The sequence below is a fragment of the Zosterops lateralis genome, assembly GCF_965231275.1.
Source record: "Zosterops lateralis genome assembly, chromosome: 3".
Taxonomy (NCBI): domain Eukaryota; kingdom Metazoa; phylum Chordata; class Aves; order Passeriformes; family Zosteropidae; genus Zosterops; species Zosterops lateralis.
The window spans coordinates 79,192,956-79,769,671 of record NC_139764.1 but is presented as its reverse complement, the minus strand read 5'-3'; the positions used below and the strand labels follow the sequence as shown (position 1 = coordinate 79,769,671).

Here is a 576,716-nt window from a genome sequence, read left to right as displayed (position 1 = left end):
GTTGTGCTTGATGAAATTATGAAAATAAATGGGAAATAGGAATAAGGTTGATGGGTTACTTTGATTTTTCAAAGAATGTGAAAAAGTGGTATGAAATCTACAAAACTATTACATCAGGATTGGCTAGAAGATGAACAAATAGTTTTGAAGAGATTAAAAAATTGTAACAAGGGATAACAAATAATTTTCATGATAAAATAAATGTCACTAGCTGTGTCATGAGATACAGAGAAAAAATACTGTACATTTTGACAATATTTCAAGACAACATTAATCCTTTAAAAATCTAGATTTTGATCCTCTTTATGGAACAAAACAAAACAAAAAAATCTCAGGAGATACCTTTGAATCTATAGATATGATAATCACATTTCAAATCCAATAGGAAGCCAACTAGCTTTGAGAAGGAAAATGTAGGAGTTCAAAACAAATCAGAAGTCAGATTAATTTCCTACTCACTCACACACCCCTGTAAATATTACCAATGCCTTGTAAACAATTTTTGCTGATGGTCCAGAAAACACATTCCACATATAGGCAGTGTTGAGATGGAGAGGGATAATAAAACCATGCCGCTCTGAAATGATAATATAATGAGGAACAGAAAGAGCATAAATATTAAGGAAATGAAATCTATCCTAGAAAAAAAATTAGGTGCTGCAAAGCACGCAAGATAAAAAATTATCAGCCATACAGAGAGCTAAAATAGCAGTGGGGTAAAGCAGGGAGGGACTGGTGCAAGCAGGGGCTGTGCACACTGGTACACACAGCATGGGGTAGGCTGGGACTCTGCACACAATCTGTCCAGATCTGAAACTCAGTGCTTGAATTGTATCTGCCAGCAAAATGAAGCCCTGGAAAAAGAAACAGAGGCAAAAACTTTTTAAAGATTCTTTTAAAGGTATGAAAACCATATAAAAGAAGCCAGAACCTGAGGTGGTGTCCACTGAATAGCAGACGAGTTTCTGCTCCCCATCAGTCTAAAACCCAGCTTATGTATTCAAGGAACAAGCTACCTTTTCCCTTTTTTTTTTTTTTTTCATATTTTTATGTCCAGCCTACAAATGCTTCCGTTATATCACCTGAAAAGTATTTTAATGCTTTTACTTACGTTTCTTTCCTGTTAGGAAGGCATGCAGAAAAACAAAACAGTAAAATGGGTGAGAAAAAGTTGACTGAATCTTCCTAAAACTCAAAACAGGCTTCAAATGAGAGGAGGCTAAAGTTTTCACTCTATTTTTATTTCATTTGGAAACAGCTGCTCCTCCTTAATTGTGATTCTGATGAAAACAGACAAGCATGACCTGTTGAACACTATTGGCCCTATAGTATTTTCCAGGTTCTGCAATTACTAATATGTCAAACAATGGGATGTTTGTGCATGAAGAGGAGATGCAAAAAATATTTCCCTACAGTAGGTGACTGCCTACAGGCTGATCTGATTTACTGAATTGAGAGAATGGCACTCTTCTAAACTTGTTCACAGTTAGAGTAACTCCTACCCAGATCATCAAAAAAATGTCCTGCTCAAGACAAAGAATGCCCCCTAGGCAGAGATATAAAAATAATGGATATTATCTACAAGCAAGATGTCTTGGAATTTGGAGTTAAGTTAGGGCCATACCATCATTAGGAAGGAGTATGGTGTTTTCAGAGATGCAACAGGGTGTTTTACATTCCTAACTGTATGGATGTGAGAAGACTGGAGACTTTCAAAGGGAGAAGAAGAAGGGGAGACTGGGAAGACTTAAGAAGCACAAGACTGTCAGAAAGGTCGGATCGTCTGGACAGGGTACCTGGTGAACACAGGACTCAGGGAGATCTTACCAATTCAAAGCCATCTGAAAGGATAACAGTCGTTCCTTTTTAATCAGTTCTGCTCATCTTGTTACTTGTCTAGTAACCATTTTCATACAGAAAGAGTGGCTACGGTTAGTATATTCAGTACCCTATATTAACTCTTCAAAAATGTTGATGAGCTTTTCTGGACACTGAAATACAGGTTGTAAGGATGACATACCAGCTTTTTATCTCCCACATATCAATGATTAGAAATGCTCAGACCATCTTCAAGTCCCACTTCAGCCTCTGGGTCCAAAAATCTTCCATCACTTGTAATGGTACCAGAGCAGGGGAACTTTGGCCCACCCAGCGGCCACTGTCCCTCTGAATGTTTTATCTCAAGAGGGTCACCAATAGCCACAGAAAAACACAGACACAATTTTCCCTTCTGAATGTCATGAATTAAATTAAGAAACAAGATGTCTCATCAGGCCTTTGTTTTCACTCCACTGACATGACAGGGCATTCCAGAAGTGGCTGTTTTCTTTCCATTGGAAACAAATGCATGTCTTCAACTAAAGGAGAAAGTGGTGCTTGGATGAGCAAAGGGGGCATTACCCTGAATCTGAGCTATTAAATATCTCAGTGTTAAAAGGACAACGTGTATTGTAATTGCTCATCAGATTCTCTTGAAGAGAGCTAGGTCAGCCATGTAGTAACTTTAAGGTCTCAGATTTCCATTAGAAATGGAAACATAGATTCTGGGTGTAGTAAAGTGTTTGCCAGTTGTTTTTCAAGTAACTAAAAATGTTGATATATATTTGGAAAATTTTCTAAGTAAGACTATTGATGAAACTAATCACTATGAAATAGATTAGGAAAGTAAAGACATATTTTTGTACCAAATACAACATGCCATTTTCCAATTCTTGATGGCCTCTGCCATAGTGCAGCCTATATCTATGTCACCTCTGACCCAGGTATACTCATCTAAACTTCCTTTTGGGAATGATCCTTGGACCATGCAATGTGACATTATATGTTGTATGTAAGAGAAAAATATAATCTAAGAGTCATCTGTATCAAAATACTTTTCTGATTTTTTACATAGAATAAATATAATTATTGGCAAGAAAGTTAAACTAAATTAATTCTTCAGTGACAAAATGGCATATTTTTAGTTTAAAATACTACCCAATCCCTTTATTTATTATCCCCACAGGTCTTCATCATCATAAATCTCTTTTAGGTCAAACTGCTCCTTAGGTTTCATACTAACAAATAGAAGTTCAGTAATTACATTATCTATGGGGCAATTCATATAAATCAAACACTTAAAGATCCCACTCTTAATGCCCATATGTATAAAAATACCTTACATATTTTACGGAGATGTGAGGTTATAGATGGGTGCATAGATGTGGTGGCAGATGGATAACATAAGTGTAATATTTCAGAGATACAAGGGACCCATTAAATAATCTTGGCTTATTTCTCAAACAGCTGTTGATAAGAAGTACTTAACTTCTTAATTAAAAATTTGCCACTGATTACAGCTGCAGCTTCCTACTCAGCATGATTGAAAGGACGACTGATAATGATTTGAATGTGAACACAACTGCCGTGGTCATTCAGGAACAGACAAGGGTGCAATGTCACTGCTGCTGACAGCCTTGGTGAAAGAGGTGAATGATTCTGAACTTCTTGGCAAATTCCTCATCCCCATCCTCTGCACCTACCTGGACAACTCAAAAAACTATTTCAAATACGCAACAGCACTATCCTCTTTTCTAAAAACAGAAGCACAGCCCAGGACAATGTTATTTCTGTTCAGTTTAAAAGAAATTACATATGGGCAAATCTACTCGTTTATTGCCTTTTGGAGCAAAGGAGTGCTCTTCAGACTCAGTCTCAGTGATATGATTAGGAGACGGCACTGGAACAGAACTGATTGATGAATAAGTATTAGGGAGTAGTCAACATATCATATGTATTTCATGTAAAATCACATCCTCATCCATGAAATCTGCCATATGCTGAGGTGGCTTTAAAAAAAAAAAAAAAAAAGCCGAACAAAATAAGAGAAGACTTAAAGTCCCAAACTGTCATTTTAGATGTAATCAAAGATGGACAGAAGGTTCCTTTGGGGATAAAGGGAAATAGCTGAGATGTACAGAAACTTCTGTTATTTGTGTCATTTTTGAGAGGCTCTGTTTATTCGAAGACAAAGCAAGACAAAAATAAAATTTAAAACAAACTAAAAAAGAAATAAAGAAAAATCAACAATAAAAAGAAAAATCAATTTAATTTGTCTCCATGTTGGACAGTTTTTCTTATCAGAGGAAGACTTACTCCTGGAGGAAGATAAGCCCAGGACTCATCCTGTCAACCGTCTTGAGTCCAGGCAAGCTCATGTCAGCTCCACATCACGTGAGAAGGCTTTGGTTTTAGTGCCTGTCCTAGCTGTAAGCTTCACTGCAGTGTTGCAAGATACCAAGGTGGTCAAAGACACCTTTTGAAACAGAAACCAAAAGCAGAGGAGATTTGGAGTTTGGAATACCAAAAAAATATGATAAACTGTCTTGAAGCTTTCATCCCCAGCTGACACCTAGAACCATATTTTTCTCAGAGACATTTCTTAAACAGGTTTTCAAGAGGGAGGTCTCTCACGGGGTCACAAGCCCTGCCATGTGGGCCCCTCCCTCCATGGGCCCACAGGTCTTGCCAGGAACCTGCTCCAGTGCAGGCTTCCCACAGGGTCACAGCCTCCTTCAGGCATCCCCCTGCTCTGGTGTGGGCTCCTCCAGGGGTTGCTCCAGCATGGTCATTCACGGGCTCCAGGGACACAGCTGCCTCACCCTGGTCTGCACCACGGGCTGCAGGGGAGTATCTGCACTGGCACCTGGAGCACCTCCTTCCCTCCTTCTTCACTGGCCTTAGTGTCTGCAGGGCTGTTCCTCTCACATATCCTCATTCCTCTCTCCAGCTGCGGCTGTTGGGCAGTTTCCTCCCCCTCCACTTCTTAAATATGTCACCCCAGAGGCACCATCACTGTCCCTGCCTTGACCAGTCTCAGGGCCAGCTGGTATTGTGTCTGTCAGACATGGGGGAAGTCTCTGGCAGCTTCTCACACAAGCCACCTCTGTAGCCTCCTTTTTACCAAACCCTTGCCACACAATCCTGATAGAGTACTGCATTTATTAATTTCTGGCTTCACATTCCTGTTTACCAGTCACAGCTTTAGCGTAGTTTCCAAGTTCAGTAAAGATGGTTTTCTTCCTTGAATTCATTCATTCTTATTTACTTAACATTTACTGAAATGTATAAACCAGTTTATGACATAATCAGAGTGGCTTTTAACAAGTTAGATAAGTGCAGGTGTCCATCCAGCCAATGACCCAAACCGAATATTCACAAAGAAGCAAATGTTACTGAGAAATCTGTCTGCTGCCTGGACAACTGCTTCTTACCAAAGAAACACAAGCCAAAAATCTCTTTTTTTTTAGTTTGTCCCAGGAACAATGGCTTTTGTTTGTTCCTTATGGGTGGCCATCTCCTTTCCTTTCCTCTGGCACCTGACAAAGTAGTCTTGAAAAGTAGAAGTCCCTTGGGAGAAAGGAAATTTACTGGGTAAGAGGAATGCTGCAAAACCTCAGATGCTTTAAGAATCTTATTTTGCAGATAGCTCACTAAACTTATGTATGGAGAGTAAATCATTATAGAGTAATTATAAGGCACCTCACATATTCTGAAATGGCACCTGTGAAGTATATTATAAAGTTACTCAACAGTATAATCAGCCACAGGGAACTCCTACAAAAATTCCAGCTTTCAAGAGGCAAGTAAAGGCACAGTCATAAGATGGACATGCATACAAAGAGGATACAGTATGGTCCCAAAAATTGTCTTTTGAGAAATGCCATTTCACCACTGAATGGCTATTTTGCCTGATACTATTCATTTTTATAGGTTGAAGCTATTACTGTAGTCATGGAAATTTTTATCTTAAAAAGGTGGTGATGAGTCACCTGATCAATTTAGCACAAACGAGAATTCACTGGAGGCTTTCTGAATGGTAATGCCTTCCTAAACTCAGAGCTCAATTAAGCAACTGAAGACTGATTTCCTTTAGGAGAGCTTAGGCACAGGTGGAAGTAAGAAACATGGTTTGGGTAGGACATTCCAGTCCAGAAATAATATTGTAGATCTGGAGTTTAACAGGGAGTTTAAATCAGTTGGGAATAATATTTTTATAGAACAAAAATGAAAAAGTTTTATGCAAACTTCAGAGGCAATTCCTACCCAGCAGAGCACATATTTGGGCACCCAGGCTACCCATGGGTGTAGGCATGCAGGGAGCTGCACTAAGGTGTTCAGGATTGTCTACAAGTCCCACCAGGAAAACTCCTGCACACTACCTGGTTATGTTGTCCTGAAGGGAGCCAGGAGTTCAGACACTCATCCTGCCTCATGTTGGTCCATTTCCCCAAGCCAGACCATTGCCTCCCCTGCATAGACAAGTGGCCAGGAACACACAGGAAGTTGTGCCAGGTTTCCCACTGTGCACGCCCACAGCTCTGCTGTGGTTTCAGCCATAGGACAGGCATCTTCCCACATGAGTCAAGAAATAAGCTTTGACAGTGCTCCTGGGATTCCTTTCCCTCTTTTCAATCCTCTGACATTTCACCAGCAGCCAGCATAAGAGCAAAGCCAGTGTCATGCTGCATTAGCTCTCCTTGCACCAGCAGCCACAGCCTCCCAGTGCTGCAGTGTGAATTTGCCAGCTCTCCTGGGAGCAGCCCTCTCTGAGCCCTCAATCCAGCCACTGGTGCCTTTGGACAACTCAGAGCAGGGGAGATCACACAAAAAGGTACATGCCTTCCATGCTAACAAATGGAGAGGGCATGGTTTTGGTGATGTATTCTCTTCAATAAAGCAAAATCATTCTTTAGAGATGTTTTGAATGGTGGGGGTTTGTCTTTTAAGTGGTTGTGGATGCCCATGCAAAATATTTTCATCACATTTTGAGAGAGATTTTTATGCAATATTTTCTTATTAGTTTTTGGAAGCTTTATCAAGCTTACTAGCTTTGACAATTCCCATAAAACATTTGGTTTCCTTTCCTAATTTTCTTTGTTTATGTTAGTTGGATGGAATCATACTATTTGTACATTTTACAAAATAGCTGATGCTATTTTGAAGCAGGGCATAGAGAACTGATGGAACAATTTGTTCTGGAGGTGCAAGTAGAGAATTAGCAGTAGGCTTACCAGATTAGCAGAAAGATACCTTTCAGCTGAGAGGCCAACTTTTAAAAGCTGTCCTTGTTCTGCCAAAAAGTAGGCTGGACATTACAAAAGAGACAAATACCAAGACTGGAAAAGCAATTAATTCTTGACAGATACCTTTCAGAAATAGCATATTTCCTGATGTCACTACCTTTGCATTTGGGTTGGTTTCTAAAAACATTCAGTATTATTATCATACATTATCACTCTTGGAAAATGCTAAAACATGGTCTTACAAGAGCTGCAGAACATGTGCCTGGTTCCATTTTGAAGGAGAGAACCTGGGCAGCCACACTGTGAATATGAGCCTGAGGAACAGCTTTGATGCCACTAACCTCAGGGAGAAGGAACTGCCTTCCCACAGCATTCATTAGGTGTAATGGAAGTGGAAACATAGGTTAGAAAGAATGAAGAGACTAAAATAGCATATGAGAATAGGGGGGTTATTTTTACACTCCAATGCACACAGAGTGCCCATTAATTTTAATAGGAGCTTTGCACTGCAATTATTAATAGGAGAACGTGCCCCTGTATTTTTTATGGCACTCTGGCCACGTTCAGTGACATTGCAAAGGAAGGCTGAAGTACTGTCAACATAGGGGAAATGGAGAAAAGAAATTAAGCAGCTGTAGTAGAGAGGTTCCTGTAATATAAACCAAGATCACTTAAGAAACAGAGCTAGGGTTGAGGTCTCTGACCAGACACCAACCTAAGAAGAGGAGGTCAGGCAAAGGGATTTTACTGCTACAAGTTACTGTGGAGAGCCCCATTTAAAAGAGCAGAGAAATCAATCTGAAGAGATCATCTAGCTATTAAAACACCTAAATTTTTTCAGGCTATCAGCAACCTGAAAACCTGGCTGTGTTCACTTGGGCTTAAGGTTGCCAGAAATATTTAAAAACCTCCAAGTGGAGGATGAATGGGTGTGCCATTATCACGACAGATGCTGAGTGACACAAACCAGGTCTCTATACAGGTTGGGATGGTCAGCAGAGTCTAAGGGAAAATCCTGCCCTCCTCTTCTGAAGCTAAGAAATGTTCTCAGCTGACACACTGGGAATCTGTGTCACTCTGCCTTGCTACTTGTCCCGTGCATTACTATTACATCTAATATTTTTGGACTACCACAATGACATCATCAGGGACTGTGAGTTTATAGAGCAACATAAAAAAAAATCCCAAAAACCCAAAAATATTCATAAACTCATAGAGTGGTTTGGGCTGGGAGGGACCTTAAATACCTTTCACTAGACTGGGTTCTACAGAGCCCCTCCAGCCTGGCCATGAACACCTCCAGAGATGGGGCACCCACAGCTTCACTGGGCAGCCTGTTCTGGTGCCTCACCACCCTCACAGGAAAGAGTGTAACAATGTATGAGTATAATATGGGTTTTGCACTTAGTGCTATAAATTCATAAATAAGTGACAAGATGAGGTAAAGTGTGACAGTGAGGCAACATGTCTGGCTGCAGTCATATCACACTGTTAGCTTCATCGTTATCAGTTGCCTTTCCTACATGTTATGAAATGTCAATACTTACATAATGTTACAATCATGTTTTTACTTTATGGACCTATTTTTCATTAAATTAAATGCTTACAAGCATCAGTTTAATTTTCCTTCATTACAGACATTTTCCTTAGTATAACAAAGAACTAAAGGAACATAAAAAGTAAATTATTTCTAAAATCCTGGTGCTTTTATGCCTATTAGCATTGGCTTTTCTGATTCAGAGTAGAAGTTAAGATTTATTGAGTGACATCTGGTTAATTAAATGTCTATTTCCTATGGTGTGCTACAGGAATCATAATGCAGAAAGTCAACATTGAGAGAGTAATTAAAGTGCACTTAAAGAGCAGAACTAACCTTGTAGTTCACTGTAATTAGAAACAAAATGGGAACAATATGTTTAGAGAATTAGCTCTTTTATTAGGTTGCCATCAACAGAAACCTGTTTATATATTTGAGTTCTCATTTTGCAAGCTTCTATTTTACTTGTACTCATCAGTATAACTTAATACCTCAGCTGGATGACTATATCAGAAGTAAGCTGAGCTCAATTCTCTTTTCAAGACATGCTGTCTTGGGGACACTGAAGTTACCTTTGTGTGCAGCATCTCTTTCTAGGTTTTCATACAATTTTCTTTGACTGCATCAGCTACAGAAGATTTAGAAAGTTAGCAGTAGTATTGCAGTCACCTGTTAGAAAGTGTAAAGCTACCATATCACCAAAATATACAGTGGCCTTTCCCTGGGTTTCTATCAGGCTGTGCTTTCAAAGCTTCAGCTGTTTTTTGTGAACAGCAGATTTCCAAGTGAATCTGGCTGTGAGAGGGAAGGGAGCCTGGGGTAGTAGGGAAGAAATGTCAATCTGGTCAAGAAATTTTCTGTTTTGTGATAAAGGAATGGTACCTCTAAACTGAATAGACACAGGTGATCTGTATGGCCCGTTGTGCCTTGACACTGTTCAATTTGCAGATGTGGAGGTGGCCAAGCAGCCCTTCCATGTCAGGTCTCACCACCCACTCGATCCCTTCACTCAGAGCAGTGTCCCCACCCACCTCCTCCCTCAACTGACACCCTCCTGCCAGCACAGGGCACCAAATCACCTGCCAGGGAGGGAAATCTGGACCCTCATTTTCATTATAGCTGACATGAAGGAATACATTAAAATCTTCAACAGAAATCCACCAAAGGATGAGAAGTGACGTCTTTGTGTTGGTCCAAGGATTCTGAGTCATAGAGGGCTTGTAATGTGCAGGAAATGGCAAGAGAACAAATCTTACTTCAAATCCTTTGTGTTTAGAATATTACTCCAAGTAAAGTTTAAAGTAAAAAGAAAAACTAAGACATAAAAAAAAATCAGCTAAACCTAAATCCATGAAGCAGTCTCAAGGATTTTTGTTTTCATCAATGGAGATAAATTTATTTGAGCCTTCTGCCTTGGCTACCTAATGTCATAAATCTCTTCAGCTTGTCAGGGTGGTTACAAAAAGAACAATTACAATATCTTATATTATGACTTAAAGGAATGCAGAGCAGGATTTAGTAAACATTTATATAAACAAACTGCATTTTTATTCCAGTGAATGAGAAACATTCTCTCTTCTTTTTAAAGAACATGGATGTAAGAGGCAAGGCAATACAAGGCAGAGCCTTATGTGCGAACATGGCATACAGCAGCCCAGAAAAGTGTGCTTGATTCTGGCATGGGATTGCTGGCAAGAGCTCCCATCTGGTGTCACTGTCACAGGCACAAGGATGACTGCAGGGCTGAAATGCCATCAATTTATGAGCTGTGAGCTGCATCTGGAAGATCAGAAATTAAGCAAATGAAAACTTCTCAACAGCCCAACTCACCAAACTTTGTTACGAACGTGAACAAAGAACAAACCCTCAGCTGACAAAGTGGAGGCATTTTACCTCCCCTAGCTACTGCCACCATGGCATGTGTTTTTTTACAGAGCTCTAAGGATTCAGACACCATGTTTTGCTTCAGCAGAGCATCTAGGCCTTTATTTTAACCCTTTGTCTAAAAGTCTTGGTGACAATTCCTCCACTGTTCTCCCACTGGATCTCCTGGGTCAACTTGTCTGGACACCTCTGAACCAAAGGCTTTATTATGTGAACTAACACCATATGATTAATTTTATATCACTAGCCTCACCTCAGTTTTACATGTCGATTCTCTCTTTGATATGTACCAGCTCCAGGTTTCCCGTGGTCTGTCTTTCTTGATGGAAGTTTTGCTATTTGTGAAATATTCCTTATTTTTAAGAACTGTTATTTTAGAATTAAAAATAAAAAAAAAAAAAAAAAAATAAAAAAAAAAAAACCAAACAGCAATACAAAAGCAAAGAAACAAACAAGTAAAAATCCAAAAATAAAAACCCACCACAAACCACACACGATTTTGCCCTAGAAAAGAAGGAATGCCATGAGTTTGCTTACACCTGACATCAGACTTTGCAAAGCTCCTCTTTGGAGACAATTGTCCTGGCTGTTCATCCTAAATCAAGCTCCACATCAGCCAACAGCACAAGCTTCAAAGAGCTCTTTTAAATAAATTAGTCTCACAATAACTTTCTTTGCAACTTGTTAGCATTCCCATTTCAGGTAGAAGATAATATATGCAACACATTAACGCTCTTTACAGAACCTTTATGTTTCTTTTTAAACTGAACAGGCATGAGAATACATCTAGTTTCCCCCCAACTCTTGCAATCTAAAAACTTACTTAGCACACTATTACCAAATTGTACCTTACTTTTATATTACCTTTTCTTGCAATTTTGTTTTCAGAATTGCCATTCTGTCCTCTTCTAATTTCTCAGAAGTGCTTTGCACTCTGCTAGGAATTTATTCAAATAAACATCAAGACTGATCCAAGCACATGGATTTTTTTTTTCTTTTCTCTTTAATGAGTATAGGAAAAAGTGCATGAAACTGATAAGGTTTACTCCCAATGTTCCAAATATTTCCAGTGATGGCAGATTTTCTCACCACCTCACAGTCCATCACAAAACAAATGGCTTACAAATTTTTTTGTCCTGATCTCCATTCTGTCTTAATGATCCACTAGGACTGCTTGTTTACATCCCAAATTTTACATCTTCTGTGGAGTTGTTTTGATAATACACACAGGATATGGAGGATCTCATGAGGATTATAGCAGCTCCTTCATGTCAAATCTCTCTCAATATATCATCAGCAGCAATATGTCTCTGTTCTTCTCCATATCAGACCATCATGAAGAAACCATGGAGGGAACAATTTATCTATACACAGGTCTACAAATGAGCTGTTGCCCTGAATATCATCTGGCCAATCATATACAGTGAGTATTTGGGAAATAACTCAAAGCCAAAGCAAAAAAATGAAGCTCTTATTAACTGCAATTTTACTCATTGTTAACCAAACCACTGTTAACCATCAGTTCCAGTGCTCACATCTGCCCTTTTGTGATTACATGACACAGTGAATTCAATCTGGAGCTCTTGGCTGACGTCTTACACACACACAGTATTTCTCTCCACAGAGTGTAGTCCCAGTTTAAAGACTTGGAGTGCAAAAAAATCCATTGTATACTGAAAGGCATTTCACCATTTAACTGAATTCCTGTATCTCATTTTTAGTCCCTGAAGTTCTCTGTGTTGTTTCTACCTATTCAATGGGATTGTTTGGAATCTAAAGTTTGGGGTTTTTTCCAGGGAATGAGGAGCCAAGTTGCACTGTACTGGGTGACTCCAGCTTGCAGTCGCTCTTGTCTCCTCTGTTGTGGCTCTTCTTGGACAGCCAGCAGCACTTTGCCATGTGGATACTGCTCGCTTCTTCTCTGCAGCTTTATTAGAGTTTGGAGCGAGTCCCTTGGCAGAAGATTGGTACAGTCTGGTTTCTCATTCCACGCTGGGCAGGCAGACTCATTGCCACAACCAGAATGTCAAATTTAATGAAAAAAAGAAAAGGAAAATACTGATCCTGAAGTCAGATGTGCCTTGTTTGAGGCCCCAGAACTACTTCCTGGCTTTTAATTATGGTCTAATGTAAATGCATATACATTTTAGCTACAGCTGTGTGCCTGCCCTAACTAAAGGCTAAGTTATGATTGCACACACCTGCTATTCGGAACCTGCCCCTTAACTGCTGCATTTCCAGGCATGTGATGCTATAAATGCCAGCAGAGCATGGAAAGGTGCCTCTCTCAGGATATACAGGCAGCATTTGGATGAAGACAGGTTCAGTCCTCACTAAAGGATAAGTGCTTCAGCTGCTTAGGTCTTTTGCAAAGGGCAGAAAGGATCTTACATAATTGTGTCTACAAGTAACATGTGAATTCTAAGCAAACTCCCAAATCAGGGTAATTTAGGTGCCTTTAGCTTGAATTTTATATTCATAAAAGGTTTTTATTAATAGTATTTAAGACTAAATATTTCCAATTTGTTTAATTCCACGGTTTTATTTTCATTCAATATTAGATGTTGAAAACCCAAGATTAACTTGGGGGTGATGTGTTCACTCTTTATTCTTTACCTTTTCTCTCTCTATTACCAAACACCTATCATTTTCTAATTTCATTCTCTTTTTTTCCAGTTTCTCTGAACTTCTGAAAACTTTCTCAGGCTTCAGTCATTTTCAAGAGTGTTAAAACAGCAATTAATCACATTTTAAATTCTTCTCCTTCCTCCTCTGAGACATTTTGAAAGTGGAAGAAATCTTGAAAAGTTAAGAAGTCAAAAAGAGTGTAAGAAGAAAAAGACAAAAGTCCCTCTGAATTGAAATCATTTTATTCCACTCAGTAAAAACACATGTGCATGCAGATAGAAGTTGCATAGGCTGAGATGGAGAGAAGTTAAAATAATATTGATTTTAAAAGATCTGGTGAAAAATATCACCTGGGAACAACTTAAACAATAAAAACTAAACTAATATTATTTGAAATGTTGCTTTCCTCTTTCAATAACCTTCCATTGCTCTAGAGGAACAATATCTCAGTAGAAGGCATAAGCAGAAAAAAAAGATATATCCTGAAGTCATCCTTGATTTGTTCATTTTAATTAGGGTTTTGTAAAAAGAAGTTCCAAAGGGAACCACAGAGTCACCAAAGCATCCATTCATGGAAAAAAATATAAGTGTCTGTGTACAGTCACCAAATCTCTATATTGGAGCTGCTATATTTCATATATCTCAAGGTTTGCTTGACTTCAGTTAAATTGCTAGATTTTAAAAAAGAGTCTCCTAAATGAACAATCTTGTATTCCAACCACCTACTAAAGTAAAACAGTTTCCAGTTTACCAACACACTCCAAATGAAAACTGTAGGTGTCTACAAATAGTGAAGTGAGACTACTACTATATTTGCATGTAGCAGAACAGGAAAAAAAGCCCAAATACAAATCTAGGGCATGAGAATAAGTAGCTGAAGCAGGCTGGCTTTTTTATTAGAAGGGAGGTACATCTTGCACAGAGTGCAAGTCCAGTAACCCCTCTGCCAAGACAGGAAACAACATTATATAAACAACATTATAGACCCTACTGCAATATTAGAATATTAGTTTAGTACAACTGACAGAGGCACAAGAAAAAATTAATTGAATTTTGTTGATTTAAAACAATTTAGAGGAAAGAAACCATTACAATCTCATAAGTAAAGGTTATTCCAATTACAAATCCCAGTGTTTCATCTTTTTAGGAAAGGATTACATGAATCAAGAAGTATTATAGAAGAAAAATACGATGGTGGGAGCATAACAAGTTAAACGAAATCTCATTTATGGGGAAGATAAGCAGACTGCATGATAAGTTTTTGCCCCAAAGAAAAAATGAAGAAGAAGCAAAGCAAATAAAACCAGGAGGAGCTTGGTATGTATTGTGTTTTAAATATTTACAAGCTAAGAACATACCTTGTATGCTTTAAAAGTATTTTGTAACACACTCATTTATATCATTTATCTGAAGGAGATGTATTCATGTATTCATTGCTCTTTGCCATAGTCACAGAGCTGGATGAAAGCCTTTGTTTTTGGCACTCTTTATATATCGATGGCATATGGTGGCAGCGTCTTGCATTACTTGTTTGTAATTCTGGGTACACAGAATTACACAGTCTAAACTCATGCCAGCACAACTTCTACTGAATACTCCTGTGCTCATGAAAGTTTTCTTTGACTGCCCACCAGGACAAGAGTGCCCTCCAGGCTCAGTGTAACTCTTTCAGTTAACTTCAGTGGATGACAAAGACCAACAAAAATGATGTCATATTCACACCACTTCAGTTAAGTGCAAAAGGAACCAGCATAGCCCCAGTTTATAAATTAGTGATTCTCACTTGACCATATACCTCTCTCTCCTTCCCTCCTTCTCTTTGCACATAGAAATATCTCCATACATTATCTAAATCAAATTAAGTAAACCAGTAAATTAATCAATTTATGCATTTTAAGAGAAGAAGGAACCTCAAGGATCATGTATTCTGGTCTTCATAATGAGGATGTGGAATGTAATCCAGTTACTGCTGGATCAGCATGATCAATGTCATGTAGTGATGCCAGCACAAGTCTTCTAGAGGGACACTCAGGCTTGATCAGAGACTTCAGGCCAGGGCACTCCAGAGCAGCTAAGGACACCATGTACCTCTGGTTGCCTACAACATGTTAAAAAGAAGCATCCTATTTCTATTTGGGGTTTGCACTTATTTGGCTCAAGGCCCTTGTGAAATATTCCACTGGTGAACTGAAAGGGATACCAAACCCCTTTCTGCCAGTGTACATCATTTCAGACTATGATGCAGTGGCCTAAATGAAAACAAGCAAAGAGCTGTGTATTTCCTGAAGACAAAAAATTAATATCTATCAGCCCTAAATTAGAGAGACAAATTAGTACAACCATTGTAATAGCTTGCATGAAGCCAAACTAACATTGGCTGCTATGTTTTAAGGGGGAAAAAATAATTTATTCTTCTATTTTGTACACACCACTATTTGTTGAATATTAATATATTTAGATGTTAAATTCCTATTCCCCCCACAAGGCATTATATAGTAATATATATGCAAAATATTAAAACAGAAATAGATTTGCCTACACATCAGCATTTCAAATGCTCATTAGCGCCAGGACAAACAAAACACTGTGTTCCAATCCTCTCTAAATCATCTGTTATTTGGAAACACTAGGTATAATGAGGCAGAACCTTAATATTTGTTGGTGAAAAAACAAGTTGTTCTTCATCTTTCATTTCAACAAACATGATACAATGCCCTTACCCAGGTTAGAAACCAGAAAGCCCCAGGCCTGGATAATGGAGACACAGCCACAACACAGCTGCCCCCAAGAAGGAATTTTTTTCCCCACGTACTCACCGGCACTTTATGGTGCTTCTGCCACCACTCTTGGTCCATCTCCTTACTGTTTGCTCTTTGTTTCAAACCGGGCGACTAGGGAGTCTGTTTTTCATTAAGGACTAACCTGAACATATTTGTGTGGATGCTCCAGTGCCAGAAAGAAATGAAATTTATTGCACAAGTCTTTTTCAATGCTACACAGTGAATTTATTAATCCACTGTGACCAGTGCTGAGGCCAGTTGAGATCACCAGTCAGTGCCTGTGTTTAGTCAGAGTGCAGCTTTGTGACATATGATGTTATTAGTGTTATTAGATGTAGCTGGGGACCACACAAAAGAGAAAACAAGATGTGTTTCAAGGAGTAGAATGCTCCTCAACAGCATGGATATTTTGTTTTCACACCTGTTCAGACAGCTTCTACTGTGATTGTGTAATGATTGGTGGGAAAAACCTAAAAAACCGTAACACAATGTATGCTGACATTATTTCAGGTTACTGCATGTGAGGAAATTTCTGATTAGACAAGTTGGAATTGGATGATTAAAATATACTAGAGACCCTGATTCTAACCTAAACTATATATTTTGTGAGACCAGGTGTGTTGCCAAATCATCAATTCACTACTATTCTCATCTTTTCCAAAGTAATTCTCAGAAGAGTTGTGTTATGACAAAGTACTCTGTTGGAAAGGTGTGACATTTTCCATTTATTTTGTGTTAGAATAAACTACATAAAAAAAAAAAAAAAAAAAAAAAAAAAAAAAAAAAAAAAAAAAAAGGCACAAAGCATCACCAAAAAAATGAGGTGTTGTTTTTCTTAACAAAAAAATGAACAATGCTGGAATGGAAGTTTCCAATTGCAACAGCAACCCATTAAAGAAAACTGTTTGCAGGATAATATTGCAAATCATGGCAAATTAGTTTTAAAATATTTAATTAAATCACTTTTTCTTGATTTTCAGAGGTATTTAGACTATTTTATGTGAGGGGCTTTTTTAAAAATTGCTTTCTTGTGTTTTAAAAGTGACATTTTTAATACTGCCCCTTGATATCAGAAAAAAAATCAGAACAGAATAACTAGACTTATAAAAATTTAAGGTCAGTAATAAAATGCATTGAACAGTTTTATATTCTTTCTTGTCTTTCTCCACCAAGGTCTTGAGCAGCTTTCAAATCTTATTGTATTTTCCCTGTTTTTCTCCTACTTATCTATTTGAGAGATGGAATCTGCTCTGAAATCTGAGTGGCACCAGGAAGCTTTAGCAACATATTACCAATTTTCTAAATATACGTGTGCCAGTGAGGCATTTCAGTGCACACGATGCCAGACAGATGGATATAAAACTGAAATCTGAGGGTATGTAGCTATTTCTCTGATTTGTAACCTCTTTTCCATGCTTCAGTCCTGTAAATCCACTAAACAAGATAGGTATACCTGTTAAAGAAGCTATAAGTCACCAGAAAAAAATCACCTCCTTCTTCCCAGATATTTGGTATTCTACAAGAGTCATCAGCACAGGCCATTTAACTCAAGAGACAATATTTTTTAGCTTCCAAGAATGACAATATAATAATATAGACCTAAAACCAAACTGTTTCTCATAAGCACCATACAAACTGACAGTCCTTTATTGACTAATGTGCAGCTCCAGCAGTAGTCAGAGATGACTAGATGACTCTCCTACAGGTCAGAGAAGTGCCATGAGTGTAAGGGACAAATGTCAAGATGGAATGTAAAAAACAAATCCCCTGGGCTCCCCATGAACCCATCTCATCCCTAGTGACCCTCTCAGAAAGCTCCAGCCCCCAAAGGTGCTTTGCAGCTCAAACCCATCTTAGCAGCACTCACTGAAACAACTATTCTTGCTGCTTTTCCTCCAAAATGAACCTGATGAATTCCATACTGCCATCATCACTCTCCACAGGATTTTTTTCCTCATATATCAGTGGCATCAGTCTTCCTTTCAATCCTGTGAAAAGTCAAGGTGAGCCTCAAAGCAATGTGGGCTCCACTCTGCCAAGGCAGCAGCCAGCGTCACCACAAGGACCAGACTTTTGGGGATGGCAGCATGGGAAGTTGGCACCATTTGTAGTCACCAGCAATTAAAGAATAGGGAATCACAACTAGGCAGTGTGCTAATCAAAAAGCAAACTGAACAGTGGTCCCTTCATATTCTAGAAATTTTCAAATATTTGTTGAAATAAGAAGTCTGCTTTTCCCAAGGCATCATCTTTCCCCTGGTATAATTTCTGTTCCATCACATAAGGAGCAGTGATTTTGGTGTGTGGCTGACATTTCTACTGCCTGCCTTGACCATGGCAGCAGAGATTTATCATCACATCTCCTGGTGGCCAGAAAATGCTTAAATCTGATTGATGCTTTTAAAAATGTGGAAACATACCTCTTAGTACTAACGTTTCCCCAGGAAACCACTCAGCAAGGATAGTCCCACACTCCAGTTGATTTCTACAATAGTCTCCCTGGGTTAGGAATGATGAAGGGAGTCCTTGTCCTTGTTAAGTCCTATTGCCAGGGAACAAATGAGGGGGGAGGAAGGTGGCTCATTGATATTGCCAATAACAAGGATGAGCCAAGAAAGTGAAGGTACAGGAGGTCTTTACAGTCACCTGCACAGCTGACTCAGCTCACTCACCAAAGAATATTTATTGTCTAAATAGTTCCCAAATCATTTTCTTTGCTGGATAGGAGATACAGGCGGAAGGCAGGGCAGTGCTAGCTGGCTGTGTGCTTGCAGGTTCTGGAGATGTTCTCAGATGTGGAAGTCATCCCTGTGGCTGCTCCTTGGGCAGCTTTCATTAGAAAGGACTCACTTGCACTCTAAGGAACTTACAGGAGTCACAACAACCAGAAGCAGACTGCAGGTAGTTCAGGAAATAAAATGCCAACATCTGATCAGCAGAAAAAAGCCACTGAGATTTTCACAGGGAATTAGTACAAATTCTAGATGCCAATAAGGCTACACTGTAAAATAGTAAAGAAAAGCATCCAAGTTAACTTGTTTTTCCTTAACTCTAAGAGGTATTATAATATGTGAAGATTTTAACTTGTGCTTGTGCAAAAAATGGATTTATCATGGCATAACTTATTTCTCTGGAAACTTCTAATATAATTTCCTGCTCTTTTTATTCATATGCTCCTCCACAGACTGATAGGGCCTAATATGAGCAAGAATCAGACACTTGATTGCCCTTTTGCTGTTCAGCACTCTCAATATCCCTCTTCAGACTCAGGCAAAACATACCACTTATAAAAGTCCTGGGGCACTTAGTCATTCAGTGACTCTAATAATGACACTGTTTTAAGTCAGAGGCCTGATACAGCTTTAAATCTGAAAACTGAAAACCTCTTTAATAGAGTAAGGCCTCTTATTCCAGCCATTTAAGGCTACATCCACAAAGACTTACATTCTATAATTAGAATTTGTTCTCTAGGAACTGCAAACATAACAGATGGTCAAACAAAGGGCAAATCTGTGGTCTGCTTGGGGTGATGCTGAATATGAGCTTGTTTATGTCAGGTTGCAGAATGAATGGAATACAATATGACAAAATAACTATGCTTTTCTCACCTGGCAAGAACCAGACAATGAAGTCACTGCAGAGTTTGCAGTGACTGGTAATGGTAGATTTGGTAATATAGTTCATTTTAATAAACTGTCTAACACTGGACATTTAATTTGTTTAGAACAAGTCAGGTTCGGTTTCCTTCAAGTGACCTAACTCATGTTCTTTTAATGCCCAAGAATAGGAAGTAGAAAGCACTACACACTTACACACATATATGCATGTATGCCCATGTATGCATTTTTACTTCATGGATGCAGCAGTCAGCAACAGTTGGGAAGCCACATTGGTGTATAGAAGCTGTCCTTCCACTCCTCCTCGCTCATCATTCCAACTTTCTGTCAAATCCTACTTCTCTAACACTTAATTATGTGAGCTTTGTTTTGTACACGAATATATTTAAATATCTCAATACTTAGAATTCCATCTTTCTGTCAGTCACTGTTTCTACTGCTAAATACACAGAAATTCATGCTGTTCAAGGCCATTGTTTTCTCAGTGTCATTAATATCAAATATTATATATATATATATATATATATATATATATATATATAAAAGCTTCTGGCTCTTACTAGTACTTCTTAATATATGACATATCAAATGCATGTAATCAGATTGATACCGTGCATTTCATGTTCAAATTTAACCCTCTACATGTATTAAATCAGTCACTTGTTGACAGAGACTGTGTCACTCATCACACAAACTACTGAGTTTGAAAGAAGCCATGAAATGGATGTAACAGGGACTGCCTCTGCTACAGAACAATTATGCACTAAATAGTTTAGCTTAGCTGGTAGAAATCCAGATGTCCCTACCTACCAGTGTGAAACAATGAGAAATCCTCCAGTAAGACAGACACATGGAGAGAAAGATGTTAGCTCTAAAAGAAAGGTGTTTTTTTTGGTGTGAGTGGGAGAAAGAATGGGAAATTTAGACAGGGAAACTATCATTTTCTGATAACTCACATAAACCTTGCCTGAAAAATCAGCTAGTTTCAATACTTTTTCTCCTGGTATCTCATTTAGATATTAGGAGCAGAGACAAATCTTGACAGGAACACTGAAACTACTTCTTTTGATTTCTCAGAGAAGAATTTATATCAGTGAATTTTAGAGGCAATTCAAAAAAAAAAAAAAAAAAAAAAAAAGACACATTAATACAATGCATTTTAAAAGCCTGATGTCATGTTGCATTTACTCTTGAAACATGACAGATGAATTTCTGACAGCAGAAGATGATATGTATGCATTCATGTATTTCCTAAGGAAAGTAAGTACAAAAAAAAATCCCTCAAAGGGAGGAAAGAATTCTAACACTTTAGCATCAAGAGAGAGGAAGTTATTCTGGGAGATAATTTTGTGACCACAAACCAAACCAAAAAATGCCATTGATGAGACTAAGTGACTTCTCTCAATCATGAAAAATAAAATCTGGTTTAATAAAACACAGGGCACAGAGGAATCATCTTAGAGGAATCATCTTAGGAATCATCTTGTTTTTTGTTTGTTTGTTAGGCAATCACTTTTAAATTAGCTTTGAAATTTCTGATCCTCTAATACTTCTTGAGATTGCCTGCTTTCTCTGCTTATTGTTATGTGTGTGATAGCAACAAAGGCTGAGGGATCTGGGGCTTAGCACACTAAGCTTAGACTAGAGATGCAAGATTCCTGCCCATGTCTGATCTCTCCAGGACCCACTGCCTTGGCCCAGCAGCTGGCTGTGCACGAGACACATGCTGCTAACAAGCCACCAGACAAGGGCACGTGGAGGTCTCATTTGAGGGACATCACAGTCAGACCACAAAAAGCCCTGACCACGCACCAGGCCAGCACAGCAGAAAACTCCTTGCATGGGAGGCAAGAGGAGGGAGTCAGGCAGGAGGACACTGCTCTTCATCACAGATTTGAGAGGTCATGCATCTGCCAAAAGGGCTTGATAGAGCATCACGGGTGCTGGTGGCTGGTGTGGATCCTCACACCTTGTTGGAAAGCCCTGTCATCCCCCAGGACCTCAGCTGGATGGCATGGCAGGAGCAGAACTAATTTCTGTCCAGGGAGAAACATGATGGAAATACCTACACAACATGGTGCTTACACTTCCTTTTCTTAATAGAGGGGCTATTGAAAAAGATGCTTTTTACTTCACTGAGAGTTTCAACCCAACATCTGAGTTTCAGCTCAGTTTTTCATTCAGCTCAGGCTATTAAAGTCATCTTGACATTTGAGAAGTTAAAATGATTTACAGAATACATAAGCTTGAGCTCAGTAGATAAAGGAAGCTGTTTTTTCATTGTGAGCCTTATGGATTTGATACTAAAAAAAGGCATCATGTCCTACTCAAATACTCCCTGTTACAATGCCAGATGGGAATCTGGCATTAGGAGCTGGAGCTGGCAATAGGCAGGAGTCCTGATTTGTGATGTGAAAGGCTAAATAATGCTCAGAAATAACTGTCAATCATTGATAGAGATGGAACCATTTTGGTAAAATGAAGTCTAAGTAGCCCATCTGAATAATTTATTGTTGCAGCATAATCTGCAGATTTCAGCTGTGATTATAATATAAGACTCTATTAAAGACTAAAAAGTACAGAGAATAAAGCTCAGAATAAATGAAAATTGTAAAGCCACTGTCAGCAAGAGGAGAGTAAAAGTTCTCAGCTCTATGTGCTGAAGGCATCATTTTGGGAATTTCTGAGAATTTGGTGCATGAGTTCAGATGACAAGTTAGAAATCTAAGGAACATTCTTTGTTTTTTTTTTCCAAAAAGATGCTGAAGTTCTTCTTGAAGTTAATGCAAATTCTGAGCATCAACATTTCTGATAATTCAAGAACTTATGAATAGAGCTTTCAATTTGGATTCCATAAAATTCAGTGCTTAGACACTGCCACAAGAAAAATTGGTATTTCTGAGAAAAGTTCTGTGTCTGCAGATTATTAGGTTTTTGACAGAGAAACTAACATGGTAAGCCATATTCTTCACTTCTGCTTCTAAACTCTATTATAAGTATTAAATTCTTAGATAGACGAATAAATAAAATACTGAAAACACTTTGTAAATGGACTTAACTCCTTTTCATATGACAAGAGACTGCTGTATTTTCACCTCAGTAACCACTCTATGGGACGACCCCTAACTTACCCTGAAATGCTTTTTATTACTTGGACAGCTGTATATGACACATTGTTTTTATTCTTAGGGTTTTGAAGGCACGAGTGCTTTCAAGTCCCCCCCCAAAACAGCTTTGGAGACTGCAGCTGTCTCCTTCTTCTTGCACAACGGGGTCTCAGTCACTGACAGCAGCTTCTGGGCAGTTTATGATGAGCAGAAATAAAGAAACCAGAGCTTGATGCACAGTCTCAGAGAAGCACAGGAATGAAGGAAAAATGCAGTGGTCCAGATTAAAATCTGATGGATAGAAAGGCAGCAGTAATATTTGCACAGATGTCTCCCAGTGGAACCTGTCTTCAGTCTCTCCCTGTTAAGGCTGTGATGAATGACACAGAGGGAGCAAAGACTGTGCTTTCAATTCAGCAAGGAAAGGATGCAAACTTACTTTAAAATTAAAGCAAAACCTAAAAATGTGCTTTTCTCAGCAAAAAGTGATATCTAGATTAAGCCTCCCACTGAGATAAGTCTAAGCAGAGGGAAGGGAGCTGTAAAAAAAAAAGATTTCTTGCAATTATATTTGTGTCTTCTGGCCATTGTTGGATCCCTAAAGACTTCTACAAAAAGGAAGAGAAAGGAACATATCCCAGTACAGTTGAAGGCAGCTGAAAGGTATTGCAGGCAAATTTGGACACCTAAGTTCCAACTGCTTCACTGGGTTTCTTCACCAGCCATATTCCCTAAACATATGAAGATACAAGCAGAACGAAAACAGCAATAACTAAAACTTAAGAAATTCTATGGTGTAAGAACATACATGTACAAATAGTGCATACAGATAAACAGCTGAATTTCAGAGTGATCCCCTCTGCTTTTGGAAGGGGTCTTCTTTCTACCTTGTGTGCTTTCAGACTTTTTAAAAAGGTCAGCCCTAATGCTGGTTGTCCCATTCCCTCCACCCTCCACTCCAGGGAAACATACTGAGGCTTTCTTTGCTGGCATCTATGGCAGAAGCAGCAGTTTTGTGGTTTCCAGTTTTTAAGGACAATAAAGTGTTGTTGGGTTAGACCAACAGGGAGTCCCACCCAATACAGATCTCAGTGGTGACAGTGAAAGAGGTTATTTATGGGAGCACATGCTCAAAAGCAACAGTTTTTCATTCTTTACTTTTACTAGATTAGCTGCATATTCCTGCCAGCTTCTGTTTATGTATTTGTTGGACATAGATATGTTTAATCCCTTTTTCAACCTGCTGACATGTCCTCATTCATGTCCAGTGATGCCAAGCTCCAGAAGCTCGCCCCCTGCTTTCACAGCAGCCTTTCCTGCATCTGTTTTAAACCATTCTGCTTGTTTCAATCAATGCCCCTTTTTGGGATATTTGATGACTACTGATACCACAGGCAGCACACCTGGGATCTCCACAGTTCTGAAAAATCCTACTGAAATTCCCCTTTATACTTCTTCCCTACCAAGGAGGTGACTTCTCAGGAGGTATTGTTGATTTAGAAATATTGTTTTCATTAATCAGATGTAATTTGTCAAAACTGGCAATGATTGTATAGTAACGAGAGTCCTTGGAAAATGCAGTAGTCAGCAGTGTGAAATAGCATTTACCAACAGTAATTACTGTATTTCTATCCCTGTGCTTAGGTAAAGAAAATAGCTGTGACAACAGTTGGCAAACCAAGTCTTCATGATAAATTCCATTCTACCAGTAACCCTGTGCTTATTTTGGTTAGTTCCCTTGCCCTTCACTGCACAGCACAAGTAAAACCTGCTCTAGTGTGTGGCAGTTTGTAATTTATCTATCAAAGGTATTTATAGAGCGCTGATCCCTGGAGAATTCATGCTCTAGACCCACTGATGTGTTAGAAGAAAGGGAATAGAGCTTATTACAAGGAACTTCTTAAGCATTTTTCTTGGCAAGAGGCTTGATGAAGCTGTTTGTTTAGACCTTCCTTTGAAAAGCTAAAACTTTTAGGAAAATATTATTAAAGGAAATTTTGCTGAATGCAAAAAAGGTGAAGAAAAGGAGATTGCCTAAGCTGTAAAAAAACATCTCTTTGAAGAATACATGTAAATAAAGTTCAGGAATCAAGAAATTTTTTCATATGGTGAGAAAATTATTTCAGTTCATTTATTTAAGGTAGTTCCACTACTGCCCAAAGCACCAAGATTCTGATCACCCAACTGAAATGAAAGGTCATCCTGGTCAATCAATCATGTTTTCATCAGCAACACTGGTTGTATGTTGAAGTCTCCTTCCTGGTGAGACAACCATGGCACAGGAAAAGGTTATGGGGATTGAGGTCTGGTGAAGGACATGAGTTTTTAGGATTTTCCCCTTTGGAAGTGTCTTGTGCCTGTCATACCAATATTCATCTCCTCTGAAAGAGCTAGGAAAGAGACAAACCTGCAGAACTACACAGGCTGAAAAAACTCTGGTTTTAGACTTCTCATCTCCAGCCAAAAGGCAAATGAATTAACTGGTGTCTCTGTCTCACGGTGTGATTTATGCCCTGCTCAACAGCACCCCGAGTCCAAACTGACACTGGCAAAAGTGGCTCGATGGGAGCCAGAGTCTAACCCAGACATGAGGTTTATGCTGTACATCAGCTCCATAAACACTTGGAAATACTGTGCAAGAAAGATGAATGAGGGCTGTTAGCTGACCATGGGGGCTGAGTCTACACGTGGCAGGTTTGAGCACTGTCTCAGCACAGGGTGAAGAGCTGCAGCCTGCCAGCCCCACATTACTCCTCCTAGCACACTGAGCCCACCCAAATATCACAGATGTTGCCAACAGCCCCCTTCCCTCTTCCCTCTGTCTCCAGAGGGCATTGTCAAGGAGGCTTCCTGGCAGCATTTTTAAAGCAGATGAGATCAAGCATGTATTTAAGAATAAATATATTTAAAATAACCAAGCCCTTAAAACCCATCTGTTATTGCAGAACATAAATTCAAATACTATTCATACTCACTTGAACTCAGTGCTCATGAGAAAGAGAAAAAAAAGATGAAGCTATTTGCTGATTTCCTTGACAATATTCATATGACATGCCCCTCCTTGGGACTAAAAAGCTGGCTATTTTTCATGGCTATGCAGCACGAAGTGGTTCATTTTAATGCAGGTTCTCCTACAGCCACTGGGCAGGAAAAAGTGAAGGGTTTGAAAACTGGAGATTGAGGGATATTAGGGGGTGAGACCTAAACACTCTACAACTAACAGTGGGTGAAGAGGAGACAAAAAGTTGGAGTGGGATGGAAAAAAGTAAACTTCCCACAGAGGGAAACAGGAGCACCTTTAGTGAAAAGAGCATTCTGTAAATTAGGAGACCCTTTCCCAATGTCCAAGAGTGGGACAGTGGATTCATGCCATCCTTACTCAGCCTTGCTGGAAAAGGCAAGCAGAGTTTTACCTCCCACAGGTGAGAAGTGGGCAGTGGGCATGGCCAGCACAGGCACTGCACAAGAAGAACAGGAAAAGGGACATCAACTGCCCCACGGAGCTGGCTGGGAGCACACAGCTGGCAGTTTAGCAATCCAAATTACTTGGTTTCAGCAAAGGCTTTTTATCTGTCATCATCACAGGAGCCCGTGGTTTTTTCCTTTGTAAGACAGCATTGGCCATCTGGGTAACCTCACCGTGGTGAGAGAGAGTCTAGGAAGCTGCTCACAGCAAATGAGGATGGCTTCTCCATCCCTCACAGCCACATAAGGAGGGAGGGTCTTGGGGGTGAGGAGGGGGGTCCCAGGTCAGATGGGCAGAAATCAAAGCTACTGGCTCTGCTTTTGCCTGCCCTCCTCTTGGCTTTCCCCTTCCTGGTGATGCTGGAGGCAGCAGTGGCACTCTGGTGCTGAAAGATTCTCTGTTAACAATTTGATGTGATGCCAAGGCTTTCCAGCAGAGCACCAGTGAAAGAATGGAACAGCGATTTAACAGCCTGTATCTCAGATAGGTATAAATGAATTTTCATGGGCAGGAGTGAGAGGAAAAAGCATTATCTACCCCAAGCACTTGTCTTCAGCTGAAAATCTCAAAAGCCTGACACAAGCAATGCTGTTAGACTTTCTTATAAAAGGGCTCCAAGAATTCTTATAATAGCACATCATACCCTAAATATAGGGTTGCTACTGACTTTCCTAAAGAAAGACAACTATAACACAAGTGGTACTTGTTAAAAAAAAATATATTCTAAACTACATGTTCTAAAGTTTCCTCACCCAAGATATTTCTGTTTAGTTAATAGAAAGTAAAATATGAATGGACAGTATGCTGGGCATTACTTTTGATCAAACCAATGGCTTCCTTTTCTTTCTTACATGTGTTTTATAAAGGAAAAAAAAAAAGCCAAAAAGGATAGCAGTAATCCTAAGACTAAAAATATAAGTTATGAAAACAACTTAGAAAACTATGTTCATAAGTAGAGATTTAATAGAAGTGACCAAAATCATAAATGACTGAGATAAGAGAAGCTTCTTTTTTAGCTTTACTGCAGAAGGCTGAATAAGGAGAACACAATTGGAAGTTAAAGAAAAATAAATTCAAAGTAAACTTTAAAAACATCACTTTACATCTGTCATAGCTGTAAGCAGGTTAGATGACCTGCTGCTTAAAGCTGTGAGGTGATAACCTTGGGACTGCTCAGGAAGAGGACTGGACTAGAAAGTGTTGTAAAATAAGGAAACTGCATCAAGTGAAATAGCTGCTACTTCCTGGTTCCAGTGTGTTCTGCTTTTATAAATATTTCTGCTTTAAATATCATCTCCCCAAGCTGGTAAATCTAACATTCTGCATCAAGATTTTTCAAGTTTGTAAAAAAAGTATTAAGTATTTATTAGATAAGGAAGTGATAAGTTTCTGTAAGAACTTGAGATTTAAGCAACTTGATATTTAGGATGTAACATAACCACCATCCTGATGTTTTAGATACATGAGAAAACAAACACTGCTGATCTCTGTACACATAACAAGTGTAATCATGCTAAGGACAGAAATCATAATGCAACACAGGTGTGAGAAATAGACCTGTCATGTATATTCTATTACATTTGTGCAAAAGGGAGGTTTTCTTCAACATGAAAACACTGAAATGAGCTTTTCTCTACCATCATTAGTACATGACAGCCTGGAAGGATCATTTTGAATCAGCGTCTCTTTGGTGCCCTGGTAACCACCCACAACCTGCATGAAGCAGGATTGCCTTTGCTTAGATTTTCCAGAGAGTGGTTCTGCTTGGCAGCTGTGAGGCACCAAAGGCAAGGCTGTTTTTATTTAGCACTTCCACTTGCTTGCCTGCCATATTAATTTAAGCATGGATTCAGAAAGCTGCTCTGGCTCATGAATTCAACAAGGCATGCAGGAAGGCATGTTTGAAATCTTTCTGAAACAAAGTCTGAGTCACTGCTCCAGAGCCAATAAAATCAATGTCTCCCTCGCATTTTGGATCAAAGCAAAAGCTGTTGTGCTCTACCTGCTGCATCCAGGCATCCTGATGCTCCTCATGAGGATTAGGCAAGTCACTCTTCCTTCTAATCTGTGTCTTGATGGTACAGAAATTAAAGCATCCTTTAGCTGTGAGGGCTCACATACACTAATGGATTAAAGCATGGCAAGGGTTTGTTTGCAGGCACCAGCATGAACCACTCCACTAAGGAGAAAGTGAACAAATACTGGTAATTGAAATTTGGCTGTTATAATGCAATTCCACAAGTAGAATAATTTTAAATGTGGGCAGTTAATTAGATTTGCTAGATTATTTTTTTTCTCTTTTTTTTGCTAGAGGTGTCTTTTTGGGGGTTTCTTGTGGTTTGCTTTTCTGTTTGTCTGGGGGTTTTTGTTTGTTTATTTGGGGGTTTTCTGCTTGGTTTTGGGTTTTTTGAAGGGATTTGTATATATTCTATAATAGAGATGGTTCAATTGAACCTAGTTTCCTCTATCACACAATCTGTTATTACAATAATAGATACATGTAACTAGGAGTTGAGATCATAACTGCAGAGGTGACAGTGGCAAACAGAACAACTCATGTTGTAGACATCAGCAAACACAACCTAAGTTTTAATTTTCCATTGGTTTCTTTCCCAAAAACTTTTAGAAGTTTGGAATGCATTTAGTCAAAGTCATCACACTGACTGAGGAAAAAGCAAGATATTTAGAGCTAGATTTAATTAGCTGTCTCCTAAACATGAGACAGAATTTTACTTAGGTTTGGGGTAATTTTACATTCCTTTCTAACTGCACATTCCAAAAAGACAGGTTTGGGTTTTTTTCCAAAAAAACTCTGTTCACAGCCTTGATTTAATTATGCAGATAATAAATGGTTGTGAAGCAATTATTCTGTTCTTTCTTTGATCCACTATTAGAAGTGTCATTATTTACACAACTTTGATCACATATGTGAGAGTAAATGTAGGACAAACAGCATTAAAAACAAAAAAATATGTCCAAAGATAGCCCACTGCATTTTCTTGAAAAAGTCAATATATCATCTATTTGATTTTCTGGTCTATGAAAAGTTCTCCAGACCCATTTACTGAAGGTAACTCAGAAAGTTCCTGCAGTTAGTATCAAGGAGAGGGTAAGGTATCTGGATCAAGGTGCTGACTCAGCACTTGTTCAGACTCTTTGAATGACTCCTCAGAGATGCCTACATCCCTCCCTATGCTGAAATGCTGATGAATTTGCACTGCTGGTGTCTGCTCTTATCATTCTCTGGCAGCAACGTGTAAAGGAGAAAAAGTGCTAGCCCATGGGTATGGCCTTGCAAAGAGGAAGGATGGCAGGACAGTGTCACCCTCTTTATATTGCACTCCTCACAAAGTTATTCCACTAATTCTGTGTTTAAAGGGAATTTGGCAGGTGGAGGTATGCAAGACTGAGCACTGCTTTTTTGTGTGGCTCACGTGGCATATGTCTCCTTCCCAAGCTTTATGAAAGTCCTCCTTCTTTAAGAGCTGTCACTCTCCTATTTTATATAGGAAAATATTAGTTTAAGGAGTGACGTATGAGAAATCCATTATTTTTTTCATCGTTTCAAGTATTTTTTTCTCCAATTTCTTAAGAAAGAATTACTGGTCCATAATTGCCAAGGCCATTACTATAGGGATTTTCTGTTTGGGCTCTCTTTTTCTATGAATAAGTGTTTGGCATTTGCCAGTCCCCTGGGGGGTAATATTAAAGTCTGTACCAAGTTGATAGAAAAACTCTTTGAGCACAGTTTAGAAAACGGTCAGAAAGTGTATGTCACATTCAACGGTTTGACAAGTATCTTGATACTTTTAACCATCAAAAGTGAGTCTGTTCCCCTTTCCAAAAGGAAAAAGACTGGGCAAACCTCTTTTTTGGCATCTTCTGGTGAAAATGGAGGTGAGGAAATGGCCTGGCTTCTGTGCTGTGTTCACATAACCTTTGACTATCCCACTTGTTCCCAGACTCTCCAGCTAATCTCATCTTTGATTCTGCTTCCAATTTTCAGAAAAACCCTGTCCACTGAGGTAAAGAGGAGAGTGTAGCAAACCCAGCACAGCTCTTAAGACCTGCATTTTGCAGAACTGGAATGGTTCCCTTTGGACATGCTCTTTGCCCCCCTCCTGAAGAACAAGAGCACAGATTTGTCTCATGAACAAGTCTTAGAAAAGAGAAGGAAAACAGTTCTCTTTTATTATTATGTGATTTTATTAAAACTACTCCCCAAAGAGAGAGGGAGAAGGGCTGTGTGTCTTTAGAGTCATTTGTGCCCTCAATACAATTCAACATTTGCACTAAAATGGTGAAAAGAGTGAAAAGAGCATTAGGTCATACTGTACCATTCCTATTTTATTCATGCTTTAAATTACAAGTTTAAATGAGAAACATCAAATATAAATCTTGACAGATGCTTACTAATGTTTTCTTTATTCATCTATATGAAAATGTAACAAACACTTCAGTCTGACAGCTTATTTCTTTTTTGTTCCCTGAAAAATTAAGAACTCTTCCTGTTTGTTCACAGCAATAAAGAAATTACGTACATATACATAATTAGCTGCAATTTAAATATAGAAACATATGGATACATGGAGGAAAATATTCCCAAATGTGCCTATTTCTGTATTTCAGTGGGTGTTTAGGTTATTTTGGTAGAAATTACATTAGAATGAGAGCACATATATAGAATTTTGTTAATTCTAATGCAGTTATTTGACTTGTATAATGGTGCATAATTATGTAATTTGGGTAAATATACTTAGTACTGGCAATATGGAACTATCTGGGAAAATGCTATTCAGAAATGCCAGCATGTTGTGGTGGCATTTATGGGCTAGTTGAAATAAGGCAATCACAAAAGTTCCTCTCTGTCCCATTTCTCACAGGAATTCCCACTCACCCACTGAGCTGCACAGTCACCCTTGCCTTGCTGCCTTGCTTACATTCGTATTAACATTCCTTTCATATACACTGGCATCTTCATATGTGTTTCACCTCTAATTATTTTCCTCTGTTGGGAAGTAAGACATTGCTGGCACTTCTGATCATATCTAACTATACACCACTTCTTATCTAACAAAGCACAGTGAGCCTTTCATTTTCCAAAGGTTTCCATTCATTTTCTGGGTGACCATCCAGCATGAGAAAAGAGGCCAAAGCCAGCAGTGACTTCTGACCTTGGTCTCAATTCAATAAAGCACCAAAACTGCCTTTTCACTGCAAAGGCATCACACTGGGTGCAGGTATCAAGACACTGGGAGACTGCAAGATGTAAGAGATGGCCGCGGGCTACCCTGTGCTGGACACAAACATTTCCAGGCAAAGGGAGGAGCAGCAGAGAGGAGCAAATTCCCATTCCCTGCTCCCCTTCTTTTCTTGGGGGGTAAAAGATCAGGAGTGAAACAGTGAAGCTGAGCATGAAAAACAGGAAAGGAAAGGTGCTGGTTTAATGTTTCTAGTTTTGTTTGTCCCTAGTCCAATCTATTTAATTGGCAATAAATTAAAAGTAATTTTCCCCTAGTCAAGTCCTATTTTCTTCCCCCATCCCACTGGAGGGGGTGAGGTGAGCAGCTGGTTGGCAGTTTGGCTGTTAGCTCTGGCTAAGCCTCAGCAGAATTTAGGCATTAATGATTAGAAACCTTCTTCATTTTCACAGCTGAAATACTGCCAGTTCCTGGGCGGCCTCCAGAAGTGTGCCATATTGTTCTTACTTAGCTTGCTTTCTCAGAATACTAAACTGGCCTGTATTTCCAACTAACGCATAGTTTAACAGACCTTATCTGGGTATCTCCAAAGAGAGGAGGGAGGTAGGCACTCACACACACACAGAAACAGCAGAAATCTACAGTGAGACATAATAAACCATTGAACAGCTGCTAACAGGACCATTTGTCGGAAGATCTAAGACTACTTTTCATGAGTAAGAAATGTTACTGCTGTGCTTCCAGGCACAGCTGCTGTTCTTGGGGGGGAGATGGTCTGGGTCCCCAGATCTCCAGTTTAGGGCTCTGGGTTCCCTTAGCTCTAAAAAAAATGTAAGTTTTAGTTTGATACTGTGCTCTGCAATTAATTACGGATCTCACTAAGGGAAGAAAGGCTTTGCTATGTCATATCATTTTGAAGGGGATGTGCAGTGTGACAGGCAGTGACCTCTTAAAGTGAACACAGTCACCCTTGCTCTGAAACTCTTTAACGTTGCAGGCATACAGGGAGAGAGAGCTAGAATCCATATTTTCTTACCTGCTTTTGTTGGGGACAGTTCTGCACCCACAGATATTCACAATATATTATATGAATTTACTTAGTATTCTTCCAAATCAGAAGCCCCAGTATCCTTTTAAGGTCTGCAGATATTCTTGGAAAGGATGTCATTACCCAATCTGACAAGTTCATGTATCAAGCATTCACTGAGTATACCTTAATACAGACATTGTTAATTGAACTTTGTCAAATATCAGTCATTAGAAAGAAACTGCCATTTTAAATCAGCTTCATATTTTAGTTATAGGTTTCTAATATATCTTTAATTACAGTGATTGCAAGCCTTTATAAATTAGCAGCTAAGTCTTTTTCTTCATCTCTCTCTGATTTAATTTATTGTTCCTAAAAAGAGGATAATTATCATTTGCAGCCAGCTGCTCCTTAAACATACTCTAGAAACGGGGTTTGATTCTGAAGCTCTTTCTCAGTTGTTTCTCCCTTTATGTTTTTTTACACAAACACATTTCATGTGCTTTCTCTTTCTGGCCAACAGACAGACTGGTCTTACAGATTCTGTAACTGGCTATCACAAGTTTCTGAGTTTAGAAGGACTTTCAGGATGCCGGGAACATGCCCATGAGGACCCAGGTGGCCACCCATGCCCTTGCCTCTGTCTGTACAACTGAGTCAAGGTCTGCCAAGGATGGCAGGTGCAGTGTCTCTGCCCCAGAATGTGTGTGAGAGAGAGCCTTCCACTCATCCAGTCAAGCAGAAGGGTCCCTGCAACCGCAAGAAGGGAACTGTGAGCAAGAATTTAATGAAATGGCAACATGTCAGAAAGAGTAAGAAGGAGATGTTTACTTGTCTTTGGTTTTGGGGGATTTTTGTCAGTCTTCTGAAATACAACAGCCAGTAATAACCTACACACAGTGGTTTGTATGTGTGTGTGTGTGTGTGCTCATCAGTTCAGTATTTAATCAAAAAGGAGAGACTAGGCCCAGGGTCCCAAAAGATGCAAGGCTTAACTGCAAGTTACGCTCCTCTCCACAAGTTTAGGTGGCATGGCAGTATCGTGCTCTCACACCAGCCGAGAGCTGACACAAGCAGGCTGAGTGTGGTGGCCCACAGATGACAGGTTCATTGGCATGAGCCTTTAAGTGGGCCATGGACCAATACCTGATGGGACAGCACATCAGGAATAATCACAGAGGGATAGCATGGCCAGATAGCACAGATATCAGCATGGCCAGAAGGAGTGGTGGCCAGTGCTGGCCCATAGCTGTAATGGCCCTCAGGGCTGGTGACAAGGGCAGCACTGTCACATATATCTGACATCTGAGCTGGCACCATCACTGGCTGCAGGCAAGCCAGTGCCCAAAGCTCTGCGCTGGGACCAGCAGGAAGGAGCATCACAAAGTCATGAACAGATGAGAGGGGCAGGTCTCAGCTCATGGGGGTACCCGAGGATGTGAAAAGCTGTTTCTCTCAGGGCTTGTCCCTTGCTTGCTCTGCTAAATTAGGCTCAGCTTTGCAGCATCACGTCATCTGGTGTTCCTTTTCCTCCCATTAGCATTAGGTAAATCATGTCATAATGAATTGCAAACTTGGAATATTCATTAGAAAAAGGCCCAGGAATATTTTATCTTTGTCCTACTAACAACACTAACAGAAAAAAAGCTACTGGAAAATTTTTATTAAAATTTTGAACTTATATCAGCACAAAGGAACCAAGAGAAAGTTGAAATAGCTGTAGATAAAATCTTCTTTAGAAAAGCAGGACCATGGTACAAGGAACAAAACCATCAGCCCCCTTCAGGGTAACAGGCAACACTTCTCATGAAGTTTTGTTGACACAAACAGGACTGCTGTGAGTGAACCAAGGAGAGTGGTAATGAATCAAGCTTAATGTAGCATTCTAAATTTCAGTGCTCTGTAAGAATTAGAGGAAGTTAACAGCAGGACTGTAACATGTATTTGGCAGAGGACAGATAAAATAGCACTGTAAAATACTGCACTTTCAACAATGGATTAAAATCCATGGTTGCTTTTTGGGCAGAACATTGTTGCTGCCTTTGGCTTGCAGTTGATGTTGGTCAGCAAACTCACAGATGCTTGATTGAATTTATCCCTTTGTTAAATTCATAGGAAATTGTGCAGACAACCTAGATGGCCTTTATTAGCAGAGTCTTAATGATTCATCCGTGTATCAGGGAGAACAAGAGGAAGGTACAAGGCATCATTTTCTCACTAACATGCAAGATAATCATGCAGAAAAAGCTGTGTTGACTCTTTCCCTTTGGTTTTTAATGCCCCCACCCTTTTTCAAGTGGATATCTGAAACAATATGAGTCGAGCTAGTGCTAAGGGAAATATTTAACTATTTCAAGATGTTTTTTAATCTCAGCCTCATACCTCTGAGATCAGTAGTGGTTTTCAATGTGCTATCAGGTTACTCAGCAGTACAAAGAAGATCCAGAGCAGACACAGGCATATTTCTCTTGAATAACCTCCACAAACAGTAAGGAATTTATTCCAATTTTATGGAATCAGGAGCAGTGGCAGCAGAGGACAGCTGAAACCTGATCTTCTGTAAAAATTCACAGTACAAAGTTAGCCCATTCAACTTTCCTGGAACAAATCTGAATCCACAGGGTGACTTTGTATCATGTCAACCCACTGTATCATTTTGAGTCCAGTATTAGGAGCTCAGAGCCAGACATTCCACACTGTGACCCAAAGTCCAAGGAAGTCTCTTCACAGTATCAGAGAGGTTAATTCACGTCTGAATTCACCTGAAGTCATTAGAGAAAGTGTTTTCTGTTGACTCCAGGAGAGTTATACTAACACCAACCAAGATTTAGTCAAAAGTTAAAGAAGTTTCTGATATTTTAAAAGTAAAAATCCCCAAGATTTCTGCTGTGCACTACGCAGTATGAGTACTGCTGCAGCAGCAACAGCAAGGACTTAATAGCCTGGACAGAAATGAGAGCCATAATGTCCTCAGCATCCTCCCACTGTGACAGCAGGCTGGAAGCACTGAACTACACAGCTCATGGTGACATCTTGCAAGTCTCCACTGTGGTCTCCTTGCACACTTGTTTGTGCATGTGGCACTGTGCTCATTCAGGACCGGTGCAAAAAAGGAGCACGCTGGAGTCACTCAAGCCTAGAACATGACTTTTAATATTTAATTACAATGTTGTAGGACTTTTAATATTTAATTATAATGTTTTAGGTGAACACCATTCTTTCTTTCAGTGGCCTTTCATATACTTCTGCTTTTAGATTGGTATTATAAACCTTTTCATCACTGAACAATGCAAGTTTGCTTGAGGGATATACTCCCTTAAACTTGTACACATTTGGGAAGAAATTCAGTTAGCACAGTGCCTCAGAATCTCATGTTTCTCTAGAATCTAAATTTTTTCATTTTAAGAGGAAAAGCACAGACATAACTGTTGCATAACACCCATGCCAGTGTGATTTTCATCATCCCTGCAGATGATCCAAGCTGCACAGCAAGCATTTTGCAGTGCTCTTTAACAGCAAACATAAGTCAGTTCTTTAGGTTTTGCCTTACTTTTCTCATTACCTTCTTGCAGGAGGCTTTTTCCTGGCTCCAGGGAGAGCAGAGATCAATAACACAAATCTAATATTAGAATCGTCTGCAGAGGAGCAGGATCCACAGGCAAGCTCCTCACATGCCATGTCCCCCCCAGCAGCAGTGCTGGGACGTGACCCTGGACCACCCCCAGCCACACACCAGGAGATATGAATTCCCCAGCACACACTCCCTGCTTGCAATAACTGTATCCCTTGCAAGTAATTGGAAGAAGGAAAGGTGTATAATGTTTACGTGATTACTTTCAGCTGCTGGTATCTTAAGGGTAGATTGAAATTATTCTCAGAGTTGAGAATAATATTGTTGCAAGGCCTAAGGAGCTACAGGAGTTTGAAAATAAGCTGGATATTACTTTTCCTTTAGTACTGGGCTCATATGGAAGACAGTCAGCAAGTCTGACAACAGGAGACTTCAGTTTGCTACACGGCCCTGAAATTGTATGGTTCTTTCTCATGGAGCATACTTTGAGCAGCATCATTACCAGCACTCTCATCCTACAGTACATGGCCAGGTAGGCTTAGAATTTCACGGGTTTAATATCCATCCACACAGATCTTCGAGAGGAGACTTATGCTCCTGCCTACAGGCATCTCACTACTGCCAAGATCTAGAGAACTGCATTTTCAAGTAAGACCATTTGTTAATGAAATGCAAAAATAGCTAAAAATTTGCTTCTTTTACGTCTTCTTTCCCAGCAGGAAAGACAGCATAGAGTTTTGTAATAGCTTACTAATGCCATGAAACAAAACAGTATCCAGATGCAGTGGGGTTATTTTTTAGTCTATCCAGTTTTCTATAAGACATCAACACCTTTCTTAAATTTTTAGCAACATAATGTTCTCTTTGCAGCTTATTCAGCTCTCTTTCCAATGCTTAAGTATGATTAAAAAAAAAACTCTTTCAGAAAACCACACAATAACATTTGAAGTCAGGTAATCAGAGTTTGACTTAAGGCAAAATAGGTAATTAAATTATATCCAGTACTGTACAGTAACCAAAAATAAATTGAGAAGAGAGTCCTCTTGTAAGCTGTGGCTCAGCACCAAAAATTAGTGCTCCTAGAGGAGGTTGGGGGGGATGGAAAACAAAACCTTTCCCTTCTCATACACCAATTTCATCCCAGAATGCCAAGGTTTTTCCATAGGGACTACCTCAATACCTCCTACAGTGGGCTTCTGGGAAAGCGGTGAGGGAAAGGATCTGACCTCAAGTGCCACTTTTAAGTTAAAATGGATACATAACTTACAGAAATAATTAGACCTGAGTTGCTTCTAGGAATAATGCCTCCAATTAGTGAAAACTTACTGACTGGAAAGAAATTTTCTAAAAAAACAGAAGCCAGGACTGTCAGGGAGTCTGAAAGGAAGCTGTATAATGACAGTAGCCAATTCAGTGGAGAAAGGGAGGCCAGCTCCTCCCCTCCCATACTCTTTTTAATTTGAACTCATGAATGACAGACAGGTTCAAAGGACTAAAGTACAGTTGAAACAATCTCAAGGAAGACTCTATAGGAAATAAACCTACCATCCCATTATCAGTACCGAGCATGAGACTGGAGAGTAAAGATGAAAGAAACCAAAAAATATGCTTCAACCTTATATAAGGCAACAGTAAAAACTTCTACGAGACTGAAACCTGCATCTCCCTTATATCCATCCACAAGGAATGGATATGTTAATCTAAATTTACTGTATTTTTTCATCAGAAACAGAGAGGGTAGGGCAAATATTGCCTTCTTTTCATAAATCTGATATCACCCAGTAGCATAGGAAGAGCCTTGAAATATAGTGAAACACATTCGATTTCTAAATCTCTATTATAGTGGCAATAAAATTACAGAAAGTAGAGGCAGAAGTGCCTGTATGCAAATAAATGCCTTGTAAAATTGGAAGTTTTTAAAATGTATTTCTAAAATGCAGAGCAATAAACCCATGCTCGCATTATCATCACCACTCAGGCATTTAAAGATTTGCTAGACACATTCACCATGCCTGCATCCTGCTCCTTTTTTCCCCAGTACAATCTCATTAAAAGAACAGCAGGATAACCCTTCTGAAATGTTTGCCTAACAACACAGGCAAATAGGTTACTTTGGATTCTCAGGCTGTTTTTCTTAGTGTAAGTATTGTCCATCTTTGCTTTCTCATCTGTATGTTTAAGAACATGTATAAGACGACAGCATATACAATGGATCTCTTTCAGTTTGTAAAACTAAAATTATAGTCTAAGAAAGTCACAATATAAAACATATATCAGTACTGGAGCACTGTACAGATGGAGGCTGAGGGATTCTTCCAGTCCAGGCAACACATTTGGAACCGGCTGCAGAGTAAACCAGGGCCTTGCCCAAAAGACTGTCAGACTTGCCAAGAAGGAGAAAAAGCTGAGGAGCAAATGCTGAGAAGAAAGCTGGAAGAGGTTGATGTCATCACTAGTAGCCCTTACCTGTGTTCCTGCTTTACAAAGGCTCCTGCCAGGCTGAGGAAACTGGTAGGTGCTGGCCCAGTCTTGAGGTGGGTTCTTAGATCTGGACGACCACAAAGTCCTCCACAATTGACCCTGTATGTCAATAAATGAGACAATTGTTAGCTGATGCTTTGTTACTGTCTTGTTGGGTGTCTGAGAGAATGGGGTAGAGAGGCAGAGTAAGGTTTGTGCCTTGGAATGGCTGACAGGTAGCTGTAGGGGGAGAGCATCCCCTAATCCCACCAGCAGAGCCAGGCAGTGTCCTTTTAACTGGAGACCAGAGCACGTTTCTCAAGTGGTGGCCTGCCCACTAGGTTGCTCATTTCTGGCCAGTGCACGTGGGTCAGACACCTCTGCCAGACAGATGGACTTGTATGGACATAAATATGACCTCAGCTGTAGGAGCGGGGGCGGAGGCACTTAAATTTTCTTCATGCTGTTGTTACATCCTAGGAAAGGGATTCTCCCTCTGTCAACTTCTGAGTAAGGAGCCATGCCTGGAACACTCAGAGGCTCCGTGAGCATCATGTTCCTGACACGTTCTAATGGATTCAGAAAGCTTCCCAGGGGACAAACAGTGCTTTTGTTTTACAAAGAGGATGCAGAGGCATGGGCAAATGGTAGTCACACAGAAGTCCCCAGTTCTCCTGATTTCTAATGTGCAGCTTTTTCCAACTCACTATCTTTAGGAATCTGTTGCTTTTAGTCTGCACTGTGCCAGAGCCACCAAGCCTTAAGGTCTTGAATCCCCAGCAAAAAAGTAATCTGCAGCCCAGAGATGCCTCAGAGCTTTAAGCCATACAAGCTGAGTTCCTGATTCACCTGCGGGCGACCTGCCAGTAATTGGTCTGCAGCACTTCATCTTGCTGCAAGATGATATTCCTGTCAGTTTGGGATATTACTGAATTCTTAATGACATTAAAGAATTTATGTGACCAATGCTATAATTTTTTAAATTTTTCTTTAACTTTCAGAAAAATTGCTTCTGCTAACAGAGAATTTCATCATAACTGCCACAGGAAGGGAAATGAAAATGAGGATTAGCCAGCAGATAGCATCTGTAGGTCGTATCTGTGGGTGAGGAAGGGAGCAGGGTCATTTTAATTCTAGAAGCAATTTGGTTGCTGAAGCTTGTCTTCATTTACATTTAAGTGGTTATTGCATCCTGCTTATGTACTTATGTCCATTGTGTAAGTTCATATACAACTTTTACACTTTTTTAATTAAATACTTCTAGAACACTTACCCTCTGTTCTCTATCCTATAACTTAAGCTTCAGCATTCCACACCAGTTCAGAAGATCTATTTTCTGCTGACTAAATTTTTTCAAGTCTTTCTGCCACATCTTTTTTTCAGCTGTTCAAAAAATGGTCAGCTTTCTTTTTAAAGGATTCTGAAATCTTTCATGGGCATCCAAAAAAGAAGGAGTTTCTCTCTTCTAATTTTCCATGGGCATCCAAAAAAGGAAGTGTTTTTCTTTTCTTTGCAGTACAAAAGCATTAAAGGTTTTTGGGTTTTTTTTCATTTTTCTACAGGGTGAAGGTCTCAAAACAAATATAAAGTTATTTTCCTTAACGGTCTTACAAGCTTAACATCAATACTTTCCGTGTAACAGCTCTCACCGGAACAGATTTATATAATCTCTGTACCTCAAAAAGATATCTTGCAATTACACCAAACCTTTTTGTGAGAAACTCAGGAAGTTTTAGTGCATTGCTGAGAAGTTAACATCTGTGATTTCCTACTGAGTTCTGAGATTTAAATCAATTAGCAGTAACTGGGACTGTTTACCGAGGGCTTCCAAGTGGAACAAGCATATGTTGGAATTTGAAACTAAATATTTAAGTCCCTGCACCAAGTGACTACGCTGCAAATTTTGAAAATATTTTGACCTAATGTGTTGGTTTTTTTAGTAACTTGTTGTTCTTAGCAGAAACTATTTCTAGTCTTTTAAACAAAACTAAAACCATATGGTTTGGAGGAAAAAAAGTTATTTTCATTTTATTTTTATGTTCTCCACTTCTCAACATGTAAATGATTGTGCTGCACTAAAATCACATGAACCTGAAAGAACATTAATTAATTTATTAGTTGTAACAAAACAGCTAAACTTGCATGGAGTAGTCTTTAGAATTTTCTTCCGCTTATTAGTGTAATACACCTACCACATCAAATTACATTCAGAAGTGCTGTGTGCATTTTCCTTAAAGGTATAAAAGGGATCACTGACAGCAGTAGGTAATCGTGCAGAATTGTACTGTGCAGTTTTAAACAAACCTGCTGATTTTTCCATATGGAGAGGGTACTAATTCAAAAAGTTAACTGGGAGTTTGCTGTACCATTTCCCCAGAAGTGAATTCCCCAATTACTCCCAAGCTACTGCACCACGACAAGAGAAGGAACAATACACTCCCAAGCTTTTCATGGTTTGGGAGCTTTCCAAACCTTCAAATGACAAAGGAAAGTGGATGGATTAGAGTCTACAAGTTCTCAGTGTATTTAAGTGGATTTACTAGTGCCAGCACCTCTAGAAGCTGTCTTTATGTAGGAGGCATAAAGGAGGTGCCTACCTATTTCAGATGCCTCAGCCCCTTCCCCCTTATGGGACAAGGAGATCTGAGAAGTTGTGACACAGAGAAGCCAAGATGCACTAGTGATGCTGAGGAGCAGTTTCACCTCTACACTGAAGGGAATGCAAGACTGTGACTGTTGATGGAAAAATGACTATTGCATATTAGAACTGAAGCAGAAAGGATTAGTACAAATGCTTATTTCCATACTGTTATGTCAGAGAAATCCATAACAAACATGAGCACTATTGGAGAAAGCCAATTCAATGGAGAAATGCTTTTAAAAAGTTGAAAGGCGATGGGAGACACAATTATATTTTATTCAGGTCAATAGGCACTTTCACTGAAGAGGACAATTATTGAATAGCAAACAAGAAGATGCAAAGCCATAATTACTTGGTAATGAACCAAGCCTGGAGCAGGCTTTGCAACTATAACCTGGGAACAACCTCATCAGCCATCTGCCAGTAACTTTTTAAAGCTAAATAAATGTTTGCATGAAGAAAAGTGAGTGCAGTGGGGGGGAGGGGTGGAGTTGGGGCTGTGAGTGGAAGTGCACACCACACAACTTCTCTGTGGATATACACCTGAATTTTCTAAGAGTGCTCTATGTCCCCACTGCTCCCTTTGCTCTCCTTCCCAGGGGCTGGAGGTGTAGGGGCTGAGAAAGTCACTGATCCCCATAATGCCTTTGCAAAAGATACAGAGGTGACCACTGACAGGCTATAGCAGGGCCAACATCCAGGCCTTTCTCTTGCTGTTGCCACCCAAGATATTTTCACAGCTTCTTCTCACATTCACGTTTACTCCTCTTCCAAAGGCAGGAGCCTGCTAGTTGATTTTTCCCCAAATCTTCAGCCAGGTGCCCTTCCTCAGCTGCATGTTATCCTGCTTCTGCCATCCTCTTCAGCCCTCTGTGTCCTTTGGCCACACCACCAGCACCCTTCCCTCTCCACCCAGGACTTTGCACTTCTCTGTACTGAACCTCACAATGTTCCTGTCACCGCATTTCTGCAGCCTGTCCAGATCCTTCCAAATGGTGGTACCAACATCTGGCATATCACCCACACTGCCCAATTTTGTGCCATCTTCATCCCCCTGACCCACCTCACCTGCAGGGAAAGCCAAAGCTGTAGTCCAGCCTGGAGTCCCACTGGCAGCTCTGCCATGGGGAGCAGACAGGTTCCAGCATCCCCATGTCTCTGCTGCTCAGGGTCTCTCCAAGCAGTACCCCCAGTGCAGAGATGCATGGAGGAGACTGTCCTCCAGAAGGCCACATTCCCAGTAAACCAGGGACCTGACACCCACTATTTATTTTACCTTGTGTAACCTGAGTCATTTTAATCCTACCTGCCCCGCACAGCATATGGATGAAGGCTGTTTGTGCAATTATCTTTCCATAACCTAATTCTGCACAACGTGGTTCTAATCTACATCTGTGTCTCCTTTCCTCCGCTCTGACATTGCAAAAAGGGACAAGCACTTAAATCCACTTCAAGAATTTTTGATCCAGAAAATATAGTAAAACAAGTGAAAATTACTCTAACAGCCTTCCAGAAGTCTGTATTTCTTTTCATTGTAGTTGTTCCTTGTTCTTTCTTCTCACACATTACTGTTCTGACTTATTTTCATCCTAGCTAATCTCATATCATCGCTTTCCACAAGCTTTCTGCATATAAGGCAGGTGATGCAAATTTAGAAATGCATCCTTCCAAAATTTGTCACAGTCCAATTATTTCACTGTTTTCCATTCCAAGCCCAAAATACCTCTAATTTGAGGAGCTGAGTCTGTGATGATTATGGTGATGACAGACCAGAAAAACTGATGTATTTTTTTTGTCCTGACATCTCATTCCATTCTGATTTAAGAAAGGCATTCGGATTGCCTTGAAATATATACTTGGATATTATAGCTTCACTTTACATTAATACTGAAACACTTTACAATAATTTCTAAGCCTTTATTTTCTATTGAACAACATGGGCCTCATATTAAACAGTTTCAAGTGTATTTGAGAGACGAAAGGTGACAGAACTGGTAATTACCTCATTTCTCATTAAAGATGACTTAGTACCCCAGGGACCTATATTAGAATAAATATTCTATCTCCTGTTTATTAACCTTTGTTCTTGAAAATGGTGAATGAGTGCTGATAAAACTGTTGTTATTATGACTGCCTCAGGAGCTGCCACCCAGTCTCTAATATGATTTGGAGTCACCTTACCAAGAACAAATAGAACTTGACTATATTATGGTCCAGGCTATCTTTATTTCTGACAAGTCCTTTGAACCTAAATATACAAACAGTATCAGCCGATGCTTCACTATCTGAGTGAAATCTACTAACTCTTGCATGGTTTTTTATATGCTAAGATAGTATATATAACATACAGCACATATAACTTATATATGCCATATATATATATGGCATATATAAGATTTATCATATAAAAGATATATATGCTGTAGGGAATCAAATGCAGAAATACATGGAATCCCTAAGTTTCCTTGGATAATGTTTATTTCGAAGGGTAAGCTCTCTTTCGTTAAGGAACACAAGCTTTCCTATGCTGTATGAGAATTGTTATCTGTCTTTTTTTCAAGAAAAGCCAGAACATATTGCTTCAAAAGAAAGTTCCTAAACTCCTTAATTTGGCTGCTATGGTGCAACTTACTTGCTCATTTACAAGACCTGTGTCCTGAAGCAGAGTTGGTACTGCTTCAGTAACTGATTATTTAAAATCTGTCAATTTTCCTTTAATGCTAGCACTAATGAAGCATTATTGTTTTAACTGTACAACCTTTAAAGAAACAGAACAAACAAAGAAGAAATAAAATAAGCATTGATTTAATAACAAATCAGGACTGTGCCTTGATGGAGAACAGTCAGTTGTGGAGTATCTAAGTATAGCCATGTAATTTTGGGCAAGTTTGGAAGAACTAAATTGAGTAAGTATAAGAAACAAGGTAGCTGAAATCAAGAGGACTAAGCTTTTAATGGCTCAATTACTATTTTCAAAGTAAAGTAACCCAGTAGGATTCATTACCCTTGTGCATATTAATATTTTCAGGCTCAGTGACTAGACAAGTTAGTCCTTCATAGTTCTACCATATATTACATTACATAAAGCTTCAAAATATTTTTCTGACCAAAAAAAGTAACAAATTGGGTGTCCTGTAAGGATTTCAAAATCATCAAAAATATTTAGGGCTGAATTCAGACATCCGCTATGGTTGCCTGTCATGGACACTGAAATTATTTTAGTCATTGCCTGTCTAATATGCCATGACCATGGACACCAGACAGTGGATGTTCTGAATCACTCAAATTTCTAAAAAGTGCATGGAGGCGGGGATAGAATATGGTTCTCTAATGTTCAGCGTCTACCAAAACTAATGGATCTGGACAACAGCAAGTTTTCACTGGCACTAAAAAATCTCTGGAGAAGAAAAATCTGGCATTTATATAGCCTCTTTATTTTTTGCTATTAAGATTCCCAAGAATGATGACAACTATTTTGATAAGAACTGGAATATATACTTAGAAGTCAGCTACACTGATTGCTTTTTTACCTTTTAGCTTCCCTGCCTGATGGTCACACTGACAAGTTTGACACTTTATTTAGTGGGGATTGGTATTAATATCATCTTGGCTAGACATTTGACACCCACTTCACCTTTTTATTTTCCTATGCATCTCCTCCAAGGGCTGATACATTTCCAATAACATTTGTTGCTAGTAGAAGCCACTGGAGCACAAAATGACAGATGAGAATATGAACCCTTCTAGCTATCTGTTACCAAGCTTAGTACTCCTGAGTGATGTGGGAAGCCACGCCATGGGCAGGCAACCAGGACATTTGCTAAAGTCCCTCAAAATTATACATGTTATTGAGTTTGGAACGGAGTGCTCAGCTGCCCTGATTTACTTACTACTAACTGAAGATTACACAGCGTGAATCAAAACACAATCAATCCTACATTTCTCTGCTTGAAAGTCCTGGCCAGTTATTTAAGACTGCAGAATCTCAGTTTTACTGTATATAACAGGTATGCAACTGAAATGTACTCAGTATGATTTCAAGTGTAAAAAAAAACAACACAGTGGAAAATATATGCCAAGAGAAGAAAGTCCACGTCTCACCTTTTATAGATGGGCATTTCAACTCTGGGCTAGAGAGTCTTTATCAAGTTCAGGGTATATTTTACAGTTCCATGAGATATTGAGTGAGCAGATTTGACAGGTGAGATCATAAATTGTGCAACACAAGCAGTCCAATTGATACTCAAGGAACAAGGTCCTGCTTTTCAGCACCTTTTTCTTCCTTTTTTCTCCCCTTCCAGGAGAAACTAAAGCAACAAAACCAAGGTGAATGTCTCCTGCTCTGTGAACTGTAGCAGTGTGCTGTGTGGTCAGAAAGCCATCACAGCTGGCATGGAGCAGAGAGGAGAACTGCACAGCTGGCACCAAGTCTTTAGATTACACCACTAGGCAGAGTCTTGTCTTAGATATCCCATCCTGGTGATGGGATATTCTTGACATACTGATGGTAAGATCTCCTGAGGCGAAGGTAGGATCTGAATCCGTGCTTCCTGCAGCCCAAGTAAATACCCTGCTCACTTGGTCAGCATTTAAAACTGAGACTTCCATTTCTTCACTCCTGTTAAATAAGTCTAATGTTCACTACCACTCTCTTTAAAAAAAAAAAAAAAAAAAAAAAAAAAAAAAAAAAAAAAAAAAGCACAGCACTTCAGCCCTTAGCTCTGGGGAAGGATTCTGAGTTGCTAAGACACAGGAGCCTGTCTCCTAAGCACCTCCCGCTCACCAGATTAGGTGGCTGCTTGCATTTTTCCCATCCCTGTGACCCCCAGGGACACAGCCCAGTGGGGCTATGCACAATGTGGGCTTGATAATTCCACGGGGCTGCTTTGCTAGTCCCACATGCTGCAGCATTTCACTTTCATTTGTCAAGCTTGCTTTCAGGGCACCCTCAGCCTTAAAATGGTTGCTAGGGAATGCTGCTTTTTGCTTGGGAAAACAAAAAGAGGAATGTGAAAAAAAAGTGGGTAAATACTTAGGTGCATGCGTTATTACATCTATGCCTTTGTTGTCTTGCTTTGGAGATGGCAGCAATAATTCCCTTTGCTGCTTTATGATTTAGAAGTCAGAGTAAGATGCATGCAAATGTTCTGACACAATTGCTGATAAACTGCTTGTACTCCCAGCAAACCAGGAGCTGCTCATGAAAAAGAAAGAAATGGAGAAAGATAAGCTCACTCTTATCATGGGTGTTCAGTCTTTCAAAGAGGACCAAAACCAGCATGACTCAAGTGCACAGGTGACAAATTCCCACAAGATCGTTGGGATTCAGGTATGCTCACCAGTGTCCTGCTAAGAGTCCTCACTGTGGGAAGAGATGACTTCACCTCCTCATCTCTAGGTGACCAAATCCCCAGTTGCCTATTTGGGCTGTGGCAGCCTTCAGCAAGGAACATCTTGTTTTTAACCAAGTACTTCAACTCCATCTGAGATAAGGCAAAATCCAAGTGGGAACATTTATTTACAGCATCCAAAATGGACACTGCAGTAGCAAGTGTTTTAAGGCATAATAAAGAAGGCTATAACCAGCCTAGTTACAAGAGAAAATATAAAGGATCCTTTTCACTCCATCTCCTTATTTGCTGCAGGTAGTCTTCAGACATGTCAGGGACACTGTTTGCTTGCATACCTTATGTCACAGGCTGCACTTGTTATAGAAAAACCTTTCCTCCACACCACCATCTGTAACTAATCCTCTTTCCATGGGCTCTGAGCAGATTCATTTTTTCCTTTAGAAACTTTCTGTCTTTCCATCTGAAACTTACTTCCTTTTAACTTACTCAGCAGATGATCTTGACACTTTTCCAGTTAAATTAAGAAATCTCACTTTCTCTGGAGATGCAAATGTCACTTTGTCAGAGCAGCTGTCATCCCCTGTACTTTACTAGCCAACAAGCACCTTCCTGACAGAGTGCCACTTTACCTGCTGAACCTTTCCCTCCCTGCTATGGTGACTAAATTGCTCTTCATAAAAAGATGTCTCCAGGCACTGAAGTCTGAATTTAAAATGAGCTAGAACATTCATAAATACCCTTGGCACAAACATCCAATGCAACAAGTGAACATAGTCATTACCATCTCTTGAACGAGATGGTAATGCTGGGCTTAAGGCAAATGAAGGAGACAGAGAGGAAAGCCTTTCTTCCAAACATGCCATGAAAATATCTCAAAGCATTGACAACAGAACAGCCTTTGGCACCTGTAACAGATATTTTCATGGCAAATGTCATATTTTCAATCCACATTAACTCTCTGTGGAACAAGAGGCAAATACAAAATGCAGTCAAAGGGAAAAGTCCAAGCTTTTTTGTATGTACACTTGAATAAGAGTCAATTTTATTTCAAGAGTCAGTCTCAGGATGACCTGTTACCTTTAAGGCATTCTATATGTTTCTGGATGGGATGACAAGGAATGGCAGTGGAGCTGACAGCTCTATTAGCTGCAGAAACAGCACAGGAGAAAGCTGTTGTATCACCTCTGAATAATGAGCTGAGTTTCAGAATGCAGCCCAGATTCTTGCAGGACAAACCATGATGTGACAGGTTAGTGGTAGATGACGCAACACAACCTGAGGACATCTTTTATATCCAGGGTCTTTACTAACATACCTACTAAAGATAGTGCAAAAAAGGCAGGAGAAGTCCTGCATAAGTGCTGCAGGGTCAGGATAAAGCAGATTTCAGTGACCTGCAAAAGGCTTCCTGGGCAAACCTTTAAGCAAGATGCTGTGGGTCTAGTCATCGCAGTGTTTTCTCTGCAGCACTCCAGTCTAATCTACAGGTCAAGTTGTTTATTTCTCTTCCTCTTCTTGCAGCACAGCTACTGGGTCTGGAGTTGGTGGCTCTAAAGTTACAGGGAGAGATTTTGTCCCAGGTTCTTTGCCAGCATCCTTCCTTTGTCTTATTGCAATCAAGCAAGACAAGACAGGAGTCCTAAGGAGGAGCCAGGTTGTGTTCCTATACCCTGCCATGGATGGGGGCATTAGAGTGTGATGATCAAACACAGTTATACCAGAGTCCAAGCCAAGGCTGTTGTTTGCCCACAGCCAGGAAGCCCTCTGTTTGGGAATTACTGGTATTCAGTGTATTAAAACCAATGTGGTTTTACTCTCATTAAGACATGCATTTGAATAATAACAAGCAATCCAGACACGGGCTGCTGCTAGGCTTGGCCGAAACATTGGAAGTTGCTCCTTTTTTGTTTCTTCTTGCTCAGTTAGCTGTTGTAGAAATTTCTTCCAAAGAAATGCTTAACTGAAGAAATTCCTTCCCTCATCTTCTCTTTTTTGCCTGTGGAAAAAACTGTAAATAAAGATTGAAGAGAAAGGTGGAAAAAAATTAAAAGTAACAAAAGACCAAATTATTTTTGTTTCCATCCATACCATGAGATGGTATTGAAAACATGATTTACTGGGAGGGGGGAAAAAAACAGGAAAAGGGAAAACTTGCCAAGAGAATTAACATATTCCAATAGACGCTTAGGCTAACAGTTTTGTGGGAAAATGGGGAGATTTTGGGGGAAAGATTTTAAACCTCTTTTTATTATGTATTGAACAGATGGCAGAAGTCAAGAAGGGATCAGAAAAAGGCTCCCTATTATGTGCAAGCACAGACATACAATAGACACGGGGACAATATTGTCTGCCATATTCCTAATTCAGATCCTTGTCAGTGTTGCAAGAGAGTGAAAATCCTTATAGGATTCTTTACATTCTTTCATGTAACATCTCTCAGCAGCTGTTCTATCCCTGCATCAACACAATTCCCAACATATTAAATAATAATAAAAAATGTTATTCCCATTGTTTAGCTTATAATTTAAGTCCAAAAGATGCAGAAGGCTCTTCATTTGTGAAATGGTGAACATAAATTTAATGGGGAAGCAGGAGGTGCTACTGGTTACCTTTTAACTATTCCCTTACTGGATGTACTAAATATACTTCTCAAACTTACTTTCAGATGGAGAGTACTGCAATTGCTGTATCTCTGCAGAGAAAGAAGTGCAAAAAAATTTACATGTCTGCCTGAGAAGAGCAGATATGGAAAGTGTTCCATGGGATTAGAGAGTGACAAGAAATTCAGAAGCTGCAAGGCATTAATGAGGTGCATTGATTTAATTAGCCAGTGTAACATCATTCATCATGGCCACCATGAGAGACATGCCCATAACAGCGACTCCCTGAAGGTCACACACACGTAACATTTCTCCTACACCACACAAATGTCCGGCTGTAAAGACCTGTTCTATCCAGGCTTGGAAAGAAGTCACTGAAAGACAGTTTTGAAAAGCTTCCACAGGAATAACAGAGCTGTACTGTGTTGTAATCAGGTCCATTCAACACCTTAATAATGTGAAGTTTCTAGATTCTCAATGTTTATTGGACTGAAATGTGGAAAGTAAACAGTAAGGACTAATTTTAAGAGTGTTATCTGTAACAGAGTCAGAATCATCAAATTTTAGGACATTTCATGGTTTTATACCAGCACATCCATGCCTGTCAGTCTTTTCTGCCTAATGTGTCTTCTTGCTTGTTCATTATTCAGGAAAGAACTTAAATAATGATGAGGCTCTGAAAGAATTCTCAGTAGCAAAAAGGTTTATAAGGGCTCATTTATGGTCTCAGCTGCATAGGGATAAGACTCAAGTACACTGGTGAAGAGAAAAGAGTTCCTGGGGACACATGCTGGCATAAATACCAGGTGTTGCATATAAGCAAAGCCTTTTAAAATAAGGGCCTTGTTGCCCTTGTAAAATCATGGCTCAGGGCTGCTACTTGAACTAAGTGGGACTATGGGAAAGTGACTCAGCTGAATTAGAGGTAGAAAAACAAGTTAAATGACCCTTATGTGTTCACATCGTGGTGTACGGTGGTTGGTTGCATTATGTTTGTTATGATTTAAAAACTATGTAACTGATAAAGCCCTTTCTGCTTAAGAGTGCCTGGTTTTTGCAATAAAGGGCTCTCCTTTGCACCTGCCTGGGAATTCTGTGTTGCTTTGCTTCATACAAATGGGGCCTTAATTTGGCCCTAAATTAGAAACCATTTGTCAGCTGGGAGCTCAGATATCCAACAGCATTCAGCGCTGCCCCTCTGACACTCAATAGTTTTCCAATCGGAATTTCCTTACATCAGTAAGGAAATTATTAATATTTTTAATTAGGCTTTTCATGTAATTTTATTTTTAATTTTCTGACTTACAAAGCATTTTACAAATACTTACAAAGTGTTTCGCAAATATTTTTGTTTCAGTTTTTAAGCAGCACATGGGTCTGTTAGTGTGTGTTTCTTAAATTGAAATTTCTCTTTTTAAAAAGGCATAATAGGATCCACATTGATTAATTCCCTCATCCACCCTCCCACCAGAAAGAACTAGAAAGGCATCCCAGAGCATATACCGTCCATACCTTCTATGTGCTGGCCTGGAAGCTCAGCTTCACCCCATGAACCCTCGGCCAGGTGAATTTCAGGTAGAGTGCAACAACTCGAAACTTTGCAAAGCAAAAGGCCTCCTGCATTTCATGGGGTGGGAAAGTGTTCAGCACTGATACATACATGAGTGACAATCTGTGGGGCTGGATTTGGCTGCAGGAACTTCTGCCTGTGCATCTTTTGGATGCCTGAGTTGAACAAGGATGTTGGAAATTAGAACCCACTCACAACTTTATTAGTGAGTCTATTTCTGCTGTATTTAAATTGCCTTTGCATTGGTTGCAGAGGAGAGCCAGACTGAGGGATTTTTTTTTTTGTTGTTGCAGAGAGAAAGGGGTGTTAGGTTGTTCTGGCTCTGTTATGTGCTGTAGGAGAAGGGAATACAGCTGACCTCACCCTGATAAGTAACAGCTGTGTTAATTACCCACAGCCTCACCCCTGATGAGTAACAGCTATAGCCAATAAGGATGAGTGAGATAAAAGGGTAAGGGGAAGATCATCATAAAGGAGGAGCCTTGGGGAGTGAATCATGAAGCAGGATCTTGGGGAGAGAGAATTACTGTTGTGAGGTCAGTCTGGGTCTGCAGTCAAAGCCTGTTGTTGAAACCTGTAGTCATAGTCTGCCTAGGTAAAAGCCTGCAGTCAGAGTCTGCAAACTAACACATGCAGTCATAGTTTGGCAGGAAATAACCAGCAGTCAGAAGCTGCAAGGGAAGCCTACAGTAGGAGCTTGCTGCAGCCAGAGTCAGTGAATAGTTGAAGTTAAGAGGAATAAAACGTGAAGAGGAATAAACCAGGACCCTTTTTACGCTGTGTTTAACAAGAAGTCTGTGCCTCAGCTCATTTTTACTCTCTAATAAGAGGGTTGCTACAACAATGTGCAGAACATCTCCTGATGTCTAGTTCTACTTCTTCTCCCTTCATCTCCTTCACCCTTTGCTTGTTACCTTTTAAAGTTCCTTGGGGCTATTTAAAACAGATTTTTAAATTTAGCACAGTACTAAAGGACCATTTCTAGCACAAAATGGCCAAAGTAATTGCCCAGAGAAGCTGGTGTCACTTTCAGAGGTTAGAGGGCTGTGTTCCTGCTGACAAAAGAGGTACAGGTTGCAGACATCAGAGTATTTGTATGGTGCATGAACAGTGTGAAAGGAAAAAGCCTGGATAGGAGGGATTTAGACAGAATATGGGCAGTCATAAGGGCTCACTGGAAGAGTTCAGCTTTTAGCTTTCTACCCTGTTTCATGTCATATTTGCTGTTGGACCCTGCCTTATTCTTGAGGTGCTATTCTCTTGTGGGGTACCAAGCAACAAGGCAACATCAGCAAATAAGTGAAATTTTGTCCAATACCATCTATTCTGAGGGACAAGACATTTCTCTGCCTGCACCTCTGTTAAACCTTCCTGTATTACATACACTTCCTAATGACCTGTAGGATGTTCAGCTCAGCTAATATGATGACACTCAGACTATACAAAAATAGCACATACTCGAGAATTCACCTCCTTATGCTTCCGTCGGTGGCAACAAGGGTAGATGGCATCTCTCCTAGGTCTTAGCAGCTGCCTGTAAAAGAAGGGACACCCTTGACAATTTATCTGAGCATCTGAAGTGCAGCTTTTACACTTTGGAAAAGGGGTCTCCTAGAATACCTTGCAAAGACAGGACTGTCCCCACTTTCCCAAAGCAAATGTTAGATCTGAGTGTTAGACTGGAGTTACATCTAATCCATGCTCCTTTATATGAGGCAGGAAATTCCAAATCTGTGATCAAAGCAACACACATATTGTGTAACTCTTTTGATTTTGTTTTTCAAACAGATGGATTTGCTGCAAAACAAGCAGCACATGTTTTAAGAAGACTGGATATTACATTAATAAAAACTCTGTGAGAGTATAACTGTGCTGTTGCAGTTTAACAAAAAGCAAAATTCCCTAGACTTGCATGAACTATTGGCTAGCGCAAACCGGCAGTCCATTTGCCGGAGAAGCCCAGCCACTCTGCTGATCTCAATGAAAGAACAATTGCACCTACAATAAACACCCTGGGATCTTGAAAAACATGGGAAGATATCAGCTGCTGTTAAACAGCACCAAAATAAAACAGTAGTGAAACTAATAAATACATACAAACAGGTTTAGGGTGTCCTCTTTAGAAACACTATCCTGTGAGTTAAAGGTCTGAAAATTTAGCTTTTAACAGCTCTGGCATACAAGGAACTAATACAAGTACTTACCTATCTCCCCTGTGTAAGTGCTTCACTTCTTGTTTCTGGCTACATAAATCAAAGGCAGGGTAAATGCATTACAAGTTAAGAGAAGGAAATAATATGATCTCCTTGCAGACACTGGGAGCAACAGCTTTGTACTTATGTGCCAAAATACCACACAACTATTAGTCTGGAACAAGATATGCCTTCTTTTAGAAACAGTCCATAGCAAATCCATATTTCATCTACTAAATCCTTGACTGCTTAGCCTAAAACTCACAGTCTTTTAACATGTTTCTCCTCATAATATCTCTTTCAAGACAAGACTGTGCTCTTCTCTCATTTTGTAGGCACAGATGAAAGACTGAGCTACAGACAGGTACAGATGCAGAAAGAGGAACAAAGTGTCCAAATCCCAGAGTGCCAGCCACAAAGCCCTAGGATATCCAGTTACACTGGTCAAAAGCCATAGTGCTAAGAGACGGAAAAAATCTCTATTCTGGTATCATTTGGCAGTCAAGAAGGGTAGACAGAGTCTGTATAGATGCTCCTGCTATGGAAAATCTACCTCAGAATACTGGATATACCTGAAGGTGGGAGACAAATGGATAATACAACATTGACCACATTGTCCACATTTTGTGCTCACAAATCAGTTTTCTTTTGACAAGACTCATTTTTCACAGCAGTATCTTTGTCTCCAAACCTTTGCCAAAGAGTTATAACTTCATCAGTGCATTTGGGGATACATTTAACAAAATTGCCTTTTGCAGAAGTGAGATGGTACCAAAGCAATGCAATTCTGAAAAACAAAAACACAAAGGGAAGAAGAAAAGCTATCTTGAAAAACTAGTGAATATGGCTCTCAATTTCCTAATAAAATGCCCCAGTGCATTGTTGCTTGCCTATTATTCTCTTTATGAATTACAGGAAAATAAAATTACCATAATTTTGCAATGTGTGTAACATCATTTCATTACAAGGAAAATAAGCCAAAATTGTGCTTTATTATCAAGAAATTATGTCAGTAATAAGACTGCTCTAATGTGACCTTTGATCTTGAATTCTTCATGAAATCAGATGGACAAGGTACAGTTAGTGACATAGCAAGCCTGGTCTCTGAAATTGTTTCAGAGGCTGTCTAAACACATCACAATTTCAGAATTTCTTAATTCTTTCCTCTAAATAATCAAAAACATTTTCATATATGTTATCAAACACTTACACCCATGCTGAGATTATGTGACTAAAACTTCAAGGCAGAAAATATCAAACGTAAATGTGCATGTGCCCTTTTGTCCATTACTGTATCATCTTTGATTAGATGATCATATCAAATTAATAACTAATAATAGCTAGGCTTACCTTCTGCAGCTGTACATATGGCATTCCTGTGCACTTCTTGTGCATGCATCAGGCTAATAAAGAACATGATATAATATAGAAACCATATTACTAATCTTCAGGAACTCTGCTCATTCACCTGTCCTTCCCCTCATAAAGCCAGGCCACTAGCCCTAGCAGGCTGATGTTTGAACAAGGCTAAGTTGACATGGATTGCTACTTGAAATGGGCTTAAGCAAGATAAAACATTTCTAGCTGGGGATGGTAGGTAGAGGAATGCAGAACACCCTGAGGACAGAGCAACCAGCCTGTGGAATCCTCCTGCTTTGGGGAGGCTGAAATCTGATCTTAATCTCCTTGTGTCATCTCCTCTCTTGACCCGAACCCTAAGACTCCTCCCCTGTAATACCCTATAAAACCCCACCACCCTGCCCCTGAGGTGTCTTTGTCTTCTCATCCCTCCCCAGCTCGAGCGAGGGGGGTGGTGGGGGCGTGGGGGGGGGGAAATAAAAATGGATTCTTGAGCTTAACAAAACAGAGACTTGTTTTGTCTGTTTCCTGGCTGGCGGCTGTACCTCCCTGGACATGATGGTCACTGTTGCCTCACACTACAACACTGGACTTTGACTGATCAGTGTAGCCTGCTCTTGAGACACACTGCTAGTGACAGGGCAAAAATTGTGTGGTGTTTATTAAATGTTTTTAAACACAGCTTGTAGATTAAAAAGATCCTTCCTACTAGACTTTAATGAAACTTGTCAGTGACTGAACACCTGTGCTGCTGTCTCATGGAGCTTTGAATCAAGTCCATGATCTCAAAATCCTCTCTTCAAGACACCTGAAAACCTGGGCTCAGGATAGCTATTGCCCTTCCCACAAGAGAAAAAAAATTCACAGTGGCCTCTTTACTTACGGAGGGATCTCACACAGGAACTCTGGACCATGGCAAATCCAAACACCTTCCGCTCCTAGCCACACTTCTGTCACTCACCTCTTCTAACAGAGTCACCAAGAAGGTCATATGTTTAAATCAAGCAAGCAACCATTCCATGCTCTCCCCACAAGATCACAAAATCAGGCACTTTGCACCTTCTTTCTGCAGAGAGTAAGGGTGGGTCACACTTGCTAGGTGCTACCAGTGTTACAGAAGGCACAAAGCTGCTCTGACATGGCAGTGCTGACAAACTCCCACCACACAGAGTGATGGATCGGGAAAGTTCACAGTTAAAAAAAGCTTACACAGAATATAGTGCATTCTTATTAGCCTGCGATGTAAATAACCTTACATATGGAAAAACCAAAGCACAGATCTGTCTAAGGTCTGTCAAACATCTCTGAAAGTTTATACGCTCAGGCAGGAAAAGTCTGAATTGCCCTAGGCCCTGTCTATAGCCATGCTATAGATACAGCTATCAAAGTTGTAACAATCAAGCATCCAAGCTCAGGCCAGCAACACTTTCCATTTACAACACTGGAATACGACCCTTGTTTTGCTCCCACTCCCATAACTTGGTCTCAGTTTACCATCAGGCTGGGTTTGGTACTCACAGCAGAAGGATGGAGTGCAACACTGAGTTTTTTAAGGAGTGTTTGCTCATTAGAATCTCAATCTTTTTGTACCAAAAACTAAAACTAACAAGCCCCTCTGGAATAAAACAAAATAGAACAAAACAACCCCAAACAGACCAGCAACCCAGTGCCAGTAAGAATGTGATTATCTGCAATTTCTATCTGATAGCTCAAATGTATAATACTCCAACACCTCTCTACTACAGCGAGGGTACTCCATTCGCTTAGAGCATTTGTCTTTCATGCATGGTCAGGAACAAATACTGCCCAGTGAATGTCAATAACAGCTGAAGGGCTGATTCTGCTTAGTAGATCAGTCCTGGCACAGGGCTCAGGAGGATAGCATCAAGATCTTGATTCCTGCTGAGGTCTGAAATGAACTTCCAAGGTTGAAATCTTCAGAGAAACCTGAAAGAGAAGTAAATGGCTCGAGGGGATTGTAGTTCTGCCCATAAGCTGATCTTATTAAACATTTTTACTAGTGACCATAGCACACTGACATGGTTCACCAGAAATGTTATAAGAACACTTGCTGATGTGACAGTCAGTAGCATCATAAATAAAGATGAGGATCATGAAAACTAAAGAAAGGATCAACACACAAAGCATGAGGTCATGCAGTTATTAAATAATCAGGTTCTTCTGCCAGAGAATAATGGCATTCTTTAGGTCTCCACAGTTGGAAATAAAAGGGAAGAGCTGGGGTGAGCTAGCCTCCAGCAGACTTGAGAAAAAAGAGAAGCACTCACAAAACATGAAGTGAGGTATTCCCAAAAGAAGTAAGAAAGCATTAATGTCTCTTTGCTAAGATGCACACCTCATGCACAATTTCCTCACTCCCACACAATGGAGATTAATTCAAGTGGGCACAGACACAGAATTTGGTAGAATGCCAAGTTTATCTTTGGGAATGAAACCATTAATAAAATTAACATTGAGGAGATAGAATTGTTCCCTAAGCACAGAATAAGGTTTAAGAACCCAGGAAGGAAACTGCCTATATTAAAGAACGCTGTTGGCACAACAAAAAACAGGTGCACTACACCTGGGGATACACTTACCCCAGAAATCAGAAGATTACTATCAGGTTTTCAGTAAGGATAGTACAACAGAAAAAAACAGAATCAAACCAACTGATCAGTTTTGGTATGAAAGTAGTCATATCAGAGAGAACCATGTGGAGAAGTGCCAACTGTAAGAGGAGATTGGGTTTAAGGGTTGGAAAAGTCTCACAGGTTCTGAATTCCAGGTCTTCCAAAAATGCTTTAAAATTATGTTCTATGGCCAAAATAAAAATTGTTAATTCTAATAATGTAACATCTGCCTACTAGAGTAGGAGACAAAAATCCACTTTAGACTGTGAAATGATACACTAAAAAACAAATAGCCCATGTGAGGTCTTCTTTACTTCTGGTAACTGTAACAACAAATTCCAATTGGTTTCTATATAATATACTTCCGTGTAAATGGTCACTCTTGCTAAGCAAGTGTCAAAATCTAGAAGCGGAGGAAGATATAGATTGTAATGCATTCACTAATAAATCCACAGGTAACTAGAAATATTTGCAAAATAAATCAGTGTGATTATACAACAAGATGTTCTTTTGCATTCATGTGATCACTGAAAAAAACCAGCCTAGGAAACACGTTTTCATTTGCAAATTATGATGCCAATTCCAAAACCTCCAGCTTACTGAGATGTTTCTTTATATGCCTGTTGCAATCTAAAAAGCACTTTTAAGGACAGAATAAATGTCTCTTTCAGGCAAGCTGTTAATATATTTTTCCTTCTCAGCATCTCACAGAGCCCTCTGCCACGTGATGTCCTCTGTGGGGCTCGCTCATGCCTTGTTTACCTGCACAGAGAACTGCCTGAGTGCCAGAGCTGTGTTTGCTGGGTCGGAACAGACACTGCTCTTTGTGCTCCCAAGATAAGAGGCTGCAACAGTCAAGCTGTTTTTGTGCATCTCAACCACAAAATATGATCTTAATAATTACTGTGAATCAACTCAAACAGCAACTCATATTTTCTTCCCAATAGCCATAAATTTAAAAGGCACTTTTTATTTAGTGCATTTTCATCTTGCTTCACATGTTTGAGAATATTTATTCTAACAAATTCACAAAACCTCTTTTCAGCAACAAAGCACAAGCTGTAAATTGTCCTATACCTCAGTTTTCTTTCAAAGCTCAGACAAAGGACATTTCTTGCCCTTTTCATATTATGCCCACATAAATCAAAGCCCAGTAAAGGACAAGTCAAGTAATCTAAGCAAACAGGCTACACTAACTACACAACTGGACTGTTGCATGTCATGGTTCCCATTAGTCACGGATAGAAACTGCAAACTTCTGATGAGGTTGACAAAGAAGTTGAGAGTAAAGCTGTTGCATCATGGATATACTCAATAAGCGTGTTAACCTAGGACTCCATCATGCAGAGCACTAACTGAATTTCTTTCTTCCCTCTTCTTGTTTTACAGCCAACGTCCTTCCTGGCAGGAACAACACTTGTGAGCTTGTGCAGAGGCCTCTCATTATGATGACTCAGTGATGGAAGTGACTCTGTGTCTGTCCAGATGTTTTCTCATGCTTTTCTCAGACACAGTCAGCCCTGTTTCCATCTATGTGCTAACTCAATTTTATATTCTGAAAGGGGACTGACAGGGGAAGACAAGAGGCTTCATCTCCCTCTTGTTACACTGAACATCGTTGGCTGATATAAATTGGCAATGACTCCATTAAAGTCAGGACAACTACATCAGCTTTATCATGTTTGATGGTCTGCCCTTCATCTGTGTAACTCAGCTGATGGCCACACAGGGACTTTTTTCCCAGCTGCACTGCTGAGAAAATGACCTTGTTGCTGATGGGAAAGTTGAGTCTTATGATACAGTCAGAGATTTAGAAATGAGGAGACACATGTAGTAAAAGACAAGATGCCCAGCCCATTACTGGTGTCAGTAATGAAAGTGCAAAGTCTGTTTCACAAGCCCCTTGCTGGTGGTGCTGTCACAAGCACATGCTAGAGACCATCTGCAGCTGTGCCATCCTGCCTGTGCTACAGAAAACCCAGTTATCACTAAAGAAGGGAAATAATTAAATGCTTTGCAGTCTTGAGGAAGTGACTAAAAGCATGTAAGATAGACTTAGGGAGGTTTTATATTTTGAAATAAACAGTTTTCTACTGTTTACACTGACAAATTGATATATATTTATACCATCACTGAATATAAGAAGGTAGAAGAAGCATCTATCGCTAAGAACACAGAACTGACCTGCAAAATCCATGTGTAAGACAACTGGATGGGAATAAAACCTGTGGCAGTGAGACAATAGCATTACTGCCCTGTTAAGAGAACACCAGCCAAACACACTGAACCACAGAACTGTGGGACCTGGATGCAGCAATTCTTATCCACAGTAAGAAAAATGTCATGCTATTCAACACTTACAGTCACACTCAGGTATTAGAAGACACAGATGTTGCTACTGAGCCATTTTCATGCGGACCTGCAAAGTTCCGGATATTCTGTGAACATTGCCAAATGCTCCCTGGCATCTGCTATAAGGCAATTCAGCCTGCTCTGAATGAATAAACTGAAGCTGTTTCAAAATACAAGAGCTGCTCAATGTCTCTGTAATTTGTTCATCTGCAGATTTTGCAGTGCTTCTACGACAGTGATTCAATGGTAGCAAAAAAATCCATGGAGGTAAACCAAAAGGAATGAGGTTGAGGAGCTAAAGCAGTACCTCAAACAAGTTACCTGTCACTTATAATGGAGCACAGTTGGCTAGGAGAGGAATGATAGGACACAGTCTAAAATTGAAACTACAAAGTGAAGTTCTGGAGTAACAAAGATGAAGGCAGCAAAACAAAAAGAAAATTACTGGAAAGCATTTGTATTTAAATCCAGAATGCTTGAGAGCAGAATCATCTACTGTAAATTTTAATTAAAGCTGTTCCTTATATACAAAAGTTTCTCTACACAGAAAAGTAAGACAGAAGTAAACCAAAACTTGCCCTCCAACACACAGGGTGTGGCTAGTACAGCTCTCTGATTAACCCATTTGCTATTATTATTCATAACCTACTTAGCTGGGATTTAAACAAAGCTAGAAAGCCACCATAATTCTGGAATTAAAAGAACCCAATTGGGACTCAATCTGGTATGCCAATTTACTATTCCAGTTAAATGGTCACCCTTTTTAAGAAGAAATAGGAAGGCCTACACAAATGTAATTGCCCTGCAATGCATTAATGATAGCAATAATATTGTTGTCTTTTGTTGCTAATAGCAAGTACAGTACTGGTCTGACAGACAGGCATGTTTTCTGCACCACAGTAATAGCCAGCTTTATAATCCAATAATATATTAGAACTAAAGCTAACATTTTTAATATCTTCTTGATGCCATACAGTATTTGTTAACTGCATTAGGAAAGGATGCACATCTCAGCTAATGCAGATTAGGATCATTGATAAATTATTATTACTTCAGGACTAGCATCGTGCTTGGCCCCACAGAAACCAAAAATTAAGATAGCTTCTGTAGTGAGAAATGCGGAATGAAAGAGATAAAAATGCTGGGGAGAGAGGGCAAGCGATAAAGAAGGACCAAATGTTTTGTAAGGGCACAGCTTCTAGGCCAGCCCCTATCTTGGTGCTTGCTTTTCCATCTTCATGGAGCTATTTTCTGCAGACATGAAAACTAAAGAAACTTTCTGTTACGGTTGTATCCAAACACAGTATTTTAGCTAGACTAAGCTGTACCACTAACTCTGGATGCAAAGCAAATAGCACAGTAACTAATTGTACTTTGCAATTACACTACTTCTCAAAATGCTGATGTTAATAAGCAAACAACAAAATAAAATATCATGCTATTCAACAGAGAGAGAAATGGAGGCAAAAGCAGTGGTAGGCAAGGGTCAAGGAAGAAGTTGTGAGGGGAACTCAACAGTCTTTCTGAACCTAAGTCCATTTTTTATAAGAGCCCATGGTTCACTGCAAAGATAACAAAGGCCAAGTTTTGCTTTTATAAAACAGAGATATTTCAAGAAAGTGTCAAATGAAGTTGTCAAACCTCAAATCCGCTACTGGCTCAGTAAGCAAGGTGACATAAGAAATAGAAGGGGAGAAAAAAGACCCAGTAAAGTTGTCTTCAGAAATAGGAGTTCTGAATAACGTATTGCCTGGTACTTGGGAGAGCATACAAACATTTATTTTCTGAACATGGCCAAATTAATCTATTTTAAAATGCAAAGACATCTGCGACAATTATATATTATCATATGTGGTCTGGTATTTTCCAGTAATTTCAGTAGCTAAAAGGGAAAAATTACACTAAATGTGTCAAATTGCCCTGCTGCTGGTACAGACACAGATAGGCAACTATGGCTATTGAGAACATGGGGAAAGAAAATATCCCCAAATGGGAGGGCAGCTAGAACAGAGAGATTTATTCTTTTTCTTTTGGGGATTTCACAACTTTACTTCCAATTGTGGTGGGTCAACCCTGGCCAGTAGGTAAGCTCCCACATGGCTACTCACTCATGCCTTCATTCCTTTACCAGCATGATGGGGCAGAGAACAGGAAGAAAGCAGTGAGAAAACCTGTGAGTTGAAAGACAGTTTAGTAAATGAAGAGGTAAAAGAAAAAAGATCATACAAAAATGGAACCAAGCAATGCAAAGGCAGTAACTCATCACCTCCCACAGGCAGACCAATGCTCAGGTATCCTCTGAGCAACCACAAACTTGGAAGGCGCCCCTCTCCCCCTTTCTTCCTCTACCACCACTTTCACTACTGTGTTTGATACTGCATGGTTCAGGATATCCCCTGGGCCAGTTCAGATCAGCTGTCCCTTCTGTGTCCCTCCCATCAACTTCTTGTCCCTCTTTTCTGGGGAAAGTGGGTGCAGAGTGGGAAATAAGAAAAAGTTCAGCTATAGTCAAAATATTGATGTTGGAACCACAAACCACAGCACCATAGGGGCTGTTATGAAGAAGGTTGTACCATACATGCAAAATAAGAACAGGGGTCATTTAAAGAGGCTGAAAAAGACTTTAAAGCTGGAATATTTTGGTGTGGTATGAATGATTTCCTTCTGCAAATTGCTCAGTCATACTCTGGGAAGCTGAAACTGTCACAGAAATTAGGGAGAACAAATGGTAAACTAATTTAGAAAAAATATTTTATTCATAAAATGACTCAACATTGGTGCATAGACAAAATATCTTGGAGCTAGATAATTTAGTCCTTGAATACAAAAGTCAGAATAATTTTGTTCTTCCTTCAATACTGAAAACTAAAATAATAACAGAAAAATTATATCCAGACTGGGTGCTGTAAGGCCTCAGCTCCCTGTCTTTGGATGTGTAAAACCAACGTGCCCAACACTTTGTAGAATCACTTCCTTTGTTAGGATCATTTAATGAGTAAAGAGCATGCTAAATTTCCTTGAAATAATAATAACAATTATTCCAAATTACCATAAAACCTTGATTCTCCAAAACATTATCAATTTTTTACAATTTACATATTGTGTAGGAATGCAGAAACTGTCTTCCTTCAATATCAAGCAGAGAGGTAAACCTTAAAGCAGAAACAATATACATGATAAACACATAAGTGTTACAAAAAATAGATTTTATGTTTTAAAGTTAGACTTCTAACTTCACCAGAGCAAAGAAAGTAAAGAACTTATATTAGTAGGCATGACATTTTAAAATATTTGCTACCAGTTGTGACATTTCCTATGGATATATACATTGCTATCAAACACTGGTAAAGGTAGTATAAGATACACAGGGAATTTTCGTTTTGGCAGTGAAGACATCATAACAGTCATCCCAGCTGGATGTCATAGGAGTGACAGGTAAGTCACTCTTAGAATGAGTGAGAACTAATGCACTGGACACAGAAGTCAACTCTGTCTTTGGTTTTGAAACACATTCAGATATGAAGGATACACCCACCCACCCCACCTCATTTCATTTTGTATTGCCAGGGGATTTTCTTCTAGAAGTGCCACCATTGGAAGCTATCTGTACACATTTCTGCTGAAAATAAATCTAACAACAGTTTTCAACACAGGTGTCTTTGTTCTTCACATCTTCAAAAAGGCAACCTATAAAAGAAGCAAAAAATGCTTTGATTAGTTTCAACATTGCAGGTAAAACAAAAATGTTTCTTTGTATCAGCAGAAATTATATATTATAATAATCTTTTTACATAATAACACACCAATGCAATGAGAAAATAGAGGCTGCGTTTGTTACTTTTCCATCTCTTCTCTACCTCACATGTCTCCTAAAAATTCCCAAACTTTCCTTTTTTGCTCAAGCACTGCCTGTGTTGCAGAACTAAAACTTTTTTCCCCCGAGGATAACAAAGAATGTTTATCTCATCTAACTTAAAAGGCTATTTGATAGCATTTTGAAACTAGCTTAGATTAAATCTTTGATACATTCCCTGTTTTGTCTGAATATTAGTTTTTTTGAACAGTGCTGTCACTGTAAGTCAAATCCTGATTCCAAAGTCATGATAAAAAGTCCAAAGTCATAAAGAAAAATGCCTTACATTTTGAAATATCCAGGAACCAAAATCTTACCCGAGGAGAGAAGACAAATACTTGTATATCATCAGAAGATAGCAAATGATGTACCTCTTCTCTTTAGTGCACTAAGTGAACTGTCTAACAGCTATTTAGAGGGAAGGTGATCTATCAAATACAAGTGACCTATAGGATTTCTGCTGTCCCAAACTCATTTGTTCTTGGTCACATGCATGCAGCTGTTTCTCCTGTATAGTTTTGGTTTTGTTTAGCCTTCTTCATGATCTGCAGGGTACTAATGCAGAAAGTTAAATTAGCTGACTGAAAATGACACGTCCAGATTTTTATCTGCCAAGGAGATTGCTCCATATATTTTTTGCTGATCACTAAGACAGAAAAACAGATGTACAGATGCCTTCACAAAAACACAAGAAGAAAGAAAAATGACTATCGGGTTACACAACTTGCTTCTGAAAAGATACAACCTGTTTCTCCTGTGCAATGAAAAACACACAAGAAAAGAACCTCTGAGACAGACACTTCCCCTTTGCTCTCTGCAAGAGCTTTCAATAGTCATTGAAGTGAAGATTAAAATTACCATCAATTACAACTTTGGATTTTGAGAGCTGACCCTCAACCACCACTCCACTCAATGCTGTGACTAAAGAACTCCCGAAGTATGATCAACCAGGAGAAATTGAATGCAAGCATAAAATATCACTGAGTATTCAGAACAGAGGATAAAACAGAGTTAAAACATTCCTTTTGGATCCTGTGCCTAAAGCATGTTTAAGAGCTATAAAGGATGCAAAAAAGGATGAATTTTTAACATATCTAAGATGGTTCTTAACAAATCGGTCACACAAAGAATTCATGTCTAAATAACACATCTACAAGGCATAAATGGGACATGACAACAATTCTTGGTTAAGAATAGAAAAAACCTCACTTCCTGAACACTCTTTTGCTACTCCAAGATTAACAGAAATAACCCAATAGAAAACTGCAGTTACTGCATGGAAGGGTTTGTACAGACAATAAAACTGAGATCCCTGAAAGCTCCCACATTTCCAAATCATTCTTTTCTTCTTCTGAACTGGGACTAAAATTCAGGAACAAAAATTTTAATGTCTCACATTAAACATAAGGAAGAAATTCTTTGTTGTAAGGATGGTGAGGCACTGGCACAGGTTGCCCAGAGAAGCTGTGGATGTCCCATCCCTGGAATGTTCAAGGCCAGGCTGGATGGAGCTCTGAGCAACCTGGTCTAGTGGGAGATGTCCCTGCCTGTGGTGGGAGGTTGGAACAAGATGATCTCTAAGGTCCCTTCCAACCCAAACCATTCTATGATTTAATGAACAGTCATTTTCAGAAATGTCTATAGGCAAACCTTGCCAGCAAGCAGCTGCCTGGCCAGGGTGGAAGTTGGCCTGCTTTCCCATGAAAATCTCATCACACTGACACATTCCCATAGAGTGTTTTTTTTTTAGCTCCAGCAGGAAGCTGCTACATCAAAATAATATCTGCCAGCTCAACCAAGGGGTGTTGTAAAAGCCAGAGACTACTCATCATGTAGGGAAATTTATCCACTATGCCAAAGATTCCCACCCTCAAAGACAAAAATTGAAAGCAAAATCAATATGCTTGTCACCTTTCTCATGATTTAGTTGCTCAGATGAATAGAGACATATACATAATTATGAGCAAACATAAAATGTTACCTCTGTGGAAGAGTCATAAGTTATACAGGCTAGAGATGAAACACTGGCACCAGTCAAATCAACGACAAAACTCACATTGACTTTAACAATGTGGGAGATTTGTCCTTATATTGCAAGGAAAAAACAGAAAAATCAAGCACAATAACCATCTCAATACACAAGACTCAAAATTTTAAGCAGATTTTTCTACCTGAGATTGCAGACTCCCTTGCTACACAGTTTTGAAGTGTCATAAGAGTGAATTTGTTTAATTTGACTACTTGCTATATTTTATAATGCATGAAATACACTTTTCTTCTCCTTTGAGAGAGTTATTTGCAACATAATGCTTCCCTAGATTGCTATGCTCTCCTACTGCCCAATAAACTGAAAAGCAACAAAGGTAATAATTTACTGCTGTCTGTGTTTATATTTACTACCAATGTGAATGAAAAGAGCATATTAGATCATCCCTACAGCTGACATACCAGCAAAAAAAATGCAAATCAAGCTGTTTAAAAAACACCTGCAACCCATGAAAATACTTCAGGAAGAAATCAACTGAAACTGAAACACTTACAAAGTTTCACCCTATCTATCCAAAGTTCAAAATTAAGTATATAAAGTCTTCCTTTATTAAACTGTTACTGTAGATGCAGCTGGATATCTAAACAGTAAACTATATGTTCTACATAATAAATGAATTACTATAGGTTGGAAAAATGATACTACATCGTTCTCCCCCTGTTTTCCATTTATTAGGATACTTTCTCTACAAGACAGACAACTACTAGCTTCTTCCAGCTTCAGCAGCAATGCTTTCATCAAAGTCTGCCCATCCAGTATTTCACTGCTATGAGTGCATTTTGAAAGAAAAATTATGTGCCAAAAAGTTATCTCATCTACAAAGGTTTATTATTAAATTCAGAATAAAAGTCAGTTCTCTAATCAGTTTTTTTATTGACCTTACCTCAGCACATTGTCCCCTTCTTAAAGCACTCAGAATAGCCAGTATTAATCCACCCTTAACACAATTTATGTACTCTACCATCCATACTTCTATGACAGGAGACATTGTTTTTTTCATTTTCTCTCAATTATTTCTGAAGATTTAATCTTACTCTGTCACAGAATATCAAGTGCATCTCAGCCCTCTATCCCATTAGTTTCCACAGAGCCAGAAGCTGCCAAGACCTCTGGATAATGAACAAACATAAACTCCACATTTTCAAGCATTTTAAGATATATCAATACAGAGGGAGCACCAGAGCACCACAGACATATGAACAATAGATATTATTTTACAAAGTCACTCTTTCAGTAAACAATAAAGCAGCATCAACTTTCTTAAAATCTCTTGGAGTCAGGACAAGTTAAAAAATCCAGGTAGTGATGTTCAATTTTAGAAGATGTGATCTCTTGGCTTTCTCAGGAAAATCCTAGAATGGTTTGGGGTGGAAGAGACGATAAAGATTATCCAGTTCAAATGCCACTTGCTATGAGCAACCTGGTCAAGTGAAATATGTCCAAACACTGAGGAGAAAAAGGTTGTAACTTCTGAAAGTATTTTTAAAACTATGGAGACCTAGTGAATTTAGAGATACAAGAAGGTGTTTCCAGATGGCTGAAGCTGATGCAAAGAAATCTTTTCTACAAAGTGCTAACACTAGGTGAGCTGGCAGGGTGGAAGACCGCTGTAAGAGAAGCAGGAGCATGATAGAAGCAGCTAAACAACATATTTTAAAGAAATGCAGTCTGCAAATCAGCTAAGCAAGGAAAAAGCAGTTCAATCTTTGAACCAGCTGCAAGAACCAGAACAGGAGCGAGATCCTTACTTCCACAAAACAGGAAATAATATCTCAAAAGTTGCATTCCGATGTTGTAACCGATTCTTTGAAACTGTTGTTATGTTCTTCTCTTTTAAGGAGTCCAAGTGAATGGTGCATAAAAATCCCTATGTATATCTCTCAAAGCTGACAATGAAGGATTTTCAATACCTATGTCTCTCCTAAGAGCTAAACAAAGTATGCAGAAGATACAGAATTTCTCTTCAGTTTTAGAGAGGGAATTGTACTTCTGTTTACTCCTGCATAATTATAAAGGCAAATAGTGGGTTGAAAGCAGTTATGTATGCTTCAGTTTCAGCAGAAGAAATTAAATCTCTGAATGCTTCCTGAAATATGACTGCTGTGGTTTTTTCCACTGCACAACAAATAATAAAACACCACCCAGCTCAAATCTGAAGCTTAAACTTAGAAAAGACATTTTACTGTTGTCTTCTTTGAACATTAGACCAATTTTTAAACTCTACCACGCAGAGATCATAATGCTACATTGTGTTTTGGAAGAAAACAACTTACATGGCTATCTTAAATCATATCTATTGCAACAGACAGTCTGTACATAGACAGATACCTACACTTTAATCCTGCACATGTGCTAGTGTGAAATCAGGCATGATGAAATGACTGCAGAGGAAATGTTGATTACACACCAGCAAGGCTACAGCCTACAATCAACATCAAATGCTGTATTTATTTCCACTCAGGGCTGACAGATAATCAAGCAATGCCATGCCATCCATGTGCACAGGCAGAGAATAACCTTCCCAAAAAGACAAGGACAGCTGTGGGCAGACCTCTGCTCCTAGATCCAGCTGTGCTGGATGATACTAATATCAGAGGCTCATGGTGTCTCTCTGCTGCAAGTTACCATTCTTCTCTTCCCACAAAAGACCATTTCAGAGTTTCTCCTAGTGTCTGGTGAAATGAGACTGATACACCAAACTCTGCCCTCTCCCTCTGGTCTGCACTAAATGGATGGGTTTATCCTAGAAGCAAGAAAGGGAGGGCTTGCACGAACAATTCTGCTGGCAGATCACAGAGGAGAGACAAATCTCCAGTGAAAATGACAGTGAAAAGCTGAGAATAGTGGTTTTTTCCACATGTACAGCTGGATTTAAAAGATAACATATACTCAAAGCCTCAGACCAGTCTAATTGACATCCAGATTTGTATTGCTATAAATGTTATGGCTAGTGCTAAGTGTTATGGCTTAAGCCTTAATAACTACCACTAGCTAGTACCACTGCTTGGGTGGTTGCAATTATATTGCAGTCAAGATGCCCTGTACATTGAACACACTTCTACTTTGGAAAAAGAATCAGAGAAAGTGATATTAACATGTTTGTGTGAATATAACTGAACTTACATATCCCTTATCCCCATATTTAATAATGCACTAATACCACTACAGGGACAATGTGCATAAACAGACAGAGAAGGCCATAACCCTGCCTGACACATTTCTGACTCCTGTAAAATAAAGACAGATCAAGGAGTGGGAGGATTAAAGCATCTGCACCATGTCTAGGTCCCAGCTCTATAAATATTTGATTTCTGATAAAACTCTGCAAGAAGTTTGGTGTTGCCATAGGTGCTGAAAAGGGACAGAGCAGTCAAAGGAACAAGGCCTTTCCCAGTGAGGAAACAGTGCTCCTTCCATTCCTGCACCACCAACAAAGACAGTGACAACTTTTAACTGTTACCCTTACCCTGTGGATTAGTAACTACTAGCAATGGCTGATTATAAATAGCCACATTAAATCTTAAGAGTTCACCTGCCTACCCATACCATACAGTTTATATATTTGTTCTCACCTAACAATCTAGGATCAAGTCTGCTGATGCACAAATACCCTGTTCCAGAAATACATTTTGGCACCAGTGTGAATGAATGGACACAAAGCAGATGGCATTAGATGAGCAGAGACGTGAGAGAACATTAACTGCTATATTTACACTTGCTCCCACTGAATCCAGAGACCCATAAAAAAGCAGCTGTCTTTTCAAGACTTGAATGTTACTAAGCTGCTGCATATCACCCCTAGATCTCTGGAGCAGCTTTTGGGGAGAGCAAAGGCATTTTTAGAGGAAATTGAAGAGTAAAGCAGCATGTTCACAACTAGAAGATCTAGATAAGAGCTAGAGACAGAATCATTATATTTGGAAAAGACCTCCAAGACAATCGAACCCATCAAGCATTGAGATGAGCCTACCTTGACAGTACAGTATTTACTTGCCCCATAGGGCCTCCTGGTAACCTGCAAACTCACTGGCTACACCCCAGCAGCAAAGGTGTCTTCTGTTACACTGATCGTTAGGTCTTTTTCTTCTCTACTCCAGGCTATTGTGATAATAGCTGACCCTTGGGTCACTCAGTGCCTGTTTCTCCTATGGCACAGAGGTCATGTAAGCAGACTTGGCTGCTCTGATATCCCCTCCAAAGCCCATCAATGGCAGCCACTTAACACCGCATGTCAACAATATTTTATGTTCTCTCACACAGGGAAAATTTTCCAACATGCTTTAAATGCCATGCAGTGAGAAGTCTGGTTTTGAGCATTCATCTGAAAAAGTATTTTATCTAATTACCCTTCCTTTGCATTTTTGGTCTAAGATAATCAAGGAAACATCAGCCTGTGTTAATAGTACCATAACTTCGTACCACTAGGTTGGTACGTCTAAAATAATTTACTATAGAAACAAAAAATTTTGAACAAAAATGTCTCTAACGGAATGAGTTCCTTGAAAAGGTCACTGAAACAATACTACAATACTACAGATTGACAGAACAGATACAGTTGTACAAGCCAAGTTTAAAATATTTAATGAAATAACAGAATTTATGTATAGGGTCAATCTAAAAGTGTTCATGACTATCATTATCATGCTCAAGTTCCAAAGGAGACAGAAACTAAAATACATCCAGAATACTGTCTCAGCTAAACGCAGCAGCACTGTGCTGCACAGGATTATGTCATGAAGGCAACAATGAAGCCAACAGAAGCACAGATTGTGGAACCATGCTATCCCAACAAACTAAAACCCTGAAAATTGGGTTGAAGAACAAAGGTATCTGGAATGGTAGCTTTGCAGTCTGACCCACTAACTCCTACAGGGCTCAGATTTGGAGGAGGAGACATTCTGTGAAGGACTCTTACCTCACTCAGTCCACAGGATGTCAAGGTCATTTTTTAGCAGATATAACTGCAGGGAATTTCACATCTTAATGAGTATGTGCTTCAAACAGCTTTAAGGTCTTACAGGAAACATAATTTTGGTCAGTGCTATGCTATCACAGAAGCAGAGCAACAGAGGTGGGAACGAAATCTTGGAAGAACCTGGCTTCAGCAGACCTACCACCTGAAGAGTGAAATCTCCCAGAACTTCTAGGAGAAGGCTGGGGAAAGGTAAATCCTTCGCTGTACAATGTGAGAGGCACTGTACATCTCTGGGCTTTCCAGTCTTCAGTGCAGGAAGAAACTGATTAGATCACCACTGATAAATCACTTCTTCCAAGCTGGAGAAAATGTGCAATATAACCAAAACAACCAAGAAGAAAGAAAATTAGATTCCTCTCATTCAATTTCTAGTGGAAATAATTTCAATCAAAGCAAGGGTTTCCTTCTTTAAACATGATTTCTCAATCTGGTAATGTACCTCCAGGATTTAAGAAAGAAACCCATCTAGAAATCAGCATGCATTCTTTCAACCTAATCCTTCCTAAAGTATTAATTTCTTAATAAAGCTAGATTTGAAATGTGACAGAGATAAATAAGAAAAAGTAAGAGATTCCCCCAAAGTACAAGGCTGTGCATGTGTACTGCAAGATATCACTTTGCTATTGTTAACAGTTGCATGCTGAAACTTGCCGAAGCTTTAGAGAGAAAACCAGTGGCAGTTGCAAAAACAGTAGAAAATAAATCTCTGCATGTTTTTAGTTGATATGAAGACAAGCAATTCTTTAAAATTTTAGATCAAGTAGTGCTTTGTGTGAAAAAAGGAGGTTTTTTGGGTTTGTTTTCTTTCAGGATGAGATGGCTATTAATCTTTTTGTTTCTTTACATCTAGAAGCCCAAAAACTTCATGGCTTCATTTTGTTTTCTGCCAACCCTTCCTCATTAGCCTGTACTATTTTTATTTCCATGGCAGACATTACTTCTTGTGGTACCCATCATTAAGACAGGCACATAAATAGCAGTACTATTTACCTTTGCTAGTCTTACATACACCTTCTTGAATGTAAATGATAACAAGGGGTGCAACTGGGTACTAATGCTGCATTGCAATTACTGATACAGAGTGAACTGAGCTAAAAACCCCATGGATATTAGGATTTCTTCATCAACACCAGATGAAGTTTAGTTTTTACCGTAGTAATCACCACTCTCCAAACTTAAAACTAATCATGCAGTCAGAGCAGCACATATGTTTCACCATCAGATGGCTTTAAACTGCTGCAGAAGAACATTTGTTTAAGCACACATATGCATGGGCAGTTGTGAAACACAGGTTAACCTAAAACAAGGCACTGCAAGCTGCTGTGTCAATTAACTGCATGCTAGCTGTATCCTAAAACTAGAGATGTGAAGAAATTAATGCCTGGCATCCCAAACTGAAACACATTATGCAGCTTCTAAAAACTTCTTAGCCTTGCTGAAAGGTGTGTCATGAGGCTGAACTGGAGAAGGGTCCAAGCCCTGCACTCCAGTAAGCCATTCCACACTCATAGTCTGCTGTCATGACAGGACTTGCTCCTGCATGATTCCCTGAAAGCCATGTCACTCTAAGCCTTTGCTCTGTTTTTGTAGTTCTTATGCCATTGGATTTCTCTGCACTCTTGGGAATCTGTTTCAACTGATCAGAATCAATAATATACTGCTGTATCTTCCCCAGAAAGGGAAAGAACTGATACACTGGTGCTGCTGCGGCATTCAGCAGCTGCACCTTTTATAGTATTTCAGCATTGAAGATGAGGATGAAAAAAGCCCTGAACAAGGCACCATGAATAGTCTGCTGTCTTATAAAACAAAGGTCTAAACAGAGAAGTATATGGATTTATTTTGTTGACCATGAAGCAAGTGAATTGTACCTAACTCCAGAGAGAATAAATGGGGTCAACTAAATTGCCACATAAGCTCTCTCAGTGAATCTCTTCTCTCAAAATTAAGCTGATAAAGTGTGGTACATGTCAGATATGTTTCAGAGCACACTGTGCACTTATGTTGTTGATTAGATCCTGGCTTACCCAGATGTGTGACATTCTGGTCATTTGCATGGCTATTGCTCTCAGTTAGATGCTCTTAGGTTGTATTCTTTGCAACAAAATTTATGAAGCATCCTATCTCATCGAAATACCCTCTTACTCTATTTCAATCCTATTATGTCTTAAAAAGAGGTAAGTGCTAACATATGTGAAAGAGAAGAACTGGTTTTAGGTCTTTACTACACAGTAACACAGCTGGATTCTAAGCTGGCAAATGTGTTGTTTCCTCTCCTTTTCCTCTCCTTTTAGCCATGAAGCACACTTTAAAACAGAAAGGTGACTTTCAAGTGCTGCATCATCCAAATCAGAAAAATGAATAACATATTCTTCTCTTATCAGCTTAGTTTTTCAGCTCAAATGATCCTTTCACCAGAAACTAACATATTCTCTGTTATTTCCTGGTTTTGAATAATTCCCCACAGTAACTCAAATCGTCTTTCTTCTATTTTTAACCACTACCCCAAACATTTTTTTCTGACTCAAATCAATCCCTCCCCCTTAAACCCACGCAATACACCTTTCATCAGGATTTACCTCCAGCCTGTACTGTGTCAGATATACTGCAGTAGGAGATAAAATCTTGCTAGCAGTTTTTCCAGGAAAAGCAAGATTACTACAGAAATAGTTATTTGTTTCCCAGCTGCAGCAGCAGGTAAAATCTAGAAGCCAGAATCCCCTTCAGGACCTGGCCGGAGATGCCTTTCCTTCCTTATGTTTCTTGTCTTTTTTCTCCCCTCAACTCCCTTGCCCTTTATAGGAGAAAACAGCAAGCTAAGATTATTTCATGTTTAAAAGAAACATGGTGGAAAGCTAAAAAGAAAGAGGAACTGAACTGAAAACCTAAGAAAAAAGGAGGAGAAAGCAGTATATCTTGCTACAAACTGAAGTGTAGGCAAGCATTTGCACTAAATAAAAGATATGTAATTGGGGTGCATTAACAAGGTTATCACACAGGCATCGACCAAAGAAATTATTTGGGTTTCCCTCACACTCTCCTTAACTCCCAGTGTAATAGCAATATAGTTATCTCCAGGATTCACCACTGGCAAGACACCAGAGACATTAGATATTAATGTTGTAGGTCAATGCATCTTTGAATTTTAATTTAATGAAAATCAGTCTTTCTCTCTTTGTCCAAATTTAGACCCCTGTTCAGAGTCTGTTTGAGGCCAATAATAAGACAACCTTCTCATCTCTTACACTGAAATGCCTTAAAAAACTCATTAGACAGATAAGATTGACATGGGAAATTATAGAGCAGCACCAGAGGTCACATGCTCTGCCTTCAAATGAATTGTTAGGAAAAGATTTATTAAAAACTACTGTGGTAAGTTGCTTTATAAACAAAGAGGCCACAAGGAAACAAGCCTACCACTTTGGTTAATACTGTACTCGCTGCTGGCCTGGAGGGTATAATTGCAGTTTAATTTTGCTTTTGTCTCTAAACTGTTACATTTTTTATCTAAAAAGAAAATCTACCAAGTTCTGAAAGCCAAGAAGCAGTCTACCCTCTTTATAGCCTGCAATGTTTATCATTAGTTATGTCATAGAAACCAGTACACAGAAGTAAACTGGGTTTCTAAGAGTCCCTTAGCAAATACTACAGGAGCAGAGCACACTGTGATGTCATGCTGAAACTTCTGGGATATCTTGTCACATACTCAATGTTGCCACAGTGTCAGACCTGGCCATCTCCTGTGTGCACACCCATTTCCCAACATGCCAAACCCAAATGCTACCTGACATACAATTTGAAATAGCAGTAAGACGTGAGGAAGGGGCAGAGGGAACATGATATAGAATGGATGCATTAGAGAACAGAAATAAATTATGTTTTGTTGAGAGGTATTTGGTTATATGTTCACATTTACACACAATCTTTGTTTTTACATGCAATCCAAAGAGTCAAATCTACCATAATGCTAAAAAAAAGAGTAGAGGAGATTAAAGGAGAATGTGACACTGTTATGTAACACTTTGAAACTAGAAGTTGAATACATATCTTCATTAGGTTATCGTTTGAAAACTTTCTGGAAAAAAAAGCAAGTTTGAAAAATTAGCTGCTTTAATTCTCTCTTTGCTTCCTGGCAGTTAAAACTGGAATGAGAATAAATACCTCCCTGCATGAGGTATGAGAATTAATTTGTTTGTGTATATAAATCGGTATTTAAGTATCAACTACTATTTTATTTTTAACACCTTATTGGGACTACTGCATTCCTACCAGAGATCAGCTTTTGGCAAGAGATTAGGACTGAGTTAAAATAGGAACAGGTGTTTAGAAGTTGATATGGCTGCAATAAAAGCACAAACCAAGAAGATGAAGGGGGAAAAAAAAGTTATATAAGGCATTCATTTGTATCCTGTGATATAGAGAGACACACAGAAGAAAACATAAAATTACAATAACTAAGGGATATTTAGGAAAATGTCTTTTCCTACTATGATTCATTCCCAGGGGGACAGAGTCTGAGCAGGGTTGTCCTTTGGTCCCAGGTCATTCCATTCCTGTACAATCTCATGATGCCTATTAAATGGCCGAGCATTCAGTAAACACTGCTTAATACTGGTTGGGTAATAAAACATTTTCAAAGCCTCTAAAGGATGTAGGACTTTAAGGCCACTTTCAGTGAGATTTGAGGTCCTAAATTATATCAGGTATTTTTACAGCGTGAATTTCTGGTCTCTAAGATCCCTATAGCCATTACTAGGTCAAACTGATATTTATTTCTAGGGATTGAGCACATTTTTTTGCCAGCTGCATCCAGAAGAAAAGCTGAAGCCATCCATTTTAAGGCTCAAACTCATGCAAACAGATGTTTTCTTGGTAAAAAGGACAGTTACTGACCTTGAACCTTCATAAGAAAATACAGTATTTACCATTTTTAGAATATTTTTCCTTTAAAAATAAGATAATTGAAGATAAAAGCTATCAAGCAGGTTTTTATTTTTAAAGCAGACTGTGCTCAAATATCAATCCTGCAAGTTAAACCTCTTTACATCAAGATTTACTATTAATTTCATACAGAAGTAAATAAAGTGAAGGTTTTTTTAAAGGCAAAGATCTGTGAGCTAGTAGGTCTTGAAAGATGTATGAGGTTGATTATTACTTTGTTTATTGCCACACTCTTGTAAGAGTAGGATGTGACAAAATAAATAAAATTTAACTATGGAGATACTCGGAAGACTCTCCATGGGCAGCATGAGCCCTCAGCTCTGGGAACTCTCAGTGTGAACCTCAAAAGTCAAAAGTTTGACTGAAAACATCACAAGAAATTAAAATGGTTGTCTGGACTACATTGAAATCCCTTATGTCTTTCATTATGAAAAAGCATGCCTGCAGAACAACTGAGAGAAGGAATGTAGTAATGTAATTTCTGCATGCTAGATGTTTATTTTCCTGGTATTATATGATTCTTGCATTTTAAGAAGGTTTAATGCAATTAACTTTGACTTCAGGACATTCAAATTGCATCCTCTCTAGTCAGTACTTCTTGTCAGTAGTCACCCATGAGAGAGAAGTCTATTAAATTAGCAAAAGAGAAAGAAAGATTTTAAAACAAGTGATGACAGAGAATTCTCTTTGAAAAGAATACTGAAAAAATTGACCTGAGACAAATTCCCTCTTCCTTTTGATTCTAACGATTTCCTCAATAATAACATGGTTATTTGGAAGTTGAACTTTGCCCTGGATCTTTGATTCTGTATACACATTGGAACACCTCTATTGTCCTAGGGAGGCAATTATTCATGTGGTGAAGTGCTTATGGGATTCAAATTTAGACTCATAAATAGCTTATGGATTTCTGTCTCTGACAGGCACCAGACAATTTTAAATACTTACTCTCTATCAGGATGGATTTGGAAAACTTTGAGGAACGCATCAATTAATGGCAACTGAAAGTTAATTTGCCTTCCAAAAGGAAGGGCTGTACAAGGAATCGGGGGGATCTTAAGACAGAGGTTGACCCATTGATGATCCATAATGTTATCTTCAATAACAGGACTAAATTTAATGAAATACAAGAATTCCACGTGGTCCCAGCTATAAATCAGACCAATTACTGCAAGTGTGTGAAGCAAAAACTGATCGTAAAAGCGAGGACAAACATCTGATAGCATAGAATCCAGAGCAAAACCCTTTCTGAACCAGATTCTTCCTCAGATTCCTATCCCAGCATGTCACAAGAGCAGCAACAGTGGGAAATGCAAGTTAACACTCGCAAGCAGAGGTCAGACTGACCCCACTCACTGGCGTCAGGACAACAACTTCCACTGCAGGGCCTGGACTGACTTTTCGCAACAATGACCTTTTGCGAACTGTAACATCACCTGAAGATTCTGAATCTCAAAACTCTGATACTGCTCTTCTCAATTAACTATGACTATTCAAAAATTAATAACCCCCAAATATAGGCATTTAATAACTCAAAGCCAAACACTCATTCCAAGAACAGCCTTTTTTTCTCACCAAATGAAATATCAAAGATTATACAAGGACCCCAGCAGCCTTCATTAATGTAATTCACCAGAGGAATATGCCTTTCTTTGGTGGAAGGTTAAGCAATAACCAAACAGTCTTGCAAACTTCCTCCCCACTGTGTTGACATACCTGCAAACCCACTGGATAATGCCAAAGAGACAGAAGGAAAAGACAAGGTTACATGAATAAGAGGCAGGGGGAGATGGAAAGGCTCTCTTAGATAGCCAGATAGGTTGCTGCTGAATAGAAAACAACCACCCTCAATATCACAGCAATGGGAGCTGATGTACAGATCATTAAAACAGTCAAAATAAAGGTACAGGCAATGTCATGTGAATGAACACTGAATGGACATGGTGATAAAATGTCTGCAAACACACTCTGAAAGTAGTATGTTCTATAAACAGCCTTTCACCATATTGGGCTTTATACAGAGAAGTTACATAAGGAATACAGAAGACAGCTTTCTATATCATATCATATTCTGTTACTTCTTGAAGTTATTTTCATGTCTGATTTATCATGGAAAATATAGGTAAATTATTCCATTTGTCTTCTCTGACCTCCAGGTGACCCTGCCTAGAAGCCCTAGACCTTTGCTCTCTCCAAAGATCTCTTTTACTTCTAAATTGTGAGGAAGAGTTCATATCCTTAAAGATGTGAAATCTCTCAAATATTAAGCAAACAGGAAAACCTCAAGCATTTACACACATTTAAACACAATCACCAAACCAATCTCCCAAGAAAACCTTCAGAGAACTGGATATACAAAGCAGAGTGCAGGTGCATCTATTGAACAGTGCACCCTCTCCTCCTCCATCACTCTTATTTACTCATTTCGTTTCTAATAAGAACATATGAGCTCTGAAACTGAGAGATGTGTATCCATCTACTACCACAGCATATGCTTGCACTGTGACAGAACCAAAGGGTTCAACAAGACAGAAACTCCTGTGAGCATTATCTCCCTTCATAACCATTTTATGGAGCTCATAAACAAACTGTTTCCTCCCAAACTCACTTTCTGCAGCCTGTCTTTTCTGTCCACCTTTGCCATGCTTTGATTTAAATTTGAAATAATCTCCTTGGACCATATTTTTAATTTTCCAGCCAAGTGCTATGCACAGCTTCTATCGGTAATAGTAACAGATTGCCCAAGGACACACACAATGAGTCATGGAAAGAGTAAGGATTTCCTGGCTCTTAATCCAATGCTCAGACAAGGCCTCTCATGTTTCCAATTTTCAGGAGGTGGCAGGTGGGGAGAAGAGAAGACAAAACAAAAGAAAAAAGGATAGGAGGGAGACTCTTAGGTAAACAAAATAGACAACCAGAAAAAAATCTGCACAAGTCTTCCTCTTCTCACTTTCAGATAACTGATGTAACAGTAATCACAGGATCTGCTGAAGAGCTTATATCTGGTTTTAAAAAAATGCAATAGATAGAACAGAGGAAACATATCAATCAGGAAAAAGACACAAAAAAAATCTTAAAGCAGAAAGAAAAGGACAAGTTTGCTCAACAAGTGTGGCAACAGAAGAGAAAGGAACTTGCTTTCAGGGCAAAGGAATTTGGAAGCTTAATCTCAAACCGGAGAGTAGGTAGCAGCATTAGCATATGCCCACCACAGAACCGTGAAAAAATCTGGGGGCTGTGAACATAGAAGTAGGTGACATGAACCAGTTCTCACCTGAACACACTCCAGAAACACTGTGTGTTACACTGGTCTATTTAACTTAGGAAACTGATTCCCCCAAGACAAACTATAATTAGCAAGAGATGAGGAAGATTCGAGACAAATACAGATCATGCAGAGGTGATGTATCAGCATCCTCAAAATAACTAGTATACATCCTAATAATGCCACCTACTCCAAAAAACTATGCAACTATTTACAAGACCCATTATGTCACAAAAGAACAGGAAAATAATATTTCATCCCCATAAAAGCTGGTCACACATCACATTCTGAAAAGGGATCCAAGCAAAAAAAAAAAAAAAAATAGATTAAGATACAAGTTGTACTCATTTATCACTGCAAAGCACAGCTCACACATGGGCTTTGACAGCACCCTGATAACTGGCTGAAATGAGACCCATTTCAAAATGCAATAGATGTTGAAACACTGGTGTCAGACAAAGACATTAACTGCATATATGTATGGAATACTTAGGGACTGATTGTCTCCTTGGGCTGGGATAATGCGATTATTTAGAGACTACTGTTGAACCAGTATTTGCACTCCTGATCTAACCATCACTGAAGAGATCTAGTGCAACATCTAACAAGCTGTCCTGGGGTGACTTTACGATGCTTGTATCCCCATTTGTCTGTTCTGTTTGTGCTGTATGTTGAGTTCTGTGCCTTTAAGACTGGTTCTGAGAGCAAAGCAGAGAAAGAAGTGCACAGTTTGTTTTGAAAAACAGCATTCAGTCCTCTGAATTTTTCTCGGGACGGTGTTGTTCAGCTGAGGCACAGACAGCAGTGGGACAGAAATCTTTTCTGCTTTTAGTTAGTTTAGCTGAGGCAGAGAAACTTCCTAGACTGTTTTTTTCCTTTTTTTTTTTTTTGATTGTTTAAATCTGCTCCGGACTGAAGAAACCCAGAGGAGCACCAAGGGCTCGCACTTGCAGCCCACCAGGGCCTAGACCTCTGGAAGGATTGATACAGGACTGAGTGAGTTGAGCTACACCCATGGCATGGATTTGCTCAATTTACCATCTCACTCCAGAACGAAAGGTTTTATTGTTTCACATCATTCATTCATTAAGCTTGTGAGCACTTTGTTTGTTGAATAAATAGCTTTTTCCACTTTTCTCCAAGGAAGTTCTTTTCCCAGACTGGCTGGGAGGAGGGGCTGCTTGAGTCTGCTTCCTGGAGGGACCCTATTTGGGAGTTTTCTACCAAATTTGCCCTAAACCAATACACAAGTGCAGTCAACCCCACACCTCAGAAATTGAATGGCTTCTTTGGGTCTCTCAGTCACAGTTAAACAACTGACCGCAACAACAGCCATCACCATGGACAGCAAACTACTTCAGCAGAGGATGAGTACCAAGTGAGCCAGGAGGCAGCTCCTTCCGGATTCTCAGAGACACACAAGCAGTGAGTAGCACAGCATTAGCCTGCACATTGCCTGAGGCCCTGCTGACAAAAGACACTGAAAGGTTGAAGTACTCAATGCCCTTTTTGCCTCAGTCTTTACTGATAATCAGCCTGCAAGTATCCCAGACCCTTGAGACCAGTAGGGAAGTCTGTAAGAAGACTTACCCTTCATGAAGGAGGACTAGGTAACAGAACACCTATAGTGGACATACATCTGCACCAGGAAAACTGTTGCTAGCAACCTGAGGGAGGTCATCCTTCACCTAAAATCAGCACTGCTAATGTCACATCTGGACTACTGGGTCCAGGTCTGGGCTCCCCAGTACAAGATATGGACTCAGTTAAGTGAGGAAAGGGCTAAGAACAGGCTAAGAAAGGACCATGAGGATGACTAAGAGATTGGAGCTTATTTCATATGAGGAGAGGCTGAGAGCTGGGACTGTTCAGCCTGGACAAGAGAAGGGCCAGGGGGATCATATCAAAGTGCAAAAATACCTGATGGGAGGGAGTGAGGCTGAGAGAGCCCAGTAGTGGCTGCTAACAGGACAAGAGGCAATAAGCACAAACTAAAGAGCATGAAATTCCTTTTGAACACTTTTTGACTGTAAGAGGTAGAACACTGGCACAGGCTTCTCAGAGAGGTTATGGAGTCTTCATCCTTGCATGTATTTAAAACCCAAACAGGCATAGTCCCAGGCAACCTGCTCTAGTTGACTGTGCTTTAGCAGGGGGTTGCACGAGATGGTATCAAGAGGTCATGTCCAACCTCAATGACTCTGTGACTCTGTAAATGTATTTCTGTTGCATGCATTTTTTAAGTGAACTGGCTAATTAACAAAGATTAGTAGATGAGGCATCCTTGAACACAAATGGTTCCAATGTTTTGTAAAACCTACAAACTGGACTTTGTCTACTCTGCTCTTTTTGGGGGGTTTAGGCAGTGCAAATTTTGCTGCCTAAGTTTCTTTTTATAAATCAACATTATTCACTTGAAAGACACTTTAGTCAAATACTGGACATAAAATACTTCTGAATTAAATCTTATCTTGCAGTTTTGGTTGACTCCCCTTCTCTTCTCCCCTCCTCCTTTGCAACCTCTTTTCTTTATATTACAATATAGTATGAATCCATCCTTCAGCTCATGGCTCCATGTATTATTCTCTTCAAGCTTCTTTCCTCCCCCCTCTTTTTCTTTGTCTGTTTCCCAGCCACTGAATACTTTCCAGTTTCAGATGAAAATAACAATTAGGTTTTATTATTATGAGACCTTTTCTTGTACTGATAAAAATCTTATTATGCAAAACAAAGCTAGAACAATTTCTTTAACAATGAGATTTTCATGTTCATTTTCAACTTCTTTTTAGAAAACATTAATGACCTTCAAGAAGAATCAATTTTCCAGATTCTTTCTTCCAATTCTTTCTCTTATTTTTTAATCCAATTTTACCATCAAGGATAAATATATATGAACAATGTATACACTGGAGTCATATCTCCCTGGAGGCATGATTTTGGATTATTGAAGTAAAATTATAGCACATAGGTCTGCTTGAAGACTTCCAAAATACTGTTTAAAACATCTTCCTCAGGGCAAGGCCACTAAAAAAATACACTGTTGAACCATAATTGCCTGCATAAAAAAAATTAGCATTTACTAAAGTTCAGGAAATGAAAAATAGCATAAATTAGTAGAAATGTAGAAAGATGATAATCAAGAACAAGTTAGATTATGTTCCAGTGCTGAGGATCACTGCATGACCTTAATGTCTGAATGAAGTAACCTGCAGTTCTTCAAAATATTACCAGCTTTATGAGACAAACACTAAGAACTACCAAAGATCAAAACCAGGCACTTACCATTTCTACATGAAAACCTTTAATGAAACTGTACTGAGTTAATGAAAAAAAAATAATAATTGTTTGCCTCAAACTTTTAAAATTATCATTTTCCTGGACTTCTCATATTAAACCCCTTACTGCTTGACACACAATATGAACAGTTAGCTTTTTATTCACTTTGAACATCTGCCACATCATTTCACTCACTTTGTATCCTGAATTTAAGCATTTTATACAACATTCGGTTGTACTGTATATATATCTAAAAACAACTCTCAAAGGGATTTTGATCCCCAAAACCCTAAATTTCTTTACTAAGACAAATTAAATGAGCATGGTTGCTTGTATGTGCAAGGGTTACTTTTATCATGTGACTGATCCTCTCTACCTTTACTTACTTAAAATAATTAATTGTCACTTAGCTTGCTTTTTAAAATAGGGTTTATTATATTTAAATCTCAGGGATCTTTCCAAAAACCTAATTTTTTTTGCATTACACATTTTTTATGTGCAATTATAGATACATGTCCACTGTGCATTACACGAAGTCAAACTAAAGGAGAAAAATGTTTTGCACTTTTCCTTAACTTCTCTCTGGCTGATCTTCTCTTCCCAACTATAAAACACAAAAAAATGCCTGTTTAAAAGACAGAAAGACTGAAAAACAGAAGAAAAGCACAGACCTTGAACACCAGGAGTAAAATTAAATTAGTTAACTGCTAGAAGCATGAAGCATTAATGAAATAGAAACAGGGAATTTTCCCCTTATGAGGAACATTTATTCAGTGTTAATTAAATTCTTTTATTCAAAATCTATACTTACCCAAGTGTAAAAAATATTACATCATATCAATAATGCAGAGTGTAAGCAAGTACTACATTATAAGCATCTTTTTCCCATCTAGTGGAGGGAGGCCTTTAAATCATTTATGCTGATTGAAGTCTTCAAATAAAGGACAAAAAAACCAACAGAGAACCCTCTGCATGAACCAACAGCCACAGCTATTAATTCACTTGTCTAACAAATAGCTATCGGAGATTAGCTTCAAGCATTTGCTTGCAAAGTTCACATGCAATAGTGTTAATGAGGAACTTTCAGAGTCTGCAATAATTATTTCTCTACAATATATCCAGCTGGCTGCTTTATTCATTTCCAGGCCAGTTCTGCACCACTGAAGCCAAAGAGAGTTTTGATATTAACTTCAAAAGGTTCAGGTCCTTGCCTACAATGTTGAGCTATCACCACAAATGCTTTGGGTGCATTTCTGTAATACCACACAAACTAACCAAAGCAAAGCTGGAGCTGCCACCACTAAGGGACCACCACGAGAATTTTTAATCTTACAAGACGAGAAAAAGGCTCCTAAGTCTTCAGGTGGACACCCTAAATGATTGCCTAACTTTAAAAACCACTCAGTACTTTTTCATTTGAATAAGAACTCTATGTAATCCAAAGTCATGGCAATTTTTGGAATGGTGAAAAAATTGGAAAATTAAAAAATTGGAATGAAAATGGTGAAGAAAATTGGAATGGTGAAAACTGGACTGACAAGTCACTTCTGCATAAACAGAGTAGCATGTGAGATTTAGATGATATCTGTATATGAAATTCTTTTTCTGTGACTTGCATCTTCTTCAAGATAATTACCTTGTTGTAAAAAATATTATGGAGTTGTTTCAAGAATCATTTTTGGAAGATTTAATCAAGCATTCAGCTGCTTTGTAAATTATCTGAATATAGACTGGGAAAGGAGTATAATCCAACAGTGACACTGCACTTTAATAAATGTTAGTACTTTATCCAGTATCGGTATTGTTGTAAAAGAGTCCCACTTGACTTCTTCATTGTTTTGTATTAGGAATGCATGCTCCGCTTTTGCAGGAAAGGCTTACATAAAATGATTAGCTACAAAGTGTCACCAGGGTTTTCTCCAGCTTCCAAGCTACACTTAAATAATTCGTAAACACTGTCTCACTTCTGACAGCTCATTTTAACTAAATTACAGGAGCACAATCATTTCCAGGCGGAATCAGAGCTCTGCTTCATCTAAATCTAGTGTTGTGGATACAACCTTGTTGAATGCTAGAGTCCTCAGAAGATGATCTAATTACCAGGCAAATGGGAGAATGGTCTCTCCCCACACTCTTCACACAGGAGTGGCTTAAAAAATGTAGAATAAGACTCAGCAGGTCTTTCAAAATCAATCTTACCATTGAGCCATATAGCTCAGACACGTAAAAGCTTACAGAACAGAATACAGTCAGTTTTACAGACATTATTTAGTCACGTTATACATCCTACCTTAAAACAGAAAAAGCAGTCAATGGAATATATCCTCAAGACAATCATGCAGAATAGACACTTCTGATTAATTTAACTAGTTATAGCGACTGCTCCACAAAAATACAGCTGAAAATGCATTTCCTTTCAGTGTAAGCAGAGAAGGCAAATTGAAATATGAAGGTTTCTGTGTGTTCAGCAGACTTTTTTTTTTTTTAAATTAAAGAAGTAAAGTTGATTCTACTTTGCTACAAAGAAGGATATAAAGCCCTGTTGTTCCCTTTCCATACCTAAAAAGAGGCAAAAACAATTAGGTAACTGTAAGCATTAAAAGTTAGTTTCTAAACAGGGAAAAGGTGCAAGAATTACAGAGCTGTCTGCTCATAAATGGCATGGAAACAAAGTAAATTTATATCTAATAAAAATGAGAAATTAACATGGAAACTCATCAGTGTGTAAAAATTGTAAAAGTGGTTAACAAACTGGGAAACAAGACAGTCCTAGAATTTTCCTTCTGAAAATCTGGCAAACGATGAATGAAATAGACTTTGTATGAAAACATTAAATAAAAAGTCAGCAGCACTCTCTGGTGAGTTAAGAAAGAAATATGTTAGCTACTCACCCCCCAGTACGCAATAATAGCCTCTTTTTAATTTAGTGGGACATATGAAAATAGAAAATGTGTGAAAGACTGGAGCATCAACAGCAAGAAAACATTTTATTTAAAGCTGAATTATGTAGGTATATAGTTACTGATAAGAAGCAGAACGAGGGTCAGCAGTACCAGTCACAGGAAGTGAGAGCATCTGGACAGTACAATGTTCAGTCATTTTTAGGATAATATTTAGAAATGCCAGGCATTGTGGAAGAAGTTGAAAGTGGACTGAGTAGCCAAAATAGTCAATAAGATTAAAATTACATCTTCACTTGTACAAGTTTTTTCCCATGCCAAGGTGCTTAACACTTTTTTTCCTTCTATTTTCCACATAAAACTCAAGTTCACTAAAAGCAACTGCAGAAATATAGCTCCCTGATCTGGTTTCATCAATCACAATGCCACAGCTCACAAAAATAATGGAGACTGGGAACTGGTGTTTTAAAATAGATTCTTTCTCTATATACTATGCTTTTATACTTTACTTTAGCTATATAGGAATTTTTATTTTTTTTTTCCATAAGGCAGAATCACTTCCTATTTTACTTGTCAAGCTTCTGGGAGACAGATGAAGAAACTTTAACCAAAATGCCTCACAAAAGTCCAAACAGCAATCACATTCTGCCCACCCAACATTCCCTGTGATCTCGCTCAGCAACAGCATCTTCAGATTTCTGCAAGTTTTTCTACATATTGCTAAATGGTTGCCACATTTCATCTCAAGGCACAGCTACTTTCTATTGGATGCTAAACAGTCTCCTTATTTCAGTAGGTTGTATTAATGTTTGCACACCCTTTTGCACCTCTCCTTCTTCCCAGAGGAATATTCCAAATCTTATTTTAGGAGCTCTATAAAATGCATTGGCTGAGATATCTCCACACACTCCCATGTGTAAACCAGCTTCCTGTAATTCAAAAGTAGTGGAGCTATTACAGAGAAATATTCATGCAACTAATCTTTTTTACAGATCAAAGAAGCAAACAACTTAGAGATGAAGGAAATAGTCTTGTCCTTTTTTTGGCCAGTCACAACTGTGTTGGTGTATGTCAATGGGAACATCACCAGCCTAGTAAAAGGGTAGTTGGTCCATCTTATCTCTTACACTTCCCTCCAGGTCTTTTCCTGCCCCTGGACAGACAATGATCTGACCTGTTCCCCCATGTCATATTTCTGCCCATTCTAGCTAAAGAGTTTTCTTCTTTAAGAAGCAGAAGTTTTCAAGCAGTACCATTTGTCATCAGTCACCACCCCTGGAACAGACCTATGATTTAAGCACAAAGATTTAGAGTACACTATTCTCTTTACTGACATTGCAACAGAATGATGGACTTCTGCTTCTGAGGGAAGGCAAATTGTATGTTTCTCACTGGAGGCATTACTGACTTCTTCACCAAAAGATCCATTCCAGACTCATTTTCAACTGACAATAAAAAGAAGAGAACTTAACAGCCCTCTTCCTTTTTGTCCACCATGTACTTTATCATAGTCAAGTCATCGATTCAATTATTAAGCTCTGGGTTTACAGTCTTCTGTATATTTGTCCATTTGTCTCCTTGAAGACATTATTATGGTTTCCAACTCTTCAACGTGCAACACTCCTGAGCTGCTCTAAGTGCCTTGGCAAGCTGACCTGTCTGTAATAAAATGCTAGAATTTATTGACAATCTCCCTCAGGATTCCTCAAAATCTTGTAATCTGTGATAACATCATATCTATTCCAGCCTATAGCTGAAATCTAAGAGAGTTGTATCCATCCATTTTTAAAAAAAATTTTAAACCTACTAAGAATCATCCTTATAAATACATCTCTTTTTTCTGCAGAGCTTTCTGGACTCCTCAAGTAGCTTTAAAGCTTCCATCCAGACTCTTAATGGAAATAAACAGTGCTGTAGCTTTCTGTAACAACACACATTCACAAAACACACAGCATAACAACATGAACTTCTAAGGAAAATCTCCATTATAGAATCATTGTTATCCAATGAATCAGTATTATTTTTAAAACAAAAGAGGTCTTTGTAGCTGATAATGTAATTTTGGTGCATTTTTAGCTACAATTTTGACAGTTGTACCTCACATGAATCAAGCTATTAATTGCAATCTGGGTAGAGCTAATATTATCTTAGACATGCCAAGGTTTTGGAGGGAAGCAGCCTTATACAAATCATATTGAACATGTATTGCAGTATTCAGTTGTGCACAGGTTGTCTTTTGAGCAGAGCTTGTTTCTCACTCACAAACAGCCTCAATTAATAAACAGGAAAGTATGTTCTAGTGGTATATTAGATCTCCCATAAAACTTGTTTATGTATATACTTAGGTACATAAAACACAGGTATTTGTCTTTTACACAGTGTGGTGAATATTGATAAAGACAAACTCTCAGTTTCTGTTTAACAGTAAGTTACCTACACAACTACTCGATCATTAGGATATAACAACTACACTTTTAGATTTCAGAATTACTTGGAAAAGTCAGAAAGTTCACAATAGAAGAAAACTGGAAAGAAAAAAAAGAGTGGCACCAATCAGGCATTTTCATCCCTAATTAGTTCTGTCTTCACCCCTTTCAAGCAGTTTATTCACAGGCTATACCATACCATCTCAACTGGATCCTGGCAATTAATTGTACATTTACATCTAGCTGGTAAGTGACTGTATTCATTTTGCATAGCATTGATTGCACGATTGCATTCATTTTTTGGTAGCAGGAGGCTGCAGGGGTGGCTTCTGTAAGAAACTGCCAGAACTTTCCCCATGTCTGACCCAGGCAGTGCCAGCTGGCTCCAGGATGGACCCACAGCTGGTCAAGGCCCAGCCCATCAGTGGTGGTCATGCCTCTGGGATAACAGACTTAAGAATGGAGGAAAAAACCTGTTCAACGATCTGGGAGAGAGGAGTGAGCATTTGTGGGAGGAACAGCTCTGCAGATACCAAGGCCAGTGAAGAAGGAGGAGAGAAGGTGTTCCAGGTAGTGAAACACAGATTCCCCTGCAGCCCGTGGAGGAACCTGTGCCAGAGCAGGTGGATGCTTGAAGGATGCTGTGACCCTGTGGGAAGCCTGCACTGGAGCAGGCTCCTGGATGGACTTGTGGATGGAGGAGCCCACACTGGAGCAGGCTGGCAGGGCTTCTCATCCCATGGGGGCTCACACTGGAGCAGCCTGTTCCTGAAGGACTGCACCCCATGGAAGGGACCCACACTGGGGCAGTTAATGAAGAACTGAAGCCTGTAGGAAGGGCCCATGTTGGAGAAGTTAATGAAGAATTGTCTCCCACGGGAGAGAACCCACACTGGGTCAGGGAAGACGTGTGAGTCCTCTGCCTGAGAAGGAAGGAGCAGCAGAGACAATGTGTGGTGAACTGACCATGGCCCCCATTCTCCCTATCCTTGAACCGCTAGGAGGAGCTGTCAAAAAATTGAGAATATAGTTCAAGCTGAAAAGGGAGGACTTTGGGGTAAATATTTTCAGGATTTGGTTTTACTTCTCATTATCATACTCTGATTTGATTGTTAGCAAAGTCAATCAATTTCCCCAAGTCAAATCTGTTTTGCCTATGACAGTAGCTGGTGAGTGATTTCCTCCTGCCCTTTCATTCACCCATGAGCTGTTCATTGTAGTTTCTCTTCCCTGTCCAGCTGAAGAGAGAAGTGATAAAGCAGCTTTGGTGGGCAACCAAGGTCAAACCCCCACAACGACATATCTGAACGTCTTTTCTAAGAAAACTGCTTTGAATTCTATTATGATATGCTTATTGTAACAGGCAGCTTTTACCATATCCTAGGCAAAGAAAATTGCACAGAAATGAGTTGCTCTTCCAGAATATCTTCCCTCTCAAGCAGCAGGAGACCATGCTTCCAGAGTAGGCACTTGCCTTCATACTACATGTTCACCGCTTCTTACTTGGAGGTCATAAGTTTTTTGTAATTTAATCTACTTCTGTTTATGATAAGTGTAAGTTCACTCCTTCTGATTTCCTCTTTACTGGAGAACTGCCTTGGAAGAAAAGAACCATTTACTCTTTTCCGAGAAACTGATGACAAATTTTGAATCTCAGTTTAGGGCCACTGCTGTCAAAGTTCTGATTTTCCACCACTGAGCAATGAAACAATTACAAAGTTTTGTGCTTCTACAAGTAAGCTCAGCTTGCATTTTTCTCATTCATAGCTTCAGTTTAGGTTTGCACATGATTGATTTCATTCTGTTTCAGGCCAATATGAATGGGCAGCTCCTTCCCATCAGCGGAAATGTAGCCATGCCACATATTAGATAAGGGAAATAATACCTTCCCATCAGCATGTCCAAAGCAGCCACAGATATCACAAAACCATAGCCTAGAAATGTGAGCCTGTGCTGCAGATATGGATGAGTCATATAGGGACAGACAAGGACCTATGGACATTGTTCAATAAGCTCCTGCATATACAGAGCTGAACTGTTCTCAGCCAGGAGACATTATGCTTAAATAAATGTATGCAGAGTCAGCATGAAACATTTCTGGTACAGATTTAACAAGGATGTAAAAATACTAATTATAGTTCAATTAAAAAATTATTTCCTCTGAGACCGAGGTTAACAACAAAAGAAAGGGATAGTCTCAGTGTCCAAGACATACACTTGAATGCTCCAGAGAGACTTATTTTAAGATAGCTTACAGTGAACACCAAGATAACCTGAGTGACATAATATAAATCAACTTAATATGGAACAATTAAACAGCAGCAAAATAATAATTTCTTAATTGAACATAGAAATCTCTATAAGTCTGCAAAGAAGTATTCAGATTTGTCATTGAAACACTAACTCTCTTAATATCATTTGCTCTCGGCAGCATTTGTTCATAATTTTATATTTTAATTTGTTCATACAGTTTTCTAATTTTTTCCTAATTATTTTGCAGTGTTTCAATAGATTCATTATGGCTTTATTGAATGCTAACAAACGATAAAAAACTCCCAAATATACACATTATAAGTCCTTTTATTTAAAAGCCGTTAAAATATTTGTATGTATGTTTCACAAAACTACGTCTGTTTTCCTATATAAGGTTTGGGTATTTCTTTCCTGTTTAAAAGACATAGTTTGAAATTAAACTTAAAAACTTACACATAATAATCAGAAATAAAACAGAAAAAAAATCCATTCTGTGTCATCCTGGAAGCTAACCTGCAAAAATCAAAACATCTTTATTTTGGGTAAAATCTGAGTAGCCAAAAGAGGCTGGCACTAAATACTCTAGGTTTGTTCACTCTAGTTTACATTATATAGAATCAGTCCACTAAGGAAAACAAACAGGACTGTATTTAAACAGAGATTGTAATGGTTGCTTTATAATACTGTCAATGTTCATGCAGAAGTTTCAGAGACATAGGCAGTTGCAAGGATGAGAGAAAAATTTTTTTTAAAGTTTGTACCATATCTAGGAACTCTTCCTTTGTCTCTGAAATACTAAAGAATATACATATTCAGGCCTATAATTCATTTTCTGGGAGATCTTCACTAGACAAGTAATAGCCTGTGATTTTAAAAAATGTTTGAAGGGATAATAAGGATTTTACAGCATAAATTCACTTATTTATTTTTCCTTTCTGGGATAGCTTAATAAAAGACACAGTATTTTGAAAGACATTCTTTCACTCTATATTTTCTTTCCTTTTCTTGTATCTTTGTCCTGTCTTTGCTGCTTCACAGTGCTCCAAAGGAGTGGAATCCAGCTTAAAAGAATATGTGCATCTTCTCTAGCTCGAAATGCCCAGAACAAATGGAAAAACTGAACAGATCATTTGTAAATTTTACTCAGCTGTTAGCTTCAAAAAGGATTGTCAGAAGATACAGGTGCATCTGTTACATTCAGCTAACTTCTTACAAAAAATTATTTTGAAATTGTTTTTCATACATATAGAGACACATAAAAAAATAAAAGTATCAATATTAAAACCCACCAAATATCAAGGGACACTCACTTTAGTTTGGACCAAGCATAGACCTGAGAGACAGCAGTATTTTATATTTTGTTTTCCATGACCCTTTTGATATTTGTCTACTAGAGCTACTAAACTGTAATGAATACTGTATTTATTAACTCTTAAATTTTCTGAGCAAATTATATTCTGTATTTCTGTTGCCTTTAGCAAGTTTCCTGCACTGTATTAAGAGTCTAAATGACAGAGAACTTGGCAGGCTGTTCTATGAGAAACCTTGGGTTTTCCTTCTTTTTTGAAAACAAAGTAACCGCAAATGAGTTTTTCCTTCAGAGACACCACTAGGGATTCTTACTGCAATGGTAGAATGAACATTTTTAAATTTTTTTCCTAAACAGTGGCTTCACTTCTCTAACCAAAGCAGACAGTGTGCTGAAAGCTACCAGGGGCATGGGATGCAGCTCCAAAAACTATTATGAGCTATTTGAAACAAAATTTTGAAACAGCTCAGCAGTTCTTGATCACAATCTTCCTTCAATTTCACACAACTGTAAAAGTAAAAATAAAACCATAATCTGTTTAACTCTGAAAACTGTTGTTTATAGTCTGTGGCCTTATGAATAGTGCCTTGATAGGGGAAGTAAAATGCCCGGTTTCCTAAAAAAACAGCAGAGAGAGAAAATGTGCTCAGCAGCCCCATATATCATCATAAGAGTTCAATATCCAGGACATCTTCTGTTCCCTGTGCTTGAATTCAGAAAAAGACGAGATAAGGTTAGAAAAACACAGCAGAGATTACTTGTCACTTTAAAGCATCTCCCTGTGTTAACTGTTTTGTGCTGTAGGCTCTGAAAATACCAGCACAGCCTCTCTGAGACTGCTGAGAAGTAGCAACCAAGCAGTTCTGTGATAAAGTATATGGTAAGTGGGTGCTAGCTACAAGTGTTTGCAAGTATTAAGAATAATACACAAAGTAAAGCCCAACCATTCCTAAAGCAAAAGGCTGACAGCTCAGGTGGGTGGACAGCCATATAGATTGAGTGTGTAATAAGGTAACACAGCTTTCCGTGCAGTGTAATGGAGCTGAAGAGAAAGCAGCAAAACGATGCTCAGAGCAAAAGCAAACTAAAAAAATTAATCTTTTCTAGTAGCAAACTCCTCTCTCCCTTCTTACTGCTTTTGTCATTGCTCCAGGGTAAGTATCAAGTGCCTCAGTCAATCCTATTACCTTGATCTGAGACATCCTTAGTATGGTGAGGGATTACAAGCCTGGGAAGGTACAAGTCAGAGCTGAAAAACTGTGTTCTCCAGTAAACCCAGGAGCTGCCATCAGCCAGCAAGAAACAGTCTATCCACTTTGTTCCTTCAGAGTTTACAGGCTCAAGCTTTCCAAGATTTAACTCTCTATAGTCCGCCAAAAAAATGTCACTGCGATTGTTCAGGTGAAATGAGAGGTGAGCCAAAGACAATCTAGTACCTAGGCTCAACAGCCTGGGAAACTTGTAAGCTGGCTGTAGTGAGCACCTTAAACTCAGCAGAGCTATATGTAGCACAGTCTGCTGCTGTTCTTCTCTTCCAGGCTCCTCTGGAACATAAATCACACTGAAAGACCTTTACGGGGTCAAAACAGAATTGAAAAGTGATTTCAAATATTATGTTACTAAGCAGTAGCACACCAATGGAAAATAAAATGTAATTTATGTCTCAGCACTGATAGAGAGTCTGCTAAGCTAGTCCCAGAGAGTACTTCTAAAGCATAAGGCAGAACAGAGTTTATTACAGATTATTAGCAACTAAGCAGATTTCCTTTGTGTGCTTTTTACAGTCTAAGCATCAACTAATGCAGATGCATACCAACTAAAATTTTGGCTTGTCAACACTACAGTACTGTAATATAATTGGGAGAGAGGGTAAATACATTCTCAAAAAAAAAATAAAATAATGAGTGTCAATGAGATCATTTTTGGTTATCTAACTACAAAAAAAAAATTGAATGTTTAAAAGCATCCTGACCAGGTATCAGGAGATAAACTGCAACTTTTAGATGATTACATTTGAGCTACCTTTTAGATACATTTCCAAATACTGTATGAAAACATAAAGAAAAGCACCAGTAGAAAGCAGTGGTCCATTTAACTCCTCACTACATGTCCAACAGTGGAAACACATATATATGAAAGGCACTTTCATACACATAAACTCTTGGCACTTTCTGGGGTCGTTTTTTCCCTTCTAATTCCTCCAGCATACTGTTGCAAGAGCCTGGCAACCCTGTTGAACAAGACTGCCACTGTTCCTCTGTGTAGATAACAGGGAACTCTGCAATTATTTCCAGTGCAAATACAAGTTTGATTCTAATATAGTATTAAAAGGTTTTAATTTTTTCTAGACAACCGCCAGATTAAGGTCTACCACAAAATAAAGCATAACTAGTTTTGTCATTTTGCCATTACTCTATTAAGATACATGAAATATCAGTTTTCAATTAGTGCCCTTTTATTATTCACTTTTTGGCTCACAATCTTCAGTATTTTGGATGCAGTGATCTTATACCCAGGAAAAAGCACAATTCAATATAACTATTCAAGCTCTCTTCAGGTTTTGCCAACTTTTTCCAAGAAAAATACAGAAAAAGTAGGATCTGTAATTCTAGTATTCACTAAATATGAAGAAGCAAGCCAGTAAAAAAAAATAAAAACTATAAGGCTGGCAGACCATCATAAAGCATCAGGGAAAAGCTTGAGCAAACTTTGTTTCTGCTTCATGGATTCACTCACTGAGATCCAAACAAGGTTTATAAGGATAAAAATAAATAAAACAATATTTTACTGGACAGTGTTTGCCCTCTAGGACAAACACTTGGTGATACTGACTGTCTGCCAAGGAGTGACAGTCAAAGTCACAGAATTTTTATCAAAAAAGCCATTTTCCTTTCCTCCCACTTGGCAACATAGAACATTATCTTAGCAGAGCAGGTTTCTGAACTTGGGCTTTTCAAAAACTGCAGAGTGTGTTGCTGTGAAAGACAGGACATTGTCACATCGCCAACTTCGGCACACAGGCAGGGAAACCATGATCTGCGCAGGCCAGTGCTCAGTAAATGAGCTGAGCAAAGTACTGCTCGCTTTCATCTGTTCCACAGAAATCTGGGGTTGAAAGGCCGTAGTCAGAGGGTCTCCAGGGGATGCATGGGGATGTCCCACCCCGTGGCTGACATAACCCTGTGCTTCCAGGACCTGCACCATGTGCCTCTAGAGCAATGGCTTCTTCACAGAAACAGCCCCACAAACCTACAATGACCCAGGAGCAATCAAGCGTAATCATGCAGAGTCAGCCAAGGCCATAAAGAAAAGTCTGATGTTTTGTGTACTCTGAGGTAAAAACACAAGTTGTCAGACATCTATCACTTCCTAGCTCTACCCCATATGCAAATCAAAGGGAATCCCAAAGACACAATATGGGACTGAGCATGCACAGAAACAACACAGGACATACAGCCTTGGCATACAGGAAGAGACTCCTATTTAACCTGTCATGTGTTGAGCAGGGAAGACTTTACCACAGATTACTGGTAATGCAAGAGACAAGGGTCTCTTTGGTTGTCTAATCCTCTTGGATTAGACAACCAAAATGTCCACTTCTTAATAGGAAACACAGACTACTCAACTGCATGGAATACTACTGCTGGCAAATCCTTGAAATTTATAATTATTGCAATCTATTGGCATCCAAGAGTTTCAATTTTATGGCCTCTGAATGTACAACTCAGTAACAGTTTTGACCCTGGATATCAAAATAACATTGAAGAGATCAGTGGCTGCTGCTGCACCCAAGTGATCACCACATACAGATTCCATTTCCAAGCACAGACAATGCAAAGCAAGAAACAATGCAGGTACCTATTTCCTAAAAGAGGAGTTTTCAGCAGCTGTACATCAGTGTAACTCTATTAAAGTCAATTACTTGATTTTGTTTAACAATCTTTTTTTTGGGCTTCAAAATCTACAGAAAGACTATTCTTCAGTAAACGTAACTCGGGAACACTAATTAGATGTGCCTTAAGTACAAACAGGAAATACGGACAAATAGAAGCTACCTGATTTCACGTTAGAAACTGTTAAGGACACTCAGTCCCACTAGATGATGGTTCTTTTATAGCTGCCAGAATAAACAGACTCAGTACACTTCCTGCTCAAAAGCTGGTTACTTTAAATTTTCATCAATACTCAACTGACAGATTATGTAATCACAGGGGAAGACAGAAGCATCATAAAAAGGCTGAGTTGCTACGTCATGACATCATGAATTCAGTTGTCTCTATTGCATTTGTAAAAATCATACTCTCCAACCACATTACAAAAGAAATTAAAATCACAATTTAACATGTCTGTAACAATGTTTCCTTTGGAAAATTTCTAAGACTACTGAAAACTTCCAAAGTAACATACAGAAGAATGTTTTTGCCACTGGAAATCTTTATTTTTTTGTTGAGGATATTTTTTTAAGCCCACAAGATTTTTGTAATGATTCTAGCTACTGCAGCCTAAGTTCGATGAAATTTCTTTAAATTTCATCACTTTAAAATGTAATGAACTCTTTAAAAATCCAGTGGCATTTTCCACCTTGATCTACATCTTAATATAATGGAGAGTCATGTAACTGCAGAAGACAAACCCTTTGAAAGGGTTTTTGGCCCCCAGGGATCTCTCTTCTTCCAAAAGTAACGCCTTTATACTGAAACAGAAGCTGTTCCTTACCTGAAAAGAGTTCATGCACTGAAGTGAAGGCGGCAGAGATGTGGTACTCAAACCCAATATCAGCAATAGTTCCAAACATGTTTCTGATGGAAACTTCAAAGAATGAACTCCCATATCATTTTCCCATGCATCAGCAAGCCTACAGAGTTAAAAAAAAAAACAACTTATTAATTTTCTTAAAATATATTTAAACTATAAGTTTCAATTAAGTACTAAAATATGTTATATCATTGTGATAAACAATTCCCTTCATGTTCTCCCTGTAAAAGTCACAGATCAGTGTGCTTTACCAGAAAAATAGAGTGTATTTAGATAAAGTGCCTTAACCATACTACCAATATCTTTCAAAAAGATACATAATGTGAAAGGAAAACTTCATGTATTTTTGAAAAAATGAGTCCTGTCTCTAACTTAAAGTTTCATTACTTATTAACAAAATTTGATGTCTCACTGGTAATTTCCTATTATATAATGGTTTTACACATAGAGTATTCTCTGCAGTACATAATGCCTCCACTTTTTTGTTTGTTTCTTGAAAGAAAGATTCCATTCAATTCTGAAAAGATAGGAAGTCAGGCATGATTTTCAAAACTGATGCTCATGATGCTCACTGGGAACTTACAGTCTGTACCAAGCAAAACTCAATCCCACTTCACTTTACACAGATTTTTTTCCTTTGGATGTATTAAAAGAGTATTTGGATGTATTTCTAGAGTAACTCATAAGAACAACATTCCAAAAGCATATTCCTATCAACTGTTCCCACTGTCACATGCTAAAGCACAAGATTAGTTCAACAAGATTTACTCAAAACACAAGATCATTCTGCTTCCTATAGTTCAGGCTTATTTCTTCCATAATACACAAACTGACAGACTGATCAGTGATCCAGTTACTTTCATAATTTTGTCTAGGTAGGTAGTATCAGATACTCCTGTGTAAGATGAATGCCATTTACTCTCAGCAGACCTGAGTGCATCACTCTGGAATAAAATGCTTGCTACTCTTCCCTGTCCACGACTTCAAAATTTCAATAAACACTCTTAGTATCAGCTTTCACCTTTAAATTCCTCCAGCTCTTCTGACTGAATCACTACCTGTGAACATATCAGCTTATTTTAATGCACTTTCTAGAAATACCTGCATTTCTTTTAGACACTTGGGACCCCAGCATTCAGGATGGTGAAAACTGAGCAAATACCCACTTCACAATATCTGTGTCATCCTGGATGGTTCTCATTCTTTCAGGTCTCCCAAACCCAATGATTCTCTGTAAAGTCTTGTTCTTACATACAGGCTTGCATATATACTTTTTGTACACAGCATCTTCTTAGCTCTTCTAGAAGATGTCCTACTTAGCAGAATTTACACATCTTTCTTCCAAGAGTGGGTGTACTTTCATTTTCTTACTTCCATTTGTCTGAAATTGGCCACTTGAATTTCAACTCTTTGCTTTTGTCTTTTCTAATATTTCCATTTTTTTTCCTCCTTCCTATTTTATCTATGCACATATAAGAATCCATCTTTGCTTTGATACATAGAAGCAAGACCTAAAATGCACAGAACATCAGAGGGGGTTTCATCTTCCTAAAAAAAAAGAAGTGCTTTCTCTCTGGTTTTGTTTTGTCTCCACAATAAAAGACAAAGAGAATCTTATCACATCTGGATTACCAAATACACCATTTCTTTTCTCAAACCACACCAGAATGAGTCATCTTGACAAAAGAAGGTCTAAGCTTTAGATGGTTAGGCGGAATACACTCCCCGGCTCTTCTAATGGCAGTGCATCACTTAAGATTTCCAACACATCTGAGACCATACCAAAGGGCAGAGGCCAAAACCTCCCACAGCCTTCATAATATGTAGTATCTCACTGGACACTTATACTGTGCCACATGGATCTGGAAAAGCTGTTAAAGCTACTACAAAAACCCCCAACTGACCTCTGGGACAGGAAGGTGAGATGTTTAGAAGAGACTCTGGAATATTTTCATTATTGGAAGGTACAAAGCTCCAGTTAAGTGAAAAATACTATGTCTGTGTTGAATGGAAACAGAATTCTTTTATAAGACTACAGAATGGCCAAGCCCAGAAAAGGCAGTCCTGACTTGTTTAGAGCTCCAGGTTGGATGGGGCTCTGAGCAACTTGGTCTAGTGGAAGGTGTCCCTCCCCACAGCAAGGGGATTGGAACTAGGTGATCCTTAAGGTCCCCTCCAACCCAAACCATTCTATGATTCTATAAATGTTCCAGGAGGAACACTTAAAGCTAGATGATGAGCACTAAGTAATCAGTGACCAAGAAGTCTTGTTAACTGTAATCCAGAATGGAGCTTTACATTTCCTTATCACTTGGTAACTTCATTTCCCCACGTAATTAGAAACTTACCTTATGCTCTTTACTCATACTTTTCTCTACATTTACTACAATCTGGTGATGCAGGAAAATTTAGGTGAAGCTAGTAAAATAGAGGCTCTGTTTTTCAGAAATCAGCAAGTCTAAACAAAGCACTTTGCAGGCACCTTCAAACACAGCTAGAGAGTTTGGAGACTGGAGGTGGTATGCTAAGCTTCTGGGTCTTGGGAAGGTGTTTCCACAGATCAACACCCTTTCTTCAAAGAAACTTTTCAGAACTCCAAGCAATATTCAAAACATCACAACTTACATCAGTACCCTGATTCTATTCTTGTGTTTTGATATAAGGAGTTTTTGGAGATGCCTCCTCATTTTAAAGTCCAACTATTACAGCCCTGACACTGAACTAGGGATTTTTCTTTTGTGGCTGTTGGTTTATCTGAGGGAAAGAAGGTTTGCATAAAGACATTTAGCCTAATTATATTGCAATTCTTGTTTATTAATTGCTCAGTTATTAGTACTTCATGAAATTATTCTAGTGTATTCCCTTATTACAAACAAAATACATATATCCCAGTATTTACTGCTCCAGGAACACGTTATGAATTAGTCCTTGTGACTTGCCCTTTCACAGCATTTAACACAAATGGTTGTGGGAAGTCACTGCTTTTATTGGATCATTCCTCTTTGTTCTTCTTTATCCCTATTGCTTTTAGAAGCATTTTTCCATAATCTTTATTGTAGAGGAAAGAGAAAAGCATCTATGCATAAAACGAAAGCCAAACAAACCACAAAGAATCCACTGGTTTCCATCTTAGTTTCATGACCTTTCTATATAAGGGGAGTTGTCTCACTTCCAGTACAGTACTGTTCGCTTTCTGTTTACTGGAAGAGGTAGATTGGCTTATAATGCTCCTCAGGAGAGTGAGCATCCACAGAGGACAACTCAGCTGATCAGCTCCCAGCACAACTCCCAGACATCACAGCACAGCTTGCTACACTGGCTGAAAGGAATAAGGGGGAGATAAGACATGAGCTTGAGGAAAGTGAGGTTGACAACAGAAATAATGCTCTTCTTCCTTCAGCAAATATTCAACTTTTCTACACCTCAAAGAATTCTTGAGATTCTGGATTTCACCATCTGACACAAAAAAATATGATCCTCAGTATCAAACGAAATTCATAAATTCTAAATAAATTCCCTAAGTCATTGTGGAGTGCAAGACTGCATCTACTTTGGACCGATTTAGTGACAAGTAAAATATCACTACTACCTATTGGCCTTGCCAGTATTTGAGGGAAATGTGAGTCAGCTTTAGAAACCAGGCTTTAAAAGAGTAAGATGTAGTAAAACATACTCAGAAAAATGATCCAAACTCACACCATGCTCTGAGTCAAGAAGATTACATGGCAGAGTGATTTTTTTCACACAATGTTAAATACACCTCTGTAAATCACCATCATCATCCAGTTTTGTCTGTCAGTGATCTTACCAACAGGAAAACACAAATAATTCTAAGCATTTTTTTCCATTTTCTCTCTCTTTTCTTTATCCCACTCTTCCCAAAACTTGTATTTATCCTTTTAGCTTATTTCAACCAAATTTTCTTTAAAAAGATGTCAAATAAATTAGGTTTGTGGAAGTTTCACATTTTCTTGATTTTCAGGAAAGTACTGAAAAGAAATGCACGTTACTCCACAGAGAAAAGAACTAATGGAACACAGCAACATATATACCAGCTAATCAAGTGCTGTTTACCCGCAAGAATATGAGCATGAATTTAATAATATGGTATTTCTACCTAGCAAAATCAACTAATATAAGCAAAGTAAATATGTTTTTCAGAGCCCGCCCCTAATGAGTGAAATGAACTGAGATACTTCATGCTTTTACTTAAGTGCACTCTATGTTGTGGGTTCTGGACAACTGGAAATAAAAAATCTTAAATTTTGAGGCAGGAAGAAGGACTGGTGATGATGGAATTGATCTCCAGTAAAAACAGCAGTCAGAGGTTTCCCCAGTGTTAATCAAACTTGAGATGCAGCCTCTGCAGATCAGAGTGAAGCCTTAAACTCAGAACTCCTTCTGTTCAATCTAAGAGATATCCATTAGTCTCACCCATGAAAATACAATGAACATACATAAGATTGAAAGATATAATTAGAACATCTACATAACTTTCATCCAGAGAAGGACAGAACCACATGTGATGAATGCTAATAAAACTAATATATTTCTGGCATACAATTCAGAACTGAACTGAAGTAGTACAGAAAGTGAAGAAGTAAAACTCTACTCAAGGGGGTGATACTTGGCTAGATGCTGATGCAAAACAACTATGTGCTATGTGCTAAACTGTCAGAACAGAGCATTCCAAACAAGTAAGAAATAACGATGACAAGCTGAGACTACCTTCTCCCTTGTCCTTTTCAATGCTTTCTCTAAGGAACTGGCCATTTGAAGGAGAAATTGAAAACATGGTATGATTGTCACATTCCCATAATCAGTTAAAGAAATACAGCTAGGAAAGTAAAGTTCATCATATATATAAAATATTTTTTTTAATGAAGTGGTATTTTCAAAGTTGTTTAGTTGATGATAATATGAAATTCGGGAAAACTTTGATTTTTTAAAAAAAATAAAAATAAATCAGCAAAGCAAAGAGGAGCAAAACTTGAAAACAACTACTCAGATAAGATTAGAAATAAGACAGTAATTTCTCTGGCAGAAATAATTGCCCACGATGTTTTTGGATAACGTTTTACATTTGAATCACCAAGCATAAGGGAATGGTATGTGTCCACTGTTCACTATGGAATTGATCCCAATGAATTGTCCATACAAGCTGGAATAACATTTCAAAACTGTGTTCTTAAAAGCAAGTTTTAAGACATCAAAATAATGAAATACATTTATTTCATAATTTCTTGACATAAGGACTAGTAAACTAACACAGTCATCCATCAGGTCATAGAACCCACCCACAGCATTGTAAGTCTTCAGGGAAGACTGCAATATACACAGCACATCAGTGAAGCAAAAGAAAGCTTTGTATTTTAAACCCGAGAAAAACTCATGAAGGTTCTCAAAGATTTTGAAATACTGGACCAGACTTCTGACTAGATTGCATTTATTTCAAAAGAAGCCTCTTCCATCAGTGCTAAAGACATTTATCAGTAATCTCCCTTGATCGTGCATGAGATTTACTATTAAATGCAACTGAGCTGTCTCAGCAACAGACAAAGTAAGTGTGCTCTTGAAGAGGAACAGATAAGCCCTTTTTTCCTTTCCAGCACATTCCCATCATCACCTCTGATTTAGCAGGCTACTTCTATAAATACACTAACTGAGGATAGTCTACATGGGTCAAAACTGGAAAACGCAAAAGCTCTTAGTGCTCTGCTCAGTGTTGCTGAGACAATGTACTAACTAGATTTTATTAGTTACAATCTAGGTAAATATGCTCTGCATTTAAGGCTCCAAATGCCGTGAAACTCTTGAAGGGGATATTAACTGTAGCTTCAGTGCTTTGATGAATCAAGCCTGTGCCGAAGAATCCAATATAAAAGCTGACAGAAGCTCAGCCCTGAATCTGAGAGTTCACTGAATGTTGTTAAAGCTGCCCTTTCCACAATCTACAGCTCCAAGAGAAATGACAGGTGACTTTACTGAACTAAAGGACAAACCTGCTAAATTAAATAACTATTTGTAAAAATGATTTAATCTAAAAACAATTCTTAATTATGGTTGATGATGTGTCTATATACTTAATGTACCAGAAGGCTAAGTTATTTATAATTTTAATTATCCTTTCAGTGATCTAAAAATGACATAAAAATTAGTGCCTGCTATTTAGCTACTAAACTCTTACCAAAATTTAAATAATATGGATGACTAAGAAGCGTGGTACTTTCACAGGCTACAGTACATTCCTTTGGAAAAATCTTGCTTTTAGAATCACTGCTTCCATCCTGAAACAAACACCTGTGGTCGTGTTCTACCATTCATTATTCATCCTCAGCAGCTGGGAGTGACAAGTGAGGGTTTTGAGCAAATTTTCCCTGGGATCTCTACTAGTTGCATGGTATCCCAAACCAATAGGTATTAGATCTCTCATAAGAAACAAAAAATGTAAGAACAGAGATTAAACCCACTGGTGTCCCTGAAAGGAAATGAGCAAGAGAAGAGCAAAATATTTAGGGAAGTAAGAAGGCAGAGAACATGCCTCTGTATTTTTTCCAATGGACTACAGTGGTCAACACAGAAGGTTTTAAACATTTTCTTTTTCAGTGAATCACTATAGAGGCAAGATTTCATTTAACTGAATTGCTGTATTTTCACAGAGTCTTAAATATTACTACTTGTAAAGCATTCTCTATAAAATTACTGATATATAATCCTCACACTAAAGTGCATCATAGTATATAGTACATATACTTAGATGTAGTATATATAATTAGTTATATATACAACAATCATATTAACATATATATATTTCTATAAAGTACCATAATAGTGGCATATAGAAGGATATGCTCATTATTAACAGTCTCTCAGCTTTTTTTCTGAATAATTAATTTGATTGAAAAAAATATGCAGTTCTGGAGTCTAATCAAAAAGAAGTTAGTTAGAAATCCACTGCAAAAAAAGTTTACCACGTTTAAAATACCCTATCCTGCAAAATGTAAGTCCTTCTTGAACTTTCAATGTGTCACCATTTGAAAAGGGCAAGTTATTTAATACTAATAAGAAAGCCTCATAATGAAAATTCAAATTTAACCTCACCAGAGTACCAATGCCATAATATTTTTCAGACGGGCTGACATAAGAGGTATCAACTGGTCTTGTAATATTTCAAAGCGTCCTTTAATTAAAATTATGCTATTTGCTCTGATGAATGCTTTTATGATTTAAAATCCATACTCCACATGCAGTTTTCTCATTTCTAGCTCCAATACATAGCATAGATTAAATAACTCATGCTAAAAGGCACATTAAAAACCAGTGGATTAAATAATTTTGTTTGCATTAAACAACTACATATGCATCTTGACTACATTAATTTTATTAATGCATTTGACACTATTTTAAAACTTCTTGACATGCTTTGATCATTTTAAGCTATTTAAGGGAAGTCAGAAATAAAGCTGCCTATTTCAAACTGTAAAGCAAAGCCCAAATTATTTTTCTTTTGCTTTATGCCAACCAACATTTTTAGTAGACTCAACTGCCCTATATTAACTTAAATGTAACTACGTAAGTTTTGGGATATTTATTAAGAAATATTATTTGCAGGACAAAGCCTCTGAATAGTCCACAGAATTCAATTCTTTTTCTCTCCAAGGGTAAAGGGCAAAATCAGAAAACCAAGCAACTGGGTTAGTATACTGTTCCAAGACAGACAAGGTTGTTTACAAGTAGATTATTCCTCTGAAAGCTATCTCAACATACTGCAACTTTTTGCATGACAATACATCTTGACATTTTAATCCTGTCCAAGAGTAACTTCGCCTTGGAGTATGTAATTTCAAATTAATACCCAACATGCTTCTCCAGACTAAAGATTTTTGGGTGTTCACCAACTGCTTTTCTACATTGCCTTCCCTCCTCCATCTGGCTGCTATGCAATTTCAAAAGCATTAATTTTAAGCTGCAAACTCTTATCACCCATAAAATATTTTCATTCCACTGCAAAACAGTACCAACTGTACAGTCTCTGTTGAAGACAAAACAGAATTTCAGCTGCAAGAATCACTGAAATAAAGCTTAAGCATCACAGAAGGATTAGCAGGTGTTCATCTATTCTAAAACCTGTAAGTTGAAGATTCATAGTATCTAAAATGAATGTATGAAAACCTAAATCAAGCAACAATTTCTAAAGCAGACTTATGTTCAATGAGACACCTAGATACGTGGGACCACAAACACTTGCAAATGTACTAAATTTAAAATTCTTGACAGTACTCAAACTATGTACAAATGGTCTGTGCGTACAACTAAGACATTATCATCTTTATCTAGTTTCAGCACCAGATAAGCAGAAATAGGCTCATTAAAGAATGAAGAGGAAAACCGATTTTAATTTTGTGGAAACTGGCCTTGGATATAAAATCCCAAACCTGCCAGGTATGTCCCAGGATATGCTCTACCATCAAAACCACAGCCCATAAAGGTATAGCAGCAGCAGATCTATCCAAAGAGCCAACCCATAGCAACAACTGTCTATGGATAGAAGCATTCTTTCTTCATTCATCTACAAGATCAACAGCTTACTGCAAAAACTAAACCTGTAAAAGCAGAAAACTGCTGCAAACTTTCATCAGTTACAGTGATGTTTTTTAGAGCATCTGACTGGAGGATACAAGCTCATGGAGAAAACAGCTACTGCTGGGCATGTGATATCAAACATGTAAAAAAACATGGACAGTGAATTCTGTCACAATATATATATATTGAAACTACTTTTTAAAAAATCCTATGTAATCTACATTAATTTAGTTTTCCTACAAAACCAAGAAAAGCATAGGAGTTTAGCTCTTGCTGAGCATTGCCTACAGTCTGCTGTGACTACTCTTCAACATCCACACTATGCAGAATTGCTGGTGAAGCTTCAAAGTACAATACAATTGCTGACTTCCCAGCAGCAAAGCAATGTGGTCCTACTAAAAGGAGAAGCAAATTACTCTCATAAAAACTGCATGGCCAATGCTTTAGAATAAGCTTCTTTGCCTTCATGATTATGTTAAGGCTTTAAGCTGCATTTTTTTTTCATGTCTTACTGCATCCCAGGTGGAAAGAATTAGTCACTTTTCTGAAAACAATAAAAATCAGATTCCTGCAGCCAGATCACTGCTAATAATTCACCATAGTGGAAGACAGCAGTAGCAACAGTAGTACTATGACTCTACAATGCAATTTTCTTGAATATGCCTATACAACTTAGAATGAAGGGATAGCTTTGAATGCTTCTTAAAATACTTTTCTTCACCTTAAGCACCTCTTGATTCCTTCCTGGATGCATCTTGCACTAAATTAGAACAGATGGCTCATAACTTCCCTGATGTATGACAATAACTGTAGACTACTGTGCTTGGGATGGATGCAGAGGACACAGCGGTGTGCTAACCTACACTAACAGCCTGACTGGTGCCATCTTACTTGCAGGGAATATCAAATGTGAGCAGTAACACCATCAAACTAAAAAGCCTCTATTCCCAGCATGTATGAACCAAGTACTTGAATTCTCAGGTTATATTTCTTTCTTTCTTTTTTTTTTTTAAAACCTTTCAACACTTTGGATATGTGTATAAGGGTATATAAAGGCCACTTGCTCTGGCAAATGCATGTATCCCTCTTCTATTAGAACATTCATTTCCTGAAGGGTACAAATGCGTAGCAGAGCTGTAGAAAAACAAAATACTGTGTAAAAGCTCCTTCAGGGCATCTGCTGACATCAATATAGTTACTCTAGTAAATGCGAAGTAATTTCCAGACAGCTCACCCTTAAAAGATCCATTCAATTTTAGGGTAGCCTGCTCATGGGACTCTTGCAACTGTCCTTATCAACCTATAGTTTCTTTCATCAGGGGCATTAACAATGTATTCCCCTAGATGAACACTTGCTTTACAGATATTGTGGGGAAAATAAAATCCAGATGGTTTATCTCCAAAATTGTCCAAATAAAGCAAATGTGCTTAAAAGTCAGGGCTGGAGAGGGAGGGTAGAGGTAACTGGCAAAACAGGCAGAAAATATAAAATCACAGAATCATTTAGATTGAGAAAGACCTCTAAGATCATACAGTACAGCTGTAACCCTAACACTACCAAGTCCAAGTACTGTCACAAACACTTCATTTTCCCAGAGAGAAAAAAAGTGTATTTGCCTCAGTGTATTTTTTCCATACACCAACCTCAAGAACTTATAGAATCTTATCAAGGGACTCTAGTGACAGGTCACTAAATGAAGAGCACCTTCTCCTCACTGTCTGCACATTAGCCAGCATTCCCTGTGTGCCACCAAGTTTCCCACCTGAAGGCTGAGACAACAGGCTGTCTCAGCCCATCCAGGCATCATGACACTAGGTAGAAGGACCAGAGAAAACTCAAAATATCTCTGCTTTGTCCTGGGCTACACTTCCACCAAACTCTCACACAGGAATGCTTTTACAGACTCGTTTCTCCCTCTTTCCCCTCTCAAGGTTGGAAACTCCAATCATAAAATAGGAGACTCAGGAGGAAGACTTAAATGTCTTTTCCAAAAATATTGGCATGTCTAAACTTTTGAATGCCGAGATGTTATCGATAACACTACTCTCCTGAAAGTGCCTTTACATCTCTCCATGGAGATATGTATAATCTTTATTTAAAGATTAAAATAATCTTTATTTAAAAATCACCAAAATGAGGTGTTATATTAGTGAACATAAAAGACGTGGTGTCAGGTATCCTATCACAAATACAAAGGCCCTTCACTTCACAGAAAATTTCTCTGTGTACAAATGCTATGTCCAGTATCTGAGAATTATTTTTCACCATGTAAAATGTGGAAGGCTGAGGCAATCAAAAAATCCAAACCCATCATTCTAAACAGTGGCAAGGCAGACCAAATACAAGAATTAAATTTTTGAAACTAGTTCAGTACAAAAGGTTCCAAAAAATTCATGAGCAATATGCCCAGACCCATTGAGGGTCAGATGCTTAAGATCTATGTAATTTGAAATGGCCTTTAATTCACTTCAGTTCACTCAATCACTTCTCAAGTGAGCAAATTATTCTAAGAGCAAGGGGATAAAAAAATGAAGCTGGATACTGTAAAGATAATTCAGCTTTCAAAGAGAAGTAGAAGTTCTCATAATGAAAACAGGAGCAGTGATCCAAGCTGCAGTACCTTAGCAAGGAATTTTATCAGTATATCTATTTCAAAATAAATTAGTATACAATGTTCAAGATTTAAAAAAAATGTAACTACTATTCTTGATCTCTTATAATAATTCCAAGCATCACAAACACAGTGTCAAGAATTATTTTGAGTTATTTAAGCTCCTAGTTTCATCTGTGATTGACTTGTTTTCTAGTTTCATTTGTCTGAAGTCTTTCATTCACCGTGACAATACTGAAGTCAGTCCAAAAATACCTGGTTTGCTTGCCCAAAACAGCTACCAGATGATTTCCAAACTGATAACTCTGATTGAAATATCTACAGAGCAGCAACCAACTGCAATACTCATTCTTAACAAAATCTCAAATTTCACAGATGCTGCAGAAAAAGCAAAAGAAGACCCCATAATAGCAAAACAATTCAAGAGATGGACAATAATCGTTTGGTGTTTCATTAGATTTCAAGATTTACTAACTCTGCATCCTTAAAAGCAGAACTTTTTATCCTGACTAAATCATTCTACATTAAGCAAGGTGAATTCAAGGACATTCCAAGACAATATTCCCATCACTTATTGAAACAAAACATCGTTATCTGGGGCACAGGAGAGATTACATATTCCTATTGGATCTACACAGTGTAAAAATACATGCAGATGCTGCCTAAAGACCAGCATCTGTAGCTTAATCAATTATCTAGAACACCTATCTGTTTGCATTCTGTCAGAAAACACTCAGTGTCACTGCTTGTAAAAACAGCAATACCATCCCCAGCCACATTCAGGCTTTCATTTTTTCTTCAAGGTTTTCTGGGACTGTGCAGCTCAGTTACCTGTAGACTGCCCTGTATGGACTGTCTGTGAATCTAAATACTTTCACAGCAAACACTGAAAATTAGAATAGCAGAAATTTACTCAAAGGAAGGCTGAATGGAATAATGTACGTATTTATTGATCTATAACCCTTACAAAAGGAGAATGCCTAGTCTCTTGAGAGAGACAAAGAATGTACTTAAGTTTCTGGATAGACAGATTGCTCAGGTTTACAAAAGGAGTGAAAATATCTACAGCAACTCTGGTGCTTTGAAATTATGGAACTTAAAACTTTCTGCCAACCACACTGTGGCCTCCTATAAAATATCCTTCCTAGAAATATGAGGTTCAATTTTTATAATTTAATTAAATGGCCTAATATTACATTAGATTTTTAATTTCTAAGCCTGTGGAAACAGATTAATTTCCTAACTACTCAAAGAAAAAAAGAGAGAGTTGAACATAAAATATCTCGTGAAATACATTCCACTTAATTTTCCTTCTAGAGTTTCCCAGGAGAAGGAAGTAGAGGGATGCTAAACTGAGGCCCCAACAGTGGCATACCTGAGTAAAAATTACCTCTTAGAGAAAGAATAGAGATTTGGGTGCTGAAGAGTGAGACTAAGAAAGCAGATTAACTGTACAGGAGAATTAATCCTCCTGCTAAGGAATGAGATCTATCTTCCATCTTCTGCTTTTTCTTCAGTATTGCAAGTAGTTTTCTTCTAACAATGCTAAAGATTTCCACTGCTGGTTCCTAGTAGAGTGAAATGGCCTTAAAATTCAAGAACTGCTGCCACTCCAATTTACATTTTGTATTTGTTAATAGTAACTGTGGCTTTGCAGTTAATGAAATTCAGAGGGAAGATCCCTCATACCTTTCTCTATGATTTCAATTCTATGTTTATCAAATTCTCTTCATTTTTAAAGTGCTGTCTGAAGAGCAGTTTTGCTCTGCATGACTAAATATAGGAAAGTTTTTGTCTTCAATAAGGGTTTAGATATATAATCCCAAATCTCAGTGGGCCTTATTAAAGCAACATCATAAATTTTTTACACTTCCTTATGCATTTGGAAAAAAAAAAAATTGTTCTACGTATCAGTCTGAGCTTATACTGACTAATGTGGCTTTAGGGAAGGGACTGTTGAAATTCATGCATCTAGTCATTAGAAATGGATTGATACATGCAATTATGATAAATCAGCATAGGTTTATTAAGTAAGGCAGTTACAGGTGAAAAAAAAGAAGACATTCAGAGCCAATACTTAAATGCTGTAAAGCTGGTGTAACCTGCTATTTCTGTGCACTGTGAGGTATTTGCACTACTCAATTTTAGTACTCAGTGACCTGATGGATGAGCAGAGGTGAGACAGTTGATGAAGCGACTGGTCTCAGCAGTTGACCCTGCCTGGACACCTGAACAGCTCATCACTCATTTCCTAAACTGCCATGGTTTAGGAAAGTGTTTTTAAGCCATCCAAAATTGGTAACAATTTACTTTCAACCATATGCTCTAAACTGCAGCAGCTGAGGACTTGACTGTCAAGTGGCTCAGATGCCTGTGCTACAAAAGCAAGACAAACAGTTGGTGCAGTATCCTCACCTAAGACCATGACTGAAAAGATGGGTTGGCTTCTGCAAGACTGAGTTTTCCATCTGGGCCGTGCAGGGAGAGTGGCAGGGAGGTGGCAGCAAACCCAGTTAGCAATGGGTATCCCCTTGCCTTGTTACTAATGGTCACACCAGAGTCCCCAGGAAAGGCTCTAACCACAAACCATGGGAATGAAGCACTACATAGAAAATATAGCCCTAATATGAGCTCACTTCCACTGTCACATCAGCCAGCAGCCTCAACACTGTCACTGTAGCAGAGGGATGGTGTCTTTGATACCCTGCCCTAACAGTATTGAAAGAGGTGTGCATTCAGGGCTGTAGAATAGCCACAAATAGTGACACTTGTTTTGTCAGCACAGCAAACCAGGCAAATGGCAGAGAAATTATTTAACTAAAAAAAACCAAATTAAATCAAAGTTGAATAAACCAATGGTCTGTATGATGAGATGGCACTGCTGTTATCCTGTACAGGGGTAAAGCTCTAAGTTCCCTAGCCACAGTATAAAGCACTTGCCTGAGCGTTCTCACGGACATTATTCCTACCAGCTGTGCCACATGAAGATTTATACATGCTCCATAAACTTTAATTCCCTTTTTAAGTCCCATTATACCAAGCAGGGGGCCATTTCTGAAGTTGAAATGGATTTTCAGAACAATATAAAGACGAAAATGTTTTCTGGCCTCTGATTTTTAAACCTTTGGGTAAAATTAAATCTCTTCCACAGCACTGTTGATATTCCATATAGAAATATTCACAAATACCAGGCACTCCAGAACATTATGTCTGAATCCAAAGGGAGAAGTTACCCTGCTGTACAAAAAAAATGCTGTAATCACTATTCACAAAAACCTCTCAGCTTGATGCTTTGAAGTTGTTTTTTTTCCTGATGTACTGACTTCAGAAAAGAAGGAAATTCAGTATTTCAAGATGTAATTACCCGCAGCAAGGCAAAGAACACCACAAATAATAGAAGCGGTTGATCCTGAATCTGCTGACAGCAAAATTTATTCTTTCTATTTATTCAATCTAAACCATTGCCAAACAAAAGCATAATGACTAAAGTTAGAATTTCATATATGTTATATTTTCCTTTTCACACTGAAACCACAATTTTAATAGAAGAGTTTATTTTTATCACCATTTTCCCTCTCCAGAAAAAAATTATACCTCTTGCAAAAATTGTACAGAAGCTTGCTCTATATGCAGGTAGCACAAAACTGAAGTATCAGATGTGGCTAGAAGTCAAATTTAACAAGCAATTAAATCCTAAATAAATAAAACCAGCAGTCAAGAGCACAGCTTCCTCTCCTAAAAATAAACTTCAAGCTAAGTCAAAATCCTAAACCAGTATAGATTTTTTTTACATATTTTACTACATCCTACGGCTCACTTTGGAAACTCACAGCAGATCAACTGCATATTTGGAAAGACTCAACTTTCCACAAGCCTCTTTTCCATGTCCTCTGCCAGTATGTGTCCTCACATGTCTGTCAGTTTTCCTATGCACAGGGAAATACTCTTCCATAAATAACTCCTCCATCCTTCCCAAAACTGTCCCTAGTTTTAACACCTCCTCTCCTTAGAGCTATTTCCCAAATTTTCCCTTTCAACTATTCTGAAGTTTTCCCCCTTCCACTACAGCAGAGATTTAACAGTGCCTGTTTAATCCTGGCTGATGCTGATGAAGCCCTTGGCAGCTCTTAGGCAGAGCTGTCCAGAGTCCTGCTGTCTGGCTGCAGACACAAGGCACAGCAGGAGGAATCACACAAGGCTGGACACCAACCTGGTGAGAGCACTGTGGGAGCTGCACCACACACAAATACCTTGACACGGTGAGATCAGTCATTGCAGATTGGTTTGGCTCTTTAGTTTTATGAGCTTTCTTAAAATTTCATGGGTCAAGAAAAAGGGAAAGGTAAGTTTCAGCTTAGAAGCACAAGATACAGAATAAGGGAGGCATGCAGCCTGGCAGCTGAGTTCTGGACATGAGCAAGAGCAGAAGAGAAAAGGAATAGAGAGGAGATTTAGATTGAAGACTTAAATCTACATTTAAACCAAGCCAATGCTGATGCAGGAATTGATGTTACAGACAGACTAAAACAAAATTTTGATAAAAGGCACTGAAGTAGGCATGGAAAAACTGTGTTACAGACTCCAGCTCAATGAGAAGTCTTTGAGTAGATGATCTTGTTTAAACAGGAGATGCAATAGATGAAAACAAGACAGCTATAAACCTTTTGTATATAAAGTTAATTAGAATAGACTTCGGATATAGGAGAACACACCATAGGCAAAGAAATACAACCACACTTGAAAATTAACAAATGGTCGAAAATAACAGTCCAATCAAGACTGTGGTACCAGTGTGGCTCTCTATGCAAAGATGTTCTGAGACTGAGAGGACTGCTGGCCCAAAACATTTCAGGTGCACGTTTGTGTGGGAAGGGGCAGGTTAGGTCTTGCCTTTCATGAGGTGATGCCCTGCCCTACTCACTGCCAGGCCTCTATCCCAGCCCTGCAGAGGCTGCCAATCCCTGGCACACCAGAGGCAATGCTCCACACGTGCCTCCAGAGCTCCATTCTAGCCCCAGAGTGGCCAGATGACCAGAAGTCCCACCTAGGGGAGACAGGAAAGCCAAAGAGTGTCTGAGCCAAGACATGCAGTGAGAACATCTTGACCCTACCTCTTCTTGAAATTTCTATCAGCTGAACACTGCTGGAACCAGGAGTGGTAGATATACTCGTTCTTTTCTGTACCTTTCTGTCTTTCTCTTTCTTCTACTAATTCCTTCTCATAGTGTTGATTAACTTAAAATTAGATGGGATTGGAGTTTGCTAACTTAATGCTTTGAGAAGTTACTTTTATGCTAATTGAATGCTGCTCTAAACTTTTGTCAAAGTTCTCTGATTTTTCAAAGTTGCCAGTAATTTTTTTTTTACTGTCTTGACCTCTTCAGAATATCTTGTCAGTATTCTTCCCGTGCATCTAAGTCAGAGTACATAAAAAACTGTAAGCCCTTTTAAGAGTCTTGTCAAGCAAGTTTTTGGGGCCTAACAGATGTCACTCCAAATTGCTTCCAGAGAGAAAAAGAGATATGTTGAAGGTGAATTTGAAAGTCTTTTGGCAGGTGAGTGACAGAGGTAGAAAACTAAACTAGACATTTAAAGCTAAAACACTTACCTCCCTGCAAGAACAGTATTGGGCTGCTACTCTCACAGCCATAACACAGTGGAAAAATAGGCATGGTCAATCCAACATCTCATTTTTGAGTAGATCTAACAGTCCAGTCTTTTGGAAATTACTTAGCTAAAGCTTTAAAATTGTGCATAATTTTATTCCCTGGAACAACCCTTCCCAGCTTTCCAGTCAGATCTCCACATCTTCTTCAAACATTCATGCCCACATACGTTGAAGTGGATTGAGAACTGAATGAATGGCAGATCCCAGACGGTTGGGATCAGTGGCACAGGGTCTAGCTGGAGGCCTGTCACTAGTGATGTCCCCCAGGGTTCGGTGGGGGCCCAGTATTGTTTAACTTATTCTTCCATGACTTGGATGGAGGGGCAGAGGCCTCTTCAGCAAGTTTGCTGATGACACAAAGCTGGAGTGAGTGGCTGATACCCCAGAGGGCTCTGCAGCCCTTCAGAAGGACCTCAGCAGGCTGGAGAGAGGGGCAGAGAAGAACCTTGTGAAATTCAACAACGGCAAGTGCAGAGTCCTGCATCTGGGGAAGAGTAATCCCTGGCTCTACTACAGGTTAGGGACTGACTTGCTGGGAGATGGACTGGGTCCTAGTGGACAACAAGTTGTCCATGAGCCAGTTGTCCCTTGTGGCCAAGACGGCCAGTGGTATACTGGGGTGCATTAGGAACAGCATAGTCAACAGGTCAAGGGAGATGATCCTGCCCCTCTACACAGCTTTGGTGAGGCCACATCTGGAGTCCAATTCTGGACTTCCCAGTACAAGAGAGACATGGAGCTCCTAGAACAGGTCCAGTGGAGAACAAAGTCAATGATGTGACTGGAGCATCTCTCTTATGAGGACAGGCACAGAGAGCTGGGCCTGTTCAGTCTGGAGAAAAGACAACTGAGAGGGGACCTCATCAATATCTATCAGTATCTAAAGAGAGGGGGTCAGAGGCTGGAGCCAGCTCCTTCTCAGTGGTGCTGAGCAACAGGGAAAGAAGCAATGGGCAGAAACTGAAGCACAGGAAGTTCTACCTAAATATGAGGAAGAACTATTTTTACTGTGTAGGTTACTGAGTACTGGAACACATTGCCCAGAGCAGTTGTGGAGTCGGCCTCACTGGAGATATTCAAGAACCATCTGGATTCAATTCTGTGCCATATGCTCTAGGATGACCCTGCTTGAGCAGGGAGGTTGAAGCAGATGGCCCCACAGTGGTGCCTTCCAACCCCACCCACTCTGTGATTCTGTGATAGGTATCACTTATTATGCTTATTAGTTATACAAATAATTTAATTTATAGCTTAAGACCAGTATTCAGAGGAGCCAGCATAAGAATTGATTGTTCTGTTTTGATGCTACAGCACTCAAAACAGGCAACCAGCAGCAATATCTCATTGTTGCTCCACACACAAAAATGGAAGTATCCTGACCAATTTTATAAATAAGCCTAAGCCTTTCTTCTTTGGTCTCAAGTCATACACTCCCAATTTGCTTCAGCATTACCAATTTAAAAATATTTCAAGTAAACTGGCAGTTTAAATAATTAAGTATTGTTAGTTTACACAGCATGTCATGGAGAAATACATCAGAAACAACAAATGTTAATTAATTTAAAACAGGTCAAGATCCTAAAATCCAATAAATAAATCAAGTTTTGAGGTTTAAAGAGTTCATGTCAGCCTTCTGTCCAATAAACTTTTATAAGATTTGCTTTTTCACTCTTGGGTCATTATTTGATTCCTGCCTGCTCAAATAGATCCTGTCATTTTAAAGGCATTACAGGAGTTGAGTACTTACAGCTCCCAAGCGAACCCAACAGTCTTTATGAGTCTGTGAGAAACAAACTGCAAGCATCCAAGTGGAAATCTGCTATGTTTGATGTATGATTATAGAATTATCTTCAATGGATCAGCACTATCTTATTTAGGCTACCTGCCTTTAAAAAAAGCCGAGTTACAAGGAAAGCAAAATGAGAGATACACATATACATAGGAGGACTTGAGTAAATGTGACATTGATTTCCTTCCAGCAAGTAAGTCTAGCCCCTCATTGTAATCAGCAAGAACACTGCATGCTGTAGGTTAGGATCCCCATGTCCATTTAGCTGGTGGGAATTCTCACTTGTGGTTTGCTAATCCCCACCCAAAATTTAGCAGGACATTATTTTGTGGGAGGTTAAAAGAGTACAGTACTACACATCAGTAGTGAACTTCTGGAACTTGTCACTTGATTGTGGAGGCAGAAAGCACCAGAAAGCCAAAAAGTATTTATTCAAACAGATGATCAAAAGATGAAAGAACAGACAGTAAAGGAAATAGGCAGGGCTGTATCCTCTGACATCCTTAATACAACTACAGAGCTGAGCACGACAAGCAAGTGCTCATACACTATTCTGAAGAACATTTCTGGATGTTGGAGGGCCAATACAAAACTACGTGCTGAAGTGCTCTGACCAGCACGGCATTTCTTATATTCCTATCCTATATTCTAAGTGTTATTAACTACCCGGCAATGCAGTTGTTTCTGACAACACATTTTAAATTAGTTTCAGATAGTCTTGCTGCTTTTAATTCACAATTTTTTGCCACCCAACTTGACATTTCTCTTCTTACTAATCCTAAGATTCCTCAAAGAGCTGAACTACAGCAAGATGAGCCAAAGACACATGAAAACCACCAAAATTGTGCTTACCTGAATTGCAGTGTTTCACAAATAAATATGAAGAATATGGAAAAGAAGTATAAGCCTGAATTTTTTTTTTTGTTTTACCATATTACAGAATCGCAAATCCAGATTCAAAAACATATTTGTGATCAGAGATCTTAAAGGAATATTTATCTATTTTTTCTCTTAAAAAATAGACCATAAGAAGTAGTGAAGCAATAGCCCTTACAGTCAATTTCATATTTTTACATTGCCAATTATTCTGTAAATAGCATTTAACACTTTTAATGCAGAGAACAAAAGCAGTACCCTGTAAGACAAGTACTAATTCAACAGCATCTTTCACAATACACGAGAAGAAAGGCAGGCTATCTGCCAGATTATCAACAAATGGATAAATGACCTGAGATTCCAAATCCCCTTTTAAAAACCACTCAGAATCCTTCCTCCTCTGATGTCAACGTGAAATTTCAAAAGATGAACAACAGAAAAAGGCAACCTAAGCAAAAAGCTCAGCTGGAATGATAAAATGAGCAAAATTTTTGAGCAAAAATATGAGAATTTATTCAGTAGACAAAAAGTTTATTCCAACAGTTTTCTCTACTTCAATTAGTATGTCTAAGACCATTTTAAATAGCAAAGATTAGATACCAAAAATACAACTGCTCCAAAGAGTGGAAAGATACATTAGATCTGTGTTTAGGAGCAAGAACTAAGTTCCTAAGTAACTACCATAAAAGGCTACTGCCCATGGCAGGTGTATTTCAAGAAACAAGACAGTCAGGATATTTCTCCTGAAAGTTATACTTAAAAGTTGTGTATACTTTTTCCCAGAGGTGGGAAAGGATGTTACCAGTACTGAAGAACAGTCTGCTGCCTAAGCATTCAAATTTCATGAGGCTTATAGCTTGCACATGTCTATCAAACTCTGAGAAGTATTCTTTTCCTTCCTGTCCTAAACCCCGACTGGCATCAGACTGTACCTTTTAAAAATTTTTGCCTGACTGTTCTATCATCTCTTCTAAGGCAACTCATCCCACCCATGGTGTCAGTTCTCACGGCTTGATACCAATGAAATAATTCAAGAAGGGAAAAACAAACAAACAAACAAACAAAAAAAACAACCTGAGACAAGCCAGATCCTTCATGTTTCATTTACAATCACACCAGACAGAGAGTGGAATGATTAAAAGCTCTCTCTTACAGCTTACAGAGAGCACAAACCAGAGAAACACTGGTCACTCCTCCGTCAATCAATTATTGATCTGTGTGATCCCATGTGTTTTCTACAGGCAAGAGTCACTGAAAAACTATGAAAATCTCAGATGTTCAAAAAATCAGTGAACTAGGACACAGTTTGATGTTTTTATGAGAAGTGAATTACTCTAGAGTCATGTACAGAATAAAAGCCATTCTTGGGAGAAATAAACAACATTCTGGAATACACCAATAACAACTTCATAAACAGCTGACTATATATGGACTGTAATAAAAGCACTAGGACTCAAACCCTCCAGGTTTTCAGCCACAAACTCAGTTTTCCTGTCCCTCAAAAGCTAATAAAATGAACAATTTCTGGAAGTAATTTTTCAAGTCCCAAATTATAAGCAGCAAATTTTTACACAGGAAAAGATTTCTGCAAAAGCTGTAAACTATTCAGAGAGACTCTAGATGCATATGAGATATGAAAAGCTATCAACGACCTTTTGACAAAGCTTTGCCTAGCACTCTACTCTAAAGGGAGAAGTGCAATTTTCCTCCCCCTGTACCTTCACATATATTTTCTGAGATCAAGTTATGGTCAAATTGCCATGTAACCGCATTTTCAATTTTCTTCATACATTTTTACAACACTCTCACTTTAGCAGTATTTACTATTATCACTCCCAGCAGCTAAGGCTGTTTGCATAAGGTGTTATTTGCCAAGAACCTGCTACTTGAAAGGAAGACCTCTTCTGTCTGCACAGCAGATTTGTAGGTGGAGAAAAGTAGCCTTGTGGAGACAAAAGTGGAGGGACTCAACATAATCACAAGCACATGATCCATAAAGGATGTAGAAGAAAATGCAGGAGGTATCCTCTAATGGAACTCAAACACATGTATAAGATACTTTTTTCATGCAGTTTCAACTAATTTGCTGTAGAAGAATTGTCATTAAGCTCCTCCAAGGGCTAAAAGCCTAACTGCAGACAGACTTATCCAGAACTTCTGTTATCACACATAACACACCCTGCCCTGTTTCACTGCTGAAGGGGTAAGATACAAATCACTACAACATTTGAAGCCTACCCTCAGGAAGATCAGAGCTATAGAGCTCTAAGGAGAAATTACAAGAACTACAAAAATAGCATCTCTGGATATACTTAACCCTATTTAAACTTCACGATGCCTTTAAAGTTATTTAATGTCCTCAAGCAAAGCAGCCTAATATACAGAGAATACCCAGAGCACAACTGTTAAGAATTCCTTGCCAAAATAAAGGTATACGGAGAGAGGCTCCACATGACATGTTCACAGTTGGTTCCTATCCCATATGTCAGTCAGCTTCCCAGAGACTGGAAGAAGAGAGATGCTTTTTCCTTCCACAGACAACAAGGGCCATCGACAGAACACAGGTTGGGAACAAAAACAGCCACAAACAAGAAAGAAAAAAATTCTGAACAAAATTAGGATGTAATTTGATAAAGGACACCTGCACAAAAACAAAGAGGAAGGCTGCTTATTAGACTGCAATCTACATGGAAAGGAGCTGATGGTCAACACAGATCAACAAATTTGACATGAAATCAGCATATTGTTGATGCCACAAAATGGGTAATTACCTAAACAGCAACACTCAGGCTAAGTCAGACCACAGCTTTGTGAGAAAAGGCTTCAGGATCAGCCACCCCTAAACAGCGATCACTCCAAATGGGTAATTACCACTCAGCAGCCAGTAATGAACCATGGACATTTATCCTACTTGAATGTTTGTTTCCTTTGCATTATTAACATTTAGAGCAATACTGAATGTAGGTCCAGTGATAGATATGCCAGTGATTTTACTGGAGGAAAGGGAGCTCTGTTGCTCACTGAAGCAGTGTTGTTCACAGGACATAATTCCTAGTTTAACGGGAAAACCACTTCTGTATCCAAGGAAGAGAAATAAGCATTAAGTTAATTACAAAGAATTGTAAAACTGAGCTCTGAATAAAAGAGGGATAAAATGAGTTTTCAAGTGAGACAATAAATTTCTTCTGACACCCCAAAAGCTCAAAATGAAGATCACATTCAAAAGCTACTACATTCCCCTCAAGAAAAATATTCAAGTGCATCTCCAAGAAAGGGTGCCTGATTGTGAATTATTAGGCAATATCAGTCAGACTCTCTTTAGCAGCAGCGTTTGCCAAGGGAGAATTTCACAAAGCCCAAGACCTCACTTGCTAAAATGGAACTGTGAGCTTATCTCACAGTAAGCAGATTTATGCTCGTATACATAGACTAAGTACAGATTTTGTTTCATTTCTTCACCCATGTTTTACAAATATGTGATTACGTTATTATATTTAGATATTAAAAACAATACTTTTACTTCTAGTTAACTTTAATCTCTTTTAGCCTCCAGTCCAGCTAACCAGCAAAGACTCTGCAGCATCCACAAGTAAGAAAGGTGCTTCCCCTCCTGTCACACAGACCAGATTCTGGCCCTGCCAAAATTGGACAAAACCCAAGTGTACCCAGGGACTCATAGCAACTGAAGAGGCCTTCGGACATAAAACAGGATGCCAGAGTGCACAACTATCCCTTGCAGCTACTGGGATCTGCTGGGGTTTAGGTCACATGCAGACTTCCTGTTAATTCCTTTCTACTCTGGAGGTGTCCTTGGTTATTCCCCTCTTATGGGAAACAGGCCATGGGCTCTGAAACCTTTCCATTATTCCAAAGGCAGGTGTATGCGCAGAAGCAAGCAAGGCAAGTGCTATAAATTTTATCAGAATATGGGCATCTGAAAGTTTTGGAACTTGTACTAATTAAGAAATCAGACACTTTGTTCAGAATGCTTGAAATAATATTAGAGTTCTAAATGCAAACGCACCAAATCAAATAAGTTATACTGGGTCTTATATTTTCGCTTATGTTGTGTCTTACATTCCCGTTCAATATAGAAATATTTCAGTCTGATTTTACAGATTCAGGTGGTACCTGAGGCCAGAATTAGTGGAAATAGACTGAAGTGCCAATGTCCTTTTTACTGCTCTTCCTAGAATATAAAAATGCAAAAAACAATACTAAACCAACAATTTGGTTTCTGAAGTTTAAAAAGAATCCTCCATTCTTATCTTCCATTATTTCACTTGTCCAGGAACTGGATAGAGAAATTACTAATTACTGTCAGAGAAGAACTAAAACCTCAGTTGTTCCTTATGCTCACTACAAAATCCCAAAGATAAATACAAAGTAGTGGAGCAGAAAAAAAACTTGAAAAAAAGTGATTTCTCACAAGTCTATCTGTGGAAATAGAACTAAATATAATCTCACACTAAAATACTGCTGCTGAGAACTCCATTCAAGAAGAGCACTTGTGAATGCTAGGAAAATGACTAAGTAGATGACTTTTATCTCAATAACATGCCAGAGTAGATGAACATGTGTTAAGAAAATTAAGTTTTCTCAGTGATAAAGAAATGAAACTTGAAAAGCAAAACTATAAGTTACACTTCTGTAAGACGTAAGAGTAGTAAGTGAAATATCTTCCATTTTAGACAGATTCTCACAAAACATCTCTCGTTCTCAGAATAAGCAGTTCAAATGATAGTACTTTTGCATGCATTTTGGAACCCTAAATAATGTTTAGGTCATAAAGGTTCTCCAAACCCATCTTCTGAAGCTATTACATGAATAAAGCTATTTTTTTTCTCTTACATGACTAGCATTAACAATGTAGAATAACCTTTTCTCTAAATATTAACATTTTGCATTCTCTCCATTCATCAGAGTTTGTTTCTGCTATTCAATATTGCATCTGCTTGAAATATGAAAAGAATACACTTGGCAACATCCAGGATAAATACACTATCATGAATCACACATTCCTGTAAGGTGTATGTTTCTCCTACAAAAATATTAAATTCATATACACGTTTGCTTGTCTGAGAAAACATTTCTGTTGTACTTTTATGAGGTCTTGGGCTATAAATTATTTGTGTATTGACTGAGTCTGGAGTGAAAGTCTTCATCCATACTGATTTAAATCTTTCACCTAGTTTCCAAAGTTTAAAGAAAAAACAACAACAAATCACTATTTAAGTGTGGCCTACACAAAATCAATGCTTTCTTTTCTATCACTGCACAAAGAAAGCAGTAAATTATGCTTAAATCATACTTCATCACCTGCAAAGATTGAAGCCACTCATGCTTAATCAACATGCTCTTATCTTTGCTCTCCAACAGATAAAGGCTTTAACATACTAGGCAGTGTGTATTTTTCATAATGTCAAACTCAAAGCTTGCTGAAATCAAATGTTTCCTTCATGAGGGTTCCAGTGCACTCAGACATATCTCAGAAAAACCTTTTTATGACACTGTACCTTCCTCACCTCCTCTCTTTTCCCTTCTCTCAAGGCCCTGCTTCTTTTTGAAATAACATCACCACTGGGCTGAAAGCAAATTAAATTTAAACACACTAATACCTAAGTTATCAATATGTGCCCTTAGAAACAACAAAACTCTTTGGTCTATATTTTAATATTACAATGCAATCTAACAACCAGATTCTCTCTGGCTGTAACAGAAACCAAGTATCACTCCTCTGGCATTTTGCTTAAAAAAATATTTTAAGAAATATGCAAAGACGTTTATATCTGAGATTAACAAACTGTCCAAAGAACATGAAAGAAATACTAATGCAAAGCACACTGAATACCAGAATCTGGGTTCAAAAAAGGTTTTACTTACTCCTTATTTCTGCATTGAATGCATGGCTGGTAAAGGACTTTGACAGCATTCCAGGTTCCCATTGGTCCAGAGCTAGGTGTGAGGATATCTCCAAACAGTGTAAAATCATTGTGGGAGGAGGAACTTCCTGAAGACTCTATCAGCAATGTGTCAGAATTTAAAAGCCATATCTATAAATGAAAAATAATTTAGTTTACTGTAGTTTACATACACTTCATTTTGTTACTTTACTCTGACCCTAAATCAGCTGATACTAAAGCCACATTCTCACAAATTTTCTAACAAAGTATTAACAGACGTAAATTGATATTTATTAGTCAGCACAGTCTGCACAGATTCTAGTGGAGAAAAAAAGGGTAATACAACACTGATTTATCAGTCACTCCTAAGATCATTACTCTGAAGCAGCATCTTTTTGTGACTGTAGCACATTCCCTTTGGTAGGAACAAAAGAAATAGTCCCAAGTAATCTCTTTCAGTACCAGATGCATTATTTCTCCAATTTCATAATTTTTAGGCATTAGTCAAGCATATGGTGTTGAGCAACTGAGGGCTAAAGACAGGGAACTGAAACACTGTCCACTGAAAATAGAGGATTCTTAGAAGAAGCATGGTAGTTATGACTCTATAGAGCTAACACATGAAAGGAAAAAGACAACAATTAACATGGTCTAAAAGATATGTTGGAATTCACAAACAGCTGCAGCAGACCCTCACTTGGAAAATAAATATCAAATTTCATAACGGGACTGGCACTCAGCACTATCTGCTCACAGTAATTTGAGAGAGACTTATTGGGGAGAGTTTTACGAAATCTAAACTTTTTGAATCCCATTATGGATCTTATTTAATCTTTGTGTGATTTGGTATCAGTGTTCTGACTTGAATCCATGGCTTTCCTGCTAAACACCATACAAATAAATCAGGCTTTTCCTTAATTCGCAGCCTGCAGTAGTGAAGTGGTGATCCAACTTAACAATGGAAATCAATTTTTATAAATCTGGCTCCTCTATGAAATGTTTATATATGTAATATTTATCATAGGAAATGGGATTTATACAGTGTTGCTCACTAGAGAGCAATCTTCTGCTTCTCATGATCTAATCAGCTTCAAGTAAAACAAGTTACATGATGTTAGGTAGCAGACACACAATATCCCCTGTGGAGGGAGACAGCAGTCATTAACAGGACACATAGTATATGTTGTAATTGAATGTGACAGTCACAATTTATCAGAGCCCAAGGCTCAGAACATTACAGTGGAAGCTTCATAAAGAAGGAATGAGATATATCGATAAAGATATCTTGGGAGGGGATAGGAGGAGGAGAATCACTTTAGCATATGCACATGAATGATGACAAGCAACTGCACTTGGCTCTGCAAGTGGTTGTTCATCAGTTTTGCTCTGGTAACTCACTGTACACATTTATAGCCTAAACTGCAAAATATACCTCATTAGCTAGGACCATTACACAAGGTGCTTGAAGCCAAGTGCTGAAGAGCTGTTGGAAGAAAATGGTGCAGAAACACAGGCCACTGCCAATACAAACTGAACAGAGTTTCTTCCTTCTGAAATTTCAAACAATTCTGTGCGGAAGGAGCTTTCCTGGGATGCTTTTCAGAAGGAGAATAGCCTTCAAACTAGACAAGGGAATAACGTAGCAAATAGGTGTCTGCTCCTTTCAGAATCCTGCAATCTGCTGCAGAGAAGGCAACCAAAGCATTTCATTTGCAACTAAGTCCATTTGAAAAAGCACTTCTTTCTACACAAGTGCTACACGTGGCATCTTAATCATGTTCTAGAACTTGTATGAATGTCTTTTTCTCAAGAGCAACACAACAGATCTGTATTAATAATTTATCACACAATACAGAGAAAGAAAACGAATCTCTGGGGGTGGACATATTCCCGGCCATGTACTGTTTGGCTTGTGTTCTCCCATCTCACTATCTGTTTGCTGTCCTCCTCTTATTCTTAGCTTCTAAGTCATGCAACTACAAGGCAGGGAACCCTTCAACAGCGGAGCAAAGAGAGAGGCAAGTGATTCATGAATGTGAAGAGGGCAGAGATACAGTTAGGACAAATAAGGCTATCTGTATATGCCACTTTTTTTCCCCTGAAACAAATAAACTTTTTTTTATTGACATCCTTTAAGAATAAAATTTTTAAAAAGCAACATAGGAAGTATATAGCTTAAACAACAGAATATGTGTAACTTAAAAAATGGAAACTCATATTATGATATGTGCTAATAACATAATTGGTAATGTTAAGTGACACATACAGAGGAAATGAGGAAAATAAGTAAAAATATTATTTGTGGTTTAAAAAAATAAAAAAGACTCGTGAGAAACCTTAATTATCACATACACAGTCTAAGCTGTGTGTATTCATGTAGGTAAACACAAACACTGTGAACTAGAATCTTTGCCCCATTATCAAAAAGAAACAAGTGGGACAGCTGATTCATGATGCATCAGTGATGAGACTACTTCTGTAACTTGGCTATGTGCTCACAGACTCAAGCACCCACAGTTTACTGTTTAGCTGTTGACAATCACTCATATAAGCAGAGCTTAGATTATATTTGTGTCCACAAGGCCTCTGAGTCCTAAGACTTAACCCATGACTACAGAACAGCTGTTGATGTGTACACAGTAGCCAGAACCTCACCCTGGACAGGACTAAGGACTGTCTAAGGTTAAATACTAAAAACACCTGCAAAAAACTAACAACTAACCAATATAAAGGAAGAGATGCCAATCAGAAGCCAGTGCCTATCTAATTCAGCCTGCTCCTCTAATCAATACTTTGGCAAAAATGCAGCTCAGAGCTAAGAGTAATGGCAATCTACTAAATAAAGTGATTTTTCTGTTAAAAAATAACCAGTTTGCTGTATTTAAGCTACTAGACTTAAGCACCAGAATTTCATGTAACCTGAGAACAGATAAGCTACAAGGGAAAAATCACAATTATTTTTAATGACTCCTGAATTAAATAATATATAATTATGGATCTGCTCATGAAACCTTCATTTTATCATCACTGAAGACATATTTCTCAGTGGTTGTACAAAGGTTGTCTTGGCACTAAAATTTATTTAAAACAACAGATATACACTTTCCTCAGCATCTTGATGTTCCAAAATCACAGAACTTGGACACTGCATATATAAAACAATTGATGTAATTTTATTGCCTCAAGACAGTGCATTTTTAAGTCCATCCAGGGCAGGAATCTCTTAACACATATTTCTTTGTGTCTTTCAATTATTTCTATAAACTGCAAAAATACAAATTCTATACTCATATTTAGCTAAGAAATAAACGGAAACATCCTTGGTTATAATAAGTGTACAGTATTAAGGTAACTCTTATCCATCTTAGAAGTTTGAGGAATCTAGCTGCCACCATCTAAATATCAAGCTTAACCAAGTTTAACAGCATTAGAACATTAAGTTTAATAGGCAATTTTATTTTTGTTTGCACTTCACTTCCCAATGCAATGTACTGACTACATTAATAGTCCCTGCTGACTTGAGACAATGCTTTTGAAAGATGCTATACAATTTGATTCACTTCTGGTGATTAAAAAAAAGAAGCACTGGAGCAAGAAGGTGAAATATATATTAAAAAATTAAAACTTAAGTTTTCCATATTTTCTGGATACAAAATAGTGTTATTACAGCGCATCTGTAGTACTTTCATTACTGTATCAATAAAATTTCTACATGCACATCTAATTAGATTAAAAACTTAGGGATATTCTTACTTGAACAAATGTACCTCAGAACCACTTCAAGAATTAGAAATTGTTAAATTTTTAAACATAAAATAATGATCAGCATAAATAATACGTTTCAGGAACTTGGATACATTAGTTAATTTTCTTCAGCAAGAAAAAGTCTTAAAAACTTACCAGAATATAGGTTTTTCCATTTTCTCCTTTTATGGTGAATCTAAATGTGCTTTTAGCAGAGGATAATTCCAAAAGACACTGAGCAACCACGCTCTGTACAAATTGAGACCTGTTTAAGAATTAACCACATATCATATGTTTTTATAACAACTACAGAGAGTCATTCATATTGATATGCTACAGGTAAATGAGTAAGTCGTCCTTCAATTCCACTGCATCCTACAACCACATTTTACTGAAAGATGGTGCTTCTTTATCTTCCTCTCACTCAAAACCAGAGAACTTTTTATTTCCTGTAACATGATTTTTTTAATAGATCAGAATTCTAAATTGCATCACATCCTTGGCTGACACCAATTGTCAAATGCTGAATAGAAGCTTTTCCTATTATATTTTATATATATGGACACAAACTTCAGAATTATGCATATATTTCAAATATAATTCCCAAAAAGAAAGACCAGTAATTAAACCATTGTATATGATACCAGATAGTTAGATCAAGTTCTGTTTCATCTTAGTCTTAAATTCAAACTGAATTACTTGAAAATTCTGAAGTCTCACTTCCAATTAAACATTTCAAGCTTTACTCAATGTAACTTTACATGACATAAACTTCTGTTTCCATAATTAGTCACCAGACATTGTGCAAACTTAAATAGTTCAAAATAAAAAAACATTTTATTTTGGCCTATCACCTGAATAGTGAGACACTGTGACAAATTATACACAATCCCCTGCATCACACACAAAGACGAGCAAACAAAACAGTACATGAGTGAATTCAGGCTACTTTGCCTTTACAATGCCTAATCCTGTGATGATTACACGAAATTGCACTGTTATTATATGCAATTTTTCGAGAAACTACAACATCAGAACATTTCTAGCATGCTTTCTAAAACATATACTAGAGCAAATTATCTGATTATTTTGTTACCTTGGTATTGGACTGAAACTTCCCTCAGCTGGTTGAATAATCACCTCAGTGATATAATATTTAATGGTATCTAAAATGACAAAAACATTTTTCAACTATAACAGAATAACCAACATATTAAGATTAGACTGTAAGTCACCTTATCACTATACTAATTAAACATTTGTTCAGTAGTCAATTAAGAGGTGCAGCAGACAATCATATGTTGCTTGGGTTTGTAGGAGTAGAAGCAACCATAACAGATCACCTACATGGCCTGAAGAAAACTGCTCTGAGCTAATTACGAGATAAGCAATTTCTCATTCATATTGATCTTTGTTTAATGCTGGGAACAATCATCTTGAAACCAAGCAAGCAACAGCTCAAGCCAAGCCTGAGAGATGAATTGAAAGAACTTTCCTAAAGCACTGAGATCAGCATAGCTTACATAAGTATTTTAGTACCCTCTGCTGCTTAGTAATGCTGCAGTGAATCACTAGAGACAGTTTTAATAACAGCTCACACGGTGGAATAATTTTCTTCTTTGCTCAAAGAGCAGAATGGAACTTCTTTCCAAAAATCGCACTCACTCAACATTAACACTGCATACATTCTGAATTTCAATGTAACTGTTCACCAAAAGCACTAAGACAGCTTTTAACACTAAATGGAAGTGTTTGAGGACATAATTTAATCCCCATCAATGAAGTCAGGGCAAAGATGATCATATTGATGATTTGGGTCTATGGTGCAAATACAGCCTAACCAGAGGGCCAGCAAAACAGGTTAAGCATAATAAATTCATTCTGCTAAGCCTCAGCATGTGAGCAACTGGAAGATTCATTTGGTCCACAAGTTTTAAGGATGGAAAGGTTTTATCTGATCTCAGTCCACACATACCATTAAAACTGGATAAAAGCAAACATTTCAGGAAGACACTTAATCTCTTTTAAACCTTCCAAAGTCTTGGTAATCCCATCCCTTCTCCAGCTAAATACTACACTTTCTAAATTATCTTCACTGTTAGGAAATTATATTTAACCTCTAAATTTAATTAAGTCTGCTCCATGCCACATGAATTCTTGAAGACAGGAAGAAAATACAGTTCAGTCTCTCTAGTTCCTCAGCCATTACCCTGAGTAAGGATTTGGTGCTACTGCTACAAGGCAATTGGGAACTCAGGAGATGTTTGCTTGCAGAGAGATAGAAGGCGTGATTTCCCAAGAAATAATCATATGAGTATATCTGGATAGATTTGGGGGAAGGAATAGCCCATGGGGGAATCTTGAAGCTGAATCTGGTCTCCACAGCTACACTGCTCTAATCCTGCTTTATCTTCAAGACACTGATATCTGTTCATGAGGAGCCCAGACTTACACTATACATCTCTTTTGTTCTCCGAGTGCTACTGAAATTTCCTGCACTACTGAAGAAACATGGTCAAAAAAATGGATATCCTATCTAACTTCAGCCATGTGCAGAGTCCATACCAAATCCCTGCACATCTATAGTGCTTGCTTTTCCCCATTCTCATTGATCTATTACTCATTACCTTGTTATTCATGCCCTTTTCTCAGCACTCCTTCCCCAAAGTCACATCTTGTTTTGTGGGCTTTCAAACATTGTACCTTAAATTTGGGTTCATTAAAGCCTGTATTGGTCAGATCCCTGTACAGGACAATCAGAACATTCTGTAACAGAAGACCTTCTGTCTTGTCTCTCCTTATGACATTTCTTAAATGGGCTTTGCATTTTCTGAGAAGTTTTTATATTCATCAGATCTCTGAACTGAGGCAGGCTCACACTGCTCTTCCACTGATGCAGTGGAAGAGAGGAAAAATGAAAGAATGAACCCTGCTAATAACAGTCTTATCATTTTTTCTCTTCTGTTAAAAGCCAAATTTTAAAAACAACCAGACACTCATCTTTACACCATTTCAAGTAAATCCTGCTGATCCAATATAATTACAGCTTTTAAACCAACAGTCCCAGCAGCTCATCATCAGATGAGGATGAGATATAACCTGTTTCTTTGAAAAGGCTTCCTTCCCACAAAACCAGGCTGTTACCAATCTTCAGCTTGTAGTTCTGTTGATCAAGTTCTGAAGTTACCTTTCACCTATTCTGTAGAACTGACAGGAAAACAATCTGTTATGTCTCAAGTCTCCATTTTTACTGGGAATCCTTGTAAACTGGAATCATGTATTGAGCCTTCCACATGTTTGGGATTAGCCAAATATGCCACAGAAACAAGGATAATGAAAATTCCTGCTGGAAGTCACTTTCAAGGTCTAACACTGGAAGCAACAAACTCATCTGTTCCAGAAGGGAATGAGAAGAACACACAGGAATCATCACTGCACCTTATTGATAAACTACTTTCCCTCAATGTTTTTAACCTCCAGTGTTCAATGGCTGATGCAGTCAAGCCTAGTTTTGCTTGGACATCTCATACCTGATGAAACTGTTTCTCCCAGCATTGTCTTGCAGCGCTTACAAATTACTCTGGTATTTTCTTTTGACTTCTGTAGGACAAAAAAAGTATCATTTAAATGTCACTCAGATATTCTGAAAAGAGAATCCATAGCTGTAACATAACTTACAGAGCAGACAGGAAACTTTTTTACTTGTTTCTGTCCTCTTTATGTTCACATGCACACATACTTGCCTTCACTACTTCAGGTTTCTACAACTGGACTTGCTTGCAAGTTTCATACTAATTTTAAAATCTGGTAATATATCCACACAGCACAATCTGTAATGGCTAACAGGAGAATCTTGTAATATTGAGTGACTGGATGATAAAATGATAAGCTAAATTCGATTGTGCTAAGGGCAAAATAATGCACCTGAAATGAAGTACTCCATAATATATATATAAAATAGTACGCTGCAACATGACTGCCATTACTCAGTAACAAGTTCTAGCAACTGTGGACAGTTTTATAGGAGTTGAATACCAGTTCAATGTTCAGCAGAGTGCAGAAAATGTCTGCAGATTATTTTGAGTTACTAGGAAACAGCTGAAGTGCACAACACAGCACGATATTCCAGAAAGGTGCAGTGGATTCTGTTCTTGAACAACCCTTCTCCCTCTATTCAAACAAATATAGAAAAGGCATTGACAAAGAATAAGAATAACTGTCAGAAGTGCAAAACAGTTTCCATGTGTGGCATGAAAATACATGTAACAGGAGAACATATGGAAGACAGAAAACTGAGGGGTATCATTGAGATACCTAAAATCACAAATGTTTAGGAAAAGCTGAACAGAAAAAAAGCAAAAATATCCCCTCATAGCCCCATGCTATGAAATTCCAACCCCGTTTGTATCCAAAAAAAAAGGAAGGAATTTGTCACATGATGCATAGTGTTTAGTATGCACTATAGGAAAGCATTTTTCATTTTAAAAGTATACACAAGTTCAAAAAGTCTTCATAAATTCAGAGGAAGCAATGTCATCAAGGGCTTATTAAAAAAAATGTGGACAACAATATCTAGTTCACAGAGTCTCTACACTCTCCAAAATCACTGAATATTTGCCTTAGCTTTATGCATTGATTACTGCCCTTCGGAAATTATCTCATTTCTAGATGAAATCTACCCTATTAGACTCCTACCAATTACAGTGTTAATATTTAAATTCAATATATCAAACAAGTAAGCACAATTCTTACTTTAATCCAAAGTCTAAACTTCAGAACTGTTTCTGTGTGGGCTTATTAACTTGACTATATATAGCACATTAGAGCTCTGGTCTGAAAGCAGTACATATATATGTATATATATATAAACTTAATGATGGTGAAAAACAGAGAATCAAACTAAAAGTCTGAGAGCTGTCTATGTTGGAAGTACAGTCCTCTTGTTATGGAGATCAGGAAAATCATCTGGTTCATATATATGCAGTTATCCCCTTTCTCAATTTCTACCTTGCTACTCCTCTCAAACATATGCAGTAAAACTGCTTGCTGAGTGTGAAAAACAAGGATAAACAAAGTTTTACGTAAGCCAGAGTTTGAAACTGGTACAAATACTGCACAAGTACAGAATGCACAGTACTTCCTTGAAAGCTACAACTTGGGTATTTTTTTTCTGGCTACAGTTACAGGAGCGGACTGAGAACTGTGCCTAAAAAACATCCCTAACTCGTTGTATCATGCTTCAATGGAAAAAGGGATAGTTTTAGCTCAACTAATTAAATCAATTTATCTATTTGACAACTTGCAGCTGCTGGCAATCTGCAGATGCAGGTGGATCACAAGCCTAATAGTTTCTGTTTCAATTCCTAAGGATCCCTGATATGGTGTCAGGAAAAATATTTTCCCCAAGAGATACTATTAAGATGCTGCAAGACCATGTGACATTTAAGAACTATGTTACGCTGGAAGACTAATAGATGTGAAAAATATGTTTGCAATGGACGGATGCTGTCTTGGTCCCACTGGAGTCTGGAAAAGATTGTTTAAGCATCTCTGGTACATTCCTGCTACTATTTTGGTCATAGGCAAACACTTTCCAAAGAACTGCAATGCAATTAAAAAGGAACTTTCATACTGGGGCAGATTGCAACAATATTCACCAAAATGAGAACATTTATGACAATAGCAATCTGTCTTGCCTGTAACTTTCTATTACTTATAATATGGAAGAATTTTCTGCTTCAGTATGAGGGTTTTTTTTCCTTATTAGTCTAGCTTCTGCTGGATCTAACAGTTGTGCTCATTTGCTTGGCAACTGAGTGATGCTGGAAATAAGCAAACACAGAAATGAGAATTCATTGCAAGTGTGAAAGATGTAGAAAAAGGGATTGGACACAAACAAAGAACAAATTCCAAACTTCAATGCAAGTATAAGGAAGCAAACATGAAAATTCATCACACTAGACTACTACTTATGTATAACATACTATTTCAGCATGTCTCTGACATAAAAGAGCCTCCTCCCTCATTCAAAAGTTCTGCTGTTATCCTGATTCGACCCACATCCCAATAAAATTTTTGTTCCACGTCCTTTTATTATGTTTCTGCCTCCAAATCAATCCTTTTCTCACAAATATTCTCTTTGATGAAGAAGTGTGAAATATGAACTCCATGCACCCTTGCCTCTTCCTGTATTTATTCCTGGTGTTCTAAGATCTCTTTTAAGACTACTGAAATGCAAGAATTCATTTTGGCAACCTCTGGCATTATCCTCTTGGAAAGCTGGTATCATCTACTCCACCTCCTTCTTAAGGAAACTTAGAAGAAATAACACCATTGTCACAGAGTTAAACCAAATTAATCTGCTTCTGCCATGCTGATACCCTTACAGCGTATCAGTCTTTATTGAAGTCCTTATCAGTCCTCTCTGCATATTCTGTTTTCCAAAGAATAATGGAACAAGAAACCCAAGGGAACAGAGTTTTCAAGTCTTGCAGATAGAGACCACAGGACAGAACTGCTCCCCATGCAGAGGGAGAGAGCATGGCACCAGCAATCACTGAGCATTGAGAATCCTGGTGACTCTCATTGGGGATAATATATATCACTGTAAGCAGCAGGCAGAAATCAGGGCGTCTGGTTCTCAAGAGAATTAAATGCTTCATGCTGGAAATCTCCAGAGGATAAGTCATCAATTGTTACAGACACAAATGGCCAAGGCAGCAATGTACACAGTTTAATACTTGGTATTGGGGGAAAATTCGGCACATGTAGGCCCAACCTTCATCAGTACAAATGCAGACAAGCAGTACATTAACAGAAAAGGCTTCATGGAAATGTAGGCTTTGGTGAACTGAGTTCCTGGATGGTCTTCTGGCAGAAGAAAAGATCGTTGTTTGAACTTTTATACAAGTGCTAGATGTCCAGAAGTAAAGCATTGAACTGTCTTTGTGGGTGTTATCCCATCATTGAAAGATATACACCCCTAAAAATGTTTTTTTTTTTTTTCCTAGGCAACAACAAGTTTTGATGTTTCTAAGCCAAATGACAGCCTTCTTCCTACAGACTTGGTTGATGAATCTATCTCATCCTGGAACACCTCAGAAACATCAACATGAAAAGCTTTAATATGGGATGGCAGGTTCCTTTCATTACACAGAGCAGTCAAACAAAACTCAATTTCCTTACTATGCTTTAAGAACCTAAGACAGCCAGATCTAAATGCAAGGCACACATTCTGATATTTCCAAGTCTTTCTAAAATTAAAAAAAAAAAAAAAAAGGAGAGAAAAAAATCACACTTCTCTTTAATCATAGTTATGATTATGCGTCAAGTCGCAGTGCAAGAAAAAAATAATTGTTACTTCAATTTTCACCTCCTTCTTTTCTCCTCCACCCTTTAACAAGCCCCTAACCCATCACAGTTATTATCTTACTAAATTCTGACATCCTTCTCTCATGATAATTTTACGGGAAAATATCTGGGTTTAGAACTACATAATTAAGTAGATTCGATTTATAGTACTAAGTTCTACTTGCATACTGAGGTCAATATCAAGACTGTGGTGTGAGCTTTAGAAAATGTAAAACATGTCCTGGAATATTTTCTGGCTTCTGTACAGCTGAATGTCAAGAACTCCCTCTGACCTTCAAAACAGTTCTGTAATACATACAAATTAAATAAACTAGTAACAAAAAAAGGACTTTACAATGAAAAAGTCCAAATAACTTCATCTAAAAATTATTCAAAGAAAATACTTTACCAAGTTGGAGGCACTCTGCGAAGCATGGTGTCCAGCCTCTGAGCAGCACACGGGAGATTCAGGCACATGTGATTCATTTCCTGAATTCAACAGAAAATAAGTATCTCCAACAAAACAGTCGCCATGCTGAGGGTGCAAAGTGCTTCTGGCAAAGGGGTCAGGGTGACAACACCACTCTTCAACTAAATTGCTCCAGTTTTCACTCGGCAGAGGAAGAACTCTGAGAAATTTCCTTAGATGGGAGAAGAGACAAATATTTCAGTATGTTATAATTCATTTCTAAGACACTTAAAGAGAGTTTAGGCTTCCTACAAATATTGGGGGAAGTATGGCATTTTCTCAAAAGGAAGTGCTTGACTCCCTTTCCAGCCAAAGGCACTTTCTTTGGGTGAATTCTGAGAAAGCAATGGCTGAGTTTCCTGCCAAGTCTGTGATGAAGCATTTCCCAAGGATGAATCTCCAATGATTACAAGGTAGAATTTGACATAGTCCTCTCTTGAAATAAATCACATGGCAAAAATCAAACAGTTCTACCCAGTCATGAAAAATAAAATGAGCATTTGCAATTACATTTACTATCACTTCTTGTAAAGTTCCCTTGCACCAAATGTTGATATAAAACCAAGAGAAACAGACTCATGCCAAAGCAAGATTCAGCATGTTCTTTGTTTCAGATACCAGACTTGCAAAGGCTAAAACCTGGAAAAAATAGCACAGTACCTCTTCATTAAAAAACCCAAAACAACAAAACAACAAACAAAGGATAATTCAGTCTTAGTTTAGACACTCAGATCTAACTTTCAGAATTCATATACAAAAAAAGTCAAATCCCTTTCTCCAGGGTAGCTGTATGGACCGACTGCTTCTGGAAATACTACTTAGTTTTCATTATCAGTTGTATTGGGTTTGCATTTTCTGCTCTCTGCCTAGTTTCCTTAAATGCATTCCTTTTGTTATCCTATTTCTTCAGCTGTTGCCTGAAACCTTCACCAGGGCTTCTTGATTCTACTCCTTACTTAAAACTTGTAAATACAATTTTGCTTATGGTGCTATTTTGCAAATAAAAACATAGCTGCTGAGCCAACCATTAGGCATCCTCCCTTTCCTGCAGTTCCCAGACTAACATTTTCTGAAGACGCCAGTTCTTCCCACTGTACCTTCTTGAAGATGTCAGTTCTAACCACTGTACCTTCTTAGTCCTTTTGAATTGTTTGGTGGGTGAAAGAAAAATGTTTTATTTAAAAAATCCTTTTTTTCTAGATAGACAATGCATTTTAAACTCTGCTTGCTCCACCTGCAGACGAAAGTTGGAGTAACTCATCCTCTGATGCAACTACCAAAACTAAATAAGATCACCTCTCGGCACAACCCATGTCTGTTCATTTTCTGTGGTCTCATATATTGCTTGAGAGCCAAATTAATTCTGCCAAAGTGACAGTTTAGTTCTGATCTTAGCTCTGATGTCAGCCTCATAACTGATTCTTCATCAGCCTTTACAATTAGTTCTAGTGCCTGGACTCACACTGCAAAAAAAAGTCTTTCTATATTGTTTTTTACACAAAAGTAACAAAAAGCTGGTATTGCTCAGCAATGTTCTTACAAGGGAAAATAAAAGACAGAGATTACCTTAAGCTGCAGACTGAGGCTGTCCTGTTTCATTACATCAAACTTTCTTTATTCTCACAGTCTACAGCATAAAGACATTCACTTCTTTTTCAAGAAAAGCAGTTTTTCAAACCAGTAGGAATTTCCTAAATAAACTCCTCCTAACTCTGAGCTATACAGAAAATATTACATTTCCACTGTATTTTAGGCTTTTGCCACTCATGAGTAGGAAGCCATATTCTGAGTCACTAGAACTGGAAAAATGTAACATTAATAAAAATGGAACCTTCCTAGAAAAGAAAACAAAAAAAACCAACCTGAGGTTTACTAGGTACTGACTAAATTGAGGCCCCTAAATAACAGGATAAAACCTAGAAAACAGGGTGACTTATCTCCCCAAACTTGCTCCTAACCACAACTGAGTTTCTACTTGAAGACAGCCACCTAGGCTGCCTTCACTGTCAGAGAGCAACAAACAATTCTTAGGCTGGGACCTTTAGGTGTAGCTTTCTCCTGAAAGTGGCTAATCTAGCCAGGCTGAATCTCCTGCTGTAGATAGTTCTCAGATTCCAACTAGAAAAGTAGGTAATTAACTTACTTTTAAAAAGTTTGAAGTTAAGCACTAGTCTATAAGAGCCCTGTCATAAAGATTAAATTCTTAAATGATCTTCCAGGCTAGAGTAAGTATTTGACCATAGAGACTGCTGTAAGAGTGGATTAAGAAAGGCAAACCCAAATGTCATTATTAACTAATACCATTCTCTCTACTGAAAATACTGAAAACTGGAAATAAAATGGACTTCAGACTTTTAAACATATAACTGTTCAGTTCCATCAGAGAAAAAGAAAAACAACTGTGTTTCTTTAACTGCAGTCTCCCTTATTTGCCTATTAAAAAATCTTGGGAGAGCCCAGCTTGACAGTTAACAGTCAGGCTTAACACTACTTAAGTAGGTAAAGTGTAATTAGATTTCCCCTGCCATGAGTTTTTCAGTGGAATATTTGTGCAGTACCAATCATTATCATAGAATCATAGAACATCCTGAGTTGGAAAGAACCAAAAGGATTATTACATCCAAATTCGGGCCCTGGACAGGACAACCTGAAGGTTCATACCATGTCCAGATGCTTCTTGAACTCTAACAGACTTGTTGCTGTGACCACTCCCCTGTATTGCATTTGCATGGCAACGTTTAGTAGTAGGGGACCTCCATGGATTGATGATGTGAGGAGCTGTCAGTAGCTTCCCCCATGTCTGACAGAGCCAATGCCAGCCAGCTCTAAGACAGACCCACCACTGCCCAAGGATAAGGCCATCAACAGTGTTAATGCCTCTCTGAAAATGTATTTAATAAAGAGGGAAAAAACATCTTACAGTCACAAGAGTAAGAAAATCTGAGAGCAACTGCTCTGCAGACATCAAGGACAGTGAAGAAGGAGGGGAGAAGGAGCTCCAGGCACTGGAGCAGTTTTCCCTGCAGCCCATGGGGAAGATAATGGTGAAGCAGGCTGTCCTGCTGCAGCCCATGCAGGTCCGTGGTGGAGTAGATGGATGCCATCCATGGAGGACCTCACACCAGAGCAGATGGAGGCCCAAAAGAGATTGTGGCCTCATGGGAAGTCTGGCAGAATCTCTGCACCCATGGAGAGAGAGAGAGAAGCCCACACTGGAACAGTTTTGCTGGCAGGACTCGTGACCCCTTTTGTTGCATTTTGTCTCTCCTGTCCAGCTGATGAGGGGAGTGATAGAGCAGCTTTGGTGGGCACTTGGCATCCACATACCACAAGCCTTTAAGAATTTTTTCATGACAGAAATAAAGTCTTTAAGAATTATTTTATATATGAGGTATGCTTAGCCCAACTGGAAGGAAAGAAAGAAAAACAAAGTAACCCTAATTCTTTGCAGTTCTTGCCGATGGAAGAAAAAAACACCTAATAATTTCCTCTAATGTGGGTAATGTGAGGGCATTGGAAAAGAATGAAAGAGCATAACTCTAACCTCTGAAGAGCTATCAAATTTACGGAAGGAAACAGACTGAGGCAGAGGATTTCAAAAAATGTATAGAGTCAATTTTTGTGCATCAAGGAAGGATTACTTACATTTAAACCATTTCTAGTACATTTCTTAACCTAACCTTTGAAAGGAAGACTTCCTGTGTAATCTCTAACAGTAAAAAAATAAACTTTAGAATAGGTTTGGGGTGGTTTGTTGGTTTGGTTTTTTGGGTTTTTTTAATTTTAACTATTTTCCTCTTGCTTCAACTGAAGACTACTGCCACCTTCTTTGCAGCAACTTCCTAGTTATTGGAAGAATCTTACGTCTTCTCTACAAACTTACTTAAACAAAATCCCATTTATTTCAATTTCTTCTTACAGGTATGATTTTCTAGATCTCAGGTTTTTCTTATTACAGACCCTTTCCTAGTAATTCAGACTTTAATATGCTCTCTTTCACACAGTCCTGCAATTTCCCTTCAATCCTTCCACCTCTGCTGTCACTGTCATACTTAACTCTTCCTGGAGAAAGGAAGACATGAATTCTGTAGCTATAAGTTCTGACTATGCTACTCTCTTCCTTTTGGAAATGCTGGAACAGAATGTGTTGCATACACCGGCAGCTCCACTCTTCTACTCCTTTCTTAGGGTTTTTTTTAGTGGCAGCATTTAAGGGGCTCAGAGGCTTCCTGCAAGGAGAAATGCCAAGTGAAAAGCCATGGACATGCATTCTTTTTCCTTTCTCAAAAATTCTGTTTGTGTCACATTACAGGATGCAAAACCAAAAGATTTAAACTACATGCATTTGACTCTGATATGCCGAAATTCAGGAAAATTCCCACTCAGAGATGTGAATATAAAATTGCAATATGTTTTGAAAGCAAATGTTACTGACTAGAAATTAGAAGTTCCACTACTTTACAAATGTATCAAAATAAGAGTTATTGATAGACTTTCTGATGAGACATTTCAGAGGAGAAAGTTAAGAAATCTTCATTCAGTTACATTCAGCATAGCCTATGACACATATCTATGACAAGAAAGTAACAGAAATTTAGAGAATGAAACATATTTGTATTATTGTTTTGAGTATTAGAAGCCACACGGATCATAAAAGGCTGTAAGTGCACCTCTAACAATGCTTATACATTCAGCTGAAGCTGTCAAAATTGTTCATCAGAAGAGCTAGACAATGCAGCACCTTTTTATTAAAATTCTCATTCACTCTGCAGACTTTGTAAGAACGGAGATAAGGCCGAATCACACAGCTAAGACACAATTCCTGCGTTTCCAAATTCAGCATCCCTGAAGTGTGTGGAGGAAGCCCTTGCAAAAAAGCAAGCTGTGGTCAATATCCCCATTCTGACCAGCCACTCTATAATTACAGCATGATGACTGAAGGAAATTTGTAAGAGACTGAAAAGAACTGAAAAGGATACCTGAAGTACAGAGGAAGAAAGAAATCAAGGAGTAAATGAATAAGCAGCTAAAAACTGTTTCAGGTAATTTTGCTTTTTGTCATCTGCAGTGCTTCAAATGTGTTCTTATCTATCAGTTTCAAAATAAATACCTTTTAGCTGTCTCTAAGTACACAAAATAACATGAATAGCAATCACTATGGCATTTATTGCTATAAATAGAAGACACTGCAGTACTCACCGGTCTTTTACTACAGTGTCACCACAGGACTGACAGTAGAAGATGCAATTCTTGTTGGGTTTCGGGCTTTCCCTCAAAGTAAAAACCACATCTACAGATGGAAAGAAATATATTAATCTTGAAAATTGCATAAAATTTTCAGTCACATGTAGAAAAAAATCTTGCCAAATACCTCAAACCGAAAAGGATAAATCTAACAGACAAAGCAAAATGCTGACATTTTAAACACAAACCTAATTTTCTTACCTGTAGAAGCAAGTATTTAGGTTTAGGAAAAAACCTGCCATCTCCACCTCATGCCCCATATTACTGAGTAGGAACTGTATATGTGAATAATTATTTTCAAGGTGCAAAACCTCTTCAGAAGGGGAGTTGATATATTGATATAATTGCAGAAATCATAAAAATCAAAATTCAACATCACTCTTTTGTAATGATATTTCTGATAATCAGTGTATCTGCAATATCAGGGGACACACCAATATGTAACACAAATAGTTTGGATGGGAAGCAGGGGCAGACACTAATTTTACATTTTCAGGCAGGTAAGAAACTAATCATTGTGGAACCACTCCGGGAAAAGATAGTGAGCAACGGCCTCTGCAGGCCAGGAAAGCAAAAATGGTCTCATAAAAAGCAGTTCAAACAACTCCTCCAAAGTAAAAACAAGAAGTTATAAAAGCCTCCCCAAATTACCTGATAACATTAAGTGGAAGAAAAGTAAAACTGTAAGCCTAGTTCTACTTATGAATATGTTTTGCATCACCCACTTTCTAATACTTAGAATCAAACTTTACTCTCAGCACTGACATTCAATATTTGAAATTTAGTATTCAACCACAAGAGAAAAGTACTTTTAAAGGTTCCAGAACTTCAACTATTTTGCATCATAATATAAAACATCAAAGGGTTACTAAGACTATCCAATATATACATTGATTCACATACCTGGTTGACATACATTTTTCACTAGAAAGACTTTCCAAGGTTGATTTAAAACTTCATCATTGGTCTTTTCAAACATGTCTCGTTAATAAGACACATTAAATAATTTTAGTATAATTGAGTTGTCAAAGCACATGTATAATTACAGATTAATGTACAGATGCAATCTCAGCATATCAACAGAGTATTCCGATGTGTTTCTGGTGCTGGAGTCATTACTGCGTATTACATATTTCATCATTCTTCTCTACTTTAAAAGCTCAGAATGACAATTTTGTGTTATTTAATGTATCTTTTTGTGTCACACTGTATGAAATGAATGTAAACATATTGAGCTTGAATGCCAGGATGAAAGAAAGCAACAGCTGTACTACCATGCTTTCTATTTATTGCAAACACATCCTAGACCTGAATTAGCATCACGGAAATAAAGAAGATAACTTTGCAGATGTGACCTGTGACATTAACCTCTGAAACCACAGCTTGAGAATAATGAGCCCCAACACAAATGCATAATCCTTTATGATTGAATGGTCAGGGACGGACAAGCGCAGTCTAATTACCCAGATGAACCAGATTACTGCATTACTGACAGGACAGGGAGTAATGGGGACAAATTGAAGAACGAAAATTTAGGTGATATATTAGGCAGAAATTCTTTACTGGGAGAGTGGTGAGACACTGGCAGAGGCTGCCAGGGAGGCTGAGGCTGGCCCAACCCTGGCAGCGCCCAAAGCCGGGCTGGGGAGCCCTTGAGCGCCCCCATCCAGCGGGACGTGTCCCTGCCCGCGGCACTGCGCACCTGCCACTAGATGTGCCTTACAGTTCGGTCCAACCTCTGAGCATTTTACGATTCTATGATTTTTTCAGCTATCAAACGCGGAATAGGAGAGAAAGAAATTAATTTTGAAGTACTATGGGGAAGCACGGAGGGGGAGGGGGGGGAACCAGGAGCAGACCCCAAACACACCGCGTTCCCTTCATTACGTCCTCTTTGCACTTTTATTTTCTAAGACTGACAACCCCAGAACGTGTTTACTCCCCAGAACCCACACCTCACACTTAAACCTGCCCGGTCGCAGGTCGCCCCGGCCCCGCCCTCACCGGCGGCAGGGGGCGGGCAGCGCAGGCGCATGCGCAGGTGCAGCCCTTCCCCGCGCAGGCGCCGGAGCCCGCGGCACGAGGCCGGCGCCAGGCTGACCCCTGCCGGCAGCGCCGCCGCATCGCAGCTCCCGCCGCTCCTCACTTCCAGGGAATCCGCGCACACCGACACCTCCACCGGCGCGCTGGGGAGCTCCGCCGCCGCGCTGCGGAGGAAAAGCAAGGGGTATGCCTCGGGAAGAAACTGTCGGGGCGCGCTGCCGCTTCACACAGGCCGCCCCGCAGCTTCCCCGCAGCCCCAGTCGCGCCCCGGGATCCACGCGGTGAACGAGGAGCAGCCGAGAAAAACAATCCACCGTTCTCAGGAAGAATTTATTTGCACAGTAGCCAGGGCTGTGCCGAGCCGAACGGGCAGGGGGAGGTGCCCGCACAAGACCCGGTCCCCCCGCTGGAGGCTACGGACGCCGAAAGCCAGACCCTCCACGCCCCCCGGCTGCCCCGCAGTGCCCGAGCGGCGGCGCTCCCGCACTACCGGATGACCAGCAGCGCGCTCTGCGTCCCCCGCCTGATCTCCGCCAGGAACGCTCCCGCCATGCCGCGCGGGGCACGCCGGGCACGGCGCGGGGAGCGGCCGCACTCCCGCCCGCGCAGGCGCGGAGCCGCCCCCCGCCACAGCGCCGCCACCACCCGCCACAGCGCCGCCCCCCGCCCCGGCGCCGCCCCCCGCCACAGCGCCGCCCCCGCCACAGCGCCGCCCCCCGCCACAGCGCCGCCCCCCGCCCCAGCGCCGCCCCCCGCCACAGCGCCGCCACCCGCCACAGCGCCGCCCCCCGCCACAGCGCCGCCCCCCGCCACAGCGCCGCCACCCGCCACAGCGCCGCCACCCGCCACAGCGCCGCCCCCCGCCACAGCGCCGCCCCCCGCCCCGGCGCCGCCCCCCGCCACAGCGCCGCCTGCGGGAATCGCACAGCCACAGAATCACGGACTCGGCAAGGCTGGAAGAGACCTTTATTATCATCCAGACCAGCCCTCCACCCGGCACGGCCGCTGTAACCCCTAAACCACATCACCCAGCGCTACATTCAGACGCCTCTTGAACATCTCCAGGGATGGCGGCTCCACCACCTCCCTGGCAAATCTGTTCCAGCCCTTGACCACCCTAATGGTGAAAAATATTTTTCTGATGTCTAATCTGAACGTCTCCTGTCTGTTTAGGGCCATTTCCGCCAGTCCTGTCACAGCAGGTGTGGCGAAGAGCCCGGCCCCAGAACCTTTCAGGCAGTCGTGGGGAGCGGTGAGGTCCCCCCGGCGCTCCTCGAGGCTGAGCAGCCCCAGCTCCCTCCGCTGTGCCTTGTAAGACGTTTTCTAGACCCTTTCAGAGCCTTGTTGCCCCTTCTCTAGATTCACTCCAGCACATCAATATTCCTTTTAAACTGAAGTGCCCAGAAACTGATCACAGCACCGGAGGTGCGGCTTTGCCATTGCAAAGTACAGAGACTGTCCCTGCCCTGGTCCTGCAGGCCGCACTATTGCTGGCCAGGATGTACAGGCGTTCTTTGCCCCTGGGCACAGCGATCGCTCCTATGGGCTGTCAGCCAGCCCCCGCCCCGAATCCTTCTCCGCAAGTCACTCCTCCCCAGGCCCGTAGCACTGCATGGGGTTGCGGCAATCCCAGTGCAGGCTCCAGCATTTGGGCTCCGGCGGTGTCCCGGGAGCAGTGGCGGGAGGGTCCCGGGCTCTGCCGCGCCACCCGGCCTGGCCGCTGCTGGCAGCACAGTCAGGCCTGGGGGCACAGGGATGAATCCCACCGGGTCCCGAGCCCCAGGGTCAAGGTGTGCACATCGGGCTGGTCTCACGGGGTTTTCTTATGCCCAGTCTGCTGTGTCAACATTGGGCTGTGATCTGCTTTCCTGCCACACCACCGCCGGGAGGAGCCTGGGCCCGTTCTCTCGGGCATCTCCCCACAGGAACTGTGGGCTGTGCCTGGGGGTGTCTGCTCAGGATTCGTGGCCAAACAGGGTTGATAATGATAATAAAAGTGCTGTTTTAGCTATTGCTGAACGGTGTTTGCACACTGTCAAGGCCTCCTCAGTGAATCACTCTGCACCACCCAGCAAGTAGGCTGGCGGTGGGGAAGGGTCTGGGGCAGGGGAGAGGTCGTACAGCCGACTTGGATCGACCAAAGTGATGTAACATGGCACATAACATCATGCTTGGCAGTAAAAACTCGGAGCGTTGTCTTTCCAAAGTGACCATTGCTCAGAGACTGACTGAACATCAGCAGTTTTCTTGTGGGAGGTGGTGAGTGATTGTCTGTATGTTTGGGGGATTTTTTTTTTTGTTCCTTTTTCCCTCATCTCCTGAAACATCATTGTCTTAACCCACAATTTTTCTTGCTTTTGCAGTTCTGATTCTACCCCTGAGCTAACAGCTGGCTGGGGTCACCCAATCGTGACTGCAAGGTTCAGTCTGAGCAGAGGCCTCTGACCTGAAGCCAACGGAGACACCGAGGGGGAAGGAACCACAAGGCCAAGGTCATTGAGAGGGGGCAGAACCGACCAAACCATTGTGTACAGAGCACACTGGAAGTGTCCCCTCGGGCAGGAGGGGTAGCTGGGGTCTGTCTTGCCAAGGCCAGAGCCTGGGTATTACATTGAGTGGCTGAAGGACTCCACAGGACAGGCTCCCCAGCACTGGGGACTGTGTCCCGTGGCAGGTCATGCACCACTACTCACCCCCTGCCTCGTGAAAAAAACCCTCTCCACTCTTTCTTGCAGCTTTACAAGTCTGCCTGAATTCCTCCCGATCCATGTACACCCAGCTCTTCAATGCTGTCACATTGTACTCATAGCAAACAGGCTCTCAGCACAGCTGCTGCTGAGGGGTGAGGGGTGAGGTTTTCTAGTGCCTCTCATGAGATCTTTTATCAAGAGTTTGTAAGTCCACCCTGACACAGCTGGGTGACTTTCCTTTACCTTATGAACACTGTCACCACTGCACACTTCATGCAGGATGCCGCCCTCACAGTATGTAAGAAGTTGATGTTCAGTATTCAAGGACACCAAGGAAAGAAACTTTCACTTTGTAAAAAAGGAGTCTTTCCACAATGTTAAAAATGTTTACTTTTTATGAAATCACAAGACCTTCTGTGGTTGCAGAGAGTTGTTTGAAAACATGATCTACATACCTTCAAACAGATAGGCAAATTTGCTCATGCTACTTTTTTAGCAATTTATTATCAAATACATGATTATATTGATGTGTGCTTAGTCCTTGGAAGTAATCAAAACCAAGCAGAAGGGTCCCAAAGAAGAAGATGGAGTAAGGTTAGATTTTGTGGGGAAAAAATACAGGCAACATTTTCAACTGCATTATCCTATTGATTTTTACAAAGCATGAATTTATTGAAGTATTCTAAGATGGGACTATGCTGGTGGCCACTCTGCTGTTCTGAGTCTGGTGGTTTGGGGTTTTGTTGTTGTTGTGTTTCCTTTTTTTTTTTTTTTTCTTAAGGAAGAAAAATAATTAATATACATGGTGGGTTTCATTTCCAATTAATTCACAAACAAATGTACATATTGTTGGCTAAATTGTTCTGGACAAGTAGGTCATACGTCAAACATAAACCCCATGTAATTATAAGAGAATTGACTCCTAGTATTAGTAAAAGGGCCTTTGATGTTACAAAGGCTTACCCAAAGCTACAAAGTTATAAAGTGTTAAGTGTTTGCAGGGTGTGAACTCATTCAAAATTGTCTATTATAGGTTTCTCACTGTTTCTGCCATGAAATAATTACAGAGAAAGGAAGGTAGATTTCCTACAGAGCAAGTGCACTAAACACCAGTGCTGCACCCAGCCCAGCATTTTGACTCCAACATCAGTAAAACAAGGTACTAATAAGGAAGAGCTCCATACTGTGGCTGCTTCCAGGTACTTCCCCTGTGGGTACATCCCTACCCAATTCCTCCAGTGTCCACTTATGGATGTGTTTGTCATCAATATGATTAATGTATCCTTCAACATACAGATAGTGTCCAAGTTCCCAGCTCCTGGTGCCAATATGATCTAGAAGTTTTCTGCTTTGCAGAAAAGAATTTTCTGTGCCTCCTCATTCTCATACTGTGGGGTTTGGTTAACAACTTTGTTGCCTTTCATGATTTTGTAGAGCTTGATCAATCCTCTCCCCTGCCTTCTTTCTCTGCATCAAACAGACACAGTCATTATTGCTCTTTCTATAATATAGCAGTGACATCTCTCCACAGTGCCTTTCCCAACTTCTGTACATCCCTCTTGAGCCATGAAGACAAGAATTGATGCCGTAATCAATCTGAAGCTGCACCAGCCCTTTACACAGCAGCCAAACAACTACTTTTGTCTTGTTCTCAATATTCTTCCCAACGACATACAATGTTTTTTTGATTGCCACTGCACATAAAGTTGATGAAACAATTTGAAAGAAGTGTTTTGGAGCTCTGACCTGTAACTGCCACTACTAAATTCAGCACAAGGGAAGCTTAGAAATCCAACCGCTCTGCAGTGCAGTAGCATGTGAAAGCACATGGTCAGTTATTGACAGTCATTTCCCCTCTGGGAAGTTCACCACTGTTAAATAGCTCCAAAAGCATGACCAACCTAGTTAGCAATTACATCTCAAAGGCATTTATAAGTATCTTCAAAGAAAAAAATAATTTAAGTACACCATTTTAATTAAAAATACGTAACATGTGAAGTCATAGTTGATGCCTCAGAAAACCAGTGAAAATTGTGAAGTTTCCAGGAAGTAACTATTTTTCATGTACTGATTCCTGGTATAGTTTAATGAGAAAAGGAATTGCATTTACTCTTTATTATTATCCCAAGTCTGGAGAATAAAATTTGACTTCATTAAATTTTGGCTGGCAACGTGAGTCACTGAGTAGAAGATTTATAAATATTATGAGATTTCCCCCTGGCAGTATTTTAGAAATATCCTCAGAGCAGAAATATCCTTTATCCTCAGACAAAGCATAAAATATTAATCATGTAAGCTGAACGCACCTCTTTTTTTTTTTTTTTTTTTTTTTTGTAACTCAAGTAATTTATAACCATAAGCTCTGTTTGCTATTATGAAGCCTGCTTAAATTTGAGAACTGTAATGATGACTTTAAAACTAACGGATCCCAGTGTAAGAGCTGTACCCCTTATACTGTGGAACTGGTCAGTTGAAAAATCATTCTTGCAATGCAGTAAACAATTTCCTTCCAATACCATCCATGTGGGCACCCATACACTTTTGTGTGTAGTAAGGATTCAAGCATACTAATGACAAGAAATTTTAGAAAATTCCCAAAACAGCTGCTGCTAACATAAGGAGAATATATATCATAGCATCATAGACCAGTTCGAGTTGGAAGTGATCAGGTGGGGGTTGGCCTCTTCTTTACAGGCAACCAGAGAGAGAACAAGAGGACGTAGGCATTAGCTGTGCCTGGGGAGGTTCAGGTGGCAATTCTTCACAGAAAGAGGTTCTTCACAATTCAGAGGCAATTCTTCACAGAAAGGATGGTTAGACATTGGAATGGGCTGCCCATGGAGATGGTGGAGTCAGTTCCTGGAGGTGTTTAAAGAAAGTCTGGACATGACACTTAGTTCCATAATGTGGTTAACATGGTAGCGTTTGATCATAGGTTGGACTCGATGATCTCAGAGATCGTATCAACTTAATTGATTCGGTGATCTTAGAGGTCATCTCCTTCCAACTCCCGCTGCCATGGGCAGGACACCTTCTACTAGAGCAGATTGCTCAGAGCCCCATCCAATCTGGCCTCGAACACTTTCCAGGGATGGGGCATCCACAGCTTCACTGGACAACCTGTTGCAGTATAATTTTCTAAAGAACCACCCACCTATTTTTACCTGCGCTGTATTTGGTGAACTCAGTAAATACCAGGCAAGCTAAACAAACGCGCGCTCACACCGATCCCGCTGCCCGCGCCCGTGTCCCGCCAGGGGGCGCAGCGCGGCCGAGCGCGGCGGGCGGGGCGGGGCGGGGCGGGCGCGGCGCGGGGCACGCCGGGAGCTGTCAGGGCGGCGCGGGGGTGCCGGTGGCGGTCGGGCTCTTCCGGCTCGGGTCGCTCAGGTAACGCCGCTCCCTCCGCTCTTTCCCGGGGACCTTGGTGTGGGCACGGAGCACGGCCCGGCGACGGCTGCTGCTCCTGCCCCTCTCCTTCCAACCCCGTCGGCGCGCCAGTGTTGGGGAGGGTCCGCCCCTGGAGCCGAGCCGGCCCTCTGCTCTGCCGTGCCCGGCTTTGCTCTCCCTCTCCTCCGGCACCGTCGTGGCGAGCGACGGCCGAGCCGTGCTGGGCTGTGTGCGAGGGGCAGGTGCCGAGGAGCACGGGGAGGGCTGTTATAGCCTGTTAATTACGCCGCATCAATTAACCTGTGGCACCTGTCCACCGCTCCCCTCGGGGCTCTGTGCCCCCGCAGCGCCCGGGTGAGTTTTGGGGCGCAGAGCCGCGCCCGCACCCCGGCGGGGCCTGCCTTCGCCTTTCGTGCTGGAGCTTCCCCAGGGAGCGAGCTCTTCCCGCCTGCCTTGGAATGAGCTCTGCGTTGGGCTGCCAGGGTGGTTCTGCATTGACCTTGAGCGTCCAGGGGGCTGCGGGCCTCTTTTGGGTGAGATTCCCGGTTGCTGGAGTTACTGCGTGTGGTATTTGGAAGGATACATGGGACATACGCTGTCACTGGGTTGTGTGATGCGGGGTTAAATTTCATCTGTTGATGCAGAGATGGCCTTAAATCTCCTGATGCCAGTTTGAAAAGCATAAATATATGACAGCTTCTGGTGTTAAATGTTTTTCAGAAATAATATTTTCATACCCGTGACAATAACCAGAGAAGCGTGAACAATTTATCTTTTTAAGTGACCTAAAATATGTTAGATATGAGGTGCGGATTTTAAAGAGCTTATTCTGGGTGACTCAACCGTTGTTTTTGTTGCTGATTGCAAGAACCCTTTCACTCCTGGATCTTCTTTCAGTATGCAGTGATAGTGAAAGTGTTATGGTTCTCAGGTTAACTGCAGAGTGTTACTGACACCTCAATTCCAGCTGTAGGAGTGTGAAGAGTTGGGAACACTGTATCTAAAGAGTAACAGGCTTGATGCTTGCAGGTAATAAGGGGCCACAGTATAAGGTTGAAGGTCCTTTTCATTTTGCTGGTAAGGCTTCGCCTGTGTTAAATACTTAAGCAGGTCTGGCTATCGAATTTGCCCTCTTTGATTGTGGTTTTTTGGTGGTTTGTTTTGTTTTGTTTTTTAATATTGGTACCTTTTAAAAACAGAATGGAATACAGTAGAGCTCTTGCTAATAGTGCGATACCTAAATACTGTGATTATCCAAAATGTACAGTAATTTTCCATATAGCATGTATGAGTATTATAAGGGAGGATGTCAGTTTGGAAACAGGTAGAATATTTACAGCATAGTTTGTGGTTTTGTTTTCATTGACATGAGCGTTGGCATTTTTGGAAACTAAGCAGCCTGTAAATGATATGGGGAGAGGCTGCATTTCCAGCTCACTGAATATCTTTCCTAACTTGTTGGTAGCACCTCTGACAGTAGATATTTAAACAGAATTTTGCAAAGAAAAGGTATCTTATGTCTCCCATTACTGGAGTGGCTGTGCCTTTGAGTGGATGGTTCTGTTCACAGTGTGGGCAGTGCCTTTCCTGTGTAAAATTATTGTCATGCTGTGTGGACCATTAGAAATGCTCATCGCAGGCACAGCAAGCTGTGTGGGTAAGGTGGGGCTGTGGTTCAACCCCAGCCACCAGCCAAGCCCCATTCCCCACCTGCAGGACAAGAAAGAGAATAAGAAAGATAATAAGAGGAAAACTCATGGGTTGAGATAAGGACAGTTTAACAGGGAAAGCAGCAGACAGAGAAGCAAAGCAAAACAAGGAATGAATTCACCCCTTCCCATGGCCAAGCACGTGTTCAGCCATCTCCAGGAGAGCAGGGCCCCATCACACCTAGAGGTGGCTTGGGAAGAAAACAAACACCATCACTAGAAATGTCCCCCTTCCTCCTCCTTTGTATGCTAAGCATGATGTCATGTTGTCTGGAAAATCCCTTTGGCCAGTTTGGGTCACCTGTCCCAGCTCTGTCTCCTCTGATCCTTGTGTGCACCTCCAGCCCCCTCCCCAGCCTGGCAGTACAAGAATCAGAGAAGGCCTTGGCTCTGTGTAACCCTCTCCAGCAATAACAAAAACATCTCTGCACTATCAACCACGTTTAGCACAAATCTAGAACAGCCCCCTTCCAGCCACTGTGAAGAAAATGAACTGTACTCCACTGGTGTAAGTGGGCTCAGCCTGTAATCTCCTGTCATTGTTTTTTGTTTGAATACAGGGAGGACACTTCTGTGTGTTCATTGCTGATTTAGTTCTCTTGGCCACCATTCTTGCTGTCCACCTTTGGTGTCCTCTTGCTTAGCCAGGAATGGCTGCTTGCTCTGGGTTGGCTGGCTGAAAATGCTTATTGATAATCTTTTCTGGTTGGTTTTTGTTTTTTGTTTGTTTTTGTTTGTTTGTTTGTTTGTTTTGTTTTGTTTTGTTTTTTGTTTTTGGTGGAGCCGTATTACGTTAAATCTCCAGTGTGTAGAAGAGAACCAAGAAGTATGTTGTTAAAAACCCTGTTTTGAAAATGATTGAGAAAAATAGGAGATAGAAAAGAGGCTGCACTAAGTGATACCTGCTAAAGCATGAAATAGAAAAATGGAAGTAATTTTTCTGTATGCACATAAATTGTCTTCCAGATTAATAACCATGTTGCTCTGACTTGTAGCTGAAAAGAAGCTGAATGATAAATAGGAACAGTAAGTGATATGTTTCCCTCTGAGAGGCTGGGGACAAGAAACACTGCAGGATCAACCATTTTCTCCCAATAACTGAAACAAGAAAGCACCAAGGAGAATCAGTAGTTTTACAAGTCAACACATTCCTATATTTATCAAAAACTTGTAGTTCAGTATAAGCATTAAAAAATAGATGTCAATGAATGCTACTTTGCCAAACTTGGTTTTTCATTTATAGAAATCGTAGGGAATTTAACCTTTTATTTATGCCTTTTCTGGCTTACTTCTGAGGATAAGGAGAGAACAAGTTTTGGTCCAGGCACTGTTTTCAGAATAGTCAGAAAAGCATTCTCCTTTGCAAATTCCTTTGAAATCCACCTCTGGAACTGGGAAACCAGATGCATTGTAAAATATAACCACAGTCTAGATAATGCAGAGATATATGCCTGGTGTATGACACTATTTTAGAATTAAAATAAGAATAAAGTTATAGAAATTAGTTGAAATTTGATATCGATGAATTACTAATACCTTAGACCTCAGGGCATAATCAAAAAGGAAGATGGACAAAGTCTTGCCCAAATTCATTGTGTTTTGTTATCCAGGTAAGATAAGGTTATGAGAGCTTCTAACATGCCCTTGTGAAAAGACCTATCAGGATTATTTGGAGACAGAATGTTAAACCCACCTGAAGGTACATATTAGAACAATGGGTATGGATAAATGAAAGGCTGTTGTAAACAAAGAATAAATTAATAAAATACCTGGCTAGCAGGTTTTTATTGTTAATTTGGTAGATTCTGTGTTAAACTGTGTATCAGAATATTTGAAGAGGAGTCTCAATGTGAAGGCACAGCATTACCTTGGAAGCAAAGCTTTTCTCTCAGTGCAGAGTACTGCAAGCATAATGTAAGACAGTGAATCTCATCTAAGTCTTTTTTTGTGTGTGTGTACTAAGCTGAAAAGTATCTCGAAGTTGGCAAACTCTCCTTTAAAACAAAGTGTAGTACAAATATAGCTGTAAACAAAGTGATTCTGGTTTGACTTGATTTCATTGTTATGTTTGCTATGGCTTTTTTTGTCATTGTTTATCTATTGTATTACATATTAATTTGACTTACTAATTTGACAAGATTAAAAAATATGCAAGAAAGCAAAAGAATACCTCAAGGTACTCTCCTCTCAATAAATGCTTGGAAAAGAAAAGCTAGCTAGTCAAAAAGGAATTCTTTTCGGAGAGGGTGTAGGGACCATTTGAAGGCATAAGGCTGAAACACACAAAAGTGAAAAATTGCAGTTTATTTTAGGAAGCCTGTCCTGTTCCCGTGCTCAGGCAGCTGGAGAGAAGATAACTATTTGATGCTGTGTACTTATCAAGCACTACTCAAGAGGGAGGGCAGTGGTCCCAGGGCCCAGTGGGTGTGTGTGAGAGCTGGGCAGTTCTGCTGTGGGACTGGGAAAGCACAAAGTTCACGGAGCTCGCAGGTGTCTGCACTCTCATTCTCCCTGTGATAGTGCTTTTTCCAACCCACTGAACTTGTGGTTACCATGGATGTGGCTGTGTCAGGTAAATACCTTCCATATCCTGTTAGAGTAATCCAAACAGCCTTATTGCTAACATTCAGTCTCAGGAGCTCATTATGAAGGTGAAAACTGACACTATGGTGTTGCAGGTTTGATTGTGGATAGCTGAAAAAGGCCCTACCAGCTCAGGGAGCAGGCCAACCTTTTGTTTTTAGCATGGCAACAGTTTATTTTGGTCAAGGGAGCAGTAGTTGATACACTATATACAATGTTACACATAACTTCAGGGTAAGGATTTTGTGTTTTTGTTTGGCTCAGCATTGTGAAAGTGAATTTTAATCTCCTGGTGACTCTGGGAGATTAAAATTCATGTTCTAGTAGGTGTTCCTGCCCATGGCAGAGGAGTTGGAGCTAGATGCACTTTAAGGTCTCTTCTAATTCAAAACGTTCTATGATTTAAAAAACCTTAAATATTTGGTATTGTTCAGATGTCAGCTCTGCAAATGAAATTATTATTTTTAAAATGTCTTTAACCAGATTGTTTCCACTTCTTTGGTGGATGCATTGCTGCCAAAATTTAATATTTAAGTTGTTTGGAAAGATGTAACTCTGTAACTCTGTGAGTTGAGATGAAATAAAGTTGAAGGAGGCAACACTGAACACTTGTCAAATTAAGTCATGGTAAATTCTAGGTGGGTGTTTTTTTTGTTTGTTTGTTTGTTTGTTTGTTTGTTTTTGTTTTTAAGTGTGTAATTGAGTATGAGGGAAATAGTGACTAGTTCTAGATTTAGACTGAACTATTGGTTGTTCAAATATAGTGGTCAGCAAAAGGGAGAAGGGGACAAAAAAAAAACAAACTTGAAAGTAAGTATTGAAGGATAACCACAATTTCAAGGAAGAATTTTCTCATTTTTCTTTATCTTATGTTATTCTGACTTAAATTGCCATCTGTTTTTTAGTAAGACATGTTAGATGTTGAGCATAATTTAAGACAAGAAGCAAGGCTATCTGGAGTTTTGTTGATTTTTAGATGCAAAATTAACACTGATTAACCTATAATTTATTACATAGGTAATTCAGGAATCATTTGTTGTAAAAACCGAAAAATGGATTATTTTAGTAAGACGAAAATATTTTAGTTAATGGTTGACCTGAGTTGTAAGAAAGATGCAAATCATCATCTTTCATTTACTGAGTGACATAAGTTCAGATCTGTGAAATCAGAATATATGATTTGATCTCATGAAAAATGATACTTTAAAAGTAGAGACTCTAGTTTAAGATTCTGGCATTCATGAAGTACAGAAGCACTTAACTCTAAAAAAGATGATGTCTATTATACTTTGCCAGAAACACTAAGGTAGTCCTGAGCAGTATGCAGGCTGTAGTGCTCAAGGCCTGAAAGAAAAGCAATCAGTAGTGTTCTCTTGGTGGGTCTGGAGTCAAAATCAAAATTTCTATCCAGTATATCAAACTGTTTCATAGTTCACGTGTTACATATTCAGAAGCTGTAATAAAATAGAATTGAGTAGGGGGGTTAAAATGTCACCCTAAACTCAGTTTTTAAGAGGCAGTTGGAAGAGATATGTATTTGTCCATGAGAGTGAGAAGTCTTTGGTCACTTTCTTCTCCTCTCTGACAAACAGATAGACATAGATTTGAATTTTTTTTTTTTTAAATTTTAGAAAAATTGTGCTCTACAGCATATTCATTCAGGGTTTGTTTATAATTATAAATTTGTTTTCTTAAGTAGAAACTAGAGCAGTTGAATCCTTAGAAGGTTTGTTGTACGTTCCTTATGATTTTTTAAACTTCTTCCTTGTGTCTCTTTATGAACTCCTGCCCGGTGTAAGCCACCCTTTCGAAGACCATACAACAAGGATAGCAGAAAGAATGTTTTACATATCTGATGTACTTGCATCAGACTGTGCTCAGTGATAGACTTAGGTTTATTCCAGTCTTTTCCCTGTGAAGAACATGCAAAAGAAGGAAAAATGTAGTCAGTTTCTTTTTACTGACAGTTTGATTTTTTTAAATGTAATAATAAATAAACTTGTTTTGTAGCTTCATAAGTAAGGAGGGTGCACATCCAGTTGAGTACCTAAGCTAACGTCTGAAATACAAGCCATAGGTTTTTTCGCATTTATTTCTTTTTTGATATGAGAATCACTCCCAGGAAAACATCTTGTGTTGATTTAGAAGTTTCCAGTATGGGTAATGCACAGATTATTATAGGGATTTGATTTAATTTAATTTTTTTGTGAAAGAAATTCGAACACCTAAAGCAGAGCTGTTTTTTTTCTGTGGAAAAATATAATGTGCTCTGTCCACTTGTGAATATGACTAGTAGAAAAGTGTACTGAGAAGTTATTAATCACAATAATAAATCTTACTCAGTGTTGTAGACTGTTGCAGAACACTAATGACATAATGTCTAGTTACAGTTAATAATACTGCCAGATTCGATTCTTTTGTTTTGTTTGTTTGTGTAATATGGGGGAGATTCTTCTTTCATTATTCTACTGAATAGCAGTTAGCCAAAATAACAAGCTCAAATGGGTCTCATTCTTCAGAAGACGTTCAAGATTCCTGTTTGAAAAATTCTGAATAAGAAGACTCTGTGGAAAGTCAATCTAGAAACAGAGTAATTAGCTGTAATTGGAAAATCTTTGTGTGTTTATAGAAGAGTGTATGTATTTTCTGTATTTGAATTTTATCTGAACAGTCTGGTGTGAGATTTGCAGGACTTATTTTGCTATTCATGTTGTTAAATGCTTCTGAGGGGAAGCAAAGCATAATAAATTACCAAATGACAAGGCTTCTGTTTTCAGTGTATTCAAATCTGTGTTTGTATTGAGTCTATTTAAATAAAAATGTTTTTCTGCAATTGCTGGCTTAATATGTAAGTACTATACACGGCTTAAAAAGCAATAGCACTACAGTAAATTAGAATTTTTTGTCATCTGCTTTTTAATTGTCTACTGGTTCTTTTACTGTACATCCCATAGCCACCCTTGAAATGGTACTCAATTTTAAAAATGCCTTGGAATCTTGCATTGCAAAGCAGAAACCCTGAGTAATTCAAAGGAGCAAATCTGTGAGCTCAGATTCTCACATTACTTGGAACAAATCTTGAGATTTCTTCAAGTGACTTGATGTATGCAGATTTGTTCGCCACAATCAGCCACTGGACCTGTACCAGTATTTCAGTGTTGCAGGTTGGTGTGAGGCACACAAATAGAGCAATTATCTGATGCCTGAAAAATATGAGAGTGGAATAGTAGCAAATCAAACCTGAAGAGGAGTTTTGGGGTAAAATAGATAAGGGAGAGCTTATGAATCAAGTCTTACAACCTTATGATTAAATCAAAACAGAATCTAGATAAAAGCTCCATTTATGGAATTGATTTGATGAAGCTGCTGTTCCTCTCTACATTCCTTTGGCTTCAGTGAAAAACATTTAGAGCCTCTTAAACAGGTGAATAGTTTGAGGTGAGACAGAAGGCTCTTAGGTACAAAAGCTTTGAAGAATGAGCACTTGCTGTGGAAACATAGCTGAAGCAGTATTGTTTTAACGTGAGTTGGAGGAAAACCAATACAACCTCATCAGTGAAGGGAACTGAAGGCTGCTCTGGGAACACACTGTGCACAACCCCCAGCAAAGGAAGATCCACAGCCCCAGACCCTTGCTTTCCTTGTCAGAGTCATGTGCAAAGACTCCACGGGCATCCAGGGTACCCAGAATCGTGTGGTATCTGTATCTAATCCCTGCTAGAAGGGGAAGTAGAAGGTAGTAGGTGTCAGGACCTACTTTTGCAGTTACCTATGATGTAAATATAAGTATATGAAATTATTTGAAGGTGTATAGTACATCTTAGGTAGTTTCTTCCTCCTTAATAATAAGCTTTCTGGGGTGAAAAACATAATTACTTTTTGACATCCATTTAAAAAGTCATGGCCATCTAACAGGTCAGCAATTGCTTATGCCAGACTCATGAGAATGGCTTAACCTTCAATCTGAGAAGCTTGGCTCATCTCATCTGGTATACAAAAAAAGGAAAAAAAAAAACCCAAAGGATGGTGCTCTTCATATCTTTGTTTAAAAAAAGAAACAAATAAAGAACATTCCAAGGACAGTTGGCCCTCATGCCAAATGGTGGTTGTGTAATGACAAGATAAATGTTTTATTCTGTGGGCTGTGTGATGGTGTAGCAGAAAATCCTATTTTTCAATTTTTTTAATCTATCAAATTTTATTATGTATCTTATTTTTTCAAAGTAGTAAACCATGAAGAATAAGGGTGTGATACTTGTAAGGAAATAAACACTACCAAGCTTTACGTTGTATTGAAATACCAGCTGTAAAATCGAATTTTTTTTAAATCTGATTTTTTTATTTTAGATGAACAGAAGAGGAAAGTATTGATAAGAATACATTATAGAAACATGAAAAGATTTAAAACTACATTGTGGAATATCTTCAGACTGAAAAAGAAAACCATAGTGAACAAGTTCATTTTTATGTATGAGAACTAATAACAATGGGCATTCCTATAATTTTAATGATTGTAGAATAGAAGTAGTCCAAGGTATAAAAGTAATACATAACATTTATGTAATATCCTCTCTGGCTGCCTCACTTATTTATGACTACTCATGATTTGTCTAAAACTGGGATTTCATTGTGAGGAAAAAGTATGCAAGAAATTCTTTGCATAAATTCTTTTTTAAAAAACTAACTTTTTTTAAGATAGAAAAATGAGACCATAACTGTAGAGTAGTAAGAAAACCAAGTATGTTTTTTCTTTTCTATGTAAAACTTCATAATGATTAAATTTGCACAACCAGTGTGCAGTAGACTTGTCTAAAAGCATAGTTATTCAGTCAAAGATGTTAATGCCTTTTGGATTCAAAATTAAGAGATTTTTCTGACTAGTTTATAAGTGTGAAAGGAGGTTACCTGTTTAACCCTGTGCTCTACCTGGTTTGCTTAACCTTTGATAATCCTTTATCAGACCACTCTCAGATCTCAGGTCTTTCAAGCCCTTGAGGAAGACAGAGCCCTGTCTTCCACTCAGCTGTAATGGTTGTGTTTATGCTTTAGCTGGATAAAAAGGATTCTGATGCATTCTTCGTTCAAAAAGAATTATTTACTATGTCAAGTTTTTTCTCCATCTATTGTGCCTGGAAAATTGGAATTGTGCTGCATTTAGATGTTGGTTCTTTTTTCAGTGTTAATACTTTATTTCACTTTTGGAGATCAGACACTGGTGGTTTGGTACAACTGTCTCTTTGAGAAATCTGTTGGCATTTTACAGGTTTTCCTGAAAAAATCTGATCTTTTTTGGGATTTAATTCAAAAATGGTTATTATAAAACAAAACCACATGAAAAGGTGGGGTTTTTTTTTTAATTAAAAGTGGTGTCTAAGTGCTTTATGCCAGTGAGATATTGTGAAATCTATCAATTTGACACTCAGAATGTGCTTTTTAAATAATGGTTTGCATTTCTGTTCTGTCTTTGAGATGGTCCATCATTATTACTCTGCCATCAGAGTCAAGAATGCAGAAACCTTGTAATTTTTGCCCTTTTTATTCACTCCTTCCATCAGGCTCTTTTCATTTTGTCTGCCTCTTTCTTTCTGTTTTTCTCTGTTCTTGCAACTTTCCTTATCATACCTGGAAGACAGTCTGACGAATACTACTTCTTTACACCCATTCTGTGGTTTGTTTGGGTTTTTTCAGTCATGCTTCAGCCTGCACTTCTGCACATTCCCTGCACACTTCTTCCCATTTCCCTTTAATTGAGACAGAAGAGAGCAGCATCTGCTGAATGTAAAGTCTCTTCTGAAGCCAAGTATAAAAGAGATCCCAAAAGGTTTCCTCCAATAATACACATTAAAACATTAAAAGGGACACCAAATCTGCCTTTTTCACGGATGTGCTACAATAGCTTTTCTCGTTGAAATTGTATTTGCTTGAGGTGAAAGTAGCCTTAAGAACTCATTTCTTTTAAAAGGTTATTGAACCTCTGTTATATAAAAAAATACTACTCTATGACCTATAGAAGTTCAGGGTGGTGTTTCTGGAACTAGAATATCTTAATTGCTTGGTGTAGGCTACCCCACAATGAAAATATATTGAGCAAATTGCAAAAGCCTATGATTACAGAACACTGGTAAACATGTCTTTTTGTTGCGCCTGGATGACAATAATATAAAAACAAAGTAGAGTTGCATCACTGGATTAGAATAGCAAGTCTTGTAAAAGGAAGTGTTGATGCACAGAGGTCCTCTTGAATAGTGTGTAACTATTGTTTGTATCCTTCAGTTTTGTCTTCTGCTTGGAAGTGATTCAGAAAGATTGGTGTCTTCTGTTTGCAGAAAGGCTGGTTTGTTGAAAGGTGGGGGTTTCTGGTGATGGACCCAGAGGAAGTAAAAAAGAAAATCACTTTGTTGCATTGTTTAGAACAGTAGAACAGGCAGTGCTTTTTGGGAGAGACAATGCAATTATTTTCTAGGGATTTTTGTTTGTCTTGTGATGTTGTGATTTTTTATTATTTGTTTGGGTTTTTTAATATGGCTTGATGTTGGACATGTTAAATATTTGTTAATATTTGTTTGCAATATGTTCTTAGCTTTTGTTTATGGATTGTTGTAACCTGATTTCAGATTTTTTTTAATGTCTTTGAGGAAAATGTAGTGCTTTTTTTACATATTTAACAATATGTCTTGGGAATAATGGTTTCAGAGCTTTTTTCTTTTATATTTTGAATAGGTAATGTCTGTACATGAATTGCAAGCTGGTCTCTAGTGGGGACACCGTGGGAGGATGAACACGGAGGAGCTGGAGCTACTGACTGATTCCAAGTACAGAAACTATGTAGCAGCTGTTGACAAAGCACTGAAGAACTTTGAATATTCCAGTGAATGGGCAGATTTAATATCAGCGCTTGGGAAGCTAAACAAGGTATGCCTGGCAAGTGCTCTTAAAAACATTGAGGAATTGCAAAAGGTACTGGTGTAACAGTACAGAAGTGCAAGGTTCCAGCCATCTAATACTCTTGCAAATATTTTAGCAGTATGAGCCAAATGTTGGGTGTGTGCAAGGAGCAAACAAGTTAACCAAGAACCTTTCTAAGATCTAGAGTTGAACCCTTTGTAATTGTAAATAAAAGGAGAAGTCATTTACATTTCTACTGGAAATAAATGCAACGTCTCTTTTATTAGTAACATTTACTTCTAATATCATTCAGTGTTACAGAAATAATGTGAGAAATAGTAACTGGTATAATTATCAGCAGTAGTTTTATGAGGCATGAGTTCTAAAATGAGGCTCAAATGATTCATGGAATGTTATCATTCTGATTAATTTTAGCAGTTAAGTTTAATGGGCAATATCACTGTAATCTTTAATAGCAGTTTACAAATGAATACAAATCTTGATATCCATAAAAATCTTGTTTTAGTCAGTCATATGTGTTTCTAGGGAGTCCCACTTAGGAAAATGACACTATGTTTGGAAGTGGCATCATTATTCTGTGTAAAGGTTCATTTCTTTCTCTTTTTTTGGTTGTAGCAGTTCTTGCTGCATGTTTCTGTAATGGGAAGGCTATGATATGGAGAAAAAAATCAACAAATGTAAATGCAACTCTGTTTTCCAGTCCTGACGTGATTACATAGTTTCAGACAGTGGTAAAGTTTTCTATGTGATCTCACTCTACAGCATTCTCCTAAAGCTATCCCAGACTCACGACTCACAGTTTAATAGTCCTCTTTGAGCTAGTGATAATAAATTTTATCAAATGGAAATAGCAATTTTTGTCCTCAAATGGATGAGTAAATGAGAAATGGAGAAGCTGTAGGCAAGAAGCCCGTTGAGTGTGAAATTTAAAATACCTTGACAATTTCACCCATAACGAGCGAACAGGTGAAAAGCACGGCAAAGACAAAGCTCCGCGGTACATTTGAATAGCATTGAGTTTTTTTCTTGTAACCTAGCTTTGTGGTGGGGACTTACTGAACACGACCAGGAACTCCTTTATAAAATGTGCATTTGATGCTGAAGTTCTTTTGTGCTGTTGTTCTTTATATGCTGACTTCCCAGGTGCTACAGAACAACGCCAAGTACCAGGTAGTACCCAAGAAGCTGACGATAGGCAAGCGCTTGGCGCAATGTCTGCATCCAGCCCTGCCGGGAGGAGTCCATCGCAAGGCACTTGAAACATACGAGATCATTTTTAAAATCATTGGACCCAAGCGCTTGGCCAAAGATCTGTTCCTCTACAGGTACAATGTTTTAAACAACTCCGTTCCAAATGCATAGTTCAAGATCCTTTTTCTTTTCCTGCATTTTATATTCACAGTATTACTTTGATATATAGCAAGAATTAATCAAGAACCTATTTCTTTCACTCATGTTATTGGTGCTTGTCTAGTACTTTTCTTCTGAATATTGTATAAAGGAAGATAAACAGATCACCTAAATTTTTGTTAGAAATTGATTTTAGTGGAAGAAAACATGGAATTTATTATTTTTTCATTGAAATAATGTTTTCTGCCTATACGTACAGTATGTATAGTAATTGAAATGCTAACATGGCATTGTATTAACATTTCAGTTTCCTATTTATGTGTTGTTGGAAAAGAATCTGAGTATAGTTTGTTGCAAGAAACTTTATCATCAAATTAACAGAACAGAAAGATTTTTGTTTTGCTAGCATGGGGGTGCAGGAACAACTTTTTCTCCCTGGAACTAATGATAATAAAAAGGAAAGACAACCTTGAAAAGTTAAGTTTAGTCAACATATATTGGTTCCTAAACCTTCTTTACAAGGTGTACATTTTTGGTTGAGTGGGATGGGCAAGACATTATTTATTACATAGTGAATAGAGGGGTATGTGCACACTGTCACGCTTGGTTCTTAAACTTGACCTGTCCCATGAGATTAAAATTTTTCAGTTTGAAAAATAGTGGGATAAAATAGAATTCTGTTTAGGTAGAAAAGCTGTGCATTAATGCTTGGAAAGAAACTGTATGCCTTAACATCAGCTCTTCTGTCTTGCATTGTCACGAATATATATATCTTGCGTTGTCACGATATATAATTACATTGAGGGGGGGAGTGTTTCAGTTCCCTTTTCCACATGTTTAAAAAGATAGAAAAGATAAAAAGATATGTGACCTCAGCTCACGTTTTTTTTCTTGTATGGTGATTCAGTAGCTGCAAGATCTCATTAACAGTAAGTTATAGGTTAATGGAAAATGCTACCTTGTATAATCTAACTAAAAGCTATTGTTACTGCTGCTAGGGCCCAGACAGACATTCACAATATGGCATTATCAAAGATTCCAGTATTTGTATGAAAGCAGAATGCCAATGTCTGAACATTAAATCTTGAAGTGTGAGTAACAGCCTTACAAAGAATGACTGTGGGTTAGTGATCTGCTTGTTGAACAAAAAGACATTTTCTGTTGAAAAAAGAAGCCAATTGACAAAGGCAAAATACAAGTTCTGCTAGACAGATAAAGGCAAAAATAATTTTACCAAAAGTTTTGTATTTTGGAATGAGTTTTGTAGGTTTTTTTTCCTTTATCGATGTCCGACATCCTATAGGCTAGGACATTTTTCTCTATAGGATGGACGACATCCTATCTACTTAGATATTTCTTTTAATAATAGATTTGTAGGTGTACATTTTAAGACTCTTTCCTTAAAATTACCTTTTTTACTCTTATTTTCTTCTTCATATGTCAGGGTCTTCTAATCTGAGTCTTCAATGATTTTGAAAATTGAAGTTGTGTTCACATGCATTTGATTATTGGTAGAATTTGTAATAATTTATGATATTTAGGAGCAATAGTAAATATTATTTTAGTACCTATCTTTAGTATCTTCTCCTTAGGAGATCACATTTATAACTTTCATGAACTCACACTTATGTTCAAGTAAATTCAGAACATCCAATGTTTTCGGTTCTTTATAGGCTGTGTTATAAACAGCATTGTGAATAGGGTTTACTGTTAGTTTTAGAATCTGTTTTCAGATTAAATTTCTGAAGTAAATATATAGTTTGATGCTGCTAACCATATAAATGCCTTAAATTTTGCCTCAAGGTTACTTGCTGAAGTAAAACACCATGACTTTTCTTTCAGAAAATTATTTCTGTAAATCTCCTGAAATTGTTCTTATCCAGTCTTGTTTTTTTTCCTTAGTAAGTGCAAAGAAAATGTATTTTTAAATACAATTTTCATTGTGATGTGGTTCAATGTGGGTAAAATTAACATTTTGTTATGCAGAGATGCTTCTGGTTTATCATATTTGTTTTATTGGTGAAAGACAGTAATCTCTAGGCCTTCAGTGCTTGTTATCACAATAGTAATAAAGCTCATAATATTAGCCTTGGGATACCAACCTGTCCATCCAAAGGCAGTCATATTGTGTGGTGGTCTATGCCTGTGCACAAATCTGATTCTTATAATAATTATACTGGATGTGCCTGTAGCAGTCTTTAGAGAGAAATAAAATTGTCACATTAGAAGCTTCTTTAAAAAAGGTAAAATTTATTTTTCACAGTTCTGGACTATTTCCACTCCTTGCCAATGCTGCTATGTCTGTCAAGCCAACATTATTGAGTCTGTATGAGATTTATTACCTCCCTTTGGGGAAAACATTGAAACCAGGACTGCAAGGACTGTTAACTGGGATTCTGCCTGGGTTAGAGGAGGGATCAGAGTATTATGAAAGGTAAGGATACTTACATTAATAAGGTGAGAGGCTTCATCTGGGGGGGTTGCCTTAAATTTTACCTCAAGATTACTTGCTGAAGTAAAACATCATGACCTTTCTTTCAGAAAAACTTTCCACTATGTACTTGTATGTGGATTTTATTGTTTTCATGGTAGTTGCTTTATAATTTGATACTGTCATATTAATTGCAACAGAATGGTATGGTGGGAGGTTCCCAGCATTAATTAGGACAAATTAACTGTTAGTTGTTCCTGCTAGTAGTTATGGAAAGGGAATTGGCATTAAGCACGCTTAGTGTTATATTGCCAGTCTCTTCTCCCAGGCAGCAAGCAATAGAACAAGAAAAAATGGCTTCAGATTTTTCCAGGATAGGTTTAGGTTAGACATTAGGAAAAATTGCTTCACCTGAAAGGTTGTCAAGTTTTGGAACATTTGAACAGGCATAATGGAGTCACTATTCCTGGGGTTATTTAAAAGCTGTGTAGATGTGGCAGTTTGGGACATAGTTTAATGGTGGATTTTGCAATGCTGGGTTGGACTCAATGGTCCTGAGGGTCTTTTCCAACTTAAACAATTCTATGACTCTTGATATGGATTGACATAAATAACTGCAGCATCTGGGCTGCTGAGGTAGCATCTTATCATAATAAAGGATGAAGTTACACTCCAACACTTAGAATTCTTGGAATTGTTCACATGCTTACATATTCTTGATATTTCCAACTTCAGAAACTTGAATTTTCACAACTTGTATGTGAAGAGCACTTCAACACTGTCTTTTTCTATTTCTGTGTAGGCAGACACACACACACACACAGAGTGTAGTTGGCATCACTACAACAGGGAACAAGGTCTATCCAGCTTGCCTCCTGGGGCCTGCCATAGGGAGTAGAGGTACTGCCACATGAGTTGGAGGAAATGAGGACGGGGGAAGGGATTGCTTGTGCTCAAAGAATTGGGGTATTTTTATGCCCTGTTATTACCAGAAAGACTCAGTGCAAGAAATGAGAGGGCAAAAGCCATCTGCTTTGATTCTTTTCTTCAATAGCTGTGCTTTCTTGCTGTCTGTCTGAAACCTCTGTCTATAGCAACACTTGGCTTTACGTAGCAGATGAAGGAGCTATTTGGCTCTTTGAACATAAGGAGTACATAAGGAATACATAAAAAGAAGCTGTGGGCAAGCCAAAAGCATTTTGCAAGCCAAATTGGCCCACAAGCTTGCTAGCTAGATTGCTCTGTTCAGGCTGCATTATAAGGTTCAGTGTATAACTGGGCCTCTCTTGGCCTCTCAAAAGGAAGTTTTGACCTTCCTGTAAGAATTAACTTTAATACTTATTAAAACTGGAGGCAGGGGCAAGAGCTTTGATACATGCCCTGATTCAGCTGGCTTGGTTTTACTGCAGAACAAACACACTGCTGGAGAAAGTTGCTTCAGCTGTGGATCAGTCAGCGTTCTACAGTGCTCTCTGGGGGAGCCTCCTCACCAGCCCTGCAGTTCGCTTGCCTGGCATCACTTATGTCCTCTCCCACCTGAACAGGAAGCTTTCCATGGAGGATCAACTCTACATAATTGGCAGTGACATTGAATTAATGGTAATGTTTTAATGGAACAATATTGAAGTTACTTACTTACTATGTAATGTATTTTGGGGGGATTGAGATGTCTTCTCTGTCTTTGAACTTATCCTTTGAAGAGATAAAAATGCATGTTTATTATAGCTCCTATTAAACTGATGTTTTGGTGCATGATAGTGTTTCAAAGCTGAATTAACATTTCAGAATTGTTTAGGTTTTGTGTGAAACTCGGCATTCTTTATATGCTTCAACTAAACATGATTGAGTTTTATTGCAGTCTTTGGTTTGGGTTATTTTTTTAAAGATGTAGAGAATTCTTTTGTCTTTTAAACTTAAGATACTCACTTGCAACATAAAAATACACAAGCTTAATGTTTGTATAATTTAGGGAATGTGTTGATTCTGTGTTTCCTCGTGGTGAAACTTCTTATTTTCCTGTTTTATCTTGTTTCATTATTCAAAATTTAAAATAATTTAATTTAGTACTTATCATTATTTAGAAATATCTATTCTATTATAAACTATTTTTGAGTGCTGTCTTACATCTACCTCCTTAAAATAATAAATAACTATTTTGGGGGGGTTTGCCATTACTTCAGGTGGAAGCAGTAAGCACTTCAGTGCAAGATACCAGTGTTTTAGTACAGAGGAGCACATTGGACCTTATCCTTTTCTGTTTTCCTTTCCACATGAGCCAGGTAGGTTATTAACATGAGAGGTGAATTGACAAATTCCTAAATGTACTTCACTTCTTAAGTCAGTAGCAGTATTTAGTTGGTTTTTATTAATCATTTTCTCCAAGCTCCAACAAAAGTCACACCTAAGAGTTTCTCTGATAGGTTTGGCTGTTCTCATGTCATGATCTCTGCTCTTCTGCTTTTTATGTGTTAACTTTAAAGTTAACTTTAACTTCTGTGTATGTAAGCTTGAATTATGTTTAGTCTATGGAGAAGCTTTTAATTTGCTCCAATATGATGAGAAAGCAAATTGCCTGTTCATTTGCAAGTTTCCAATTCCCAGTGTTCAAAATCAGCAAAAGTTAATCCTCTTGGCACAACAGATTCAGAACACTAGAGAATTGAAAATGGTTTTTGGTTTTGGGTGAGTGTTTAGCCCATGCAATAGTGGAAGATAGACCTTACAACTTCTAGGTAATTTTTTTTTTTTTTTTTTGGAGTGCATTTATTGTTAGTTGTCCTGTTTTTAAATGATTGATGAATAATTTAACTCCTAGAGGAAAACTTATACAAGACTGAATCTCATCTTGTTAGTAATTAGGGAAAACCTGCACCTTTATGTAAAAAGGAACTGTGTTCTTGCTTGTGGAAGTGCTTCATTCACATTTATCAGTTACTATAGGAGTATTTAGAGTGTCTCTGTTTAGGTACTGAAATGCTGCAATTATCAATACAGCATTTTTTCAATATTAAGACTTATACAAGCATTTAAAGTAATAAGAAACTGAAAAAGTGCTTCAATTTCTTTTAACTGGATTTCAAGATTTTTTTCCAAAGCTTTTGTCTCATAGTAAAATGAAACATTTTGTAACAAAAAGGAGCTGTTAGTCAAATCTCTTATATTTGTTTTTCTTAAAGGGGGTGTGCCATTATATAGTATCTGTTCCAAACAATAATCGTATTTTGGTTTCCTAAGAGCGAGATTGTGTTTTCTTGTACTGTGCTGAATTCAGAAATGTCAAAACATGAAACTAGCTAGATTTTAATGAGCATTAAGCTGTTAACATAGAAAAAGCATTACTTTTCATAGTTAAATTTAATTGTGTTTCCAACTTCTTCAGGCAACACGTCCAGACATGATCAGAATTTTGTCAGCAGCCCTTCATGTAGTGCTGCGCAGGGATATGTCACTCAACCGAAGGCTTTATGCATGGCTTCTAGGTAGGTTTGTATTTCATTTCATTGGCCACTAAAAGTGGAGGAAAGATTGTATTTTCCTTGGCAGTGTTTGCCACTACTGTGTAGAAAGAATCTTGGAAAAATTAAATACTCAATTTCTTTAATGAGAAAGAAAAGCACTTTCTCTCTCAATGGACATAGAAGATGAAGAATGTCATCCTGGAACTCATTCCTGTCATAAGTTGTTGGTGCATTTTCCTCTAGCAGCAATTATGGGCCACATTCAGGGGTAGAGCCTGGTGTAGTAGGTTCATGGAAATAGGCACTCTGAAACCTTTTCTCTAAAACAGAATGGATAAAACAGAGAATAGGCATTATAGAGTGTAAATGGTATTTGGAACACCACAGTATAGAAGATATGAAAAGAGAAGAATGCTGAAGAGCATTGATATTACAGTTTGAGTATGCAAACTTTAAACTTGATTAGATCTTTGTGTGATTGAATTAACAGATCATGAACCCCATTTCAGCACCTTTCTGGAGTAAAAATTGAGCAACTGGGAACACAATTCTACCAAATGACATAAAATCAATATAGTACAAATTTAAATTTTTGTATGAAACCAGCATGTAATCAGGAGGGTAGCAAAGAATTACAGCTATTAGAAGGCTCTTAACTATTCAGGAAACAGTTTGAAGACCAGAAATAAGAAAATTTTAGAAAACATTTACTCTAAGTCAGCAGTGTTATTTTAAGGAAATGAAGGCTGTGGTCACATGAATCTGACCACTTATTTTTTAAACTCATTTTGAAAGAAGTCAAGATCATGGAAGTTCCTAAGTGTGTCCCAGGAATTGGAGACTAAATGGGGAGACATGAAGTGGCTTGATGTTTTGCTGTCTGCTATTACCTTCTTTATTTGACATCCCAGCTCACCAGCAAGCACATATGTGCTTCTTGGGCTACCCAGAGCCCTTCCCAGCAGCTCTTGCACCTTTCCCAGGTGATAGTTAACACATCAGAGGCAGGTAGCCTGTGGGTGACTGGGGAAAAAGGATGAGAGTAGCAAAGGGCCCTGAGAGAGAACTGAAATTATGAAGGGAGGGAAGAAGTCAGCAACAGGGTTTTGCATAAGGGGGTTGATTGTGTTGCTTTAGGAGCTGCAGGGGTTTGGAAGTTAAATATGAGAAAATCCTGGCTTCTTTGATTAATCATCCTCAAGACACTGACTTGCAAAGGATTCATCTTTTAAAGAAAGGCAGTGAAATGCAATGTTATGCTCCATGTCTGCATTTTCAAATTTGGGGAAGAAATAGTTTCTAGATGAAACACTGCACTCATGTTTCATCTAAATTTGATGGATTAGATATGTCTTTTGCTATTATTGAAAAAGCTATTTTGTGTATTTAAAATATCATGCTGCTTTTTTAGTTGAAGGACCTTCTTTTACAGCTATTTTGTGAACATAATCTCCACTGAAAGTCATACAGCTTCAGAGAATACTTTTACAATGACTTCCAGGTCCTGTGTTGTGAATTTCCTCTTTTTGCTATGTATTTGGACAAACTTTCTGACAATATAGGATTTTTGCTTTTTTTCCTTTGGATATTGTGCTGCTTTTTTGTGATCATGATAGTCTGTTCCCGATATAAGAGATTGCAGATGGAGATCAGTTATGTTGGAATTCTGTCTGAATTCTGTTGTTCTGTATGACATTATTTAATTCTGGTGTTTACTATTCCTTCCTGTTGTTTTACAGCGAGAGGTGACCTATTAAGATTCTCTATGAATAGAAATCACATACATCTCTTTAAACCAGGTTATCTTAACCATTGTTAACCAATTGATTTTTTTTCTTCCCTAAACTTGGTATTTTTGGGCAATAAAAACTTACTGGGGAAAAGAAAAGAAACTTACAATACAAAGGTCCATCTCCTTAGTGTAATTTTGAATTTTAAAAATATATATTTTTGAAGTGTGACTGGTATTCTTTCTAAGTGCCTTAGTCATGTCAGTGTGTTTTGATGATCGTCTCTATATATTTAAAACACTGAATTTTGTCTTCTCATTAATATTGAAATATTTTTATGCAACAGCTTGTGGATTTTTAAGGATTGTGACTTTTGCAGCATTTGTGAACATTTTTCTTTTGTACAAGAAGTAATTGGTTGATAATATTGCATAAAACTATTTTTTTGTGTGTGTGCAAACTGCTTGTGTGAAAGTATTACTTAGTTTCCCATATTAAACTCTATAAAATCATCTTTTTCTTGCCAACATGACTTGGACTTCATATTGGTAAGTTATCAGTGCTAGTATGTTGATTTCTAGTTTAAAGAAATTTGCAATATATTCTATTAAACTACAAATATTTATCTGCTTTATTGTTTGTTTGCTTGAAGGTTTTGATAACAATGGTGCCCTTGTAGGACCCAGAAGTACAAGGCACAGCAATCCCGAGGAGCATGCCACTTACTATTTCAACACCTTCTCTAAGGAGATGTTAGTCCAGGTATCTATACAGTGTTTTGTTGGGGAATATATTATTGTAAAGAGATCCTGATCAAAGTTGCTATAATTTTATCTTTTGACTTGCCAATGCAATGTGACAGTGTAATCTTATATTTTTGTGATATTTGTGTCCTGTTCTTCTAAAACTTTCTCAGTGGAATAATGAAGACATGACATAACGTGTTTCTCTAGAATAGCAGAATGAACAGAACAAATATTAGATTTCTCCCTCTCCTTTTTAACAATGAATGAAGCATACATGGATGTCATTTGATAATGAACCCAGCACACTGGAGTCTGTTCTTTCACAAAACTGAATTGGAGAATTCTCTTCTGTAGATATGAAAACTCCTCTGTGTCTTGGGAATCAGAAAAAATTGATCAGATGGCACTCAAAGTCTGTGTTAAAAGGGTCGTTCTCCCTGCTAGGAAAAGGGAGCATCTTCTGCTCTCTGTTAGCAGCCAGGAACAGTTGAGAAAATTGGCAGTTAAACTAGTTTACCCTTAAAGCCTTGCTATGTGAGCTGAGATCACTGGTTCTAAGAACTGTGCTGCTTTTCTCACAGTAATTGAAATACAGATGTCTTTTAAATTGCTGTGAGTCTGATCTTGAAGTCAGGAAGCCATTTTATCATTAAGGCAAATTGATAAGGTCAGGATTTGTCTGAGTCAGAACTGTGATGCTATGAGGGAATGAGAGTGGCAATTCTAACAGCAGTGGCTGACACAAGAATATTCAGCTCATCCCTGTTTAAAGCTGACACCCAGCATGGAACTAGCACCTTCAGTTTTATCTGAAAGTTGTGAGATCTGCTGTTCCACTGATGAGAAAGAGACCTCAGAATTCCAGTATTCCAGCAGCAAGGACCTCGTTGGCACTCTCACCCTTCTCTTATCTTTCTGCCTTCCTTAGCAGATGATTCAGAAATTATTCAAATGTAAAGGAGAGGCCTGACTCAGTTACAGTTTCACCTGTACCTTATATAAAAGAAAAACGTGGTGAACTTTCAGCAACATTTAGGCATGATTAATGGTTATGGTCTTTTTAAATCTGTCCATCTTTTGAACTTAACCAGCGTCAATAAAGCTTTTGTCTGAAAAGGGTACGGACAGTATAATCAGTGCCTTGCCTATACATAACACAAATGACATATGGCTTCTAAAAGCTTTTGCTGCCTCTTGAAAGACTTCAAAAGCATTGCTCCTTTCTGCCTTCTTCTCTAGCAGTCTCTTTGTGGTTTTTTTATTCAGTCAACTTATATCTTATTCACAGATACAAGGGACTGAAAATTCTGGCCTTCTAAAGACATATGAAAGTACAAAAGATTTTTCTTTTAAGATACTTGCTGATAATACTTGGTTTGTAGCAGATAGCAAGGCAAAACTGATTTTCATGACTCTGTTCTTTCTCATCTCTCTTATTTTTTTTCTTCATTGTCCTTTTTTTTGAAACTGTAAAAGAAACAAACTAGCTCAGACAGTCAAGTCAGCCAGGCAGAAAACTAAGCAAAATCTGTTGTCCTCTCATGGGTTTTTTTTAATTCTGCAGCTCATTCCCTAACCTGCATTGATACAGAAACTCAGTCTTTCCATTTATTTCAAAGTTGTCATTGCTGTTTAGTCAGGAAAGTTTTCATCCACATGAGTTTATCATAGGGCAGATGGTGCATTATTAAGCCCTTAATATCTCCCTGCTTTATCTTCTCAAATAATTGTTCATTAATGCCCATTTTTTCTCTTTTTATTCTTAAGAAATATTGAGTTATCTGCTTACAATACTTTATTTTGATTTTAAATAAATACAAGTTACCAAGTTCTGTTCCACAGAAATGTTCTCAAAGGCAAAGTTGAGAGAACTTAATAATGGGAGACTGAGCTGCAGTGGGATGAATTAGTGGTCTCCACTACTGAGAATTTTCCATTTATGCATAGCTTTTATTGCTTTCTAGCTTTCTTTTTGTTTTCCTGATATGTTTTTACTCTTTGTAGGCAATGGTTGGAATATTACAAGTTAATGGACAGGGAGAAGAAAGCACATTAATGCAAGACTTAAAGCCTTTTCGAATTCTTATCAGTTTGCTGGATAAGCCTGAACTAGGTAATTTTCTCTTTTTAGTTTGTTTGATGTGATTTTGCTTTGAAAAATTTTCTCTTTTTTATCAAATTGAAAAAGTTATATGCTTAGTACTGGCAGGTTAGCCAGATTTCTTAGATCTTTCAAATTGTATCTATGTTTTGTATTTAATTTAATGCATTAATCAGATTTACCTTTTACCAAATGCCATTTCTTCTACTTTCTACACAGGAAGCAGTAAGTCAAAGTCATAGAGAGAACTAACTGTGTGTTGGAAGAAATGCAGATTTGATCTTTTTCATTTCTTTTATCAACCAATGATTTTTACTATTATAAATCTCAGCTATTGCTTTTGGAAATCACCTGTTCTTTCTTCTAATATGTATGCAGAGATGATAGCTATTAACGAGAAAACAGTTAAATTTTTTTTCAGAAGAACTTATGCAGAGGAAGCAAGTATTTTTTTTGTTTTGTGGGTGGTTTGTTGGCATTACTTTTCGATGTTTCTTTTTAATTTTCTTTTCCCCTATATTAAGTGTTTAAATGCCCTCTTTAGCAGGTGAGTGCTGAGGACCATGGAACAAAAGTATTTACCATTAAGACTTGGATATCTCGCCTTTTTATTTGGAATACAGTTTTGAAGATGACTGAAAAAATCAAAATATTTTTTTGAATCTGTTGCCAGATTTGAGAGTATATAATAAAGCCATAAAAATAATAATAATTAAAAAAATAATAAAGCCATAAAAATACAATGATCAAAGAAAATAATTGTTAGGACAGAAGGACTGCAAGGAACAAAATATCTGTCAGAAATTTGCCATCTTCCTTGTAATTTGTGATTTCTGGGGATCAGTCTAAATGTTAAGAGGCAATGTGCATGTTAAGATTTCATGAAGTAGAAAAGCTTTGAGGATTCTTTCAGCAAAATGAGATGGAAGAAGCTAAAAGGATTTTTGCTTAACTCTGTGAGCATATTTTTATTGAAGGCAGCTCAGTGAGGCTAGGAAACACATCAAAAAGTAAATGATATCTCAAGCAGGATAACTTTTAAAATTCCTTTTAAAATAATTTGGGGTTTTTTTCTGCAAAGTTGAGATTTAGCTCAAATTCAAAGTAGAAGCTATTTTGTAGAATCATAGAAGGTTTTGTATTGGAAGGGACATTACGTTTCATCCAGCTCCAACTTCCCTGTCACATTTCCCAGGCAGGGAAACCTCCCACTAGACCAGGTTGCTCAAATCCCCATCCAGCCTGACCTTGAATGCTACCAGGGATGGGGCATCCATGGCCCATGCATCTCTGGGCAGCCTGTTCCAGTGCCTCATTACCCTCTGGGTAAAGAATTTTTCCATTCCATCCAAGCTAAATCTCTTTTCTTTTAGTCTAAAACTGTTCTCCCTTGTCCTACTACCATCTGCCTGTATAAAAAGTCTCTCTCCCTCTTTTTTCATAAGCCCCATCTAAGTACTGAAAGGCTGCAATGAGGTCTCTCTGAAGCCTTCTCTTCTTCAAGCTGAACAATCTCAATTATCTCAGCCTGTCTTCATAGGAGAGATGTTTCAGCCCAGTTATTATCTTGGTGGCCCTTCTCTGGACTTGCTCCAGCAGGTCCATGTCCCTATATTGGGCATTCCAAAGATGGATGCAGTACTCCAGGTGGGAGTACTATCTGTTCTTCACAAGAGCAGAATAGAAGGTCAGAATCACCTCCCTTGGCCTGCTAGCCACACTTTTTCAATGCAGCCCAGGCTGCAGTTGGCTTTCTGGGCTGCAATTGCACACTTTCAAAAATACTTCCAAAAAGTACCCTGCAGACTATATCCTGAGCTAAAAAAAACCCTGCCTCAAGTTAAAAGGAAGGATGATGCTCAAAATATTTTATCTTGCATTTCCATTTAAATATTTGACTATATTGTCCATATGCTAACAGCATGAGATAGCTTAGGGGTGAATATTTCAAAGGCTTTTGATTGAAAGCCGCCTCTGATCAAGAATCCATGAAGTCCATTTACATGTTACTGATCTGAGCTAATAAAAAGGGTGTGTTGGCTTGAACATACTCAGTACTGCTGTGACGGTACAGCTTTTGAATTTGGTGTGTTTGTACCCAGCTGCCATTGTTGTATGCACATTGACAACGGGGCAAAAGGACCCTGCTTGTGCTTTGTGTGCTCCCAGGCACTACAGTTGTCTCAGTGTTTCTGGAATGCAAACAAGCCACACCTTAGGACATTCAGATAGTTTATGAGATTGAACCAGAAGAAATGTGGTTTCAATGACCAAAGCTAGGTAATGATTTCAATAGCTTTCAGCTGTGGGCTGTTGGCAGTGCTATAATGCAGGAGTGTGACTGCTGGTATTTCTCCCTAGGCCCTGCCATCCTGGAGGATGTACTGATTGAAGTGTTTCGAACATTATACACACAGTGCAAAGCAGAACTGGAGCTTCAGACAGAACCATCTTTCAACAAAGATCACACTCAGCTAAGCAGGTAAATAGTGAGTATTATGTATTTTGTATTAAAAAATATATGTCTTTGTTGCTGGAACTGTGACTGTGAAGCCTGTGGGACTGTGACATGTTTTCTTCATGACACAGGATCTATTGACATTAATTGCAACTTCTGTGTTCATTGCAAAGGTGTCAAGTGGTTGGGTTTATATATATATATATATATATAAATATTTAGCATATATTTTATTCTTTATCCATTACAAAAATGCTTGTTTGATTGATTGTGATATTCTTTATATTTGTGTTCTTCAAAAACAAAATAGACTGATGAGTTTTCTTGTAATAGAAAAATGAAGACTGCTACAAGAGAGCCAGGGAGTGGGATATAGAGTTTCAGGATTTGAGTTTAATATTTTGAAAGGTGGAGAGGAGAGGGGTGTTCAAAGCTGGAGAGGGGAGGAGACAACCATAGGAACAATTATGGTAAAAACAGATCTATTAAAAACGTGGTTAAAAGATAAATATTAAGGAAAGTATAGACAAGAAACCTAACAACTGTGAAAAGACACTGGTACGAGCAGCCTGCCAATATCCTGAGCCCTTGAGCAACAGATACTTGTAGGGATGAGAGGAGGATAATTTGTCAGTGTTACTTGACAGTGGGTAAATTCACAGCGATGTGTAGTTATATAACTTGAAAAATAAGTATAAGAACATAAAATGTTATTTTTATTTTTTTCAGCAAGCTTAGAGAAAACAAGAAAACAGCAGAATTGATTAAAACTGCCAATCTTCTTTTCAATTCCTTTGAGCCTTATTATATGTGGGATTACATTGCTCGTTGGTTTGAAGAGTGTTGTAGGTAGGTGATAATATTTAATCTATGTATGTGTTGTAAAGTTGATTTTAGTTTTATATACTTTTTTCTTCAAAGAAGTCAGTCATTTAGCCTGTAAATACTTTTTTCCTTCCATCCCTATACCTTCAATCTTTTGGCCAGTCTTCATCAACAACATGTGGTTGTGGGTCTTAGCAACATGAATTCTCACAAACTCAGTGTGTGAGTTAAATCCAGAGACAGAAGTGACCCCTCTGCTGAAGGGGAGGCTCCAGAGTGACCTCAAAACTATTTTTTGTTCTGTCTGGCCAGTACAGGATTACTCATTGTACAGATCACTTTTGGTAAAACTGACAGATTTATGAGACATTTGATGTGTCATCATTTGTCCTGCTCTTTTAGGAAAAAAGAAGGGTGGGAATCCTGTGCATGACAAGAAGGGCTACAGGAGAAAAAGCAAACCATAAATCAGGGAAAATTCAAAATAATAACAGGAGAGAAGGGGATGAAGGGACCATAGAAGAGCAGGGGGTTTTGCTGTGGCAAGGGGTAGATGATGTAGAGGTGTCAAATGAAATTTGTAGAATTTTTTTTCATTGCTTATGGAATTTCTTGATAAAATATTAAGATACTTGGACATGAATTTGTCTATGAGCCAACAGTGTGCTGTCATAACTTAAGAAAACTGTGTCTTGGGCTGCATTATGAGGACTGTGGGCAGCAGGTGAAAGGAAGTTATTTTTCCTTTCACTTAGTCTTTCTAAGGACAGATGTGGAATATTGTGTCCAGCTTTGGACACGCCACCTGAGGAAAAGTGTTGAGAAACTGAAGAGACTCCAGTAGAGAAACTGCTAAGCTGGTCAGTTATAGGACACTGCATTGAAGGTTGAGGTAGGTGAGTTTGGTTTAGCCCAGCAAAGAGGAAAATTGAATAGCACCCTGTGACTTCCTGAAGGGCATTTGCAAAGTTCATACAGCTATACTCTTTATAACAGCTGATGGAAAACAAAAGACAGCAACAAGTGCGCACTCAAGTGGTCAGGTTGGACTTTGAGAAAAGCTTTGCTAAGAACACTGTGCAGCAGTGGAAGAGGTGGAACAGTGGAAGCCAGGAAAGCTGTGGAGTTTTCTTATGAGATTTCCAGCTCTGCTAGACAAAACTGGATTAATTTATCTAGCATTTTTATTAGTCCTGCTCAGTGTGAGAGGTTGATCTAGATGTCCGTGACTTGATTTTTGTGTGTTGGGCTGAATTGCTAACATAAGGAAAGTCATCTACAGCCATGCAGGTGAGTATTTCACTACATATAAGTAGTGTTACTGTCAACATGGATACAAAATTGCATTATAAATAAATGAAATCTGGAGAATTGGTTTTGTTTGGGTTTTTTTCTGCATGAGCTGCTGTATTGAATTTCTTTATTTTACAAATCAAGAGAGTTTGTTTTACACCAAAGCACTGGTTACTGCTTTTTCTGAAAGAATGGCACAGGGCCAAATAAGCCACTTAACAGTAAAATGAGAAATTGCTTATTGGTTTACAGTGTTTATCCCCAGTATATACAGCTTTGCATTAAGTTACAGAAGTATGGTCAATGTAAGGGGGAAGGGAAAATATCATGACACTCTATTTGAACTTTGCAGGAGGACTTTACATGCCAGACTTCAAACTGGGCCTGGAGGTGATAGTGAGCAATCTGAGTTACCTCTGACAAATTTCTGCTTGTTAGTGGATTTTTTGTTGGATATTGTTTCTTTGGTAAGAATTACCTTGTTCATTGCTGACATTGGGATTCTGTATATTTATGGTCTGCAGAAATACTGTATATACTTTATTAATTGCTTTTCCTGAAAATATATTGACATAAATTGACATTCAAGAAGTTTTTGGTTCATTGTGTGATTCTTGGTAGACTGGTTAGACATAACTGAAATGGGTTTTATGATGCTTATACCTGAAAATTTTAGTCTGTCCTCATTTTCTTTTCTGTGTATTCATTGCCAGTATAGTCTTTTGTAGTTTGATATGCTAGTTTAAATGTGCAGCTTTCTTTTAAGGATCTTTTAAATGTCATAAGATGTATCTTCTTTTTCTGTTGTCATTGCTTAATGTAGCAAAGGCTGTTGGAACTGTTTTTTCTATAGCTGTCTTTCCTCAATTCTTTGCTTTCTCATTTCAAAGCCTACTAGAAGTATGAGAGTGCTGTGTCAGGTATGGCAATCAGCCTGTTCTTCCTTTAGTTCTTAATAACTTGTTTATTCATTCTTAAACTTTTATCCTAATATTAATAAAATAATAGTAGCATTCTTCAGCCTTTTTATGATGTTTTTAAATGTATTTGTTGTGTAATGAACAATATGTACTAGTTTGAAAAAGAGCTAAATATATTTTTATTTCTTACCCAACTTTAAAGTTAATTTCATAAGTATTTTTAGTAAAGCATGTATTTCTTATTCTTGGATTTTAATATATTAATTTTTATTTTTCCATGTTATATATGCTTAGAACACAGTTAAGCAAATGATAGGTAGCTCTGTTATAGAAAATAAATTTCATGGTGGAATTTGGTGTGGCAATTAACAAGTTTTTATTATTACTTTATTACTCCTATTACTAGGAGACTTACATTGAAATACAGACAGAACACCTGCCTCAGCTGTTGCTCAGGATGATTTCTGCATTGACAAGCCATCTTCCTACTTTGCACTTGTCTGAGCTTACTGATTCTCTCAGACTCTGCTCAAAGATCCTTAGTAAGGTTCAGCCTCCATTGCTCTCGGCTGGTACAGATGGTATCCTGCAGCTTCCTACTGGACACAGCAGCTCCATGAAAGAATGGGAAAATAAAAAGGTAACTGATTAGGTTTTGCAACGTCTTGGAAAATTGCTGCTTATGTAGAAAAAAGATATGGGCTTTCTAAGCCTGCGTTAAATACCCTACGAGTCTTTTGATTAGATTTAGATATCACAATATAGGTGAAACTTGTGTAATCAAAATAACTTATAATTGTAGTAAAGTTTTTTGATTCTTAAGGGGTTTTACCCAAATTTAATACTATACCTGTATAAATCACTTCAGAATCAGGGCCTAAGAAAGAACTAATCGACTGAAGTTTGTAATGCACTTCAAGAGTATGATGAAGTAAAATAACTGGACTGAAAAGAATTTGCCATTTTGGTTAAGTACCAGGAATATGTGAATTCTCCTCTTACCCAATTTATGTGCATTGGTTTAATCCCATCTCATATTTTACTGTCAACGTTAAGTTCTTAGAATAATTTATTAAAGAAATAAAATAAACCAGCCAGCCACTATTTCTCTTTTAACGTTGTCCAATTTGTTCTATGCAGCCATGGCTCTGTGAGGTATATTAAGTGACATGCCCTGAAATCCTTGTTTTCCAGCTGAAGAAACTTAAGGAACATCATAGAATAAATTAGGTTGGAAGTGACAGTTGCAGGGCACCGCTCAAAGCAGGACCGATTTCAAAGTTAGATTTTACTTTAAAGCTAGGTCATGTCACTCACGATCATATTTGTCTGAATTTTGATTATCTCCAAGGGTGAAGTTACCATGACTTCTCTGTACAGCTTGTTTGTTTGCACTATTATCTAATCAGGATTTCCATTGTTGCAGCTTGTGTTGGTTGCCTTGTGTTTTTTCACTGTGGATTTCTGAGCATATCTCCATCTTTTCAACTGCCTAGTGGGAATTCACAGAGAGTAATAAATCCATCTTCACCCCCTCCACAACTTTTAGCATTCTTTTAAACTGGTTAAATCCAACTCTCTGAGCATTCCTTCTATGTCAGGAGCACCTGTGGTGACTTTCCATTGGGCATACTCAGTACATCAGAGTTTCTTTTGTACTAATGCAAAATTGGATACAATATTCTGGTTGTGGACCTAAAACTGCTGAGCAGAGGGGAGTAATTACTTCTGTGGATTTGGTGACAGTACTTTTGCTGATACAGTCCTAGATGTGGCTGGTCTGCTTCACTAAAGGAGTCCACTGCTGGCTCATGTTCCCCTTGTCAATTAGGACTCCAGCATCCTTTATTCAGGATCCTATCCTTATTCTTTCTAGCTAATTGATACCAGCCTTGTTTGGTTCTTTTGGCATTTTGGGGACTTTTCTGGTTGCCTTTTTTTTTTTTTTTTTCAATAAAGCCTGTTTTAATTGAATGATGTTGCCCTTTGAACTTTCAGTGGCCTTCTGCTTCCAGTTACAGCTGTCTTACATGTGGCCATGGTTTCTCTGAAGAGATAGGGAAATTATTTGCCATGCTTCTAGTAACTTTTGGATTGTATTTTGTAAAATGGGGCCATCATTTATGTCTCTTCAAGCTTTTTAGTATATAGCTTTCACTGTTTTCTGCAGTAATAGCTCAAATTTCCATTCTTATTCCATCTCTGGTAAAGCAAGACATTCACTGTAAATAAGGTCACTTTTTTATTTATTCATGAAAAAGCTTTTCATAATGGTCGAGTTCTGTATTTAACACAGCTGTTGATTAGAGTCACAACAGCTTCTGGGCCTGTTAGGTCTCAGGCAACATCTGCCATGGCCGGTAAAATGCAGAATTGGAAAAGTGGGCAGCTGCATTCAGGGCCACTGGTTGATGCATTTCTGTTTCAGTTGTTTCCCTACCTCACATTCTCACCAGGAAACAGAGGCTATGCTACCAGTTACTAAGACTGTAGAGGTCTAGAGCAGTGCAAAAAGCCACGAGTGCTTTCTGAGTAAAAGCCATTCATCCATGTGTGCATATTCTGAAGTGATAAGGAATTAAGGCATATAATAAGTCATGAAGAAATGTTGTTGTTGCCGCAACCTCTCTTTCTCATTTTGAGGAGATGATTTATTTTCTTTCTGGTTGCAAATGATTAGTAGTTTTTAAATGAAAATTTTATATCTTTTTGTAATTATAACTTTGTATTTGATGATTTATGATGCTGTATAAATTGATAGTACCTATACCTATGTATTTCAGAATTCTTTCGTAGTAGAGTAGACATGGTTATGATATGAAGGAAATGTTAAAACCAATAATATTTAAATGTTTTTCTTAATAATTTTTTTTAATGTTAGTTTAGTCTGGCAGGCTTACAGGAACACCAAACATCATTTTGCATAAAATGTATTTGTATGAATACATTTAAAACTCTGGAATACAATTATTGCTTTCAAATGAAGACACTAATAGATAATGTTTTGCTACGACCTAAATAACTTATTTTGAGCAGTCATTAAATTTTTATTTTACTCAGGTGCCATCGGTGTCACTTGAAAATCCTAGTGATGTCTTTGAAGATGGTGAAAATCCTCCAAGCAGTCGATCATCAGAAAGTGGATTCACTGAGTTTGTACAATACCAGGCAGATACAACTGATGATATTGACAAAGCACTGAATGAAGGTCACGGTGCACCTGGCATCCCTATTGTCCCTAGCACATCCTCAGAGACTGAGACAGCCTCAACTGTGGGTTCTGAGGAGACCATTGTACAACCTCCTTCCGTAATGACACAAGGGACAGCAACTCGTAGTGGGAAAACGATCCAAAAGACTGCAATGCAGTGCTGTTTGGAATATGTCCAGCAGTTTTTAACCAGATTTATCAACCTGTATATCATTCAGAATAATTCCTTGTCTCAGCCCTTAGGGGCAGAGCTTCCAGTAGACCCCACTAAAGCGCAAGGACAGAGCACAAAATGGGACAGAGAATCACAAGATGATGCTAAGGTGAAGAAAACAAAGAAGAAAACACCGAAAGAATACCTACCTGCCTTTATTGCTGCTTGCCAGCTCTACCTTGAATGTTCGAGCTTTCCTGTTTACATTGCTGAAGGAAACCGCACTTCAGAATTACATCCTGGGAAGCCTGAAGTTGGTAAGCTGCACTCTCATTTGTTCTTAAAATGATAATTTTTATTTTTCAGCCCAAAAAATTGAAAATAATAGTATCATGCTTTGTGTGTGTTGCTCTTTGCTGTTCCTCTCAGAAATCTAAGTTTTCTTCTGTGTCAATTGGTTTACATTTGGAAACTAAATTATTTTCTCATGGATTTTTAGGAATATTGCTGGCATGGAATTTGACAGCAATTAATATTAGGGTGAAAAATATCAATTATACAAACTGAAGCCTGAGAGTAGATCTAGATTGTTGAATCTTCCTCTTTACTGTATGGGTCTACAGCTTTTTTTGTCATATTTTGCAATAGCCACAGCTCACTTCAAATATGTTTTTAGCTTCCTTTTATCAATTTTGGATTGATGTACACATTGATCACTTTGGCAATACATGGAAATTGTAAGCTACTGTCCAATAAAAATCATACCAGCTAGGAAATTTAATTAATTCTACTTTACTCCTATTAAAGGAACAATTCTTGCAAAAAATTCTTCTAGTCAAAATTGCATTAAGAAACAAAATAAAAATGGTGAGTTTTGGTGTGAGGTATGGATGTGTTCACAGATAGATGAAACTATTCAGTAACAGACATGACTAAAACATTAACAGTTAGGATTACTGTAAATTGTGACGTTTTAGGATGAACAATCCTTTTTACAATTTGTAAAGTCTTCAATTTACAGTTACAATTTTGGATCCCCATCTGATCTGCAGTCTGAGAGTTGCTCCTTAAAATGTTTTCATGGTAGATATGCTTGGAGCATGCAAGAAATAGTAACACTAATTTTGGCTACTGTCACAGTCATCTCTGTTATTTATTTTTTTCTAGGAAACTTCCTAGTTGTAGCTTTTTGTTCTTATTTACAATTTTCAAATCAAGGCTAAGTGGTGGGTGGTGCTTGGAGATGAGTAGTTTTTTGGTTTTGGAAGCAAGCATGCTAATTTAACATGACTGCTTCTGTTTCTGTGGTCTTTAAGATGTGTTGTTTATGTCTTCATTACAACCAGGAACAGAGCATATATTTTTGTAACATCCAGACTTATAAAATATTTGTCAGTTGAAGGCAATTTGGTTATAGCTGTTTATTAGTTATGAGTATGACAAGGCCAAAGATCTGCTACCTTTTGTAAAAATCTATCTCAGAGTATTTCTGCTTTTATAGCATGACCCTGAAAACTCTAGATGTTTGTAAATTTATTATTTCTCCCAAACAGTCTACAAATGAGTGTTGTGTCCAAAGACTAAAATATCAGCTGTTTGCTTATTACTTTTTGGTTGACCTAGCACTTGATTATCACTGCCTTGTGCACTGTAGAGCCGAGAGCCTATAGAGCTTGAGTAGTATGTGCTTCATATGAGGGCAGTGCTTCTAGGAATCCTTTTCAATTTCATTAAATGTCTTTTGGGTTTGTGTTTCTTGTTCATCATCTGAACATTCCTATTTGTGGGATATCATTTGCAGTCTATTGAACAGGATGACTTTGAGAAATAAGCAGAAATTGTAGGTAGGTAAAACCAACAGGAAGGATTTTGTTCCAAACGAAAACATCTGTTGTATAGAATGGCAGAGCAGATGGGAATAGTGCTGGGCCTGCTTCCCATAATAGAGAATTGCACTGGAACAGAGAATGAAAGAAGATAGTCACCATAATTCTAACACTACCCTATATATTCATAGTAGTTTTTTGTACTGCAGAGGAGGCTGTTTGTTGAAGGGTTCTTAAATTTGGAACATGTTTTTGAAGGTTTGCATTAATGATATGACCCAATAGTTCTTGATCACTGGTCAGTCTGTTTATTTGAAGGAGACAAGTTAATCTGATATTTATATAACATAGTTGTGCTTTAATTCTCCTGTATGCCTAATTTCTCAGCTATCTTTAATTGAAGAAATTAAAAAGGGAACTGAGTGAAACTGAAAACAATGGTTATATCTGTAAACTCTAGAACACAATATGTAATTGTTAAGTATATTTAGACTCCAGTAGACCTGTGGATATAAATTAGAATTGGCATCATTCTTCTCTTGATTCTAAAAGGGTGCTTATTAAATAACACTTCTTCACTTGTCTCTGATTCTAGATGTATTTGCCTTTTTAGGAACGTGATCAATAGAGTCCTTTTGAAGTTTTAACAGAAGTTACTTTGGTATCTCTAAAGTAAAAGGGTGCAATATTCACTTGGAGAGTTGACTGTGAACTTTGGAGAAAGACACTTTCAGTATCAACCCAGAGTATGGCTTGATAAAGTGAGAGGACAGTAAAAAGGAGGAAACAACCATCTACAGTGAAAAACAGAGTATGGTCTAATGAATCATCATTCTGTACCCAAACCATCAATTTTCACAGAGACTTCAAAATAGAAGTGTTGCCCGGCAAATCTATTTAAAATGTCTGCATGTATATTATATAATATATTATCCTAGGCTCTATAAAATATATTACAGAATTATTCCAGACTACTATCTAGACTGCTAAGATTTGATTGCTGGTGAAGAATTTTGTGAAGAAGAAAAGTAGATGAAAAGATGAGCTAACTACTAAAAGTTCAGTTTTGCCTAAAGCAGAAAATTATCTGAATGCATTTCCATAAGATTTTTCTCTTCCTTTTTAAAAATTTTCTATTCATTTTTGGTTACTAAATGTTTAAAGTGGTACAGTGTTGCATTCCTAATTGGATTATTTTAAAGATAAATCAGGAAGTATCTTCCTCTTGCATATATTTTCCTAAACCCATACAATGGGCAGATTGAAATATGAAGGGACAATTGCACATATAGTTATGGAATACAAGAGGAAAGTTCCATAATATTTATATTGTTAAATAAATGTATAATCTGTGATTTGTATTTCAGACTGTGAACAAGTACAGCCTCCACTGTGGCTACAGACTTTGATGAATGCTTGCAAGCAGGCAAGCGATTTCAGTGTTCAGGGTGTAACTATTTCCCTTGTGATGGATTTGGTTGGATTGACTCAATCTGTTGCTCTTGTCACTGGAGAAAATCTGAACAGTGTGGAAACTGCTCAGCCTCTTAGTCCTAACCAGGGAAGAGTAGCTGTTGTCATCAGACCTCCTCTTACTCAAGGCAATCTGAGATATATGGCTGAAAAGACAGATTTCTTCAAGGTATCTCATTGCTGTTTTCTTTAGACTTTTTCTGTCTGGTGGAGAATAGGTCTTGGCCCCTTTACCATGCTTGATATGGTAAACCAAATTTTCTTGCTGAATATTTTGATAACAGTTGTAACCTGTGTTAGAATCTAAATGAAATACACAGTAAGTTTTCCTGCTGTGGTTCTCTTACTGACCACTTGTGTGAAAATCCTTGTTTAAATGAATATTTTAAAGATATAAACAAAACCTGATTGAATAGCAGCATTAATTAGCCAATGTATGAAACTGAGATGTGCATAATGTTGGACCCTGGTAAACAATCTTTGTATGTGTGTAGTTTATGTAAGAAATCTTTTGCAAAAGATAACCAGCAGCAGGGTATATTATGTAGTTAATTATATTTCAATGAAAATTTATTTCTGTTCTGACTCCTTAGTGGGAATTTTTAATGTAGTAAGTTATTGCAGTGTTTTGAACAGTTCCTTCTGTTCATATAAAAGGAACCATTTTACGGATTTCCTCTTCATCATAGAGTGTCATCAGATGTGATGTCTCCCATTGCTGCATAGAGCAAAACAAGGCATGATAGTCATTCACTTGTGTCTCTTGCAACTTTTGTTTTCATGTACAAAGCATATAGCATTAACTCTTTGGGACCAGCTGGGTGATGGAACTCCTCAGCATCATCAGAAGAGTGTGGAGCTCTTCTACCAGCTGCACAACCTCGTCCCATCCTCCAGCATTTGTGAAGATGTTATTAGTCAGCAGCTGACTCACAGAGACAAGGCAAGTGGTTCATATATTTACTTAAAGATGAGTAAAGTATATACAAAAATATACTTAGAAGAAGGACTTGGTCCTTCAGAGGAGGGTAGGAATAACTTCAGTATTGAAAAAAACTTTACCTTACATTGTTTCAAATATTATTTTAGGTTTGTGATGAGCCTCTAGTTTCGTGCTAGAGAACGGAGGTTTTTCACCGTTCAGGAACAGACTTGTGCAGGAGACTCTCTCTTATCAAAGTCATGTGATGCTTCCCAATACTTAAAGCATGTGCTTAGTTTTTGCTGTTGGTAGGAGTTCTTGACAGGTACTTTACTTATTTTTTTTCCTCACCTAGAAATTTGTTTCACATAGAGGCTATCAATTTGACATTTGAGTTGAGGCCTTTGAAATGCTTTAAATTTTAGGTATATGAGCTGTTTTCATGGCTCCAACCGTATGAATGGTAGGGAATTACTTGTTTACACACTCTAGCAACTCGTGGTTGTGTGGCTTCAGGAGCACTTACCTTTTTGCCATTCTACCAGAGTTACCAGGTGAACAAGAGTGAATGTGAGCCAGTCTGTCAATCAGTGCAGTTCACAGCTTGCCATATTGTTAAAATTGGTGATGATTTTTAGCTTCACTTAGACTGTTCTGTAAACTGCTGTGACTGTGGATGTAGAACTTGCTCATTTCTGCCTACCTTCCTGAGAAAACAGTAATTTCTTATATCTTCACAGCATGGGTTGCAAGGGCTTACATGGAGTCATATCAATGTGTTTAGGAATTGGTATTTTCACTCTATTCAATAACTGTCAGTGAATTATTTTGTGTAACTGTATACATTTTGCAGTAGTGTTGTGGATTATTTTCCTGGGAGAAGCATTTTTTCCTAAATACAAATCATGTCTGCTCTACTTTCTAGAATGCTGCTGTTTCTTTTGGGTTTTGTTTTTGGTATGGAGAGGTTGTTCTGTTTTATTTTTTAGTTTGTTTAACATGAACTGTTTGTCTTTTTTGTGATTTTCAAAGTTTTCTTTTACTTTAAGTTTTTAAGTAAAGCTTTTACTTAAAGTTTTCCCTATTGTGGCAGATATTGGATAGATAAGCTGTTGCAAAGCTTCTTAAGTTGTATAATGTAAACTAAGTCTGGAAGTGTGCCAGATTGGCAGAGGTTTTAACAGTTTTAGCGTTGTCTCACTTTGGTTAAAGGTAAATATACCTACTGTTCATTTCCTATAACCATATATTCTAAAAAAACCCAAGTAAAAATCTTTGCACTCTTGTTTTTGCTTATCATCTAGTAGTTTAGTTTAAGCCCTTATAGTACTTGAAGAATTTTTGATTTATTTGTGTAATTGTCATGATGGCTGTGCTTTGTTCACGTCTACAAATGTTTACTAGCATCCTTGTCTTTTGGGTGAAGCTGTTTTTATATGTGTGTTCAAATCATATCATGACATTTACTGTTGTTTGCAGCCTTGTTGGAATAACTCTTTGCCTGGTTCAGCCTCAGTAAAGAGAGAAATAGAACAATTGCTGCTTTACGCCATTTTTACCATTAAATATCCTGAGCTGGACTTCAATGATCCTTGTGGGTCCCTCCCAACTCAGGATATTCTATGATTCTATGATGTTCTGCATATTATTACTGGTCATTATTAATCCTTTGGGCAGTAAGCATGTCCTATTTGTCCAATTTGGTCCAGAGCTAAATTTTACATGTTAGTGAAGAACTCCATCTACATGTCTAGCTAGAAAATTCTTCTGTTTCTTTCCAATAATGGAATGAAAATAACTTGACTAGAAAGAGACAGGCTAAACTTCAAGGCAAGATCAAGATAGGAGGGAATCCTTTCATGATACTAAATTGCTCACAGACCCTATTGTTGGCTACTACTGCTTTTAAGATTAAAAAATAGTGTTTAAATGCATAATCAAAGAAGTTAATTTCATTATATCTTATATCATTTAGGATGCTGTATTACTTTCTTTTTCCAGTTCTTATCAGAAGTTGTTACATTCTGACAGATCTAATTTATGATTTGGTCCACAGAAAGTAAGAATGGAAGCTCATGCCAAGTTTGCAGTGCTATGGCATCTCACACGAGATCTTCATATTAACAAATCTTCTTCCTTTGGCCGTACCTTTGACAGGTTGGTGATTGGAAGTCTGATTCAGTTGAAATAATTTTACTTCAGAATTTTGTAATTATACAACATAGGGAGTTTAAAAATTGAAGAACTACAGTGTAGCTGTGACAGGAAGGAAGAAGGAGAAGAAATGAATTTGTGGACAAGAATTTGTGTTAGACAGAATTGTTTTCACAGTGATGATTATGAAAGCTGTAATTTTTCCTGGAAGCTATAAAGAGTGGGGAAGGAATGGTCACAGTATTCATAGACCATCACTGTGGTGTATATCGAGCTTAAAATCTGAGTTCTTGCTGTGTTTTGATAAAAACAGAAGCAGGAGAGAGAAATCAACCCAGAATTGAATTATATGAAGTAGAAAGTAACAGTAAAACTAAACAACTTTAAAACCAAATTGCAAGCAAGTGCTAAAGTATGAGTTCTTTTATTTAATCTGTGTTTTGTGTAAGAGGTTATTTATGGCCAGCAGCAGAGGATTTCTGTTTTGTGTTCAGGTATTGGACTATCTTCTTAGAAAAGGCTGAAGATCTGGACTCTGAACTACTCTTGTCTTCCTCAGCTAGCACAAATGTTGTGGAAAAGTGTTTATTTAGATTTTGTATTGCATACTTAGCTGTAAGGAGTAGAATAAAAAGGTTATTTCTTTGTCTTATGCTGTCACTCATTACATAAATGCTGATAAATTTTGTGCATATAGCTAAAAACTTATGAACATGTACTACTGGAGAATGTAAAACAGTAAGTAAAATTCAGAGTCCAATATGAATATTGATTTTCCATAAGTCTGAAAATGAGTCTCAAGGCTTAAACTGTTAAAAGAAGAAAATAATGGTAGTAGGAACTGCTGAATTGTCAAGTATATTTCTTCTCTCTGTTTTTGAAGGCAATATCTTTGAATGTTTGCTTTTCCATATATCCTTGTGAATTGGCTTTTAAAGTTGTATATTTTTAATGGCACTCCACTTAAAAACCAACAAAGGCTTGTTATGCTAAGAACTGTACAAATATTTGATCTTGCTACTATTAGAGCACCTGTTCTAACTGACTTTGTTGCTGGCTCTTCCTGCCCACTTCTTCATTAGACTAGACCAAAATATAAAGATCAGATTGAAAGTTTTGATTCCAAAGAAAATACTGCTTTGTATGGAGAAGAGCAGTGTACAATATCCACTAGATTGTTTCTTCTTTCCATTCTAGATCTTTGTTTATCATGCTGGACAGCCTCAATAGCTTGGATGGTTCTACTTGGTCAGTGGGACAAGCCTGGTTAAATCAAGTGCTTCAAAGACATGACATTGCAAGGGTTCTTGAACCTTTGCTCCTACTTCTTCTCCATCCAAAAACTCAGCGAGTTTCTGTCCAGCGAGTACAGGCTGAATGTTACTGGACTAAATCTCCCAATCACCCTGAAGAAGAAAATGAAAAGCAGTTCATGCAGAAGTTCAGCTGTGCTGATGGTATGTACGCAAGAAGTTCTCTAACTTCTTTGCTTGCTGCTTACATGCAATGTTAAAAACATAGTAGAAATTTTTGAGGGTAACTGAAAAAACTGTTGGAATAGCTATGGCTTATATTTGCATTCGTGTGTTTTTTTCCTAATTCATGTTTGTGTGTCCCAAGTACTGTTTAAAGTTTTATTGTTTTTACATTAAAATGATACACAAGTATTTTGATGCAGAGCATTTTGTTGCATCTTATGGAGTTTTGGTAGAACATAAGAATATGGCTTGAAGCTTAACCAAGTAATGAAACATTTTTTATGAATGATGTGGGACTGGCTGAAAACATACCAATAAGTTTTGAAGGTGTTTGCATCTATTGTATAATTTTAGTTTAGAATTTACTAATTCTGGTGGTTTTTTTTGAAAACAGAAGCAGATAAGACTGCATAATAAGACTGCATAATGTTTTGCTAAGGTGTACTGCTAAAATAATTTTGCTTTGTTTTTGTGAACGTGTCATTTGCTTATCAACATATTTTTCTTCTCTGAAATGAAAAGACACTATTTACCATGCCTTCATAATTTAAAGTCTCAATAATAGTTTAAGTTCTAAATTTTAATTCCCAATTCTTATTCTGAAGAACAAAATCTTATCTGTATACATTTTTTTTGTGTTCTTCTTCAAGCATTCTCCCACATGCCTGTAAGCCAAGGACAACTTATTATACCTAAGGAAGGCAATGAGAAACAACTTGGTGTGGATGAAATGGAGAACTTCAGCCTGACTGTCAACCCTCTGAGTGACAGGCTTTCCTTGTTAAGTACCAGCAGTGAGACCATACCAATGGTTGTGTCTGATTTTGACCTTCCTGATCATCAAGCTGAAATACTGCAGAGTTCTGACTCTGGCTGCTCTCAGTCATCTACTGGAGACAACATCAGTTATGAAGTGGAAACAGAAAGCTTGAGTGCTCAAGATAGCTCTCAGACTCTGAAAGAAGACTCACCTGATGAAATTGTGCAGCAAGTGGTTACAGATCTTATATGCAAAGTTGTAAGTGGTCTTGGAGAAGAAGTTGAAGCAGGTAAAGACGGTCTGCACTCTGAGGATGCTTTATGTAAATTTAGCTCTTTGGATAGCTCTGTAGAGGTTACAAAAAGTGATGATCAAAATATTCAAAGTAGCCAGAGTAGTTTACTTAGTAATGACAGCTCACAGTTACTATCAGCCTCAACTGAGACTGGACTTGAGAGCTTAGGAGACGAAATGTCCAGAAATAACTCTTCACCTTGTATTGCAGAAAGCCAGCAATCCTTCTCTGATCTTACTCTTTCTTCCATTGAATCGAAGTCTAGAAAACGTAGCCACAGTAGTATTCAGTTCAGCTTTAAAGGAAAGCAACCAGAAAAAATGTCAGAAAAAGAAACAATTGTTAAAGAGGCTGGTAAGCAACCAGGTGCAAAGCCTAAGGTAAAAATAGCCAAAAAGAAAGATGAAGAAAAGAAGAAAGCACAAACAGAAAAGCTCAAACAAACAAATGTCTTCTTTAGTGATGGTCTTGATTTAGAAAATTGGTACAGTTGTGGAGAAGGAGAAATTTCAGAAATAGAAAGTGATGTCGGATCCCCAGGAATGCGAAAATCTCCTAACTTCAATATCCATCCACTATATCAACATGTGCTGCTATATCTCCAGTTGTATGACTCTTCAAGGACATTGTATGCTTTTTCTGCAATTAAAGCAATTCTGAAAACAAATCCTTCAGCTTTTGTAAGTGCCATCTCCACTACCAGTGTCAACAATGCATACACTCCTCAACTTTCATTGCTCCAAAATCTTCTAGCCAGGCATCGAATATCTGTTATGGGCAAGGATTTCTATAGTCACATCCCAGTTGATTCTAACCATAACTTTCGGAGCTCTATGTACATAGAAATTCTTATCTCCTTGTGTTTGTACTACATGCGGAGCCATTATCCAACTCATGTTAAAGTAACCTCTCAAGACCTCATAGGAAACCGCAACATGCAAATGATGAGTATAGAAATTCTGACACTTCTCTTTGCCGAGTTGGCAAAAGTGATAGAAAGCTCTGCCAAGGGCTTTCCTAGTTTTATTTCAGACATGTTGTCCAAGTGCAAGGTTCAGAAAGTGATCCTGCATTGTCTGCTGTCTTCTATCTTCAGTGCCCAGAAATGGCACAGTGAAAAGGTAGCTGGAAAAAACATAGTGGCTGTAGAAGAAGGCTTCTCTGAAGACAGCCTTATAAATTTTTCTGAGGATGAATTTGACAATGGTAGTACTCTGCAGTCACAACTTTTGAAAGTACTTCAGCGTCTGATTGTGCTGGAACACAGAGTAATGACTGTGCCTGAGGAAAATGAAACGGTGTTTGACTTTGTCATAACGGACCTGGAGCACATTGGTCCCCAGCAGCCGATGACTTCTCTGCAGTATTTACACTCCCAGCCAATAACCTGCCAAGGCATGTTTCTGTGCGCAGTGATACGAGCTTTGCACCAGCACTGTGCCTGTAAAATGCATCCCCAGTGGATTGGCCTTATCACTTCTACGTTGCCTTACATGGGAAAAGTTCTTCAGAGGGTGGTTGTTTCAGTGACTCTTCAGCTCTGCAGGAACTTGGATAATTTAATTCAGCAGTATAAATATGAAACGGGATTATCTGATAATAGGTATGTGTATATAGAGGTATAATATTTTTAACTATATTTGATTGTGTTGAATTACCTTACTACCAGATTAACTAATTTTTTAAAAATTACTCTTCTTTTAGGCCTCTGTGGATGGCATCAGTCACTCCCCCAGATATGGTTCTCACTTTATTAGAAGGGATCACAACAATAATTCATTACTGCCTCCTGGACCCATCTACGCAGTATCACCAGGTAAAATTATCTGGGTGTCTGAGAGATCCCTATGCAGTACATGTCAAATCAAGGACTGTGATTATATTAGCAGATATGAAGATCTGAGTGACAGAAATAACAAATATATTGTCTTAGCTCTAAATATGGGGGGTTTATTGACAATGCACACATTTCAAACAGAAAAATAAGTCTCTATGGATGATACTTTTAAGTGAACACTTATATTTGTTTTTTGTTACCCTGAAATAACTAAAGTATGCATTCCTTAACTTCAAGATCTTTAAAATTCCACTTTTTAGAGCTGCCTTTGTTGTGTTCATCTTGAGATATGTCTAAATATTATCCTTCTGCTCCTTCTGCATATTCACAATTTTTCTTTTTAATCAAGCAGTATTTTTAGATCTGATATTCTGAGCATAGTGTCTGTTAAGAATTTGGTCCACATTCCATAAGCTTTTGCCCTGTTTTCTCAGTTATCTTGTTTTTGTGCTTTTTTCCCATTTTACCCCCTCATTTGATTTTCATTCATTTAACAGTGACCGAAAGTGGATTTTGTTTATGTAAATAAATAATTTTGCCTAGAGTATTAGCTAGACTTAAAATTCTGAAGTTATTGTTTTGCAAAGGTATAGGCAAAGGATACAAAATTGATTGCCGTAGACATGAGGGCCCACATGTTCAGAGTACATTTGGCATTGGACAACTCAATCAAAAGTTTCTCTATTATTTTAAAGTCTCAAAGCTGTAGGTATTGTAAGAATTAAGGAAAAGCTTCTGAAAAAGAGTTAAGGTTGAAAGCTCCCATGTTAGGTAAGTCTAAATTTACTCTATTTTAAATATGCTGTTTATGTAGATATTTAATACCCCTCTCCTCTCCCACTAGCTTTTGGTTAATGTAGATCAGAAGCATTTGGTTGAAGCACGCAATGGGATCCTCTCTATCTTGCATATGATAATGTCTTCTGTGACTTTACTGTGGAGCATCCTGCACCTTGCAGATTCTTCAGAGAAAACTACTGCTGCTGCTGCTGCATCCATTACCACTATTAATCTTGGGTCAACTAAGGTCAGAACATCAGAGTTAATATCATTGAAGTTGTTCATTAATACCTTTGTCAAAATAATTTCAATTCCCTTCCCTTAAATCTAAATTGAATTTTTATACCTTTGTCCTCATCTGTTCACTCACCACAAAACCCAGGCTTTTATAAATGAGTATTGAATATGCTTTTAAGCTAAAATGTATCAGTTCTATGCACCTCTTTGCTTTCTGCAGAGAAAATGTTTCAAACATAATGCTGACGTGCTTATCTAAATGGGTATGTGTTCTACTTTCATATTTCAGAATTTGAGGCAACAGATTCTGGAACTTTTGGGTCCAATTTCAATGAATCATGGTGTTCACTTCATGGCTGCTATTGCATTTGTATGGAATGAAAGGAGGCAAAACAAAAATACTTCAAGGACAAAGGTAGGTTTATATTACAGTGGTCACTTCAAAGAGTGATAATACTTTTAAGTGTTTTAGTGTTAGGAAGAAGAAAATTCAGACATCCCAGTGAAAAAAATATAATGAAGTATGGACAATATTTCTGTTTCTAATTTGCAACTGTACTGTCAGGGAGGTACCACTTTAGAATGGGACAATCTTCCTGAATTCTTCAGGGGAAGAGTAGGTGATACCAAGTCTCTAGATGAACTGTTAGTTGATAGAATTTCAATCCCATGAGTGGAGCTGCCTTAGTTTTGGCATAGCCATTGTCTGTGGTGATAATCTGTGACATAGATCTGATTCTTTTAGGTTATTCCTACAGCAGGGGAAGAACAACTTCTGCTGGTCGAGCTGGTTCGCTCTATCAGTGTTATGAGAACAGAGACTGTCATACAGACAGTTAAAGAAGTTCTGAAGCAGCCTCCAGCCATAGCAAAGGACAAGGTATGGAAACTGTAGAAATCCTATTGATTTATATGATGTCCTTTATATGAAGTTTAGAACACTGATGATATGGTACTTCATTGACAAAGCTGAGCAGCACAATGTGAAAATTTTCACTGTATTTAAGAGATAAGTGAAGAGAAGCATAACTTTACAGAGGGATGTATGAAAAGACATTTTTAATATTCTGTGAAATTAAGCTGCAGTGACACAATAGCATTGTCAGTTTTACCCTGGTGAGGCAAAAAAAAAGCCACTTCTTTCTGACCACCCACGTTTCATATCTTTTTCTAGAAGCATCTTTCCCTGGAAGTCTGCATGTTGCAGTTTTTCTATGCTTATACTCAACGGTAAGCGAAGAAGCTAAGTTTTATTTCTGTCATCAGAAACCAGAATATCAATTTGAATATTTTACATATTTTCATCATAGGATGATGAATAGTCTGTGCAATATAAATAGTGAAGAAAGAATGAGTTTGAATTGTAGGTTTGTTAAGAAAAGGTGGTTTATTTTGTAAGTTCCATAGTATTGCATCGCTTTTCTTCCCTCACTTAAAAATCCTGCAGGTAATCTGCCCCCTGCCCAAAGAAAGGTGATCTTATTTGTACTGTAACTCATTCATCCACTCCAGCTTTGTAATGAAAGGTATATCTTTTGAGAATGCTCTTCTTCTGCCTTCATCTTGTAGCGACCTAGTATTAAAAGACTCTGTAGGGCTGTTGATTGCCAATAACTGACAGGAGAGTTGTGAGGTAAAAAGAAACCCGGGGGCATACCTGAGGGAGATGATATTCTTATCATTGACATTGCTGCTCTCTCTCCCTTAGGATTCCCGTGACCAGCTTAGTAGACAGTTGGGCAGCACTGCTGCTTCTGTTAAAAGATTCCATACAGGTTGGTCTTCCAGCCCCGGGACAGTTTCTCATACTTGGGTAAGTGCTCCTGATATTTGCAATTTTAAAATATGCTCAAATGTAGGTGTGTGAAATTATTTTGAAGTGTTAGTGTTCTTAAATCTGTCTCTTACTTTTGACTGGTAGAGTTATTGCCTGAGATCTGTGGGTCTTATCAAATTATTTTCTTCTCTGAGGAATGGCTACATATGTTACATTTTATATTATAGTATGACATAAGCCACAACCTTACCTTAATGACTGAATGATTCTGTCTCTTTAAGCAACAGATGTAAGTTTCTGACTTTTCCTAAAAAATGACAACAATTACTATTTCTTAAGTATTTGAAGCTCACTAGAGTGGACTGAATTCTCAGCGTAGAAACAGTTTGTGGATTGTTAGAAATGTAATTTTGAATATGATTTTCTGTATAATGCTTCAAGGACCATTTTCTTCAATATTTTGAGTTTTTCTTCCCTAGTAAGCCCCCTCTAAAGATACTTTTGTATATAATCAAGTAAAACATATTCTTGGTAAACTCCTATAATCAAAATTAACTTAAGGAATTTTAAAAGGTGCTTCCTGGAATATTGATAAGTAGCAATCCCTGAAGATTTAGTGAATAAATATAGTGCAAATAAATGTTTTCAGATTTATCCTAACTCTGAAAACTGCTGCATAATGTATTATGAGAAGATAATCCATATTTAACTTCTACATTTTTTCAGTGTTCTTAATGAGTTCATCATGAAAAATCCAAGTCTGGAGAATAAGAAAGATCAAAGAGATCTACAGGTAAGAAATTTTTTGTGTATGTCTTTTGAAAATATGAACAATAAATTGTGGAGTCATAGAATGGCCTGGGTTGGAAAGGGCCTTAAAGATCATCCAGTTCCCAGTACAGGAAGGATATTGACTTCTTGGGGCAACTCCAGAGGAGGGCCACCAAGTTAATTAGAGTGATGGAGCACCTCTCCTAAGGGAAAAGCCTGAAAGACTTTGGTTTGTTCAGCTTGGAAAAGAGAAGGCTTCCAATACCTGAAGCCACAAGAAAGATGGAGAGAGCATACAGTGACAGGACAAGGGGGAATGGCTTCAAAGTGAGAGTTGATTTAGATTAGATAGTAGGAAAAAAATCTGCAGTGTGAAGGTGGTGAGGCACTGGAACTGGTTGCCCAGGGAAGTTGAGAATGCCCTGTCACTAGAATTGTTTAAGGGCACTTGGATGAGGTTCTGGACAACCTGGTTTAGTGTAAGATGTCCATATGCATGTCAGTGGGGTTGGAACTAGATGCTTGAATGTACTAGAAACATTTGATATCAGTTCTATAGTATGAAATTACTCTTTAATATCTTCTTATATTTACAACTTGTTGAAAAAGCTCTCATTTTCTGTGAAGTTATTAATCACTGATAATATAGAAATTATTTGAAAGCAATTCTCAGTGTGGTTATATGGATTTTCTACATGTCAGGATAATGAATACAGCCCTTCTGTACAAAGTTCTTAAAATGCTTGTTTGCTTTTTTTTCTACCAGGATGTAACACACAAGATAGTGGATGCCATTGGGGCAATTGCTGGTTCTTCCTTGGAACAGACCACTTGGCTAAGGAGAAACTTAGAGGTTAAGCCTTCCCCTAAGATTATGGTTGATGGGAACAACTTGGAATCAGATGTTGAAGGTAGGCTTGTTTTCATCTATATTTAAAACAAAACATTAATTTTCCTTTTTTACGCAGTTAGTGTCAGATCTTTCATCTTTATTTAAAGCTATGAAGAGAACAGCTTTGCTATATTTGAATGTATGTAAAATTCTTCAGTATTGTTGCAGCACTAGTGTGTCTGGCAAAGCTTGTGCATCTTCAAAATGTATGTTTTAAAAATATGCTGTAAGGTAAATAATGGCTTGAGAAAACTAACTTTGTACATTTTTTATTATTATCCTGATTTAGATATGCTGTCTCCAGCAATGGAAACTTCAAATATCACTCCATCTGTTTATAGTGTCCATGCATTGACCTTACTTTCTGAGGTAAATGTTTCCTTAGAGAAAATTAATATTGTCTTATAATAAACTTCTATATTGTGAAAAACTTTGGGCTAGAAGCTTAGAGAAGGAGATTTAATGGGAAACACTGATGTGAATGGATTATGGGTCTTGTCACGTAAAAGTATAAAAAACTTGTTAGTATTTACACCTCATAGTAGGATGAAGTGTAAAGCATGGCCTTTCAGATGTGTGGAATAGCAAACTATTTTGATTATAAACTTTGGGTGTTTATCCTTATGGTATATCTTATTTACTGCTGATAATTGCAGTTGGTCTTCTTTTTTTTGTTTTGTTTTGTTTCGTTTTTTGTGTGTGTGGTTTTTTTTTTTTGTTTGTAGTTTATTCTCTGGAATGCTTTGACGAGGAGCTTATGCTTCTGTGCTTTTACCTTAATGTGTAATAAAAATAATGGAATCTTTGTTTCCATCATCAACTTGAGTGTTCAGTAAAGAACATTACACAAAAAAAAGCTGAATGGTAGGTAAAAAGCAATTGAAGAATGCATTATAACATATCTTCCTCTCATTTTATAGGTTTTGGCTCATCTCCTGGACATGGTTTTCTACAGTGATGAAAAAGAGAGAGTTATTCCTTTGCTTGTAAATATTATGCACTATGTTGTGCCCTACCTCCGTAATCACAGGTATCTTTAGTTGAATTGATGTAGATGTCTACAGCCAGTAGAAATTTGGATGGTGGCACTTAAGTTGAAACAGGCATGATAAGGATTAGATATCTGTTAAACCTTCCATAGAGCAACAGTTCAAAATTGGTTTATGTTGACTTTTTCTCCGTTTAGTGCTCACAATGCATCCAGCTATCGAGCTTGTGTCCAGTTATTAAGCAGCCTTAGTGGATATCAGTACACAAGGAGAGCATGGAAGAAGGAAGCCTTTGACCTATTTATGGATTCCAGTTTCTTCCAGATGGATGCTTCATGTGTTAACCAGTAAGACTTTATTCTTCTTGCTTATATTGATGGCCCCTTACGAATTTTATGTATTCCATTAACATATGGGCCAAAATTTCCCAATAGATCTTTACTGAGAGAAATAGAGATTTTGTGTGGTTTAGGTTACCACTTGAAATATGAAACTTATAGAAGGTATATTTCTATGCACAAATCTTATTTTTAAAAATAACGATCTTAAAATTTAAGAAAAGTTCTGTGAGTAAAACATGATTAGCATTTTTTAGAAACATAGAATGATTTGCATTGCAAGAGACCTTAAAGATTATCTAGTTCTAATTCACCTGCCATGGGCAGGGACACCTTCCACTAGACCGGGTTGCTCAGAGCCCCATCCAACCTGGCCTTGTACACTTCTAGGGGCATCCACAGCTTCACCCGGCAACCTGTGCCAGGACATCACCATCCTGACAATAAAGAATTTCTTCCTAGTATCTAAATCTGCCCTCTTTAAAAGTGGGATTACTTTACTTTAAAAGGAATTCCCTCTTGTCCTATCACTCCATGCCCTTGTAAAAAGTCATTCTTCAACTTTCTGGAGGCTCTTTAGGTACTGGAAAGCTGCTACAAGATCTCCCTGAAGATCAACTCTCAACTCTAAGCCTGTCTGCATAGGGAGAGGTGCTCCAGCCCTCTGATCATCTTTGTGGTTCTCCCATGGACCCCTTCAAATGAGTCCACCTCCTCCTTATGCTGGGTGTCCAGAGCTGGATGCAATACTCCAAGCAGGGCCTTACCAGGGCAGAATCATCTCCCTTGGTCTCTTGACCATGCTTCTGGTGCAGCCCTGGATGCAGTTGGCCTTCTGGTCTGTGAGCCCACATTGGCAGATAAAATTCAGTTTTTCATCTTCGTCCACCATCAGCTCCAAGTCCTTCTCCTCAAAGCTGCTGTCAGTATTCATTTTGTGCTCAGTGGAATTGCCCTGACCATTCTGCAGGACCTTGCACTTGGCCTCATCCTTCATGAAGTGTGCGTGGGCCCACTTCTTAAAACTGTCAGGGCCCTCTGAATGGCATTCCTTATTTTCTTGGAGAAGGGGTTTCAAGGAGCACAGTTTCAGAGCAAATAACACCAAGTAAATGGTACCTTATGAAGCAGAGAGCTTGGTTTGGAAGCCTTAGCCTAAACTGAAAGAGCAGAAAAAGTTTTGCAAATGTTCCTGAAAATACTTCATTTTTTCTTGCTTTTCTGATTTGTATATGATTTTCCTCTTTTAGTTGGAGAGCTATTATGGATAATTTGATGACACATGACAAAACCACATTCAGAGATTTGATGAGTAAGTATTGATATAGTAGTGACTTCTCTGCAGCATAAACATTAAATAAATGAAAAATAAGTATCTTAAAGAAAATGCTGATTCAACATTTATTCCAATTTGATTTATTCAGTGTTTTTCATGTTTTCTTTGACTATTTGTTTCTGGAGATCCATAAATAACCCAAAGTGAGATAATTTCCTACCATCCTGGCACATAGTGAATTTTGCCTATATGGCAAAGTTGATTAAGTGGAGTGATTGGGGTGGTTTTTGGTTGGTTTAGGTTTGAAGATCTGGCATTAACTGATTAAAAAAATTGATTCTGCACATTTGGATTTTCTGAGCATCAACACATGTAAATTTCATTTTAAAAATGGCTAAATTCTTTCCCAAAAGCACCTAAACCCTGCCACTACTGTGTATACTTACAGGTTTTCTTTCAGCTTTTATTTTGAATTGCTGGTTACAGATTCAAATTGCAAACCGTACATCATCTTGACATTGCTTTCAAACCCCATTATTGCAAAGAGTTATTTGTGCATTGAAGTGAAGCAGAAGGGAAATTCATAAGCTCTTGGCTGCACTTTCCCTTTTCTCTTTCAGCACGAGTGGCTGTGGCCCAGAGCAGCTCCCTCAATCTGTTTGCCAACCGAGATGCGGAGCTGGAGCAGCGCGCCATGCTCCTCAAGAGACTCGCCTTTGCCATCTTCAGCAGTGAGATAGACCAGTACCAGAAATACCTGCCAGACATACAAGGTCAGTAAATAAGTATGGTTCAGTGGACTTCTTCCAGTTAACTGTGGAATGCTGGTATGACAGAGCAAGTTAAATTTTTATCCTGCAATATCAGCGTGTGATATTAGTTTATTATATATTTAAACAGATATTAGATATCTGTTTCCATAGCTGAAACAAAGTTTCTGCAGACTTTGGTTAAAATGTTTTCAGTCTTAAATGACTACAAGATACACACATTTTGTGGTTGCCAATTGATTTTAATCCAGATAATTTCACTGACCTGTCATTTTATCCCAACATCAATACCTTGGATACCTGCACAATATATTTTGACATGAACATCTGAGGTACAAAACCCTATCAGTTAGGGATAAATAGGAAAACTGACCTTAACATTTTGAATTGACTTCTTTTGCTGGTGTTTTCCTCTGTTCTATAGTTTATCTGTCCTATTTATCATTGAAGTTTATTTTTTACAGTGACCCTTTTCCTTAAGTGACTGGGAATGGGAATGGGAATTGCTTGGATCTTTTTTTAAAGATGATGCTAATAGTTATAGCAGCAGCTTTTAAATATTTTGTCATTTTATGCCACCAAAGGGACACTTTGGTCTCTTCTTCTATATGGAAAATCAGTTGCATCAACTTTTTTGTTTCATTTGTTATGGGATCTATTTTTTGTAAAATTATTTGGTTTGTTGGTTGCTTGTTTCTTTTGTGGGTTTGTTTGTTTGCTTGTTTGTTTTTTGGTTGGTTGTTTTTTTTTTATTTCCAGTCAAGTCAGTTGTTGAGATTTCTGTGTTCATGGAATCAGGTGATTTTACTGCAACATGCATGCATGTGTTGGTTTGAGTGAAAATTTCTTTGTGCTTGTCTCTCTATATATTGAATGCCTAGAGATGATCATAATTCAGTAAAACTGTATCATCCTTTTGTAATTTCTCAAGTACTATGATGGTGCAGTGCTTTAATAACAATAATAAATCCGGGTTGTTCAGGCTGTTTTTGTATTGTTTGGAATCTGTTAACTCCTCCTATTGTAATGGGTGAAACTCTGCATAAGATAAAGAAAGTTCCCAGATGCAGTATTGCATTTATGTACAGAACTTAGCCAAAGTAGGCAACTGCACTGTTTAGAGGTTTCTCTTTTTTGTCCCTTCTTTGGTGGAGTGGTTATTTCTTCATGTTGACAGAATAAAACTAGTAAAGTACTGGAACAGTAATGTGGCAGATACTTAAGGTTAACATTGAGGATAAATGAGAGAAGGATAAAATTCTCATTGGAATTATTCTGAACTGAGGGACCCTTTTTGGCTTTTTGTTTCAGAAAGGCTGGTAGAAAGTCTCCGGTTGCCACAGGTGCCCACCCTTCATTCCCAAGTGTTCCTGTTTTTCAGAGTATTGCTTTTAAGAATGTCTCCACAGCACCTTACCTCACTTTGGCCAACCATGATCACTGAACTGGTGAGTTGCAGGTGTCATTCATTATTTAGAGGACTGATGTACATCTGAGACACAACCTCATTCCTCCCTAAGATTTTTAAGAAAATCTTTTTCTAGAGATTGTACAAATAAATGTGCAATGGCCACAAATTGAAAGCTGACTTATTTTCATAGTCCTGATGTCTGTTTTTTTGCGATGAAATTGAGACTCTATTGGCTTACAGTGTTTCAGCTATTCAGCTGTCTCCTGAATTAAATTTACATTTGCCCTCATTGTTCCCTACTGAATCCTACTCCAATTTCTACTTATGTATGTGTACCCTCTATACGATTCCCACTCCTGCAATTCTTTTTCAGTGTTCCCTGTTTCTACTTTCCTGGTCACTCTTCTTCCAGCAATAGGGATGAGAATCCATGTATAGGATCGAAATCCATTTTTTATTGGCAGTTGATGTTCATTCAGGTCACATTGTGGCTAAATTTTGTGACTAGATTTATACAAGGCTTGGCTCAGATTTCGTCTTTCTCTTTTTCCTCTTCATAACAGTAAAAATATCTGTTTCCAGAGCTTCTACCTGCAGAATCTCCTGTGTTGGCTGTTTGACACACTCCTTGGGGTTTCACCTTTGGTAGTGGGAATGGAGGAGAGTGATTAGTGCATGCTGTGATCCGTTCAGCCTGTTATTCAAGAAGTTCCCAAGGGACTGAATAACAGAGGGAGCAAACCTGAATCATTGCTGTGATGATATTTTGTTAATCTGCAGGTGCCTAACCTAGCCCTTGAATAACCACAGATCCAAGCAATAGAAGGAGAAAAGCCTTAAAATATAAAATATTTTAAAGTGTGTTGTTTTAACAATAGATGCATTTAAGTGTGTCAATGGTATAAATACTAGAAAATCCATCCCACTTAGTGTAATCTTCTGACTCCTGTGCTGTCCCCTGACCTTTACACAAGTCTTGGAACTACTTTCAGTTAGCAGGACTGTGGTGCTTCTGGGAATTCACACCTGAGCCTGACTGCTCCACTAAATGATCCTTTAATCCTCATTTCATTTATGTCTTGCTCTCTTTCTAGGTTGTGGAGGGGATTAGCCTTTGAGAGCTTTCCTGGCCTTAAAAGACACAGTTCCTTGTGGCCTTTGTGTTATTCAGGTTATATACAAGGAATGAAAGAGCTTTAGGGTGCCAGTGTGCACTCATACAGGAGAGGAAATAAAGCTCCAAACTATTTGTCTAAGGCTTATTACTCAGTCTTTCCTATAGTGTTTTCCCAAGTCACAGTCCATTAAAAGTGGTATTAAAATGTAGCATTTGATCTTCAGGTGCAAGTGTTTTTACTGATGGAACAGGAGCTCACTGCTGATGAAGACATTTCCAGGTAAATGTGTGAACTTCCTGCTTGTTTAACTTTATAAAAATCCCTTGGTATGCTGATGGGGAGTTGAGTCATTCTTTAAAATAATTTGTCTTAGAATTGTTGAGCTCAAATGAGAAGGACAAGTAAAGGGTAGTTCAGTCTGACTGCAGTACCAGGGACAGACTGTTCAGGACAAAACAAAAGAAGTCCTGCTGTCAGATTGCTCATAAATTGCTGAGGGAAATTATACAATAAAAGTGTCTGAGTTCTTACAATGTCTACCTGACTAAAATGCACTGCTGCTGCAATTATATTATGCATAGCATGACTTACACCTTTTCAGTGTCATACATTTACTTGAAATAAGATTGATGCACTTTTTTGTCTGAATAAAAGCATAGTTTCTTCTCATATTAGAAAAGTGAGGTAGATAATTTTCTGTACAGTGTGATCCAATTTCAGTCAATGCTAGCAGCAGAGGCAGATTTCTCAGATGAGCCAGAGTTATTTGCCCAAGTTTTGCTCACTTTTTTCCTTATTTCACTAGGTTCTCTTTGTTTTTTTGGAGAGTTTTTGTCTCAAATTAAGTAGTATCAACACGACTGACAATTTTAAACTTCCTCATAATTTGAGTATCCTGGAATAAGATACAGTGCAACACATTCCCTAAATATTGATGTTTTATCCTGTGTATATATGCATACAGAGCTGCACTCATAGCACAGACTTGTGTCGGGATTCAATTTATGAATTCAGGATTATGCTGGTAAATAAAGAGTTGTGTGTTTGTAAAGGCAAGTAAGAAAAATAAAGTTTCCATTGTGGCAGAAGGTTGTTATGACTCACCTCCCTGCTATAATATATTTTAGAACTTCTGGCCCATCTGTTGCTGGTTTGGAGACAACTTATACAGGTGGCAATGGCTTTTCCACATCCTACAACAGCCAGAGGTGGTTGAACCTGTATTTGTCTGCTTGCAAATTTCTGGACTTGGCTCTGGCTTTACCATCTGAAAACCTGCCTCAGTTTCAGATGTGAGTAGAAAACATTGTCATTTAAGTGTTTGGATGTTTTTCCACGTCTCCTGTTAAAATTGTAGCATATAAAAGAGTCTTTGGATTTCTGTTTTCCATCTTTCTTTGGACTTCAGCCAGGGCAGCCCATAGTTTGTTCCCTCACAGTATCTGAGTGGCCCCCAGGGCAAATGGTGCTGCAAATCAAATTAATTTGAGCTGGTTTGATTTAGCCTGTAGTGAGAGATTTACCACACTTGAGAGATCATCAGTAGTAGTGATTTATTCAAGTATTTTATTTTTAAAGTACTTAGTTGCAGTAATGCCTAAGAACTCAAAAATACACCCACCCATCTCAGTGAGTAATGCATGAGATCAGAGGACTGCATGTCATCTCAGCATGACTTGCTTAAATTACTCTTGCACACTCTGTCTGGAAGATGTGGCAACAAATCCTCTTGGAAAGAGGATCCCATAGGTTTTTGCTGATCAGTAGTGGGCATGTGTACAAACTGCTTTCCCAGTACCTCTGCCATCCTGTTCCATTGTAAAAAAATGGATTCAAAGCAATTGGCATTTGCTGGAGGTCCTGGGAACGAGAGGCCACGAAGGACAAAAGAAAGTGTTGTGCCTCTTCCTTTACACTGCACGCTGGTGATTGTGAGGACTGCTGCCCCGGCACAGCTCTGTAGACATTTGGTCACCCCTAACTATCCTGCAGTTTAAAAGACACTCGTGTGGATTGGAGACTGGAAGGATTTGTGCACACTGGGTCAGGTTGTGCCCTGTACTATTTCTAAATCTAACGTTGAAGGTTTTTTTAATTTAGTTTTTCTTGTGAGGGTTGACCTGTGTTTCTTTTTTCTTCCTTCCTCTGATAATTCACCAGATTTCCTCCATTCATATTTTCGATTGCTCAGAAAAGCCTGCATGTTCAGTATGGGTAACGTCTGCTTGTATTTTCTCATGGCAGGTATCGTTGGGCTTTTATTCCAGAAGCATCAGATGATTCAGGCTTGGAAGTACGAAGACAAGGAACACATCAGAGGGAATTCAAACCCTATGTGGTGCGTCTGGCAAAGCTGCTGCGAAAAAAAGCAAAGGTATGTTGCTTTTTTCTTTTGCTTTTTACTGAAAGGTTTCATGTGTTTGGGTTTGGATATTTTAATTTTTTTTTAACAATGAAAAATGGAAGGGATTTTTTGTGGTGTAAGAGATTCCAGCTGGAGTAATCTCAAGTCAACATCAGGCAAAAACAACATGTAAGTATTGAAAACAAACAAATCAAACAAAAAAACTAAAACCCAAACAAAAAAGCCCCAAAATTAATCTAACAGACAACAGAAAAAAATCATAATCTGTTATGGACAAAATGGTCATGATCACTGACTTTGGATTTCTAAATTAGAAATATTATTTAATTAAAAAGTAAAATATGCTCCATTATCTAATATATTTTAACATAAAATCATTTTCAGATAGCCAGTCATATGTCTAGATACTAGTCTACCTACTTTTTGAAGGAGAAAACCAGTTTTGTTAATAACAGTCAAATATTTAAAAACCCATTGCATTCCTAAACATGACAGGACTAAGAGTGTTGAGACTGAGCAGAGCCTGGGACTATGATGAACAGAAGACACAGAGATCAGTAGAAACAGTTCTGGGGAAATCTTGGCTGCACAATTTGTAACGTTGGGAGCAGGATTAGGGTTGTCATTATGTTGATGCTGGGATGTATTAAACCCCCAGTTTGTGGGGTTGGGAGGCCTGATCTGCTGATGGAGCTGATGGAAGCTGTCCAAGCCCTGTCCCAGGGAGATCCCTTCTGCTGCCACAACTAAGAACATTGCTGTCAGATATTTTGCTGCTCCTGCTGTGAGGACCAAGCCCTCTTGGACAGGCAGTTCACTGGGAAATGTTGATGGGTGAGCCAGGGAAGCAGGGAGGAAGTGCAAAGCCATATGGCAGAAAGTTTTGAAGTTTTATTCTCAGGTTTCTCTCTGTATAGATGTCTTTGTCAGGGCTATAACACTGGCAGCTTGATGTAGTTACTGCATTTACAGTCTCTTATGTCTTCAGTGAGTAAAAGAACTACCACTGAGATACAAGTGGCTCCGTTAAATTTAGGGATAACTTAGTTGCAGGCCGATCTGAACTATTGAGGCAAGGCTCACAATTATGGGAGATAAAACTAGTATCTGAAGCATATCTGCATTTTGCATTTTATCATTTTTGGACCACGAAGATGAGACTAAATTTCTCTTCTTGCATGTATAAAGGAGTAATGAGTTTCAACTGCCTGCTCCTCAGGCATAGCCTCTAACCCTGGTGTTCAATGTAGTATCTGTTAGAAAGTTTTTGCACTCCAAGTAATCTCTGCATGAATTTATGTATCATGTGTCATGTATAAATATACATGCTGCTGGTAAGTACTGTATGCTGAGATAGATGCCTGAAGTCAGAACTCCCACAGAGTTGAGAAAACTTCCTGGAATTTCTGGAACCCCTTAGTCATGGCAGCAGTTGCACACTGAACCATAGGTAGGTGTATGATGATGAGGTAAACATGAGATAATGAATATTGACTTTAGGCTATTTATTTTTTATGCAGAGGAGAATATTACTTTGTATAGCTGTGGGGTTTTCTTAGAAAAATGGAGTGGATCCTTAGATTCCTTCAGAGCACTCTGACTCATGTTTAGATTCATATAGTATGGTGTTGCTCAAGCTCTGTTGTCTGTGGGAAATGTGCTTAAAAACCTCTTTTGGCAGTGCTGGAAATCAACAGAGGCACAGACTGGCAGTGCTGATTTTGTCTAGTAGTGTCTTGGCCATACTAGGTTGAGTCTGCCATTTCTGCACCACGGACTTGTCGGGGTGGGTGATTTTCTAGCTGAAGCACAGCACCCAACCAAGCAACTGCACGGCCTTCACGGCAGAGTATTCTTTTCATATATGAAATGCAGTCTGAAAGTTCTCTTTCCTTCCACAGGACAAACAGGAGGACTTTAAGACGGTGGTTTTGGAGGGAATGGAGATGGCCAAGCATCAGGTGAGGGTGGCCTTTGATGCTTGAGTTGTGAAACAGGCTTGCCATAATAATACCATCACCTCAAAGCCCTGGGCACTATGTAGCATTCAGTAAGAACTAAGAGAGATCAGATTTTTTATAGAACAAAGCTGAGAGAATTTGAGGTATAAGAACACTTATTTTTATAGATAACTTTAATTTTAAAAAAGTTTTAAAGTTGGTTTCCTGTACAAAATAGATTACAAAAAGCTGATATTAGCTCTAAGAACAATTGTGATTGCAAATCATAAAATTAAATAATAAAACAATTTTTGTCAAACTGCAGGTGAGAAACAGACAATCCCTGGTTGGTCTCCATCAAATTAACTGTCATTTTAAGCATCTATGGAATTAGTGGTGTTTGCTTAGCCAATACTGCCATGAGGAAATGGCTTGGGCAGGTTGTATTTCATTACTCAGAGTTGGAATTTGCACATGCTCCCCAATAGGTTGGCTGTTGTGGGACACTGACACTTGCTGCGTGCTGGGGGCACATCCTGTTCACCACTGCATAATGTTCAGCATGGTACAGAAATAGTGTGGAAGAAACTTCTGCTCTGTGAATACAATGAGAAGTTTTTTAAGGAGAAACTCTTAAAATTTAGTAGCTTCATTTAAAGAAGGAGGCATAAACAACTCCTTTTGTGTTGGAACTTTAGTCTTCCCTCTGCTGTGGTTTGGTGTAAGCCTTTCTTTTCAGAAGACTTGTAAAGCTAAAATAGTGATCTCCTGTGGGAGGGAGCCAAGCCACCAGATACATTCATACTGAATTTAAACCTAGTTGGAGTTTGCAAAATGGGTGACCTGTAGGCTTCTCCAACTGCAGGACAGTTGCTTCATTTAAAAAGAAAAACCTTTGTTTAAGTATTGTGTCTTGAAAAAAATCTATTTGCTCAAAGGCTGTGCAATCAGTGATCCTTACCTTATGCTCTGCTCCTACTGCTGTTCTTTCCCCTTCATTCTTCCTTCATTACCAAGTGGGACCCCTGCCTCAGCCACAGGTGCTACCAGGGCAGTGGGACACAGGTGGGACAGGTGTGGATTCACAGGTGGCTCTTCTTGGTGAGGTCTTTGTGCTTCTTTTCTCCTTCCTTGCAGAATAAAATCCAGTACTGCTGCAATTCTACTCCATGGTAGAAGCTCTCTGTACTGGTTTGTCAGTAACAGTACAAACAAGGGGTTTCTAGTGGTCATAGCACCTGTCTAGATTTGAATATGGCTTTTGCCTCAGAGATAAAGGAAATAAGGAAGCACTGTACAAGAATCTGGAGGTTGATGCTTGGGTATTTCCATGCAGATATTTTAGGCAGCCCTAAGCATGGGGTTACAGCAATGTGCTGCTGCTGGTGAGCATCTGGTGTGTGACTGCTGCCTTCGCTTGTGGGGTTCCTGAAATTCTTCCCTTTGACATTTCCCCACCCATGAAGGAAATGGAAGGAACATTATAACTGAGTTTTTCTGAGAATACACAAAGAGTAACTGAGCCATTTTCCTTTGAGAACAACTTCAAGTATTTCTCAGAATGTCCATGTGTGTTGTGATACTAGAAATAACACTGCTTTTTGTTCTTCCCAAGAACTCTGAACTCAATCTGCAAAGTGAAAAGGCTTTGTATCTATTTGTCACTGATGTATCAGTATCAGCTGGTGAAGTCTGTTAGTGTCACCAGAGAGGAGCCTGCTTTGGAAAGCAGCTGAAGTAGCTGGTGAAGCTGTCACCAGCTTGGGCCATTTGTGTTGCCCACAGGGTGCTGCTGCCTGGGAGTAGCTCCACAGGGCTGCATGGTGGGGGGCTGCCTTGCTTTGGGACAGCCCTGAGCTGAGGTGTTGGACTCGAATGCAACACTGCAGCTCTTCCATTAGCATCAGCTGACTGCCACCTGTACACTCCCAGACACTGCCTCTGCAGGGCATGGTGGGGAGAAGCAGAGGATCTGCCTTGGAAGCTACACTTCAGCATTGGTGTGTTTTGTGGATAGGACAAATATTTTTGGACTTCAGTAAAGTACTATATTATACATTAGTCTTCCATTTTCACCTGTGATTTTCCTGTTTTGTCCTGTATTATTTCCCATGTCTCTGTATTTGCAGAAAAACCCGGAGGAGGATGGCTCAGGGAAAACACTAAGCTGGGAACCAGGTCACTTGCTTTTAACCATCTACACTGTTCGCAGCATTGAGCAGCTCTTGCCTTTCTTCAATGTACTCAGCCAAGTTTTTAACAGCAAAGTCACAAGCAGATGTGTTGGACACTCAGGGAGCCCTGTCCTTTACCCCAACTGTTTTCCAAGTAAGGACATAAAAATGGAGAACCTCAAGACCTTCTCCAGCAAAGCAAGACAGAAGATAGAAGAAATGGTTGAGAAGGATTTTCTTGAAGGCGTCATAAAATCATGAACCAAACTGGTACTACTCAGCCTATATGTAGTGTAACTATCTAAATGAAATACTGTATCTTTCCCAGTTGTATAGTATTCTTTTCTTCTTTTGTATGTAATGAAATACTTAATGTTGTATTTAAGTTAAATATTTGTAAATAAGAGAAGTTCTGGATGTGGCCTGAATCAAGTTTAAATATTGGTGGCTCATATTGATTATAGTGCCTACTATTTACAGTAAATGTTTTGTTGTCTTGAATTCTGTCTTTAAAAAAATGAAAAAAAAAAAATACAAGGTGCACATTTTTTTCAATTTGTTTCCAGTTTATTTTTGGTTTTGGGGTTTTTTTTTTGGTTTGTTTTTTTTTTTTTTTTAAAGATGTATTGGAACTTGTGCTTATTTAATAACCTGTAAAATGCTGTTATGGCAGGAGTTAATCCAGGATTACAATGAACTGTTTGTCAGAGGTACAAAAGTATGCCAAGGAGGATACTTGGTGTGTTTAAAACATTGCATCCTGTTAGCCCAGCCCCTGTGTGGTGCTGGGGAGCAGCTAAGGCCACAGAAGACAAACTTGTCTCTGTCCCTTTCCTCAAGTGTGATTATAAAAACTATTACTGCAAATCACTTTCTAAATAATGTCATGAAGTTTCTAATGAAGGATAATGTTGCAATAATAGATTATTATTTGCAAATATTCTTTTTCATTTTATTGTTTCCCCCTCAAAATGAGGTGAACTGAATCTGAAGACTAGTGACAGCCTCTGTCTTACACTGTTTGCCCACAGATGACTGGGCTACTTGGGGGAAGGTGGGGATGATGATTCTGCAGCAGCCACTGTGAGCACAGTCACAGCAGAGTTCTGGTCATGCAGCCTGGCCAGTGCTCTGAGGTGTGGGAGTTGCATTTCAGGCACAATGTGACAAGTAACTAAGCTGGGGCAGGGAGGGGCAGAATTCCTTCTGGACATGTCAAGAAGTTAGAAAAAGTCAGGGAGGGGGAACATTCAACAGCAAGAGCATCTCAAGAGGTAAGTTGCTAAAGGAGGTTAAGAATAAACAGTAATATTCCACTCAGTTTTGATCAATCCTTGCTACTCCCAGGAAGGGTTGGCTCTGCACAGCAGCGTATCATAAAGAAAGTAATATTAAAAGGTAAGGGAAGTTGTGTGCTTTAACTGCCATTCATTATATAGGCTGGGGTGGTGCTCCTTTTCCACCAGCGAGGTGGAAAACAGCCAGGCTCACTTCATGGGCGAGTGCATCGGCATTCTCCTGTGGAATGTTGGAAAAGTTAGTTATGCTGCTGTCAGCATATGAGCAGAATAGAGCAAGTATGTCATATTAAGGCAAGCATTTTCCTGCCAATGCTGTGTTCCCTGGATTGCTCCATCAGCCACTGCCATCATGCTGGCAGAGAAGAGGGTAGGAGCATGTGAAGGGAAGAGAGCAAGACCACTGCTTTTGCTGTCACCTTTAAATTCCGATCTGGACTAACTTAAACAGCAGCCAGATTTTTTTTTTTTCTATTTTGCCTCTTATGAAATTGTGTAGTTAAGGGCTGCCTTGGTAACTTTCTTCTTAACCCTGAGCTCTCAGAAGGCTATTTGTCTTTTCAAAATCATCTGGTGTTAAATCTGCCTTTATAAACATTTATATTTTCCTTTTGAAGATAAACATTGAGAACATTAAACATTACTTTTCTAAATAAAAGAAAATCTAAAGTGACTTTTTGTGATCACAGTCTTTTTTCCAAATTCAGCATTTGTTAAGCGTGATTAAATGACAAGTGTGGAAACAGACTTCCTTCATCATCCCCCTGCCAGGCAGAAGACTGTTTTAATGTGAACAAGCCCACTCATAAATGAGTCAAGCTCTGACCTGTGTGTCTGCTTCAGCATAGATTCTGACGACGTCCTCTGTTCCTGATGGACGGACAAATGCCCGGGACAGTTTGTACTTCTTTACAAGGGCATCAATTTTCTCCTGTAGCCCTGGGGGCGTCAGCGCTCGCCTTTCTGCGTCCGTTGTGTCAATAACGCGCCTGTCTGCGACCTGGGGCATCAGAAGCAGGGTAGGACACAAATTCAGGGTTGGCTGTCTTGTGCTGCCTGGAGAAGAGTTCCCTTTGGGAGCTAATAAAGGGCTACACAAACATTTGGGGTCCCTAGGATCCCTGCAGCATCTATTAACCAAGGCTTGAGAGGCCTCAGCTGCTCAGTTTAAAAAAAATAAGGGTCAGTTCTGAACATGCCTTCTCAGTCAGCTTGAAGTGAAGCTACAGCTTTTCCCAGCAGATCAGAAACTTAAAATGTTTTCCCCCAGTTATGCCCAGAACTTCCTCTTCCTTACTGTGTCTAACAGAATGCTGCCACATGGTACCTTCTGCTCAAGCTCTTGGAATGTTGGAAAGGATACAGGCTTGAACATTCAAGTTATACAAAGTGGCACAGCAAGAAAAATCCAGCTGCCCAGCAGGCAGAGGCCTTAGCAAAATAGGATTTTTCTTTTTTGAAAGTTAGAATTTCTTCTTAAGTTAAAATTTGAAGAGTTTTGGTCAGGATTTTCAACTTAACATAGTTAGCTATTATTTCATCTTTTTAACAATTACATTTCTATTTTAATCCAAGTGAAATTCTTGTCCCTCCTCTGGGTTTTCCCCCAGCTTCTTTGGCCTATTTCTGCCCTTTCATGGTCTGTTTCAGCTTTAAAATAAAGCTTCTCAAAATGTGTGCAGGCAAAAGATGCTGTGAGCAGGGCCCTCAGAGGCTGCTGTAGCCTGAGCCAGGTGGCTGGTAACTCACCTGGACCTTGAGCAGCCGATTGGGAAGGTCAGTGTAGAGAGCATCCCACTGCTGCACAGTCAGACCCTTCAGAGCCAGGATTGCTTCAATAACCAGCATGTCTGAGATAGCATCGCCAACAGTCTGCCAACAAGGAAGGAAAAACACTGCAGCAGTGAACACAGGGAGGCAAGATTTCATTAGGCAGCTTCCAGCAGTCCCCAGCAGCAGCCTGACAGGAGCTCACTAACAGGCTAACCCTGCCAACACCGTGGTTCAGTTCTCTCAGTTTTTACCTGATTAATCATGTCAATCATGTTTTCAAGCATCTTTGCTGCTTCTCTTTTTTCATCATCTTTCTCCTCTTTTGCCAGCTGTCGTATTTTGGATTCAGCAGCTTTACTAAACAGTACCTAGAAGAAAAAGATGAGAGCTTGGCAAGATGAAACCAGGATTCATGCCATAGTGAGAACAAAACTTTTACCATCTAAGCCCAAATAGCCATCATTAATGTTTGCTACTATGAATTCCCATCCCCCCATAAAGCACAGGGGAGCTGGTGGCAATGCTGTGATAAAGACAGATGGAATAAACAAGTCTATTTTCAAACAAGGAGAAAAGGTCTCGTGTATAAAACTAAGCAGAGAGTGAAGAGACTTCCTTCTCCATGTCATTCAGCTGAAATTTTGTATGTAGTGGCTGATCATACGGATTACATGCTCATACTTACTGTGCCATGTCCATTTGCCTCAAAATAAACACCCACATCAAACTCCTGGGCCTTGTGGTGCAAGTGTTTCACTCCTGTTTTGACACAGTGCACAGGTACCTGCAGCCCAAGGGTGGGCAGAGAATGACAACAAGGTTACAGACTGTCCTCAGCAGGCTGGAACTGAGCACCAATCTGGAAGGACTGTTGGAAACTAACCCATGTTTCATGGCCACTGAGGCCACAGAGCTAAAATGCTCCACTATTTCTGCAGACTCAATTAAAAAATATTTTATTTATTTATGTAAATAAAGGCTAATTAAAGAAATAAAGAAAGAAATTCCAAACCTAAAAAAATTCGATTTAGTTTATAGCTTCAGAGAACACACTTCATTCACATACAAACAGAAATAATACATTCTCTCAATTCCTGAAAATTTAGTTTGCAGCAGAAAATGAAACAATCAGTCTCAAAGTATCAAGGAGTCTTTACTGACTCACTTGATTGCAAAGCTGTAAAGTCCTCCATTTGTTTAAGTACCAAGGGATTTCATTAAACATTTTTTAAATTAATAAAAGCTGACTAGAACCTTTTAAGCTCTGCTCTCTTGCGTCTCCTTTGCCACCAAGAATTTAGCCGCTACTGGAGGTTTGAAAGAGTAATTTATTTTTGCTTGATTTTAATTTTTCTAGCAATCATATTACAGTGGCATTTACTTAAAAAAAAAAAAAATTTAAACTACCTAGAAAAAGCATGGACAATACCTTCAGTGTTTCCTGGAGGTAGCGTGTTGAATTCCCATTGGCATAAGCTGTTTGTACCACTGCCATCTTGAAGTCCTGTTTCACCTGAGCAAACCAATAAGCCAAGTTTTACTGTCCAATAGGCACATTGTCAAACAAAAAGGATAAATGGAAAGATAATCAGAACTGTTAAATGTACAATTAAAACTCCTGGGTAACAGAGGGAGGCACCAGCTCACTGAGAACATCTGTATGTTTAAAACAACATGAATTCTGTTCAAGTCTTTGTACATCCCATATTGATTTTTCTTGGGTCTGGCTGAAGCAGCTCTTCAAGCTCAACTTTCCAAACCCCTTTTTGGCCACAGCAGTGAGGTACAGGACTGATCTTTTTTTAAAGATGGTTCATTTTAGGTAGATGTAGAGAGACCACATACCAAGCAACACAGCTTCCTTAGACTATTTTATACATTACTAATTAAAATGCCAGCATTCATTTCGTATGTTAGCGTTACCTTGGCAAGAAGTTCTTTTAGGAAGATACTAATTAAAGTTGCTATTTTATCTCCATCGATCAGGTGAAAATGGCCAGCTGTGTCCTTATAATAATAAACAATTCTATCTGCATCACCATCAAATGAGCAGCATCTCTCATTGGGCTTCATGTCCAGCCCTAGTGCATAGAGTTACAAATGCAAGTTAAAGACAGGAAAAGAAACAAAACCAGGTAACTTATTTCAGTGAGTGATTAGGAAAACACATTTTCTTTCCAGAGCACAGGTCTGCATACAAATGAGTCAGGCACAGTTAAAGCCAGGATCCAGAGATGAGGCACAAGCATCCATCCCCAGCAGGTACTGCCACTGTGCTGCTCCCAGCATTGCATTTCTCCAGTACACAACCAGCGTGGGAAGGGGAAGCAACACCGTATCTTGGTGCTCAGATTTGGCAGCAGTTGCAGTGAAAGGGCAGCTGGAGAACTCAGTTTAGCCTCAAATAATCTCATATCCAAACCAGCCTGCTCTCCCAGTTCAGGGGTTTTCTTTTATACGATTCTCAGAAAATTGATTGAAATCATTTCCTCACTGGTTTATGTCAATGAGTCAGCCTGCTGGCACCAAGCTGTTAATTAACCCAGCCCTCCTGCAGGAACACGGAAAAGTGTTTCTTTGTAATACAAGGGAGGGTAAAATAAATAATGCTAAGCCAGGCCTGACTGATCTTTGGACTCTGCCAGCTGAACATTCAGAAGAGACTGTCAAACGCATTTCAGCCAGTCAGAGAGATACTGTGCTCTTCCAAGCAGTTCAGACTAACAGAGAGATGTGCCAAACCTGGCCATGCTATTGCCTCTTTCCATTGCACAAGGAGAACCATTCATGCAGTCACAAAGTAAGGAACAGGGAGCTCCACTTACCCAAGGATATGGACCCTTGCCAGACCCTGCAGAAGAGGTAAAGCAACATAAAATTACTGACTACATACCTCCAGGTGGTTTCTGGTGAACTTTCACAAAATCTGCACCACATAAGTGATTGAGTTTCTCCTTGGTTCCATCATTATATATGTGAATTAGCACCTCTGGTGGAAAGTAGGGCTTCATTTCTGATAGTTTCAGTGCTCCTATTCCATTGGCACAGTCAATCTTCAGGTGCTTCTGACTCTCTCCAGAGCAGTGAGACTTAGTGCAAGGGAAGAAGGGGCAAAGTGAACTGTTACCCTGGAGAAACCACACCTAGAGCATGCTGAATTAGAAACTTCAGGACCCAACAGGTCAATAAACAGAAAAGATTAATTTTGTACATTTGCAAGAAGACAACACCTACTATTCACCTGTTTCATCAGTTCCATAAAAGCTTTGGACAGTTTTTCATAATAACCCTCCAGTGTTGCTTTCCCATACTGCCCTTGGGTGTTTTGACAGCAGACCATGTAATGGAGCTGTGGTGTCGTCACCAGACCATAATCTAGTGTGAAATAAAAGGAACAATATTCAGAATGGAATTGCAAATTGTTGCTTTTAAGTTGTACAATCAACAGACAAACACAGTACAGGAAACACATATAAAATTTTTCAAGTTTTCTTTTGAAAACACAACCCTCCCCTGCCCTGCCTTGCATTAAAGCCATACAATCACCCTGAAATAAGATTGTTGCAAGCAAGGATGGAAATGTGTCTGGGCTGTTGCTTAAGGAGTGCATAAAGGAGTCATATGTACATAAAAATCTTGAAAAGAGATTAGAACTGCCAAAGTGTAACCTACCATGGTACTGCCCACCTAGAACCTGGATACCATCTATAACTGACTGGGACAGCTTCTTGCTGCTTGGCCTGGAAAACAACAAGTACAGCTGATAACCTTGGCAAAGGCATTTATCTATGGACTTGAAAAGGAAGCACAAGTGGAAGACTCTACAAGCTTCCTGCCAAAAGATTTAGACTCACTGCAAAAAAATCCAACCCTTTCTCTGTTGTAGGCAATTCCCAATAAAGTTTGAAAGCCAACACCCCCAGGGATTGCAAACACATGTAAAGTGCTGGACACAGGTGGACATCACACAGCACCCACACAAATCCCCTGAAGACACCACTGGTACTTCCAGAAGAGCAGGATTTATCTACAGCCTTTTGTCATTACCTGGTGTCTCTGCCAATAAAAACTGAGGCATCTTTGTGCAGGTCCACTGCTGCCTTTTGGCAGATCTCAGTTATCACTTTCTGCAATTCTTGCTCCTCTGCATTTGCTAGCTGTGTGGCATACTCTTCCCAGGAAGGGTGCAGCATTTCTCCAAGAGGATCAACCAGCTTTACACCATTGTCTTCCTTAGCAGAAAAACAAAAGAACAAAAAATAGTAAGTCTAAAAGTGGGGAACTAATAAAACCTCTTTGAAGACAGACAAGACATGGTTCAGTCACATTGCTTCTTTAAAAGAAGAGAACTTCTGGGCTGCAATAGCTTAGCTGTTTATTTAAACCTCCACCAAGCCCCCAGAGAGGCACTATAACAGGCATATTGAGTAACCAACTCTTTCTCCCTTATAACTTTGGTATGAAATTCATTTGACATTAAAATTACAGAAGGGGAGATTCTAATAACCTTCAATGCTCCACAGCAGCAAAAGTCTAAATGCCTGATTTGTAATCCCTGCATTTGCATGATTATTTTTAAAACTTAGAGACTTCACTCAAGGGTTCTTCTTTTCTCAAGGTTACTCGTAGCTTCCCAACATTAGAAAGTTACACTGCAACGTGAAATGATTCCTGTGTTACACCATTTCCACATGACAAAAAAATCCTACTTCTGCATACAGGGGAAAAATAACTTCAGATTTACAGGGAGCAGGCTAAATGCTTTAAGCAGGTCCAAGTGTCTCCAGGATCTGGTCTCTCAGTGCTTTGATGAGCTTTGATTCTCACAAACCGACCACATCTCTCCACCCTTCCCCCGAACACACGTCGCCCCATTCCCCCGCAGCGGTGGCGCGTTCGGGGAAGGGCAGTTCTCACCTCGGGGTTGTGGGACGCTGTGACCATGATGCCGATGGTGGCTGCCAGGGCCTTGGAGCGGAGCGCGGCCAGGAGCCCCATGCGGAACACGACGTGGTCCAGGAGCTCGGCCCGGGCGCGGAACCCGGCGGTGCCGTACTGCAGGGCCAGCCCCGCGGGCCGGGGGTGCCGGGCCGAGCGCGTCCTCAGGGCCTCACAGTCCATCCCTGCAGGAGGGACAACAGACCGAGGTGAGGGGAGACCAGAGGCCGCCGCAATCAGGTTCCCGTTCTGAGGGCCGCGGGGGCCTCAAAGCGCCGCCCTCAATTCCCCGGCGGGACCGGGACCGGGGCCGGGGGAGGAGAGCCCCGGGCAGAGAGCGGGGTCGGATCAGCACATCGCGCGGGGCCGAGGCCGGGAGAGCCACCATTCACTCCCATTCACTCGGCTGGATCCGAGGATCCCAGCAATTCCCGCAGAGGAGCTTCCCGTTCCTCACCGTGACATCGGCCGCCGCTCCGCACGCCGATTCCCGAGCTCAGGAGCACCGTGTCCTGCCTCCCCGGCGCTCGCAGGGAACCCCCAGCGCTGTCCCCGGGATGTCGCGGCTCCGCGCGGCCCGGCGGGGGGACACAGGCCCTCGGCACGGCCCTTCCTTCGGGACCCCCGGCGATGGCGCCCGGCCAGACCGGCTGGGGCGGGATAGGACTGGGGAACGGGACGGGTGCGATGGGACGGGAGCAATGGGATCGGTGCAGTGGGATGGGTGCAGTGGGATGGGTGCGGTGGGATGGGTGCGGTGGGATGGGTGCGGTGGGACGGGTGTGACGCGACCCCTCCGCAGCCGCCGCCGCGCGCCCCTCACGGAGCCGGCGCGGCCCCGCCCACTCTGGGCGGGACCGACCAATGGCTGGCGGGGGGGCGGGGCAGCTGCTGCCGCGTGGCGCCCGGGCCACGCCCCCGCCCGGAGCCGCGCAGGCCCCGCCCCGCCCGTGCCGGGAGCGTGCCGGGGAAGGGCCGGTAATGGCGGCTGGGCCGGGCCAGGTCGGGTCCGGCTCCCTGTAACCCCCAGCCCCGCACAGCGGCACCGGCACCGCGTTCCGGGTACAGAGCTGCCCCCCAGTGCGCTGCTCTTGGCTCGGGAGGGGTTAATTTCCCTCACAGTGTCTGGTACGGGGCTGTGTTTCCGATTTGTGCTGAACACAGTGATGATGATGTGGAGATGTTTCTGTACTTGCTGGGCAGGGCCTACACAGGGCCAAGGCCTTTTCTGATTTTGTACTGCCAGGCTGGGGAGGGGGCTGGGGGTGCATGGGAGGAACCGGGACAGGTGACCCAAACTGACCAAAGGGACATTCCAGACCATGGAACATCATGCTCAGTATGTAAAGTTGGGGAAGAAGGAGGGAGGGGAGGATGTTTGCAGTGATGGTGTTTGCCTTCCCAAATCACTGCTGGCTGTGATGGGGCCCTGCTCTCCTGGAGATGGCGGAACACCCGCCTGCCCATGGGAAGCAGGGAATTCATTCCTTGCTTTGCTTTCCCTATGGAACTCTCTCTATCTCAACCAGTGAATTTTCTGCCTTTCACCCCCGATTCTCCCCCGATCCCGCGGGCTGTGGGGCTTGGCTGCGGCGGGGATTGAACCGGGACACTCGGGCACCGTGAGGTGTGTCCGCTGATAAACAAATAACGAATGTATCGCTGCCCTCGCCCAGCGCGGGGCTCCAGCCCAGGCTCTGCCCCAGCCCTGAGCCCGGCGGGGCCCGCAGGGCTCCTCTGACCGCCCTGCCCGGCTGCTCCGCGCTCCGTGTTCGACCAAATTCTGCCCTTAGAGAATCGCGGGGCTCCCTGGTGCTGCTGAACCGTGTGTTAAACCCCGGGGTTTGACTCCAGCCCTCTCGTTCCAGGCGCGCCTGGAGGGCAGTGCCATGGCTGTCACGGTAAAAGAATGCCTGGAGCTCCAGCTGCTGGAGGTGGAAATGCTCCTCTCGATGTTTCCCAAGAGAGGGGAATTCAGTCTGGACGCCGATGCCGTGCCCAGCATCCAGCGCTACCTGGGGAATGCTGACGGAGCCCTGCCCCCGCAGCTGGAATATCGCATCGCTCTCCATGTAGGGGAGGCGAAGGTGAGAGCTGCCAAGGAGACTCCTTCATGGGTGGTGTTGTCTTTGCTCCTGCACACACCTGAAAACTGCCCGGAAATAAGGGGTAAAAAAGCCACCCCATGTTTGCTGTTTGAAAAGTCAAGAGTAACAGAAAATCTCAGCTGCTGCTAACATCTGTGTTAGAAATACAATAATGTAAAAACAGCCCCAAAATGGCAGAATGTAAATTATGAGGAGGCACAAGAACACCAAAGCCAAAACCAGCCTATGAGCAGAGAAACCAAACTTGCAGTATAAGGAGTTACAACAGTTTAACTGATTGAAGAAACGGATTGAACTAATTGATGTAAATGCTTGTACAGAGAACACAGGTCCACTGCATACTAATGCAGTGACTAGAAATACAGAGCAGGCAAACTCAGCCTAAAAGCCATTTTCCATGGAACAAAGGTAATCAAACATTAGAACAATTAACTTGGTAATGAGATTGACTCATGATTTTTTTGAAACTTTAGGTACAAGTTTAGGTATCTTTCTTTCATCAATCTTCAGAGAGCAGTTTTATGAACCATGTAGGGAGGGCTTGTGTAGGAGTAGTGGGTTTTTTCCCATAACAGATTGTCAGGGAACTTGGAAAGATAATTAGTCATTTCATGATTCACTTCTCTCTGCAGGACTAATCATATGATTGTACACTGTAGTGAGTACCCCCTAATAGTCTACAGGAGCTTGAAGCACTGAGGACACATAAATCCTTTCCTGCTCTTGGACTACAGGCAGGGTTCAGCTGCTAAAGAACTGTGGTGCTCCATTTGGAGGCACTGCAGGAATAATCAAGAGAAATTCAACAGCCCAATGTTCATAAGAGATAAGATAATTCAGAGGTCTTCTGACCTGAAACATACATCAATCTTTCCATGCCCTATAATCCTGATTCCTCTTTACAGTGAGGACTTGCTTAAAATAATGGTAGTGCACAAAATCATAGAAGGGTTTGGGTTGGGAGCAACGTTTAAGATCAAGTATCTGCAACACTCTTGACATGTGTGTCTATATACAGCAGGTACAATCACAAACACCGTTTCATGTAACTTGGCCTTTTTTTCCAGCAGCTGTGCTGAGTTCATTAGTCATTTGCATTTGGTAAGGGATGAGATTCTCAAAAGTCCTTGACTCCAACAGTTCATTGCTGTAGCAACACTGAGCTAGAAGCATCCCTCAAGGGTAACTGTGTACCTTCTCCCAAGCCATAGCATTATTTCTGTGAGCAGCACAAAAGCTGCCTGGATAACATGGGAAACTTTCGTGAAAGTGACAGCATGATGCTACAGAAGGAACAGACAAAAGAACAGGGTATTGGGACAAAAGGGAAGTAGAACTAAATCCAGTCAGCAGGTTCTTGATTACATTGCTCATAATCTGCCTCTGACAGGGAAGAAGGATCTAGCGTGTCTTCAGTAGCTGCAGAATTAATTTTCTCTGTGTGTGTGTCTCTTCTGTTTTTAAGGTAAAGGTGGAATTGCAGGTTCTCCTTCCTCATATGTACCCTCAGGTGGCTCCTCAGCTCTTTGCCAGATCAGATGCTCTGCACAGACAGCAACAGTTGCAGCTCAATACTGGTCTGGCCTCTCACATCAGCTCTCTGGATTCAGGAGATCTGTGTGTGTGTGAGGCTGTGCAGTGGGTGAAGGACAACAGCCTGCCTTTCCTGGAAAGCAGCAAGGCCTCGTCTGAGTGCGCTTCTAAAGAAGTCGGGGTTAAGGAAATGCTGCATCGCATGTGGATCTACAGCCATCACATATACAGGCAGGAACTGAGGAAAAAGATTTTTGACTCTGCAAAGAAGTTAAATCTGACTGGCTTCTGCCTAACTGGGAAACCTGGTGTCATCTGTGTGGAGGGACTCCGAGAAAACTGTGACGAGTTCTGGCGTGTTATTAGATATCCCAACTGGAAGCACATTTCATGCAAGCATGTGGAGAGTATAGAAACAGAGGGAAGCATTGATAATCTTCGTCTCTTTCACAGTTTTGAAGACCTGCAGTTTCAGGCACATGGTGATTATGGCCTGAGGAATGACTATCACATGGATCTTGGCCAGTTCCTAGAATTCCTCAAACAGCATCAAAGTGGACACATTTTTCAGATTTTATTTGGTGTTGAAGGCAAACTTTCAGACAATTGAGAGAAACTGTATGAAGAGTTCTAATTCTGGAGAGCAAAAGGTGTTGCCAACACTGAAATATTTTGCCTTACAGCTACTATGAAAAGGGAAACTAACATCTGAGGTGAATGGCTGAAATAGTTAATCTCAGCTTTTGTGCTGAACTGCCACGTATTTTTGAGATGTGTTTACTGATTTTCCAAGACTCTAAAACTGGCATTTGCCCCTGTGAGCCATGCCTCAAAGCACTTGAAAGGTCATAAACATTCCACAGCCTGTTAGGAATTATACACTGCTGTCTCCTCATCTGTATTGTGCTGTGTGAATTGCTTCCCATCTTATCTAAACCTACTGTCTTTCAGTTTCCTTGTCCTGTCGCTACATATGCTTGTAAAAAAGTCCCTTTCCAGCCTTCTTGTAGGCTCCCTTCAGGTATTGGAAAGTGCTATAAGGTCTTGTCAAAGCCTTCTCTTTTCCAGGCTAAACAATCCCAATTCTCTCAGTTGTCACAGGAGAGGTGCTCCAGCCCTCTGATCATTTTTTGTGGCCCTCCTCTGGACTTCCATGTTCCTTTTAGGTTCCTGTCCCAAAGCTGGACGCAATGGTCCGTTTGAGGTTTCACAAAAGGGGAGAAGAAGGTGAGAATCACCTCCCTCAGCCTGCTGGTCATGCTGCTTTTGATGCAGCCTAGGATACAGTTTGCTTTCTTGGCTTCAAGTGCACATCACTGGCTCATGTTGAGCTTCTTGTCTACCAGTACCAAGTCCCTCTGCTCTCAGTCCATTCTCCACCCAGTCTGTGTTTGTGCTTGGGATTGCCCTGACCCAGGGGCAGGACCTTGCACTTGGCCTTGAACACCATGAGGCTTGCACAGACCCACCTCTCCAGGTCCCTTTGGATAACATCCCTTCCCTCCAGTGTGTTGACTGCTCCACGTAGCTTGGTGCCATCAGCAAACCTGCTGAGGGTGCAGTCGGTCCCACTGTCCGTGTCACCACCAACCCCTGAGGAATGTCACTCTCACTGGTCTCCACTTGGACATCAAGCCCTTGACTGCAACTCCTGGCAACCAACCACCCTTACCCACCGAGTGGTTCACCCATCAGATCCATGTCTCTTCAGTTTAGAGACAAGGATGTCATACAGCCAGGTGTCTGTCTGGTTATGTTAATAACAACTTTCCATCTGTTCAGTTCATTGCATTTTATGTTTACACTGTTAGGTCAAACACCTTGGAAATGAAAATGGGTCAGATGAGACAAAGTTTAGTGTTCCTCCCTACACAACATAAGGAAATACATGTAAAATACAGACAATAGGAAAAAGCCCCTATATATATATTTAATATTACATAAAAATACAAATAACTTGAAGAATCCTTTCTATGTCAAATTCACATGGAGAGAATTTTCCAGCAGCTTGTAAGAGGCAATGCTGTTAATGGTTCATTAGGCAGTGTTTGCTTGTGGGGAAGCGTGCTGAGTGTGGATAGTGAGTGTTCCAGTTTGTAATGCATGGTCATGTTTAAAGGTCATCGATATAATATGTACTTGAAGAACACCCCTGAAAAGTCCCCAGCAGCTGTGCTTTGAAGGGTCACCAGCCCACCACCTTCCACTCTGAGTGCCTTCATGTACAAAATGGGTACCAAGTAATAAAAGCAGACTCACTGCTGGCTGCAGAGGTCTGCCTGATCCACTCCACACCCAGGCACTCAACAGCAGCTGTTCAAAGACTCTTTTTTAGCACAGTCAGCTGATGACAACATAAATAATAGATATTATTTTATTTCAAATGAAACATGAGAAAATGTTTTAATACCATTCTCACAACAGCAATACATCGAAATGCAGAGGATGGCATTGAAATGCAGTGTGTTTCTGGTTGCTCAGAATATGATTAATGTCTTTTCCTTCACTGTGGTGAGTGTACTGTTTGTGTGATCATAACTTCTGCCTAAAGCACAGTGAGACAAAATTGTTGACATGTTCCCATTAGGCAGTGAGGGAGGAAGTACCTTTCTGAATTTGGGACCTGTAATCTGCAGCTGTGACAGAGTTAGACAAAAAAATTAGTATTTGGTTTTCTAGAGAATCTCTCTAGTAATGATTAGAGAGAAAAAGATAGTAGAAAAATGTTTAAGTAACCTTTGTTTCCAGAACCATCTACAAAATACATTACATTTTTCTTGGAGTGGTAACTTAGAATTCCTCAAAGTCTATTCCTGGCATCCTGATACTCCCTTTTTGTCAAGAACATGGAGTTCAAGAAATTAGGCCAAACATTTGCAATGGATCAGAACAGTGGTTATCTTGGTGAGGGAATGAAATCCTTGGTCTTATACGGGACATCACCTAAGCTTATGTTAAATTTTAGTAATGTTAAATGTTATTGTTAGTGTTCTAATTAGATGTGAACAAAAGGTTCTGTTGGTTTGGTTCTTTTTGAAAATTTTCATTTAATAACTCCACACAAGTGTGACCAGTGAGGATTTTCTCTGGAATAAAATATTCTAACCTTATGGTTGTTTCAAGTTTGGGTTTTAAAAAAAAATAATAGGTTCACAAATTATGCAAATTTCACTGTGACTGTAATGGATAAAACATCAAATGCATTTTTAAGCGTCCATTTATCTGCTTAAGTTCCCATTGATGTTTGTGACAAAACTCTTGACTCAAGATACAATCACTTTTTTCATAAAGATCTGTCAAACTGCAGCACAGGACATCTCAATTAAAGTAACAATCAAAATAACCAAACACAAATATATTTCTCAGATTAAATTTTATTTTCTGATGTATAATTGATCATTTCTCAATCTGAGTTTCTAACCAACTACTAGGAATTAGAAAACGTTTTCTGCATCTTAAAAAATTAGCTATTCTTAGGCTTCCTAGGCAGAAATAACCTTAATATTTTAATGCTTTGTAACTGCAGCTGATTTGTTCATTCTTCATTAAATATTTACAGTTTGACTTTCATGGCCTCCTCAGGCCAGGCGTAGGAGTCAGCCACAAAGCTGTTGTAGTCAGTGCTGTACACCTGAGAGCGGACGAAGGCTTCGAGGTCCTTGGGCTGAGGATAGGTGGAGGCAGTGTTTTTCCTGTAGGCTTCTTCTGCAATCTGGAAAGATGCAGTAAAGTCCTAATTAGTGCTGATAAACTATCTGAGTACGCTTAGCAGGATTTAAAAGTAGGACTTAGTTCAAAATCAGGATGAGACTTCACCCTCTCTGGTGCTGGCAGTCACCTGTGTTCACACTGGATCCAGGTTAGGACCCTGGGAATAAGACTACAACAGGATGAGGTTTGTGTTTAAGTGGCTCTGACTTGGACTACTTTTGAACAGGATTACATGTTCAGACTGCTGCAGATACAGTGCTCCTCTGCACAGGAGTGTCTTAGCTTTTACTGTGCAGTGGTGGGTAAAATATTCCACAAGCCCCACTGAGTTACGATTTCTGCTTTTCTCTCATCACTTTATCCTGGTTACCATCTTCCCAAAGCACTGTAGGAAAAGCTGTGATTTGTTCAAAGCTTCCATGCTCCTTCCATGCAAGGGCACATTAGAGAAGTTTAGATTTGCCATAGCTTAGTAATATACTTCAAAAAAAGTAAACTCATAGGAAAAAAATAGTCCTACACAGTGCACAGGATGGCTGGAGGAGATACAAATATTTGCTTGCTCTTTCCTCACTCAGACCATACCTAAGTGAATCAATTATGCATCACAAATACAGCTGCAACAAAAATTAAGTTTAGAAGGGGCTGCAGCTCTCTCAACACATCAAAGTAGCCTCTCACATCTGAAGATCACCTGCTTGAGAAACAAACATTTCAGACTGGACATTCATCTGTGCAACAAAGGAAGTCTGGCAGACAGGTTTTATGCAACAGCACTGTGAAAAGATCTGCTTGAAACTATTTGGCAAATACTCTAATGCTCCTCCTTTGAATAAAAGGGACACGTTCTTCTTCCTGCTTTCCTTAGCTCTCTTCAAAACACAAATGTTCTAGTTTAGTGAGAAGCTGAGACCCCAAGTCACCTTATTAAGACTTCTTTTCTAGGATTAATCTGAATCCCAACTCAATTTGATTGAGAAGCACTTTGGGTGTTTATGTAAGGATATCTTCAGGCCTGTGCACACAATCATCGTGGTTAAATAAGGTCTGAATTCATACCAGTGCTTGGTATTCCAAAATATTTTGATAGTGTTCCTCTCCTGGAAAAGGCAGAGGCTGTTGCTAAACCTCTTGGGTTGGGTTGTATGAGCCAGAATAAGTATTTGCAGGAATAAAGTTTCAACAGAGAACAGGCAGAAAGAATCACTTGGTAACTTTTCCCTTCTTTTGTATTTTCTATAACACGCATGAATAGAGGAGGAATTTCTATCACTGTGTTTTTGCGAAATGCAGAGCCAGTTTGATTTTGCCTGAGGAATTTAGGTAACTTTTATTAACATTATTATTAAGCAGAGTTACTGTTTGCCTAAGAAGACATGTACTTTGAGAAGAATTCTTCTTAAATATACCAAATGAGTGAAGCTATGGAAACTGTTTCAAGTATGAGGGCTCCTCATTATTTTTTCAGAAGCAAATGAAGTAGAATTACAGTAAGGTGACAAAGAGAGAAAACAATAATTGTAGAAGAAAAGGTCACAGAAGACAGGAAAAAGTTGAAACTGATAACCATGAAGAGCCAAAAGCCCTTCAGCTGTGCAGCTGGCATGACTGTGGTGAATAGCAGAGTCTGTGATCTACAGACATACACTCTTGCTGTTCCACAGCTCTCCTTGTATTTGATTACCTTTACATTTATGAATCTAGAACTTAATTTTGAAACTGCTACGTGTCCAATATCGATTGATGTAAACCAAATTGTGTGAAGGTGTGTTAGGTGGTAAAATCAAACTATGTAGAGCTGGTGGGAAGACAAAAAGTCACAAAAGGCTGAAATGCCTTACCCTCACGGCAATCTTCAGTGACACGTCCTGAATGGTGACTAAAGGAGGGTAGAGGCGACCCTCACGCAAATTCTCTTCTGTAACTTGCTGCGCTATAACCTGAAATAACACAAACATGTTTAACTTGACATGCAGATGCAGCTGTACCTTGATTAGACAGTGATATTGTCTTTAGTAAAGAAATGGTTTTGCTTTTGCAGATCACACAGATACTGCTTAATCCACCTAGACAGCATTTTTGATAACCACCTTTGTCATTAGGAGAAGCTACACAGGAATTAGAAATGTAGGGAGTTACACCTTTTTCCTCACTCAGACAGCTGAAGTTACTTAAGTCTTGAGTAAGTCCATGACACACATAAACTAGCAAATAGTTCATTGTGAGATATAAATTCCAGCCAAAAATTGCAGTTGGGTCAAAGACTTCTACAATACAAAGAGGCACCTGTCATTCTGACAGTTGTCACATTAACCTGTGCAAGGAACAGAACTGAAACCCGTAAGTGTAAAATGCTCTGAATTAAATTACTGGGAGCTGGTATTTCTGCTATCGTTAGCTACAATTTGTCTGTCTTTTGGCGACTTGAAATAGCCTTTCAGGGTGATCCAGATGCGGATAGAAGGAAAACTGCTCTGGGTGACATCTGGTGGAGCCATGTATGACACACCAAGAGGTTCTGAAGACACCAGGAAAGTCCAGGAAACACTGAGACTTGCAACTGATAACAAAGGCAAAAGAGAAAGCAAGAAGTGAACTTTTGAGGGAATATTCTAGGAAAATACTTGAAACAAAGCACGAACAAAACCTCCTAGAGTTCCTGTTGCATGTGGGTAATAGGACCCTGTACATATGCTTGTAAACATCTAGGACTGCATCAGAACAGGTGTCTGGATACATCCCTTCCAGCAGAAGTAGGTAAGTAGTTTCAACTAAAGAAATTCCAGGTTCAAAAGAACTAAATGTTCTAACCAGAATGTTAGTAGCTGTCCTAAGTTTTTCCATTTGGAGTTAAAATCCTGACAAGGGCAATAGGTTCTTGAGTATAACAAGTGAAGAAAAAGTATTTGTTTACATTTAAACATCACCTTGAGAAATACAGCAGAGAAAAACCCTCTAGGGGGAGCTAAGAGAATGTAAAATCAAGTTACTGCTCTCCAGAACAACAACCAGGTTATTTCAAAATAATACACAGCCCTTTGATGTGCATCTGAATGTAAGAGGCACTAACAACATGAGGTCCCTGATGTTAACAACTTAAGAGGGCTCTGCAGGAAAGATGAAAGCTAAAGAAATCAACAGCAAGTTGCTCCTACTGCAATGTGTCGCTGAAATTTAAAAGTTCAGGAGTGGAGTACTTCTCTTTCATAATTCTGTTTTTGACAGAAGGCAAGCTACAAAATATCTGAAGAGTGCTCAAAGTGGGAGAGGTAGCAAGATCAATTGTATAGATGCCATGCTGTTCCTTCAGACATATTCCTGTAACAGCAGCGAAAACTATGCAAAAACATATACCTAAGAATTTCCAAAGAGAATAACACCCTCTTCATGTGGTGTTTGAAAAACACTCCTTGAGAACATCAGATCAGTGGCAGGGGAAAAATGATGAATTTGGGATTACTGAGAAAATAAAAGGTGTCACAGAAAACATAATTGTGCCAATGTATATACCAAAATGTAACATCACTTTGAGCAGGGTGTGATTTTTCTCCACATACTTCAAACAAGAATAGGGTAGAATCATGAGGGGGTATAGAGAATAAAAAAGATATCAAAAAATTATCTTTTGATCAAGGAGACAAAAAATAATAAAATATAGTTGGGAGAAAAAGAGAAGACTGAAAGGAAATGCAAAAGACAACTGAAGCCGAACATTTCTTATGCAGGCTGTAGGGAAACCAAATCATCAAACAGCAGAAAATTGTGAGTTTCTTTTTCCACAGGACTCATTATTAAATTGTGACACTGATTGCCAAAAGATGTTCAAATGTGCAAACATGTTTAAAAAGCCATGAGGCTCATTTATGAAGGAAAAATCCATACAGGGATAAAACATCCAGCACAGGAAGGCTATACAGTAAATGTTGCCAGAATCTGAGAAGCCACTTCAGCAGAAGGATCATTTTGCATTTCTCTTATTTATCCTCTTTTACTCAGCTTCTGTTAATGATTGCATTCACAGGAAGATAGCAAACTGTTTGGAGCCTATGTCCAAGCCAGTGTGGTTATTTTCACGTTTTAAATATTAATTAATTTAAGTTTTTAACAGAAAAAATACCGAAGCATTGTTGCAGAACCTAAGTGAAAGGCAACCAAGACAAAATGGCATAAAGCAAGTGGGGGCATCTTGGTGTTTGGAGGTCATGTTCTCCATAATGAAAAGATTTTGTGGAATTATTTCTGAACTTGCAGGTGATACATGCAAGAATATTTCATTAGTTCATAATTCTCTGCTTCTTTTGTTGTGTTTGGTAGGACTTAGAAGAACAGGCAACATCCCTTGTCATCACAGAACAACCACCCACAGTTAAGAGGTATCACAGCTTATGGTACCTTAGATTTATCATCCAAAGTTAAAGTCACACTCTATTTTACTTGGCAGGAAGAAAAGAACATTGGAAGCAAAATCTGTTCTAGTTATAATAGCTACTTATTTGTGACTTCAATCAGATTTAATTGGAGAGGTAGCAAAACAAGCAGCAGGAGGTGTGGGAATGCAGCTTGGGCTGCTTACTTTTTAAAATTTCTTTTTTTAGGTAAGCTACCTTGGCAATCTAAGAAGGTCCCTCTACCTAAAATACATGGGTTTGGTTCTCTAAATTTTGCAGCATCTTGGATGCTTCCATTCCAAACAAAAAATATTAAGCACTATTCTAAAACCCCCATTAAACTATTCTGATTTTATCCTTCCATTAAAAAAGCCAAGAAAATAAAACAAAAAGAGCACATTTGCTTTTGCTTTACAGTGTAATTATTCAGCTAAGGGCCTCCACAGCCCTGCCAGCCTTCACACTCCTGACAGCTCCTGTGGCACCCATTCAGCTCAGCTCACCCAAGGCCCACAGCCCCTCACATGTAAGAGACCAGATGTGAAAGCCCTGAGCTGGGAGCAGTAAGGGGAGCAGCTACCCAGGGATCCTGCCACCAACAGAACTTCCTGTGCAAGACAAAACCCACATTTTTATATGTCAAACTTCTCTAGAGAGTTTACTAGGGGAAGGCAACTAAATAGCAAAACCTGTACCAAAGAGTCAGGAAAGAACCTCTACCTCTAGTGGGAATTTAAAAGCTTCCTTACAATTTCTGACACTATTTTATTTCCCTGAGTGTTACATTTCTTTTTTCAGAGCTGATTTTTTTCTGACTTCACAGACTGTCATATGAAACACAGTTCAATCCGCACATGTGCCACCCTTTGACATCAGCTCTCAATATGCAGAAATCATTTCACACAAACCAAAATGAAGCAACTTCTACAAAGGCAACTGCAACAGAGCAGTTTAGACCAGGAAGTGAGGATCACCATATCCAACTGAAATTACAGGGGAGTTTTTAAAGGGAAGATATAATTATCCAAAGGCTTAGGAGATGGATCATTGCCCTTCTATGATGGTTAATGCCAGTGGAGACAGGCAGGGCTTTTTACTAATTTTAAAGATGGAAATTGTGAATGTCTTTCTTACATTCCGGCAGGCTGTCAGCAAACCTCTTTGAAGATGCCATAGCATGCATCTTAAAAAACCTCTGAAAGTCCAACAAGGACAGCATGCAAGTTCCCACCCCGTAAGAACGCTTTGTATGACGTACTGCCTGTCATAGAATCACACTGCCTATTAGCTGCCCTTGAGTTATAGCCAAGGACCACTTTCTTCCCTTTAAACCATGAAGAGAACAGAAAGAACAAGAATCTGGAATGAAATATTACTTAGAGAAGCTGCAGGAGCTGAATAATGCATTCAGACTCTTTTTTTCCCCCTCTTTTTTATTGTTCCATAATTCTAATGTTCTAATTTATTGCTTGGAGGCCTCCTTGGTACACTGCCTACATTACCCATGTATTCCCAAGTGTGCTTATACAGCTTCTTGGAAGAGTAGGACACTGCACTTTGATGAAGTGCTGTGGATTGTAACTGGTATGAACTAGACTGGGCAGAAATTCCCCCTGAAGTGAGCCTGGGTCTGTTGGAGTTAATGTGGTAAACTGAGGGTAGCCTTCTCCCTTATTTCCATACCCTTTAAAAAAACCCCAGAGTATCAGGCTTTCAGGTGCTTTGCATGGACAGAGTCAGACCAACTTGCATTGCCCAGGGCTTTCTAATTCAAATTCAAATACATTTTGTAAGCAAAACACACATACATGAGTCACCTCAAAGCTACTAACATCAATAATAGAAATTCCTTTCAATCTAAAATCAAACCTAAGTGCTTGTGCATGCAAACTGTACATATGTGCATTTACCTGCAGTAAGACAGTACTGAAATCTTTCTCTTTTTTTCCTTCCCAATAGAAGGTAAAGTTCATGTCAGGTGACCCTAGGCCAAGTGTTAACTTTTTAAAAATTACTTGTTCAAATACAATTTATAAAGAACAATACACCTTGCAAATAAAGGCCTTGCACAGAAAGCAGTATTTTTCCTGTTTTAAAATTTAGCTCTTCCTGTTTAATTTTTCATTAATACTAAGTCACTAAATTAGGGAATTTAAATAATTTTGACTACAGTACCTCAGCAGTTGTGAGGAACACATCCTCCTCAATATGTCTCATTCCGCATGAAATAACACCAAGGGCAACTCCTGGGAACACATAGGAATTGTTACCCTGTCCAGGATAGAGAGTTTGTCCACTTGGAAGAGTGACAGGATCGAAAGGACTTCCACTGGCAAAAATCCCACGTCCCTAAATTGTAAGAAGAAAAAGAAAGCACATTAATTGAGAGATTGCTGTTGAAATATTTCTCACATCCTTTTAACTATCCACCCCTGTGGAAGCTGGGTTGCATCCATTTAGCATCTCTTCTGAGAGAGCTGTTAGAGCTATTTGCCTGAATGTCTCAAGAACATCAGGATGCTGATGCTGGAGATCACTGGTGATTCTCTGTGGCTGTCTAACCCTATCTGTAAAATTTACAAGGAGGGAAACTGAAGCCAGCAGTCATTATTCACTTTGTGCATCCATGCCAGAAGAAGCTCCATGGGAGGTACAGAGTTGTAAAACCCAAAATTGGCAATACTGCTATGGGAGCAAAAGATGATGCTACTGGACTTTTTTTCCAATAGCAAAGCACCCAAAAAAAGACACTAAGGCAACTAAATGTCAGACTTTTGGATGAGGTGATTTCTGAGGAGCTGTGGGCAGGTAGAGCGCTCTATTCTTTCCAATCCCCTACTTCAGACCCTTGATCCCCTTCCACAGTTCAACAGAATAACAGAGGTGCAGGCTCTGTTCCAGGAACATCATCCCACAGAGCAACAGCATGAGTCAGTGTGGAAGCTCCTCTGCCAGGACTTTGGGGGCCCCCCTTTGTAACATCCTGAGTAGCGTGAGGGCACCAACTCAGGCACCTGCCACTACCCATAAACATTAAAATGTTTCCAAGCAGATTTTTGGGTAATGCCAGGTAAGACTGTGGCTGGCAGGCCCCAGGCATCATACCCAGACTGGTGCAGGGAGGCAGTAGGGAAGAGCCAGCCTGTTTGGGGGAATTAAGGGGGTTTTGCTATATGGGTACAAGTTACACCCTAACACTTATCCTGAGGACAAGAGATCTGCTCTAACTCAATTTAGGTTGCAGTTCATGTGGGAGTGGCACTGCACAGCCTTGGTGTCTGCAGCCCAAAGGGCCCTGGCTCCTGCCTCTCTGCGGAGGGAGCACCCTCAAATTTAGGTAGTGAATTTAGGTGGGGAAGAAAAGGCAGCCTTTATTTATGCTAGCACTGCTGAAGTGATAAATATCACTGTTAAATACTTCAGAGGCACTTTGTATCAGAAATATTTCTGCCTGTTTTAGAGAACTGGAAACTGAAATGCACTATAGTGCATTTTACAATAGGCCACTGTTGCTATTCAACTCTTCACAGAAGAATATTCTGTTTTGTTTGGTGTCATGCACTATAATCCTGGCCTGCTTATTATATGTTTTGGTGACAGGTCAAATACATCAGAGTGTCTTTTGCTCTGTTTACCACATATGGTTACCCACTACAACCAACCCTTCATGTAGGTTGCTTGCCTGGCTCCTGCACTGTGCTGTAATTACATCCCTGCTGTGGAGAATGGACATACTAAATTTGTCTTTTAAACACTGAGGAACTGTCATACAAAATGGCCTGTATTTGACAAGAAATCCAAATACATCCACTCTGAAACACATACAGCCAGGTACACATAGATTTTAAATGCTAGGTTAAATTACAGGATAATGTGTTTATCAATATTTCTATAATAAATAAGCAAACACAGTTCTCTTAATTTTAACCTATGTTAATGTAGCAGAAAACTTTGTAAGAAGAGTCAATTACCCCAGTTCTTAATACAGAATGATTTTAAAGATTCTGTTTCATGTATTGATGCATTTTCTTACCCTAAAGAGTATTTATGAAATCTCAAATGAAAAGCATGCCACTGTGTGTATATATTACACAACACGGCACAGTCCAAAAACAGACATAATGCTTTAATGACTGATGGTGACTGGTGCTTTGGTTATAATATTGTGTGTGCTGCCTACACCAATAAAAGCTATGAAATGTTTTTATGAAACTGCAAGTATGAGTGAATTCAGTGAAATTGTCTTGATAAAATCTGAAAAATCTGTTACTTAATTTAACTCATTTTATCTATGTACAGAGTAATGATTAGCACCTACTACTCCACCCTCTGTCCTCCTCTCTTTTAAAATTTAATTTCAGATTTACTTTTCATGACTTAGACTGGAAAGATTTTAGTCTTTGGTTACCTCTGTGTATTTGTAGCACTGCTCAGCAGTGCATTCTGCTTTGCTGGTGGGATTGCTGAGAGCAAAAATTATGGGACGTTTGTTTAGAGCAGCCATATCCTGAAGAATTTTTGGAGTAAAAGCACCACCAATTGCAGCAACTCCTAAAGAAGAAAAACACACACATAATCAGCAGACAAATTAAATTAGTTCAAGGTAAGACATGACCATCACTTGTAAAAAACACATCTCCTTTCTCTCTCCCTCTTTAAAGTGGAGTTCAACCTTTTTCCTAACATGTAGCTGAAATAAAGTTTTATGTAAAAGATTTTGCAATAGTGAAACCAGTATTATTCCTAGCACAAGGCAGAACCTATTTGATCCTGTACAATCTGATGAATTTCTCCTCTCCCTTTTCTCAGGTCCTTTGTGTAAGACAAAAATGTTATCACCTAACCTGTGCTAGGTCCAGTATGGACTAGACAGATGCAGCTCTGGGTCCTAAAGTTTTGTGCAACAGACTGGACAGTTTCTCCCAAATCTAGTGTGTCAGATCCTGGTTTTTTCTAACATGGTGAATGAAGTCTGCTAAATCTGAGCTGAGCTGAAAAATAATAATTTTGAGCCTAGGCCTTCTCTGACAGCAACAGGTTTTTTTAGTACATCCCTTTTCATTGCACTAGAGATGCTTTTCTATTCCCTATACTGTCCACACTTACAAATGCTATTCATAGGAACTGAATGCCACTCATGCAGGATGAAATCATCTAACTTAGGCTGCACTCTGCTGCATTGTGGACTTGCAGCCAGTACTTCGATCTTGGACTCACACAATTCACGACCAAAGGGGGAGGTGTGTGATGTTTTTAAGATGCCAAGTACACCTGTATTTCTGAATAATCTTCAAGAGCTGGGAATTCAAGGACATCCACACATTCAGTGAAAATAAACAAACAGATCTTGGAGTGAAACTAAGGATCCTTATTTTACCGGAGGCTCCTCTGACCTGGCTTGGAGAGAAGGTAGCCTCCTTTTGTCCTCAGACACCTTAGTTTCTGGTCAAATCTTCAATTGCCAAGTGTTTAATGTCTTCTAAAACTGCTTCTGGACAGCCAACAGTAAGAATGACAACTATCTTCAGATTTAAGGTAAAACAAAATGCTTATGGCTATTTATTTATTTAGCTTTTAATTGCAGTTTCTTAGACTGGGTCTCTCTAAATTAAGGTTTTTCCTTGAGCCATTGCAAGCAATGAAATTTGTATAAGGATTTGGTCAAAGCTATGTAAAACAGTGGGAGGAGGCCTATCAACATATTTCCCCATGTCTCCTGGTACTCCAGGGAATATACTGAATGTCTGGTCACTCAAACCAAAAATCCCCAATATTAGATTCTATTGCTATTTCTGATGGAAGAGACTTCATTATACAGAACTGATAAGAGAAAGTGACCTTGAGGGAGAGTCACATAGGTTTATACATAAAAAGGATACATAGTAAAACCCGTATGTCATGACAGCAGATCTTGCCATAGCATACACACACTTTTATCTGGATAAATATTCATTCATTCTACTCTTTTGTCCCTCTAGATTTTTCAGCCTTGTAGTATACTAGGTAAATTCTCTGGAGCACTTGGTCTCCTCTTCCAGTCATATCTTCATGTAGCACAGGAAAAGAAACTCTTCATTAACCTCACTGATGACCACTGGCAAAAGCAGATTTTACTAAACAAAAATCTTCTGGTGTAGGCAAAGTCAAAAAGATAGTTGTTAAAATGTAGGATAATTATCACTGTGGCATTTCAGTTTTCTAGCACCTGATGAATGACTTTATTAGCCAGATAGATTAATCTTCAAGTATTACTTATTTCAAAAAAGACCAAGACCAAACTATACAGAGCTGAGCAATCCATTATTGAGATCACAATTCTTCAGCTTTTACAAAAGAAAAAGTCTTAGTAAAATCTGCATTTTGTTCTGCATAAAGGACTGCTGGCTAAGGACCTAAATGTGAGCAAAAAAAAGACTCAGATACAGCACCCTCATACTTGCATAGCTTTACATAAGCTTAGCTCAGTTTTCTCACTCTAAGTTTGAGATTATTTGTATTACACCTTCCACACTACACCAGAAGTAATGTAGGAAGGTGGTAAGGTCCTCCATCAGATGTTTAAACCCAGTCAGATTCTTTCCCCTGTAAAATGGATGGCTCAGAACAAAAGCAGTGTTACGTGCTTGGACAGTTACTATTTTTCCATTGCTTAATAGAGTCCATTATGCACCTAGTGTTTTCTGAAAACACACAAAGGTAAACTCTGTTCAGAGGAACTTGATCTTCTCTTCAGACAAAGCCACATCCCCATTTTTTTCAACAGAGAATAAGGTCATTGCTTTAAAGTCAAAGAAATTACCTATTAGCACAGTCGGTTTTATATCTTTAACAATATCTTCTAAGTTTTTCAGTTCACGATGTTCGTGGGCAAAACGCTGTTTCTCATGTGTTAATGAGGCACGCCCCTGAGTACAGAACAACAAGAAAAATATATTTAAGTTTAATGGAACTTAATATCCTAGGATAATCAGTTTACAAAGCATCTGGTTTAACACATCCTATTTTAATTTCTACTTTTGCATCTATCATATCAGACAAAGTTACACTGTGTACAGCTAACGTCCTTAGGATAATTTAGGACTAATCTATTTCTCTAAGGAGTCAATAAATTCAGTAATTGTATTTTAAAATGAGAATAGCTGTAGAACACCGCAGTATTAACATCTATTTGAGCAATTATATGAGGCTTGCAACTTAGCAAAATAAGAATAATTTCTCCTAGTTTTTTCAGCTTTGCTCTTGTCTAAAAGTATGGAGACTATACTGTGTGAGTATTTAGACTATAGTGGAATCTACATTTGTCTTCACATTTTTCCTATTTAAGTCATTAATTATTAAGTATGGAATAAAAACAATTCTAACCAGATGTCTGGTGCACTGTTTCTGCATTAACAAAATTGACTCAGCTGTGAAAACTTTCTCCCTGATCTCTACTGTCAATTTCCACCCAGCAATGCCCAACAAGGTTTCCAAATGGAATATGACAGATGTAGGAGAATGGGCTGTAGAGTATCATTGACATTGACTTGGGCTGCAAAGTGGGTTTGAGCTCAGTGTAACATGGAGTGCAGGATGAGAATAGGCCAGAGCTTGTGAAAATTCTGTTAGTTTGTCTAAATATGCAGAGCTTTGTCTGTACACGGACATCTGAAAACTTCAGAGAAAAGTTTATGCCTCCACCCCTTGATTTAGTCTCATGCCTGCAGAAAATATCACTGCAAAGGCACTTTTCAAACATAAGTCTAGAAGATGGTTCCAGCTCTTCAAACATCTTAAAATTTCAGAGAAAGATGCAGATAAAACAGATGTATAGGGAAGTACATGAGGAAAATTGAATGCTGAATGTAATTTTGACCAAATAGCCAGAACAGATATGTATCATCTCCCCAGCCACACCTTTTTCAACTGATAAGATCAAAGTTTTCTTCATCTTAGCAAGATTATTAAAGCTACACTGAAGTATCAGAATTCATTCCATGTTTCTACCAAAGCCTATGAATTTGAGAATTTTGGCTCAATTTAGGCCTGCATCCACCATCAGACATAAGCCATGATTAGTTTTTATAGCAAAACTGAGAAAGCTGATGCTTCATTTCAGACCACAGTTCTGCAGTGTGGCAGCATGTGGTGGTGCCAGTCCATCACCAAAGCTGCTCTGCTGGTCCTGGCTCAGCCACTGCCAGAGCTGGTGGACAGAAGAAGAGGCTGTTTCTCATTTCTATCTGCAAGGAAAGTGCTTCCATCCCAAGGGTGCCACAGGAAGCTGTCATGTGGTCAGGGCTGACTGAGCTGTTCTGCCCCACAGCATGCCAGCTGCTTTTGGCCCACCCACGATTACAGGGCATTTCCACAGATCTCTCTTTTCTACACATTTTAATGTCTGGATGGGCTTATGCAGGTCTTAAGTGTTCTCCTAGAGTGATGAGCCCAGAAATACTGAGATAGGGGCACTTCATTTCCTTTGTGGATAAAATGTGGACTTGTCAGCCCTGAGGGAATGCCACAGTGTTATCATTTTTGGCACATTCATGCCTGAATCATTCCACCACCATATGCATTTTGCAGTCTGCCATTTCCCAGCATCCCAGCAGATGTCCCCACAGTCTGCACACACACTTTAGACCCATCTCATTTTAAAGCAGGAATTTTCCTTAACGTTTTCAAGGGAAAAATATGAAGCTTTCTTTTTAGTCAGCAAAGAAAAAGAAACCCCAACATTTATGACTTCCAGACCAAAAGCCTGTTGCTAGGATTAACTCAAAATACTATAAAAAAGCCACTTCTAATTCTCATCTGCTGATTGGTTGGAATTGAAATGGCTGGTGGCAGGTTTGCTGGGGAACCAGGAGTGAATGCCCTGGGCCACCATCCAGTCCCAGGCTGCTTCTTTAGATGGTTCCTCCTTAATGGCTCATCATGCTGCTGCTGAGGAGGCCAGTTTTCCACTTGACCTTAAAATACAGCCTCTAGGAGACTGCCTTGGGCTATCAAGGAAAAAAAAAAATCATCTCCAAGGGCTGTGACCAGCTCACTCCTCAGATCTGTAGATCTGGACAGATTGCTCAGGAAAGCTCTTTGATTTTTTTCCTCAGTAAGTAACAGCCAAGAGATCAGGCCATCTTAGTGGATAAAAATGTTGCTATTCTTTCATTTTCAATTTCAGTCAAAACAAATAACCAAAATCCTTCATGAAGCAGACATACTTTTTTATAAAGTTTTACACTTGACTGACTTTTGAGTAGGTGTTAAAACACTTACTGATGAAACACCAGGGATTCAAAGTCCTGACATTGACAATGATCTTTCATTTAACTGGCTACAAAGGAGTACACAAAGGGTGAGGATGTGATCCACTGCAGTATTTTTCAGGCTGCTAGGCAGCGAGACTATTGCTAGCCAGATGGGTCAGCTCAGGTCAGATTCACTTCTGCCTTACCCTAATTTCTTTCTGCTCTTAATTTCACACATGATAGTCTACCATTCTAAAAAAAAAAAATAATAATAATAAAAAAAAATTCCAATGCAAGTCAAAACCCAAACAATTTAAAATTTACTTATTTATTCAGCTTTGGTCTGAATTAGTTTGATCCCATTAGTCAGCATAGATCACGTCTCCAAGTAAATATTTTTCTAGCATATTCACTAAGAATGAAATATTAAATTATGTGGCTTAGCAAAAATAACAACAGCTACGGGCATAGAGATTTTTGCTTGGGAAACACTTGTAAAAGAAATTGTATGGCTGGGTTGTTTGGGTGGGGGGGAGGGTGTTAATATATGTATTTTAAAATAAATTAGAATCATAGAATGGTTTGAGCTAGAAGAGATCTTAAAGACCATCTCCTTTCACCCAGCCTGCCGTGGGCGTGGACACCTTCTGCTAGACCAGGTTGCTCAAAGCCCCATCCAACATAGCCCTGAACACTTCCAGGGATGGAGCATCCACAATTTCTCTGGGCAACCTGTTCTAGTGCCTCATCACCTTCACTGTAAAAAAAAAAAATTCTTCCTAATTTCTAATACAAGCTGACTCTTTTGATTTAAAGATGAAAAGTCCCTCTCCAGCTTTCTTACAGGCCCCTTTAGGTACTGGAAGGCTGATAGAAGGTCTCCTGGGGCCTTCTGTTCTCCAGGCTGAACAATCCCAATTCTCTCAGCCTTTCCTCATAGGAGAGGTGTCAGAAATGTATTTTAATTATTAATTCAGTGAGCCCAAAGGAGCTACCTAACACCTACCTAAGCTCATCTAAGATTTCAAGACCAGCCAGTAGATTTTTTTACAAAACTTCAATAGTTTAGACACCAGCCTTTAGACAGTATTTTTTTCCTCCACAAACTGATAAATTCTTAAGTTCTGCTCTCCACCAAGTAAAAAGGCAACAACAAGAGTAGGACTAGCTTTCCTCTGTGCCCTGTCAACAGGGCAAGCAAGGGCTTGCAGGAAGGAAGAAACAATTCAGTTTCGTTTATCTTCCTTAAAATAAGAGGTCCATTTAGTACAAGCTTTTAGACATTCATCCCTCAATGCCTATAGCTGGAGTAAGAAATCACAGAGTTTTGTCAGCCAGCAGAAAGAAGAGGATGGAGCCAAAATGCACGAGTCTCGGTTTCTGGATTTGTGTGGTTTGCTGTCTTGTCTCCTTCCTGACACTGGAGATATGTGAAATGGCTGGACCTGTCAGTGCTGAGCTGCTCTGACTAAAACATCTTCCAGAAGCACAGAGCACATCTTCTGACATTTCCATTTCCAGCCCTGGCTTAGCCAGCTTTTGTACTGTGGCTGCTGGGAAATGAGCAGTAAAGGATCAACACAAAGCAGCATAAATCAGAAGTTGCTCTGGTCTGCCTGCATCTCCATAATGTTAAGATACAAACAAGGCATAGAGCTTACTGGTGTTTCCTTTCTTCTCCTAATAGGAAAAAGCAAAAATGTAAAATACACAATACTTTGGAGAGTTTGAATGAGCTCTGAAATTTTGTGTATGAAGCTCTGAGTCTTTTAAGTAGAAACATCATTTTCAATCATGTTCAGAAATGTCTTCTAAGTCTTGCTCTTTCAGCATCATTAAAAATTCACTCAGTCAATGAAAAGGGCTCAGAAAAACCAGCAGTTTAAAGACCTTTGCAGTACACCAAATCACTGTACAGTCTCATTGTTTCACTGAAGCGCATCAGTGCTCACCACACAGGGGAGAGATTTTTTGGAGAGATTTTTTTCAGGAGCTCCTATAAAAGGATATTATTGCACTGTTGTTCAAATAGCTGTACAAAGACTCCTCTAGGCCAGGCATCTGCTGTCTTAAGGTGTATTATGTTTTCTGTTATTATGCATAGGTAGATATAGATAAAGATATATGACTTCCTCTTGTATCAAGGAACACTACCCAAATCCAAATAGAAAGTCTTTCACGCTGAAATCCACAGATGAACCACGAGATTTAAGGTGATACTTGTGCAGTTATTTAGAGCAGAGGACACAAACTCACAAACTCTTCCAATAGAAAGAGAAAGGCAAAATGAGAAAAAGAGGCTATATATTCCTCTTTCTTTTACTTCCCAAATGTATTCATCATCCCAAGAAAGAAATAAAAAAAGCACCAAGATTATTTCCTTATAATTTGAAATGCTATATAATATTTTTTTAAACCTTTTATAGAATAAGTAATTTTCTAAGGGCATTATAGTAAGTTTGCTTGAATTGGGAAAAAAAAAAAAAAAAAAAAAAAAAAAAAAAAAAAAAAAAAAAAAAAAAAAGCCTCACAACAACAACAAAAAAAACCACCAGAAAATAAAAACAGACAAAAAAAAAATCTACTAAAAACTAATATACCACAAAGAAAATCATAGTATCTTTAATGGATAATCAGCCTGCCTGAATAAACTATACAGTATATTTTCACTAGAATACTGAAGGTTGAGAATATTAATAACACTCAAAAAGATTAGTAATCCTTAAGCCCAAAGACTCAAAATGAAAATGCCAAAAACTATTTTTAGTGGAAAAGTATTGCCTCTATCACAGTGTAATTCTGTACCAAGTAACACTTGGGTTATTTTGGATTTGAACAAAAGAGAACAAAGCAGGCTGAAAACAAATGTATTAGAAGTCACTGTGGTATCCGAGATGGAAAGTAATATGAACTAAATTCTTTATTAGCAAATGAATTACAAAGGTGGACTGTGTTAAATCAGCAGATGAAATATAGAGATAAAGAAACAACAGCAGCATTCTTTGTGACATTATGTATGAAAGATGTTGGCAATCCTAAAATGTCTCTACTCCTTAATGGGTGAGAGTCATTGGTATTATATTTTATTATTACAAAACACAGTCACATGAAGATCAAGGACTTTTCAAATCAAGGATTCAGTAGTTAAAAGTTCTATGAAAAAACTGCTTGTATTTTGGATTTGAAATGAAAGCAGTTCATAGGGGGCAGTGTCAGGGAGGGTTCTGAAGTTTTTTAGTTTAAGGGTCTGATCAACAGGGATCAGGTTTCAACCAAAAGTACATCACAGTTTTCACAGAAAGTTACTCTTATCATCACATTATAGCCAAATTGAGGCTCAGATAACAAACAAAAATGACCCATCAATAAAACCCTGAGAATTTTCATAGAAAACAGCTGTAAAAACAGGAGACCAGACTGCACAGCAGACATCTATATGGGAAATTAGAAAATGGGAGACAAACCTTACAAATACCACAATGTGCAGCCTAATGCCATGGCTTGTTTGAGCTGGTTCTGCTGAGGCTGCCCCATGAAGCAGGGCTGGAGAGCAGAGCAGCTCTGTGCCAGAGAGGCCAGAGAAGCAGGACTGGAAGCTCTCCAAGAGCTGCTCTTCCCATCAGCTGGGAGGCAGCTGTGGATCAGGCAGAGCACCCTGATGACTGCACTGTCTCACATTCGAGGCAGTGCTGGAACTCCTCCCGTCTCACAACCAGGGAGGCACAAAACTATTTATATAAACACTTGCCTCCATTTCACTGTGTCAACTGTGGCTTATTTAAACAAGAGCTCAGAGATCAGTACACAGATAAATTAATAAAATAATTTGAGGTTCTTAAATAGTGAAGACATGAGAACCACAAAAGACACAAGAACTGTAGACCAGGGAGCAAAGCAGTCCATTAGTAAGTTGAGTATTTTCAACTGCAAATATTTTGGTTTTACTTGCATTTTTCCTGTGAGTTCCCTACTTCAGAGTTAAGAGAAAAACAAACAAAAAAGCAACTGTTAAAAAAAAAAAAGTGATTAAGAGTCATGGGAGAATGTAGTGAAGCACATCCCTTTTTGAAGATGGTCTCTATGTGGCTTTATGTTTCATCACGAGTAAATCCATGGTCTAAAGGTTGTTGAGGGCTCTAGGCAGGGACTGCAGCGGGACTTCCATGGGGAGGCCCCAGAATCATGAAAGGGATGGTACAGGAGGGGCACAGAGAGTGAGCTGGGAGGGGACAGGCTTCCCCCAGCCAGAACTCCAGGACAGCATTAGGTACAAGAAGTCACAAAATGCAAAATAAAAAAGGTGGAGGTATTGATAGGAATCACTGGGCAGGGGTTGACTGAAGTCCAAGGGCCTGCAGGTGACAGGCACTCCTGTGCCACCTCATTTAGGAACCAGAAAGCAGAGACATGTAAGCCCTCCTAAAGCCCCATACTGAAACACTAATTATAAAGTGACAGTGCCTCCTGATCAGGCCCATCATCTAATACCTAAAGGGGAAGAAAATACAGTAAAACCAAACCAGGCAACTCGAGCACACAACTAAGAAACAGTTTGTTGCCAATTGTATGAAAAAACAACATTTTGAGGAGACAATGGCATAGTAGTTGGCAGTAAAACATATGATTACAGTAAGAAATACAACTCTGGTGTTGACTTTAAAACACATTGTTAGAAATGTAGGGCTGTTTTAGTCCTGTAAAATTTATAAAGTACACTTTCCATGTATATAAGCACACATGGTTAATAGGTTAACAAGGTTAACAGGCAGGACGAAATTTATAAAGACAATTATTTCAAGAAGATAAGATCTGAGAACCAGAGCAAATCACAAATTCACAGAACAGCAAAAAATGGAGCAAATCAATTACAAATTTCAGTAGCAGACTATGAGCAAAAGAAATAATAAACTGCCCAAATTAAGTCCCCATCTCATGAGTACATCCTTTGCACACAATGTCAGAGTCATATGCCAACAAAGGCAACAGGTTTTGGTGGTGTCTCTTTTAGAGAAACACCTCACCAATCACCCTTTTGCCCTGTCTTTACTTGCTGTCATACATTACTCACTGAGCATGAGTAATGCCATGAGCGTTCAGAGACAAATTAATGTTTCCTTTTTGAAAACTTGTACTTGATATAGAATGTGATAAATGCCAGATGAAAGCGCACAGATTAATTCCCCAGACATCAGAAAAACTGATGAAGCAAATAAGGATTGCTTTGCTGGGATGTTACATAAGTAAAATAAGGCAGAAACTGCTTCGAGTGATTGTGGCACCTTGGAGATACCCAAGGCATTGCGTCTTCGCTAAATGTAAATTATTTTTTTGGCTCAAAGAGTCCCAGCCAGTTGCAGTCAGCCATAAAAGAACTGATCAAGAACAGAAGTGTCAGAATAATTGACTGTTGATAAAAAGAAAGCCAGAAATAATTAAAAGCTAGCAGAACTGGCAGACAGTGGAATATAAAATTAAAACCATTATCAAATTCATATCTAGTATGAAACTGAAACTTTTTAAAAGCGTAATTACTGATAAATTTTTTTTAAAAATCAGTAACAGACAGTCTGGATGGGATTCAGTTTGATATTATAATATTTCATTGCGAGCTCTGAAAATTCTTTAACTTGTTGTATGAATCTGGCACTGAAATTCTATTATCATTCCCAAATGTCCTCCTTTCTCTTCCATTATTCTCTAAGCAAAGACTGAACTATGCATGTACCCAGGTTTGACCAAACCATGAACTTCAATCAGGGCCATATCCAATGCCAGTTAATGGGTTGTGAGAATCTTTTGCAAATAAGATTGCCAGACATTATGAAATGGGGGAAAGAGGATGAAAAATGAAATCATTTTATGTGATTGTCTACAGGTTTACCTGGTTACCTCCATTATAATTAATCAGGACTACAGAAATTGTTAAATTTTTGGTATCTATTTCAGTCTGCCTTTGATACTATAAGATCAACATTTTGAGGCCTTTGGCCATCAGACCTCAGTGAATATTCTTGGGCTTGTCATACAGGGTTTAAGATCACACATCTAATAGATATTTAAAATACAAATCACTTGACTAGACACAAGTATTACTGTGCTGAACTAAAAAGAATGAAGTGCAAAACTGTCAAACATTTCTCCATGATGACTTACTCTTCAAAATTAAGGATGTCATTCATCCCTCTGCAGAGGAACAACTTGTGTGCACTAGAGATTATGTGGTGTACAAAAATGTAATGCTGCTTTGCAAATTACAGAAAAACTTCACTGCAAGAGAAGCACATTTGGCAGCCCAGGAACATTCCCTGTCCATCCTCAGCACAGGAGCAGCCATCCCTAGCAGAGCCTGGGGGGAAGTTTCTACTAAGTCCATTTAAATACTAAAAATGCCTTATTAACTGTATCATATTTCTAGAAGTTCCAAGGACCCTCTTGCCTATCACACTACTGTTTTTGGTACTGCCTTAGAAAACAAAACAAAAAGCAATAAAAGCCTTTGCAGCACATTACTGAAATGCTCAGACAATGGTGAACCTTATGAATATCCCAACATTCTCACATTCTGTCTCTTCTCAACTAGTTGACACAAAAGAATTTACTGTCTTTAAAGTTCACAGACTACAACTTGGCTACAAATACAGCTAAACATGACACTATGGCAGCTTTAAAGAAGACACAAAACGTGTTCACCACACATTACCCATTTATGTCATCGGTGGGATTAAAAAAAAATAAAAATGGGAACACTGAGAACAGAGGAATCGAATGTGGAAGACATTACCTACCAATGTGTTTATGTAGGTAAACACATATACATCAGACAGGCTGTGATTGTGATAATTCATAACTAAGTCCCAACTGATTATGTATAATCTTCAAGTACACAAGAGTGCAAACTCAACTTTAAAGTGTCTCTTAATTAAGCATTAAAATTAACATTTGAATGCACTGGGATACTTATAACAGTAAGTTTCAAAAAGTCACACAGTTTAAGTGGCAAAATTCTAATGGTATTATGATGTGCAAAACTTCCTCACCCACCTTTGGAAGACTTTCAAAAGGTGAAAGCATTCTGAACAAACTTTAAAACACCAAACAACAACCACCAAACTGGTATCTACAACACTGTAAATTCTCTAGAAGGAATTACAGAACACAACTATGGGCAGTATAACAAACACAGCCTCCACCACCAGCTCTTTTACCACAACATAGCAGAAAAGTTGGTCATCAGGCTTGGTTTAATGAAAACAGATGGTTCCCATGGGGGGAAAATAAAATTAACAGGAGAATGAAAACACAGCTGCATTTGAACTAAAATTAAAAAGCCACAAAGGAAAAATTCAGCAACAAAAGCCTGATAAGTGACTTCGTGGCAGCTTTTGAGGGTGGGGGAAGAAGAAAAAGGTGGAAACTGCAGCCAGTTCAACAGCAGTTTCCAGGTTATTTTTCTTTAGACAGAACTGGTTGAAATTCTACAGAAAGTAGATGAAAGGAGAAACAATGTTTAAATCTATAATAACACATTGCAAAATTAATGATCAAAGGCCAGCATAGAATATAAATGATGTAAAAATTAGTTTAGTTGGACAAAGTAGCTGCTGAGTCTTCAGCGATTCTGCTATTTCTCATACTGCTAAAGCAACTGATCAGAATATTTCTAGTACTGAAAAGGTCCCCCTGCTTCACATAAAATTCTTTGGATCAAGCAAGTTCTGGTGAGGCAAATTTTAAGGGACTCTTATTGATCAGGTTTCCATTGATACATGTTCTTAGTAGTAAGAAATACGTGACAGTTTAGTTTATGCAAAATTTGATTAATTGGTGATCTATGCTCTGATTTTGGTAATTCTTACTTTTGCAATAATGAAAGGGTTTGTAAAAATAGAGTTCTGATTTTACCACGCTCTCATAAATCTTCCTCATTTTACTTCTCTTATCTCGTTTCTAAGAGTTTGGAAAGTTTTATCAAGCCTTGCAGCATTTTTCTGCAATCAGCTAAAGCAAAAACAATTTCCTAAGTGGATCTAAATCACAGCATTCTCTATCAGGCCAGAAAAAGGAACCAGGAATAGTTTAATTATTTACTCACTGTATATATAACTTTCAGCAGTTAAATCTCAAGCCTTTTGAGGCCTACATTGCATTTTCTTTCTTTGGAGGGAGGGTATTTTGCCCTTTTTTAAAAACTTTTCATGGAAGAACATTTTGTTGCAGAATAAAGTGAAGAGAGGATCTACAGAGCCCTAGACCAAGGACATGTTTCCTTATGTCCAGCCCAGGCCTTGCACTGACAGATGTCCCTCAAACACAACACAGCAGCAAGCATCCACCCATTCTCAAGCCCCCCAGGACAGCCAGATGGGAAAACCGGTGCTGCCAGGTCTTTCAGGAACACAAGCAATGACCTGAAGTATGCACCGTTGGTTCCTGCTGCTTGCATCAACATCTGGCCACAAATTCAGTTCTAATCTACCTCAGACAGCTGTTATGTCTGGCGATCACAAACAGTTCACAAATACACTCCAGGCAGGACATGAAATTCAGCGGACTGCTTTTTGGACAAAACCCAAATTAAAGCTCCACCAAGAAGAATAAGCAGAGGAAAGGAACATCGAGGCTGTGTGAGACACTGATTGGTTTTGGCACTGCTTGAGAGCTCAGAAGCTCAAAGGTGGTGAGGAAAGAATGCAGTCACCGAGTCACTAAAAATTTAGAACCTATGAAAGGAATGAGTTTCTGCTTACCAAGATCAACAGCCTGGATTCTCAGCTGACTGGCAAATTAGCTGTGAGAGGTGCGAAGAGACTGGGATAAGCAATCAGGGAGCAAGAAGAAAGGCTGGTTAACCACCTCAGCTGGGTGGACATGCAGCAGAGACCTCTTTTACTGCTTCAGGGCTGTGAAGTTCCTACACTTGTGCCCCTGTTAGTTTGTTTCCCTAATCACCGGGAGGTGATTTTAATTCAGTTGTATAATTTGATATGCCCAGTTTCTATGGTGAGAGAAATGGCGCAACTCGACTCCTCTAAGGCAACCTCGAGGCTTCCACAGCCACAGACAATACACAGGCCTTTAGTCATTTATGTTTGGACATAAAATCACTTCAAAATTATTAGAGGAAAACCAAAAGAATTAAAAATACTCATTAAACAAACAAAAAAGGCACCAGAGGAAAAAAAAAATCTGTGTCCTAGATACCTGCATTCTTCTGTACCTGATGAGGTTTTTTTTGTGCCTTCAGGCAAGGGATGACCAAGATGACCTTGGTAATATTTACCCATCTCAATGTTTATGATTGACTATTTTCCTTTAACAGTATGAGTGAAAGGTGTTGTGATGCTGTTCAATAAGCCAGCAGACACTGCCTGCAGACTGTATCCTCCTGATGCACAGTTTTGTGAACCACAAAAGACCTTTAGTGTCAGACAGCCAAAGAACACTCTGAAGTGTGGTACCAACAAAGATGACCACAAATACTGTAAACCGACCAGCAAGGTGAAAAAGCAAAGGCAACTGGCCTCTCATCCATTTCCTTTAAGTAGCTCACTAACTATTAAATACATAACCACCTTTTAAAACATACCAGTTTCTTTATTCTGGCACATGGAATTAATAAGTTTCTTTATTTTGGCACATGGAAGGAATGAGGTAAGGGTGACTGATGAAGTCTCTCAGCAGCTTCAAATTCTGACCAGTGTTGATAGCACTGCAGACCACAACATCTGCAACATGAGCTGTATCACTGTGCAGACAAGCTTTTTTGTTGCAATGCATCTCAGTTCTTGCAGAAGGATGACTTGCCTGCCATCCTAGTAATAGGTCTATAAATCTTTGTCAAAGACTGTGCTAACAAATAGTCACATTTAGATGGGAAATATTAACCCCCAAAGTTGAACATTTCTTTTTTTACACATTTTTTAATGAACTGCTGAAAAATTTTCTTCATTATGTGCTCATCCCTAGTAGAAACAGAACAGGAACCCCAACCATAATCATCCCCCCTGACAAGTAACATGGCAGTCTGTAATTAATTTAATAAACTTTAGAAAAGAAAAACAACTTGCTATGCCAAGAGAGATACTGTTGCAGTTGCTTTCACAGAGAATATGTTCTCATCTTTATCTACAGAATGCAAGTAGTATTGTGATATTTAAAGTAATGACAAAACTGTATTACCTTTACGACTAATCCCTTTGAGTCAACCAACCATATTCTTTTGGTAGCTGCATCTTTGGATAGCCCTTCTTTTTCCATAGCCATAAGAATGAGGTTTGCTATTCCCAATGCAGCCTGAAGGAAAAAAGAAGAAAAGTAGAGTACAAAACAAGAAATGAAAGAAATCCCCTGCTCACATATTTCATTTACCCCCTATTCTAGATAAGTTTTCTAATTTTAATAAACTATAAAATTGAATCATTATTTTTTCATAAAATAAACCTAATGAACTGTTGCTACCATTTGGTAATTACAAAGCATAATGCAGAAGAATAGCATAGATAAATGATACAGATAAATCGTAGTATAGATAAATCTTCACATGGTTCTTAAGAGTGTGGAAAGCATAATAAATGTTGAGGCTAGGAACTAGAAAATGCTAGAACCAACATTTATTCTACATAATGACACTTCCAGCTCTGGAAGTGTTCAAGGTCAGGTTGGATGGGGCTCTCAGCAACCTGGTCTAGTGGAAAGTTCCCTGCCCATGACAGCAGGGGTCAAAGTAGATGATCTTTAAGGTCCTTCCAATCCAAACCATTCTATCAATCTATGATATTCATCTCAGAATACATGAAATATCTTTTCTTCTTTGAAATTTTTTGTAATTTAAACTAAAGGAAATAACAGTCTGCATGCCAGAAAGTAAAACACAAGAGCTTTTGCTCTTATCTTTTTCTAAGATGTCCATCAGAAAGGTAAGCCTCCTTTTGCCCACTATTCATATGTTTTGTAACTCTAGACTTGGCTGTGTTCCCAGTCAAAGCAGGTGAAAGAAAAACTCACATATCAATTTTTTTTCCTGAAACGTGTTTCATTCTTACTGGATTTTACAATATTTCGTTCAGCAGATTAAATGTCATATGGGTACAGATTGAAAACCACGCAACAAAACAAGCCTGCATAATATTTCTGACTACAGACCCATATATTTATTTTTTTTAGTTGGTTCTGTTTCTTCTTCTTTATCACTGTGTTTCAGTGAGAATCAAGTGAGATTTCTCTTGGTTTTTGTTAAGAAATAAGTAGTTTTATTAAAAAACCAGCTCCTGCAGCAGGAGTGATAGCTACCACTACCTCTTTGCAGCAACAACTACACTAAAACTATTGACAAAAAAATAAACATTAGACCATAAATTCATCTGCTTGTTGAACATGGAATAAAACCAGGGGAAGGAACTCCAGAGAGATGGATAGTCATGATGTAGTAAGGTGGTGGCATGGCAGATATGGATACAAGCCATTTTGAAAACTGCAGACATAGCACCAAATATTTAATAAAATTAAAGAAGCCAGTATGGGGTTGTAGGCTTCATACGAGAGATGACAAGTCACACTGTAGATAAGTACAGCCTGCACTTGTGTGTCAGCAGCTTAGAAATCAATACTGAAAAATTAGTATAAAAAAATAGTGTGCATAAAGATCTTCAGAAACGGATGTCTTTAATGTGCAGAATACTGAAAAACTATATTCAATGACAAAAAACCACAAAGGGGCACTTCTTACTAAATAACACTGACTCGGGTAAATACATTATATTTACTTTGTCTGCTGTATTTCTTCATCTTCCAAAAAATGTTTTGCTTGGTTATATCCAGAGCAGTCCAATAATTTACAGAGGAGGAGCTAAAACTTTAAGTTCTAAAAAGAGAACAGATCTCCAAAAAATGTCTTATGAAAAATACAAGGCTTCACCAGATGATCAGAGATTTTTCTGTAAATTTACATTTGAACTAAAAAACGACTTTCAGCAGGTGTTAGTAATCATTCTACCCATTTAATTTTCTTATTTATTAGACACATGTAACTCAATTAAATATTAATAAAGGTGCATAGTACAATTTTCCCCATGTATAAAAATACCTACCTCTCCAGCTCCCTGGAACAACACTGTGTGATCTGATAATTTGTTCTTGGTGATGCGCAGAGCTGCAAGAAGACCTGCAACAGCAACAGATGCAGTTCCTGAAATTAAAAAAAAAAAAAAAAAATTTGGTTATTCTTGGAAACAATTATGAAACTTTACATTTTAAGTAATACCACAGCATATTTTGGCTAAAAGATACAAGTACTGAGGGTAGAAACAAATAGTTGAATGGAGTTAGAGTTTGCTCTACTTTATTCTTACAAAAGTTAAATGTAAGTGAGAATATCATCAGAGTAACATTGAATAAAATACAATTGATTGATTCTGTGGATGAGTATAATGGCTAGGCCATTCAAACTCTTGCAAAATATTCTAGTTATGACCTTTTTTAGAAAGAAGGATGTGAGAGTCCAAAGAGAAGTATTTTGAAGAAATCCAGATACTTAAAATTAAGTTTCTGGTTTCATTCTTCAAATAGATATACTTCAAGCACAGTAAAATAGAAGGCTAAAATAAAACTTCATTTCTCATGGGGAGCTTGTCAGAGTAGAATATCAAACAAAATATATACAGAGAAGGTAACTAGCTGAAAGAATAAGGTCAGCTTATTTGACTTCAGTCCACTGTGACAGGAATTTCAGTTTAGAACACTGGAGGTACCTTTTAAATCTGTCTTTGAGTTATGCCACACAGGAAAAAAAGGCTAACATTTAGTTTTATGATTTAGCCTGGGGAGGCCTTTTTTCTCCAAATCAGAACACAAGAGAACAAGATACCCATCTGTCTTTGAATGGAGAAATTTTGGTCCTCATTGTGAGAAACAGTTATTAATAAAAAGTAGAGCAAAAAAAGAATTCAAGCAGGCATCTAACTCAAATTGTTCACAGTGGCAGAGAAAATCTAACCTCTGTGACTGCCAACATATCTTCGTCTAACTTGTCCTTAAGGTCTTCTTTTAAATACTCTTATATCTCCTCAGAAAGCTATTCCAGTGCTTAACTGTACTTTAGGTTGAAAATTTAAAATCTAAACATTTCTTTTTTTCTTCTTCTTCTATTCTGGCCTCTTACCTACCACTGGAAAGCCATTTACTTTGCAAAAAGTCATTTATTACATTCAAAGACAAATAGTGTTCCAATCAGCTTTTCTTATCTGGAACAATTCCAATTCTCCCACTCTTTCAGAGAGTTAAGTTTTCTTAACTTGAACTGCGGCACTCAAATCAATACACTGCACTGCAGGTGCATTGTCAGCACTGCTGAGTCAAGCTGTCAGCCTCTGCCATGCTCAAGAAAGTTTTATTTAGTCACATCGAAGACTGAAGGTGACTCCTTCTCCCCAACAAAGCCTACTGGAAATGGAAGACTTTCTTTCATATGTTTGTGACTTCATGCAACAAGCTTGTATTTTTCACAAATTATTATCACCACTAAAGCATAAGGTGAGTCCATAAAAAATAATCAGACTCTATTCCTGCAAGGAACTTGGATCCCATAAAGACATCCCAGGGATGGGAATGTAGTAGTGGGGTAGATAAGACCTTCAGCAAAGTTGTGTTTTTAGATCGCGAAGAACCAATTGCAGACAGCACTCATTTCTCTAGGACTGAAAAAGCTGTCCAGACACTAACAATTAGGTACTGAAGGCAAAACACGGGTTTCAACAATCTTTGAAGATGTATAATGCCTGTCTGATTCAGAGAGAGCTGGACCACAGGGAGATGAACACAAGCCCTGCAACGTACAGTTCCAGGAATAATAATCTAATTCTTCCCTCTCTGGGCAGCAGCTGCCACTGACTGACTCAAAGAAATCAAAGATGAGGCCACGAATTATTTTGAGAAGCCTGCAAAAAGTTGCAAGGAGGAGATCTTCTGGCTCCTACAAGTCTGTTCCTGATCACCACTGCCCTAACTGCAACTGCCTACAAGCCACACAGGTGAGGGGAGGATTCACATTGCTACTGACTTTTCCTTCATAATTAGTGTGCAATGGGTATGACCAGCCCAACAAAAGCACTTGGCCCAGAACCAGTGTATTGGACAGCTGCCCTCAACATGCAGCTCCCCAAAATCTGCTATTCACTAGTCTATTTTCTAAAAAAACAAGGAGGATTTTAAAGCTGAGACAGCAGTAATCCCCACATCAAATGTGAGATGCTCAAAACACACATTCATGCTGCTGGCACACAGACTACTGATTTTCAAATATATGTAACTAAAACTAGAGGACCTAAAAGAACAGAAGTAGTAAGAAGCTGGTACTGGGTAAACCTTTTCTTCAATGACATCATTTGGGTATTGAAGGCTGGGCTTGAATATGTGGTTTGTAGGTAGGATCATCTGAGTTTCAAGAATGGTTACCTTTTCAAAACTAAAAGGTAATGCTTAATAAAATTTAAAAACACATTTAAAGTTAGAAACTCACTTTTTCAAGTAAATACACTAAAAAAATATATGTTTAAAAACATGTGTCTTCAGAATTAAGTTTGTTATGTGCTTTTTATTATGACTTTTCATTTCAATCATCAGAAATACAGGACACCTTGTTCTCAGCCCACTTAATGTTTAGACCATACAAATTTGGCATTTTTTACTTCTTTAGTCATTTTTATGACTTATTCTGTCCTTGATTTCTAAGTAAAAAAATCTTAAAAATGGTCCCTCTGAGGCATGGCTTTGGGAACAACAACCATCAGGCTGACACACTTCCACCCCACAGTCTCCAAGAACTAGCTTGTTTCTTTCCCAGATTAAATTAAGTCTTCCTCTGGCAAGTGCCAAGCTGGCAAAGACCAAAAATGGCAAAAAAGAGAAGTCAGAGTGTGCTCTCAGTTTCCCTTGGTACTCTACCAAACAATCCTCAGAATCAGGAAGAAAAAATCTCATGGTCTCGTTGTATGCCAAATTCTTTCTCTGATTTTATATTACACAGCTGTGCTTGCAGGAGAGGAGGAGGAGAGAGCCTACATAACACAGCTTATTCCTAGGACCATCAATCTGGTCTCCTGAAAAAGAAAGCTGAGCTGGAGCACTCTAAGATTCTTGTTTTCCTTGATGTCGTGGCCACCAGAGCACCCTGCCCCCATCAGAGGAGTTCTCAGAGAGCCATGAAAGCTGCTCTTCAAGCTGCTTTGTGGTGACAGAGTCAAAATGAAACACCACAGATTTATAACAAATGGGAATGCTGGGATATCGCTTATCTTCATGGCTGATGTACTGTTGCTAAGCTTGTTAGCCAGAAAAATGGACTGTCATGAAGTATTACCAGTTGGGATATTTTTACAAACTCTGTCACTACATGATCTTCTGCTTTAAGGAAAAATAGAAGGTATATGAAACATAAATAAAATCCTGCACTGCATGTCAATAACATTTTGCATTGAATATTTGCATGGGATGTGAGCTAGTATTACCTGTATGTTCATTATGAGGGTGATACAGAACAGAGATTATAATAGCAATAGATAAAGGCTTAAATATGACATTTCTCTCAAATCACAATTTGCACAGAATTGCTCTAAAAAGGGTGTTTAAAAGTATTCCACCAGATTTATTCAGCCTTTTGACTCTGAAAGGAATAATAACCCAGTTTATTAGATTACTGAACCCACTATCACTGCTGCTGGCAGTGGCTGTCATCACTCCTCGTCAGCAGCTTCCCTTATTCCTTCCCACTAAAAGGGGGGCACTGGCAGCCTGAATAGCAGATCTGTTTAACCGGAACTGCTCTGACTAACGCCATGACCTTAAAGTTCACCCTGAACACTGGCTCGAGTTTTTGAAACAAATCAAAATGCAATTCACATCCATCTGCCAAGGCAGATGTGAACCACTTCTTGTGGACATCACAAGGCACAGAAACAATTTTGTCACTTTTCTGTCATTGCTGTAGGAAGGAGAGAATCGGCTTGGCCAGAGCACAGGTTAAATCCCTTGTGTGCAGGATAAGATAGACATTGTTCAAGGATATGATTTTGAAAACCAATTCTATTTTCCACAGATTTCTAGAAGATTAATCAAAGCAAATTTAACAAAGAATATTTTCCTAAAGCAGTGTCAACTGCTGCAACAGCAAACATTTCATTATAGTTTTCTAGGAAGGTAAGTCATGTCTTGTATAAACACAACAGATGTGACATTTCAAGGTACACTATTCTATACCAAGTACTTGTTTTCTGTGCAAGACTCTTCAGCCTTGTTACTAAATATGAATATGTTAAAGGAAATCCACAGCCTTTTAGGGTTGACTATAAATGCTTGGAAGCATGGAGTACTTTCTTAGCAGGTACAACTGAGAAAAAAAAAGGGGAGAAAAGCCCCAAAATATGAGGAATAAGAACTTAATTTATATTGGATGTAATTTCATTTAAATTAGTGAGAAATGGCTTATTGCACCAAAGCCTTTGTCTGTTATTTAGAGTTTGAAAAAATGAAACTTGTAATCAAGTGTTAGTAATTCCTTTTATGTTATTTTAGCTATCTCATTTTAAAAAGCTAGCAAACATTTAGAGGGGAGAACTTTCTGCACCACATCAAAAATCCTGAGGTATACATTCTGGACTAAAAGATTAGGAAGTGGTAATAGTAAAATTCATATTTCTCAATACACAGCATAATGTTAACATTGCCAGCCATCCAAACAGCACTTCACAGAGTGAAAAAATCCTGTCAATCTCCTACATTTACAGGGAAAAACGGGAGTAAAGATCCTATGGAAAAGGTGAGATCTCAGTTGCTAGTGAGGCAAATGCTACAGCTGTGTGTAGTTCAAAATGCCTCTCTTTTTAAGAGATGGAAGCTCCTTCTTCTTGCCATGGATGGGCTTCTCAAAGGTGCGTGTGCACACTGCCCTGCTCTGCAGTGGGCAGTGAAAAGGGGGAAAGGCTCTAAGCAAGGAGAAATGCAACCTTTCTAAAACACCAACCATTTGGCATATTTGGAAAAGGATTCAGAGTCGCAGCAGCACAGGATGGCTGAGGCTGGGAGGGGATTTAGTGTGACTCCTTGCTCAAGCAAGCAGGGCCACCTGGAGCTGGCTGCCGTGGAACATGCGCGGAATGGATTTTTTTAAAAATCTGTAATGAGCGAAAAATGAAACAGAGGAACTTGTACATACATGTGCATGTGTTTACACATGGAAAATTACACAAAAGCTTCAGTAGGGGACTTACTTGAAAACATACTGGTTTAGATGTAAATTTACCAGTGAATAACAAAGAGGTGATATCTGGAATATACTGAAAGAAAAATACACTTCACATATGTCTTAAAAGGATTTTTTAAAAAATATTTTATTTTAAAGTTATTACGTTTTAAAAATCTCAGCATGTTTCACTTGAAAGCCAATGTTTCTGAAAGCACATGTCTATGAAAGAAGCTTTCTACAGTTTGCATATCTTGTCAAAATTTAAGATATATGATATAAATATCTGCACTGTTATATGTCATTCCCCTCTGCTTTTTTCAAAGTCTTGGTCAAAGAAGGAACAGGAAAGCCCCATGCCCATCAGCCATAACAATCTGAAATCTACTCTACAATTTGATTTCAAGAACTGAAATTTCCAGGTACCAAATGTATAAATTTCTATATTAATGTTAAAATAATTGAATCGTAAAAAGTACAATGATTGCGACACAGAAATTCTAATTTCTGAGAATGGCACTGACTTAACATTGAATTGGTCACAATATAACTTCCATGTATAATTTTCCTAGCTATTAAAATGGCAGTCTGTTGAACACTTAACATGTATTTTAAATAAAATCAAAATGTAAAATGAAATAATTATATAAAGTTATATGTGGTCTACACTTTTTCATTTTAGGTCTCTTTCTTTTCATAAAATGTTGATGCAATCAAACAACACAGCTGTTAAAAACTAATGACATCTAAGGTCATGACGGATACCAAAGTTAATTCCAATCCAGCACAATCTTTTCATGTAAATATTTTTATTGGCATAACATATAGGCCCTATGTCCATCATGGGGGAAAGCATTGCAACTGTGGGCACAGTGAAGTTACTAGAAGTGTAATCCCAGTATTACAGAGCAGAGAAACACTTATTTTTTGTCTTATGCTACAGAAGTTTGTCATTGTCAATTGAGACAATTTTTAAGTACAGAAGGGGGAAAAAGATCAAAACAAGTCTAATAATTGAAATAATTGACCCACATAGAGGCAGCAAGACTAGAGAAATCTATGCCATTATTTGAAAAGTATCCATGGCAGCAATGACTGTAACCAGCTACCACATGATAAGCACCGAGGGACCCACAGAAATCAAATGCACAGCTCTAAGGACATGCAAACATGCCTTAAACCCCTGACTGTGCTCAAGCAGCAGAAACTCTTTCAACAGACTCACCAAAGTCAAAATGGCTGTGGAAAGGGAGCACTATGGCACCCTGGGTTTGCAAGGGGTAGGAAAGTGTAGCCCAAGCCAATCCCACCCACAAGCAGGATTTCAGCACTGCCTTTACCTAAGTCTTCAGTTTTTGCAGATCTTAAGAGACTTGTTCGACCTCCCTGCAGCAGGGAAGGGAACTGGTTAGTTTCTTTAAGGAAATTTTCAAACTGTGAATCTCAAGCCTGCTTCCTTTGAGGGCAGTCAAGCACAGAACATTTCTCACCCCGAGAAACAGCTTTGTTTGGCAACACAGGCCCCCATGGGTCCATTCCCAGGCAGGGGTTGGAAAGAAAAAAACCATCACATATCATATCTTTTAGAAGATTCCATCCTTTCCTTATGACACCTCATTCCTAAATATATTGGAGATGAGCAAAGCTAGCAACCTGACCTAATTCAGAAATTTCTAAATGTTGTGAAGTTTGACATTACAAAATTAATTCATATTTCTCCCATATAGAAAATTATGATCAAATCCCCCTCAGTTCTGAAAAAGGTTCTTTAATAGTTAGAGAAAGCCTTTGGTTCAAAACAAATACTTCTAAACCAAAGGCTTTCTCTGATTTTCTTTTCCAATAATCTGTCTCTGTATTTCAGAGAGAGAGAAAAAAAAAGCATCAATCTGATTTGTGGTTAGAAAAAAATCAGACAGGAATCCAAGGGGAAAAGTGAATATTTTCTCCCTAAGGAAACATTTCTATTGTGTTTGTAAGAAGATATTTTGAAAATACAAATATGGAGAAATTATTATCATTTCAGAGGGAAGAAATTCACCACCTATCCAAAACCAAAAATGCTTTCTAAAATGCTAAAGTACAGAAAATGTTATTATTCCAATATAGATTTATTCCATTTGATCAGAATCCTGTTCACCTTTGTTCTCAATTCCTTGTGTACAGAGAGGTAATGTAGAAAAAGTTACAAAGCTTCTTCCAAAGTAAAGGATGTGACCGTACTGTAGCAGGGATAAAGACTGTTTCCAGAAATTTCTAAATATGTCTATAGGTGATCCTTAATGGTTAATCTTTAGTGGCTTTCTGTGATCAGTGTTTTGGCAGACTTTTTCCAAATGTTCTGCAATAGTCAGTTAGGGCTAGGCTGACCCCCTGCAAATAGATGTGAGCTAAGAGAGGACAACTGCATTTGTCCAAGTCAGTACTTGCAGATGGGTACATGCAGTTTTTTAATCTTTTTTTGTGTCTGCCAGAAATCAGGATCATATATTAGAGTATTTTTTAGACTTGAGATAGTGAAAGGTCCTCATTGCATCACTAAGATACATAGGAGTCCTTTCTCTGAATATCTTATATAGAGAAAAAAATCCTCAAGCCTTTCTAGGAAAGATATTAAACATTTCCTTTGATCTTAAAGTAGCCTTCTCTTGAACAATATTAGTACTAGGAGAAACTGTGTTTAAAATAGCATGTAAGCACCATCTTCAGAAGATGATGGCAAATTACATGCAGTGTTATGTTTCTTTGCTTTTATTTGTCTGGCACTACTTGTCAGCTTTCCTGCTGTAGAAAATACAACTTGCATATAGAGCAAGCCACTCTTTCAAGTAGCCTGGAAAAAATCATGCTATTTATAATCTGAAAATCTCTAAGGACAGTTAAAGAAGTTAGCACCATCCATTTTCATTATAGTTGATAGGTGAAAGATCCCTAGGGTTTATAAAGTTGGAATAGGAAGAGGGATAAAAGATCAACTGACTGTTATTCTACTTCCACACCATTAGAAGATGGCATGCTATGAAAAAAAAAAAAAAATACTGAAGGTTACTATGGGGATAAGATGACAAATGACAGAGACCAGAAATAAATGCATCCACTTTGACCACTTGGAAGCTACACAGATAGGAAGGATGGAGATCACCTAAAAGTCACAGGCATTCTTTGTGAAAATATCAAGGGCCCCACAAGCGCAAATCAGATTGCAGGAAATTAATAAATTAAAAGATTGCACATGGCTGCATTTCTAAGGAAGGCCAATAGCTGCAACAGCAGCTCAGACAGAAGCCAAAGGGATACCTTCCAACACTTCTGAACATCAAGACACCTCTTTCCAAGGTGCCTGAGAGAGAATGAAGTGGTTTGAAAATGCAAATACATAAAAGGCCTTGTCAAGTAAGTTTACCCATAGTTGGTACACTTTTGCTGAAAAACTTCAATTTCTCTGAAACCACATTCTACTTGAGTGCCTTTCTGATTTAGATTAAGGACCTTAATCCTGCAAGGAAAGGGAAATCCCTGTGGGAGTTGAGCCTCTAAACAACCAAGGGAAACTTCCAGATGCTGTTTGGCCTGCTATAATGAAGTGCTGTAGTCATGGCTACATTCAGACCCTTCAGGGTAGGAAGCACCATGCTTCTTACAAAGGGAAATGACATTTTATAATTAGTTTATTTCTCATCTGGGAGTTTGTTCTCCATAATCTGTTTCAGACGTGGAAGTGGAACTCAGCCAGGCTTACGGCAGGAACATGGCTCATGTGGATAGCCAAATCCCTAATACCAGAAAGACAAGGGCTATTTGAATCCACTGCCATGCACTGAGTCACTGAAATATGACCTAGGTCCCAAATGTGACTCAATAAGGACTTATGGAAAACTCCAGCTCCTAATAGTTGGCTTAAAGTGTCACTGAAAACCCCAAGAAATGAAGACAGATTAACTTCCATTTTTGACCTGTCACTGCTGAGACCTTCATATACCCAAGGAAATACGAGGGATAAGAGGCAGCTGGATACCAAGGGCCCTCTCTGGGTCAGCTCATCTGATTTCAGCTTCCTCTCAAGGATGGGAGCCAGTGCCCTTTACTGCCCTATAGAAAGTTATTTTCTAGTATTTTTTTCTGACTGGATGTAAGGCAACCCAAGTAGTAGCATACACCTCTTCAGCCCTAGTTGTCTGTCTTCTTGGGACGGAGGGACAAGATGCCTGTTTAGATTGAGCACTGGGGAATCCCCCTTGTTGACATTTCTCATCCTAGATATTTTCCTTTTTCCAGCTGCCACAAATGATTCCGATGGGAAAAAGAGAGTCAAGGGGATCATTTCCTTTTAAAACTGAGACTGTGAGGAAAAATTACATTAATATTTAACTGAGTTGTCAGCTTAAGAACTGAAATACAGTTTGACGTTCATCAATCCAGTTGCATCAAGGAACACTGGAGCAGTTGTCACTGAAGTGACAAAAAACCAAGAAAGTACAGTCCAGGTTTGAGCATTGACATTTGCTTAGAGAAATCAGTAACTTATATGGGGAAAGCCATTCACATACTAAAGTCTTTAAAAAAAACCCAAACACAAAGAGTGAACATCTAAATAAAGCATGAGATGTAAATGAGAGGTGAAAGGTTAAGAGCAAATGCAGCTCACCAAAAATCCATGCTGAGGAAACCCAAGGCTAAATGTGACCTGTACATCTACAAATATTGCAATAAAGCGGATAGATTTTTTTTCCCTATGGAAATTAAGACTTATTTTTTTGGCTTGTGGGAACAACAGTGAAGAGAAGAGAAAAAGTTTGTTACCTTGAATGTCATCATTGAAAGTGCAATACTTGTTACGGTACTTATGCAGGAGGCGGAATGCATTGGCATTAGCAAAATCCTCAAACTGAATGAGGCAGTTCATGCCATATCTGAAAAAACAAGAAATTATACATTATGTTAAGAAAGCCTCAAAATTATACATTAAAAAGCTAGTAACATTTGTGGGCAGATTTTGAATACAAGTATAATGTGCATCATACAATGCTCAACATGTTTTTGTTATATTCGTTATCTTTACATTCATACAGATTATTTAGAAGGCATAATCATGCTACCAACAGTATTTACTCAGCTCTAAGTTCTGAATAGCAGATCAGTGGAAAAGGCCTCCATCCTCTGCAGACATCTCAACAGAAGTCTCCACTGAGCAATTACCTAACGAACACAAAAAGGTCCCTCCCAATAGAAACCACTCTATAATTCTGTGGTTGTATTTTTTTAAAAAAATATGGAAACTCAAGACTTCTGGCACTCGATTTGTATGTCAATACATAACAAGTAAACAATTGCCCTGCTGTGCCAGTAAGGTTAGTCCCAAAAGTAGTTAGTTAGTAAGTAAGAAGTTAAATTAAATTAACATTACCACTATAGATCATGGAATGGTTTTGATTGGGATGAAAACCATCTTGTTCTAAATGCCTATGGGGACTTCCAATGTCCAAAGGGACATCTTCCACTAGACCAAGTTGCTCAGAGCTTTATCCAACCTTGCCTTGAACACTTCCAAGGACAGGGCATCCACAGCTTCTTTGGGGAACCTGTTCCAGTGCCTCACCACCCTCAGAGTAAAGAATTTCTTCTCGGTATCTAACCTAACCCTAGTCTCAGTCTGAAGCTGCTCCTCCTTGTCCCACCATTACACACTCTTGTAAATATCACCCAGTGCTTATATGCATTTTTAGTAGTACTGTCTCTGGATTCTTTGCATACCAATCACATACAGCATTTTCAAGTACTTTCTTAATAACAAAAGAATAAAAAACCCCACAAAACAATGAAAATAAATCTACAAAAACTACATAAAGACTGGATTCAAGCTCACAGACTTTGCGAGAGGGCAAGATCTCTACAGCACACATCCTGATTGAGCTAAAGGAGGCTTTCCTTATTTGTCAACAGTAAAAATCCATGAGAGACAGTCAAGCTGTCAATTCATGCTTCATCCAGAAAAGCAATACATACATATAGTGAGCAGTTCAGTGTAAATACATTAACTGAGTTTTTCTTTAAACCATACATGTGTTTGGCAACCACATTAAGCAAATCTATCAGCATTAAAAAAAAGGACAAAAATTCCTGTGACTAAACTCATTTCCATGGAAAACACATATTTACAGCCATATTACAATTAGCCAAATCTATGGGGATTCCACTGGCAGGAATGGTAATCCTTGCTGAAAATAAATACATCTTCAGGTTTGATGGAAAAACCTGGACTTCTTCAGCAGCACGAGAGGCAAATGTTTAAAAGAAATTTTGGCAAGTCCAGTACTGTAAATCACAACTGAGTTCAAATAAAAAACTAGAGCTAATTTCAATAATTAATTTAGATTTATAACCTAATTCAGCTTCTGACATAAATTTCTGTGATTCTGTAAGGGTCCAGGAGCTGACAGTTTTATCATAATACGAAACTAATGAGATTATCGCTCTGGAATCCTGGAGTTTGGTTATATGTGTTTCTTGGATGTCATTAGGCTGGTCTGTTTCTTTATTTTACCATATTTAACATTCCATTTTCTCATCTGCATTTTATTTTTCTCTGTTTTCTTATCCATTACCTTTGTAGACAAAGACCAAAACTCCCTGTGAGTTATATTAAAAGATATATAAAAGATGTAGAAAATAATCATCCTATACTGGGCACACTATCCATATTAATTCTCTGAAGCAGATATCATGGCTGTTTAATTAAAATGGAAAAAATGCAGGCAGTCTAACTCTGGGCCTCTGAAATTTTGGCATCACAGCAGAAAAATTTCTAAGCAGCATTCTTGTGATTGCACGTGTAACACCTGACATCCAGCTAAAAACCTGAGACTTCAGTGCTGCACACAACCAGCAGTACCTCAAAGACTTATAAATTTTGAGGTCTATGTTCTCAAAAAAGTCTAATCAAATCCAGTAGCTGGGTACCCATGAGAGACAAGAAAATTATGCACTGTTTCTCTGATTGAAGTATTCTTTTTCTCAAAACCACTAACAGATGAGACATACAGATGAGGTCATACAAAACAGATAATATCAGGCATTCCAGAAAATCCCTTAGCAATAATGAATTGGCTACAAAGGTGGCATACAGTTCTGGAAGCTGTGACCATACCAAAAAAGCCATCAATTCTTCTATGACCTCCACATCTTATTATCGCAACCACTTAAAAGCAAAGAGTTGAGCCAAAACCTAAATCACTATTTTCCTTCCTGTATCACTCAGCAATAACCTTCCACCCTTCTCACACTCTGATGAACAGTTTTAGTTTTAGTGGCTTCTCCACTATAAAGGGTAACTGCTTGAATCAATCCTCATGGAAGCAGAACATGTTCTTTCTGTTTGCACCTCAAACCCTGCTGTCATTGCAAATTCTTGGCTTGGAACTGCACCTCTTCACAGGTGGGTAGTGAACACAAACAACTTCAAGATGAAAAGGGAACCAAGCACTTTGTTGCTTGTCCACATGCAGTCATCAAACCTTGCTGTGCCTTTCAAACCACTTGAATTTCAGCAAATGTGGGCCGCTAAAGTTCTGTCAGTCATATTACCTTTCAAACATTATGAAAAGAGAAAACAAAGCCTGCAGCTATCCTAAAATGTGACCATCTTAACATCTTTCATCAATACTTGATACAGATATAGCACAGATTGACCTCACTGAGTTTCCTCCAATGATACAGAGTGCCTGATCAAGCAGGTCCAGAGAGCAGTAACAGACTTGCTACAAACAAAATCATCATATTTAAAACAACCATTCAGTAACTGTGGTTGACTACTAAAAGGAAGCATGTTAGAAGACAGCAACTTCAGGCATGTCAAGATGATTAGGAGACAAAATTAGAAGAAATTGTCTTGAGAGGAAACTCTCTAAGAGGTAATTCTTTTATTTTAAAAGTACTGGACTATCTATTTAATACGGTAGCGTGAAGAATAGGGTGTACTGCTTATTTAAGTAGCTAAAATTCATAATCATATACCTTAGGACAATTTTATTTTCCTCTTTGAAATTTGAAGACATGCAGATCTCCAACATAAACTAAAAACCTTTTATTTTGAATATGCCACCAGCAGCAGAGTTCCTGAAGCAAGCAGACATTTCATTCCATTACCATGCTGAACAAATGGGGGCGGGAGTGTTGACCTGCAGAAAGGCTCTGCAGAGGGATCTGGATAGGCTGGATCTACAAGCCAGCACAGTGGTATAAGGTTCAACAAGACCAAGTGCTGCATCCTGCACTTAGGTCACAACAACCCCATGCAGGCTGGGGGAAAAGCAGCTGGAGCTGCTTAGCAGAGAAAAACACAGGGATGCCAGTTGACAGCGGCTGAACCCACACCAGCGTGTGCTCAGGTGGCCAGGAAGGCCGATGGCATCCTGGCCTGTATCAGCAATAGTGTGGCCAGCAGGACCAGGGCAGGGATTGTTTCCCTGTACTTGGCACTGGTGAGGCTGCACCTCAAGTGTTGTGCCCAGTTCTGGGCCCCTCAAGTCAGGAAGGACACTGAGGTGCTGGAGTGCATTCAGAGAACAGCAAGGAAAGTGGTGAGGGGGCTGGAACACAACTCATGTGAGAAGCAACTGAGGGAGCTGGAGTTCTTCAGCCTGGAGAAAGGAGGCTCATGGATGACCTTAACACTCTCTACAACCAGCCACAAGAAAGTTGTAGACAGGTAGGGGTCAGCCTCTTCTCCCGGGCAACAAACAACACGAGATACTGGGGAAATGGAGGAACATGTAACCAACACAAATGTTCATACTGAAAGGTGGTACAAATAAATGGAAAAAAGAATCTATCAAGTGGGCACCAACTGTCTTAACCAGAAGAAATTACGAGAACTAGTCCTATACTGTCAAAACTACAAAAAAAAAAAAAAAAAAAAAAAAAAAAAAAAAAAAAAAAAAAAAAAACAAAAAAACACCTACAAAAAAAAAAAAAAAACACCTACAAAAAAAAAAAAAAAAAAAAAATCTGGTAGACATTCCTCCTCAGTGTGCAACCATAACAAATGCACTAATGAATTCTTGAATATTTTTATGCTCTGGAAAACACTTCTCTGATAGCAATAGCTTGGCTTGAGTTCTGCCTAGGACTGATGGGTTTTTGCAGGCGAGTGTTTTGTAGCTGTGAATTCTTTTCTTCCGCCTGTTAAGGATGTGTCACTGCAGTAGCTGATTAAACAAATATAAATTGTCCCTAGGAAGTGATAATCCAAATCACTGTTTCCCCTTGTAAATCCTGTTTTGTCACCCATGTCTTTCTGTGTACTTGGATTTTAGATTCCTGCTCCAAGTCACACAGGCAGTCTGAATCAGGATCCAACTGGACAGAAGTTCAAAGTCATATTTCTTTTGTTTTGTTATGAAGAGAAAATGCAGACCAGAGGTGGCAAGCATGCAACATCATATTTGTCATCAAGTATGGGAGGCAAATGCTGAACAATGGATTAAAATGAACCATCCAACTGAATAACATGTGGTTGCCAAAAAACGTCTCAAATACTTCTCCCAATTTACAGCATATTTTTTGTGACAGTCTTAGCTACGTTTTCCCCATTTATAAGTAAATTTATATTCAATTGTCTGTGACAACAATGTTAATGTTCCAAATAATTCTATGGAGTATATCTTTATGCAACAGGCTGGAGAAAAGCTTTATAACCATCCCAAATATACAGTACAAGTATTTTGGCAATACAATGCTCTTAAGACCTCAATAGGGAAAACTCTCAAGAATATGGCTTTTGGTGACAGTGGGAGCTATAAAAGTTTGGGCATCATTTTGAATTCAAACCATATGATCAGTAAAATCCATCCTTACTTCTACAGCTAAGAAGCTTTTCTGGATGTATATTTGGTCATTTGTTCTTACCGCCAGCCATTGTTTTGGAAACCTTCCTAAAGGAACAAGTGGTTGCTTTTTAGGTTGTTAGAGCTTCCAAGCCCCTATTTGACGTTTTTTTTTTGTACATGCCTGGAACTGAAAAAGCCTTAGAAACCATCAGAATTGGTTGCTGCCACCCATTCCTAAGAAGGAGCAAACCAAAATGACAGCAACACTGGCACTGTGCTCCTTGCCTTGTGCGTCATGCAGCTGCCATGCCAGCCAGAACCATTTATAGTGCACCAGACAATGTGGAAATTATCTCCTTCCTCCCTGCTCCAAATGCTGTAAACTTGCTCATTACCATATATCCCACTGCTTAAAACAGATTTGAAGTATAAAGAACACTGTTACAAACTCCTCTTTGTGCCAGGGCTTTGCCTGGATGTCTTCCCACCCTCTCTCCTAACAACTCATAGGACCTGGGTGCCTTCTCCTCCTCCTCCTCCTCTGAGCTATCTTTAACTTCATTTCGCAAGGCAATTAAACTGCTGCAATGAGGTCATACATCCGTCCATCCCCATCCCAGCACTACTTCTGCTACAATTGCAACCTGCTGCTTAAATTCAATACGATTTGAATGAAGGGGTTAGAGTTTTGCACAATAAATGCTACATATATATTCTGTGGAAAAGGTGGCCCAGATGAGATACCCTCCAGCAAGCACCCCAGCTCCTCTGCAGCAGATGGTACTTCTCATGCTGCCTCTCTAGCAGTCTGATGTGCTACAGCTGCACAGGACAAAAATCTGTCCAAGGTGCACTGAGCTCCAGCCAGTTCTACAATGCAAATACCTTCCCAAAAGAGGTATCATTACATTACAAATAACTTTCTCTGTCCTGAATTGGACCAGCAAGTCAGACAGGACATTCTTCACAGGAAGAGATTTTCTAAAGAACTTAATAGAAACTGTCAGCATCTCTGCTTTCCACATGAAGGACTCTGTTTAAAATTCCTTTTTTATTCCCCTGTAGGCAACCACTGGTTTTATTTTAGCTACAGAAAGCACGTACTTTCATAGGACTATTTTCCTTAGCCATTTTCCATTTCCAAACCAATTCTTTCCTCAGTGAGCTCAGTCCATATCCAAAGTAGGCATGGAGATGTGGGAGATGGCAGCATTTAGCACCCACCCTAGTACCAGCAGCAGACTCTTTCTTCATTCACGTTCTCTTACGGAAACAAAACTTTACAAAAGGTTTCCATATTACTATTCCCTGGCACAACCACAGTGCTCTGGCACTGTACCAGTGCTTCTAACATTCTTCTGCTTTCTCTTTCCCTGTCCTGAACAGATTTGGTATTCATTTCCATGGCCTTTCTATCCCTGGAGTAGTGAGGAGAACGGGCTGGAGATGACTCATAATTTTCTCCTTTTTTTCCCCAGCCAACAGCACTGCTACATGTGTGGACTTCACAGCCTTGGGAATAGAAAGGCTTAAGAACAAAGCAGTGCTCATTTACAAAAGTCTTGAGGGTGGTAGTCCTAGACATTGTTGTTCATAAGCAGAGAAGAAAAACCAGACTCTCTGCCTACAGTCAGGCCCTATATACAAAAAGGGCTTCTCTTAAGACAAAAGGTAATTAAATCATAGGGTTTTGTGGTATGCTAATAGAAACACATGCTACAAGAAAAGGATAGTTGCTGTTTTTAACCTAATTTATCATCAGCCATTTGTGCGGTTGCATCACACTGTAGCAGGGACTACTTGCTCTTTAAACTGAAGTCTTTCAAAGTCCATCCTACTGGGACAGTAACTTCTCGACAGTTCTAAACACACCTACGCTTAGTTTTTGTGCATTTTCAAAGTGCTATTGAAGGATTAATATGGATGCTCACTAGCGAATCTGAACTAGATTTCTTCTACTTCAATACCTGATTGAATTAACTCCCAAATATCTTAGGACTGTAATATATAGAGGCCACAAAAGAAGTATGTTACCACATTGTTAAGTTATATTTCTTCTTGTTGCAAAACTATTTGGTTTTTTTATTTTTTGATTTTCACATTTGTTCTAAAGTACAGCACACAACAATGTTATCAGGAACTGGGCTTGACAGTAACTTAGACTTTTCCAGTTGACATGTATAGATTTTTGTAAAAGAATTAGGGAGGGTGGTGTGAATGAAATATGAATGGAAATGTGTGCACTACTTGAAGCAGCAGCAAAACAGAGCTGAAAACAGCAGCACACACAGAAAAGAACAAAGAACAAAGCTGACTGAAGGAAAATTTAAAATGTCTGATTTACATCAAGATGAGCAGGCCTGAGCTCTGGTAAGGCCACAGCAAAGGCACCTCTGGGACCAGGATCCTGCACCTTGAAAACAGGAACAATCCCTATCATAGCACATCACCTGTGCCAGTCTTTATCCTGCAGGCACAGCAGGAAGTCATACTGCAATCTGAAGAAATTCAGCATGAGGACATACAGATATGAAAAATTTATGGAGGCTGAAGTAAGAAATACTCTGAAGCAAAATAAGCATGCCAGCACAGCTGCTGGATCTTAAAGGCATAGAAGACCTACATAAAATCAAATCTATCACCACTTACGACCAGAAGACCAGAGAAAGCATTGAGGACTTGACAGCCAGGGCCTTTTTGCCTTCAGTGTCACACATGAGCAACTCTGGTCAGACCATATGAACACAAACACACTGATGCTTTTAATATTTAGGAATGAGACTGAATAATAAAATCAATTTTTTTTTGAACACTCTAACATAAATCCATCTCTTTGTTCCATAAGAACTTTCACTGAGTGCTGTCAAATCAATTTCCTATGGTGGATTGTGTCAAGTTGCCTCCTCTCAGCAGGAAGGTGGATGGATGACGCAGTACTGAGATACAGCATAATGCACATTTTACAAATAAATTACACTTCTGAAAGTTCACAAAGTTAGATGTGAGCCAAACTCTTAAGAGTCAGTTCTTGACATGCCCAAACATCAGCCTCAGCAGACAAGACCATTGCCATGAACAAATACACCCCACAAACTTCCACAAATGCAGAGGTATGAGTGCTTGCCTAACACTCAGGTTAAATATGAAGAGGAAGAAAACTATATTGTAAAATTTGGTAGTTTTTCTCCTTAGGGAAAAAAAATGGTTCCTTGTGAATTTGAAGTAACCAGCAAATTGAATTAGTGTGATGGTTTTTCATGAATTCATACTGGTTCACTTGTTACCTGATCCTGACCCCACCTAAGTCAAAAGTAAAACTCCGGGAGCCTGAAAATGTAATTCTACTTGTCTTGTAGCTATTCTATTGCTTTTTCCAGTGTTACCACTTAGCTGATTTAACTGTGACTTAGACCAAAGAACAGGCTCAAATTACCTTCAGTTTTACATTCACTTAAAAGAGATGAGTGCAGATTTAAAACAGATGACCTGAGATTTTTTTTTTTTTCTTTTCACTCTCTTCAATTCTTCTTTAGGTACTTGGCACTGCGACACTTTTGGCTGAGGGAAGGAATGGTACTGAACAGATGGATTGGTCAAGTGTCTGAGCAGACTAAATCAGAATAACAGAGAATCAAGAAAGAAATCCATCTCAGCTGGAAATAGTAAGTAGTTTTATTTTTCATGAATCTTTAGCTGTGTGTGCTAAAGGTGTGTGTCACTTCTTGCCCTCCCAAAAGATAGAGTGTCTTTTTCAAACCATTCAAGTTTATTTTTTTAATTAAATGGCTTTATGCTAAACCAAAAAAGAAATTATGTTATCAAAAAAATGAGCATGTAAATGCATCACACTATTTGATAAGTCATCCTACACAACTTAAAATCATTTGAACCTAGTTTCAAATTCGTATTTCCTGATTATTTTGTGACTGCAATCTTTAAAAGTTATTGATTATTACCGTCTGGTTCAGATTGTCAGCAATTTTACTTTGCCAAGAAATATATCATAAAGCCACAGTTCTGAGGTTTGCCCTGGTGTTGGTATCCACCTGCACACCCTAAAAATTAGATTTTTAATTCTCTAAATTTTGCAAAAGTCATAAAAAAGCAATAAGTACAGCAGCACTTGAATAGCAGTCAACAATTGAACAAGGCTGTTACAGGAAGTCCTCTGCAGATCTCTTAGTATGAAAGATACTATGTTAATATATTAGTATTCATAATTACCGTGATTAGTGGAATCACCTATTCCTAGAAATCTGGATTCCTAAATCCAGGCAAGAGATGTTTCTCTGGATACAGTCTCAGATTTCTGCATGAAAATGAGAGCTGCCCTTGGAAAAAGTAAAGGTTTCAATTTGGCTGGACAAATTAGGTTTGCATTGATTGTGTGTGGCATTTAGCTTATGCAAGATGCATTTTCTTGAGAATGAACCTTCATATATTCTCTGCACAGACAGTAATTTTTTCACTTTCCAAAAAGAGAAAAGGGCCTGGATTAAAGGAAAAAAAAAAAAAAAAAATTCCTTGGCTGATAATTCTACACCAGAAACTTTCCTAATAATTTTAACTATATTCATTTAACTGAATCTAATAGTATTTAAAGATACTACTTTAATAAAGTCTAATTTACTAAGGTATTTACTTAAACATATGAGAATTCCAGCTTGGGTCAAGAAGACTACTCCTTTGCTTTAACTTAAATGGCTGTTTTGATGGCACAGTGAATCAGGCCTGAGTGATTTATGGCAAAAGCAATGCCTTTTTGGAAAAGGAATTGTATCTTTTTCCAGAATCTAAAGATTGCTAAGTAGTCTTAGGAGGTTGAACCAAGATAACTGCATTTCCTTACATATTTGATTATATTGGTATGAGATTATGGGCATTTTTCCCAAAATAAAAGACGCAGCTGGATAGCCAAATTAGTAGAAAGCCTGGGGCAGCACATCTGCTCTTTCCCTCTGCTACTTAAGGCATAATGAACAGATGGAAATCTGAATTCCACCACTGACAGCTTTCATCTTGACTGGTAAAAGGCAGAGAAGTAATGAGCTTTCAGAAATGTCAAAAGGAGGTTGTAACAGGAATACTTAAAGCATTTCTGATAGATGAAATACACTCCAAATATTTGTACTGTTTAATCATTTATCAAATTCTCAATGGTGGTTTTAAGGCATTAAAGTATCTTATATACCTGCAACACAAATTACACTTGAGAGAAAAGAAGTGAGACTAGACTGAAGAAATAGAGAATATAGAATATTAAGAAAAAGGGTGCTAACTGTTTTCAAAGCATTATTTAGACAGCATACTGTTTGACTTGAGAACTGTGATTATTACAGTGGAATATTACAGAATCACAGAATGCCTGAGGCTGGCAGGAGCACATCCAGGCAGCTTTTGGACTATCTGCAGGGACAGAGACTCCACAACTTCTCTGGGAAACCTGTGCCAATGCTCTGTCAAGTAAAATGTTTTTTTCCGAAGCTAAAATTTCTCTTTTATTTAAGCAAAATGCTTGTGCCTTATTTTCTCTTGTCCTGTCATGGGGCACCATTTAAAAACAGCTTGGCTCAGTCTACTTTAAACCCTGCCTTCCAATATTTGTACACATCTGTGAGCTGCTGCTTCACTGGAATAGACAGCCCCAGCTCCCAGTCTCTACTGACAAATGTAAATTTATAAACCAAGGATCAAAAGTGAAGGATGCTACTCTAGATTAAAAAAAAAAAATTAAATTAAAAAGCCATAGCTAATGGACATATGCTGTTGCTCAGCAACTCTCATGGCCAAAAAGGTTAACATAAATAAGGCTGAACAAATAAGGGATTATCAAGGATGAATAGAGAAATCTCACCTTTGTATTTTCTATAGTATAAATAGCACTATAATGACCATTTCTGATGTCTGCAATTAAAGATTTAAATATCGAACCAAATTGATTCTAACCAAATGCCTCATTTTATGTAGAAGGCCAAACTAGTTTACAAAAATGTTTCCTGTCCTTATAAACATGTAATACACTGAACGCGGCTAAGAAAATGCTTAAATAATATAGAACTCCAAACATTTAATTAAGTTGACATGCTCAGCAGTCTGTGGGATGACTAAAAGGACTTACAAAAGGGTTTGAATGGCTACCTGAAAGAAATTAAGAAAAGTTGCACTGCAGATGTAACAGGGGAGGTATTTCACATTAATGGAGAAAAAAACCCAAACCCTCCTAAGCAAAACACGAAAAAATAGAAGGTAGCAGAGCTGCATAACTAAAGCAGAGATGAGGCAGAGGTAGCAATAAAGCTGTGCAGAACCATGAAAGAACAAGAACTATTTTTGGTACAGGAAAGCCAATAAAGACATTTTCTCCAGAGGAAGTGTGAACACAGCGCATCAGAGGAAGAAGAGCTTGGCAGCAATATTTGGACCACCTGGAAGGAAAGCCGGTTTGTACCATAAAGGCCAGAAAGTACTGTAATCCACAAGGGAGAATATCCAAGACTATAAATGGTTTGGAATCTATTCCAATAAAACATAAACACAGAGAAGAACTATGCCCAGGGAAGGACACCAGAGTCATCCTACACATTGTAGTGAGATGGAAAGCACTGTTACTTTCTTGGAGAAGATGGGTTGGTTCTGTTTGAGTAGCATTGCTGGTGCCATTTAAGTTTCCAGCTCAGTGCTACTCAGCAGAAATTAAATATCTATAAAAATAGGGAACATTTCCAGTGCACATCACACATAAGATACCCCAAACCAGATAACATTATAAAAATTAATGTAAGCATGTGTTCAACCAACTCTTTAGGTCCTGAGAATGGTGACCTGCCATTCCTCAGACAGCATTCTTCCTTCTTTCTGCCCTTCCCTCAGCAGATACACAAAACAGTGAAAACTTGGACTATAGCAATGCAAGTCAGTAATACACATTTAATCTGGAGCAGCTGGCATCAGCAAGCTAAAGGAAATCATTATCTTTCAGAAGAAAACAAAATTTAATAGAAGTTCAGAAGGGCTTCACAGGCTTTACATATTTGCCTTTAAGCACACTTCTCCTAGACTTGTGATGGTTGGCCTAAAACTGGAGCACTTCCACTCAACTATAGCACATTTTGCATCTCCCAGAGCACACACGGTTTTCTGACCAGTCACATCAGTATTACAAAATCAAGTAACGACTACTCACTGATTTCACATATGATGATTGATTTTAGTTATTCTGGACCAGGAAAGGAGTGGTTCACACATAAAAAAAGCCCCGAAACTTTCTTGGATCAATGACTTCATAAAACTAGTTCAGAACTAATCAGAAATTTTTAAACAAAAATGCAAAAATGTGTCCTTAAGAGATTTGGTATTATGTAAAGGTAAGAAAAAAAAAAAAAAACAAAAAAAAAAAAACTGAGAGAATGCTCTTCTTAAGTACTCAAATAATTACTGTTTTGAAAATATTAACCAGAATTTAAGGGAAAAATCACATTTTATTACTACCAGCTAAACACATTTTTCTACTTTACTGATATGGTTTACCTAAGTCACAATATTCAAAGCTCCACACAAAGAGTAAAGCTTCAAAGATTAACCAAAACTCCTTTAATGGCTCTTCAGAACTCCAAAAGTTGCCAGCACTATTAATATTTAAATGAAGTCAAGACTTCAGGTATTAACTTCAAAATCACTCCTAATTGGATTTTTACCGGGAAAAAATTGGAGGAATGTTTATGAACTTTGCCACAGAAGTGGAATACTCAAGCTCAATAAAATGGTATATTTATAAGGGTAACGTTTTTTCCAGAAGTCATCATAAAGAAGTAACAGCCGCTCTTGCTTTCATTGCAGAAACAGAAGCGTTCTGGAATCCTGAGAGAAAGGGAAAGTATGAACATTGTATTTTACATTGAAAAACTGGCAATACTCCCAGCTCACCTACACTGGACATATTATTACCGCCTGTGCTAGTGGCTATGGTTACTCTTTACCATCATGAATTTAGCTTTCTTAAAAACTGCATTTGAAGTAAGTTCAAACTGTTCAGTCCAAACTATCTCGCTGGTAAATTTATATTCAAATATTTATTAAAAATGACTGGAAAAATGGTTAATTGGAGACTAAATTAAGGTCCCAGAAGTGTTCTAACTTTCTTAACATTTTAAACAGGTGGTTATAAGTTCTAAATAGCTCCTCCTCAATGTCTCTTCAAATATTCAATATCCTGAGGATTATATCAATGATCTCAAAAGAGCACTGTATAAAATTATAGCTCTTATAATCAGGGATTAAGTGAGAAAAGTAAGTGGCCGCATGCTCCTCAGAACTGTTTATAATCCTCTGCTAAGCCAAATACTACCTATCCTTTTCACAAAATTATTTACACTTTCCACACAGGGAACATCAGACATGCACCAAATGGTCTCCCCATGTCTGTCACAGAGTGAAGGAAGAAATTAATGTTTAAGATATTATTTGGCATTATAGGGGCAGCACACTAAAAATGCACTTTTTCTCTGATTTTATTTCAGGATGTTTAGAACATAACACTACATCTAAACCAGAATCCTTGGATAAGGCTGTGGCATATTGACTTTGCAGAATACACATGCATTTCAAATTAAGTTGGCTGAGATACCACCTACAGTGGACTGCAAAAGTAGGATTTACCAAATAGTTGAAAGGAATATTTTTTATGGTTTTTCTAAATTCTATTACTAACCGTATTATTTGCTTTTTGCGTATAACTCACTTATACCTTGGATTTTTCAATATTAATTCAACAAAATCTTCTTATGTATTTTAGTGGACTCATTAAATTGCTTTTTTGGAGATGAACTGTTGGAATTCCTATTGGATTCACCATTGAAAATACACTGAAACTAGACCCAGGTCACACCTTTTGAGAAGGACTGGAGGGGAGCATGAAGGAAAGTTTTATACTCATTCCAGATTATTTTTTGGTGTTTTTGTTAACACAAAAACGTTCTGTTAATTGTAATTACTGGTAAATTCTATGACTTCTATGATCCAAAGGCATTAATACATACATTTATTCCAATGACTTCAGAGAATTGATAGGTATGTTCAGGTTATCCTGCCCCAAAAAAATCTTAGTTGCTCAGTAAATCCCTTGCCCATCATATATTGATGAGAGATCTATCTGCCTTTTAATATTAATAAATATTCCTTTTCATCAGCCAATAATATGACTTTCAGTCCTTGTTGTCTAGTGAATATTGAAATGTTCACATCCATAATTAGAATTACTTGGTCTACTTGAGTACTCATTATTTGAGTGTATTATATTGGACAACAGCACCTACTGAGAGGAGTTTATGAGTGCCAGTTAATGCAACTTTACTGTTTTCTAGGGTTACTCATTCACACAACTACAGAGTTGGATTCTCCAGCTTCCTAAGACTACCCTGCATCCCAAAAACCCAGAACCTTAAATCACAGAAGAAATCAAAGAACTTTGCTTGCAGAGATGAATCATCCTGTCACTTCATGCCAGCCAGAAACTTAACTTCTGAGTAAGGAAAGAGTACTTAATTGGTTTTGCAGAAAAAAAATATGTGCATGTGGGAAAAAAAAAGGCCAAGTATTCTATTCCTGTGCAATGTCTACACTATGTAATGAAGTGCATAACAAAGAAAATCAGGGTTGTTTTTCTTTTTCTTTCTGTAATGCTTTCTTGAGAATAAACAAGCCCAGCTTATACTTCCTTAGCATGGCAATTATTATTACATATCATAAAGCAGAGATTTTGATTTGTCTGTGTACTTCCTATGACTGTCAGTTTTCTGAAAGAGGTTTGATAATGTATTTATAGTAATAGAATACACAGTCTAAAAATTGTAAAAGGCTAATTATGCTTATTCTATGTTAATATTACCTACTTCTTTCAACCACCTCTCTGAAAGCTATTTTCTCTGTCACCTAAAACATAGCTTTTTAAAGGCTATGTTCAGGTGATGCCAAGCACAGAACACCCACAAAAGCTCTGTGCGACCCAACACTCTCAAAATACTTTTTTTTTTTTTGCAGAAATGTGGGGAGGAAGCAGAAGGAGGATATTGCAATCATTTTTCTTCCAGTCATTCAGAAGCAAATACATATACAATCACCCTTCTGGGAAGAAATGCCTGTACAGGGAGAAGTTTTATGAAGAAATGTGAGTTAATAGATTGAATGATGCTTCCAATTTGTACGGTATCAGACGAGTATCTAAATGTGCATTTTCACATTCACTGTGGCATCTGAGATGACTCCAAAAATCCATCCCTCACTTGCTAGTTGTAGTTCAGTGGATGCATACAATCTATAAGGTACTGAATACAATCAGAATTATGCTTTCATATGATGTTCCTCTAATCTAAACCGTCATGTATCACTATCAAAGAATCTCATCTGGGTCCCCTTAATGAAAAAGCTCTTGCTGATAATTTTTCTTGTCACACGAGATAGCTTAGAGCATGGCATCTATATTTCTCTTGGTCCTCAGCCTCTAAATTCCACCTCTGTGGGACAAAGATCTTGGTTTGAATAATGTTTTTATTTGCTGGTAGGCTTTAGTAGCTTAAAATGTAAATAGAGTCAGAATGATTATATAATAAGATTTGTTCATACTGGCAGGATCATCTGCATATTAAAATAATAAAAACAGAAAGTAAATATAGCAAATATCTCTACTCACTGCCAACAGACAAAAAACGAAAACTGTTTCCTAACTTTGTATCATATTGAATCATGTGCTCAAGCAATGCAAAAGGTAATGCAAAAACCACTGCTTCCACTTCAAGAAGCTATGAAAGACAGGCTGACAAAAAAATAAGAGTGGCACTAAGAAGATTAAGTGTTATACTTTGAAACTGCTTATTTACTGAATTGAACGTTCCATTGCAACATTCCATGTAACAGATTAAAAGGGTAAGCTAGTATAATAGCAAACACCAGGAAATACTCGGTTCATCTATCTTACAATTAGAGTACCCCGTCTTTTCATAATTAATTTTTGTGAGCTGCAATAATCAGCAAAAATTAAAATTTTTTTGATCTACATTAACAAAAATGATGAATTGTAAAATGTATTTTTCACAAGCTTAGGAGACCTGCCATCTGACCTAAATTACTTAATGAAAGAATGACCAACTGAACATGGAGAGCACTGTCAGTAGGATATTGCACCACTACTGAACATACTCCTTCAGGGTTCTGGAGGAAACTCCTCCAGGATTCAGGAAAATGTTTTCTTACACAGAAACCCAGCCAATTTCATTTTGTTTTCATTTATCTCAGGGCTCTGACAGGCAACGATAAACTGAATTCAGCCAAAAATTAGGATCAGATGGTGAACTGAGATTAGTTCTGCAAACTTCTCTCAATCTGACAAAGACAGCAGAAAAAAGTCTCTCCTCATTCTACATCTCTCCCCTATATGATTTAGGAAGCTAGATTATCTGGACCAAGACATTAGCTACTGTAGTCAGGGAATACTTTTTTGTTGTTGTTGAATTTATTCAGTTTCTCATTCAAATGCTCACAGGACATTGACAGAGGGATTGATTTTTGGTCAGGAAACACATGTCCATTACACTGCTTCCCTCCCCCACTTCCCTCAAAAAAGCCAGGAAAGATGTACAATAACTGTAGCTGTCTGCAAAGTCTCTTCCCTAGAGATGGGAATAATGAGCTCTTGGAAATGTTTAAAGCCTACTAAATAAGAAAAGCATCTAGCAATGATCTGGTAAAACAGTTTTAAAGCCATGAGAATCTACTCAATATCTCCAGCACTATTATTTTTAACTAAAACACTAGGACTATAGCCAATTTTGTACTTCTGGAATTATTATTGTTTTATAAATTTATACATATATACACACGTATGCATCTTTTAAAATATCTACATTTCTTGGCATCCCATGTAGACAACTAGGGCTTCAAATCTTCACGATATTCAGCTAAATAATCAAGTCCACACCCATCTCTAAGTATTTGAAGGATAGATGTGTCCAAAATTTTTTCAGTTCCTTTCTTTGTTTGAGCCATTGGAAGAAAAAAAAAAGGCACATGAAGATTTTGCAAATTCATAAATATTATATAATTTCTGGGATAACAACTCAGAAGAGTGATAAGAGACTGTCTCTAGAGATTCCCTCATGAACCCCCTGACTGGGGGCAGGAATAGTGCTCTGAAATAGTTAAAACATTTAAATATAGTGAAGGAAACAGCTTATGCAGTCTGAGTTGTTGTACAATGGCTACGTCGTACAAGCTACTGCACAGCCTAAAGAATAATAATCCCCTACAGACAAACACCACAAATAATAGCCCTGGATGTCCATTTGGCAACTTCCAGACGTTGTTTTTAATCCTTCAATCACCAGCAAAGGCTAGATGCATCACAACAGCTATCCTGCACTAGCCACATGCCGAGGTGGGCTCTTAGATGTAGCACTCAGCAGCGAAACTTTTCCAAGGCTTGGCTTGAGTCTTCAGCAAAAATCCTCAAACAATTCTGAAGCCACAAGCAATAAATGCCATGACCTGAGCTCCAAAGGAATCTCTTCCCTGTAAGGATGAGTGACACTGTGGCTTTCACTCTCTCCAGCAAAAATCTCCTCATCAGCTCTCAGCTTTCGTATCTAGCCCAAAAAAATCTCTTGCCTTTTTTTGTAGCTTCAAAGTACTTTAAAGAAAGACTTTCTTAATACACCAAAGTGGTTTTAGATACTGGAATCTCACATTTTTCATGACCTTCTTGCAATGTTTGCTTGGTGGAATTTGAACACAGATCTAATAAGCTTTGCTGTACAGGACAGCCTGATCTTTATGCCAAGAAACAAACTTTTTCTCATAGAAGTACAGGGCATGTGCTAAGCAGGAATATCTGGAACATACCAGATCCCTGAAAAAGCCAAGTTTTCAAACTAGAGAACCACAAACAAATCATAGAACTCATATTTACTTCACCATTGAGGTCTCCTCAACTAACTGTATAATCCAAAGTGAAAAATATGGACTTCTTTAAACAGAGCCAATGCTCACAGAACATAGAATAGTTCCAGCTGAAAGGGACCTATAGGAGTCATCTATTCTAAGTAATCATCTATTCTATGATTACCTCAGGGCTGACCATAAGTCAAGGCATATTATTAAGGCCATTGCCCAAAAGCCTCTTAAACATTGACATAATGTGCTTCTCTTTCATCCAAGAGATGGCTAGGAAATACAAAAAAGCTTGTTGGTGCAGAAGCAAGGCTGTGCAAAATTTAATGTTTATCTGGATCCCTCTAAACAGATTATTTCTGCATGCCACTTACTTTACCAGAGCAGATCTAACTGGAAGAGACTGAGCAAGCTGTGAAAAAGGGGGCTGCACCCTCAACACTAAGACCAGATGGTTGTTACAGGGAAAACAGGTGTGATCCGTCACTGGAAAGGAAAAGATCCACATGCAAAAAAAGGAAAAAAGGCATGTGGAACAAACCTGACTTTCTCAAATACACGTCCATGTATTTACAGTAAAACTCATTCATAATGACAATATGCTTTTGACCATAATTTCATGTTGCAGGATTAATCAAATGATAGGTATCATCTACAAAAATAGTCCCCACATTTTCTCTTTTTATTTTTGTTTAGTAATAGTGACGACAAATATTTTGAAAGTCTATATAACAGATCTGGAATTATACCAACAAAATTAATAGTGATATATCACCAGTCCTCAGGACAGCAGAATACGTGGTGAAGGTTCTAAGTCTGTATTCACCACACAGCCTTTTTTTTGATATTTTGCAGAATTTAAATCATAAACAGATGCTTGTGGAAAGAAACTGTCTCCTCTTTCTTACATACAATGTATTAATCACTCTAAAATAAGACTATAAAGATAGTATCTTGCTGAGTCCTTTGTACTTAGCAATGTTACTAAATACTTAATTTACATCCCATTTGGGACAAAGCTTAAGAAGCAGAATTTGAGATGTTTCAATGATCCACAAAAACAGTTATAAAAACTATTTAATATTGCTTATTTTTAGTGGGGAGAGTGATAGCAAGGAAATATTAATGAAGCTGAAAACTAACAGTTATTGCTTATCATTTGTTTATCCCTTAATAAGAGAAGGGTGGGAACTGTGGTGTGCTATGACAGAATCAAGCAAGGAGCCAAGGACATGGGACTTAGCCAGAGCATGACAGAGACAGCAGGAGATCATGAAACAAAGTAATTAAAAACCTAAATCTATGTATTTAGAAAACCTGACTTAGAACTGCAAATCAGCAACCCAGGAGGATATAAAAGGGAGAACAGCTGTGATATAGAAGGATTAGTGTTAATTATAGGTGGGAACAAAAATGGCTAAGCACATGGGTAGGATTAGGACAAAAACAAACCTATCCAGAGAGAGGTGAGGTTCATTTTCTCAATTACCAGTGAAGTAGGGTGCTGCCCTGTTAAGCAAAAAACATCCAAGACACATCACACCAGACAAGGTTATTGTCTTTAAAAGCTTCTATCCCTGCCCCAACAAGGAAGGAAAAAAAAAAAATCAAGCAGACCATAAATAATTGTGTCATGACATTCAAAGCCTATCTAAGGTCTATACCATATTAGGGTATAGAATTCTGACATCAGCTGGTCTATCAGAGCTACTTTAATCCACAAAATCTGGCAAACTGCTTTTTTACTCTGGTTGTGGTTTGGGTTTTGGGAGCATTTTCTAGATGTCTTCACTATTCTTAAGCCACAGCATCACTGGGATAGGAGTTGCAGTACTTTAGTGGTGGTGTAGTTCCCCCACTCATCATGGTCCTTGCAGCCAGGAACCTCAGTTTAGAGCCAAAAAGATATAACTCACTGGTGGTCTCACATAGCACACACGAGACAAAAGCATACGAAAAGAACATACCAGAATTTTCTCAGTCGAGGACCATCTCTTATTGCACCCTCTTTCTGAGGACACAGCAGTCATACCTACATTAAGAGTTTCAAACTGACACCTCTGAGCAGCAGAACACTGCACTTTATTGACTAGGAGCTAAGTAAGAAAAAGCAAATGTTAACCTTATTAAAATGAAGGAACTCAGTTTCCTGTAAATGTGACATTTAAGCAAAGTCTTCAACTACAGGCACAGTCTGAATCCCAGTCATCCCAGTCAGGTGCTGCAAGTGAAGAGTGTCCCTAGCATAGATGGTAGTTAAGTCTATAATTACCATACACTGTTTAATATTTCACAATAATAAAAGCAATCTAAGCCAGGTCTATTATGGTACCATCAGTGCTGCTCAGAACTTCAAAATTAGTTCATAGTACCCTCATGCTTTATGACTGACAGATGCATAGCACACTAGAATTGTTTTCCTGCATCCTACTTCTACCAAAAGTTAGCCTCTTCTATTTTAAAAGCATTATACTATCAAAAATGGAGCAAAATTAAAACATTTTCTTTTCTAAAGAAAATAACTACAATTAAAATGGAACTCCTTTCCATTCTAGCCATTCTTATCTAAAGGAGATACTTATTATTGTTTGTACTATCATCCACATTTGATGTCCAAAACTGAACACAGGAGTGGAGTTTGATGCCTTTTTTGAAAAACATTTTTTTCTTTGTGAGGAAGCTGAAGTTAGCCTTGGCCATTTCTCTTAGAATGACTTAACTGCTTCAAAGACATTTCCGTAACCCAGGGGAAGAAATACAATGAAAAAAACCTCAACATTCTGGGCAGTTTAGTTGATATTCATTTTTCACTTTTAGGTTTTACCTTACAGAATGGAGTATTTGTTTAGAACTCTCTTCTCTGATTTCATATTTATAACCTTGCTTTGTTTATGTCAGTGCAGTTCAACTGCATACCTGTAACCCCACTAAAACACCCACATGCAAAACAATCATTTCAAATACTTAGGCACAGAACATTACTTAAAACCTCCATCAGCAATATTGCTGTGTTTATCAGCCAAAAAAGTTACTTAGGTGAATTTTCCCATTTTTTCCAATCACAGCAGGATTTCTAACACAGAAAGAAGGCAAGGCAACAAAATGAGATGAAATTTGAAAACTGTGGCAGTATTTATTCAAGCTCAAACTAGTTTAGTGGTTTTCTTTGGAGCACAGACTATGTTCTTTGTCAAAAATCTGTTTTGTCCCACTTTCTATTAAGTGGTTCTTTGACAATACCTCTGCTCTGTGAGCCAAAACTGCTGCCAACAAGCCTCAACTAACACTATAACTCTGTTCATCTCTTCAGCTGTTTATATTCATATTAGCTCCTTGCTCTTGACCATCTGACCTCCTGCTTCCAAACACAGAGCACAAAAATTTGGTTTAGTACCTTATGCTGCCCTGCATACCTAGAGTTGTATGAAACAGCCACTTCCTTGTCCTCTGAAAACTTCTGAAGTTTGCTCCATAACGTGGTTTTATCCCAATAGGTGCAGTTACAAAATGTCAGAATTACGGAGTTTTTAATACAACCAAAAGCCTGAGAAGCAGAACGATGGCTACCAGACATTGTCAAAGCAGCTCTGCCTGTAGAGTTCAGAGGAGAAGGCATTTGGGACAAACGCACAGCAGTGCCAGTTCTTATGCCCAGAGACCAAGTCTTGGCAGCTGCCTGCCCAGTTGGAGGTGTCTATTAATGCAATAGAGCAGCACAGCTGCAAGAGGCTGAGTAATTCAGGTAGAATGCCAGTTAAAAATGCACAGTGGCTTCTAAACACCACAATCTCCTCACTGATTCTGGATTTTTTGCCAACAAGTCACTTAAATGTCTTTAGGCTATGGGCTTGCAGCATTTGAAGGTGTTGCTGCAATTAAGTGAGGATGTGCAGCTGAATTTGACATCAGGATCATACCCAGTACTCCTCACATATATTATTTCAAAAATGGCCACCATGCATTTTAGTTAACAGCTACAGATGAACAGCTGGTTCCCATTTCAAAATCTGATTTGGAAAATACACAAAACCAGCTGCACTCAGTTCTCTTATCCTGAAAGTATCATTCTTCAAAAATATTTTCCATATATAATTTACAGCTTCTATACTTTTCTGGCAAAGAAAAGAAAACAAGTCCTTAAGACTGTGTAGTCTGGCTTAAACTGAAAAATCACTTATTTTATACAAATTTAGAATAAGTAACAAATTTAACAAAGCATTTCTTTTTATCTGTTACGGCATTCTTAAATCGGCTGGTATAAATGTGTAGGATGCATTATTTAACTAACTGTTTTCCTGGTATAAATTCAGTAAAATCAGTGTTGTCCCACAGCTGAAGAAATGTAGTATTTCAGAAGTCAAACATGTGCTCACATTATAATTAATTTTTCAGAAGAAAATACCATAATAAAAATTTTAATAAAAACTTGATACTGTAAAAAGATCTCCTAATATCCCGCCAGATAAATGGACTCCATAGGTTTTCAGATGACTCCAGGGCTGCCAAATACAAAACCTCTAACAAGACAGGCTTTCTATTCTGCAGCTACTGAAAAAGGCTAGTTTAATTAATTAATTTTAATGGTGCAGAACCAAAGCATATGTAAGAAAGTGGACTTAAATATTATTGCTAAATTCGGAGATTCTCACAGTTGGTTAAAGCATATGAGATATGAGCTTATTGTGAGAACTGTAGGATTTTAGAGACTTGCACAAGTGTTTCCTGTTCTTACACATGGGACCACAAATGCACACCACATCTAGGCAAAAAAGAACCTGATTAAAGATTCTCAAAGCATATACACTACCTGAAATTAACACTAGCTAAGTTCTCTGTGGCAGCTTATGGCTTATTAAAAAAACACTAGTTTTTTCCTGAATTTTTTCTCTTCAGCTCTGAAGACTCTTCTATTACTAGTAATAATCATGATAACATTTCAGTTTATCTAACAGACACAAATAAGCTTGCTCATATTCATATGTTCTGTTGAAAGTTAAATTAACTCTTCTACATGTTTTCTAGATCAGAGCTCTATCCCAAGAAAGAGCAAAGATTCCAAATATCTATTCCACCAAGGTCTTTTAAAATAAGGGGAGAGAAAAAAAAATAAAGGAATTTACTTATAGCAGTAGAAATTAATCACAAAGCAATTATAATCAAATTAAATTTATACATCTTTTAACTAAGTATTTCAGAAATAATCTCTATCGTTCTGTGATGCTAGAAAGGAGGTTTTACTTTTTCCAGCAGTACATAACTCCATTTCTATTAAATTCTGCATAGTTCATTTTGAAAAATCCCTGCCAGCAATCTCTTTCCAGTAGCCATTTAGGCTTACTACTGATCAGCAAGTACATGAACAATTAACTTTGATGATAAAATCCACCATATTCTAAAATGTAGTTCACTAATTATTCTCTCACTGTTTCAAAGATATAATGTTTGAAATAGAAACCAGCTTTCAGGTTTTGTACAAAGTTAGATCCCATTTTTAAAAGGAGAAATATCAGTGACATGGTGCCTGAGATAAAACAGTAATGACTTTTCTCCTGCAGGAGTCAATGCAGGGAGAGCAGCAGAAGTTCTTCCCACTACATTATTAGGAAGATGTAAAAAAATAAGGGAATAAAAAAAAAAGATCTTCAAATAACTCATACCCCAGTCTAGTTTTCAAAATGTGTTCCTTTTTTTCTCTCATATACAACCCCCAGTTATATAATGATGACGCACCAGATCACTATTGTTTCTGGGGATACAATCAGCATCCTTTGGAACTCCAAAAATCTAACTATTAAAAGAAATTCACTTATAGAATTGCAAAGAACTTTTATGATTTAGCAATTAAACAAACAGATTAGCTACACAGATAACATGATTTATTCAGAAGTTGTTAGCACTGGCAGCACTGCTGAGTGTCTGTGAAGTGTCAGTTAACTGCACTTACACATGGTAGCGGGCTGGAAGTGTCATATTGCATTTTTCAGCCATGGGTAATATTTTTTACAGTGGTTTATAAACACCAGTGATTGCTAATGCAAAAATAAGATGTGCATTTGGAATTTCCAAAAAGGGTAAAAAATTGTGCAAATACCAAATACTGTCTCCTTACCCCTAAATTAAAAAAACAACGATTCAGTGAAATGAATCAATTGTGTGATTCTGCAATTAAGAGCATCAGTCGTTAGCTCCCTTCAATTAAGCAAGCTCTCAGTTTGCTTTATTGGCATGAAATTGGTATAGAGAGACTGCAGGGATAGAAGGAGAGAGGCAGTTCCCAGCATTCAACTGATAATGTACACAACTCCAGAATTCAGTTCTGGAACACTTTTGAATTCCATCGCCAAAACCCAGGCAAAGAGTTCATATGACAAGGCTTGCACAGCTGAAAGACTAACAAGGCCATAACCTCAGTATACAGTTAAATACTTGCATTTTACAACTCAGCATTAAATTCCACAGTTAAGCAGCAAAAGAGAATTATCCTGATTTTCAGAAGTGCCGTTTGTCCACACTTCAGTACACTATATGGGTAGGCAAGGACATATGGATTACTACAAGGATTGCAGGATGGCCAGGAAAGCCAGTGAAGTTTCCATTGCAAGACTGAAAAAAAGTTGTTGAGTCTAGCAAGTGCCCTGTCTTGCAACAATCTCAAGGAGCATGGATAATTAAATTCTGGGAATATGCTCATTTGCCTAAACTGAGACTACAGGTCTTTGGCTAATGTCACTGTCAATTTTCAATACAGTGATGACAACACAAAAAAAAGGAGATGCTTGGGTATAAAAAGATCTAAACTTCAGTTCTAGGATATCCTCTGAAGATCCATGGCAATGGATCTATTCTCTCATAATAGATTTTATTTAGAAAGGATACAACTACAATGAAAAACAGTATAAAAATGCAGTTATGCAGCAATTTGCTGACACACACAAAACTTGACATACAAAACAGTGAGCCATGATGGTTTGTTGCTAAATCAGCCAGTGGCAAAGCAAGTCAGTAACAACCAAATGATGAATAGGTTATGTCAGTGATATTAATTAATGGCTTACTATTTGTGGGCAACCAGGCAGCAGAAGCAGCCACGGGTATGGGCTGATCCACTGCCAGGAATCAGGAATCTCAGCAGCAGTATTTTGGGTGGGATACTCTGAATAAAGCACAGCAGTATTGCTCTCTGGTAGAGGTAAAAGACCAAAGAGAGATGAAGCATTGAAATAATCAAATCCAATTAGTCAGACCATCAGTGACTGAAAGTTTTCCTGAGAGCTGATATATAGGTAGAAATACTTCTTGACTTCTAGTGGGAAAGACACAGAGCTGGGACAAAAAGGACAGATAAATTACTGCCTTCTGATGTGAACTGAAGCCAAACTTTTGATATTTTACTTTTACTAGAGTTTCCAAGGCCGGGGGGGAAGAAGGGAAAAAAAAAGAAACTGCTGCTTCTGACAGCCTGGAAAACTACTGTACTTCCGTAACAACAATACAAACCTTGTTAAAATATTACACTCATACAAATTATTCAAATAAATCAACATTCACTCCATTTACAATACAGTGCACCAGCTAACTTCTGTTGGGAATGCTGCCCACCATTTGCTGGAGCTATAAAAGATGAAGGAAAGTAACTGAGATTATCCAGGCCTTTTCCATTTGAAAAATCCCTTTCTAAAATAGTTTGGAGAAGAAAAGACTAGGAACAGCATGTTCTTTGCTTCTTGAGTTTTGAATGGCTGCAGCTAGTCTGGGACATAATTGAGCATTATTAGAACACAAATACATTCAATTTGAGCTCCAGATTCAGTTTTGATACAAGAGGCATATTAAAAATACTAAAATATTCCCTCACTTTCTCTATTTTATCTCAAAACCCAAAATGATAGCCTTCCTTCTCAGTACTGTGTTTGAGGATTTTGTTCCTTTTTGTTTTCTTTAAAGGATGAATGAGGTTTTACTTCTTCAAGGCTCCTCTGCTGATCTTTGCTAAGAATTTCTCTAAGGTCTTGCATCTCAAACACTAAGAAGTCTCTCTCTGCAAATAAACTTGATGTGATTAGGTTCTGTCTATCCTGCTATGATTTTGCTTCACTGACAGACTCACTTCTCCTTATACTACTTACTGCGTCCAGAAAGTCTGTAGAGCATATATCTGTAACATTTCCAGCAACCAGATACAATTTAACCACCAAATGAACCAACAGGAAAGGGAAGAAGAAGGACACAAGGCACTAAATAACAAAATCAAACCAATGAACCAACAAAAATTGCTTGCCTACATTCTTCTTTTTGTGATGTACTTATAAGGATATCCATACTAGGAGTGAATTAATTAATCTACTCCCCCATACATAACAGAACGCACAGAAGCAGGTATCTTCTACCAAGCCTTCTTACGTTCATGTCAGAGTTCCCTGGATCTGGAAACTGAAAGAGTGCCAAATACGCACACAAGCCTCCCATCTCAAGAAACATAGCACAGTTAGTTTACTTCTCTTTTTGCCCTACAGAGGCAGGTGAAGACAATTCCAAGCAGGGTACCCCACAAAGCACAACAGCCAGGGGAAGGGTTCAGGGTCCCTTAACAACCCTCCTAGAGATGGCATCATGTGTTGACAATCTAAATGTTGCAAGTGGAATCAGTTACAAGTCATCATGGTTAATCACAAAATTTGAAGATTCTCCTCAGGCAAACCATCATAGTTGCTTGAACTATTATAACAAAATAAACCCTGATTATGAAACTTTTTGAGTTTTCCTCTTCCACAGTACTGTCCTTATCCAAAGAAACAGTTCCTCGTTTAAAACCACAATGTGGGGTTTTTTTTCATTCCAAGAGCTTTTTTTAATAGTCAAACAAGCTAAGGAACCTTCTGAATAGCCTTATCTTGTGATTATAAAAACGCCCACATGGGAGTCTAGGTGGGCAAGGAAGCCTGGACCCAGATAGTTTCAGAAAGAATGCAAACCCATCAACAACTGGAAATGAATCTCAGATGTAAACATGGGAAGGAACAAGAGCAGGTTAAAAGAGCAATTGTAGCTGTAGTCAAGGCAGCCTACAGGCTACTGCTGAAGGTCCCATCTTTCTTGTCTCCTGCTGTCTGCAGTGAGAAATTAATATTCACTGCATGGTGCAAGGAGCACGCAGGCATAGACTTGAAAAACTGCTTCAAAAGGCCTAAGTTCCAATCAGGGAAAAAAATCTCCATAGAGAAAGATCTTCACTAAGACTGCCATAGGAGGGAGTTGTTGCAGCAGCATTTCTTCCTGCACACTTTCTGACAGCCACTTTAGCTTGATCAATATGGGAACATATAGGCATGATATAAGTCTTGGTCTTGCACCACTATAGTGCAAAAGAGGACAGAGGCACCAATGCTCTCACAACCTGTACTTGGACATACTGTCAGAATGCCTATGTGGTCCAACCACTCCCTTAATGATGCAAAGCTCTATGCACCTTAGAAGTTGACTTCTTGCCAGTACATTCTCTTGCCAAAAGTAAGGGCTGTATGAATTAATTAGTCACAAATTGAACTATATTCTAATGTAAGCTACTAAATGAAAACAGCTATTAAAATATTTTTCTAGTTTTGATTTTGTGGATATAGTGCTTTTATAGTTGTTCTCAAAGTCAACTAAACCATATTTACCATAAAACACTGCTTTAAAGTAGTACATGAAGTGAAATGAAATACTGCTACCATCTGTGAATAATGCAATCAGGCAAATGAGGAATAATGACTACATCATGGTAATTTAGGATGGAACACAGTGAATTACAATTGTCAGCAGCTTGGTTTATAGCTCACAAACTTGAGAAAAGCACAGCATAAAGAAAGAGTGGGGAAGGATTTAATCAAAATATCATTACAGAAGAGAATGTGAACGACACATGGCATTACTTTTCAAGAGTTCGCCATTATTATTTGTATCTTGAAGTGTAACCGAAAACTTACCATCACACATACAGAGAAAGATAATTTCAGTGACACAGGGCTGCTCATATGCATCACAAATGCACGGAGTTTAGCTCTTAAAAGAGTAATAAATAATTCCATCTAACTCTTTAGGGTTGTGGTAGTTAGGCAAGAAAATAATCTATGGAAATTCCACCAGATTCTTTCCATTTTCTAAGTTTCCTATCTGTTCATAGGCCAGAGGTGCAAGTCAGTATTTTCCCTGCCCAGTATAATGACTTTTATTGGGGATGATCTGCAGCAGAAAGCGAGCTGGTAGGATGTTGTTATTCCCTACTCTTACATTCTTTTGACGGGTTCAGGGTGGAAGTTATCTTTACCAGATTTGTGAAAATGAAATATCCTTTAAAATAGGGAAAATATTTCCATACTCTTTAAATCTACTTCTTCCATTAGACAAGGAAATTCATGTCCCCGTTATTGAAAAGATGCTTTTTTCCTCTCCTTTCATTTCTTGTTCCACCTCTATTCTACGTAATTTTCCCCTCAAGCATTTCCATAATCCTTTCACTGTTGTACATGAATACCTCTTGGCCACTGATATATTTCTCTTTGCATCATCACAGTCACACAGAGAAGAAATAGGAACTGGAATAAAAACACAGAGCTATTTTCTCTGGTTAAACAGGAAGCTTTGGTGGATCAATCCCAGCTACCAAAGTGTTGTTTAGCAATCCCTCCTCTAAAAGTTTCCTCTGTAAACACAGACATTTAAGAACAACTTGTCATTTGGAAAAATTTACTTGTCTGTATAAAATGTTTTATGACCCATTTCTTAATAGGGCAGAAACTTAAACATTTCTGAATTCCAGTTGGTATTATGTTCTTCACTGATGGAGACAACTGTCCATTTTTTTCTCCTGTTATAAAATATTCCTTCCACTTAGAATATTCCTGCTCCTCTAAATTACTTCACTGACACAAAAGCAAGAACCACCTGGTAATGCCCAGGGAAATTACAGTATCTGCTCTCAGAGAGGATAGCTGCTGGCAGCTTGATATGTATTATCAATATATGTATATCAATATATGATATACTATCATATATCAATAAGATATACGTATGTAAATAAATCAAAGCTGTTCACTGGATCTTTTTCACCAGAAATCCAGATACTTTCCATATGTTTCTGCCTTCTCTCATCTGGGAAAAATCATAATGTACTTGTTCCATTCTGCCATGATAGTACACTGGATACTGTACCAAAATCTTTTAGTAATGATTAGTTTAAGTTTTGGGGTTGTTGGTTTGGTTTGGGTTTTTGTTTTTTTCTTTTAATCCTGACTCTTTAATGAATAATTTTGTTTCATAAGAAGAACATTTTTGGGGTGAATATCCATAGAGGCTGAGAAGAGGTAAGTATTGCAGTTGACGAAACTATACCTTTTTATAAAGCATTTTCTTTATTATTATGCCATTTGCGGTATAAAGGTGACTTTTCAACAAGAAACACTATAGATTATGCTGCATCATCTTATAAAAATCTAGATTTTCAAAATTTAACAATCAATCCAGATGACATCTAGGAAAATTCCCTGGAAGCCAATAAAAAGCCTTTACAGAGTGTACTGCCCTGTACTGCTGCCCCCTCCTTGCTCCCAGGCAATGCTTCTAAAACCTGGCTCTCACTTCTGTTAGCATTTGGCCTCTCTGGAGAATTATGAAGGTGAAAAAGATCTAAAATAGGTATTTCACATAGCTTTCCGACTTGAAAATATCTGTCATCACCCTGTCTTTAATTTAGACTTATTAAAAATACATGACAGCCTCATGCTTTACAATGTTCATGATTATGTATGTCTTGGAGATGTACTGAAAACACCACAACATCAGATTTCATCAGAATTTATCCCATTCCCAGAACTGATTAGGCAGTGCTAAATAAGAAAGCCTCTCTTGGAGCACCATGGCAATAACCAATAATAAATATGATTAAGATAAAAAGTAACAGACCAAACATGCATCTAAGATTAGCAAAGCAATACTTGATCAGTGAAATAGCCAGCAGAAGGCCAAGAAAAATGAAGAGGAAAAACATAATAGAAACTTTCATAAGGAAAAAATAACTATCATGTAACCAAAGTATACAATTACCTAGATCCCCACAATAAAGGGAATCATGACCTGCATGTTTAACAGTCAGACCTGTTAAGCCAGAAATCAGTTGTAGGTGCTGAGTCTGTCAGCGGCACATTAAACACAAATCTGAATTTAGGGAAATGTAAAATTATTGACTTGATTTTGATTTAAATACATCACTTTTCCCTTCACCTTAGCAAATGGCTATCATAATGAATGTAGGTTTCACACTACAGGCAAAACACTTTACAAGTAAACCACATAAAGTTGGAATTACAATTTTTAAATGCTGCACTTCAAACATGAACTTCAACTACTGCTGACCATGACAGATTTAGCTGAGAACAAAGTGATCTTTCAGAAGGTCAAGCAAACACAAATTGCTTAAAATTACAGAGCTTTAAAGTAAAAAGTAAAATTGCTCAAAATTACAGAGCTTTAAGTAAAAAGTGCATGTCAACCAAACCTTCAAACATTACTGAAATAATCTGCTTGACTCTGATTATTTCCTTTAGTATGAACAGTGGCTCATTTTAAAGAAAGGGCAAGTTAGAGAATGCATTATGTTAAAGATTCTCAAAACATACACCACAGAGCAATTTCTAATGCTCTGAACATTCTTTTAGGGAGGTGACTCTACTAGGAAAGTTCATCAATGTTATCTGGAAGGGAATATTCAGCAGAGTAGGAAACATACAACAGGATAGAGTCAAACCAGTAACTTCCATAGGAAGATTATGAACAGTGGGGATGTGGGGATGATGGGGAAGAGTATAGTAGTACATGAAGGAGTATGTCTTTCAGGCACAGAAATTAATACTACCAGCTTAGCCAAGTTTCTTTTGCACAGCAATCATGACAGAAAGAACAGAAGTTGTGTATGTCCAGGTAAGGTGTCAAATGCAGATGGGGCACAAGGCAAGACTGAGGAGCTGGAAAGTATTTCCAGGTTCTACAGCTCAGCCTCATCTTTGGGAGGCAGATGCAGAAAACACATTCCTCTAAGGATCCTGGCAGTTGAGCTATTTTAGATATACACATAGAATGCAGAGCTAGAACTCTAAATATTTTAGCAAATAAGGAAAATATGAGCAAACGTGTTATTTGACATGCAAGGAGAACTATTTTCTGCATCACAGTCTAATAATAAATTTAACTACTTTCTGCATAGGAAAAGAGAAACAGTGAAAGAGCTGGCTTAGTGTAGGTCCATACCATGACATTTAAAATTAAAACACTTCAGTGTTTGAAGCCTAGTCCTGTCATGGGTTTGGTGGGGGCAGAGGCAGGGGTTGCCAAGTATGCTAGCTTCTTTTAGGCTGCTGACATCTCATGTATGAAATCATGGAGACAGAGAAGATCATGTAGGCGCAGCACTAGATACAGAAAATTATTGGGCAAATATTTATCTAAATCTTGAAAAAGAAGTTTGAAACGTTATTTATATTCAGATGAATTTTATTGCTCATATAAGTCATTAAACTGCAATATTGAAGGTAAATAGTTAAGGCAGTTATAAACTCATAAAATACTTCGCTCAAAATAAAAATTATCTGGAACCTAACAACTCTGTCATCTTTTCATAAACTACAGACCTTTATTTCTCTCAAGATGAAGTTCACAGTGGAATTCACCCATCAGTAGCACGGATATATCACTTACCTTGCAGTCACAGCTTCCATGAATTCATCAAGAAGATCATCGTAGGCTTGACCTCTAATTCTCTTGTGTCTCAGCCCAATATACAAAGGATCTTTCAGCAATGTCTGTTGAAAAAAAAAGTTTGAACTATTACATGAGCAAGTTACAATACTACACTCTTAGTTAATAAGAAGGGGACAAAAATACAGTGTTTGAGGATTAACCCAAGCATATGAAGTACATATCAATTTATCCACCTCTACATTATGACCCAAGAAACATGAAGTGATTAAAGAAACACCCTTTTGTATCAAGGAAAAGGGATACCCTAGTCTCAAAGCAAGTGTATCGTTTCCAAGTGAAAATGTAAAGTTTACTCTGGGATGTCAGGTTTCAAAAGTATCTTTTAAAGCTTTAGTTTGTAATTTTCTATTTTTCTTTTATATCCTGAAAGTGCTCTGACATTTTAAAGGAGCCATTTTCCTTCATTTTATCATAATCTTTCACAAATCTCTGCCATCATTTCAACTGTGTTGATGAGCTGATACTCAAAAAAATGAGCTGTTTTCTAAAATTTAGTACGTTAAAACATACCAACCCTTTGCCCTTTTCCTTCCAAACTTATTAGATTATCAGTTTACATTCTTGAATTCTTCATTTCAGCTATCCAGGTTCCATCGGTTGGATTTCTGAATTTGCTTAAATCTTGTACTACTTCTTTCTTTAGCTTTACATTCCATACTTCCCATAAAAACATTAAGCCTGTATCATTCCATGTCTTCACTACTAGAAGGTCTGATGTATTTCCAAATTTTAACTTACAAATTACTAAATCTGTACTTCTCCACAGCAAGTCTCACACTTTCATTGGCTCTCCCAGGAACTCAGGTATAAAGACACTCTTTGTTATTATTTCTCATATGCCTCTGAAAACAAGCTAATTTCCCCATTGTATATAGTGTGCAATCCTCCCACACGTTCCCAAACAGCTTGTAGAACAGGTCAGAAACATGACTAAACATTTTTCATCCAAAAACAAGCTACAAACTCAAGAGCATGGCAGAAATATTTTGTACATCACCTTCAACTAGAAAAATATTGTAAAGAAAAATACAGACCAACTCGCCTTTCCAAGAGAGAGTCTCCAGAATGCAAAATGAAGCAAAAAGTCTGGAAAGCTTTCTCTGCCTGACCCAGACTGGGAAACAGAAATCTGATTTCTGAATTTTAGAGAAGTGCTTAAATTCCCATCCCAGCTTTTTTTTACACTGTAAAACTGAAAAAAAAAATCCTCTGGGTGACAAGCCCCTGTTAAAGAATTATTTGAATCAGTATGTAACTTAAAATCTTTGATGGTATTCTGACTCGTGATGCAGACCTATAGACAGAGATGTTTATTTCTCTCTCGCTTTTCCCTCCACTTCCACAAAGATGTAAAGAACTAAGATTAGAATGTTTTAAAAAATCAAGTAGGTTTAAAAGCTGAATTTTCTTGCTAAATAAAACTTGCTAAATTAATCACCAATTCAGAACAATTTGTAATACATTACTTACAGCCATTCAGAAGTTGTAAGTTCAGCTTTTTTGAAGTGAAACGCAAATAAAGCTCAGAATTAAAATTACTTTGTAAATGAAGGTGACGTCATTACACAGTATTTTATTTATTCCCTTTACCAACACACTTTAGCATTCATGTCTAAGTAGCATATTTTTTTTCAGAAATAATTTTGCCTGTGTAGTCACATTATCCTAAATATTCTAGCAGCAAAATCAAAATAATAATTCTGTACCTATTCTAGATACTTCAGGAAAAGTTGGCAAGAGTCTGATCTAGTATTTGTCAAATATACCTTTTGATAGTCTTCTTGTTTTGATATAATCACTTCAAACTTTGTAGTCAAGAACTATTTCTGAAATTATTTTTTCATTTCCATTTTGAATTTGTCTAGTTATTAAAAAATGACCTCAAGAAAGTCTGAAAAATCAAGGATAAATTTATGTATCTGGGAGATAAAAATTCACAGGAAGGGCAAAATAGCTTTTAAACAACAGGCAATCTTCAGGCAATTTTGGAGAGCCCATATGAGTTGTCTCATGCTTCCCACCAGACTGAGCACACAAGGCTGGAAAGAAGAACTGCCAAGCCTCAGGAGCCTCTGTCAGAAACATCACAGTTGGACTCAGAAACAGCAATCTTATTTCTAGGATCCCATTGCTGCAGTTTTCCATGCCAGTAGGCTACTGCTATTCCATGTCCTATGCATGGATATCATACGTTCCACTGTCAATTCAGAGTAAATAACTTAATCCCCTTCCAATTCCCCTAATTTTTCTTCCTAAATTCATTTGCTCTTTTCAAAGAACTTTCACAAGCTTTTTATTAAGCAATGTCTGTTTTCTCATTTTATAAAACAATGCTCAAAATGAAAAAAAAAGAAATCTTCAGTCCTTTTATTTTTTAAATTCTGAAGACATGTTTCTAAAACACTTTGCAGCCAGATGGAATCGGTCATATTCCTTCAAGAAGGCAGTTTAGATGGGCAGTGATTCTGTGAAAGTTTGAGAAACAGGCATCACATTACTCTGTTCAAACAGTGCTAAACCAGCCATGGGTCTGCCTTGAAACGTACATCGGCTCTTATACTCCTTTTGCTACTTCTGCATTCTTCATGTCTGTGAGTATTTAAATCTATAGTCAACACAGAAACTCAGAACTCCAAAGGAGCTCCATTTATAGGACCACTGCTTGAGTTTATTCACCTATCTTTGATGTTGAAATTTAATGTGAAATATTTAAAACAATTATTACAGTCTTTCTGGTCTAGCCTGGGAAGTCTCACAAGCAGAGACAATTAATTCAGCCACACATCTCTGATGAAAAGCTTGGCCAGCTATATACTTAAGAATTTAAAATTCCTTTACAGCTCAGTGCATTCTGCTTAACAAACGTTACAGTTTGACATGAAATAGCCCCAAAAAGTTCCTTTATGGTCCTGTTTGGAAAAACGTATGAAGAAACCCGTGGCAGACACAAAAGAATGAAACATTCAGCAAGTGAAAAGAACAGTGGTCACGTCTGCGCCCTGAGTGGCAAACCATTGTGGAGCTGCTCCCTTTCCAAAGGCCACTGAAGAATGAATAAGCTGCTTAAGCACATTATCCCCTTATTCAGGTCAACACCATGCAAACCAGGACCGTGGTGCTTGGTTTTTTTTAGAGGGTTCACACATCTTGAGAGATTAACATTTGCTACCAACTATTTCATGGTTTTCAAAACAGATTACCAAAAAAAAAGTTCCCTCGTACAAACGAGTATGTCAAACTGACATGATGATTAGGTACTTTTCCTCAATGACTGGGATTTCTTTTGTTACCCAGCTTGTTGTCAAAGCTTAAACTTTGTTTTGTTCTTTTGGAAATCAAATCTCCCTCAAAACATAACTCTCCTTTTTCCAGGTTAGTGGGTTCGTTATGCATAATTTGATGCCAGCTTGTTTTTAGACATGTTTATTCTAAGACTAAAGAAAGTTCTGAAACATTTAAGTTTACCAATGTGGTACATTCAAGCTTTAACAGAAATAGTGTTTTCTAAGAATAAAGGGCTTATTTGAAGTTCTGGTAGTGGAAATATCATGTAGATCTATTTAGAATTAGCTGTGCAAAATAACGAGTTCTTTGAAGCACCACCTGAGCGCATTAAAACTGTAATGGCCTTTGGGAGTTTTAAGAAAAAGGCAAAGCGTTTATGCCATCTTACTCAAAGAGATCAGCAAACCATCAAAGTTCAAGCAAGGCTGAGCTATGCACCTGGCTCTAATTTAGCTACAAAAGCCAAACCAGTGAGAAACAGAAAATTGCACACTTAAATATTTCATCAGTTGAGCACAAACACGCTGAAATGTCATTTATTCCCAAACTTGGCAGTGAGATGTTTCTTTGGAACAAATATATCCTTTAGTGAACAGCTTCATGGAAAATTGTAGGGGAACATCTGCAAGACCCTGAGACTTTCCACTGACCAAGATGGAGCAGAGATAGTTCATAATCAGTCAGTGCTACCTAGACAGTGTTTGGTGTATGGTAATGCTTCAGAGTAGCAACTAACCCCACCCCACTAAAATGCCAAAACCCTCCAGCAGTTCTACAATGGGAAATGATTTGCACTAGAGCCGCAATTACAGAGTAAAAAGAGAACTGTATTTGTATGGGACATCTGAAGCTTTGGGACAAAGACATGCCACATGCCAGAAATTAAACACATTTCAGAGCATGATTCGTCCAACAGGGCACACAGTTACCAAGAACACCACGGGGAGACCACTGTTTTTTCAAGTCTTTATATTTTCTTACACTAATACACTGTAAATTCTTTTCATAACTTTCTTGTGTCAATTTTAACAGGTTGGGGAAGGGCTAGTGAGTACACAAAGGTTTCTATTTTCCAGGAAAGTTGCATATTCCAAACTTTTATTTTTGTTCCATAAGATTGAAATTTCACTTGATGTGTGATGTGAAATACTCTTCAATAAAAACAGTTAGCCGGTTAGGAACATGCCAATATTTTTGACTTAGCTTCAACTTCCATCAATACTCATTACCCAGCAATCAATCTGCATTCATTGAAACTTTCAGTTTGTAAGCACTAACATGCTGAATCACAATTTTCTGTCCTTCAAGAACTGCTTACAGCAGTTTTCACGGCATTAGAAAGAGTGTATAAGAATTCAATTTATATTATACTAGAAGGCCTTTATTTTCTTTGAATAAGCTTTTTTTGAAATTTGAAATACAGGATGATGCCCTTAAAATGTGTAACAAATTCTGTGTTTCCAAACGCTAAGTGAATTTTGGATGAGTTAAATGCTACTAATTGGGTTTGAGGGCATAGAATACTTTGCAAAAAATAAATTGCATCATCAAAGAACTAAAGATTTTTTCTGTAATTTTGTTTTCTTTGAATTACACTAGCCCTATGACATACTCACTAGGAAAAGATCATGGCCCCTCCTATCTAAACACCAGACCTTCATCAACATATTTGCAAATGTTAGAAAGGGGCCTTTTGCACAAGAAAAAAAGGAGCCTTATTTTCTGTTTCTCCCTAAAAGAAGGAGATCTCATACTTGGAAGTCTCAGCTAACACTTTATCCAGACATCCTCATGACAGGTACTGGCATACAGACCAGTAGCTCTCTTTGTCCCTCAGTTTCCTCTATGGGTTCTTCCATAGGACCAGATGTCACAAAAGATCCCAAAATAGGAGGCCAAAACTGGGTATCACAATGGGTCATTCTAGCTATAAAAAAAAAGGAGGAAAAACCCTGGACATGAGTTTTAACAGTTGAGCCCAGCTGTGCTCACCTTGCCAAAACCAACTGCCTGTCAGTTCTTTAGAGACAAAGATACAGCCATACTATAATTACTATTTTCCCACCTGTAACCCTAAAAACATCACTGAAAATAGTCCCTTTTCTGTTCAGACAAAATTCGAGACCTTCAAAAGTGAAGAGTTTAAAAGATAATACATTCATAGTGCTCCTTTGTCATCAATATTGAATGCAGTGCTTGAAGGGAATGACTTCTGTGGAGTAAAATTATTAGCAAAGAGTATTATGAATTTTTGAGACAGTTCAAAATATAAAAAAATGCTTAAAACTCTGGTGAAGCAATATCCTAATGTAACAGAAAAGTAGTTATGGTGTTTAAAATTTCTGCTTAGAAGAATTTAAGGCTGTGGTAAAAAATATAGAGAAAATATTCTCTTTCATATATGTGTAATGATACTATTTATTTGCACACCCAGACTAGACTTTTTAAATTATTTCTCCTTAAAGACAGGCTTCATTTATTCAACCCAACTTGTTCTTTAATTTCATAATGTCATTAAAGTGTCAATGTGACCTTTACATCCTGCGCTTGCTTCTGCTCAGGGAGCTTATTCATTTCTTAACCTGAAGAGGAATTACCAGTTGTAGCTTTGAATGCTCACTGAACTCTGTTGCTTATATTCTAGTGATTTCCCACGCATGCAGACAGCCTTGCCCAGCTGAAAAACCGTCAGCTCCAGCGAACTTTAACAACAAAATAAAAATCTCACTAATGGCTGGAAAGAATGCTTCATGAAGGAATCTTGTAACACGCTATGAAATTACCACAGCCTGTCCCCAAGCAAGACTGCACAAAGCCAGGCTGTGCCAAGGACATTCTGTGGGATGTTTCCGGCACATGTATGTGGTACTGAATAAAGGCCCCAGTGTGCGAGTGCTGTGGGCAGACACTGGCTGGGTGCCCAGGGGCACAAGCCTCCAGCCCCTCGCACGGCACCATCTGCCTGCAGCCCTCCAGCCCATGCCATGGCGACCAGAAGGGCTCTTCCGGGAAGTCAAACACATCCCCGCAAGTGAGCGCACAAAGCTAAAGAGTACCCAGCCCCCTGAGGGTAACATTTACAAACATACCTGAGATACACAGATGTGTGGTTATGTGAGCCCTCACTAGCAAGGGTGCACCAAGTGCAAAATCCAAAGACAGAAAGCTGCACCAGCAAGGGGCAAGATGAACTTGATTTTTCCAATTTTTCAAGGGGCTGCCATCTCTTCCAAGCCAGACTGGGACATGACTCACTTGTATCCACAAGTCAGTTTGTGAAACCAAGTGAAGGATGACGAGCTCAAGGGTTGTTGATGGTGCAGGGGCAGAGAGGAGTGTTGCCTTCCAGTGTGAGTCTCTAGACACACCTGAGTAACTCTTATAGCTAAACTCCAAAATGCTGGGAATTATAAAATATTTTACAGAAACTACAAAATATTTTATAGAAATTATCTTTTTTAAATTATATTTTATCTTATGATTTTTAGGTGTAATTCAAGACTTCTGAGCACTTGAAACATACAGTTACAGCCAGGGGTCCATTAATGGTGCATATGCCCAAGTTCCTTTCAAAACAATCTGGAATTCACAACAACACCTGAGCTCCCTTACTTGGTGGGTTCTGAAATGGTGGGTGCAGGTAATACACACTACAGCCAGGCCAACCATATATTGCCATACTTGATATTGAATACTAAAAACTAAGAATTTTTAAAACAAAAATATATCTGACATCAGATGAATTATATCTTTTTCAGAGCAATTTGGCTTTTGTTCCACCTGCTCACCTTTCCAGTACTCAGTATAAAAGATGCACAAAACAATAACAAAGCTTTTTCAGTAATTTACTACTGATATTAAAAAAATTATTGCAGTAAGTTTACTTGGACTATCTGACAAAAACTTCTCTCTGCAACTTGATCTTTATGGCACTTTCCAATCAGGAAAGACCTGGGAAGAGCTGAGTAATGAAACATACAAGTACAACTTTGCTAGCCAACAGATAAAGAAAAAAAAAAAAGTTATTTCCTGAAATTTAAATGCTATTGGAAGCTTTTTTCAGGCCAAACAGCTTACATTGATGATTTTCTAAAAACTATTAGAAGAATGTTTCAGAGAATGGCCATCATGAGTCATGTGCTGCTCATAAGGAGCAAAGGGAGAAAACTAAGAAGTTTTTCAATTCTAAACATACGGTTGTGCCAACATCTTCTGCTAAAGAAAGTTAGCTTCAAAACGAAGATAATAAATTCCTTGTTAGAGTGATCTTTAAAGCACCAGAGTTCTCCTAGTACCATGCTTGTGAATCATATGGATTCAACAGGTCCTTCTTCTAAATCTACATTTACTTATGCACCAAGCATGTCACAAAGCAACAGCTGTCACAAACGGTTCATAACTAAGGCACACAATTACCAGGATGAAGGGGAAGTAATTTCTAATCTTGGAAAAATACTGAGGAAAAGTATAGACAGATCCATTTTCTGTGCTAATTGTGCCAATCTGAAAATAACAGAATGCTTTGTATGAACAGGGCACTGTCACCATGGATGGAATACAGAGGCTTCTTTTCAGAACAGGTTCTCAAGCATTGGAACAAGCTGCTCAGAGAAGTGGTTGAGTTCCCATCCCTGGAGGTCTTTAAAAGTACATGTGGCACTTCAGCACATGGTTTAGTGGTGGACTTGACACTGCTGGGTTAACAGTGGGACCCAATGATCTTATAGGTATTTTCAAATCTAACTGATTCTATGATTCAATCTGCTACCAGAACCATATCTAGCAGAGTCAGTGAGGAGAACTGGGAGGTTAATTCATAGTGTATTTTAAGAAAATAAAATAAAACAAAACAGCAAGATAAATACTCTGCAATGTGTTTAACAGTCTGAGAGAACTCTCCTGATGTTAACATCTGTCTGCAGGGATAGGGACAATGCCAATTCCACAAATGCCTGTTATTTGAGTTGGAACTTGGAAGACACTCAGAACCATGGTTTTGGAGGAACATTTCATCAGACAATTTTAGCATGCATAACTCTTTTACACAGTAAAACTAAAAACAAATGGTTGTCTGCATGCCAGTGGCATTTCTTGAAAAACTTAATCATTTGCCTATTGAGAAAACAATAGACCTGAAGAATCCAACATCTTTTAGGACTTCAGCACATTGTGCTGCATGTAATCACTAATATTTTAACATACAAACAACAGAAAGAAAAGAAATCTGAGAAATCTCATGTATTTTATTCATACAATTTTCAGAAGAAATCTCACAAGGAATTTCCTAAAACTCCTGATATTTACTTTCTATAAAAGCTTTTACTGAATCACAGAAAAGGCTCAGATGAACCATTAAGTTCCCTACATAACTGACCTCCCACAGGCACCACAGAGTTAATGACTACAATTTCTTCCTCATGAACCCCAGCTGCTACATGGCTAAAATCTGTCACATGTCCTGTCACACATCAAGAAACATGTTACAATACCCTGCACTTTGAAATATAGCTGATGGATAATGGGAACTGGAAGCTATAGAAGTAGATTAATGCAACCAAACTTTCAAAAGTTTCTTGCTCTCAAAAAGCATGAGGAATGACGTGATAAAACCTATTTGAAGGTCCAGCCATAAATGCTTATAATAAATCACAGAAGGTGGCCAAACAATAATCTTTAAGAAGAGCCAAACAGTATTCATGGAAGCCTACACAGTACCCTAAAAAACAAGTCTAGCCTCAGTGAAATGCTTTAGAGAAGTTAGAGATATTCATCTTCCTTTTTTCCTGTAAAGTTAGTTATCTCAATACATTACATTTTTTAGCTTAATCAAGAGAGTGACAAGATAAAGCTGCTTGGGGTGGTTCAAACACTTTTAATACATGTAACTTTTCTGTACCATTTTTGTAAAGCAGTAAACACATCATTCCCTTTATGTTCATGCACTTACATTTACAGATTGTGTTTAGGATAGGTAGCTGGAATGTCTAATTATAAGGACTCATTCAGCTTTCAAAACCAGAAAAAATACAACAAAAAACCCCAAACAAATCCAAAACCAAAAAGCAAACCACCAACAAAGTGAATCAGCAAGGAGCAAAGACTTATTGAAGATGACACCAGTAAAGGCTTGTTATTAATTAACACTATTCAGAACAATGCCACCTTAATAATTTTCCTTCATCTGAAAAATTACAAAGATAATGCAAGACTTTTCCCGGCCAATGCACCGTCCTGGGTTGACAGTGCTCTCTATCCCATAATCCCATATCGTGGACACCCTTGTTATGTCTAAGAGAGGTGTTCCGTCCCCTTTAGGGGGGGGCGGGCACTGGCCTGCTGGCTGGCTCCACTTTGGCTTTTGGCTTCCCTGCTTCTAGTCGCTTCTAGTCGCTCGCTGTATCGCAAATTTTTCTGCTAGTTTCTTGCCCTTTCGTTCTTTTGTTTTTTCTTCCTTTCTTTCTGCCGCCTCTGTGCTCTGTTTGTTTTTTTTCCTTTTCCTCTTCTCCTCCCCCCCCCCCCCCCCTTTAAGATTTAGGACCGGCACCCGGAGCTGATCTGGCTGGAGGAGTCCGAGGAAGATCGCCGGGGCTTGTAAAAGACGCTGCGCGCCCCTCCCCTCACAGTAACCTGAGCTTTTTCTGTTCTTTTTTTTTTTCCCTTGTGTCGGGGGGTGTTTATTCATTTGTTAATAAACCGGTTTTTTCCACTTTGTGTTCAAGAGATTCCTTCCCAAACCCAGGGTTGGGGGGAGGGGTGGTAGAGGTTTTGTTATTAGGGGATTCCTTGGAGGGTTTCCCCTAATTCAACCCAAACCAGAACAACCATTTTTGTAAAGCAGTAAACACATCATTCCCTTTATGTTCATGCACTTACATTTACAGATTGTGTTTAGGATAGGTAGCTGGAATGTCTAATTATAAGGACTCATTCAGCTTTCAAAACCAGAAAAAATACAACAAAAAACCCCAAACAAATCCAAAACCAAAAAGCAAACCACCAACAAAGTGAATCAGCAAGGAGCAAAGACTTATTGAAGATGACACCAGTAAAGGCTTGTTATTAATTAACACTATTCAGAACAATGCCACCTTAATAATTTTCCTTCATCTGAAAAATTACAAAGATAATGCAAGACTTTTAAAAACCTTCAAAGACCTTCTTCACTCATATTTAATAATATACTAATAAAGAGGATTTTGCTAATATTGCTTCAGCTCACACATTATGATAGCAGAGTGTCTCAAGTCCATCAGATAGGTAACTGAACAGAATTTTAACATATCAACAGATACCATTTACAGAACTGAAAATCTTATTCTAGGTTACCAGTATGTCTCATTTCTACACCAATAGTTCAGATATTTTGTTGGTTTTTTTTTTCCACTCACATGTAACTATATATCTCCACCACTTGCTGTGACCTCTCCTCAGTTTTATTAAACTTATGTCTATTTATTTCATTTACTTCCATAAGCTATTTCCACATGGTCCTTTCTTTGACCCTGACATCCCTGTCTCCTGTGCTGACATTCAGACATTTTCTTTACTAGAGCCAAAGAGGTTGGACCTCTTCCTACATCAACAAGTCGCGCCAACAGCATCCCCTGGACTGAAAAAAGTATGTTGATATTATTTTGGTGCTGGCATCTCAACTATATATCTGTCCTATCATTAGTAAAAAAAAGAAAAAGTCATTCTGTGCACAGAGTAGACTTGCTAGTGCAAGGCCAACATTTGTAAGAGCACCCTTACAATTCAAGTGTGACAAGCTTTGTCTCAGAAGACAGGCTGTCTTATGTGGAGCCATAAATAATACATATTTTCCCACCTTTTGTGATAATAGCTGTATTTATGTCCATTCCTTCTCTAGTCTTCCCCATTGCCTGTGAAATTGCTGAGGAGGTTGACAGCAGTTACTGTGAAAGCCAACAAAAACAAACACTATCTGTTGCTGTCTTCTGAGCATAAAGAATTGGAAATGTCCAATGTATCTTCAAACAAATTCTGCCATCAATTAAGTCTATGGATATTCACATATGCTATCCAAAATAAGCATTTCCAGATACTAATTTCTGTCCTCTTTCATGAATCCCCTTGCTCTGAAAAGTGAAGTACGAAGAAATTAAATGGACTAACAGAACTGCCTGTAACATTATTACAAAGCTCACTATTTCTAATGTCAGCTGAAACTGAGACTTAAATCCTGGGTCACCATCTATACTCTTTCTTCTAAAACCCTTCCCTCTTCAGCTTCTCAGGTCTTAAAAATCATTACCAATATATTGTTTGGTAAATGTGAAAATCTGAGGCACCACCTAGTTTTTTCACATTTTCCATGGTCTAACAAAATAGAACATTTCACAAAAGAAATAATCATAAATAGCAAATTTCACAATAGTAAATTAACAGTCTCAGAAAAAGAATACCATATATTCCTAGCCAAAATGACAAAGCTTAATGGATGACAATGGATCAAAAGTAGCAGACAATTGCTGAGGTCTTCTCACGCACTAAGCACTGGAATGGCATTTCTCAAAGAGCAGTAGAATGACAATTCTCAAGGATAACAAGAGTTTGTTTAATGAGGTTGACATAAGTTCAAAACCAAGTTTCAGTCTCTGTAAAAGTCCCCTGAGTTCCACAGTTCACATGTCAGATGCAGAGACAGGCAAGTGAAGTGCAATTTGACTATGAATGCATGTTAGCTAACTTAAGAACCTATACTAGATACTTCTACATTTAAACTAGTCTAGGCACTTTTTATAATCAACAAATAAGAAAAGAGATTAACAACTATTTAAAAATACAATTCATCTGACCAGTTTGAGGCTGTTTCTCTACAAGGAGCAGCACCTGCTCCCCTTACAAAATTAGCCTCAGAGGACAAGCCCAGGTTAAGATGACTGTCAAGCTCTGCATCTGTTTTTAAGTATTTTTTCTTAAGTCTTTTTTATCTAGTTTGGCCCCAGACTCTTAAGACTAATAATGCAAACACAAGATTATAACTGTCCATTCCACTGAATCTTAAGTATGGGAAAGAAGGAGGCACAAACATTTCTGCCTAAGTGGATATACTATAAAGGCTAGATTTGGGTTTAGTACACAGGCAACATGGAAAGGCTGGATAGTTACAAGCAGACAGCAAACACATCTTTAGTATTTTATGACAGAGTAAGAGAACTTTAGGAAAGACAATTTAGAATGTTGGTGGATGTAAGTCTGGCACTGAAACATATAAAAATATTATTTTATACAACATGCATCTTAAAAATATAACATATACTTGAAAGTCTCTTTTAATTTAATTATACTGAAACAACTGGATGCATTTATAAAAATGCACTGACCTTTTGTTGTACAATAACAGTATCTTTCTTCATTGTTTTTTTTATTTATTTAGAAAGGACTGTAAGTGTTTTTGCTACTGACAGGAAATGAAGATCAAGGTATTTTTCAGCCCTCTATTAGGGTAAAAGAAGATGAGCACTGTAACAGTAGTAATGTAAACACAGAATGCCTTTCTACTGCAAGAGTAAAGAACAAAGGCCATTACAAGTGATTGCAACATTAAAGAAAATCCTGATAGTGTACACATTCTGAAACTATAAATAATATTTAAAGAGAATAAATGTTTAAAATCCAGGCCCATTTATATTTATATTTTACTGGTAAAAGCACTGGTACTCATAGCTGCTGATGTATGCCTAAAAAAATATGAGAAAAGCAGCTAAATGAAAACAAGAGAGGAGATGGAATATGTCCCCCTGGGAACACCATGATAAAGAACAGCAAATGGTCTTCTACATTTGCAAATAAGTCAAAACTTTTAACAGCTCTAAATACTGTGGGAACTGTTGTTTCCCTCTGGGCACAATTAAATCATAAAAGGGGTAGGCAATGTTTTGTGTATCAGCTCTCTTAATATATCATTAGCAGAATACATCCCCTAGGAAGCAGAAGACATTTGTACACAGTCTTCTTGAAGATTTAATATAGCCATGGAAATACACAGTAAGGCAGAAGATACAGAAGGAACAGTAATTTAAGAATTGCAGAAGGCTAGGGACAAAAGAGAAGACAAACTCAAAGAAGCTGTCTTTAGAAGACTGAAACACATTGGAAATCTCAGTACCTTGAGTAAATCTAGATTTATTACTATACTTACAAATTCTCAATCCATCTGAGTTAAACATTGACTAAAAATAACTTATGAAATTTTCAATATTTGAATGTATTACAATTCAATTTTTGAATGCATATTCTAGCCTTTCAATAAGAGCATTAAAGAGCAAGAAAAGAAAAACTCTCAAAAATTTCTGAAGAACATCAGCAGTCAGACACTTGTGATCCACTCAAACATGTCACCCACTGGTCCCTGCACTGAGGGAAAACGGTGGTTCCTATAAGCGTCATCCCTTCTCCAGAGCATTTTTTAAGTCTGCAAGTGTAATATGGATGCTGGCACAGTTCTGGGTATTCCTGCTATTCAAATAAAGCATGTTTAGGAGAGATTGATGATGCCACAATTATTTTAGACGTGGACCTTTTGAAACACACTGGAAGGACAAGGCTAAACCCCTTAATTTTAGAACATGCATCTATAAAATCAGATGTAAGTGTTCATTTCCTCTTCCAACACAAGCTCAGTCCACTTCAAATAACTGAACAGATTTAAAAGGAGAATACAGATTCTGAAAAAAATAAAACAGTGTGGGGTTTTGTCTCCTTCACAGTGGGCTGGACAGGACTTTAAGTTCAGATATTACTTTACTTTTCAATGCTTCAAACACTGAAGAGAGAATGGAAAAAATTACTCATGACATTGACTCTAGAAAAAATAGTATCCAATTACACTGTTTTCTTGCCAACTCAAAGTTCAGAAAGAGGAAGAAAAAGCAATGGTCATCTATTTACTCCTTTGCTCAAATGCTGCCTGTATACTACCAGAGAAGGCAGTACAGCAGCAAGATCTAAGGGGGGAAAAAATCACTTGTGAAATAAAACTTATATGGAAAAGGAAAGTGCAATTATCTCCTACCAGACTGGCACAGACAGGCAGCAACCAAAAATAATAAACCCCCCCCCCACAGAATATTTACTTCATCAATAGTTTTACAAATGTTTGTGCCTGGAACTCAGCACCATTGGGCCACAGCATCACTTCTGAGCACCTTCCTTGGCGTGACTGTTTTGTGGAACATGTAAAAAAGCCTCTTTCCATCAGCCAGGTTAATTTGGTCAGCAACATCTTAACATAACTAAATGTAAAGCTGCACATCTGGAAACCTATTTTGATCACACATAGTGTCATTTGTATTGCAGAAATATGCAAAACTATTAAGGGAACCCACTGAAGAATATAACCTAGAAATGAGATTCTCATATATGCACCAGATATAAAAATGGACTCTCTTTATATAGACAGGACCAACCTCTAGTCATAGAATTCAGGAAATTTCACTGCTATTTCACAGTAAAACTGTCACTGAAATGTGTCCAGTTCTAACAATCATCATTCAAGGGGAAGGAAACAGGACCTTTTTAAAATCAGAGAGCATAATCATTCTCATTACATATTTACTATATTTTAAGAAAAGTATAAAAGTATCTCTACATATGAATGCAAATTGTGATTGTCTTTTATTTAGAAATCCCTGCAACTGTGCACAATTTAAATTATTTACTTAAAACATTTATATCTTTAGATTGATAAGGTATGAAAATGCAGGTTTCCTCTGTAATCAGTTTTCTACTGTCCAGGTTTCTATTTTGGTTGAAATATGAATAATAAAAGCAGATTTGTTTCCATTTTCTCAACAGCTTTCATTTGCATATTTATGTGTAGGTACTCCTCAAGAATACGAATCTTGGAAGGCTGGTACTAATTCTTGGAACAGACAATTGGAAATAATTTTGGGCTTACAAGGATAAGCTGAAAAGCTGAGCTTGAATTTGCACCTCAGCTTTTCTGGATTGCATATTCCAGCACAGATGCCTGTCATTCCTCCAGAGGAGTCAGAATTGCGAGCCCAGGCATGCTCATTGACCTATTTAGGGCAACTGTGAGAACCATCACATTCCTGTACTTCAATATTTTAGTAAGTTAATAGAAAAAAATATTCCAAAGCAAGCATGCAGGAAACAACTTGAAATAGCAAGTCCCTGAACTGTCGCAGATGAAGGAATAGCTGCCCAAGCAGCTGCCCTGCATATTTCTCTCTCTCGTGCACTTTTCAGTGCTTAAATCATAGAATCACAGAATTGCTTAGGTTGGAAAACACCTTTAAGATCAAGGAGTCCAACTGTTAACCCAGCATTGCCAAGTCCAGCACTAAACTGTGTCTCTAAGCACCACAGCTACATAGCTTTTAAATACCTCCAGGGATGGTGACTCTACCATTTCCCTGGGCAGTCTGTTCCAATGTTTAATAGCCCTTTCTGTGAAGAAATTGTTCCTAATATCCCATCTAAAACTCACCTGGCGAAGCTTCAGGCCATTTTCTCTCATCCTCTCTCTTATTATTGTGGAGAAGAGACCACTAGTTTTACAAATAAAAAACAATTCAGACACACATTTTTTAAAAGCAAACTGGCCATCATGATCCATCTGCACATTAAGGGCATATACACGTGACCAATCAGCTTTTTAGCTATGTCTACACAGGGCAAGAGAATGTTTGTGTGTCCAGTGCAGCTGGAATGACATCTGACCCCTGAGCAATTCACACAGCACTGGGCTGGTGCTCAGAGCACCACCATGTTTTCTGCTAGAAACTGCCTGTGTAAAAGTCCTTTCAATACGAGCTGTCCTGGCTCTTCCCCATTGTGTGAAGGTACTGTTTGAAAGAGTTGAATACTTTCTACCTAAACTGAAATTTATGGTAAATGGTTTAAATTTACAGCTAACACACAATCTTTCCAAATCTCCCACAACTGGCTATTGCCAGTATTGAATTTACACATGTGCTGAGTTTAGAATTGGTCTGGCAGCCATGAACTTGTCAAAGCTTCTTTTCTAAGGTATCAAATAAACACAGTTCTCATTCCTCTGCTAAGCATCCAGTATTAGATTAAAATTTTTATGGTCAAAAGAAACCCTTTCACCATGCGTTTGACTTCTATATAACACAAGGCATCAGTCTTGCTAGATTTCATTACTCCTCTGTCTGGATAATAGTACTTTAACTAAACCATGTCTCTTTTGTGACCCTTGAACAATAAAATATTGCCTCCAAGTCACTGATAAAGATATTAAACATTGCAGAGCTGAAAAAAATCCCCTGAGATACCATAAACCCACAAGTATTTTATTATTCCTCACAGAAATACATATTTTTAAATTGCATTTTCTCCAGTAACACAGGAGGCCTGCTTTGCTTTTTCATTAGTCTAGTTTCTTAAGAGAAACAGTAAGTATTCAACTGTCTTTCAAAGGTAAAAAATAAGTCAACCAAAAAAATCTGTAAACTCTCATTAGACCTGGATCTTTGCATTTTCAATAAGAGCCTTATCTTTAATCCAATCTTCCTGATTTTTTCAATTCATCCCAGATACATACAAGAAAAAAATAATACTTCTTCCACACCCAGCTCAGCATGGTACAGAGAAAGCATTTACCACTTAAAAAAAAAAACCAAAAAAACAACTGACAAAGCATTATTTGGACATTCTGATTTAAGGATCTTTTAAAGCTTTTTCAACATATTCACTTGCTGTTAATAAAATGGGAAATAGGACTTCTTGTCAAAATAGATGAAACTTACATTTAAGAAGTATCTTCCTATCTCTAGGAGCAATCTAATACTTCTATATGCACCATCACTAAGGAAAAGCATCGGGAGAAACAGAAAACCTCATTCATATATGAATAATTATTTTCATTAGGTTACTTTTCTTTAGTGTCTTTTGTTTTTTTATTGCCTATAAAGATAGTTTTTCACCTTGGTTTCTATTACTAGGGTTTGCTATTTGCTTGGTTTCATTAAATTGCCAGTTTTCACATCTCTGTAATCCAGACCAATTTTTAGCTAACAAGGCTTGACTCAACACTTTATTTTGTGAGAGTTTATTCACATCTTTTAAGCAGAAAACTATCATCACTCAAATTTTGATGTTTAAATGTTTCCCTTTGATCCAGCTTATTTCCATCATACTTAAACCATCTCTCTTCCAGTGCTGAACATGTGTTTCAGGTAGATCTCCACTAAATTGCAGTTGTGTTTATCTTGACAATTATTCATTTTTCTTCTACAGTCTATTTCTTTAACCACTGCAAAGTGATTTAACACATATCTCGGCACTATTAGATGAACACTCAGGATCCAGAGATCATGCCACCTTCAGGATTTCCAAAAACACTTTCATATCAGCACTCAGACTAATGCCTAAGTATGCTTTAATTGTATTGAAATCCCATCTGAGAAGCACCATCCTCACACCTAAAATATACATGGCTACTGGGAAGGCATAACTTTTAGGGAGATTGCCATGGTTTGCAGTAAATACCCAGGAGTACTCCAAATAATATTTTAAATGCTTTGAATAAAAATATTCCTCAGTATTTACTCGCCTTGTCAATATCTCACAGAATAAGCCTATTATTTTTGGCAGCAGTCAAGATTGCTTGTTTTGGACACTCAGTCCCACACCAAATCCATGGAACCATTTACTAGCTTGGTCACACGGGACTTTCTACGAGGTCAATTTTTTACCCATAAATAAGCAGTTTCCATTTCTCTTGCTTATTATCTAGGCAATTATATAAAAATGCTCTACTTGCTTCTCTTTTCTTTCCTTGATTTTATGAGTAACAGGATAACATCCTAGCTACAAATACCTCTGCTAAAACTAACAGTAAAAAGGACTTTAAAAACCACCTCAAATTGAGCGAGTTGCTCCTCAAAGTTAGTGTTTCTGAATTCTGTACACAACAAAATAATATAGGATGAGAGCACGTCAAGTTGGGTTTTTTTGTAAACTGCTTTACAGTAAGAATGAATCATTCTGGAGAACTTGCAGGTTGTGCACCTCCGCATTATAGCTGCCAAAAATACATTTTTAAAATGTCCTTTGAAGCACGGAGGCCCCCACAGAATGGGAGAAGGAACTAATCTAAATGGAAAACATCTGCACATTTCAAAAAACATGTTCAGCATAATTATTATTTATATGTGCACAAGTTCTGAGAGTGATTTCTACTGTGTCTTACTGTGGAAAATCCTGACTAAGAAAATACAGCCTAAAAATACACTTATTTGTTCAAGAGGTTTAGCTTTTAAGATAAGGAATTGCAATGCAATCCCATGCCAGCTTGGCCTAATATAATCAGCTGAACCAGCAAAATGTTTTTGGTCATTTCAGTTCTCTATAGTGACTCATCAACTGGTTATATGAACATAAGTGTTAAGGAGTGAACAGGGATGTGCTACTTGGTGAGAGGAAGGGTGTTGAAGGAAGAAATTAAGAGAGATGGTGCCCCAGGATCCCTGAATTTGATGAAAGAAGCCTGGGAACTATATCCAAGCTCCCATTAATGAATACTCTCAGGCCCATGTCATGCAATCAGTTAAGGGGTACAGCAACAAAGTCACACCTGTTCATATCCCAAGAGCAGAATTCAGAATTCATTCCCTATGGTCCTAATACAGGAAGCCATATCTCAAGATGAAAAAAAACCAAAAGGCATCCTCCTGATTAGAAGGTATTTCAGAGCATCAACAAACTTCAGGTCACACAAATTTTATGCATATTGTAATACTTTGTGTGCCACTCTTTCATATGCATTGAACTCACTGCTTAGGCCCAAGAATAGTTATATCAAAGTTGGGTTACTAGCTGGATAAGCCCATTTTGCTGTTGCTGTGTGTTTATATAGATTTGGTATCTTTTACGCAAATAACATGTCACAACAAATTTAAAATTACAATGAAATACAAGCAAAAAAGCAAAATGAAAAGCCTATCCAAGTACTGGAAGTAGCCAATGCAATTAGCTGCCAAGAAACATTCATTAATGAATTAGAAAACTGTCCCCACTGCTCAAACCAAAAATAAAAATATTTTATAGCTAACAGACTTGTATGTGATTAGGTATGGCTACTTGCTACTTGCTTGTGAGATGTCCAGATACATCTCACAAGAAAGCCTGTCTGCTTTTAGAAGGAGGCTCTGGTGCGACACAGAGAGAAAGGAGCAGACATTTCTTGCTCAGTAATGCTTCCATCATGCACTGTCTAAATGACCCCAACGGGTCAGAGGTGAGGGTGTGTGTATAAAGCTGAAGATGCACACACCCAAACCCAACAATCCAGAAGCCCCAGCTAAATTTACTGGTGCAGGAATGCTTTGTTTACTATATACACATAAATCTCTGATACACTTATCATGCATAAAGTTTAACATTTGTATCATTTATAATATAACATCTTTACTTCCACAGAAGTGGTAATACATTGCAGGTGGCTTTCTTTTTAATTTGACATCACTCAGAGTCTTCAAGTATTCAAATATTCTTTCAGACAAAAAAGAGGGAAGATCAAGGCCAAGTAAATAACCAGTAATCCCAAGAGTACTGGAAAGAAGAGAGCCAATTTTCAACAAGTTTAAATCTCTGCATTTCATACAAATGAGAAGCCAAGTTAAAACGGGTAAGGTCCACTTACTTGAAGCACTAGAACCTCACTTGGCGAAAATTTACAGCACTACAATGCTTTTTATAACGAAAAGGAACATACAATGGAAGTACACAGACACACCTTGCCAGCACAGATCGGACGACAGCCTCAAGCAGTTCACCCAAATGAGGGCCATACTTATCCTGAATCTGAATTCAGAATTCGTATCAGAAATCACTGCAGAGAAAGTCTGTGACAGAAGTGGAGAAAGAATTCTGCCTTAAATCATATTTTTAACTCTATCATCCTCCTCTTCTTGAGACCAAATTTTCTATACAACATTTTAATATGTACAGTGTATGCAGCACATTTCTGGAGACAACAGTGTCCTTAATTACTCAAACCTTACAAAACAGCCTACACTGCACATTAGAATATCTACACTGTATATTAGGAAGAGACATTTTCCTTACAACTTTTTAGTTTGTGCAGAATCAAAGCCAGTATTGTAACAAAAACCCCTCTCTACACCTCAGGAAAGGATTTACCTCATTGTCTGTTCCCACATCCAACATCACTGGTAGACACTCATGAGGTTTTACTCCTCCACATGCCGTATAAAGTGCCAGTTTACCAACAGGAATGCCCATTCCGTAACAGCCAAGGTCTCCAAGCCCAAGAATGCGTTCACCATCAGTCACCACAATAGCCTGGAGGAAGAAATGAACACGCTGTAAAAATTACTTCCTTCCCTGCTGTATGTACTAAGTATTCCATTATTTTCCCTTCCATCATTTTTTATTATACATGGAAAAACTGTAACAGGTGCAAACAAATCAATAGTACAACAAAAGCAAAAAACTGTTTTATTTTACTGTGGTTTAGTTACATTATTTTAGACTCTTGCTTCACTGTAAATAGGACTTTCATATAAAACTTTTAAGAATACACAAGAGAGGTATTTAGTATTACAAGAGAACTAGCATTGTTCCCACTCACATTTTTTCTGTCAACAGTATGAAAACAGAATAGAAGGGAAAGGAAGTTATCCACAAAAAAAAGAAGAATCACAAACTCCTGGTTTTTGCCATGTCTGTTTTCAGCAGTACCACAGCCAGTCACTCCTACTGGCCTTTTTTAGGGATGTCTACAACCATCTGGTTCTTACCTTTCAAAGATGTATGTCTTCTTCCCTTGAGTAAATAACATACTCCATCATACTTATACATATCAGGAAGCATGTACTCTCATTGGCAGAAATATAACTTAGTAAAACTGCAAAAACTGTCTATGCTAATAAGAAAGACTTTTCATAATAAAGAAGTACTTAGGATGGCAAACAGCTGACAACACAGTAATTTCCTTGTCATACTTGGTAGCAAGCCATTTTAGTTGGAAATTTAATATTTTTTTAAAGAGAGACCGTAAGTGGAGATCTATTAACTTAAACTCTAGAATGGGGTTGCCAAGAGATCATGTGGGCTCTCTACCCTGGGAGATACTCAAAACTCAAAAGCTGGATACAGCCCTGAGTAACCTGTCCTGGCTGACCTTGTTTGAGCAGGAGGATGGCCTAGATGAGTGCCTTCCTACTTCAATCATTCTTTGATTTCCTGAAATGCAGAAAAAACATTCAGGTTTGGGTTTTGTTGGGTTTTTTTCTTCCATAATATTCAATGTAATTGACCAATTAATCAGTAAAGGATGGCTATAACTAAAAAAGTAAGTGTTTAAATGCCTCAAACTTTGGCTGTAACAGCATTCTTTCTGCTGAAAAAATGAATTAACAAGTCACCAAAATCTAAACTGATAAAAAGCATATAAACAATATCTTAATCAATACATATTGGGTACAAAACTCGGCTATGCAACTAAACCTGTACTTACCTTGATGACACTTTCTGGCCAGGATTTAAGCATTGTAGCAATGTGCCCCCGGTCATGGATAGAAATAAAAAGACCTCTGCAAATAAAAAAATATTTTTCATATAAACAGGTAATTAAATAATTATAAATCCATGTAATATAAATAAAGTAAGTATAATTGAATCAAATAATACATTAAATCTATGAAAATGTGTTTCCAACATACATAAATTCAGTTTGATAATAAGAGCTGATTTTTGTATGAATAAGTAAATTAATTATCTGCATTTAGAAGTCAGAGAACAACCAACTAAGCTAACTGAGCAGAGAGAACCCGTAAGAATCCTTTCTGAAACCAACTCACTCAGCAAGTGATCTGTTCGAATGTGTTCATTAGTTGTTCCTGACCAAAAAATGAGTTCTTCTTATGACAGCAATCACTACCAACCCAGCAGTCCTAATATTTACAAACAAGAATAGGCCAAAGCTTTAAGCTATGAACAAAACCTGAAATAAGCCAGATATTATCATTACATGAAATAAATCAGGAGCGTTCAGTTACGTGTTTAGAAAACAGTGTCCCTATTTCATTAGATTGCCATTTTGAGTTACAAAAGTGGGAAATTTTCTTCTCAACAGTGCAAGAACATCCTCAATACTGAATAGAACAAATCTTTACTCCAAACTGTGTTTGAAAACTGGCCTTTAGTTTCACCACTGTGGAAGAGTTTAAAACATAATAATTGAAAAATGTAATTCTCCATTCATTTTCTGTTTATTACCTAAGCAAAATCGATATGGTATCTTATTGTCCTATTCAGCATTTCATTCTTCATTTCTTTTGCTTCACAGGTAGATTTACATTCAGGTCCACTCCAAGTTAATTAAATTCCATTTTTTATCTACTTTTTTCACGTGAGATAGTGGAAAAATGCCACCTCTCAAAACCCATGAATGCGCTTAAATGCAATCTCCCAAAATCCACAAAAAAAAAAAAAAAATGAAGAAGCCTGTGCCAAAGATGCCTTCTTGTAATTAGATTTTGCACTAGTAAGTATAAGGCATTATCTTCTAGAATTATTCTAAAGCATTTCCCACTGCCTATTTTAAAGTTTTTAAAATAAAAATTAGATAAAATGATTGAAAGAAAATTGAAATCTAAGTCTACCAGAATATGACCTTATATTCATACAAGTGGGTCTTTTAAGTCTAAATGAAACTAATAAATCAGGAAAATGCTTGTCAGATATGACTGCACATATACCAAGTCAAGCAAAAAATCTCCTACAGTGTTAAATGCATACTAATCAAGGCAGCAAAATTAGTCTGAACATTATATTTCATTTCATATGTTTAAATATTTCAATCATATCAGATGATGTTTATAAATAAATTATCCTGCAATTTATACTTCTATATTGAGTTTTATATTTAATATTCAAGTGTCTTCTTTTCCTCTTTGATGTCAAAAATATGCAACTGAAATTATTTATTATTTAGGACAAAAAGCAATGTAAGCCATGCTGTGATTAAGCAAAGTATTTCATTTTATGCATTTATCTCTAGAACTAGAAGTTCTCTCATCCTGGCATTTTTAATTCATTTTCCTACTGTGTCCATTTCCCACACTCAGAACTAACAGACCAGATATTAATGTATCTCAGTTGTTTCTTAATAAGTAGCATCTGTCAGCAAATTAATTTCTCCACCCTAGTGGAGGCAACAGGTCTTCAGGGACAGGTGGGCTAATTTTACAACACTTCTGAAAAGTTCTAGTATTTACTAAACACAAGCATATCTATTTGTGAGCCAGCTACCTGAAAAAAAAAAAAAGGCCCTTAACAGTGAAATGCCATAAAACAGCAAAGAAAAATACATGATGCTTCCTTTCTGATGTATTGCACCATGCATTGTTTTATATAACAGCCCGTAAACTGTTAAATCATGAAGTACATCTTATCAAAATTGCTGGCCTCAAGAGACAAATGTGACAGATGAGTGTGTGAAAGCAAGCACAGAGTGCTGGAAGAAAGGGATCTTGTGGGATCACTCCTCTCCTTGTCTCCATTCTCCAATTTACACCAACCTAATAGATTTGTGTTAAATGAAGCAAGATTTTGTATTGATTTTCTAAAGAGTCAGAGTCCAGCCCAGTGTGCCTAAATGACCTCTTCCTTGCAAGCTAGGGAGAGAGGTCACTGTGGAATAAATTCCCCAGCAGAGGAAAATAAAGGCAGGGTGGCTGCTCCAGAAGGAATTTTGTTAGAACATTTGTAAGGACCTTTGAATAAGTATTGAGAGTGCATTTCAGAAATCTGTTCAAGCAGGATCAGATTCACACCATAATGGAAAACAGAAGCTGAAGTGTAAATAGTGATGTCAAAAGCATTTCACTCCCCTCTTTCTCCTCTTCCCTCCATTATTTCTGTAGTTTAGTAAAACATTTCTGGACACACTGGCATGACCAAGAAGATGCTCCTAAATTTAAGGGAACAGAACAAGAGAAGATTTTTTTATTCTTCTATCTGGATCTCTTTTCCTCATCCTTCATTTCTTTAACTTAAACACTTTTCTTCTGTAAGGTATTCTCTGCAAGTAGGTACACCAGGTCAATAAGAGGAACCCTGACTCGCAAAGGTGTCAGCCACAAGGTTACTCAGCCAGTATTACTGGGACTGAATTCACTGGAAATTCTACCTGCAGACAGCCATCAAAAGGTAGCACTACATGGTTTGTTTTTTTCTTTTATATGAGGTCACACTACATGTGCCTTTTTTTCTTTTCCATGAGGTCATGCCATGGCCAGGGAAAGTATCAATTGCGTACGTGGGATAAGGCTGAGAAGCTGAAAAGGTAGCCAGCAATTTGGCTACATAGCAGACATTAGAATTATTGTGGGGCTGTCATAGCACAGCTATGAGAAGAATGAAGCATGGGGCAAGCTAGATTATTTAAACTGGATTCAGTTCTACATGGATTTCTATCTGGAAATATGACTGAATTATCCATTTGAGTATAATGTTAACAATAAAAATAAGCACAGTCATGCAAGTGATGCACACCCCGCTCTGCTGGATAATGGCCTGCAGGATGTGCACCTGACAAAGCACTTCAAGATGGTGCTGCTAAAGCAGATGGACAAGTAATACCTATAACCACATGGAGAAAGAAGCAAGATACAGGGGAAGGATATGCTGCTTGTTTTTCAGCATGCACATATTTCACATTTCTAAGAAGAAAAGCAACTCATGGGGAAGCAGGATTAAGTTCTCTTGCACACACTTTCAGAGCAGTCCAAGTCAGCAAGCTCACTGGAAAAGTAACTATGGGTTTTACAACAAAGTGAAGTCCTTTCTATTTTAACTGGTATCTTGGTTATACGTAATATCTTTTCTTGCAAGGCAAGATGGCCAATCACCAAAACTGTGAGTTAAAACTGTTCTGAAGCTTGCAGCCTCAGATCAGTCTTCTAATCAACGTGTTCATTTTGAACATGGTGCAGTGCAGATTGTCTTGCCTAAGCACATATGCAGAAGTGCCCATCTAGTGCTCATCTTTGCCCCAGTGAGTCCCCAGCTCAGCACTGGTTGATACCAGCCCAGCCAAAGCAAGCACTGCTAATGACACCCACTTCAGCTAGCCAGAAAATGCATGGAACTACAGCAGAGGAATAATTAGGCAAAGAAGTAACCATGCCTCCTTTCTTCTCATCACACCGATAGTAAGACTGAGGAGTAAGGGGGGAGCCCATATGAGGACATCAAGATCTACTCAACAAAGGGTGGATCTATTTTGGGTCACTGAGCTCACTACACTGTAGCAAATTTTACCAGTTATGCGGAGGTCATTCTACAGCACATGATTTGCATCTGTTTTATTAAAATTCTGATCTATGAGAACAAAGTCAACAGAATTAAATGGAGCATTTGTTTATTATGTTTTGAGGAAGCAATGATCTACCAGCAATGTATTTGTCTATTTTCTATTAAAGGACAGTTCACAAAAATATGTCATTGTAGCAGAATAATCCTTTCTTTCCTCTTCTTATAACAACAGGAGGCAATCTTAACATGTCTCAGAAAATGCCAAACATGTTTAAAGAAAAAAACTTCAGACTTTTCTCACAACCCTACAACCCTACATATTCAAGATTGTTATTTGAATTATGTACATAGAGTTACAGTAGAGGTGACTTCACCTCCCCAGGCAGCCTAAATCAACAAGCTTAATAATAATAGTATATATATATATATATACAGACACTTATCTGTCTTAGGGGCAAGACACAGTTTATTTCCGAGCCTAGACTCTTCCAAGCTTCTGCACTTGGCAAGAAAGAGGTAAACTACTTCCCTGGTCCCTGTTGAAATTCCCTCATATTTTTAAAATCATAAAACACAATACATAGAAACTTTGTACTAGGAACTAAGAGTACCTATATCCTCCCCAAAGAACATTCTGCTCTTCTTTCACCACATTTCCCATTGTGATTGTTCAATGTGGTCTCATTTCTCCATATAAAACGTGCTCAAAGTTTTCATTACATCTTACCATAGCAGGTTCCTTTGCATTGCAAGACCACTGAGGCCTAATAAATGCAAGAGATGGGCTGATTTAAGAAATGCAGCTGTTGACAGCTTTGTTTATTTTCTTTACCTTTCCCTTTGTACAGGGATGAATTTCATTACTTTGCAATACACAGGTATGTTTCTCAATCTATAAAATAGTTGATGCTGAAACAGCAGCTGCTACTGACTGTCAGCCTGAATTCGTCACTGTTAAAGAAACCTGGGCTTTACATTTTCTAGATGTGGTACACTCAAATCATATTTAAACAGAAAAGTTTGTAGGAAGCAAAATAAAGACTAAATCAAAAACAAAGATCAAAAATAGGGCAGGAGCATTAAGAGAACAGTAGGTACTGCTAAAACCTCTGTAAGTGTGGAGCTGTACATGAGCAAGATGTACTTCATAAAAAAGGTAAATTCTAACTGTGTATGATGACAATGAGGGTAAGAAACTAATCCTGAAAAGACACAGAAGTTTATAAATATTATGAGTTATTTCATGCTTAGCATTTGGTTTTGTAAATGACTACTGGTTATAAAATTATCCAATACTCTGAAAGACAGGTGCTAACACTGGCCAACTCCACTTTGCTATACATAAAAGAATAATGAAAGCCTCATATATTTTTATAGTGACTCAAAAGCCCAATTTGGCACAAGAGTGTAGGGGAATGATTAAAATACAGAAAAATACAGTCTTCATAATCCCTATAAATGGGAAATGCTTATATCAAGGGGTCTGAACAGTCTATCTTCAGCTATAGGAGGAAACCAGCATTTAGTTTTATTTCAAAAATCTATTCTGAAAAACACTCGTTCATGGCAGTCTTTATCCAGTGTTGGCAGCCTCTGTACCATTCTTTCACATGCCCAAGTTCATCAAAGCTGCTCATGGATTCCTGTTAGAGAGTGTTGTGCTCCAACAGTCACTACAGTTAAATGTAACATCTACAGAGAAGAGAGAAGTACATTTGGGCCACTTACAGAATACAGTATCCAATGTGAATTAGCCTTTAGAGCAGGAAGGTGATAAAGTTAACCTGAAAGACAGCAACTGTAAGTCTAGCATTTGAAAATATGACCTCAGGGAAATGAGGTTTCAGAAAAGAAAGGATAAGGTTTGGAGGAATAAAAGGTACATAACTCTAGTGACACAAAGATTCAGATGCTGGGAAAATCTTTTAGTACAAATGTTAAAACATTATTTAAAAATAAATGATAATGATAGAAATAAATTTTAAAAAATACAACTGGGGTAGATAGCTACTTAAGGTTATCATTTTTCTGATGCAAGCCCCAGCAAGTTGCAGTGCTTGCAGTGCTGCCAGAAGTAAATACAATATCCACACTATGCTCAAGTCTGCCCAAGATCTTCGACTAGAGTCCATGGCTCTGCCTTGTTTCTTTGACAATGGACACTGTGTGCTTCAAAGAGACTCATCCAGGTGGCACTCAGTCAGAAGGGCTGGTTCAAACCCATGGGTTCCAGGAACTTACACATAAAATTCCTGCCCACATCTTGGGTTTACTGAGAAAACTGACTTCAGGTCTCAGCACATTTCCTCTTCCACCTCATGTGGCATTAGGGAAGCAGGAAACCAGGGGCTGCTATTCCACATTTTGCAACGTAGTGAGTCATGTAACTTGCTGTAACAGTCCTGATACACCCACGGGCAGGGGCCAGACCACACAGACATTGCCCCATCTACCCCTCTGCATCTGAAACAGGCTCCAGAGCTTGCATACAGCACACTTTTTCTAAATCGTAACACAACAGAGCAGGTGACAGTGAAAAAACAACTTACAAGCTGCCCATAGCAGCAGACTGAAGGCAAATGACAAATGAACAGAGACAAAACTTGCAGCAGTCTCAATTTAGTATTTTTCTCCAAAAGGTCTGGACTTTTTCAGCCCCTTGAGATTCTTGCTACCAAAGCACATAGTCTCTACATGATGAGTTCGAATGTGCACAGATTTTTGCAAAAAGCATCTCTTTTTTTTGAAACGTTTTGCTTTTACTCTGTAAAATGCCCATCAGATAAACTCAGGCTCCAAAAGTGGGCAAAGAAGTCAAGGCTTTTGTACAATAAAAAGCAACCAAATGAAGTAATTCCTCAACTGCTCTCATTCAACCCAAAAAAAATTACATTGCAGAAAAAAATCGGAGTAACATCATTACAAGCCTTACACTGAAAAACTTTAAAACCAATTTTACATGGTATCAAGAGTAATTAGAGCTTGACACTTCGCTAATAATAAAAATCTCTAGCTAATTTTGGAAACCATAATATTCACCTCAAACTATACTAAAAATATTTCATAGTAAAAACTTCATGGACTTAGTCATGGCAGACATTTTGCATTACTCATATAAAATACTCTTTACTGTATATCTAGATATATCACTTTTTCATTTAGTGCCTCACCTCCTATTTGTACAGCATTTTGTGGTCTGAATGTACAAACTAATGATGCATCCTTTTCATACAGAAAAAGACTAAATCAAATGATAATTTTATAGTCACTTCTTAAAACATTAATTTTCTGACTTTATTATATTCCAAAAGTATCACTAATCTAGACAATCAGCTTTTACATATTATTGCTTAACCACACAGCAGCAATTCAATGGGATGTGTTTGTTTGCAAAGGAAAAGGCAGACTCTGCAAGATACTGTGGTTTAAGCACCAGAGCTCTTTTTCTCCAGAAGCTACTTAAATTCCTCTGACAGTTGATCAATAAATAACTTAATTACTTACACTCTAATGGGCACAAAAAGAACTATTTGAAGACTGTGAATGAGAGAATGGTTTACCATTCATTTTTAAGACAAAAAATAACCTACTGTTCAGTTTCAATAGCTATCATGTTTGTATTATTTTATGCTAATGTTAACTGCATAGAAAACCATCAACAAACAACATCTACCACACTATCTACTAGGAATCTTGCAATGCTAGTGATGTTTTTCTAAAAAAAACCCTTTTAAACGTTATTTAAACTGTGAAATACTCAAACACAAAGAGATCACAGTCCTTTTATTGACTTCAACAACTTGTGCTGCCTTGGCTCACTGGAACATGGAAAATTTCCCGTATTTAGACAATAATGTCCTTTAAGGCCTGTTAATTGACCTTTAAATCACCATAATTTGCTCTCAGTAACTATTAACCAGGACAAAAGTGAAGACTTATTAAAAAATGCTTCTTCTTACAGCATATCCTACTCAACTTCCAATTCAATGAAAAAGTCACTTCTGAAATGAGAAACTATCTTCCATTTGTAGAGCTGACTCTAACTGCTGAAAAAGTACAAATCTCCACTTACCACTTGCACATTTTTTAAAATGTGAACAACCTGATGAGCAGCACTATTTCTGTACTTACTTCCTGTTAAATTTACAGAATGAATGAATGTATGAGACAGACCAAATTTTTAGTACTGTGTTCAATAACTTTTAAAATGGGGAAAAGACCTGCAGGTTTAGCTCAATCTCAGTCAGAGAAACTGAGAAGCAACATGATTATTCTTAAGATTTATGTAATCTGACATTAACAAAGTTCGAACATACCAGTTTTCTGAAATTCACTCACAGAAGAAGTATTAATATTTTTCCAGAAAAACTCAGGACATGTATATTACCTATACAAAGTGGTTTTCATTATAGAGAATTGAATATATTTAAGAAAAAATATATATATATTTCTGACCCAATTAACAATTACAAGAAGCCTATATCATAAAATTTGAGAAAATAATTATAATAGATTGGAAGCCCAAGGAAACATTTTGAGCACTAAACATCTGCAATGTATCTGACCATTGTGCTAAAAATTAACCTCATCCATCAGAGGCAAATAGTCTTATACTTTCCCTTCTTTTTATAAAAATTCAGTCATGACCCCATGCAAAGTTTTTCATTTCATGAATTCACGATCAAGGGAAAAAATGCAGCATGCAACAATCCCAGCTAACACAATCTAATATTGCTGGTCTTCACTACACACATGCAGGAAACAAAGCACGGGATACGCAGCAGATCTAGCGAGGAGTCAGAGCCAGCCCTATGGGGGGATGGAGTATTCAAACAGCATCAACCAGCAGTCACAACACAAGTGTTTCTGAAACTTCATTGGGGAGCTCCCAGCCTCTTCAAGAGTATCAAAGGCTCAAGTCCAGTGTCAGGAAGTGCACAAGCTTTTCTGAAGACATTGCCTTTGGAAGCTTACATGCAATATTTTATGTTATCTTTCAAAGATTACATTTTAAGACTGCATGAACAAACCGTCCATCAAATGACTGACATTACAACCACCCCCAAGAAGAATCCCATTTCAATGCACAAACTGGAGCATTGCTACATTCTGTGTTAAGTGGCAAAGTAAGAACAGAAATAGGCACATTGCTTGCAGCAAACAAAAATAAGGCAAAATGGAAATATTTTTAAATACACTATTTTCTTGAGAATGATAAGTTCCCCATGCTCATATACTACTTATTAATGAAAAACCATTATTAATTGAACAGAAAGCAAACCATGTTTCATATTTTAATTGTCAGAGATAAATATCTATGTGTCACGTTTAAGAAGTTCCTTTTGGATGACCAAGGGAAACCCTCAGACATACTGTTGCCTAAAACAGGCTGTATGAATAACCTGACCCACAACATACAACCTGTACATTCATATGTTCTTAGAATAAATCTAAAGAACACAAAGAGAAAAGTTAAAAGCAACTGAAAATACCCTCTGATACAACAAAGTTGTTATAATACTGTGACTTTTGAAATGGAAATGGGATGCTGTGTTGCTGTAAGCTACATTACAGCTTCATCTCAGGAACAGAAAGCTCTTCCTTTAGGTGGAAAATCCCACCAGAATGCCAAAAACAATTGTTAATTTCAATACACTAGAGTACTAAAATGAAGTTGTGAGAACCTCTAAACTCCCTTCTTCCTTAAGATTGAACAAAAATTCATGTTAAAAGTAGTCACTTTGGGAATGAAGAAGCAGAATTGAGAACTGGCTTTTGACTATCTTTGTGCCAAAGGCATGGGTTTTCATTCAGTACAAAATGAAGCTTGCTTTTCTTTCTTTGTATTTCTCAGTAAATGTTTCCCTTATTTCTCCCAGTTGATTTAAGCCTTCCATATCACTATCTCCCTTCAGCTGGAAGTCCTTGCTTTTCTTACAAGAACGACTAGCTTTCTTTGGTTTATACACGCGTATCTATTTGATCTATCCTCCCAGCAGGCCCTTACCCACTATTTTCTAAAAGATAGTGGGTCTCCTCCACGTTGCTCAATCACCTAATACTCACTAGCCAAAGAAGCAGAACTGACATTCTGTGCCACCACTGAAAGAGCAGTGGTCAGGATAGCAGATGTGGATGCCTCGCAAAACTTTTTCCACCCAGCTGCAAATTACAGGATGTTACTGCTACTCTACAATAGATTCAGTAATGTTATCATGACCTGGTCTTTTTATTTTTATTATAATTAACACTGCTGACATTTTTTATTGAGCTGTGCCCATAAGAATACAATTTTATGCAGCTGTAAAACTTTGCTAAAAAAGGATGAAAGTGCCTTGCAAGAAATGAAAGGGTCCACTTCTATCCCAAAACTTTTTTTCCTGTCTTTTTCAAAAGCCTCCTATACATATGGCTCTCCCAAATGTAGTATGTTGAAAGCTCCTGGACCAAAACATCTAGCCATAAATAGAGAGAAACACAAGATACATTACAACACACAATCATCCCATTTGTTATGCTCTTAAAGGCTGAAAATACATATGCTTTGTCTTCACTTTTGGTTTTTCATTTTTCATTTTAAGACTTGACCATCTATTTAGAAAGCTTGCAGATAGAGACAGAAAACTATGATGTTAGAATAGCCAAGCTACTGCAAAGTTGCAGTGATTTTGCTAGGGGTTTTCCTTCCTCTTTCAGATTTTACCAAATGCAGTTACAGGAATTACTATAGGGTGTTTTTTAAAAGCTACTAAATATCTTGTATTGAAAATGCAGCAATGAGACAGTTTTGGACTGTGAGTAATGAGAGTATTTTGAACAGAGAAGTTGCTGAATGTGTAAGCAGGCGATTTGGGTGGTGTCAAAGGACATGCAACAAATGTACAGAAAATGGGAGTTCGAGAAACTCCAGCATAAGCACACCCCTAAAGGAAAACATCCTCTGGGCATGGGCTGGGATATATACAGAATGAGCTAATAAAGCAGTGTAATGCTTCTAAATCACTGGCATCTCATCTGAACACTACTAGTACCTTGTTTTGCAGTATCAGATGATAACATCAAAAATTACTGGGGACATGGAAAACTCTTTCTATAGAAAAAGTGTAGGATTCTTCTAAGATTGTAATATTAAAACAAAGCAAAACAAAACCCTGCACTAGAAGTTTATCAGTTGACTGTAACAGTTCTCTGCTGCAAGCTCACTTTACCAATGCATAAATCCCTACTGCTGGTGATACCTAATTGCAAACACATGCAGCAAGATAATTTATTTTTTATCCCACTGAAATCTGGAAGCAAGCTCTTTCCTTTCCACAGCATAGTCATAGGAAGGGAGAAAGATACCCACATGTTTTTCTTAGTACTCCCCAACCAATGAGTTGCAAGGTGTTTGTTATCTCTTGCAGTTGTCTGTTTGTTCATGTGGCACAAGCTGTTACTGTCTGGGTTGTCCTAAATGAGTACTAGAATGGTGCATAATCCCCATCCATGGAAATGGATGCAATATCCAAACTACTGTCAAAAGCAAGCTGCAATTTCAGGGCTGTCCCAAGGCCACTCAAGGCAGAAGGGAGGCAACCATAACTATCATTCTGGACAAAAGGAAGGATGGAGTAACTTTATTTGCAGACCCTGCATGGGATTTGATAGGCTGTCTTCAAAAGGCTTTGAACTAAGGAAAGTTAAAGTTCTCTTACTGAACTGACTGAAAGGAAGTGACTTTTAAAATACTTGCTTTGGGGGTCAAATGATGCTGACACAATTAGGAAACTAAAAATCTGTCAGGTTTATAGAGGCTGTTTCATGAGGGGAAAATTTCAGTAGATAAATATGGCTTGCATAGAGTTAGAGCTAATAAGTAGACCTCTCCTGTACTGTATGACCTGATACTTGAGCGTTGCCAGGGGAATCTTTGGCCAAGTGGAGGTGTGAAATCAAAATAAAATCTCTGCTCCTAAAGTACATTTCATTTGGGAAATCGGGAAGCTTGTAACCAGAAGGCAGTATTGCAGGCTGGCATAAAGTCAAAATCTCCCTAAAATTTCAGGAAAATAGGAAGACATTGAAGAGTAACATGGTTATATATTGATACAAGTCATAGTTATTGATATGAAACTAACATGCCAAAATAATACCTCTATTTTAAAATGCAGATACATCGTTTATTTGTTGTAAAGGATCTAGCCTACCTTTTATGTGGTATTGGCACTAGAAAGGAAAGATTAGTCAGAGTAAAGACATTTCACTTGGGATCATGTACTTTTTGTCCAGTCTTCTGCACGTAGATCCACAAGATGACTGTTTTAGTAAAGGAAACAAGAAGGTTCTAATAAATATTGCATTACTAGCTGTCACACAAACTGTCTTTCCCATTTAGTGAAAAGCATCTGTATGAAACTTCTTTGTTTCAGAGGACTGTGTCAGTAGGATATAATGAAATGAGGAAGATAACCACATGCCAAAATCCACAGAACTGAGTTCCCATTAGCTCAAAGTGCAGATGCCCTTGAAAAGATTAACTTAAGTCCCCCAAATTTGTGGAGAAGGGAAAATATTCAGTTCAAACCTCACACAACAGATACCAGAAATTATTTAAAAAATAACATTACAAGCCAAACGAGAACAAGGATCCCCTGGAAATATCCAGGACTCTGTGAAGGAACTGAAAAAGAGAACAGAAAGGCATGGCCAATATTTTAATTTTGGCCCTCTTGCTCAGAAACCATCAAGGATGTCTATAGAAGAGCACCAAGTCTTCCTTAAATACTGTGTTAAGAATGACCAAACACTGACTGCTGCCAAACAGCAAATGTTTTGAGAAGGGATGGCCTCATTTCCTCCTGCTCACAGCCAAGATGTACTCTATCCAGAAAAAACAGAGCAATGCACCTACAAACTTAGGTCTGAAAGCCAGAAATTCCAGGCCTGTGATGTGCTTTAGGATAAAGCTTTTATGGCCATGATCAAAAGTCCCTGAAATATTACCTGAAGAAGAAATCATGTATGAAGTTTATGAGAGGAGGAAGAGGCTAATAATAGGTAAAGCTCCAACTCAGACAAGACTAAATGGAAGAAAAACTCCAAGTGCTACTTCTGTAAATACCATCCCCTCCAAGTACTGTAGGTTATACCTACATGCAAGCACCAAGTACATACAAAAAAAAAAAAACCCTAGCACATGGAGGGTGTTCTATTTCATACTACTAGGCCAGGACTACCTACTCTGAGTTTGGCACAGGCTCATCATTCATGATTTTATTCTGAGGTGAAAGTTTAACAAAAATTCACACTGTACCTAAATGGTGAAACCTATTGCCAAAATATTATGAAAAGTCATGAATTTAACAGTTCTAGAGAGACCAGATGACTACATGCATATAAACTGAATAATATCATAATGTTTTCAAAAATTAAGACAACTTTTTTTTTCCTTCAATAACTTCTTACATGAGAAGCCTGCTTAATAACTACAAAGCACTCTAAGACCAAAATGAGGACCACTGACATCTTCTGTGCAAGATCCTCACACCTTTCCCTGCAGCAGCATTACTGTCTGCTGACAGACCACATTAAATACACCTTGGGCACAATCCAGTCTGAAAGACAGTCCAGGAGAAGAGAGGAGTTCAACACACTGCTATTTCTCCTTTTCCAGCTTTTCAGAGCAGGGCAGATGTTTTGCTGGGAAGATTCTATTAGCCTTATCTTCAAGCCACAGAAGCAACAGAATGTTAGGCTGATTTTTAGCTTGATGAAAGAAATAGCAGATCAGAATCACGCCAGAAAGTAAAATTACTGGATGCCATGATCTCAATGGCAAGGCTACACACAGGCAAATAAAAAAAAAAGACGAGAAAATGTTGCCTGGAATATGTCAACAATTGTCATCTTCACAAAAGACAAAAGTGAAAAATGACCAACATGTATTCCAAAAGTGCTTGGTGAGAAGTTGCAACTGCCATCATTGTCAGGCCTTAGAAGCCATAAAGAAAAAGATTGTCTAAAATTAGAAGAAATGCTACAGCTATACTAATTCTCTGTTGAAATGTTACAAAATAACTTGCCACCCAGACCATGTTGTTAATATATACACCATATCCTTCTGCGGAACAGAATTCCAACAGTCTATTTTCAAAGAAGCATTTTGCTGTTTTCTGTCTTTATTGCAAAACCTTTTGATTTTATATGCTGTCCTAACAGCCAGGACCTTATAAGACATTAGTTTAAAAAGCCACTACATTTCCTTTTTTCCACTTACAGATTAAAATTCTACATAGTTTTCAGAGAAGAAAATACTAGAAGTAACTGTGAAATTAGTGCTTTGTTCCATCTTTTAATATAATTTTATGCTATGCAGTATCTACTTCTAACTACTTCTAACTAAATGAAGATACTAAGATAATCATGTATAGCAGCAATTAGATAAATTGAATCCATAAATAGTTATATGTATACATATATATGCTTTCCTAGGGGACAAAAAAGCATCTAGATGTGCTGAAAAAAAACCTAAGGGAGGTGTTATACTGGTGAAAAAGTTATGTGAAATAAATCCAGACATTCTAGAAGTCTCAATCAAGAAAACATCACACATCTGAAGGAGAGAGTCTCAAAAAACTTCCAGGAAATGAAGTTTCTTGGCTTATGTCATCATGGAGTACTTGACAAGTTCTGGCCTCCAGGAAGCCAAATCTGGTTTCTGAAGAGATCTGGATGCCATACACATCCATTGTAATTAAGAAAAATAATTCCAATAAAAGCTTCATTAAAAACCACAAAAAGATTATTTAATGTACCACAGGATCAACCTTGTGCTGGCAAGCAGACTGCAACTTCTGATGCCAAGGTCTAATATTTTGCATGTTCTGTCACAGGAAATAAATATTTTCCCACGCTCTATTTCTTTTCTTTATTAAAAAGTGATGCTATCTTGCAGCTGGCAATCTCAGCATGTAAATATTTGTCAACAAAAAAAGAACTCACATTTGCAACATTTGCATTCAATATGGTGCATCTGAGTCATTGTATATGTAAATACATAAAATAAATGTAACTAAATACATTCTTTTTGAGAAATATAAGGAAAGGACTAAGTCTCAAATTTGTATGTGCTGAGTCAGTCACGCACAGTGAGGAGGAAATCTGGTAAGCAATTTCAAAGCTGACATACTTTGCCTTTTAAGAGACTGCATCAGACCCAATAGAGCTGCTTTAAAAATGGTTCCTAGTCAGCCTGACAATCTGTGACTGCATCAGGAATTTATTTCAGAGAACTCTGCCATGCCTGTGTAGCTGCATCAGCTACCCAGGCTTGCTCATTTTCTGATTGAAATGGCTTTTCCTTCTAGGAATGGCAATATATAAACATTTTAACAATGTCCAAAGTCTTCAGCATAGCAGTACTTGGCAATTACACCTCCCTTCTCTGAAGGTTGAGTTTTACAAAAGAATCTTAAACTCCTGGGTATTCGTTATACAATGTAAAAAGTTGATTTTGGATTCTTAGAGGAAATTTCCATTGAGCTTTCCCATATTTATTCTTGTTGGATGAAAGAACTGTAGTATTTCAGAAATCTATTTACAGAAATAGATTCTTTCTTGGTAAGTAATCAAAAGCTGTCATATGTATGTGCATGCCTTGTGCAACTGAAGAATTTTTTACTTTAGGAATTTAAATGATGGATAGAAACTCTGAACCAAGAAGTGACCTAGTAGAGATTCTGAGATAATTCTTTTAAAGATAGCGTGAGCATTACAATAGAAGCAGAACCCCATCATATTCCCAGCACAAGTAAAGCTTCTATCTGTACAGGTCCAAATTCCTTCTCTGACCAACTCCCGGAAGGATCCTTTCTCCCTTCATCCTTCTCAACAGTTAGGAAGGAGACCAGACAGACCAGTCTTCTAAATTATGTTTATGTAACAATGTGGTGTAGGTAGGTGCATGTTACAGATCTGCTATCAGATCTGTACTGTTTACTTCTACAATAATACTCTAATTCATTACACTGGTGGATTTAAGGTTGAACATTCAGAGTGAGTAATGCAAACTTGAGTTGAGTCTGAATATTACAAGTAAATGTCAATTACACAGATGAGCTTCAAAGCAGTGAGTCAAGTTACTTTGCAGCTGGTTCTCTTGAGAAATTATGGTTAATCAGATGGTTAGCTGGTCAGCCATGAATGTTTATTCTAAAATTGCAAACTCTTGCTTCAGGATGAAAACCATTTCCTCAGCCACAGAGTCCTTCTGTGACTGTGAGCACATCATGTGAGCCCATAAAGTCTTCTAAAAAAAACATTAGGGAGTCACAGAAGATGATCTCATTTAATGATTCCACGAGACACCTACTTTTTGAACTCTAAATTAATTTTGTTGTTCCTTGCCTCAAGAGATAACTTGTGAACCAGGCACTTCAAACTCATTTCACAATGTAAAGAAGTATAACTGAATACTGAATATTGGAAAATTCCTTACAGATGTAAACTAAATATGACACTGCCTTGCAAACTGCAGTGAGATAAATATAATCTGCAGCAACTGAGTAATTTTTAACCTAATTACCTTCAAGTCTGTCTCTAATAGGATCTATATTAAACTATGAAATAGCAAACTTTTTCTGAGCTGTGTGAAGAGGCAGTGTTAAAAATATTCTGAAATGAAAAACATTGTCAAAGAAAAACAGTCACTGATCTCTAAAGACACCACTTACATATGAGTGAACATAAAGCAGATACAGACAGTTCTTACAGATGAGAATATCTTTTTTTAAGGTATCATCAGATCATGTTTTTCCTTGACCGCAACTTCTTGAAAAAAAAAATCAATCAAAATTGTAAGATGATATAGCCTGGACTAAATCTTACATGTTTTATTCATTTTTGCCTTCTGAATATTAAATTTAATGTGTATATTTTCTTTTCCATCCATCTCATGGAGGATGCTGGTTATGAGGTATGCTGGCATATAAGGCTTAATGCTAAATGAGTCATGGCCTAGAATGCAATTTCAAACTAAATTATATTGGTTGCTTTGCATAGTTGGTTTTGGAATAATTTAGAAAAGTTTTTTCTTAGGGAAAAGATTGCATTGTAGGTATTTTTCTTAAACAGGAAAAGTCTGTCAAAGATCATAGAACCATGGAATGGTTTGGAATGGAACAGACCTTAAAGATCATCTAGTTCCAACCCTGCTACAAAAAAGACATTAAGGTGCTGGAGCATGTCCAGAGAAGGACAAAAGAGCTGAAAGGTCTGGAGCACAAGTCGTGGGAGGACTGGCTGAGGGAACTGGGGTTGTTTAGCTCTGAGGAGGCTAAGGGTGACCTTATCATCCTCTACAACTGCCTGAAAAAAGGTTGTAGCCAAGCAGGGGTTGGCCTCTTCTCACACACAACTAATGACAGGACAAGAGGAAAGTCTCACAAGCTGTGTCAGGGAGCTTCAGGCTGGACATCAGGAAGAACTTCTTCACTGAAAAGGTGGTTAAACATTGAAACAAAATGTCCAGGGAGGGGGCAGAGTCACCATCCCTGGAAGTGTCCAAGAAATTATTTGATGTGGCACTTTGTGCTATGGTTTAGTTGATATGGTGGTGTTCAGACAAAAGTTGGACTCAATGACCTTGGAGATCTTTTGAAAACTTAACAATTCTATGACTCTAATTAAACTGGGTGTTTTTCTCCACAGATGCTTCACTCATCTAGGAAGAAAGGGAAAAGTACATGCATGGGCAGAGGTGCTCCTTGTGAAATATTTTGTTATAGCAATGAATATCAAAATGAGGGGTTATGAGACCAGTGTAAGCAAAGACCTAATTTCCAGACACATTTAGCATTTCCTGGAAAGCCAATAAAATCACCATGGTGGTAAATACTGAGGCAGAAAAAGGAGATGACTTCTCTTACTGAGGGAGGCACCTAAAAGCCACAGATCATTAAACAGGTTTTAAAAAATCATTCTTGAGGTATTTTTGAACTTTTTAATGTGCAGAGAAGTGGCAATTCTTGTTTTCTGCAGCTGACCAGATGGTCCTGACTCACTCGGTCAGTCACAAGGCCAAAATAATTTTCACATTAAGAACAAAACCTTGAAGCCCTAAGTTTCTCTCAAGTATCTCCTGCTGAAGAATTTGTGAGCAGTCATTTGTTCCCTTACATCTTGCAAGTTTCTTACTTTTGATCAATGCTTTCACTGTAAAAACTCTATTTCTGTTAACAGAGCTATGCACATGTAGCTCATTTATCTCTTTCTTTGCCAAAAAATTCTGCAGAAGGCTCCAAAGTGTTGTTACAGTTTGCACGTGAAGGCTGTGATATACACAATGTTCTCAAACAGCAACTACCATAAATCTCAAACTCTGTGAGTTGATGTTTAAGAGGCAGAGTGAAACAGAAATGTCTATCCTTCATTCATAACACTTCCTCATAATTCTGTACATACAGGTATTGTATACAGTATAAAAGCACTCCAGTAATCAACCTATGAAGCAAGAAATTATTAAGCAGTGAAACAGGCACTTGGATGATTTTTGATAATTTTTAAGATATCAGTAGGCATATATGTAATGCATCCTTAGTTTGTATACATATTGTTTCTACATATATCTGTGTGTGTGTTTTTGTCTGTCTATGTATAAAATAACAATAACGTAAATATTTATATAGGCAAAAGTCTATGCTTTCCAAATTTCTAAGACAAATCTAAAATGAAGGTTCCATTCTTTTCCAGTCTTCTAATATGCAGTTGGGATTTTAAAACAGTATAATAGCTATACTATAGAGTATAATACAGTACATATACTATACAGTTAATTAGTTAAAATCAGTTAGTAAGATTAAAAATATATTCATGTTTTAATGCAATTCAACCGACCATTTGCCTTCTTAATGCAGATAAGAAATGCACAAATTATTGTTTAATGTAGACCAAAAGTGTAGCTTGAATTATCTCAATTATTGCAGTTTTGGCTTACATGCAGCTGTTAGAAAACCTCTGCAGAAATCTGCTAAAAGGAAAATAAGATACAATTACTTTTATTTGAAGCATAAACTTACATACCTTGGCCTCCGGAATGCTAAACCATATTGTTGGCAAGCCAGTCCCACAGTGGGAGTATAAACAATAGGCATGAATTTCTCAATGTCAGAAGCCAGCACTTTATAGAAAAGCTTTTCATTTCGATCCTGAAGACTCATTAGCAGCATGTATCTGTAGAGAATTACACAAAATTAGACAGATGTCAAGGGAACATATAAAGTAGATCTAGAAATATATTTGTGTTTGGATAATTAAAAATACATTTGTTCTATAATAGCCTCTCTCTTATTGAAAGTGTTTAAATTCCTCCTGGTCTTAACAGTACAAACAGCTCGGACACAAAGCATAACAAATTGGTTGAGACAGAGAACCTGAAGCCATCGCAAAGTTGTCAAATTCTACATACTCAGGAAGCTAATCCCTCTCAGGTATAAAACACTGTGCTGCAATTGAGGATTTGGTCTGTCAGAACCTTATCTGTGTATATCAGTTGTTCCACTTGAAATGAGACCAGCATTAAATACAACTTAAACAAGCTTACTCACTTGCTCTAAGAAAAGAGAACTGAAAACATTAAGCTTTACATGCTCTCTCCTCGACAGATATTTATCTTAAATCCAGACTAACACTTCAAATAAATACTGAAAAATGAAGCTTTTGAAAACAAAGCATACATACATGGCCTTTCATCCCTTAGGTCTATGCTTTACATGAAATCTGCAATGTTATAGGTCCTAGCTAAAACTAATTTTGAGGAAGTTCTATATTTATTTAAAAAGAAAACCAATGAGAAAAAAGAATCATAAATGAGACTGAAAAAATGTTTAGCTTAACCTACTTTTGACTATCATCTCACTTATATTGAATAATTACATTACTGGTTCAAGATACCCATCAGGAAGCCAAACTGCAGTGCTGGGTGTGACAAATGATATGAGTTTTGAGTGACTTCAAGTTATACCAGTTCCCATAGTATGACTGTCAATTTGTAAACACTTAAAATTTAGGAATTTAGTGATCTTAAATCTTACCTGTCTATTCACTAGTTTTAGCAATGTTAAGTATTGCTGTAAAAATTAAGTAGTTTTCTATACCAATAGGCTTACACAAAATCTTTAACTTACGTATACAATTTATGTAGGGTTTTTTTAATTTGCAATGGATTACTATTACTTACACTCAAAAAGTTTAATATGCCCATCATCAAGACCCTCAGGTCTTGAGGATACATATAGAACACATTCATTCCAAAAGCCTAGAGACTGGGTATTTGAATATTATTTCCTTCTGCACAATTAGGCATCACATGCCCTAATAAAATCTAATTCATTCTTTAGGAAGACACAAATATAGTCAGGTAACCATCTGACAAAGAACAGCTTAGTAAATCTGAATGCATTCCATTCAATCTTAGCTCGCCTATCAGCAGAGCACCTCTTTTGGGATCTGTTATGTAAATCTTTAATGAGCACTATAAGCAAGGCAAGTGAAGCCGGTTTCGCAGTTGGTGACTGTAATGAGGTGACAGACGTGAGGCAAAACAAAATCTCTGCCCTTGTGTCATGAAGGGTATTTTAGACCCTAAACAGATAAAGATCTAGAAACAAAGATGTTCCAGTTGCTCTCTAAATACCATCACCATGAAGCAATAGGAACCACCTTCCATCATACACATTAGTTTTGAATGTTCTCCAAGGTTAAATTACATCCTGCTCTTGTAGTTCTCAGCTACAAATATATATACATACATTCTAATTTGCTTTCATATTATTACATTTCCCTATAGCCTTTCATTTTTCCAGTATTTCATTACGATATAGCATATATTTCAGTGTCCTTGAACTCTCAGAGAATTTTCTTTATTAAAACCTTTCTTTCTCCTGAGATGACTATCCCAACATTTATCTTGAAATACAAGTTCTTGCACATGTAGTGAATACACATGAAGACATTCCTTTTGATTCCAGAGAACATTTAAAGTGATATTAGAGAATATCATACATATTTTTGGCCCTCACTCTATACTGGACACTGCAAGCACCATGTGAGCAACAGCACCATTCCAAAGCAGTTGCTGGCATTTTAATTTTTTATCACTTACTTTTAAAATGAGGTGTGGCTACTTAAGAGTATAAAATACCTTTTCATCATCCTTTCTTATTAGTCAGATCAAGCCCAGATTTTAAATCAGGTAAAGAAATCCTTTACGAAAGAAAATAAAAGCTTAGCAAAAGGCTTCCTCAGGGGCTTCGAATGAAAAACCTGTTTGTTAAAACTCTCCACTTTGTTTTCACTGTCCTATAGCGTTAAACTGGGGGTTAACTTTCTTATTTGTATTTATCATGCCACTTTTATATTCAGGATGTACTAAAGAACTTTCAAAAGGAGTAAGTGCATACTACTTATATTTTCAAATATTGCATACTTGATCATATCCACATCAGTATAAGAAATATTATTATAAATTGAAAAATATTTCTAGAGAAGTGCAATTTTTATCAGAAGGTTACTTTTTCAATGACAGGTATATGTCTTCTTTCTCAGCAATGAAATTTGCTTAGTTAAGGGAATCAAATTTCTCAAAAATTCTTTCTAAAGGGAAAACCAAAAATGCTTCATACTTAGTGTGGGGTTGTTTATAATGTATAAGACTACAAGTATGCATCTTTTAGCAACATCCAATTATCTACACAACTAAAAGCATGAAGTGCTTTTCAGCATTGCGTTTAAAAATATATTTAAAATGCAGTATTTAATGGAATATTTTACTGAAGCCTACATTTAATTGAAAACATAATGAAAACAAGCAATAAAACAGTGAAAACAATCATTTGTTCTATAAAAAGGGAGAAAAATATTATCTGTTCTTAGACAAGAGTCTTGAATGAAGATTTCAGGGAAGAGTTTCAGAGGACAAAAACCAAGGTCTGGCAAGTCAGACAGAGGAGACTGCCAGGCATTCAAATTTCAGTGTGTCACTCTTCCCCCCCTTGCCTTTACTTCACCTAAGAACGTTTCATACTAGTCTGCTATTATGAAGGGAATGAAATACAGTAGCAACAAAAGGAAACAAACCACATATCATCCAAAACCCAAAAGAAAACTGATATAACTACCGGAAAGTAACTGATGATTTTTGCTAACTGGCCCAACTCTCACTGGCACACACTTCACAAAGGAAAATGGAAAGGTGAAAACAGAACAAACGCCACATTTTTTTTCTCTTATTTTGAAAAATATAAGAGTAAATAAAGAAAGTGTGAGAAAAGGCTATTATTTTTAACCCATGTAAGACACTTAGCTCTATTACTCTGCATCATCGGTATCTATATAAAAATTCATTAAAGACAGGGAACTTTAAGATAAAAACAAAATAAAATGGCCTTCTCTGGAAAAGCAATTTGATGGCCCCTCTCCTAATGTTAACACATCCAGTATAACATTTTACAGGGTGACTCTTCAAAAAAGAAAAGCTCAGGCAGATGATATCACCATGCCAGGAGCAACAATTTCAGTATCAATACAGAGCAAGAAGAAAGACAATTAAGAACACAGAGGGAGGGGGGAAAAAAAAATAAATTACTTGCAGAATCCATCACAGGTCTTCCAAATTAAGTTAGAGGGATAGAATTTTTTCCTCTTATTGGTGTCCCTTTTGCCAAGCATACGAGGCAATTGATTTGCTGCTGTTCCACATTAATTTTGTGTACGAACTCTTGGTATTTCAGAGCACAACAATTTCATGCTACAAGTTCACGAAGGCATTTCAGCAGTGCCAAAACATGTCATGCCATGGTACCAGCTATCAACTTAGCTTTATGAATTTATACACACCCTCTTTCCAAGCAAAACCAGGCCAATCCTGCCAATGTAAGATGCTGTCATACACAGCATTTATGTTTCATTAGATGATACCTTTCTGTCTAAGGTCTTTAACAGCTTCCGCTTATGCTATATTTAAATGCCTGTACTTAATCTTTTGTATTTGGATGTAAAACATGGAAGTATACACCTACTGTCAAACTCTAGAAAGAAAACAACAGCCTCCCTTCACCTCTTTTCAATCACTGTTTCTATGGGAGCAAAGACTATGCCAGATGCATATTGCACGAAACATGGGGGTTTTCCTGGATTTAGGACATTTACACTCAGTAGAATACAAAAACTGCATGCTCTTATACAAGTGCTCTTACAGGGAGCACTTGAGATTTCAAGTTTCAGTTAAAACAGTCAAAGCTTCTGATACTCTTCATCAGTGAAGAGATTCAAGGAGTAACTATGACAGGATCATATTCACTCTTCTTTCAAATTCTTTGATACAAGTATAAATATAGGAGACCAGCATTTACATACTGCCATAAGGACTGAGCTCACCACATGCAATGCACATAATTCTCCAAGCAGGCTCCTAACTGACATACTCCAATGAAATTGTCAGACATTTGACTTATAAACACATCTGCAAATCACATTTTGCACATGAAAATATTTGCACACTCAATTCATCAAAGAATTTTATCTCTAAAGAGCCCAAGGTGTCTATGTTTACATTGTCTTAGAAAGAATATCTTCTTCATGTAAATGTTATCAAGTCTTTCCATCAGTGGTCTTAAATGTAGACCTACGCATGTAACACAGTTTTATTTTGCTAAAAAACAGAGAAAACATCACAGCTATATAAAGCCCCAATAATACATGAGGAAAACGTTTTTCTTATCAAAACACAGCATAGCATGAGTAGTCAATTTAGACTGCTTAGGTGTTCAGACAGAGTATAAATATGATTTCTTAAGGAAAAAATTCCATTTCGGGGGTACTTGTTGATTTATATAATTTAATATTCTTAAGGGACAACCTGACTGAATTTACACAATTTGCATTGATCTAAGATTACCCCTAAAATCTTTTTTCTTAAGTACTATGGACTTGTGTTATGAAAGCATAAACTAGCTCAGGTAGGAAGGGACCTCTGGAGATTGCCTCATCTGTCCTGCTCAAAGCAGAGTCAGCTAGAGCAGTTTGCCCAGGACCATGTTCAGTCAGGTTTTGAGTATCTCCCATGAATGGAGATCCCACCACAGCTTCTCCAGCATCACAAATGGGGCCAAAATGTTTATTCACACTGTGAGGGAAAGGAGAAGATTCCAATATCTGGACCAAAAATTACAGCTGAGAAAGTAGCACAGTCACAGAATAAAACTGAAAAATAAACACAGCTATTCACTTTTTTATGTGTAATTACTGAAATAATTTGAAGTATTCTGACTAGTGGACACATTAGTAAGAAAAAAGCCTAATTTGTAACAGTTTCAAGCTACTCCTGTGAACAGAAGAGTTGCTAGTTTTCCCATTTGAACTGCATAACTAAAACCAAATTAACAAGAATAAATTTGTACTGTAAAGCTGCACAGTACAATATAAGCTTTATACTAAAGCAGGCATTATAATAAAAACTGGCTTTATAGTATAAAATGGCAAGCTACAGTCTAATGCTCAAGACACATGGATGGAATAACTTAATGTTAGCGCTTCTGTTTTACAGATGCCTGGTCACAGGAGCAGGAAACAAATTTCTTCCTTACTCAACTACGTAGTTGGAAAAGAGAAAATGCCAAAGAAGACTCATAGGTGGGAAAGAATGACACCAAGCTTTTGTTTAATTAAGTATTTTCATATCATAAGGTTAACAGGGGCAGTTTTGGAAAAAAATTCTCTGAAGCAAATGGCCTCTGGAAAACCTTTTGTTTGCATTTCTTTGTAACCATATTATATTTCTTTATACTTTTGTATTGTTTGTGTCTATCATACATGGATTAGTTACTTTAAAATAAATTTCCTTCCCCACCCCTAAGACAGACAGATTTCTCTTTCCCTTTTTTTTTTTTTTTTTTTTGACATAATAAAGATAGCTGCAAAGTATTCCCACAATACTTGGAGACAGTTATTTTTATTTCATTATTACCACTGCAATCAAAACTCCTGCAGTCACTGTTTTATTGCAGTTCAAAAGGCACGTCATTCCAAGTTTTAATACTCATCCATTTAAAATTGACAGATTAATTCTTTCTTCCTTTCCTGAAGAAATTTTTCATTTTGGCAAAAAGCCACTTGAATATCCACAATTTTTTGCTAAAATTAAAGAATTAAGATTTGGAAATACTGTTAATCTCCTTTTGACTGTTGAATACCTAGACCTGTAAGATTCTATCCATGACGTTTTGAGAAGCAGGAGTGTTTTTCTGCTACAACTTGAAGCAGGAGCAAAAATTTTTCCTAGTTAAAAAACACATACAATCATGGGCTAAAGATCTTTTTTCTTCTGGCTTTCAAGTTATAGGGGAGGAGAAATTCCAGCAATTCAAGCTGAAACAAGCAGTTGGAACTGCTTTAAATGTCCTGAAACACATGAAACAACAAGTTGTATCATGAAGGGACTATCTCAAGGCAGAGTTAAGGAGGAGATGGGGACAAGGGGACAGAAGGACAGAGAAAGTTTTCTCCTATGATATCAATGGTTGAATCAGGGTCCTCCATGAAATTTTACACTTTCCTATATGCAGGAACTCAGACTCATAAACATTCTAGCCTGGGAAGCTACTCCTCTGTAAAAACTGATAATGGGAGAGCACTGAAGAATAGTTAACCTACAAAAGACACCACAATTGCAAGCTCTTCACTTGCAAGGAAGACTGTCCTCATCCTATTCCGACTCCATAAAAAACAAAGGTTGTGGCAACTTTACAGTATAAAAAAGCCTTGTCACCAACAGATGAGTACCTAGAGGCCATATATTACATACAGGAGGAAGAAATGAACAGTGTTTTGTTCTAGAGCCTATAAAATACAATCTTTTTAGGAAAAAAAATTAGTTCCATAAATATATAAAGCCTTTCCCAGATTTTTTTTTCCTTAAAAATACCCAAGCACAGCAATACTGTTACATATTAGTTTTATAACATTTTACAAATTTACTATGTTTTAACGCATATGTATCTATATGCACGTAAAGTCATTACTAACTTTTAGTTTCAGATGAGTTCATTTGCTTCTGCTGACCTTTGTCTCATTTGGTTATCAAAGAAAATTCATACTATCAGCTCTGGAAGATTACAATTTTAAAGCAGGAGTTGATCTTTTGAAGAAAGCATTCTAGCAAAAATATGTATTTAGCTTAATGATTCCCAATAATCAACAACCACAACATGAAAAAATACCCCAAAATTTCATCTGTACTACCATACAAAAAAAAATTAAGTGACTTATGAATTGGTGAGTAGGATGAAGTTTCATAGCCATACTTTACCTGTCTAGGTCACACGTCAGCCTTTCAAAATTCTTAAGAATTGTATAAACCTGAGCATCTTGACCAAGAAAGCAAGGTGGCAATAATCCATGAATATTCAGCTGTTGCCTCTCCTCCAGGGTAAAAGCCATGCCCTGAAAAAACAAACAAAAAAACCCCACCAAAATATAAAAACCATGTATAGATGTACACAAGAGATAATTAATGTAAGAAAACTTCTGCAGTAAATCATAGCCCAGGCAGTCAGCATCATAACCTCTATTCAAAACTAAACTAATAAAATCTATTTAAAATTAAATTTGTGATACAACTACATAAAAAAATACTGTTTCTTATTAAAAAAATATTTGAGAAAACACCTTGAGATCCATTAATGAGAAGAAACTAGCAATATAATATTTCTGCATTAATTCTCCTGTGGAAAAAAAGTACTACTGAGATACTTTCCACTACCACTTCTATAAGAAGACTTTCAAAATGTCTTTGCTTATGTGACCATTAGAATTAGCTGGGTCAACAAACGACAGGAAAAAACAGGGAAAACAAGAGCATAAATACAAAAGCCTTCCTTCAGTCTACATTTTCACTATTACTGTCTTTTCATGAGAACAAATTCAGTCCTTCACACAACGTCCTTACTGCCTTTGACAAAACATTTGGTGAGTGATACAATGTAATAAATTCATGTCAGTTAGTTTGGTTAACCTAGAAAGATTCTTCTTTTTTGTTTCTGCTTTTATTGGTTTTTTTCTCACAAATAGTCACCTCATAGGGCTTATTCTTACAGAACAAAAACATTTTACAAAATCTTCCTGTATCTTACTAGTCTACATTTCTTACACCATTTTTAATCTAAATTTTGAAGTGGTTATGTCACTGTGACTTGAAAACGCAGGAAAAAAGCCCCAAAGCAACCCCACCACACTATCCGCTCTATAATGTCATTAATCGACTTGTCACCTTAAGTGAAATGACGACTCAAAATAAAGAAATATCTTATAATAAACACTTTACAAAACATCAAACATTTCCAAAATGTGCTTCTCCTTCCCTAAACAGGAAATGAAGGGAAACCAAGTTTCATAAAGATCAGTAACTGTTTTGCTGTAGTTCTCCACACATGTGAGATTTCAGAGGTTTCCAAGTGTGTACACAAAAGCTGCATTTTTTTTTTCCCTAATGAACTTTCTGTGACCAGAAATGTCATGAATGTCTGCAGCTGCTATCCCATCTTGAAAAGCCATGGAAGAAGGAAGATTCAACACTTCTCAGGAGTTTATTCAATGTTCATCCCTCTTATCTCCACTAGACTTTTTTGGCCTTAAAGAACCCACGTGTGCTCATACACACTTCCAAATCAGTTCCAAGTGACTGGACTTCAGGGAGTTGCATAGTTTTAACGGATCTTCTCATGCTGGTAGTAAAGTGACAATCCAGTAATTCTCTGCAATTTTCCTTTCCCCTGTTTCCATTAGTCAAATGGAATGAAAAAAAAATCTGAATGTCTGTGTTTGGCTTTACATTAGGAATAAAAAATAGACTTTAATTACTATAACAAGGGTTTCCCCTCTTACTGGAAAATATATTTTATTTTAAAACAAACACATGTGTTATATCTTGCCAAGTGCCTTTTCTAAAAAGTACTTCATCTTGAAATAGCATATTTTCCATGTATTACTACAGCTCCATAGTAAGTGTTAATTTCTTTGGTTCATTACTACAAAAATGCAGCATCCACCTACACCCTCTAGGATTTATATGGTTAGAAAATCCTTTAACTGAATATTCCTCTTTGGCACAGATACTATGAATTTTTCAAATTTCTAAGATGAAATGTTAATTCTTGTCTTCCCCCCTCAGATCCCCTATTTGCTCAGAAGAAAAGAATTATCATTAAAATGTATCACTTGATAATTTAATAAGAGAAGGCAATTTTTATGAAATAAGTCCTATCTTATTCCATCTGCTTATAATAGCGAAGACTTCAATCATGTAGGATTTATGGTTTACATCTAGATTTCTTGCACTACCCTCAGATCTTCTTTTCTACCTAAAAATTCTTATGTTTTCCTGTTTGAACTGTTGTTTCCCAGCCATCCAGCAGAGAGGGCTCTAGGTCCAGCTTGGTTTACACACTCATTTCCTTTCCAGAGAGGCATATTTTATGCACACCCGGATGGGACAGATTTCCATCATCTACCATCCAAACTATTATAAACAACATGGATATTTTTATTCTGTAGCTTGTATTACAACTAAACTTTTTTAAGAACAACAGTATTAACAATCTACAAGCAGCATAGCAGCAAGAGACCACAAAGATAAATATTAACCTTTGCCTAATTAGCTTTGATTTATCCACTGCTTTATGCATCATATGCATCACAGAGATGAAAACTATAGTTATTACCAACCCTCCCAGTTAAGAGTTTGCAATTCTTCAAGAGTTGTGTTTCGTATGTTTCATTATATGCTCTGGTTTGCATTTGGCAAAACCAAGTTGTTCTTCAGCCACCTCATTACCTTCCTTTCTCACAGACCTTTTGGTCAAATATTTGGGTAGTTTTTGTTCTTACTGCTCCTTAGGCATAAATACCCTTTCAGACTCTGTTGTACACGAAAAGCTGTCTGAGTTTTCAAAAAATTGAACTCATTGCAAATACATATAATTCTGAATTTATCGCTCCATTTGTAATGTTGTGAAGTTTTGTAATTGTAGCAGTGATTCCTATTACTGCACATCATTCAGTATTCTTTCATTATTTAATATCTATCAGTTTATCAACTCCACTCTTAACTACCTGTCTGCTCATAATCTCTAATTCACCAAAGCCTCTCATCTACAATGTTGTTTTAGTGAAGTTACACATACATCAATACCCTCCCTTCAGTTGCAGTACTGAAAAACCACACAACAGAATAAACAGCACAGCATCATCTTGTATCAGATCAGCTTTTTGCATTGGCTTTTGACCGAATTTTCAAGCACTGCTTGAAAAGACAGAGAGAACATACAAAACACTTCAAGAGCTGTCTCAGCCTCTATTCACAGTCAACGGAGACAAATTTTCTCTCTTAATACAAACTAGATTGCACTGACATAGTTTTTCTTCAGACAGAATATCTGAAGCTCATATAATTGCTTATATAAGCCTCTCTAGAAAAGATAGTACTGAAGTGATATGCACATCCTGTTCCATGCATTGATAAGATTCAGCTTCACTAAAGGTTGCCAGTATTCACTGCAGGGACCCTCTTCCAGTTTCTCCCAAGACCTAGCTGTCTTTTGTTGTAGTAGTAAAAACTTTCATTTTTAAAAGCTACAACCCATTTAGAAGCTCATTTCCTCCTGTTGGCCTCACTGCAGGTGTGACACAGAAGTATTGGCCTCACAGCACATAGAAGGAGGCTGGCTTAGAAGAGGAAACCACGTCCACATCCAAGGTTCTCTATCTCAGTGACTCATCAGCCTCTTATCAGGAGATAATCAAGGCTGTAAAACTTCAGGTGTACAGGAGACAACCACCAACAGCAGTACTCAAGCTTAAGTACTCGCATGGGTATTTCAGCCTTCTGTATCCATGAAGGGTGAAGGAAGAAATGAGGAGGAAGGTGAAAGGTGAAAATCTCTGAATTGCTGGTCTAATATACTGCTAGTGGAAAATTACAGTCTCTAGAGTATTTCGGGGATGGACAAGCAGGTTCATCACTGTCTCAAAAAAGCAGAGACAAAGCAAAAAAGTTTAAAAACACTATCAAAAAAATAAAAAACTCTCTGTTAAAAAACTCATTCTCTACACCTAAATCATAAAAGTGCAGTGAAAAAATTTCTGTGATATCCTGAAAATAGCACACAAATCTGAGGCACTCAGATATGCTCAACATCTGCTGCCATGGCTGGAAAGACAAGACCTGGCACCTTGTCACTCTTTGGAGGCTCCCACCGCAGCATCCCTGAGCAGAGGCCAGGGATGTCACTGTCAGACAAAGCTCTGAGAAAACCCCACAGCTGCCTGCAATACGCACAATCTGAAACAATTTTTGAACAAATGGACTACAGAACTCCGCAATTCCATTCTTAAAAATTCCATTCTAAAAAACAAACAAAAAACCCCCACACAAACAAGACAAACGCTTTTGGCTGAAAGACCGAAAACATTCTCCAATACTAAGGAAGAGTTTTTTCCCCAATACATCCCAAATGAAAAATCAGTGACTTCACTACTAGTTGCCAGTCACACATCATCCCATGGTGCTCACACCAAGTCATGTCTCCAGAAGATTTTCTCCAGAAGAAATTCAACTGCAGAATTAGATGCAGTCCTTAGGAAACCATGATCTTTGTTATGCATGACTGTTTGCAGGCAATTCTTCTGCTGGTCAAGTTTTGCCTTCAGCAATTTTGGTTTTTCATACTATGTCAGTACTGTTTGGGAGAAATTCAAGTCATAATTAATTTCTTTTAAAGAAAACTTCTTTGGCTGAGGAAGCAAAAAAAAGGTAGGTAGGTATGAGCTACATGAAAACAGTTTCAGGCACCTCATGTCATAAACCCCTTTAGGATCAGAATATTAAAAAAAACCAATCAAACAAACAAACCAACCAAAAACACAACTGCAAAATTTTACACATTCAAAGAATTTTTTATAAAATCTCTATAAAAATATAGAACACATGGGTTTTCAAGCATTTTAAGCTACATTTAAGAGTTTAATGATCTGCAAATCCCTTTGAGCTATTTAATATAATTTCTGTTTTTAAAAAAGTCACCTTATGAACAGACAAAAAGGAAGTTTTACAAGCATTTCCTCTCCATTTTTCATTTTTATTCTCTAAACATGACGTCAGAGAAACCTGATAAATACTACTAATACTCCATGTCCAACATTCTTGTCAAGGCAGAATACACCAGGAAATACTTAGAATAACTAATCTGAGCACAACACTCCATAATGAACTCATTCTGCTGAAAACAAATGTGGTTCATGGCAAGAAATTGGTGTTGGAACAGCACATATGGCTAAAGATGTTTCTTCTGTTTTCTCTACCCATACTTGTCATCACTGCCAAAAAATATTACAAGCAGAGGCAGCTAATGCAGCTACTTGGGCAAACATCTCTTCTGCGACCAGTGCTTGAGGCCACACCAGTCACAGTAATACCCCAATAGGTAAAAAAAGGGACTATTTTTTTTTTAAATGGTGCAAATTCACACATACTTTTCTGTTAAGGTGGTTTCTTTTGGACCTGAAGCAAAAAAATATTTCTGCAAACTGTCAATTTGCAGTAACTTAGAGATTCCTGTTTCTTCTTAAGAATATTTGCTGTACAGACTACACACAAAAGAAGGGTTTGAATAGCTTAATCTAGTTTCAATTTGAAAAAGCAAAATTGGGATTATTAAAATCTTGGAGGAAAAAAGATTTCAAATGGTGTTTATGAGGGCCAGGGAAAAAGATGACAAATACAAACTGATAAGCAGAAAAAATGTGCTCAACAGCAGAAAGTTATCACAGTCTGAAAATGAATATCAAAGATTTAAGAAATGAAAACTGAATATGAAAACGTAACTTTTCCATTGTGATCCTCTGGCAACACATACAGACAACAGCTTTGCTTTCAGAAGCAAAGAACATTGATAACCATTTATAATGCACACATTATTTAAAGTATTATTAGACTGCAAGTAGAAAAGTTACTGTATGTCTTCCAAAAAAGTTACTTTTCCCCAAAACTAAGCTCAGATTCTCTATCAGGCATTTCATGAGGCATATTGGTTAGCTCTGGATTATGCATCTCCAATTAAAGTTTAAAAATCAGTATATTAACTAGTGATTAACAGCCCATTAGGTTCTCTGGCACCGAAATGTGGGGGTTTTGCCTGTCTACAATACCTAACACTCAGATCTTGTATAGGTCTTGGCCTACAGCTGAGATCCCTGAATTAGCAATGAATCCTGCTAACTAAGTGCCTTCACTGGAGTTTGAAAAGCCAGACACAGACAGGCATCTACCCTGGTTAAATGAGGAAGGAGAAAAGCTAAAGAAGGAGGACTGGTGAAATGTAAACAGCAGAACCCAACTTAGATACAGCACTTGTGCTCCTTATGATAAGTTCTCATGCACAGGCACCCATCAGGACTTGTGAGACTGTGAGTCATGCTGAAGGTACATTAAAAAAAATACAAAAGTTGATGGGCACATCTCTGAACATACAAGAAAAGAAGAAACTGTCCTATATATTATAACTGTCCTATATAATCTATAAAATGCCAAAGGCCCAGGTTTTATGCACTTTTCTCTAAACACAGCTTTTTAACAAGTACTTTAAGTTGAAAAATTATATTGTGACATTTGGCATTTATGTTTCAAAGCTGTTTTTCTAGAGTTGTGGTAGATCTGCTGCAGTGTTTTGAACACACAGGTTTTTTTCCCAGAAACATCGAGTGACCTGAAGCCTACTCATAGCTCAATTCTAAATCCACAGGATTTTCAAAAGCAAACATAAAAAGTAAAGTCAACAGGGGAAACTGAAACAAAAGTCAAAACCGGCTTCCAACAAATAAAGCCCAGATAAATACAGTAGCTAATATACACACCCATGGACTTATGACTCAAAACAAATGCAGATGGCCAGGAGGAGATCAGACTTCTCTTGGCAAATTCATCACGGGAATGTGTGGGCAGCTTGGCAGCCATGCCATGAGCTGATACAGTGATTGCACACAAGCATGATTCAGACCAGCATGTTAGAAATGACATATCACAGCATCCTTATTTTAACAATCCTTTAAGCTAAGGCAAACAATTATCTGAATGTAAGCAACCAAATCAATTTTAAGAAACTATTTCTATATATGTGTGTTTTATTATACACATATACACAAGAGTATAATCTTTTTGCATTGCACAATCTCCCCTCACCCTAATGTTGAGAAGACTGCATTACACAAACCACAGACAGTAACAAATAAACAGTAAAAGAAGTCACCAAGATAATGATGTATAAAAATATATTGCATGCTGTGCTTTAATCTAAGATTGATGGCTTGGGTCTAGTTAAGATTCTAAATTTAGTTGTTCATGTGCAATATAGGCACCTATCCATCCATGATAATTATAGGATAAAGTTAAAGCTCACTCTAGAACAGGTACTTTGCAGTCACTAATCCAAATTGCTTTAATTACTATATTGACTACAGACCAAATTCAGATTTGCACACATAAGCACTTACTGACAACTGGGAAACTCGAAGCTATTGGAACAATCAACATTGCTTATTATGGCAATAGTACCACCTATCAAATCAGTGCATAGCAGGCTATCACAGCACCAGACAACAGCCAGGTGCAACACTCCTCTGCATCTCAGGGGACACTAATTGCCTGTATGTGGCTGCTACATCAAAACTCTACCATTCTTTTGACTGCCCAATCCACATGTCCAATTGAAAAATCAAAATACTCTGAATTATTCATATTTTCAAAGGGATATTTAATTCCAAAGCAACCAGAAAAATTGCTAGAGCTGCATTTGTAGGCTTTCAAATCAGAGCTGGCTGTATCAAAATCTGGCTGTCTCCCTATTGCTGCTCCCACCTGGGAGCTACAGTGAAAATAGGCTTGAGCAAACTGGGAGCTAGATCAATGGACACTGTTATCTTTCATTAACAGCAACACCCTGATTCTGCTTGTAAGAGCAGCTAAATTAATAACAGGCTCTTTAACAAGCATCAGTTGTGGTCTGTGTGTCCCCTGACTCAGCAGAGGTACCCCACCAGTGGAGAGAGACCTGTCTTGGCTCTCTTGGTTGCCCCTGGCAGACAAGACCAAACAGCAGCCTAACACACAGTTTAAACTATAGAGTTGGAGAAGCTGAACAAATATTCATATGTAGGAGCTTGGGATTTTTTTTTTTTTTTTTTTTTGTCCCTGGATATTTCTGAGCCATCTTTATTCTTCTATAATTCCTTTGGGATCTACTGACCCTCAGAGATTACTACTATGGCTATGGGAACCAGAGACAAGAGCAGTTAACCACACCACTTACAAACTTGTTGAGCATGTTCTTACGACAGACTTTAATTTTTAATACAGCTTACCTACGTTATAGATCAAAAAACACTGGTTGTAGCCACTTCAGAGCTCTAGCACTCTGGATGAACCATGGTAACAATTTTTTTTTTTTTTTTAAATTACCATCTTTGTCAATACTCTTTGTCTTCTAAAAATGCATCAACATGCAGATTTATTTTTAGATATTAAATTTATATAATGACAGTGTATTAAATTGTAATTTCAATGCTGGTTGTTTTTTAAAAATAAAGATGTAAAAATACAAAAAAGAAGTTTCAGTAGATCGTATCTGAAATTTTACTTAAAATAATAATTTACTTGTATAGTAGATGCTATGAGTCAGTACCCTATATCTGTAATATGTAACTCTAATCAAAGGATGCTTGCAATGCTATCAGTGGAATAACTGACATGGAATCCCTATTTATGAAGGGAATTTAGATGAAAATAGTATCAGCTGACATAAAATATATTGTTAACCAGAATTAGTCCAAACAAAATGCCAAATAATAGCTCTCCAACTGTAACAACTTTACAAATAAAGCACAGTTGCCAGGCAGGCAGTCTCCAAAATACAGTATTTACATTTGCAAAATCAGGTGTTATTTGAGAGTCAGGCATGATTTCCATGTAAGTAGGAGAGGAATTTCAGTAACTGCCAAAAATTCCATCTGTCTGAAATAAGCACTTAACCGAATACAGGTTGGTAAGCCCTGAAATCCTGAGGGGATTTGATAAACCTGATATGCTTAACAGGTATTATTGTTGCCTTTCAGAGACTAAACAGATTACCAACTACTGTATTCTGGGCTTCTGACAGGACTAAGCAACTAATTTCATTTCACTGGCATGATAAACAATAAACAAAAATAAGTATTTAAAATACTGTAACACAGATAAATACACAGAGTTGTGTAGAGCAGAGAGCAATCTCACTGCTGTGGCCTTTGCTTCTGCTACTACAATGATACACATTCTCCCTACTGTCCCAAGCGGTGACAGGGGCACTGGCCAGCCTGGCGAACTACAAAGCTGTGACCTGAGAGCTGATGGCACTGTGGTGCTGAGAGACACCAGGCACACAGATTATCAGCTTGCCCATGGCTAGTGTGCTGTTTCACTGTGCCTAAAGTGACATGTCTACTCAAAATTAGTCTTCTGGGCACCCTCCACAGACTGAGGAAAGTCTGAGTGGGACCCTAGGTGGTGCCCTTTTCTCTTTTTTAGGATTATAATGAACTATTTCAGACAAAACAAATGAGATTAATACTTTCCATTGTCATTGGTAATTCTATAGTTATAGTATTTCTATTACCACAGCCTGGTAATATGATCTGTAAGCCTTTCTGTCATACACACTTATAGCATATACTGCATACCTATTGAGCATTTCCCATTCTACAGACAGAAACTTTCCTTTAATCATCTCAGTCTAAGGGGTGGTAGTACATGTATACATGAAAAAAGCCTACCCAAACCTTTTGCTTTGGGAGCTTGTTACACCCAATCTTGGCATTTTTTTCTCAGAACTGGGCAGTACTTAAAACAAAGTGTAAAGCAACATCCAAAATGTATGCTCTGAATGCATTTGATCTATAAGCACAGCCATGATTGCTATCCAGCAGGTAGTCATTCAATTTCTGCTCTAACTATAAGCATCCTACTCACAACATTCTCTTGTAAATAAAAGTACCTACTTTCCGTCTTGCTGAGAAGTCACTGAAAATTCATCTTCTCATGAACGAAGTGACAAATAAAAATTTGCCAACTTAACACTTTGAGTAAGCTCATTATTATTTTTTCCATTTTGAATTCTTAAACACTCAGAATAGTCATCAGTAGCCACAGTCATTACTAGAACCACAGGCTGAGACTATTACAGCAGCTGAAATACTAGCTATGGGATAGAAGAGTGCATATTGTTATGCATCATACACCTTCCTGAAAATTGTAATCTTACCTGAACTTTGCGACAATTTTCTATCCCTTTAGATTAAGGCAGGAGGAAAATACAATGAAGAGCCAGACTGACTGGGAAGGCAAACTCTTTAAAACTCAACAGGGAAAAAAAGACACAACCAGTCTAAAACTCTAGTGTGAGCTCTGATTTTGTAACCTAAAACTGTTACTTAACCAGTTATATAGAGACAGCAAAGTCATGCAAAGCCTTCCAGAATATGCAAAAAGTTAGCTGATTGAAGGAAGATAACTACTAAAGGCAGAACAATTCCATTTAAAACTGCTGCACCAGCTGCATTCATACAGCTCTGCTTTTGCCAAGATACAACCAGCATATCAATAGTATCTGCTTGCATAGAAAAGATTAGACTGAAAAAAATCACGGAAAAAGATGTGATAATGCGGGGTATATCACTTTTCTTTTTATTTGACTGCTCTCCAAAAGAGCTTGACTCATCAAAGCAAACAGTAGACTGAAGGAAAGTGAGCATTATGGAAATAAAATCTGAGTGGTAGTTAAGGCAAACAGCCAATATAAAACCATCTGAATTTGCTATCAGGCACACAAGAGCTTTACCTGAAAGAAAATTCACAAAGGTGAAAAAATGACAAGAATTCCCTCCCTGGACACCTGATTCATTTCAAGTTACTGCTGTTTTCAAAGCAAACCAAGGATTAGTTGCCCTTCTATCTAACTGTGCCACACACAGAAATTCAAGTCTAAAACAACATGAAAAGTAAAACAGAAAAAAATCCACCAAAAAAAAAACCCCAAACCATTATGTTAAAAAGCAATTTTCTGTGTTGATGTTGAAAAATGTAACCCGATGGTAAACATTATACACGTCTCTTTGACTCTGAAGGAAATATTGCTTCTCTATTCTAACTTTTAATTATGCAGACCCATGTAAGCTTTTTCTAGCTACATAACAGAATAACTGCTCCCTTTCCTAAAGGAAACTATGATGCCAGAGCCATCACTTGTACAAAATGAGAATATCTTGTTTAAACCTAATTAATTTGGAATGAGCTTTAACCACTGTCCTTAGTGTAAGCTTGTTCTGAACACAGTGAGTTAGCAGACCTATAAACACAGCATCTACACAAGACAGTATGGAGCAACCAGGAACACAGAGGAAGAAGAAGTTTTGAGACAAACTGGCAAAACACAGTATATTTTCAGAATAAGAGCTAAGGCCTTTCACAAAAAAAAAAAAAAAAAAAAAAAAAAAAAAAAAAAAAAAAAAAAAAAGGGCACGCAGTGATGCAGACTACAAGAATATGGCAGATCTAAGGAAATACTTCAAACAGTATTTTTTCAGTCTAACATGGGTCCTTAAGTTAAAGATACCCATTCACAACATATTTCAGGCAACAATGAAAGATGCGTTCAGGTTAAGAAAGAGGAAGGATCACTGATTTTCACCAATTTTGTAACCAGTGAACTACAAAGTAAGTCTTTCCACTTCTTTAAACCTTCTAACAATCCAGAGCAATGTCAACATGTCAACCAGACCAGTAACACCAATTTTAAGCCCCTATCATGCAAAATTGAAAAGTACAGTAACAAAACCAACTCAGAAAGACCCTTGTATTCTATTTGTTTATTAACCTGCACATTACAGCACACTAAACTTATCTTATTAGTTCCTGAAGTTTAAATAGTATATTCTCATTACAGAAAATGGAAATATGCAAAAAGCCCACGGATAATAAGAAAAAAATCCTCTCCAATAAAGTCCTAACTGAAATCCACAGGTCTTGAGCAAGCATCATTTCCAGCCCTGATCATCCAAGAGGAAATTTCCTATGGGGCACGTTAACTTTCTATGCATTGTTATGAAAATGGAGGAGGGAGTTGTTTCACATGGAAAGTGCAGACATGTCTTTGCTGCTTTAATTAAATGAATTTTAGTGTTCACCAGGTACCTGGCGGTTAAAAGACCAGCTGATGGAAACCATAGTACAGAAATATTAGTCCATCAAGTGCAGGCAATGTAGCCATAGTCATCACTTGGGTTTTATTAATTTTACTATTCCTACACATTTTTGAGAGTATATCTCATTTACAGTCTTGCAGTAAGCAGATACTCTTCAAATGCATTTGTTGCACACTATAACAGCAATTCCCACATGAGAATGTCAAGAATCTGCATTGTCTTCAAGGGTAAAAAATAGGAAGATAGAAAAAGAAACAGTAACAAGAAAACCAAGCACAGACAAAAATTTTCCATTTCTAGGTACCATGCTTTTTCTCTAAAAGATGAAAGGATGACAATAAAATGGCTGAAAAGCCCATATAACAAAACACACACTTATTTTCTGAACTCAAATGACAAAACAAATTGAAACAACAGTGTTTCAAATAGCACAAAAATCTGCTCTTTAGCTTTAGTCAACCAAATTGCCTTTGGGGGGTTTTAGACAGCTTATGGTAGGAACTTTAAATGGAAAAGCAGACCAAATTCATCATGGTGGTTGTACCTTGGCTATTTATACTGTAGTGACACTGCCAGATGCTATTCAGACCATTTCACATGAAGGCATAGGAGCCTTCAGATATTCATAATCACTCCTGATGATTGTGAGCTTAATGGCAAGCTTCACAACAAAACAAAACCTTTTATTTCACCACTGGTCTTGACTGCTTTGGCAAAGGTAGCACTACTTGCTGTGTGAAGTGGGAATGGCAATCTTCCAAACCAGGATGACTGGTTTCAAGAGGGACTAGTTGGACTCTCCTTCCTCAAAAGTGTTGGTCTCAAAAGTAGTTTCTGCTGTTGTACAGAAGCATCAGTTTTAAGCCTTTCAGCATAGCAAAGCAATCCTTGAAAGAAACAGATTTCTTTCACCAGAACTGGCACGCAAAATAAGACCATATGTCGAAGCTATAATATGCAAGATTTTCCAAAGACAGCTTATTTGTCTAGTAGGAAATGTAATTTACATAGGCTGAACTTTAGGATTCGTTTACAAGATTCATGAGAAAAACTGGCTTCCTCATAGTATAGAAAATCCACAGCTCACAGGGAGCAAGCTTTGATACTGCAAAGTCACTAACTAGCCTTACTGGGGACACCAACACAATTTAGTTATGTCTCTCTGCCTCTCACAGTGGCCAAGAGAAGTGGCTGACTTTTCTAGTAGAAAAGTAAGAACAGAAAAGGCATAACAAGGAGTGGCTTGGAGCTGCTGAAAGAGCACAACAGTGAGCAGAGAAAGCAGGCCAAACTGATGTGGCTGAAAGCAATGGGAACAGAAAAGTTAAGCAGAAGGCCCAAGCAGATGGGGAATGAAAAAGGAGGCAAAACAGTAACAGGATTTATTTTCAATGAATAACTGAAAAAGATCTCAAAGGTAGGAGTCATGGACAAAACAGAGCAAGTACAACCTGTGTAAGAACACTAAGATCAGAGAACACACACAAATGCAAATGTGAAGGCTGGAGAAATGAAGCTCAGATGAATACAAGAAGGAAAAAACAGGTGCTGCAAGTAATTGTGCCAGAAGAGCTTTGGACTGCTGCAATCTGCTTCACACACACTGTGGACACAAAGAGCGTTACTTTGCTGTCTGTTCCTAATTATGCCTGGATGGAAAGCTCAAATCACACCGCAAAAGGCAACATTTCTTTTCCCAGGCAGGGGTGGGCAGCATTATCCCACTGGAAGCTCACAAGGATGAATCCAGAACACCAGCTGGCTTTCAGCGGGAATTACAAATCGCACAATTTAGAGGGGATTATGAGGGTCCCTCAAACAAAGCAGGTATCCAAAACACATCATCAATGGGGAAAGCATCTCCCTGTCTGGCAAGTTTTTAAAGCTGGAATCTTTAAATTACTGTGTTGAACCAGAACTATTTACTAGTCTTCTGTAAAATGAATGCTTTTGTTTAAGGTCTTAAACTAGTCTATTATTAGTAGTACTACAGAAAACATTAAAAATCCTTCTATTACATACTCTTAATTTCTTCCGCATGTGAGAGAATGAACTAAGTCATTTAGAGATTTCTAACCTTTTACCTTCTGAAGCAGGGACACAGGTTGTGAAAAGTACACAAGCAACTCCAATAAACAAAGATAATTAGAAAGTTCTGAATTTATGGGTACAGAATTCACATTCATCCTGTTACACAAACAGGATGAATCGTGTTTGACAAACTAGGTAACTTCTTCCATAGACTACACAATTGCCAAAGAAACATCTTCTGGCACAAAAAATGGAAGGAAAACACAATTTTAAAGTAAAGTAATTAAGTCTCAAAGGTTTTTTAGTTTGGGTTGTTACCTATGATACTATGGTATCTAGTGTTTGTCATTTCTCAAGTGTCCGTGATAGCCAAGTTTATTATCTAAAAGTAGGTCAGGAGAACCTCTTGGCTGGGCTCATGTAGCTCTGCAGATCAGTAGATCTTGTACTAACTGTGTCAAGTTTGAATGCCTTCTCATTCTTTGCTATCAGTTACACTGTTAAAGAAATCTGCCTGTTGAAAACCAAAAACTCTCCTTCTAAGAGGAATTTTACACTACAGGAAATTTAGAAAGCTTCAGAAATAAAACATTTTTCTTGTTTATTTGTTTCAGATGAAACCTTGAGTGAAAATACACAGCATTGGCAGAGGTCCACAATAAAATTCCAGAGACTTCAGCATACCTTCTAACCCATTAACACAAAACTTATCTAGATCATTATATATGTTTTCACTCACTTCAGAGAAATGCACAACAGTTGATTACAAAAATCACTGTTACTTATTCTGTTTAAGAAATAACACTTGTTTCTGTCTACTCTTTGCTTTCCATAAGCTTAGATGTATAGTCTGACTTTAGAGGTGGATTATTTAATGAAGGAACAATAAAATCCATAAATAATTCTGCAGGCAGCTTGAATAAAAGAAAAAGAAAACATATAATTATGTAAGTCTTCTTCCTTCATCATCACTCCACAAATCCAACCCCATGCTGGGCTCTGAAACAGCTGACCAGAAATTAAGAATACCTGTTCAAGTTAGCACTATTTGATAGATAATTATCACTGGAGAAGGAGCAGGTCTAGAACTCCTTCCTATTGTTTGGTTGTTGTTTTTTCTTTTCCTTCTAAAGAGAGGAAACCACTAAAATGCATCCGGAAGCTTTCCTCAAAATTAGATAGAAAAAAGTCATGCCAACATCAGTCATGCCAGTTTTAAGTGGCCACAATTCAGACGCCCTACATAGGCTTGTTCTTAGGGGCAGATACATATCAACTGAAAAAATCCCAAACTTGTTTCCTGCTTTGACAAAAGCACTCAAAAAAAAAAAAAAAAAGAAGTTTTAATTATAACTTCGTGGTTGTAATGAACTCGCACATCACTAAATATTGGCAGCTAAGTCCCCATTAAAGCAATTATAAACTGTCTGTCTAAAGTACTTCATTCATAAAAAACTTTAATTTTTTATATATTAAAAATCCATTCTCGTGGATAGAATGTCCACAAGAGATATAAAACTACAGATGATAACACCTTACAATAGTCTCTATTAGGTTGAAAACTGAGAAACAGAACAGATAAGAAATAATGGGACTTCTTGGGTTAATTTCCTTTAGTAGCACCTAACCTGCACATATTTGGCATTTTGGCTGCATCAAAGTGAAAAAAGAAATGCTGTTTTTAACCAGCAACTTACAGTCCCACCTAACTCATAAAACCCTTGCATACTTAACCATCTGAACCATCCTTACCCATTTAAATTAGCTTTCATTGCTCCCTAGAAGTCAGACGTCACTACTATCAATCAATTTGAACAAAATCTTTTCAAAAAATATAGGAAAACTGTTAACAACTGGAAATTCAGGAGAACAAATGTTTCTAATGTAGTTATCCATGAAGTCCAAAGCATTATATGCACAGAGTTCATGACAGTCACAAATAACAGAGAAACATGCATCTTGGAAAGGCCTTAAGGAGGTCCACTGGTCCAGCCCTAGTCAGAGCAGGTCCAGCTGGGCCAGGATGCTCAGGGTCATCTGCAGGTGAGACTGACTCTCTCCAAGGATGGAGATTCCACTTCTCTCTCCACAGCCCCCCACTGTACTTGACTGCCCTCAATTTTTCCTTCTATTTTTCCTCAGAACTGTTTCAAATTTCCGACACTCAAACTTGTCTTCCTGGCCTCTGACCCTTTCACTGTGTCACCAGGTCACACAGGTCTTTTCCTACAGGCCTTTTTTCCACTTGTTTCCCAGTCCATTCTCTTGAACAGTTATTCCATCCTAATTGCTGGGCTGCTCATCTGCCTTTATCTAAATTCATGACATTCCTGTCAGCGCGTTTTTCCATCATTTCTAGGTCATTCCAAAAAGCAGCCTGCCTTGCAACACGTGCAGCCTTAGGCTTGCAGATAGTGAGTGTAGTCTCTGTCTTTACACAGCTTATTCATACAGATGCTAAATTGTTCAGCCCATTATGCTTTAACCACAGTATTTCATTATCTGAAATAACAATTTTGTTCTACTTCCCAGTGGAACAGAAATCATAAATAGAGCACAAAACTAGTGGTCTGAACTGAGCAGCTCTCAACATTGCTCCGAAGTCTCCTCTCATACAAGTACAATTCAGAATGAGCCATGTGTAAATTCTGTGATACCCATGTGAATTTTAACTTTTTCTTTGAAGGCTCTTCTCATATTGTTATGTTTTCTTCCTTATCTTCCCAGGGCATTGTTGGCCTTCCTTCAACCTCTACTCCCCTCTGATCCTCGACAGGATTTTCTGGATCATGGTGTTTGTCTGGGTTTGGATTTGTATTCTGTTTTTAATTCAAGTTTTTAGAAATTGAAAGGATAAGTTTGCAATAATTCTTCAAAAATGAAAAAAGTTGCAGAAATACTTCTTTAAAGGTAATCTTAAGTATTTATTTTCACATTCTCATTTTAGAAAATGAGTAAGAGGTTCTAAGAAAACTCTTCTAACTTCTTCCTTTTCTGTACAGAATAGACCAGTTAAATTGTTTCTCTGCTCAATGGGTGAATGATCTGCAACAAAAGAAAGCATAATAATTATCTGATAGTTAGTAGCGGCTTGACTGTGTTTATTTGAATCAAACTTTTCAATTTTGAGGCGAATTTTTGTATCATCATCTACTGGTCTTCCATGAGAAACTTTTAGTCGGGATTATGAAAAGTGGGAAGATTAATCTAACCTCATTTTCTCTAGACAACATCCTATTATCCATAGTTTAATTTAAATTAATGTAATTTACTAATGGCTGAAAGATAGAAATCTCGTGTTCTTTGTATTGTCCTAATTATAATTAATATTGCTTCTAAGTTAGATCATAGAAATATTTATAGCCTCAACATAATAGTTTTGTTTCAGCATTGTTCTTAGATAGAGACAAACACTTTTTTCCTTAGTACTTATATTGTGTTTACTCACATTATTTGACAAATTAGAAAAAAAAACCCAAAGACTGACTTTGTAAAAAAATTACTTTGCTGGAGGGATTTTTTATGTCAATTCTGAGCCTTGAAGAGTTGTAAGTAAAAAAAAGAAACAAACAAACAAGCCAGTGGACACTGCAGAAACATTTAAGTACACTGATTCTGAGACGATGATCAAACCTAGCAATACTGTATTGTTAAACAGCTCCAATTATCACAGTTCAACAATAATTCCCTACAAAAAAATCAGAATACTATTTTTTTAAACATTACCGATGGTAAGAAGTTTCAGCAAGGGAGCAGGGAGAGTGAGATCCCTCTGTCAGGGATGTTGCTTCAGCTCAGACTCTGCAGATATCAAGACCTGGCAGAGCTCTATGTCAGCTCTTGTCCAACACAGGACCAGCCCACAAAAAGCCAACACCGATGTGCCAGGCTGGATCACATGGAGGAAATCACAAACTCCAGCCAAGCAGTTACATGAGCAACAACCCTGCTGGATGTGACAATAGAAGAATGCTTCTGGAAGATCAGTTCCTGTTGTCAAAGACAGCACCAGAGCTATGCTGATAAAACACTTCCTCCTGCAAGGCACACATCCCATCTCCATGAGAGAGCTCCACCGACAGAGCCTCTGTTCAGCCCTCCACAAAATCACCACGCATCCCTCCCCAAGAGAGCCTTTAAGAGCTCTCCACATCATCGCCATAAAAAAAAAAGCAAATCTGGTTAAATAATTTTGGTCTGTATCTTGTTTCTGCTCAACAGCCCATGCAAACCACATACACACACAAAAAATCTGCTTCAATCTGATCACACATTTGCAACCAAATGAAATGGAAATTAATATATAACCCTGGTTAATGCAGTATCATATCTGAAATTAAGAGTAGTGTTACCCTCTTTGCTAAGGGAAAGCCAATAGCAATGTCACATGTCATTTTTTGAAGCAGGGAAGGGGAAATGGAACATCAGTCAGGACACTTTCCCAGTAAAACACACACAACCTAAAGTGCTCCAGCCCCTTGAATGAGGTGATTCTTGCATGCACTTCATCAACTTTCTCTTCTAGCAATACAAGAAAACATCTAACTACTCTGACAATAGTAATAATAATAATAACATTCTGGAAACCTTTCAGGCTGGGACACTTAGAAATGCTGAAATACACAATTTGTATTCTACCTTGGTTTTCAAAACCCCTATCCAGACCTGCTCTATATCCTATAAATGAGTGTTCTACATTTTGTCAAGGATTAGCATCTAACCATCAGAGACATTTACAGAACCATGTAAGAACAGTTTTCCAGGTGATTGTACTAATATAGGACTTTCTAACTCTGGAAATTTTTTCCTAGGTATACACACATCAGTGTACCAAAATAAAAATCAGAGTATACATCACCAATGCTAATGAATATAAACACTGTTGTATCTTCTTTGCCAAACTTCCCATACTAGAAGAATTCATGGGAAAGTTGGCCTGCCGATGGTCTTACAAGCTATCAGAACATGGTTTACCTAAAAAGCTGATTCTTTATTCTGTTCTTCAATTCTATGTTTTGGTAAAACAAGCTCTAAGATGCCTTTATTTATTTGTTTTATGGGGTTTGTGCCTCAAATGAATATGCAGAAAAATGTATTAATGGAGGGCCTACAAAATTTTTTTTTTGAAAACAGCAGAGTTTGGGAATTTAAATGCTGTATGTTCCTGCCAACATGAGCAGCTGCAGACAGATTAGGATCCTGGCAGCAGGTCAGCAACGGGTGACCAAAGCTGGTAGACCAGCCTTACTCACCCATTGAACCCTAGATCAGATACAACTGTTTGCATCTGAATTGGCACTAAGCAATAGCAAGACAGACTTTATAACATGATACCATCGGCTTAACAGTATAAAGGCAGTTATCTATTTAATTTTTTTTAATGGCTCCTATGAAAGAGTAGTTTATTAAGACATTAGACAGGAAGATAGCAATAGCCATCCAGCAGTGGTAGGAGATGCAGGAATTTGAGCATTTGATCACTGTATGTCACTCCATGCATTTGCTACTAATAGCTATGGACATTGGACCCCACCTAATTTTTAGAACATCGGTTAAAGTAAACGCAACAGAAATATTTTCTTCACTCTGACCCAGAGACCCTATCTTATATTCACACCAAGCAAGCACTGCTCCCAAGTGAGAAGTTTTTCACTATGTATATGTGGAAAAAAGCAAAAGCACGTTGTACATGTCAATTTTTTCACTCTTTCATTATCACATTCTATGAAATCATCTACTTCTCTCAACTGCTCTCCACAGCAAACTATCTGTAGGTAGCAAGCCAGTAGCATTTTAAGTTGCCTTTGATAGTTTTAACAACTCACTCAGCGGGGGCAAATGACAGCTTGAAGAGAAATGACAGGACACTCCCAAGAAAGTGCTGCCTGCATTTTGGTGCATGTCAAATCTCACTGATCTTATTACAGGTGAAATTCTCTCACTTCCTTGTTATGAAAAGGATGATTGCTCAACCAGAAACAAACCACAGTGTAACCGCACTAACTTTGAGCCCCAGCAACATCATAAATTGTGTCTGATAAAAGTGAAATTTGTATAAAGGCTATTTTCTTCTCTTGGATGGATTTAAACCACAGCATACATCTATGTATATTTAGAACATAGAATGAAACATTTTTACTGCACTAAAACATGTTGGGGCCTACAGAATTGCCTAAACCCTGACAACTAAAGGCTTTGAATCCCTTATTTCTTAATGATACATATTAGATACATGCATGTTAGGTATTTTGCTTGAACTGGAGGCAGCTTTTTGAATCAAATTTCCTGGCTGTCACTCACTGTATTTCCCTCACGTTGTGGAACAGTCTTGGAGCACTTGAATTGAATTATTTTGGGATAAAAAGCAATTAGAATATAGATTCCAGGAGTTTATCTAATATGCCTGAGTTGTAAGTAGACATTCTGTTCATGGAATCAGACTACAGTTAGCTCAAAAGTAGAAAAAAAAAAAAAAGCATCAAAATACAAACAAAAAAAAAAAAAAATCAAAAAAAAACAACCAAACACAACACAGAACCACCATAAATATTCTGCTCCCTACCAAAGAAAACAAACAAAAAATAAAACAATTTTTAATAGCTCCAAGCCTCAAAATTTCATTAAAAAGTTCTTAACATTGCATACTGTAGGTGTCTGATCTACAAATCTATGCCATTTGCTACTGAAAATACAGGCCATAAACTTCAGCATTTACTACTTGCATACTGTTTGCAAATCTACACATGTGAGCACATAACTTTAACTAAGATGTACGAGGTGGTATGGAAACTATTCTAATATGACCACAGGCTACAGCAAGTGCTTTTTTCTCTCCAACAGAATAAAGAAAAATGTCACATTCTTTTTTATTATGTACTTGTTAGATTTCCACTGACATGTTAACATAAGCAAGAATAATATGATTAAATTATTCTGAGTTGTGCAGTCATAAGAATTGCACATGACTCAGAACAACTGCAAATTGAAAAAAAAAAAAGAAGAAAAAAAAGAAAAAAAGAAGAAAAAAAAAAAAAAGCCTGTAAAAGCCTGTAACTCCAAAAGGAACTACTGCAACAGATTTTGGCTTTCTCCCTGAACAAGTTCCTGATCAGTGGAGATGTAGAGATTCTGATTCATGTAGGCTTTTTCTGTGCCATTTTTACTCTATTTAATCATTGATTAGGTCAAGTGCAGCCCCAATATGTCTTCTTTATTGCCAGCCAAACTTTACAGTTTACTCGTATCTCTTGTAACTCTACAAGTTAGCTAACCTCCAGCAGACAAGTGTCATCACTAAGAGGATGGCTGACCCCGTAGAGCTCCAGCTTGTTTGACGGTCTAGATCACAACAAGGAAGGTGGTCAGTCAGCCAGTAAACGCCATGGAGGTTGCTTTACACCTTTGAGGCCGACAGCACATTCAGCAACCTTTCAGGGCAATGGGACAAGCTTTTTAAGGAACTCAGAGGTAAAAGTATACAGGCATCCCTCTTTCCTCTAGGCTATAGGTTCACAAAGCTCCTTTTGATCTGGTTTCATTACATTCACACACCTTGCAGTATTTTGAAGCTGTCCCTGCTTTAAGCAAAAAGCTGGACTAGATAAGCTCCAGGGGTCCCTTTCAACCTAAATTATTCTGTGACTCTGAGTCTCAGTTTCTAGGCTACTATTAGCACATCCAGAAAACACTGAGAATCCAAGCAAAACCTAAAGCTGTAAAACAGCTTTAAGAAAGGTACTTTGCATGGGAACAGCTGAGAGCTGAAAACAGACAAGAAAAATAGAGAATGAAAGATTCCAAATATCAGTGGCAGAATACTAGCAAGACCGATTATCCCGTTTTTCAAGTGAGTGAAATCAGTTATGACAGCAAAACAGATCACACTTGGAACTCTTAACTACAACAACCTGTCTGCAGGTTTCTAGCCAGGAGAGTTTCAAGTTGCCCTTGCTAGCTTTTGTATTACTTTATTTAGTAACAGAAGTAGTAGCTACTTTTATAATTCACTCAACTGGAGCAGAAGATAGCTTGACACAGTTTGTGTGGAGGGTTTTAAAATCTGTCCTTTATATCTCCTCTGCAGCACACTTGGCTGTGGCTTGCAGTTTAATTTCCAAGCATCAAAATCTAAATGAGCTGAGGAGAGTAAAAACAACTAGGGTATGGAAAATAAAAGAAATTAAATCATCACAGCTCAGTTTCTCTGTAGACTCAGCCAGAAGGTTCTCAGTCTGTGAAATTAAGTTCTTTAGTGATGATTGGACTGTTCACTTAGTATTATTAGAAGAATACCTTGAAATTACTATGAACAATTTTGCTTCAGAAACAGCCCCAGATTGCCTCCTCCCTGACCAGAAAGGGTAGGATGGGATGAGAACTAGAGAGCTCTGATAGACCTTTCCCTCACAACAGCTACTTACACAAACAGAATGAAGTTTCCCTGAGTAAGTACTTCCTCAGCTTCTCGAGGAGCTTCCTTAATTACTCTGTATATCCTTTACAGAAGTACCGATTTCAAAATCACATTAAAAAACTCAAAAAAAAATCAAAAAAAACCCCAAAAAAACCACCATACTTTCAAATTCCCATATTCCACAAATAGCAGCAGAGGAACCAGAAACAAACAACTTCTCTTTTCTTACAGTACTCCAAAACTAGTACAATATTGCTAAGAGACTCCTACTCAACAAAATGTACAAGTTTGACATAGTGGTCATACACATAGGCTATGTGTATGCAAACATTTCTTCCTCCTGATGCTGTTTTTATAAGAAAAATATAAATGCTTAGCTAAGTAACTAAGATCTCTGACTGCAACAGGTAGCAATAATAGTAATCAGGCTGATAAACTGTTCTTGCTCCTTGAATACATATAAGTCTCTAGATCATGGCTCCCTGTTCTTATGATAGTCTTTAATCTCCTTCGTTTCTGCTAGAAGAACAACATGACAGGACACAAACAATCCAGGAGATTATTAGGAAGTGTTAGAGATGATATAGGAGATTCTGGGTGAGCTAGTCAGGGGTGATGCAAAACTGGACTGGCTTTTCACAAATTAAGGAGACTTGACTGGGGACACAATAATCAATGCCAGCCTTAAGTGTAATGACCACGGACTAGTACAATTCAAGATCCTACATGAACAGAAGAAGGCAAGCAGGAAATTACAGACTGGCCAAGGGTCAATCATCCCTGATCAACCTGACTGCCTTCTACAATAAAATGACTGCACTCATGGAGAAGGGAAGACAGAATGTGTCATTTATGTAATTTATGTCACTTAAAGCAAGGATTTGACAACTGGATCAAAAAAATTCCATGCATCAAAGTTGGGATATTACAGTGTAGATGGGTGGACAACCAGATGGATAAAAGGCTGCTGTTGGATGATGGGGCTCAGAAGGAATCAGTTAATGGGTTCTATTGCACTTCCCAGTAATTTAGAGTGCTGCAGGAGTCTGTAATGGGACCTGCTCTGTTTAACATCTTTATCAATGACTTGGAGAGGGCAGTGGAGCACAAAATCACCAGGTGTGCAGGTGACACCAAAGAGGGGCAATTGTGGATATACATACACAAGATCAGGGCTGGCATCCAAAGGGACTTAGCCTGGAGGAATGGGCTGACAGGAATGTTATGAAATTCAACAAGGACAAATGCAAAATGCTGCAATCCAGAAAGTAAACAATATAGGCTGCAATGATTTGGGCTGGTGACAGACTGACTGGCTGGGAAGAAGCAGGTCTGTCAAAAAGGACACGGTGGACAGCAAACTGAGCAGGAGCCACCGGTGTGCACAGGCAAGGCAGCCAATAGTATCCTGGGCTATATCAGCAGCAGTATGGCATGACATGGGCTGAGGGAAATGATCATTCTGCTTACTTGGCACTCATTAGACTGCAGAGTCCAGTTCTGAGTCCCTAACATTGGAAAGACATCAATAAACTGGAGCAAGGTCAGTGAAGGGCCACCAGGATGATTTGTGCTGAAGCACACCCCCAGTTAGGGAACTAGACTTTTTTAGCCTGGAGAAGAGAATGTTTTGAGAGGAACCTAAGAGCAGCCTTCCAGCATCTGTACTGAGGCTGACTAGAAGACAGATCCAGGCTCTCTACAGCAGTACACAGCAGAAGGATAAGAGACAATAAGCATAAGATAAAAGAGAGGCTTAGACTAAATATAATGAAAAAAGAAATTCCTCTTGAGTACAAACACATACATAGGTTGCCCAGAGAAGCTGTACAGTTTCCATCTCAGAGATTTTCATGACCTGACAGGATACAGCCCTGAGCAACCTGTCCTGTCCCCACATCTGACCCTGCTTTGAATAGGAGGTCGAACTTCTGAGATCCCTTTTGACGGGAATTACGCTATGGTTACATAACAACATTTCACTCACATTCCCTGTGATATTACAATTTCCTTTCACTAAGCAGCATTCAGACAACAATCTTCACAAAAAAAAGTATCATTTCAAGAAGGACTGCAGTTTTTAGCAACAGAAAATTACTAATCTGTGAATCTGGGACAAAGCATTGGAAACAGACACTGAGAAAAGCCAATCACAGTGCAAGAAATATACACAAAACAAAACAATTCCCAAAAAATTAAGCAAACATGCTTTGACATAACTTACTATACAGATAAAATGTCAGAGCACTGACTAAATTGCGTAAGTTAAATCATGGAAAACATTCATGAAAATACTCTCTTTGCAAGGTCCTTAGTACGGAAAATTATAACAGGAGGAATACTTCTGTTTAGAATGCATTCTTTTCAAACCAAGCCATGCTGTGACTACTTCAAATACTGTGGTCCCATATGCCACACCTAACAAAACCACTCTATGGTTAACTTGCATTTTCCTTTAACTACTCATTTCAAGGCAAAATCAAACAGCAGCAAACACGATCTAGAGAGGCTGAGGCTGTCTTCATGCTACAACTCAAAAGAAGTTTCCAGGCAAAACAGGTTCTTCTCCTGCAAACATTTATTTTGTGTTGGAAACATAAATCTATTTGCCTATAACAACATATAATGTGAAGTAAAGAAAGGACAGGACAGGTAGGAAAAATTTCTGTTTGTACCACCTTTAACCCAAGCTGCATTTCTCACAGTGCTAGTGCAACACCCACAGTACCAAAATGAGATTAATGAGGTTTTTTTAAATCATTATTATTAATTAGATTTGCTGAGGCTAACAGATCCAGGGAATGCAGCACAGACTCACCAAAACAGATCCAGCTTTGGATGCCTACAGCTGTATGTCTAATACTGCCCTATTGCTCTGTTCTCCACATGGCAGCTTTGCCTGTCTAAAGTAATGAAGTGTAAGTAACAGGTCAGTACAAAATAAATGGGGCTTTTATGCATGTGCCACATTTCCTCATGGTAGCTGAAAGATTATTTCTTTGTATTTAAGTAAATAGATGCATGTAAGTATTTTCAGGGACAAAAAAAATGCTTACCATGTATACTTTGAGAGTTGCACTGCTGGCAAGTTGGAGCACAGCCAGGCAAGCACTACCTTTCTGTAGCTACTTATATCATTATTTTCAGGATTAGATTCACAGATATTAATTTGTCATGTAGGCTTTCTCATCACTGCTGAAACCCAGAACAGAAAAAAGGAATCTACTTTGAATTAAGAAATTATTACAAAATGGGAGAGAATTAGGATATCATTCTATATTTGGATGTGCAAATATATTCACTTTGCTAATTGTTAAACCTTCATGGAGCTAGCTTTCACAGAAATGTTATTTTCCTGGGTATTTACACTACAGAAGTGTGATTTCCAAGAATATCATAAAAAAATCATACCTAAAAAAAATGTATGCAGCTCCTTCTATTTAAAAGACATATCCTTGCATTTGTTTTAGCACATTTTAGGAAAGAATCAAAGAATTTTAAAAATACACCTTTTACAGTAATAGCTCCAGCATACAAGGTGGTTTTATTCAGCCTTTATACAAAATTTCTGTGCAGGACCCTTTCTCTAGGGAATCAACATCAAAATTCCTAAGTTTGGGAAAACAGTGGGTGTCAGATTTGTACTACCTCGGCTTATTCAATAGATAGCAAAATCATCAGACAGCTAAATATACCCTTAGAAAGTCAGCCTTCATTCATATCATGACATGCATTTAAGTCCTGGAGACATGAGTTCTAGCTTCTTAAGTAAGTGAAGTTTCACTGAGTTAAAAACTACTGAATAGTAGTGCCTAGCTGGAGGTTAAAATACCTTTTCTTGCAAAAAGTTTCCTGAGTTTCCCCAGGCATTCAGGTGATAAATAGTGAACACTTTCTCACCTCCCCATTCAGCTGGAACGGAGGCAACCCTCTGAATGCTTGCCGCCCAGGACCAGGAGGCTTAGAGGAGGCAGCCAAGGGTCAGCTACCACTTCATCTAATTGGAACTAATCTGCATGTGGCACAGCATGGCCTGAAGCCAGGAGCAGGTTCAGCTACACAGATGGATGAGTCCCTTCTGCCTATTCAGATCTTCATTTCCCCCCACAGCATTCAGTACAGGCCATGATTTGCAGTCCCGTCTAATGGATTTTCATGGATCTAGGAAACTGTATGTTCAGGAGACTGCATCTCCATTAATACCCTTCCTACTTTTAACTGGAATACAGCAGAAGGTAAAAGGACATGGATAAAGTATGTCAGGACTATGCAGATTTAACACGGGTCTACTTGGATATGACTTTTAAAGAACTATCATCTTGCTGACGGATTACTGCAAAAACTAGAAGATGATTCCCTCCACCAAGGAAAGAAATTGTACACAGAAACTAGATTATAGTAGTATAAAGACAACTATGTAAACATTATCTAAAAAGACTAATTATACAAGACCAAGTACTTCATACTAGTTTTCATCCTGAACACTTCTCAAATGTTGTTTGCCTATTCAGATGAGAAAACGAAATGACTAAGATTTAATATTCTTAGTGCTTGACCTAGTTTCCAGTCCAGTGCCCAATCTACTACAATATTTTGTCTCTCTTGATGAAGCAGAGCTCACTAATTAAGGGGTGAAAATGTGTGTGCTCATATGCATTACATAGTTCTGAAGTAAGACAAAGAAAGCTTTTTAAGACTTGTCCAGTGTACCTCAAAGCAAACCAGAAAGGGTGTCTGTCAGCCATACCCCCTGTTTAAATTGCTGGTGGTACATTATGACAACTATATGATGCTTTCCTATATTAATCTATTCTTCTTACCTGTGTTTTACCCACTACTCTTTTGCTGAAGAATAGTTAGAGCACTTGGTAACTCTCAAACCAAAAGAAAGTTACTTCTTGCCATAAATGACACAAAGTTTAGAAATAAACTATTATTATTATAAATATTTAGGAAATAATGTTAGTTTGAAGGATGAGTGTCTTTATCCTACAAAAATATTTCTTTTCCCAAGAATTATACCTCAAAAGGAAGCACTCACATTTTATTTCCTACTTGGAGTTTATCCCTGTACTCCAAGAAGCGCAAGTGAGCTCAGTACCACAAATAGCCTGGCAGGAGCTCAGAGGCTCCAGCTTTGCGCAGACTCCTGACCCGGAACACTTCTGCTCTTACGGCAAACACAACACCAGTGGCTACAAGACAGACCCACACTGGTTATGTTTCCCCAGGTAAGATGCACTGTGAAATGTTCTTCTTTTTCTGAGCTTAAATAAAGTGTTCCTTTCAAGCAGCAGCTGAGGATGAGTGCTGCAAGCCCTCTTTGTACTGCACTACACAGAAAGACATCTTTTCTCATACATCCTCACACACACTCACCCAGATTTATTTATTCCCACCTACAATAGATGCATTTAGTTCAACCACTGTGTTGTGCTAAATGTAAGAATTTGCATGTTCTATAGGAATTAAAAGCTATAACTCAGAATTAGCAAGCTATTTTTTTACCTGACCCTCGACTGACCTAAAAAAACAGACAGGTGCCAAATCCTCTATTACATGAACAAAAGTAATGCTTTATCCAGACTTAATTTACAGAAAGCTATGCAATTGGTAAGCCTCAGCCTCAGCGAATCTGTCATGAACTCCTGTCTTAACCAAAGGCAACAATATAAAAAGAGATAAACCACGCTGATTTTATGCTCTCTCAAGACTATAGTAAGTCATAAATTTGCATCACTGAACTTCAAAACACTCCTGAGATAGAGGCAACTTGAAACATACCGAGGTGATGTCTTGGAATTGAAAGGACAACTGTCCCACGTGAGCTCCATACAAAAGCAAGGGAAGAATTTCAGAGAAATCTTTGGAATTAACATGTCAAGCAGTCACCTAAAACATATGATCTGAGGAAGACTGAAAAGACTGGACAGAGATAAGAACAAACTGCTGCAAGATCTCATTTCTGCAGAAGGTCCAAGAGCCTGAATTCAAATCCCCTGAAAAAAGGCTTTTCATTCTTCCCTACCCCTTTTTCCTAGGACATGACTTTTAAAACTGGCTTATGCATGGGCAAAATCAAAGCTATGCAAACCTAAGGACCTTAGGGAACTACTCCAATAACTGCTACGACACAAAATCAAAACTTTGAAATGAATTTTCACATTATTTTCCATTTTTTCTGTAAATAGCAGCAGATAAATTTACCTTTCAATAGTAGACATTTAGGTCAAATCAAACCAACATGAAGTGCTTTGGCAAACTGAGTTACTCCTTTTACTTGGACAATACTGTGTTCTTCTATTCTGACTTTTATCTGTAACTATTGAACTCTCTTTTACTATTTAGGTAAAGAGGCTTTACTGTCTTTTTACATCCCACACATAAATCTGCTTTGTAAAGTCAGGTATCTGGAGGATGAAATCCAGTAAGTCAGCTAGACACCAGTACCATAAATGTTACAGCATGCTTCATAATCACCATTATGCACTCCCTTCCAGGACAGATTTAAGGCAAAGATTTTTTTTTTTCTTGTTCATTAAAAGGCCAGAATTATTTTTGCCTTTGTGGAAAAAGGAATTATGTATTTCAAAATAATTCTTGTTCTTCTCATGCAGAGCAGTACTATCTAAACTCCATGCCAAAAGAAAACTTAAAAGCGTATCACTTAAAAGGGAAAAGAGGAAGAAAACTAATCTGTGATATGCAGTCTGAACTGGATACCAAAATAATTTCATACCTCATGCCACCTACTCTGTTACAAAGATAAACACAATTCATTAATAAGACTGATGAATCTAAAATATTAACAGAAGACTCAAGACTGCATCTATTTAAGCAAAGTTACATTGAACCAAAGGTGTTTTCAATTTTTCAGATCACTTCTAATGATAAGAGGGATAAGATGAAGCAGAACAGTGATTTAGTTTTAATATTAGACTTTGTTTTTTGAGGGGAAACAGAAATTTTTCTAAGCGAGAAATGGATAACAGCTGCTACTCATACAATAAAGTAAGTAAAAACTTAAGCATAAACATGCAATGATAAAATTCATGGTTGCTCTATGCCTCATTTATATCTTAGGACTGACGAATGTGCTTTCTGAGCTCCCACACCAGACAACTACATTTTGATGTATTTCCACATCTTTGGCTGAAAGTCAGAAGTATTCAGACCATAAGAGCTTTTTTTTTCCTTCAGTTCTATGTTATGTGCTCTTTTATACACACAAAAAGTGTTTATAAACACAAAAAGTGTTTACTCCATGCTTCCTCTGCTTCCTCTTTATTGTAAACAAATTCAGGTCCTGCTCAGAGTACTGTGTTTCACACAGGAACAGGCACTAACAGTATTCAAGTAAATTACAAACACTGATTTCAACAGAAAGTACACAGTGCCCTTGAAGGAGTGCCTCCAGGGTGCCCCGTGACCTCCTTCTTCTAAGGCAGGATTTTTGCTTCCGTAATTATGCAACAAATTACATTAGCAAAGCTTAAGACCAAAACATGTTTCCTTATGCATGCGATGCAGGGGTTATTTTTCATTAACTCCTAAAATAAACTATACCAAGAAATATGCGTAACTAATTCTCAGACAAAATTAGAGACCCGTTTTTAACAGAAACAAATTTAGCTTTCTCCACAGCATTTTTTTTCACTGAAATCATCCAAATATTTGGACTATTAAAGTCATCTTAATTAAACAGAAAATGAGATATTATAATATGAATCACTTTAAACAAATTACTCAAACTAGCCAAAACCACTTACCTTGCAAACTATGAATATTTCAACATTTCTTTCTACACTGGCTGCTAGGAAACAAGCTTTAGAAACCTGTGGAGGTTAAAGGAGCTCAAACTGTCCAAGTGACAATGGGTTGGTTTTCTGGGTATTTTAAAGGATTAATGCACCAGGATTAATATCATGGCAGTTTTGCAGCAGCTTCTTCCCTTGAATGCTTCTACCATTCATTTACTCTCAGCTTACACCACTAAAACTGGTATTAGTATAAGGTTCATGGGTCTTTCCCTAATACCTCCTACACAAATTTATCATCCACATAAAGGCCATGAGCTTATTTGTGAGTATGGTCCAACCCTTAGTTTTCTTGCAGCTGGGAGATCCTGTCAGTTCCAGCTCCTGGAGCTATCTGTAACGTGTCTCACACTGACAGTCCTTTGAGGCAACCTTAAAATTCCTACCATCATGGATTCATGCCAAGAAATCAAGAAAATTAGTCATAATGATAACCCAACACATAATTACACATCAATTTTCTTATTTCTCTGGAAGCACATAATTTTATTCTAGAAAAAAAATAGAAATATTTCTAAAATGTAAATTCATGGAGATTCAGTATCAATATGCCTGACTGCAATAATTTACTTCTCAATTAAAGGTATAAATTTGCTAATGAGGGGAGAAAGAGTAAGATTAAAAAAAAGAGTGACTGACATAGCAGCTCAATCTATGCAGGCTGCATAGGATGAATAGTAATAAAAATTACTTAACTTATTCTGAAAATTTCTGAAAGCACCTATTAGATGACCTCCCCTATCTTCCTTGCCTTCATCCATGACTTGATTTTTTTTTTTTTTTAAGATGAACAGACATACAACACAAACCACAGAGAGGCTTGCACACTTACAATTTCAGAACCACATGTCATTTCATAGGTTTTGAGAATAGGACACCAACAATAAATAGCACTTCTTAATATATCAGCTGGGTATGGTAGATTTCTCATGACTGCAAGCCCTTCCAGAAAGCAGTGCTGGTGACTGTGTATGATACTCCTCTCCCTGTATGTTATGGCAGAACATTCTAGTGTCAAGACAAATTCATCCTCTGCTTCTGAATAGAAACCATCAGCATCTTAATGTAAATATTTGAATTCCTATGTCAGGTATAAAACTTGAACACACTAAGCCTTTCCCCAATCTCTTGCAATTTAGCACATAACCTCACTACTTTTACCTGTCCATGGGGAAGTCCCACCTATCCTAGTTTGTAAGTACATGGTTGCTTGTCATGTTTGTCTGCATTTTCCTGAACAAAATTTTCCAAAATTTTGTCCACTATATATTAGAAACTGGAAATCCTATCCACATTCCATTGCCTTTTTCCTATACCAGATTTAGCTCCTTGGTGTTATGTTAAACCAGACAATAGAGGTAATTTCTGGAAAACTATTCCCAGTCATGGGGCAGGACTGGTCTGGGCACAAAGTACAGAAAAGGCATCTCCATGAATGACAAGAACATTCAAATAAAGCTTAACTAATGGCCTACTACCTACAAACTCTATTATTGTATAACCAATCTCATTAGACAGGCACACAAACTGATAGTGGGTTTTTTTTATTTCTGTTCTTTTCTGCCCTTTCCACGATAGTCTTCCAGCCACAGAGCACACAGGCAACCTCCATACATTTGCTCCAGCCAGGGGAGCACAAAGGACACCTTAGAAGAGCTCTTCAGATTTGCAGGGTGGACAAACCACTTGCTACTGTGGCTGAAATCCCAGGATCATGTCCTCCACTAAATGACTCTTTTGAAGCTTCTTCGAAACAGCTGTTCCACTAAAAATTCTCAACCATAACCTGGAAAAAACTTAATGAAGGACCTAATTGAAGGGTGTTAATACTCTCTTTCAGACCTCCAGAGCCTGGAGCAAGGAGACCTTTGGCATGAAACTCTGCATCAACCCCTGCAGGTATGGGCAACAGCAGCCAGAAGCGAGTCATGAATGAAATACACAGCCCATCTGAGCAGGCAAGGAAGGAAAGCATGACAAAGCAAAGATGGCACATTTTAACCTCTGGTCATTGGTTAATAAGAAACACTGCTGTCATATGCAGTTCTCTTCCTCCTCTCCTCCACAACACAAGCAGGGCTGGGGGAGAGAACCTTGTGCCTCCTACGGCCACAACTTCTATTTTTTTCAGCAACAGGTTGATACAACACACTGGTTCAGCAGAATTGGATATATAAAGTGCACTATGCAAAGAACTTCCGTACTCCAAGATACCCTCTGCAGTTTATTTTACCTAGACAGAAGTAAAATTTCTCAGTGAACTCTACTCTTATTTATTATCAGCATCCATAAGTAAGATTGAAAAGACAACACTCAAGTACTCTGGCCAGCATCTCTATAAAACCTACTGTTGAAAGGCACATTTAACCAAATTGAAATACAGAGATCCTGCTTACAAGGTGCTCTGCTCCAGTATTAATGTTTCTATTCAAATAACATTTATAACTAATGGCCATAGGATTCCTCAATCAAAAGTAAAAAGGTCAATTTTGTATTCAACTACTGAAGTTCACAAGAAAATTACACAACTGAAAATTGTTTTTAATGCCTGAAGCAGCTTTGCAGCAAAACAATTCTAGGTTTCAGCTTCCTGTGACAACTTATACCACAATTCAGTTGCTATTACTGCTATTTAGCTTACTGCATAACTTCTTCTCCTTCATTTTATTTGCTTTTAATTCAAGTCACAGAACTTTGTTCCCAACTTGCTGTCTCAGCACTCTGTTTTATAACTGCAAGCAAAGAACTGGAGGCCAACAGGAAGAAAAGAACTTAACACCAACCACAGCAACTTACCTACTAGGTCAAAAGCAAATTATTGGAAGCAATGAACACTGTGAGCTGTATATATTAAATAAAGGCAGTGATAAAATAATCTGATTTGAACACTTTGTGCTTTTCCAATACTTTTTCCTTATTAACAGTATGCAAAACAATCTACCTTAAAATAAGAAAGATGGAAAAAAGCACAGAACTGATTTTTAAAGCCCCTCCACACCTACTGAAAATAAAAGCAGTCATACAGAAGATATCCTGCATGACTACTCCTCCCTCACACCTCAACAAGGTGTTTACAAGAAGGAAGAATACACTGCCAGTGTGACAACCTCCTCACACAGCCCACCAGTTGTACATGGAAGTGAGCCACTGCCGAGCTCACAGCCTTGCCCAAAACCCAAGCAAACAAGGTGGCTGCAGTTCTGCCAGTCTGCAACTTAATGCTGATTGTTAAAGAACAAACAATTCTTGTATGAGCCAACCCCACACCTGAAGAATCTCCTTATTTAGGCTGCCATTCCACAGAACAGCAACTAGTGCTGAAGATCCCAGTAAGAGATGAAAAACATAATGCTTGTCAAACACATGGGTGAAGTTGATAGAAGTTCACTCTAAAATGTTTCAAAGACCAAATTCATTCACTTTTTGCGCTAGCACAACCACTATACCACGTACTCTTGTCAAAGACCTGAAAAATCATGTGGTTATCCCCTTAAAGATCTGAACTGCTCTGCTATCTGATCAAGCAGATCTGTAAGAACACAGGGGATAAGAATGCAGAACTATTACTGTTAAAAACGTTGAAGTTTTAAAGGGCAAAAAGTAAAAGGAAGTAAAAGACAGAAAGAATGATCAGCAACTATATCAAAAAGAATTCCTCAAATTATACCCTTCCTTTCACATGGAGCCAACAATCTTCTCATCTAAAAAACACTCTCATACCTGCTACCACTTAAAATTATATAATCTCTTGCAATATGAAGTGACTTCCAGAAAATCTATCTTACAAATTAATTATGAATTATAGATAATTCTAATATGCAATTTAAGGAGGAGTTTTCCTCCTCCATCCCCAATGTCATCAGTTTCCTTCTGGAACAGGCAAAAGCAACATTCACGGAGTATCAGCCACTCCAGAGGGCCCATCATGTGAAAATATGAACATTATCAATAGAAGGAAAAATAGTCTTCTATTGCTCGGTATTTGATAAAGGAATAGATTTATTTAATGGAAGTTCTAAAATGCTTCTTCTATATAACCCATCAGACAGAGAAAAATCTCCCTGCAATACTTCTGATTTTTTTACTGAGGTTTGGGTTTTCTGAGACCTATTGCAGGGTTGCCCACTAATGTCAAAGTCATAAAACCTTTTTTATATGCCACCCAATTCAATCACAGGTTTATACTTTGCCAAAATCGAATTTGCTTTTAGAGATGCAAGTAATTGTGTACAAAACAAAATCTATCTGTATTTCACAAGCATTCTCAACCCACTGTCTGAAATGTTGAGCAAAATGGGAAGTCCATGAAATCTCTCTAAGAAGTTTACAATCGATTTTTAGTAAATTAGTCCACTTAGCATGTGTAAACTGATAAGAGAGACATGTTCATATCTTAATGACTCTCTAATCACATGCTCACTCCCTCAGCCTGGAACTGATTACTCACCAGAGGCACTGCCACTCTTCTGCCTCTCCTGAGGGCTCCAGTTGAGCCATTGTTAGAAATAAGAGACTAGGATGAATGGATCTTTGCTCTGTTCCAGTATGGTCCTTCTACAGTAAATCCCATTGTAAGTCAATGCACTGACAATCAACTCCAGCCAGCAACTAATATCATTTGGTGAGAACCTGCTAAGGTTCAGGGGCATCACATCTGGGAGATGTAAGGGTAAACCACCAATGCAGTTGCAGGTGGGATGGACACTGAGTGCTCTCAGATATTCAGCAGCCCTATCAGACAGTCTGTTCTATAATTCTACAGCGCTTTACTACAACCTGAAAAAAGAGAAAGAAGAGGGACCAACAGTTTACAAACACATTATACTCAGCAATGACTACAGCAGTCATTCAGTAGAGGAGTTAAAATTAGGCATCTGAGGAGGAGAAAGAGCCCTCTAGCATTTAAATTTAATAGAGTCATTTATTTACTGCTCACTGAATTGCTCTGCAAGAATATAAAAGCAGCCTGGAACCAAAGCATTTCTCCAATGGCAAAGTTTCTAATGAGGGAAGAGTTTACACTTGGAAACTAACACAGGCTATTGGGAAAGTTTTGTATTGAAATGCGTGTTTCTCTATCTTCACATGAAGATTCTGAAAATAAGCAGCTTTCAGGAAAATGTGATTTGTTTAAATATTAAAAGATAAAAAAAATAAAGATGAAACTGTAGTTAAACTGTTTGCGTGCTTTAAAATTGCAAACTTAAAGCATAAATTAGATTTACAGTAGGGAAAGAGCAAATTACTTCCACACTTCCGTAGCTCATCAGCTTAAAGAGCATACAACTCCCAGCCAAATCTATTTCAGTGAAAAGAAGTGAAACTGTGTTTGTTTTCCTTGTAATTGCTATTTACAATGTATTTGGCTGCCTGAGGGAAAAAGACAGACAATTACCAGAAAGGTTCTAAACACACTTTTAAACACTAACAGCCTAACATTTCAGACGATAAACTGAATTACAATTATTGTCCATAGACTTGGACAAATACACTCAAGTAATTAAATTCAGCCTGTTACAATCCACTGTTTGTCGTGTTCTTTCATGTACCACTGCTGCTGAGATAGCACAAACAGCTCAGGGATCCAAAATGCTTTACTGGGGGTGAGGAGGGAAGGGAGGGGAAATAAATCACAAAAGCACCAAACATTTTTTTATTGAACTTTCCCCCAATGAAGGCTGCACATGTTTGTAAATTACTAACATAGTCAAACATAAAGGATTTAAGAATGTCAAAATTGACTCCCTAGGCAATATCATAGTAGAAGTAGAGGTCAAGCTAAAAAGAAGAAATCTGGGTGTTTACCCTGGCATTCACACAGCCGTTTCTCTCAAAAGCCAGGAAGGTTAAGTACAAAAAGCAATGGACAAGCGTCTAGAAAACCAGTTTTATTGTTGAATGAGTAGGGCACTTAAATGGAGCATCTAAATTGAGATATGGTTTTGAAGTTGGGTTTTCTGGTTTGTTGGTTTTGTTTGTTTGTTTGTTTTTAAATCTAGCACTTACTTTTTCTTACATCTGTTTTTAAAGACATTCAAGTATAAATGGTTCCATGTAAATTTTTTGACTTGTCTGAGGAAATGAATGTGTTTTTTGAGGACAAAGACCCCAAGCTTCCATATATTGAAGCACAATTCAGTTTTACCTGCTTGTCAGGGTATCTGTCTCAAGAGACCCTGAAAACATCATTCACCTTCTTTTCCTACAAGTCAGTGCTAGATACCACTATTTAGAACTTACAGCCTACTTTTGCCACATACATGCAAATAGGCCTCTTAAAACTGGCACCATATCCAAAGGAATGTGCTGATCCTGATAAACTGCAACTCCTTGACAGGGCCAAGACAGCAGAAAGTTCTGGTACCTTGCAGGACTCCAAGAAATCCCTGTACTTTAGAATCATTAAAGGAGATATTTTATCTACTTTAAATTGAATTCTCAGCAACCTGATGCTGTTTAACAGCCTTGACAATAGAAAGTGAACTGGGAGTAGCAGCTTCCTCATGTGCAGGCAGGCCACAAGCTATCAATCTGCAACCATATGGGCAGTCCTCAACATTTTGGATTTGCTGCACCTATACAAAATCGAATATATATATTTTAAGGTGTAGGTATACACACATATATTAGGGTATAGTACATCTACATCTGCAAAAACATCACCTGCCTCAGTCAGAAAACAGGATTACCCATCCTTGACCTGACCGGGACGGGACTTGTCTCACAGGCACAGAGACCAGATTTCTAACATCAAGTTCTGTTCACTGGGTGGATGTGGCTGATAATGAACAACTATCTTTTCCTGCTTCTCTGCCTTACAGTAGACATGTGCTGTACCACAGCTGAGAGAGTTTGAAAGAATAAAGCCTAACCTAGGAAGAGCATGGTGCTAACCCACTATGGCTGTCAGTCTGATCTTCACACAGGCCATTCACTTAGGATCTGGACTCGATAATCCTTGTGGGTGTCTTCCAACTCAGAATATTCTGTAACTCTTGTCTCCTGTAAGTTAAAATCAAGCAAAACCCTTCCTCTTTAGCACCTCATCTGTGCTGACCCACCCTTACAGTATGCTGCTCAGATGTGAGGGGAGAACCACTGCAGAGTCTGCTGCTAACTGCCCTTCAGTCACTGCATTTTAGAACAGGCCCCTTTTTATTTCTTAAAACAAGGTGAGTTTTCTTTTGGGTTGGCCTTCCTGGTTATGCTGAATCAACCTTTTCCATGAATACTACAGCTGCTTAAATGCAAACCCAAGCAAAACAGCCTCTCCTTGGTTTCTTCTTGGGAGTTTTATCTTTAAACTTTCAACTTTCCTTTAACCTGACCTCAGGAGACCTTCTCAGGCCTACACACAGACTTAAGACAGCCTCTAAGGAAACTCTGTAGTCAACCACCTAGACTAATAAAAGCACTATTCATCTAACTAATACATGGAGGTTTTAGTGATGAGTCAATCTGCCCAGTAAAACTAGAGACACAGTTTTTGTGAATTTATCCAACTCAGCAATAAGCAAAATGACTGTATATGCATTCCAATGCGGATGCACAAGTCAGAGCACCACTGCAGGTAATGTGCAAGATGGAATTTGGAGGTGAGAGTCTGATCAAGGCTTCCTGTGCTAGGTGTAGCTTATTATCCACCGTCAACCATTTTTCATTTTGGCAGCAAATTCAGGGCTTGTCATGCCAATTTAATTATTTTATTATTTGAACTTTGTACCTTTATCAAGGCGGTTGTGCAAACACTTCTCTATCCACCTTTATATTTCCAAGATTAGTTTTACAAGTTTAAAAAGTTTGATCAAGCTGAATTAGCATCCTTAAGCAAACTGGAAATGCGTCAAAAAGGTTCTGCTGTGCTATGGCATCTCTTAGCAAAGCTGACTGCACTGGCTGATGCAGAGCGGGGAGGAACCTGCAGTTGCACTTTAGAGCTCCAAGAGGAGTAGCAGTGATAAACACATTTTCCACCTTGCCAGGGGAGAGAAAACGCAACACGGCACCAACAGCCAGTTCTGCCCGCAGGAAACGAGGAGGGGCATCCGTGGAAAAGAGGACTGGAGAAGAAGGAGGGTACCAGGAAAACAGAAGCGCGGCAGCAGGAACTCGCATCACAGCGGCGTAACTTTGAGCAGCATCCTCCTCCCCGTGCCGCTGCGGCAGCTCTCTCCCCCGGGGGCTGCCGGGGGCTGCTCGGCGGCCCGGGCCCGCTGGGGCGGCGGCGGGCACTGCGCTGGCGGGCACTGCGCTGGCCGCCCCCCGCGCCCGAAGGAAGAGGAAGCGGCGCCGGGCCCGCAGGAAGTGCGGCTGCCCCGCGCCCGCCGCCCCCGGCCCTGACAGGTGGCGGCGGCGAGAGGCGGCCCCGGCCCCGCAGGCAGCGCCGCCCGTCACCCCGGGGCCGCGGCGAGGGCCGGGGCTGCCCTGCCCTGCTCGCCCAGCGGCGCACCTGCCCCGCCCGCCCCTACCTTGTTGAGGTGGGGGTCGCGGAGCACCTCGTAGCCCCTCTTCATGGTGAGCTGCAGGGGCCGGGCGGCGTCCCGCCTCTTCTCGTCTCCCTTGGCTGCTTGCATGGTGCGGCGCGGCGAGGCTGACTGCCGGCAGGTCGCTGCGGGAGCGGAGGCAAAGTGGCGGTGGCTCCTCCTGCTGAGGTGACCGCCCGGCGGGGTGGGATGATCCTACCGGGAGAGAGGGAGGGGGCAGAGCCGCGCCAGGCGCCGCCGCCGCGGGAGGGGGTCACCGGGGGCCGCTGAGTCACCGCCGGCTCCGCACAGCCCGGCGGCCGCCCAGGTGCGAGGGGCGGCGGGAGCGCGGACCCCTGCCCTGCCCTGCCCTGCCCGGCGCAGCGGAGAGGCCGCCCGAGCAGCGGGCCGGTGGGGAATACCCTGTGCGGGGGCTGCGGGCGCTGCTCTGCCTCGTCAGGCCGCCTTGGGCACGGGGGCTGCCCGCACCGCACGGCCGGGACCCCGCGGCCTGCCCAGACACACGCCGGAGCCGGGCCTCCGCGCTTGGGGCACGTTCAAGTTTCACTTTCCTTCTGCTATTTAAATGGCCGTGAAATCCAATCTTTCCCGAAGGGGACGGACTGCATAGCTTCGTACAGTCGGGAGCGCATGTTTGGTGTAATTAGCTGTGGGTTGGCCTCAGCTGTGGCGGCTGGGGTTGTGCCTGGTCAGGATGGAGAGCACTGGGGCACAGCAGGTGTTCAGCTGGTTTGTACTGCTGGCCCTGGCATTTGTTTGCAGTATTCTTTGTGTACAACCCATTGTGTGCTGTATGACTGTGGCTTTACTCCTCTAATTTCATGTATGTAAGCAAAAATAATTTCCGTATGGATGCTGTAGTCCTGCTGGAGAATTTACACAGCTTCAAATGCGTGACTAGAGGATTAATTTAGAAGGGTTTGGTTTCTGTTGTCAAGCAGCAATGAACAGATACAGAATTTGCAGCTCTTTCAAACTTATCTCTTCACATTTCATCAGTAGGCCTTGTATCCATACTACTACCTAATCTTTTATTTTTATTTTATTTTAAAGACTCCCACAGAATCTGGCCTTTTCCGAACTTCCTATTAAGTAGCTCTGGGAAGTTTATTTGCAGTTAACTAACAAAGGAAGGTTGGAAGCATTCCAAGTCTCTATTTCTGGAAATATGACTTGCAAGTCAGCAGAAAACTCAGTAAATGGATTTCTTCCTTGCTCCACCATCTCAGTATTATGGAAAGCAATAAACCAAAATTAAAAGTTTAAAATTAAATTAAACTTCAAAACTTTAAACCTGGAGTTCTCAGGTTGATTTTCTCACCCAAGATTCATGTTGTTAAAAGTCCTTGCCCTCTAAAAGCCCCAAGTCATGTTGGTACAAAGAAGCGGAGTCTTCAAGGCCTTGTTTTCTGGTTTCTCGTGTTGTTTATTATTTGATATCTCAGAGGTTTTGTCTGCTCCCAGCTGAGGTCCAGACAGCGGCTGAGACATGAGGCGACTGCCCACTGATGGGACGTCACCTTACATTTATACAGATAACTATGTGTAGGTTATTTACTATTTTATACCAATGCCTAGTGCTTACACTAAAAGGGTAGTTTTTACTTTGACCCAATCCACTCTAACTACCTTATATCGTCACCACCCCAGAAGATGGAGGACGAGGAAGAAGGAGAGGGACACGAGGTACCACCCAAATTCCACCATCTTGTCCCCCATTTACCTCTATTCTAAGAATCCTAAAGCTACTAAATTTTGCATGTTCTACTGTGCTAAACTACTATTTTCACTTCCTGGTGATTTGCAATTCCTCTTCTTGTGCTGGAAGTTTCTCCCATGGGCTAAGATCAAACTCCGTGTCTTCCTGGGTTCTGTGCCAAGGTTTCCAACCCCCCTGGACCAGCTCCACACCCCCCTGTCCAGGGCTCAAATTCCCTTTCCCGGGTCCCAGGTCATCCAAAGAGTTGTCCTGGACTCCAAAATGGAGTCTTTCTGATCAATTATCTAGCTTTTCTTGGATTTGTGTGGCTAGCTAAATACCTTCCTCCCCACCCAAATCCTGAATATTACCTTTAGTAGGTATCGGGGATATGGGGTTTTATTTCAGCTCTTAGTTATGAAATTGAAAGGCAATGTAGAAACATCCTTTTTCTTTTCTTTGTGAGCACACTGAAACTATTCTGATAGAATGCTAACCTAATGAAATATTTTGTCTGAGAGTAATGTGTACTGATGTAATTTTTATCTTCATGTTGCAACACTGTTTGCAAAAAAAGCCTCTTTGATTTGTGTGAAAAGTCATTGCAGTCATTGTGAGTACCTGCTCAGAGGTAAGCACTTGTCCTGACTTACTTTGCCAAAGTTATAAAAGGTATGTAATGAAACAGCTAATTAAAGTCAAGTTCATTGGGATATATGTGTATTTTTTAATGCAATCAGAATTCAGAAACCATTTACTACTGTGTTTTAAGTGCAAATTTACTCCTCCTCATCTTCCTAAAAGTACATTTTATTTCTTTTTATGTTTAAACACTAAAAAAACCTTAATCATAACTATCATTTGAGATAAATGAGTTTTAAGAATGGCAACAGATCTTTTCAGCTCAAAAGGGAGACCAAAGAAACGAGAAGAAATGGTGTCATGTGTCACCTGTAGAAATCTTCCTCTTGAGACCTGGAACATATTACCATTTAATGAGATTAGTAAGTGTTCATTTGGCCAAGTCTGCTGTTAGTGATTACTTTTCTTCTAGACTTTATACCTTCCTTCAGATTCAGTTGTGTGTTTGTATTGGCGTTACAGGATCAAGAGAAATTTAGGAGTGGCTTTTCTAGGACCTCAAAATATTCAAACAATAAAAATAATTCAGAGGTCCAAAGAAATAATGCTCAACAGTTACATCTGCAGTCAAAGGTCATTATTCCAAAAGAAGACTGCACTGCATAATAATTCCATAATATAGTCCTACTTATAGGACTATAAATAAAGCTTTTGTGAGTGACCAAATTATTAGTAATGGCTATGTGCACAATACAGATTTTTTGTAAATGTTAGCCCACATTCAGATTATTAGCGGGCGTTGTACAGTATTAGTGTGTTTCTGACAGAAAATACAGTGGTTTTGCCCTTCTGGCAGGCACTTAATTCTTTTCTCAAATGGTTTCTATATGGAACACTTTTAAAACTCTTACTCATGATTTTTCATAAGTACTTATGGTTTCTTCCCCCCTTCTGTATCTCTTGTCTCTCAAATCTCTTCAGATGTACTAAGGATATATGAAAAGCTCCACTTGAAACAGTCCTAGGGAAAAAAAATAGACTAGAAGGAAGATTGGTGGTGTGATTTAACCCCAGCCAGAAGCTAAGTACTATGCAGCTGCTCATTTACTTTCTAAGAGTGGGAGGAGAACTCAAAAAAAGGTAAAACATATGGTTTATGTTTGATAAACAAAATAAAATACAACTTAGTAATTAAAAGTGAGGTAGCAACAAAAAAGAGGAGTAAAACAGAAGAAAACCAGGTGATGCACAAGACAATTTCTCCCCACCTTCTGACCGAGCTCCAGCCCATCCCTGAGCAGCAGTTGGCCCCTCGTGGCCAAATCCCCTGATTTAATTTAATGAGCATGATGTTGTATGCTATGGAATATCCCTTTGTGTCAGCTGTCCTGGCTGTGCTCCCTCTCAGCCTTCTTTTGTGTCTCCTTGTTGACAGAGTATGAGAGTATGAGAATGAAAAGTCCTTGACTGAGGGTGAACACTATTGAGCAACAGCTGAAACATCAGAGTGTTATCAACATGATTCTCCTACTAAATCCAAAATGCAGCACTGTACCAGATAGTAGGAAGAAAATTAACTCTATCTCAGCCAGAAATTTGACAACCTGCTTTGGTAAGCCAGTGGTAAGGACAGATAACTACAGGAAAAAATAATTCTTTGTTGTATTTAATTGAGGTGACTCACTGCATTAAATATTTAAGAATAGAACTTGGGAAATATCCTTGTGTTAGGCTACGAGTGATTAGAGGATTTGGACTCCCTCCAGCTATTTTTTGAACAACAGTTGATTTTGTGAGCTGCATATCCTTCTGTGACACTGGGGAGGGGTTAGCTTTCAGCATAGCAGTTTAGAAGAAGAGAAAGGGAACTTCTATATCCTGATGAAAACATCCAGTTAACTACTTTTAGGGTGATACTTGTGTGTCGTGTCTGATTTACCCCATTAGATCTGTATTGGAACTGTTACTGACTGATGGTAACAGTTGGGTGCTCCCTGTGAGGTCATGTTACGCCAGGCAATCCTCATCAGCCCTGAATCAATGGAAAGATTTGCTTTTTGTGTTTGACCCATACCAATGCCCTCCATACTTGTCAGCACAATGTTTGCTTTTTTGCAATAGTGCAACACTGTTAACTTCTGCTGGGCTTGTGATCTGGTATAACCCCTGGGTCCTTTTGTATGGGGTTGGAGGCTAGGTGAATTTATTGGAAAAGACTTTTAAGATCATTGAGTCCAACTGTTAATCCAGCACTGCCAAGTCCAACACTAAACCATGGTCCTAAGCGATATGCCTATACCACTTTTAAATACCTCCAGGGGCAGTGACCAAATAAAGAATGGAGATGCTCTTTTAACCCTCCTTTTGCTGCTCATGTATTTATAGAAACATTTGTTTCTATATATTTGCTTACTGAGTTACAATTTTTTATTGAGTTATAAATTTTTTTGTTGAATTGGCAATACCAAGTCAAATTTGGCAGGAACACAAGGTTAGTTTTAAAAAAGATTAATTGTTTCACAGTCTACAAACAGAATTGAAGCATTTTTAAAGTCTCTGTAACATAAACATTTTACAGTAGTAGTAGCAATCCCAGATAACTTAAAAATGAAGTTAAATTTTTCATCATTGGGAGATATGTTTTTAGTTAGGCTGAAGGAGAAGCAAAAATTGAACTGTATAAGCAGTATGAGGTTATTGTTTCATAATTATTTTTATTATCTAGAAGCGATTTTTTACCACAAAGGTGGACTTTGAAAAAGATTTACTTCAAAGTAGACAATGTACTCCTGAAGTTAAGAGCAGAATCTGCTAGAAGGTTTGAAATGCCCAAGTGCCAGCACCCTGAGCACTGCTAGCCTGCCTGCTGCCGGGGCTCCTGCCCACCCTGCCATGGCTCAATACCCCCTATCAGCTCTCAGGGTCATCGATCACTGCCCAGCAGCACCACAGCCCTGCCTGGGCCTGGCCGTGGGCCCTGCTGTCCTGGACCCTGACCACCTGTGGGCTGACTGGCCAGCCTGGCCTCCACAGCCTCGTCACTACTGAGTCACTCAGTGGTCACGAGGTTGTTTCTGACCCTGGTTGCCTCGCTGGGCTGACCCTGTGTCACATCCTCAGCTCAGCCTCAGACTGGCCTCAACAGCGCAGCACACGTGGACAGGGCTGCCCTCGGCCATCCCAGCCTGCCCTCCCCCTCAGTGGGACTGTGGGGAGAGCCATGGCTGGTGACACCTTGCCTGCCTTGCTGGCCCCATCAGGGACGCCTCTGGCCCCGGCCCACACCACGCCCTGGCCAGGAGACAGATATGGAGAAGGCAGAGCCAGGCTCTTTTCACAGATGAGGACTGCAGTGCTAAGACATGGCAGTAGCAAGGTGCACCCAGAGAACCTCCAGTTGGGCTTAAACACAACATTTCATGCAGAAGAGTGGTGAGCACTAGAGCCCTCTGCCAAGAGAAGTTGAAGAGTTTCGTACCTGGAGCATTTCAAAACTTGACAAGGCCGTGAACAATCCAGCTTTGAAGTTCAGTTTGTTGACAACGGAAGTTTGGGCCAGATGAACTTCAGGTATCATTTCCAATGTGGACTGTTAGGTGATTCTGCAGGTAGTACACTGCTGAGAGTGACAAATACTCTGAATATGCAGGCATTTTTACAGGAATTTCATTAGAACCACAAAAAACTGTTCCTCCTCATGAATTCACCAGCTTTCTTTGATCTTGCTCTTCAGCCTCTGACTCTCCTTCTATTAAGGCTTATATCTGTTTGAACAGTGGGATTTTTACTCAGAACTTGCTTCATACCTCTCACACTTTATCCATTTCTGCTAAGGGTTTTATCCTTTTATCCTACATGCATTAAATGCAGTTAAGCTGTTGAGCTTCAACAGCTAGTGGTAAGTATCCTAAGACTCCACAGTTTTGGAATCCATTGCTGATTCATAGGAATACTAAAATTATTTAAGCGTAACACATACATAATATATATATAAATCAATGAAACAGTAAGAATGCCTGTTACAATTTCTGTTAGTCAACATTCCATTGTCCAGATGTCACAGGTAAAATGCTGTACCTGGCCCAGTACATGTTGTTGGAGATGTTGAAGCACTGTGAGAGCATGTCCACATACACATGGTACCGTTAGGAGTTTCATCACTTCTCAAGTCAAATTAGGAAGAGACATATAAAAGTAGGTGCGTCACTTTTGCTTCATGGTAGGCCTGGAGTAGAATGAGACTTTAATTTTCCTACATCCCAGTGTTAACATTTTGACTGGTAGACCATGTCCTTTTTATTATAGTAAATCTAGCACAAGGTAAATAAAATATGCATGCCACAGTGCAGTATGTTCTCAGAAGATACTGTGGCTGTATTTCTGTTTCAAGAAGAGTAAAAAATACTCAAAATAAGCATCCAACCCTTTTCCAGTGTTTGTCCAAATAGTGCTATTTCTAAGAATTTTTCTATTTCTTCAGGAAAAAACCCAACACGACAACAAAATCAGAAAAGAAAAAACACACTCCACCCTACTGCAGAGGCCCAACTATTCACTTGTTTTTTAATCTCACAAGAACAAAGCTAATGTGAGTGTAATAGATTTCATAGGTGATTTAAAATACCAATGTTTTGAATATACAGACACTCTGGAGTGACTCAAATGATCTACATAAAGGCGTAAAAACTCACATTCCTTCTCTTCAAGCTATTCAAAATCAAGCAAATCTTCTTTGAAATATCTTGTTAAAATTAATTTCCTGAATTGGCTGGGGATGAGGAACATAAAATATTTCTAGATTCCAAAGCCTGCTTATCTGAAGAATAGTGTTATCTTTTCATCACTAATGAAAATGCCTATATTTAATATTGCACATAGTTTTAAAAATTTAGATGTGCGCATTTATTTCCATCTCAAATCTTTTAGAGGTATTTTGTGGAAGAATGTTTCAGATTTGGAAAATTTTAAATTTTTAGACTGTTTGGTTAACTGTCTCAGAAAAAAATTTTCTTGGCTTCATTTTAATTGCACTAACACTGAATTCAAAACTGAAGATTTTTGAATGCCAGAATTAAATCCCTATGACTTTATGGTATGATTTCTATATTAATGGTGGGAGTTCACTATCTTGCTAGGAATAATAGGATTTAGAAAAAGGCCCCAAACAGCACTTTTACTTATATTGCTGTATCAGATCTATGTTCCAGCAATAAGAGTAGAAAATCTGCAAGATTCCTTCCATTGTTTATAGAAAGAGGGTGAATTCTTTCAGCTCTGCCAATTACAGACAAAATTTCAAACAACTTCAGCACCTTTAGGATAATTTTAGAATAGTATTAGCAAGTGCACTTCCATTGTTTGCTTCCATGGTTATGTCTGGCAAAGGAATTTTAACCGTTTAGCAACAGACAAAGCGTGCTCAGAAATTTTCCTCTTTTAACTACTTCATCTCCTATACACAGGAGCTTTTTCTTTTCCATGTGTTAATTACCATAAATATTTTGGAGATTGTTCTACAAACTCTGTTTTGTCTTCCAAATCATTAGCAATGTTAAAAACAAACCTTCTGACAAAAATGTTGGCAGAAGCTCAAACACAAGTCCCAGTTTATCAGAAGCCCTTCCTTATGCAAAGGGAACTGCGTGGGGTCCTTTATGTGCAGTTCACTTGCCAAAACGTGAGGTTTAGTGCATGAGATTCCAGCTGTGCTTTGGTTTTTTTATGCACAAATCATTTAGACAAGACCAATTAAAAGTTAAAATCAGTTGAATCATCAGGGAAGTAGGATGAGGCAGTACTTTTTGAGGTAGAGAATTGCCCCTCTGCTTTAACTGTAGGCTGTAAGGACAAGGTAAAGGAATCATGGGCATTAGTGGAAATGATGCTTGGTTTGCTATTACTTGTGAAAGGCCTAGACAGCTTCAGCATGATTACAAAACACAAGGGCAAAAGAAATGGAATCATGGAATGGCCTGGGGTGGAAGGGACCTTTAAGATCATCTGGTTTCAGCCCTCTGCAATGGGCAGGGACACCTCCCACTAGAACAGGTTGCTCAAAGGCCCATCCAGCCTGGCCTTGAACACTTCCAGGATAGGATATCCACAGCTTCTCTGGGCAACCTGTTCCAATGCCTCACCACCTTCATAGTGAATAACTTCTTCCTAATATCTAATCTAAACCTGAAAGAGTTTAGTCTAAAGCCATTCTCCCTTGTCCCATCACTACGTGACCTTGTAAAAAGTCCCTCTCCATCTTCCTTGTAGGCCCGCTTAGGTACTGGAAGGCTGCTATAAGGTCTTCCTGAGCCTCCTCTTCTCCAGGCTGAACAATTCCAATTCTCTCAGCCTGTCTTCATAGTGCAAAGCCCAGGATGTGGTTGCCTGTCTCGTCTGCAAGTAGACTTTTACAGCTCATGTTGGGCTTCTTGTCGACCAAACCCCCAAATCTTTCTTTCCAGGACTACTCTCAAATCCACTCTCCACCCAGCCTGTATTTTGTGCTTAGGATTGTCCTGGCCCAAGTGCAGGACCTTGCACTTTGCCTTGTTGAATTTCAGGAGGTTCACATAGACCTATCTCTCAAGATTGTCCCTCTGGATGACATCCCTTCCCACCAGCATGTCAACCATACTACACAGCTTTGTGCCATTGGCAAACCTGCTGAGGGTGCACTTGATCCCACTGTTTATCATTTCACCAAGCTTAACATCTAAAAGAGAGCACTCAAGTAAGCACTCATAGTTCACACTTGGGCTGGATTTTAGTAAATGCTTTAGTTGCTTATAGAGATTTGTTTCAGGGGCAGAGTAACACTGTCCCATGAACTAGAGCATAAAGAAGAGTTTTTCTCTCCAACCACTTTTAAGATGATTCTTACCTCATGGTTACTCAGGTAGTAACAATCAATGTCCCATGAACTTATTCACTAATAGATCTGCTCACCTTGTCATCCAAAGAGTCTTTCTATACAGCTCTATAGAGGCCCTCAAAGGTCTGGAGACTATCTTTAGTACAGTGATTCTGCATACCATAAATTCTTAATATGAAACTAACAAGCATCTAATGAAGATTTCTGCAGAAATAACAATAATTTCCTATATCAAAATCCCAAAAGGATGCCATGTTTCTAACACAATATTTTGAAGATGAACTAACAAGGTCATTTTGAAGTTTGGCAATATTTTCCAATAGTGTTATGTCCTTTTATAAAGTTAAGATTATTTCTGCTGACCTTAATTTGTAAAAATGCACAATGTGGTTTTTTTTGTGCAAAAGAAAAGAAGTAACAGAGACTCTGTTTAAACAGCAGATTTTCTAGTTTCAAGTAGTCATGTACAAGATAATTCACCATTACTGTGGATTTGCAGTTACAGGGCAAGAATGACAGAGTTTCAGAAATAATGTGGCGTTGTTGCTTGTGCATAGCAATTAGTTGGTGGCCTAGTTCAGATGAGAGTTTCAGTGTCTTAAAAAATGTCCAAAGAATAGCTGTCCTAGTTAATATAATTGACTGCAAGGGACAGTTGAAGGCTACAGTTTATTTATTTGAGGAAACGTTATCCAAAAATTAAACAATTTTGGGCAATAAGCAATAATGAGAAATATGGTTAAATGAGAAATTCTAGAAGTCAACTGATAAAAACATTACTGCACAGAATTAGATATCTTATCTGGCAAATAATCAGTGTCTTCTTGCTTAAGTTTGTGAGCTGTTTCATTGATTCATATTTGTAAGAAGGGACTTCTTGAAGAAAAACATTACTCAAAATATGTTTAAGTGTTTACATAAAATAAATAAATATATAAATAAACATACCAGCACTTGTTAATCTATTCTACCATTGCTGCTTGTACAGTCCTCATAACTCTTGTAATGAATGCTCACACCATAGATTTCCCTTATGGCTTTACCCAGAACCTCTAAACCTCCACTAAAAAGAAAGTTTGTTGATTTTCAGCCAGTCCCACTTCTACACAGCCCATGCAGTCTGTGCTGTGACATGCCTCAAAAGGAAGGCATTGCTGAGGGAAATACAACAGTTACAATGACTCAGAGGCCTCTTTCCTAAGTGATGCTAAGCAAATTCAAGTAATCCATTGTGTATGTTTAATATTTGGATTGAGTATAATCTGCCATTTCATTACTCACTCATTTGCTATTGAAAGGACTTTTGAAACTGCATCTCACTCTGCCTCCCTCCCTGCAGCTGTAAGCATACAGTCAGACTTTCTTTTGCCAAGCTCTATTTGGCAAAGAAGACAAGTTTCATGAGTCAGAAAAGACAAGACTTTCTCAAAGTCCTGGTATCATCTACCTTTTCTGTATGGAAAAGTTCTTCTACAAACTTGCTCTGACTGAAGAAATGCTGCAGGTGACATTATATGTGGTAACTGACCTAATGGTAGAAGGGTATTACCCTTATTCCCTACGCAATGTGAGCTCCCTGTTCTCTGGAAGCCAGAGCTTGGTTTACTTCTGATGCCCGTGATCTGTGACCAAACCAAAGAACCTCTGTTACCCCAACAGTTTTAATGCTTGGTTGGCCAACACTAACCAGGCCTGCAGGAGATGGATACAATGGGCACATAGCTGTACTGTGGAGCACTAAGGCAATTTACTGCTGCACTACTCAGCTGCTTGTCATTTAAAAGCATAATGGTGGTCCTACTGTACTCTGCTAATTCCATGTGTTAGGAGCACTGGTCTGCAGAGAGGCAGTTACAAATTTATTGTGGCTGTCCATGAAGTGGTTGTCATATTCAAGCCCTGTATGCTGCAGCCTCACTACATGCTTGTTCCACCATAAATTTATCAGTGGGAATAGATCACAGCTGGTTGATGCTCTAGCAGAAACTGAAAAAAGCAAATAGAAAACCGAACATTAAGGGTTTTGACAAATACCTTCAAATAAATCTGCATGGAGGATGAGAAGGGGCAACAGTCTTCTAGCAATGCAGGCCTGTCCCAGAGCAAGTCCAGCCATTGTGGCACAATGAATGTGGGCTATGTTCCCAGAAACCACAGTGTGGCAGAGGTGCCATTGGCATAAGGTTTAGTATCCATTTATCCTTGGTAATGCAGACTGCAGGTGGTGGATTTGGACATGAGGAAAAAGAAACGAGATATGTGTGCTACTATTAGTGTATGTTAAAGAGAAATGTCAGTATTCTTTATCACATGAAATAGTGCTTCTCCATCATAAGGGGCCAAATCTTGCCTCATTAAACAGCCACCTAAAGGTGGTGGGCTTTTTTCTCCCTTTTGTTACTAGAATTAAAAATAAATAAATAAATAAAATTACTTGCCTCCAGTGCAAGAGTCCCCAATTTTTTTTCCACTGTGTGATGTAAAAACAGCATTAACTGGTGAAATACAAGCGGGCTGGAAAGGAGTTTTGCAGAAGGCAGGAGCTAATCGTCCCCACACAGTGCTTCCATAAAATAGGTAACTGAGTAGGCAGCATCTTTCTTTTGTTCTTGTAATTGACTATAGTCAGTTTCCTTGTAATGAAATTATACTACATACTTGATTTTACTTCTCTGATCATGCGTGCCTCAAAACTGAGTTAATTTGATTTCTTTCCTGCTAGAAATTATTTATTCCAACTGAGTCAGAATCCAGTGAGTGTTTTAGAGCCCGAAGGAATTGTTTGTTCTAAGAATTAGCTACGTGGGATGTGCAACAAATCCAGACTCAGACCCTTGAACAGATTGTTCAACTGAAAGGGGGAGGGTGACTTCCTTACATTACAAGACATTGATTTTAACTTCCCTTTAAAAGATAATTCAAATGGTATAACATGGTTGCTCTCAGGCCAGATGTTGGTATGTTCAGTTTTAGCTATAAGATCAGATACTATAGTTGAGTCAGGAAAAGAATCTGTGAGAAATGTAATCTCCCTCTCAGAAGAGCACCACTGTAATCACTGTGTCCTAACAAGCAGGACTGTGCCAAGGTGCACTGAGACTATGTTCAATTACACAAAGCATTTGCACAACATTTAATCTACAAACTCTTTTGTAAAGACCAAGTGAATAATCACGCTACCTACCTGGATACACGTAGTTGTGCTTTTTTACTTTCATTTTGCGAAACATTATGCTGAGTGCTGAGTACCCTGAATTTCCTTTGGTTTCTAGAATAAGTCTATGGCTTTTCTAGAACTGTGCCTTTAAATGATTTAGCAGCTTTCAAATACACATAGCTAGTGTATATATAAAGACATAGTCCCTTCCCCTCTGAGTTTTAAATCTGAGGTCCTTATCCAGCAAATAATTCTCTGCATATTATATTTTTATATGTGTGAGAGGTTCACATTAAACTTCCACTGGGAAATATTTACAGAAAGACCACACCTGCTGAGCTTCAGCCTTTTGGCAAGTGCACTATAGAGGCCTAATGGGAATTCATGGAGAAGAAAGGTTGCCTGCATTTAAAAAGGGTGTGAACCCTCCAAGCTCTGAAGCTATGTGCAAGTTTCTATTTAGATAACCTGAAAGCTCTGCCTATAAATTGTCAGGGAGATTTAATGAATAGTGCATGTGCAGTACATCAAACATTTGGCGTCTCGGCCACTATTTTCATATGCATGTGTGTTCATTACAGATGGCTGTATACAATAAGACATGTTTAAAGTTTAAAAAGACACATTATTTGAATGTATCTGAATGAAGAAACCAGTGACCCACTTTCTTTAATAGCTGGGAAGCACTTTTTGTGTTCCAGCAAGTATTTCTAAAGGGGTTTGTGAATCAAGCAGTCCTGAGACAGTTCATCCTAGAATATAATGTTTATGTTTAAAAGAAATAAAATGCAAGTTCTATCTCAGCCATGGCTTCAGTTTCTGATATTTTTTGCTTGGCCACATTTTTTCATGAACTCTACCATAATGTATTTTTAAGAAGCTATGCCATGTTTTAGAAACATACTGTATATGAAGAATATATCCTTTATCTTGTCTGTGGACTCCATGCTACAGCTGTAAATCTCACATTTCTTCTTTCGTACTTACTTCTGATGAGAGACAGTATGAAGACACCAATGGCTTTGGAATGGTATATATTATTTATTTATGTCCCAAATTTGTTAGCAGTTGTCTTAATAAAACTGAATGCTCTGCAGCTCTTGCCAGCCTTGTAGTAGCTCTCAGTCCCCTTTTCCTTCTCACTCCAAGCTCCTTAGTAGGTCTATTATTTCATTTGGTGTTAAGGTACAGCATGTCTCATTATTTTAACTCCTGAATCTTCTCCATTTCACCTAGAGATGGCATTCACATGAATTTGTAGCATGATGAGCCTTTCCTGTAGTCTCTAAAAATATTTTTTCTATCTCAAAATACTTTCTCTCAAATGACAATCCAGATTCCTGGATCCCATAGGTTTAATTCAAGATATATTAAAAAACTGTGCATGAAGTGAAGACTAAATCTGCCTTTATATTTAGCTTCTCTCTTCTTTTTTTACTTTTTTTTTTTTTTTTTTTAATCCCACTGGTAACTGAACCATGTGTTTTAGCAGCCTGCTCATTTCTGAAGAGCAGTGATCCTGTCTCCTGCAGAGGCTATTTCACTATGAACTCCCAACTTCCTCCTGCAAGATGCTGAGTGCTCTTCATCCAAGTCGTTAGCTACTGAGCTGCTGGACTAAGATCAGTGCATAACACTCTTCAGGATATAGCTTTGTTCCAAGAAGGATTGTTCATCAATAGCTCCTGTCAGAGAATGGGTCCTAAATAAAGGAAATAATCTTGTCTTTCTCTTTTGTTTGTCTAGCAGAAGAGAGACTATGAACCTAGACCGGAGGACTTTAAAATCAGCTCAACTTACAATATTCCATTTGCTTTGCTCTGTAATGATGTTAAGGTTATGATAAGCTGTATATTTCTGTGTAAAAGTTGAATTAATAGCAAAAATAAATTAATACCAAAAATAATCTAACACATTCTAATTTTGTTATTATTTCATCAAGCAAAAATGGACTGGGAATTTGGCCAGTATATTAGAAATATACTTAATAAATCCTACATTATTCTTGTGGCTCCTTTCCATATCAGCATATTTTGTGATTCTGTGAATCAAGCACTTAGAAGTATGTGGACTGCACAGCAAAACAATGAAATAATTGATTCATGTATGTGATTACTAGTGTACCAATTGAAAACAAACCTTTTCTTGGAAGGCAGGAAGGCAGTGCAACTTTGACTTAGGATTTACACAGTAATTTAGTCTGTGAACTGAGAGGAGAGTAGAAAGCTGTCTTAAACATACCAGGCACATGTTCTTTAGGAAAGGAGAAATTTTGGATCATCTAACTGGCACACATATATATACTAAATTTTAGTGTGAAAAAGGAGAGTAAATTTTAAATGTGGCAGTGATGCCATCCCAAGTCACCCACTTCTGTATCTATAGCTGTTGGTGGAGACAACACAGTAAAGCAGATCAGCAGCTCAATTTAAGTAAAATTAACTATTTTCAGTGGATTTTTGCTAACTGGAGTAATTATCTGTATGATGCATTCAGAGCTATATACCAACATGTAGAAGTGATGCAAAAAGGCTGGAGGGGTGGAATGCCAGCAATAACTTCATTTGGTAGTGGCACTATATACTTCTCCCTGAGGTAGCAGTGGAAACCTGCAAATTTGTTCTCAGTGTGAATGGAAAACATTTTACAAGTACTAAAAAGACCCATTCTAGGTAGATAAAGGAGCTTTGTAGTTGACTCTGAAAAGAACTTGACCTTCTGCCAGAGCCCCTGCCTGTAGATATGAGGAATCTTGCAATTACTGGCTGTTCCATTTGTCAGCAAATACATTGTTCTAAAGAATGTTATGAAGATAGGTTTCTTCAGTCTGTAAAGTGGTTGCATGAGAAAAGTGAGCCAGCCAAGAAGGGCTGTAATGAAAAGCAAAACCACTCAAAAAGCATCAAAGTTGTTAAGGGATAACACACTATTTTATAGATATGATTTTGTTTCTTAGGAGGTGACTTGCAGGTGCTTGCAAATACTATCTACCAAATACTCTGCAGTAGTTGCACTTGTCCTCTAATTAACTAATTTCATTCTTCAGTTTCAGTTTGTATGTGATTTCACATTTCCCAGGTGCTGGGGCAGATTCCCCTGCAGTCAGTCCATGGTGCAGATCATGGTGGGGCAGCTGCCCCTCAGTGGAAGTCTACTCCGTTGGAGCAGGTGGATCTCCATTGGTGGAGCAAATATATCCACTGTGGAGCAGACATCCTATGGAGGACCTCACTCTGGAGCAAGGGGATGCCTGAAGGAGGCTGTGACCCTGTGGGAAGCCTGTGCTGGAGCAGGCTTCTGGCAGGACCTGTAGCCTCATGGAGCAAGGAACACACACTGGAGCAGTTTTGCTGGCCCAATAAGGGGACCCACTCTGGGACAGCCTGTCCCTTAAAGGCTGAACCCTGGGGAAGGGACCCACACTGAAGAAGTTTGTGAAGAACTGCAGCCCATGGGGAGGATCCACATTGGAGAAGTTCATGAAGGACTGTCTCCTGTGGGAGGGACCCCATGCTGGAGCAGGAGAAGAACATGGGGAGTCCTTTCCTGAGAAGGAAGGTACTGGCAGAAGCATGTGAGGAGCTGACCAAAACTGCCATTCCTCATCCCCTTGTTCTGCTGGTGGTGAGCAGGTGCAGAATTCATAAATGAAGATGAGCCTAGGAAGATATAAGGGTAGAGGGAAGGTGGATTTTAGATTCGTTCTTATTTCTCTATATACTACCATGATTTGATTGAAAATACATTGAATTAATTTCCCTGGGCTGAGTCTGTTTTGCCCATGACAGTAAATGCTGAGTGATCTCACATTTCCTCATCTTTACCCAGGAGCCTTTAGTTGTATTTTCTCTCCAATGTCCAGGTGAGGAGGGGAGTGATAGAAAGACTTCTGTGGGCACATGGTGTCCAGCTAAACTCAACCCACCTCTGTCAGTAAAAAGACATTTTGTAAGTCCAATCTTTGGACATGTGACAAGATGGCATTTGTAATGTTATCCAGATAATCTGTAGTGATTTAAAATCTATTGTAGTTTCTGTATCACTAGTTTTATAATTTGATTAAAATCCAGCAGAGCATTAAGGATTAAATTTGTCTGAGGATGAATGATTTACAATTAGTTAAAAAAAATGAAGGTATTAAAGAATATGCTAGGTTAATTTATTTGACAAATGAGTGTAAAGCTACTTATACAAACATTTCAGAACAGAGCAGCACTTGGTAGGTAATAAATTTTGTCAAAGAAATTAAAAACTTAATTAGTTGAGAGCTGTAAAAACAATGCCAGGAGGTTCTATCAGGCTAAGTTCTATCTCACTGTGAATGCAGAGGTTGACTTCCACTGCACCCCAAGTTCTGCTGGGTCCCTCCAGCAGGTGACAGTCTGTAGGCCAAGGGATCCACTGATAGGGAAGATATGCTATACTTGGCAGTTAGGACACAGTATGGTGATATCCAGCCTGGAATTTGTACAATTAATTTGTATTACAATATCTGCTAATGCCAAGCTTTTAGTACTTTGCATTATAGTGTCAATAATACTACAGTAATGTTGACATCTAGCTTCCTGAAACACTACACGTTCTTAATTTGTTTATGGTAGCAACATTTGTTCTTTTACGGTAGTGTGGGAAACACCTAGTGGTGACTGATTTAAGCCACTCCCGGTCTGTTTGAATTTGGTTGTGACTTTGCTGTAATGTCAGGATCAACATCATTATTTGCACCACTGCAAATGTAAAGAAAGAAACTGTTCCAAAAAGTCTGACTGTGCACATTTATATCTGTTGGTGTTGTCACCTTAGGTTGTTGCATTAAATTATTGTGAAGTGTTCATATGTTCCATTACTTCACATAGATGTTAATTGTGTTCCATATATTTTGACAGTTCTAAGCATTTCAGTTAAACTTCTAAACTTTGGAGAAAAGGTATTGCTAGGCTTCTGGGCACACTGAAGTGGGAAGACAAAGAGACAATAACCTGTACAGCCAATAATGTTCAATCATTTCTAGCTTCCATTAAGGACAATGTACTTTTATTTGTTGACTTCTTCAGCATAGATGGTATTGCCCCTATATCTGGTGGTTTTTTATAAATATCTTCTTAGCAAATGGGCAAGACATGCAGATTATGGGAAAGGCAGTACAATTGGAAAGTGTATCAATGCTATAGCTGACAAATAAACAGACAATTATTTTACTATAGAAACCACACAGGCTGTCTCTGCACTGCTGCCAATGTCTCTCAGTCTCTGCAGACACGTGGTCTGAAGCCCTGCTTCTCTCTGTGGGCCTCAGGGCTTGGGGATGGTATCTGAAGCCCTGCTTCTCTCTGTGGGCCTCAGGGCTTGGGGATGGTATTTGTTATGACTCCCTAAAGAAGGTGACACTTCCTTTTGCAGTCACTGACTCTTGTGGGAACTGCATTTCCCTCAAGGAGCAGAAACACCTCTTTTGTTGAAAGACCAGTGCCCCACTAAGAACATACCTGGGGAAAAGAAAGCCACATAACTTCCCCTGAGAAATGTATATTTTCCCCTAATCTTTGCTTTATAATTCTCATTACTAAAAAAGATAATGATAGAGACCTCCTCTAATCAAAGGCTCATTATTAAAAGCAGACACAAAGTGAGGAAGACCAGACTGACTCCACCCTCCAAGACTGAGCGTTTGTCTAAACTTGCAAAAGCTCCCCATTGTACCAGAAAAGGTCACAGGGTGGTTTCTGGCCTCTCCCAGAACTATACCTCCTGTCCCTGGGAGTGATCAGGGGAATTAGCAATGAGCATTGTTTTGCTTGAGTTTTCTGAGTCCAGTCAGACCTACAGGTCTGGGTGCTCCTAAAATGTAATTGTATATATGCTTTTGAATGGTGTTAATAGTCCCTGTCCACATAATGTCCTAGTGGTCACAGTAGCTTCCAAGTAATTTGGAACCTTTTCCTCATGTCTCTTCTCAGCTTAGCATGGTTTGATGGCTTCATGATCTTTCACATCTTCCATGTCTCACAAGAGAGGAGGTGCATTTACATTAAAAGCCTGGAACAGATTTTGCTTCCATGAGTTTGTCCAAACCACTTTTGATTTATGTGAACTTTTAGAATCCACTACATTTAGGGAGATGCACCGGTTAATTATGTATGCATGCAAAAGTACTTCTTTTGTTCATTTTGCTTCTGTTATCTGCTTGTTTCATTTGGAGTTGCTTCTATTGAAAAAGACAGTGAAAAATCATACCCTACTTTCTATCTCCATTCTACACAGGATATTGTAAACTTTTTTCTTTTTCTTTTAGATCAGCTGTAATCTAGAATGAGTTTTCCATTTTGTCATATTGAACCTCTTTGATACTCTGCATCCTCTTTACTCCTATTCCCTTGATTTATTTTATAATTTGTGAGATGGATGAAGAAAACTACAGATCATATTCAAGTTGTGGGGACACCTTAAATTTATTTTATGATAGCATGGTACTATTTTGGGGGCTTTTTCTGTATTCTTTCCTAATAATTCCTAACTTTCTGTCTGCTTTGACAGCTGTTTAACCATGAGGTGGTATTTTCAGAGAAGTATCCATTTATATGGCATGATTTCAGGCCATAATGGTAATTATCTACTCTAGTTATACCTCTGTATATGTTAAGCTGAAATTTTTCTTCCCATACATATCACTTCATAGTAATCTCTACTCAATTTTATCTGCCATTTTATTACCCGGACATTCAGTGAGTATCAATCAATAACACATTTTTGCAGCTCTTCACATTGGCCACCGTTTTTAATTTATGTCAGTCACTAAGTATACCTGCGAATATTTTCTGTGGAACCTACTTTGTCCTGGAAGACCTTTCTTGGATTTGGCTTATGTAGGAAGAGCTTGAGACAAGAGAATGTACTGAAAGAACTCTTCAAGAAACTCATGCTCATGGGAGGAAACTGTTTCCCTTCCTTCTCCTTCCACACTGGGTTGTGGCTACTTTTAGAAAGAGAAGACCTCACAAGGCTCAAAGGAGGATGCGCAGGTACTAGTGGTACCTTTCTCATGTCTTCCCTACATAATTGGATGTCTTCTGCAGTTTGAGAGACCTAATACATCAGCCTTCATATGTCATCTCCATGAGCTTCAATTGCCAGTAAAGTTTATTATCTAACTTCAGAAAAATTCCCTAGGAAATCAAACCATTTTCCCAGATGCCTAGACTTGAGAATGCAGAATTCCATATTGATAGTAGGTAGCAAAAGCTAAAGGCTGAGGCTATATATTAAAATCTGCTCTCAGTAAATTAAAAGGGAAATTAGCTGTTTCCTTTAACAAATTAAAAAGGCAGTGGTTAGGTTTGAGAATGCTGCCCTCTTCCAGGTATGCACAAGGGTGCTGGCGTGCTTTCTTTCTCATCCAGCATCCAGGTTCCCTGATTCCTTACTTACTCTTTGCACCAGCCTTCTCAGTCCTCTTCCCCGCTCACACAGAATTAATGCTGACCTTGTACAGAAAAGCTGAGTCCTCATTCATCTTCTCTTATCCATCAACTAACTCTAAACACTATGCCAAAGATCTCTAGTACTGCAAGTCCTCTTCCCTTTGGGGGTAGAAGCCCAGTGGGAATTTCCTGCCTCTTCATCTCAAACAGGCATGGATTCTTATTTACTAAATCTGTCCATGTCCTCAGGCACATATTCCCAGCTTCATGAGTTTTCTCTGACTCCCTTCTGCCAAGCCCGCTGCATTCAGTGATTGATCTTATATCTGATTTCACTAGTCACAGTTTTCCTTGGCAAAACTCTAAAGGGTCTTAATTTGCTGATGTCATTTATCTAGTTAATTGTTGGGTTTAGGTTTTCTTTCATATGATTGATATCTCTGCCAGTAAAATTGTAGTAGCTATTATCAGAATTGTGGTTATTTCATTAAATTACAAGTTGTTGCATTATGATCTTATGCTTTTCCCCTTAATTACTAAAGCATTTTATACATTTTCATATCATTTATTATTGTGAGGAGTTTGACAGCCAGATACAGTAAATATATGAAGGTATTCAAAAATCAGATTGAAACTCAACGCTGTTTTATTTTGAAACCTGAAATTATATGTGTAAGTTTGACAAGAGATACACAGACAGCTCTAGGAACAGTGTGAAACAATGATTATACCAGCTCATAAAATTGCCTGTACTTATTAATTTTGTGTCTTGTTTCCAGCTATATGTGTTACAGCACAAGATTTGACAAGATATGAGCAAGTCTTAGTATTGATGGCTGCTAAAAGAAGACTGCTTTATATGGGTAGAATTGAAGTAGGATATATTGCAGATTTCTTTGTTACTCTGTTCATTTATGTAAGAGCAGGTCAAACATGAGTGACATTTATGTAGATTTTTTGCATTCTCCAAAATCATGAAGTGACAGGATAGGCCTAAAAATTAAAGACTGCTGCTTAATTGTCTTTATCGTCTTTCTTTTAGCAGCTGGAGGTTATTACAATTCTGAAGTTTACATTGACCTGTCACAATTGTTTGTGCATAGGATTGTCTTGTACTGGAATTCCAGATTGGTGGAAAATAAGGAAGCAAAAGAAATACAAAACTATCATGAGAAATACTGGAAAGAAAAGAAAGAAAAGAAAGAAAAAAAAGAAAAAAAAAGAAAAGAAAGAAAGAAAGAAAGAAAGAAAGAAAGAAAGAAAGAAAGAAAGAAAGAAAGAAAGAAAGAAAGAAAGAAAGAAAGAAAGAAAGAAAGAAAGGAAGGAAGGAAGGAAGGAAGGAAGGAAGGAAGGAAGGAAGGAAAGAAAGAAAGAAAGAAAGAAAGAAAGAAAGAAAGAAAGAAAGAAAGAAAGAAAGAAAGAAAGAAAGAAAGAAAGAAAGAAAGGAAAGAAAAAGAAAAAGAAAGAAAAAGAAAAAGAAAATAAAAATAAAAAGAAAGAAAAAGAAAAAGAGGAAAAGAAAAAGAAAAAGAAAAAAGAAAAAGAAAAAGAAAGAAAATCTGCTATTTCTGCTAAGCTAGAAAATATAACAGCTCGAAAGTCAATATTTTTGCAACTAATTTGGATACATGATTTGATAAGGAGCATGACACCATTGTCTCTTCTTTGTAATTTATATAGTGGGGAAAGGAATCTGTGTAAACAACCACTGCTCAAGCATTGGAATTTTTCTCCTCTTCATCTGTTTTTTCTTGCAGAGAATTGTAAAGCTGTGGCATGGTAGGACAGAATGATAAAATTTTAAGTGCGTTTATTGTGAGATACTTAGTTTCAAGACACAATCTCTGATACATATTTTGAAAGTGATAGAACAGTGTGAATGTGGATCCAATCTTCCCATAAAAGACAAAACTCTGGAAATCTTGGAAAGACAGATTCTACTTTTAATAAAGATCTAGACTACCATTCCCATTTACAGAAATATTTGATTATCAAAGTGTCCTAAAAATTACAGAGGAAGCATTAGGATCACAGGCCACAAGCTTTCAGACTTTATTCTAAAAAACTTTGGACTTTAATCCTTCAATTAAGGATTCATAGTTATTTCCCCACAAGAACACAAATATTACTTGGAGGATATATAATCTAAACATCTGGACAAATGATGACTTCACCATGTAGTATTTTTAGCCCACTGATGATTTGAGTCAATATTAGTTAAAACCTTGATTTTCAAATAATCCTAATTTCTACATAGACAACGGACATTTTTAGAACTTCAAGTCTAAGCAGTAATTTGAGTTTTGTAATGTTTGCTTGTTGCAAAACAATGAAATTTGGCGTCTGCAAATATTAGCAGAACTGATTTGTTCTTTGGATAGCAGAATTGAAAAATAAAAACTACATAAATTAACAGACGTACATAAGCTTGGCCCACTCTACAAATTAAAACCTTTTTCCAGAGTACTTCATGCTTTTAGTAATTCACAATGCTAATTAATTATCTTTTTAGAATTATGTCTTAGAAGTAAAAAAAAATCTTCTGTTGAAGGAAAATATGAATATTTCATATAAGGAGAAATTTTCCTGTAGTCATCTCAAGAAAGACTGGTTCTAGAATTAATAAATGAGAATAAACAGTGTTTCTGTATGTTTTACAAGAAAGAGCTGATTCAGTGGAACTGAATGTAGTGTTTCTAATTCTTTCTGGCAAGTAGAAGAATAAAGAAGTAAAGAATAAAGTCAGGATCACACCATGGGAATACCATCATATTTTTCTGATTAATTCCATTCAAGAAAACCTTAATTGAATATTTTAGAGTTAAGATAATAATGCTGCTAAGCAGCAATGCAATTTGCTGGTCAGCAAAGCGTGACTGTGATAATGTAAAGAAAAATTCAAAGACAGTGAATTTTCCCATTAGTCATATCTTATTCTCTTAGGATTTTATTTTCTGTGCTTTAGTTTTTAACCTCAGAGTCATATTCATGTATTATTAAATCACTAACAACTGTTGTTTAAAAATCTTGGCTTCCTGAGCCCAGTTAATCCAGATGAGAAGTCTGCCTCCTTAGAGGAATTTTCCTATATGGGAGCTGGTATGACCTCCACTCAAGAAGTTTGCACACATAATTATATTTTTGATGGGCTCTACTTGTACACGTAATTTGAAAATAATTTGTAGTGAATTTTGCCTGGAAATTTGACCCCTTATTTTGCTTCTTTACTTTTACATCACCCATTTTAGTAAGTAAATAATACCTTTTTTTTTTTTTTTTTTTTTTTTTTTTTTTTTTTTTTGCCATGGGATACTCAAATTAATCAAATAACTATTAAGTTATGCACTTGACATCCTTACCGATAGTACATGCCTGCATTATTTGGCAGAAGGCAAAAGTACCCGTATGTATTGTGAGCAACACTTCATATCTATGAATAGTTAAGCTAAGAGAACAGTGGTTATGCTGTTATAGGCCTGTGTAACCACACATTTGGGAATGTTTTAATAAATTGCTGAATGAACTTCAGTGGCAAATTTATGAGGTTTACAGAGGGCAGATGCCCCTTTCTAAATATTGATAGCTGCCACATCCCCAGCCAGACCTTTAGCAGGTTGCAGGAAGCAATGCAAACTAGTCCTTAAGTAAACAGTATTGATTGGTTGAAAATTTTGACATCTAAAAATCTCTGGTTTTGTGGAAAATCCCAAGCCAGCCCAACTGGGCCTTTCCTTTTTAATTCCTCCCCCATGGTTTGACAGATACTGTAGGAAAAGGGCAGAAGATTTGATGGAGTCATTGACAACTCTATAACTTTACTCAGCCATTCTGAGGTTCAAACAGTTCACCAAGGACTGGAGTAAAAGTCTACACGTGGTAAAATCTTCCTGGGTTTGAGAAAAAGGGGTAAATAACTGGAACAATTACAAATGAGTTTGAAAAGGTTCTAGGCAACTTGGGACCTTCATTCTCTGGAGGAGGTTTACATTATGCTAGAGAACTCCCTTTTATTGTGCTGTTAGCAACTGGGAAGCCTTTTTGCTGGCTGGATACTTATTTACCTTGGAAGGCCAAAGCCATTTTGTTCTGCAGTAAGTGTTTAAATTAGCAATATAGTCTTCAGCATCTATTTCCAAAGGAAATCAAGGGACTGGCTATTTCCATATATTTCTGGCATGCTACAGTTATTTTTCTAATCCCTGTGACTACAAATGGTGGCTTCCTACTTACTCAGCACTGACTGTCAAAGAGTAAGGAAGTACAAAGCTGATACATGGTAAATGAAATACCTTTTCTAAAGCTCAGAGATAATTGAAATACAGAACAATATCATCACAGTTACTTCTGAACATGGAAAAACATAATGTTTTCTGGAACAAAGATATCTTTTGTGCTCTGAGATAAAGCTGCTGAACTAACTAAATATGCTTAAACAGGAACTGCTTGAAGACTGTAGCTTGAATGCCAATTTTCAGATGAGGATATATTTTTAGATGCAGTTCATGAACTGCTAAACCCAGGATTTTCAAGTGGAAGTGCAGAGCTGTTGCTGCAACTGTGTGCTAACAGTAATTGTGATTAAAACAGAACAGGTAATGGCATAAGCAGAGCAACTACATATATTTATATTTCTTTCAAAACTTGTATTGTGACAGCTGAAGAAATACATGTGCACATGTATTTCATCCCATGCTGCAAAAATTAATTTATTATTTGTGTTAAAATTGCTTATATAATCACAATCTCAAACCTGGACTCTACAGTCATCTGCTGACATATATTGTAAATGGCATACAGACAGAAAGGAGAGTAAAAAGAGAAAAAAAAATAATAATGGCCTGCATGCTTGGTTTTGCTTAGCTTCTGCTCATCTATAGGCTAAGTGTGATAAGTATTCTTTGTGTGTCACAGAAAGGGAGAGCTTTAAGGAAGCATTTGAAGGAGCCTTATGAAGTAAAAGCGAAGCTCCTTTTGAAGTGAAACGGAGAGAGCCAAAAGCAGAAGCAGGTGAACCGTGATGGTGTTCATTTCAACACAATGTGTGGAAACCACTGGGAGATGTTACAGGCAGTGAGAGGAGTTGACATCATAAGAACAAGCACCATCCTAATGAATATAAAATGCAGGCAAAGATGCTTGCTATGGTGAGGAAGGATTATACACTGAGCAGTCCAATGATTTCTGGTAATAATCTGAATGTGTTTAAATGTTTGCCTCTGCTGCAAGCAAGGTGAGGTTTGTAGAAATACAAGAAGCAGGCAAACACATTAGGGAGTGAAAGGGAGTTTTGACAAAACATACAGCTAAGGAGACTTTGGTAACTGAATCACATGTAGTTTTAGTTTAAAAATCTTGGCTGAGCAGAGGTATGTGGATGGGTGATAATTCTGATGAGTATCAGTTTTCCATTACAAGTTGGGGCTATAACTTTTCATTTATTTTAACTTGCATGAAATTCATTCTAAAGTCAATCTTCTCACATCTGTTTTGCTTTAATGTTGTTACACTCTGCAAGGAGACTGTGGTTTAGAGAGTTAATCAGAAGCAAAAATTGTAATGGGTAGAGGAGGAGAATCTATGTGCTTATTGAATCCCCACCATTGTTTTTCTCTCTTGAGACCTGCTACAAAGTGAAGTGAAAAAGAACCCCTTTCACTGTCTTACTTTGAGCTTTGGGTTTGTCTCCCTTACCTTATTAGTTGTACCAGCAAGCAGGCTAAATAAATTAATAGGGATGAGTATGATATTGGTATCAAACAATCCATAGAATTGTTGAAGATGCCACTGAAGATGCATTCTCTAGTGTATTTAATTCAAAAAGCCCTTCAAAATAAGAAGTGGAAGTATTCTGGGATAATAAACAAACTAATATGCTACTTTTGATTTGTGGATACCTCCGAAAGTATTGGTCTGATTTAAACTATTTCCTAGTGGTTGTCCTCTCTGCATTGCTTGCATTGAGCGTTCTATTGTGTTACAGCTAAGACAATCTACTAGAGAATTGTGAGGCAGGAATGAACAGAAACAGAACTTTTTCCCAAAAATCTTCAGCTTTTATGATGGTTAATTCAGCTCTTGTTTTTCCAATTACCTTGCAGAATTATGCCCAAATTTAGTTTTTCCAAGCAACATCAGAAAAAGAAAACAATAACATGTTTTCTAATATCTGTCATCTTTTTTTTTTTTTTTTTATTTGTCAGAGAAGTTAAAATATTTTGTTCATTTGCCTGCCACAGGGGAAAAAATGCATGCTGTATCTTCTTTCTTCTGTCTTTCCTTTGTCAAAGTACTGTTCCTCTGAGAGAGACCACAGGGAGTCTTTTTGTGACTGCATGGGGATACACCTTCCCTGAACCTGGACATGTCATGAATGACAGTGAAAGGTTGCTAGACAGTCTTAGGACATGTCTTTACTAAGATAACATTCCAATTTAGGTCAGACTTTATTAGAAAAAAAGGCAAAATCATCCCTCAATAGATATTCCTGTTTATCTGTATGTTGCCTTTGAGAGTACTTCTGCCTGTAACCTCTTGAGAATGATGCTAGATCTACAGAAATCCTTAGGGCACTAGCACAGTTGGAGTAACAGTCAGGAGATGTGATTCTCTTCAAATGCTACTGCAGAAATCCATGCTGAGAAAATGCAAAAGGGTGTCTGTTTCGGACGAGGCATTTCTGCTTTCCCTCTCCTTGTTGAACTATTTACTGTGTTTGTTAGCATGTGGAAATGATTCCAGCAGCAAACTGAAAACCTACAGACAGCTTTAAAACTATCTGAAATATGCAGAGGCTTAGTGATCCAAGAGGGATGGTTATGAGTCATGACTTCCATCTCCTGCATCACCCACGAGAAAGCAGCTGTGCTTTCCACAGTTACCAACGTGACCCAGTCCTGCCTGACACAGGGGTGGTCACAGGTGAGAATACATGAACAGGAAGACACAGGACACAGCTACATGAGGGGCACAACAGAACATGGAAGACTGCATTAAAAACATGTCCTAGTTTAGGGTGTTATCTTGGTCTTAGTTAAAGGACCTGAAGGCCTGTTTGGTCTTAGTTTTCCATGCCAGCTCCAGAGGCCCAAAGGTAATGTTCACTTATCTGGGTGGCAACAAGTCATGCTTAGCAACCCTGATGCCATATTCACCATGGGTTTTGGAAATCAATATAATGTTGTTTTCCTAATAGTAATTATGGCTCTGAGAGGTATAAAATGCTTGTGCTTATTCCAATGAATATTAAGTTTGAAGTCTAAAGCGAAACCTTAAAAATTCCACCATTATTAGTTATTGCACTGTTAATAATTTTAGCAGAAACATCTAGCTATTTCAAGCTTGTAAATGGAATTTTTAAACAGTGACACCAGGTTTTCCTCTGATCTGACTTGATATCTACAATTTACTAAGAATTAAAAAAACCCAAATGTTTGCCTTGTGATGAAATAACATTCTGGAATATGGTTTAGTAAATGGTCTGTGTAAAGTGTGCTTTTTCCTCTCAGGTTTGTATTAATTTTAAATTTATTCAGCTATAGTTTAAAAATGAGTCTTTTACTCTCCTGATCATGTTTACAATGGCTGTAAATGGTTTATGGTAACCTTCGGTTAACACTGACAATAAAGACTATATTCAATAATACCCATTAATTAAGGCCAACATCCCCTTTTAAATTATTTTTAAAATGCATTTTCTGTTATTCAATATTCTGTTATTCTGTTTCCATACTTTGTCCATACTTCTAGAGGAATCCTACTTCAATATTCTGTTTGGAAGTTCCACAGGAACTCAGTTTTATGTTAAATGTCACATTTTTTCCAGTAACATATTGCTGTTAATTCTCCTGATCTCTCAGACTTTTTAAGATGCGCATTTCACTGACACTCATGCTCTGCTGGTTTGAATGGTGAGATTAGGTGCCACGTCTCTTGCCAGTTCATCTTACCCTGGAATCTCTTTCCCCTCTCTTGGGTCAATCATGCTGAAGGTAGCTAAAATCTAATTTTATCTAACATGTCAGTGTCACTCTATTAACTTTCCTCTGTGGTATGCTCTTTCCATTATAGGGGTTTAGAGGCTTGGGGAGGGGATGAATATCCAGCTTTAGCCAGGCAAAATTGGGGTTTCTTCCAGAGCTTCTCTGAGTCTTTTTTCATACACTTCTTTTCTCCTTGCATCAATATGTCATTTATCCATATCATGGTATGCTGCATTAGCATCTGTAATTCACTGATTTTCCAGCAAAGCTGCTGATGGGCTGTGCAATGGGAATGCCAGTCAGAGGAAACTATTTCCTACCAAGTAGTATGCTCACAAAAATGGTGTGGGTTGGATTTTTTTTTCCTTAACAGTACCTGCTTGCAACCTGCCAACACATTGCGTGCATAGAAATATTTGCCATCTGACACATTTCCAAAAGTACCTCTTCTTGTGGAAATTTTCCTTGAGGAAAATGTTCACTTTACATATATATGTGTGTGTGTGTGTGTGTGTGTGTGTATAATTTCCAGGAAGATACACATCAGGTAAGAACTGTAGGTTTGGTTTGTTTAATGATGATGAGTGGACAATCGACTCCGCTTTTCTACTAAGTGCGCAAATGTTAGAACAGTGAGCCTGTCCAGCTTCATTTTCAACTGCCACTCTAGAGGGACATAAAAATGTGCTAAAAGGCACGAGCTGGGTGGTGACTGGGCTATTAACTAACTTGGTTTCTGCACACTTAGAAAAGCTTCTCTCCTGTGGGTCATACACTGAGGCAGAACATTTATTTTTGCTTGCTGCCTCACTAAAGAAAAAAAATCATAGACTCATAGAATGCCCTGGGTTGGAAGGGACCTTAAAAATTATCTTGTTCCAACCACATTGCCATGGGCAGGGACACCTTTCACTAGACCAGTTTGCTCAGAGCTCCATGTGTCTGCTTGATTTGATCACAAACTTGACAGAGTTTTAACTCACAATTGGGACTTCATCTGTTTGCGCTACTACAAAGTAAAGCTCTTTTCATGTCTATTACTTACCCATATATTTAGTTCCTAAACCCATATTGTGAAAATCAGGTCACAATTAGACACCTCAACTTTCACATCCCTCCTTTTTGTCATCTGTGTGTTCCTGTGTTGGCGACAGTAAGCTTGTTAACATCCATATGTCTGGTACCACAGTACTTCGTACACCCAATCCTAAGTGGATACCTCGCCAGCCCATACTGTGATAGTCCATTGGTCTATGCAGAATTCTCCTGAATTCTAGCATTTCAGGAGAGCTAGCAATGCTGTTTGTCACCCTCTCTCTCCCCATTGTGTGCACTGTTGAACAATTACGCGATGTATTGCAGTTTTTGCGTCTTTTTCAAGTTCTCAAAGGCAGGGTCTCTAACAGAGGCCTGTTTCATTCAGCGTTTTAGTCTAACCGGTCAGCACTGTGTCACAGGCACCTCTGAACAGCACAATAACCAGCCCCACTGGTCCACAAAACAAAAGGGCCTCTGTGGCAACAAGCTGCCACAGAAGAGACACTACCATGGAGACTATTCGTGATCCTGTAAGAAATATCCATTGTATTTCACATCCCTTTGTTCTGAAAGCAGTAGGAAATATCTCACGTCCATTCATCACGAGCCAATGAGTTATCCCAAGTTTAGAGTTTGGGTGCTGGAAAAGTGTTAAAACTCACCAAAAATAGTCTGCCTGGGATAAGAAAAGTAGAAAGAAAGTGAAACATATATCAGCTGAGCTGGAAGAGTATCCACAAGTACTCAAGGTTCAACTTGAGAATTAAAGTATGAAGAAAAGAGAGTTACCTGCACTATCCAAGTAATCATTAGTTTTGGAATAAAGCACATGGGTGCATGTATACATAAGTAGAAGAAAAACTGAAGAGAAAAAAGGAAGAGATTAAAGTTGATTTCTTGTGTGTAATATAATAGCTTTTAATTTGGTTATAGGCATTTGCATTCTTTTTTACATCCATGAACCTTGTTTCTGTTTTCCTGAGTTGTACTGCCTGTCTTCCCTTAATTCAGATGTGAAAGAATATGTCGTGGGTAGGTGCACTACAAGGAATACAATTCAGAGGTTGCAGACAAGGCATGTTGTTGCTGTGACCAAACATTTTCTGCATGTGTGCAAGACCCACGTGTTTGTCCAGCACTGTAGGGCCAAATGACGTTCCAGGAGCAGCTGCCCAGCCACTACATCCACACTCAGTGCATGTTCCCCACAGGGAAAGTTGAAGTTCCTGTCTCAAATTTTACCTGAAAAAAAAATCTGTAAGAATCTTACTTAGAAATATTTTGTAACTTGTTTTTGTGCATTATTTACCCCAAGATAAGAATGCAAAAGTTCTGTGAATTTGCTCAAACCAAGGCTACAAATCTGATGGTAAAAACTTGGGGTTTTAATTTTATATTCTTTATGGATATGCAAAAAGAATTTTGATAGAAGTTAGTACATTCTTGATGTTAATGCAGATTTGCTTTTATTTTTTTTCTCTGATTTTCATTTTTTAAAAAAATCTAGGTATCAATCTTCCAACATTCCGAGAGAACATCTCTCAGTTAGTATATGATCTCAGACTTATTTTTGGAACATGTAAACATACCAAAAGGGTTCACTAATCTTTTGATGAGATAAAATTACTTCTGAAGGATAAATTTAGTATGCTGGAAATTTTCCAACAATTATATTTTCACAGCCCTACCATGTATATTATACAGTGTATTTTTAAAGAATCAGTACTCTGAAATATACATTACTTATGTCTTCTGCAAACTATATTTTGAATAAAATTTTAATGTGATAAATATTTTTTTTAAATTCTCTCATTATTTATAAAGAATTACTCATATTGTATCATCTTGTTATTACAAGAAATAAAATATTAATGAAACAAGCATCCTGGTTTTGGCTAGGATAGAGACAATTTTCTTCCTAATAGCTGGTTCAGTGCTGCGTTTTGGACTTAGTATAAAAACAATGTTGGTAACATACTGATGTTTCAGCTGTGGCTCAGCAGTGCTTACCCTGAGTCAAGGACTTTCAGTGTCTCCTGCTCTGCCAGTGAGGAGGGACACAAGAAGCCAGGAGGGTCAGGACAGCTGACCTGACCTGGCCAAAAGGATATTCCACATTACAGAGCATCATGCCCAGTGTATAAACTGGGGGGAGCTGGCCTGGAGGTGGAGGCACAGATCACTGCTCCAAGCTGGGCTGCGCTTCAATCAGTGGGTGGTGAACAATTGTATTGTGCATCACTTCTCTTTCTGGAGGTTTATCCCTCTTCTTTTTTTTTTTTTTTTTTTTTTTTTTTTAGTCTTTGTTTTTCTTACTATGGGTATTATTATGGTTATCGTTCCTATAGTGTCCTACTTTATTTCAGTTATTAAACTGTTCTTATTTCAACCTATGAGGGTTACCTTTTTCTGATTTTCTTCCCTATCCCACTGTGGTGGGGAGAGTGAGTGAGAACCTGTGAGGGGGTTAGTTGTTGGGTGGGGTTAAACCATGACAAAGAATTAAAGAAAGATTATTTAAAATAATTTAAATTTGAAATTTAGATTCCAAAATCAGGAGGGAAGGGACTGATGGGCCAAAAGCACACTGATCTCATCACCCAGAGTTCAATAAACAGAAATGAATCTGCACCATCTGTATTTTCTGAAAAACAGGTAAGAAAATATAGGACAAGGGGATCAGTTTTTAGAGGTTATCAATAACAACCTGCTTTGTGCTGCACTATTCAGTGTATTCATAAGTGCTCTGGAAAATAGATGAGTAGTCAGGTGACAAAGCCTGATGAGGCTATCAAATTATTTAGGTTAATAAAGATGAGACAACCTTGATCATCTACAGGAAAGTTTATGTGAGTAACCAAGCAATAAAATGGCAGTGGAGTTCAGTGTAGATAAATGCAAAGTGCTGCACAAGAGGAAAAGAGCCCTTACTTCAGGTATGAAATGGCAGGATCTGATCTGGTCATTACTTCTCAGGAAAGAGAGTCCTGGAGTTATGAAAATGGCCCTATGGGAACATCAGCCTGGTGATCACCAGATGAAAAAATGTAAAAATTTACCAGTAAGTGTTAAGAAATCAACCAAGAACAAAACAAATAATATCTTTTTGCTGCCACAAAAATGCATATTTTGCTTGCATCTTCTGTATAGGTAACGAATTGCAGAAATATTGGTTGAGAGGGACCTCTGCAGGTCACCTGGCCCAAACTTTCCCCTGAAGCAGGATTACTGCCAACACTAGATCAGATCAGCTGTGGCTTTTTTTTTATCTGAGTGTTGGAAACCACCAAGCATGGTGATTCCACATCCTGCCTGGGTAATTTTTTCCAGTGTTGTATGTTCCTTTTGGTGAAGAAAATTTTCCCCATGACCAGTTTGAACCTCCCTAGCTGCAGTTGTAGCTCAACACAGCTGCCCAATACAAGTAGCTGTTGCTCCTTGTTTTCTACTTGCCACTGCCAAGAAGTGTTGGGCTGCATCTTCCTTCAGATGCTTTTCTGGTCCCTGAACTTCAGCAACAGGATGGAAAACAGGAATGTTTTTGATGTAAAGCACAGCTAACTTAAATAGAATTCTTCAGGGTGCGAGAGGAGTTAGAGAGTGTATGGTAGAGAACTAGTGAGCATCAAATGAAGATAGCAGTAGCCAGGTTGGAAAGACACTAAAAGAGGCAAGACTTTATTTGACCAGGAGAACTTGTTACCAGAGCAAGCTGTAGATGCCACAGATCCATGTAAGTTAAAGGGAAGATGGGCAAGTATCTGACAGAGAAATCCAGCAAAGTTTATTTACTGCACCTGCCTCATAAAATCTCTGAGTCTCAAATACTGGTGGCAGTGAAAGTGCTGGAGGGAACTACTGCCTTCAGTAACGCAGCCCGACATTGGTCTAGCAAAGCCCTTGGTCTTGCGCAGTGTGGAAGCTCTTACGTTCAATAAATTGATTGTAAAACTGAACTACTTTACCTGCATTTCTGTCTTGCCTTGTTAATTACATTGGTAATTCTTCAGATCATTTTCTCCAGCACATGAATCATTATTACATTATTAATATTTTGCTTTGTTTTTCAGTTGTGTGCACAAACAACAACAAAACCAGGACTGCAAAAAACCTACATTTTGAAGAAATAAGCCTCGGTCTTCAAAATGAAACTACAGGCTGCAGTTTGCTCACCAAACCCTTACTTCCAATCTGTTTACAAATTTGGTTCCATTACGTTTTTGAAGTTAAGACTTTTAAAGGAAGAACATGCCTATGATTAAAAAAACGAAGCTGCACTCTGGAGATCTCACTCTGATCTCCAGCAACGCCACAAATTTCCTGCTGGTTTTGGCAAATGAATGGGCCTTCATTTAGCATGAAATGAGTTTTCAGCAGAGGAGCTCAATGGAAGTGCACGGGCTAAGCACTTGCGGAACTGTTTAGTGAGGGTGCGCTTCACCTTGTGCATCTGTGTGCCAGCAGAAAGCTTTGGGGAGGGCCCTGTTGTAGTGCCAGGGGTGATCCAGGGAGGAGAGACCTGCACACAAAGCCTTCTGCCTTGGGAGACCACAGGGACACCGAGGGAAAGGAGGAAGGCAAAGAGGAACAAAGAGCGATGAGGAGAGGAGGAGGCTGGTTCTCACCTGGCCTCTGGGCCCTGAGAGCGGGGGCGGTACAGAGGAGGGGGCAGGAGGGTCCCTGAGGAGCGGGGCTGGGGGACAGGGCGAGGGCAGGAGGAGCGGGCAGGACACGGCTCCTGGGAGCGCCATTCCCCGCTCCTCACCTTCCCCGGGAGCGCTCCGGAGGGGCCGGGACCGGCCCTCCCCACCCGCACAGGTGGAGCGGGGCGAGTCCTTCTGCTCTTCCCTTGGGACGGGGCCCCTCCGCCCCCCGCCTGTCCCCGCCCCGCCACCCGGCCCGCACGGGTCCCCCCGGCCCGGCCGCCTCTCCCCCGGCCCCGTGCGGGTCCCCCGGCCCCGCAGCCTCTCCCCTCTCCCCGTGCGGGTCTCCCCGGCCCCTCAGCCTCTCCCCTCTCCCCGTGCGGGTCTCCCCGGCCCCTCAGCCTCTCCCCTCTCCCCGTGCGGGTCCCCCGGCCCCGCAGCCTCTCCCCTCTCCCCGTGCAGGTCTCCCCGGCCCGCGCCCGGCGCTCAGAGGAGCCGCAGCCGGGGCGATGCGCGTCCCCGCCCCGCGGGCAGAGCCCCTTCCCTTCCCATCCGAGGAGACACCAGGATCTGCCTCCGCTCCCCTCGGCCCTCCCCCTCGGCTTCCTCCCTTTCGCCTTCTTTTTCTCTCTTTATTTTTTTTTTTTTCCTTTTTCCATCCCCTCCCCCGCCTGGGAAGACCTGGCCGCTCCCCCGGCCCGTCCTCAGTAGCCGCGGGCTCCGGGCGGAGGCAGGAGCGGAGCGGGAGCCCCGGGGCTGCGGCCGCCCTGCCCTCCCTCCCTCCCTCCGTCTGCCGTGCAGGTACGACCGAGAGCCCTCCCGGGGCAGCCCCGGAGCGCTGGGGCAGGATGGGGCTGGGGCAGGATGGGGCTGGGGCAGGATGGGGCAGGATGGGGCTGGGGCTGAGCGGGGCTGCCCCGCGCCGGGCACTGCGGGGTAACACCGTCTCTAATAGGATGGTAGGGGTTTTTACCATGTCATTCTTGCTACGCGGGTCGTTTTCTAAAAAATGATGAGGCTGAGCTATATGAGTACCTTGAATTGGGCAGCTGAGATATTTTGTATAAAGTTCCTGCCGCTTTAGCCTGATGGGTTTATTTTTGATGGGACTAAAACGCCGCGCGTTTATCTGGTCCTTGTTTTTCATGTTTGGAGCCGATTTCACAAGGCAGTTTAACAAGACTAAGGCAAGGAGTGTATTTATTGGGTTGTCGGGGGTTTGTCTCTGTGCTGTGCCTTCTGCGGGGAGCGGGCAAGGAGCCTCTTCACCCTTCAAAACAAACTCCTTTAATTCCCATTGATCCCCTCGGTACCAGCGCTTCCATCCCCGCGCTCCGCTGCAATTGGCACTAATTTCATCCCGATTCGTCACTGCTGGAAGCAGATTTATCTTGGAATAGCGAAAATAAAAGAGCCGTGCCAAAGGTATTTAACTTGCAGGCTTTGTAGAGGGGGGAAGCCTTTGGATGAGGCGCGGAAAGCAGGACCAGGAGATGCCTAAGGAGAGATAAAAACTTACTCCCCAAATCCTCCTCTTCTTCCAGGACAGCCCTGGGCTTTAACACGGGAACACTCAGGAGCGGGTGGCAATAGCGGGGAGGGCAGAGGGCCGGCGCCATCCTGGCACAGCCCATCCTGGCACAGCCCCGCCGTCCCGGCACGGCCCGTCCCGGCACAGCCCCGCCATCCCGGCACAGCCCCGCCATCCCGGCACAGCCCGTCCCGGCACAGCCCCGCCGTCCCGCCGCTCCTCCGCCCGTTCCCGCTCCCGGCCCGTGCGGGGCCGCTCCCGGCGGGCAGGGCTGGACCCCCGGAGCCGCCGAGCAGCAGAGCAGTGGCCTGGGCGCCACCTCCTTTCCCTCCGGCTGCTCCCGGCGCGGCGGAGCGGGGAGAGGATCCCGATCCCGGCAGAGGGTCCCGATCCCGGCAGAGGATCCCGATCCCGGCAGAGGATCCCGATCCCGGGAGCGGACCCCGGCGCGGGCGGGGCGGGCACTGCGGGGCTGGGCCGGGCACTGCGGGCAGTGGCGCTGCGGGAGCGCCGCCCCGCGGCCGCGGAGGGCACTGCAGCACGGGGGAGCCCCGCGGGCCCGCCTGTTCCCCGCGTGCGGGAGCGCAGAAATGAGCTGCCATCCCTGCTGCGGGAAATTAGCTCTTCCCGAGCGTACTGGAGCTGCCTAAAGTTTTGTAAGAGCCAGGAGCCGCAGTGGGTTTTTTCCCCACAGGTCGGAGAGGAGGAGGACAGTATCCATACACCGTGTACAGAGTGAGCGCACCTGCAGGAGGGAAGGGGGAGCAGTGGAGGATTAGATCAGGGCAATGGTTTCTTCCAGGGAGTGTGAGATATCAAAAATTTGTTCTCTGTTTTGCTTTGTCAGAGTAGAACTGCGAATTCCAGGTAATTTCAAGAATAAGGCCAAAAGCAGTTAAAGGAGATGGTTACTATTGCAGCCTCTGTTATGGCCTGGAAATAGCATTTAAAATTGTGTAAGCTCAGTTTGAAATGTGTTGGCTTTCCTACAAGAAGACAGAAACCCAAGGGTAGAGGCTTGCACTGAACAGACCAAGATAAAACATTGTCAGGAAGCTGGACTGATTTTTTTTCTGTCTGAGCTACACTGACAGATAAATTTCTTTGGTGATAGCCTGAAGAGAAATCTGCTCTAGTTCTGTTTGGCCTTAAACCTTTTCCTGAGCATCTGTCATGCATTCAGCTGGAGTAAGGTAGATTATAATGACAAAATATTTGAAGGATATCCCCAAAAATAAGGTAGTTTTTGTTCTGTGGATACAGAAGGGTTTAATGTTGGAAGCAAGAAATAAGAGGAACTAAAAATAGTTTTATTTGTATGGGTACACCTGGCAGCTGGAATGCCACCAAAGTTATCAGCTGAGTCTGGAAACTGGAGGAAGACTTTCAACATTTTCCTATAGCTGAGGATCTCTCTCTTTCTGGTTTCCATCTTGTCTTCTTTTAAGCAATTTGTCATACTTTAAAGAACTGCCTCAAGAATTCCAGTTATTGTAAGCCAATCCAAAATCTGTGTGGGAAAGGAGAGAAGGAAAGAAGAGGGAAGAGCATCTTGGGCTATGGAGGAAGAGTGGAGAATGGGTAATATGTCGAGGGGTTTTTTCTTGCAATCAGCTTGAAGCCCTCTCAGAAGCCCTGGAGGCTGTATTCTCTCTCCTTCTCCCGCCCTGCAAAGTTATCTTTGCACCCACCTACCCACTTACATCCTTGTCATCTGGCAAGAGGAGCCCTGTGTTCCCCTTTTGCCAGCAGCCTGTACTGGGCCATGGCAACTGCTGACATTGCCCATGCTTGGAGTTGGCCTCCTCTGAACAGTAGGGATGGGGTTAGTAAACAGATCTTAAATGCATGGCTGGAAATGACAAAGCTGCCCAGCAGAACCACTCCTCTGGTCTGTAATGAGAATTACCATGTTTATCAAGTTCCTTGAACTTCTTCCAGTTATCCTGAAGTGTAGTTAGTTCATTCCCAGTGACAAGTGGTTCATTATAAATGGAGAAAATCTTGGCCTCCAAGACTGCCTTTGTAAGCAGTGAGCACTTGAGTATCGTGTTTCAAGTGGAAGGCTCCAAGGCATCTATTGAAGGTTCTGTGCTTTGACTGTTTTTTGTTTTTTTTTTCTTTCTAAAGAGTGGTGGAAGGGAGCTGTAGTACTCCACCCATTTGCTTGCAGAAAGTCTCTCTATAAAGCAGAGAGGAAAAAATGGACTTCTCTATAAACTTAGTTATGAGATCATATGGGAAGGCATTAGCCATCACAGTGGAATGACATCAACCCAGACTTTCTGTGTGAACAAGCTGGACTTGTGTGAATAACTGGACTTTCCTTAGGGCTCACAAAGTTCAGCTACAGAGGAATATCAAATATCCAGACCCTGAGGAAAAGCTGAGAAAGTGAGGAGTATTCTAGGGAAAAATAGAAAAATAATTCTTATGCCTGACGTTAGAACTGTCTTGTTCAGCAGCTATATTAGGGCAAAGCAAATTTAAACAGCTTTTCTACATTAATATCATATTATTTATCCACAAACCATGCTAGTTTGTGACAGGCTGGAAATAAAGACAAGGAGATGCTTCCTCATACAACATGGAGTTTAGCTGTGCAACTCCTGGATTCAGAACATTATGGCTACAAAATTCTATGTGTTCAAGGGAAGACTGTCAAACTGTGGAAGAGAAATTAACTAAGGTTTCCTTATGCTACAGAAACTACCTCTGCTCTAAAGTTCACCAGGTACAATGGGTTGTAATTAAGAAATTGTGAGGGAGGAGGGGCATACATGGTTGCCCCATTCCTATCCCTATCCTCTACCCTAGGCAACCACAATTAGTCAGTGTCAGAAACAGGATTTTAGGACAGGGTGGCCTTTGGTCAGGCCAGGAAGGTATTTTTATGTTCTCATTATAGTATTTTTTTTTTATTCTAGCACCTTCTTACTTACCCACAGATATGTAAAATATTAATTCCTCCTCAGATTTACTGCTAATTGAGCAATAACTGAACCAACATTTTGAAGGTAACTTTGTGTATCAAAGTTAATGTTTAAATGTGCACATTTCTGCTATACCAATAACATAGACTGGTGTGAACAACTGGTGTCCTTCTATAAAATCTTGTGCCAGGGGTGATTCCCCAGATCTGCTTTCAAAAATTTCAGATATCTTTTCATATAACCACATACACTCCATAGCTCAGGCCTGTGAGTCACTGTAATCTCCAGATGTCTTGGGAAAGTCCACACATCTCCAAAACCCGAGTTAGCTGCTTTAAAACCAGGGAGCGTTTCCTTGTATTGTAAAATGTGATATATATATATACATATATATCTTAGTAAGTGGACTCCAGCTCAAAGTTGGTGTTCCATTCTGGCAAAGGTGAAAAGTATCAAAACTGTGCTAAAACAAATCCATGCTCTGAACTTGGCATCAGAAGCAACCAGCTGTGGTTGAACTCTAGTGCTTACTTAACTAAAAAATGATAAATATTACTTTCTATAGACAACAAATATGTCTTTGGGGTAAAATGCCTCACAAGTCATAGGAGTCACTGGTCCATATTACAGCTTCGAAAGCAATGTTCCCGCTTCTTTTCCCATTTACCTCTATTGTTCATGCTAGATCTTCAGCTACCCTGTAGCCAGGCTGTTTCACTGGAGAGCACCACTTCTATTATTCTAAACTAAAATTAAGGAAAGTGGTTATGTTTGCCCTGGCCTACACTGCCATTGCAATGTAAACCAGAGAGTTTAACCACATACAAATCCTTGAATTGCTTGTCTTTTAAAGTTTAATCATAGACCATTTCTTTCTTTACTGCTGAGGTTTCCATGTAATTGGAATGAAGGATGTTGGAACTGAGCATAGGTTTCCCAGTGGCAGCTGCCAGTAGTTGGATAATGCCCCTGACAGCAGTGCTGCCAAAAGAGAAAAATGGTCTTTTCAGTAATGTTTTTAGTTCAGAATCAAGAGTTCTGGGTTCAGTTTCTGGCTCTGCCTCAGACTTCTAACAATGTTACATTTTTCCTGCATGTTTCCCAACTACAGATGGGAATAATACTTGGTTTTTTCTTTCCCATTTAAAGAATTAGCTCTTGGTGTGATGCATCACCCCATCTAGGTGGGGCATTCCACATGTGACCATAAGGCACAGACAGCACAGTTCCTACAGCCTTTGTGGGATCCTGAAGAAGGCATGTGATGAGTAACCGGACTTGTTCCTCCTCCTTGGCTGAGTTTTGCTGCGTGTATATATAAACAGGAGACTCCTCTACACCAGCAACGTTCTCCTTTCCTCATTTTTCTGTCTATCCTAGAAAACCTTGGTAGCTTGGGATAGCAGTTAGGAAAGTGCCATTTTTCATGCAGGCAGATTCATGGTTCTCAGCTGGGTGGGTAATGGAGAACCATTGGTGGCTTTTAAGCCACATTTTGGCCATTACATGGAAGAGCACAACTGGTCTGGTTTCCCAAGGGTTCCTAAGCCTCATAAGTGTAGTCTGTCTGTTCATCTCTGCTTCAATCTCAACTTTTGAATACACTGAGGGTTTTCTACTATGTTCTACCTTCAACTATACAGCTACAGAAAAGAGAAGTAGAAATGTAATATGTAACTGCAAACCTTTGAAATAAATAAAACCAGGCTGCTCTACTGAGTGGAATGACTCAGACTGCTGTCCACTGAGGGAAAAACAGGTAAAACTCATCTGGTTTCATTTTCCAGTAGGTAGCTCAGCATGGATGCTGACTGAATTATCTGCATCCACCTTGCTAGAAACAATTGGAAGAGTTAGAGGCAATATCTCAGGGAATATCTGAGGCATTTCTATTTTGAGCAGATTGTAGAATTCTGTTTCACTGATGTCAGTTCTAAAATTGCATGATTATACTTAGAAGATACTAAGATAAGTGTGTATATTTCCAAAGTGTATTTTCAAATCTCTCTTTCTTGTTTTAGAAAAAATTAAAACAAAATGGAGCACATGTTACTTCTATTCATATTTTTCATACCTATATTGGGTCTCAGTAATGGAACAGAAACTGAACAAGATTTTACTTGGCACTTAAAGAAGATTCCCCAGATTGTGAGAGAAAGAACTTTCTCCCTTGACAGCCCTAAATTTGAAGCAAAAACCAAATTAGAGCTAAACAGTGTATGTGGGATTGAATGTCAAAGAAAACTGCCAGTGCCAAGCTTGTCTGACTTGAAGAACCTGTTATCCTATGAGACGGTTTTTGAAAATGGCACACGGACCCTGACTGAAGTGAATGTCCTCAGAGCAGTGCTTGACCCAGCTGCCAACAAAACCACACAAAGGCCTTTGAGGAAGAAGAGGCAGATCTATGGAACAGACAGTAGGTTCAGCATCTATGACAAGAAGTTTATGACCAACTTCCCGTTCAACACAGCTGTGAAGATCTCCACGGGCTGCAGTGGCATTCTGGTTTCCCCCAAGCACGTGCTAACAGCAGCCCACTGTCTGCACAATGGCAAGGATTATGTTAAGGGCAGCAAGAGACTGAGGGTGGGCCTGATGAAGACGAAATCCAGAGGCAACGGCAGGAAACGCAAAGGTGCTAAAAGAAGTAGGAGAGAAATTTCTGTGGCCAAAGAAGATCCCAAAGCTGCCACAGAATTAAGGCGACAGTCCAAAGGTGATGAGAGAAAGCAGAGGCGGTCTGGGAGGAAGCAAGAGACCTCAGATGGCCTGCCCTCCTTCCAGTGGACCCGGGTGAAGAGTACACACATCCCAAAAGGCTGGTTTAAGGGTGTCTCTGGGGATATTGCCCTGGATTATGATTATGCTGTTCTTGAGCTCAAGCGTCCCCACAAAAGGAAATACATGGAGCTGGGAATCAGCCCAACAATCAAAATGATGCCTGGGAGCATGATCCACTTCTCAGGTTTTGACAATGATCGGTCTGGGCAGCTGGTCTATAGATTTTGTAGCATTTCTGATGAGTCCAATGATCTGTTTTATCAGTACTGTGATGCTGAGCCTGGCTCCACAGGGTCTGGCATCTATCTCCGTCTGAAGGAGCCAAACAAAAAGAAGTGGAAACGCAAGATCATCGCTGTTTACTCAGGCCATCAGTGGGTGGACATCAATGGCGAACAGCAGGATTACAATGTAGCAGTACGAATCACTCCTCTCAAATATGCCCAGATTTGCTTCTGGATACATGGGAATGATGGGAATTGCACACAAGGCTAAAGAGAGCCAAGCCTCACTTGCTTAGCACCCTCACTGCCATGGAGTGAAAGGTGGCCGCAGCAGTGACTGGAAGAACATCGCGCCAGAATGTTTTTGGACTCACAGCTTGCAAGTAGTGCATGGTGACTTAAGGAATGCTGAATTGCTAGGAGAAGGGTAGAATTGTCAGACAAAGTATTTCTAATTGTAATCAACCTAGATACGCACTTAAAATCCCAAACTATATTTATGTTTGCAATTGTGATAAATTCAAGTCATTCATGAGGAAAAAAATGGCTGCACTTGTTGGTCATTTTTTTCCCCAGGGAAAGGGTTGAAACATCTCAAACTGGTGTTATTAAACAAAATCTGTCTTTTTTCCAATGGATTTACTTTTCTCAGGGTTCTGTTCCAATTCTTCAAATGCAAGTTGTGCATATAACATGTTACTGTATGTGCAGAATGGTCCAGAGAACAGTGTGAGAACAAGGTGTTATTCTGGTATTCTCTAAAGACCACAGGTCCATGTTGAGAAGCAGCACTATAGTTAATGATTATTACTTGGAAAACTTCCTCTTCTGGTTGCTGCAGGAGCACTCCTATGGAAATTCCAAATTTATGTAGCTGAGGGTTACACCTTAAAGACAAATTCACTTTGTTGCTTAGTAAAAACAGCAAAAAAGAAGTTAACAAAAAAAAGTTTCCATGTTTGGAAGAAGAAGACACATCTGGACATAGTTTAATGCCTTTAAATGTTCTTTGAGAAGTTCTAAAATCTTAAACACATGCATTTGCGTTCCAATTAGTATTTGGAGAAGTGTAGGTTTAGTTTCTAGTCAAACGTTTAGCTTTACCACTGGGAGAAGTCACTGACTCCTGAAGTGGCTACTTGACAATCATTTGGAGCTTCACAGATGATGTATTTTTTTGGGTGCTAAACATTCCTTCAGTTTTTATAAATTACTTTTGTACAAGCTCAGCTTCATAGATAGGATAGTATGTATTAGACTGGGAGCTGGAAATCAATATTTTAGTTTGGCTTTATACAGTTTTGCAAAGTGTGTGGTTTAAATCATGTTATATTCAGATTCCACCTCAACATGATTCACAAGGTTAACTAAAAATTTCTCCCAACTAAATTATAGCACCTTCTGAATGGTAGAAGTATCCTGTGCATTATAAAAGGTATCTTGTTAGATAGCAGCAGTAGTTAGCGAATAATTTGGTTCAATATGTTTGCAGAACCACGTATTTAATGAAGACACAAACTGAGCTTGACTTTTACATACCTTTAAACACAAACCACCTTCTTAAAAACTGTTGTTGATTGCTATATAAGTCTATATCTTTTATTTTATGTCAAGATTTTGAAGTACACAGAGTTGTTATGGTGCTATGTTAATCTAATAACAAAAAGATACGGTGCCTTTCTGATCATATCTTTTGGGTTTCAATACTTTCAGAGTATTCACTACCATAATATTTAATTTTTTTTACTATAAGTTTATGCTGACCAAAATACTTTTCTTTCTGTGCAGGAAAAAAATACAACAAGATTTTAAAATACTATTTGTTTGTTGAAATCTTTAAAACATGCTTTATAATATCTTTTGGTGAAATAAGATGATTTTAAATAACCCATTTTTTTGGTAGATGGTTGAAAGTATATAACCTGACACACTGAATGTGCAGGCAGCTTTGTCATTATTGCCATATAATTGCCAAAGCATAAAAATTTAAGACTTGCTTCCATATCATAACCCTAACAATATTTCAATCATTGGAAGAGATCTCACTTTAAAGGAAGCTATTTCTTTTAATGTCAACCTGTCAAGGGAACACTCAACTTTTCTTCCTTTATTATGTTTTAATTTTATTTTGTGTGATTGTTTGCAGAAAACTAATAATATTTTTTAAGTTTAAAAATAAAACTCTAAAATTTTAGGGTTAATTATTTTTTATTGTTGTTAACATCTCTATTAACACATGTGGCTTTGCTGACAGTAATTTTCAATCACCTCAGTCCAGTATTTAATATTCTTGCTCTATGCAACATATTTATATTATTCTTTAGTCAGGTCTGTAAGGCTTTTCTTAAGTGCCTTTTTCCATAGTTACTGTGACAAATAAGGTACCACATCATTAATCTAATACAAGACAACCCAGGCCCATGGATTTTTTACAATTATTGTTTTTATTAATTTGGGTCCAAAACTGATCAAGATAAGAGGGCTTAGGAAATTTCTTGTTTTGTTGACTCTTATTTAGGTGTGCTCCTCCTCAGAAGAAATAAAATCTATTTCTTTATCACTTTGGGAATTGGGAGCAAGGTAAAAATGAAAAATGTTTGATATCAGCTTCCAAATAGTCTTGTTATAATAATAATCTGTTGCAAGTATCTCAGCTGCAACCTGAGGTTCTCATACCAGGTTGATAAAACCTCTTCATTTTCAGAGAATAAATACTAGATGCTCAGTGCTTCATTTTGTGGTACTAAGAGATTAAAGAGGTTGGCCAGAGCAATGTAAAAATTAATAACAAACAAACAAACCTGTGCCTCAGTGCCCATGCACAAACACATGCAAATATACAGGCTTGGAGAACAAGGTGTTGTTTTGATTGAGTTTTGGTGTTGTCAGCACCTTCAGGCCAAGGAATGCAGGTAGAAGAAGACACAGACAGAACGTTTTTCATGTTGTCTCAGCATGCTAGGCAACATTTTGGTCTTCACTTGGCCTGAGTGGAAGTCAAAGGGGTTATCTTCAATGTGAAAAGTTAAGTCTAAGTTTGTATTAAATTAACAAAACAAAAGCACAACATTATGTAGGGAAATGAGTTCTGTTATATGAGGTATAGAGTACCCAATGCCTTAATGATTGCTTAAGGAAACTCCTTGAGTCCTTAAGATTTACCATCTTAATTTTGCAGATTTATGTGTCTATATGGAGTATGAATCAGCACGAATATGGCTTAAGTAAAAAAAAAAAAAAACAACAAAACTCATCCATGTGTGGAGGAGAGAAGCAGCTGGGGATTTTCTTCTATTCTGCTGATAAGGGATGACCTTGCCAGCAAACAGCAAATAAAACAGAAAGAAAGAAGAAGTACATGGTATGGAAGATCAGGAAGACGGAAATGGTGTGCAAAGGATAAAGAAAGTGTGCAAAGTAACAGATGAAATGGCTGCAAGGTAGCAGAAGCACTGATTGTGAGAAAGAGTAGGCAGATGGTAGACACTTAATAGTATGAATTGAGATGTGGAATTCACAAGTTCCATGAGCAATTTTTCACTGTTAAAGATAAGGCTTTTCTTCCCAGCCAACAGCAACAAGGAAAGGGCTGTGAGAGGACTCAGGCTGTGGCAGGGACTGCTAGCAGGCTGGGGTTTGACCCTGATCTGCAATCTATGCCTGAATTCACAGGGATTATGCTTCTGTTCATTCAGAGTCCTTGGAATGCAGCAGATCTGTGTTCTGACCAAAAGGCTTGGCAGTATGAACCTCCCAGTACACTGGATCACCAAGACTGTAGTGAGTAAGAGGAGTTTCTCAAACCTGACCTTTTGTTGGGATTCCTGTAAAGGCTGTTCTCCACTGGGGGAAAAAAAAATCAAACAAAAAAATTTCAGACTTAAGGCATTTAAATACTGGCTCCATTTTTTGCATGTATCTAGAAATTCTAGGCAATAATTTTTTTCCAGTGTCTTCTGTTTCTGTTTGGCATCCATAGAAATTTAATCAACTGCTTCTAATTTTAAAGCACAGATTATTGCAGATAGTTCCATCTACAAATTCCTGGATTAAAGAATGACTGGGGGGGAGGGGAAAGAATGTTATTAAATTGAAAGCTTAAAATTTCACTCTAATCTCAAAGGATTTGGAAGTATATTTGGGTCCTCTTTGCACCAGCCTTTTGCTCTAAGTGTCAGAGCATTTAGGTCAAAAACCTCCAGAAGTAGCTTTGAGGATTCTTTCATGCTCTTGGCTTTTTTAAGACTGACAGAAATCTGTATAATATTTTTAACTGTACAAAATGACAAGCCATTTGAGAAAATAAATCCAGATTTTTGCTCTGATATTATATGATGCACTTATTATGTCAATAAATATCTTCTGTTGGTTTTCTTTTCCTCTGTCATGATGCAGTCTGTTAGCTATGGTTGTGTTACACAAACTTCATTTTCTAAGTGCCTGTAATGATTTATCAGTGAATCATCTGGGACTTGGTCTTACAAGATATTAATGTCTCTTTAAACTTGTTCTGGGAAAAAAAAATCTCCCTGTCTTCAAGATAATTACTCCATGAGCAAATTTGATGAGTTAAAAATTTAGTTCAGCAAGGAAATGACTCATAGTCTATGCTGCAAGTTATTAATTCTAAAATAAGTAATTAGTTCTGTTTCTGCTATTTGCTATAGTTACACTTTCTGCCTTGGAAAGCTCTTGAATCAGGCCAAATTAGAAGTATGAAAAATATTATAATCTTGGTTCTTAGAATTATCTTAACTCTGTGCCCTTGAAACGTGCTGATTTTATCTCTGAGGGTAAAAGGAGAGTTTTTTGGCTAGGTCAAGAGCTGCTGGAAATATTTAATGGAAAGTTAAGAAATTATTACAGCTGTGATTAACAGTGTGTCTAATACAAGCAATATTTACCAGGGGTCTGGGAAGGGCTTATCTGCCAGGTCTTCTATAGATCCTCACATGGAGGAGGAGTAAATGTCACAGGGAAAAAAAAATAGGTTTGAAAACTTTTTGACCTGGAAAAATGTCCTTTGGGGCTGGTAACAGGATTTAAATATTTTTATTGCTGAAATCTACTTTTTGCCATGATCTGGGAGAATGTCTTGGTGCCTGAGAAATGTTTCTCAGCCTCTGTAAGGGGAACACAAAGAGACACCCAGGGGTGACAGCTGTGTCCTCTGCAGGCCATTCCCAAGCCACTGGCATGGATGTGGTTTCTTTGGTGGAAGATATATTCCAACATGTTATGGATCGCACACTCCCATGGGCCTTGGACTGGAATCTTATCCAAATGTCTATTTAGCCCTAAAATGTTCCCATACAACCCAGATCCTTGTGCAGGTATTTTCCAGTCATACTCCCATTTCCCACAGTGTTTAACAAATGTTCAAAAGGTCTTTCCCAAACAACGGACAGACAAATCCTCCAAAGAAGTGGCACCTTATGCTGTTTATTATGCAGGTATTCCTGATGAATCATTCATTCCTTCTGCGTCAAATATGTCTTTAGATCTTGATAATGGTTAATCCTTCAGCTGTTATTGCTAAGAAAAGAAATCAGATATACTGGAAAAGCCACACAAATATTTTCTTGTGCTTCTTGGTAATTATGTACACACCATACTTCCATACTTTTTGCAGTTGCTATGGAACCACTTTTCCATGTGAAAGAGTTTGAAAACTTTGGATGAAACCATATTGGGCTGGTTTTCAAATTACTCAGCTGCCCTTTGGCTGCAGTTGCAGCATTCTCCCACCCCTTCCCTCTGGTTTAATTTCCAAATTTATGGATAAAGTGAATTAAAGCTTTGCTTAATCAAGGATGAAAGCAGCCAGGAGACAGCACACAGCAGTGGACCCTTTCTGGCTGCATCTCTCTGTGGACATTTTGACACAGAGAGAAGAAGAGGACAAGAGAAGGCAAAGGGGAAGCCCATGAACAACAGCAAAAAAGCTCAGTGCCTTACTGAGTGGAAGAAAATGTGATTTCTATTTTTTCCTATGGTCAAAGGCAACACTAGTTTTCGTATTTACAATTCCTTTGTGTTTTCTTGAATGATTCATCAGCTATATTTTTTTTGGCTCTGTACAGGACTGAACCAACGGTAGTGGGGATACAACATGGCCTTGAACACCAGTAGGGGTTTCCCCTCCTCAAAATACACACACTAAAAAAGAATGCTAAATTACCCCAAAGGGAATTATTAGTAATACAGAGAGGGGGCAAAAGTCATCTCTAAGGAAAGCACCAATGGGATATTTGGGAAAAAAGCTTATGCATAAAGGCAAGGGAGACTTTATAGCTACATGTGGCATATGGGTTTTTCTGCCATGGTTGTCTGTGCAGGACATTGATGCATTCCAGAGCTGTGGTGTGTTACAAGGTGAAAGAAAATTCACCTGCTGGTTGTCTATCCCAGCATCACCTCATAGCAACAGGGACCTACTGTGCTACCAAACTCTCGCTGCTTATTGTGAGTTTAAGCTCAGACCTGCCCTTCATAAATGATGGATGTGAGCAGAGGCTTCCAAGGATGTGGCCACTCACATTTTAGGTTTTATACTTTTTGCTCTACATCTACATGGAGGATGTATGAAGACATTCTTAATAAAAGTAGCTGAAACAGTAAGCTCTTGTAAACAAATGCTGCATCACATTCTCCTCTCATTTACAATGCTCAGTCTTGAAGGGAAATTTGACCCACCACACAGTATATACATATACTTCTTGCAGAACATTATACACTAGCCATTTGTGACCTGTAAATTTCTTTCAGAAAGAAATAAAAAGGAAGCCAGTACTCAAAAGAGAAAGTAGCTTTGTCAGTGTTCAATCTGCTGCTCAATTTGCCTCCTTGCTTGCCAATTAACCTCCTTGCTTGCCAATTAACCTGGTACAACAGTGATCTGTGATCCAATAATGCTGCTCATTCAACTGATGGGCTTGAGTCTGTCATTTCTTGAAGCTAATTTTTCCTTACCAGTTCACACTAGATAAAATCAGGCATCTGTTGAAAACAGTGCTCACAAGCTTAAAACCCCCCACAAAACCAGCTGCCACTAATTGTACTTCATTATTTTATATCAGTTTCCAACTTAATTTCATTATTTTCTGCCCATCTTGGATTCTTTATAAGTGAGAGAGAATTCCACTTTTAATTTTTTTTAACTGTGCCCAATTTGGATTTTCACCTCATTTTTTACTCTAACACCAAACACCTAAAATTAAAATAAATGAAGCATTGCAGTATAATGAGGAGCTTGGGTTACTGTTTAAGAGAAGCCACTTCAAGTTACTATTAAGATAACAGCTACAAACAGAGAAGGAAAGGCAAAATCACTGAAAGCAAACTAGTGCTCATAGCTCTAACACAACACATCAAATCCGGAGCTAGCCTTGGGAAATGCTTTTGTAAGCTCTGAGTCAACGTAAGCACAGGCTGCCAGCTGAAGGAAAGATCTTGTGACATCCTTACAAAACAGCTCTGGGAAGCCCTGACGCCTCTTCCTGCCACAGATGCTGATGGAGGGAGAAGCCACTGGCTCTGGACCCCAGCAGCAAGCACAGGGTTTAATCTCCTAGGCTCTGCAGGGAAACTGATTTAATTTCACTGGTTTAAATCACTGCAAAAATAGCAATTATTTGATGCTACTAATCAAGTTATACTAACTGGGCTGCAAATGGCTCCTATCACAAGATCCACTGTAATAACAGTTTCAAATAAAAAGTGAATGATCCCTGACAGGGAGATCTGTTTGTGTGGGATCCACATCTGCTCAACACCTGCAGAAATCTGGCAGAAACTGTTGATAGCTGGCTGTGGGTGAGGTTTATTACACCAGTTATTTATATGAGCCTACTGCTAAGGTAATGTCTTGCTGCAGTAGCACAGCCTTCTAGGTAGGGCTAATCCAAGGACAAGGCCTGGAAAAGGGCAGGTATAGATATTTCAGATAGGTCTTGCAGCATTTCTTTACATACCATTTATGAAAGAGAACATCATAACTCACAGAAAGGGCAGAATCTTCATACTCCAGTATGTACAGTGCACCTGCCTTCCCTCCCCTTCTCCCCAGTGCAATTAAACAGCAGAAATTAAAAACACTGTACGTATTGGAAAGAAATTAGGAAGTGCCATGCTTCATTACATCCCTATCCCAGCCCTTTCTTTAATACTCAAGCTGGAGCCAGGGCTGTAAGCAGAGCCTGTTTGTCAAACCCGTGCTGGCCCTCACGTGCTCATCTCTTGCCACAGCTGTCAGAGCCCACATACAGAGCCAAAATTACACTGCCCTGGGACACAGAGGTGCAGCCACCTACTTTTCAAGGCCACAATGTAATTTTCTTTTTTTAATTTGGCAAAGACTAGGCTTCCAGGTAAGTATTTTAGACACATAAGAAGTCACATTTTTAGATCCAGAAGGCTCCCTCTTCCCAATTTGAAAGCAAAAATTTTATAAATTTTTAGGCTTGTCTGGCAACATCACTGTGGAACCAGCTCCTAATAGAAATGTGATAAAGGTAGAGCTCAGAGATACAAGACTGGTGTGCAACGAAGTTACCTAAGAAAGAGATAATTGCTAAAATAAAATAAAATAACAGCCATTCTTAAAAAGATTTGACAGGATTTTTTTTTTTTTCTACTACCTATTGACTATGTGCATGGAAAAAAATTGTTTGTTTTGTTTTTATTTTAGTGAGATTCCAATGTTATCTTAGCAGAGGGCTTTTTAGGCAGCTCCACCAATTACAGCATTAGGATTCCAACAGATAGTGTAACATGTCCTGGGGCAATGCAAAGGCAGTAGGGATGGCGATGATGATCAACCTACTGATGAGACTGGTTTTTAGGGGAAAAACAAAAACAAAAACAAAAACAAACAAACAAACAAAAAAACAAAACCAAAAACAAACAAAAACAAACAAACAAACAAAAAACAAACAAACAAAAAAACCACCAATCCAGGTATTGTGGCCATTATTGCCCACAAAACTTTCCATGAAAGCAGAGCTGTTCAGACCTGTGAGCAGAGCAGTTCAGACCTGCGTCCTGCCTCTCACTATTGTCCCTTCCATATTCACAGCTGTGGTGATTTGAAAGAGCTTGTTTTTTTTGTGAGGATGGTTCTTTTCCTTGCACAGGTTTCTTTCCCTTGCTACCTGTGTCATGTACACACGCCATGAATGAGTGCAGCTAGCAAGGAAAAGAAACCTGTGCTCTCAACCTGTTAATGCTACCCCCACCCTTATCTGAGAGGCATCTAAAACATGCTGTGTCTTGTCTCTTCCCTCACCTCTCCCATCATCCTCCAGAGACCTGCAGCTGCTTCATGTTTCTGTGTCTCCTGCCAGGTGCATGAACAAAACACATGCAGGAAAACAGAGTTTGAGGATCCTGCTTTTGAGGGTCTGAGGAGAATGGATAGTCCCATCTCCTCCAGAGCCCCTCTGCCCTGCCATCCTTGCAGTGTGCTGAATTCTCCCAGGACAGCTCCTGATGCACAAAGGAGTACAACCACATGAAAAACAGGATGTAGAGAGACATTCAGCCCACAGCTCCCCCTCTTCCTTCCCAAATTTCTTCTTATTTTATAGAGATTTAGCAGTGCACAGAGTCTTATTAATGTCACAAAGAGTCCAACAGTAATGCTCTATACTGATGTTATTTAAATAATAAAATTTCTCGCTTTTAAAGCTTTTTAAAATTGTTTCCTTTCACAATTTTTATTTCTGGTGTTGTTTTTTTTTTTTTTTTTTTTTTTTTTTTTTTTTTTTTTTTTTCCCCAAAATGGCTACACAATTTGAATCAATGTATCCTGAAGGGCAAATGCTTAAACTGCAGCTCTTCAGGAAGGTCTCTAAGAGCACAGAGGAACATAGGCTGACCACAGCCCAACAGTGCAATCCTGCTGGGGGAGGCACAGGTGCCACAGCTGAACAGAGTGCAGAAAATACCAAAATTGAACTGATATCTAGAAAACTTGATTGGCAAGGAAAGTATGAAGACAAAAGGCATAAGGCAAAAGCATGACCATGATAACTGTCCAAATATCATCATTGCTACTGCAAAGAACAGAAGGTATCCCTGTGGACAGAAGAAGGAACAGTTCAATGTGTAGCAAGGAATGGTCAGGTAATACAGAAAAAAACCCCAGCATCTCTTTCAGGGTGAAGGTGATGATGTTCTTCAGTGGTGTGTGGAAAGGCTGTGGAATTATGGAGGTCTAGAAAAATCTGCTTTGTATTACCTGATTTTGGTTTTAGAGCAGGGACCTAGAGTAGAGATATGTAATTTCTATCTTACTACCCTGCCTTGCAGTCTTAAACTGGAAACTTCACGTGCTCTGAATGCATCGCCTTTGCAGCAGAATGCAGAAAGCTGTGCTGGTCTTGTTTGTCTGTAGCAGAAAGCCAAATTTTAAATGAAACAGTATGCATAGTTACACTGATCTTTTATATTGGCAATAAAATTATTTGGCTAAGAGAAAAAATACTGTATTTCACACCAGTCTGTCCCAGGAAAGCACAGATTGGATCAGCTTAGATCTTTAGTTTGGCTAGGGAAAAATTCTTTCATTTCAGTTGCATCTCTCCTCCATCTCTGACAGATCTATCATAGTACTGGATTTACCAGTTCAAGTTTCCAGCCACTGTAGGTTCAGTTTCAAATGGAAAAGTGCGGCTGGCATGCTGGACTCTGCTACTAGAAAAATAATATTCTCAAAGCCTGCCAGCTATTTTAAAGGTCATTAAATAGCAGAATAACATCCATGACAAGTTCTTCATGCAAACTGTGCTGAACTGGCTTGTAATTCATACATGAGATCAGCTACTTCATTTTATGATTTCCAGAGCAACCACTTGCAATACTGCAGTGGTTACTAAAGTTGAATTGGTTAAAATCTAAGTTGGGACTATTCCTACATTAGCCTCAAAGGGGTAAAGGTATAGAAAAGACAGCTTGCTGGTTTGAGATGGGGGATTTTCCTTGCTAATGACAGAAGCAGTTCATGGGATATAGCCTGACTTACGTGTTACTGCTTCCAGGGCTTGCAAATCTTTTGCAGTTCTCTGTTTCTCCAAAATATGCAGTTGAATGAAATGTAGATGATTTGCCCATTTCTCAGTGCACACTCCTCATCTAAAGAGAGATGGAAGTTGGTAGTGATACGTTTGCAAATTCTTGGAGGTATTTCTAAAAGCTGTTAAAAGCACAAATCACCTATATCCGGCCTTCAACATCTGTTGGGGTGAAAAAAAGAAGCTGTCTGAAAAATCCACAAGCCAGGCTTAATGACATAGTAGGATTAGAGCCAATCTTGATGATCAGTCATGAAGCCAAATGTCTAAAGAGAGAAAATATTTTAACAGATACATAAGCCACTTATTCCAATAAATAATTCCCAGGATTCTAAAATCCCAGGGAAATCAATCCTAGATACAAAATACTATATTTTGGGTGGATAGAACAGTGTAACACTTCTAAATTACATTTTTCTTCACTGAATGTATATGTGCAAGACATATATATCAAGACCTAATATTATGTCTTAGTAATCACCAAGAATGTAATCTGTCAGGCTATGTTTTAAAAGCTCCAGAAAACAACTCTCCACTTAGGAACCACAAGGTGCACTTTTTTGAGATGACTGAAAATACTGGAGAAACCAGGTAGGCTCAAGTATACATGGACACAAGTATTACCTGTCCTCCAGCAATGTGGTTAAAGAGCTGCTCATAACAAATAGGTTTACTTGGTATCTCAGACTAAAGAGTGTGAGAAGCGGTAGAGAATTCCACACACACATGTTAGTTTTATAATTGCTACTTACAATCCTAAAAAATAGCTAAGCATTTAAATAGAAAAACCTGTTTGCTGTCACCATGGTTTTTTAATGTTATTTTGAAAAAAATAATGGTCTCTGTTAATCAATAGGAATCAACTCATCTGTACAAGGACGATGGTAACAAGGTGTTTTCATCTGCATATTTTGGATTTTAAAATAAAAAGTTCAAAAGAGAAAAAAAAATCCAAATAAGTAGCCTTATTTAATTTCACAAAAGTTTAAGAAGCTGCTTTAAAACTGTCCATGCACGAACCCAGATGCACTGCTGGGTGATGTGTATAAACTGGAATTAATAGAACTTTTATGTCAATTCATAATAAGTTCAGTGTGTTGAATGCTGCCTTGCCTCTCTCTCTGTCTGGGCCTTGACCATGCCTGAGAGTAAAACATTTCAGCCATCCTACTAGAATCACAGGCAGCCAAATATTTTGAGAGAGAAATACATTTCCAGTATGATTTGCCTTAGAGGCAAAGGTTCTTTAGGCAAATTCTACACATTCAAATCTTGAAGAAAACAAAAAGAGGCAAGCAGCTGAATTTCCATCAATACCATTTCTGAAAAGAGAGTGACAGGAAAGTAATTCAGGTGTAACATTGCAAACTTTCACAGAGAACTGCAATACTTGGGACCCAGGTAGCAAGAAAAAAATCACCAGCTATCTGCTAAATGTATTTAATTATCTCTATTTATTTGTATATCTAAATATATATTCAAAATCAGGACAGCTCATGTCCCACAAAGCACAGAGCTGGGAAAGCTCAGTGTATCTGCTCACTCCTGAGCAGCAGGGAGCTAGACAGGTGCTGGATACTGTGACGATGAAAGGGAGGTGAGCTGGGGAAGTGGCATTTCAATACACTGCTAGAAACCTCTCTTTTCAAGCACAAAGGGGATGACGTGCTCTATCTCCCAAAGGCACATCCACAGAAATAGATCCAAAACCCAAAATCTCAAAGTGCCTGTGAATTGTTGTGCAAAGGCAGATTCAAAGATGCTCTATTACATAAGCCGGAATTTGTATAGTAAGACAATCTTACTTATGCAGTATGCTTGACTCAAGTGTTAATATTCTCCCCCTTCTTTCTTCCTTTGTTAAAAATTTAGTTTTTCCATCTTTCAAAAGAGAAGTGATCTATTTTCTGTCTTCATGTTTTTCAAAACTAATTCAATACTGCTCTTTCAGTTGGCTGGAGACAGTGTGAGATTATTACAGAAAGGAAGAATCACTAAAAACCCTCTTGACTGATCGACCCAGACTGACAGGGTATAATTACAGACACATCATAGACACATAAGGCATAATCTTAAAATTAACTTCAGAATTTAACTTGTTCTACTCTTGCATCTCAGTAGCATTTTAAATGATGGCTTTTATTTATATGCAGACATGCTCAGAATATGAAAGGCTATTTCTTTTAAAGCCTGGTGTCTGCTTGCAGCTGTAAATTGTTCTTGTACACAAAATCTTTTTGCTGACATTTAATACCCACACTGCAGGCCTGCAGCAGCTTACAAGGCTGAGGGCAGAGAGCTGCCCCCTCCCTGGGGTCACACTGTACCCACAATGTTCCAGTGCCCCCCCCCCCCCCTCAATTGCAGACAGCCTGCAGCCCCAAGAGCAAGAACACACCCTCAATCCCCCCACACCATTCCCTAGTGCATCCGTCTACTCCTTCCCCTCCTCAACGCAATACTATCACCTCTCCCACACAGTCAGCCTCTTTCCAGACCTGGATAGGCAAAAGTACAGACAAGGACTATGGAAAGGCGATGTTCTTGAGAGGCCAAGGGAGGATCCCTCCCACCCTGTGTCACCAGATCCCAACAGTCCCTTCACTTTCCCAGAAAGCATCTAACCTGTCTCCAACTACCAGTTAAAGTCTGAAAGATTGGCTCAGATTGTTCAGGATTCGCCTTCACTGGTGCACTTAGTGCTATGAAATCTCTGCTTCCAACAATGGGATAGTGCTTTGGCAGGACCTGCAGGACCTCTTGAAAAGATGGCTACTTTAGAATTTTAGGATATTGAGGTAAATGGAGAAGTCTCTTCCATCATAATAAACTATATTTTGACAATATGGCTCAAAATTAGCCATGTTCAACCATGAGCATTTTAAGGTAAGTGCTTTACAGCACTGAGCAGGGTGGGCATTCACCAACCCTTTTACAGGTTCTCCAACACCATTGGAGAAGAGGTTTGCTCTCTTTAGTCCTCACAGTGGATGTCACACTGATACACACATTTCTTCACGTGTTTCAGTTTCTGCTTCTGGTCTTCTGCCTTTGCTAACTCCCAAAGGCTACTATTCTTACACCTCTAATTGCATGCAGAGATGTCTTGGGCAATGAAACAAGCATTGGGTTTTTGCTGCCCATACCACTTGCAGAGTTTAATTAAGGGAAGAGGTGGTGAAGCTTTAAGAGCCAAGATCTAGAGCAGAAAAAATAGCAGTGCTGTCTGCTTTAAAATACATGTAGCCTTTCTCCTTCTGTAGTCCCATCTCTGAAATTCTTGTTTCAACCTCTCATTACCACTCGGTGTCTGCCACTTCCCACACTACTCACAGCACCAGCAGTATATAACACATGGAAAAAAGATCCTCTATTTTAATAAAATTTCTGATATATTTCATGTCCTGGAAGATTTGAATCACTAACTCAGTGTATTATCTTTGTGTCACTGCCACTACTCCAACCACAGCAAATTTCACTTGGCATGTCTAGGCATTAAGAATTAATGGGATTTTTTTCTTTCTCCATGCACAGTAAGTTATCTAAGCATGCAGCTCTTATTCTGGGATGAGAGATGGGGAAGGAGGGGCAGGAGCAAAAGTTCATGTCACAAAGACAAAACAGTGTCAGCTATGGCTAGTGGACATTTCATGTACTAGATGCTGTCAGCCTCCAGTAAGTAGTATCTCATAATATCAAAGCAAGTTGGAAGGAAATCTTCCTTTCTTTTCCTGTCTTTTCCCCCCACCCCAGAACAGCTTTTGCTCTTGAGTTTCCTGCTTGTTTTTAGGGCAAGTTGCTAGCCTTTGCAGCTGCCTTACTAAATCTAAAGAATAGAAGTTCAGGTAGCAGCCTGATTGTGGAACCAGCCTGAAAGGCTTAGTTGGTCCCCAGGATCTTAAAAGACAACTTAGAGATTTAATTAGAGATTTAGTTCTCACCATACAAGCATTCATCTGTGGAAACACCAGCATCAATCCAGAAGCCATCAACTCAAGCTACAGTACATTTACAGCTAAAATTTTCAAATAAAGACAATTAAGATTAATGAACAAATAAACAAAGGAGTAGAAGGCAATGCCAACTCCAAACATTAAAAAAAAAAAAAAAAAGAGTCCGTTCTGCAGAATGAGTTGGATTTTTTTTCAGACTTCTGCAGTAGGCTGCATTCAGGTTCTCCAGGTGTTTACCACTCCTTAAGGCACTCATAGCTTAAGAAGGAGCTACAAAAGCCTCATGTGGCCAGATGTGCCAGCTTTTAAAGAAGTCAGTACACAGGTCAGCAAGAACTTGGATAAGGGACATATCAGCTGTCTGAAATCTGTCCTCCCCTCATGAAAAATGCAGGAGGAAGGAGACAGTTTCTTCTTTCCACAGATGGGAGCACTCCTTTCCACCCACTCTTCCCAACAGCTTGTATTGAAAAGTGGTTAGTCATAGCAGGACACAGACACGTTTCGTGCCTGGATGATGAAACTCAGATGATAACAAGAACATGCTCTCGTCTACAGGCCAGGAGACAACCACGTGGTTCCCTTGTAAGCTGGATTTTATAATTCCTTTGTGCCAGGGAGAGCAAGTCACTTTTGTTTAGCCTTAGTCAGCATTTGGGGAAATACACTGGTTTTACTTCCCATAGTGAACAAACTTCTAGATGCTTTTCCCCCAAGTTTCCTTTTTTGTACAGGCTTCTATTTACTCACAGGATAACAAATCACTCACACACACACAGAGTTGTTGGCCATGACATCTATGGAAAACCAATCAAAATCAGGACCAAGGGCTGTGGACATGGATGAAGCAAATGCAGAAAGTCAATTACTCCAGCAGGGGCATGTACCTGGCAAGGAGAAAACCCTCACCCTGAGGTCTGGCCCCTTGAAACAGGGGACATTGACAATATTCATTTGCAATTCAGTGAGTAGTAGCTCTTCATCTCAATTTGAATAAGACAAACTGGTCTAAATATACTTACTTGTTTGGTTATGATTCTGCTCTGAAAATGCTGTCCTTACTTTGAGAAGACTTGCACTACACAGTGGTAAGAAGTTGTGATCCCTGCATTTGTCAAGACACCATACAGGCAGGGTAGGAAAAACCATAGTGAGCCTTTCTGAAGGTGCAGTTACTGATTTTGTTCAGGTCTTCATGCTCAAATAGTGAGGAAACAAGCAATTTGCTGAGCCTTATCCATTTTTAATTCAGAAAACTTGGATGCAACTCTCAGCTCATTATCATAAGGCTGAGCTATAAAAACAATGTCCCCTTTATCCTGCCCTGGGGCATTGTGGATGCTGCAGTGATAGGTGGTGGCTCTGTGACACGGGGGTTCTGGGGTTCCCCAAGTGCAGCCTGGCCCTCCACTCACTCTTCCAGCCAGCACCCTTCCAAGGAAGGCCTTTATGGTCCTGGGGCAGTTCCTATGCCCAGGAAGGCTGTTCCTACCCTTGGTTCCATACACTGGACACAGCTGAAAACAGCTGGGAATGGTAGTGAGATGAAATTACTGACAGGGTTATTCAGAAATATAACAAAAACTATAAAAAAATCAATCCTCTAGCACACGCTTGGTAATTACTTGCATGTAAAATTGGTGCAATATGTGCAGAAAGCTGTAGATGCAGCACTTTGGGACATGGGTGAGTGGTGGAGGTGGCAGTGTTAGGTTAACAGTTGGATTCTATGATCATAGATGTCTTTTCCAATCCAAATGATTCTATGATTCTATAAAAGTAATTTCCGTATGCAGCTGACTCATCAATCAGTGTCAGGACCTGAACACATTTTTCTCCTCTCAAAGTATATTGTTGTGCCCAACATCTTAATGAGTATGAAACTGGCAACAAGATATTTACTTTGATCAAGGTGTTTATTGCATCTCAGAGGGCACACATGCACTGGGGTTTTTTGTTTTTGGGGGGTTTTGTTTGGGATTTTTTTAAACTGAAATACAAAGAAAAGCCATTTTGAAATTAACTTTTTATAGAACTTTCCCATTACAGTGTATGTTATCCCCACAGCAAATTCAGATACAACCACTTTTAATGGTACCATACATTGATTAAATAGTTCATTTGAAAGACTTTAGGTGAATATCTTTCCAACCCAATATGCTTTTACAGAGAACTGCCAAGCCACTTGTAACACTGATCAACAGTGACCTCATTGAAGAGTCAAGATCTTACACCAAGCCATCAGCAGAAACAGTATGAGAACAAATAAAAATTAAAGAAACACAGTATGTACAGTAAAGGGCATGGATCTCTGGATCAGAATTAAATCTAATCACCAATAGTACAAAAGCTACTCACAGCGCATTCGGGGCATGAGAAAACACTATCCTAAGGCATACACAGGTAAGCACTAAATTAAGAGATGTACGGAAGAACTGAACAGAGATGAGGAACATCACTTGTAATGTTTTGACTACAGATATACCAAAAAGTGCTCTCGTATTTGAAATCCCTTAATGCCAGCACAACTATGGTTGCTTTTTCCCAACTACATGGAGAGAAACTGACCCTTTACTTATTTTCAGTGCATTTAGCAAGAACTGAAAAATATGCCAATTATAAATGCAAAACCTTAAACAATTAAAATAGGTTTAAAAATAAAACCAGCAATAAATATGGTATTCTCTCAGATATGATTTTTCATTCTTGGTAAATCATTGAAAAAGTATTTGTTATGGAAGTTTTCCTTTATATTACTTTAAATTATTTTAACATATACAGTGCCACAAAAATAAAACATTTTTTTCACGACAATTGAGATTCCTGTGACTGGAAAAAAAAAGTATTCTGCACAATTTTGTAAGTATTTTCTTTACTATCTGGTATTATCACACTATATTTTGTAACAGATAAAGGAGAAATTGAGTCCTAGGGAAACTTCGGGTGTCCTCAAAAAGTTATATACATTGAAACCTTCAAAAACCACAGACATTGCTCCAAATGGCTCACCAAACAACAGCTGCATAATCTGCCCCCGTGGGATAGGTTCAGAAAAGCACTAGAAGGCATCAGAAACATACATCCATTGTTTAAATTGTAAAACACAAATAACCCAAGTACACAAATTTCGAGAGAGTAGGGATAACAGCTAAGGTAGTACACATTCCTAATGTTCACTTTCACAGCTGTGCTACACGTTTCAGGAGGAAGAGAAAGTCTGAGTAAGCACTGGGTTTGGTACTGGTGGCTCACTGAGAAACTCTGAGCATCCATTTGTAGACTCCAAACTCACATTTTTAGCATCCAGTCAGAAAAACCGCAGCTGTGAATATAGAAAAGTATTAGATGAAAACTGATATAATGAGTTAGTAAAGCACGTTCAACAAAGAGCACCAAATCTGCTCATCTCTTCACGCCCCAAAGAATTTGCTATCAGAGTCTAGTGAAGTAGCAGTCTTCCCACAGCCAGTTATGAATCTCTCCATTATGAATTCTCCATTACAAGTTGAAAGCAGTGAGTCCCAGCAGAGAAGGTGTATCTCCATTCCTGGCTGTCTCTGCCAAATGCCAGGTACACCTCCATGGGGCTGGAATTTGGAGAAGGGTGAAGTAGGACTGGGAGATGCCTGCTAAGAGCAGCCTGAATCACTGCTGCCAGCTCCACTGCAGAGTGGGCTCAGAACAAATTTTAGAATTGAGCTCTAGGAAGGAAGAAAAGTGACTTATGAAGAAGGGTCTAAAGTTATGTAATGACTGTCCTTTCCTCACCTTATTCTAGTCGTAATTATAAAAAACATACCTTATTTCTGCATTATTATTTTTAAATGGCTTAAGTGTTTAATTTGATTTTATATTCCTACTTGGCCCTTCAGAATTATCACAATAATGTTTTGGCCTTTATTTCCTTCCATTATGCAGTACTGGTTTTTTGCTTCTCCTCCTCTTTTCTTTGCATTTACTCCTCTGTTCTTCCCCATTGTTGCTCTACAGAGCACTGCTCAGGACCTCATGGCCTTAGCATTCAGAAAAGCAGTGCCTTGAAAAATTGTATGGCAGGGGAGAACATTAGCTGGCAGCAGTAAAGAGCTGCAAACAACTTTCTTGTGACAAGAATACTTAAGTTTTTCCCCTTTCGATATCTTCACACCTATGATACCAAATCTGTTTCAACACCCACAAGACTGGAACAAGCCTCTTTGGCACCATTTCCCCCCCACTATTTGTACCCTGCTATCATTCTATGTGTTTCAGTAATAATTTCAAGAAAAAAACCAAACATGAATGCTTGGACCGAATGGAAACAAGGTAAAAATGGAAATTTTTACACTGAAGACAGTTGGGTTTTTTTCTGCTAAAAGCAAGTGTCAGGAAAAGTTATCTGTGAGTCAAGCTTTCAGGCTGAAGTTAAGAGTGTGGACAGAGAATTTGGTTTTCATTACAGTGTATGTTTCTAGCTCTGCAGCTGCGATTTTATCTGTCACATTCAACCTAAACAACATCTGTGTGCCAGACATATACCACAGTGTGACATGCTCAAGCAGGCAGCCACAGAATACCTTCTCGTTTACAAGAAATCCTTGATGTTAAGATCCGCTAATGGGTCCTTTGTTGGAGGTTTCTTGGGGCTCTGAGTAGCAGGAGTTGGGCTTGGAGAAAGCTGACAGATGCCAGCCAGGAAGGCAGGAAAAAAACAAAGCAGACAAGAATACACAAGCATTAGATAGACATAGGCAGTTCTCACAGAAAGCACATTGCAAGCATACAAAGTTCTCATTTGTCTGCAAATTCAGCATGATGCCATTTTGCTCAAGCATTGTTTGGATTCCATCCTTACTACAGGGTTAACAATGTTTGGCAGGTTTAATGGATAGGGCTACAGACACTGCAGATCCTAATTAGCATAGCTTCAGATCATTCCCTCCCTGTAAGGCAGAATGGCATTAGGATTTTCAATCCAGACAGAAGACAGACAACTGTTAGATGTTAAAAACCAAGGTTCAGAGCAAGCAGAGTGCACCCTGAAGGGTACGACTGAAAATCCCTGTGACTGGCATGACTAGATCATTCTAGGATTCTCCTCTGATATGTATAAAAATCGTCAGTTATTCCACAGAAAACGTATGTTTTGAAGTTCGATGAAGTTCAACACTTCTGAATATGGTGGTCAAATGATTCTCCCATTCGGTCCTTACTCCTCCCCATTCCTACCTCTACTCAGGGCACAAGAGGTATTTCATTTGTAGCCCTGCCACCTTGATGACCACTCCTTAAGAAAAAATTTTCTGTGTCCCATCGTAATATTCTTGGTAAGTGCAAAGATAGTTTAAAGTAAGAAGAAAATCAAGACTAAGTATATTATTCACACTTAGAGCAGTTTCAAGAACTCTCCATTTCTACACAGAAAACCTTGACAAGCTTCATTGGGAAAGTAGTTTCCTACTCAAAAAGTGTGGTTTGATATATGTTGATTGCTTAGTATTTGCAAAACAAGGGAGGTAGACTGGTTTCCAGGGTTACTGGTGAGATTTTATAACTGCAGCATCAACTTCCATCTTCCTCCCTACTTGAAAGGCAGATGGACTTCTGACTCACAAAAAGCAAAATACTACAGCTAAATAATTTCTTGCCTCTCCTCTGGAAAGGCCTTTCCTTTTCAGTGCTATTACAAACCAAACTCTATTTGAAGTAATAGCCTGGGACAGGTGTTACGGTTTATGCTGTATCACCTGCTGAGTGTAGCTATAGTAAATTTTGGTAGGTTGTGAACAGAATAGCAATGCCTGTGAGTTCCACTTGGAGCTTTATTCAAATACCCTCCAAAACCAGATCTTGGATGTAGTTAGCTGTAGGAGACTTTTCAAACCTGTTCCATTGGTCTCATACAAGGCAACTGAAAAAAGAAATCAAGGTGATTCATGTGATCTGCTGCAAGGCATGCAGCTGATCCTTTACGACATCTCGTTCACAGGCCCAGAGCTAGAGTTGAGCTGAGCTAATGCACATACACAAGCTACTTTCTAGAGACATGAAGAGCAATTAAACATTCGTGTAGCAGTAATTAATGCTCACCTGTACACCAGGGCCAGTGGCGGCTCCAAACGGGGGCCTCATCATGGGCTGCCCATACATCACTGGCTGCTGGGGCATCATGGGCACACCTGCACCTGCTGGGGGCTGCAAATCAGCAAAAAAACCGAGTCAGCAGGGGCTGGGTGTGGCAAGGAGAGAGGGGTAGCAAAAGAGACTCACCATCCCAAATGCTGCTCCCGGCTGTGGGACAGGTGGAGTACCTCCTGCGGCAGGAACTGCACTTGCTGGAGGCACAGCTCCCGCCTAAAAAAATAAATTTAAAAAAATGCAAAAAAAGAGCAAAAATCTAACAGCAGCCATCTGGAAAGCACACAGAGTTTTCAGAATTCTCAAAGCTGTTCTGGAAAGTAGAACTGTTATGCAGCACATATGCAGGCTCAAAACCACAATGCTTCAAAGAATGAGAGAGCTGGATGGGTCCTTATGCTCAGCTTGTTTCTTCCTAAGAAAGCAATGGTGACACACTCCATTCTCTTCATGAAGAGCCATTTACTGACTACAACTCAAAATAGGCCCAAGAAAAAACACAGTTTCCTTCTCCTTCTACATAGTGTAAGAAAGCATCCCAATTTCATAACAGCTAACACACTATGGCACATATTGTAGCACTGTATTTTTGTAAAAGCTTAAGCAGATTGTAAAGCTGCTATAATTAGTTTACAATGAAGAAAAATAATTATGCACCAAGATTCATTGAAGTTAAAGGAGAAGTTCACACACTTCAAGTACAATCAGAACCATTACATACAGTAATGGACTAAGAAGAGTTCAGTTTATCTTGCTATGATTTTCATTCATATGCTTGACTTGCTATGATTTTCATTCAAATAATAAAAGGCAAAAAAAAGGTTATCTTCCACTAGAATTCAGGAAGAGAGAACTGTTAGTTTAGTAGTCTAACTGGATATACAGCCCAAGAGCACCTTTAAAAAGGCCACCCCACTTCCCTTATCTAGCACAGCCTACACATCATCCCTTTTGGCTCCCTTCTCTGTAACTTCCCACGCAGAGTCTCCTAATAGCCTTGAAGGTATCTAAACATTTTCTTTTCACACACATATATATATACAATCCATATTATTACCAACTCTGAAGAGAGGCAGAAAGCATTCAAGAAACGGATGTAAAAATGGCAGTATGGATGGATTTCATTACTGCTTTTGTATGGCCTAAGCATACAGGCACAATTTCTCAAGCTATTACAGGAGCTATACGGTTGTGCCTGTGCCTCCACATCCTTACCACCCACCTTGAGCCAGTAACATCCCACAACACTTGGAGAGCAGCTCCTTTCTTCTTACAGTTCAAAGGAGAGTGCGTCTCTGGAGATATACTGGAACTACTCACTGCACAGTCCACTCTCACGAATGCTGTATTTTAGTGCCCTTAGTTGATCCTTGCTTCCAGACTAAAATATGCCAGTTTCTTAAGAAGCTGGAGACAAGTCAAAATAACCTGTCCCAGATTCATTAATCAAAACCACTACATTTTCTGGCTAATTTATGAACTCTATTCCAGTCTGAAAGTTTTGTGGGGAGCATTTCAGTTAAAAATTGTACTGTGCTAACAGAGTCCTCAAACTGAAACCAAGACTTGGACATTCAGGTATGTAAAGAAAGAAATTAAACTACACAGGTTAATGATATCACATGCAGTGATCTGACTGCTTTTACAGGAACACATTGTAGCTCAGCATCCAGCAGATGTCAAGAAAATGGCCATACAGACTGAACCTACTTTTGCCCTTAAGCCGTAGGTCATTCAAGGGAATGGGCTTTGATTTGATTCTGCTGATTTTAATCCTGGAATAGAAAGGTCACAAGGGAAGAAGGGACCAAAACTTAAGTGGTTCAACACTGACATGAGAAATGAGAATGAGAAAAAGCTTCATTTTTGTCTTCATATTTATTTTGCCTGCAGACTTGGGTTTCTTTGGATTCAAAAAAAGTACCTAAGTGCATGATTTTTAAGAAATATATACAACACATGTTTAATGAAATGCTATCAAAACTACCCAGCTTCCAGAAAGACTAGTTACCTATCAGATGATGAAATCACTACAAGATCAGGCTGATGCTGCAGAAGCTTGAAGTTTCAGGCTGTACAAGTCATCAGGTAATTCACATCCAAGTAAAGCAATAAAGAGATAATTTTCAAGCTTAAAGCACAGAAATGGTTATACCTACTGCCATATTCAACCCATTGGCTGAGAATTATCTGTTGGACAGACAGTCCAACAGAAGCCATGTTAGAAGCTTCTAGTTTTAAGCCAGCAGTAGTAACTGTAGTGCAGGTGAGGCGCTGTTAGTATCTTCAAGTTTAGTAAGTGCAATAAGAGATCAAAAAAAAAATCACTTACACTGTACAGTATTGCCCAGCCTTTCTATCAAGAAAAAAAGTTGACATTACAACTAACACATTAAGTGAAGTACAGAGAATTCTTGTATCTTCTATAACGTTATAGAACATACTCAGTCATATTAATACCTGGCTGTGGCAGTAAGGAACTGAACTGGTCAGAGTTCAGAGTTCTTTCTTTCCTTTGCCAACCCAACCTCTTCAAATAGAGGCTGCTTTAAGTCTTGTGAAACCTTTGATGAGATCAGCTATTATCCCTCTTCAGAATACTTTTGTAGCTCACTCATGATCAAGTTGCTCTTGTGCCAAGTTTAGATTCTTAGCTCAATTTAATCCTCTTCTCTCAAAATTAGTGCCTTCTAAAACTTTTTACAGGGTAATCTTACCTTTTCCAACTGCTTTACCCTGCTAAATAAGCTACCCACTCCTGGTCTAACATCAGATAACTGATGAGTATGAATACTGTGTAGTCTTTTGATCTACTTCACTTAGTAACACTGGAGAAAACCCTATTTATTTTCTCTCCTTATAGTACATCAGCTTTGGATCAATAATGTTTTATTTTGGGCACTTGACCTGGGCTTCATCCTGGCCAGACCTACACTTGGAAATGCCCACAGGTACTAAATGTACAGGTAGAGCAATATCTTGATACATATGCTAGTGTATTTTTCATTTACTACTCAATGGTTTATTTATACCAGCTGTAAATCTGTTCTTAAAAAATGTAACTTGAAATACTCATACATTTACACAGAAGCAAACTTTTTAGCCTCAGCAGAATGGAGCAGTCCCTACAGGTAAGCTTGCACAGCCTCATCAAATACTGAAAGTCCAATACCAGCATTATCTATGGATTAAGCACCTACCATTGGACCACCTGGGACACCACCAGTTGACCATGTTGCAGGTGCTACTTTTGGCTGCCAGTTCGCTCCTCCTGTTAACTTCTTCTCTCCAGCATTCCACTGAAGGTCTCCCCTAACAGAGAGGGAGAGAGGCAGGCTATTATAAGCATACTTCCACAGTGAAAATGAAAACCAGCTACAGCATACATTAGCATTAGACGTGCAGCTACATTAGCTTATGGTGTATGCAATTATTAACAGAAAGATATACTTTTAGTGACACTCAGTTTCAAGGGTTGTTAGCAGTAGACACCAGAACACTCTAAGCTGAAGTCAGTTACATGGTTATGGCCTTTGTGGTGAGAATTAAAGAGAAGTTTTACTTAGTATTGACTGAAGGTAACATATTGCATATACCCTTGCAAAGTAGGAAGAGGGACTGCTACTGCCTGTTCTACTGGGGCCAGGCAGGAGAGCTGCCTGCTAAATGTCTTTGAAAGGCCATTTCAGTGCTGGAATCTTGCTCAGACAGCTGAAGAAGGAAAGCATTCAGTTCTGCAAAAAGTTGATAGATACAAAAGAAACAAATCATTCATGGAATAAAAGGGCTGTCGCATAACCAGGTTTTGTTACAGGCTGCTCTACCCAGAATTAAATACGCCATTTGAACAACGTAGATGACATGTTTGTACATATCCCTCCTAGTGCCTCCACAGAGGCACAACATATTTTGAAGTCTTGCAGACAGAGGAAGACCCAGGGCACAAGTAAGCAGTTAGATTAGGAAGATAAAAAATAAATGCAATGTTGTAAGTATTTCTTTTTACAAAAAGAAGCTTATTACTGCATGGAATGAGCCTCTTTTCTATTTTGGAAGTATTTCAATGCCTACACAATAAGTACATCCAGCATCTGTAAAAATATAACAAAACTTGCATATTAGCATAGATTACTGAGGGGAGCTATACAGTTTATTATCTGGACTTACATACTTAGTTTATTATCTGTTCATTTTAAGCTGTTTGGAAATCAGCTATCCAACATAAAGACCGTAATTTACAGGAAAAAATAACACTCAGATTACAGACAGCAATTTCATAAGCTATATCAGGAACATTGAATCTTAATTATTCAGTGAACCTGTATAGAATAGAATACTTTCCTCAGAACTTTTCTGGATTGGGAGGTTGGGGCTTATAACCAATTAGTTGTTTCTTAATAAACACTGAAATAGATGTAGTGCCACACAGCGGAGTAGAAAACTTCCTTTTATCTTTAAGCAAAGTTGAACTTACTTTTTAGAAGTAGTACCAGAAATTCCAAGATCTGAAAATTGTAAGAAAAAAAGGAAATAAAAAAGAAACCACATGTTCAGTAAATTGAAGCATGCCAAAGCAACAGCTTAAATTTCACTGCATCTGGGCTTATCACGACCAAAAACGTTTTGGCCGTCTTCATTTAGACAGCATCAGAGGACTGGCCACATCTACCTATCCTTCAGGACAAACATCTGAGAAACCCTGCATATGTCTTGCACTTGAGAAAGTAATTTTCTTGCACTTGAGAAAGTAATTTCTGCTTCAAAAGCAAACCAAAGTAAATATACTTAGACCTACAAAATGCTAAGTTATTTAAGAGCACCAAACTACCACAAATGACAACACTAATTTCTATTCCTCATTACACACATGGAAATAAAAAGCTGTACTCTACATACACATAAACGTGGACATTGCCTATAAGTTTTGCACTGTTTCATCTGCTCTGTCTTACATGGAAGCTCCAAATAGTTTCCTTAATTACCTTTTGGAAGAAGTCTGAAGCTAAATTTTACAGAGTACACTTCTCACAGGACCATTTTAAGTCCTGTAAGTCATAAATTGCTGTTTGATTTTCTCCTCCCAATTTGGATATAGCAGATGACTTGCAGAAGATGTTTCAAGGGATTTGGTATTGCTGACTTCTAAGCACAGTATTTTCCCCCACGCCTAAGAGCCATGCCTGCATCATAAGATCATTTACATCTTTGGTGTGGTGTGTTTACATATACTACAGGAGTATTCCTTTTATACAACTTCAGCAGGATTGCACCTTAGCCTAGGTGGGCTTCTGTTAGGTTTTTTTGGGAGGTTGCAGCTACTGATCTCTAATTACAAAGGCTCTGGCCCTTTTTCTACTACAGGAAAGAATATATTTTAGTTTAGCATTTCAAGAACATGTTTGGTAAGTTCTCTGCCTGAGACAAGGTCTGTTCTTCAGTACACTCATCACCCCACTGCAACTCTTCCTCTCATTAAACATGAAGTCAGCTATTTGTGTCCACCAGCTTTGCTGCTTAAACTGTCATCAGACACTTTAGACAATTTTCACTTTTCCATCTATTACATCCATTAAGAGTCTGATGTGCCTCTGAAATGTACCTGGGATGGTCACACACTAAGAATCATACCTACCAAACAAATGCCATTATTTGGCTCAGATCCTGGGCTCCAAGGACAAACCCAGACTAAGTGAGTCAGCTATCTGAACCAAGCCTAATTCCTGCTGACAGCTTCCCCAGTTTCCCCAGCGGGACAGGAGGATACTGAAGCAAGCTAAAATAGACAGGTATTTGGCTCCATGGAAAAGCAACATTGATGCCACACCACTTAAACCCAAAATTTGTCACTTACTGCCTACTAAGTTTGCAAGAGACGAATCAAGATCACTTCCAAGGCCTTTGCTTGCTGCTGCAGCAGGGACTGGTGCTGTGGCTGTAGGTGCTACAGGTTGACCAGAAGGAACCATAGTTGGCATAAGAAGATCACCTAAGCCATCAAACACTGGAAGTGAAAGGAAAGTGAGTTAGAACAGCAGGTGTGATCAAAAATGCACTGCCTGCTACTCTGCTGCTGCTCAACAAATACAGCACAGACAACCACATCACAAGTCTTACCGAAACACCGTTTGACATTGAGAGTAATGCCGACAAGGGCATGCACGTCATTTTACTAGACACTGAATGTACAGTAATCCTCAAAAAGCTATACCAATGAAAACTAATACGAGAAGACATGCCTAAAAGGGATTTAATTGGAGCGTTGAATCTACATAGATACAGCACCACTTCCACATGACACTATTTTTCTTACAACCATCCTTACAGAGATGTCAGATACACACACATTTGTCAGGAGATATTCATTTAAAGGTTTTTAAAATGAACATCTTGCTGCAAACACCAGTCAGAATTACTGTGGCAAAGGCAGTCTTATACCTTGACATCTCACAGCAACAGGATTGGCAGTCTCAAGATGTTACTATCACTTGCAAGCAGCAGGGAATCAGGAAAACCTACTAACATCTTATGAGATCAGAAGGAACCAGAACCATCCACACAGACAGTGCTATTGTCCTTAGTCCAGTCATCTAACTCAGAAGTTCATTTTTTAGATCCCTTGAAGTCAAACTGCTTGGTACATCTCATGCCTGAGTTCTATCTTCTGATCTGTATTTGAGGTACATGCTAATGTTAAATCAACAGGGAGGGGTAGCATGTGCACTGGCAAGCAACCAAATAACCAAGCAGCAGTACTATTTCCATCTTTTTTTCTTGTATGGTTGTAGAACTCACCAATTTTAAGTTTGTAGCAAGGACCCAGCATGAAAAATATAGAATGGAAGAGATGCAAACAAAACGATAGCATGATAAAGTTTAAGCTTATAGTCAGGCAAAAAACTCTAGGCCAGTTTCTGTTGTGTGTACCCTCAGGTGCCATGCAGGCTCCAGAGCACCATCAGCAGCAGTGGCAAGATGACTTGCCTGTATACTTGAGTTACAGAATAGTGTTTTCCTTGTGTAATTCCTAATTCATGCTGTCAAGCACATGCAAGGATGATAAATATGCTAGTTTGTGTTTTTTTTACTGACATGGTAGAATAAAAAATGGGTACAGAGCTCTTGGGCACACATCAGTCTTATCACCACCCTGAGGTTCTTCCAGTAAGAAAGAAAAAGGAGGTCACTGATATTGCTTGTACTCAGAGCCTAAATACGGTGTCATTAACTCATCTACCACACAAAACACATTAGAAGATTCACAGGAAGAAACCCTGTGGCTCACCTGATGCATCAAATGAACTGCCAGTTGTTGGAGCTGTTGTCCCAAAAGCTGCATCGAAGTTAGGCTGTAGTAATCCAGTTTGAGCTGGAGTGACTGGGGATGGTGATGGAGAGGGAGCAATAAAAGAACCTCCAAAGCCTTAAAAAAACCACATAAGAGAGGTAAGGACAATAGAGTCAGCCTTGTTAGACTGCTTTTACCTTGCTTTACTGCTTTTATAGAGGGCAGAATGATAAAGACAATTCTTACTAGATCATTTTAAAATGAAGAACATTTCAGCAGCTTATGTGAGCTTCCTTATGTTTATTAGGCTTACTTCAGTATAATGGGACCAAGAAGCCCTCATAACCCAAACCCTAGCCCACAGCAAGTCTCATGCTCACAGTTGCTAACCCTGAACATAGAAAAACGCCCTGGGATTAGAGGTCTGCCACGGTCTGTTCTTGACATGAGTTTGTCATGGAATAATGTAGGTTGGAAGGGATCTCTGGAGGTCAGCCAGCCACACACCCTGTTTAAAGTCAGTCTAATCAAATCAGGCTGCCCAGACATTTGCCTTGGCACCTCCAAGAGGAGATTTTACTGACTCTCTGGGTGGCCTATTGTCATATCAGACCATTACAGTATTTAATGAGTTTCCAACATACATTGCCTTTTTTTAACTATTTTTGTCCACCTCCAAGAAGAACCTGGCTAGTCTCCTCTGCATACCCCATGAGTTTAGACATCTATAAGGATTTCCTTTGGCCTTCTCAAGGCTGAATGAGCTCAGTTCAGCCTCTCTGCACATGTCATATGCACAAGTCACCATCTCTGTGGCTCTCCACTGAACTCACTCTGGTATGCTTTAATCCACATCAAGAGATTCTCTAATACATTCCAGACTACTCATGCCCAGCTGCATTCCCTATCTCCCTCCCCGCACATACTAAGGTGGTTCCAGTTGCCTTAGTGCCAAAGCTTGTGATAGTGGTGCTTTCTCCAGCTGCCTAAAAAAGGCTTCCTCCACTTGCCTCTTCTTGAAGAGGTGATCTGCAGCAGACACCTGCTAAAACATGACTGATGCTAGATCACCCCCTGCCCAAGGCAAAGCTCCATGCATTCAATTATCTGCACAAAAGTATTAATCTCCACAGAATCAGACCAGAAGCAGGTTGACCAGATCCAGGGAAGACAAAGGTAGTTCACTGCAGCAACTCCTAAAGCACAGAGCCATCTAAAGAGCCTGTCTTTCCACTTCCTGAGTGAGAACAAGGAGCCTGGCAGAAGGGTGTGATCCAATATCCATTAATAAGGTTCTGTTTAGAAAGTTCTGTAATCTTTTGCAAAGTCCCATAAAGTGCCTGTTTTTCCAGCTACAGAAGAGAGGACTCCCTAGCTTCTACAGATGAAAACCTGTAAGATGATTGATCTTAATTCTCTAGCTTTTAGCCTTGCATGATTTAAGAGGAATACCAGGCAGAGAAGCCATAAAAATTCTTTAACAAACCAAGTTCCTAGTTGTCTAGAGATTGCACAAGACCCTAAGAAAATCTGCAGAAACAGCAGCTGTTAGATGTGTTGTCTGGACACCATCAACTGCCTGATTTTGAGGTTGCTTTTACACATCCAAGTAAGATTTCATATAAGAACACATTATTAGAGCATATGCCAGGACACACATGCACACAGTTTAATTGGACAGAAAGACATAGAAGGGAAAATGGCTAGACTGTTGCATTTATCAGCGTAGTTCTAGTTTTGTCTCCTGAAAGGCTTGGAGTAGGAAAACATTTCTTCCAAATTTCCTAAGCAAGCCAAGAGCACGAACTCATTTGACAGCAGAACACTTAAAGACAATTATGAATAGTAAGTATACTCATAACATTATGCATATAAACACTTAATACAACCAAACACTCATAAACCATGAAGGACAAGCCTTCAGCCATCATATGAACTCCAGACACTCTTAAATTTAAAACTGGATTACACTGCAGGCTATACATCTGCCATTATCTAGAGTGAACAAATGCTTAGCAATATGCTGCAATGTTTACAGACTCCCTCTGTCTGCCAAAAAAAAAAATCAAATCTACTTAGAGCACTTTGGAATGTATATTCAAAGCATAAATAAAATAAATTTTTAAAAAAACATTCATTCACCCCAACTGCTTCAGGTCTGCTTGAGTATTTAGACTTTGAACATCCCTTTTATAATTTAGGTTTTGATTTAATGCAGGTCATCACATTCAGAGAGCACATTGCTGAAGTTTAAAGCCATCTGGAGCACAATTCCTACTTGCATTTAAGCTTAGTTATAGATAACATAAAATATTTTATATTGTAAAGTTTGCATAAACAGAATTAGCTGCTGTCCAACAATCTCACTGCACCCAATCTCCTGATAACATACGTAACTGCAAAAGACTGTCGTGTTCCAGAATCTGTTAGTTAAAATCTGATATATGGCCTTACATAAGCCATACACAAACTAATACAAAGACCTGTTGAAGCAATATGAAAAAAAAAAGGCAGTATTTACCTTAAAATCTAAAGCAGTCTGTCCTCAAGCTTCAGCATGCATTTACACATTATGTCCCAGTTTAAGAATCTGGCTGCTGATTGAGAATGCATGTATACCTTATTATTATCTAGACAATTTCTTCCTTCCTGTGGCACAACTAGACAATGTCCACACTCCAAGCTGTTACTTGAAAATGCAGTGATAACTACCCACCAATTGTACAAACTGCTGGTTTTGGCTGGTGTAGCACTAATTTAAATCATAACACAAATTCTGCTTTCAGAAACATGAGAGAATTTAAGACAACTCTTCTACAAACCAGAAGTGCATGTGTTGGGATTTTGCTCTCTACAAACTTCAGACTGGAATGGGGATGAGTCACAACTGTTTAGCACAATCACTGTAGCCACTACAACACATGGTACAGAACGAATTTTGGAGAATAGTACACACAGAATTCAGCTGAAGCTGCTTATCCACAGAGTGCAGACTAAAATAACACAGTTATCCAACCTTTGATACAGGGTGTGATAGTGATGCCACATTCAGCACAAGCAGAGACCTCATCTCACCCAGTATAAGGAGAGGGTCTCTATCACTTCCTAGCTCTTGTGCTCAGAAAAGCATGCTTTCATCATCCCACCCTCCTTGCCTAAATGCAAGACTGCTATCAAGTCAGTCATTCAAGCTAAGTGTTCAACCTACCCCAATTAAAGCAACCAAATTGAATGAACTCAAAATTTAATTAGCAGTAAAGAACAAGAAGTGTAGCCTGAAATATTTTTAACTTTAGTACTGCTACACACAGTCAAAGAAACTTTATGCAGACACTCATACTCAGTGAACAGTACAGAAAAATAAGGTTGTGTGGGAGGTAGAAAAGCAAAGAACATGGAAAGAAGATAATCTTGAAAGTTAGCTTGTACTTCAGTATACTGCCTCCATTATAAATCACTCTAGTTAGAATTAAAACACCTAAAATACTATGAAATCTTGTGAATAAGTATTTTATTTCACTATCTACACCCAAGGAACATAAAAGATTTCAAACACCATTTCTTAGTATTGCTCTAAAGTAACAAGTTTTTAGAAGATCTTTATTACCAGCAAGTAGGTCTGCAGAAGCTGAGGAACTAGAAGCAGCCTGGGTTGTGGGCTGGGGTTCAGAAGCACTACTTCCAAAAGCATCTAAAGGGAATTCCAGAAAGCATCAAAAAGAAGTGAGGAGTTCAATATTTAATACATAAATTCATCACTTATTGTAAACAAAAGATGACAAAATAACAATTTCATACATCAGAAGAAGAAAATTAAACTGCTTGGCCATCCTTATTGCAGAGCAGTACCATGGATGCAAAGTTCAGGTGGAAAAAAGGATGTACAAGAAACCACTACTTGAAAAAAAATCTCTTTTACTTGGGCCTCTTCTCAGATACAAACCACAGCATTCAAGACAACAGGGTTTTGGAGATGAATGCATTAGCTGAAAGTCTGGAGTAATTCCAGCCAGAAGCCAGTGGCTCACATGAAATCTTTTTAGAGGAATATCTCACTAATGTCTGAAATTCACCACTTCTAAGCACCATTTCTGTTCTTCAACATGCTTAGAGTTGGTTGTGCCCATCCTAATTTCCACCTTGTCAAATCCTGTGATTCAGATCTATCCAGTTTGAGACAAGTCACCCTGAAAAGTTCAGCTGCTTTGAGAAACAGAACAGAGAGAAAACAGCATGACCATGGAGATTAGCAAAGAAGAAAAAGGACAGAGCAGAATTTCACTGGACATCTAAGGAAGAGCCACACATGCACTGACTGGGGACAGAATGGCAAGTGTCATGACAACATAAAGACCACACCAACAGCTTATTTGCAGTTCGTTATGGTGCAATTTTAAGAACCAGACATGCCAGACTCAGCCCTAAGGCCACACAGAAAAGTTGTGAGAAGGGGAAACCCGCAGCTTTAGCAAAGCGCAGAGGTAATTGAAATGAAGTGATTCAACTCTGAAGTGGTGAGGAAACAAAAATACCCACCACCAAATAGGTCAATCACACCTGAAGAATCCACCTTTGCTGGAGAGGCAGTGGGTAGAGGAGAGGGGGCTGCAAATGCATCCACTGCAGTAAGCATAGGATAAATAATATTTAGTATCAGCAAGGCAACAATGATAGCTAAATATTTCAAAGCCACATGGGCTCCAACAGTTAGAACTACAGGTTTGGTAAATTCGGGTAATAGTCTCCAGAACTGCAAACAGAAAGTGTTACATTTCTCACACAGCAACTGAAAACCACAGTACTTCAAAGAAAACATGGCTTATTAAGCATTTTCTTATGCTTAGAGGAGGATTTCCTCTCTCAACAACCACATCACTTACTTCCTGAACTTCAGTGTCAGCCACTTCATGATTTGCATCTTCATCAAGTGCACATCTTGTGACCAAAGCAGCAAACCCCAAACTTAATATTTCTTAATATTTCAGTTTAAATACGTAAACTGGCAGTAAGTTATTTTATTTTTTTCTTTTCTTTTCTTTTTTTCTTTTTTTTTTTTTTTTTTTAACTTTTGGAAAAAAATCCAAACCCAGGAAGTCTGTGGAATGGCCTGTGAAAATAAGCACTCACCAGATAAAAGATCACCAGTCAGAGAACTCTCAGGCACAGGAGAAGCTGCAGGTTGTGGAGATGAAAATGTATCTTCCAGAAATGAAAGAAAAAACGAGAAAGTAAGTATCACTGAAATCAGTTTAAACCATTGCACAGCCTCAAAGCAGCAGAGTATCGGAAGAATTCTCTCTTTACCTGTACCAAAGAGATCTATGCTAGGAGTAGCATCTGGTTTAGGTGCTGCAGGTGCATCAGGAGCAGACTCAAATAAATCTAAGGCCAAGAACACAACACATCTTAACTCATTTTTGAAAGGCAGGACTGAAAACAGAAGTTTCCAATTTTGCACATCATATTTGAAATTAATAGGCTCTCTGGTTTGAAAGCCTAGCACACAACACGCATGCAACAACGAATTGTTCATTTGGTACTCCTGACAAGATCAATCCACCAGAATCAAAGAGTTAAAAACAAAATTACCACCAAATATATCTAGAGCAGGAGGAGCGGAGGTGGTGGCGGTAGCAGAAGTGGTGGCAGTAGTGGTGGTAGTGGCAGTAGCTGTAGTAGCAGTAGCAGCAGCAGCAACAGCAGCAGCTGGAGAAGGAGTTGTTGCAGGAACTGGAGTGGCTGCACTAGTTGTAGGGGTAACTACAGGAACAGCAGTCTCTGTTGGCTTCATAGCAAAGAGGTCCAGCTCAGGAGCAGCCTCTGCACTACCTTCGGATGGGGCAAAGGGGTCTTGTAAAAAGGAGAGGGGAAATATATGTGTATGCATACTTAGGATCACTGAGGGAGGAAGTCAAGAACAAAGCAACTATAGGCAATGCACATACTGCAAATACACACACATACACTGAGGAGGTCGCTAGCTTACTTATCCAGACATGTTACTTAAGTTTTTCTAAAATAAAGACTGTCTGAAAGGCTGAGCAGTCTACGTACTAGAGGGGAGAACTTTCAAAGGCTCCTTGACAAGGCCAAAAAACCAAATATGATGTAGGACTATCCAGGCTACTGCTTACAACTCAGCACTGACAGAACTGTTCATTAGCACTACCAAATAAACACGAAGTCACTGGGACTCAGAAACAGGCAGTTTCATTAAGCATGCTCTTCAGTGTAAGCTTTGTTTTTACCAATTGCAAACATTATGAAATTTTCAAAAAACACACTGCCATGTAGTTTAAACAAACAAACAAAAAAACCCCAGCAAAACAAGAGACTATCTAATGACATAAAACCCACCATTTCCTGAACATGCATCAAGAGCTGCTGCTACAGGGGTTGGGGTAGCTGGTGCTGCTGCCCCTTCAGCTGCTGCAGGGGCTTCCCCAGGAGAAGCTGCAAAGGCATCTTGGGTGCAGTTTAAGAACAGAAATTAAAAAAAAAAAAGAATAAAGAGAAGAAAAATATAGTAAAATAACCAAGTTAAATTGCATAGGTAGATCCCCTTATACAACATGAATGTAATTACTCCAACAGCAAGACAACTCATGCAGAGCAAAACGCTTTGTCTCTCCCCCAACCCCACACAAGTAGGTTGTAGACAGGGTTTGCAGATGGAGCTTCTTGGGTTGCCCACAATAAGCACAGCGAGTGTAAAAGAAGGCATTATTCTCATTGTATAAGGGTTCAGAGCAGCATGCTCACATACTACCCAAAATTAACTGATTAATGAAATTAACTTAAGAGCAGATATTAACAACTTGCATGCTCAAAGCCTGTATTACACATGATTAATCTGCAACTGTGACTTTACTTGCATAGTGCTTTGCACTATTATGAATAACAATTCAATTACTCTGGTAGATATCTGCATCTACCATTTGTAGTCTTTGAGCCAAGTCAGTCATGCAACATCTGAAAAATTGAACTTACTTGTTTCTTAACAGTATTCCAACTGGATCTTTCTGAAGCCATAACCTGATACATAGGTTATATTTACTCAGCTTGCTTCAAACAGATCAAGATTGTTCATCTTAACCAACGGTTGGTGAGTCATAACCTGTCTGTCCTTTCAGGATCACTTCTAGGCCAACCAGCCAAGTTAGGGAAAGCAACTAGTTTGTAGTTTTGCAAATGACTTGCTCATGAGGATTTTTGAAAGTTTTTGTTTGCCACTTGTTCCTTGATTATTTTTTCTTTTTGTTTGCCAATTCCTAAGTGGCACGCTTAAATTTCAAGCTATGAACAGCACGATTTCTAGGATTAAACGAGCATTTGTGCTCTCAATTCTATGAAGTAGTCCTAATGGACAGTGCCATTTGGACTATCCTCATAGGGAAGCATTTTCTTCGCAAAAAAAGACTGCACAATGAGGACTAAACACTTCAAGATGCTTGTAAAGGACATTTTTATACTGCTACAGAAATTAGCAAGTTTAAATAAATCTGTTGGGGAATACTGCAATTGCACTGTCAAATTAGCACAGGAAAAAGCTTAACATGCTTTAACTTGAATGCCAATTTTAAAATGAAAACAACCATTTTAAAAACAAATTCGTGCCATGTAATCTAAAAAGCTCAAAAGAACATGCATCAAAACTTCAACAGAAGAGAAGAAAGCCCACTAGTCTTCTACAATAGAATTAAAATGAGTTAGTAGCAAAAAAGGCCTGCTAATAAGCCATTTCAAATATAATTCTATTTTTCAAGTAACAGGGTTGTTCAACAACAAAACTGGATGGCAGTTGTCCAAGTAAAAACATCAGAATGAGTGAAACATCCCAGTGCTGTATGTGTACCAGACACTGGTGTGCACCATGTGGAAGGAATTCAGCACAGAACTGAACTGAAGAGTTTTGCATCATCCTGCTTGAGAAGATGCATCATGTGTGCACACATGTAACATCATGTGTGTTCAGTTTTGCACTACAAGGACAGCTTTCAGGTGAAGGGGCACCCTGGGCTCTTCCAAAAAAAACATTTGCGCCCACACAAGCTTGTAGCCCAACAGCACAGAGAGACATTGGTCAACCCTACTTATAATTATTTCCCAGAATGAAAGGATAGACTCCAGATTAGATTTAAGGCAGAAATTCAGAATGTATAGAGCTAGTCACTAGTCCTATGCTGGGATCACTTCAGCTTCAGAGTGACACCTATTCCTGTCCAGATGTTGGCTATTGAAGTTCCACATGTAACAGTCAAGATATTCAGGCGGGCACAAGTTCCTTCCAGTCCACAGATGCAAGGGAAGTTTGGCACCAGCTTTATTTTTTACTGACACTTCTGAGCAAAGTTCTTGCCAAGCACTGTAATTTTTTTAGCATCAGACTTGGGTTAAATGGTAGGTGGGATATACACCTAAGTTCATACTGGAATCTAAATGAAAAATGTCATAGTAAGAACTCCTAATATTCATTACTCTGATTAGTTCAAGGAACCTATACGAACACAAGAGACAAACCAACCTGAACAGGTGACCCTATAACTCATAGCCTAAACCAAGGTTTGCCATTGGGTTTTTCTTAAGTTAGTGCTTATTAAGTTCTTTTCAAAAGACTTTGCTGCTCCTGCAGGGTTGCCTTCTGCTAAAATCTAGCATAACATGCAAAAATAGATACATTTAAATCTGCATTTCTTATTATTTAAAAAAGGACAGTTTAGTTTCTTCTTTGTTCCTCCACATTGGTGTATTAATGCTACATTTGCACATTCAGTAGTGTAAGGTATTTTCTCCCTTTAAAGCAGTTACTGTATTCTTTATATTTTTGCATCTCCTGTTTAAAAAGTGAATTTAGATTTTGACTTCTAGAATCAAGAAACATGTGGTCCTCACTTGATTTTCTTGACATCCTGAAAACTTAAAGAGATGTTGCTGAAACCTTTGCAAGTTCACACTGCATGGAACATCTACCAGAAGTGACAGGTATGTATTCTGTACTGCATTGCACTTGAATTCATAAATACAGTCCTTACTGAAATAATGTGCAAACAAGGGGTTTTCAATGTTGTTAAACACTGAAGAAGTGCTTCAGTACATCTTGTCTGCAGCAAAATAAGTGTTCCTGCAGAGTGATCTCTTTTGTTTCACAAATTTGGGCTTTATCTGATGCCATGGCATCAATACATGACAAATTTACTCACACAGAAGCTACAACTGGCTTATAATCATTAATGTATTATGAAATGTGTGAAACAATCCTGTGGAACTCACAAATACAAGAAAGATCGTAGAACTGAAGTGCAAAGAAAATGTTTCCAGAGTTTTTTTCCTCTTCAGTCACTCATTACTTTTCGACATAGAAAACCTGACCTGAGTTATAAAGAAATATTTCACTATGCTCAGAGCTAGGAAATAATAATATTCATGCAAAGTGTTGTTGTTTGTTCAGTATTTACTAACTAAGTGTTAGCTTGCTATACCAGCATAAGGGACAGTCATTAGCCCTTAACTGCCAAAAGTCTTCACCACTTTGCCTGTAGTTTTTTTACAGAAAGACCACAGTTCTGCCCACTTAAAGTTCAAGTCATCTTAATGCCTAATAACTGAAATTTGCACACTGTCTGCCATGACTTGTTACTTCCACTGATTACAGACTAATCCCACAACAAAATGTAACTCATGAGCACATTACACATGTCCAAAAATACTGTGCCCAAATTCTATGACTGAGTGGCATATCAAGGTATTTTGCTCTTCTACCTTTGCATTTCTCTTTCCAGGAATGATTCCAGCTGCACTTTGAAAACAGTCTCCTCCTGTTTGTCTTTGAAACACGATTAGGAGTTTCTCAAACTGAAACTTTCAGGTAACTGAAAGCTTGCCTATTAATCAGATGGAATTCTTAAAAAAATCTATGCTGGGTCAATCCTGCATTTCTCATCTGTTTTCCAATACCGTATTAGCAATGAACACATATTGGAGAGCTTATCTCTTAAAGACAAAGCCCAGTCCCAGGCAGCATGCAGACCCCTATCAGCTGAAGTATCAGCAATATAGTGCAGTCAACAGTTATTCCAAAACCTCCTCTACTGCTTCCTCCTTCAGCTTGGTCACCTTTTCCCGCAGCTTCCTTCCCTACTCAGACACTCCCTGAAGACTCTTTACATTATTTCTCCTGAGATCACTGCTCTTGAACCTTCTCCTACCATACCTTACCACAAAAAATCATGTGAAGCAACAAAGCACTGGCAAGCTGCAAGAAGTTAAGGTGACCTCGAAGACTGTATCTCCAGCAGACCTCAAAGGTGAAATACCTACTTAATTGGATTAAGGGTAAGCATGTCTAGCATCACAAAAGCTAGAGTGTAGCAGTGTTTGCCCAAAAATGACCTCTTGCACTGGACACTGCCTTAAGGTAACAAGGAATGCTGGTACATGATGCTAGAATATACTTACAGCACAGCCTTCAGGGAGAAAAAACCCAAAGAAACAAAAAAACTCAAACCATGAGCAGAGAGATGGAAGTTCAATACAGACTCATGGATCTTAAAAGGGCCTGTCCACTGGGTGTCTTGAAAACACTGCAACGGTATCTTTGCTGCTGAGCATGTTTAGAGATTTTTCTTACTGAGAACTAGAGGTTTTCTGCTATCATAAATAATAGAACCTTGCTTTGTTCTGAAGTGTTCCAGGAAAAAAAGAAAGTCAATATGCATCTAATGTATAATCCACTAGAGATTTATCATATTTGAGTGACAAAATACATTCTCTTTAAAGGAAGAGATCAAGTCACAGAAGTCTGCATACCGGAAGAGTGAAATTCTTTCCACACTGAAGGGTGAAACTCCACTTCTTAACATGCGTCACTAAGTTATCTAATGATCAGTTAAATCTCTAGAAACTGAACACATCCAGGCCTTTGCCTGACAAGCCTGGAAACAGGCACATGATTTGGCAGTAGCTCTTTTTCCAGGCACAAAGTAGCAGAAAAGGTAAAAAAAAAAATCTGTATATTATTGCTGCAGTACTCGAAGAACTAGCACAGGTAGTTGTTTTTCTAATCCTGTTTCAAGTTTACAGTGATTTCTATCCATTTACCTATTCTTTCATTTTTCAAAAAGTCACACACCTATTACTAAATTAATTAATTACTAAATAATTTACTATATTACTAAGTTAAAAAATTAATAATGCAATTTGAAGGTGTAGTATCCAAGACTAGCTCGACCTCAGTGCTTACATACTGTAAGTTTTACACGCTGTGCATCTGCAGGGTTGTTAATGAACACAGGCCCTGGCTTCTGCAACAGTCTCCTGAGAGCAACCAGCATCAGACTCCCTCTTGCTCCTAGTGGCAACCAGAACCTTGCCCATTACAATTCTGAAGATGCTTCTCAACTGGTTGATCTTGTGGCACTTGGATTATTATCAATCTTTGTAAAAGGAGGGGTAAGCAGCAAGTAGCGGTTGTATTCCTTTCTTACAGCTTTTCAGCACTTTTACCAGGGGATATTTTGGTGCTGTCTGTAGAAGCCAGTTCTAAAAAAACCTAATTGGGGAATTTTCAGTCTTAAGGGAACACATTTGTAGTCAAACTGCTTATGTATGAGACCTCTCTGGCACTCCTGTCAGCAGAAGTGATAGATAAATACACCCCACAGAGAAGATACTAGAATTCAGTCTTGATAACAAATAAGTTATTACTTATTCCTGACATCTCCTGTCATACTGGAAGTATGCATGAGAGAAAACTAGAAAAACACAGTGGTCAGGTGATCTTAAACATAGGTTGTAAATGAGAAGATTTCTCCATTACTGGGCTGGTATATTGTTCAAAAGAAAAGTAATTTCTGGCATGCTGTTGGGAAGCCTCCTGCTCCACAGGAGTACCAAGAAAACTGATAACATACAGTGGGAAATACATTCTTACTCAAGTGGATAGTAGATAACATTAGAAACTGAATGAGCACAACTAAACTCTAAGAATATTTTTCCTTTCTTTTCTTTACATATTATTATTTGCATAGTTGGCATTTAGTACAAGTTCATCATCCTTTCAATTTACTGCAAACTTTTGTGAAATAAAACCCAGATTCAAGATTGCTGAAATACAGTATCCAGCTGGCTCAACACTCTATTTGCAGGAGATACCCAAAAGAAACACAACACAGCTCAAGTGTGGCATATAAGAAAGGGGAAGTCATCCATCCTCTTCAACTAAAGAAGCACAGCCGTTTTCTCAGAAACTGCAGTAGAGTGCATAGTTATTGAATAATGTGGAAACAATTCCTGCTTACCCCCATGTGGACCTGAGAACTACTGTTCTCAGCTGTTTAATCATAAGGTAACTCAGTCTTAAGGTTTACAGTTTTCCATATATATGCAGAGGAGTCTATTAGCTAAAAGCACAGCAAACAGTGGTAGTTGGGAAGTCTAGATTTCCTGATCCATCTACTATCCAACACACAGGCACTTCTGGTACAGCTGGATAAACCAGAGGCTTTGTTATGCAGCTGAGCTCAATGTTCCTTCAACTGCACCATCAACTGGTGTAGAGCACTACAGGAACCGAACTAACCTCCAAAGAGATCCACTTCAGCAGTGGCAGCAGTGACAGTGGGGGCTGTAGCAGCAGCAGCAGTTGTAGTAGTGGTAGTATCAGTAGTTGGAGCAGTAGTTGCAGTAGGCTCTGGGGCAAATGGATCTGAAATCTGTGGCTCAGCGGTAACACTGGAAAGTGCGGCCAGATTATCTATATGCAACCATGTAATGAAGATCAAACAGGAAAGGTAAGGGGAAAGGCAAACACCACAGTTGCTCAGCCCCAGAAAGCTGGAGCTTTTAGTAAAGGGTCTTAACGTACAGAGGTCTTAGAAACCAAAAATACTACTCACCCTCTCCCAAGAGGTCTAGTGATTGTCCATTAAAATGACAGCAGAATAAAAAACAGAGTAATTAGTAGAACTGCCAGATTGAAGAGGTTCATTAGTCAAATGTTCATTCTAAATCACATGTCTAGGTTATGTCTAGAAACATAAATTTCTACACCTGCTTTTCTAACATTCAAGAAGTTATTCTGACATGACAAAATTCATTCTGTTTAATAACTCTTCAAAACAGAACAGTACATCCCTAGAACCCTTCACAGAACAGGCACTAAAGCAAGGGTACTTTAGCAGTGAGCAGCTTGTAAATAGAGTTAAGTGACTTCAGGATATGATACATGGCATCCCTAGTCCCCAAATATATTCTGAGAGACAAACAGGTGGTGGTTCTTGGACTTAGGACAACTGTTAAGTGCAAAATAAATAAATAAATAAATAGAGCAGCTCCTCTTCAAAAGATTTTTCTGCATTTATGATAGAGCAAACATGCTCTGCAGGAACAACTAACTCCGTTAACACTTGCTATGAAGAGTATGAATGTTGACAGCATAAGCATAAGCAGACTGGCTCTGCTCCAAGTTTGGCTCCTTAGTCAACTGCTTCTGGCAGCCAATGAAGCATCTTTAATGACAGACTTTCCTACAATTTGATGTCCTCTAAGATCAGTCAGATTGAGCTCAAACACAGAAGTTCCGTCTACATAAAAATCAACTACGAGATATAAAAATGAGATAATGAGTTTGCCCTATTAAATTTTTATTCTGTCATTAGGATAGTCTGAGCTCAGCAACTACCTATTTACTAACCAGTATCTCAGTGCTGCTCCTAGATTCTTTGTACACATAACAGGGTCATGGGTTCATCTGATCCACAGCGAACAGCAAGCAGAGTCCTGATGGTTCACTGTGGGTCAGCATTTGGAAGCAAAATGATTTGAGCAGGCGCAGCCCTATCTTCACAAATTTGTCTTCATTTTACAACACTTGTAAAAAGGCAGCAAAAACCTACATTTAGGTTTTTTACAATTTTCATAACTGGTTCCTTGGGTGAGCTCTACTTGAGACAGACAGTACAAGCTGAACTAAGTCAAAATATCATTCTGAAAGAGCAGAACAGTACATTAAAAATGCAGCACCCTGGTATCCCATTACTGCACACCAGGTGAATGTCTCACAGCTAGACTTGGAATAAATAACTGCTGGCAAACTTTTAAGTTCTATTAGCTTAGTCTTCAATGCTTTTTTGTTATTCAGTTATGTTACAGAACTCAATACAGTGAAATTATTATTATCCAGCACAGCAATCTACATTTAGTCTTTATATGAGAATGATTAAAAACAGTCATTTTTTGTACAGTAATATTGAAGTAACAATACTGTTAGCAAATCCATGTTCTAAGGCATACTGTAAGGTAGTTCAGAGCAAAAATTCTAGTCAGTTTGCTTTTATATCCAGGACTAAAACCTCACAGAGATGCAGACTTCGACTTACTGCATTTTTTGTAATACTAGTCTACTCTGCACCTGCTAAATGGCTATCTATTCTTGCAGTGTGCTGCAGGCACCATATTATCCTATCTTGATGGCCTCCTGACAGCACAGAAGTGTAGATTTTCACAAGTTATAATTTGTTTGCTAGATGACATATTGTGTATTCAGAAAAAACAGTAGGCATACAACAAAATATACAGTGTACTGTACATAACCCCAAATATATTCCACTATACTGAATATACAGCATATGCCAAAATACACAGAACCTACACTGCCAGTGAGACTGAGAAAAGCAGGATTGTTTATTGCTGATATGTACAGATGCTGCAACATGAAGTACTTAATATTCACATTTTCCTGGCTATCCTGAACTGCAACACTTCTTCGGCTTCCTTCCTCTAGTACTATTTTCTCATGAGTTCCCACATTAACTTGCTGTAGTCCAGAAGAATAAACAGCTCAAGTAGCAGGGAGGTATGGTTACACAGCCTCCCAAAAGTCCTGGGGGGAAGGAAGGTCATCTTGTCCAGCCTTTTGCCCAGAAAAACAGAGCTCCTAACACCAGATCAGGTCAGTCATGGCTCAGACTAGTCCTGTCTTGAAATTTCCAGGAATGAAGAGTTCACTAGCTTGCATTCAGGGATCTGCCTCAGTACTGCTCTACTCTCCAGGTGAATTATGTTTACTCTTTCAGAGTTTAAGAAAAAAAAAAAAGGAAGATTCCAGTGCAGTAACAGGTCATCAAACCTGGACTGCTGCCAGCAGTCCAAGCAGACAAAGCTGAAGCTTCCTAAATTACCAAAATGCTATTCCGAAAGATAAGACTGACGTATACTTGATGAGGGTAGTGACAACTCTGGCCATTGGGAAATAGTTAGCTGTCCTTTTCTGTCATGGAGTAAGACTAAGTGAATTACTAGTCAATTTTAAAATTTTTAGTAATTCAAAAGAATAAAAACACCTGATTTCCAAACTATGAGTGTTTTATCCAAAAAGAAAAAAAACCCCAACAAATCAGCTTTCAATTTCTATGCAAATCAGTAATTTACAATTTTACTGGCTATTTACTTTACTATTCCTGCTCATTATTGGAGGAATGAGCAACTGCTTAAAAAAGTTAGCTCTTTCATGCTCTTTCAAACATCTCAAAAGCTTATATTCAGTGCTTGGCAACGACAAAGTAAGACAAATAGGACGAAATCAAAATACTGCAGTATAATTAGTCACAGGCACCCTAAAATAGATGACTCTTTGGTCTTGCTGTCTGGGTAAGATTATCTTTCTGTTAATAAAATTGACATTTGCAGGGAAAAAAAAAATTCAACAGATTAAACTGGAATATGCAATACAATGTCTACATCACAGCCCTAGCTATCCTCTCATAATGAAGTGGCTGAAATACAATGTCATCCTTAATGAACTACAACTAGGAACAGAAGCAGGGACTGCAGAAGCCACCAGTACCCAGCATGAGCACTGACAGCAGAGTCAGCATGACTCAGTGTTGCATTCCTGCCGGGAGAGGGCTGACGAGTTCATTAAGCTGCCACACAAAATCTCTTAAGATTACACCACAATGGGTTTACAACTATGTAAATTAAATCACATTTACTGGCCTAATTCCTTGTTTTAACAGGACAAGAGTGAGCACTGCCTACATTTACTGTGGTCCTCTAGATCACCAGCTGCTACTGCTGCCTGGAACAACAGGGTCAGATTTCAGAGAGCTGGTTAGTTATTCCTGTTTGAAAGCAGTTAGCCCTCTACTTCTATTTCCATATTAATATTCTAAGCACACAAGGAAGATACTTTATGAAAATATGTTAAGGCTTATCAGAGGTAATCACACTTGCAGCAGAACTAAATTGCTACCATTTGCTTTACATGGATTTTTGTTTTTAAAGCTATTTTTGTTCCTCCTCCTATTGATCTGTGGGCTTTGCTCCAGGAACGGAAGAGCTGGTTTCTGCCCCCACCTTGCCAGTAAGCACTTCTGGTTCTTCTGTTTTAAAGTGCCTACCCTACCTGCTCACCTTCATCCATCCCCTTCTTGCTCACTTTTAGTCACATAATCCTGGCTCCCTCAGCTTTGCAGTCAGGCCCTTATAAGCAGCTTATACTATTATGCATATCCCTGGAAAGAAGAAGTAGCCTTGTGCTGCAGAGGGATGCCTGGCTGTCAGGTCAGCAGAAGCCTGGGAGTGAGTTGGGAACATCCTGTGCTAGCAAAAAGGCAGATTTCAGTTCAGCCAGGCAAGAAGATGGAGACTGCAAGAAGGGATGCTGATAGTGAGGTTTCTCTACCTCCCCATGAAGTGCCTCCAGCAGCAGCAGCAGGAGCAGCAGCAGCGCCTGCAGGAGCAGGTGCTGGAGCTGCCTGCCCAGTACCAGCAAAATCTGGCTGAAGATCCAAAAGATCACTGGATGGTTTGGAAGAGCTGCCAAGAAAAGGAAGAAAGAGATTAAATACTGGAGGAATTTGTCCATTTTAATCAAGTTTTTAAAAAATGTCATGACTGGATTAAGGAATCAATCTTAGTTTGAATGAAATAGAGACATTTGTTTTAAGCTTTAGGATTAGAGCAGTGGCCCTAAGCACCTCTAGTGTAGTGAGTCCCAAGAATATGCTACAATCCAGGATGGGAACCTTAACTTATTTCCATTTCCTGACAACAGCACTGCAATAGATCTACAAGACAAAGTTCTTTTAAAAATATCCCAAATAACCAATCAAAAAAAACCTCAAACCCCAACCCCAACCCAACTAACCAAACCAAAAGAAACCCAACCACAACACTCAAAACAGAAAATGCAAAATTCCAGCTGGTCCCTAAAAGCAGAGAAAATAACTGCTGTGATGGAAACCAGCACCATTCTACTTCCATATTTCATCATGCCATGTCAGAAAGCAAGAAACCTGCATTTCCAGGCAATAAACTGGCTTTAGGCAGAAAAGAACTGGCAAAACTTCTATGGCTTAAGCCAGTCAAGTATTTACTTAGGAAACCAGATCTTGCTCATCTAGAATGTTTAAATAACAAACAATAGAAGCTCTTTCTTCAGTGAAGTTCTTCACTTGACACTTAAATTAGTTACATCTTACAGACTCTTGGTTCAAACTTAGAGTTTTTACATCTCTAGAGTTCAATCACTTTTGCTCTTTACAATGAGCAGCAGTGCTTTGTTCTGGTTTTGACTTGAAAGCAAGGTTCAGATTTTCTCATAGTTAAATGTTTGTTTTTTATTTTAACCTTCAGAAGTTCATTATATTTGTTCTTCATTAATTGACTTGAAAAGAAAGTAAAGGGAATATTAATTCAGCAGTTTTAGAAAGAGAATTCTGAAGGTCAGCAAAGACTACTCTAGACTTGCACATTACTTCAGTCTATCCAATTAAAAGTTTCGGTACAGCTTTTTTGTGTGTGGGTTTTTGTTTGTTGTTTTTTGGGTTTTTTTTTCTTGGTTTTTGCTCTTTTTGTTGTTGTTGTTGTCATTGTTACAGTTTATTTGTGATCTATACTGGTAGAATAATGTATCCCTTTGAAAACTGACACACACTACTTGTAAAATAAGCAAAGCCCTTTATGGAAGCCTCCACTTACAAGTATGACTTTGGTCCCTACATCAAGCTCAGTAACTCAAATACACTTTTTAACTTACCTGACTGGAGCAGCTGTAGATGAAGTTGCAAACAGATCAACTGGAGGAGATGTATCAATAGTTTTTGCTGGAGTAGAACTAGGAGATGTAACAGTTGTGGCTGGAGAAGACTGGAGAAATATTTTAAATAGACATTCAATATACCAGCATTTCTCCCCAGCCAAATCATGCATAGATGCACATACTTCAAAAAGCCAATTTTGACATCAGGTGTTTTTATGGTGAGCTATTTTCTCCTCTGAAAGAATTTAAGGAAGACTGGGCTAAGTTTTCAGATTGTAGTAGAGCTGAGAAACCCCAAGGTGACTACAAAGAAGGAAAAAAGTTTCTACAAGGTTTATTCTAAAGGACTTGTTTCTATAACTGTCAGACTCTTAATTTTGTCTATGGAATGAAATAGTTGTTTGTCCACAACAGTATCTCAGTACTCTAACAACAGAAATTGTGAGATAAGAGAAATGGTTAGAAACCAGTTAAAAGTGTGTTTGTAAATCTTTATAAGAGAGTTTAAAGATCCATCAACAATGCTAAAGGTTAAGTCCTTGGGAAAATACAAAAGACAGCTAATCCTATGACTTTGCTTCATTAGCTGCTCCAGTTCTGGATAAAGATACTTCAAGTATGGCAAGGACAGCCATCCAGGAGAGTATATTGCAACTCCTCTGTGAACTTGAAGACTCAAGTTACCTTATATAGTGTCAATTTAATCCTAAAAGATACTGTAAGCTTTGGTACAGCATCTCACGTGCTAGAGAGATCCTTTTCCTAACAACTAAAAAGAAGTCCTTATTTTAGTACTGTTTGCATTCTGACCACTTCCAAGAAGGAAAAAGAACAGCAAATTTGAAGAAATTTTCTCCTGAGTTCTTCTACTGGCATTGCATCATCATAACTCTAGCAGATGGGTGTAAGCTTTCTAGACTCTCCTCAAAGCTTTAGTAAGGTTTGAGACTATAATGGTCCCAGTCCCTTGTATGCATCAAGGAAGATGTAAAGGTTAAAGCTGTGAGAACACTTTCTGAGCCATCACATAGCTCTCACCAATGGCTCTCGTATTAAACAGGAGAGTTGAGGGGGTTGTATTTTGTTGTTTTCTTTTGGTTTTGTTGTGGGTTTTTTTAGTAAAGGACTTTTCAGAAAGCAATTTAAGAGCTCTCTCTAGAATCAAGCATTGAACTCCCTGCATTAGATTCAGACGATTTTATTGAGTTTTTCCTCCACAGTGCCCATTATGAGACACAGCTATGGCAATGCTCCAGTGATACCAGGAGCTACTATTACTGAACTAAAGCTCATTAGTTTATCTGACACTCAAATCAAGGCATTTTTACTGGCAACTCTTGCTTCAAATTAAAGTCAGCAGTCTCACTAATGAAGGTCATTTCTGAAGCTAGATATATTGGATAAAAATTTTCTTCCCAGCTTTTCACATGAACATGGTTTTAAAAGAGTCAGAACTTCCTTCTAAAGAGCTGCAGAGGGAATGAAGGAGCGAAGGATTTGGAAGAGAAATATTCTGGAGCAAGTTTCTTGGTGACATGAGAATTAAGGTGTAGTGAAAGAAAGAAAGAAAAAAAAAAAAAAAAAAAAAAAAAAAAAAAAAAAAAAAAAAAGTCCAGATAAAAATGTGTATCTTTTATGCTTTCACAAGGAGCCATCATCACATCCAGGTGAAGTTCCTTAGCATCCTGACTGGTGCTGGTACAAGCACTGCAGCCCTTCAGATCAGTGACACATTCTTATGGGGCCACTATTTATAAAGCCATTAAAAGATAAAATTTTGTCACTTAGGTGGCAAAGTCTAAAAAGTAGATTAAGAGATGGAAATTTAATTCCTTACAATGTTCTAAACCATATCACCTGAACAAGAATTATCTATTACAGCAACTGGCAGTATTTACCTTGCTCAGAGGAGAAGGAGCCCCAGATCTAGAAAAAAAAGGGTGTTTTCAGATAAGTACAGCTTTGAAACGATGTTTCTGGTCATCAAAACTCCTGCAAAAAGACTAAAACCTAAGCATGAAAACTTTCTGAAGATCTCTTCAATTCATTCCCTCTACATTTCTCAGACTTGCATGTGCCACTTTAGAAAAGGAATGCAAATTTTACTTCAAATTTTAAATTAATCTTTTAAGCTAATTGGCATCACAGGATTATTCTGCCTTTTAAATAAGCTCCACTAAATGGAGGAAATGTAGGGATGCATGCAAAATATCTTGCTTTAGGGCCTACAGGACCCGGCAGGAAAGAGTTACTGGGTTGAGATGTCAGCATATTACAAAACCATGCAACAGCAGCAGAACACCACCAGTACTGAAGCAGTTATCTAACATAAGTCTTCTGAGGATGTGTCAGCAAATTTTCAAAGTCTGCTCTCTTTTAAAGAAAGCCAGAGTTACTTGAAAATAACTACATTTAAAAGTATGAAAACAGTGAGTTGGAAAGTTCAAGCTGAAAGTTCTCCCACATGCACAAATATCACACTAACAGTAACTGACAGAGTCTTAATCACAACTTAAAATGCATGTCAGTGCATTTGTTTGCTTTCATTATGAGATATGAAAATACTGCTACATATTTTTAGAGCTGCTTTGATCTAAGAGATGAAAGGAGGAATTGAAGATAAAGTTGCACCAGTATTGAACTAGCATCCATCCCATAAGTTACTTGAATTGGATAAGTTCTAGGAGCTACAGAACAGATTAGAAGATTTCCAGATTTTCTAATCACAGAAATGACAAAAAAATAACTTAATGACTATATACAAAAGTGAAGAACAGTTTAGCTCAACTCAAAGAAAATATCTATTTCTAAGTGTTCAAGAAAATATCTTAAAAATACACATAACTCTCCCTGCAAGCAAGCAATATGTAAAGGTATGTACTTACCCTTCACTAAATTGCAAGGATAGCAACAGTAAAAGAGAAAACAGAGGTTTAGCTTAATCCTTCATAGATTTAGCCATAGCAAATATCTAGTATGAAGATGCAAAAGCATTAGAAAAGAAACAGATTTGAGTATAAAAGCCTTAGCAGCACGCAAACCCACAGCTCCTTCTAGTTTTCCTTAAGTAATTTTAGTTCATTTTGGAAAGCATCTGATTGTTCTGTCTGTTCCGCCCCCCCCCCCCCCCCCCCCCATTAATTAAAGAAAAGTTTGCCATTAAGATGACTTTGTAAAGGAAAGGAAAAGCCTTGTCTTATTTTCTAGCTAAGTGACAAAAGGAGTTTGGGGGAGGAAAACCTAAACATCAACTAATGGCACACTCTCCCTGTTGTGCCTAGATACATAGTACAACATATGTACCTACTTGTTGCCAGGTTTTTTTCCTTCCAGTGAGTTTAGATGTTGCTCAAGGGTCTCCATGAGACTGCTGGGAGCCTTGAAAGTGAAGAGAAAGATACACACCTTAATGTATTGCAGTGATCTAACCATGCTTTGAAATCCAGCACCGACTTCCTGAAGTCCATGATGTGCGTGCTCATGCAGTTACTTTACTTACATCAGTGTGGAAACAGTGGATTTCCATGCTAGAAGTATTCAGGTAAAGTCAGTCTTTAAAAATATATTACTGCATCCAAATTTGCAGAGAAAACGTTTACCTCCACTACAGAGCACCTGAAGCCTAAATCCAGGATGTGCTGCTCATCATGCTTTAAATCAGTGTTAAACATTGACAAGAGTTGATTTTATGATTTATAGGTTCAAGATCACACTTAGTTTTGCTTGTAGTCAGACCACCCAAGACCTCTTTCATGACCAGAGGGTTAGAAAGCATTTGCAGCCTAAACAAAGTCCTTTCCAATGGCCTCAGAAGGAGTTGTCTTTGGCTCAAGACTTCCAACATCATAAAACCTTATATCTGTTTTCAAAATGGTACCGTGGCACAGGTTACTGTGCTGCTAGCTTGAAGTGCAGAAAGATTGCTATTTTAGATGTCTATAAAAAACTAGGCTTTTTCAGGCACCCCTGATCTTAGGTTTTATTTTAAGCAAACCTTTTGTGGTCAGCAGCCCATACCCACAGGCACTTGCTGTTACAATGGCAGATAGAAAATGTAGTTGTAAATGCACACCGGGCTTAGCTATTCCAGTATAAAAATAGAGTCCGGATAAGTAGACTCTTAGAAGATCAAAAAGCAGGGAAGAAACCCTTGAGAAACACAGTAGCATATAATAATTGAATATTTCATCAGGGTTACAAGTTCATCAGTTCATCAGTCTCTAAACAGGGAATTCTCTTTATCAGTCTCTTTCAGATCAACGACAATTTCTGACAGCAATACCTATGATGTTTTTCATAAACAACATCATTAATTTCAGGGCAGACGTAATTATCACACAAGTCAGTTTGTGATGCTTGGAAACAGCCTATCCACTGCTCCAATACTGAAAAACCAGCTGGCTGGCTGAATCAGATATTTCAGGATGCATAGCACCTGCTAGCACCAATGCACAGCTGTGTACTTGCAGTGCCTGCATATTGATTTCAGTATTAAAACCAGTAACTTAACACATCCAGAAATTTAAAACGCTCAAAATAATCTTAAATGACAGATTGAGTTTAAATATGTTCTATGTATATAAGCAATGAAGAGACATCTCGACCTTGCTGCTTTTACAGGCATATTTATTACCTTTGAATTCATTTGGGCATAATAAGCATTGGTTAAACACAAGTGACCTAGTTGTAAGAATTCTCCAGCAAGAAGTCAAAGAAGAAAGGCAAAACCTAAAAAAATCCAGAGAGATTCAGACTTCTACGTATTCAAAAAGGCTATATTTTAAGATACACGTTGTGAGATTTTAACATGTAAGTAAAAGCTATCTTTAAAAAAAATATTTTAAAAAAAAGGATTGCATGAATTACTGTTACCAGTTACCTCTAGACATTTTAGATAGCTTTCTAATATATTAGTCAAAGGTTTCTTAAAAACCAGCAAGGTAATATAAAACTTATCTATTGAACAGAACTCGAGAGATGAAGCTTCAGAAAATTTCTACCCAGATGCAACAATTTGGAAAGGAAATACTATCTGGTACCCAATTTTCAACACTGAACATTGCTTAATTTCTTCTAGATACTGCTTCAACATTAGATAATCTACCAGTCAGCATTGTGCTGGAACCTTAGATATGGGTTTCCCACTAGCTACTAGGGGCAAAACTGTCATACCTTAGGAAATGCTAGTAAATAAAAATGAGCCAAGATTTTTAGCTGCTAAGATGCTTTCTCAGCCCCCAGAACTCTGCAGCCAAACTACAAAGTCCAAAGATGACAACTATCAACTTGAATTACACTACTGGGACCACTTGTCCAGATTTACAGAGTATGTACACACGGACTGCCAACACAACCAACTTCTTGCAGAATACTACTGACTATTGCCATGGCTTGCTATAGGAATTTAGGTATACCATTGATACTACAAAGAATTATGTACTTATTGTTAGCTGAAATTCAGTTTTATTTTTCACTTTTTATTTATTTCTCTCTGACATATGCTGTTGAGGTCTTAAACATGGCTGTACAGCATGTTTCAGGCAGGCCTTAGCAAGTGCGTCCCAAGCAGCCTTTGGGAGAATACAGCTGTGAGGGACTGTCTGAGCAGAGACTGAAGTGGTCAGGAAGTTGGATGAGATGATCACTGTAGACCTCTTCTTTCCAAAAGAACTGCTCTATTTTAAAGTGTTGGCTCATGGGGTGGCAGGGACCATCCAGCAGCAGTAACTAAGGTGCTGCTGAGCAAGTGCAGCACTGACTGATGATGCAGAACAGGCTGGCCCAACACAAGCAGAAGCAGATACAAGTGCCACAGAAATTTATAAAGTGTATTTCATTAACTGGGTTCCTGGTGATTTCTACTAGTTTAAGGACTTAGTTCATCACTGACTGCATTGTGTTAAAAAAGAGGCCCTGAAGTACAGAGTTAGGGGAAGATATTATGTCAGCTATTTCAAGATTAGGTCTGGTATTACACATGTTGCTTTTGTCTGCTGAAAGAGCGGCCAGACTTTATAGCTGCATGGTATCTGAAATCCACAAAGATTAATAATCTCCACCTTCTCATAATGTCTCACTTTCAGAATTTTAAAGTGGCATTTAACTGAGAGAGACACCATTCTGATGTTGATTTAAACCAAGCTTTCAAGAGGCTATCAAAAACTCCATGAACAAAAACCATATGAACAGCTGGGGTTTGCAGCTGCTAAGTAGTTTGGGTTGCTCTTCTGTTCCAATTTTACTGGTATCAAAACTGCCACAGGTGAACTCTTCAGCATGGATCTCCTCCTCTAAGTAAATACTCTCTTCACATTAAACACAAAGCCAGGCACCCAGGCCAATTTGCAAGTGATACTTAAAATGGACCACCAGCTATAGCATGCTAGCTGCTATGAATTCACCAACATTTGCATTGCTGGTGTGCTTTCCTGATCAGAGAACTTTTACTTATAACACAAATCCAAAAAGACTACAAGAGAAGCTTACCTGTGTAAGATCAGGGATATCTCCTTTGTCAATTCCAACTTGCTGTGGAGATAAAAGAGTAAAGGTAAAATCTAAGTGCATTGTTCTGCTGCAGCAATTAATTTTTTCCACTACTCAATTAATTTTGAGTAGAACTGCTCTTCAAGCTATAATGCACTCTGTCTTTAGAAAAATTCTACAAAGTTAGAAGGGACAGTAGCTTTCCAGTAGCTACCTTCAACAACCTGCAGCAGTTTTTTTGTTTTTTTCCCCCCCAAATTAAATACCCATTTAAAAATAAAAGGATAAGAAAATGGAGTTTGATTTCTCACACTTGAGACCCCATACTCTATACTGAAAAACACTGGTCATATACCATTGTCTCAGAGGACAGCAAATTAAGGTCTAAGTCTGCAATCTTCTATTAATACCCCTGTTGCTTCACACTATGATTCTTCAGAGGGGCTGATAGTGCAGCTTTTGCAGAAGAGCAAACTTGCTTCACTGCATCTCATAATCCTTAAGCAGAGTCACTATAACCCCTGTTCAAAAAGCTGACCTGTGTCTCTAAAGTACTTTACTCCCTCAAGTTCAATATTCATATCTGAAATTACAAGTCATTAAGGAGTCCATCAGGCTCCTCCACAGATAAGTGATTTAGCAAAGAAACAAACTTTATTCAGCTCATTACTACTGCCCATTATAATGACATATGAAACATGGAAAATGTGCACCCTGTGCCAAAGAGCCAACCACTACAAATGGGAATCCAGCAAAGGAGTTAATTAACCATGTAATATTCCTATTATCCACATAAGGGGATGATAACAAGGAACAAAACGGGGAAAATCTCACATTACACTTAACTCAATGTTAGCTGTACAGACTAAAAAAACAGACTTAAAAAATCTGCATGCTTCTATTCCCAACTGCTATATCTTCCTTTAATTTTCAATCCTGTCCTAGAAGTGTGCATTTATCACATCATTTCTCAAAAATATTGGAACATGTGAAGTCATGTCACTCAGGAAAGCTGAGTTTGGCTGCACCATGGAGACGTGTGGAAGTCCTAAACAGGGTTAACTACAAGACCTGAAGAAGCAGATCCAAGATCCAGATCCATTTGGATAGATCCAATGGATCCAATACTTAACAAGTGCAATTAATATTTTACAATGGTGCTAAAAACAAAACAAACAAAAAAAACCCCACCAAACAAACAAAATCACAAAATACTTAAGTGCCACCCTCCAGAAGACCAAAAGCCACTTACCTCTGCAACTTTAAGAAACTCTGATACTCTGGTCATTCGAGTTAGAAATCGTTTGTAGATTTCAAGAGCATCTTTACATTGCCCCTTTTTCATTTCAAAAAATTTCTCTAAAGAAATAATGTGGTAAATTTCAGTTAAGATGTCTTACATGAGCAAGTCTCATTTTCAGAAAAATCACATGTCAAGAATACAACACTACATTACCATTTACTACTTGGACATTATTCTAGTGGCGTATTTTGCACAGTATATTTTAGAAGTCGGGGTTGCTGAGCTGCTAAACAATTATACAGACCATAAAACTGAACCCCAGCTAGCCACAGCATTGTGTGTGATGTCAACCACATTTTTAAAGACTGAAATGTAAGCAGGTGAAGTAGCTACCCAACTTAGTTCAAAAGTTAAAAAAAGTTCAAAATAATTAAGGATACTTAAACATATTAATATATGTCCTGTCCAAATTGTCTTCCCTCCAAAGAACTGTATTTTTTTCACTTAAGTAGGTCCCTAAAGTCAATTTATGTCCATTATTAAACACAGCTGCCACACATTTCAAGACGAATTTACACTTTAAGTAGCAGTAGACAGTGAAATATCAACTGAATTTTTATGGCCAACCCATTGTGCTATGCTGGTGATCCCACCACGCTGCCTGAGCTTCAGAACATGATCACAGCCTCTTTTACACTTTGATGGCTGATGGTAGGTAGGGTTGTGGAGGGGATCCAGTTTTGGCAGTCATGCTTTCAGGCAGATCAGGAATGTTATTCAGGAGTGTATTGTTTTATACAAGGCTATCACATAACATTATCATTCTCTACAACTACCTGAAAGGAGGTTATAGCCAGGTTAGGGTTGGTCTGTTCTCCTAGGCAACCAGCAAGAGGACATAGTCATAAGCTGTGCCAGGTTGGACATTAGGAAGAAATTCTTCACAGAAAGGGTGATCAGACATTAGAATGGGCTGGTCAGGGAGGTGGTGGAGTCACCATTCCTGGAGGTGTTTAAGGAGAAACTGGATGTGGCACTTAGTGCTATGGTCTACATGATAAGGTGGTGTACAGTCACAGGCTGGACTCGATCTCAGAGGTCTTTTCAAATCTAATTGATTCTGTGATATATAAAAGAAGAATGCGGGCATCTTAAAAATGCAAAAGCTTCTAACTTTGCAGGACATATTACACATGCTCACACAGCACTGTACATTTCTTTAAGCACAGAGATGGTCACTGTCATTAAAGTATCCATCTATACTTATCCTACTTTTAAGGACATGTGATGATCCAGCCTCAGATGTAAGAGGGTACAGCTAAAAATTTTCTCTCATTTCAGACTAGATGAGTCAAGAAAGATGTAGCTTTAATGAAAGTTAAGTAAAAAAACTAAGGCAGATCTGAAACTGATTCTTCACTCATGTATGGTATGTGAGATAAAAGCCAGGTTACTTACCTAGTAAGTTAATAACCCCATCATTGTAGCAAGCAAAAAGTTTGATGAGATCTTTAAACAGAAGCATGAATGCAGCATTTATGACACCATTCGTCAGTTCATTTGGATGAACCTACAAATAAAATATCAGTTATTTACAAAGGAAGTGTCAAACGCAATCAAACATTTTGACTTACACCAGGTATTTGGTGCAGTTATACACAGAACCAAGCACTGAAACTCTCATGCTAAGACATTAAACAAAAGCATTGGTTAGCAGATCAATGATTGCTTTCTTCACCACTCAAAAACAATCCACTACAGCAGAGGAGTAGCCACATCAACAGTAAATATCTTAGTCTTGTCTCCTTCACTTCTCACGAAAAAGAGGAAGGCAGAGATGCTGTTTACAGTTTTAATGAAATGGACAAAAGATGTCAGTTTACAGCAGAGCTCAACAAAGACTCAATAGTCTATGAGATAATCTATTTCAACTAATGATGTCAAGATCCTCTCTCACATTAACTTGGGAAGAAAATATTTGCTCATTTATTAAAAGGTATTTCGTTTCTTAAAAATACCTCCTCTTCTGAGAGCACTATCACAATTCCTGTACTATTAAGGAATGGAAAGCACAATGAGACGTTCTGTGAGAGCTGTAGTGGGCTCTGCCTTCCACCTCGAAGTGCATCTTGCTGCCCAGCAACAACAGAAGAACCAATTCCTTCAAAAACCTCTTTGAAATTTTACACTGTGGCTCCTACAACAACTGATTCCTGTTTTTATCCTTAGGTCACATAAACAATCCCACCAACATTCATGACATAATAAATATATTGTACACACTTATTTCTATGAAACAATCTAGATTAAACTTTAGCCAACTTTGTTCACAGCTGAAAACCAGATGAAGATTTTAAGGAAGCCAAACAATGTACATGTGGTATTTTGATGGGGTTTTCCCTCCCTCCCAAAAGAAGTTGGTTGCCAAGAGACAGAAAACAGAGTGTTCAGTCTCCTTGCTTTGTCAATTTCTTCCTCCTCACTGATGCGGAAGATCGAACTCCAAGTTCTCTCTCTACAAAACCAGAAGTGCAATCTTTACATTTCATATATATGGGCAAGGGCTATCCTTGGCCACAATACCTCAGTGAGACACTGAAAAGGGGATATTTTGGCCCCCGCTAAGGGATGATGAGTAAAGCATTACCTACAAGGTGAAATGTGTTCATAATAAAGCATCATTTATAAGTCACTGCCCACTGTCCCACTGTATTGAAGGTCAGCTTCAATACATACATCAAATTCAAGTAGTGCATCAATTTGTTCCTGTAATATTGGCATACTCTTCAGGAGCTTTTCAGGAGCCATTGTTCTCATTACACCTTCAGCTCTGCAAGAGGGAATACAAATTAGAAGCCATGCTGTTTCCTCTCTCCCTTCCCCCAAACTGATCTGTTGTCTAAAATTTATACTTAAAGCACTTGTAACTCATTTCAAATAATTTCAAAAGCACAGCCTGATTCTCCTGCTTCTCATGTCATCGTGAGACCTGGCATGAAAAATCCTTTATCCAGCCACTCTTCCTGATAGCAAGTCAGGAAAGGTTTTGTGTTGGAGTGATGAATGCAAGAGATTGATCTCTTCATGGAAAGATGACACTGGGAGCTTAACTGACTAACTAGAAATACTGCCACAGACATACTTAGAGAAGTGATATACTTTGTGCACCAAGTTTGTTTTGAATAACTAATAACAATTCATTGCTGACATGTCCATGGATGTGTAGCATTTCTTAAGTGTCATCCATAGTCTCATAGTCTTCAAGCATGGTCACTTTTATCTGATTATGACAAACCTGCACAACCATCATTATGTATTGCCCTGTTCTGTCTGCAGACAGGTATATATATGCAGACTGGAAATGCACACCACTATTCTTACTTATTTTCTGCTATATTCTGAGGCAGTACCTTGTTCTGCCTCAGAATTCAGCATAAAGTAAGTAAGAATAGTGGTATGCATTGTTCTGAGCACCAGAAATAACTGGCACAGAAAGCCTTTCCAGGAATTGAGAACAAGGCAGGAATAGCAGGATCCCCAGCAGCCCAAACTTAACTTTATTCAACATCATGTGTTCAAGAGCAAACTCGTGTGGTCTCCACAAAGGAAATGGCATCTAGCTACACAGCAAAGCTGTCATAGTAGACCCTACACTTTCTGGCTGTTAGAGAAGCAGGAGAGAACAGCCTGGTAATGATGTCTGCATTAACAGGTCAGAATCCCAAGCTGCAGAATACACCAGAACTGCCAGAAGGATCCTGTGTGGAACTCATGATTAGCAGGAGCATCTTTAGTATGCACTGAATCAAGCTGCACCTTCAGCGGGTGTTAAGCCACTTGCTGTGACAACTGTGCTTCAAGAGAGCATCTAGAGCCCTTAAAGTCCCAGTTAGAGGAATCAGAGACCAGAAAAATGTTCTCATAAATACCAACACACTACTCTGGGCTGGGTCAACTCTTTTTAACACAGTTCTTGTGGGAAATAAAACTAGCAGTTTACAACCTTATTCTGTTCAGTTTATAACTGTTTGCTCTGTTGCCTGCTCAGAACTTCAGGCATTCACTTCAGGCTTTGTTTGCAATCAGCCATCTTTCTTAGGGAAAGTGTCTGGAGAGTAATGAAACATCATAATCATAGTTTCAGAGTGTTTCCTTCTCCAAATCCTAAACACAGTCTCACTGCAGCAAAATTTAATTAGGGTAAGATTTAAACCTAGCACTAAAACCTCCCAGTTTCACAAGGCACCTTACTTTGGTTTTCAGTATTTGTCTTACTACCCAGTCTTTCCTCCCCTCGTTGGGCAATTTTTAACCAAGTACTTTAAAAATCAGGTTTTTCATTGTACCTACACAAAGCATATAACAAGAAAATCACTGAGAAACTAGAACTAAGTGTAATGCCACAAATAAGATTTTCATGGGTCAGACAACCTTATTAATATACATAGCTAAACTTTGCTTACCCTTTCTTCACTCTTGCAAAGTCAAATGCCATTTGTCTGTAGGAAAATGCTTTTTCATTCAAGTATCTACTATAACGCCTTATAAAGGTGGACATGTCATAACCTGCAAAAAACAGTTTCACATTTTACATATAATTTTCATGCTTGTTCAGAAGTTCTTTAGTAAACAATAATATACAGCCAACAGACCCCAAGATTATGTGATTTCTGTTATACTATCCAACTTCACATACAGAACACGCATCACAGGACATCTTTCAGCTTCTGAGAAAACATCAATAGTGGTACACCAAAACAATCTACCACTGTTCTCTGTTTCCGACAGAATAATAAAATGCATCAGTGGCATGGCTCTGGGGGAAACCTGCTTGAGGCCCCTACATAGTTATGGGGTAACATTACTTGATGGCCAAAAAGTCACCCCTCCATAAACAGAGAAAAAATACAAATGTAACAAAAAGTTTTTACTGAACTGGTACATGACTTCCAGGACAAAGTTCAAGTTCAACTTCAACACTCTTGACGATTCATGCATTTTAGCCACTCCAACTCTTACATGGACCTTCAGAATTCTCCTGACTTGTTTTACCAGAACAAAGAAATCATGATGGCATCCACAGAGATTACTGCCTTCCTTGAACTGTCACACCAGAAATGCTCAAGGCACATAATACTGTACAAGGCGCCTCAAACTTCAGTGACTTTCAGGCCCATGACATCTGAGCAATTAATATTACAGCCTATCCTCCAAAGCCACAGGAATGTGTGCAGAAGGCAACTCATCTTCCTCTTCAATTCAGGTCCCTTTTTGCTACCTTTCTAAAAATCCACATGCCCCAATTTAGTCAATGACTATATTTTCCCTTCAAATCTCTTATCATCAAGTATCCCTGCCAACTTAAGCATAACACTACCAAATCTGATGCCTCATTATCTATGATATACTATGTATTATCTATGAAATGACAATTGAAGTTTAAAGAAAGTGGTGAAGAAAACAAATGCATGCATTTAACAGAATTAATTGTTGCCAAACGCCAGTGTCTTTGAGCATATACATGAACACATATATCATGTTTAGCTTAGATGAACACACTCATAGTATTTGTTTAGCTTTGTTCCTTCTGTTACCACATCTATAAGATGCTGAAGTTTTTTTTGTGTCACGTCTACATCAAGAGATAAAATAATGTGGTATTGCTTTGAATTTGCCCATCATTGTAGCATGTCTGTAGTCTGCATACAATTTTCAAATATTCTCTGACAGTTGAAGAATTATATTTTTCCCTCTTTTCTGGTAGAGCTACCATGAAACAAGCTTTTCCTTTGTTAATTGAGGGCACAGGAAAATTCACTAATAATTCCAGAGGGAAAAGTAGAAAGGCAGGCTTTGTAAGATTCAGAGGGAACAAATCCTTAATTTCTGCCTAGACCTTTTTAAATTCATTACTGAAATCAAATCAAAACCAACCAGTTCTTTTGGTGCCAACAGCCCTACCATAAAGAAGTTACAGACAATGCCTAAGAAGCACAGTGTCCCCAAGCAACTGAATTATCATTCAAGACTGAGTAAAATCCAAAAAACTAAATGGAAAGTTATCCATTTCAACTTTTAACACCCATAAGAGTTAAGAGGATAGCTGACCCAGCCCAGATTTCAACCAGCACTTAAAGGATTTGTAGTTTCACCTTTTGAGTAAAAATATTGCAGGAGATAAGAAATACTGTTCTGAAGTTGTTCAGCAGTTCGCTCGTACTCCTGTATTTATTAAGTACTTATAAAAAGGCTTCAGTAGCACATTTTTATATTATTTATATCTTATGAATAAAGGAGCAAATTAACAATAGTATCTTATTTAAAATCTTGTTAAGATTGTAGACATAAGTAGGCTTACCATGAGATCCACTTTTGTCCAGAAAATTGCTGAGATTGAACAATGTGTTTCTAGATGCCAGGTACTGAATAAATCTCTGTAACACAAAGTAATTTTTCTTATCACAGGATGTATCTGAAGGCGTTGTACCTTCTAGAAGCAAGATTACCAGTCTACTTTCAGCATAAAACATGAAACTACTGATTTTTGTCGTAGCACACAATACCTTCTCCAAAACATTTTGTCTATTCAAACTAACTACTTTTAGTCAGAACCTCTAGTAAATATTCTACTGTATATATAAAAAATAGATTATGTGCAAAACACAAAATATATTGCAAAAGGAACAATAAAAATGTTTAATTCTCAGGGATTTGAGGGAGCTCAAGATTTATCTGCTTACAAAGCACATATCCAGGCTATTCTCAATTCAGCAGCCCTCAGTTTCAGCCAAGCTGAGGGCCTGTTTTAATAACAAGCAAAGCCCCTAATCAAATACAGGGACTTACAGCCTGAAACAGTTAGAGAAATCAGATGAGAACATTGACCAAAATTTGGAAAGGAAAAACAGGAGTAAGAATTTATACTGTGATATATTGCATGAAAACATTTTATATACAGCCAGGGAGGAACTGTTTCACAGTCATACTGAAGTTGTTTCACAGTCATCTTGAAGTTAAGCGTGCTGTCTCTTTTTATGCATACTTGTCTATACAGGTCAATAAAAAGCAAGGATAAGGACAAAAATCTAAAAGCTATCAAGTTAAATTTACAGCTCTAGGAAAGATTTTAACACTCATACAGAGAAGGCAATTATTCAGATGGCAGTATACATGTGCCAGAACATCAACTTTGACCTTAGTCAAAAAATCCCAGGTAGTGTTTAATCCTGTGTAGCTGTCTTCAGATTCAGTGCCTAAATTGTCAGCATCCTGGCACAGTCTGCATCTTGGTCTTATGGTTTTATAAATGGAGATAAACAGTACAAGAATCATTCTTGCCCTTTGTTCTCCAGGTCCCTTCTGGTTCAGAAAAGATGCCCCTGCGTACTAACACTTTTGGCTTGGAGTGTGCTCAGTGCCAACGTGACCTTCAGAGAGCTGTTCTCACTTACCTCGTTGCCATGGACCATTAGATGATGTGTGGTGACTAAGGCTTTGAATACGACCACCCAGCTACTATTCGTTGCTCGCTCAAAGAGTGTATCAGCCATCTGAGGGATATTCACGTTTGTTTCATTAGTTGCTTGGATCAAGTCTGCAGGAGAGAGAAAAAAAAAGGTGTTAGGTGCTACAAGTATGATAAAAAGTTAGCAGCATGGCCAAGTTCTCAGACCATCACATTGCAGGCCATGGTTGTGACAAACAGAAAGTTTAGGGCTTACATTCCATAATTAAAAAAAAAGAAAAACAACAACAAACTCAAACTGCAGACAGCAACAGTGCTCTAACTCTTTCATCCAACAATAGTAATTTTCCAACAATTCTGTCCCGAGCTGTGACCAAACATTTCTCCATCTTTATCCCAGATGCAGTTAGGATGCACGACATCATATAATTTTACTGCTTGCAGGTTTTTAAGTTAATTGTTGCAGTTCATTACCTCTGGGTTAGAGAAATAAGTACTACTGAACTCTTCACTTACAGGCAACACAGCAAGCACACTGAACCCAGTCACATCAGCAAAAAAGGGACATCACCAGAAACAGATACTCTGTCATCCCAGAGGTTGTTTTAATCAGCAGGTTCCAGCACACCTCCTAGAGTTTCTACAGACTCAGAAAGCAGAAAAGTGCATTCAGGCATGCAGTAAGACCTCTTCAACAGCGAGAAAGAACACAAGGAATGACATTCGTTTATAGTGAAGCAACTGCCCCTTACATAGAAGAAGTAAGTCATTAGACTCTCTCAGGGAAAAATGATAACATACAGCTTGGCGTCCTGTACATTAAGAATATGCAAACTTGCACAGAAGAGTGCATGAAATTAAGGTAAGCGGTTAAATCATAAACAGTAGGGCAGCAAGCTTTGCACTATCCTCTGTATTTCCCAGGATCTGTGATTTACGACATCCCTTATTATCTACAGACTCCAGTTAAGCAGCCAGCAATTACCTTCTACAAGCTATCACCTATTCTTGAGATACAGCTGGAAACTGCATATTGCAACTGCATGCCCAAAACCTGTGTGACGTCAGACACAGCCCTAGCAAGACTCAAGGAGATGACTTCACGCAACACAAAGAACACAAAACACATATCTAATGGTAGGGCTGAGGTTTAAAATTTGAAGACCCAAGCAGAAAAAATTTAAATGTTTAACTACTAGACTAAGCATTATCTGAAATGAAAGTACTCATCTTTTATTTTCCCTCAGAGGAATTACTGTTAATAATTTCTTTCCCACCTCCAGAGTAGAATTTTTCCTCTAACCATTCAAATCATTCAGTGATGACAGATATTCTACCTCAAAAGCAGTCAGGATATTTTGTGACTGATCCTTGCACACTTAAACTATGCAAGTCTACAGGAGTTCAATTCACTTGGGCAGTAGGGTAACCACTTGGAAGACTTCCTTTCCCTCCCCTACATAATCCCAAGGAATAGAGAGCATTAATGTTGCTAAGAGTGGAAGTCAAGGCTCAGCATTAAACTGCTGATTCTGCCTTTGCAGGACTGGAAAAGTCCAGAGGACAAATCTGTCTAAATAGATCAATGAGTCACATCAGCGACTGAGATGCACCTGGTGTGTACAGAAACCCACACTGCTGTACCAGAAGCATTCAAAAGTTCAGGTTTTGTCTGGTTGGTTGGTTGATTGGTTTGGGTCTTTTTAAAATTTCTGGCATGTAATCTTTATGGGTTTTTTACCTTCTGTTACAAACACTTATTTTAGTTAAGATCCAAGAAATCTCTAGCTCAGAGTCACAATCTTGGGAAAACCATAGTCCTTGGCTGCATATGAAATTGTCTACTGTATGGGCATAAAAGCTCAAGTTGTCTTCAGTTTCAGGCCAGGGGAAAGATTTTCTTGGATGATACAAGAAACAAAAATTATGTGATCCATTTGCCAAGTTTGAATTGAAAATGTATGTTGTCATGGCATTTTGTTATCTTGGTTATGGAAGCTGGGTTTGAAGTTTTCTGCTGAACACCTTCTGAAATGTGTTTACCTCTATAACCTCAGTAATACTACCCTTGAAGGAGGCAGTTCTGCAGACAAAGTATTGTAGTAGCAAAGCCATGCTATTGAATGACAGCAGCTCAAGAGCACAGAGCTCCAAGAATTCTCCTTGATCTTGTGGTACAAACAGGCCAATGATCTTTCATCCTGTACTGCTGATTAACGCATTACAGAAGACAGTGGTTTGTAAAAGCCTAGAAGTCACAAGTGGCTTACTGTGCACTGCATACCCTGCTCAGATTTTACTGCAGGTGACAGCAATTGTCTCATTAATATAAGGAAATACATTAAAATTGTAAGCTTTCAGTCTTGGGCTTCAGTATATAGATTTCTATGAAAGAGGGACACTATAAATTTTATATTCCATCATGCACTTTAGATAATGAAACCTCAGAGAAGTCCATCCACAGAAATGCTGGCAATGAAGGCAACAAGGCACTGCTATATGATGCCACAGCACTGCTTCTGCAGTCAGTCATTTCTGTCTCCCCTCCAAACTGCTGGAGGGTACAGCATCTCAGTCTGCTCTGAATGTTTTAGGACATGAGTAATTATAGTGTGCAAAATAGAGAGGCATGATTAAAATTAAGTCTACTACTTTCAGTGCACAGAAAAGAATTAAACCATGCATGAAGATGTCACTTGTCATCTGAGGCCAGAAAAAGGAGATTGGGGGTGGGGGGATAATTCTTGCAGAGCTGTTTCCCATTTGGTCACATCACAAAGATAAGGTATTCAAATTTCCTGGGTTTCTTTTCCAGTACCACAGAGTCTCAGCTTAACCAGCAATCATCGGCATCTGGAATGAAGCACCAGCACAGCTAACTTTAGGAAACTGAGCAGCAGAGTTTGGTGGCTAAGCTAAATTTTAAAATAGGAGTTAGAAAAATTAATTTTATTTTAATGTGGTAAGGAAAAATAGATGCAAGGAAAAAGAAATCATTTACAGGAAAAAAAATCTAGAAACAATATTTTCAAAATATACAGATTCAAACATTTGCTGGGTGGACAAGAGACAATAAAACTTAGTCTTCCAAGGAAGTCACAGGTACATTTGCTTATACAAAATAGGTAATATTAAGAAGTAACAGATGAAGAACAACCCAACAGAAACCACATGAAGCAATCTTCCAAAGTTGATTCCATTTGGGACATACACAAGTAGGGCAAACAAGGATTAAAGGTACCTTCCTGAAGAAGTTTCTGCTACTGCAGGCATCCAGTATATTGACAGCTAATCCCCGAACCCAGACACTGAACTCAAATACAAATTACAAGCACGGTCAGAAACCAGAATTGCACGGAAATAGCAGCAAGTGCTTTTACCACACATTTCACAGAAGTGACGTAATTGGAGAACGAAGACCTATATATGCTTTGAATTCATTTGTATGGGACTAAATCACAATTGCCAAATCACAATATGTGATTTCTCCTACTTTCTCTCTTCACATTTTCATAGTTGCTATTTTAAAGATTTCTTCAATTAAAGATACACTTTTAAACTATAATTTTACTTCAATATACTTTTTCTAGTGAAGCCTTGGGATGAAAAATCAATGTAATAGAAGAAATAAAGGGTTATCAATTCTCTGACACTGTAAATTAAATCTGAACAGTAGTCTTTAAGCTCTTGGACAGGCCAATTTTTTCACCCAAACTTAAGAAAATTGTAACTTAATCATACTCTAGGTTTACTTCACTTCCCTAATTAACACCTCCATTAATAAAAAGACAAATAGAGAAAGAATGGTAGAGGGTTCACTGAGGCAGACTGAAGTAGGTTGAGAGACCTCTTTTCATAACATTTTGAAGAGCATACTAAAAGATGGGACTAGCTTTAGTGTTTAAGCTCTTAAGGTTTAAAAAGGGAACAGTAAGAACGTTTCAAATGTTTCAGAATTTCAAGCTCTTTCACTCTTACTAAAAACTAGTTTCTAGCTTTTTTTTTTTTTTTCCTTAATATGAGAGATTTTACAATATTTTAAAGAATCTCTTAGTCCTTTACCTTTCCAGATGGTATCCCGGATGTGGGTAAGGGTTTTTTCCTGTTTTGTTTTGGCTCCCCTTCCCCACCCCTCCACCCCCCCTAAATTCTTTAATAAGCAGACCTGGGATTTCCCAGTTCATGATTAATTATTCACAATTTACATTTCAGTATGCAGTGAAACAGCAGCAGAGCACAAGACCTCTCTGTTCAGAGGAATATCAGTGCCGACTTAGGAGCAGCTGTCATTCCAGACTGAATTAACACACAAGCTGCCTCAGCATCTGAGCTGTGTCATACATTCAGTTCCTAAACTTTGACAAATCTCTCCAGCAGTAACCCACTTACAGACCTTCCTCACTATTACTCAGATGTTACAATAGTCTTCAGGAGTTTTTTTCTCACTTGTAAATATTTAAATAATGCCTTGAAGCTATTGAAAAGGAAAAGCAGGATTGTCCCAAATCCAGGCTAGTCAAGAACAAAAAGAAGCAGCTCAGAGTAAGAGTTTACAAGCCTCAACCATGCAAGTTAAACAGGCAAGTGAGAGTACAGTCCCTCCCCTGCAAGACAGAACTGTATTAGGAAGCCAAGAGCATTGTGCTAACCAGTGCAAGAGCTGAACTTCCCCGTCTACAGAAACCTGACCACAAAACAGTATTGGAAAGCAGAACAAAGTAACCAGTTTATGCTTCTACAACAGTTGCTCATAAGAACATCAGATAATTTGAATATTGTTGGCTTGGACTATCAGGCAATTCCTTGGAAAACAGTTTGTAATTAGTCTCTGAGGTTATAATTTATCATTTATTCTTTTCACTTCCAGCTTGCCCTGTCTACACAAACACACATTTTGATCTGGCCTATAACAATCAACCCCAAAAGCAAGCAGTCCACGTCTCCTCCTTCCTCCCCAAGAGTCTGCTCAAGGGTTGCTGTATCTCACCTTGATGCCAGCAAGCTTACCCTTTATCAAAGTCCAGCATCTTTCAGATACTGCCTTGGAACTTCCATGCCCATGCCAACTCAACAAACCTAAACAATCTTCCAATGAGCATGTGCTCTCCAGGTACCTCAGAGGGGTGCTACCTCCTCTCTCCAACCTTACTTCAAATATCTCCTCCCTCCAAAATAAATCTCAGACTCTTGTGAGAACAAATACTTGCTGCAGATCCTGAAGTTTGAAAGGTCATGACAATCAGTCTTTGAAGCACACAACAGCACCACACACCAAGACAAGCTTTTATACACAATTTCCTCCTCTCTGCCTACTCACAGGCATATTGTACTACCCAAAGCATTAAGTGTTTTGCAGAACCTGTCAATCACATGAAGGGTCTGCAAAGAGATAGGGAAAATGACTGAGTACTAGCAAATTTCTCTTGAAGCATCCTCCAATTTCTCAACCTGAGAGTTTAATTAGCCTTAGAATCATCTTATTATCTCACTACCCCTTTTTAAACACAACAGTGCACCACCTCCTACATTACCAATTACCTCTTTTGAAACAAAGTGAAAAATCTACTGCCCATACACACTGCCAGATTTTAGTCCAACATACTTCCATAGGGTTTTCACCCCTCCTTAATCAATATATCAAGGCAAGACACTTGGCTTTGAGTCATCTGCAAAAATCACCCTAGCTCATTAGCAGTGTTACATGAGTTATGCTGCACTTAATTATTTATATGTATGGCTTTTCCTCCTGAGAGGTTCAGGTTCAGCTCTCTTGGAAACAGGAAATAAAAGCCAACCATCAGATGGTCTTCTACAGGGCCTAAAGGGTGCAACTACAGCAGCTGTCTCTCTCAGTACCAATAATGGGGGGACAGTGTTATTAAACTGTGTTAAAAAAAAAATAAATCTTGCTTTAAGCAATTCCTTCAAGTTTCATGAACATTTTTTTACACAAAAGAAAAGTTCCCAGAATTTAGAGCTCCACTGCCTCTGGGGAAGAACAGTGTGCACTACCTTTAATGTTTACATTGCAGTCCTCTCAAGGAGAATAGTAGAGCTGAAAGGCAACATTCAGGCCAGCTGCAGAAGCTCAGTGTTAAGGAGCAGTCATTGAGGTTTTAAGTATAGTCTTTAAGACTGGAAATTAATTAGCAATTAATATATTTTATGAACAAAGTCTGAGACCTTGCTGACACCTGTGATCCAACTAGTTAGAAGAATAAATTTCATTTTTGCTCAGGAATTTCATATCTGGAATAACAGAAGATAGGCTACACACTTTATAGTACAAACATACTATGGAAAACACCTTTTTAGCCTCACGTGTATGAAGCCAGAACACCAAACAAAGGGGGAAAGGCCCCACAGTCTAAGAATTCTGCCTTTCCTCCCCACTACAGCTACCACAGCTTTTTAAAGCATCTTCACTATAGGAAAAGCATTAGTTATCAAGAATGGAATCTTCTCCCCGTCCAAAGTTGTAAGAAGTTCAATCTTGAACTTCATTCATACAGAATTCACTCACTTTGAATACCAAAGAATCTGTCTCCAGCAAAGTAGAGGAAAGATGAGAAACCACAGCTTTAATGATCTTTTCCTCTCACCCACAGCGCTCACTCCCAATCCTCTTTCTACACATACCTGCTCCACAACTAGCTCAACAGAAACATGCATTTTTCTGCTCAAATACAAGAATTAAGCATTTCTGCTTAAGTTGATATGAAACACCAAGTAACTCTGGAGCTGAATGTGCCACTTCTCCTTTTTATTGATTTACTGGAAGAGCTGAGCCACATATCATTACTGCAGTGGCATTTTGCATAGCTCTTAATAGTTTAAGATATGCAAAATTCCACTTGCATTTGGTGGGCACCAACCAATGGGTGAAGGTTAAAATATAATAGCAGCTGTCTTGGAGAAATGCTATTTCCCATCCTATCGTAATATGGCATCTTAAATGCCAAACTCTAGGGGAAGAAGAGATGTGAAAAAAACCCCAGTTAACATTAAAAATAGCTTTTGACCAATAACTTTGCATGAAAAGGAACTTTAATCCTGTCTGGCAAATCTCAGACCTCATTCTACAAGACATTTCCTTCAGCACTTCAAACCTAGAAGCCTTAACCAAAATACACATTAATTTAGAGGCGCATCCACCAGCCAATCTTCTGCCAAGCCTTCAAAGAACTTATTCAATTTCCTCTAAGGGAATTGTTCTCTCCATCCATGCAAGCATTAAAGTGACAGTTCTCTTGCATCTCAGCTCTTGCTGCAAACAACAAAGTAATTTTAAAGGCATGATAGAGTTTCAAGATTATTGCTTAGAAGGGTAACAGTCAATAAAATCTACTTAAATGACTACTGTCAATTGCCTGTTGACATTAGGCACATCCACAACCTGATACCAGGATTCCAGCTGTGGCCTATGATTATCCTTCCATGAAAGTGACTAACCCCCAGCATTACCTGCTGGTTGTATCAATCCATAACTCTTATCATTTAGGTGCTCACTGGAATATCAGTAACAGGATCAACTGCAGCTTTTAGGCAGAGAGTACAGCTACACTAGAAACACGAGGATTTCACACTTGCCACAACAGCACTGGGCCATTTACTCTAATCTCTGCACAACAGCATTTTCTAATCCTAATTAGCCTTTACACGCTGGGCTGATCTTATACTCCAAACACATCTGGCACATCTGGAAGTCACCTAAGGCATGGTACCTGAGCTCTTTCAGTTGCCACGCTGCAGTTGAGAAGAACTCTACTCCCAAATTATCTCCTTTCCTCAGAAAATCATTTGTTTTTAATGAACCTGTAGAAATGAAACTACCACTAGACTCTCAACTCTGCCCAGAACAGCAATTTGTAATCCACTAAAGAAGCTGAACTAGACTGAAAATATATTGCAAGAAGCCAGATGTTCCAGCTTCAATACTTAGCTGTTGCATTTTGGGAATACATTAACAAAACAAAACAAAACAAAAATTGGGTGGGGATGAGACAACGTGCAAAGAACTTCAGTGACATGGTAATTAGCTACAGCCTTCACGCTAGACAGAGATCAGTTGAGCAGGCAGCCTCAGAAGCTAACACATCTGACTCAATTTCCAGACCATGGTCTATGCTTTTGCTATTCCCTCAGAGAGATTATTCCCAGAGCCCAGTATTTTCATCAGTGGATGCCACATAATGACACAACCCAAAATGTTTAACTAAGACTGAAATGCCCACAACCATGCAAGCAGCCCTGTTGAAAACATGAATGCACCTGTAGAAAAAAGAAACCAAGTGTAATGCAAACCTCTGCACAAGCCAGTGCAACAGTATGACCTCCTGGAAGCACACTGAAGCAGCTCCAACCAAGCAGCAAGTACTTTCTAACATGGCTGCTATCATTTCAATCCATTGTCTTGTATCTGTGTATCTACCGTAAAGCAGAAGAGTTCATAAAACCAGATGGCTGCCTCATATGTGAATGTTGTGCCTTAAAACAGTCTTTTAAACAAAATTATTGATATCCTTCACAGTTAGGACACAGCTTTACTCTTTCCTTGCTAAGAAAAGCAAAAAAAAAGGGTAAAATATGAAACCGTGCAATTCCTTTATGTCCATTTCTTTGTACTACAACAGTTAAACAGTAATACTTTTCTTCTGCCCCACAGACAGGTGAGTTTAAGTCTCAAAAATCTTGAAAAACCTGAAGTCTACTTCCTATAGGCTTGACTCTTCAACGTGAGCTGGCAGCCTTTCACATACTACAAATTTCTTGATGTTACAAAAAAACCCCAAGATGTTAAATTCGATGGAACATCCACCTGAAAGACAGAAGATGCAGTAAGGACTACTAACATTTCAAAGAACCTGACAGTACTAAATTGCTATCAACAGTCTGAAGTCACCAATGCCTCTGGATGATGCATTTGCCACTGGCAGTAGAAGTCTCCTATCAAGCTACTGATGAGTAAGGAACTTGGAATCCACCACACAGGCTCACATCCAGAAAGTGAAGCTTTGTGCAAAGCCAGATCTCTAGACTGGAACACCCAGAAGTGTCGATTTAACTCTTGATATGGAGCATGATACTTGAAACGCTGTTTCTCATAATATTGTCTAAGGAATGTCCAGGTCTCTGATGAACAAGAAGCATCTCTTTAAACTCACCTATTACAAACACAGCAAACCTTGCCTGTTACCACTCTTGCCATTCATCAACAACAAAGCAATCTGAAGTTTAAATCAACTTAGCAAAACCAGAAGAACTCTAATGTAGAGTCTTTCACAGTCATTTCACAGAATGAAAGATCAGATCAGAAAGTCACAGGTAAGGTTCACACATGAAAATACCATTGTTTCACTTGCCAGCAACAAAACATCACTCATAATAAAATATACATGTTTTCAAAACACTGGCACACTAAATCTGCTGAGTTGCTTCTGGCTTGCTGTCCCTTAGCAGAATGTACATTCTCCTATGTATATATATCTATACATTTAGATGAAGCTATAAAACTTAGATTAGGAGCTACAAGCACAATAAACATACTCTGGATTCTAGAACCACGTAACAGGATCCAAACCTAAGTCTCCATTCGAAAAGGTTGGATTTGAAAACTCCAGGGCTGCTAAAGGACTGATACATTGATAAGTTAAAGTTTTCATCTATATTGGACCTATATGTAATGAGAAACAGCAGCCTGCAGAGGCAGGAAACAGGCCAGCTGGCTTGCCCCTTTCATACAAGTCCTACACTCCCTGAAGCAAGAAGTGAAAGGAGTCCTGTGACAAGCAGTTTGAACTCCCACTGAAGTGCATCTAGGTCAGCTGTTCAATTAAGTTAAAGATGTGCCCCTTCCTAGGGCTGTCCTGCACTGTGGCAGGATCACCAATCGCTGCCTTACTCTGAAGACCTTCCTCTAAACTTGAAAACTTGCATACATTTAAACAATGTGGACAACAAGTCAGCATGTTTTATTCACGCTTCGAACAGTCATGTCTTTCTCTCTCTTCCGTGTAGGACCATATTAGAACATTCTGTAAAGTATCAGTTTAAGATATATAACAAAACTGTGCCAGAGGCACCAGGAGCCTGCCAGGCTCTGCAGGCTAACCCCTGACCATCTGCTGTGGAAGCACCCGCTGCCATCATGTCATCTGCGCTCGTGCCAAGCCAAGAGTCAGTTTGAAGAGATGGACTCTACTGTCAGCAGTCAAGACAAAGCCTTGTATCACTTCTTAGCACAGAAAAGTTTAAGACACTTTCTTGAAAAGACATGTCCTTCAGTCCTTTAATTGCATGGTAGAACAATCTTAGTTTAAGTGGACACCAAACTCTCCAATCTACCCTTACCAGTGTTTTGCATCTCAGCCATGACCTAGTCTCCTAAACACTTAAAACCAAAGAAAATTGTTTTATTTTTCATTTCTTTTTTGAGTCAGTAAAGCAACCTTGTCAAAGCATAAGGCTCAACTGTTTTGTCTGAACTCTGTGGCCCTACTGCAACACAGGAGCTCCTGCCAAATTGCTTTTTACCTGTGGTAATTTTGTATATTAGCTTACAGCCAAAAGGAGTTGATTGCCACAAGCCAGACCCAAGCTGCAGACACATCCTGTCAGCAGTTCTCAGTGCACATGAGAGGTAGGGTTTGGTGTTCTTCAAGCATGATCATGTCTATCTACTCACAAAAACCCCTCTACAAAAAATATCATAGCACATTTGAGTTTTATCAATAGTTAGAAAAAATGACTCTAGGAAAGACAACTGACTGTCATGCTGCCTCTGTTCAGAGTAAAAATTACATGAAAGAAACAACATTAACATAACATCAGGACCTTTTAGCATCCAATCCCACTCATTAAATGAAGTTAAGATACAGATATAATCTACAACAAAGCATGAGATCACATTATCCTGGGCAGAAAAGAGAAACAGAAAGGTATTTAGACTTGGCTGGTCCAGAAGTCAGTGGTAATACTGTGCACTGTCATTTCCTGTACCTACAACTAAGACATGAGCCTCAGATACCCAGTGAATGCCCCATTTGCCAGCAGCCTAGAAAATACTGTTCTAGTATTCCACCTACATTCATTTCAAGGCTGATGTCCAATATCACTTGTGATGCTAGTGCAGATGGATAGTAGAGTATATTCCCTCTCTCAGTGAACAGCTCTCAAGTGCTTAAGAAAATATGTTTCACAACCTAAAGAGAATTTATGAGCATCAACAAAACATGTTTTATATTGATTTTGAGTATTTTCAGCCAGGTCTGAAGTAAACATGATCAAAACAGCAAGATTAAAAGCATTAAGAACTGTTTTAAGGGTCTAGCATACGATTTGCAAGATTTCAGAAAAAGCAGACCTTACCATACTCTGCAAAGTGACAAGCTGGCCTCTGCCAAGTATACCAATTGCCTTCCAACAATTGCCAACACCTGGTTTATTCAGGATAATTTAAGCCACCAGCTCTCATCCAAGCAAAATTTTGGACAGAAGGAAAATCAAGCAGCTGTGCTGAATCTGATGGGGTGGGATACTCTAGTATCAGCTTACCAGTGAGGCTTCACACTGCAATCCTGCTGATGCTGCTGACTCAGAGGAACAAAAGTACTGCTGCAAACCCTGCACTACAGATCAGTGCCTGCAAGGCTCCCAGGAAGGCTTCTTCCATCTTCTCATTTAGACTGAGTTCAGGGCTCAGTTCTGTGCCAGTTGACCCATCCTATTCCTTATATGTCCTGCAATGAGATTCAGACCCTGATTTCCTGGCTTGCTTTATTCCTTGCTGTTTCATTTTCAGGGTATTTGAAAGCCCTCTCTCCATACCAGCCAGAATACTAGTATTCCTACTCTGCATGCCATGTGTCAAAGCTTGGAGATGCAAGGTTTATCACTCATTGGTGAGACTCCTGTATTTACCCAAGGCACACAACAGAACTTGTGCTTTTCCACCCTTACCAGCATCCTGACCTGTGCTCCAAAAAACGAACAGGGCATGGTAACTTAAGGATACTGTTTGGACTCACCTTTAGGCTACAGTAAGGCTAAGGGAAGGGATATAATGTCACTCCACCCCAATTTTTCCCCCTCCCCAGAAATGCTGGAGCCAGCTCCTTCAGCAATAATTTATGTCCACAGCTGAATGAGTAAGGTCTATCCTTTTGTTTTTCGTGCTGGCAGGGAGTGAACTTGATTCACATGGCAGGGTTTTGGTAGCACTGGGAAATGCTGCAGCTGTGACTTCTGAGAACAGGGTCTCTTCCAGAGATTGCAGAGGATATCTGCTCCAGCACCATGGAATGCATCCTGCTCCATCTCTAACCTTGGTGTTCTCTCTGCCATTTCTTTTCCCCACTTCCTCCATTTGTCCAGTATTTTCTGCTTTTTCTTAAGTTTGTTTTCCTTGAGGTGCCACAGACTTGGTGGATGGGCTCAGCTGTGTATTGCAGCAGATCCACCGTGCAGCTGGCTGTGTCTGGCACAGAGCATGCCCTGGTCTCCTCTCACAGAGGCCAGCCCTGCAGCCAACACTTGTCATGGACACCCAGCACTGTGGGAAGGTAAGCAGGATAGGAAGAGCAAAGTAATATCAAGAATCTTGAGCAGCAGTAGAAAAATTGTAAAAGCAGTGTGCCTCTACTACACTACCATTTCTTCATAAGTGAGAGCTCTGAGAGCAGGAAATTCTCCTCTTTGGTTATCAATTTCTCAGTCCAGCAAGAAGCAGAGAAAATGAGTAGCCTTCAAAATGCTTTATGCCCTTCAAAGTTATGCTGTCATCTACTTTTAAGCACTTCAGAGGATCCTTCACATGGCAGAGACACAGAAGCATGGACTGACCACACCTATAGAGCATTTTCTTGGAGACTTCATAGAATTCCTCACTAGTGTGACAGGTCCATGTAAGATATGCACAGAAGATAATGGATTTAACAGTGAGGCTGGGAAATCAGAGATATAGATGAATCAAAACTCAGAAAATCAATCAAACCTGCAGATTTTTTTGTTGTTGTTGTCATTTAGAAGATGTTCAAGTGCTGCCAAGATCTAAGGCAGCAACACTATGAGACTATTATGAAACATACTCAACTACTAAATAGAAGTTACAAAAACCATGCTCTGGTCACTGTCATCCTGACCATCTCATAAATAGCTACTCCATTATCAAGGTCTACAATGGAAGTCAGTACAACAGAAAGACCTGACTTGTCCCAGAATTCGTCATCCGTGACCTTGACAAAGCATGTTTAACAGAAGGATCTTGCTTACTTTTGAAAAATACTAAGATTGACTACCCTCAGAACTAGTCCATCTTTATCAAGTTACACTGCTTACATGAAAAAAGTTTAATATTACAGTGCCTACTCATTTTCCCGTTCCTTCATCTTCCCTTTTCCTTTCCTAAGGCATGGCACCATAAGAGAACTTGCACACAGAAAAGTTGAAATGCACAGGATCAAGTGATCCCACTCATATTTCAACATTTGGATCTTTACATCAATTCAGACTTCTACCTTGATTCAAACATGTTTTGAAGAATTGGCCAAGTCTTAGCTTGATTAGAAGGGCAAACTTCTCTTGGTATTACACATGCCTTAAAAACAGTATGGGGCTGGGAGGGAATTGAAAGTTAATGCCACTTAAATACTCAAGAACAACTAATCTAAAAAGTGTTCTTATTACCTCCCCTTACCCACGAGAGGCATTTATTTGTACTCCTATTCAGAGACCTGCATGCCTCCAAATGAAGTGTGTCCTCAATCCCTTTGGGGAAAGGACATGGTAGAAGCCCACAGAAACAGCCATTCAACATAAAAACCGATCATGGGTCCTTACACACAATAAAGGTGGTAATCCGACATCCAATAAAAAATTAAAGAAAGCAACTGCTTGCTTGAATATTTTTTCTTTTCAGGTGTGAGAGCAATTCATTGGTGTGACAGAGGAATTCACACTATAAAATCCAGCTAGGACAACAAAAACAGAAACACAGTATTCCAGCTGATCTTCAGTGGTAACGTTTAAACCAAGTCAGCTCTCTCACACATAGAAACTTCGACACATAACTGCAGTACAAGATACAGTGAAACATAAAAGCCGTTTCATTAGTAAAGTGTGAAGGATTAAGCCCAGTGTGTACAGGGACTCTGTTCTTGGCAATTTTCTTGAAGATACTCCCACAGCTGTAGAGACTGTAGAGTGTCACCTGGACTGCAGAGCAATGCAGTACATCTGCACTACTCCCGCCAGGAAAGGGCCACAAGTGCCAGCAGTCTTGGAACACTCCCCAGATCACTTCAACAGCAAACAACTTCTGAAATATACACAGGCTAGTTAACCCTATCCTTTAACCCACTCAGTCAATAGACATTGAAGTCTAGGGACTCAAGGTAGTTCCACTGATCCCAAACTTTCCCAAAAAGCAGAGAAAGACATATTCCTCAGGAGTGAGACAAAAGTTTCTAAGACGAACCTGTGGGATCCAGCAACGTCATCTTTACTGAGCCTAGGCAAAAAGTTTAACACATTGCTTTGGGTCAACGGACACTTCTATTTCAACACTAAAGACCACAGTGATTCAAACTTGTTAGGTCCTCATCAGAGACTGCAGAAGAAAGGTAGAATACAGCAGGAAATAAGTGTCTTTACAGGCAAAATACTGACACCAGCCCTGCAGTTCAGTTAATTGTTAAGCTAATTCCACCTTGAATTAAACTATAAACTTCTTTTTAGAGCCTCTGCTTGCCAGGTACATGCAAACACACAAAATTAGACTTGGGATGAAAATAAATTACAAGAGATACACAGGTCATCTCCACAGCCACAGAAAATCAAATCCTGATGTTCATCTGCTTTGTTCTGACTTTTCACAAACATCTCCTAGCTCTTGATCAGGCTTCTGGGAAGGTCCACTACCTTATGAGAATTATTTTGAGAAGTAAGGTCTTTTCAGCATACACACTGCAGAACTTCCTCCTACTGCAAAGCAAGTCACTAGCAAAATAAGGCAAAGAAAATCCCAGCCATTTCTATCATTTTCAAAAAGAGGAACTTGTTACAACCACCTGCAGATGCAACAACCTCACTGGTTTTCAATTCACTTCCCTAAACGAAAGCTTGAATGTCTGTTTCTGAGTGAGATCCTATAAAAAGAGCTGAGTAGAGATCTACCTACTTTCCCCTCATCTATGACGTGTTTTCACGTTTTTAAGTCACATAATTCCCTTCTCCAAAAGCATCTCTTGTTGATACCATCAGAGCCATTCCCATTTGAGGCTGGAAGCAGCCTTTTACTTGGCCCACGCAATTAAAGCCTCAATGAAGTCATAACACATCGTTCACAACAATTCTTAGACTCCAACTCCTATGCTGTGCACAAGTATTGCCTTCCCACTTGAATTATCAGTTTATATATCCTTAATGTAGCCCACATGCCTCATTCACCCAATTCTGCAATGGCCCTTCCCACTGCATCAAAACAAAGTGGCCAATTCCCCACTTTTCCACAGGAATAATAATTTAGCTAACAAACATTGGTTAGCTGAGGGATAGGAGTCCATATTATTGTCGTGATTTTTAGACAACTTTTAGATGACAATAGTTTAATAAGCCCAAAATGGTCAGAGTTCAGCTGTCCCAAACCATCAGAGCATCCTAGATTTACATTCCTTTTCCCACCACAGGGATTTGAGAAACTCATTTAATGCCACCTGGCACTTCTTCCAGCAGTTGTTGAAAGTTCACTAGTAGGAGATCTGGAATTCCAGAAAACAGTAAATCCTGTTAATGAGCATCAGACAGCAAACCAATGATACTCAGAACTCCTCCACATGACCAGCCTGTCCAGCACCAAGAGCCCATGCCAAAAGACAGGAGCATCTATATTATATTCTGTATTTGAAAGCTGAAACAAGTATAGAAAACAACACAAAAGTAAACATCTAGCAAGTCAGTTTTTCTACACTGAAGACATTAATTCTGTTTTTTTTCTCCCTTCCTTACACACCACTTTTCACCTTGTCATCTATGATCTCCCTATAAGCCTGTGAAACTGTTATCTTCTGCAGAAAACATATGAGATCAGGTATCATTGGATTCCATCCTTTACAGGACTACTTAACCCATATTAAATACTTGATCTCTCAATTTAATTTACAAAGCATAGTTGTTAAGTAAGGCAGTGGAAGAGAGGTTGTGTGACTTGACACCTGCCCACTAAGACACTAAATAAAATTATGGAGTTCCCTAAGGACACAGAACTCCACTGTCAATACCAGAATTACAGCTGCTCATAAGGCATCACTCCAACCATCACACTCTGGAACTTGCATTTTTAATCATCTAAATCGATATAAAACTTATTTTAAGGCATTGAGAAGTTTTACTTTTCATTCTTCACATCTTCAAATGTGGGCTACTTATCCGACCTGAAACACACCCGGTCAATTAAACTCTGAACTGTTATTTATAGCTTGTAAAAAAAAAAAAAAAAAAAAAAAAAAAAAAAAAGAGCAGGCATATGTCTTCCCAGGAAATTATAACTTCTTTTCCTCTTTTATGTGTGATATGCAGGTAGGTAAGAAATTCTGTGGAATTCTACTGGCTTCTCTCTCCAGTATACCCACTTTCTTGAGTAGTAATAATATATTCAATATTATATTCAATATTCAAACACAAATCCTTTACAGTCCTTACGATAACACTGGTAGGTTATTTCTACCTCACTTTAATCCTGCCTAGTCCAGACAGTGCTTTTATTTATATATATACACACACAGAAACACAGAGACACACAGACACAGCATGCTTTCAAACACACGAGCTACGCTTTTTTTAAGCTAAAGCTTCTAGTAACAGATACAGTCTGTATAGGACAGTCCAGACACAGCCCACAGATTAAAAAGTGTTGACGGCTACCAAATAACAACGTAGAAGAGATGTCAATAACCAAGATGGTTTTTTTAAATGTACAAGAAAACGTGATAGAATACATGAAAACAGGACCAATTATCTACTTAAACAACAGTTTAGACTCCAGTGAGTCTTCAATCAATGCTGCTACATCAGCATTTCTTGGACATACATGCAAGAGCATCTAGATGCACTGAAAGACCAGCCTACTGTTTGTCACTTGGAGGATAAAGCTACAAAGTCATTAGAAGTGAAATCTGGAATTATTTTCCAGAAGTAATGCTATCTCCTTTTAACAAATACTGCCTCATCAGAACTGTACCCACAAACACCTGCACCAGCATTACTTAGTAATGGCCAGCAGCCAAGAGGCTGCCTGGTATAAAACCTGCTGATCTTTACTTGAATGCACTTCTTACCATGTCCAAAAAAACCATGGGGAACCCACTTTGTTTTAGATATTAACACCTGCTGTTGATCTGCAAAGTTCAGTGGTGGACAAAGATACTACTGCAAACAAGGCCAATTAACATCACACCACCAAATACTTTCACCATTCTACTACTTGGTGTCTCCATGCAGGGGCTGACAGGTGAAATTGTCAGGATGGAACATGACTAGCTCATCGTTTTCCAACAGGTGTTTTGCCTCAACCTTGTTTCATGCCTTAACTAGGTAATGTCAGTCCAGAATACATCAAAAGCCAACAGCCATCTTTAATAAAACACGATGCAAACTACTGGACAGCTCACAAAGTTGCTGTCAGATATTTGGGATCTCAGCAACAACCCTTTAAATTCTCCAAAGGTTTTTCCAATCTACAGCACAGTGTCATCCCAGTGCCGTGCCATCTAAGCACACCATCACCTGGATCCCTTCAGAAGTGGAGCTGCAGTGCTGTGGAAATGGCCCCACTCGTACTGGTGCTCGGCCAGTGTCTGGGAATATCATTTATGTACATCTCATCCTAGGTTAATCCTGACGGAAGCAGGCAGTGACAGGTGTGTGTCCATTCTGCCCTGTGACTCCCTCCCCTCTGCCCAAGGCCCTGCTACATAAGGCGCTCTTTCCACTCTCTTCCCGGATAAAAGGCAAGAGGTCATGAGGAAAAAAAATGGCCGAAAGAGCAGTATTATGCAATAACAGAAGAAATGCAATAATAACTCATCCTCTCCTGGAGATTTCCCATCACCCTCATGCACTGCAAGCTGGATTAGAGCAGGCCTGACAGCCCGGCGGCTCGAGGCCCACCAAAGCGCCCTCGGGCAGGCCCCGGCCCGGCCTCCGCTGGGGACACAAAAAGGGATGCTCACAGTCCAGGTGCTTTTTCTTGGGCCCCATCACTTCATGCGTGGTGGCTTTGCAGACGGCTCTGGCTACGGCCGATCCCGTAACGCTGTACTGAGCAGCTGCGATGCGATCTGTCAGCGTCTGACCCGACATCTTCGCACGGCGCGCTGGCGGCTGCCCGCTCTGCAGGGGCGAGAGACACGGGAGGGAGGGAGGGAGAGAGGGAGGGGAGATGCCGGGTCTGCGGCCGGGGGAGGCACGGCGGGGCAGGGGCACCGGGCACTCACAGGGCCCCGCACACGCACGGTGGTCCCCGGGCAGCCCGGCCCCTGCCGAGGCGCGGCCCCCCCGCCCCGTTGTGTAAGCCTCTGCCTCGCCTGCAGCCGCCCGGGGCACGAGAAGGGTATTTTAGGCGTCGCACGGAACAGATGAAGGGGAAATAATGACGGCAGCTGGAGGAGGCTGCACACGAAGGCGGTGCGAGCCCCGGGCTGGGGAAGGCTCCCTCCCGCACCTGCCCCGGCCGCGCCCCGGCCCCGCCGCAGCGCCCGCGCCGCCGCCTCCCCGACGGGGGATTATGGCACCGTCGCGCCATGTTCTGCCCTCCCGAGCCTCCCCCCCGCCGCCCCCGGCCCCGACAGGGACCGCTTTCCCCATGCCGGGCAGCGGGGCGCCGCTGGGTGCGGCGGTGGCGGTGCCCGGCGCCCTGCAGCATCCCGGCGCGGGGGACAGCGGGCCGGACCGAGCGCCAGGGCCGACCTGTCAGCGCGTCCTTCCCTCCCGTGCTCCTGCCGCCGCTCCGGGGAGGGCACTGCCGGCCCCCGCCGCCACCGCTGCCCGGCCCGGCCCGCTGGCGAGGCGCAGCAGCCCCCCCCGTCCCCCCGGCCCCGGTAGCCCCAGGTGCCGGGCGGGCCGTCCCCTCCCGCCGCCGCCGCCGCCGCCGCCGCCGGGGATGCGCTGGGCGTCCACGCCCGGGAGCCGACGCTGCTATTTCCAGCCGGCGGCTTAATCCTCCCGCAGCCTAATCCCCGCGCTACTGCCGCAGCAGCGCCGCCCCTAGCCCGGTGCAGAGGGCGGGACGGAGCGGAGCCGCCGCCGCAGATCGGGGCCCGGCGCAGTCAGGTGACCCCGCTCCCCCCGCAGCCCGGCCCGGTACCCGCGGGCGGCACGGCACGGCACGGCCCGACTGAGCCCGGCGGGGCTGGCCCGGCACGGCACGGCACGGCACGGCACGGCACGGCACGGCACGGCACGGCACGGCACGGCACGGCACGGCCCGACTGAGCCCGGCGGGGCTGGCCCGGCACGGCACGGCACGGCACGGCACGGCACGAGCTGAGCCCGGCGGGGCTGGCATGGCACGGCACGGCCCGACTGAGCCCGGCGGGGCTGGCCCGGCACGGCACGGCCCGGCCCGGGGACCCGCTACCGGGGGACAGGCCCCGTCTGCACCGCGGGCCTGCCGTGAGCGCTGGAAATAGCGCCCTGAGGGCTCCCACAGCCGCGCACAAGGCTGGGTGTCTCCAGATTGTTGTCACGATGTTATCGTTATCAAAAACATCTGAAATATGTCCCCAGAAGGGTTTTCTCTCTGTTACCTAAGGGAGCCTAAGGGTCTTGGTTACAGCCCAGCCACACTCATACAGGAGGATGCATTGCTACAATTTCACTGTGTAATTGAAGCCTACCGGAGCGATCCGGGGAGTTTTGGGAGATGTGGCGTACATATATTACCATAAATTGGCTGAACTTAGTTTTGGAGTAAAGTGATTTAGGTGGGTGGGGTCTAAAGGAAATGGCACTGGTGGCAATCGCTTCCAGCTGCCGGTAGAACATATTTCAGAAGACGATGCCGCTTATGCCATTAACTAGCTGGAGAAAACACGACCTACGGCCAGTATTGAAGAGTTGTGCACACCAAGTGATAATTGGGTTGTGTTGCATACAAAGACATATGGCACCATCCTCATTTGCTATGCCAGGAGCAGAGCACTGACAGAGCATTGTGGTTTGTGACTGTAGGAAACATCAGCTTTCTATTTCATTCTTTCTGTTCATTCTATTACTATTTCATTCTTTCTTGCTTTTTCTCTGTTGTTTTTATTATTATTATTATTATTATCTGACAGCACAGAAATTTTAAAATCTTAGGTAGCCCGAAAGCTTGGGAATGCTGTTAAAATACTGCTCAAAAGTTCAAGGTATCTTTTCTGTGTGAAATCTCTTCCAAAATAGCTGTAGAATGGTGCCTTGGGCCACTGAAGACAGGTGTTCAGATTTGCACATTTTTCCATATTGGTTAAATCTCATTTTTTGCATAGCAGATAGAGATTTTTGGATTTCAAGATCCAAAGGTTTTCTCAAATGCCGTGTTTGACTATGGAGTGGGATTTAATTTCAAAAAAAGATGTGAAGTGTGTATCACTGTTAGCAATCAGCATTAGGAGTCTGTAAACTTCCAATGTTCCTATAAGAGAGATTCATATTCCAATATTGAGAATGTGTCTGTGTTTCTCATCTCTCTTCAGTAATGAGTAGTAAATAAATCAACTGTGGAGTTGCACAGAAAGATAATACTGTGCTTTTTAGCATTACTATAGTTCACTGTTCAAGTATGGACAAACTTTAGTAATATTTGGAAATTGTTCTTGTTAGCACAGAAATGTTAACTTCAATGCCTAGGAATTTGTCATTAATGACATGATTTGTGGCAGCTAGAAGCATGTCTTAACAGAGGCACACAAACAATTTTTCCTGTGTACTTCACAATCAGTTATTGGGGTCATAATCCCAATTGATTTCAGAGGAAAGAAACATCTGGGATCTACCAATACTTCATGTTGCATTGTTGTCATTAAGAGTGACTCTGAACTTTTCTTGCTAATACTGACAGAGGTTTTGGGATTTGTTGACTCCTCACAGCAGAAACTTAGAATGGTTTTATTTCCTCCAACCAGGATAGTTTTTTCAACTTTATGCTAGCCAAAATATTTAATTAGTGATGCAACTTTTATTAGCATCTCGTATACATCTTCGGTGTGAAGGTCTGGATACTTTCTGAACTAGTCCATGTTGTTATCAACAGTTACTGTCACTGAGATTTGGATCTGTGTCACCAAAAATTGTGATTGTTAATATTCAGCTAATTTTATATCTTCATATTGTCACAATACTGAAACAAAACATAAGTCAGATAATCTGTACTAATGCCTTAAAATTTATGCAGTTTCTTAATGAAAACCCAAGGTGCTTTAAGAACATAAGACGAGAAGACATTAGTACTCTTTAAATTCAGAGTGGAGGGATGTGATCTACTGAAGTTGTATTGCTTTTGGATTTAAAACCAACCACCACCCCCCTAAAAATAACCCAACCCCACAAAAGAAGAGTTCATGTTTGTAATGAAAGCCACACAGTAAATAGGAACTGTCTTGATTAAGGATACACCATGGAGGGAGCTGTCCAGGACTAAATAGATGAGGAGTTGGGGTTGCCATTCCACAAGGTAGTTTTAGATGAAGTCCCAAGAAGTTGCCTGGTGTGCTGGCTCTGCAAAACCCAGGTTCACAGCTTGGCTGGTGGAGGTCTAGATGAGGGCCATATAAGCAGCTGGAAAAGGTTATTGCTGCTAAAAATAACACAGAATCGGTGATGTCTTTCTTGACTCTTTATAACTGTGCTTTCAATTTAATAATGAAGGCCTTAGAAAAGAGGAGGTATATTAATGACAAACTGAATAGCCATTTTGAGGCACAAAAATAATTCTTAACTGAATTTGAAGTGAGAAAAATAGAGCTGGTCTGTGTTAATCTCACATTCAAGCACACGTGGAGGGGAGGAGGTGTGTGTAAGGGCTGATTCATCACACCTCATACCTGAATTCTGCCCCAGAGTTGCCCATGTCTTTGGTGATGTAAAGCATGTAGACTCTGTTTTCGTGCAGTCGGATGCTCTGAAATCTGGGGGGTTTTCACCATAATTCTGTTTTTTTTTTTCCATTTGTTTCCCAGTTTCTCCTGTCAAGTCTTCCAGTTCTTCAGCCAACTTTGGTGTCCTTTCCTCCTGCCTTCACAGGCCAGGCAGAGATTTAGACCCCACCCTATCTGTGCCTGAGCATGCATCAGGCCCAGTGCTGTTGTTCTGCTTCTCCCTCTTACTCTTAGGGCCAGTGGTACAAACAGAGCTCCTGGAGAGGCTGGCTGTAACCATAGTGATAGCAGCAGTCCTGAGCAGATCTGTTTAGCTCTGGGGAGGGGGAAAAAAAGACTTTTCAAAGGAGAAGCATCCTCCTGACTTTGTATCAGGAGGATGGAGCCAGGTAGTTTGCATTATGCTTTCTCTACACCACATGCAACATTAAGTACTCAAATCATGCAATACTCAGGAGTTTCTGTGCTTCTGCCGTTAAATACAACCTCATTGCTTGGTCTTGTGTGGGTTCTGTCCACAACTGTTTGTCCAGCCTCTGTAGTCACCCTCCCTAATGGCATTTGTTTCAGTAGTTCCTTTGGTTGCTGTGATATAAAGCAACAATTGAAGAAATTGAAGAAGTTTGTCAATTTTCCAGTCAGAAAGACAGTCTGAGAGAGATGTAGCCTGAATGTCTTTGTACATCCCAGGCACAAGATTTGTTACATTTTGGAAAACTACTTGAGCTACTAATCTAAGAGAACTGCCTTACAGAGTGGTACAGGGTACAGGCTTAGTGGCACAAGTGCATGGTCTACATCCCATAGGAAGTGCCTTTTTTGTGTCTTTGAAGAACTTTGAAAATTAGAAAGTTAATTTAGATAAAATAGAGAATTAATAGAAGAGAAAAGTTACACAAAGAATGGCAAACGAGCTCTTTTACTGCTCGTTAAGCTATGTCAGAGTGAGGTCATGTTCTGCAGAATATGGAGTGTCTGCATATTACAGAGTTGATGGTTACAGAAGGGTGGTAATTGGCATGTTCTGTACAGATGAAAAAGGTGTGTTCCTTACTCAGCATGCTGGTTCCCACACGGGCAACCTTAAAATATGTATTATCTTAGAGACCTCTGTTGACTGATGCGTTAATGGACCCCATCATCCGCATCACAAGGATAGCTTTTGCTGCAGGAATAGTTTTTGGCTTATGTCTGGCAGCAACACTGAGGTTAATAGACCAGAAAGGGGACAGATGGACATATGTATCAGAAATGGAGCAAAAGTCCTGTAATTGTGAAAATCAGTACCTGTGAAATTCCTCACTATTTATGATTGATTTTGGTCATTTTGTGATCCTGATAGAGCTTCCAATGCAAAAGTCTGGAGGTATGTATGAAGTATATTGCACTTCCACAGAACAGATTCACACTAGGCTTAAATTTGTCTTTTTTAAATTATTATTTTATCTTTTCTTTTACACGGAGCACTAATCTTTTACAGATTTGTTTTAACAAGTCTGTGTGCCAAAAGCTACCTAAATTACTGCTTCTATAGGTAATATGTATTCTAATATAGTAAATGTGGAAATAACAGCTTTCTATTGATATTAGAAAGAGGGGAGAATTAATTTAAGGAAGTTACAAGTTAACTTCAATAGAAATGTTTTGTATTCCATTGAAGCTGTTGATGTTGGTAAGGGAAACATTCATCAAAAAATTTATATTAAGTCATACTAAGCTTCACAGACATCATGAAACAAATTTGCAGGAGTATACAGAAAAAGACAATTTAGTACTAATTGATGCTTAAAATGTGTTACTCATTGACTAATTGACAGTCCTGTCTTTGAATGCAAAGTAACTGTGAAGGCATTGATCCTAAATGCATCATGTCCTCAAAAGAGGGCAGGATGCTGCCTGAAATAAAATCCAAATTTCATGTACCATAGAAATTTTGATCCATGGAAAGACAACAGGCTTTCAAACTACCTTGGCATTGTGGACATTCAGTTTTCCTTTTCAAGCAAAATAAACTTTTTTTTGGTAAATGTGTATTATTTTGGTAGCCATGCTTACAAAGTGGCAGAATTTTTGCTGTAAATGGCAAAATATTGTATTAATAATAGTAATAAGTGTACAGCTGTAATAGTTGTATTTTAATACAATAGTGGCTTTATCCTGGCTATGACCATCATGTATAGAACCAGGGATGCTTCACTGACTTCTGTCTGCTCCACCAATGGACGCATTAAATGCTGCATTTTACATTGAGCACAACTGGGACAAACTGGACCTGAGAAGCAGCTAGCAATGATTTTCAAGGGAGAAAGCCCCTTTATATTCTTCCAAAAAGAAAAGGTCTTCAAGAGAAGGAAATTCCATTTCTTTGATCTTCTAAATCAGTAAAAGCTGCCATCCTGAAAACTAAGCTGGTCTATTACCTGCTTCTCCAGCTACTGGTAAATCCCCAATTTTGGCAAAAGCAGAGCTGCTTTTAAACAGCAGCTTTTGTACATGCACAAATGATGTGCACGTACAGCATTTTTCTATTTTATGTGTTGTCCAGTATCTGCAGGAACTACTGGATAGAGAGTGTTAGGCAAAAGCTATTAAGACAGTGGGCTTTCAGCCAGGTCCAGGAAGGGTGACCCACCTTCTCTTTAAGAGCTCTGCCAGGTGATGTGAACTGTTTATTTGATCTTTTTGACATCCTAGAAGCAGGTTTTAATCAGAGAAGAACCTGGTGTGTCTTAGAATGAAGCTGACCTACAAAGAGGAGGCTGTAGGGATTCAATAATCATTTTCCTCATGGTCCATGGAAGTGTGGTACCAGCTTCAGGGGTGAGCTTTCACGCATGTACTGCCTGCCCCTTCTACTGCTGCTTTAGGCTCAGAATTCTCAGCTGTATAGGAAAGTGACAGTCAAAGTCTTCTAGGAAATTTCTGAAGTTGTAATTTCAGTGACAGATTTGTTCAGCAGAAGTTCAATAGATGCCAGATATATGTCAAATAAGAGTACAACTTTCAACCCAGAGGGTGAAATAAATTTTAAGCAAAAAAAGATAAGCATGTATTTAATAGGGAAGAGAGATTATGAATTGTGATACCTTATGACAAAATATGACCTCTAGTCACTTGAGAAAAAAGCTGGTCTATGCAATTAGAGATATGAGCATGTGCTAAGATTTACATGTGCAAATATCATAGTAATGTTTTTAGCAATACTTAATTCCTAATATTTTAATAGTTTTGGTATTTTCATTGCACATCATAATTTTGCAAAGGGCTGTGAGCCTAAAACTCAGTCTGCTAATATAAGATCAAATTCTTCAGCTATTATGCTTTTGAAGTGGTAGTGTGACTGGTAGAGCTTAGTGAGTTCTCACTTCCTACTCTTCCAGGCTTGGAGTTGCTCTTTAACTGAATCTGTACACCCACAGGAGGACATTTTTGATTGTACTGGCCTCCAGTAGCAACCTAAGAACCATTTTGGTTGTGAGATGTAGTCAATCAACTCCTTCACGCCTTCTTATTGACTTTATGACTCTCACATTTAATTGATCTTGCTTGCACAATGCTGACTCTGTCCCAACTATGTAAAAGACTAAGCCCTTCTGATTTTGGATTGCTTGATAAACTAGGATCATTAACAATGCTTTAATGCAGTCAAGTGCATATATCTAGAAGCAAATCCTATAAGATTACTTGCTAAAAAGCTTTTACTCTGAAAAAGGATTAGGGGTCATTGCAGGTGAACAACATATTTGAACTTTCAGTGTGATGCTGTATGGAAAGACCTTGTCAGACATAAGACTTCATAATAGATACCCTCAACAGGACTGGGGTGTCATTTCCATTTCTGTATATGACTGGAATGTCACTGGCACTACAAGACTGCTAAAACTCCTATTTTCATGCCCTCTTTATGGAATTTGGAGAAAATGCATTAGAATTTTAGAGGATTCTTTCCTCTTTATAGAGAGGTCCATGATAGATGCATACTATGACTGTAGGCTGCTTTCCCTAAAGGGGAAGAATTTTTGTACTCCTCCAAATTTGCCAAATTATTTGATAAAAGTGGAAGCAGAAAAAGACAAATAATCTTTGTCAGGAGCACCTGTAAGGAGTGCTTTATTCTTGGCATTTTTTTCTGCCCAGATGTAGATGTTGCTAGAGATGTGGAAAGACATATTCATCCTTTTCGATAGAGTGTTTGGTCAAACTATATCCAAGCCAGATTTTCCAATGGCTCTCACAGGGGCTGGACTGTACTCAGGCTTTTTGCAATATCCAAACACAAACACCTGTAATGAACAGTGTTAAATGTTAAGTTCCCCTGCCCATTCTTTAGCTCACTGTGCAGTCTGATAATGACCATCCAACTGGAAAAAGCATACTCCAGCACAGGAGGAAAATTGGCCACTCCTATGTCCGCACACAGCCCATGCAAGGAAGTATTTGGCATAGGCTATACCAGTACAACCCCAATGCTCATAGATGCTCTTCCTTTAGCACTTCTATCTAGAGCACATAATGAGACCCTTCTTTCTTGCCCATAGGGTATTCCTCAGTTCTTTCCATGCATCTTCTTGTTGTGCGATGATTTTCTAGTTTCATCAAAACTGCTTATTTTTTGAAGAGAAGTCCAGAAACGCCATCCCCAACTTTTTGAAAATTTGGACTATGAAAAAATGGGGTCATAGATTTGGCACTGAGGAAACGAACTCATTCTAAGGCTGTGGTAGGAATGTTTCCTCATGCACTACACAGTTAGGTTATCACAAGAAAGCATAATTTCTGCAGGAGGTGCAGCACCTGACCTAAGTGAACTAAATTACTACTTAAAGAATATGCATGAAAGTTGGTTTCTTCTTGAGTAAGGTGCAAGTGGGTAAACACATTGTGGAAAAATACTAATTACCATAAGAAGTGCTTAAGCATCATCCTTAACAAAGCCAAACTGCACTTATCCTGCTGCTGTGGAATACTCAGTGTAGGAGGAAAACAAATTACCTGTTAATTACTTGGAGTACAGACAAAAAAAAAAAGGGACAAATATTTCCTGATGCCATGTTGAGTTCATCCTGTAAGAAGAATAAGCCCAATATTACTGGCATTTTTCAATCTTTATATAGCTATCTGATGAGACAGTTTTCTAGAATTGCTGAGTGCCAGCACTCTCCTTGAAACTGATGGTACTCTAAGTATCTTGCAGCTCTAGAAAGTGTTTTTTTTAAGATCCAAAGATTGACAGTAGCAAGTTATTGACCCTACCTCAGATTAGAAATTATATGTGTGAGAGCTAATACTGTGCTAAATTTGGGGTGACTTAGAGAATTCAAGGCTAGAAAAATGCAATGCTCTTTTCGGATGCACACTTGTATATGTAGCCTGCATGGTTTGATCAAGAAGCGCTGCTCTCAGTGGGCAGAGTGGTGAAAATTATCTCCAGGAACTGTGATAAAGGAAGTGATAATCCAGTACTCCCAGAGTGGAGCCACATAAAAGGAAGCATAGCAGAGCTTGCAAGAGCAGGAGGTTACAGATGACTACAAATTTTTATGCTTGAAAGAGAGGAACAGCCTCCAGAAGCCAACCCGGATTGAGATCAATGTCTGTAGACAGACATTGCCTATATGAGCCCGTCTACTGGGCTACTTATTTATGTCCCTGTGTATACAATCAAGTGCCTATGTGGAAAATTTCAGTCTAAACTAATAACTGATCCACATCTAGCAGGAGCCTCATTTCTATGTGTTGTTAATAGAAAAATTACGGCCATTACTGAATAATATTGATTGTTGACATTTTTGCTTCACGAAGTAATTTGCTTTAGCTTCCATTTCTATGGTGTCTTCAATTCAAAGAACTCCAAGCACTTCACAAATGCTAATTTAACGTCCCAGCTTCTCTGTATGGAACATAAGTATTATTACCCCCAGGGACTGCCTTCTCTTTGTGTCAAGGAAGTGCTCAACACATTGCTGGTGTTGCTAGAGACTTCCCATAATAAGCTATTTGCAGCACAGGAGACCTAAGGAGTAGAACCAATAAAAGACTATCTTTGTTGAACGTGAAACAATTCTGATAATAAATCTCTAGGCACTAAGTCTAAAAACAGTCAGGAAAATGCAGCTGAATGAAAAAAAAATTAAAAAGATGTGACAAGGGTGGGATATAGAAAATATGTATGTTGTGTTATGCTCCATTTATAGTTTGGTGTACAAAAAGCATTGATAAGCACATGGATAAACATGCATGAGGCTTTCAGGTTTAAATTACAGTCAGTAAGTCTTACTGCTGTACTTAGCAATTGAGAGTATGGAAGTTCATGCTTCTTTTGCATCTCTTTTTTTCTTTTGCATTTACAGTGTCAGACTTGGCAGATCAGGGCAGAACACTCAGTATTTGTGGGTGTTTCATCTTGATGAGTTTGAGTGGGACTACTGTAGGGGGAGGCTAACTCACTGCATAATGCTAACATATTTACATGTCTTTTCAAATAATTGATCATATGCATTTGTGTCCCTTTAGTAAGCATTCATAAAATAAACAGATTTTTCTCTATAACATGAAGACATTGCTTTTTACTTACATGGAAATTCACCTAGATTAAAAAGCTATTTGATAACTACTCACGAAAAAACAGAGTGTACGTATTTTTATTTGGACCAGTAATATGCACATTTAATGTACATTAATAGTAGAGTCATCATTAAATAAATTAATTTTTCAGTAGGGGTGAACTTGTCTTTCTCTCTCAAGACTGACATTGGAGAGTTCAGCAAATCCATTATGAAGGTTTAATATCCAGAATGCTTGATAGTCGTTCTAATTACCAATATTGACTTTGGAATAGATGTAATGAAGTGGAATAACTCATTTACATTGCATCATGTCAACATCATTATTAATTTAACCATCCATTTTTGAAGATTAAAGGTAGTTTTTGAGGATCTGGATTGGCAGACAAATAACTGAGCAGAATAATTGAGCTACCAATGCCCTTTCATGCCATTCCTGCTTCATAAATGATCTAGAAACCTACCAGGATCATCTCATAAGTATTTTTGTTGGAATAAAAAGAACATATGGATAACGTGCTACCTCTTTCCAGCCCCTCAGCAGAAAAGGTGGCTGATCTCAATCATGAATAGCAGTAATGGGGATGCTACATCCCTTCATCATGGTTTTTCTAACCTGTATCAGTCATAGAGAATCTTAGTGGTCACTGCAATGCATCAAATAGACCCCAGCCCAGCTGTGTAGCATTGAAGTTAGGCCTAAATTATGTGGCAAGCCTTTATTTAAAATGCTAGAGCAGTTCATAGAGCTAATTAAAACTTTAGAGATTACCTTTGTGTTTAGACTGTTTGGATGATACGAGGCAATGCAGGAATGCCTGTGTGTGCTCTGATTTTTAGTGTGTTGGCCCTTCACTGCACTCAGAAATCCTTGAAATGTTATTGAGTTGCCTCAAAAAAATCTGAAGGGGAAAAAAATTAGGTTTCTTCTGCATATAACTGCTCAAAAATTGGGAAAAACAAAATCAGAACTCTTTAAACTTTCTTTTCTATTGTGCAGTGGCAGAAAAGGATAATGAGGTAACACCTTTTTGCTCAAATAAGTCAGATATAGGCAGTCTTGCCCATGCATCCTTCACATAGTTACATTCTCTGCACTAGTTACCTTGGAGGTAACTAGTACCTTGTCTGATTGCATTGTTTTACAATTCAGCCATGTTCTGGTCCACTATTCATACAGAAATTTTTCATACAGATGCTTTATGAGAGAATAGAATATAAGAGAAGAGTATATAAAAGTACAGAATATAAAATGCTAATTCTTGACAAGTTTTCCTTTTATGCGTTTGATGCAGATGTAAAAGAAGAACCTGGGTCTTACAGGTTTCATTACAGTAAGACTTGCACAAAGGCTCTGTAAGAACAACAGGATTCTTCTAAGACAGAGTGGGGTTAAGAAATGCAGAAATCTCCAGAAAAATCAAGCATAAATGCAGGAATCCAAATAAACAAGATAGAGTAATGGGAGCAGGGGGTGGTTATTACCATTTTGTTGTTTGTATTGCTTAGGGGTTTATGGAAATTTTCAGAAATGTCTCTATTCACAGTATTTCTGAGTAGATTTAGATATATTTCAGCTGGGGTCATTATATTTCTGTTTTCTGAAAAGGATAAGACTAAATAACATAAGGTTCATAGCAAAGAATATAAAATAGGATTTTCTTAAAACAATAACAAAAACTGCAGTCAACCTGCTTCAAGCACCCACTCAAAACAATAATGAAAACTGCAGTGAATCTGCTTTAAGCACCCACTCAAGGAACGAGTGAAAAACCAGTCACTTAATATCTGATGATCTAAAAATGATGTGTTGACATATACTCAGCTTGAAATCAGTTGAAGATGCTTTGGGGATAGTATTTTAAGAGGAGATTTCCTAAATAGATAGCACCTTGATGCTTTTTACAGTACCTAAAATGTAAATATTGTCTTGAAATAGTAAAAAAGGTTGACATTTTCCTAGAAAAATAATCACTGGGGGAAAAGAAGGGTAAAAAAATGTCCCACTGCAACTGGTGAAACATGAGACCATTGCAGAAGCATTGCTCTCCAGTTCTTACTCAGAAGGATGAAGTCTTTGTCTTTGGCTGTATTGCCTGTATTCTATAACCTTCTTAAAAGTTAAATGTGGTTTTAGCTCTCATTTACACACTGGTCACTGTTATGACAGAGTACATTATGATAGCAATGCCAAAAGTGAAGAGATGGAGATTTACCTCTAAGAATGTGATTCAGTTGTTGAAATTTGGACACTGAGCTAAGCTATTTATCTGCTTTCCAGCCAAGAAGTGGCAATTCTGAGCTACACTCCATCTTACCATAAAATAGATGTCTTCATAAAGATCAGATGAATCCTGCAGGTATTTCTCCCTTGACAATAAAGGAAAGACAGGTAATGGGTTCACACACAAATATCCATAGTGTGGGCACCTAAGATGGATGTTAGTCCTAGCCTCACCAATTTAATTTAAATTCTGTGGCCTTTACTTCCCCATTAATACTGTTGTTTTCCCTGAATGAATCCTGCAAAGCAGAGACAATAGGATAGGACACTTGAAAAGTATTAGCTCTGCAAAACACATTACATATAGGAATTTGCCTGGTGTCTTTGTACAGTGTTTTTGTATCCATCTACCAGGGAATCTCAAGAGTGTCAGTAATTCCTTATAGCTGACAGTTTCAAAGGCTTCTCAAGTGCAGGATGAACACCTGGTCTTCAGCAATAATAAAGGCTCTGGGCTGTATCAAAGGTCAAAAAAATCTGAGACCTACTGAGCCGCTGAAAATACTTCATGACATCCTCCTTTGCAGCCCTCTTTTATGAGGGGAAAAAAAGATTTTAGAAGGGGTGAATTTAGAGCTCTCCACAAAGCCTGAGTAAATAGGCTTTAATATTTTTCCTTGAAACTGAGTGGGAGAGGTGGGGAAAGACAAGGGAAAGGAAATTCCTTCTGTTTTGCAGACACAGATGGAGAAGGAACAGGACATCTGCTCCTCCAGCGGGCTGCAGTAGTAGCTGCTTCCATGGAAAAGACTGTCAGGAGGGTTTCTGACCTATTTGTGCCATGTGCTTTTATCTCCTGTTACTTACATGAGCCACTAATACTAGAACAAAGGAAGTGACGATGTACTGTCTGCATGCCTGTTTCAGGGACTTCCCACTCACACAGCTCTATGTCCCACAGGTAATGCCCCCCCTGTAAGTACAACTCTGTAGGATGGGTAAAAGAGTTTTACCTTAGTATCACCATCCTATTCCCTCAGCAAGTAGACTTTAACAGGACTGGTTTTGCTAGAAATACAACACTAAGATCTTCATCCAACATAAACCAGGGTCGTTTTACCTCAGGAGAAGAAACTGTCTGCAAAATTTAAGGAAGACATTCTGTAGTGTTGTACCCAGTTTGGTGACACTTCGACCCAGTGGCACCTCTGTCCCTGGCAGAAGAGATGCAGTGAGAGATTGTGGATGTGCATGTGCATCAATGTACAGACAAGCACATGTGATGTGCTGGAAATTTTAGAGGTTACAATTGTAGAGGTCTGCACAAACCGAGAACGCACCACAAAACCTGGGAAATATATGAAGGTGTGCTCACATAGTAGCCCACAGTGCTTTTTCTTAGCTTAGATGAATGGGAAAAAAATCTTCACTTGACGTAAAATAGAATTAATTTTCTTATATGTAGGCACCAGGGAAGCAACTGGTGGGAAAGATGCAGGTCACTGTTTGTATCTACTGACAAGTCCCTCCTTGTGGAACATGAGCACTGACTATAGGGCTAAAAATGTAATAAGCTATTCTTTGATGTGAATAAAAGTTTTAGAATTTAAATCTAAGAGAGTATCCTGAATATATTTAAATTTCCCATCCCAGTTCTTGAACTTGTCTAGAAGTGCCAAACATAGATCATCACAACATAGATTGTTCCAACCCTCTCACGATCAAGAGCAAATACAACATCTTTCAGAACTGAAAACAATTGTCATTTCGTTTAATGGTTCTCCCTGTGGTTCAATACGTTCTGTGGCTTCAAGATACATTTGATTGGTAGAAAATAGACATATATTTCTTGCATTTCATTCTTTAATTTAAGAAAACACAATGTTTTCAATGTCAGGGCATAAACTTTAATAAATATTCTGCCTTCTAAAAATTTATTTTTGTTTTAGTTCTAAGGGTTGACTCATAAGGTGCATTTCAGTCCATATTTCTATAATAAAATTAGCTGGTATTTGATCACTGGCTAGCCAACATTCTTGCCACAGATTTTGAAGCCACAACTAGACATAATACTAATAATTCTACTATCAAAACCACTTATGGAACCTAAACCTTTAACTTGGCCCAATATGTACACAAATGGGAGAGGCTAATCTTTTTTTTTTTTTTTTTTTTTTTTTTTTTTAATTAAAAATCTGTAAGGCCAAGGAACACGGTTAAATATGACATTGATTTTATATTTTTACTCTCTTGCTCACTTAGGATGCCAGTGCTCAGAGCATGCCAGGCAATACTTGTTTAACATGATTCACATGTTGCTATTTTTTCTGTAAAATCCAACTCATTCTGTCATTGGTAGGACCAAATATCAAAAATATAAATCAGTGCAGTAGTTAAGGGTATGATGTATTTAAAGAGTTTTAAAATAAGCTATAATTTAATTCAGCAAGCTAACAATCAGTAAAGGCTAAGTCTTATTTTCCTACTTATGCAAGTTACTACATTGCAATGAGATTAGTCACCTAACATAAGTAGGAGTTGGTTCTGTAATAAATCTGCAAACACACAAAAAATGGAGTTAATCCTAAAATACCATTTTTAGCTTGCTCTCATTGTGTCTCTTTAATATTGTAGAGGTCTCCTAGTAGTGACAGTTTTAACCTTGGCTCTCCTGCTTTTTGAGAAATGAAGTCAGCCCTTCATCTGAATGGTTTTTCGTGGTTTAATATCCTCATCCGTTTTACTTGAAAGCTGGGCTAAAAAAATGAATAATAAATTTGATGAGAGCTGGTTAAAGAAAGCATTGCATTAAATCTGGATTGCTCCCAGCCATCTTAATTGAACAAAGGGAAATTTTCCAAATACACCTTCTATATTGGCTGACTGCCTTAGAAGTTCTCTGAAGCCAGAAGAAAAGGTCCTTCCTCTCCAAATTAAAACACATACTGTAAAAAAAAAAAAAAAATCCTGAACTATTAAAATCTGTGGTATGAAGTTACGCCAGAAGTAATATAAACCAGATTCTTTCATTACAGGCTGGCACTAGAATTAAGCTGTCTGGTTTGGTGCTGGAATAGATAACAGTTTTTATGATTGTGTAATTTTGTATATTGATAAAAACCTGGTTTTTAAAATAAAAAGTTCTTGTTATATTTGTATAGGTGTAAACTGTTAAAAGTACCAGCACTATTCCCTAGCAATGTGAAAGTTGGTCTGCAAGGTCTGACCCCAAAACGAAGCTGGAGCTGCCAATACCTGAAAGCAGTTGAAGAGAGACAGCTGATGGCATCAGAAGGATCGACTGGAACTTGGGTTATTGAAGATTAACCCAGAATACAATGTTTCCTCAAGGCACATCATCACTTTGATATATTACCCCACAATCTGTTGTGGCTGGAGATCTGCACAGCCTGATTTTCCATCAGCAGTTGGAGGGCAGTGCAATAGTTAAGTTGATGGCTATCAGGCAAAAAGATCCGACCTTGTTATATTGGTGCTTTCTGACTGTGGGATGAGCTTTCTTCAACATGAAGCTGCCAAGGAATTCCCTCTGGTGATGGGAAGAGACTGTAAGAGAGGCAAAATCAGGCTGGTGGCAGCAGAGCCTCACAAGGGCTTTTCCTGGGGTGGATAAACAGCAGTGCAGGGGTTGTGAGCAGTTAGCAGCATCTCTCCACCATGTGCACTTTGAAATACAACATCCACGCATCATTTTGCAAAAATCTCTTAAAATAGCAGGTTCTGGTTTTGCCTGTTATGGCACTCTATGGAGTGATGGAGTCTACCAAACCCTGTGTTGGTGAGATGTCCAGGACCTTACACCTTGCTCTGTAATGCAATGTTACAAGGCAGCGCTTGTGGAATTGAAGGCAGTGCTTTGTAGGTCATGTCTAACAACATCCTGTGCTCCCACCATGAGACCAAAAGTTTTTTTTCCATATGGAAAGTGTACCTGCCTCTCAGGAGCAGCAGGAACATGTGATTTTCATAGTAAATAAGCCTGAGCAGAGAAAGGCAGCAAAAATATACATATTTAAAACAAAGAGGGGTCGTTGATTATTATCTGTATGTGGTATTTCTGTCTGCTCACAACAGCAATCTGCCTTGTCTTCTCTAGACATAATTCCCTGTACTTGTCACATAAATTGCAAGTTCGTGGAAGCTGCAATTTACCATTGGGTATATGGTAATTGCAGTCAAATTATACTGAAAAATTAGTATACATAGAATTTAGTTTGCAGAGGCATGTAATATAAGGATGTTTTTAAAGAGCTATTCAGGCTCTTAAAAGTTAGGAAGTGCCAAATTTTGAAGAGCAACTGGAATTCAGCTCAATTATTGGTAATATGGCACAGTCATATCCTTTTCCCACAGTGTTCGTGCCTTGTTTGTCCAAAGGATGGACAGACCTCACTGAGGAGCAAGTAATCAAATATTCCACTTTCAGTGAGGTCAAGCATTACTTACACCCTTTTTAACACAATTATTCAAATCCTCTATTGAATTATTAATCTCTTAATGAGATTTGCTGTGATGACCTCTTTGCAATATTATCACTGTTTACCAACATTATTTAATGTATTCTTACAGCTCTGCTTTGAGGTTACTCTTCCCATAATTTTATGTCCAGGGACCTGAGATAGAGAGACCTGAAGAACAGATGTGAAACCCAGAATTATCAAGTATTATCTAAATTTGAGAATGCTCAATTTTAGAAACTCAGAGCCTGATTTTTTTTTTTTTCATCTGTTCAAATTGCAGTTAGCAATTTTAAGTGCAGCTGTGAATGTTCAGCCTTTTTCTAATTTAGGCCCAGATGTCTCCAATTGGGCCACAAGAAAATGAAAAATGACAGAGGCAGGGATAGCATCAATCTCTCTAGGGCAGCATTCAATTGCCTGCAGTCCCCTGCCTCATTTTCTGCACATTTTATAACTTCTGGAACTCATGAAGCAGGAGTCATGCTGACAACAATGAGAACAGATACATGACCCTGAAATCCTCTTTAATTTTTTGATTGCAGATAATTTTTTCCCAGCTTATCCACTGCAGAGAAAGAATCATCTCTAGAAAAACTCTATAATGCAAACAGAGCAGGTTGCACACCCATTTTCCAACTATTAACAGCCTCACTTTGCAAACTCTGCATTCTCTAACTCATCAATGGAAATATCTTCATGCAAAATATTGAAATAATTTCTTATAAATGTGCCTTTTATCTTTTTTTTTTTTTTCTTCTTTATCACTGCTATGTTCTGGGGAAGAATGATTGTGTGGTGAAAGCCTAAGGCAAGAAATTATGAAAAATTTATTTTCAGAATCAGTTCTGCCATAGACTTTCTTAGTGACCTTGGGCATTCCTTATCCTTGCTGTCATTCCCTTTCATCATCTTGAGGCTTGGTCTAGCACAAGGGCTGCTTCAGGGTAGTTTTGTGGAGCTCAACTCATCATTCTTGGTAGAGGGTCAGATTCTCAGGTGCTATGAAAGTGTGAAATATTATGCAACAGCATTCTGCAACAGAAGTGTCTAACACAAAGTGTTGTTATTAAATACTAATAATGACATAGTTGTATTAGAAGAGAAGCCCTTAAATTTTGTTTGTACAAGACATCTTTATTAATATCATTATTTTGCCTTGGCCTGAGCATAATGATTAGGTACCAAGGCCCTGATGGCAAATATAAAATGTGCAGCATCACTCCCTGGTTTCAGAGCTGTACTACACAGAAAAACAAGTAAATACATACTGTAGGACTGTGCTGTCCTACACATTGGTCTGAATCACTTGGCTACCTGCACCAAAATATATTTTGATGTAGCCCAAAACAATCTTATACAAGGAACAAAAGTACTCCATCTTGAGAACAAAGTACTCAAGCTGTGTCTTTATGAGGGCCATGTGTTTGGGACAAGCAGACAAGCAGCTCTCTAGGAGAACCCAGCACCACACAGGATGTGCTTGAACAGGGTTGCAAGCAGCAGAACTGTGGGAAGATAATGCTGTAGGTGGAGCTGGTGAGATGGATGTTGAAATACCACAGAGTCCTTTGATCATTTTAGAACACAGGGGAGAATGCAGGCAAAAAGCACTGAAACAAAATTTCTGGCAAAGGGTCAGAAATCACAGTTGTTAATTTGGGTAGATGTTAGAATTTTATAAAGAGATTAAATTACTCTAAATTGGTATCTTTTTGGAGAAAATATGATAGGTGGGAGAAGTCTCTTCAATTTGAGAGGGAAAGCTATAAATAAGTGCCTAGAATTTTAAACTGGGTAAGCTTAATAGGATAAAATTCAGGGTTTTTTTAGTGGGATGGTAAATAATTGTGGGAATATGTCACCACCAAGGATAGTGGTGGATTTTCTGTCCTTTAGGAGTCACAGCTTGGATGCCATCTGGAGGATAGGCAGTAGTCCAAGACGAAAACATCAGTATCAATGATATACAGGACAATCTAATGACACTCAAGGAACTGAAGTTCACAAGAGTTCTGCTGCTGACTTTAATGAAGGCAGGATTTCATCTTCTCTTCCCAAGGCTTTAATAATAGAAAAGGTATTAATTACCTCAGCTTAAATGAAAGGAGTCAGAGTGATGTGCAGTACCATGGAGAAAACTGCCAACAGAAAGCAGCAACGATGCAAATTGAAACCAACTTCCTTTTTTTTTTTTTTTTTTTTAAGTGAGTAATTTCTGCATTTCAGCTGCATAGTCTCTTGAAGCACATCTGTGTGGTCAGTTCTAATTATAGAACTCTTCTGGGACATAACCCTGCCTACAGTGTGAATCAGAGCTGCATTGGCGACTTTGAAAAGCAGCAGATGAGAGGGGGAGATCCTAGTGATCCAGATTTTGCAAAAAAATAATGGCTGCAATTTTGGTAATTGAAGGCGAGGGACATTGTCAAAGATGGATCAGATTGAAGGTTAACTGCCTTCTCAGTGGAGTGAAGCAGGATTAACAGCAGTGGATCATTTTGGACTCTCGAGATGACTGCATCTCTGTTAAAGAGCCAAGAGAAAAGATAGATTCTTCTGCTTCAGTGGGGTTGACTATTGCTTCAACTTCAGAAACTGGCTTCTTTGTAGAGCTGCATTTAGATGCCTTGCCAGAAGTGAGGCTGCTAGCTATGTACTAGTTTCTGTTAATAAGACACATTAGAATGTTACAAATCTTTACGTTTTCTATTTCTTTTTGTCTCTGTTGAGGGGGTGGAGGGGATGCACCACTACAGCAGCATACTCTCCTCATTAATGGCTGATGAATTATTTACCTTCTTCTGTCAGAAGAAGAGCTAGAAAACTTTCAATAATAAAAAAATATGTCTGGTCTAAAAAAAAAGTATGTTAAAGGTCAAATACAGGAAATACTTTTATGATACTGAAGACACTTAAGGAATACTTTTGATTTTCCTGTTTTCATTTAGATTTGCATTTTGAGGTGCTGGTTCATGAAAATGCAGGAGGTCCCTCTAAGATATGAACAGAATCTAGTGAAGTATGGATGTATATCCAAAGTGAGCGCACACCTACAGACAAAACACAAACATGTAATTGATCAAAATGTCTATGAAGTAGCCTTAAAAGGATTTCAACTATTTTTGATAGTGAATATGTACAGTAAAGCCATCAGAGCAGTCAAACAATAATGATATCCTTTAGATCTTTGAAAATGGAGAGGAAAAAAAAGCATAAATAAATGAGTTCCAGTTTATCAATTCTCATTCAGAAAATGCCGAAATTCCAAACTGAGTTTGTAACAAGCTCATTCTGGAACAAAGATTATGTGACTGTTCCACTGATAGACCATCAGTGATTTACTATCACATTTTATTTGCATGAAGTTGCACTGTTTTATCATGATAGTTAGAACTAGGATATATGAATTTTGCCTTGGTCTTTTCTGACATGACCTATGATCTAAAGAATTCACGTAATGATCGTCTTGATCTCCTTATCCAAAAATACAATGCTAGTTATGCCATACCAAGAATCACTTCAATGGAAATATTTGTATTTTAGAAGTTCCTTGCACCTTGCTTTTCCCTCTTCTGCTTTTTCCCTTTCTGTCAGGTGGTAGGAGAATGACAGCATGTCAAAGAGGTCTGGCTGGTCCAGCTGTACTTCTGCCTCTGGGCTAAATTGGAAAATAAGAAAGTAATTGAGTAGAAGTCTTAAGAAATGTCTCTGATTACTAGATTATTAGGAGATAATTTTACCATCATTGACCACTGACAGAATTCAGACACTCATGACAATACCATATCCAATCCTACTTTCTGTGCTTTTGATATTTCAAAAACCATCATAGTCTTTATAGGTGCTACTGTGATGTTACATCTACTCACTTTAAGAAGAAAAGGTTCCAGTCCTACAATATTTTTCATCATTTGACAGCTTCATCACATTAAACTCTCTCTTTCAGTGTCCTTGCACCCACTTTTGGTATATTCACTGTTGGCTTTTATTTCTCTTTAATATTCTATATATTTTTAAAATTGTTTTTTATTCCTACTCCCAGCTACATTTATTGCTTTCTATTACACATATATCTCTTACACAGTTTAGGCAACTAGGATTGCTTCATTGTATTTGGTTCCTTCTGATCCTGGAATACTTGGAAGCCATTCCTCTTGCTAAATATCATAATTTTCTAAAATCCAGAAAAGTAATTTAGGGTGAGGAGCTCTCAAATCCTGAACCTTGAAGCCCCTGGCTAGTAATATTCTGGCTTATGGGCAGTCTAAAACAGGATTACTATCAATGTGACAGAGCTGATCCTACTCACAACACAGGAAAGCATCTTCCATGCCCCTTCTCTGGTTCACACACAATATATGCAGATGCACAACACCTTCACTTGAGTACTACATCAGAAACCTCACTGATGTAGTCAGGAGATGTGCTGCATGGTTAAACATCAGATGACTGAAACTATAGATAGCGATCTGTAGACAATTCTTGAATAATTAGGCCATTTAAATAACCAGTTAAAATATCCTTCTTTTAAATTCAGTAGCAGTTCCCACAACCTAAACTGGCTAAATATCGTTGCAGGCATTAGTCATATCAGAAGAAATTATTGGTGCAATATTATGAGTAACTGGAGGAAATTCTGAAATCTGTTTAGTGTAGACTGCAGCAGCTGTTTGTGGTTGCTCAGAGAAGATGGCAGGGCAGTCAGTGGGGTCCAACTAAGGACAATACATCTGAATTCAAGCACCTACTGTCGCCCACATACAGGATCTAGAACCTTTTGAACATCCCTTGGGCATCCTGCTGGTCCCTCAGCTCCTGTTGCAGAAGGGTTTGGGTGTCCTGTAGGTCTCACTGTCACACGTGGCAGCTCTGTGTGGATGAGTGGATACACAGGGGCATCTTGAACAGCACAAGCTGCTGGCATGTGGGTGCTGCATCCCACTCCTGCCCTCTCTCAATGCTGTGGGAGTTTGGATAATTATCTCTCATAGATAGACTTTGATATGCAGACATCTATCTGCAGGTGTTTGCCTCCTTCCCTCTATGCCATTGAGGGAGAGAGATTCATTTCAAGAGGTTGTTTAGACATACCTAGGGCTGGTCCTAGCTGTGATGTGCTCTACAGAGCACATTTCTCCACAGAAACTTTAGGAGATCACACAACTGTCCACAAATTCAGAGTCAGACCCTGGGACTGAACCAAGAGGGAGGATAGAGAAGACACAGACCTCTGCCTTGGGATGGGCAAGCTCTGCAGGTAGTGTTAGGTTTTTGCACACGCCCTTGTCAGCACCACTCTTCCCCTCAGAGGAGCTCTGCTGGGGCAGGAGTCAATAGGGAGCACTGCCAGCAGTGCTTGCTAAGAGGTGAATACACAGACCACAGACACAGTGCAGCACAGCTGGGGTTGGGCTTGTCCACTCAGTGGTTTCAGCATCTGAGAGGTCTTTGCAAAGCCATGAGCATGGCCAGAGAGCATTCCTAAAACAACGCAGTGACTCTGGCTGTGGCACTGAAGGCTGGCTGTCCTTGAGGATGCATGGGAGGAAAAAGGGGATGACACAGTAACTGATATCTATAATGAACATAAATCATCTGTGTCGAAAAAAAAAAGCTGCTTCTTCTCTAGCACTGTGCTTCCTTTTTTCAGCAGAAAAGAAACTAACTTCCTAACTTCCTATGAAATTTCCTAACTCCATACCCCAAATTAATATTCTGTGCTTTGTATACAAAGGCCAATCTGAAAAGTAGCCACTCCTGAAAGTACTAACAGCCTTTAGGAGCTGACAAGTAGCATCAAATACTTGGCAGAGAAGTGACACATTAATATCCGTGGACAGATATAAAGGTGCGTTGTATACTAGTGTCGTTGCTGATCTCATTAAACTCATCCGTATGCAGGCTTGTCTTCCTAAAGTGATCCTGGGGTGTGGGAGCCAGTCTCCGGCCGTAGATGGCAGCAAAGAACCACGATCGAAGCAATCCCTTCTTACAAATGGAGCAGCCGCCTGAGGCAGCCCCAGCCAACAGACTGCCTGCCATGAGGGGCCAGGAATGTCACAACTTCTTTACAAGACACGATTCTGTATATCCCCCCAAATCAAATAACCTTTCTGAGTGACACAATTATTTTCTTCTGTTTAATTTTCGTCCCTACCCTCGGGTTATTCCTTTTTAAATACAGCAGCATATAGAAAGTCCTACTACAGTCACGGATAGAGAATATTAACACTTTGAAAAACTGTGGAGTGGGACCAGTGCCACCTTGAAGACCTAGCAGTCTGAATAGGTTTTTACATAGGGTTGTATGACATGAAGCCTAATTTTTATATTTTCATGCAATTATGTAAAGTAATCCTGTTCATAAAATGATGAAGCTGTACTTTAAAACCTTGAAACTCCCCTCACCATGCCTTCCTTGCACAGTTGGGCTAAGAGCTTTTTCCATTTGGAAGGCTTATTACAAACTTTGCAGATGTAGGGTCAGGCTTCTCTCCTCTCTGAAATAAGTAATTTATTTTGAAATTAGAAAAGTTAGGCTAAAATTAAACAACGACCTGATGAACAAGCAAAACTGGGGATTCATTTGCAACACTTATCCAGAGGCAGGCAATTTGTACCAAAGCACAACTACTATATTTCAGTCCAGCTTTCCTACTCTCTTTGCAAACTTAATTGCACACATTGAGTGAAGTTTACCTTAGTTAAGGAGGGAGCTAGAAAGATTGTATATTGCTAGGTTTGAATGTCTGCTTTCATAATCTTCAACTCGGATGCACAGTATTACATTTGGGAAGACTCCTTTCCTTTCATTATACATCCATTTCATTTTAGTCAATTAATATTGACTGATACTGATTGATTGCTACTGGGACTAAAAAGGGGGAAAGTACTACATGAATACAGAAACAGGATAAGCAAATTTATCTTGCAAACATAAATTTGGATTTAGAAGACTTGTTTGGGTCTGTCATTAAACAATGAATAATAAGTTCCAGAGATCAGGGGGTTTGTGTGTATTCTGTACAACACTTTAGCTATGAAATCAAGTATAGTTGTATTGCGAATTTTGCATTGGTAAAGACGGAACACAAAGTGCAGAGGCAGAATATTAAAAAGGTTCAATTGGCTTAGCCCAAAAATTTTGTATTAACAGTGACTCCCTCTGAATTAGAAGACAATGTTTTCAGGTTCAGTTTGGAATTTATTTTCTGTAAGTTCCTTCACAGAAATTAAGTCCAAATCAGAGTACCAGATAAATTCACCTGCAGATCCCAGGACACCTAGTATCAAATTGCTGCCTTTCAGATAGGCTGAATATTACCTGCTTTCCTAAACCTAGCAGCAGGTTTTGTATGACCTCAGGCAGTAAAACCATCTCCACATGCACAGGCAGGTAGTGTTCTCAATGCCCTCAACACGCCTGAGCTCATAGACGATGAAAAGACACCGCTGTCAGGCCCCAGGTGTATTTGGAGCATGTACTGATGGTGGCATGGAGGGTGTTATTTTTTCCTGACCCTGAAGCCTTGAAGCATGAGATTTGATTATAATCATTGTCCCATTGCAGAGCTGCAGAGAATTTATGAGTATTAAGAGCATGGCAGAAAGTTTCCTTTCCTCTATAGAAGACCACCAGTGGGTATTTAGGGTGACCCTCAGATTTCCAATGCACACATATAGACACACAGAGCTTTTCCTATCACATCCACAGCCAGAGGGGGACAGCTAATTCACCTGAAGGCATGTAAGCAGCATTTCTTTCTCTCCTGGATAAAGTGTTCAGGCGTTCACTCCTCTCTCTGTTCAGCTAAGCTCAGAGAGAAATTCCTGAACCACATTTTGCTTCTATTTCCCAGGGTGAAACCACTGCATCTTCTCCATGTGAGACATGGTTTTCCAATTATCTCCCACCTTTCATTCAGAGATTTTCCTAATCTCTGAATTACTTGTGGATCTCTTCTCAAAGCTGGTGCAGGGTGAGCACTCACCCAGCTGGGCTGCATGATGGGAAGGTTTGCCCCCTCACTTACAGGCCACCTTTTTCCTGACATGACCTCTCCTTCCTTATAGCACCATGATTTGTCTTTGTTGTTTTTCCATTTCTTCTGCTTGGAGCTGTTAATTTCCAGCATATTCTCTTACACTGAAAATGTGTAGAAATACATTTCCCCCCAGTAAATGGATCTTTCTTTTGTAGATGTTAGAGCAAACTCTATTGCATCAGAACCATGTATGCAGCAGATCCAGAGCACTAAGTAGCTGATTCCTAGTACATATTACCAATGCAATCTTCTGAGATCCAAAATCTTGCCTGCAAAGACTTTGTGACTCATCCTGTGAGCCATTAACATAAATGCTGAATAGCCTTGGCCCAGAAACTGAGTATTGGGAGACGTATCAAAATCTGCCCAATTCATTGTAGATGTCCATTCTCATCTATCTTGGGACCTATCTGAAAATTTCTGGATTTAGTACTTGCCTTCTTTCACCAGATAAAAACTTTTAGATCTAAACATATAAATAAATAATATAACTTAAGTATGTTAAATATATTAGATACATATCAATATACTAAGTACATATAAATACTTTGCCAAAACACAAGCAGATGCTATTGACATATTGCCACTATTGTCCAAACTGTAGTTATGTCAAAGACAGTGAAATTTGATTTGAGAAGGTCTACCTGCCATGAAACCATGACATTGATTACCTGCATTTTTCATAGAATCGTAGAGGTTAGATGACACTTTCAAGATCATCCAGTCCAACTGTTCACCCAGCAATGCCACTGTAACCCCTAAACCCCTGCCACTGTAATCCCTTAATCACATCACCCAGCAGATGCAGAGACATCCTGAACACATTTCTAGCCTCGCCTCTTTGCTGATACATCCTTATAGAAATCATTCTAGTCTTTTGCCTATCGGGTTCCATACATTTTCCCCATCTTTTTAATATTGTAAATTTAATATAATGAAATAGTTCAATACATTGAAATATTAGTGCTAGTAATGAAAAAATCTCTTCCTTTATTTCCTTTGAAATCCTAGGTGTGACATTTCTAGGATGGTGTATTTGAAAATGAGGGAATTTGATAGGCGCTGCTTTGAATTTTCCCACATTAATTTTATAAAAATGAAAACGAAAATTTCTGTGCCAGCTGAAAATTTATTGCTGTGGTTTATATCTTTCTTTTTGTCTACACAAACTGAATGGAGAACTGGTCCTTTTATACCACTAAAGTATGCAGAGGAAATCTGAGCTTCATGTGAGACCTTCACCCAGAGGTCTTTTAGGAAGAAGGTCTGGGGATCTTCTCTGCCGCTGTGGTGGTGGGTGTTTTGGGCTGCCCATTCCTTGGTGCCTGCCACCCCCACCAATGCCCAGGGCACACCCCTGGGTATGTCATCTTCAGCTTCCTCTTGAGAAGTTGACATAAATTGAATACATTTCAGCTACATGGTTGTCAGATTTTTATTTTGTTTGCATCCTGATTGCATGTGGTTCAACAGATGATTTTTCTAAGTACTTAAAAGCTGCAAAGAAAGCAACAATTATGAGTTTAGTACTTTAATCACTGTTTAATGATGCACTGTGCCTTTACTGCTCCCTTGCTGTACAGTTTTTCTTTCCCAACACTTATCTTCAGGGTGTATTTAAGCAATACAAAATTTAGCAGATTACAAAGCACTTACTGTATATCTTGGCACTAACTGCATTACCAGTACTGTTTTTCTCTTCACAGTTATTAGTTATGATACCTATATGAAGCCTTCCTCCAGATATCTTAATTGATATTGATGTTATTGATGCCTGTGGTTTGAGAACTCTTGCCTCTGTTGCTGCAGGGCATTTTGCTCTCAGATTGCATAAAATACTAGTTATCTTTTTTATTGTATTGGATTTTAAACCACATGGATGTTACTGGATTATTTAAATCACTTTTCCTTCCATGTGGAAATAGGGTTCCTACAGCTAATTTGAAATAATCAAATAAGGGAAGTTTGAGGAGATATCACGGTATGACCACGGTATTCCTAGGAAGGTAACTGTTGGGGAAGTTCAGGATCACTCTGTGCCCTCCTACTTTTAGTACAGGAGCTACAACCACCTTTGGTTGTTTCTTGTCACATTGCACAATGACAATCAGGTTTTTTCCCCTGAACTATCATAACTAACGGCAAATCACAATAAAAAGCTAGCTGCTTTGTAGGATCACTTAATAATTTGTGTTGGCAGGGACTTTTAAGGGCAGTCTAGTCCAACCCCCCTCAATGAGCAGGAGCAGCTTCAACTAGATCAGATTTCTCAGAATCCAGTCCAACTTAACATTGGATGTTTCCAGAGAAGGAGTGTCCACAACTCTCTGGGTAACCTTTTCCAGAAATTTGAGAAAGCCTCACTTAACCTGATGAACAAAATTCATGCCATGATATAAAAGTTCCCAGAATTGCTTCCGAGCAGTCTCCAGCTGAGAAATGAATTTTCCTACTTGTTTAGCTCTTGTGGACAATTTTGGTAAAACATCGTAAACTCAGATATGCTTAAATACTGCATTATATTAATTTGGACTTAAGTTACCTGAAAACATCTAAGACAACAGAACTTTGAAAGCATTTTTGCATGAGCTTAACTCATTCTTACTATGTTAGAACTTCTGTATATAATCTCTTACTGCTATTAATTGAGACAATCAGGTCTCAGGGAACTTGCACAATACTAAGTGGAAAAACTAAAATAAACTAAAATGTGTCCCCAGTACAGATGAGAAATGCTAAAATATGTTGATTAAGTGCTGGCATATGTGAGCCAAGCATGTGAATCAGGTGAAGAACAATGTAAGCGTAAACATGTAATTAAAGGTGAATTCTTTGTCCTAAAGGAATCAAGCCAACCCTTCAAGAAACTGCAAAACCTGAGAAGTCTCCCCAGCACTGGAGCCGTGCACGAGTTGAGAGCAGTTACGGGTCCCCCATGAGAGACCGTGGTTTAGGAATTACTCCTCAGTGGCAGCTGAGGAGTTAATCTGAAATAATGATTTGGGTTTAGTAAGTTTAAAAAAAGATATTAATTTCTAACATCTAAGCTAGTTGAGCATGAAAATAGAATAAACATTAAAGTACAGGTGAAACATTATTATGTTCAGATCAGATCAGATGAAATATCACTAAAAAGCTTTTTAAATCAAGTGCCCAGTGTAAATAAGTCTGCAGTAGAAAAAGCTGAATGGGCATTTCTGAGACTTTCTATATGGCCAAGAAGGTAAAAATATGGTTCCTGATTCGTGCCATTACAGAGCTTCAGCTTAAGTTTTTGTTGCCTTAGATGTTCCAATATCCCTGTGAGTACTGGTCTCCACTGAAGTTAACTAGAGATTTATAAGGGAGATTTAATTACAGGTCTAAGACCTGTATTTTTTTTTTACTTCTATCTTAGATTCAGTTACTAAGTTTCCATTTTTCAGAGTTCTTATTTCTGCTTATTAATATAATAAAAATATTAAAATATATATTAAAAATGTAACACATATAATTGTACTTGCATAGCCTGCAAACCACAATTTGGATGCTGCAGTGTTTGTAACAAATGGGAAATAAAAAATACTTTAGGATAAAATGCCTGTGAGATATGCCTCAATTTGAAATTCTCAAGATTTTGCTTTATTTCTTGGCTGTTAAAACTAGCTGTAAGAAAACAGGATCTTTGTTTCTTAAGACCTTTTTTCCTTCCGCTTCCTAACCCAAGCCACAGATTGTAATCCTGTTGTCATCACAGTCTGTCGTGGGAATATGATATGATGCTGTTCTCACTGATGGCAAAATGTGTTTAAACTCAGAAACACAGGGAACCACATTGTATAATCTCTTTCCTCAGTTTATATGACGTAGAGTCGAGTCAGCCTCAAAGTATCAAATGGGTAGTAAGTAAAATGTTGAGATAAGGAAAAGAATTAGAAAGCAGAATGTTCTGGGTATATGAGAAATAATATCAAATTAATTTTTTCAAAAGTGTCAGTACCCTTTATTTACTGAAAGCTAGTTTGTGCACCAGGCTCAGTGTGTTCAAATATTTTGTGTAAGCCTCTTCAGGCTTGAGACACAAGATCAGAGATTATGAAGAAAAATTTCATCCTAGGCTCTATGCTTTCTGCCTAAAACTGTGCAAACTGTCTTGCAGTGATGTCCATGTGGCAAGATCATCCAGTCAGAAGAGCATCAGCATAGCACGGTTCATGGCAATGCAAAGTGAGGCCCTGGAAAATGAATAAATCCTCAGGACCAGCCTTATGTCATTTTCTCTCTTGCCAGGGGGTGACTCCAGGTTTTGTATTATTTCATAACAAAGTAGTCATGACCTCTTTCAATCCTAGCTACTGTTTTCCTCCACTTCCCTCTTGTTAAATCAATATTAGCACAGGCAGTGAAATTTGGTTCATGAATGTTCACATCTAATCTTAATCTGTTAAAAAATTGAAAGGAAAAAAATAAAAATATCAGTAACTATACAAGTCTTTTTATTACTAGACACAAGGATCTTTATCAGAAAAGAAAGGCCATATGAGAAACAACATATAAGATATTGGATGCACCAAAATGATCTGCATATTTCCCATTCAGCTTTTTGTGCACCTGGAACAAGGAATGTACTTAGAATCAATTTTTTTTCATTATAGAAATATGAAGCCTAAGAAGAATGTTAGACAAAATTTCCATGGGTTAGGAGAGAACATAAAGATCATCCCCCAAAGAACTGCTCACCTTGAATCTCTTCATAGGTTCTGGCCAACAGGAAGACAAGAAGGCTCTATACTTAAAAGTAATCATAGCTGCAAAATCTATATTTTGCTTGCCTCATTTTGTGCACTGAGTTGATTGAAGGTACAGCAAGATCTGCTCAGAGAATTGTCAAGGTTATCAAAATATACTCCCAAGGTTTACAGAAAGGAAAGAAAATAGTGGAAGATTTCATACTACACACTAGCACAGTTAATGAGCAGACACGCAGACAGCACACATTCAGCTTCTTTTTCTTTGCTGATCTCTGAAGGAAAGGCAGGTTATTCTCATCTTGATGAAATGCCAACAGGTGGAGTTAAAATTGGAACTCCAGGAAGAAACAAGACGTTGGAAATAGGTCTGCATAAGGAAATTTTGAAAGCAAAGAAAAATAGACATATATGTTTGAGTTACAGAGTACATTTTAACTACCTAATCTGTGAATGAGGATCTTGAGAATAGTGAGAATAGGATTTTGAGAGTAGGATCTTTTTTACTCCCAGGACAACCCTCCCCCACCAGCATGGCCTGGTGCTTCTTGATGGGCCATTTTCTGGGGAAGTTGAAAACCTGAGCTTTAGTCCTTTCAGTCTGAGATAACAGTCAAACAGATACATCCAGGTGCAAAACACAGCTGAGACCTCCCACATCATTTATAAGGATCAATAATCCCTTTTCAGGTAATGATTATGGCAAATAAAATGGACATATCTCAGAGCAGACCACAGTCCACCCTGCCTTGTCCCTGAATTTAGCACTCCAAAGGCAGTGATTTGTTTGTCTGCTCAGTTCTGTGAATATGAATAGGAAGTTCCTGTGCATATTACGTCTAGAGCATTTCTAATTGTAATATAATTTTGAGTTTCAGGAAGGCTGGTCAGATGTGAAAATGTAAAAGGAACTGATCCTGATGATAACGATAAGGACGAAGGGGTTTGGTGTTTAGCTCATGTTCTCTTAGAACATGGCCTGGTAATAAAAGGAACAAAAGAAACGTGATGAATGAGAGTGGGGCTCCTAAGAGGAAACAAAACACAGTTGCAAACAAAGATAGTGAAATAATAGGGATCCTTTAAACCGGTTGGCACTTTCCCGCAGAAACTAAAAGACACAAAATTCACATAGGCCAAAAAGGCAGATTGCTAAACATGGATCTATTTGTAAACAAGGTGTAGTTTGGAGTCAGGGCTAGATGATGTGCTAACTGAATGGAACATTAATTTGGTCAACTGAGCTTTCAATCCCCCCAAAACTTCAAAGTCTTGTTTAAATAATATAACTATTCTGTATTTCAAATGAAAAATAACCTTGGACACAAGCATTTCCTTGGTTTTAGATTTTGCAAAAGGAAATTGGGCACTTAGCAGTAGACCACAAAATGGCAAGTATAAAAGCCCAGCAAGTGAATCTGCATTTTTTGGCATCCAGTTTAGATGAAATAGAAATAATAATAAGTATATTATTAAGTAATAAGGCAAGAACCAGGTCAAGGCCTGATGTCTTCCAGTGCAAACAGATGCAGGTGCTTTGGTTTCCTTTTGCAGAAATACTGACAATATAGAAATCCCTTCAGCTCTCTTTGTGTCCATTGTAATCAAAGGCATAAGAAACAACAACAGAAATTACGTTACCATATGTGCACTGTCAGGTTTAAATATGGATTAATTCAAAAGCAAAAATTGCTGCATTTCTGATGTATCACTGTGCCAGTGTGCAATGCAGTCATCCCCACAGTGCTCCAAAGATGCCTGGCCTAAAATCCCTAGGGAAGGACCTCAGACACTCTAGCAGGCCTCCAGGACCTCAGCTGTGCTGTGACTGGTCAGGGAATGTTTTACCACATTGTAGCTCCCAAATGCTCCTCTCGTGGATGAGTTCATGGCTGTGATGCTTTCCTCTCTGAGCATGCCCTGAGCAGAGCCATGCTTCTTCCCCAAGAGTGCCAGGAGCTCCAAACTAGTGAGATCATGTGGAACTTCCACTGTATGAGGATGGATAATTCCTGTACAGCTCCTCTGCACCCCCACCTCAGACACCATTCAGCAGTTAAATGAAGCACACAAATGAAGGGAATTCTGAAGAGTGGAGTGTTACACAGCCCCTTAGATGGAGAGGAAGGTCTGCTGGGGCAGTGTGAGCAAGTGGCTGGCCTGGCACAGAGATGCAGTCAGTGCTCATGTGCCAATGAGCCCTTGTTGATTGACATACAAACTCACATATAACCCAGCACATCTGTATATACATGCCTTTTACTTCTCTGTGTAAGATGTGGATTGGGCAGACTTGGACAAAAGTAACTCCAGCCCCTCCAGATTGTGGCAGTGTGGCTGTGCAAATCTGACCTTCTCCTTACAGTGGGGAATAACTGCAGATGTAATTCTAGTTACTTGAGGGTTTGGGTTTTGCTCACTTTTTAATTTTTTTAGCTGTGGCAGGACCACTTAGAGTCTTCTTAGCACAGATCCTCCCTTCCAGATCCCAAAGAAATAGTTTCACATATTGACACAGAAGATTCTGCTCATAAGATACAGAATAAGAGAGTAAAGTTAACTTCCTAAGTGAGAAGTGTGATCAACACATGCTAGAAAACCTTTCAGGACCATTTGTAGAAATAGCTGTAGTAGTGTTGTTTGCATTAGCACTCTGAACTATTCCCAAGCTGAGACCAGATCTTTGTGTTTGCTCAGGCATAAGGGGAAGTGTTAATGTGTACTGAGACAGAATGCTGTAGCTTAAGGAGCTTAATTAAATTTATCCTTCTTGGCCGATGGTGTCTCACACACTGAGCACCAGAGAAAGGTGGATAAGGACAACCCCATTTTCTGTGTTTTTCAAGTAACTGAGACAAAAGGAAACATCAGTCTGAAAATGACCTATTCTATTAACAGTTTTTCTTACCAAATCTTTACCTTTCTTACCAGTTTTCCTTACCAAATTATAAAAGAAGAATGTAGAAGTAGAAATAATCAAATTGTGCATTGAAAGAGACATATTTCATATGAATTAAAGATACTTATCTTCATTAAAATAATCTGACAGAGAGCTGCTGTGCTTCTTTCAGTTAGATAGACTTGGTATTCATGCTTATTTTCCATTTACAAATGAGAACCCCTGGGATATGGTAACTTAGCTGGAGCTGTTCATCTTGAAATTTTTGCTTGGAATCCAACCTGGTTTGCAATAATCAAAGGTTATTATCTGATGGGTAGAAGTAGAGAAAATAATGCATTGGGGTTTTTTTCTTGCAATTTTAAAATTACTTTGGTTAGAACGTGAAAACAGCAACCCCCAGATAGGCAGGGCACTGGTCCAGCTCAGTCTCTGACACTGGATGTTGAGAAGGATGTGATGGATTTGCCTTATCTATGTCTGGTAGTTTCTTTAAACTTCTCTATGCTTTTGGTCTCTGTGACACCCACTAGCAATAAGTTTGTAATTTTAATCACATATTATATGAAAAAGCATTTTCTGATAATTTTAAGCCTGTGATGCCCCACAGCTATGTAAAAACAGCTGTTTACATTCTATATAATTAATGATTTACAGATATCCAATAAAATTCTTTTAGCTGCCTTTTTTTCCTATGCTGAAGAGTAATATAAGAGAAAATAATAATAATTTCTCCCCTTGCCTAGGTGTTGTTCCCATTCTCTGATCCTAATTGCTCCCTATCTGCTTTTAGTTATACTGTATCAATGGAGCCAAAGGCCATTCAATGTCAAGATACAGTTTCACCAGTGGCTCAAAGGGTGGTATACTCATGGTTTCTGTTTCATTTTGATACCTGCGCTTAATGAGAATCTGATAAACAATGTTTAGTTCATTGGTGAAGAGTGACTTCAACCGTTACAAGTCATGCTTACTCCCTCACCTTTATTTTATTTTTTTTAATGACTCTTGTCATTTATTATGATTAATTTCACCATTTGCAAGCAGCTCCCGTCTTGAACTTGGGATGTTGGTGCCTTTTCCATTTTTTACAGGGATACTGTATTTGAATACCTTAGACTACTACAGAGCTATTTTTCCATAGTCTTATGTAGAAATACTTACTCTAAAATGCTCAGGATTAAATCTAGAATGGCTTTTCTTCTTGTGGATCATCTGACTAGTTGGGCCAAGAACTGAAACTATCTGAACCAGTTGTCTCTGAATAATAGCGTGCTCTGAACTCTTCCTAATCCCCCTGCAGACAGCTGCAGTTTCCCCTTGCACCCATCTGACCCTTGCAGCCTTTAATCTGAGGGTCCTTTGCAGCTGTTGTCACCCTCTGTGTGACTCACCAGAAGCACAGCCTCGATCAGCAGGTGGATTTATCATGCTGAACTTTACCCACTGAACAGGTAAATATTTTGTCAGAGTTTGCCAGGCAGACTCCCACGCTTGTCATCAACAGAGACACTGTCCTCTAGATAGTCCAGGCTGACTTCCCAGTGCAGGAAAATTGTTTTTTGCTATTGTTCCTTCCTGGATAGGAAGTTTCAACCCAAACTGATTTTGCAGAACATATTCTTTCTGTTACCAATACGAAGCTGAGCTTTGTTTTAACAAACACTACTGCTAAAATGGTGTAGCCTTCTCTGTTATTCAGATCTATTTGATATATCTGTTATTCAGATCTACTATTTTCTATCAGATGCCTACTACTATAAACATTTAAAATTAAATATTCCTGTTCACTAACCTCCATTCTCAGACTCCCAGCAGTCACACAGAGCACTTTCATGTGGAGTACTGATCTAACCCTTGTTTGTATGTTTGACTTCTTTAAAATGTTTGCACCAATCTTTGTTGTCTGCTGTTTGGATTTTGTCATCTTCTCTCAGGCATGCAGAGTGTTTTCAGTTTTGCCCTTTCAATAATGAGTCACTCCAACTGGCATGCTCTCCTGCATCTGTCACCTTGTCCCCAGTCCTCCATTTTAAAGCACTCCTACATTCTTTTTGTTTTATTTTAATCCTGAATGCTAGCAGACTCTTTCCCTTCTACACTGAAAGCTGGGGTTTTCACACATTCTGCATTTGCCTCTATTATATTTACTGCAATTATGGTTTATGGAAATAAAGACTCTTAAACATAACACTTGAGATGTTCAGGGAGTAGAAATCTTTAATGATAAATAAGAATCTGTGTAATGTCCTCATGGGACACTGAATCATAGCAGCCCATTTCAACAAGAGAGCAGAGAGACGTAGTGAGTCTGTCGATCTTGCTGACAGAGCTCCTTGGTACATTGGTTTGGTTAGAAGGAACAGCAAACACAGTTTGTGCATTATTTATCGAAAATGGAGATTTGTGGTTTTAAATAAGCAAACAAAATTCAAGTATTTCTCAACCTGTGCACAGTCATACAACAGAAATAAAGAAACAGATACATTTGCAAACACAGAGATGAACCTTTTGAAGTAAATGATTTATTAAAAATTATATCAGCTCAGGTGCTCACTGAGGCGTGCTATTACACTGAGCTAATTTCTTGTGTCTGCCTTGGAAAGCCATTACCCCAACTGTCACCATGGTTTGCATGTGCAGCACAGAGAAATACACAAAACCTGTGTCCTCTCCCTCCAGGAAGTGCTCCCAGAAAGCTTTCCAGCCTTGAGTTCCATTACAGATTTGTCCTGCTACTTGCCCTGTAGGGAATCCCATGTCCATGTAAAGCCCATGGAAATAACACTGCCCTGTGCTGCATGTGCTTCTTCTCCATGTTCAGCTTTACATGTATACTTAAAGGGTGTGCTGGGGAGGCTGAGGCTGATGCCATTCATAAATCCAAGCCTTTGCAGAATATTCACTCTACTTCCTCTCATTACAGTGTACAAAGGGCACCTTCAATACAAGGGAGGATTATGTTTGGTCAAGCCAGTACTTTCAGGGGCATCCCACCCCTGACACACTCCTCAAACCCCCTCATTCCCCTAAAAATGGAATTCTCCAGAAAATTAAAGGTATTTGTATTCATGACTAAGAGCAAGAAACTGAAAACTCCACGTGGAACATCCTAAATGTGTTGTGCATGCATAAACCCTTGGGTATTTTACACAGAAATGTTGATTATAATTATAGTACTAGAACATTTCTATCTGCCAAAGCGTCTGCCTTGCACCTGCTCTCCTACCATGTAAAGAGAGCAGTGAGAGAACAGAAGCTGCATCACGAAAGGGAAGAAAAATAGTAACCTCTTTAGAAAAGCACCATCGGTTTTTATTCAAATTTTTTCTTGGCTTCAATGTGGGGAAAAAAACAAGTATGGATCTTCCACTCTTTGCCTGCTCATGTTATAAGCAAACTCATGAAGGGCATCTTGGCTCTACAGTTCTTTGAAGAATTGAAATGAAAGGATGGATCCTCAGAGGCTGGTATTTTCTCTTTGTCTGATTGAACAGTAACAGGTCTTGCAGTGTCAAGACAGGTTTTCTTTCCCTCCCTCTAAATGGAACATGTTTATTGGCACTGTGACATCGCCTGAGAATTCATAGGGCTCCCTTGCAAGTCAAAGTAAAGTTGCTGCAGGTTTCAGAGGGAGCCAGGGCAGGATTTAAAACAGCATTTCCTTTTGAGGGCATTGAATCATTTCTAGATTTCCACTGTGCTGCCAGTCAACACAAGGTTTTTTCCTGATAAAAGCAAAATCTGCACCTGGAAATGAAGCCCTCATCTATTCTGAAGTTAATACATAGCCCTGGGTTTCTTATATAAAGAAAATTATATAATATACATACTAATATATGTTCAAATGCAAAAAACCCTTTGTCTCAACAAGGTGCTTAAGAATGCTTATGCATAAAAGTTGCTTTAACAGAGCATTCACTTAATGTTTTAAAAAATTATGCCTAGCACTTCATATTCATGTCCTCTTAATCCTTTCCATGTAACTCAGTAAATAAATAAATTAATAAACCCACAAATAAAGAAACATGTTTCAATGTATTTAAAGTATTTATTTTAGACAGAAAGGTACTTGATGTGCATGTGAAAACATATTTTATTATGGAGTATTTGCAAACAATGTGAGAAATCCCTTGCAGTGCTGAGAAAATGAATACCCAAGGTAGTAATTTCCAGAATTAGATCTGAATTTCCAATGGAAAACACTCTTTAAATTTTTGGTGTTTTACATTTCCTCTTAATAGCAGCACCGCTTAAAAAATTACATATTTTTCAAAATTTTTATTTAGGAAGTTACATGTGATGAAGTTTAGATTTTGTATTTGTCAGTTTCCAACTAAGCTATATATATTCAGGGGAAAGTTAATTTCATATGTACTTCATACATATGTAAAAACTCCATATATATTTCATGGTATACATATATAAAATATAAGTTTTCTGGGATGATAAGAATATACATATAGTCTCTTATATCGTGCACATTTTATATACAATATATTTTTACTGTATAAATATAAATATACACAGAGATAAGTATAAATTCTGTGAAAGTGGAAAAAAAAGAAACAAGAATTTACAATGTCTGTTATAGTCACAAAGTACTTCAGTAACAAAAAAAATAAAAAAGAAATTTGGTATGATAAGAACTGCTTTTTTTGGAGAAAGAACCATTTTAGAAAGATGGGAGGTAAATGTAATGGAAAAATGTCAGACTCTTTTTTTATACTCATGCTGCAGTAATGCCTGGAGGCCAGAGAGATACTTGGCTGACTAACAAAATGCTAATTATCCAGAGACTTCTGTTTCACAGAGTAAAGCCACATCAGTAACTTGGAAAATGGGATCTGTGGAATTCTTAAAGCATACTAATGAAAAAAAAAAAAAAAAAAAAAGCCAGAAGAAAATTTAAAGGATGAGACAGTAAAAATTTTTAATAATGTGACATCACACTTCCTTGCTATCCTGTATTTCATATTGTGAATATTAGGATGTGCAGGAATGCAATGCCTCATGATGAGACTATGGCTGTAGCTCAAACAGGAAAGAAATCAATAAAATGTGAGCAAAGGAAGGCGATTAAAATATTGAGGGTGCAGCTTTAAAAACATTGTGCTAGTGTTCTTCAAGGTCTTAAAAAATGACAAATTTGTGACTGTCAGAGAAAATTTTCAATCATGTACTTTGAAACTTTTGTGTATGATACCTGTATCTGAGTATCTACATTCATGTCAAAACCAAACATTATATCCCACAGTTTTCTGCTTGCTATAAAATACATTGAATATTTTGATAAATTTAATAGTGAATAATATCTTGAATATTATGTTTGGGCATATAAAGACATGCACAAACCCTTTTGAGTGAAATTAAAGAGGGGAGGATCTTAGACAAAATCTCCAGATGAAATGCACCACAGACTCATATGTCTTACAATCACAGACAACTGTGTGTCAAAAGAACATTATAAAGACTGTGAGAGTGAGCACCAGAAAGTTAGAAAAACACCAGAATTATGGTTATTTACACAACTTAAATCAGCTTGCACGTGTATATGCATTATTGCAGTCAATGGCACCACCACCTCCTGTTTTTCTCAAGTCCCTTTCCTCTCTCAGTGCTCAGAACAGGTGATGAGAAGGTATTGATTGGCTTTTCAGCACATCATTTGTTCTCTGCTCAGGCCTGAACACTCTGATGGTTTTCTTTCATAGAAAAACAAGACAGGATTTCAAAATGCTGCTCTCGTGATCAGGGGAATTGGACCTAGATGATTTTCAAGGTCCCTTCCATTCCAAACCATTCTGTGATACTAAGATTCTGCCAGTAACTATGGTGGCTGCAGGATTAAACAGACTTCACTGAGCCTTTAGGGACTACTGCTCACTCCCATTTTATACCAGGTGGCTAATGTTAAAAAGGCTCTTTAAACCCGGCTGGTCAGTTTGAGACAATGAGGACTTCATTTTTCCATAGACTTGAATTATATAGTACTGCATTTAAGACAAGATTCTCATTAATTTCAAATGCAGTCCTCAGCCTCAGATCCATGGTGTTCAAGCTACTTAGGCCACAAAAGGGCAAGAGGGAATTTGCATTCGCAAACCCTGTCAGGGATGGACTTAAACACTTCTACAAATCTTAGTGCAGTCTCTTATATCAAACAAATACAGAAGCATGTCATTTGGATTCACATTACTTTGCTTGAGACATCTAAAAGCTATTGTGAAGCTAGACTAGGCATTTCTAAGTTAAACTGCTCATCTTTCAGAGATGGTAGAGACACAGATTGTGGTAGAGAGCTTGTCATCTTGCCTGCCCTGTGCATTTTAGACATTTTATGACATTTCTAGAAGACATCCTCTTCTTCTAGGACACAATCAGTTGTCTGAAGGTTCAATCTATTGAACAGCAGCCTGAATTCATCATGTTAGATTTAGATTAATAACTATTAAACACTTAAATTCAATGAGCTAGAACTCATATGTGAACCTCACAGAATTTTTTTAAGTTTCTTGTTTTTTGGGTGACTGAGTGCAGCATTAAAATTGTTCCACATTACAGCCTAGAGGTGAATTGCTATGTTACACAAATACAAATGGAACAACTAGGAGGGAAAAAATCATCAGGTCATGCAATAATAGGACCTGGATGGAAAACTTCAGGCCTCTGATGCAGGATTTTGAGCTAAAAGAGTAACTGTTAGTGGTACTAGCTTGGAGCCTCTCTAGAAGGCAATGGGACCTTTGCAGCAGGTTTCTCAGGCTTTGCTGGAATAGGGTCTCCTGAGGTCCACACAGGCTTTGGAAAGGTGTACACTGGGGCTACAACTCCTGTACCTATTTTATTCTCAACTCAGTTCCCCTCTCCCTTCCACTCAAAGTACTAGTAATTTAGTCATGTATCTTCCCAATTTTGGCTTTTCATCTTACTTCTTATTAACCAGTCCCAGGTTCTAGCTTTCAGACCTCTCTTTAGCCCATGTCTGGGAACAAGACATCCAGGCTCAATGTCCTTCTCTAAGAAGAACCTATCTCATGTCTTTTGACAGTTTTCCCAGTATTTTCCCATTTGTAAACACTTGGAGGTCTTCCTGTCCTCAGTCCTTCAATCAATCTTCTTTCCCTGTTCTGACATCACCAAGTTATTCTTTTCCAGTCCGAATTCTCCTTCCCATGCTAAATGTTTTCTTTTGCCAGCTCCTGTTCTAGTCAGTCTTGTTTTGCTTCTGCAGCCTGGCTCCTTGGTGACTCCTCTCTTCCTGTTCTTTCCTGCCTATTTGGGTCTTGGATCCAGTCTCCTTGCTCAAACATTGTCTGTTCTTCCCACATCCTCAAGCTGCCCTTCCCCCTATCTACTGAAGCCTACTTCTCTCCAAAAAAAAGGCACCAGAACTTTTTCATATTGCAAGATGATCTCCCAGTCCCCAGAAGTGTTCAAGTCCAGGTTGGATGGGGGCCTGAGCAATTGACCTAATGACAGGCCTTGCTGCCCCTTGCAGGGGGGTTGGAACTAAGTGATATTTAAGGTCCTTTTCAACCCAAAACATTCTATGATTCTTGAAAATGGCTCAGTGATTTGAGCTGTCTTATTTTGATTGGAGTCTCCTCTACCCCCACCTTCCCCCCCAACTAATTCCTCTACCACAGGAAAATTTAGCCCAAATAAAACTTGGAAAATTATAAGCAATGGAAATTGTGATTTTAAGGGTACTGACAAGCAGCCTTAAAAACAAGTGATATCAGTTTTTACCTTTGATATCTTTAGAATTTATGTGCATCTTCATTAAAACAGACAGGCTAGCAGCCTATTCCTTGTGTTCAGTTCTACCAATAAAGATCCTTGGGATGTGAGCATGCAAAAAAGAAGTGCTGAAATTCTGACATGATTGAATTGGCAGCCTCATAACATCAGTCACAAGAAGCCAGGCAGGAACTGCAGGAACTGTCAGCACCTATCTGCAGGCACCTGTGTAAGAGCTCTGACATCCCTGCAGTGCAGTACAAGATAGCATGTGTACTCCTCTGGCCGGCACTGCTTGCTCTTTAGCACTCACATCCTGTGGTCCAGACATGGAGAGGTCACCTATTGTAACGTGGGTGTGGACCCACACAGAGGACAGCAGGCAGCAGCAGGTCGGACATGGAAAGCTTCTTTATTTTTCTGATTCCATCAATTTATATACACTTTTTACAGAAGACCAGGATTGGCCAAGAAAGTTGCAAGCTCATGGACCTAATTGGTCACTCTTACCATCAATCATAGTTCTCCTCTCAGAGAAGAACTCTGCAAACACAAGATAATTTCTAAAAATACATATAGTTTACATCAAGCTCCATGAGAATCATGCTGTGAAGATTCAAACACTTGAAAGCAAGAAAAATCAGGGCAACAACATCCTTTCTCAGGTGCTTGTTTGTCAGAGGTACAGCTTTGTTTCTTGCAATTCATTCCTTCCTGCGATAGGTTAAATGCTTCATTATACACATCATGCTGCATTATATACATATATTATATACTTAGTGGCATGCTTCTTATCAGAGAGTTGATGCTGTGTTGATAGCTTGGGGAGACAAGGGAAATTGAAAAACAACCACTCTGCCTCCCTCGCTATCTTTGCAGCCAGGAAAGCAATATATCTGAAGAAACAGTTAATTGAATGGAACATTGTGAGAGAGGAGATGACATTGCTAGGGACTGTATTACCAGAGGGGTCAGATCAGGACATTCCAATGATTATCTTAATTTCTTCATCTCTTCTGTCAATAGCTGTTGACTTCATTTCATTTGGCTGCCTCTCACTTATTTACAGAGGCAAGAGAGTAAATCCTGCCAGTGCCACACTGCAGCACTATATGCTCCAACTGCAGCAAACACTGTTATATTATGCTGCATTATGCTGAGCCAGCCAGACACTTCTGCTGAGCCCTGGCATCAATGATGTATCAGGGTTTCACTGACTCCCATTCTATTAAAAGAGGTTAACAAGATTGGTGTTCAGCACTGATGTCTCTGTTTCTTATCTGCATGGAATTTAAAGTGCCCATAACTCAATAGCAAGCGATACTCCTATTTTTTTAGAAGATCCCTGTAACTGATGGCTGATTCCATTACACATTCTCAGTCCCTTAATGTGCTGCTTTCCCATGTGGATACATTATCCTTTACCATTTGCCAGCCTGGGCCTGGGAGCAGAGTGCAGAGGGGGAGGGAGATGAAGAAGCCCAACCTGCTGTGTGCAGTCACACTTTGCCACATGGATGTACGGGGCTCTCACGTAGCTGCACGTGTGCCATGGACACAACACATTGCTCATCTCCCAGCATCTTCCAAGGATCCCACCACCACAAAGTTTATAACAGCATCAGTTCTGGGATAAACCTAAGAAAGATGGAGGGTTTCAGTCTCATTGACAGAGTGAAATGTAGAGCTGTGCCTCTTCAAGTGAGGCCATTCATTTCTGAATTACCAGAAGCCAGTTTCCAGTAGCAAAAAGAGGGTGAAAAGATTTCCTTTCTTGGAATTGCATCTCTTTTTTTCACAAAGTTTTCCTTCCAGTGTTTCAGTTAATTAGAGGAAAGGGAAGAATAATTTTCTCCATAAAATGAAATAATGATGCTGAATACTACCTACAGCCTAGTCAAAATCCAGAGAAACGAGAAGTGGAATGGATACATCCATGAAAGAGGATTTCATCTTCAGACATCCAACATACACCACTGTAGGAGTCACCTGGCACTTCAGTGGAATTACACTGTTTGATTATATTCTGCATTTTTGCATATCAATTGGATGGAAAAAATACACACCAGCAATAGGTGTGTAAATAGGACAAGCACAACATTTATTAGCCAAGCAATCATTTAATAGCCATTGGTAACACTGGTAACATGAATAGACTGGTCTGCTCAGTTAGTTCTGTTCCTTTTTCTAGTTAATAAAAAAGTTAATTTGTATTTATTTTATTTCTTGGAATGATAAAGGTTGGAGAACACATCTGTGGTGGTCTTTTTTTCCTTTGCAAACTGATATTTTATTTTCAAACTACAGCAGAAAGAATGCCCTTTGTGTCATATCACAACTAAAAAATTATTAAGGCCTCATAAGACACCACTGCAAAGTTTTCAGTAAATTGTCATTGCACACAAATGAACATCTGTGCAACACAAAGTTGTTCACAAATATCCTGAGCAAACTTTGCTTTTAGTGGAAAAAAAAGAATTCAATTTAGGAGATAACAGACCAAACATGTAAATAAATGCCATATGCATGTACAGTCAGTACCTGTACACAAATATCAGGCATACACTTAATTTCAAAACCTGGTCCTAAAGTGTTGTTCATCAAGATGAAGCTAGGCTATAAAATAATCAAGATCAAATTTTGTCTGTTAATCAGTTTTCTCACTTCGGTCTCAGTAAGCAGAACAGTTCCATGTTTGACCTTGCTTTTGTCACTAAAACAAATTCCTGACAAGATCAAGCCAATTCTCTCCCTACATCAACTCATACAATGATTTTCCTGCAATATCCCTGCTTTACTAATAAGTGAGAGGTATCTCTGCCTGAAGGGAGGTGAATATGAAGCCAGCTGACTGTCCTCTGTCCAGATATTCCCATGTCCCAGTGTGATTAGCACTGTCCTGTCAAATTTAGCTCTAAGCCATTTGTGAACACTTCTTTGTTTATAGTAGCACACTGAAATCTGCACAGATCTCTGTTTGCTTTTCTGTGTATCCTATTAACGGTGCACTACATTTCAAGACATCACACTGCAGAAAGCCACAAAAGCATTTTAAACCAATTTAAACCAAATTTTAAAAAATTACTTTCATTCTGGAAAAAATATTGCTTGGTATAATTCTGAGAAAACAAAATTGGGGTTTTGTTCCACTGTTGTAAAATCAGAGTGACTGTACAAGAATTTTTGCACTGCCTTTGAAATTCTTCAATTACAATTTTTACAAAAATCTCTATAAAATCAAACTATGGCTAAGCAGGATTGAACCTTGTAAATTACTGACTATGATCTGCTTGGAAAGTGGTATAAGGAAATTTTTTAAATCTACGACCTTGAGAGAAATTTTCAAAAAGCTGGTAACTGATCAAAAGCCCATTTTTATTATTGCACAGGAGTAAATAGAACCATAAACCACAATATTTCAGTTTTCATTCCAGTATAATAAAGCACAGTGCATTAGATCCTGATTCCCAGCCTTCCTTTCCTAGAGGCAGTCTAGTTATATATGTACAACCAAGAACAACCTTCAACTCAGGATGTGCACTTTTTAAAAAAAGTAAAAATACAAAAAAGCAGGGACAAAGGCAGAGAATGGGGAATACTACTTTAGTTGAATGAATCAAGACTGCATGACTGGACTTCATGTTGAATTCAGAGCTATGTACTCCACTACTATATTAAAAGAACCAGTTTTAGGTGTATTCCATCATTTCTATTTGACCAACTATTTGTACAGCAGCTGTTTGTAGCTCCTACAAAAAGAGATTTTAGCACAATGAAACCAGTGCACTGTTACTGTGTACAAATTGCAGAAGAGACAAACATGACAAAGCATCTTCTACCCCGATTTACCAATTTCCAGCCTGTATTTCAAGGTCAATGGGAAGATAGCAAAATGTTAAGGGTTTTTTTTTGTTAGGTTTTTTTTATTATTATTATGTCAGTGATAACAAGTTATTATTACAACTACAGACTTCTGTATTTCTCTCAACAAACAGGACTGCATTACTGAACTATAAAGCCAAGAAGACTCATACAGTGTGAAAATATGCAGGGAAACAACAGCTGTTAGTCATTATTTTCTCCTTATCCTTTCAACACCTCTCTTTCAATTTGCTCTCTAATGGGTAAATCACACTTTCTCCCTAGGACATTTTCTCATTTCAGGCAGGTACTAAAAAGAATCCTGAGACAATTAAGAGTGGTTGGTCAAAGACACCCCATCTTTTGTTGCTTTCACTCTAGACATTAAAATTAATTTTTATGCTTTATCAAACAGATAAAGCTGATGTTGTGTTCTCCTAGCCCTTTGTCACTACTAATGTGATGGAGGATGTTTCTGCTTTTCTTCTTTAGACAAAGAACCTTCTCTTTTTTTCCCCTTACACAGCCTGTGTTAAATTTCTCAAAAGAGAAATGTGAAATATAAAATTTATTGCTCTCACTTCATTTAGGACAAAGAAGAATCTTCCATCAGACATCTTTAAAACATTTATTTTATTCTTTATATCACCTGAGAAGCTTCACAGTAGCTATTTGGAAAAAGAGGAAAAGTAGAAACAGTTTTCCTTATGATCACATTTGGTTTATTGCACAGTTCACTATACTTTGTTCTATTCTCTATTTCATAGCTGTAAGAGGAATATGTATTGTAGTTTGAGCCTTTCGTTCACCCTGATTTTAATAAATCTGATCCTGGGCCACAGTGAAAATGAGGCAGGGAAAACCCAAACAGCTATAAACATCATGTCCTACTAAACTGGACTTTTCACTGGAAAATACATTTTCCTTCACTAACTCTTGACATCATAATTATCAATTTTTCCAAGTGGCCAAATGGCACAGCTCTACAAAATGACAATGTGTCCACTGGTGAAGTTGGAATGTATCACAGGACACACAAGCTTGAATGTGTGCACTCTCCCAACTATTTCTTGTTCAAAGTAAGTGGTTTCCTTCAGAAAGGCAAGTCAGTCTACACCTGGTTTTGACTTTAGGATGTGAAAGATAAACATGATTACATTTCCCACACAGCTTCTAATATGTAACATTTTTACAACTGGTACTGCTGGTACTGGTTAGTGAAATGGATTGTGCTGAAGAAGGCACAAGTCTGTAGCTACTCTTTTTAGAGTTACTTGCAGCTACTCTTGGGGAATGCTAAGGCAGACACACACCTTATGCCTCATACAAACTCATGAAGGCAAAATATTATTCTGTAGACTGCCCCAATCTTTGTGGTACCTCAGTAATGAGGGTCTTTAATGGGACAATAAATTACCTGGAGGTGAAGCCCTCCTTCAGCATCTAGGGCAGCTCCATCCCACCAACCCTCCTAGTCTTTAAGGGTGATATTATTACTGTTTACCAGCTCTTATATAACTTGTTTCTGCCCCTCTCACATGCATCACTGATTGCAGCCTCGGAAAGGAAAGGGGAAACAAGAATAATAAATAAAAATAGAAACGAAAGCAAATCCCTTGGTACCGGTGAAGATGGAAACGGCAGGAGCTCCGTGCAAACCCTGCACGTGTAGTGACAGCATCCAGTGCTGGCAGGGAATGAACCATCGGGACCACATGAAAACAGAATTAAGGCAGGCACGTTTCCTCGGTAAAAAAACCCTATTAAAAATGTGCGTGTGTGCATACATACACACACAGACACATATACACATATATATATACAAAGAGCCACAGCCGTTGCCTGCGGGGGAACACGTCACGGGGTGCGCTGGGGCTGTCGCGTTATTGACTACGGACCCCTCCAAGGGCGTCCTGTTCTCCGGCACCCCGGGATGGATGCGGTCCCTTTGTCCGTGCTGCTCCCGCGGGGGTGGCGGTGCCCACGGGCCGGGACTCGCCGCTCCGGGCAGGGACAGACACGGCTGGAACAACAAAGGCCGGGGTCGCTGTGGCCGGACCCGCCGCCGGGGCGCAGAGCGGCCGGGCACGTCCCCGGAGCCGCCGCCCCCCGCCCCGCTCCGTTCCCACAGGGCCGTCCCCGCCCGGCCCCCGGCAGCTGCCATGTGTCTGCTCGAGTGCGATTAACACGGACCCGCCAAATCCCCCCCGCGCCCGCTTCCCCTCCCCGGGCCATTTGGGGCATGCCCGCGGCCCGTGTTAGCGCGGCGGCGCCTGGGCGCGGAGCCCTGTGGTGCATGGCGCTGGCGGACGGGCCGGGGGAGGGGGGGGCTCCGCGCCGCGCAGCGCCCGCCGCCGGCTATAAAACCCTCCGGGCCCGCGGGCGGCGGCGCCACGACAGCGGCCGCGCACCGGCGGAGGGAGGATGGAGGGCGGCTGCCCCCGGCCCCTCTCGGCGGCGCTGCCCCCGCAGGGCTGCTCGCCCCTCTCCTCCTCCTCCTCCCGGGGCGGGGGGCGGCCCGGCCCGGCCCTGACGGCCCTGCCCTCGCCCCGCAGCCCTGCGCCCTTCTGGAGACCCTGGGTGCCCGTGCCGGGTGAGGCGGCCCGGCGGAGCGGCCCCGGCCCCGGCCCCGCAGCGGTGAGTGCGGCTCGGCTCGGCTCGGCTCGGCACGGCGGAGCTCCTGCCGCCGGCACCACCGCGCACCCGGCTGGGGAGCCCCGGCGGGGCGGGGATGCTCGGGGAGGGCCCGGTGCCGTGCCCGCGGGCTGACCTCTGCTCTCTCCCCCGCAGCCCCACAGCCCCGGCGGGCTGGCGGACGCCTCCCGAAAGCTGGCGCAGTACACGCACCCCGTCAGGTAAGTGACAGTCCCCGGCCGCTGCCGCCGCTCCCCGCGGGGACCTCGGGGCGCCAGGGGCCGGTGGCGCGGCGCGGCCAGGAGAGTCCCCTGCTCCCCAGTGTAGCGTCTTGGCATCAGCTCTCCCGCCCCTTTTGTTTCCACCCATGTATTTATGTAGATATTAAAGTGCCTTGGGCGTGAATTGGCCAGCTATGTGCGTTGGAACTGACAGATCCTTGGGCAAAAGATTGCCAGGACTCGTGGATTTAACGTATTTGAGTTGTTGATGTGCCTCTGTGGTGAGACACTTGAGACCTATCACAAAGTTGTGGGTGTTTTTGGTGATGGTGGTGGAGTTGGATGAAGCACCTTGTTACTCGTTCCTTGCCCAGGAATAAAAAAGGCACGGGGTGTAGTTCCTAGGCTGTGTTGCTGCAAACACGCAGCGCCCTCCCAGAGCAAAGAAGCAGGTGGAGGCGTGGAGGAGAATGGCAGGAAGAGAGGGTGTGCACCGGCTAAGCCACCACCATTGCCGAGGAAGATACTTGTGTAACTACTGCTTTAATTATAAAGGTAATGATAAACTGCACTGTCAGTTCTGAAACCGAAATTAAGAAAATAACAACAGTTGAATCTGTAGGAGAGTCTGTATTCAGAAATGCTGATAGGTGTGGCAAGGTGCTTAAAATAATTGCACAGGTAGTTTTTCCAGACAAGATGTGGCTTTCTTTCAAATAGGCTCTGATCCTTCAAATAATGATACACTAACTAAGCAACTGTACAGGCAGACTTCACCGTGACTGCTCCAATGCTTAGGTTTGAGTGAATGCTGTTGCAGGGAACGTTGGCGATGGAAACCTGTTACAAAGCCGATGTCAGTGACTTTGTGCTGCCAAGGAAGCAGTGTTCTGTTAAACAGTAGCCTAAAAAGTATTTCTTGTAATTGCTAGAAAACTATCTAGTTAGTTTCTTAATGCATTTCTATTTTAAACAATCTCTAGTCAGCATTTCATTATGTTGTAGTGGGCCAGTCTGTTGGCTCTTGGGACTTCCATGGTCTGTTTTTTCTACCTATTTCTAAACTGTAAGCAAAAGAGGATGGTAGTTGAAAAGAAACAGGAAATTGGAATATATTAATTGCAATATATTATCATTAGCTGATAGTCTATTCTAACTGTGATCCTATAAGCCTATTTTGTTAATTTCTGGATACAACACAGACTGCTTTAAAATCTACATCTGTGGCACATCTTCCTTAAGGAGTCCGTTGATTGTTTTGGGAAAGACAGTTAAAATAGCAAGGCCTGATCACCCCACGACCTTTATCATACCTTTGAATTTTAGAATGGTGGGAAACAAGTATCAGCAACTTCCTAGGTCTGGGACCTTCAGTAAGAAAACTACTAATTTGATTCAAACATGTTTTTGCTCCTGTTTGACACCCATTATATTCCCTAGGAATAGTTCCAGTAGGGGCAGTACTACTTGGATCAGATCCCCAGGTAGTACTGTTAATGGGCTACTGGAGTGGGAAGTTTCAGATGCAAGTTCTTGGGCTTTTGTAGTTTTGCTGCAAAACTAGCACTTTAAATCATCTTTATCTTTTCAGATGAAAATAAGAATCCAGAGAATTTTTTTTCCTAATTGAATACATAAAGCAACTTAGCAATTGAGTGTGTAAGGAAAAGCTGTGTAGGATTCTTGTTTTAATAGAATTTCACTTTGGTTTTTTGCATGTCAGCCTCCAAGAAAAATACGTAATAACAATAAGCAAATCTATTGTATACTTGTTTCAGGCTATTTTGGCCCAAATCAAGGTGCTATGATTACTTGTATCAGGAAGCTGAAGCACTTCTGAAAAACTTCCCAGTTCAGGCTACAATTTCCTTTTATGAAGACTCTGATAGTGAAGATGATGAAGATCAACTGGAACAAGATTCAAGAACAGAATCAGGTTGCTGACTGTAGGGAAGGCCAATGCCACTTCTAAGACTTAATTTAAACTTAATATAAATATGTATTATAGTATTTTTAAAGATAATTTATTTATATGTAAGTTATTCTTAATAAAACTGAGATGTCTTGTAATTTTATCATTTTTCCTTTGTTCTGTTCCTGTCCTGGTTTCAGTGGGGAAGGTACTGATTAGTATTTTTATATCAGAGTTCCTGTAGTTTGTAGATCATAAATTGAACAGCAATTTTTGAAGTATCTGAAGAGAACAGATGCCTTACTTTGAAGGGTCTATGGTAATGTGACTTTCTCAAAGTCTGAGGACACAAGGAAAGCTTGTCATTATGATTTAGTAGGCTCCGTATGGAAGTGTATCAAGTAATCATTGGATTAAGTATTCCAACTGTGTTGTGCCTGCTGTTACAACAGAGTTTCAAACATGGAGAAGAGAAACAATACAGCTGTTTTTGAAACAGAGAAAAGAGTCCAAATTCTAATCTAGTTCTGGTTGTGTAAAAGAGTTTGCCTTACTCACTGGTGCTCTGATGTATGAGCGCTGTGTTGTTATACGCACAAGTGATCTTTTCAGAGTGCATGTATTTGTAAAGTGGACATCAGGAAATGAGAAAATGGTCTGATTGTTGCAACAGTGAGCTTGGTTTTAATAGTTGAAACAAAGTTTGGTACCACTCATCGTGCAGGCCAAAGCCCCTAAAACAACAACAAAACAAATCCAAAGCTTTAGATCAAAGGCCGGCGCCTGTGTCAGGCCGCGCCCGTGTCCACACCCGGCCCTGCCCTCGCCCGGGCGCTGTGCTGGCTCAGGGCGCTGTGCTGGCCCAGTGCACTGACACCGCCGGGTGTTCGCCCCGTCCCTGCGCTCCCGGGGCGCTGCTGCAGGACGGAAACGGGCTCCCACCCACAGCCTTCTCAGGCCTAGCCTTCAGAGCCTGGGCTGCAGCGGCTGTCTGCCACAGCCTTCCAGCCTGTGTACCCGGCGCTGGGACAGCCGGGCGGAATACCAATCGTAGCGCTGGGGAGGCACTCGCCCTCGCCGCCGGGGCAGACGAGGCTGCGGGCGGGGTCCGCGCCGCTCCAGCCCGCAGGGATGTCCGGGGCCGGGCGGTCTCCCCCTCACGGCGGCCGAGCCGGAGCGGCGGGCCCCGCTCCTGCAGCCGCCCGGGCCCCGCCCGCCGCGGCGGAGCCTGCGCTCTGTGCCCCGGCTCTCCGCGCCCCAGCGCTCCGCCCGCCCGCCCGCCGGGGCCCGGCCCGGCCCGGCACCATGCTGAACGCGCCGCCGCCGGCCTTCCCCGCGCCCGCCTCCCAGCAGCGAGCGGCGGCGGGGGCCCGCAGCAAGGTGGGCCGGCTCTGCCGCTGCCGGGCGCTCGGGGGGAGGTGAGGGGGGCCGCGTTTTTCCCGCTGCGCCGGCGGCGGCTGCCTGGGCCGGCCCCGCCCCGCCCGGCCGAGCTGCTGTGGGTCCCGGTGGGTTCCCGGCTGCCGCCGGCCGCTCCCCTCCAGCCGCCCGAGGGGCCGCGGCGGCGCTCGGGCTCGGGCTCGGGCTCGGGCTGGGTCGGGCTCGGCTGTGTCCCTGGAAAGCGCTCGGTACTTCTCGTTGGAGAAGGCGGCGGTGATAAGGCTTCCGGCACTTCCTGCCCCGGCCGCTCCTCCCGGGCAGGGATGGAGACTTTCGCCTTGGAATTACTGCGTGCAGCTTATGCCTTAGGCCTTGGAGCTTCATCCTTGGAGGGGCTTTGAGAACGCTTGTTGTCTAGAGACCTTGCTTGGAAGGCAGGCTTGGACTAAAGTAGCATTAAGCAATATGGGTTTATGTACGCTTTAGTTTTTTTTGCTTCTGTTTTTCCTGTGGTTTTGTAAGACCGCAGTTCTTTAACCCTGTTTCCTGTTGTTAAAGTTTGGATCAAAAGGATTGTCAGGCTGTGGTGCTGTTGAAAAGGAAGGTGTCAGACACCCCGAAGATCTTGCTGTGCCTTTCAGGACAGGCGGGCCATGGCAATAGCTCTCTGGAAAGCTCCTAGACTTGTGCCCCAGCTTTCTCTGGGTGAGGCTTGCAGTTGCTGTAGGGCTTGTGGAAAGTCCTTATGAATGCTGTGAAGGCGAAACTTGCCTTACCTGACCAGGATTTTTAAATCTCCTTTCTTTATTGCTTGTAGTTTTCCAGACCATATCTTAAATGATTTACCGCCACAGGCAGATGTGGTATCTTCAGTTTGCTTTGGGAAGAGTCATCTGAATGTTTGTTGGTGTTCAGTAATTTCTGTGTCACTACCCAGAACACTCTCTTAAGCACCCTTACTACTGAGTAGGGCTCCCAAATATCAGTGAATAATACGAATTGGGTTGTTTCTCTTTTTTTTTTTTTTCTTTTCTATTTTTTTCTGAGCCTGCCTATAGAGCGTAGAAAAGTGTATTCCTAGAATGGCTTTTTCTTCCTTTAGAGTTTGAAGTTGTTTGTACATTTGTTATTTTTCAGGTACCTTTAAAACCAGGAAGGAGTCTTATGGATTGGATTCGGCTAACTAAAAGTGGGAAGGACTTGACTGGTTTGAAAGGGAGGCTGATTGAAGTGACTGAAGATGAGCTCTCGAAGCACAATAAAAAGGAGGACTGCTGGATATGTATAAGAGGTTGGTTGCTGTGATGTTTCTTCTGCATTTTTACCTGGCTTCTCTTTTCTGTAATTAAAAGAAGACCAACAAAACCAAAAAAAAAAAAAAAAAAAAAAAAAAAAAAAAAAAAAAAACAAAAAAACAAAAGTCACACTCCAAGAGAAATTATGCACTTCCTATGCTTAGGCCAGGTGTAATCTTGACATAATTTGGCATAACTTCAAGTAAGAGATTTTGTGTTACAAAGATTTACATTGCTTCCAAGCCTTTGAAATGAAATCTTCCAAATGGGCCTATTTTATACCTATTTTATTGCTGCCTATGAAAATAATAAACCCAAGATTTTAGGTAATGTATCAAATAAAAAGGACTTAGCAAGAAAATAGGGCTTTGAAAATGCTGACATGTACACTTCTCAGTCTTGGACAGTTTATGATTTTGAGCAGTTGGCTATTTCTGAGGATTCCTTTAGAGCATCCAGAGATATATAAATATTAAAAGTAGTACTTAAACCTGGAAAATGGTCTTTGGGAAATAACTGTGAAAGCACACATACTACTTCCTAAAATTTGTTAATGCAAATTACATTGCCATACAGAGCAACTGTAACCTCTGTCTACAATGGCAATATCTGTGGTTACCACGCAATTCTGTTATTATTTTAATGAAATTTTAGCTCAGAAGTTGACTCATATGTTATTTAGCAATGTGTGAAGGTGGTCTGGAGCAATAGCTATGGCTAGAAGAGTGTTTTCTGAGTTGCAAATGAAGTTCCTAATTTTCCTACAGAAAGGAGTAAAATATTTATTCTGTGGTTTAATCATTTAGAGGCTAAAATACACTAATATCACTGTAAATTTGTTAGAAGATAACACCAATTTCTATGAAGACAGAACCACTCTTCATACAGAAATGTCCCATTAGCTACTCTGATCTTAATCTGTTAGTCATAAAATTGATCTGGTAAGGAACAGCATTGATATTTAATAAAATGTCATGTCTGAACTTCAGCAAAAGAAAGTTGAGTTTCTGGGTGATGGTGATTGTATTATTGTTGAGTCTTAAAGGGGATGAGAATGAAAGTAAAAGTAAAATGTTATTCAGGACTGGCCTTTGAACAAAATCATAGGATTGTTAATTCCCTGTGCTGCAGTTGCCTGTGCTAGTAAAACTGTAACAGGAGGAGAGCTAAAGAAACATGCCCAAAGCATGGACAAAGTTTCCTGTGGACATCTGTTAATTTTTCACTCTGAAAAAGAAACATCTACTGCCGACAGAATTACTGTCTAAAAATGCTTCTGTTTTCCTTTTAATCTCATCCTACCTTCACTGCATCTCTGAGGCTGTTTTTTACAAGAACTCCATCAAGTTGCCTCTGTATCTTTCCTTAAATTTTTTCAGGTCTGTCTTTTCTGTGTTCTCAGATGAATATAGAAAAAACCATCATAACTGAAAATCACGGTAGCCCTCATATGTGGACAGTTAGTAAAAAATATAATTATGGAAAAGCTAATTTAGATCTCTGTATTGGTAGTAGACTGTGTCTCTATAAGAAAGAGCAGAAACCCATGAGAGCAATGTGAAGTAAAATAATAACAGAAACTAACTTTGTTCAAAACCCCCGTGTGATCAAAGAAAGCTGTCATATAGGACACAGATTTGTATATAAAGGGAGATTCAAGGGACTTAAAAAACACATGAAGGGTATATAAATGATATTTCTTTTGCTCCAGCAAGTTTGATGGTAAATCTTAGTAATAGTCAGGAGGCCATGGCTTTGCAGATGCTTAAAATTTATTGTGTGCAGTAATCACTGCTGCACACAAGATGGCACAGTGAATACAGCCATCAGAAGAGCAGGTCGGTAAAGTGTCCAAAGATCCTTCTTTTGTTATTGACTGGGTCTTTGTTGTTGGCTGGGATGGTTGTTCTTGCCAATTAGGATTGATCCAAGTATGTCTGCCGCAGGCTCAGAGCTGAATACCTTTCTCTCCTTCTGAAGTAATTAATATACAATTCCTAATGTCTTCAAAGCTTCTTCTGAAAGTGCTGCTACAGTTGTGTTTTTAGTAGCTTCCTGTTTTGATAATGTTAAATATCTTTAAATATTCAGCTAGGTAGGAATGCAATAATCATGTTAACAGCAATATGTCTGTGGTTAAATCTGTTTATAGCTGCATTCTTCAGGCTCCAATAACCCAGTTGCCTAGCAACAATAATTAGCCTTCATCATTTCAGACCTGTAAAGAAACATTGTTCTATCACACTGGAAGTGTAGAAACAGTGCTGAGCCCTTTTACTGGGACAGGTACAACCAGAGTTGTGAGCCATTAATGAGCACAAGCTATGTTAAGTTTCTTATATTGCTGAATCTAAAGAATGGGAGTTTTGTTGGTGATGGTGACAGTTTTTCCTTCTGTGAGACAGTTTGTTCCTGTAGGCATTCTGTGACAGTGATGGGTGGTGGATAGGGAAACAACTATGACAATTTCAGGGATAACTTAATTGGAAGGGAAACTGAAAACAATTCTGTGCACTAGCTGGTTCAGTTTTGTCTCATTTTAAACCTGCCTGTGGTACTTTTACCCTCTAGCTAGGATACATCATGTTCAGTTTCTAGGTTGAAGTCTTAACCTAGGGCACGTGGTGTGGCATTGTAGGATTGGCATCTCCATGTGATAAGATACCTCTTGTGCTCTGTACAATTGTGCCACTTATGTTTGGGTTTTTGTGAAGTCATACTGTGTGTTCCAATTATGCTAGTGCACTCTTCAATTTATGCTAACCTTTCATTATTTTTGGTGACAGGAGTGGTTGTAGAAATGCTGCTCATATGCTTTTATATTCTGTTTTCTTCAGGATTTGTATATAATGTCACGCCATACATGGAATACCATCCAGGTGGTGAGGATGAACTAATGAAAGCAGCAGGAACTGATGGTACAGATCTCTTTGATCAGGTGGGAACAACTGGCAGCAAATGACACTTGCTCACTGTACTTTGAAAAATGCATATTTTGCAATTATTTTTAGGCATTTCAGTGGAAATGGTGATTTGAACTTTTTCAGTCCTAAGGAAAGGCAGCAGGTCACTGCTCAGAATGACACTTACGTGTGCTGGAAGAGACGTGTAGTTTCAACTTTGTATCAAAAGACAGTAATAAAAATGTCACTTTATGTTGTTAGAATTATGCTTCAATTAGACCTCTCTTTTTTTAGCAGAAATAGCAATAAAGCTAGTAACAATTTGAGATACCACCTTCTTAACAAATTGCTGCAATGATTACTGTTGTTGGAAAGGCCTGTTTTTCTAAGGGCTTTCACTTACTGAAAAAAAGCTTGTGGAATTCTTTGTGTATTTACTTGGCGGCTGCATTAGCAGAACAAAATGCTGGAGCTTCTATTAACTTTAACTGATGAACAAATCACAGGATGACAGTTGGTCTCTTATTTGTTTACCATTTCTTTAAATGTTTTGAAAATACTCAGAAAATAAAGGCTCTGCAGGATGGGTGTGCTTTCTGCAAGGAATCACAAACTTGGTGCTGTAAAATGTGATTTGCTGAGTTGGTATTTTTTAGAAACAGACATTCTGTGGGTCTCCATTACTCACTAGGCTTATCTGAGAAACTGAGGAAGAGCAGAAAAGAAATCTCTGTTGCTGAAAGGAAATATGTTTCCACTTTACATGATGTGCATCACAGTATGTTATGCCTTCATTTGCAAAATGTTTTTAATGTTGCAAATAAAGATGGATAATGTTCTAGGTTTGTTGAGTTTATCCTTGGTTAATCCTTTCACAAATGAAGTGTTGGCATAATTCTTTGATTTCAAGAAATTTGTAGTATCAAGTATCCAGTATCAAGTTGTGGCTTGGAATTATGTTGCTGGGTAATTATATGATGTCCTTGAAAACAGGAGTCTTGACATCAGTAGTATTTGGGGAAGCCCCTGTAGTTAAGTTCAGATATATGCTTGCGGCTTTCTAGTTTTTTGTCATGGGAATGGAAGCAGGTTTAGGTCCTGAAGATATGATTTTCACTTTTATTGTTTCTGGCTTATGACTTTCCTATAACTGCAGGTGTTTGTTTTCCCCACTGCTTTAGCATTCTGTGTCTGTCACATAGTGGTCTTTTTTTAAGAGCTTGCTAGATTGCTAGTGTTCCCCAAATTTCTGTAAAAATTAACTGTCATTCATAATCCTTCATTTCTTTCTGTTACCTGTATATGAGGAAACTACAACTTGTTGATGAGATTCTTTATCTCATCTCCTTAGCTAGTCCAGTTGAAAGTTTTTATTTTTAAATATAGATACCATTCAAATTTGTCATGCAACACTTTGTTTCCTTTTCTCTTCTTGTGATGTTATCCTGGATGCCCTATCAGAATTCGCTTTTCTGCCATCCATTTCCTCTACAAGTTCTCCAGTCCTGGTCTGTAAAGCTACTGCTTTTTCTTCACTTTATTTTACTTTCTAAAATAGGGAATTTCCAAATTATTCAGTGATAGTAAGACAGAAGCAAACAGAAATACACCAGCTTGGTAGGAGGTGTTTGTTTTTCTTAACTATTATTCTTCATGTTTGTTTCCTTCATCCCTTTTCCTTTCACTTGTCTAAACAAGACTAATAAACATTGTGGTAATGATAAGGTCTTTGTTCTGTTAGTTGTGTAGCATGGATCATAAAAATTCTGTTCTGAAATATATTCTATAGCTCAAGGTTATGATGTTCAGATATTGCAAAGTATAAATGAGTAAATTAAACTATTGTAACTTTTTTCATAATCCTATTGTTTCACTTAATGCCATGATACCTGTAATAGAAGTAAAAATAAGTACTGTCTGATGTACTAGTGACTTCTAATGTGTTTAAAAAATAATCTGCTAAATGAATTATATTAGTCAGTGTACAAAAATGAACTTTTCTATTTCAGTACATAGAACAACATAGTAAGAATTCCAAATTTTATGAAAAAGTATTTTGTTAATGTAGGTTCATCGTTGGGTCAATTATGAATCAATGCTGAAGGAATGTCTTGTTGGGAGAATGGCTGTCAAGCCTATTGCTGCTCCAAAAGGTGAGTTGTTTTAAGAATGAAATATTGTCTATTATACTTTTATGTTCTATTATATTCCCAAATTATCTGGAAATTAGGAGAAATCCTATATCACCTCATATTTATAAGGAGAGCCTCTATTCTTGCATATATTAATTTTTTTGCAGCAGATACCTGAAGATGAAATTGTTGTATAGTTGAAGACTTCTTGTAATGTACTGCTATGTTTCTTCTTTTGTTTTTAATCATTAGAAAACAGCTGTGCATGTGTGCTATACATCTGTGTACATAGAAAAGACCTTTTACTGCCCTGCCATCCCTCTTTTTTTTTTTCTGATCTCAGAGGGTAAACTGTCATAGGCAGCTCTCATATTGAAATAAAAGTCAGTATTTTCAATTTGGTGATTTCAGTACTTATGTACATCTGGCAAGTTGCATATGTATCGAGATATTTGGATACACTTCATGGGCAGTTACTCTTTCCAAAACACTTTGTTGGGTCCTTTAGTTTGAATTTACCTTGAGAAATTTTTGCTGATACTACAGACTCCTTTGAGACAGGAAAGCAAGAAATGTAATATAGTCTTAGAATGCAGGTGATGGTTTCCAGAAACTTTAATCTTCAGTTTATTTTCGCTTTGTAGGCCACCACCAAAATTTGCTATACCTGAGAAGCAGACACTGTTACTCAGTATTGGCCCTTAGCAAAACTGCAGTGAAAAGATGAAAGGATTAATGATTGCAACTATTTTTTCTCCAATTCATACTTTAGTTCACAGTTTCAGCTGTCTTGTAGCTCTTCAGCTCCTGAAGAAGTGTGCTGCGTGCTTGCTTAATGCTTAGATAACAACAGTTAGGTTGAGGTTGGTCTTTGTGCGAAGTGGAATAGTATTTTGCATCTCCATGATGCTAGGTAGCTAGTTCCAGTGTGGAACTTTTAAGGTAAATGTTGGGAAATACGGAGAAACCTCGGCAGCATAACTGCCTCACTGAATTGAGGCATTGCAGAGACATTATTGCTACTTTGTCAACTGAGTTAGAAATTTAAAAATAAACATGAGTTTTGTTGATTTTATTAATCTAACTTTTCTGTGACTGGAAGGAATTCTTGTGACAGCCAGTCAGTAAAACATAAACACATCTTTGCCCCTGATGGCTCTGGCATTTCATTTTCTTCTGTTCCCTTTCTCTGCTTTGTTCTGTAATGGGACCATCCCTTTTGCTGTAGTAAAACTTACAAGATAAAGGTTGTCAACTATATAAAACCAGTTCCATTGCCTTTGTCACTTCTAGCCATTTCAGTCTTGAAAAAAGGTAATTTTGTTAATAAAGAATCAAACTGATAACAGAACTACAGAGTGTAGGTTGGAGAAGATTTCCAAGTCATCCTTTGAACAGCCACCACCTTGTCCACTAAACCATGGACTAAGTGCCATGTCCAGTCATTTCTTGCACACTTCAAGGATGGTGACTCCACCACCTCTCTGGGCAGCTTGATACAACACTTGACAGCCCTTTCAGGGAAGATCTTCCTGACTTCCAACCAGAACCTCCCCTGGTGTAGCCAAGAGGTCTGACTACAGCCTCCTTTTAGGGAGTTGTAGAGAGCAGTAAGGTCCCATCTCAGCTTCCTCTTCTCCAGGCTAAACAACCCCAACTCCCTCAGCCACTCCTCATAGGATTTTCCCTCTAGACTGTTCACCAGCTTTCTGGCCTTTCTCTGGAACACTCCAGCACTGGACTTGCTGAAATCCTTCACTGTAAGATTCTCAAGGTTTACCTCGGTTCCTGGGAGGTTATGTATCCTCCTCCTTTGAATTATCAAATAGTGATTGACTTACTTTACTATTAGCCAGCAATAATTCTAATCTTTTATCCTTCCAGAAGACCATATTCTGTAAAGTTTGCATTTCAGAATAGAAGAGTAAATTAGTAAGTTGAGATGCATGTTTTTGAATAGAGGATTAAATGGGCCCCATAAGTATAGAGGGAAGACAAGACTTCAAATTATGGATTACATTGCTTTCTTTTTGTGGCAGAGAGTGAGTGTTCAGTAGTAGGACAAACACTGGTACTTGCAGTTTGGTACAATCTCAGTACAGAGCAAGGAAGGCAGATGTTGTTTTGTTGGGCCATTGCCGGAAAATTTGTATTTGTTTAGCTTAGAGGGGTTTTTTTTGTGTATTCTGGTGGTTTCTTGGAGAGGATGCAATTTGTTTACTGAACTGCTTAAGGAAGCTGAAGTTTGTCCTTGCACACTCTAGGTTGGTTTTTTTTTTGGAGAAAGAGGAAATGTTAATGTTTTGTCAACTTGGATTTTGAGAATGCTGCTTCATCCTTTGGTAGTGACTAAGAAGAAATTCTGAAATGTTCCTTCTGTAGTTTTAGAGTGGATCTTTGCACTGAAACACGTAGGGTTTGTTCTTGCTGAGAAGACCAGTGAAATATGAAAGAAGTATGTAAGAGGTGATTTCAGAATCTTCCTCAGCAAGCCTGTACAGCGTGAAACTGCTTGATGTCCCTTCAGGGTGCTCAGCTGTAAACATTAGCACCTTCTGAAAAGTTTTAATACTGCTGATGTTTCCAGAGACACTTGTTAGTGTATAGTAACATAGTCTCTATGTTACTTTAGTGGTTACTTGGGAGTCAGAATGCATGTTGTATTATTGTTAATTCAACAAGATTAGATGGAGCTGTGATGTCATCCAAGGAAGAGAGACGGGGCTCTGCCTTCAGTGTGTCTCACACGGTCCTTAAAATTGCAGTGCTGATTTCTGTGCAGTGTGTTAAAGTGTGAAATTAGAGTAGATTTCTAAACACGAAAAATTATCTTTCATTAGAAATAAGTTTTTGTGAACAACTTGCCCATCCTGGCAGAAACAAAAAAGTGATGTATAGTAGAATATGCAGATGAATGTTGCCTCAGCCATAATTTTGTGGAGTATTTTCTTTTTACCTCAAGTAAAAATATGTGGAGGATTTTATTTTTGCCTTTCAATGGCACAGCATGAAAGTCTCTAATGGAGGTTGGTTTTGAAGAGCTCTCTAATAATTTTGCTGTACTATATGGTAGAGTGCTTTGCTCTAGGAGCTTTCTTTAGCTTCTCTGCAGCATTTTTCCTCTAATACTGGCTGGTGTGATGTAGAGCACTGGGAAGGATGTGGAAGAACAGGGAAGAAACATTGCCATTTTGGTTTTCATAAAAGGAAGTAAGAAGAACAGTTTTGCTTCTCCTACTCCTCAAACTTGGCTCCCATAAGAGAGAATGTATATTGGATCTTTCATATTAGGGCATTCTAAGATGTGCAGTGTAGAGAAGGGCAGAAAGGCGCCCAGGCATATCCAGTGGTCTACTTTCCCCACAGATTTACTGTGAACAGAAGGACATGTGGCTGAGAGGTGCAGTGCCTTTCCCATCAAGCTGAGCACCTTATAAATGAATTGACACTGTGTAATTCACCTGCTTGATTTTTTTTTTTTTTTTTTTTTTTTTTTTTTTTTTTTTTTTTTTTGTCTGCTAGAGTTGGTTGGTTTGGAATAGTTGTAACATACAGTAGAATTAATGAATAACTCAGATAATAACGTGAAAATAAAACCGTTTAGCAGCAGGAGCTTATAGAAAGATTTCCTTTCTCTTGTGTTCCTGCCAAGGATTTGGTTTAAATTTCTAAGGATTGAGTTGGTCAGATTTGCAGTCCACTATGTCATGTTGTGAGACAAGTGTCATTGGAATTCTTAACAGATTCAGTGAGATTCTTAGCTATGAAGTTTATAAAAGTTGATTTGTGATGGGGTTTGTTTTGAGTGTCAGGGTTCTGCCATTTCCTGTCCTTAAGTGCAGTGCAAATTTTGGTGCTTTTAGTGTACCAGTTTTTTTAATTAGACACAATCTTCTGGAATTGTCATCAGTGCTGCATTTGTTTGTTGCTTCTTGATGTCTGAAGCATCCTGGTCACTCTGTGTTGGAAGGTTTATTTGGAGATCCTTACTTTGGCTAATTTAGCATGATGTGGCAAGTACTGTAACTTCTTAACTGTTGTGCTTGTTTTTTTCTTAATGCTTGCAGAGATTTCTTCTACTATATCTGAAGACAAGAAACAGCTTAATGGTAAGTTTTCACCTGAATCAAAGTGGGGAGTGAATCTCAAACAGACATGTATATCTTTGAATGAGCAATATTTACCCACACTTCTCTTTGCATTTGAATCCAGAGCTGAGGCTGTAGTGATCTGTGGAAATTTCAGAAGGCAAAATCCTAACCAAGTATTTTGAATTCTGTGTTTGAAAGTATTGTAAAACTGCAGTAGAGTAGTGTAGACAAGGGAGGTATGGGATGGACAAGCAAGGTCAGCCTGTCTATGAAATGCTGGGAAGATTTTCTGCCCAAATCAGAAATCAAATCAAATTCTGCCCTTTTCTATCCAGTCAGGTCTTCCACTTGTTTTGCTGGATCTTGATTTTTTTCTTTCAAAGTGCAAAATTTTGCATTTCCTTTGGAGCTTCATGAAGTTTTTGTCAGCCCATTTCTTCAGTCTCTCTGCATCCCTTAATAACCTTTACCTTTCATGTTTTGCCTGTTTGGGTGATAGGTTATTGCTCTGACTGGGAGAGTGTGTGCCCTGTAGGTTGCTAGTGATTGTGTGAAACAATATCAGCATTCCCTAGGGAGTGCTAACAGTAACTAGCCTCCAGCTGGACTTTGTATGCTGATCACACCTTTTGTGACTTGCAGTTCTACTCATTTTCTGTCTGTGATGCAATCCACCTACCAAACCCAGCTCTTTCCAATGTGGCTGTGCAAATGGCATGAGAGCCTTTGTCGCTGGCCTTGCTGTCCAGTGGGACTGTGCAAAGCAGTCCTGTGATGTGCAGGATTGTAATTCTGCTGTTCATCTGGTCACCTTAAACTCTTCATTTCATGCCTGCCATGCCTTTGGCTTCACCCACAGCATTTCTTTATTTGTGATCACCATGACTAATAGAGCACTTTGCTTAATTGGTTCACAGATCACCTGAATCATCATCTTTGTATTGCAGTGTGAATCACTGTTTTCATGTAGCATCTTACAGTATTTCAAAATAATTCATAAATAACTTGGTTTGCCAGAATGTTCTGTTTTATTGTGACTGTTCATATATTTCTCTGGTCTTGCAGAAGCAAACAGGAGTATGTATGACCATGGATTCCTGTTATCCCTGGAGACCAAGCAAATTGTACTATGTGTGTCCTCAAGAAAGGCTTAGCTTTTGAGAAGGCTTTTATCGTTAGGTGATTGGTTTTCTTTTGCAGTGATCTGACTGCTCTGCCATTTAGCTTCCTTGGCAGCTGCAGATGGTGTGTGCTTAGGAGTAATTAAGGATCAAAGAATAAGTAATTCAACTGAGTTTTAATTGCTTTGGGTTAATTCTGGATGATCGAATAGTTTTGACAGATTGGATTAGACCAGAGTGGCTCTTTTTGTTTTTATCTACTTCCCAAGTGGTAGAGCCGCTCAATTATGTGTTTAAGCTTGTAGTCATACTACAGAAGTTATTGGCATTTAGAAGATCATAATCTGGGTAACTGCAAATTCATGTGCTAATTATTTTATGCAAAGCCATTTCATGTTTGCCAGGTTTGTCTTTGGGCTTCAAACCAGCACTTACCAACTGTTCAGTTTGCAACTTCTTCCATCATCATTCTATTTAGCTTCTTTGTGTTAAAAGTGATGCAGGATTGCAGTTGCTTTTATCTATCTCTGTCCTCAAGTTTTTGCCAAATATGTTCAATTTCTATTCTGCCAGAGATTAGTACAACTGACATTTTGAAAGACTGACCAACTGTTGCTTCCCAGCAACGGCTGTTTGACACTGTTTTATGCAGTTAAATAGTTAAAGTGAGTATCTGAATTCTGTGAGAATTCCTAGTAGAGTGCTGTGTAGAAAAAATGGGCTGATACCTTTGCTTAATCGACTGACATTAAATTTTACTTGTAAATTAGGTTAGATCAGACATCTCAAATTGAATAAATTAAATTTATTCATCTGAATTGTATAAACAAATAGTTCTGTTAAAGGAAAGTCATTCAGATAACCTTTTGTACCTTTTTGTGCTTCACAAAGTGTAAAAGCACAAGCTAATAACAGGTGAAACTGAGTACACTGCAGGTACTGTGGTGTATAGAACTCTTAATTTCTGAAGTAGACCTCTGTATTTTAAGACCCTGCTCTCCAAGAGAAATGCTGAATAAAAACTAAATATAAAATATACATAGTCTGGCTACCTGTGGAAATAAAGCCACCAAATACTGTTCAAGGACACTTAGAACATTCAGTTAAAAAAACCAAAACCACAAACCCGAAACATACCTGAGTATTATTTATATTAAACAAGCATCCCAGCAAATATTTTAACGACTCTCTGCTCTTTGCAGGTGTGCTTCCTGAGAAGAAAGTACTGGCTTCTTCTGCTAAAGATTTAAGTCCAAGGTAAGCCTTTGTCTGTCATTGTCTGTTGGACATTCTATTTAAGAACTCTGTGCAATTCTTAGTAAATAAAAGGCAAGTTCTTCTGTGGGTAGCTCTTGAAATTTCAGCTAAATTAATATATATCATTACCATCCTTATATAAGTAGGCAATTTGAAGTTTGGGTTTAAACAACTCGCCAGAGGTCATATGGGCAGATGATGGTTCTTTGCTTGTTCTGTTGATTCCTAAATCTTGTGCTGCCTTGATTGTATACAGATGTATGGCTTATATTTGCAGGCTCCTCTGCTTTGTTTCTTGAGAAAACTCATGGGAAGTGATTCCAACTGGACTGATTACTTTCTTGACACTAGCTAATTTGTCCATAAACAATTGCTGTGCCTTGAAAAAGGCATCATTTCAAGTTGGAATATATTAAGATGTGATAGCTGCGTTCAAGTTTCTACAATATGTAAAGGAAAGCAGGCCCTAAAAGGTCCCTGTGGTATGCCTGGTGTTGTCACTGAGGCATCATTTTACTCCCTGATGCCTTTGGTCCTCAAGGTGCAGTTTCTCACTTGGCATCAAAATCCCCTGGGAGTGTTTCTTCTCTGGGCTACTTACATGCCCTAGTCATAAAATACTGTGGCTTGTGAACAAACAGTTGGAATGAGGTTTATTTTCTGAAGCACTCTCCAAACATCACTGCTTTTCTTCCCGTGTGTGTCTGGCATATTCTGGCATGTGACCTGGAAAGTGTGCAGCCTAAAATGTGTTGGCTGTCAGGAGTGTTTGCTCCCCCCTTTGTGCCTGTTTTTCTGGTCCAGGAGCAGATGGAAGTATGGAAGTTACCTTCTGGCAAGTGTAAGGCCATGCAAATAATGAGCATTTGAAGACTACTTTTTTTTTTTTTTTTTTTTTTTTTTTTTTTTTTTTTTTTTTTGACCTTACTGTGGGTTTTTTACAAGGTTTGGACTTGGGAAATAGGAATGAATGCAAAAACTTGATTTGTAGAGGTGAAGGGAACTGTGGTTTTGTGGTATGTGCATCAAATCTTTAACTCTTGGAAGCCACCCTGCCTATTTAATGCATTTGTCTGGACTCAAGATTTTGATCATCCATATGCAAGGTTCATATACTACAGAGAGAATGCATGTGCTTTTTAAGTAAAACTAATGCCATACAATTTTAACTACCATGTACTGACTGTCAGGATACATAAAAAGATAGTTATTTTAGTAATTTTGTCAAAATTACTGACTTTAAGCTTAGTCTTCAAAAGTAGTAAGTAATATGTTTGGCTTGTAAATCTGTTTAACAAGCTCGGTTTGAGGCCTTGATGTTTTAACATGGTCAAAGAAAGTACGTTTTTCTTTTTTTGTTTTGTTTTGTTTTACAGTTATGACTGGTTCCAAACAGAGACTTTGATCACAATTGTCATATATACTAAGCATAAGGTAAGTATATTTCATGAAGGAAGATTTACAAGATCCAGTTGTGATCTAGCTTGAATTCTGGGAGAACTTTATAAAAATTGTTGGATTTTTTTCCTTTGGCTATGAAAGGACATGAATACAGAGTTGGTGATAGTTGACTGTCAAGACAAACAATTAAGGGGAGAGATCATCATGGATGACCACTCATATCTTGTAGAAGTTGGTAGGTACTGTAATTTTACAGTTGCAAGTACTGAATTTTTATTCTACTATATTAAAACCTGCTTATCAGACAATAAGCATTTTACATGTACCAATTAATGTTTTAGTCCTCTTTCATTAGAGATTGTTAAAGTGCCTTGATGTAAAGGAATTATGTTGTTTATCAACTCACATCTTCATTTGCTTATTATGTACTGAATTTCTTACATGTGGACTAAAATGCAGTAAGAAATTGATTTTAAAGTTGTGTAAAATGTTTCTTCAAGTGTGTTTTTTACCATTATTAAAAGCCCTCATTCACAAGAGCAAGTGCAATATTTGCAGATTGGTAGTTTTACATGAGCCATTGTTAAAAGTAATGGGAAAAATAATGCCTTCATGCATGAGGCTTGTAGAAGCCATAAATCAAATTTCAAGGTCAAATAAACATGCATAACTTTTTAGGGTTATTATTTCACTCAGTATTCCTAGACTTACTTACACTTTCTGTGCATATTATGGCTGGAATAGAATTTTGTTATTGCTTAACACAGAGTTTGTTTGTATTTATTTCAGACTTGGAGCATGCAGTTTCAGAAGATGTGGCTGGTAATTTCTGTCTCTTGCAACACTTCTGTATCTCTTCTAGGATAGTCAAGTCAGGAGTTGAACTTCCATGATCCTTGTGGGTCCCTTCCAACTCACAATATTCTGTGATTCTGATATCAGAATGTGGAATTTCAATTTATTTTTCTGACTCATCAGATACTTTACAGTTTTACTTACCATCAGGTCCTGACACAGTCAATCAAACCAAGCCATAACGTTAATTTTTTTTAATTTGTGGCATTTGGGCCTGTGAAAATAATAAGTTGATAGGACTTTCATCCCTCTAAATACAACTAAATGTTAAAATAGCTGGAAGTTACTTCTGTTGTGTCTTCTGTTGTAAACTGTTCTTTGCTTAGACTGGGGTTTTCTTGGATTTGATTATTAATTCAAATAGCCTTGAAAAGAAAGTAGTAAGTAGTGGTAATTACCAGTTTCCAGTACATGAGGACTCTGGGTCCATGAGCATTTTTCTTCACTAGAATGGTCTGTGAAGTTGTCCTAGTTTCACAATCTATTTAGCAAATAATGTGTATTAATTATGTATATGCAGTTAGTGCTTGTTTTAACTGCACTACAAAACATTTTAGAGACATAGGTTGGAAGTACCTTCAATTAGATACTCTAATGTAAAAAATTAATTATGTGCGTCTTGAGAAATGAATAATTGTTCTGAATTTCATTATAGTTGATGTGTGAAATAATATTTTGTGTGGAATATAACTATACGGAATATAACTATCTTTTCTCTTTTAGTAAATATTGCTGAAAAAGTAGGGAAAGTAGAGATTGTCTTAAATAAAAAGGATAACATTCATTGGAAAATGCTGGGACAGCCCCAGGAGGGTCACAATACATTTATCAAACGCACAGACAGAGGTAAGCAATTTCATGCCAGCTACCAGCTGTTTTAGGGCTTCTTGGAGCTTGTTATTTGTATTTGTTTTTTTTCAGGATTCTCTTTTTCTGTTGTTGTACCTTCATTTCTTTTAGAATTGTTGTCTGATACTGAAAGGTATTCAGGCATTTTTCTAGAAAGGGTTTGACTTGGAGGGAGGTGTTTTGCTTTGCTTTAGTTTCTTGGTTTGTTTCGTCCCACAGTGGAGTTGAAGATGAACATTTCCCAAGTGTTGTTCCATCTCATGGTTACCTGTGTGCTTAATGGCCTCTGTCCATTTGAAAGACATCTCCTCAGTACACCCTGAGGAGAGAGTGCATGGACAGGTGTCGATCATTAGGGGAGTAACTGGAGTGAAGGAATAAAACCCTTCACTTCCAGGTGTTACTGTAGATACAGTAACATCTGTCAGTGCTGTAAGGTTGTTCCAGTACACTGCATCTTTGTAACTTAAGCTCAGATTAAATAAGGGACTCCAAGTCATGTGTAGGTAATAAAGTCAGCTCTGAATTAGCTGATATGTCTGCAAGAAGCAGTAAATGTTATATATGGATTCATTTTGTGGTTACAGAATAATATGAACTTGTTGCAGCACCAAAGTACATTTCAGTGATCAGTGTGGGTTTGGGTTTGTTTCAGCTAAATTAAACATTTCTGCACTATTACATTGTGTAATCTAACCACACTCCTGAGTTACTGCGGTCACCTAGTTTCTCAAAAGCCCTCTTGGTCCTCTGTCTAATAATGCTCAAAAATTGACTGTTGGATTATAGTCTGCCTTATTATGTGTGAAAGCAAAGCTGTGCATTTTTAAAAAAATGCCAATTGTAAACAGACATAGTTGAAGGGGAACTCTGGAAGTCATTCAATCTAACCTCCTGCTCAAAGCTGTTCAGTCAAGGTTTGAATATCTCCAAGGACAGACTCTCTCTGAGCAGCTGCCCCAGTGTTTGACCAGACCATCCTCATGGTGATGCCTGGTGGGAATTTATTTTACATCTCACCCTGTTTCATGAGTAGCTCAGCTATTCATGAGAGCAACATGAGTATGTAGTATTTTCTTTTCAATACTATGAAAAAAAGAGGAAAAGAAACACTACTTCACTGAAATTGCTCCAGTGTAGAAAGTGTTGTTAGAAGAGTGTCATGCTCAAGTATTCTCATAACCCGTCAAATTTTGAGAGGCTTTACATTAAAAAAATACACTGGGACTGGTCACAAATTCTACTCTGAAAATGGCAAACAACATGGTTAGGATTGCTGTAGGAAAGTGACTTCTCTCTGCCTCTTTTTTTTTTTTTTTTGGTAGAGCTGCTATAGTATCTAATAGCCCATGAAAGTTCCCTTGAGTTACAAACCTGCTTAGGCAGTGTGGTGCTGTGATCACACTGATATTCCAGGTTGGAGATAAAATACTGCAGTGCTGAAACAAAGGCCTACCTGAACAATGCTCTTCTAAAGGTAGAGGAGGAAAAATTACTCATGATCATCTTCTTTACTGAAGGCTCCTATAAACTCCCTGGAGCTTTCTCTTCTCCAGGTTGGACAGCCCCAGCTCTCAGTGTATCTTCATAAGAGAGGTGCTCCAGCCCTCTGTTCATCTTTGTGGCCCTTTTCTGGACTTTTTCCAGCAGGTCCACACTCTTCTTATGTTGGGGACCCCAGAGCTGAACATGGTACCCCAGGTGGGGTGTCACAAGGACAGAACAGAGGTGCAGAATCACCTCCCTCAGCCTGCCCAGTCTGTTGCTGAGGAGTGTGGTGTGATGCTGGCTTATGTTTCATTTGCATTCCACCAGCTGGTTTTGGTCTGCTTATGCCCATGCTGTACTTGTATTGGGAACTCAGTGCAGGTGCAATTTGGTACAAATGGTTCTGATAGTTTTTGGTGCTTTTCTACTTATTCCCAGTCAATAACTCAGAGGCTCTTAAAATAACGTTATAAATGAGTCCTTAAACCAGAATTATAAAAATTATTATAAGTAATTATCCAAGAACCATCTATTTATTTTCTAAGTATATAGTGAAATGCACAAATCTGTCTCTCTTATTGAAAGATATATAATAACAGAATGATAGATTGAGACTTAACTAACAAATAAAATATTTCTAGGACTGTTCTACAGAAAATGCAAGTTGGTTTCTAAGACAGAAGTTACCCATGACACCAAACTCTTCTGCCTAATGTTGCCTAAGGGCACACATCTCCGTGTTCCCACTGGACAACATGTTTACCTCAAACAAGTTATTGCAGGTAAGAAAAATTGGGAATGTGGTAATGGATATATTCGCATAAATCCTTTTCATAGTGTTGGGAGAATGCCAAGTCCATGGCCACTAATTCCCTGGTTGTTGTTGGCACATCTCTGCTTCCAAGATCACAATCAATGCTTAATAATGAACTGACTGGATTAATATTAAGGGAAAGCTAATCATTGGGATGGCTGGCATTTACTGATGACCTTATTCTCTCTAGTGTCAACTCTCCCTTTAAAAACACCAAAGCAGTGCTGTTCATCTTTGAAGCGTGGGAAGCTTATTGTGTATGTCTTATGTATCATTAGTCAGTTCCTTTTAGTTTGCAGCTTTTTTTGAAATAAGGAGGGTACTCTTCCAATTTTTTCTTTTCTTTTTTTCCTTCTTCTGAGGGATTTATGGTAGTCATGGTAACACTGCTTTATACTCCAGTTGCACAATATTAACGATAACGTGAGGTTATGAGCAGAATGTGCCTTAAAAAGTGCATGTGCTTTTACTCAATGTGCTGTTCTTCAAAGTTTTGTAAAAGCTTAAAAAAAGAAAACAGAAGGTCAAAAAATTAGCCAATTAACTATTATAGAGGGTACTTCTTAAAATTTGCATATTAATAGTTATACTGATCACTGTACTTGGATTGCAGTGTACATCATAGAGACTTCTCAGAACACTTTTTAAACATCCACTAATTGAGAACTGTTTTGACCTCCTTCTCCCCCCTTCCTAATTCTTTACTAGTGCCCAGCTCTTGAGATCTTACTATCATTAAACAATAGTTTTTTGACATGATACTGCAAGAAATTATAATTGTGCGGTATTAAAAATCTGCTGTTTAAATTTAGAATAAATCAAGCTGTGGTACTTGAAAATTAATGAAAATGTTTAGATTTTCATATTCTTTGGGGATGACTCAAGATCTTTTCATCCTGTGTCCTGAATTGCTAAGTAAAATGGAAATAACATACTCAACTTTTTAACTGGGAGTAGAAGGCTTCCAAATCTGTAATAAAACCTGGTGCAGTGGAAAGTAATAACTTGCCTGAAAGCATGGGATGATTTTATTTTTATGGTGCAGGGTATTTATTTTCTCTTTGTTTATTTTGGTATTCGTTTGTAGTATCTGGATGTAGAGTACATTTCATGTTATTTGAGCTATATTTCTGTGTGCTCTCTAGGGACAGAGGTAATAAAACCATACACACCTGTGTTGCCTTTTTTGCCACTGGATTTCCAAGAACCACCTCACCATGATGGAGTGCATATATATTTAATGATTAAAATTTATTCCCAAGGACTGTTCACACAGGCACTTGACCACCTACAAATTGGTAAATATATGTTGGGAGGTTGTGTTTGGTTTTGCAACAATTTTATTATTTGTAAAGATACACTGTCTTGAGTCTTGGGATGTTCTTATTGTTTCCCTACTTAATCAGGACTTAAAACTTCTTTTAAGCCTTATTCTCCATTCCCTGAATGTAAAAGCTTGTCCTCACTGTAACTAGGAGTTGTCCATTACAGAAAGCTCTCTCCTGAGTGGTGTATGTGAACTGTATCACACATCACAGTTGATGCCTTTGGTGTCATATGCTCTGAGAACAGCTTCTTGTACTTCTGCAAAGGAAAGTAGGTCTGGTTTATGGGACTTAGGATGGACTTACTTTTCCATTTCAGATATAGAGGTAGATTTTAACACTGACTTTGCAAATGTTTGTGTACTCATATTGTGTAAAATCCGTCAGAACAAAACATTTTATTTGTACATCTCTTTTTTTAACAAGAATGATCCTTGTGTGAAGTATATAATACCTTTCTGAAAGAAACCCTAATATTACAAAGATGAAGACAATATGAAATGGCTTTTAAAAAGTCATAATGCTAATTAGCTTGTTTTCATCAAATTAATGTTTACTTTTTAATTTTTTAAATAAAGGAGACTATATTTCTGTCAGCAATCCTGAAGGCAACTTCAAGAAATCGCAAGTTCAAACTTCAGAAGATCTCCTTTTATTGGCAGGAGGCACAGGTTTCACACCAATGGTTAAGCTGCTGAATTTTGCTCTGACTGAAGTTAGCTGTCTCAGGTATGTGGACTTCTTGACACACAGGCTTCAGTGTTAATAAAACAATTAACAAATTAAAATGATATGAAAGCATTTTTCTTCAACTTACACCAAAAACTGGTATGCTTTAGGGAAGAGTCTGTCAGAAGCTGTGGTAATTTCCACTTATTTGGTCATTGGGTACCATCAAATAGTGGACTGGTTCTGAATTTAAGTTGTAGTACAAATGGGCTCACTGAGTAGAAACTTTGAGGAGGTTTTTGTTTGTTTTTAATTAGCTTCACATTTGAGTGTCTTTTTTCAGTATAGAAATATTACAGTGTAGATATTGGGTTTTGGACTCAGGAGGGCTGCAACTGTTTACTTATGGCTTCTCTCAGATACCTTAGTGTTGTAATTCTCTAGGGAAATGGTTTCTCCCTCCTGACCTCCTGGACTCCCTGACCACTTAGAGTGACCCTTACTTCCTTTTTTGACCCCATTGGCTGTGGTCCAGCTATCTCTCCTTTGAGCTGGGAGGCTATAAATTGTCTCCCCTTCCTTTGCTCGCTCTCTTTCCCCCCGGAAACTCGAAGAATAAATGCCTGGGACGTAGGTCCTGGGGAAAGGGCCTCTTCTGAGATATCTCACCTCGTCCTTGATAAAATTCTCTCCAAATCCTCCTAATAACTGAGCTAGTTAAAAACCCCGAGAAGGAAGGCAGGAGAGGGAATATATCACCTTAGAATAGTTAGCTAATGGTTTTAGCTTGCTAAGCAGCAGTAACACAGAGTTCCATTCGAGTTCCAGTTTTCACAGATTTATATGTCATTTATCTAAGTACTAATATTAAGTATATTAGAATTTATGAAAAGATGTATATTGCATATGCATTCTTACTCTGTAAAATCTATAAGAAAGCATTATTTGCTCTTGATCAAGGGAACAGGTTGTTATGTCCTTCAGAACTGCAGAACTAGTACTTCTGCTGTTGAAACATAGATTAATTGTACACTAATCTTCATACTGAAGCTACAAAGGATGATATAGACGGCAAAAGTTTATTTCTAAAAAGCCAAATCCTAAATCCAGACAGTATTCTTATATCGTTATATTTCAGCAGTTACATATAATCCTGTTCTGTAAGCAGAGAGGCTGTACTGTTTGGCTCTTCCAAAATGTGTCCTGTACTGTCAGTAGCAGATAAAAAGTGGCTGACTGGCTTTGCAAATCTAAAGGATTTGCATTCTATCATCTGTCATCTGACAGAGTGCTTGGGAACACATTTTTAGTTCTTTTCAGCAAAATTTCATATGGGAACTCAGTGTTAGTTTATGGTGCACAGCATCTGTTTCCTTACTGGTCAAAGTAAATGAATTTTTCCATCTTGCTGTAGAGGCTGGTTAGATGCTGGAGTGACTTGAACTGAGACAGGTGCTATTTATGTGTAGACTCTATAAGGCTTAAACATAAATTTGGTTCCTTGGCCTTATATTTGCTCTTTAACACTCAATTTATTTTTTTGGAAAGTACTACCAGAGTGTCTTTTATATATGCGTGTTTATCTGTATGAGATACATATGTGTGTATATGTATGTATGAGCAGTATAAATATGATTTGCCTGGAATTGTCTTACTTTGCAAAGTAACTAGCCATAAGCTTGGATTGCATATGCTAGGACACAAAGTGCAGAAAGCTGAGGAATGATTTGTACAATGACAGACTTGTCACCTGAGGGTGCCAAAGCAACCTCTGTCTGGAGTGCTGGGCAAGTGCTGCTAAACCTCTGGGGCTGAACTGTGAACACTGGAGAATCTTCAGCTTCCCTGGGCAGCATTTGCTGCAATGGGCCTGGATAATTAGATTTTCATTCTTACTGTCTAGACAAAGTCTGCCTATTATCTTGTAAGTCTATTTCTTGCCTATGGTAAACGGGCAAAATAATTTGTTCCCTTCATAGCTGCACTATTCTTTTGTGCATCAAGTCATGATGCTCTTTCTTCAGTCTTGTTTCCCCTTTTACAGGCCAAATTGTATTTGGCCAAAGTATTAACTATAGAAGAATATTGGTCCTCTACTCTTGCTTTTTCAGATGAGGTTTTTTTGTTCCTTTTGCTGGTTGTTACAGCTGCAGTCAGGTGGGTATGTTTCTTAAAGAAGACTGAAGCACAAAGGCACTAAAATACTAGGTAGGGGGCAATGCTCTTCTCAAGTACAGGATGCTTGTAATCTATTATTGATTTTCCTTGATAGTTGTATCTTTGTCTCCAGCTTTTCATTTCAAAATTACCACTCTGTTCTCATATTCACTTTTAATATAGCGTCCCACTTACATCATCATTCTTGTTTGGAAGGTAATTTTTTTAACTTTCTATCTCCTCTTCTTCCTCCGTGTTAAAATCCTTCAAGGGTTTCTAAACTCATCTTTCTGAGCAGTCTTCCATAAAACCTTGCATACCAGTGTTTTTAGTTCATTAAAATCTACAGCCCTTGAAGTAGTTTCCAGTACGTTAGGTTCACTCTCTTTTCTTACAAAGTGCTGATGAAGTTTCTTATTTGTTATCTAAATATTTGTCATCATTCTGTCAAGCAGCTTTTCTTTACTGGTGGGGATCATATCTAAATTTCCACTAATTCATTTTAGTTGTGTTCTCCCTTATTTCCAGCAAGACTCTGACCAGTTTATTCCAAGTTTGTAATTTTCTGTTCTTTATAGTGCTGAGTACTGAGCAGAAATGCAGCAGATAAAATTTGTCTACCCTGGGGAGTACCAGTAAGGGTGTCCCAAAACATTATTCTCCAAATAACCCGTTTCTACTTTTGTGCCCAGTGAGCAAAATGCATGGCTTTCCTATGCACGTTTTATTGACTTTCCTCCCACCTGAGTAACACTCGATGCTGTGGTGCTCCCTGCCACCATTTAGAGCACTGCTTTAGTGTAGTGGGCTTTATTTTCCATATTTTTCAGAGAAGTGGGCCCTGGGAAGCATGTAAAGATTCTGGCACATGCTAGTTTCTGAATAAGATGATTTTAGTATTTAAAGATGTAGCATAGTTCATTTGGTGCTGTTTTGTCTGTCCCAGGCAAGTTTTCCAAAGCTTGTTCAGTGTGTCTGATTTTGACTTATAATGCCTCTGGAGAAAGTAAAAAATATAAGTAAAAGGTTTCTCTGTGATGCATTAAGTTCTGATTCTTTAACAGAAACAATCTGCAGTTAATTTAATTTTTGTTTTGTTTTGTTTTATTTTTTTTTAAGGACAGTGAAGCTGATCTTCTTCAACAAAACCGAGGATGACATACTCTGGAGAAACCAACTAGAGCAGTTAGCTCTTAAAGATGAAAGGTAGTTAAAAGTCTCATGAAGAACAACTTGTAACATCTCTGTGTACAGAACAAGTCTTGGGGCTTAGACTAACTGTACAGCTTTGGCATAAGGGCAGATTCTGATTCTGTAAGTCCTTAGCTAAGAATATAATGAGACCTAGGGAGTGGAAGGAGATCCATGGCTCACAGGTGCATAGTAGAGTCTATGTTGTTATGTTCTGTAGGTCCCATGGGAAGCCAGGGATTTGATTTACAGTGTTTAATAGATAGTTATTAGAGATGATAGATTAGATGAGATGATTTTTAAAACTAAGAAGCTTTTTGATGCAGAAGAAAATTTGCCTTAGCCTTAACAATAGAAAACACAGTTACCAAAAAGGAGCATAGAAGGGAGAGAGAAGGCAAATGTACTTCAGGAGAAACATTCTGAATTTAGAGAAGTCTTACAAAAATATTTTTGGTGTCACTGGTTATGAAAATGTTTATGTAGAAATTAAAAGTTTAATTAGGCTCATTACTTAATTTTTTTTCTTAATAATTGTTGCATTTTGCCTGCAGTTACAATGTAATTGCAGGTTAAAATGCAAGTAGTGCACTTGTAATGTCAGCTTAATTCAGCAGGCCATAGTTCTGTCAGGAGACACACGATTATCAGGTTATCCTTTAATTTCAGTTCCCTTGCTGTTACCACTTGATAAATTGTCACTGGTTACATTTTATATGATAAAAATAGGTTTTGTTTATGGTTAATTCTTAGTTGAATTCTTGCTCAGTAGAAACCTCTTGTTCCTTCACAACATTGAAGTGAAAAATCAATACTATTTCATACCCTTGTGATGTCTGGCACATTCAAAGCTTTGTAGTCTAGACATTGAGCAAATTCACAGTGAAAGCCTGTTCTCCCTTTCCATAGGAGCCTCAGATACAGAAGTGCTTGGTTTTTACTCAGTTACTATTCTGTTAGTGAGTGTTTGAAACCAACATTTAGTAACAAGTATTTTCTCCTTACTGAAGTTGTACTGACATTTTCATGAGTTTGGCCAAGCATTCTTTTCTCACTGCTTGGGTATTGAGCTACACCAACATTTGTTGATTAATGGAGCAGTAAAATCTTTGCTTAAGTATCTTAATTGGTATGAGCTGGGCTTTTTGTAAGGTGAAGTAGAAAGCTGGAATTTTTAACATTGAAAGATTTGGTTAAATAAATATGCAATATTGGAAGTTATTTGACTGGCTTGATCATTAGGAATGACTAAATACCTGTGACATCTGATACTGCACAGGGGAGCTGAGCAGAACAGGAAGATAATCATAGGGAACATTAGTGTCTTGGTCACTAGCATTTTGTGTAGCAGATTTCTAATCAGAGGTAATATTTATAAAACATTCTTCTGCTTACCAGGTTTGAGGTTCAATTCATTCTTTCACAACCATCAAAAGAGTGGGTAGGTAAACAGGGGAAGATTTCTTCATCTCTTCTCTCTGAGTTTGTGAAAAGAAGCAGAAGAGACTCCAAAGTGCTTATCTGCATCTGCGGTCCAGCACCTTTTACAGAACAAGGAGTACAGTGAGTATTTTAAATAATGAACCGGAAAGTGAAAAAATTTTAAAAATTTGATCACCTAATCAGCTGTAGTGTTTCTGATTTGGTAGTCTTTAAAAAATGCCTTCACATTGTCTACTTTGTCTACAAACAAAAAAAAATTAAAAAAAACTACCTTGCACCATATTCAAGGAGTATATTTATATGTAGCTAAGTATCAGCAATATGTAAGTTTCATGAGTTACAGTAAGTGATCTAGAACTTTCTGAAAGCGACTCTTTAACAGTGACCTTTTTTCCCAAGGTTTTAAATGCTGCTTTTAATTTGGTATTTGTAGAAAAGTTGGAATAATATGAAATAAGCTTTCTTTGTTGGTTTTAGCTTGATAAATTAAGTTACAGAAATAGAGTTCAAAGGAGTTGTTCTATCAGAAGCATTTTTCTCAATTATTTTTTAAATTAATGCATTTATTTGTGTCTGTACCTAGTATTTTCTTGGGTTTTATGCATATTTTAAGATAAAAAGTCCTCTAAATTTCTCTTGGCCAGCTTCAAAATATTGAACCAATATGATGTCATTTGCACTTCTGCAGTCCTACTGAAAACAATGTGTATTGGCCAATAATTGTGCTGCCTCTCGAGAAATCTAAGATAATTCAGATATCTGCCTTTATTTTTAGAAATTATTTTCATTACCCAAAAAGTTCGTATAGTATATCTGAGCTCCTGGGCATTGATTGTTTTCTAAATGTACTTCCAGGGGTAAAGTTGAATGTGCATGTCTGAATAAAAACAAAGAAGTGGTGCTGAATTTATGTTTCATCTGTGTCTGTGGTGGGTTTTGAGTTCCAAATCCTAATATTGCCAACTTGATTTCTGACTTTCAGATATCTGAAGGACCTTGGATACTCCCAAGAAGAGATACACGCTTTTACTGCATAAACCCATAGGAGGATATTGATGTTTATTTGTATAATTCAGTGTTATTTATTTATCTTCATGAATTTAAATAAGTGAGAAACAATTTTGTAAGACTTGAAATTTCACTCTTGGTACCAAACTGTTTCTTGGAAGAGGCATATCTTTGACAAAAAGGTTTTATATACTGTGTTTTATCTTCTTTTTGTAAATATTTTTGCTAATATTTAAGTCATCCAGGGTATTAATTTATTGTAGAGGCAAGCAAAAAAATGTAGTATACATTATGTCAGGTGTTTCATGTTGTTGGTTCATGAGAATTCTTAAATTTATGACAAGCTCTGATGAAGGTTTTGACTTGATAAAGCTTATTATTTCTTACTGTAAAAAGTCCAAAGAGCAATACTGTCTGAAATTAAATATTGCACTGTAACTCAGGTAATCAGTCATTGAAAATTTTTCCTTTTCATCTGATGTCTCTATTTGACTTGCAAGTGATCCAGATACATTTTTGGCTTTGTAAACAAAGAAGAAAAGTACCTTTGGTAAAATACAAAATTTACATCAAATTAAAAAAAAAAATTACGTTGCTTCATGTGTTTCTGCAATTTTTTTCATATTTTCAGTTAAGTGTTATAAAGAAAGGTTTCCACAAGCTTAGTGCTCCAGATGAGAGCTCCAAACAGAGCCATGGAGTCTTGGCCTACCACAAAACTTTCCATATGACCGTGTGACTGATGTCAGGCATCCCTTGTTATGGCACAATCTGAAGTAAAAAACATGACAGCACAGATGCCAGGGTCAGGACCACAGAAATACCTAAAAATATTTGACAGGTTGCACTAGTTATAAATGAGGTTGTTTCCATCAGTGTGATTTTTTTACACACCATTATTAAAAATACATTATCATGAGGCAGTAATCTGCAGCCTAATGGTATTTTGGGGAAAAAAGCAGTAGAGCATCTACTCTTCTTCTACGTGTTGTCATTAGTATACATAGGTGTTGTTTTGTGTGACATTCAGTACTGTTTATGTCTTCCTGTTATGTTGAATGGATATTTCTTCCTCTTAAGAAGCAAGACTGGTAGTTGCGCCATCAATACATTCAAGAAAAATGTCTTAATGATAGCCTTTAAAAAGGCTAAAATTGCTATCTGACAATGACTGGATATGCTTAACTGAACTGTCATCTCTTCAGTGCCCCTCCTCAGTTTAATGGACCTGAAGTTAGAAAAGGTTGACTGTTGCTGCCTGTATGTCACAAATTATTTCAGAAGACTGGAGTTGAAAGCAGTCATCATTTGATATCTGTAGTGCAGTTAAGTGGAGGGACACTTTGCAAAGTTCCAAAGCGAACTTTCTGCTAAGATGAGCAGAGTTGCTTGTTTTCCCCAGGACTGTCTCTCAAAACCTTAGGTATTTTGAGGATTTTTCAGATGTAATTTATGATTAATTGTCATACTTCTAAAAGCCTCATATTTCTGTTGGAGTTTTGCATAGATCTGTTATTACTCATAGCAGATCTTTGTGTGAGTAGCTCAGCAACAAATGGTCATTTGACATTACTTCAACTTGGTAATCTAGATATAATACAATTTGTTAAAAATGCCTGAAGTGTATCTTTTAAGTTTTACTTAAGTTGTTCTAATACTTGAAAGACTTGTTGCAGGTTATTAAATTTTATAATACATTCCTAAAGTGATGACCACCAGGCTGAGCATCTAAAATCAAGTAGAAAGGTTTTTTAAAGTCAGCAATGCCCATGGTCTGGCTGTTTGCATTAGGAATCATCCTAGCCTTAATGCAGCTGTTAAAATGGAGCTGCTGGCAGTCAGGTTTTTTCTTATAATTAGCCATTATTGCTGGCAATGTGGCACAAAACGTTTTGACTGGAAAGCAGCCCAGTGCAAAAGGACCTGGGGGTGCTGGTTGAGAGTGGTTGAACATGAGCCAGCTGTGCCCAGGAGGCCAAGAAGGCCAATGGCATCTTGGCCTGTATCAATAGTGTGGCCAGCAGGACCAGGGCAGGGATTGTCCCCCTGTACTCTGAGACTGAGTCTTGAGTTCTGTGTCTAGTTCTGGGCCCCTTTACTACAAGGATGACATTGAGGTGCTGGAGCAAGTGTAAAACAGGTTAACAAGGCTTGTGAAGGGTCTGGAGAGTGACTCACTCATATGAAGAACAGCTGAAGAGGGAGCTGGGTTGTTTGCCTGGAGAGGAGGCTCAGACATTCTCACTCTACAGCTGCCTGCAAGAAGGCTGCAGCCAAGTGGGGGTCGGCCTCTTCTCACAGGCAACCAGTGACAGGACAAGAGGGCATAATCTCAAGCTGCACCACAGGAGGCTCTGGTTGGACATCAGGAAGAATTTCTTCAAGGGCTATCAGGCATTGGAATGGACTGGCTAGGGAGGTGGTGGAGTCACAATCCAGTAGAATGTTCAAGAAACAACTGGACATGGCACTTACTGCCATGGCCTAGTTAACAAGATGGTGTTTATTCAAAGATTGGACTTGATCTTAGAGATCTCTTCCAACCTAAATGATACTGTGATTCCTAAAAATTTTCTGTGTTCCTGTATGAGCTGGTGTTTATATCACACAGCAAATTGTGTGACCGACAAAACAAGCAAGAGAAATCAAGTACTTAAAATACTCAGATGAGTGCTTCCAGTACATTTCTTCAGTACTGTGTTCTGTGGTTAGATGAATATCAAAATGTTTTACACACAAAGCAATTATATAATTGCTCATATAAGCACTACCTTACAGCTTTTTTTTTCCTTTGTAGGATGATATTGAAAGTACCATGACTGCTTTTGTCAAGTTGAGATACTTTCCCACTCTTTCATTCTTTGCATTATTACATGTTTTAAAGGGACAAGGGGTGAGACAACAGGAAAAAAAAATTAAAAAGTTTTAAATACCTTACAGGTCAGTATTTTTTTCTGTCTTTGATCTCCCCAGAGCAGGAGTTAGGTTGAAAATGAGTTGTTTAAAATGAGCTGCCTGCAGCAAAGCTACATTTCCAAGCTCTCTTTGTAATCACTAGAATTCAAATCAGCACAGCCTGTGCAGGTCTTGAGAGTTGGTTCAGCTGTACTGGATATGGGATTAAGGGTGCCCAGGGCCATTTGAGTTCAGTGGCAAGCCAGACCTATCAACAGCATCTTTTTTCTTTGTCTGTTTGTTTTTCCTTCCATTTATGCCTGTCAGAGAATGTTTTCTAGACATCTGAAGCCCAATTTGATGCCTAAATATCTAGGTCTTTGATCACTAGTGATGAAAAGAAATAGTACTGTGAAAGCAGATTCAGGGGTTTTGGTGGTTTTGTTTTTTAACTGTCTTCAGGGTTTTCCAGTATATGTTTATTTAAAAAATATATCTACACTCCTAAAGAATTGATACTTCTATGATTTTCCTGATCTTCCTTTAAATGGTCCTATTAAAATAGCTGTTTTCACACAAATAGCAGCAAGAATAAGCTTACTCCATTTTGTATTCTACAGATATTTAAATCTACTTGGAGAAGGGGAGTAATGTAATTTTCCTAGGCTAGTCTGGAGAAATTTGAATTGACAAAAACCCAAACTCTCTGTACCACAGCCCTTTCAACTTCTTGAGCAGATATTACAAATATTAAAGCTGCCAATCATATTAAAGCTGAGGGGAAAAAAGTCCTATTTTTTACAGAGCTGTCCTAGAGTGTGTGATCAGTGGCTTAACACTCTAGTCAGAGTCCAAATGTACTTAGTTCTTGGCCAGAGTCAATATTCTGTGGTTGTCTCTCTATACAGTCCTATGAGTATGCAGTACAAATTCTCTTAGTTAACTACCTGCCTTTCCTTCTTTGATTTTCCTGTTATTGGATACATTTCATGTTTTCCCAGCTGGAATTTTGGGGCAGACCTGCATGCTTAGTTCCCATGGAAACATATTACTGTCTTCACACAAACTGGACATGCTGAGTTGCTGTGGCAACACAGGTAAAAAATTCTAGTAGGTGTAGAAAAGTATCAAGCCTGTGCTGGCTGCTAAGCCCAAGTGTCTGGCATCTGCCAGGAGCTGCCACTGGATGCCCCAGAAGGGAGTGAGGAGCTCCCTAGGATGCAGATGATGGTTTTAAACCTTAAAATGGCAGAATATTCCTCCCAACTTGCATATCTTTCTGCATTTAACTGTGAGAAATGTGCTTGCCTTGTGTGTTTTGCAACTTCTCAAGGGATTTATTGATTCTGTTACTGATGATTGGGCATGTAGACATCAAAGAGGAATTGTGGGTTTTGCCACCAACTTGCAAACGTTTCTAACTAAAATGTAGCTGCTTGCAATCCTGTCTGTGTTTGCATGTGCAGGTAAAGAAACATAGTCCTCTTGGAAATAATTTCTCCCATTTGAAATAACAAATTAGTTGAAAATGCAATGAGATGAGATCAGGAAGATCCACTTATTGTGGATTTAAAAGCAAGTAAAACAAGAAGTTTGAATCAACTTGCAGAAGGTACAAAGATACTTAACCTGGCAGAAAATGAAGGAAAGCACTTGAGATTATGTGATAGAGGAATAAGTGACTTCGTGTTGGTTGAGTTGTAGCCATACAAGAGCAGCTTTTACCAATGTCTGTAAAGACAGGTATGTTAGTTAAAGCACAATATGATATGACCTTTCTACTCCTAAGTCAGAAGTGGTGCCTGGCTCATGACCAGTAAAGAGGAACAAAGTTGCTAAACCAATTGACCAACTCAGGATGGGAAAAAGGGCTCATCATGTTTCCCTTTTGGTCTTGTTGATCTCTGCTTTGAACCGTGTCCCTCTTGATCAAATAAAGGTCAGTGCAGAACACAAAGTAAAATTTTGAGCATCAGCTCCATAAAAGATGAAGAGAAGACAAACCATTTTAAAGAGTAATCTGCTTCAGTTAAAGGTGTGAAAACTACAACCCCTAATGTTGTTCATGGAGAAGCCAGGGAGGTCCTGCTCTGATGCATATTCCAAAATGGCAGTATGGGAAACATGAGTGACAGGTCTAAATGTCAGCTGCTTCAGAGGTGAAAGGAAGGTTATAATTTAGGCGTTTCCGCCCAAGATCTTCATGTCTTGAATGATCCAT

At 38.8% G+C, this 576,716-nt stretch overlaps 9 protein-coding genes across 23 annotated transcripts; 5 read left to right on the top strand and 4 right to left on the bottom strand.

The window, feature by feature from the left end:
- Positions 1-61,797: 61,797 nt before the first annotated feature.
- Positions 61,798-139,944, bottom strand: UBE3D (ubiquitin protein ligase E3D). Its single transcript, XM_083858520.1, has 10 exons — positions 139,815-139,944; positions 139,286-139,488; positions 137,237-137,327; positions 131,978-132,209; positions 127,749-127,818; positions 125,315-125,384; positions 124,375-124,483; positions 120,455-120,624; positions 95,005-95,143; positions 61,798-62,727 (listed from the first exon to the last, which is right to left on the bottom strand). Exons 1-10 carry the CDS (start codon positions 139,874-139,876, stop codon positions 62,707-62,709), a joined length of 1,167 nt encoding a protein of 388 aa, XP_083714646.1. The 5' UTR covers positions 139,877-139,944; the 3' UTR covers positions 61,798-62,706.
- A 5,388-nt stretch (positions 139,945-145,332) lies between these two features.
- DOP1A (DOP1 leucine zipper like protein A) lies at positions 145,333-205,277 on the top strand. Of its 3 annotated transcripts, XM_083858457.1 has the most exons (38): positions 145,333-145,401; positions 156,414-156,605; positions 157,743-157,924; positions 160,213-160,383; positions 161,790-161,979; positions 162,561-162,659; positions 163,760-163,859; positions 166,221-166,330; positions 168,319-168,427; positions 170,777-170,897; positions 171,603-171,722; positions 173,344-173,458; positions 174,318-174,551; positions 176,972-177,593; positions 180,470-180,744; positions 181,366-181,518; positions 183,554-183,654; positions 184,849-185,108; positions 185,780-187,787; positions 187,889-188,000; positions 188,866-189,048; positions 189,328-189,453; positions 189,784-189,918; positions 190,213-190,268; positions 190,747-190,851; positions 191,542-191,608; positions 192,353-192,497; positions 192,768-192,847; positions 193,399-193,508; positions 193,665-193,814; positions 195,056-195,117; positions 195,702-195,854; positions 197,163-197,299; positions 198,604-198,659; positions 199,508-199,672; positions 200,625-200,754; positions 202,647-202,706; positions 204,815-205,277. In XM_083858457.1, the coding sequence occupies exons 2-38, from the start codon at positions 156,468-156,470 to the stop codon at positions 205,118-205,120; spliced, it is 7,446 nt and encodes a 2,481-aa protein (XP_083714583.1). In that variant the 5' UTR covers positions 145,333-145,401; positions 156,414-156,467; the 3' UTR covers positions 205,121-205,277. The 3 variants fall into 3 exon arrangements, with proteins under 3 accessions (XP_083714583.1, XP_083714585.1, XP_083714584.1); XM_083858459.1 differs by lacking the exon at positions 202,647-202,706; XM_083858458.1 differs by lacking the exon at positions 145,333-145,401 and having other exon boundaries at positions 156,142-156,605.
- A 148-nt stretch (positions 205,278-205,425) lies between these two features.
- PGM3 (phosphoglucomutase 3) lies at positions 205,426-212,967 on the bottom strand. Of its 2 annotated transcripts, none has more exons than XM_083858460.1 (12): positions 212,848-212,967; positions 211,978-212,162; positions 211,603-211,670; positions 211,172-211,305; positions 210,824-211,019; positions 209,854-210,011; positions 209,360-209,443; positions 208,616-208,714; positions 208,182-208,298; positions 207,907-208,029; positions 206,984-207,157; positions 205,426-206,377 (listed from the first exon to the last, which is right to left on the bottom strand). In XM_083858460.1, exons 1-12 carry the CDS (start codon positions 212,926-212,928, stop codon positions 206,291-206,293), a joined length of 1,506 nt encoding a protein of 501 aa, XP_083714586.1. In that variant the 5' UTR covers positions 212,929-212,967; the 3' UTR covers positions 205,426-206,290. The 2 variants fall into 2 exon arrangements, with proteins under 2 accessions (XP_083714586.1, XP_083714587.1); XM_083858461.1 differs by lacking the exon at positions 212,848-212,967 and adding an exon at positions 212,675-212,692.
- Positions 212,968-213,864: 897 nt separating this feature from the next.
- On the top strand, positions 213,865-219,531 carry RWDD2A (RWD domain containing 2A). 3 transcript variants are annotated; one of them, XM_083857015.1, is made up of 3 exons: positions 213,865-213,930; positions 214,737-214,955; positions 216,442-219,531. In XM_083857015.1, the coding sequence occupies exons 2-3, from the start codon at positions 214,758-214,760 to the stop codon at positions 217,117-217,119; spliced, it is 876 nt and encodes a 291-aa protein (XP_083713141.1). In that variant the 5' UTR covers positions 213,865-213,930; positions 214,737-214,757; the 3' UTR covers positions 217,120-219,531. The 3 variants fall into 3 exon arrangements, with proteins under 3 accessions (XP_083713141.1, XP_083713142.1, XP_083713140.1); XM_083857016.1 differs by having other exon boundaries at positions 213,871-214,495; positions 216,448-219,531; XM_083857014.1 differs by having other exon boundaries at positions 213,871-214,495.
- Positions 219,532-219,865: 334 nt separating this feature from the next.
- On the bottom strand, positions 219,866-374,414 carry ME1 (malic enzyme 1). The gene is made up of 14 exons (XM_083857013.1): positions 374,253-374,414; positions 335,549-335,682; positions 328,267-328,416; positions 309,404-309,479; positions 308,065-308,226; positions 287,557-287,660; positions 255,869-255,978; positions 245,925-246,022; positions 244,018-244,131; positions 231,408-231,513; positions 229,017-229,159; positions 226,784-226,957; positions 222,062-222,160; positions 219,866-220,221 (listed from the first exon to the last, which is right to left on the bottom strand). Exons 1-14 carry the CDS (start codon positions 374,355-374,357, stop codon positions 220,063-220,065), a joined length of 1,734 nt encoding a protein of 577 aa, XP_083713139.1. The 5' UTR covers positions 374,358-374,414; the 3' UTR covers positions 219,866-220,062.
- Positions 374,415-414,152: 39,738 nt separating this feature from the next.
- On the top strand, positions 414,153-415,767 carry PRSS35 (serine protease 35; the record flags this gene model as incomplete). Its single annotated transcript, XM_083858034.1, has 1 exon — positions 414,153-415,767. One exon carries the CDS (start codon positions 414,153-414,155, stop codon positions 415,392-415,394), a length of 1,242 nt encoding a protein of 413 aa, XP_083714160.1. The 3' UTR covers positions 415,395-415,767.
- Positions 415,768-416,983: 1,216 nt separating this feature from the next.
- SNAP91 (synaptosome associated protein 91) lies at positions 416,984-495,762 on the bottom strand. 9 transcript variants are annotated; one of them, XM_083858033.1, is made up of 30 exons: positions 495,745-495,762; positions 495,009-495,168; positions 476,771-476,913; positions 475,678-475,753; positions 473,783-473,885; positions 472,056-472,149; positions 470,778-470,889; positions 469,329-469,435; positions 468,077-468,118; positions 464,898-464,968; positions 463,489-463,516; positions 461,588-461,697; positions 460,232-460,365; positions 456,444-456,458; positions 456,128-456,301; positions 449,908-450,015; positions 449,140-449,400; positions 448,855-448,932; positions 448,678-448,749; positions 448,087-448,170; positions 447,158-447,241; positions 443,548-443,685; positions 442,117-442,266; positions 440,740-440,770; positions 439,466-439,577; positions 438,598-438,621; positions 436,398-436,481; positions 436,218-436,322; positions 434,705-434,805; positions 432,067-433,470 (listed from the first exon to the last, which is right to left on the bottom strand). In XM_083858033.1, exons 2-29 carry the CDS (start codon positions 495,136-495,138, stop codon positions 434,713-434,715), a joined length of 2,763 nt encoding a protein of 920 aa, XP_083714159.1. In that variant the 5' UTR covers positions 495,139-495,168; positions 495,745-495,762; the 3' UTR covers positions 432,067-433,470; positions 434,705-434,712. The 9 variants fall into 9 exon arrangements, with proteins under 9 accessions (XP_083714155.1, XP_083714159.1, XP_083714151.1 ...); XM_083858025.1 differs by lacking the exons at positions 449,140-449,400; positions 449,908-450,015; positions 456,128-456,301; positions 456,444-456,458; XM_083858027.1 differs by lacking the exons at positions 449,140-449,400; positions 449,908-450,015; positions 456,128-456,301; positions 456,444-456,458 and having other exon boundaries at positions 448,108-448,170.
- Positions 495,763-541,088: 45,326 nt separating this feature from the next.
- On the top strand, positions 541,089-544,279 carry RIPPLY2 (ripply transcriptional repressor 2; the record flags this gene model as incomplete). The annotated part of the gene is given in 5 exon segments (XM_083857636.1): positions 541,089-541,206; positions 541,720-541,877; positions 541,879-542,094; positions 542,248-542,312; positions 544,091-544,279. Coding segments are annotated over 5 exon segments (723 nt in total). The 3' UTR covers positions 544,257-544,279.
- A 1,210-nt stretch (positions 544,280-545,489) lies between these two features.
- On the top strand, positions 545,490-572,175 carry LOC310906617 (cytochrome b5 reductase 4-like). Of its 2 annotated transcripts, none has more exons than XM_083856021.1 (16): positions 545,490-545,604; positions 546,739-546,892; positions 549,734-549,834; positions 551,868-551,952; positions 555,999-556,040; positions 558,346-558,400; positions 559,777-559,834; positions 559,943-560,036; positions 560,591-560,623; positions 561,380-561,502; positions 563,635-563,775; positions 564,953-565,105; positions 565,711-565,861; positions 569,078-569,164; positions 570,548-570,712; positions 571,575-572,175. In XM_083856021.1, exons 1-16 carry the CDS (start codon positions 545,530-545,532, stop codon positions 571,627-571,629), a joined length of 1,572 nt encoding a protein of 523 aa, XP_083712147.1. In that variant the 5' UTR covers positions 545,490-545,529; the 3' UTR covers positions 571,630-572,175. The 2 variants fall into 2 exon arrangements, with proteins under 2 accessions (XP_083712147.1, XP_083712148.1); XM_083856022.1 differs by lacking the exon at positions 545,490-545,604 and adding an exon at positions 545,925-546,076.
- The last annotated feature ends 4,541 nt before the right edge of the window (positions 572,176-576,716 follow it).

Bases quoted from the DNA above. Each gene is read 5' to 3' on its own strand.
- SNAP91 (XM_083858033.1), bottom strand. From the start codon at position 495,138: ATGTCGGGTCAGACGCTGACAGATCGCATCGCAGCTGCTCAGTACAGC. The intron at 470,890-472,055 runs GTATGTATTGAA...TTTTATTTGTAG, and splicing joins ATGCACTACTTGAATTTGAT to GTTCATCCAAATGAACTGAC. The intron at 460,366-461,587 runs GTAAGTTAAAAA...TTTTCTTGGCAG, and splicing joins TCTACAGCTGCTCCAGTCAG to CTCTTCCAAACCATCCAGTG.
- PGM3 (XM_083858460.1), bottom strand. From the start codon at position 212,928: ATGGGGCTCCTGGCCGCGCTCCGCTCCAAGGCCCTGGCAGCCACCATC. The intron at 209,444-209,853 runs GTAACGCTAACA...TGGTTTGCTCAG, and splicing joins TAAAAGAACTTCTTGCCAAG to GTGAAACAGGACTTCAAGAT. The intron at 208,299-208,615 runs GTAAGTATGAGC...TTTTTCTTCTAG, and splicing joins AGGCAAATGGACATGGCACA to GTACTGTTTAGTAAAGCTGC.
- UBE3D (XM_083858520.1), bottom strand. From the start codon at position 139,876: ATGGCGGGAGCGTTCCTGGCGGAGATCAGGCGGGGGACGCAGAGCGCG. The intron at 127,819-131,977 runs GTAAAGTATTTT...TTTGTCCTACAG, and splicing joins CGCAGAGTGCCTCCAACTTG to AAGTCAAAAGAAAATACCAG. The intron at 120,625-124,374 runs GTAAGTTTTTAA...TTTCATTTATAG, and splicing joins ATGGAAAAACCTATATTCTG to ATATGGCTTTTAAATTCTGA.
- LOC310906617 (XM_083856021.1), top strand. From the start codon at position 545,530: ATGCTGAACGCGCCGCCGCCGGCCTTCCCCGCGCCCGCCTCCCAGCAG. The intron at 563,776-564,952 runs GTAAGAAAAATT...TGTGCTCTCTAG, and splicing joins CCTCAAACAAGTTATTGCAG to GGACAGAGGTAATAAAACCA. The intron at 570,713-571,574 runs GTGAGTATTTTA...TCTGACTTTCAG, and splicing joins TTTACAGAACAAGGAGTACA to ATATCTGAAGGACCTTGGAT.
- DOP1A (XM_083858457.1), top strand. From the start codon at position 156,468: ATGAACACGGAGGAGCTGGAGCTACTGACTGATTCCAAGTACAGAAAC. The intron at 157,925-160,212 runs GTACAATGTTTT...TATTTTTCACAG, and splicing joins AAAGATCTGTTCCTCTACAG to TTCTGGACTATTTCCACTCC. The intron at 163,860-166,220 runs GTAGGTTTGTAT...GTTTGCTTGAAG, and splicing joins GCTTTATGCATGGCTTCTAG to GTTTTGATAACAATGGTGCC.
- RWDD2A (XM_083857015.1), top strand. From the start codon at position 214,758: ATGGCTGTCACGGTAAAAGAATGCCTGGAGCTCCAGCTGCTGGAGGTG. The intron at 214,956-216,441 runs GTGAGAGCTGCC...TCTGTTTTTAAG, and splicing joins TCCATGTAGGGGAGGCGAAG to GTAAAGGTGGAATTGCAGGT.
- ME1 (XM_083857013.1), bottom strand. From the start codon at position 374,357: ATGCAAGCAGCCAAGGGAGACGAGAAGAGGCGGGACGCCGCCCGGCCC. The intron at 309,480-328,266 runs GTATGTAAGTTT...TTTTATTTGCAG, and splicing joins TTAGCATTCCGGAGGCCAAG to AGGTCTTTTTATTTCTATCC. The intron at 287,661-308,064 runs GTAAATCCTTTC...TTTTTTCAACAG, and splicing joins ATGTGGGAACAGACAATGAG to ACATTGCTGAAAGATCCTTT.